This window comes from Hyla sarda, chromosome 11 (assembly GCF_029499605.1).
Source record: "Hyla sarda isolate aHylSar1 chromosome 11, aHylSar1.hap1, whole genome shotgun sequence".
NCBI classification, from domain to species: Eukaryota; Metazoa; Chordata; class Amphibia; order Anura; family Hylidae; genus Hyla; species Hyla sarda.
The window spans coordinates 70,519,904-71,056,269 of record NC_079199.1 but is presented as its reverse complement, the minus strand read 5'-3'; the positions used below and the strand labels follow the sequence as shown (position 1 = coordinate 71,056,269).

General features: G+C 45.2%; 3 protein-coding genes across 5 annotated transcripts; 1 reads left to right on the top strand and 2 right to left on the bottom strand.

Annotated features, from left to right (window-relative positions):
• Positions 1-44,221: 44,221 nt before the first annotated feature.
• HDGF (heparin binding growth factor) lies at positions 44,222-96,473 on the bottom strand. Its single transcript, XM_056547277.1, has 7 exons — positions 95,649-96,473; positions 63,793-63,869; positions 63,565-63,703; positions 63,376-63,444; positions 62,384-62,578; positions 57,483-57,679; positions 44,222-50,424 (listed from the first exon to the last, which is right to left on the bottom strand). The coding sequence occupies exons 1-7, from the start codon at positions 95,733-95,735 to the stop codon at positions 50,421-50,423; spliced, it is 768 nt and encodes a 255-aa protein (XP_056403252.1). The 5' UTR covers positions 95,736-96,473; the 3' UTR covers positions 44,222-50,420.
• Positions 96,474-153,833: 57,360 nt separating this feature from the next.
• On the top strand, positions 153,834-167,724 carry PRCC (proline rich mitotic checkpoint control factor). The gene is made up of 7 exons (XM_056547276.1): positions 153,834-155,787; positions 156,593-156,640; positions 157,403-157,984; positions 159,356-159,445; positions 160,380-160,523; positions 163,299-163,364; positions 164,639-167,724. Exons 1-7 carry the CDS (start codon positions 154,645-154,647, stop codon positions 164,723-164,725), a joined length of 2,160 nt encoding a protein of 719 aa, XP_056403251.1. The 5' UTR covers positions 153,834-154,644; the 3' UTR covers positions 164,726-167,724.
• Positions 167,725-175,552: 7,828 nt separating this feature from the next.
• SH2D2A (SH2 domain containing 2A) lies at positions 175,553-433,818 on the bottom strand. Of its 3 annotated transcripts, none has more exons than XM_056546543.1 (7): positions 433,709-433,818; positions 358,845-358,972; positions 343,361-343,521; positions 309,579-309,668; positions 254,900-255,065; positions 209,081-209,596; positions 175,553-176,396 (listed from the first exon to the last, which is right to left on the bottom strand). In XM_056546543.1, the coding sequence occupies exons 1-7, from the start codon at positions 433,728-433,730 to the stop codon at positions 176,235-176,237; spliced, it is 1,245 nt and encodes a 414-aa protein (XP_056402518.1). In that variant the 5' UTR covers positions 433,731-433,818; the 3' UTR covers positions 175,553-176,234. The 3 variants fall into 3 exon arrangements, with proteins under 3 accessions (XP_056402518.1, XP_056402519.1, XP_056402520.1); XM_056546545.1 differs by lacking the exon at positions 175,553-176,396 and adding an exon at positions 240,135-240,213 and having other exon boundaries at positions 209,398-209,596; XM_056546544.1 differs by lacking the exon at positions 309,579-309,668.
• Between the last annotated feature and the right edge of the window lie 102,548 nt (positions 433,819-536,366).

The following is a 536,366-nucleotide window of genomic DNA, read 5'->3' as shown; positions in this document are numbered from 1 at the left end:
TTTAGTAGCACTTTTTTGGGTGCGCAGGGAATTAAAGTGCTCTCTAATTCTATGGAACAACGGACGTACAGTTTTACCAATATAATATTGACCACAGGTACAGATCATGCAGTAGACCACAAATTTAGTTCTACAGGTAAATATATCTTTTACTTTCACTGTGTGCCTGCCTAGTTTAATTACCTGTTTTTTAAGATTATGATCACAAAACGCACATGAACCGCAAGCATGGTTACCATATAGCCCTGGGTCTTTTAACCACGTTTTGCGACGTTCACTCTGTATTTTATTTCTCTTTCTTTTCAGATAATCCTTTATAGTTATATTTTTTTTATAATTCACGATAGGTTTACATTCAGTGAGTCCTTTCAAGTCCGGATCGCTTTGTAAAATGTGCCAGTTGGAGTAAATGGCTGTTCTTATTTTACCATTTAATGGAGTATTTAAAGAAAAACAGAATAAAAATAAAAATGTGGTAGAGAAAATGCAGGGCGAGACACAATGCTCCTTTGGACCATTGGAATTCTGGATAGCAAGGGCTTTAGAACCTGAAGATTACATGGCAGTGGAGGAGTTAGTGGGGCTGCTTGAAGAAACTGAGGGGTATATTCACACAAGAGATACTGAGGAATCAGAAAAAAGTTTTCTTAGAGGTGGGAACGAATCCTCCTTTAACCCTCCCATGGCACCGGGAAGCCCCATTGAGGTCTACAATACTGTTTGCAACGAGATTAAAGCCATTCTATATCCGAAAGCAAGCTTTAATATTACCAAAAAAGAGCAAGAAGCATTGGACTGGCTTGGTAGCAATGATAAAATTATGGTATCTCCTGCGGATGAAGGAGGTTCAGTAGTAATTTGGTGGAAGAAGGACTATGATGCAGAAATATATAGGCAATTAAATAATGAACAAGTTTATGAAAAACTAAGCCAAGACCCCACTAACAGGATTTTGGATAAAGTCTGTACATTTCTAAGAACATATGTGGAAAGAAAGATCATTGGGGAAAAAAACGCAGACAAACTACTCCCACCTAATCCGAACAAACCACAGATTTACATACTCCCAAAAACGCACAAAAAACAGATACCAACCCCCGGACGCCCAATTGTGGCAGCTATTGGCTCCCCCACACAATCGATTTCCAGCTATATAGATTGGTTGCTATCGCCACTGCTAAAAGCCATACCGATGTATGTAAAGGACTCGGGCGACTTGATCGCCTCCCTTGACAAATTTGCCTGGGAACAGGGTTTTCAGCTCGCTTCTATTGACGTGGAGAGCATGTATACTCGAATCCCTCAGGATTCGAGTATACAGGCTCTAAGGACATTTTTGTCCTCCACGAATAAATCCCCGCATTTTATTGATAAAATTTCCGCATTTTATTTGTGGCAGAAGGTGCCGCATTTATTTTGAACAATAACTGTTTCCAGTATGAAAACGAATGGTTCAAGCAGAAACTGGGGACCGCGATGGGGTCCCCAGTTTCTTGCTCTTTAGCTAATATTTTTTGGGGTATTTTTGAACAGGAATTTATTTTCACCCTACAAAACCCATACTTTCAATACCTAAAATTGATATTAAGATACGTCGATGATATTTTGGTAGTCTGGTCTGGTACCATCTCTCAATTTACAGAGTTTGTGGATTATTTAAATAACATTAATGACAAAAATATGTTTTTTATGCATGTTTTTGGAGGGAGTAGTTTGGATTTTTTAGACGTAAGAATAGAGATTAAAAATAATCAACTTCAGGCTTTCAAAAAGATACAGCTAAAAATGCCATTCTGCACTATCATACATCTCACCCCGATAAAACAAAAAATAGCATCCCATATAGTCAGCTAGTGAGACTCAAATGTATTAATACAGATCCTATAATGTTTAATAAACAAGCAAATGAATTGGAAGAACGCTTAGCCCTTAGAGGCTACCCCCTACATGTCCTTTGCAACGCGAGGGAAAGAATTGATCTGATCCCTAGGGAAAAACTCCTGAATAATAAAAAGAAAAAGAATGTAGAAAATACTAGAGCGATTTTTTTCTTTTAAAAATACTCCATTAAATGATAAAATAAGAACAGCCATTTACTCCAACTGGCACATTTGACAAAGCGATCCGGACTTGAAAGAACTCACTGAATGTAAACCTATCGTGAATTATAAAAAAATATATAACTATAAAGGATTATCTGAAAAGAAAGAGAAATAAAATACAGAGTGAACAACGCAAAACGTGGTTAAAAGACCCAGGGCTATATGGTAGGGCAGTATTGTAGACCTCAATGGGGCTTCCCGGTGCTATGGGAGGGTTAAAGGAGGATTCATTCCCACCTCTAAAAAAAACTTTTTTCTGATTCCTCAGTATCTCTTTTGTGAATATACCCCTCAGTTTCATCAAGCAGCCCCACTAACTCCTCCACTGCCGTGTAATCTTCAGGTTCTAAACCCCTTGCTATCCAGAATCCCAATGGTTCAAAGGAGCATTGTGTCTCGCCCTCCATTTTCTCTACCACATTTTTATTTTTATTCTGTTTTTCTTTAAATACTCCATTAAATGGTAAAATAAGAACAGCCATTTACTCCAACTGGCACATTTTACAAAGCGATCCGGACTTGAAAGAACTCACTGAATGTAAACCTATCGTGAATTATAAAAAAAATATAACTATAATGGATTATCTGAAAAGAAAGAGAAATAAAATACAGAGTGAACGTCGCAAAACGTGGTTAAAAGACCCAGGGCTATATGGTAACCATGCTTGCGGTTCATGTGCATTTTGTGATCATAATCTTAAAAAACAGGTAATTAAACTAGGTAGGCACACAGTGAAAGTAAAAGATATATTTACCTGTAGAACTAAATTTGTGGTCTACTGCATGATCTGTACCTGTGGTCAATATTATATTGGTAAAACTGTACGTCCGTTGTTCCATAGAATTAGAGAGCACTTTAATTCCCTGCGCACCCAAAAAAGTGCTACTAAATTCACATGAGAAGGTACCATAATAGTAATGCTAGGGATCTAAAATTCGCAGCATTGGAACAGGTAACGGAACCATATAGTGGTAAAGATAAATGCCAGACATTATTGCTAAGAGAGGCTAAATTAATCCTAAAGTTGGAAGCTAATGGTCCATTAGGATTAAATGACAAACAAGAGTTCGGTGCTTTACTGTAAATAAGTACAAAAGAATGCAGTATTAATAATATAACATTAACCCCTTCCCAACCTATGACATACCTGTACGTCATGGGTGGCAAGGTGTTCCCGACCCATGACATACAGGTACGTCATGGACATTACTGCCGCTACTCGCGGCATCCCGCAGCGCCCGGAAAGATGGTGGCTATCACTGATAGCCAGCCATCTTACCGTGCGACCATGGGGGGTTTCGTCCCCCACCCCCCCCAGCGATCGCTGCTATCAGCTGGTCAAATCTCGGGGATCGGGACACACACCGCTCTGCTAAGTGTCCCTGACCCGTCCCCCGGCGTCACTTACCCGTCGGAGCGGTGTCCCGAGCGGTCCCGGCGTCCTCCGTGCGGTCCCGGCGTCCTCCGTGCGGTCCCGGCTGCGCTGCGTCCCGGAGGTGAGTTTCCGGCAGCAGTGCGGCATCTTCATTGGCAGCAGTGAGATCGCCGTAAAGCGATCTCACTGCTGCCTCTGAGAGTTTCAAAACTGCAACTCCCAGCATGCCCAGACAGCCTTTGGCTTTCTGGGCATGCTGGGAGTTGTAGTTTTGCAACATCTGGAGGTCCACAGTTTGGAGACCACTGTATAATGGTCTCCAATCTGTGCTCTTCCAGATGTTGCAAAACTACAAATCTCAGCATGCTCAGTCTGTCCAGGCATGCTGGGAGTTGTAGTTCTCTAACATCTGGAAAAGCACAGATTGGAGACCATTATACAGTGGTCTCCAAACTGTGGACCTCCAGATGTTGCAAAACTACAACTCCCAGCATGCCCAGACTGCCCAAGCATGCTGGAAGTTGTAGTTTGGCAACATCTGATCCTTCAGATATTGCCGAACTACAACTTCCAGCATGCCTTGGCAGTCTGGGCATGCTGGGAGTTGTAGTTTTGCAACAACTGGAGGCACACTAGTTGGGTAACATTGTCCGTTTCCTACCTCAGTGCCTCCAGCTGTTGCAATTGTTGCAAAACTATAACTCCCAGCATGCACTGACAGACCATGCATGCTGGGAGTTGTAGTTTTGCAACAGCTGGAGGAACACTGGTTTGGAAACACTAAGTTTGGTTGCAAAACACTTGAAAGTTTATTACTTAACTTAGTGTTTCCAAACCAGTGTTCCTCCAGCTGTTGCAAAACTACAACTCCCAGCATGCACGGACAGCCAAAGGGCATGCTCGGAGTTTGCAACAGCTGGATGTTTGCCCCCCTCCCCCCAATGTGAATGTACAGGGTACACTCACATGGGCGGAGGTTCACAGTGAGTGCTGCAAGTTTGAGATGGCGCAAATTTTGCGCTGCAGCTCAAACTTCCAGCGGCAAACTTGCTGTGAACCTCTGCCCATGTGACTGTACCCTAAAAACACTACACTACACTGACACTAACCTAAAATAAAAAGTAAAAAACACTACATATACACATAACCCTACACAGCCCCCCTCCCCCCAAAAAATGAAAAACGTCTGGTACGCTACTGTTTCCAAAACGGAGCCTCCAGCTGTTGCAAAATAATAACTCCCAGTATTGCCGGACAGCCATTGACTGTCCAGGCATGCTGGGAGTTTTGCAACAGCTGGAGGCACCCTGTTTGGGAATCACTGGCGTAGAATACCCCTATGTCCACCCCTATGCAAATCCCTAATTCAGGCCTCAAATGCGCATGGCGCTCTCTCACTTTGGAGCCCTGTCGTATTTCAGGGCAACAGTTTTGGGACACATATGGGGTATCGCTGTACTCGGGAGAAATTGCCTTACAAATTTTGGGGGGCTTTTTCTTCTTTAACCCCTTATGAAAAGGTGAAGTTGGGGTCTACACCAGCATGTTAGTGTAAAAAAATAAATTTTTTACACTGACATGCTGGTGTTGCCCTATACTTTTCATTTTCACAAGAGGTAAAAGGGAAAAAAGACCCTCTAAATTTGTAACGCAATTTCTCCTGAGTACGGAGATACCCCATATGTGGACGCAAAGTGCTCTGGGGGCGCACAACAAGGCCCAGAAGGGAGAGTGCACCATGTACATTTGAGGCGATTTGCACAGGGGTGGCTGATTGTTACAGCAGTTCTGACAAACGCAAAACAATAAATATCCACATGTGACCCCATTTTGGAAACTACACCCCTCACGGAATGTAATAAGGGGTGCAGTGAGCATTTACACCCCACTGGTGTATTACAGATTTTTGGAACAGTGGTCTGTGAAAATGAAAAATAAAATTTTTGATTTGCACAGTCCACTGTTTCAAATATCTGTCAAACGCCAGTGGGGTGTAAATGCTCACTGCACCCCTTATTAAATTCCATGAGGGGTATAGTTTCCAAAATGGGGTCACATGTGGGGGGGGGTCCACTGTTCTGGCATCATAGGGGCTTCCTAAATGGGACATGCCCCCCAAAAACCCTTTCAGAAAAACTCACTCTCCAAAATCCCATTGTCGCTCCTTCCCTTCTGAGCCCTCTACTGCGCCCGCCGAACACTTTACATACGCATATGAGGTATTTCCTTACTCAAGAGAAATTGGGTTACCAATTTTAGGGTGATTTCTCTCCTTTTACCCCTTGTAAAAATCCAAAAATTGGGTCTACAAGAAAATGCGAGTGTAAAAAATGAAGATTTAGAATTTTCTCCTTCACTTTGCTGCTATTCCTGTGAAACACCTAAAGGGTTAAAACACTTACTGAATGTCATTTTGAATACTTTGGGGGGGGTGCAGTTTTTATAATGGGGTCATTTATGGGGTATTTCTAATATGAAGATCCTTAAAATCCACTTCCAACCTGAACTGGGCCCTGAAAAATTACGATTTTGAAAATCTTGAGAAAAATTGGAAAATTGCTGCGGAACTTTGAAGCCCTCTGATGTCTTCCAAAAGTAAAAACTTGTCAATTTTTTAATGCAAACACAAAGTAGACATATTGTATATGTGAATCAATATGTAATTTATTTGGAATATCCATTTTCCTTTCAAGCAGAGACTTTCAAAGTTAGAAAAATGCAAAATTTTCAAAATTTTCATGAAATTTTTAGATTTTTTACCAAGAAAGGATACAAATATCAGTGAAATTTTACCGATAACATAAAGTAGAATATGTCACGAAAAAACAATCTCGGAATCAGAATGATAAGTAAAAGCATTCCAAAGTTATTAATGTTTAAAGTGACAGTGGTCAGATTTTCAAAAAATGCCCAGGTCATGAAGGTGAAAATGGGCTGAGTCATGAAGGGGTTAATTGCGTTCCACGAATAAATTGATAAATAAATAATGTTAATCTTCCCTTTAACATCCTGCTAGCAGCAGTAGTTACTTTGTTTTTAACTCACTGTCTTTTTTTCACAATGCACTATTTTAGTTGGCATCTTAACAGTTAATTTTTTGCACTTACCTGCACTTGCACTTAGATGGGCGTTAAAAACGGAGTGAACGTGATGACGCATAGCTGCCTGACGAAGCGCCGGAGGGCGTGATACGGTCCGTGGCCAGCATCAGAGAACTCCCCCACTCTCTCTCCTGCGATATTCCCGATGAACCGAGGATAACCTGTGTTGGAATTCCTGCTGACAGCGACCGACTCTGGGTGAGTGCGCTCTGAATTCTCTGAATGTACTATATCTTCTGGAACAACCTAACAATAACAATTGGGGTATCTCCTTCATTATTCACACTAGCAAGGATACTATCAAATTTTTGGATCTGACTATATCACATGATGCCGATAAATTCAAACTGGAGGGTGAGAAAAAACTGCACTAACCATCAAGACTTTAAAACCCAAGCAGGAATCCTAAAGAAGAGGTTTACCGAGAAGAAATACCCTGTCAGCCTGCTATCGAATGCATATGAGAAAACCAGAATTCTAACACAGGAAAATTGTCTAGAACCAAAGAAAAAGGAAAAACCTACCAAAAACTGTGAGTTTAACCTCTTAAGGACGCAGGGTTTTTCCGTTTTTGCATTTTAATTTTTTCCTCATCACCTTCTAAAAATCATACCGCTTTCAATTTTGCACATAAAATTCCATACGATGGCTTATTAGTTGTGCCACCATTTCTACTTTGCAGTGACATTAGTCATTTTACCCAAAAATCCACGGCAAAACAGAAAAAAAATTAATTGTGCGACAAAATTGAAGAAAAAATTTCATTTTGAAATTTTTGGGGGCTTTTGTTTCTACACAGTGCATTTTTTGGTAAAAATAACACCTTATCTTCATTCTGTAGGTCCATACGGTTAAAATGATACCCTACTTATATAGGTTGGATATTGTCATACTTCGGAATAAAATCATAACTACATGCTGGAAAATTTATATGTTAAAAATACTCAACTTCTAACCCCTATAACTTTTTATTTTTCCGCGTACGGGCCGGTATGAGGACTCATTTTTTGCGCCGTGTTCTGAAGTTTTTATCGGTACCCTTTTTGTATTGCTCTGACTTTTTCATCGCTTTTTATACATTTTTTCATGATATAAAAAGTGACCAAAAATACGCTATTTTGGACTTTGGAATTTTTTTGCGCGTACGCCATTGACCGTGTGATTTAATGAATTATATATTTTTATAGATCAGACATTTCCGCACGCGGCGATACCACATATGTTTATTTTTATTTCCACAGTTTTTTTTTATGGGAAAAGGGGGATGATTCAAACTTTTATTAGGGAAGGGGTTGAATGGCCTTTGTTAACTTTTTTTTTTCACTTTTTTTTTTGCAGTGCTATAGCTCCCATAGGGAGCTATAGCACTGCACACACTGATCTCTTATGCTGATCCCTGCAAAGCCATAGCTTTGCATGTATCAGCGAGATAGGGGCTTGATTGCTCAAGCCTGCAGCTCAGGCTTGGAGCAATCAAACCCTGATTGGACACGGCAGAGACAGGTATGGTGACCTCCGCTCGAGTCCTAGCTGATCGTGACAACGTGATTTTAGTGCAATATCCCAATCAGCCCGACTGAGCTGCCGGGAAGAGTTTACTTTCACTTTCAGTCGCGGAGGTCAATTTTGATCGCCGCGTCTGAAGGGTTAATAGCGCGCGGCACAACGATCGATGCTGCGCGCTGTTAGCCCAGGGTCACGGCTATGAATAGTACTGGTGTGATGCGGGGTCACGGTGTGACCACATTTTAAACACCGGGACCGGGCGTACGGCACGCCCTACGCCTTAAGAGGTTAATTTCATTACTACATTTAGTTCAACTGCAGCTGACATAAAAAGAATACTTAAAAAGCATTGGCATATTTTGGAAAGTGATACAATCCTCAGCGACAAATTACCAAATTATCCAGCGGTAACATTTCGGAGGACACCAACTATAAAAAATTTACTTGCCCTAAGTCAACTAAAACAACAGCAACAGAAAAGTGTGAATTGTGGCCCTATGGGGAGTTTCCGCTGTGGAAAAAACGCTGTCTATGTTGTACAGAAATGTCACACAACTGTCAGACTTTCCAATCCAATGTTACAGGAGAAACTTTCCAGAGAAAACACCACCTAACCTGTGAAACAGATCACATTATCTATCTAATTCAGTGCTGTTGCGGTATGCAATATATCGGCAGGACTACTCAGAAGCTCAGAAACAGAATTAATAAACACAGGTTTAACATCAGAACTGGGTTCCTGCTACCTGGTCTATCCAAACACTGTGCCATTGCCCAATAAGGGGTCGAAAGACCATTCAAGGAACTCCCTATAGACCATGTCTCTAAACATAGGTCTAACAGGTTTGAGATCCTTAAAAGACTGGAGGTATTCTGGATATATAAATGTAGCTCACTCCAACCCTCTGGCCTTAATGAAGTCTCTGAAACAATTCTGGTATAAACGGTTATTATATCTAGAACCTGTTACAACTCAATTCTATAACTAATAATAACTAAAATATAACCTGTAACAAATATTGGTTCCCTCCGAATAACTATAAATGTTGAATACTGGTATATCTTTAACAACAACCACCCATCAATTCAACTATAGGATGCTTTAGTGCTTTACCCTAAACTACTCTACCCCTATACCAGGGTGAGCCCGAACAAGGTGTGATTGAGTGGATCAAACTCTGCCCCTTCTACTAGTGCTGAACATATATGGGATGCTACCGGGTTAACAAACTATTCACTAGAAAAAAGTTACCTTCACTTGGTTCATTAACACACGTGAAAACATTGGTATCTTCTCTGCTCCTCTGGACCTCCAGCTAGTCCATTCCACGGCCTCCATATCTATCCGCCCGTTCTTTCTATTGGCAGAGCTATTTTAGCTCCTGTCAGTTTGTTCAATAGGATCAAACAGATCCGCCCCTTTAGCACTCCGCTATGACTGTGATAGCGCTCGGCTAAAAAACACGCTTCTCCTATCCAGTCTATGGAGTAATCATACTAGCTCCGCCCTTTTTGAACATCGCTATCACTGTATAGCGCTCTCTAGTAAAACAATGTGTCAAGCATAGACTTCATTAGTTCTCATTAATTCATGTATTCTTACTTATGGCCAAGCTATTACGGCAAATATCTATTCATGTTACTTACAAGAAATGGTCCGTCCGGTCATCTACATAACCAGTCATTTACTAACCTATGAAACATGCATTCGCACTCATAATGTAAATTGTATATAACATATGACAAGGTGTCCTTCTCTTTTGTTTGGTTTTATCCAAGTTATTCTTTGATTTTATAAACCTTTATCTTTTAAGTTGACCCACATGTAATGGTTCTGGTTTGTCAGCTGGAAGACCTTACTAATTGCGGACATTGCGTATAATGTTACAGAATACCTTAATGGACATAACCTTTGTAATTGTGTAACAAATGTATTTTAACTTCACTGTGTTATCTTGTCATATGCCTGACGAAGGGTCCGTTTCGGACCAGAAATGCGTTGCCTGTGTATCTGTCCAATAAAAAACATTTTAAAGGTATACAACTGTGTTCCTAATCCTTTCTACATCCAGAGTGTCAGCGCCAGGACCGGTCCATTTTCCACTTAAATCGCTCTACTACACAAGGAAGTAAGAAGAAGACAGGCCGGACAAATGATCAGCTGTAGCAGAGCTCAGGGTGAACGCAAGAAGTTTAGTAAAATTTCTTGTATCATTTTTTTCACAGGCCGTGCAGGATGGAAAAGGAGTAGTCTGTACTTTACTACTTATAAAACTTTTTAGGTGGTATTTAGAAAATGAAAAATTTGTCACAGGATAATTTCGTGTGCTAGAAATATGGCATCTTCTTTGATATTTAGAACTACCAAAGAAAGATAGGCGTATATAGATCAAAAAGTATTACATTTTATTAAACATATATGCATCAAAAGGACATACATTTAAAATCACAAAAATACATAATAACAGAGACAAATCTGCAAGGATGCAGAATAGGAGGTCTGCTGGATATGTAACTACCGTATTTATCGGGGTATACCACGCACCGGCCTATAACACGCACCCTCATTTTACCAAGGATATTTGGGTAAAAAAAGTTTTTTACCCAAATATCCATGGTAAAATGAGGGTGCATGTGTGCGCGTGTATACCCCGATATACCCCCAGGAAAGGCAGGGGGAGAGAGGCCGTCGCTGCCCGCTTCTCTCCCCCTGCCTTTCCTGGGGTCTAGAGCCCTGCTGCCGGCCCTTCTCTCCCCCTAGCTATCGGCGCCGCTGCCCGTTCTGTCCCCCTGACTATCTGTGCCGGCGCCCCATTGCCGGCGCCGATAGCCAGGGGGAGAGAAGGGGCAGCGGCACCGATTGCCGGTGCCGCTGCCCCGTTGCCTCCCCCCATCCCCGGTGGCATAATTACCTGGGTCTGGTCCGCGCTGCTGCAGGCCTCCGGCGTGCGTCCCCGGCGTCGTTGCTATGCGCTGCGCGGCACATGACGTCAGTGCGCCGCGCCGTGCATAGCAACGACGCAGGGGACGCACGCCGGAGGCCTGCAGCAGCGCGGATCCGACCCAGGTAATTATGCCACCGGGGATGGGGGGAGGCAACGGGGCAGCGGCGCCGGCAATGGGTGCCGCTGCCCCTTCTCTCCCCCTGGCTGTTGGCGCCGCTTCTCTCCCTCTGGCTATCGGCGCCGGCAATGGGGCGCCGGTACTGATAGTCAGGGGGACAGAACGGGCAGCGGCGCCGATAGCCAGGGGGAGAGAAGGGCCGGCAGCAGCGCTCTAGACCCCAGGAAAGGCAGGGGAGAGAAGCGGGCAGCGACGGCCTCTCTCCCCCTGCCTTTCCTGGGGGTGTATCGGCGTATAACACGCACATAGACTTTAGGCTAAAAATTTTAGCCTAAAAAGTGCGTGTTATACGCCGATAAATACGGTATATAAATCTAGGCTGAACAAACATGCAGCATATCCTATGTAAGTTATATACCCTACAATACTGCAGTTAGTAATAGAGATAATACATACAATACAGTAATAAGGGTATTCAAGTATCACCTAGTAGGAGCACAGTAGAACCTCCAACACCACCCAACGTTTTGCTATGTTTGCTTTTTCTGGGGCGGAAGAAGCAAACATAGGTAATTGTACGTATTATCTTTATTTCTAACTGCAGTATTGTAGGGTATATAGCTTACATAGGATATGCTGCATGTTTGTTCAGCCTAGATTTATATAGTTACATATCCAGCAGACCTCCTATTCTGCATCCTTGCAGATTTGTCTCTGTTATTATGTATTTAAGTGATTTTAAATGTATGTTCTTTTGATGCATATATGTTTAATAAAATTTAATACTTTTTGATCTATATATGCCTTTGGTAGTTCTACATCTAACGCGTAGGATCTTACATTCTGGGCACTCTTTGTATGCATTCTTTGATATTTAGCCAACCTGGAGGAAAACAACAGACACAAACATGTAGAGAGACAAAGTTGACCAGTTGCCCATAGCAACCAATCATATCACTTCTTTAATTTTTAACCCAACCTCTGTAAAATAAAATAAGCAATCTGATTGTTTGCTATGGGGTAAACTTATCCTTGATACAGGTTAACAAATCTCATCAAAAAATATTAAACATTACAAATATAGGATAATGTCAAGATATTTAACTGGTTAACAACCATGTGCGTGTATACTTGTCATGTGCCGTTAACCGGGTAACGGCCGGCCCTCAGCTGATTCTTGTAGCTGAGGAACGGTGTTACTAGCCAACATGCGACGATCAGCGTGGCCGGATATTAGCCTTTTAGTGTTGACAGCGGCGTCTAAAGGGAGCTGTGAACACTCTAAGCATTAAGCATTTAAGCATTTATCACTCTGGGATGCTTTTACTTATAAATTTGATTCCGAGATTGTTTTTTCGTGACATATTCTACTTTATGTTAGTGGTAAATTTTCGTCGACACTTGCATCATTTCTTGGTGAAAAATGCAAAAATGTTATGAAAAATTTGAAAATGTTGCATTTTTCTAACTTTGAAGCTCTCTGCTTGTAAGGAAAATAGACATTCTAAATAAATGATATATTGATTCACAAATACAATATGTCTACTTTATGTTTGCATCATAAAGTTGACATGTTTTTACTTTTGGAAGACATCAGAGGGCTTCAAAGTTCAGCAGCAATTTTCAAATTTTTCACTAAATTTTCAAAATCGGAATTTTTCAGGGACCAGTTCAGTTTTGAAGTGGATTTGAAGGGCCTTCAAATTAGAAATACCTCATAAATGACCCCATTATAAAAACTTCACCCCTTAAAGTATCCAAAATGACATTCAGTAAGTTTGTTAACCCTTTAGATGTTTCACAGGAATAGCAGCAAAGTCAAGGAGAAAATTCAAAATCTTCATTTTTTTACACTCGCATGTTCTTGTAGACCCAGTTTTTACATTTTTACAAGTGGTAATAGGAGAAAAAGCCCCCCAAAATGTGTAACCCAATTTCTCTCAATTAAGGAAATACCTCATATGTTTATGTCAAGTGTTCGGCGGCCGGAGTAGAGGACTCAGAAGGGAAGGAGCGACAATGGGATTTTGGAGAGTGAATTTTGTAGAAATGGTTTTTGGGGGGCATGTCACATTTAGGAAGCCCCTATGGTGCCAGAACAGCAGAAAGACCCCCACATGGCATACCATTTTGTAAACTACACCCCTCAAGGCACGTAACAAGGGGTCCACTGAGCCTTAACACCTCACAGGTGTTTGACGACGTTTTGTTAAAATCGGATGTTTAAATGGAAAAAAAAATGTTTCACTAAAGTGCAGTTTTTTCCCCCAAATTTACCATTTTTACAAAAGGTAATGGGAGAAAATGCCCCCCAAAATTTGTAACCCCATCTCTTCTGAGTATGGAAATACCCCATGTTAGGATGTAAAATGCTCTGCTGGCGCACTACAATGCTCAGAAGCGAAGGAGCGCCATTGAGCTTTTGGAAAGCGAATTCGTTTGGAATGGTAGTCAGGGGCCATGTGGTGCCAGAACAGTGGACCCCCCCCACATGTGACCCCATTTTGGAAACTACACCCCTCACAGAATTTAATAAGGGGTGCAGTGAGTATTTACACCCCACTGGCGTTTGACAGATATTTGGAACAGTGGGCTGTTATTAAATTAAATTTATTAAATTAAATTTTTCATTTTTCCATGAGGGGTGTAGTTTCCAAAATGGGGTCACATGTGAGTATTTGTGTTTTTGCGTTTATGTCAGAACCGCTGTAAAATCAGCCACCCCTATGCAAATCACCTCAAATGTACAGAGCATTTTACTCCCACATATGGGGTATTTCCGTACTCAGGAGAAATTGCGTTACAAATTTTGGCGGTCTTTTTTTCCTTTTACTGCTTGTGAAAAGGAGTACGGAAATACCCCATATGTGGCCCTAAACTGTTTCCTTGAAATATGACAGGGCTCCGAAGTGAGAGAGCTCCATGCGCATTTGAGGACTAAATTAGGGATTGCATAGGGGTGGACATAGGGGTATTCTACGCCAGTGATTCCCAAACAGGGAATGGGCTGGTTTTCTGCTCCGGACGGGGCTGCCAGGCAGCGGGGGCCTCGGTCATGTTGGCATCTCCCTCCCTCTGTGCTGCATCGGGTCGTGCTTCCTTCGGGCTGCTGCCTCCTGGTCCCTCCCTCCTGCTGTGGCGCCTGGTGTGGGTTTATGCAGCAGAGGGGTTGTTTGGCAGGCCTTGGTCCTCCTCGGAGCTCCCTACCCATTCCAGGCTCCATGCTGCAGGGGCGCGTGCGTCTGATGTTGCAGCGCACACGTGTGACATCGCGCGCACAGTCGCGTACGTGCCCTGGCATTGGCTGGGGACCGGAAGTCCCTCCCCCATGATGGCGGCAACCACCGGAACGCCAGGAAAATGTGAACGGTTGCCTAACTTGAACAGAGGAGTATATATTGCTCCTCTGTTCCTTCATTCATCCCTCTGGAGTCATGGATGTGTCTGCTGCCCCCCGCTCTGCTCATCTGGAGTGCTCGGCATCGTCAGGAACCGCGAGTAGCTGGCCCTTAAGGGGTTCACTTACTTTCTGTGGTCCTTTTTTCTTATGTATAACATGGAGTTTTTTGGCTATGGTTTCCTGGGGTTGGCACCATATGTCTTTGCTCTATGCTGCTTCCCCCCCCCCCCCTATATCCTACTTTTTTCATGTAGTATATAGTTTGATTCTCATAGGTATCCCTTTCCCCTCTTAGGGAGACAAGGAGGCCCTGAAGAAATCAAAAGAAAGAGAATCATCAAAAGAAACCATTAAAGAATCCATATCTAAGTCCAACATTTTTTAATGTGTGCTGTATTATTACCAGGTACCCATGCTAAACCTCTTTGCAAAGCCTACACTTACAAAATTGTTTTTCAAGAATCCCCATCCTTTATGGATGAGCTTCGTTCACTTATTAATGAACAAGTACAATCTGCCATAGCTACTGCTTTGTCTTGTACTTCTGCTTCCGCTACTATTGATATGCCTGTGGCTGAGCCTTCTCTATTAAAAAAGCAAAAAAATGGCTATTACTTTGGACTCATACTCGGATTCCATTGAAGATTTAAACTCTGGTGTTACCTTTTCTGAAGAAGAGGGTGAAATTCAGAATACTCCTCCTAAGAGGGATGATAAAAAATATTATGTTTCTTCTGAAGATACAGATATATAAGAAATGCCATGAATATTGTTGATACTCCAGAACCTATGTCTGTTCAAGACAGAATGTTTGCTGGCCTAAAACCTCAGAAAAACTTAAGTTTTTTGGGTTCATGATAGTATAAAATCTCATCACAGACGAGTGGCAGACTCCGGAGAGGCGCTTGCAAACTCATAAAGAGTTTCGCAACCATTTCACCTTTGATCCCAATGAGGTTAATTTGTGGAGTGAGCCTCCAAAAATGGATGTGCTGCTTTCTAAGGTGGTTAAAAGTACTGCGCTTCCATTTGAAGATGCGGCTCAACTTAAAGACACCCTTGACCGCAAAATGGATGGTCTACAAAAAAATCCTGGAAAGCCTCTTCGGCTTTAATTAACCCTAATATCGCTGCTACTACAGTAGCCAGGTCTCTTTGCATTTGGTTAGAGGAATTAGATCTGTTCAATAAATTTTCTAGAGAAAATATTTCATCTTCTATCCCAATGTTAATGCTTACAACAGCCTATTTGGTGGATGCATCGACAGAATCTATTAGATTTGCGGCAAAAGCTACCATCTTATCTAATTCCGCTAGAAGGGCCCTATGGGTTAAGAATTGGCAAGGTGATGCTACCTCTAAGGTTAAGCTCTGTGCCATTCCTTTTCAGGGTAATCTTGTGTTTGGTTCAGTTCTTGAAAAAATTCTTGAACAGGCAGCAGACAGGAAAAAAGATTTCCTTTCCAGAAAAAAACCTAAACAAAATAAAAATGTTCGTTCCTTTAATAAGAACAAAGAATATAAAGGAAAAGGTAAAGGAGGTCGGTGAAGCTATCCCAAAGGTGGGAAAAGCAAAGACTTTATCCGCAATCCCAATTCCGATAACAAAAAGCAATGACAATCTTGTGGGAGGAAGGCTGTCTCTATTCAGTCAACAGTGGTCCCTGATCACAAAAAATCCCTTCATTCTAAATTCCATATCTCAATGATACAGAAAATAGTTTATCAGCCTTCCTCCTCCAAGATTTTCTTCTACAGATCTCGAATCAGACATCTTAAACCAGTGGTTCTCAACCTTTTTGGCGACTGTACCCCCAAAGGCTGAAAGTATGTCCGCGGGCAACCCCTCGCACGGAACTTGCGCGCGAGGGGTACCCGCGGACAAAAGGCGTGTTCTTACCTTTATACTAATGCATCCCCCCTCCATCTTTATCCCCTTGTGCTATTATTCCTCCTCCATCTTTATCCCCTTGTGTCATTACTCCTCCTCCATCTTTATCCCCTTGTGCTATTATTCCTCCTCCATCTTTATCCCCTTGTGTCATTATTCCTCCTCCATCTTTATCCCCTTGTGTTATTATTCCTCCTCCATCTTTATCCCCTTGTGTTATTATTCCTCCTCCGTTTTTATCCCCTTGTGTTATTATTCTTCCTCCATCTTTAATCCCTTGTGTTATTATTCCTCCTCCATCTTAATCCCCTTGTGCTATTATTCCTCCTCCCTCTGATCCCCTTGTGTTATTATTCCTCCTCCATCTCTATCCCCTTGTGTTATTATTCCTCCTCCATCTTTATCCCCTTGTGTTATTATTTCCCCTCCATCTTTATCCCCTTGTCCCATTATTCCACCTCCATCTTTATCCCCTTGTGTTATTATCCCTCCTCCATCTTTATCCCCTTGTGTTATTATTCCTCCTCCATCTTTATCCACTTGTGTTGTTATTCCCCCTCCATCTTTATCCCCTTGTGTTATTATTCCTCCTCCATCTTTACCCCTTGTGTTATTATTACTCCTCCATCTTTATCCCCTTGTGTTATTATTCCTCCTCCCTCTGATCCCCTTGTGTTATTATTTCTCCTCCATCTTTATCCCCTTGTGTTATTATTCCTCCTCCATCTTTATCCCCCTGTGTCATTATTCCTCCTCCATCTTTATCCCCTTGGGTTATTATTCCTCCTCCATCTTTATCCCCTTGTGTCATTATTCCCCTTCCATCTTTATCCACTTGTCCCATTATTCCCCCCTCCATCTTTATCCCCTTGTGTTATTATTCCCCCCTCCATCTTTATCCCCCTGTGTCATTATTCCTCCTCCATCTTTATCCCCTTGTCCCATTATTCCCCCCTCCATCTTTATCCCCTTGTGTCATTATTCCCCCTCCATCTTTATCCCCTTGTGTCATTATTCCCCCTCCATCTTTATCCCCTTGTGTCATTATTCCCCCTCCATCTTTATCCCCTTGTGTTATTATTCCCCCTCCATCTTTATCCCCTTGTGTTATTATTCCTTCTCCATCTTTATCCCCTTGTGTTATTATTCCCTCCTCCATCTTTATCCCCTTGTGTTATTATTCCCCCTCCATCTTTATCCCCTTGTGCCATTATTCCTCCTCCATCTTTATCCCCTTGTGGTATTAATCCTCCTCCATCTTTATCCCCTTGTGTTATTATTCCTCCTCCATCTTTATCCCCTTGTGTTATTATTCCCCCTCCATCTTTATCCCCTTGTGCCATTATTCCTCCTCCATCTTTATCCCCTTGTGTTATTATTCCTCCTCCATCTTTATCCCCCTGTGTCATTATTCCTCCTCCATCTTTATCCCCTTGTCCCATTATTCCCCCCTCCATCTTTATCCCCTTGTGTCATTATTCCCCCTCCATCTTTATCCCCTTGTGTCATTATTCCCCCTCCATCTTTATCCCCTTGTGTCATTATTCCCCCTCCATCTTTATCCCCCTGTGTCATTATTTCTCCTCCATCTTTATCCCTTGTCCCATTATTCCCCCCTCCATCTTTATCCCCTTGTGTTATTATTCCTCCTCCATCTTTATCCCCTTGTGTTATTATTCCTCCTCCATCTTTATCCCCTTGTGTTATTATTATTGTGTCATTATTCCCCCTCCATCTTTATCCATTGTGTTATTATTCCTCCTCCATCTTTATCCCCTTGTGTTATTATTCCTCCTCCATCTTTATCCCCTTGTGTTATTTTTCCTCCTCCATCTTTATCCCCCTGTGTCATCATTCCTCCTCCATCTTTATCCCCTTGTGTTATTATTCCCCCCCTCCATCTTTATCCCCTTGTGTTATTATTCTCCCTTGTGTTATTATTCCTCCTCCATCTTTATCCCCTTGTGTCATTATTCCCCCTCCATCTTTATCCCCTTGTGTTATTATTCCTCCTCCATATTTATCCCCTTGTGTTATTTTTCCTCCTCCATCTTTATCCCCCTGTGTCATCATTCCTCCTCCATCTTTATCCCCTTGTGTTATTATTCCCCCCCCTCCATCTTTATCCCCTTGTGTTATTATTCTCCCTTGTGTTATTATTCCTCCTCCATCTTTATCCCCTTGTGTCATTATTCCCCCTCCATCTTTATCCCCTTGTGTTATTATTCCCCCTCCATCTTTATCCCCTTGTGTTATTATTCTCCCTTGTGTTATTATTCCTCCTCCATCTTTATCCCCTTGTGTTATTATTCCTCCTCCATCTTTATCCCCTTGTGTCATTATTCCCCCTCCATCTTTATCCCATTGTGTTATTATTCCCCCTCCATCTTTATCCCCTTGTGTTATTATTCCCCCCTCCATCTTTATCCCCTTGTGTCATTATTTCCCCCTCCATCTTTATCCCCTTGTGTTATTATTTTCCCTTGTGTTATTATTCCTCCTCCATCTTTATCCCCTTGTGTTATTATTCCCCCTCCATCTTTATCCCCTTGTCCCATTATTCCCCCTCCATCTTTATCCCCTTGTGTCATTATTCCCCCTCCATCTTCATCCCATTGTGTTATTATTCCTCCTCCATCTTTATCCCCTTGTGCCATTATTCCTCCTCCATCTTTATCCCCTTGTGTTATTATTCCCCCTCCATCTTTATCCCCTTGTGTTATTATTCCTCCTCCATCTTTATCCCCTTGTGTTATTATTCCCCCTCCATCTTTATCCCCTTGTGCCATTATTCCCCCTCCATCTTTATCCCCTTGTGTCATTATTCCCCCTCCATCTTCATCCCATTGTGTTATTATTCCTCCTCCATCTTTATCCCCTTGTGCCATTATTCCTCCTCCATCTTTATCCCCTTGTGTTATTATTCCCCCTCCATCTTTATCCCCTTGTGTTATTATTCCTCCTCCATCTTTATCCCCTTGTGTTATTATTCCCCCTCCATCTTTATCCCCTTGTGCCATTATTCCTCCTCCATCTTTATCCCCTTGTGTTATTATTCCTCCTCCATCTTTATCCCCTTGTGTTATTATTCCTCCTCCATCCTTATCCCCTTGTGCCATTATTCCCCCTCCATCTTTATCCCCTTGTGTTATTATTCCCCCTCCATCTTTATCCCCTTGTGTTATTATTCCCCCTCCATCTTTATCCCCTTGTGCCATTATTCCTCCTCCATCTTTATCCCCTTGTGTTATTATTCCTCCTCCATCTTTATCCCCTTGTGTTATTATTCCCCCTCCATCTTTATCCCCTTGTGTTATTATTCCTCCTCCATCTTTATCCCCTTGTGTTATTATTCCCCCTCAATCTTTATCCCCTTGTGCCATTATTCCTCCTCCATCTTTATCCCCTTGTGTTATTATTACTCCTCCATCTTTATCCCCTTGTGTTATTATTCCCCCTCCATCTTTATCCCCTTGTCCCTTTATTCCCCCCTCCATCTTTATCCCCTTGTCCCTTTATTCCCCCCTCCATCTTTATCCCCTTGTCCCTTTATTCCCCCCTCCATCTTTATCCCCTTGTCCCATTATTCCCCCCTCCATCTTTATCCCCCTGTGTCATTATTCCTGTCACGATGCCGGCTGGCAGGTAGTGGATCCTCTGTGCCAGAGAGGGATTGGCGTGGACCGTGCTAGTGGATCGGTTCTAAGTCACTACTGGTTTTCACCAGAGCCCGCCGCAAAGCGGGATGGTCTTGCTGCGGCGGTAGTGACCAGGTCGTATCCACTAGCAACGGCTCAACCTCTCTGACTGCTGAAGATAGGCGCGGTACAAGGGAGTAGACAGAAGCAAGGTCGGACGTAGCAGAAGGTCGGGGCAGGCAGCAAGGATCGTAGTCGGGGGCAACGGCAGGAGGTCTGGAACACAGGCTAGGAACACACAAGGAAACGCTTTCACTGGCACAATGGCAACTAGATCCGGCGAGGGAGTGAAGGGGAAGTGAGGTATAAATAGGGAGTGCACAGGTGAACACACTAATTGGAACCACTGCGCCAATCAGCGGCGCAGTGGCCCTTTAAATCGCAGAGACCCGGCGCGCGCGCGCCCTAGGGAGCGGGGCCGCGCGCGCCGGGACAGGACAGACGGAGAGCGAGTCAGGTACGGGAGCCGGGATGCGCATCGCGAGCGGGCGCTACCCGCATCGCGAATCGCATCCCGGCTGGAGACGGTATCGCAGCGCACCGGGTCAGTGGAGCTGCCCGGAGCGCTTCGGTAGCGAGAGAGAAGCGAGCGCTCCGGGGAGGAGCGGGGACCCGGAGCGCTCGGCGTAACAATTCCTCCTCCATCTTTATCTCCTTGTCCCATTATTCCCCCTCCATCTTTATCCCCTTGTCCCATTATTCCCCCTCCATCTTTATCCCCTTGTCCCATTATTCCCCCCTCCATCTTTATCCCCTTGTGTCATTATTCCCCCCTCATCTTTATCCCCTTGTCCCATTATTCCCCCCTCCATCTTTATCCCCTTGTGTCATTATTCCCCCCTCCATCTTTATCCCCTTGTGTTATTATTCCTCCTCCATCTTTATCCCCTTGTGTTATTATTCCTCCTCCATCTTTATCCCCTTGTGATATTATTCCCCCCTCCATCTTTATCCCCTTGTGTTATTATTCTCCCTTGTGTTATTATTCCTCCTCCATCTTTATCCCCTTGTGTTATTATTCCTCCTCCATCTTTATCCCCTTGTGTCATTATTCCCCCTCCATCTTTATCCCCTTGTGTTATTATTCCCCCTCCATCTTTATCCCCTTGTGTTATTATTCCCCCCTCCATCTTTATCCCCTTGTGTCATTATTTCCCCCTCCATCTTTATCCCCTTGTGATATTATTTTCCCTTGTGTTATTATTCCTCCTTCATCTTTATCCCCTTGTGCCATTATTCCTCCTCCATCTTTATCCCCTTGTGTTATTAATCCTCCTCCATCTTTATCCCCTTGTGTTATTATTCCTCCTCCATCTTTATCCCCTTGTCCCATTATTCCCCCTCCATCTTTATCCCCTTGTCCCATTATTCCCCCCTCCTTCTTTATCCACTTGTCCCATTATTCCCCCCTCCATCTTTATCCCCTTGTGTTATTATTCCCCCTCCATCTTTATCCCCCTGTGTCATTATTCCTCCTCCATCTTTATCCCCTTGTGATATTATTCCCCCCTCCATCTTTATCCCCTTGTGTTATTATTCTCCCTTGTGTTATTATTCCTCCTCCATCTTTATCCCCTTGTGTTATTATTCCTCCTCCATCTTTATCCCCTTGTGTCATTATTCCCCCTCCATCTTTATCCCCTTGTGTTATTATTCCCCCTCCATCTTTATCCCCTTGTGTTATTATTCCCCCCTCCATCTTTATCCCCTTGTGTCATTATTTCCCCCTCCATCTTTATCCCCTTGTGATATTATTTTCCCTTGTGTTATTATTCCCCCTCCATCTTTATCCCCTTGTGTCATTATTCCCCCTCCATCTTTATCCCCTTGTGCCATTATTCCTCCTCCATCTTTATCCCCTTGTGTTATTATTCCTCCTCCATCTTTATCCCCTTGTCCCATTATTCCCCCTCCATCTTTATCCCCTTGTCCCATTATTCCCCCCTCCTTCTTTATCCACTTGTCCCATTATTCCCCCCTCCATCTTTATCCCCTTGTGTTATTATTCCCCCTCCATCTTTATCCCCCTGTGTCATTATTCCTCCTCCATCTTTATCCCCTTGTCCCATTATTCCCCCCTCCATCTTTATCCCCTTGTCCCATTATTCCCCCCTCCATCTTTATCCCCCTGTGTCATTATTCCTCCTCCATCTTTATCCCCTTGTCCCATTATTCCCCCTCCATCTTTATCCCCTTGTCCCATTATTCCCCCTCCATCTTTATCCCCTTGTCCCATTATTCCCCCCTCCATCTTTATCGCCTTGTGTCATTATTCCCCCCTCATCTTTATCCCCTTGTCCCATTATTCTCCCCTCCATCTTTATCCCCTTGTGTCATTATTCCCCCCTCCATCTTTATCCCCTTGTGTTATTATTCCTCCTCCATCTTTATCCCCTTGTGTTATTATTCCTCCTCCATCTTTATCCCCTTGTGATATTATTCCCCCCTCCATCTTTATCCCCTTGTGTTATTATTCTCCCTTGTGTTATTATTCCTCCTCCATCTTTATCCCCTTGTGTTATTATTCCTCCTCCATCTTTATCCCCTTGTGTCATTATTCCCCCTCCATCTTTATCCCCTTGTGTTATTATTCCCCCTCCATCTTTATCCCCTTGTGTTATTATTCCCCCCTCCATCTTTATCCCCTTGTGTCATTATTTCCCCCTCCATCTTTATCCCCTTGTGTTATTATTTTCCCTTGTGTTATTATTCCTCCTTCATCTTTATCCCCTTGTGCCATTATTCCTCCTCCATCTTTATCCCCTTGTGTTATTAATCCTCCTCCATCTTTATCCCCTTGTGTTATTATTCCTCCTCCATCTTTATCCCCTTGTCCCATTATTCCCCCTCCATCTTTATCCCCTTGTCCCATTATTCCCCCCTCCTTCTTTATCCACTTGTCCCATTATTCCCCCCTCCATCTTTATCCCCTTGTGTTATTATTCCCCCTCCATCTTTATCGCCCTGTGTCATTATTCCTCCTCCATCTTTATCCCCTTGTCCCATTATTCCCCCCTCCATCTTTATCCCCTTGTGTCATTATTCCCCCTCCATCTTTATCCCCTTGTGTCATTATTCCCCCTCCATCTTTATCCCCTTGTGTCATTATTCCCCCTCCATCTTTATCCCCCTGTGTCATTATTTCTCCTACATCTTTATCCCCTTGTCCCATTATCCCCTCCTCCATCTTTATCCCCTTGTGTTATTATTGCTCCTCCATCTTTATCCCCTTGTGTTATTATTCCTCCTCCATCTTTATCCCCTTGTGTTATTATTATTGTGTCATTATTCCCCCTCCATCTTTATCCATTGTGTTATTATTCCTCCTCCATCTTTATCCCCTTGTGTTATTATTCCTCCTCCATCTTCATCCCCTTGTGTTATTATTATTGTGTCATTTTTTACCCTCCATCTTTATCCATTGTGTTATTATTCCTCCTCCATCTTTATCCCCTTGTGTTATTATTCCTCCTCCATCTTTATCCCCTTGTGTTATTTTTCCTCCTCCATCTTTATCCCCCTGTGTCATCATTCCTCCTCCATCTTTATCCCCTTGTGTTATTATTCCCCCTCCATCTTTATCCCCTTGTGTTATTATTCTCCCTTGTGTTATTATTCCTCCTCCATCTTTATCCCCTTGTGTCATTATTCCCCCTCCATCTTTATCCCCTTGTGTTATTATTCCCCCTCCATCTTTATCCCCTTGTGTTATTATTCTCCCTTGTGTTATTATTCCTCCTCCATCTTTATCCCCTTGTGTTATTATTCCTCCTCCATCTTTATCCCCTTGTGTCATTATTCCCCCTCCATCTTTATCCCCTTGTGTTATTATTCCCCCTCCATCTTTATCCCCTTGTGTTATTATTCCCCCCTCCATCTTTATCCCCTTGTGTCATTATTTCCCCCTCCATCTTTATCCCCTTGTGTTATTATTTTCCCTTGTGTTATTATTCCTCCTCCATCTTTATCCCCTTGTGTTATTATTCCCCCTCCATCTTTATCCCCTTGTCCCATTATTCCCCCTCCATCTTTATCCCTTTGTGTCATTATTCCCCCTCCATCTTCATCCCATTGTGTTATTATTCATCCTCCATCTTTATCCCCTTGTGCCATCATTCCTCCTCCATCTTTATCCCCTTGTGTTATTATTCCCCCTCCATCTTTATCCCCTTGTGTTATTATTCCTCCTCCATCTTTATCCCCTTGTGTTATTATTCCCCCTCCATCTTTATCCCCTTGTGCCATTATTCCTCCTCCACCTTTATCCCCTTGTGTTATTATTCCTCCTCCATCTTTATCCCCTTGTGTTATTATTCCTCCTCCATCTTTATCCCCTTGTGCCATTATTCCCCCCTCATCTTTATCCCCTTGTGTTATTATTCCCCCTCCATCTTTATCCCCTTGCGTTATTATTCCCCCTCCATCTTTATCCCCTTGTGCCATTATTCCTCCTCCATCTGTATCCCCTTGTGTTATTATTCCTCCTCCATCTTTATACCCTTGTATTATTATTCCTCCTCCATCTTTATCCCCTTGTGTTATTATTCCCCCCTCCATCTTTATCCCCTTGTCCCTTTATTCCCCCCTCCATCTTTATCCCCTTGTCCCTTTATTCCCCCCCTTCATCTTTATCCCCTTGTCCCATTATTCCCCCCTCCATCTTTATCCCCCTGTGTCATTATTCCTCCTTCATCTTTATCCCCTTGTCCCATTATTCCCCCTCCATCTTTATCCCATTGTCCCATTATTCCCCCTCCATCTTTATCCCCTTGTCCCATTATTCCCCCCTCCATCTTTATCCCCTTGTGTCATTATTCCCCCCTCATCTTTATCCCCTTGTCCCATTATTCCCCCCTCCATCTTTATCCCCTTGTGTCATTATTCCCCCCTCCATCTTTATCCCCTTGTGTTATTATTCCTCCTCCATCTTTATCCCCTTGTGTTATTATTCCTCCTCCATCTTTATCCCCTTGTGATATTATTCCCCCTCCATCTTTATCCCCTTGTGTTATTATTTTCCCTTGTGTAATTATTCCTCCTCCATCTTTATCCCCTTGTGTTATTATTCCCCCTCCATCTTTATCCCCTTGTCCCATTATTCCTCCTCCATCTTTATCCCCTTGTGTCATTATTCCCCCTCCATCTTCATCCCATTGTGTTATTATTCCTCCTCCATCTTTATCCCCTTGTGCCATTATTCCTCCTCCATCTTTATCCCCTTGTGTTATTATTCCCCCTCCATCTTTATCCCCTTGTGTTATTATTCCTCCTCCATCTTTATCCCCTTGTGTTATTATTCCCCCTCCATCTTTATCATCTTGTGCCATTATTCCTCCTCCATCTTTATCCCCTTGTGTTATTATTCCTCCTGCATCTTTATCCCCTTGTGTTATTATTCCTCCTCCATCTTCATCCCATTGTGTTATTATTCCTCCTCCATCTTTATCCCCTTGTGCCATTATTCCCCCTCCATCTTTATCCCCTTGTGTTATTATTCCTCCTCCATCTTTATCCCCTTGTGTTATTATTCCCCCCTCCATCTTTATCCCCTTGTCCCTTTATTCCCCCCTCCATCTTTATCCCCTTGTCCCTTTATTCCCCCCTCCATCTTTATCCCCTTGTCCCATTTTTCCCCTTCCATCTTTATCCCCTTGTCCCATTATTCCCCCTCCATCTTTATCCCCTTGTCCCATTATTCCCCCTCCATCTTTATCCCCTTGTCCCATTATTCCCCCCTCATCTTTATCCCCTTGTGTCATTATTCCCCCCTCATCTTTATCCCCTTGTCCCATTATTCCCCCCTCCATCTTTATCCCCTTGTGTCATTATTCCCCCCTCCATCTTTATCCCCTTGTGTTATTATTCCTCCTCCATCTTTATCCCCTTGTGTTATTATTCCTCCTCCATCTTTATCCCCTTGTGTTATTATTCCCCCTCCACCTTTATCCCCTTGTGTTATTATTCCTCCTCCATCTTTATCCCCTTGTGTTATTATTCCTCCTCCATCTTTATCTCCTTGTGCCATTATTCCCCCCCCCCATCTTTATCCCCTTGTGTTATTATTCCCCCTCCATCTTTATCCCCTTGCGTTATTATTCCCCCTCCATCTTTATCCCCTTGTGCCATTATTCCTCCTCCATCTGTATCCCCTTGTGTTATTATTCCTCCTCCATCTTTATCCCCTTGTATTATTATTCCTCCTCCATCTTTATCCCCTTGTGTTATTATTCCCCCCTCCATCTTTATCCCCTTGTCCCTTTATTCCCCCCTCCATCTTTATCCCCTTGTCCCTTTATTCCCCCCTCCATCTTTATCCCCTTGTCCCATTATTCCCCCCTCCATCTTTATCCCCCTGTCATTATTCCTCCTTCATCTTTATCCCATTGTCCCATTATTCCCCCTCCATCTTTATCCCCTTGTCCCATTATTCCCCCCTCCATCTTTATCCCCTTGTGTCATTATTCCCCCCTCATCTTTATCCCCTTGTCCCATTATTCCCCCCTCCATCTTTATCCCCTTGTGTCATTATTCCCCCCTCCATCTTTATCCCCTTGTGTTATTATTCCTCCTCCATCTTTATCCCCTTGTGATATTATTCCCCCTCCATCTTTATCCCCTTGTGTTATTATTTTCCCTTGTGTTATTATTCCTCCTCCATCTTTATCCCCTTGTGTTATTATTCCCCCTCCATCTTTATCCCCTTGTCCCATTATTCCTCCTCCATCTTCATCCCATTGTGTTATTATTCCTCCTCCATCTTTATCCCCTTGTGCCATTATTCCTCCTCCATCTTTATCCCCTTGTGTTATTATTCCCCCTCCATCTTTATCCCCTTGTGTTATTATTCCCCCTCCATCTTTATCCCCTTGTGTTATTATTCCTCCTCCATCTTCATCCCATTGTGTTATTATTCCTCCTCCATCTTTATCCCCTTGTGCCATTATTCCTCCTCCATCTTTATCCCCTTGTGTTATTATTCCCCCTCCATCTTTATCCCCTTGTGTTATTATTCCCCCTCCATCTTTATCCCCTTGTGTTATTATTCCCCCTCCATCTTTATCCCCTTGTGTTATTATTCCCCCTCCATCTTTATCCCCTTGTGTTATTATTCCCCCTCCATCTTTATCCCCTTGTGTTATTATTCCTCCTCCATCTTTATCCCCTTGTGCCATTATTCCCCCCTCCATCTTTATCCCCTTGTCCCTTTATTCCCCCCTCCATCTTTATCCCCTTGTCCCATTATTCCCCCCTCCATCTTTATCCCCTTGTCCCATTATTCCCCCCTCATCTTTATCCCCTTGTCCCATTATTCCCCCCTCCATCTTTATCCCCTTGTCCCATTATTCCCCCCTCCATCTTTATCCCCTTGTGTTATTATTCCTCCTCCATCTTTATCCCCTTGTGTTATTATTCCTCCTCCATCTTTATCCCCTTGTGATATTATTCCCCCCTCCATCTTAATCCCCTTGTGCCATTATCATCCAAGGGGATCAGACAGAGGGAGGAATAATAACACAAGGGATAAAGATGGAGGGGGGAATAATGGGACAAGGGGATAAAGATGGAGGAGGAATAATAACACAAGGGGATTAAGATGGAGGAGGAATAATGGGACAAGGGGATAAAGATGGAGGAGGAATAATGGGACAAGGGGATAAAGATGGAGGAGGAATAATAACACAAGGGGCTAAAGATGCAGGAGGAATAATAACACAAGGGGATAAAGATGGAGGGGGGAATAATAACACAAGGGGATAAAGATGGAGGGGGAATAATAACACAAGGGGATAAAGATGGAGGAGGAATAATAACACAAGGGGATAAAGATGGAGGGGGAATAACAGCGCAAGGGAATAAAGATGGAGCGGGAATAATAACACAAGGGGATAAAGATGGAGGGGGGATAATCAACCCTCCCCCCTCCATATTAATCCCCTTGTGTTATTATTCCCCCCCTCCATCTTTATCCCCTTGTGTTATTATTCCTCCTTCATCTTTATCCCCTTGCGCCATTATTCCCCCTTCCTCTGATCCCCTTTTGCCATATCGGATAATAATGGTACAAGGGGATTAATATGGAGGGGGGGGGGGTTTGATTATCCCTCCCTCCATTTTATTCCCCTTGTGTAATTATTCCCCCCTCCCTCTGATCCCCTTTTGCCATTTTCCCCCCTCCATCTTAATCCCCTTGTGCCATTATTCCCCCTCCATCTTAATCCCTGTTACGATTCGGCTAGCTGGATGTGAATCCTCTGTGTCAGCGAGGGAATGGCGTTGACCGTGTTCTAGGTTGCTACTGGTTTTCACCAGAGCCCGCCGCAAAGCGGGATGGTCTTGCTGCGGCGGTAGCAACCAGGTCGTATCCACCGGCAATGGCTCAACCTTGCTGACTGCTGAGAAGGCGTGGGACAGAAGGACTAGGCAGAGGCAAGGTCAGACGTAGCAGAATTTTGGGGCAGGCGGCAAGGTTCGTAGTCAATAGCAATAGCAGAAGATCTGGAACACAGGCTTTGGACAACACTAAACGCTTTCTCTGGCACAAGGCAACAAGATCCGGCAAGGAAGTGCAGGGGAAGTGAGGTTAAATAGACAGGGAGCAGGTGGAGGCTAATTAGACTGATTGGACCAGGCACCAATCACTGGTGCACTGGCCATTTAAATCCTAGAGAGCTGGCGCGCGCGCCCTAGAGAGTGGAGCCGCGCGCGCCAGAACGTGACAGCCGGGGACCGGGACAGTGGCTTGGGATGCGAGTCGCGAGCGGGCGCGTCCCGCTATGCGAATCGCATCCCCATCGTTAATGTCAGTGCAGCGCTCCCGGTCAGCGGGTCTGACCGGGGCGCTGCAGAGGAGAACGCCGCGAGCGCTCCAGGGAGGAGCAGGGACCCGGAGCGCTCGGCGTAACAGTACCCACCCCCCCTTAGGTCTCCCCCTCTTTTTGTCTCCTTGTCCCTTCAAATGAGAAGAGAACATAGGGGCGCCTCTTGAGTTTCCTTCCGGAACAAAAAAAAAGTCCTGGGTAGCTACATCAGCGACCGGTAATCCAGAAGAAGTGGGAATGGGGAGGGGGGGCAGAGGGTGAAGCTTGTCACGGGGCAGAGTGTCACCAGGACGGGGGCTATGAGGAGGCACGGCACAGTCCTGATAGGCCTTGGGGAGACCTGGCACAGGAGGAGACACTGAGGCCCGACAGACGGGACTGGGAGCAGACGTGAGGCATTTCTTGCGGCAAGCAGGACCCCAATTCTTGATCTCCCTGGTGGTCCAGTCAAGGGTGGGAGAATGATGCTGGAGCCATGGCAGACCAAGGAGGACTTCAGAGGTGCAGTTGAGCAGGACGAAAAATTAAATTTTCTCGTGATGCAGTCCAATGCTCATAAGCAAGGGCTCTGTGCGGTAACGCACAGTGCAGTCCAACTTCACTCCGTTGACCGAAGAAATGTAGAGCGGCTTGACGAGACGGGTCACCGGGATGCAGAACCTATTAACCAGAGAGGCCAGAAGAACCAGAGTCCAAGAAGGCCACGGCTGAGGAGGAGTTGGCAGAAGGAGAAATCCGCACGGGCACAGTGAGACGTGGAGAAGCAGACTTCGTACCAAGAGACGCCACACCCACGTGAGCTGGGTGCGTGTGTGCGTTTCCCAGACGTGGAGGACGAATAGGGCAATCCACCAAGAAACGTTCGGTACTAGCGCAGTACAGATATAAATTTTTATCCCTACGGCGAGTCCTCTCTTCATGGGTCAGGCGAGACCGATCCACTTGCATAGCCTCCTCGGCGGGAGGCACAGGGGTGGATTGCAAAGGATACTGTGAGAGAGGTGCCCAGAGATCAAGGTCTTTTTCCTGGCGGAGCTCCAGGTGTCTTTCAGAAAAACGCATGTCAATGCGGGTGGCCAAATGGATAAGTTCATGCAGGTTGGCAGGAATCTCTCGTGCGGCCAGCACATCCTTGATGTTACTGGATAGGCCTTTTTTAAAGGTCGCACAGAGGGCCTCGTTATTCCAAGATAATTTGGAGGTGAGAGTACGAAATTGGATGGCGTACTCGCCTATTGAAGAATTACCCTGGACCAGGTTCAGCAGGGCAGTCTCGGCAGAAGAAGCTCGGGCTGGTTCCTCGAAGACACTCCGGACTTCAGCGAAGAAGGACTGGACTGTGGCTGTGGCAGGATCATTGCGGTCCCAGAGTGGTGTGGCCCAAGACAAGGCCTTTCCAGACAGAAGACTAACTACGAACGCCACCTTAGACCGTTCTGTAGGAAATTGGTCCGACAACATCTCCATATGTAGGGAATATTGAGACAGGAAGCCACGGCAGAGTCTAGAGTCCCCATCAAATTTGTCCGGCAGGGACAAGCGGAGGCTAGGAGCGGCCACTCGCTGCGGAGGAGGTGCAGGAGCTGGCAGAGGAGATGGTTGCTGCTGTAGCAGAAGTTGCTGTAACATGGCGGTCAACTGTGACAGCTGCTGTCCTTGTTGGGCAATTTGCTGCGATTGCTGGGCGACCACCGTGGATATGTCAGCGAGACTTGGCAGCAGCACCTCAGCGGGATCCATGGCCGGATCTACTGTTACGATTCGGCTAGCTGGATGTGCATCCTCTGTGTCAGCGAGGGATTGGCGTGGACCGTGTCGGTGGACCGGTTCTAGGTCGCTACTGGTTTTCACTAGAGCCCGCCGCAAAGCGGGATGGTCTTGCTGCGGCGGTAGCAATCAGGTTGCATCCACCGGCAACGGCTCAACCTCGCTGACTGCTGAGAAGGCGTGGGACAGAAGGACTAGGCAGAGGCAAGGTCAGACGTAGCAGAAGGTCGGGGCAGGCGGCAAGGTTCGTAGTCAATAGCAATAGCAGAAGATCTGGAACACAGGCTTTGGACAACACTAAACGCTTTCTCTGGCACAAGGCAACAAGATCCGGCAAGGAAGTGCAGGGGAAGTGAGGTTAAATAGACAGGGAGCAGGTGGAGGCTAATTAGATTGATTGGGCCAGGCACCAACCACTGGTGCACTGGAGGGGGGAGAGGGACAAAGCACCAGGCATTAAGATGGAGGGGGGAGAGGGATAATGGCGGAGGGGGGGGATGAGGGAGAAATAAAGCACAAGGCATTCAAATGTAATGCCTTGTGCTTTATTACTTCCCCCACCCCACCCCCGCCGTCATTATCCCTCTCCCCCTCCATCTTAATGCCTTGTGCTCCATCCAGTACACTTCCCTCCCACCTCGTCCAAAACACTTCCCCCCTCCCCCCCTCCTCCAATACACTTCCCCCCCTCTGGCACACACAGTTGTTAACTTTCTTTTTTTGTATTACCTGGCCTCCGGTGGGTCCCTGTTCGCTGCCACTTGATGCAGTGTGACCCGTTCAGCGGGACCGCACTGACGTATGACGTCCTCCTGCGTTGTGCGGCAACTCTGCGCAATGTAAGGGGAGGTCACATGTCTCCCCGGCAACCAGGCAGCTCACTCACAGTAGCTGCGGCTGCAGCTTGGTCCACGCTACTGTACAGTGAGCTGCCGCGGCTAAAAGAAAAAAAAATGTGCGCTGTCAAATACTGGCCAATGCATGGCCGGTATTTGACCGCGCTTTCGCGTACCCCCGCTCAACCCGTGGCGTACCCCTTGGGGTACGCGTACCACGGGTTGAGAACCCAGGTCTTAAACGGAGCTCTAGGAGCGGTTATTCTGGTCCCGATCTTAGAACAGGGTCTGGATCCTTATTCCCATCTATTTTTGGTGCCCAAGTCAAATGGTACAATCAGATCTATTATAATTCTAAAAAATCTAAACAAGTTTAATTCTTACAAAAGGTTCAAGATGGATACCTTGAAGACAGCTATACCTCTGATTCAAAGAGACTCATGGATGTGTACCAAAAGATGCCTACTTCCACCTACTAATTCATCTCTCTCACCAAAAATACCTCAGGTTTGCAATTCAACACAATCACTCTACACTCCATTTCCAATTTCAGGCCCTTCTTTTCGGAATATCCTCCTCCCAGAGGATATTTATGAATGTAATGGTAGAGGTGATTGCTCATCTGAGACTAAAAGGAATTTTAATAATTCCTTACCTTGATGACCTACTAATTATTGCCAAGTCAAAGGAGTCTTCATCAGCACCTCCGTCTGACTCTGTCTTGTCTTCAAAACCTCGGCTGGACCATAAACTTGCAAAAGTCAGATTTAATTCCAGAAAAGAGAAATACATTTCTAGGAATGATCTTAGACTCGAAAAAACAAAAGACCTTTCTTCCAGAAGACAAAATTCTCTCCCTTCAGAAAAAAATAAAAAATCTGATTCAGAGAAACTCTTCCTATAAGAACAGCCATGTCAGTTTTAGGATCAATGACATCCTGTATACCAGTAGTACCGTGGGCCCAAAGCCAATTGAGACCTCTGCAATCCCTAATTCTGAAAATATGGGACAGATCCCAACTGTCATTAGAGAAGGCTACAAATTCCTCATCAGGCAAAAGCCTCCTTAGCTTGGTGGCTGAAGAGAAAGAATCTATCTATGGGAATTTATTGGATCCTCTCTCCTGCTGTCACATTGACGACAGATGCGAGTCTAAGGTGTTGGGGTGCTCACGTCAAACACCTTCATGTCATTCCTCCAACTTTCGGGAATTGAAAGCAGTTTTAATGGCATTAAGAGCTTCAGAACATCTTTTAAAAAAACATCATGTGAAGGTATATTCAGACAATGTAACCACAGTGGCCTTTCTCAACCACCAAGGAGGGACAAGACACTTCCCTCTAAGGAATCTCTCCTCAAAGATTTTCATCTGGGCAGAGAAAAACGTTCTTTCCCTTTCAGCTATTCATCTGAAGGGTGTAGAAAATCAGGAAGCAGACTTAATTCTCAAACTAAATTCTCAAGTCTTTCAGTCTCTAGTAAGAGTTTCTTTGCCAACAAAAGAAATTGTAAAGTCCAGAACTTTATTTCTCTCAATCAGAGAGAGAATCCCCTTGCAGTAGATGCTCTTCAACAGGTCTGGGACTTTCCTCTTGCTTACGCATTCCCTCCTTTGCTTGTTATCCTGAAGGCACTTCAAAAGATCCAAGCAGAGAAACTTTGGGTTATCTTCATAGCCCCTTGGTGGCCCAAGAGAAGTTAGTTCAGTCTCCTAAATCTCCTCTCTATAACAGATCCGATCTGGCTTCCTCAGATTAAGTATCTTCTGACGCAGGGACCTCTATGTTACCAAGATCTGGAGAACCTACAACTAACAGCATGGCTCTTGAAAAGCAGATCCTACTAAAGAAAGGTCTTTCTAGTAAGGTGGTTAGTACTTTACTAAAAAGTAAAAAAAAAGGTTCTACCTCTTCTATATATCTAAGATACTTAAAAAAATTTATTTCATGGTGTGGTCCTTCCCCACCGGACATTCCGAATCCAGACATTCCCAAGATACTGGACTTTCTTCAAGAAGGTTTCGAAAAAGGTCTTTCTTTCAGTACTTTAAAAGTTCAAACGGCAGCTTTAGGGTGCTACTTTGATACCTCTCTAGCTGAACATAAATGGATAAAAATAAATATCTATTCTGACTCCCCCATGGCATTTAAACCTAGTTCTTTCTGCCTTAACCCCTTAAAGGGGTACTACAGTGGAAAACTTTTTTTTTTTTTTAAATCAACTGGTGCCAGAAAGTTAAGCATATTTGTAAATCACTTCCATTAAAAAATCTTAATCCTTCCAGTACTTTTTAGGGGCTGTATACTAATGAGAAATCCAAAAGAAATGCATTTCCTCTGATGTCATGACCACAGTGGTCTTTGCTGACCTCTGCTGTCCATTTTAGGAACTGTCCAGAGCAGCATATGTTTGCTATGGGGATTTTCTTCTGCTCTGGACAGTTCCTGAAATGGACAGCAGAGGTCAGCAGAGAGCACTATGGTCATGACATCAGAGGAAATGCATTTCATTTTTGGATTTCTCATTAGTATACAGCCCCTAAAAAGTACTGGAAGGATTAAGATTTTTTAATAGAAGGGATTTACAAATAAGTTTAACTTTCGGGCACCAGTTGGTTTAAAAAAAAAAAAGGTTCTCCATGGGTGTACTCCCAGAAATCTACGGTGAAACAGAAAAATAAATAATTGTGAGACAAAAAAAAAAAATGCCATTTTGCCAAAATGCCAAGTTTTGGGGCCTTCCGTTTCTACACAGTACATTTTTCGGTAAAAATGACACCTTATTATTCTGTAGGTCCATACGATTAAAATGATACCCTATTTATATAGGTTTGATTTTGTCATACTTCTGGAAAAATCATAACTACATGCAGGAAAATTTATACGTTTAAAATTGTCATCTTCTGACCCCTATAACATTTTTATTTTTCCGCATAACGGGCGGTATGAGGGCTAATTTTTTGTGCCGTGATCTGAAGGTTTTAGTGGTAACATTTTAGTATTGATTGGATTTTTTGATTGCTTTTTATTCATTTTTTTAATGATCTAAAAAGTGCCCAAAAATACGCTATTTTGGACTTTGGATTTTTTTTTGCGTGTACGCCATTGACCATGCGGTTTAATTAATGATATATTTTTATAATTTGGACATTTCCGCATGCGGCGATACCACATATGTGTATTTTTATTTACACTGGTTTGTTTTTTTGGGGGTGATTCAAACTTTTATTAGGGAAGGGGTTAAATGATCTTTATTCACTTTTTTTTTTTTTTTGCAGTGTTATAGCTCCCATAGGGGGCTATAACACTGCACACACTGATCTTTTACATTGATCAGTAGTTTCTCATAGGAAACCACTGATCGATGATTCTGCCGCTTGACTGCTCATGCCTGGATCTAAGGCACTGAGCAGTCATTCAGCGATCGGACAGCATGAAGGCAGGTAGGGACCCTCCGGCTGTCCTGTAAGCTGTTCGGGATGCCGCGATCCCGAACAGCTCCCTGAGGTAACCTGCAACGTTTTAGTTTCACTTTAGATGCGGCGATCAACTTTGAATGCAGTGTCTAAAGGATTAATAGCGCGCTGGACTGCGATCAATGCTGCGCGCTATTAGCCACGGGTCCTGACCCGTGTTATAGAACGGGAGCGGACTCATGACGTATGGTACGTCATGGGTCCTTAACAGGTTAACCAAACATCCCTTTGAGCCTCTGTCTGAGACATCTGTAAAACTACTGACCTGCAAAACTATGTTGTTAGTTTCCATCACCTCAGCAAGGAAGGTAGGAGAAATTCAAGCTCTATCCATTGAACAACCATATTGTATCATCCTGGATGATAATGGGAGAAAGGAAGGAGAAAACTCCAGCCAGCTCACCCCACCCGGAACAGAAGGAGCACGAATCCAGGTGCTGGACAACACCACACAATGGAGAAAACAAGGACGGTAGGAACCAGCTCAAATGCAAATAAAATCTAATTTATTTAGGACACAGACAGGAACAAGAAGGTAGTTATGCATTTCAAGCGTCAAACGCTCTTAGTCATACCACTGGATCCTGGATGATAGGATTATCTTCAAGTTAAATCCTGCTATTCTTCCAAAAGTAGTCACTAATTTTCACAGGTCTAAGGATATTACATTGCCCTCATTTTGTAATAACCCAAAAATTCTGAAGGAGGAAGCCATAACCTTGATGTGAGAAGATGTGTTATTCATTATTTGAAAAACTACTGAATCATGGAGAAAGGATTCTAACCTTTTTGTTCAATTCCAAGGACCCAATAAGGGCAAGAAAGCATCGAAAAATACAATTTCTAGGTGGCTGAAGATAGCTATCCAGGAGGCCTATAAATCTTCCGGTAAGCAAGTCCCTGAAGGTCTTCATGCTCACTCAACTAGGGCGCTTGCTGTCTCCTGGGCCGAAAAAGCTTCAGCCTCCATCGAACAGATTTGCAGAGCGGCAACATTGTCATCTCCGCATACCTTCTTCAACCATTATAGGTTGAATGTCACATCTTCCCAAGATCTGTCTTTCGTCCGGAAGGTGTTGCAAGCTGTGGTCCCTCCCTAAAGTCACCTGTTTATCTGGTATGTCTCATGGTGGTGCTGTCATGATGGCAATGTGAAAAGATGGAATTATTACTTACCGATAATTCGTTTTTCATGACGGCGCCCTTTAATTCCCACCCTTCTATGTGGATAAGTATTATAGACGTACTGTTTATGCTCTAGTTAATTTAAAACCCTTGAGGGGTGGATGGGGAGGGGCCTATTTAACCTCTTTTTGTTTCCTGTTCCTATTTGAGCTACAGGGGACACTCTCAGTGATGCTGTAATTAGAGATGAGTGAACTTTTCAAAAATTTCATTCGTCCAATTTTCAGAAAAAGTTTGTTTCGATCCAATTTTTTTTGCGGCGAATCTATATTTAAAAAGCTATTTCTAGCCTACAGACAGCCTCACTAGGGGGTATAGAACACTTTGCTGTGTTCTAAAACGCATATGGAGTGTGCTGGGGTAGTGAAATAATACTGTCATTCAGAATAACATGCAGATTACCGGCATCGCTTTTAGAATCACTGCCGCAGAGCTGCACAATGACAGAGCCTGGTGGTGGCATCAGTGTGAGGAGACCATATGGTGGCTAAATGACACAGCGTGGAGGTGTTGGCAGCATGAGGAGACCATATAGTGGCTGAATGGCACAGCGCGGAGGTGTTGGCAGCATGAGGAGACCATATAGTGGCTGAATGACACAGCGTGGAGGTGTTAGCAGCATGAGTAGGCACTAGGCCTTCACAATCCCTAAGATTAATTTAGAAATTTAAACCGAAGATTTTGAATCTCCCAGACCCAGGCCCAGCAGCGGCATCAGTAAACCATATATTGCCTGAATGACACAGCCTGGAGTTCGCTGATGCATAAGTACACACCAGAGCTTCACAATCCCCCCCCCCCCCCCAAAAAACACAATTTTTGAAATTTTTTGAAGAAGATTTTTGATGGCGGGTGCTACCCATGATAAAATTTTAATTCACAGACCCAGCAGCGGCATCAGTAAACCATGTATTGCCTGAATGACACAGCCTGGAGTTGGCTGATGTATGAGTACATCAAGTGTCAGGGAGGCTAGTCCTGAACACCCCCAACAAGTTTGCCCGGTTGGCAGATGAGGGGGATGCCATTTTAGAGCTAGCAGTACTGCAGCAGGACTCTGCCTCTGACTGCCAGGGGGGTATGTGCTCCAGTAAGGAGGGAGGGAGGGAGGAGTGCAGGGCAGGCCAGACAGGCACTGGTAGTGGGGGACTCAATTATTAGGGGGACAGACAGGGCGATCTGTCACAAAGACCGGTATCGCCGAACAGTGTGTTGTCTTCCTGGCGCTCAATGTTCAGCACTTCGCGGATCGGGTTGACAGGTTGCTGGGTGGGGCTGGAGAAGACCCAGCAGTCATGGTACATATTGGCACCAATGACAAAGTAAGAGGTAGGTGGAATGTCCTTAAAAATGATTTCAGGGACTTAGGCTGCAAGCTTAAGGCAAGGACCTCCAAGGTAGTATTTTCGGAAATATTACCTGTACCACGAGCCAAACCAGAGCGGCAGCGGGAGATTAGGGAGGTAAACAAGTGGCTCAGAAGCTGGTGTAGGAAGGAGGAGTTTGGGTTCATGGAAAACTGGGCCGACTTCGCTGTCTGTTACCAGCTCTACCGTAGGGATGGGCTGCACCTCAATGGGGAGGATGCAGCTGTGCTTGGGGAGAAGATGGCTAGAAGGGTGGAGGAGTGTTTAAACTAGGGACTGGGGGGGAGGGAACCTACAACATAGAGGGGGAATATAGTGTAGATAGAGGGGGGGGACTTAATAATGTACCTGGAGGAGAGGGAGGAGTTAGAATAGTTAATAGGGATAGGCATCATAGGAAAAAAAAAAACATACAGCATTGAAGTGCATGTTGACTAATGCCAGAAGTCTGTCCAATAAAACTGACGAACTGAAGCTGAAAATTTCTGAGTAGGATTATGACATGGTAGGTATAACAGAGACTTGGTTGGATGATGGCTGTGACTGGTCGGTCAACATACAGGGTTATAGTCTATTCAGGAAAGACCGGACAAAACTGAAAGGGGGGAGGAGTCTCTCTTTGTAAAGTCCAATTTGAAGGCCGCACTGCTGGAGGATATTTGGGAGGGAAAAACGATAATGTGGACTTAAAGGGGTACTCCGGTGAAAACCTTTTTTCTTTTAAATCAAGAAAGTTAAACATATTTGTAAGTTAATTCTATTAAAAAATCTTAATCCTTCCTGTACTTATTAGCTGCTAAATACTACAGAGGAAATTCTTTTCTTTTTGGAATGCTCTCTGATGACATCACAAGCACAGTTCTCTCTGCTGACATTATAAAAATAACGCTTTATTTATTGTTGTCCTTAGTGGGATTTGAACCCAAGTCCCCAGCACTGCAAGGCAGCAGTGCTAACCACTGAGCCACCATGCCGCCCTTAGCATACATCTGCTATGCATGGTTACTAAAATGGACAGAGATGTCAGAGAGCACTGTGCTCGCGAGGTCATCAGTGTTCCAAAAAGAAAGGAATTTCCTCTGTAGCATTCCGCAGCTAAGTAGTACTGGAAGGATTAAGATTTTTTTAACAGAAGTAATTTACAAATATGTTGGCAGATATTCACGATTTTGGACATTATCAGTCACTGCGATTACATTGCCGGGGGTAAGGTTGGTCATGGTGATAGGACTCCGGACCCCAGGACAGGCAGGGGGAGAGAAGCAGGTGGCAGCAGTGGTCTCTGGCACCGCAAAAGCCGCTGCAGTTCATTGATTTAAAGCGCCCCCTTTAAATCAATGATCTGCAGCGGTGTCGCTGGGGGGATAAATAGCTGTTAACTTATACCGGAATATCGGTATAAGTTATCGCCTATTGGCCGTAACCTCCACAGAGTATCGATATCAGCCCTAAAAAACACGATATCTGTCGATCCCTAATTCTTCGAGTCAGAGAGGTTGACCAAAGTTCCCAAAATAATGAAAAGTCACATCCCACAACAAATGGATGGATTAAGTCTCTCACTATCCCCCACATCATGGCTCAGAGTCCTCGCAGGCAGTTTTTTACAGTTACTTTGGCAAGTGGATAGTGTTTAGTGTCCGCATGAATGCACACAACCCCCACCCGCTTCTCTGGGGTAACCAGGACATGGGGAATGGAAGCTTGTAAGAGTATGACTAGGCTGCCTGAGTCCAACAGCGCTAATACACTGACCCCATTTACCTGGAGTGGGCACCTCTTGTGGGCCATGCTCCTGCTAGGAAGTAGCACTGCAGACAGGGCAGGCAAGCATGGAGAGGTGGCGCGTGACCCCACACTCCATGGGTTCCTCATGCTGACAGTATGCTGCAATACGTCCCCACCTTCAGCAACGCACCTCGGGTCTGCTGCCCGATGTCCAATTTGCTTTTCCCCCTCCTTTTTTGTTTTAGTACTAATACACACAAAGGGAATAAACGTGTATAGCAAAATATTTTACTGCAATCCTTTTCAGTGAGAAACTTCATTTTCTTGAAAAATTTCAGGGGTGCCAACATTTACGGCCATGACTGTACGTACCTGCAGTCCAGTGCCCGTTCCCTCTGAAGATCCTCTTCTGTCTTTGGTAACTTGTGCGCTGGATTTGAATATTCATGGTCGCTGGTCACGTGAGCAACAGTGCCTACTGAGTGCTCACATGACCAGAGTCCATGGATACTCAAATCCAGCCGGCAGGCCCACCAAAACGCAATCACCAGAGAGCAAAGAGGATCTTCAGAGGGAGCGGGCACCAGACTGCAGGTACGAATATGAGTCAGGGACCTGCATCGGTCTCCTGCAATAAGCCAGCATATTTGGTTTATTGTGGGTGAACATTTTCCTTTAACCTCTTAAGGACGCAGGGCGTTTGGATACGCCCTGCATTCCGAGTCCTTAAAGACGCAGGGCGTATCCATACGCCCGTGGGAATTCCGGTCCCCACCGCTAGCCGGTTGGGGACCGGAGCCGGATGCCTGCTGAAATCGTTCAGCAGGCATCCCGGCATATCGCCCAGGGGGGGCAATAATGCCCCCCCCCATGTCAGCAATCGCCGCAGATCACTGGACAATTCAGTCCAGCGATCTGCGGCGATTCCGGGTCAATCGGGTCTCCAGTGACCCGGAATTATTGGCTGTTCGGGGCCGTCTCTGACGGCCCCGAACAGCCAGAGCCTGCAGGGGTGAGGTGGCACTGGTGCCACCTCACGATCGCCCTGATTCGTCGGCCGGATTACCGGCCGACCAATCAGGGCGCCTGCTGCGGGTGTCACTCCCGCACCGCCCCTCTTCCGGAGGACGTGAGCGGGTGTGGGAAGACGACCCCGGGTGCTGGGGACCCCGATCCCCGGCGTCCATGTTGGGATCGGGGCCCCAGGAGCGACGGCGGCGGCGAGGGACAGTCCTGCGATGGAGCAGCAGCAGGAGGTGAGTTACAGCCTCCTGCTGTTGCTTAGCAACAGCTCCCATCATGCAAAAAGGGCATGCTGGGAGCTGTAGTTATGCAACAGCAGGAGGCAGACCACCACAACTCCCAGCATTCCCTTATGGGCATGCTGGGACTTATGGTTTTGCAACAGTTGGAGGCACATTTTTTCTATGGAAAAGTGTACCTTCAGCTGTTGTATAACTACAACTCCCAGCTTGCACAAACAGCTAAAGTGCATGCTGGGAGTTGTAGTGGTGCATCTGCTGGTTGCATAACTACAACTCCCAGCATGCCCGTTGGCTGTCGGTGACTGCTGAGAGTTGTAGTTTTGCAACAGCTGAAGGCACACTGGTTGTGAAACCCATTTTTTTTTTTTTACCTAACTCAGTGTTTCACGACCGGTGTGCCTTCAGCTGTTGCAAACTACAACTCCCAGCAGTCACCTTACACCATGGACCGTACATGCTGGGAGTTGTAGTTTTGCAACAGCTGGAGGCACACTGGTTTTGAAACAGTGAGTAAGGTCACAAACTCAGTGATACATAATCAGTGTGCCTACAGCTGTTGCAAAACTAAAACTCTCAGCATGTACAGTCTGTCAGCGCATGCTGGGAGTTGTAGTTTTGCAACAGCTGGATGTCCCCCCCCCCCAATGTGAATGTACAGGGTACACTCACATGGGCGGAGGATTACAGTAAGTATCTGGCTGCAAGTTTGAGCTGCAGCAAATTTTCTGCAACAGCTCAAACTGCCAGCGAGAAACTACTGTGAACCCCCACCCGTGCGACTACCCTAAAAACACTACACTACCACAAAAAAAAAAAAAAAAAAAAAAAAAAAAAAAAAAGTAAAACACTACATATACACATACCCCTACACAGCCCCCCTCCCCAATAAAAATGAAAAACGTCTGGTACGCCACGGTTTCCAAAACGGAGCCTCCAGCTGTTGCAAAACAACTCCCAGTATTGTCGGACAGCCGTTGACTGTCCAGGCATGCTGGGAGTTTTGCAACAGCTGGAGGCACCCTGTTTGGGAATCACTGGCGTAGAATTCCCCTATGTCCACCCCTATGCAATCCCTAATTTAGGCCTCAAATGCGCATGGTGCTCTCACTTTGGAGCCCTGTCGTATTTCAAGGCAACAGTTAAGGGTCAAATATAGGGTATCGCCGTACTCGGGAGAAATTGTGTTACAAATTTTGGGGGGTATTTTCTGCTATTACCCTTTTTAAAAATGTAAAATTTTTGGGAAAAGCAGCATTTTAGGTAAATTTTTTTTTTTTTTTACATATGCAATAGTCGTGAAACACCTGTGGGGTATTAAGGTTCACTTAACCCCTTGTTACATTCCCCGTGGGCTCTAGTTTCCAAAATGGTATGCCATGTGTTTTTTTTTTTGCGGTCCTGGCACCATAGGGGCTTCCTAAATGCGGGATGCCCCCAGAGCAAAATTTGCATTCAAAAAGCCAAATGTGACTCCTCTTCTGAGACCTGTAGTGCGCCAACAGAGCACTTTTCACCCCCATATGGGGTGTTTTCTGAATCGGGAGAAATTGGGCTTCAAATTTTGGGGGGTATTTTCTGCTATTACCCTTTTTAAAAATGTAAAACTTTAGGGAAACCAAGCATTTTAGGTAAACTTTTTTTTAATTTTTTTACATATGCAAAAGTCGTGAATCACCTGTGGGGTATTAAGGTTCACATTACCCCTTTTTACGTTCCTCGAGGGGTCTAGTTTCCAAAATGGTATGCCATGTGGTTTTTTTTGCTGTTCTGGCACCATAGGGGCTTCCTAAAGGTGACATGCCCCCCAAGAACCATTTGACGCTCCTTCCCTTCTGAGCCCTCTACTGCGCCCGCCGAACAATTAACAGACATATGAGGTATGTCCTTACTCGAGAGAAATTGGGTTTCAAATACAAGTAAAAATTCTCCTTTTTACCCCTTGCAAAAATTCAAAAATTGGGTCTATAAGAACATGCGAGTGTAAAAAATGAAGATTGTGAATTTTCTCCTTCACTTTGCTGCTATTTCTGTGAAACCCCTAAAGGGTTAAAACGCTTACTGAATGTCATTTTGAATACTTTGGGGGGTGCAGTTTTTATAATGGGGTCATTTATGGGGTATTTCTAATATGAAGACCCTTCAAATCCACTTCAAACCTGAACTGGTCCCTGAAAAAAAAGAGAGTTTCAAAATTTTGGGAAAAATTGGAAAATTGCTGCGGAACTTTGAAGCCCTCCGGTGTCTTCCAAAAGTAAAAACTCATCAATTTTATTATGCAAACAAAGTAGACATATTGTATACGTGAATAAAAAAAGAGCTTCAAAAGTTAGAAAAATGCTAATTTTTCATCAAATTTTGGGATTTTTCACCAAGAAAGGATGCAAGTTACCAAAAAATTTTACCACTAAGTTAAAGTAGAATATGTCACGAAAAAACTCTCGGAATCAGAATGATAACTAAAAGCATTCCAGAGTTATTAATGTTTAAAGTGACAGTGGTCAGATTTGCAAAAAATGGCCGAGTCCTTAAAGGAGTACTCTGGAGCAAAGTTATTTTAGGGCATTGCACAGCTTGCAAGAAGTTATATAAGAAAGTCAATTACCTCTGTAGTCTCACTTGCACGCATCCCCGACTTTTCTGATATCCGGAAGTACAGCCTGTCTGGCAGAATTATGAATTTCGTTCAGCCGACAGCAGCCATCTTGTAACGAAACGTCACCGCTCTCATAGTCCTCCCCACTCTCAGCCAGCCCCTCTCGCCACGATCCGGTCACTCCCATCCTTTGCATATTCATCTGGTCTTTGTTTGCACAGCCGTCATTGGCTGGGCTATGCAAACGCGTCAGAATACCCTGCACCTATCAGCGCGATCGGGCCGCGCATGTGCACATACCATCTCCCCGGAATCGGACATGTGATTACTGTAGGCCAATGATATCCCTGATAGTTACTCTGGTTTAACTATCAGGGATATTCTACAAACTACTTAGTAACTTTTGTAGCGTAGCCTCAATTCAGAGCGCATGCGCTACTTGAATACAGTAAAAGAAATCCATTACAAACTTCTCAGGCACCACGGGAGATGTAGCTATGAGAGCAGCGTGTGCCCGCATAGCTATATCTCCACCGGGAGCCGAGTGCAGCCGCGGAGCTCCCTTTCATTGGTGCGGGGGAATGGAGGGGGAGGGAGACAAAGATAATAGGGGAGTGTTTAGGGGCATGGGCGGCAGCGGGGAGGGGCATTTTTATTAAAATTAATAGGGAGGGGAGAGCAGGAGGGAGGGGAGTGGTTGAGGAGGAAGGAGGCACGGAGGGACCAGAAATTGTAGCAATGCAGCATGGGGGATGACGATTTTTACGTCATCCTCCACACCACCATGACCAGGAAGTGGTAGAAAATACGGGGCCCCGCACCGGGAGAATGGCAGCACCGATTTCAGAAATAAGTACATGTGCAGAGAGGTACAGCCATGGGGAACATTTGGGGGTTAAACATTTTAAAATCAGAGTACTCCTTTAAGGTGAAAAAAGGGCTCAGTCCTTAAGGGGTTAATACTCAGATCACGGCTCCCATTCTTTTGCAGTCTGTTTAAAATTATTGACATCCCGACAGAACACAAGAAATACAAATAGACACGTCAGATTTTTTATTTTTTAATAAACTTTTTCCAAAAGATCCGCAGTCTACAGTTTTAAAACTATACCAAAATCTACAGTTCAACAAACTCTTCCATCATAACCACAAAACCTGAAAAGGAAAACTCCCATCCTCCCAAATATAGGAAAATAAAAGCCAGAGGTAAAGTACTTCTCTGCATGTTACAAAATGTATTGATTATATCACAAAGCTAGATGAGAATGGGAAGGAAGTGGATACAGATATGGGCAAGTGGGGAAGGGATAAAATATTAAAGGGTCACTCATTAAAATTAATTTTTGCTATTGCACTCCTTATGGTAAATAAAATATATTTCTAATATACTTTGTTAAAAAAAAAATGATTTCTATGTTTTATTTGTGCTTAAAAAAGCTCAAGAGCACATTTTGGCCCCCCCCCCCCCCCATTTTATACACAGAATTAGGACAGAAGTCCAAACACAGGAAGCACAGCCTGGAGTGCTGAGGGGGTGTGTCCAGCCTCATCCAATCATAGCTCCGCTCACACTTAACTGCCATATGCTGTTGGTTGGACACACCCCCCTAAGCACTCCAGGCTGCACTTCCTGTGTTTGGACTTTGGGGGGAAATTTGCTGAGATGGGGGGGGGAAATGTGCTCTTGAGCTTTTTTTTTTAAAGCACAAATAAAACATAGAAAACTTCATTTTTTTTAAACAAAGTATATTAGAAATCTTTTTTATTTCCCATAAGGAGTGCAATAGCAAAAATTTGTTTTAATGAGAGTAAAAATTAGTATAAAATTAAGTAAAAATGACTCTTCTGGGTAAATTTTCATATGGAAATTTTTTTTGCCTCTTAATTTTATTATAAACTTTACCTACAAAATTACTTCACTTTGTGCGTAAGCAGACATGGGATGTGTTAATTGTGGGCTGCAACCCTTTATAAATGAGGATTAGATGAAAGCTGTTGCAAATTAAGGAGGAGGTCTCATCACTAAACCAAAGTTTTCATACAGCCTTAAAAGAAATCTGATCCTTTAGGGCTCATGCGCTTCATTAAGAGCTACAGGTTAGTTTTAGGTTGAGTGGATCGTTTAAGACTATTTCACTGAAAAAGCAGAAGAGACCAACAATAAGGCTGCATCAAATATATAGAACAAGTACAAAATGGGCCGCATACAATTAAATCTCAACCGCTATATACAAGCTACAGGACAGAGCATATACATATTGTATGAGACTATAAAAACATGGCTGCTTCCTGAAACAGAATGCTGACATACACAGTAGAGGACAGCAACAGGGCCATTTCTTTCAATAACCCAAACAGAGTAACCTAATGATTGTGTATGGGGCACTTTCTGCTGGTGTACGCCATTTTAATGAGACTCAACAATGTGGTCTGTAGTGCTATTGGGTCCTATTAACCCCTCCATGACCCAGCAAATTTTGATTTCTGGCTCATGTTTTTGCTTCCTTACATTTTAAGGCCTATAACTTTGTTTTTCGACTGAAAGATGTATAAGGGCTTATTTTTCTGTGTGACGTGTTGGACTTTCCAATGATTCCATATTTTATTTTTTTTTATCATACAATATATTGCAAAGCCAGAAAAAAAAAATTACATGACTAGCAATTTAAAAAAAATCTGGAATTGCACAATTTTGTAGGGCAATAATTTTTTTGGAGTTCTAAATATGGTAAACCTGACATTCCATTCTATGGGTCAGAACGTTGCCAATGATAAACTTGAAAAATGTTTGTATCGTTCTATTGTTAATAATTTAAACCTTGAAATATATAAAAAAAAAAACTTTGTTCATTTATTTTTCCACCTACAGAGCTGTTTTAGGGTTTGCTTTTTGTGCCATGAGCTGTAGTTTAACAGTACCACTATTTTGTAGTTCTGTTTTTTAAATTACTTTATAAAAAATATATTGGGATGCAATGTAACAAAAAAATCAGCAATTTTGTAGTTTGGAATTTTTTGCTTTTACGCCGTTCACTGTGCAGGATCAGAAACAATTTAATAGTTCGGACAATTCCGCACGGGGCGATACCAAATGTGTTTTTTTATGCAGTGTTTTATTTAGAAAATGGGAAAAGGAGGGTGATTTGAATTAGGGAGGGATTTTTTAAAAATAATTTACACTTTTTTTCTTTATACACATTCTTTGGGCCCCCTAGATCATAAGCCATCATCAGATGGCTTACATAGATGCTGTAATGATATTGCATTACATTGATCTATGAAATCTGTGCTCGATTGCTAAGGGTTGCCTAAGTGAGCCCCAAGCATAAGAGCCAGGGAAGACACAGAGGAGCAGGTAAGACCTCAGGCTTCCCTAGCAATCCATAGCCCATGGGACCACTAGACACCAGGGAATAGCGGAATTTAGTGTTTAACCTGTTCAGGATGCTGGGCGTATGCATACGCCCTGCATCCCGAGTCCTTATGCATACGCCCGTGAGAATTCCGGTCCCCGCCGCTAGCCAGTTGGGGACCGGAATGCCTGCTTAAATCATTCAGCAGACCAAACCCCCCCCCCCCCCCCACCCATGTCGGCGATCGCAGAAAATCGCATGTCAATTCAGACATGCGATCTTCTGCTATTCCGGGCTGATTGGGTCTCTGGTGACCCGATCAACCGGAAAATAGGGATGATCGGAGCTGTCAGAGACAGCCCCGATCCTCCTGAGGGCTAGGAGTGAGTTCGCATGGCAACCCTCCCCCCCCCCCCTGCATGGTACCTGCAAAGAAGATGCCTGGGGACCCCGGATCTTCGCTGGAGACTGCTGGATCCTAGCTCAGGTAGGGAATCTATGGGGAGGGGGTGAAATTGATAGTGAAAGTAAAGTGATCTTTACTGTGGCAACCACTAGGAAGACATGCTGGGAGTTGTAGTTCTGTAACATCTGTCCCTTCAGATTTAGAAATTTTCATGAAATTTTTGAAAATTGCTGCTCTACTTTGAAGCCCTCTAATTTTTTCTAAAAGCAAAAATATGTCCATTTTATGATGCCAACATATTGTATTTGTGAAGAAAAATAAAATGTATTGGGAATATCCATTTTCCTTACAAGTAGAGGAGAGCTTCAAAGTTAGAAAAAAGCTAAATTTTCATGAACTTTTGGGATTTTTCACAAAAAAAGGATGCAAATAACGCCGAAAATTTTTCACCAAAATAAAGTATAATATGTCACGAAAAAACTCTCAATCAGAATATTCGGTAAAAGCATTTTCGCGTTAATTCGTAAAGCGATTCGATCGATCGTAATTCGATCACGGTATTTAACCAGTTAAATAACGGACCTCAGCACGATCGCCGAAGTCAGTCATTACCGGCAGATGTCCGCTCCTGATAGCAGTGAACATTTCCTGGTAATGCCGCGGACCTGACCCTTGGGCCCCAGTCATGTCCGCCCTCTCGACCCATGACGTACATGTCTGTCATCGATAGGGAAGGCGTTAAAATAGAGAGTGTACAATAGAAATCCGCCCAGATTATGTGACCCTGTATTATGTATTGTGCCTGCTGCTGTCTGCAAAATTATAAATCAGAATCCAATTCTAGCTCAGTGTAGAAGTGAAATCCAGCTCACCCTTCTCCAATACGGCACATCGACCTGTGCCTGGCAAGGCAAAGAGCAATGCAGAAAAGAGAACGATGGTCCAGCACACTTCATGTAGAGACCGCTTTATTGAATCACATCACACACTGATAAAAGCTACTATCCCACAGATTAGTTTCGAGCGATCAAAATGCGTCTGTTGGTAGAGTCGCTTTTATCAGTGTGTGATGTGAGTCAATAAAGCTGTCTTTACAAAAAGTTCTGGACCATTGTTCTTCTCTACAGCATCCAATTCTTGTCAGGATGCTGATGATACCTGTGACAGCCAGCCTAAATGCAGTGTCAACCTGAGCTGACAGTGCAGAAAGACCAGACTCCGATTTATCTAACCTCTGGTAGCTAAATAGTAGAATGTCAATGGAAAAGTTTCCGTAGCCTTTAAACAAGTGGTTACATCAGAAAAGGCATGTTAGCCACATGGCCACAAAAAAGTAGGAAGATGGTGAGCAGACACCTCCCCATTCTCTAATAGCTGTGGCAGGCGTCAGAGAACCCACAATCTTGACCTTGGGTATCCTGTAAATATGACATAAGTGGTTGAGATGAGAATACCTGTAAATACCCTTCTGAACACTTGCCACACAAAACATAATTACAGGTCTACCAGCCAGTAAGACTTTTTCCATTGCAGAGCTGTGTTTCTGAATTTTGCCCAGAACATTTCTTAACTACCAAATTAAACCAGACTTTCATTTTAACATTTATGTATATGTGGCTGGGCTAAAACAAAAAACAAACAACTGTGCAGATAGCCCGCAGTCATCATGCTGGAGCCAGGCCCTGGTGCTTCCCACTTTCTTATCTGTCACTACAAAAGGAAGAGCCTGGTGACTTGTTAAGTAGGCACGTCCTTCTGTGTAGACAGAGACCAAAACGTGTTAAGCAGAAGGACCAGGCACAACAGAAAAGAGGAATTGGACAGGTTAACACTATATTTAGCACAGCCAAACCACATTAACATATAAAGATTAGTCCCTGTACTCACATAACTGGAGCAGCAGTAATGAGCCACAGAGGCAAAAGCAATAGGAGGTAAAATGCTATGATGGCTGATCCTAAACAGTATGTCACTAGCTACTACAGGTTTTAAGCAAAGCCTACAAGGAACATTATAAATTTAGGCCCACATTTATCAATCTGTGAGAAAAGCTAGTGTAATTTCAAAGAAACCAATCAAAGCTCAGCTTTCATTTTACCAGAGCCCATTAAGATAAAAGCTGAAGTGTGGCCAAAATCAGACAGTTTGTCTTTGATTGTTAAATCAGGCCTTAGTGTTTATATTATAGCAATTCCTTCCAACCAGGACTACTCCTTAATGAAGCTGACAAATGCCAACAGCAATGTAAATATACATACAATGTACACACTTATGACAATGTGGGTCTGATATTAAAAAAAAAAGCAATAGAGAACAGACAAATATCCAGTTTTAATATTCAAAATTTAAAATACACATAGGTTAAAAAGGTCTCCTTTTTACACTGTGGGATCTAACAAACTTAGCTAAAGTAGAGAAAATCTTCTGTAGGGGGGGGGGGATAAGATAGTGGTACAGTAAAGAAAAAAAAAATTCTATATATATATTGAATTGTCAAAAGCACTTTATAGCTTAAAAAGGGTTCACCAAGTCCACATATATCAATGGCGCATCTTGAGGATTTAATACCAGATCACTGATAAGCTGTCCAGCACTTCCACATGTCAATGAAGCTAAAAGCCCTGGCTCCAATTCACTGTGTAGAGGCAATGCTGGGCTGCTGTACCTAGGCTCCCATTCACTTCAATGGGAACTAGGCTGCAGTAACCTGGCATAGCTACTTCCAGCTCCCTTCGCAGCACATTTCTGGCCACAGCAGTGGTACCAAACAGCTGATTGGTGTGGGTGTCTGGTCTTGGCACCCAGCAGACTAGTTAATAATGACCTAACCTAATAGGCCATCAACATGTGGAATTGGAGGACCTCTTTAATGGGATCAGACATCTTTGGTGCAGCTAGTGGGAAGAGGGTATCAAATAAAAATTATGTCTGACATAGGCTACTGTGGGTGGGAACAAAACCTTTACTGGTAAGAAAAGTTGAATTTGCCCCTAGACCCTTAGGGACACCATATAGATTACACCAAGGACCGGGAGTAAAAATTGTACAAATGGACTGAAAACAAACAGTGGTATGTTCAATTAAGATTAATACAAGATAGTAGCAATCTGATCTTGTAAATGGGAGGTAAAATATATCTGAAGTCTTCTGCCCAGCCATAAAGATGGAACCTTCTAGAATCACTGGCTGCTAGTGCTGTCATCAGGTAACAGTATGTAATTTAACAGAACCAGCACTACCAACCAGATGTTAAGAAAGTGTTTCTCAGCTGGCAGAATATTACTTAAACTGATCTATTATTGAAGGTGTAAAATAAAATCAATGACATTTTCTTAGTTCGGGTTGCAGACGTAACCAAATTGATGTTGATGACTTTTTCATTCCCCATTTATTTCTCTTTTTAAAGTATTTTTCTTTAAAGCATCCACGTCTCCCCATTCAGGAAAAGGAAGTCAGGATTCTGCCCAGTCAGGAAAGGGAGACTCATTTTAGCTGGATAAAAAAAAATAAAAAATAAAAAAATTATTCAGAGATGGAACAGTATGTCATTGCTATAATTGTCTCCAGGATCACAATTCTATGAGCTTGGGGAATGGCTACACAATATTGATCCCTAAGGGAAAAGTTTCGCAATCAGGGTGCCTCCAGTTGTTGCAAAACTACAACTTCCAGCATGCCCGGACAGCCTTTGTCCGGGCATGCTGGGAGTTGTAGTCTTGCAACAGCTGGAGGCACCCTGGATGGGAAACACTGCCTTAAGGACAAATGTTTATCTTAATTTCTATTTTCTTGTTTTCGTTAGATGATTCAAGCAAGTATTTAGTAAATATTAATGTGTTGAAGTATATTTGCTACTACGGTACTTATATACCCAAGGCATTTCATGATGCCAGACTTATGTTGTAAGTCTCCACCTTTTAAACAGCAGTGATCATAAATGGCAATATTGTCCCATAACATTACTGGTGCTAGGAGCTCATTGTGCTGCTGTATCATTTTGGTAATAGCAGCATTGCAGCCATTTGCTGGTTCTGTATTAGTAAAACAGTAGCTTACAGAGTAAAGCAGTTCATAGAGTTTTGTTTATGCCCATTTTGAATCAGAATCTACATAGAAACCATATGACATTTGACAAGGAATACATGCATGTATGGTGTCTGGTTGCAGTCAAAACCTTTGCTGAATCTGTAGCACAATCTGCAAGTGTGCAGCAAAGGTTATGCCATGGATTTCTAATGAAGATTCTGTGACAGTTTTCTGACAGACAAACCCACGATTAGATATAATTCTCTTAGTAATGCTATATGACTGGTGCCAATATGGCAGCTCAATTCGGTGCTTCATATGAGGATATTTGTAGTGTATTATCATACTGGTGCTTTAAATGGAGGGTAATCTATTGACCCAATCTATCGCCATCCTGTGGCTAGGCAATAAAAGGTATATCCCCACAATTGGAGGTTATGGATTTTTCCAAATAGCACCACAAAGTCTGAAGTTTTTGTAGCTAACAGGGTATTTACACTCTAGATTTATTATTACCTGTCCACAGGACCAAAATGTCTAATTGCACATGTGACAACAACAGGGGCCTCCAGACTCCACTCACTCACTGCATAAGCATAGTGGTAGCTGAACAGGTGCCCTGCAGCTCTGTTAAGTGTCAGCAAAGCAAGGTACGTGGCCATGTTTGGTTGCCACTTATTTCAAAGTTCTCCTCGCTGTGTCCATGAGGAGGAAGAACAGAGGTTAGGGACCCCATTGTACTGACTGTTTGATTCCCCAGCAATAATACATTACCTATCCACAGGAAAACTATAAGTGCGTTTGTAGTAAACACAAAGAAGCAATCTAATTTTCTCTTTAATTGGTTCAAGTGTATTCCTTTTCTTTTAGCTGTTTTTAGCCAGATGAACTATAGGGACTTAAGGTAATATATTCACTGGGCCCTAACTCCAGGTGTCTTGAATGATTCACTGTCATTTGCATCATTCATCTAGCTATTAGGTCAGACTTCGAGTGAGCGTGGTCATTAGTCCCCTCATCTGGCCCTCTGTTTTTAGTCCATGAATTTGTGAAATCAGGGGAACCAACCGGTCGGCAGCATCCCACCTTTCTTTCCCATTTTCTCTTTTGAGGCACCCTAATGTTTTATGGTGATTTACTTACAGCTTATGTATCTATTCTATTAGTATTACACAATTCACATGCTCAGACATCTTATTCTACCTTCTATCTAGCTTGTGTTAGAATATTCATTCTTACCTTTTCAACTGCAAATGTAAGTCACGAATAGAAAAACAGTAGTACACCCACATCTTATGATTAAGAGCACGTTTTGAGCAAAAAGGTACAACAACAACCTATTAGTTTTTGACATTATGCTGAGAAGCAAGTAGATCATAGTACAAGTTTTGAATGTGCGGCTGTGTTTGCTTCTCTATTTGTGCGTTACATTTGTACCTTTTCAACTGCCCATAGTGGTGATCAACCATTTGATAATTGTTTATTAGTCCTAGTGAGATGTTATTTTTATGCATCATTTTTTGCCCAGCAATACGAATGGACCTCGCAATAAATTTGATACATTTTATATCATTCTTATTATATAAAAACTCATATAGGCCAATGAGTGGTTTTATTTAACTATGGAGTATTTTAGAATGGTAGATTTGCTCAAGTTTGTGCACATGTAAGATTTTTTTTCTGGTCATGTGACCACAATTGTCTTGTATTTGTGTCCTTTCAGTTTGAACTCTATCGGAAGAAGGCGGTCCGCCTTTGAAAACGATTTATAAGTGTACATTAAATATTTTTCAAGTCACTTTTGGTTCCAACCTATTTTATAGGTCACGCCTGGCTATCCCTTAGGAGCAGAGTTTGATGTCATTATTAACTGGGGGTGGAATGACGCTACGCAGTGTCACAGGAAAGCAGGTTGCAAGGTTTGCATCAGCTTGCACATTTAAACAGCTAGCAGTGGGCCCTTCATTGTACCTTTCTCCTGTCCCATACTGCCACAAGGTCTCTCTGCTGTGGCACCATGCCTTTCTTGGAGGTAGCTAAATATTAATGTGTTGGTCAACTTCTGTTATACCCTGTGTAATGTTGCTGATTCTTACTGCTGTATCGCAGACATCCAGCTACTGTATTTTGTGACAAATATATATATTCAGTTCCTTTTGGTTTTGTGTAAAGTGTAACTACTAGCCACTATCACTGTATGGCTAGTCTATGGTACACAGCTCAAAAAAAAGGGGACACTAAAAAGATAACATCCTAGATCTGATGTGAAAGGTAACTCCACCTACACATCTCCTCTAGTGAAGTAAGTTCATCTCAGTGATTATTCACTATAACATGGTTTGACTGTGATCATCTTTTGAACTGTCTCCGAGCGCTGGTTTTTCTATTTGTCTAGATCTGAATTAACTAATCGTATGAAATACTTTCATCTTTACATAGTTGAATGTGATGAACAAAATCACACAAAAATCGAATCAAATTCATCAACCCATGGGGGTCTGGATATCGAGTTACACTTAAAATCAAAGTGGAAAACCTCACTACAGGCTGATCCAACTTTGATATAATGTCCTTAAAACAAGTCAAAATGAGGCTCAGTAGTATGTGTGGCCTCCACGTGCCCGTTTGACCCCCCTACAACGCCTGGACATACTACTGATGAGGTGGTAGATGGTCCCACCGCACCAGCATATGGTCTCACAAGGGGTCTGAGGATCTCATCTCTGTACCTAATGACAGTCAGGCTACCTCTGGAAAGCACACGGAGGGCTGTGCAGCCCCCCAAAGACTCACTTGTGCTCAGTGAGAACCTGCTTTCATCTGTGGAGAGCGCAGGGCACCAGTGGCAAATTTGCCAATCTTGGTGTTCTCTGGCAAACACTAAACCTGCACAGTGTTGGGCTGTAAGCACAACCCCCACCTGTGGACGTCAGGCCCTAATACCACCCTCATGGAGTCTGTTTCTAACCGTTTGAGTTGACACATGCACATTTGTGGCCTGCTGGAGGTCATTTTGCAGGGCTCTGGCAGTGCTCCTCCTTGCACAAAGGCGGAGGTAGCAGTGAGCAAAACATCAGTCAGGAAGCATAGGAACTGAGAAGTGGACTGTGGTCACCACCTGCAGGACCACTCCTTTATGGGGGGGGGGGGTGTTCTGCTTCTCCAGTTTGTGTGGTGCATTTTATTAACTCTAATTTATGTGCCAGAAAATGCTGGAAGTTGCATTAAGTTACTAGATAACTACAACTCCCAGCATGCCCCGATACAGCCTATGGTTGTGGGTGTTGCAGCATGTTGCACTGTATAGTAGTACAGTTAAGGTTATTGTGTAACATGCTGGGAGTTGTTGTTTTGCTTTGTGTCAGCTACAGAGCCATAAGCTATGTCAAGGAATACTGGGAATTGCAGTTAGTAACTACAACACCCAGCATGGCCTGATGCAGCTTATGGCTCTGCAGCTGACCCGAACCAAAACTACTACTCCCAGCATGTTGCACTTTATATTTCTACAGTTCAGGTTATGGTGCAACATGCTGGAAGTTGTAGTTTTGGTTCGGGTGTGTTTGCGTGCATCCATGGGGCTCTTGGTCGGCGGGTGAGTATGGAGGGTGGGATTCTGGGGGTGCAATTTAGTGCGTGTGGCCAGAAGCCACTAAAAATAAAGACACGGGCGCTTGGGCACTGCCCTAATGCCCGACGTGTCAGTCCTTCCTTGTACAAAACATTCATGCATACACATATTATACATACACCGGCCACTGCCCCCATCTCATTCATTCATTCATTCACACACACACACACACACACACACACACACACACACTCCCCCCCACATCATACATTACATACACCCGCCGCTGCCCCCCCCACATAATACATTACATACACACATCACACATACATCATACAAACATCCACTCACACCATACATACACCCACCGCTGCCCCCCCCACATCATACATTACATACACACATCACACAGACATCATACACACACACATCCCACATACATCATACATACATCCACTCACACCATACATATACAACCACCCTTCCTGCCGCCGCTGCCTGCATTCTCGGCCTCCTCACCTGAGCTGGCCATCAGAGCTGTATTCCCGGCACAATAAAGACCCGCCAGCCGGTGTGAGGTTGCATGGGTTTGAAAATCTCTCACCTCACACCGGACGTCCTCTCTCCCCGCCCCCTCCAAACTTAACCTCCCTGTGGTAGATTAGGTCCTGTGGAGACAGAGCAGGGGGAGAGGAGGAGCTGTGTGCGGGGGATGGAGCTGTGTACAGGGGAGGAGCTGTGTACCGAGCTGTGCACGTCCTCGCTCTCCCCCTGCTTCTTGTGTAATGTAGAGCTGCGTCCCCCATCCTCCGGGAGGGGAAGACAAGGGGGCTCTGCGGTCAGCTGGGGGCCGCCGCCCCCTACATACACCCCAAGCGCCGGTGCGAGGTGCAGACTTTCATCTGCTCCTGCGCCTCACACTGGCATTAAAGAAAAATACGGGGGAATCTGTCTGTCCCTGCTAGCCCGATACAGGGCTAAATCTATAAAAAAAAAAAATTCACCTGCCCGGCGCCCAGAACTACTTGTCCCAGGCGTCGGGCGATAGGATTTCCACATACCTGTACTGTCTTATCTCATCTCCCCATTACCTTTTGGTCAGAGACTGTGACCTTTGGGGTCTTTATTGATTACATATAAAATTGAATATCAAATATTTTTATTTACACTTTTTTTAAATGGGAAAAGGGAGGGGGTGATTCAAACTTTTATTAAGGAAGGGGTTAAATGATCTTTATTTCCCCACTTTTTTTTTGCAGTGTTATAGCTCCCATAGGGGGCTATAACACTGCACACACTGATCTTTTACATTGATCAATGGTTTCTCATAGGAAACCATTGATCAATGATTCTCCCGCTTGACTGCCTGGATCTCAGCCGAATGACTGCTCAGTGCCTATCGGACACAAGGAGGCAGGTAAGGGGACCCTCCTTGTGTCCTACAGCTGTTCGGGACGCCGCTGCAGTCCCGAACAGCCCCGAGCATTAATTTAGTTTCACTTTAGACGCGATGATCAACTTTGACCGCAGCGCCTAAAGGGTTAATAGCGCGCAGCACAGCTATCAGTGCTGGGTGCCATTAGCCATGGTTTCAGGCCGTTGTGGCCCAGTGTTCTAGAACTGGAGCGGACTCAGGACGTACAGGTACGCCCCGAGTTAAAGTCCCTATTCTGCTGCTGTTGACCCATATAATTTGTAATTTTAAGAGCCAATCAAGTATGAGATTTAGTATATACCTGTTAGAACATATTAGATCTCTAGAGGGCTTTATGGCCCTCAGGTTTAATTAGATATTGTAATGCATATTCTATAAAAGGTATATTTCCAGTTGCTATAATAGCAAAGTGTGTGGTAGCATCTGTCTCTTCCCGGCTTTCATTCAAATTCGACCATTACGCTATAAATTATGCAGCGCAAAAGGTCAGATCTGGAGGCTCCCAGAACACAATGCCACACCCTTCCCAGGCATATAACTGAGGATTGTAGAGAGTCCCAGAAGGGATACCCAGTGCAATGAAAAAACTTTCCATGTCTGGGCAACGTTCATTTTATTTATTTCTTTTTTAGTAACCCTTTTTCTTCAAAGTCTAAGTGCAAAATTTACTTGGGGGCCCAGTGAAGTATTGCCATGGCAGTGCCAAAGGATTAGTAAACAGTGTTCGTGCTTTCACATCTAGTATTTGTAGATCCAGCAGCCGAATTTCAAAAACTCCCCCATGCAATATCGCTGCCAGATCCACACCATATCCCATTGATTTCAATGAGCCACCCAGAATCAGGAAGTGTCTCCAGTTGGCTCATTTTCCCAACCATATTGCTTTTTTTGACAGGACAGAAAACAGTGGTCTGCTGCACTCTGTAAGGTCTAAAAATAAGCTAACTGGAGACAATACCCAATTCAAGGTGGCTCACTAAAATCAACGGGGTACAATGTGGAGGCAGTTTTAAAATTTTCCTGCAGTATGCAGTGACTGGATCCACAAAGCCTAGATGTAAATGCACCCTATTTACTTTAGAGCAGTGTTTCTCAACAAGTGTGCCTCCAGCTGTTGGAAAACTGACTGCTTAAATATTTACAAACTTTGGGGCAACTTTACTAAGATCTGCATTTTACATGCAGGGGTCTTAATAAATTACACACAGTGGAAACAATTGGGATTTTACTTAAGGTCACTCTCCACTAAATTCAGGAACTGCAGCGGCTTGCCGTGCGCCTCTTATTGAAACCAATGCTTGTGTGAAGCTAGTGTAGCTTTTAACTACACTTTACACTAGCTCACTAGTGTAAAATTATAATAAAGCCAATGCTTAGGAAGGCTACTTGGTGAGCAGAGCATAAACTTAAATGCCACACATTTGATTTTCACCAAAAGTTTGTGCCTCTAAATACAAACACAGACTTACTGGCTCCTTTTAAAGTCTATTTGGTGTCTGAACCAGTAGGATTTCTCACCTTGTCTCTTTGTTACTGGTTTCTTCTAAAAGTGTTTTCTCTTCTGTCTTCTCCACTTTTAAAACCTCTGTTGCAGGAGGTTCACTGTTGTCATCCATTTTTTCCTCCGGTGTCTGCTTGCCCTCTTTTGGAGGTTCCTTATCGTCAGACTTTTCATCTTCCTGCTCTTCGTCTGCCTTGACTCTTTTGGGAGAAGTCTGCAGAAGAAATGACAAATACACCAATGACACACAGAACACTAATAAATGACCAGATTCATCAATCTGTCTGAAACCAAAACAGTCTGGCTTTGCCCATATCAACCAACCACAGCTCAGCTTTCATATATTGAACACTGGTAAACTGAAAGGTGAGCTGTAAATGGTTGCTATTTTGCATCAGTCAGCCTGTGCTCACTCCCTGTCTTTCAGACAGGCGGGAGCTAGCACTGTGAATGCCTGGGCTGCGCTCATTGGCTGCCTGGCATTGCAGCTGCCTGCCCCGGCATGTACAGTCTGGAGGCAGCGCGGCAATGAATCTCAGTGTACTGTACGGGTAAGTGAGGTCTTATTTCACTTACCTGTACTTCGGTTTGGTCCTGGCGGTGTAGCACGGCAGGTGAGCGATGCTCCTATACTCCTCCCTGGATAACACTACACTGCTAAACAGGGAGAAGGAGACTCCGGAGCAGCCTGCCGTGCTATTGGCCACTCATATGTGCACGGGAGCGCAGCATAGATGAGCTAAGGGTGGAAGTCGTGGCAACATTTCTAAGGGGGTAAAAAATATTTAAAGGAAGGGAAGGGGTTAGGGATAGATGGGCAATAGGCAGGGACAGAAACATTTTTTATTTACATGGTGGGAGCTACTATTTAAGGCCCAAATGGGCTGAGTCCTTAAGGAGTCAGACAATTTTATTTTTACGTTTTTTCCTCCTTGGCTTCTAAAAATCATAACTCTTATATTTTCATCCACAGACTAGTATGAGGGCTTGTTTTTTGCACGACCAATTGTCCTTTCTAATGACACTCATTTTACCATAAAATGTATGGCGCAACCCAACAAATACTATTTGTGTTGGGAAATGTATAAGAAAACTGCAATTTTGCAAATTTTGGAAGGTTTTGTTTTAATGTTGAACACTTTACGGTAAAATAGACATGTTTTCTTTATTCTGTGGGTCAATATGATTAAAATGATACCAATGATTACATACTTTATTATATACCACTAAAATAAAAAATATAACTATATATCTAAGTATCTATATATCTATAATTATGTGTTTAAAATCACTATTTTGCTGACATAACTTTCATTACTCCTATAAGCGGTGGTATGACGGCTCATTTTGTGCGCCGTGATCTGTAATTTTTTTATCCCACATTTGCATGTATGAAACTTAACACATTTTATTCCCAAAAAATTGATTAAAAAAAGGTTATAAAAAAAAAAGCAATTTTTGACTTTTTTTTACATTCACGCCGTTCACTGTACAGGATAACTAACATTATATTTTAATAGTTAGGATATTTATGCACGCGGAGATACCAAATATGTTTATTTTTAACACTTTTTGGGGGTAAAATGGTGAAAAACTGAACATTTTTATTTGGGAAGGGGGATTAAAAAAAAATTCTCTTTTTTTTACCACACACACACACACACACACACACACACACACACTTTAATAGTCCCCATACGGGTATAGCAATCATTTAAATGCTAATACTGTTCAGTGCTATGCATAGGGCATAGCCCTGATCAGTGTTATCGGTTATCTTCTACTCTGGTCTGCTCCATCTCAAACCAGAGCAGGAGACGCCAAGAGACGGACGGAGACAGGCAAGGGGACCTCCGTCCACCATTACAGATGATCGGATCACTGCGGGCAATTCGATCATACATTTTTCTGGCCGCACTCCCGCAGATGCCGTGATCTGTATTGATCATGGCATCTGAGGGGTTAATGGCAGAAATCCAGGAACTGCCACGCACGACCCGAGCATTGCTCCAATGCGCACGGTGATGTACAGAATGTTAAAGTACCACCTCACCAGGACATAAATTTACGCCCTGCATCATCAAGGGGTTAAGGGACTGGAAGCTGTGATAGTCTGAACACTAGTGTAATACAGCAGTACATCTGTAGTGCTGTGTACTATAACTGCCAGTAGTGATGCACCGAAATTTCAGCCGCTGAAGACCATCGGCCGAAAAATCCCCTTTCGGCTTTTCGGATAAGGGAATTAACTGCCGATAATTTTGGTGGACGTGGCCTAAAATAGGGGCGTTGCCTCCAATGTATAGAAGGCTCAGGTGATGTGCAGAACTGCACATCACTATCTTCTCCCATGTGTCCCTGTGCTGTATAGTACATTGGGCAGTCTGCAGTACATCCGATCAGCTGAGGGGACGGGTGGAGGCTCCCTACTTTTGTCCATCCTCTCTAATCGGCACTCCAATAATGCAGGCGGTAGCAGCCTGTGGTAATGGAGCGCCGATAACGCTTATTGGTAGCATTGATCTGTGTGTCTCCAGCTGTTACAAAACTACAACTCCCAGCATGCCCTACTGCCCTTAGCTGTCTGGGCATGCTGGGAGTTGTAGTTTTGAAACAACTGGAGGCACACTGTGGAAAACACTGCCCTATGGGGACAAAAAATATAGTAAATTTACAAAAAATAAATTTGTAAAAAAAAAATAAGGCAATAAATGTGAAAAAGCCCCTTTCCTAATAAAAGTTTAAATCAATCTCCACCCTCCCCCTTTTTTCAAATAAATTAAAACAAAGTAAACTCAAATTTACATATTTGGTAACGCCGCGTGCATAAATGTCCAAACTATTAAAATATAATGTTAATAAAACTGCACAGTCAATGGCATAAATGTAACAACAAAAAAAAGCCCAGAATTGCTGATTTGTGTTTACTTAATGTAGCAGAAAGTGATCTAAAAAAAGTCCTATCATAATAAAAATTGTACAGATAATACATATCACAGCGCAAAAAGTAAGCCTCCGTATATGGAAGAATAAGAAAGTTATAGGGGTCAGAAGAGAACATTTTAAGCATACTGATTTTATTTTTTAAAGATGTAAATTGTGAGAATTATTAAAACGTGCTAAAGGAAAAATGGAGTAGTTGCCCATAGCAACCAGAGTTTTTAACCCCTTGCCGCAAAACGCCAGGTTTATACGGCACTGCGGCATGGGAGTTTCATGAAGCAAGCTCAGGAGCTGAGCTTGCATCATACCCGCAAGGTCCCGGCTGCTATCAGCAGCCAGGGCCCGTGGCTAATGCCGGACATCGCTGTTCCGGCAGATGTCCTGCATTAACTCTTTAGACGCAACGATCAAAGTTGATCGCCGGGTCTAAAGTGAAAGCTTCCTGGCTGCTTAGTCTGGCGGTAAAATTGTGATGTCCCGATCATCTAAGATGCAGCAGGAGGGTGCCTTACCTTCCTCCTGCGCGTCTGATCGGCAATTGATTGCTCCAAGCCTGAAATCCAGGCTTGAGCAATCAACCGTCGATAACGTTGATCAATGCAAAGGCTTTGTTCAGTGTATTGAATCAATGTACTGCATGTTATAGTCTATAACATTGCAAAAAAAAAAAAAAAATAATAATGATTTAACCCCTTCCCTAATAAAAGTTTGAATCACCCCCTTTTCCCATAAAAAACAAAAATATACTAAATAAAAACATATGTGATACCAACGCATGCGTAAAATGTCCGAACTATAAAAATATATTGTTAAGTCGCACAGTCAATGGCATACACGCAAATAAATTCCAAAGTCCTGAATAGCGTATTTTTGGTCACTTTATACAATAAAAAAAAAAAAAAGCGTAAAGTGTCCGATTAAAACAAAAATGATACTGATAAAAACTTCAGATCATTGTGCAAATTTCCCTTTCGGTGCATCCCTGTCAGTATTACACCAACATTTACCTGGGAGACCCAGCCTCGCAGGCTTACATAGACAGCAGAACTAGACCACATCAGGAAGGTTGCCCATTGGTGACAAGGAGAGACACCTCTGCCTGGCATCCCTATAGATGCAGCGGTCAGTATTAAACCACGGCCTCTATAGGGTTACATTGCCAAGACCGGTGTGAGGTGCAACCTTGCGCCCTATGCAGCTCTGCGTTCGCTCCTCCCCTCTGCTCTACGAAGAATGCTGAAGATACAGCCGAGGGGAAGGCAGAGCAGGGTATTGTAACTCCGAGCTCCGACACACGCAAGTTTGCACACTGCCTCAGCTACGAGCCCCGAACAACCTTCACTACAGCAGCAGTACACAGCAGCCTAGGACATAATTTTGCACCTCACACCGTACAAACTCACCTCAGCTCTGAGAAGCTTCATTGTACAGCAGCTCTGAGGGTGTTAATACAGTGGTGTTCATGTCATTGTGTGAAGGCTGCTCAGGGCTCAGAGCTGAGGGTGTGTGTGCAAACTTGCATCCTAGTACAATAAAGGCTGCTCGGGGTTCTCCGCTTTCTCTTAGCTTATAAAGTAATGGCACCAAGACATACATAAATAGGCAGTGTAAACCTAGCCTTACACAGGCACAACAAATAATATGAATATGAAGCACAATTCTATAATCTTCATACAAGGACATGTGGCCTCCCTTGCGCTCTGTGTTTTGATTAGATATGGTCAGTGTAGGGAGACAAGCCCATTGAAATCACCCAGTTGACAATTCAGTCCCATTTCTAGTAGAGTAGTAGTACAATAGAGACCTCAACTACTTACTACAGACAGCTCATGAGAAGCCACAGATCCAGGAAGATCCCTTTCAAATGTCACTAATTTGCAAAATATGTTATGCACATGGCAAAAATTAAGCAGTATTCCTTTACTCACTGTACAAAATGCATATACTGTACATAATACAGCTCATATAAACGTACCTCTGCCGCATCCTCTGCTTTCCGCTTGGCTGCTGCCTTTTCACCTTTCTCCTTAGACTGCTCATCAATCACTAACTTTCCCTCTTCATCACTACTGCCATCATTCCCTTTCTTCTTTCCATCATCCTCTGGCTTTTCTTCCTCTTCATCATCTTCCTCCTCTTCAGCATCTTCTGAGCTTTTCTTTGGCGTTGCCTAGTTAAAAAAAAAAAAAAAAAAAAAAAATACATACAAACATATACATATGATGTAAAAATACATTCTGCCCATTAACAGACAATTCCTGTTCGCACTGGCATGCATGAGAAGAGCTCTGAGCAGTACCAGGTTCTTTCACCCCATTGGTGGTTTTCTTAGCATCTGGATTCCCAGCAATCTAAACTTCTGACCTGTTGCTATAACATGTCAGAAGTTTGTTTAAAGTTTACATACACCAAGTTTAAACCAAAGCTTATGTACGCTGCTATGGAAAATAGCCAGTTTTATTCTTAGCATCAGTACAGGATTTGGCTAATAAGCATTACACCTTCTCGGTAGTTGCAGTATCTTGTAATACCTTTTTATTGGACTAACAAGATTTTGTAGAGACAAGCTTTCGGGATTCCTCCCTTTATCAAGTCATAAGCATTTGACTTGATAAAGGGAGGAATCCCGAAAGCTTGTCTCTACAAAATCTTGTTAGTCCAATAAAAAGGTATTACAAGATACTGCAACTACCGATGATTTTGAATAATACATATACATATACACACACACACACATATATGTACATATACATTTTACACACACACAAAAAAAGAAAAGAAAAAAAGAAAGAAGAAATCTGATTGGTTCCCATGGGCAACCTCACTGATCTTTTACAGTTTGATAAATCTCCAGCTTTATTTTTACATAAATCTGAGAACATTCATCTTTAGATCCAGAGGCCTTTTAAGTGTGCAGGTGTTAATATATATATATTTATTTATTTTTAAAGAAAGAATCTCGTCTACCTTATCTCCATCCTTCGCTGCATCACCGCTACCACGCCCACCAGCTTTGGAGCTCCTTTTCCGAGAAGGCTGGAGGAGTAAAAAGTGGCTGTAAATTACAGAACTTTCATAAAATGCCATAGTCTTAACTGGCCAAAAATAGAATTGTTACCGAAAAGCTGTGTCAGAAAACATCAAAGGGTTTGCTACCTGATATCCTGAAGCTTTAACTGTAGGATTATTCTCAATTTCCCACAGTCCCTCACTAAAACCTTTCCTCTTGTTTGCTTTTCCAAATTTCTCCTTGGTTTCTTCATAAGGAAATATGTCTTTAGGACCTAGGTATGCTCTGCAATGAGATAAAGAAAACAGAATTACTGCCTTGCGGTAATGGCTCTTCGTGTCTTATCCCTGTCTCCTGCTGCACTGAATACTCACGTTTCATGCGTCCCAAAGAAGAACACTTGATACCTATTAGAGGAGGACTTTGCAGCAGTTTCTGGGACTTCATCAATCTGGGAGAAAATCAAGACATCAACTGTTAGGATTAACTAGTTAATCAGTCAAAGTGATTGTTTTCTTATTCGGTGGTTACAACCAGTGCCCAAATGGCCAGTGAAGGCCACACAATCACATCTGTGACACAGAGCCTAAACAATTTGGCTCATCCCTACTTTGACTCTTCAGTCTTAACTATTCCCAAAAAATTAGCTACTTCTAGTACCTGAATCCACTCTGGGGTTGACAGAGGTGCCTACTCATTTGACTTTCATATGCTAACATAAGACCCCTAGTAGCTCTTATCTACAATGTTGTGCAGACTGTATTTGCCGCTAACCACCCACCAAGCTACATCTATAAAAGGTAGGAAAGCAATAAATGTAAAACTTGAGTTTTGCTGACAATTTAAAAAAAATATGTTTGCATTATTTGCTCAGTTTTAATTAGTCAAAAAAAGTAAACCAGCGTTTGTCATGTCCTGTTACTTTGTATCAGCATACAGAAAAGGGGCTGGAAAAAGGGAGGCCAAAAGAGACATGCTTAAAAGGGGGCATCTGGGTTTCATAATTACATTTTAAAGTTGCTGGTCTGCCCTCCCCTTTACTTATAAAATTAGAATTATGATTAAATTTTGCCCCAATGCCACTGTTTCACTAAGGCGACATGAAAGGGATGTTGCTTATTTTAAACTTCCATAATGTGCAAAGCAGAGAACGAAACTGCACAAAAAGCACCACAGAGGCTCAGTGGTTTGCATTTTTTGCCTTGTAACACTGGTGTCCTGGATTAAAGCTCACTAAGAACAACATCTGCAACATGTTCTTCCCAAGATTGCATGGGTTCTCTCTGGGTACTCCAGTTTCCTTCCAAATCCCAAAGATATACTAGGAGGTGAACTCCGATTGAGAGTCCTGTGGCATTTGTGTGCTTTAAAAATAAATCATGTGACATTTAGTTTCCAGCTCCATGACCACCTAACCCCCACCAATAACTTAGCACCCACCCACTGATCCAGCCTCATCTCCTCCCTGCTGCAGAACTTCATTGCTTACTGACCCAGTGTGCCAACTTATACAAATCAGCCATTAATGGTAGGTACCCATAGCGGCCATCAGAATAGTACTGCCGCCAGGGACCCTGGCAAAGTAAAATACGTAAATAACTGTGCTCCTGGGTTTCAACTCCCGAAGCCTGTTCATTTTACCTAACAAGTCACTGTCACCCCCTATCCCTGCACGGCATCTGCAGGTCGGCCTCCATGCTTAGAAGGTCCTGGGCTCAGATTGAGGTGAAAGGCAGGAAGATTTAGTCAGCATCATCTGGGCTAATCCCTTACTTTATGGGGGAATCAAAGACGAGTAAATATAGCAGATCACCACTGACAATAAGCACTAGGGCTGTGGGGTCAGAGTCGAGGAGCAAGTTTAAATGTCCCAATTCACAAAAAGTTATAATTAATGACTCCTCTACTTTAAGAATAAAGACCAATGCATGCAGTGCTTCATGTACCCGCAAAACGAACACGTTAGTGACCATGAAGAAGCTTTTCATGTGCTTTCCTATATGGCACACAACGCACAATTAGGAGCGGCAATACTTATACTTTCCATAGTGTTGTGTTCTGCTGTTACAGGGAACCCATGAGTAACCTAGCCCCTCACTGATAAGGGATTAAATATATGTTTTTTGCAGGACTAGAGACACTTGTATAAGTGAAGGGAATGGAGCGCTTGCGGGTGACATGATGTGGGGACAGCGCAGCTGATAATTCATTGGGGGGGGGGGGGGCGCGGCGGAAGAAAAAAAGAACAGCGCTCGCGGGTCACATATGATTAGTTTCCCGATGTGGGGACAACGTGCTGCGGCGGATAATTCACTCATTCAAGGGAGGGGGGGGGTCGCCCAACCGGTATTGCGGTATGGGAAAAATGTATATTGTGCAGGAAAATATTTTCGGTATGAACCGGTATACCGCCCAGCACTAGGTAAGGGAAAATAGGGGGGGGGGGGAGGAGCACCCCAAAGTTTGTAACCCCATTTCTAGAATAAGAACATACCCCATATGTGGATGCAAAGTGCTCTGCGGGCGAACTGCAATGCTCAGAAGGAGCGCAATTTGGCTTTTAGATAGAAAGTTTGTCCGGAATTGAAGGCCATGTGTGTTTACAAAGCCCCCATAGTGCCAGAACAATGGGACCCCCCCCCCCCCCACACACACACACACACACGTGACTACACCCATCAAGGGAATGTTATAAAGTGCACATGAGCATTTATGCCCCACAGGTGTCTGACATTTTTGGAACAGTGGTCCCTGAAAATGAAAAATGTAATTTTTCATTTGCACAGCCCACTGTTCCAAAGATCTGTCAAACACCAGTGGGGTGTAAATGTTCAATGCACCCCTTATTAAATTCTTTGAGTGGTGTAGTTTCCAAAATGGGGTCACATGTGGGGGGGGCGGGGGGAGGACCACTGTTCTGGCACCTTGGGGGGCTTTGTAAATGCTCATGGCCCCCAACTTCCATTCCAAACAAACTCTCCAAAATCCCAATGGTGCTCCTTCTCTTTGAGCATTGTAGTGCACCAGCAGAGCACTTGAAATAACCCAAAATTTGTAACCCCATTTCTTCTATTACCCCTTGTAAAAATATGAAATTTAGGGGGAAAAAATGCATTTTTGTTAAAGTTAGACGTGTAAAACACCTTTGGGGTGTTAAGGCTCACTGTACCCCTTTTAACGTTTCTTGAGGGGGTGTAGCTTCCAAAATAGTATGCTATTTTTTTTTTTTTTGCTGTTCTGGCACCATAGGGGCTTCCTAAATGCAACATGCCACCCGAAAACCATGTCAGCAAAATTCAAAATTCAGTCTCCAAAATTCCATTGTCGCTCCTTTTCTGAGCCCTCTAGTGCACCCCCGGAGCACTTTACATCCACATAGGAGGTATTTCCTTACTCAAGAGAAATGGGGTTACAAAAATTGGTGGGGGATTTCTCTCCCTTTACCCCTAGTAGAGATTCAAAAAAATGGATCTACAAGAACATGCAAAAAATTGGAAAATTTCTGCTGAACTCTGAAGTCCTCTGATGTCTTCCAAAAGTTAAAACATGTCAATTTTACGATGCCAACATAAAGTAGACATATTGTATATGTGAAATAATTTGGGATTTCCTTTTTCCTTACAAGCAGGGAGCTTTAAAGTTCGAAAAATGAAACCTTTTCAAAATTTTTCATGAAATTTGGGGATTTTTCACTAATTAACGCCGAAAATTTACAGCTATTTTAAAAGCAGTGCGGGGCAGTATACCGGTTCATACCGAATTTTTTCCTGCACGATATGAATTTTTTCCCCATAAACACCCCCCCCCCCCCCCGAATCAATCAATTATCAGCTGCAGCGCGCTGTCCCCACATCGGGCAACTAATCATGTGACCCACGAGCACTGCTCCTCCCAATTATCAGCCGCTGCGCTGTACTCTCCTGTGCCCGGGCTTCAGAAGTCAAACAAATTAAACTAACTCCCCTTCCTACAGTCCCTCCGCTGCTCTTGCTGCTTCCTGGGAATAGGAATGTCACAGAGCCATCAGCCTATCACCCACCGGCTTCTTACATGACAGTGCGCTCACCCTATTACCGGCCAAGGGCGACATTGCAGCCGGTGATAGGCTGACTGCTCTGTGACGTTCCCACCCCCAGGAAGCAACATGAGGCTTGCATGGCTGGACCGTAAGGCCGGTAACGGGGTAATGTAGGAAGGGGAGTTAAAGTTTGTTGATTTTTGCAGCCTGGGCACAGGATAGTACAGTACAGCACAGTGGCTATTATTTTTTTGGGGGGGAAAGCCGTGCTCACAGGGCTGATAAACAGGGGTGGGGTTCGACGTAGAGAAGCAGCACCCCCCACAGGTCACATGATGGGGGCGTGTGTGTGTGTAAATACTGTTAAATACCATGGAATCACCATAACACATTTTTTGGTCATACTGCCCAGCTCTACGTTAAAGTAGAATATGCCATGAATAAACTGTCTCTGAATCAGTTATTAATGCATGAAGTGCCAGTGGTCAGAATTGGGGGGGGGGGGGGGGGGGGGGGGGGGAGAAAGGGCTCAGTCCTTAAGGTGTTAAGGACCAGGCCAAAATTTTAGCATTTTCGTTTTTTCCTCCTCGCCTTCTAAAAATCGTAACTCGTGTCTTTTGTTATGACACTCATTTTACCATAAAATGTATGGCACAAAAAATAATATTTGCGTGGGGAAATAAGAAAACCACAAACTTGCAAATTTTGTAAGGTCTTGTTTTCACGCTGTACAATTTACGGTAAAAAAAAGAATGTGTTCTTTATCATTTTAATCGTATTGACCCACAGAATAAAGATGATTACATACTTTATTATTGTACGGCTTTAAAAAAAAAGAACACATTTGCAAACTAAATTAGTATGCTTACAATCCCTCTATTTTGACAATCTATAACTTTCTTTTTTCCGTATAAGTGGCGGTATGGGGGGGGGGGGCTCACTTTTTGCCCTGTGATCTGCACTTTGATATCACATTTGTGTATATAATTATTTTTTTTTTTTTATGTGACAAAAAAAAGCAATTTTGCATTCACCGTATGTGATCATTAACATATTTTAATAGTTCAGACATTTACGCACGAGGCGATACCAAATGTGTTTTTTTAATGTCCCCATAGGGGACTATTTATATCAGTTGACTGCCAATACTGTTCAGTGCTATGCATAAGGCACAGAACTGATCAGTATTATCGGCGATCATCTGCTCTGGTCTGCTGGAAGGCAGATCAGAGGAGTAGAAAATGCCGGGAAGGCGGCAGAGGCAGGTTGAGGGGCCCTCAGTCCGCCAAGGTAGCTGATCTGATCCGAAGATCAACCTAAAATGTAGCCGTACTGCCGCAGATGCCGTGATCTGTATTAGTCATGGCACCTGAGGGGTTAATGGCGAACATCCACACGATCGCAGATTTCTGCCGTTACAGGCAGGTCCCTGGCTGGTATCAGCAGCCGGGACCTGCCATACATGAGCCGAGCATCGCTCTGATGCTTGTGGTCATGTACAGGATGTAAATGCACGTCCAGGTGCACGAAGTACCGTTACACCAGCGTACATTTACATCCTTGGTTGTTAAAGGGTTAAAGACTGGTTTGCTAAGAATATTCTCACAGCTTTTAATTGACTGTAGGGTTGTTCAGCAGCAAATCCCTAGTAATAAGACGGTCCGACATGCCGCCGAACCCTGTAAAACTATGCTGACAACAACAGATGAACCAGCTCGACTATGCTTGTCTAGTAAAGTTACAAACACATTCATGGCCTTCCTCACAGGACATTATATGTAGACATCACAGCAGGCCGCAGTACAGATCTGTGAGTCATGGCTCCTGTTCATTAACCAGTGCTGACATGTAACAGAGTGCTAAACTCCTAAGCATCTTGCCATCATGTTGGGAGTAATCCATCTGTACTAGCAATGCTAGTGTGTACATATTCAAATAACCACTATTGTATGTACTAAATCGAAGTAAAAGCAGACAAACAATAGAACTGACAGTTTGGTGCTTGATACCAATTACTGGAGGCACCAACTATTGGAATGCTTAGATTTTCCTGGCCATGTCCACACTGGTATCCTGACTGCTCATTTTACAGTCATTAGTAAGTATACGGACAGTAGGGTGGACAGAGTTTGATTTATAGACTTCTAAGCAGCGTTTTTCTATAATATCTTTTTAACTCATTTGTTCTTAACCCCTTTATATAACCTTTTCTACCCCAGGGATTCACACACTTTCTTACGCAATCATATTGCAAGAAGCTTTGTGTTGCTGTCACAGGGGAAAACCCAGTGAAGGTACAGGGTGTTCACACTGTACATATTTAAAAGGAGTTGTCCAGTCCTGAAAACCATATCCCCTATCTTAAGGATAGGGGATAAGTTTCAGATCGCAAGGGTCCAACTGTTGGGCCCCCCCACGATCTGTACAGGGCCCTGGCAGTCGGCAGGAAGGGGGAGTGTTGACCAAAAAATAAACCTTAACTTTCCTTCCACCACACCTCCCGATGCGGTTGGAATCTGTCCTGTCCTCTGGCACCAGTCTTTTTCCAGCACTCTGTGCCTGACATATTGCACTGCGCTCAGCTAAACGATGGATGCAGCGATGTCTCACCCCGGCCCGACATAGGCTGAGCGACAGGGTCATGTAATGGGCCAGGTACAAGGAAGAAGGCTGAGCGCGTTATATCACACCTTGACGGGCATCTGTGACCAGAGTTGCTGGGTGTATCAAGGTCTACCGTTTCCTTAAACTGGAACTTTGCCACTAGACATATTATCCCCTATTCAAAGGATAGGGTATAAGATGTCTGATCGCGGGGGTCCAACCGCTGGGAACCTCCGCCATCTGGTGCCTGATGACTGGCGATGCAGGAGTGGGAAACTTGTGACATCACACCCCACCCCTCAATGCAAGACTATGGGCGGTGCAGTGATGTCAAGTCTCCAGCCCCTGCATCGCCAGTCATCAGGTGAGGAGCAAAGTTCATTCCGATTGTCAGTTTCAGCCCTACTCTCCACAATTAAACCTTGGCTCTTGGACAACTTTACTCCAGTCAGAAATCTTGTAAAGAGCACCTTATGGTCAAATAATTGTTGGGTCCATAATACAGAAGTGGCAACAGAGCTCACTGGAACATTAAAAGGGTACTCCACTGCTCAGCATTTGGAACAAACTGTTCTCAACGCTCGTGATTTCATAGCTCCACCCCCTCATGTCACACCCCTGCCCCTAAATGCAAGTCTATGGAGTCAGATATGAAGGAGGATCCATGAAATCCATAACAAAGCTGCCATATGTATCGCAGGCTGGGTTCACATCACATTTTTGCAATACAGTTTCTGTACCAGGTTTGATGAAAAACTGATTTCTGAAAACCGGACTAAACTGTATCAAAACGGGTGTACAAATTTTAACCTGTATATGTTGTTTTTTTTTTTTTAATTATGTCCGGTTGCATTCGTTTAAAAAAAAAAAAAAAAAAATAGGTTTTTCACCTGGACCAAAAACAGTGGTAGGCTATGGTTTTGGGTACAAGGAAAAAATAAAAAAATAAAAAAAATCATAACCCTGAAAACTGTACAGGATGCAAAACACAACCTGATGCATCTTTTGGCAATACGGTTCCATATGGTTTTCAAATTGAAAACATATACAGGAGCTGTATTGCAAAAATGTGGTGTGAACCCAGCCTTACAGTGCATGAATGTTAGAGATGAGCGAACTTACAGTAAATTCGATTCGTCACGAACTTCTCCGCTCGGCAGTTGATGAATTTTCCTGCATAAATTAGTTCAGCTTTCCGGTGGGCTGGAAAAGGTGGATACCGTCCTAGGAGACTCTTTTCCAAGAATGTATCCACCTTTTCCAGCCCACCGGAGCACCTGAAGGCTGAACTAATTTACGCAGGATAAGTCATTAACTGCCGAGCAGAGAAGTTTGTGACGAATCCAATTTACTGTAAGTTCGCTCATCTCTAAAGGATGTCTAATTGTTGGCCCAGCTCCAGCTGACTACTAGATTTGTGTTAACCCAATGCAACGTCCAGTTGTCTACTTTGATGATGACAGGGTGGGGACTGGAGGAGAATTACTGCTAATGAAACCAAGCAGAAGCAAATTAGACTTGTAACAACGTTGTCTCTCCTCACTGGAATACAGTGTACAGGACAACTAGAAAAGTTATATTAGGGGTTAAGTTTTATTTATTTTTTTTAATTTTTTTTTTACAAGTGGCTATAGCATTTCTGCTTTCCCAGAGTTCAGGTTGCAGCAAATATGCAACAGACTAACAGATATGCTTCAATAGAGAACAATTTAGAGCAGCCAGCAGCGGATAATCCAGGATGACTGCTCACTACATGTTATTCTGACAGGCTGCACATACACCATAGAGAGCTGTCAGCCTAGCTGTACATGCATCAAGGGTCACAGAGAACAGCTCCTGGGAACCGTATAAAAAACATTCACAAATTACACCCAGAACAAGACCCTTGCTATGACATGGCAGGGTATTATTTACAAGGCTGTGGAAGAAGTTGCTACAACAAATTTATCATTACTACTACTGTAGCGTTTACCAAAGCAAAAACCTTATTTTGCTAGACAGACAAGCCGTAACTTTTGAAGAATACACATAAGGTAAACTTTAAACTGGTATAGGACTGTGTATTTTAGGACTCTTACTCTTGTGATCACAGTGAAGACCAATGCCAAAATTTTAAGGCGTATTCCAGGCAAAAACTTTATATATCAACTGGCTCTGGAAAGTTAAACAGATTTGTAAATTACTTCTATTAAAAAATCTTAATCCTTTCAATAGTTATTAGCTTCTGAAGTCGAGTTTTCTGTCTAACTGCTCAATGATGACTCACGTCCCGAGAGCTGTGCAGTTCCTATGGGGACATTTTCCCATCATGCACAGCTCCCGGGACGTGACATCATCATAGCTTCTGAAGTTTTGTGTCTAACTGCTCTAATAACTATTGGAAGGATTAAGATTTTTTTAATAGAAGTCATTTACAAATCTGTAACTTTCTGGAGCCAGTTGATTATATATATATATATATATATATATATATATATATATATATATATATATATATATATATATATATATATATATATATATATAAATAAAAAGTTTTTGCATGGAAAACCCCTTTAAGTTTAGGGATATCCAGATACCATTTTTTTTTATTTTTTATTTTTTAAGAGATTGAGTACCTATACTATTTCTTAAAAGGTACCTTTCATCAAAACTTGATATATTATAGATCAATGCATGAAGAAAAACTTTCCAATTGCATGTCTTTAAAAAAAAAATATTCTTTCTATTTAATCTTCCACTTTGAAAAAATGACCACTCAAGGTCTCCCTACCAAGTCCTGGCCGCAAGCCCTTTTTTTTATTTATTTATTTATTTTTATAGATTTCCGACTCATGCTGGAGTCTGAATCCCAGACTGCAGCCGGGAAACAGACAAGCTCAGCACTGCTCCATGCCTGTCAGACAGGCAGGAGCCAGCACTGAGCTCATAGCACAGCAGGGCATACTTCTGACTCTGCCTTACTGCAGTCTGAGATTTAGGACTCCAGCATGAGTCTGAAATCTATAAAAAGGACTGGTAGGGAGACCTCTAGTGGTCATTTTCCAAAGTGGAAAATTAAATAGAATTATATTTCTTAATGACATGCAATTGGAAAGTTATTCTGCATACATTAATCTATAATATATCAAGTTTTTTTTTTTATGAAAGGTACCCTTTAAGTACTCGCCAATACCAATTACTGATACTTTTTTCTATGTCACGTCACAGGTTTTTCTTTTTTTCCTTTAATGGGAAAAAAGGGGTGTTAAAGAGAAAGGGCATTTATAATTAAAAAAAATATATATATTTTTTTAATTTTATTTAAACTTTTTTGAAAAGGGGTAGATTCAATAATTTTTTATTTGGAAGGGGTTAATTCAAATGTTTTTTCATTTTTTTAGTCCCCATAGGGTCCTATTACATGCAATCTGTAGATTGCATACACTGATCAATGCTATGCCATAGCATATCAGTGTTATCAGCACTCCTTTACTACTGCCTGCCATGGTTGGCAGCAGTAAAGGAGCGACGATCGAACGCACGGAGCAGGGTAAGGGACCTCCAGACGTGCACACAGCTGATCGGAACACAGTGGTGAACCCAATCAGCATCCCTGAGCTAACCGGCAGTACATCTCAGGACTTTTAGATGCCATGATCAACTTTGATAGCAGTGTCTAAAGGGTTAATGCAGTGCACTGCATAGCCCAGCAGCAGAGAGTGCAGGCAGCTTACAACACCTCCGTGATAACTGATTATCTATATTATCGAGGTATCGGATTAGGTATCGCCACAAATAGATCCAGCGAGCAGCAGGGACCGGAAATACTCAAGGCATACAGGTACACCCCAAGTCTAGAGATAAGCAAACTTACAGGGATTAGATTTGTCACAAGCTTCTCGGCTCGGCAGTTGCTGACTTTAGCCTGCATAAATTATTTCAGCATTCAGGTGCTCCGGTGGGCTGGAAAAGGTGGATACAGTCCTAGGAGAGAGTCTCCTAGGACTGTATCCACCTTTTCCAGCCCACCAGAGCAACTGAAAGCTGAACTAATTTATGCAGGCTAAAGTCAGCAACTACTGAGCTGAGAAGTTTGTGACATATCGAATTACTGTAAATTCGCTCATCTCTACGCGAGTCTTTAAGGATCGGAGATGCAGGGCGCTCTGCGCACTGAATCCAGAAAATGTGGGCTCACTTGCACCATAGCCTGAGTTAGTTTAGAAAACGTTATTTAGTGACAGGTACTCTAAAAAATGATTGTGCCCATTTAAAAACAATGCTCAATTGATACCAAGAGGCCCAAAGTTGACAAGAAAAAATGTCCCCCACACCATTATACTACCACTTACAGTCTAAACTGTAAATACAAGGCAGGATGGATCCATGTTTTCATGTTTACACCAAATTGTGACCCTGCCATCTGAATGGGGAGGCTGGAGAAAAGACTCATCAGACCAGGCAGCATTCTCCCTGTATTCCATTTTCCCAAATTGGGTAAACCTTTGTGAACTGTAGCCTCTGTTTCCTGTTCATAGTTTTCAGAAGTGGTGCCTGGTGTGGTCTTCTGATGCAGTAATCAAACTGCTTTAACGTTCAATGTGTTGTGCTTTTTAGAAGTGGCATTCTGCATACCTCAGTTGTAACAAGCAGTTAGTTACCGTTGCCTTTCTGTTATCCTAAACCAGTTTAACCATTCTCCTCTAACAAGGCATTGTCATCTACATAACTGCCATTCAATGGCTAGTTCCTCTTTTTTGGACAACTCTATACCCTAGAGAAGGTTGTGCACAACAATCCCAGTAGATTAGCAATTTCTTAAATACCCAGACCAGCCTGTGAAACACCAGCTACCATGCCATGTTTAAAGTCACTTAAAGGGGTACTCCGCTCCTAGACTTCTTAGCCCCTATGCAAAGGATAGGGGATAAGATGTCTGATCAAGGAGGTACTGCTGCTGGGATACACGCAATTTCTTTGCGGCACTCGATGTTCATTTAGAACGCTGGGTACTGGCGGCAGGGTTGTGAGGTAACGGCCACGCCCCTAAACGGGAAGGGGACCGGAATGCCTGCTGAAATAATTCAACAGGCATCCCGGCACATCGCCCGGTGGGTCCTGAGACCCCCCATGTCGGCGATCGCAGAAAATCGCATGTCAATTCAGACATGCGATTTTCTGCTATACATAGCGATGATCAGAGCTGTCAGGGACAGCCCCGATCATCCTGAGGGCTATGAGAGGTCGCAGTGCTGCGATCTCCTCCTATCCGCTGCCATTGGTCAGAACTGATTCTGACCAATGGCAGAGCAGGACAGTGGGTTGCCATGGCAACCCCCGTTCTGCCCACCCCTGGATGCAGAGAGGAACATGGACAGAAGATGGAGGCCGGTACCTGGATGAGAATATGCCTGGGGACGCCCCGATCTTCGCTGGAGACTGCTGGATCCTGGCTCAGGTAGGGAATAGACGGTGGGTGGGGGGGGGAATTGAAAGTGAAAAGTAAAGTGATCTTTACTGTGGCAACCACTAGGAAGGCCAAACTGCAACTCCCAGCATGCCCAGACAGACAAAGGCTGTCTGGGCATGCTGGGAGTTGTAGTTTTTCAACATCTGGAGGGTCACTTTGGAGACCACTGTTACAGTGGTGCCCAAACGGTAGCTCTCCAGATGTTTCCAAACTACAACTCTCAGCATGCCTGGATTGCCCAGGCATGCTGGGAGTTGTAGTTCTGTAACATCTGTCCCTTCAGATTTAGCAATTTTCATAACATTTTTGAAAATTGCTGCTCTACTTTGAAGCCCTCTAATTTTTTCAAAAAGTAAAAATATGTCCATTTTATGATGTCAACATAAAGTGGACATATTGTATTTGTGACTAAAAATTATTTATTGGGAATATGAGAGCTTCAAAGTTAGAAAAATGCAAAATTTTCATGAAATTTGGGGATTTTTTACCAAAAAAAGGATGCAAGTAACGCAGAAAATTTACCACCAAAATAAAGTATAATATATCATGAAAAAACTCAGAATCAGAATATTCGGTAAAAGCATTTTCGCGTTATTAATTCGTAAAGCGATGGTGGTCCGAATTGCGAAAAAGGGCTGCGTCCTTAAGGGGTTAAATCCTCTTCCCCATTCCAATGTTCAGTTACAACTTCTGTAAGTTGTCTTGACCAAGTCTAAATGCCTAAAAGCATCAAGTTGCTGCCATGTGATTGGCTGATATGTTATGTGTTAAAGGACAACTGCAGCGGTATGACACATCCCCTATCCACAGGATAGGGGATAAGTGTTTGATTGCGGGGGGTCCGACCGCTGGGACCCCCTGTGATCTCCTGTAAAGGGCGCCACCATTAGTGCTCATGGTGAGCGCTAAGGCGCGTAGCGTCGACCTAGAGGTAGATGGTGACGACCCATCTCCTCCCCGTCCCCCATACAGTTCTATGGGGGAGGCACGAACACTGCCTCCCCACCTCTCCCATATAGAGATGTATGGAGGAGGCGTGCCGGCTGCAATGTCATGCTACGGCCGGCACGGGACAGCCGCAGCCCCGTACAGGAGATCACAGGGAGTCCCAGCGGGCGGAGCCCCCGCGATCAAACACTTATCCCCTATCCTGTGGATAGGGGATAAGTGTTAATCACGCTGCAGATGTCCTTTAAGCAATTGAACAGTTGAACCTAATAAAGTGCCCAATGACTATGTGTTCTTATTTATCATGGCAGTCTGGTGAAGGGAGTGTTAAATGAGCACTGCCAGTATTGAACAGACAACATGTACACACAAAAAAAAAAAACACAACAAAGTCAGTATCATTTGTGGACATGCCCAGTATAAAAGAATGAATGCTGTATAAAAGAATGAAGCACCGTATATGCAGTATAAAAGAATAATGCAGTACAAAAAAAATGTAACAGATGCTGGCAATTTCTGCAACAGTTGATGACAAAAGGAGGAGTACATAACCCATGCCATACACAAGATTATAAGAAGAAATATTACTCCATGAGTCATGAGGAGGCAAAAAAAAAAAGAAAGGGGCCTGGCCATAAGGTGGATTCGATTAAAACTGCTTGTTAAACTCTGGAGGCGTGCCACATAACCTGCCAGGGAAGAGTACAAATTAGTACCACACAGACCTGCACTGCCCTGTTTTAGTGTGCAGGTCTGTGTGGTAACTTTTTTTTACTCATTTTTTCCTCCACCCTTTCAAAAATCCTAACAATTAAAATTTTCCGCCTTCAAACCCATATGAGGGCTTGTTTGCGCCACCAATTGCACCACTCATTTTAACACACGTCACGCATAACGTCATCTGAAGCCGTACCAGGGAGAACATCTGCCCTCACTCTTCTTTGCGTGCTCACCTATAAAGTATGCCTCCAGTTTCCCCACTACAACTCCCAGCATGCCCTGACAGCCAATAGAGGTCAGGGCAAGCTGGGAGTTGTAGTGGGGAAACAGCTGGAGGGACACTGAATAGGTGAACTAAAGGGGGTGGGGAGGGGGAGTGGGTTGAGCGGAGCGGCTGGGCCGGGGGGTTGCGGGCTGTTAAGCTGGGAGCGGTATGTGCGGCCATCACAGATCCGGTGTTCACCTATACAGGGTTTTCTCACTACAACTACCAGCATGCCCTGACAGCCAATAGATGTCAGGGCAAGCTGGGAGTTGCAGTGGGGAAAAAGCTGGAGGCACCCTGTATAGGTGAACTACGGGCAGAAGTGTCAGCCCCAGCAGGCATCAGTGACGTGGTGCCTGCTGGGGAAGTCTGCCTGGTAGTGGGCACACTGCCAGGCAGACAAAAGGCATTTTTAATATGTAAAAAAAAAAAAAAAAAAAATTAAGGCAGGGAGGGAGTTAGGGATAGGTGGGTAATAGGCAGGGACAGAAGAAAGAAAAAAGTGATGTGGGAGCTACCCTTTAATGACCACGGACGTGAAGCGCACTCAGAAGATAAAAACTTCAGATCATGGCGCAAAAAATGAGCCCTCATACCGCCCCGTTCGTAGAAATATAGAAAGAAGTTATAGGGGTTCAGAAAATTACAATTTTAAACGTATACATTTTCATGCATGTTCTTGTGATTTTTTCCAGAAGTACACCAAAATCAAACCTTATAAATAGGGTATTATTTTAATTGTATGGACCTACAGAATAAAGGTAAGGTGTCATTTTTACCGAAAAATGTACTGCATAGAAACGGAAGCCCCCAAAAGTTACAAAATTGTGTTTTTTCTTCCAATTTGTCACAATTTTTTTGTTGCCGTAGGTTTTTGGGTAAAATGACTGATGCCATTACAAAGTAGAATTCATGGTGCAAAAAAATAAAAGCCATCGTATGGATTTTCAAAGGTGCAAAGTTGAAAGGGTTATGGAGGAAAAAAACTGCAAAAACTGAATACGCTTGGTCCTCAATGACGCCAGACGTAAATGTACGTCCTGGTGAGCTGGTACTTAACGCACCAGGACGTACATTTATGTCCTATGCATAACCGCGAGCATCGGAGCGATGATCGGGTCATGAGCGGAAGGTCCCAGCTGCTGATAACAGCCAGGGACCCGCCGGTAATGGCGGACATCCGCGATCGGTCGGATGTCCGTCATTAACCCCTCAGATGCCGTGATCAATACTTATCACAGCATCTGCAGCATCGCGGTCACTAAAACAGATGATCGGATCGCCCGCAGCGCTGTCGCGGCGATGCGATCATCCACAACGACAGATGGAGGTCCCCTCACCTGCCTTTCAAGGGTTTTCTGCAGAAGCTGGCCGATAACACTGATCAGTGCTATGTCCTATGCATAGCACTGAACAGTATTAGCAATCAAATGATTGCTATAAATAGTCCCCTATGGGGACTATTAACCCCTTAACGCCCACGGACGTAAATGTACGTCCTTGGTTTGGCGGGACTTCCCGCACCAGGACGTACCTTTACTTCCTGTGTACAACCGGGAGCATCGGAAAGGTCATACACGGCAGGTTACGGCTGCTAGCAGCAGCCGGGGACCAGCCCGTAATGGCCGCGATCGCGCGGATGTCCGCCATTAACCCCTCAGATCAATACAGATGACGGCATCTGCGGCATTTTGATTGGATCACCCGCCGCGGCGATCCGATCATCCAGCATGGCGGCCGAAGGTCCCCTCACCTGGCTCCGGCCATCTCCCTGGGTCTTCTGCTCTGGTCTGCGATCGAGCAGACCAGAGCAGAAGATGACCGATAGCACTGCACAGTATTAGCAATAAAAGGATTTCTATAGATCGTCCCTATGGGGACATAAGTGTAAAAAAAAAGTTGAAAAATGTTAAAGTAAAAATAAAGTGAAGACGCCCCTCCCAATAAAAATGAAAATGGTCCGTTTTTCCCATTTTACCCCCAAAAAGCGTAATTTTTTATTTTAACAAACATTTGGTATCTCCGCATGCGTAAATGTCCGAACTATCAAATTATTATGTTAATGATCCCGTACGGTGAATGGCGTAAACGTAAAAATTTTTAAAAAGTCCAAAAATGTGGTTTTGTCACATTTTATAAAAAGAAAAAAATCTAAAATTTTTATATAGGCAAATGTGGTATCTAAAAAAAATAAAAAAATTGATGATGGCTCAAAAAATGAGCCCTCATACAGCAAAATGAAAAATGTATAGGTGGTCAAAATAGGGCAATTTTAGATTACTGATTTTGTACAAAAAGTATTCGATTTTTTTTTTAAAGCGGTACAAAAATATAAAAGTATCTAACCATGGGTATAATTTTTATCCTATTGACCCACAGAATAAAGAACACATCATTTTTACCGTAAATTGCACAGTGTGAAAACGAACCCCTCCAAAATGTGCAAAATTTTGGTTTTCATTTAAATTTCCTCCCAAAAAATTAAAAAATAAATAAATAATTAAAAAAATATATATGTTTTTTGGGTTCGCCGTACATTTTATGTTATAATGAGAGGTTTCATTACAAAGTATAATTGGTCACGCAAAAAAAGGTGAAAATGGGTTTGGTCATTAAGGGGTTAAAGTGTAAAAAAACCTCCCCCCAGTAAACGTAATTAATCATAGATTAATGTATGCAGAATAACTTTACAATGTCATGTTATTAAAAAATATTCTTCCTATTTAATTTTCCACTTTGAAGAAATGACCACTAGGGGTCTCCCTACCAGTCCTGGCAGCAAGCATTTCAGACTCATGCTGGAGTCCTAAACACTACGAGCTGCCAGTCTGCTTTGTTCACAAAGGAGAACACTCAGCTGCCAGCCTGCTTTGTTCACAGCCTGTTTGGCTGTGAACAAAGCAGGCTGGCAGCTCTGAGTGTTTAGGACTCCAGCATGAGTCAGAAATGCTTGCTGACAGGACTGGTAGGGAAAAATACAATAGAAAAGAGCATATTTTTCATTAACATGCTATTGGGAAGTTATTCAACATTCATTAATCTAAAATATATCAAAAGTTTATTTGATGAGAGGTACCCTTTAAATGGCGATCTGAGATAGTGTCATATGGTCACCAAAAAAACTAGACCATATCAAACAGGAGACAGAAAAAAAAATTCTCAAAGTATACATTTTATTGAACAACAATCAGTGAAGATATCTATCTATATAAAATCACGTCCAAACGGCTAAAGATATTAACATGAAACTTGGCACACATGTTACTTATATGTCAACAACAAAGATAGGATAGGTGATTTAACCCTTCCTCACCCCCCCCCATTTGCCAGGGGTGGTGTTTATGTTTAAAGTCCATACAAGTCAATGGGAAATATATGTTCGCGCATAACTTCCGTACGGCTGGAGATATTTCAATACCTGGGGTCGGGATGGGAGGTCGGGATGGGAGGTCAATAGCTTCCTCTGTTTGTTTTCCTCCCCAACAAGGATTAGGAAGGAAAAACCAGGCAACGCCAGGTACTCAGCTAGTATAAAATACATGTAATGCAGTAAACATGTGACCTCTACTTCCAGCCAGAATGAGCTCCACTTCCATTTTTTTGGTGCGCCGCATTCCTGACTGTGCCCGAAATATGTATTGTGCGCTGCTCAGCAGCGGCGGTTCCAGGTGTATATCGTCAATATGGTGAGCATGTTTGACAACCCAATGTAAGTAGCACATGTGTGTACGATTGCCCTGGAGTGCTGCGTTGTGATTGGTGCAGAACCTCCATATATACACTAACACCTTGATACGGTTGACACTCCCCCTGATGAAGCCACATTGCTTTTTTCTTTCTCCTGTTTGATATGGTCTTGTTTTTTGGTGTGGATTTTTTTTTTTTTTAAAGCCCAACAGTAATAGAAAAGTATGTTGTCATGGGTATCATTTTAATCGTATTGACCCAAAGAAGAACACTTCATTTTAACCGTAAAATGAAACCTTGTGTGAAAACGAAACCTTGCAAAATTTGCAAAGTTGCGGTTTTCTTTTAATTTTTCCACACAAATAGCATTTTTGGGTTGAGCCATACATTTTATGGTAGAGAGATGGCATTACGACAACTGGTCGCGCAAAACAAGCCCTCATACTAGTCTGGGGACCCCATTAAATAAATGGACAACTCCAGGTGCCAGCTGCAATGATAACATGCTTGCTGCTGTGCTTACAGCATACCCGTCAGATCCAACAAAAAAACAAAACATTTTTTTATATATCACTCAGTACCTAATCCTGACCATGTACATCTATTTTTTATGTGTCTAGCACCTTTATTTTTTAATTACACTTAATTTAGCTCACTAGTCTGAATTCCTCTCAAAAAAGGAGGGTGTGTGGCCTCACTGTGCAGGTCTCCGCCCCCTCCCTCAGTATGCTGTCTGCTCACATCTCCCCTAGCATTAGCAAAACTACAACTCCCAGAATGTCCTCACTGACAGTAGTGGGACACAAACTGACAGTGGGAGCACAGGTCTCACAGCTGTCAATCAAGGAAGTGTGTCCACGACATAGGTGATGATGCATGGACACAGCAGGACTAGTATGTGTCCAAGCAGGTGGGGGGGGGGTGCAGTTCTTTGCCTGGCTTTTTCAGTATGAAATACTGAAAATGTTCTAATGAAAGCAATTGCAAAACCTATTGGTTATACATGCTTTACAACATAGCAAAAGTTTTTGTATCCGCCAGTGCTCACTTATTATCTGATTCATTATGAGCTACACCTGATTTTGGCTGCAAAGCTGCATCACAAACTAAGCAAAACTGCACTATTTAAGAGCACCAGAATGAATTAGTTTATGGCAATGGGCGTGGCTATACGCAAGGGCGTGGGCTCTTTATTGTCCTGGATAATTAACACGAATGACAGTTCTGGCTAAATGCAGAGCATACAGAAAAAACTGACATCAATTTTTGGTGACGACATGAGCTGTGTGACATTTTAAATGAAGAAACTTGCCATCCATTACCTAATTTGTCTTCACAGCAACATAAAAGCCATCAGGGCATGGTGGGATACACGCTTCCATAGTCAGCAGTCATAGAACACAATTCCCAAACATTCTGGTTCCTGCAGTGGAGATATTTAGGGCAGAGTACATTTGGCACAAACCTGGGTAAACAGTGTCAAGAGTAGATCACTGTACAGTAGTAGATGTTGCAGTGTGGATTACCCAGCATGCACTGCAGTACCAACACCCTACAACTTTCACATGAAGCCCAAATCAACAGCCACACCTTTGAAAAAAGTGATCACCACCATAAACCCCTTTCATGTTCTAGAATGTAGCAATTCATTTCTAAGAAAATTTAACCTTGTGCCACATTGTCATGAGCCGTATGCAAAAGATTCACATGCAAACAGGGAACTTCTCCCAGCAAGAAGAGCCTCTTAATCATTAGACCCTTTACTGTACATGTTAGAATCTGCACTGATGAAATGACAGTGCGGGTATCATGTAAGGGAGAATGTGTCCATTATCAAACATCTGCCCAAGTTTAAGGAAAAAAAATAAACAAAATACTCGGCTTTTCTAGGGTTATTTTGTCCATATTAAGATGCCCAACCGCACAATGGCGGTGGTAACACTGCATGTATTAACATTAGGAAAACTGAGGCCCAGATTTATCAAATTGTGTGAAAGAAAAAATTGGAGCGATTTCCCCACAGCAACCAATCACAGCTCAGCTTTCACTTTACCAGAGCTTGTTAGTCAAGCTCTGATTGGTTGCTGTGAGAAAATCACTCCACTTTCTCTCCATTTGATAAATCTCCCCCTGAATTCTTGCTTTACTACTCTTCACTGTATAATGTTCAAATCAGATAGGGTATAAGTTATATATCGGGGTGGTCCGACCGCATGACGCAGCGGCGGACACGCCCCCTCCATGTATCCCATAAAGATACATAGAAGGGGTGTGTCTGCGGCGGCTTCCTGCTGGAGACGATGCAGCAGCTTCCAGCAGACTGCCGCGGCCCCATATGGGAGATTGCAGGGGGCCCCAGCGGTCAGGGCTCCCGAAATCTATAACTTATCCCCCTATCCTTCAAACAGGGGATGTTATATTGCACTACAGTTCTCCTTTAACACGTTAAGGACCAAGGGCAAACCAGCATGCCCAGGTGCCGTTTCAAGGGTTTGAAGCGTGCTCACTTCATACACAGTGGGTCCTGGTTGCTATCAGCAGCCAGGACCCACGGTTAAAGGAGATATCCAATAGTGAAAAATCTGAAAATAAGTACCTGCCACAGGTTAGACCTTGACTCCATGTCACCGCACTTTTCATTATATGTCTGCCCCATCCCGTTTGTATGCTATGCCACTGTGAATATAGCAGCACTTCCTGGTTATGGAGCCTGAGCTCCCATCATCCTCTTCACTCTGAAAAAAATTACTTCCTCTCAAGTCTTTAACATAATGTGCACCCCCAAAGCCTGCCCATATCTACTGGGGCATGGGCGGAGCTTAGTGACGTCACCGCTGCTGCTCCCTGCCAGGTCCAGCTGTGAGAGAACAGCAGCGGTGACGTCTGTAAGCTCCGCTTGTGCCCCAAGTCGGGTGTCCGGAACGGAGATTACCGAAGATCCCCGCCACGGAACAGGACATGGTGAGCACTGTTTTCATCAATGTCACCTGCACTACCTGTCGGTACTGGTGACAGTCAGCAGCCAGGAACCAGAGTTAAAGGGGTTCTCCGGTGCTTAGACATCTTATCCCTTATCCAAAGGATAGGGGGACAAGATGCCTGATCGCGGGAGTCCCGCCGCTGGGCACCCCCGTGATCTGGCACGCGGCACCCCGTTTGTAATCAGTCCCCGGAGCGTGTTGGCTCCGGGTCTGATTACCGGCGACCACAGGGCCAACGGCGTGTGACGTCACGCCTCCGCCCCCGTGTGATGTCACACTACGCCCCTCAATGCAAGCCTACGGGAGGCTTGCACTGAGGGGCAGAGTGTGACATCACACGCCGCCCGCCCTGTAGTCGCTGGTATTCAGTCTGAGTGAACACGCTCGGGGGACTGATTACAAACAGGGTGCTGTGTGCCAGATCACGGGGTGCCCAGCGGCGGGACTCCCACGATCAGGCATCTTATCCCCTATCCTTTGGATAGGGGATAAGATGTCTAGGCGCCGGAGTACCCCTTTAACGACGCAGGACGTATATTTACGTCCTGCGCCGGCTCCCGCGATATAAAGCGGGATCGCGCCGAGATCCCGCATCATATCGCGTCGGTCCCGGCGCTCATCAACGGCTGGGACCCACGGCTAATACCACACATCGCCGATCGCGGCGATGTGCGGTATTAACCCTTTAGAAGCAGCGGTCAAAGCTGACCGCCGATTCTAAAGTGAAAGTGACCCGGCTGCTCAGTCGGGCTGTTCGGGACCGCCGCGGTGAAATCGCGGCGTCCCGAACAGCTGACCGGACACCGGGAGGACCCTTACCTGCCTCCTCGGTGTCCGATCGACGAATGACTGCTCCGTGCCTGAGATCCAGGCAGGAGCAGTCAAGCGCCGATAACACTGATCACAGGCGTGTTAATACACGCCTGTGATCAGGATGAGAGATCAGTGTGTGCAGTGTTATAGGTCCCTATGGGACCTATAACACTGCAAAAAAGTTTTTTTGAAAAAAGTGTTAATAAATTTAACCCCTTCCCTAATAAAAGTTTGAATCACCCCCCTTTTCCCATAAAAAAATAAAACAGTGTAAAAAAATAAAATAAATAAACATATGTGGTATCGCCGCGTGCGTAAATGTCAACTATAAAAATATATCATTAGTTAAACCACACGGTCAATGGCGTACGCGCAAAAAAATTCCAAAGTCCAAAAAAGCGTATTTTGGTCACTTTTTATACCATTAAAAAATGAATAAAAAGTGATCAAAAAGTCAGATCAATACAAAAATCATACCGATAAAAACTTCAGATAACGGCGCAAAAAATGATTCCTCATACCGCCCTGTACGTGGAAAAATAAATAGGTATAGGGGTCAGAAGAGGACATTTTTAAACGTATAAATTTTCCTGCATGTAGTTATGATTTTTTCCAGAAGTGCGACAAAATCAAACCTATATAAGTAGGGAATCATTTTAACCGTATGGACCTACAGAATAATAAGGCGTACAAAAACTTAAGTTACAAAATGTCGTTTTTCCCCGATTTTGTTGCACAATGATTTTTTTTCCGTTTCGCAGTGCATTTTTGGGTAAAATGACTAATGTCACTGCAAAGTAGAATTGGCGACGCAAAAAATAAGCCATAATATGGATTTTTAGGTGGAAAATTGAAAGGGTTATGATTTTTAAAAGGTAAGGAGGAAAAAAAACGAGAGTGCGAAAACGGAAAAACCCTGAGTCCTTAAGGGGTTAAGGATTCAGGGTTTCAGTTTTTGCACGCTTTTTTCCCTCCTTACCTTTTAAAAATCATAACCCTTTCAATTTTCCACCTAAAAATCCATATTATGGCTTTTTTTTTGCGTCACCAATTCTACTTTGCAGTGACATTAGTCTCTCGCTGCTTTATCTTATGGTGACCTTCACTTTTCCCATACCCCTAGATCTGACACCAGGCATGGTGGAGGAGTTGGGGTGCTTCTAGCCCCACAATGCACTTTTCAAGTCATCCCCCCCATTACCCTTACTCACATTTCCCTCTTTTGAGGTCCACACCCTCAGGCTCTTCCGCTTATTGTCTCTCAGAGTGGCGGTCATCTATCGTCCTCCTGGTTCTCCCCAAATGTTCCTGGATCATTTTGCCACCTGGCTCCCTCACTTTCTTTCCTCAGAAACACCTACACTCATCATGGGTGATTTTAATATCCCCATTGATACCCCAATCTCCTCTTCTGCCTCTCGGCTTCTGTCTCTAACCTCCTCCTTTGCCCTTTCACAGCTTACTGACTCTCCCACACACAAGGATGGGAATACACTGGACTTGATCTTCTCTAGACTTTGCTCTGTCTCTAAATTCTCCTTTTGAGCTCTCTGACCACAACCTTCTCTCTTTCTCCATCAGTGACTCCTATCCTCTTCCAGACACTCCAACCTTGTACACTTACAGAAACCTGCGTGCCATAAACACTAGTCAATTTATAGACATTCTACAATCTTCACCATCACCAATCTCTTCTCTCTCCTGCCCTAATCTAGCAGCCAAACATTACCATGACACCCTAAAGTCTACCCTGGCTCAAATGGCAGCCTCTAAAACACGAACCTCCCGACAGACGGCAGCAACCCTGGCACACGCTAACAACCCGCTTTCTCAGGCGATGCTCTAGGTGTGCTGAATGTCTGTGGAGGAAAACTAAGACTTCTTCAGACTATCTGCACTATAAATTCATGCTTAAATCCTATTACTCTGCTCTTCACCTCGCCAAACATATTTTACCTCCCTCATCTCCTCTCTGTGTAACAACCCAAAACACCTTTTTGACACGTTCAACTCTCTCCTTCGGCCTAAAGTACAGACCCCAATCACTCATCTCTGTGCTGAAGACCTGGCCAAATACTTCAAAACTAAAATCGATGACATTCGTGATGAAATCCTCTCCCAGTCCCCTAAGTTCTGATCCAATTCCCAGCCACGTCTCCTCTTCATCACTCAGTTTTTGAGCCTGTAACGGAGGATGAGGTTTCCAGGCTCCTCTCCTCCGCCCGCCCCACTACCTGCTCTAGTGACCCCATGCCTTCACACCTCATCCAGTCTCTCTCTCCTGCTATCAGCTGTCACCTAACAAATCTTTAACCTCTCCCTCTCTTCTGGGGTCTTTCCCTCCTCATTCAAACACTATCATAACCCCACTATTGAAAAAAAAAAAAAAATAAACATCTCTGGACCCGTCCTGTGCAGCCAACTATCGACCCGTCTCAAATCTCCCCTTTATCTACAAACTCCTGGAACGCTTGGTCTGCTCCAGCCTTATCCGCTATCTCTCCGAGAACTCTCTCCTTGACCCCTTACAGTCTGGTTTCCACTCCCTTCACTCCACAGAAACGGCCCTAACCAAAGTCACTAACGATCTTCTGAAGGCCAAATCAAATGGCAATTTCTCTTTACTGATTCTCTTGGACCTGTATGCGGCTTTTGACACTGTGGATCACCAATTACTCAGTAGTCTCCGCTCCATCGGTCTCAAGGACTCTGCTTTCGACTCGTTTTCCTCCTATCTCTCTGGCCGCTTCTTTAGCGTCTCGTTTTCTGGCTCTACTTCTCTTCCCCTTGCTGTCAGGGTTCCCCAGGGATCAGTCCTGGGTCCTCTACTCTTTTCACTCTACACATCCCCCATTGGAAAAACAATCAGTGGATTTGGTTTCCAGTACCACCTCTACGCTGATGACACCCAACATAACCCCTGCACTCCTACAGAATACTAGTGACTGTCTCTCTGCAGTCTTAGACATCATATCCTCTGTATATATGAAACTAAATCTTTCTAAAACAGAACTTCTTGTCTTTTCTCCATCAACTGATACTGTACCTAACCCTGACATTTCCATCTCGGTATGTGGTACTACCATAACTACCGGGCAGCAGGCTCGCTGTCTTGGAGTTATACTTGACTCTGATCTGTCTTTCACTCCCCATATTCAGTCTCTTCCACATTCTTGTCACCTGCATCTCAAAAACATTTCCAGAATCCGCCCGTTTCTCACTACTGAAACTGCTAAAACTCATTATTGCTTTTATTCACTCCCGCCTCGACTACTGTAACTCTTTACTAATAGGCCTTCCTTTCTCCAAACTCTCTCCTCTCCAGTCCATCCTTAATGTCGCAGCCAGACTCATCTTCCTCTCCAGCAGCTACACCGACACCTCCTCCCTGTGCCAGACACTACACTGGTTACCAATTCAGTCCAGTCACACAAAGCTCTCCACAATGCTGCACCTCCCTACATCTCCTCTCTCATCACTGTCTACCATCCTACACGTTCTCTCCGATCTGCTAATGACCTCACACTAACATCTTCTATAATCCGAACTTCTCACTCCCATCTCCAAGACTTCACTCATGCTGCACCGGTTCTCTGGATTGCTATCCCTCAAACCCTCAGACTCAACAACATCATCCATAGTTTCAAACGTGGCCTAAAAACACATCTCTTCAGACAGGCCTATAACATATCCCCAACATCTCCCGTTTGAATAGTTAGTGTAATTTTATGTCTGATACTTGTCTTTGTTTGTACCCCATAATTGTAAGCGCTGCAGAATCTGTAGGCGCTATATAAATAAAAAATTTTACCCCAAAATTCACGGCGAAACGGGAAAAAAAATCGAAGAAAAAACGTCATTTTGTAACTTTTGGGGGGCTTCCGTTTCTACGCAGTGCATATTTCGGTAAAAATGACACATTATTATTCTGTAGGTCCATATGGTTAAAATGTTACCCTACTTATATAGGTTTGATTTTGTCGTACTTCTGGGAAAAATCATAACTACATGCAGGAAAATGTATACGTTTAAAAATGTAATCTTCTGACCCCTATAACTTATTTTTCCACGTACAGGGCGGTATGAGGACTCATTTTTTGCGCCGTGATCTGAAGTTTTTATCGGTATGATTTTTGTTTTGATTTTTTAATGGTATAAAAAGTGACCAAAATACGCTTTTTTGGACTTTGGAATTTTTTTTACGTGTACGCCATTGACTGCGGTTTAATTAATGATATATTTTTATAGTTCGGACATTTACGCATACACTGTTTTATTTTTTTTATGGGATAAAGGGGGCGATTCAAACTTTTATTAGGGAAGGGGTTAAATTACCTTTATTAACACTTTTTTTTGCAGTGTTATAGGTCCCATAGGGACCCATAACACTGCACACACTGGTCTCTCATGCTGATCACTGGCGTGTATGAACACGCCTGTGATCAGTGTTATCGGACACCGAGGAGGCAGGTAAGTGCCTTCTCGGTGTCCTGTAAGCTGTTTGGGACGCCGCGATTTCACCGCGGCGGTCCCGAACAGCCCGACTGACTAGCCGGGATAGTTTCACTTTAGAAGCGGAGGTCAGCTTTGACCGCCGGTTCTAAAGGGTTAATAACGCACATTGCCGCGATCGGCGATGCGTGGTATTAGCCGCGGGTCCCGGCCATTGATGAGCGCCGGGACCGACACGATGTGATGCAGGGTCACAGCGCGAGCCCGCTTCATATCGCGGGAGCCGGCGCAGGACGTAAATATACGCCCTGCATCGTTAAGGGGTTAATGCAGGGCATCATGAATCGGGCGGATGCTTGCCATTAACCATTTAGATTCCACAATCAAAGTTTATTGCGGCATCTAAAATTAATGTGAAAGAATCCCAGCAGCTCAGCGGAGCTGATCGGGACTATCACGCCGAAATTGTGATGTCTCGATCAGCTAGGAGGACGGCAAGTGGGCAGTTACCCGATTCCTTGCTGTCCGATCGGTGTTCTATTGCTCTAAGCCTGCCATGCTTGAGCAGCAGAGCACCTATAACACTGAAAAAGTGTAAAAAAAAATCAAATCTGTGAATAAGACCCTCCCTAATAAGTTTAAACCACCCCCACTTCCCAAATAAAATGTAATAAAAAGATAGATCATGTGTGGTACCACCGTGTGCGTAAATGTCCAAAGCTGTGCATTTTTGGTCACTTCATTACACCATAAAAATATTAAATAAAAAAGTGATCAAACAGTCCCATCAAAACAAAATGGTAGTAGTAATAAAAACTAAAGACCATGACACAAAATGAGCCCTAATACATCCCTGTACGTGGGGGAAAAAAAAAATGTAAAAAGTTATAGGGGTCAGAAAGGACAATTTTGAAAATATTGGTGCATAGTTATTTTATTTTAGTTATATATATTTTTTAAAATAGTAAAAACCTACAGAATAAAAGATAAGGTGTCATTTTTACCGACCAGTGCACCGCGTAGAAATGGAAGCCATAAAAATTTAAACCCACAAAAGGTTCTTTTTTGTTTCGCCGCAGATTATGTTATGGCATTACAAAATACAATTGGTGACATCGGGGTGCTGCAGCAGTGGCGGGACCCCCGTGATCAGACATCTTATCCCCTATCTTTGGATGTCTAGGGGCGGAGTACCCCTTTAGAAGGTTAACAGAAGTCTGGATCCTGTTCTCCCCTATTTGTTTACATATGCCTCTGTGGTGATCTTGTAACTGACCACATCTTTCTCCGATGTCTAAGGCATGAGCCTTTGAATAGTCTGTAATATTAATTTAAGATAACTAGAGCTAGATGTGCATATAGTTCCCTGGAGGAAATTCTGACCACAATGGACTCCCCACAACCACATGGGGACATTTGTTGGGATGTTAACCACTTATGAAGTGCTCTTTGACACTCCCTTGGATAGGTTTTGATTGTTCATCCACCACCTAAGACCTTGCTCTTGAGGAAAAGAACAACCCACGATTTAGGAGTTGATGTCCTGCCATCTCCTTTTCCTCCTTTTCCCAAAATGTCTGTTTGGAGTTGCCTGGACCTGATATGGGCCCATTTAGTACCATAAACCAAGATGTTCAAAACCCTGAACTGACATTGCTTTTATGAAACAGATACAGATCTGACACCCTCTCCCTATTGGATGCTGCGTTATCACTAGAAAGGAGAATGGAATTTAATTATCTATTAATTAATATTAATATAAACTTAATAGTTTGTTATCTGGGGAATGGAAAATAGGAGAACTCCCAGGAACATACACACTGGATGGAATGAAGTTTGATTGGCTCTGATTTATGTAGGGATGCCCGGATACTGATACTAGTATTGGTATCGGGGCTGATACTAGCCACTTCCATAGTATCGGGGACTTGTTCAATGTCCCCGATAACAAATGCGATACCTGCTGACACTCCGGTGCCACGTTCTCCCATCCGCATTATGGCGTTCCATGGAGTAGCATGTGACACACACGCATCCCTCCACCTCCTCCACTGCACCCAGCGTAACATGTATGTCACATGCTCTTCAATAGAACGCCATGATGCGGATGGGAGATCGGGGCAGCAGAGCAGCAGCACCCGTCAGGGCATCAGCAGGTGAGCTATATTCAAGGGTGGGGGCTCCAGTCTACGGGGGAAGTCTAAAGGGGGCCTGCTACTGCTGTCTAAAGGGGGGGCTGCTGGTAATGTCTGCAAGGGGATACTACCTAATATTCGAGGCAATCTTACAGCAGAGTCCCCCACTTACGCTGGGTCCACACTACGTTTTGTCCCATATGGGACCGCATACGGCAGGGGCAGCTGAAAACTTGCGGTACCGTATGTAATTCATTTCAATGAGCCGACCGGAGTGAAACACTTACTCCGGTTGGCTCATTTTTGCCCCGTATGCGGTTTTCCACTGGACCTGAAATCTTAGTAGACCACGATTTTAGGTGCGGTGGAAAACCGCATATGGGGCAAAAATGAGCCGACCGGAGTCAGCATTTCAATCCGGTCGTCTCACTTAAATTAATTACATACAGGACCGCATACAAAGGAATACGGGAGCCCAAGTTTTCAGCTGCCCCTGCCGTATGCGGTCCCGTATGGGACAGAAGGTAGTGTGCACCCAGCCTTACTTGAATTTATAGGTAGATAGTGCCGGTGACCCGGTTTCTACCGCTGCTCACCATGTGGTCATCTGTCTCACCACCACTGCAAATTCCTTGTTCTGCCCAATGGAGGAGAGAAATCTTGGCTCATACTACAGCAGCCGCCTCCATTGCATACAACAAAGAACCCACATGGCACTGTAAGCTGCGCCAGAAACCGGGTCACCCTGGTGTCAGATTCCCTTTAACCCCTTATGGACTCTTATTTTTAAATTTCAGTTTTTTTCCTCCTCGCCTTCAAAAAAATCTTAACTTTCATATTTTCATCCACAGACTAGTATGAGGGCTTGTTTTTTTTGCGCGACCAATCGTCTGTTGTAATTCCATTACTCACTTTACCATAAAATGTATGGCGCAACCAAAAAAAACACTATTTGTTTGGGGAAATTAAAAAGAAAACAGCAATTTTGCCAATTTTGGAAGGTTTCGCCGTACAATTTACGGTAAAAATGACATGTGTTCTTTATTCTTTGGGTCAATACAATTAAAATGATACCCATGATCACATACTTTTCTATTACTGTTGCGCTTAAAAATAAAAATCGTTTTTAACCAAATTAGTACATTTAAAATCCCCCTATTTTGAAGACTTATAACTTCTTCATTTTCCGTATAAGCGGTGGTATGAGGGCTCATTTTTTGTGCCGTGATCTGTACTTTTTACTGATACCATATTTTCTTATATAAAACTTTTAATCCATTTTTTTATTAAAAAAATTTGGAATAAAATGTTATAAAAAGCATCTATGTTGGACTTATTTTTACGTTCACGCCGTTCACCGTACGGTATCATTAACATTTTATTTTAATAGTTCAGCCATTTACACACGCGGCGATACGAAATATGTATATTTTTTATTTACACTTTTTGGGGGTTAAATAGGGAAAATGGGACAATTTACGTTTTTATTGGGGAAGGGTTTTTTTGCGTTTTTTTACTTAATTTTTATTTTTACACTTTAATAGTCCCCTTAGGGGACTATTTATAGCAATCATTTGATTGCTAATACTGTTCAGTGCTATGTATAGGACATAGCACTGATCAGTATTATCGGTCATCTTCTGCTCTGATCTGCCTTCCCGCAAACCAGAGCAGAAGATGCCGGGAAGGCAGCAGAGGCAGGTGAGGGGACCTCCGACTGCCGTGCCAGATGATTGGATCGCAGCGGCAGCGCTGCGGGCGATCTGATCATCCATTTTAGTGACCACGATGCTGCAGATGCTGTTTACCAGCTCACCAGGACGTACATTTATGTCCTGTGTCCTTAAGGGGTTAAAATAGAAGTACTCTTAATTGGTATCAGTGAGTACTAGAATTAAAGAATTGGTACTCGTACTCTGTCTTAAAAAAATGGTATTAGGACATCCATAGATTCTGAGATTGATAGATACTGAGGGGTGATTAGAATTAGAACTTTTGATAGAAGGAATCTTCCTTCCATTGTCTTGGCCATCTGTTTCACTGGGCCATGACCCTGATGGGAAGAAACCTGTCCAAAAGTTAACTTTGAACAGGGGATAAGTTTTTTTTTTAATGCATAACCCTGTTAACATATCAGGGTGTACATGTATGCCCTGGAGTGTTAACAGTATATAATGAGATAGCAGAAGCTGCGCTCGCTTGATAGAATGAGAGTGACTGCTGCTATCAGTATGCCCCACATATAGTAAAACTGACATGCTAGATAAGAGTCATTAAGACTACTATGATAGTAAATGCTAATACATTTTGCTTTATCCTAATATATGTGTACACATATATATACATACACGGAAAAAAAAAGTAAAAAAAAACGCATTTCAAATAAGTTAAACTGAATTAAGTATTGCACCCCTTTGCAAAACATGACTTTGTACTTGGTAGCAAACCCCTTGATGGCAATCATAAAGGTCAGACAGCTCAAAGACGATCGCTGTGAAGGAGACTGGAGCAGGACACCAGAGACACTGTGGAGGCCCTGGAGGTAAGGAAAGTTTTTCTCTTGTTATATCCTACACAATGGGTATAGCTTTGACTACCCCCCACATTATAGGACTTTAAAGGGGTACTCCGCTGCTCAGCATTTGGTACAAACTGTTCCAATGCAGGAGCAGGGAGCGTGTGATGTCTTAGCCTTGCCCCCTCATGACGTCACACCCCGCCCCCTCAATGCAAGTCTATGGGAGGGGGCATGACCGTGCCAGAGAAAAAGACTGTGCAAGCAGTATTTTTTTTATCCGGCTTTTCTCGATCCTAAAATAACTGCTTCACACTGCCGGAGCCAGCCGGCAGTGTGAACGTAGCCTTACAACGGTTCAGGTCAGTCACTTCTTTGTAAGGCTGCAGTGCCTGGGTCTCATCAGTGTCCCTCAAACTCCTGTGCACTGAACATGTGCTTCTCAATACCTCTAGTGCCATTACAAGGCGTTCTAAAGCACATGGACACCCATCTGAATCATAACTGGGTCAGGAGCCGTATCCACCCAATAATTGTGAAGTTACAACTTCTAGCCTGGCTGTCTGTGCATGGGAAGACTACACAGACCTCCAATCTACAATGGCATGAGCCAGAGAAAACCCTAAGGGTAGGGTCACACATGCTGTAGTTTTCTGCTGCATAATCTTCCTACCCATAGCAAAAGCAGCTGCAGAAAATATGCAGCAAAATACGCCATGTGTGGCCTTTACCTTTAAAGTGTTTTTACAAAAAGTTATCACTGCAGCTTTAAAATGGCATTATTAAAAAGGGGAGAAAAAAAATTGTAAAGATAGTAATCGTAAAAAATTAAAATACAATGACAAAATTTGAAACTTTACAAAACCAAGAGAAACACCTATGAAGTTACAAAAAACAAAAAAAAAAAAACGGTTCTTCATTATTAGAGTCTATGATCCGCAATGGATTTTGACTTTAACACTGCCCTGGATAAGAGCACTTTACAGCGTATAAATAGCTGACTTTCTGCTAGGTTAATATAGGTTTACACAGCATAATACCTGCAGCATATACAAGACACATGAACAAACCCTAAAGCAATGTTTCCCAACCAATGCGCCCCCAGCTGTTGCAAAACTACAACACCACGCTTACACAACCTTTAGCTGTCCATGCATGCTGGGAGATATAGTATTTCAACAGCTGGGGGCGCTGTTCGGGAAAGACGCGTTATATTTTACCCATCTGCAAAACCCCGCCCACCAATAAAGGTGCACACCTCGGAACGACGGACATCCTACTCCTAACTCCATCACCATGTGGGCCAGAGTATTCAGTTCCCTCAAACAGAACCCAATGCGCACAATGTCACTAAGTCCATATTACGCTCAGATAATTAATCAGAGTGCCTCCAGCTGTTGCTAAACTACAACTCCCAGCATGCTCGAACAACAGAAGCCTGCCCGGGCATGCTGGGAGTAGTAGTTTTGCAATAGCTGGAAGCACCGTGCTTGGGAAACATTGTAAACACTCGACACACACATCTCACACTTCCCGTGCAGCACTACAAGTACAAGCGCGCCCAGCGCCCGCCACACACCAGCCACCAGTTGCTCAGAAAGCGTTCCAGGCATTACATAAGTCACACGTAGACGACTTACCCGGGCAGGCCAGTGTGGGTAGCCCTTCATCTTGGCGAATACCAGGTCTCCGCACTTGTATTCCTTCTGCCTGTTAGAGCGGGACATGGCGGGGGTTCAGGCCTTGGTACAGAGTCTGAGGAAAGAGCGGGAAACGCTGTAGACACTCAGAGGTGATGCGGGCCGGAGCGCTGGGCAGGCCCGAGAGGGAGGCGCAGACGGCGGGCTGCTGAGCTAACTCAAGGACGCGGCGCTGCGGCCTGGATCTAGTGCTGGGCGGGCGAAGAGTCTGTGTCCGACGCCGATGGGTAGGTGCCCATCCAGTTGTTTGTGTTTGAATCTCTCCTCTCTGGCGTTGATTTGCTCCCTCCTCCGTTCCCCACCCCCTCACTCTCCTCCTCTTCCTCGCGTGTAGTAATCTACTACTCAGGCCTGGCCTCTTTTTTAAAAAATCCGGGTCTGGACGTGTATTCCCGCCTACTCGTGACGTCAGTCGCGGGGGGGCTAATCAGGATCGCAGAAGGAATTGATTGTTGCCTCGGAAACGTGTTGGCGGGAAATGGTGGAGTTTATGTAGACATGCGCAATGCCGGATGTTTGCTGACTGAAAGAATAGTCACAGACGAGTAAACCTGGAGCTGCTAACGCCGGTGTACGAGGAAGATCTCGTAGATCCTTATAGGAAATGATGAGGAGGCTTGTCTTATCCCACCTGCTGCTGAAGACTTTTCCTATGCTCCTCATTGAGCGCCCGCATAAATTTGAGCAGTCCCCATAGGAATAGTGTCAGAGTTTTGGTACCACACTTTTAACCCCTTAAATGGGCACGGTCACATAAAAAAAAGTTTTTATGTGTTGTACATGGTGGCAAAACATTAAGATGTCTATTGTACTTCATCAAAAATATGTCTGCTTTTTATAGGAATCATGGTTTATAAATAGATACAAAGACCACCAGGGATCCCCATAACACCCATTATATAATCCTGTTTGGCTGTAGCATCATCCTTTTCCCAGATGAAGCAATGGCATTGACAAAGCCCAGTAAGGGTGGGTTCACACTACGGTTTGAGGATACGGTCACCGGATACAGCCCATATCTCATTCATTTGAATGAGCCGACTGGAGTCAGATAGTGACTCCGGTCGGCTCATTTTTGCCCCCTATCCAGTAACCGGACCTAAAACCGAGGTATTTGCATAGCCCTGATCAGTTAATATTGGCAATCCACTTGTATAGCCTGCCAGAAGACAGATAATGCATATGGTTCCTGGAAGCGTGGCACAAAGGAGGAGAGGAGACCGCCATCTTGACTCATCTGGCCACAGCAATGGCTCTGCGGTTGGTGGTCTAATGAGTGTCACAAGGCTACGATAATGCTTTAGATGCAGTAATTAGTATTGATCACTGCACCTAAATGGTTAATGATGGGCATCAGAATGATCGCTGATGTCTGCCATTAGCAGTGGGTTCTGGCTGCCCATAGTCTGTGGTCTATTAAGTAAGCATAGCTACTGTGCTCGCTTTATAGTCCGGACACACAACTGGTGTGCTCCTGCAAGAAATCTGGGGGCGGCAGCAGTCGAACTCCCAAGAACAGACACCTATGCTTTGGATAGCCAGCTGGCTTCAGAAAATGTTAGCAACAGGGTGTGAGATAATATAGTTGCTCAATCCTCTAAGGACAAACCACCCATATCAGAATCCCATTTCTCCTGAACTGTAAGGTGGAACTTCTCATGGTATTTACTTAAAAACTCATCTAAGAGGCAGGAGATAATTCCTAAAGAGTCTTAGAGACATAGCTATCCTCTCCAATGGGGAGCAAGTATGGACAACAAATAGCCTTGATCTGCCCAGCACCTCAACAGCATGACAAAGATGTAAGTAGTGGTAGAAAGAAGTATGCAGCAGATCGAAATCAGTCTGAAGCTGCTGAAATGAGAAGGGATACTCCACCTCTAGACATCCTTTTGATAGGGCATAAGATGTCTGATCTCTGGCGATCCAGACGCTGCCCCAAACCCCCGCCACCCCGCAATCTGGGGGCCAAGACCCCAGCGCTCTGAACATTTTATGTTCATAACACCGGTTCGGACTGCTGTGGTTGTGACATCACGCTATGTCCCCTCCATTGGAAGGGGGCATGAGGAGCGACCACAACCGTCACGCCACCTCCTATAGATATGAATGGAGGGGGCGAAGTGTGACGTCATGACCACAGCCACCTGGTCAAGCGTTCTGAACAAAAATGTTTAGAACATCAGGGTTCTGGCCTGGAGATCGTTGGGGGTCCCATCTGCTGGACACCATGTGATCAGACATCTTATCCCCTATCCTACTGATAGGGGATAAGATGTCTAGGGGTGGAGTATCCCTTTATATTGCCCCGCACAGTACAATTGGCCTAGTTGAACAATACCTTTAGATTCCCAGAATACGTAGGCCAGATTGCGCCACAGTGGCATGAAGGAAGTACAACCCTCTACCCCCAGCATAGACTTAGCTTGACTCCATATTTTGCACACTAAGAGAGGGAGTCTCCAAAATGTGCAAAGAGATTCTCCCTCCATTTTTAGAAAGAAATAAGCTACCAGTAGGCCCCAACTTAGAGCAGTCAGCCCACCCCCTCTGTTGCTGCAGCTGAGAGGCATGGCAGTAAAGTAAAGGGTTAGGCAGAGACAGCCCCCACAGTCTTCATGCTTTGTGGGGTTTTCAATCTAATTCAAGACTTGTTAACCCCCTCCCCCCACACACATATTAGGGCTGTCACCTTTCTTGCAAAAAAAATACCGGCCATGCTAATTTGCATAGTTAATTATATATGTGTGACATTATACATTTATGTATATATGTGTAACATAATACACTGTATGACCAGAGCGTTTTTTGCACATCTGACCACTTTCACTTTAAGCATTAATAACTCTGGAATGCTTTTACCTATCATTTTGATTCCGAGATAGTTTTTTCATGACATATTCTACTTTATGTTATTGGTGAAATTTTGTCGATACTTGCATCATTTCTTTGTGGAAAAATTCCAAAATTTGATGCAAAAATTGAAAATTTTGCATTTTTCTAACTTTGAAGCTCTCTGCTTGTAAGGAAAATAAACATTCTAAATAAATAATATTTAGATTCACATATAAAATATGTCTACTTTATGTTTGCATCATAAAGTTTACATGTTTTTACTTTTGGATGACATCAGAGGGCTTCAAAGTTCAGCAGCAATTTTCCAATTTTTCACCAAATTTTCAAAATCAGAATTTTTCATGGACCATTTCAGGTTTGAAGTGGATTTGCAGGACCTTCATATTAGAAATACCCCACAACTGACCCCATTATAAAAACTGCACCCCTCAAAGTATTCAAAATGACATTCAGTAAGTGTGTTAACCCTTTAGGTGTTTCACAGGAATAGCAGCAAAGTGAAGGAGAAAATTCAAAATCTTAATCAGAATTTTTACAAGAGGTAAAAGGAAATAAATCCTCTCAAAATTTGTAACCCAATTTCTCTCGAGTAAGAAAATACCTCATATGTGTATGTCAAGTGTTCGGTGGGCGCTGTAGAGGGCTCAGAAGGGAGAGAGCGACAATGGGATTTTGGAGAGTGAGTTTTTCTGAAATGGTTTTTGTGGGGCATGTCACATTTAGGAAGCCCCTATGGTGCCAGAACAGCAAAAAAAAAAAAAAAAACACATGGCATACTATTTTGGAAACTACACCCCTCAAGGAATGTAACGAGGGGTACAGGCAGCCTTAACACCTCACAGGTATTTCACGACTTTTTGTTAAATCGGATGTGTAAATGAAAAAAATTTTTTTTCACAAAAATGCTGTTTTTTCCCCAAATTTTACATTTTTACAAGGGGTAATAGGAGAAAATTACCCCCAAAATGTATAACCCCATTTCTTCTGAGTATGGAAATACCCCATGTGTGGACGTCAAGTGCTCTGCTGGCGCACTACAATGCTCAGGAGAGGAGGAGCGCCATTAAGCTTTTGAAAAGGGAATTTGTTTGGAATGGAAGTCAGGGGCCATGTGCGTTTACAAAGCCCCCCGTGGTGCCGGTACAGTGGACCCCCCCACATGTGACCCTATTTTGGAAACTATACCCCTCACAGAATTTAATAAGGGGTTTAGTGAGCTTTTACACCCCACTGGCGTTTGACAGATCTTTGGAACAGTGGGCTGTGCAAATGAAAAATTACAATTTTCATTTTCACGGACCACTGTTCCAAAAATCTGTCAGACTCCTGTGGGGCGTAAATGCTCACTGTACCCATTATTACATTACGTGAAGGGTGTAGTTTCCAAAATGGGGTCACATGTGGGTATTTATTTGTTTGCATCTATGTCAGAACCGCTGTAAAATCAGCCACCCCTGTGCAAATCACCAATTTAGGCCTCAAATGTACATAGTGCGCTCTCACTCCTGAGCCTTGTCGTGCCCCCGCCGAGCATTTTATGCCCACATATGGGGTATTTCCGTACTCAGGAGAAATTGCGCTACAAATTTTGGGGGTCTTTTTTTCCTTTTACCTCTTGTGAAAATAAAAAGTAAAGGACAACACCAGCATTTTAGTGTAAATTTTTTTTTTTTTTTTTACACTAACAGGCTGGTGTAGACCACAACTTTTCTTTTTCATAAGAGGTAAGGGGTAAAAGGAGAAAAAGCCCCCCAAAATTTGTAGTGCAATTTCTCCCGAGTACGGAAATACCCCATATGTGGCCCTAAACTGTTTCCTTGAAATACGACAGGGCTCCGAAGTGAGAGAGTGCCATGCGCATTTGAGGACTAAATTAGCGATTGCATAGGGGTGGACATAGGGGTATTCTACGCCAGTGATTCCCAAACAGGGTGCCTCCAGCTGTTGCTAAACTCTCAGCATGCCTGGACAGTCAGTGGCTGTCCGGAAATGCTGGGAGTTGTTGTTTTGCAACAGCTGGAGGCTCCGTTTTGGAAACACTGCCGTACAATACGTTTTTAATTTTTATTGGGGAGGACAGTGTAAGGGGGTGTATATGTAGTGTTTTACCCTTTATTATGTGTTAGTGTAGTGTAGTGTTTTTAGGGTACATTCACACTGGCGGCGGTTTACAGTGAGCTTACCGCTAGGAGTATGCGCTGCGGCGCAAACCTCCAGCTGTTTCAAAACTACAACTCCCAGCATGCACTGACAGACAGTGCATTCTGGGAGTTGTACTTTTGCAACAGCTGGAGGCACACTGGTTGTAAAACCTTTAGTTAGGTTCTGTTACCTAACTCAGTATTTACCATCCAGTGTGCCTCCAGCTGTTGCAAAACTACAACTCCCAGCATGTACTGATCGCCGAAGGGCATTCTGGGAGATGTAGTTATGCAACAGCAGGAGGTACACAACTACAACTCCCAGCATGCCGAGACAGCTGTTTGCTGTTAGGGCATGCAGGGATTTGCAGTTTTGCAACATCTGTAGGGCTACAATTTAGAGGTCTCCAAACTGTGGACCTCCAGCTGTTGCAAAACTACAAATCCCAGCATGCCCTGACAGCAAACTGCTGTTTGAGCATGCTAGGAGTTGCAGTTTTGCAACATCTGGAGGGCCACAGTTAGAGATCACTGCCAGTGATCTCCAAACTGGAGCCCTCCAGCTGTTGCAAAACTACAAATCCCTGCATGCCCTAACAGCTGTCTGGGCATGCTGGGAGTTGTAGTTTTGTAACATCTGAAGGGTTACAGTTTAGAGACCACTGTATAGTTGTTAGTATGCTAGGCAACTTACCGGCTTCCGTTGCATCCAGGGAGCCAGCCGCACGACATCGCCGGACTCCGATCTCCTCCACCGATGGTCGCCCGCAGTCTCGCCCGTGGGGTAAGTGGACGTTGGCGCCGGTCCTCTGTCGGTTCCCCGTTCTGCCCCGCCTATTGTGGGTGGGCAGAACGGGGAAACCAAAAGTAAAACCCCCTGCCCCCGATCTGCTATTGGTGGTCGCGTCTAGACCACCAATAGCAGGGATAGGAGGGGTGGCACCCCTGCCACCTCACTCCTATGTCTTCAGGGGGATCGTGGGTGTCATGGACAACCATAGACCCGTATGACCCGGAATAGCCGTAAATCGCAAGTGTGAATTCATTTGCAATTTGCGGCGATCGCCGACATGGGGGGGTCTGATGACCCCCCTGGGCATTTGCGCGGGGTTCCTGCTGATAGATATCAGCAGTTACCCCCCGGTCCTCGCCCGGCGTGTGGCAGGGACCGAAATTCCCACGGGCGTACAGGTACGCCCTTGGTCCTTAAGGGGTTAAAATTCATAACTCTGTCATGTCTGTATTGGCCTGTGTTCACACACAGCTATCGGTTTGGTTGTGTGTGAACAGTTTTATGTTACCTTGTCAGGGAATAGTTAATAGCCTTTTGATTGTCCGCCAATAGCTCCTAGGGTGTGTCTATTTAAAGTCTGCCCAGTCTAGCCTCTTGGCTGGTGATTGAGTTCATTATATCCTGACTTGCTAAGATGCTGGACATGCTGCCTGGAGCTCTTGGTGAAACTATCTCTGTTTTAGCATGCACTTTGTATTTTCTGGTTTTAGCCATATTAGGTGGCATGCTTATAGTAGATTTTAATCTGTGTTTGTATAGTCGGTTTTAGGGTTTGTATATCTTTTCTGCTATGTGTCTGTTCACACTGTGTTTTTTCTTGTATCCGTTCTTATGAAGTTCTGTGTTTTATATTTCTGTTTTCCTACTGGGTAAGCTTCTGGCCACACTGTGGAGTGTGCTGCTGGCCAGTAGTCTATTTGGATTTTTTATTAATGGATACTTTGTTAGTGGAGTGGAGTGTCCAGTTTGTGTGTCCAGTGTGAACAGTTTCCTATGTTAGATCCCTTTTACCGCTCCATGGGGACTCCGTGTCTACTGGAGGTTTTAGGAGGAATTATTATTCCTGTCTTGTGTTCAGTGTGAACAGTGTTCTATAAATATATCCTGTGTATCTAGGCATCCCTGTTACCTGTCCATGGGGACTCCGTGTCTACTGGAGGTTTTATGTGGGATTGCGAATATTCCTGTTTAGCTATAGATCCCGTTTACCCATGGGGACTCAGAGGGTATTGGTATTCCTGTGTCTACCAGAGGTTTTTCTAGGGGATTCAGCTTATTCCTGTTTTGTTTCTGGAGTATGTTCAGACTCATCTGTTTTCCTGTCTGGTGTTTTGAACTCTATATATTAGTTCTTTGTTCAGATCTTTGGAGTTCTTTTCATGACCGCTTATCTATAGTGTCCTCTGTTCACAACCACTGAGTCCTCTGTTCATGTCCACTGATATAGTGTCCTCTGTACTAACTCTCTGATCTGTGTTCTCTGAACTTTAAACTGTAGAGTTCTATATTCCTGTTATGTTTTTGGTTTGTGACCGACTATTTATTAGTATGTGTTTTTAGGCTCAGGCACTTTAGTTCAGGGAGGGACTGGAGCCCAGTTGTCGATCCACCGTTAGGGTGGATTGGCAAGTAGGCAGGGAGAGATATTTTGGGGTCAGTTTAGGGCTCCCTGTCCCCTGGTCGGTCCCTGACAAACTCTTTTTTAATTTTCCATCTACAGACCCATATTAGGGCTTGTTCTTTGCAAGACTAATTGTACTTTGTAATCACTCAATTTACCACATAATCTACGGCAAAGTATCCTCCTCATGCCTACAATACACAGGGGGAATCAGAGAGGGGTTGAAATGGCACAGGGGGGATCAGAGGGGAAGAGGATTAAAATGACACAGGGGGAACAGGGGGGGGGGATTGAACTGGGTATGGCAGGGGAATCATAGGGGATAATCAATTAAAACAGGTATAGCAAGGGGATCCGAGGGGGGGGGGGATCAATTAAAATGGTTATGGCAGGGGGATCAGAGGGGGGTAATAAATTAAAATAAGTATGGCAGGGGGGATCAATTAAAATGGTTATGACGGGGATCAGTTGAAATGGTTATGGCAGGGGGCTTAGGGGGGGAATCAATTGAAATGGTTATGTCAGGGGGATTAGAGGTGGACATTAGTTGAAATGGGTATCGCAGGGGGATCAGAGGGGGGGGATCAATTGAAATGGTTATGACAGGGGGATTGGGGGGGATCAATTGAAATGGGTATAGCAGGAGGATCAGAGGGGGGGGGGAGTAATTGAAATGGTTATGGCAGAAGGATCAGGGAATTAAAATGGCAAGGGGGGGGCATTTACATGTGATTCTGGCCAGACTGTCGCAGTGGTCAGGCGCTCGTCCCTGAAAAACACCAGCCATTACGTGTCCGATATTTTTCATACAAAATTACTGGCAGAAGAATGGAAATATCGGCTGTGCCGGTAGAATACCGGCTGAGTGGCATCCCTAACAGACATACACCAGTTGTCGGAAAAGGCGCTGTTAGAAATCCACATCGCAATCTAGACAGGAGAATTCTGCAAGCTGTGCCATGAGAATCATTTTAGTCAAATTAGCCCTGCCCACCACTGACAAAAATAGAAAAATGGGACATAAATATCACAAAAAAAAGACAATCCCCAGAAAAAAGGCCACACTTACTGGTAAAATGGCAGGTTAGGCACCTATTTCAACTATGATGTAAAATACTGATGAACAACCACTCACACACTTACTATAAATGATGGGGGTAGCTGCTAAGTATTATAGTTACACACAGATAAGGCATACACAGGGTGCCGATTACATGATAGCGTGCAGTGCACCATGCTGGCTTACAACTTATTATTGACGCCCATACTATTCGATCAGGCGGGCTGCCAAGCATCTTATATTTTCACCCCATTTTTTTTTATATTGTTAGTGTAGGGGCTTGCAAGAGACTGAGGACCCTTGACATGGGTTGCGAGATTGCATATTTTGGCCAAAATATTAACTAAGATCTCATGTTTATCAAATGGAGTATGTATTTTTTATGATGTTGTCTGGCCTTTTAATGCTGGGTGAGCCTGGGGTGCATATATAAGATGCAGGGTTGCCCGCCTGATCGAATAGCATTGGCGTCTATAATATGTTGTAAGCCAGCATGGTGCACTGCATGTTATCATGTAACTGGTACCCTGTGTATGCCTTATCTGTGTGCAGCTTTAACCTCTTAACCCCTTAAGGACGCAGGGTTTTTCTGTTTTTGCATTTTTTGCGCGCACGCCATTGACCGTGCGATTTAATTAACGATATATTCTTATAGTTCGGACATTTTCGCACGCGACGATACCACATGTTTATTTACACAGTTTTTTTTATGGGAAAAGGGTTAAATGACCTTTGTTAGCTTTTTTTTTTTTTTTCACTTTTTTTTTTGCTCCCATAGGGACCTATAACACTGCACACACTGATCTCCTATGCTGATCCCTGCAAAGCCATAGCTTTGCACGGATCAGTCAGATAGGGGCTCGATTGCTCAAGTCTGTAGCTCAGGCTTGGAGCAATCAATCGATGATCGGGCGCCCAGGAGACAGGTAAGGAGACCTCCGCCTGCTTTCCAGCTGATCGGAATATCAGGATTTTATTGCGGTGTCCGGATCAGCCCAACTGAGCTGCCGGGAAGCGTTTACTTTCGCTTTCAGACACGGTGGTCAACTTTGATCACCGCGTCTGAAGGGCTAACAGTGCGTGGCACAATGATCGATGCAGCGCGCTGTTAGCCCAGGGTCCCGGCTATGATTAGCAGCCGGGACCAACCCGGTGTGATGCGGGGTCACCGTTTTAAACACCGGGCGTAGGGCGTACAGGTACGCCCTTAAGGAGTTAAGGACGCAGGGCGTACCTGTACGCCCTGCGCCCAGTCCCAGTATATAAAACGGGGTCACGCATCATACCGGGTCGGTCCCGGCGGCTAATGACAGCCAGGACCCTGGGCTAATAGCATGCAGCACCAATCGTTGTGCCACGCGCTATTAACCCTTTAGACGCGGCGTTCAAAGTTGATTGCCACGTCTAAAATGAAAGTGAAAGCTTCCTAGCAGCTTAGTCGGGCTGAATGGGACCATCGCGGTGAAATTGCGATGTTCCGATCATCTAGAACGCAAGCGGAGGTCCCCTTACCTGCTTCCGTTGCGTCCAATCGGCGATTGATTGCTCCAAGCCTGAAATCCAGGCTTGAGCAAAAGACCACCCATAACACTGATCTTTGTCGTGTCGATGTACGGCAATGATCTGTGTATGAGATCGGTATGTGCCACTAGGGGGGCTATAACACTGCAAAAAAAAGTGTGAAAAAAAGTTAATAAAGATCATTTTACCCCTTCCCTAATAAAAGTAAGAATCACCCCCCCTTTTCCCAATTTTCTTCAATTTTGTTGCACAATTAATTTTTTTTCCGCTTTGTCGTGGATATTTCGTTAAAAGGACTAATGTCACTGCAAAGTAGAATTGGTGGCACAAAAAATAAGCAATAATAAGGAATTTTAGGTGCAAAATTTAAAGCGTTATGATTTTCAGAAGGTGATGAGGAAAAAATGAAAATGCTCCAAACGTAAAAACGGACGCAGGGTCCTTAACTAAGCAGCTACCCCCATCATGAATGGTAGCATGTGAGTGGTTGTTCATCAGTATTTTGCACTTATGCGACCTTCCCTTATAAAGCATTGTTGCTTATCTGCACCGTTGTCAACAATAGATGCCTAACCTAGTAAGAGGGACTTAAAATTAAAGGGGTACTCCGGTGAAAACCTTTTTTCTTTTAAATCAACTGGTGCCAGAAAGTTAATGTCATCAGTGTGCCAAAAAGAAAGGAATTTCCTCTGTAGCATTCAGCATCTAATAAGTACTGGAAGGATTAAGATTTTTTAATAGAAGTAATTTACAAATATGTCTGTAGAAATATATATATTAGGGCTCAGGGTTTGAGACAACTGGACAGGTTGTGTTTCAAGTAATATTTCAATTTATTGATTATATATAGTGTGACAATAGAATATAAGATAAAATGTAAATAGCAGCAACTGCGTCTCACAGGGCCCTTGTGTAGGCGCAGCACCGACTATTAAGAACTATAACATATGTATAGTACAGTATATAAAATATAAAAATATACTTGTAAAAAAATTGTAAAAATTATAAAATATAGAGACCACCATAAACATATATAGAGAGAGGGGTCTGGGTGGGAAAGTCTTAGTCCATCCGCAATGATCAATAATCTCCTCTCATGAAAAAGTCCTGCTAATATAGACCGATTTCGGTATTGTGGTAACCAATGGCAATCATAAGGTTAGTAACCCGTAAAGACTTATTCTTAGCTGCTGAAGAAAGGACTGAGACAGTCCTGAAACGCGTCCAGCGTCCCCTCAATACCTATTGAGACCATCAGTGTACATGCCCTGCTTAGTTAATAGCAGTCCGATACCGGATAATAAACTGTCAATCACCCGACACCCGGTGAAGGAGATATCCGCGCCTCGCTGCCACGAGGACGCCACCGGCACATGTACGTGCGCATCCGCAGAACCGCTGCGACAACACCACCGCAACCCACTATCTACCAACATCACCACTGTGGGAGACGGCCGAGTCTCCGGTGATGCTGTCGCATGCCAAGACAGCTACTCAGTGCTAACACACTGTGGGATTACACAGCGCAACAGGAGGAGATCGCAGCATCCCCGTGAAGTTCAGCGCACCCGTGATGTTCAGCGCATCAGTGTCCGGGAGCGGTGAGATACAAAGTATCATACAAATATGCATGCATATTAACAGTGACTGTACACTAGCTGTTTATGTTGAATATTGTCTACAAATAGCAAGTATATCTTCTACTTAAACGTTGAAGTGCTAAAATAGCTGGACTCATCTGAACGGTTGCTACGGGTTACTAACCTTATGGTTGCCATTGGTTACCACAATACCGAAATCGGTCTATATTAGCAGAACTTTTTCATGAGAGGAGATTATTGATCATTGCAGATGGACTAAGACTTTCCCACCCAGATCCCTCTCTCTATATATGTTTATGGTGGTCTCTATATTTTATAATTTTTACAATTTTTTTACAAGTATATTTTTATATTTTATATACTGTACTATACATATGTTATAGTTCTTAATAGTCGGTGCTGCGCCTACACAAGGGCCCTGTGAGACGCAGTTGCTGCTATTTACATTTTATCTTATATTCTATTGTCACACTATATATAATCAATAAATTGAAATATTACTTGAAACACAACCTGTCCAGTTGTCTCAAACCCTGAGCCCTAATATATATATATTTCTACAGACAACTACAATCTGATACCTTGGGTATAGGTGTCTAATTAGGTAGCCCGGGTTTATTTGGTGGGTAGTCAGACAAGAGCCTCTCCAACTCTTCTATATAATTTACAAATATGTTTAACTTTCTGGCACCAGTTGATTTAAAAGAAAAAAGATTTTCACTGGAGTACCCCTTTAAGAGAATACTGTAAGAAGTATTGTGAGCATTGAGTGCATTTCTGTGTTTTTTTTCTTCTCTTTCTCTGTCTGGGAGGAATACAGGTGGAGAGAGGGTGGAGTAATTAAAGCGCAACTGTCATAATTTTTTAACCCCCCAGAATACTATAATGTTGTTCCTGATCACCATAAAGTGACTGCAGCCATACCTTTACCGCTGCTCTTCCTTCTTTTATAACTTATAAAATCCATCTATTCAGCGGTCAGGCACAGTCGGATAGGCGTGGCTTGGGGTTAGCAAATCCCCACCTCTGCCACGCCTATCCTCTCTTTCAGCGCTGGGACCCCTGCGTAGTAAGACAGAGTGGTCCACAACAACGTGCACATGCGCCCCTCTCGGGCGTGTGCGCCGCTACCCTGAATTGACAGAGCGAGCACTTGCTCCCTCCCGCCATCTATGCGCTCAGTGCGCATGTGCTGTACTAGAGGCGGTGAACGAACAAGCTCTCTGCCTCTAGTATCTGTAAAGCTGGTCGCCGGGAGCTGAAGAGGACAACAACGGCATTGTTTTTTGTAGAATATCAGCTGGATGGGAGGGGTGCAGGTGCTGTGGACTGCTGTGTCTTACCACACAGCAGTCCCAGCGTTGAAAGAGAGCATAGGCGTGGCGGTGGCGGGGCTTTGCGAACCCCAAAATCATGACAGTTGCGCTTGAATTAACTAGCAGCTGACAAATTGCAGCTGTTGCAGCCAGCTATACTTTGCATTCACTTCCAGGCAAAGGAAGAGAGAGAGGTGGTAATGTTGGGTTTATAATATATTGATATATTGATCTCTATCTATATTCATATACCTTTGCTAAAATGCTATATGCTATTGCTATATATTGCAGAAGAACTTTGCTTTCCTTATTTTAAGACATTTCAGCTGCTCTTTGCCCGTAATCAAGACTAGAACCTTGAGATAGAGACTAGAGATGAGCGAACTTTTGAAGAATTTGATTTGGCCGATTCGCCGAATTTTCCGAAAAAGTTTGTTTCGATCCAAATTTTTCGCGGTGAATCTATATTAAAAAAGCCTATTTCTAGCCTACAGACAGCCTCAATAGGGGTATAGAACACTTTGCTGCGTTCTAAAACGCATAGGCAGTGTGCTGGGGTAGTGAAATAATACTGTTATTCAGAATAACCTGCAGATTACCAGCATCGCTTTTAGAATCACTGCAGCAGAGCGGCACAATGATAGAGCCTGGTGGTGGCATCAGTGTGAGGAGACCATATAGTGGCTGAATGACACAGCGTGTAGGTGTTGGCAGCATGAGGAAACCATATAGTGGCTGAATGACGCAGCTTGGATGAGGCTGAAGCATGAGGACACCATATAGTGGCTGAATGACAAAGCGTGGATGTATTGGCAGCATGAGGAGACCATATAGTGGCTGAATGACACAGTGTGGAGGTGTTGGCAGCATGAAAAAACCATATGGTGGCTGAATTGCACAGTGTGGAGGTGTTTGCAGCATGAGGACACCATATAGTGTCTGAATGACACAGCGTGGAGGTGTTGGCAGCATGAGGAGACCATATAGTGGATGAATGGCACAGCCCGGAGTTGCCAGCAGCATGAGTAGGCACTAGGCCTTCACAATCCCTAAGATTAAAAGATGAATTTAGAAATTTAAACCAAAGATTTTGGATAGCTGGTGCTACCTACCATAACAAAATGTTTATTCCCAGGCACAGCAGCGGCATCAGTAAACCATATATTGCCTGAATGACACAGCCTGGAGTTGGCTGATGCATGAGTACACACCAGGGCTTCACAATCCCCAAGAAAAAACACAACAACTTCTTAAATTTAAAATGAAGATTTTGGATAGCGGGTGCTACCTATGAGAAAATTTTAAATTCCCAGACCCAGGCTCAGCAGTGCCATCAGTAAACCATATATTGCCTGAATGACACAGCATGGAGTTGGCTGATGCATGAGGAGACCATTGAAATGTCAGATTTTTTTTTATTTGAAATTTAAATCAAAGTTTAACCCCTTAAGGACCCAGCCGTTTTACACCTTAGGACCCGGCCATTTTTTTGCACATCTGACCACTGTCACTTTAAACATTAATAACTCTGGAATGCGTTTAGTTATCATTCTGATTCCAAGATTGTTTTTTCGTGACATATTCTACTTTAATTTAGTGATAACATTTTTTGGTAACTTGCATCCTTCCTTGGTGAAAAATCCCAAAATTTGATGAAAAATTTGAAAATTTTGCATTTTTCTAACTTTGAAGCTCTCTGCTTGTAATGAAAATGGATATTCCAAATATTATTTTATTTTATTCACATATACAATATGTCTACTTTATATTTGCATCATAAAATTGACGAGTTTTTACTTTTGGAAGACATCAGAGGGCTTCAAAGTTCAGCAGCAATTTTCCAATTTTTCACAAAATTTCCAAAATCACAATTTTTCAGGGACCAGTTCAGGTTTGAAGTGGATTTGAAGGGTCTTCATCTTAGAAATACCCCACAAATGACCCCATTATAAAAACTGCACCCCCAAAATATTCAAAATGACATTCAGACAGCATCTTAACCCTTTAGGTGTTTCACAGGAATAGCAGCAAAGTGAAGGAGAAAATTCACAATTTCCATTTTTTACACTCGCATGTTCTTGTAGACCCAATTTTTGAATTTTTACAAGGGGTAAAAGGAGAAAATGTATACTTCTATTTGTAGCCCAATTTCTCTCGACTAAGCACATACCTCATATGTCTATGTAAAGTGTTCGGCGGGCGCAGTAGAGGGCTCAGAAGGGAAGGAGCGACAAGGGGATTTTGGAGTGTACGTTTTTCTGAAATGGTTTTTGGGGGGCATGTTAGGAAGCCCCTATGGTGCCAGAACAGCAAAAAAAAACACATGGCATACCATTTTGGAAACTAGACCCCTTGAGAAACGTAACAAGGAATAAAGTGAGCCTTAATACCCCACAGGTGTTTCACGACTTTTGCATATGTAAAAAAAAAAAATTCAATAAAATGTGTGCTCCCCCCCAAATTTCACATTTTTGCAAGGGTTAATAGCAGAAAATAGCCCCCAAAATTTGTAACCCCATCTCTTCTGAGTATGGAGGTACCCCATAAGTTGACCTGAAGCGCACTATGGGCGAACTACAATGCTCAGAAGAGAAGGAGTCATATTTGGCTTTTTGAGAGCAAATTTTGCTCGTGGGCATGTCGCATTTAGGAAGCCCCTATGGTGCCAGGACAACAAAAAATACCCACATGCCATACCATTTTGGAAACTAGACCCCTTGAGGAACGTAACAAGGAATAAAGTGAGCCTTAATACCCAACAGGGGTTTCACGACTTTTGCATACGTAAAAAAAAATAAAAAATTTTCACTAAAATGTGTGTTTCCCCCCCAAATTTCACATTTTTGCAAGGGTTAATAGCAGAAAATACCCCCCAAAATTTGTAACCCCATCTCTTCTGAGTATGGAGGTACCCCATAAGTTGACCTGAAGCGCACTACGGGCGAACTTCAATGCTCAGAAAAGAAGGAGTCATATTTGGCTTTTTGAGAGCAAATTTTGCTCGGGGGGCATGTCGCATTTAGGAAGCCCCTATGGTGCCAGGACAGCAAAATAACACCCACATGGCATACCATTTTGGAAACTAGACCCCTTGAGGAACATAACAAGGGGTACAGTGAGCATTTACCCCCCCACTGGTGTCTGTCAGATCTTTGGAACAGTGGGCTGTACAAAATTTTTAATTTGCGCAGCCCACTGTTCCAAAGATCTGTCAGACACCAGTGGGGTGTAAATTCTCACTGCACCCCTCATTACATTCCATGAGGGGTGTAGTTTCCGAAATGGGGTCACATGTGGTTTTTTTTTTTTTTTTTGCGTTTGTCAAAACCGCTGTAACAATCAGCCACCCCTGTGCAAATCACCTCAAATGTACATGGTGCACACTCCCTTCTGAGCCTTGTTGTGCGCGCCCAGAGCACTTTGCGCCCACATATGGGGTATCTCCGTAGTCGGGAGAAGTTGCATTACAAATTTTGGGGGGCTTTTTTTCCTTTTACCTCTTGTCAAAATGACACCTTTTCATAAGGGGTGAAAGGAGAAAAAGCCCCCCAAAATTTGTAAGGCAATTTCTCCCGAGTACGGCGATACCCCATATGTGACCCTAAACTGTTGCCTTGAAATACGACAGGGCTCCAAAGTGAGAGCGCCATGCGCATTTGAGGCCTGAATTAGGGATTTGCATTGGGGTGGACATAGGGGTATTCTACGCCAGTGATTCCCAAACAGGGTGCCTCCAGCTGTTGCAAAACTCCCAGCATGCTTGGACAGTCAACGGCTGTCCGGCAATACTGGGAGTTGTTGTTTTGCAACAGCTGGAGGCTCCATTTTGAAAACAGTGGCGTACCAGACGCTTTCATTTTTATTGGGGAGGGGAGGGGGGCTGTGTAGGGGTATGTGTATATGTACTGTTTTTTACTTTTTTATTTTATTTTGTGTTAGTCTAGTGTTTTTAGGGTACAGTCACACGGGCGGGGGGGGGGGTTACAGCGATTTTCCCGCTGCGAGTTTGAGCTGCCGCGCAAAATTAGCTGCATCGCAAACTGCAGCCTGATACTCACTGTAAGCCCCCTGCCCATGTGAATGTACCCTGTACATTCACAAGGGGGGACCTCCAGCTGCTGCAAAACTACAACTCCCAGCATGCACAGTCTATCAGTGCATGCTGGTAGTTATAGTTTTGCAACAGCTGGAGGCACACGGGTTGGGAAACACTGAGTTAGGAAACAGACAATGTTTCCCAACCAGTGTGCCTCCTTTTGTTGCAAAACCACAACTCCCAAACATTCTCAGGCATGCTGGGAGTAGTAGTTCGGCAACATCTTTAGAGACAGATGTTGCCGAACTACAACTCCCAGCATGCTTGGAGTTGTAGTTTGCAACATCTGGAGGACTACAGTTTGCAGACCACTAATACAGTGGTTCCCAATCTGTGTCCTTCCAGATGTTGCAAAACTACAACTCCCAGTATGCCAAAACTGTCCAGACATGCTGGGAGTTGTGGTTCTGCAACATCTGAAGGGCCAGATGTTACAGAACTACAACTCCCAGCATGCCTGGACAGTAAGGGCATGCTGAGAATGTGTAGTTTTGCAACATCTGGAAGGGCACAGTGGTCTCCAAACTGTGGACCTCCATATGTTGCAAAACTGCAACTCCCAGCATGCCCAGACGCCAAGGGCTGTCTGGGCATGCTGGGAGTTGTAGTATATAGGGTCCCAATACAGCAATGCATGTCGCTTTACGGCGACGTGCATTGCTGTAAAGGGCCCGACCGCGGCTGAAGATCTACTCACCTGTCGCCGCAGCCATCTTCCTCGCCGGGATCCGGGTCTTCAGGGACGAGGTAAGTACCGGGGCCGGTCCCCAGCACTCCCCCGTCCCCCGCCGCGTCCTCCGGTCTTCCTCCCGTCCTCTCCGGACTTTCATGGGCCAGGCAGGACGGGAGGAAGTAACCGCCCCCCTCCTGCGATTGGTCGGTTAACTAACCGACAGATCGCAGGGAATAGGAAGAGGTGGCAGGTTTGCCACCTCGCTCCTAGTCTTCAGCATGGTCCTGGCTCTCTGTGACAGCCGGGATCATGCGAAATTACCGGGCGGTCGGGTCCCAGAGACCCGATCAGCCCGGTATCGCCGCAGATCGCAAGGGCCCCCCTTGCATACATGGCCCCCCTCGGCGTTTGCCCTGGATCCCTGCTGAAGGATTTCAGCAGGGATCCGCTTCCGATCTCCGCCGGGTGAGCGGCGGAGACCAGGAAAAGACATGACGTATGCATACGTCATGGGTCCTGAAGAGGTTAAGTGTCCCGGACCCCAGCGTGTGGGTACAAAGGACCAAATCCAACAAGCCCCCACAGGGCTCATGTGGCTGTGAGATGTAGGCGCAATGTGTCCATTCCCCTGACCGGCCATTGTTTCCAAGACTTTTCACCAAGGCAAACCATGTGAAGAACAGCGTGACACCGCAGTGCCCTGCACACATGGTATGCTGAAGGGCCACTGAGACTTGTCTGGGCAGTGAAGGCTTAGGACACAGTGGAGCATGTGGAGGCGGAGTTGCACACTGTCACAATACCAACGGGCTGACAGAGTGTAGCAGGAAGCAGCATGAGTACACACCAGGGCTTCACAATCCCTAAGAAAAAAACAACCATTTTTGAAATTTTTTAAGATTTAGGACAGTGGGTGCTACCTATATATTGCCTGAATGACACAGCCTTGAGTTGGCTGATGCATGAGTACACGCCAGTGCTTCACCATCCCCCCAAAAAACAACAATTTTAGAAATTTTTGAAGAAGATTTAGGACAGCAGGTGCTACCAATATTTTGCCTGAATGACACCGCCTGGAGTTGGCTGATGCACGACTACACACCAGGGCTACACAATCCCTAGGAAAAAAACACAACAATTTCTGAAATTTCTGAAGAGGATTTAGGACAGCGGGTGCTACATATATATTACCTGAATGACGCAGCCTGGAGTTGGCTGCAGCATGAGGAGACCATTGAAATGTCTGTTTTTTTTTTATTTTATTTTTTTTAATTTTTTTTTATATTAGTTCCTGAAAGACACAGGAGCTGTCAGGAGTAGGCACCAGCAGTACCCAATAGGCTTTCACAACCCCTTACATTGCACAATCGTGAGATCACGTAATAACAGGTTTGTGATGCCCTCAGATGTCCGGGGCTGCACGCGCGCTACACTGAAAGGACCAGCGTGTGTCTATCCTTCACGGACAGGTGCGGGTAACCCGCTGAACCCCGTTCGTGATAGGGATCAGGGATTGCAATTATTTGCCATGAAAGAAGAATTCCAACTAAGTGCGGGTCATAAGCTCGGGTTCATTAAGTCCCTGCCCTTTGTACACACCGCCTGTCTCTACTACCGAATGGATGGTTTAGTGAGGTCCTTGGATCGGCCCCGATGGGGTAGGCGATGGCCCTGGCAGAGTGCCAAGAATTTAAAGATCATTGTTGAAAATAGCATTAAGCATGTATTAGCTACTGCTAAACTTCCAAAAATTTAAGGCCCAAGGCCAGAAGCACCAGTGAGGCAAGTAGTTCTTGAAAGACACAGGATGAGTCAGGAGCAGCCATTCGCAGTACCCAAGAGGGTTTCATAACCCCTTACATTTAAAGATCAATGTTGAAATTTGCATTAAGCATGTATTTAGCTACTGCTAAACATCCAAAAATTAAAGGCCCAAGGCCAGAAGCATTAGTGAAAGAGACACAGGATGAGTCAGGAGAAGGCAATCGCAGTACCCAAGAGGGTTTCATAACCCCTTCAATAAAGATCAATGTTGAAATTTGCATTAACCATGTATTTAGCTACTGCTAAACATCCAAAAATTTAAGGGACAAGGCCCGAGGCATCTGTGAGGCAAGTAGTTCCTGAAAGAGACACAGGATGAGTCAGGAGCAGGAATGTGCAGTACCCAAGAGGGTTTCATAACCCTAATTGATAACCCAAGAGGGTTTCATAACCATAATTGGGAAGTGTTGGTGTAGCAGCATGGTCAATCTACTCTGAGGCATCTGGCATTGGTGGCTGGAAATCCTGACTGATCCATCCCTGATTCATCTTGACAAAGGTCAGTCTCTCCACATTTTTAGTGGACAGACGAGTTCGCCTTGGGGTGACTATGGCCCCAGCCGCACTAAACACCCGCTCTGATGGCACACTACTGGCCGGGCAGGACAGCTTTTCCAGGGCAAACTCTGCTAGTTGCGGCCATAAATCAAGTTTGGCTGCCCAGAAGTCCAGTGGATCTTCAATGTTTGTTGGCATGGCCATGTCAAGGTATGCCACCACCTGCTGGTTCAGGTCCTGCTCCATGTCTACCTGCTGCTGATGAGTTGCTTCACTATGTGGGTGAAGAAAGCTACTCATCAGCGACTGTAGACTCAGGCTGCTGCTGATTGAGCTGGTACTGCTCCTGCCACCCCTCCCCTCCCCAGCAGCCATGGCAGTGGAAGGTGAGCGCAGAGGGCCCCCCAAGTCAGACCTGCGAGTGGATGGACCATGTCGCCAATAGACATCGGCCAACTGACTACGTAGGATCTCTCTGTAGTAGATCAGTTTGTCCTCCCTCTCAGTGGGTGTAAAAAAGGCCCCCGTTCTGGGATGGTAGCGAGGGTCCAATAAGGTGGAGATCCAGAAGTCATCCCACTGACGAATTTTGACAATTCGGGGGTCACTACGCAAGCAACTGAGCATGCATCGTGCCATTTGCGCCAGTGACTTGGAGGGACTACCTGCCTCCATCTCCACTGCATACTGCCACAGTGTGTCTGGGTCCTCTGTCTCACCTTCCTCATAACCCTCTAGCTCCTCTGGCTGCTCCTCCTCTCCTGTCCGATAACTAGAAACACCAGCCATCTCATCCAACCTAAACTGTGCTCCACTCTGCCCCTCCTCCTCCAGTTCAGTCCCCACAGGGCTCATGTAGCCATAAGATGTAGACGCAACATCTCAATTGCCATGACCAGCCATTGTTTCAATCATTTGTTGTAGGCAATGTAGGAGTGGAATTACGTTGTTCATCCCGTAATCCAGGCGACTTACAAATAATGTGGCTTCCTCAAAGGGCCTCAGCAAACGGCAGGTGTCACGTATGAGCTGCCACTTGTTCACATTGAAGTTACACAGGGGAGTACCCCTATCTGCTTGGATCATCAAGAAATCGGTGATCGCTTTTCTTTGTTCGTATAGTCTGTCTAACATATGGAGGGTGGAATTCCAACGTATGGCAACATCACAAATAAGACTATGTTGTGGGATACCCTTCTGACGCTGCAGCTCAAGGAGGGTGTGCTTTGTGGCGTACAAGTGGCTGAAGTGCATGCACAGTTTCCTTCCCATTGTTACGATGTCTTGCAAATGGGGGGAAGACTTCAGGAAGTGCTTGACAACCAGATTCAACATGTGTGCCTTGCAGGGCGCATGTTTCACACTTCCTTGTCGCAGCGCGGACACGATGTTCTTCCCGTTGTCGGTCACCATGGTTCCCATTTCCATTTTTCGTGGAGTAAGCCATACTCCGATTTCTTGACAAATTAATTTTAGCAGTTCCTCCCCTGTGTGACTCCAAGGCAAACCATGTGAAGAACAGCGTGACACCACCCTGCCTTACACACATGGTACGTTGAAGGGCCAGTGTGATTTGTACGTACAGTGGAGGCCTAGGTCACGGTGGAGGATGAGGAGGCGGAGGCGCACACTGTCTCAGGACTGACTGCCTGAGAGCAAGAGCGTGGAGGAGGAAGCGGTTTGACCTGTCCAGATGCTGTTGTGGCTGTGCAGGAACCACCTTTACCCAGTGGGTCATAAAAGACATGTATTGTCCCTGCCCGTAGTTACAGCTCCACACGTTGGCGCTGCCGTGCACTTTTGAACACACCGACAGGCTCAAGGACTGGCACACCTTCTCTTGTAAAAAATTATGCAGGGCTGGCACTGCCTTCTTCGCAAAGAAATGACGGCTTGGGACTCTCCACCTTGACTCGGCACAAGCCATCAATTCTCGTAAAGGTGCAGAGTCCACCACTTGAAATGGGAGGGACTGCAGCACCAGCAACTTGGAAAAGAGGACATTCAGCTTCTGCACCATTGGATGAGTGGGGACATACTGTTTGCTTGGCCTATGGATTGTTGGCAGAATGGCTGACTACAAGTAGGAGGAGCAGAAGCATCTGGAGCGACAGAAGGAGGGTATGACACACAGCTCCCTTCGCCTGAGGTGATGGACCCTTGGCCGTCTGAAAGAGGGAATGGCGTGCCACTGGGTGATGCAGCAGGCTGGACCACCATATCTGAACCATGGTTGTCCCTGGCCGCTTTATGGTGGCGCATCATATGTTGACGCAGGGCCATGGTGCCAACATTGCTACCCTGTCCACTCTTCACCTTCTGCCGACATATCTTGCATGTGACTGTGTTAACTTCCTCCGGATGCTTGATGAAAAACTGCCAGACTGCCGAGTATCTGATTTTACCACCAACAGTGCGCAATAATTGACTGCTACTGCCTCCGTCTCCAGGAACCCGTTCCACTACCTGACGGGAAGGTAGGCTACTGCGAAGCAGGTGGCCTACCCCGGGCACGTTTGGCTCCTGAATTTCCACTTCTGCCACTATGCTGACTGCCAACCATTCTACCACCTTGCTGGCTCATTGTTACGCCGAGCGCTCCGGGTCCCTGCTCCTCCCCGGTGCGCTCGCGGCGTTCCTCTCTCTGCAGCGCCCCGGTCAGACCCGCTGACCGGGAGCGCTGCACTGACATTGCCGGCGGGGATGCGATTCGCATAGCGGGACGCGCCCGCTCGCGAATCGCATCCCAAGTCACTCACCTGTTCCGGTCCCCGGCTGTCACGTCCTGGCGCGCGCGGCTCCGCTCCTTAGGGAGCGCGCGCGCGCTAGCTTTCTAAAATTTAAAGGGCCAGTGCACCAATGATTGGTGCCTGGCCGAATCAGCCTAATTAGCTTCCACCTGCTCCCTCTCCATATTGCCTCACTTCCCCTGCACTTCCTTGCCGGATCTTGTTGCCTTGTGCCAGTGAAAGCAATTAGTGCTGTCCAAAGCCTGTGTTCCAGATCTCCTGTTATCCTCCTTGACTACGAACCTTGCCGCCTGCCCCGACCTTCTGCTACGTCTGACCTTGCCTCTGCCTAGTCCTTCTGTCCCACGCCTTCTCAGCAGTCAGCGAGGTTGAGCCATTGCCGGTGGATACGACCTGGTTGCTACCGCCGCAGCAAGACCATCCCGCTTTGCTTGTTGCTCTGGTGAAAACCAGTAGCAACCCTAGAACCGGTCCACCGACACGGTCCACGCCAATCCCTCGCTGACACAGAGGATCCACATCCAGCTAGCCGAATCCTAACAGTAGATCCGGCCATGGATCCCGCTGAGGTGCCGCTGCCAAGTCTCGCTGACCTACCCACGGTGGTCGCCCAGCAATCGCAGCAAATTGCCCAACAAGGACAGCAGCTGTCGCTGTTGACCGCCACGTTACAGCAACTTCTGCCACTGCTACAGCAGCAACCTTCTCCTCCGCCAGCTCCTGCAGCTCCTCAACAGCGAGTGGCCGCTCCTAGCCTCCGCTTGTCTCTGCCGGAGAAATTTGATGGGGACTCTAGACTCTGCCGTGGCTTCTTGTCTCAATGTTCCCTACATGTGGAGATGTTATCGGACCAATTTCCTGCAGAACGGTCTAAGGTGGCGTTCGTAGTGAGTCTTCTGTCTGGAAAGGCCTTGTCTTGGGCCACACCGCTCTGGGACCGCAATGATCCTGCCACAGCCACTGTCCAGTCCTTCTTCGCTGAAGTCCGTAGTGTCTTCGAGGAACCAGCCCAAGCTTCTTCTGCCGAGACTGCCCTGCTGAACCTGGTCCAGGGTAATTCTTCAGTAGGCGAGTACGCCATCCAATTTCGTACTCTCACTTCCGAATTATCTTGGAATAACGAGGCTCTCTGCGCGACCTTTAAAAAAGGCCTATCCAGTAACATCAAGGATGTGCTGGCCGCACAAGAGATTCCTGCCAACCTGCAAGAACTTGTCCATTTGGCCACCCGCATTGACATGCGTTTTTCTGAGAGACACCAGGAGCTCCTCCAGGAAAAAGACCTTGATCTCTGGGCACCTCTCTCACAGTATCCTTTGCAATCTACCCCTGTGCCTCCCGCCGAGGAGGCTATGCAAGTGGATCGGTCTCACCTGACCCATGAAGAGAGGACTCGCCGCAGAGATAAAAATTTATGTCTGTACTGCGCTAGTACCGAACACTTCTTTGTGGATTGCCCTATTCGCCCTCCACGTCTGGGAAGCGCACGCACGCACCCAGCTCACGTGGGTGTGGCGTCTCTTGGTACGAAGTCTGCTTCTCCACGTCTCACTGTGCCCGTGCGGATTTCTCCTTCTGCCAACTCTTCCTTCTCAGCCGTGGCCTTCTTGGACTCTGGTTCTTCTGGAAATTTTATTCTGGCCTCTTTGGTGAATAAGTTCTGCATCCCGGTGACCTGTCTCGTCAAGACACTCTACATTTCCTCGGTCAACGGAGTGAAATTGGACTGCACTGTGCGTTACCGCACAGAACCCCTGCTCATGAGCATTGGACGGCATCACGAAAAAATTGAACTTTTTGTTTTGCCCAACTGCACCTCTGAAGTCCTCCTTGGTCTGCCATGGCTCCAACGCCACTCTTATACCCTTGATTGGACCACCGGGGAGATCAAGAGCTGGGGTGCTTCTTGCCATAAAAAATGCCTCACGTCTTCTCCCAGTCCCATCAGTTAAACCTCAGTGTCTCCTCCTTTACCTGGTCTCCCCAAGGCCTATCAGGACTATGCTGTGTCTCCTCCTCATAGCCCCCGTCCTGGTAACACTTTGCCCCGTGCCCAGCTTCACCCTCTTCTCCCCACTCCCACGCCTTCTGGTTTGCCCGCTGTTGATGAGGTTTCCCGGGACTTCTCCACCATCTGGAAAGAGACTCAAAAATCCCTCATACAGGCCTCATACCGGATGAAGAAACATCCCGACAAAAAGAGGGGGTGACCTAAGGGGAGGGGGTACTGTTACGCCGAGCGCTCCGGGTCCCTGCTCCTCCCTGGAGCACTCGCGGCGTTCCTCTCTCTGCAGCGCCCCGGTCAGACACGCTTACCGGGAGCTCTGCACTGACATTGCCGGCCGGGATGCGATTCGCATAGCGGGACGCGCCCGCTCGCGAATCGCATCCCAAGTCACTCACCTGTCCCGGTCCCCGGCTGTCACGTCCTGGCGCGCGCGGCTCCGCTCCTTGGGGCGTGCGTGCTCCAGCTCTCTAAGATTTAAATGGCCAGTGCACCAATGATTGGTGCCTGGCCCAATCAGCCTAATTAGCTTCCACCTGCTCCCTGTCCATATTACCTCACTTCCCCTGCACTTCCTTGCCGGATCTTGTTGCCTTGTGCCAGTGAAAGCGTTTAGTGTTGTCCAAAGCCTGTGTTCCAGATCTCCTGTTATCCTCCTTGACTACGAACCTTGTCGCCTGCCCCGACCTTCTGCTACGTCTGACCTTGCCTCTGCCTAGTCCTTCTGTCCCACGCCTTCTCAGCAGTCAGCGAGGTTGAGCCGTTGCCGGTGGATACGACCTGGTTGCTACCGCCGCAGCAAGACCATCCCGCTATTTGACGGCCAAATAGCTTGGACCGTCCCACCACGGTAAGGTGACCTCATTTTGGGACGGACCCTACACTATGAATATGCCTCTGTGTGAATATAAGATGTATATAAGGTGCCTTGGATGTTTCAGATCCTGCAATGCCTGCTGAACTGTTCACACAGAGGCATATTCATAGTGTAGGGTCCGTCCCAAAATGAGGTCACCTTACCGTGGTGGGACGGTCCAATCTATTTGGCCGCCAAATTTGCAAGCTAAGTACCTCACTGTTTCATAATTTCATATTTTCATTTGTTGCACTACAGCTGTATAGCTTTTCATGCTTTATCTATATACTCATGTTTCCTCTACTTAGATGTAGCTATGTGGTATGCACATATGACAGAAAAAAAAGGCTCTATAGTACACTTGGAAAACATATTTTCATAACACACCAGCCGGTGGTTACTATTCCCTGGCCTTTCACTGTATGTAGGTTTGTTTCAGATTAACAGGTACGAAAAAGCACACTACTTATTTGTAGGTATGTGGTATGCACATGACAGGAAAAAAAGGCTCTATAGTACACTTGTAAAACTTATTTTCGTTACACACCAACCGCTGATTACTATTCCCTGGCCTTCACTGTATGTAGGTTTGTTTCAGATTAACAGGTACAAAAAAGCACACTACTGTTACGCCGAGCGCTCCGGGTCCCTGCTCCTCCCCGGAGCGCTCACGGCGTCTCTCTCTCTGCAGCGCCCCGGTCAGACCCGCTGACCGGGAGCGCTGCACTGACATTGCCGGCGGGGATGCGATTCGCATAGCGGGACGCGCCCACTCGCGAGTCGCATCCCAAGTCACTTACCCGTCCCGGTCCCCGGCTGTCATGTGCTGGGGCGCGCGCGCGCGCGCCAGCTCTCTGAGACTTAAAGGGCCAGTGCACCAATGATTGGTGCCTGGCCCAATTAGCCTAATTAGCTTCCACCTGCTCCCTGGCTATAATACCTCACTTCCCCTGCACTCCCTTGCCGGATCTTGTTGCCTTGTGCCAGTGAAAGCGTTTAGTGTTGTCCAAAGCCTGTGTTTCCAGATCTCCTGCTATCCATATTGACTACGAACCTTGCCGCCTGCCCTGACCTTCTGCTACGTCTGACCTTGTCTCTGCCTAGTCCTTCTGTCCCACGCCTTCTCAGCAGTCAGCGAGGTTGAGCCGTTGCCAGTGGATACGACCTGGTTGCTACCGCCGCAGCAAGACCATCCCGCTTTGCGGCGGGCTCTGGTGAATATCAGTAGCATCTTAGAACCGGTCCACCGGCACGGTCCACGCCAATCCCTCGCTGACACAGAGGATCCACAACCAGCTAGCCGAATCGTGACAGTAGATCCGGCCATGGATCCCGCTGAGGTGCCGCTGCCAAGTCTCGCTGACCTTACCACGGTGGTCGCTCAGCAATCGCAGCAAATTGCCCAACAAGGACAGCAGCTGTCGCAGTTGACCGCCACGTTACAGCAACTTCTGCCACTGCTACAGCAGCAACCATCTCCTCCGCCAGCTCCTGCACCTCCTCCGCAGCGACTGGCCGCTCCTAGCCTCCGCTTGTCCCTGCCGGACAAATTTGATGGGGACTCTAGACTCTGCCGTGGATTTTTGTCTCAATGTTCCCTGCATATGGAGATGTTGTCGGACCTATTTCCTACAGAACGGTCTAAGGTGGCGTTCGTAGTGAGCCTTCTTTCTGGAAAGGCCTTGTCTTGGGCCACACCGCTCTGGGACCGCAATGATCCTGCCACAGCCACAGTCCAGTCCTTCTTCGCTGAAGTCCGTAGTGTCTTCGAGGAACCAGCCCGAGCTTCTTCTGCCGAGACTGCCCTGCTGAACCTGTTCCAGGGTAATTCTTCAGTAGGCGAGTACGCCATCCGATTTCGTACTCTCGCTTCCGAATTATCTTGGAATAACGAGGCTCTCTGCGCGACCTTTAAAAATGGCCTATCCAGTAACATCAAGAATGTGCTGGCCGCACGAGAGATTCCTGCCAACCTGGAAGAACTTATTCATTTGGCCACCCGCATTGACATGCGTTTTTCTGAGAGACACCAGGAGCTCCGCCAGGAAAAAGACCTAGATCTCTGGGCACCTCTCCCACAGTATCCTTTGCAATCTACGCCTGTGCCTCCCGCCGAGGAGGCTATGCAAGTGGATCGGTCTCGCCTGACCCAGGAAGAGAGGACTCCCCGTAGGGAAGAAAATCTCTGTCTGTACTGTGCCAGTGCCGAACACTTCTTTGTGGATTGCCCTATTCGCCCTCCACGTCTGGGAAACGCACGCACCCAGCTCACGTGGGTGTGGCGTCTCTTGGTTCGAAATCTGCTTCTCCACGTCTCACTGTGCCCGTGCGGATTTCTCCTTCTGCCAACTCCTCCTTCTCAGCCGTGGCCTGCTTGGACTCTGGTGCTTCTGGAAATTTTATTCTGGACTCTTTGGTGAATAAATTCTGCATCCCGGTGACCCGTCTCGTCAAGCCGCTCTACATTTCTTCCGTCAACGGAGTGAAGTTGGACTGTACTGTGCGTTACCGCACAGAACCTCTCTTAATGTGCATTGGACCCCATCACGAAAAGATTGAATTTTTCGTCCTTCCCAACTGCACCTCTGAAGTCCACCTCGGTCTGCCATGGCTCCAGCATCATTCTCCCACCCTTGACTGGATCACCAGGGAGATCAAGAATTGGGGCTCTGCTTGCCACAAGAAATGCCTCTCCTCTCCTCCCAGTCCCGTCAGGCAAGCCTCAGTGCCTCCTCCTACACCTGGTCTCCCCAAGGCCTATCAGGACTGTGCCGTGCCTCCTCATGGCCCCCGTCCTGGTGACACCCTGCCCCGTGCCAAGCTTCACTCTCTGTCCTCCCTCCCCATTCCCACTCCTGCTGTACTGCCTGCCTTTGTGGAAACCCTACAATCACTCCCGGTGTCCTCATCCCATGTGAAGCAGTTGCCGGACAAAAAAAGGGGGAGACCTAAGGGGGGGGGGGGGTACTGTTACGCCGAGCGCTCCGGGTCCCTGCTCTCCCCCGGAGCGCTCACGGCGTCTCTCTCTCTGCAGCGCCCCGGACAGACCCGCTGACCGGGAGCGCTGCACTGACATTGCCGGCGGGGATGCGATTCGCATAGCGGGACGCGACCGCTCGCGAATCGCATCCCAAGTCTCTTACCCGTCCCGGTCCTCAGCTGTCATGTGCTGGCGCGCGCGGCTCCGCTCTCTAGGGCGCGCGCCAGCTCTCTGAGACTTATAGGGCCAGTGCACCAATGATTGGTGCCTGGCCCAATTAGCCTAATTAGCTTCCACCTGCTCCCTGGCTATAATACCTCACTTCCCCTGCACTCCCTTGCCGGATCTTGTTGCCTTGTGCCAGTGAAAGCGTTTAGTGTTGTCCAAAGCCTGTGTTTCCAGATCTCCTGCTATCCATATTGACTACGAACCTTGCCGTCTGCCCCGACCTTCTGCTACGTCTGACTTTGTCTCTGCCTAGTCCTTCTGTCCCACGCCTTCTCAGCAGTCAGCGAGGTTGAGACGTTGCCAGTGGATACGACCTGGTTGCTACCGCCGCAGCAAGACCATCCCGCTTTGCGGCGGGCTCTGGTGAATACCAGTAGCATCTTAGAACCGGTCCACCGACACGGTCCACGCCAATCCCTCGCTGACACAGAGGATCCACAACCAGCTAGCCGAATCGTGACAACTACTTATTTTTAGTTATGTGGTATGCACGTATGAGGGCCAAAAAATGCGCTAAAGTACACTTGGAAAACGTAATTTCCTTAAAACAACAGCCAGTGATTACTTTTCCCAGGCCTTTCACTGTAGGTAGGCCCTGGACAGATTAACAGGTACAAATTAGTGCACTGCTATGATGGAGGTATATGATATGCACATATTAGGTAAAAAAATGCGCTCCAGTAGACTTGGAAAACGCAATTTCCTTAAAAAACTTCCAGTGATTTCTTTTCCCTGGCCTTTCACTGTATGTGGGCTTGTTACGAATTAAAAGAAACAAAAAAATTCACTACTTATATGTGGTATGCACATGAGAGAGCAAAAAAATATATATTATACACTTGGAAAACGTATTTTCGTAAAACAACTGCCATTGATTACTTTGGCATGGACTTTCCCAGTATGTTCACTTGTTACAGATTTACAGCTCCAAAATAGTACACTGCTTTAATGTACATATGTGGTATGCGCGTATGAGAGCAGAAATATGCACTACAGTCTGCTGGAAATACGTATTTTTGCACAACACCACCAGTGCACAACACTACAGCAACAAAGAAAAAAAAATTATGAAAAATGTGTATTAAACACAAGATTGCACTCTGTCAGAGAGTATTAAAGGGGTATTCCGCACCTAGACATCTTATCCCCTATCCAAAGGATAGGGGATAAGATGTCAGATCGCCGCGGTCCCGCTGCTGGGGACCCCTGGGATCCCCGCTGCGGCACCACGCTATCATTACTGTGCAGAGCGAGTTTGCTCTGCACTTAATGATGGGCAGTACAGGGGCCGGAGCATCGTTACGTCACGGCTCCGCTCCTCGTGATGTCACGACCCGCCCCTTTCAATACAAGTCTATGGGAGGGGGTGTGGCGGTCGTCAAGCCCCCTCCCATAGACTTGCATTAAGGGGACGGGCCGTGATGTCACGAGAGGCGGCGCCATGACGTTACGCTGCTCCGTCCCCAGTCATTACGCACAGAGCGAACTCGCTCTGTGCTGTAATTGTTAGGATTCGGCTAGCAGGATGTGGATCCACTGTGTCAGTGAGGGATTGGCGTGGACCGTGTCGGTGGACCGGTTCTAGGATTGCTACTGGTTTTCACCAGAGCCCGCCGCAAAGCGGGATGGTCTTGCTGCGACGGTAGCAACCAGGTCGTATCCACCGGCAACGGCTCAACCTCGCTGACTGCTGAGAAGGCGTGGGACAGAAGGACTAGGCAGAGGCAAGGTCAGACGTAGCAGAAGGTCGGGGCAGGCGACAAGGTTCGTAGTCAAGGAGGATAACAGGAGATCTGGAACACAGGCTTTGGACAACACTAAACGCTTTCACTGGCACAAGGCAACAAGATCCGGCAAGGAAGTGCAGGGGAAGTGAGGTAATATGAACAGGGAGCAGGTGGAAGCTAATTAGGCTGATTGGGCCAGGCACCAATCACTGGTGCACTGGCCCTTTAAATCCTAGAGAGCTGGCTCGCGCGCGCCCTATGGTGCGGAGCCGCCCGCGCCAGGACGTGACAGCCGGGGACCGGGACAGGTGAGTGACTTGGGATGCGATTTGCGAGCGGGCGCGTCCCGCTATGCGAATCGCATCCCCGCCGGCAATGTCAGTGCAGCGCTCCCGGAGAGAGGAACGCCGCGAGCGCTCCGGAGAGGAGCAGGGACCCGGAGCGCTCGGCGTAACAGTACCCCCCCTTAGGTCTCCCCCTCTTTTTGTCGGGATGTTTCTTCATCCGGGATGAGGCCTGTATGAGGGATTTTTGAGTCTCTTTCCAGATGGTGGAGAAGTCCCGGGAAACCTCATCAACAGCGGGCAAACCAGAAGGCGTGGGAGTGGGGAGGGGGGGGAAGAGGGTGAAGCTGGGCACGGGGCAAAGTGTTACCAGGACGGGGGCTATGAGGAGGAGACACAGCATAGTCCTGATAGGCCTTGGGGAGACCAGGTAAAGGAGGAGACACTGAGGTTTGACTGACTGGACTGGGAGCAGACGTGAGGCATTTTTTATGGCAAGAAGCACCCCAGCTCTTGATCTCCCCGGTGGTCCAATCAAGGGTAGGAGAGTGGCGTTGGAGCCATGGCAGACCAAGGAGGACTTCAGAGGTGCAGTTGGGCAAAACAAAAAGTTAAATTTTTTCGTGATGTCGTCCAATGCTCATGAGCAGGGGTTCTGTGCGGTAACGCACAGTGCAGTCCAATTTCACTACGTTGACCGAGGAAATGTAGAGCGGCTTGATGAGACGGGTCACCGGGATGCAGAATTCATTCACCAAAGAGGCCAGAATAAAATTTCCAGAAGAACCAGAGTCCAAGAAGGCCGCGGCTGAGAAGGAGGAGTTGGCAGAAGGAGAAATCCGCATGGGCACAGTGAGACGTGGAGAAGCAGACTTCGTACCAAGAGACGCCACACCCACGTGAGCTGGGTGCGTGCGTGCGTTTCCCAGACGTGGAGGACGAATAGGGCAATCCACAAAGAAGTGTTCGGTACTAGCGCAGTACAAACATAAATTTTTATCCTTACGGCGAGTCCTCTCTTCATGGGTCAGGCGAGACCGATCCACTTGCATAGCCTCCTCGGCAGGAGGCACAGGGGTAGATTGCAAAGGATAGTGTGAGAGAGGTGCCCAGAGATCAAGGTCTTTTTCCTGGTGGAGCTCCTGGTGTCTCTCAGAAAAACGCATGTCAATGCGGGTGGCCAAATGGATAAGTTCTTGCAGGGTGGCAGGAATCTCTCGTGCGGCCAGCACATCCTTGATGTAACTGGATAGGCCTTTTTTTAAAGGTCGCGCAGAGAGCCTTGTTATTCCAAGATAATTTGGAAGCGAGAGTATGAAATTGGATGGCGTACTCGCCTACTGAAGAATTACCCTGGACCAGGTTCAGCAGGGCAGTCTCGGCAGAAGAAGCTTGGGCTGGTTCCTCGAAGACACTACGGACTTCAGCGAAGAAGGACTGGACAGTGGCTGTGGCAGGATCATTGCGGTCCCAGAGCGGTGTGGCCCAAGACAAGGCCTTTCCAGACAGAAGACTCACTACGAACGCCACCTTAGACCGTTCTGTAGGAAATTGGTCCGACAACATCTCCATATGCTGGGAACATTGAGACAAGAAGCCACGGCAGAGTCTAGAGTCCCCATCAAATTTGTCCGGCAGGGACAAGCGGAGGCTAGGAGCGGCCACCCGCTGCAGAGGAGGTGGTTGCTGCTGTAGCAGTGGCAGAAGTTGCTGTAACGTGGCGGTCAACAGCGACAACTGCTGTCCTTGTTGGGCACTTTGCTGCGATTGCTGGGCGACTACCGTAGGTAGGTCAGTGAGACTTGGCAGCAGCACCTCAGCGGGATCCATGGCCGGATCTACTGTTAGGATTCGGCTAGCAGGATGTGGATCCACTGTGTCAGCGAGGGATTGGCGTGGACCGTGTCTGTGGACCGGTTCTAGGGTTGCTACTGGTTTTCACCAAAGCCCGCCGCAAAGCGGGATGGTCTGGCTGCGGCGGTAGCAACCAGGTCGTATCCACCGGCAACGGCTCAACTTTGCTGACTGCTGAGAAGGTGTGGGACAGAAGGACTAGGCAGAGGCAAGGTCAGACGTAGCAGAAGGTCGGGGCAGGCGGCAAGGTTCGTAGTCAATGAGGATAGCAGGAGATCTGGAACACAGGCTTTGGACAACACTAAACGCTTTCACTGGCACAAGGCAACAAGATCCGGCAAGGAAGTGCAGGGGAAGTGAGGTAATATAGACAGGGAGCAGGTGGAAGCTAATTAGGCTGATTGGGCCAGGCACCAATCACTGGTGCACTGGCCCTTTAAATCCTAGAGAGCTGGCGCGCACGCGCCCTAAGGAGCGGAGCCGCGCGCGCCAGGACGTGACAGCCGGGGACCGGGACAGGTGAGTGACTTGGGATGCGATTCGCGAGCGGGCGCGTCCCGCTATGCGAATCGCATCCCCGCCGGCAATGTCAGTGCAGCGCTCCCGGTCAGCGGGTCTGACCGGGGCGCTCCGGGGAGGAGCAGGGACCCGGAGCGCTCGGCGTAACAGTAATAATAGCGTGGTGCCGCAGCGGGAATCCCGGGGGTCGCCAGCAGCGGGACCGCGGCGATCTGACATCTTATCCCCTATCCTTTGGATAGGGGATAAGATGTCTAGGGGCGGAGTACCCCTTTAACAAGGTAATGAACTGCTGGTTATTATATACACTTTCTAAACACTACTACGAAACAGCAGATTCTTTCTTGTGGGAAAAAAATCCACAAAATTGCGCTGAAAATCCCTCCTGCCTTTCATACTAATGTTCAAGAGGCTGGAGGCAGCTTGTTTTCATGTATGAGGCAACGATATGCAATCTGCCCCTCTCTGATAAAAGGATGAATTCAGTGACTATAAGTTAAAGGTTGTAAAAATCCTTTCCAATGTCACACAGGCGCACTGCAGTCTCGCTACAACAATAGCGAGCGGAATGGCACTGACTAATTAGCAGATGAAACACTGTGCTATTAAGTTCAGTGTGTCTGTCGTACACTACACAAACACACTTGCAGGCTCCGTCCTCTCTCTATGAGTGCATGGATGAAATGAGCCTCGGTAACATGGATGGGGATTACATAGCGCAGTGACATCACAGGGTTGAATGGATGCTGATAGGCTGTATCAATCATGTGACTCAGGGTCATCCTGCCTACCTCTCTTCCCGCCGTACTTTCCTGCCCTCCCATAATCCCCTGCCCCTTGTAGTGACATGTGGATCTCCCATTTTAGGTCTCCTTTAGCCTGGAACACTGTAAAATGCAGTTTAATGAAGCGATTAGTGCGATAAAATCGCGGCGATATTTGCATTCGTTGCTCATCTCTAGTGACAATTTACCCCAGAAACGGAAGGCTGGTCTTCTCAAAATTACACTTTTCAAGTTTTGCATAGAGATGATTGTCTCGAAGGTGCTGTAAGACTTGGTGGAGGTGAAAACGATGAGTATGGAGGTCGGGCGAGTAGATGAGAATGTCATCTAAATAGCCTACAACACAGGAGTATAGGAGATCACAAAAAATTTAATTGACAAACTCCTGGAAGACCGCCGGAGCATTACAGAGTCCAAATGGCATCACTAGATATTCAAAATGTCCATCATGAGTATTAAATGCAGTCTTCCATTCGTCCCCTTACATAGTTACATAGTTACAAAGTTAGTACGGTTGAAAAAAGACTAACGTCCATCAAGTTCAACCAGGGAATTGAAGGGTAGGGGCTTGGCGCGATATTGGGGAAGGTATGGAATTTTATGTTTCTTCATAAGCATAAATGTTATTTTGTTCCAGGAATGTATCTAATCCTGTTTTAAAGCTGTTAATTGTTCCTGCTGTGACCAGTTCCTGAGCAAATGTACAGCACCTCATTATATGTTGTTCAAAGCTCATAATCATATGTTTTAATGAGAATGTTTATTTGCCTATTCTCTTTTTCTGTTTTTTCTTCTTATAATCTTCTTTTTATGATGTTTTAAATTGGGTAATGTGTGACCTTTTACCCGGATGCAGATTAACCCCTTAAGGACTCAGGGTTTTTCCGTTTTTGCACTTTCGTTTTTTCCTCCTTACCTTTTAAAAATCATAACCCTTTCAATTTTCCACCTAAAAATCCATATTATGGCTTATTTTTTGCGGCCCCAATTCTACTTTGCAGTGACATTAGTCATTTTACCCAAAAATGCACGGCGAAACGGAAAAAAAAAATCATTGTGCGACAAAATCGAAAAAAAAACGCCATTTTGTAACTTTTGGGGGCTTCCGTTTCTACGCAGTGCATATTTCGGTAAAAATTACACTTTATCATTATTCTGTAGGTCCATACGGTTAAAATGATATCCTACTTGTATAGGTTTGATTTTGTCGCACTTCTGGAAAAAATCATAACTACATGCAGGAAAATTTATACGTTTACAAATGTCATCTTCTGACTCCTATAACTTTTTTATTTTTCCACGTACAGGGCGGTATGAGGACTAATTTTTTGCGCCGTGATCTGAAGTTTTTATCGGTATGATTTTTGTTATGATCGGACTTTTTGATCACTTTTTATTCATTTTTTTAATGGTATAAAAAGTGCCCAAAATACGCTTTTTTGGACTTTGGAATTTTTTTGCGCGTACGCCATTGACCGTGCGGTTTAAATAATTATATATTTTTATAGTTCGGACATTTACGCACACGGCGATACCACATATGTTTATTTATTTATTTTTTTTACACTGTTTTATTTTTTTTATGGGAAAAGGGGGGTGATTCAAACTTTTATTAGGGAAGGGGTTAAATGACCTTTATTAACACTTTTTTTTTACATTTTTTTTGCAGTGTTATAGGTCCCATAGGGACCTATAACACTGCACACACTGATCTCCTATGCTGATCACTGGCGTGTATTAACACGCCTGTGATCAGCATTATCGGCGCTTGACTGCTCCTGCCTGGATCTCATCGTAAATATACGTCCTACGTCGTTAAAGGGGTACTCCGGTGAAAACCTTTTTTCTTTTAAATCAACTGGTGGCAGAAAGTTAAACATATCTGTAAATTACTTCTATTAAAAAATCTTAATCCTTCCAGTACTTATTAGCTGCTGAATGCTACAGAGGAAATTCCTTTCTTTTTGGAACACTGATGACATCACGAGCACAGTGCTCTCTGCTGACATCTCTGGCTAAGGGCAGCATGGTGGCTCAGTGGTTAGCACTGCTGCCTTGCAGTGCTGGGGATTTGGGCTCAAATCCCACTAAGGACAACAATAAATAAAGTGTTATTATTATTATAATAACATCAGCAGAGAGAACTGTGCTCGTGATGTCATCAGAGAGCATTCCAAAAAGAAAAGAATTTCCTCTGTAGTATTCAGCAGCTAATAAGTACAGGAAGGATTAAGATTTTTTTTATAGAAGTAATTTACAAATATGTTTAACTTTCTGCCACCAGTTGATTTAAAAGAAAAAAGGTTTTCACCAGAGTACCCCTTTAAGCCTGGGCTTTTTAACCTTGAGTATTTGCAGTGTATTTTATATGCCTGAAGAAGAGCCTGGCATAAGGCTCGAAACTAAGTGTTGCAATAAATTCCTTTTATATACTAAAGAATCTTTCTGCCTGGGCATACTAGTTATTAACTAGAGGTGAAGCGCTTTGGAAACAGGTCCCAATTTTCTGTGTCCCAGATTATGGGTCACACACCTGGAATCTTACAGTTCCTGAGGTAGACTGTTCCATAAATTCACAGTTCTCATGGTAAAGAAGGCGTGTTGCCCCTTGAGACTAAACCTTTTCTTCTCCAGACGGAGGGAGTGCCCCCTCGTCCTTTGTGGGGGTTTAACCTGGAACAGTTTTTCTAAATATTTTTTGAATGGGCCATTAATATACTTATATACATTTATCATATCCCCCCCTTAAACGTCTCTTCTCAAGACTAAACAATTGTAACTCCTTTAATCGCTCCTCATAACTAAGATGTTCCATGCCCCATATTAGTTTAGTCGCGCGTCTCTGCACCCTTTCCAGCTCCACAGTGTCCCTTTTATGGACTGGTGCCCCAAACTGAACAGCATTTTCCAGGTGAGGCCGTTCCAATGCTTTATAAAGGGGGAGTATTATGTCCCTGTCCCTCGAGTCCATGCCTCTTTTATACATGACAATATCCTGCCGGCCTTGGAAGCAGCAGCCTGACATTGCATGCTATTCTGAAATCTGTGATCTACAAGTACACCCAGATCCTTCTCTACCAGTGATTCTGCCAGTTTAATCCCCCCTAAGACATACGACGCATGCAGGTTATTAGTACCCAGATGCATAACTTTACATTTATCCACATTGAACCTCATTTGCCAAGTGGATGCCCAGACACTTAGTCTATCCAAGTCATCTTGTAACCTATACACATCCTTTATAGACTGTACCGTGCTGCAAAGCTTGGAGTCATCGGCAAAGATAGAAACAGAACTGTTAATGCCATCCTCTATATCATTGATAAATAAATTAAACAACAGCGGGCCCAGTACTGAACCTTGGGGTACACCACTAATAACCGGGGACCAATCAGAGTACGAATCATTGACCACCACTCTCTGGGTACGATCCATGAGCCAGTGTTCAATCCAGTTACAAACTAAAGTTTCCAAACCCAAAGACCTTAACTTACCTGTCAGACGTCTATGAGGGACAGTATCAAACGCTTTAGCAAAATCCAGAAACACTATGAGGGACATTTATCAATGTTTGCTTATGTAGTCTTTTTTTTTTAGTAATTTTTTCCTTACTTTTTTTTTGCTTATGTGTGACTTATTTATCAACTGGTTTCAGCCTGTTGATAATTTTCTTTCACGTAAGCAATTTTTCCTTTTTTACTTTGGTAGTAGCTTTTTCTGCTCCATGTTTGAGCTGGAGTAAATTTAGTCAATTTTTAACGCTGTTGCGACTTTTTTTGCGCAGTTGCGACTGTCGCAGTTAATAAATACCTGACTACCCGTAGTCCATTTTAAAATTATTACTACATAGTTAATTTTTGGAAAACTTGCTTTTCTCACTTTCCAGTCAAAATGTCGCACGAAAAATCGTGTAGTCGCAGTTACGACAATTTTGCGACGATTATAGTAAAGAAAACCTGACTAAACCCGTTGATAAATGTCCATATATATCCACAGCCATTCCTCTGTCAAGGATTCTACTCACTTCTTCATAAAAGCAAATTAGATTGGTTTGACAACTTCTATCCTTAGTAAACCCATGCTGGCTATCACTTATAATACAATTATCCCCTATGTATTCCTGTATGTAGTCCCTTACAAGTCCTTCAAACAATTTACCCACAATGCACGTTAGACTTACCGGTATATAGTTTCCTGGTAAAGACCTAGAGCCCTTTTTGAAGATTGGCACCACATTCGCCTTGCGCCAGTCCCTTGGCACAATACCAGACACCAGTGAATCTCTAAATATCATGAACAGGGGTACAGATCGTATACGGATAAAATTATAGGCCCCACGAAGATCCAACTTAGAAAAGATTTTGGTCCCTCGCAGACGATCAAATAACTCTGTTATCAAAGGAAGTGGGTAGCGTTTTTTTACAGTGATTTTATTCAGGCCACGGTAGTCGATGCAAGGTCGTAGAGACCCGTCTTTCTTTTCTACGAAGAAGAAACCAGCTCCAGCAGGGGAGGAGGACTTCCTGATGAATCCCTTCTGTAGGTTTTCCTGTATATAATCAGACATGGCCTGAGTTTCGGGAACAGATAAAAGGTAGATTCTGCCCCTGGTGTGGTGCCGGGCAGCAGGTCTATGGGACAATCGTAGGAGCAATGTGGAGGTAACACTTCGGCTTGCTTTTCACTGAAGACATCTGCATAATCCAGGAGAAAGTAAGGCAAACCGGGCAGTGGACGAGATGATGATTCCAACTTGGTGAATGCAATGATTGTTGCAGTGCAGACCCCAGCGAAGGACTTCTCTGGTTTTCCAATCCAGGTGTGGGGCATGGAGCTGAAAACAAGGTAGACCTAGCAAGAGAGGAGACGTACAGTGTGGAAGCATGTAGAAGGACAAGTTGTCTCTGTGTGAGACTCCGACCTGCATCAACAGGGGTTCTGTGCGGTATAGCACGGTACAGTCATGTTTTTCTCCATTGACCGTGGAGATGAACAGTGGTTTCGGGAGACATAGAACTGGCAGAAGATACCTGTGCACTAGAGAGGCATCAATAAAGTTACCAGTGGAGCCAGAGTCCAGGAAGGCCAAAACTGAGAGGTTCACTTTAGAAGGAAGAAGAAGCTGAACCGTCATATTTAAGCATGGAGAGGAGGAATTCACACCTAGGGAGGCCTCTTCAACAAACCCTAGGTGCGAGCTTTTCCCTGTGGCTGTGGACGTACAGGACAATCTTTTGAGGAAATGATCGGCACTGGCGCAGTAGAGACACAGATTCTCAGCTCGTCGATGAGTTATTTCCTGCAGAGTCAGGCGAGACAGATCCACCTGCATAGCCTCCACTGCGGGAGACAAAGTAGAAGGTTGTGGTGGTTGCTGGATGACTGGTGCCAAGCGAGGAAACCGCCGAGGTCGTGCTGATTCTCTTTCTTGATGTTGTTCCTCAGAGAAGCGGATATCAATCCAGGATGCCAATTGTATCAATTCATTCAGAATAGATGGCAATTCCCGGGCAGCGAGGACATCCTTTATTTGGCTTGATAATCCTCTCTTGAAAGTAGCGCAGAGAGCTTCATTATTCCAAGACAACTCTGACGCCAGGGTCCGGAACCTGAGTTGCCCTGGGAACGCCGTCTCAGCGGAGGAAGCTCAGGCAGGTTCTTCAAAGACTGTGGGAAATTCCATCAGGAATATCTGGAGGTTGGTAGTGATAACATCACTGCAATCCCATAGTGGAGTAGCCCAGGCCAAGGCCCTACCAGACAGGAGACTGATGACAAAGGCCACCTTTGCTCGTTCTGTGGAGAACTGGTCCGCCATAAGTTCTATGTGCATGGAGCACTGCGTCACGAAACCCCAACAGGACTTGGGATCCCCCTCAAACTTCTCAGGAATCAACAAATGGAGTTTCGATCCGGAGGAAACCGCAGCGGGAGGCTGTGGCGGGTTCTGCTGGACAGATAGCAGTTGCTGCATCATGGCGGATAGCTGGTTAAGCTGCTGTGCCTGCTGGGCCAGCCGGATCTTGCTGTCACACACCTGAATGCTGGCGGTCTGGAACAGGATGTGGATCCTCTACCTGTGTGGCTGATGACTCAGACCGTATCGGGGAGCGGAGTTGTTACGCCGAGCGCTCCGGGTCCCCGCTCCTCCCCGGAGTGCTCGCAACATCCTCGCAATTGCAGCGCCCCGGTCAGATCTGCTGACCCGGTGCGCTGCGATACCTCTCCCAGCCGGGATGCGATTCGCGATGCGGGTGGCGCCCGCTCGCGATACGCACCCCGGCTCCCGTACCTGACTCGCTCTCCATCGGTCCTGTCCCGGCGCGCGCGGCCCCGCTCCTTAGGGCGCGCGCGCGCCGGGTCTCTGCGATTTAAAGGGCCACTGCGCCACTGATTGGCGCAGTTGGCTTAATTAGTGTGTTCACCTGTGCACTCCCTATTTATACCTCACTTCCCCTGCACTCCCTCGCCGGATCTTGTTGCCATTGTGCCAGTGAAAGCGTTTCCTTGTGTGTTCCTAGCCTGTGTTCCAGACCTCCTGCCGTTGCCCCTGACTACGATCCTTGCTGCCTGCCCCGACCTTCTGCTACGTCCGACCTTGCTCTTGTCTACTCCCTTGTACCGCGCCTATCTTCAGCAGTCAGAGAGGTTGAGCCGTTGCTAGTGGATACGACCTGGTTGCTACCGCCGCTGCAAGACCATCCCGCTTTGCGGCGGGCTCTGGTGAATACCAGTAGCAACTTAGAACCGGTCCACCAGCACGGTCCACGGCAATCCCTCTCTGGCACAGAGGATCCACCTCCTGCCAGCCGAATCGTGACAGTAGATCCGGCCATGGATCCCGCTGAAGTTCCACTGCCAGTTGTCGCCGACCTCACCACGGTGGTCGCCCAGCAGTCGCAACAGATAGCGCAACAAGGCCACCAGCTGTCTCAACTGACCGTGATGCTACAGCAGCTACTACCACAGCTTCAGCAATCATCTCCTCCGCCAGCTCCTGCACCTCCTCCGCAGCGAGTGGCCGCTTCCGGCCTACGACTATCCTTGCCGGATAAATTTGATGGGGACTCTAAGTTTTGCCGTGGCTTTCTTTCACAATGTTCCCTACACTTGGAGATGATGTCGGACCAGTTTCCTACTGAAAGGTCTGAGGTGGCTTTCGTAGTCAGCCTTCTGTCTGGGAAAGCTCTGTCATGGGCCACACCGCTCTGGGACCGCAATGACCCCGTCACTGCCTCTGTACACTCCTTCTTCACGGAGATTCGAAGTGTCTTTGAGGAACCTGCCCGAGCCTCTTCTGCTGAGACTGCCCTGCTGAACCTGGTCCAGGGTAATTCTTCCGTTGGCGAGTACGCCATCCAATTCCGTACTCTTGCTTCCGAATTATCCTGGAATAATGAGGCCCTCTGCGCGACCTTTAAAAAAGGCCTATCCAGCAACATTAAAGATGTTCTGGCCGCACGAGAAATTCCTGCTAACCTGCATGAACTTATTCATCTAGCCACTCGCATTGACATGCGTTTTTCCGAAAGGCGTCAGGAGCTCCGCCAGGATATGGACTTTGTTCACACGAGGCGTTTTTTCTCCCCGGCTCCTCTCTCCTCTGGTCCTCTGCAATCCGTTCCTGTGCCTCCCGCCGTGGAGGCTATGCAAGTTGACCGGTCTCGCTTGATACCTCAAGAGAGGACACGACGCCGCATGGAGAATCTGTGCCTGTACTGTGCCGGTACCGAACACTTCCTGAAGGATTGTCCTATCCGTCCTCCCCGCCTGGAAAGACGTACGCTGACTCCGCACAAAGGCGAGACAGTTCTTGATGTCAACTCTGCTTCTCCACGCCTTACTGTGCCTGTGCGGATATCTTCCTCTACCTTCTCCTTCTCTACTATGGCCTTCTTGGATTCCGGATCTGCAGGAAATTTTATTTTGGCCTCTCTCATCAACAGGTTCAACATCCCGGTGACCAGTCTCGCCAGACCCCTCTAAATCAATTGTGTTAACAATGAAAGATTGGACTGTACCGTGCGTTACCGCACGGAACCCCTCCTAATGTGCATCGGACCTCATCACGAAAAAATTGAGTTTTTGGTCCTCTCCAATTGCACTTCCGAAATTCTCCTTGGATTACCGTGGCTTCAACGCCATTCCCCAACCCTTGATTGGTCCACAGGAGAGATCAAGAGCTGGGGTACTTCTTGTTTCAAGGACTGTCTTAAACCGGTTCCCAGTACTCCCTGCCGTGACTCTGTGGTTCCCCCTGTAACCGGTCTCCCTAAGGCTTATATGGACTATGCTGACGTGTTTTGCAAAAAGCAAGCTGAGACTTTACCTCCTCACAGGCCTTATGACTGTCCTATTGACCTCCTCCCGGGCACTACTCCACCCCGGGGCAGAATTTATCCTCTGTCCGCTCCAGAGACTCTTGCTATGTCTGAATACATCCAGGAAAATTTAAAAAAGGGGTTTATCCGCAAATCCTCCTCTCCTGCCGGAGCTGGATTTTTTTTTGTGTCCAAAAAAGATGGCTCCCTACGTCCTTGCATTGATTACCGCGGACTTAATAAAATCACGGTAAAGAACCGCTACCCCCTACCTCTTATCTCAGAACTCTTTGATCGCCTTCAAGGTGCCCACATCTTTACCAAACTGGACTTAAGAGGTGCTTATAATCTCATCCGCATCAGGGAGGGGGACGAATGGAAGACTGCATTTAACACCAGAGATGGACACTTTGAGTATCTGGTCATGCCCTTTGGCCTGTGCAACGCCCCTGCCGTCTTCCAAGACTGTGTTAATGAAATTTTTCGTGATCTCTTATATTCCTGTGTTGTTGTGTATCTGGACGATATTCTGATTTTTTCTGCCAACTTAGAAGAACACCGCCAGCATGTTCGCATGGTTCTTCAGAGACTTCGTGACAATCAACTTTATGCCAAAATGGAGAAATGTCTGTTTGAATGTCAATCTCTTCCTTTCCTAGGATACTTGGTCTCTGGCCAGGGATTACAAATGGACCCGGATAAACTCTCTGCCGTCTTAGATTGGCCACGCCCCTCCGGACTCCGTGCTATCCAACGTTTTTTGGGGTTCGCCAATTATTACAGACAATTTATTCCACACTTTTCCACTATTGTGGCTCCTATCGTGGCTTTAACCAAGAAAAATGCCAATCCCAAGTCCTGGTCTCCCCAAGCGGAAGACGCATTTAAACGGCTCAAGTCTGCCTTTTCTTCTGCTCCCGTGCTCTCCAGACCTGACCCATCTAAACCCTTCCTATTGGAGGTAGATGCCTCCTCAGTGGGAGCTGGAGCGGTCCTTCTACAAAAAAATTCTTCCGGGCATGCTGTTACTTGTGGTTTTTTTTCTAGGACCTTCTCTCCGGCGGAGAGAAACTACTCCATCGGGGATCGAGAACTACTGGCCATTAAATTGGCACTTGAGGAATGGAGGCATCTGCTGGAGGGATCAAAATTTCCAGTTATCATTTACACCGATCACAAGAATCTCTCCTATCTCCAGTCTGCCCAACGGCTGAACCCTCGCCAGGCCAGGTGGTCGTTGTTCTTTGCCCGTTTTAACTTTGAAATTCATTTTCGCCCTGCCGACAAGAACATTAGGGCCGATGCCCTCTCTCGTTCCTCGGATGCCTCGGAAGTAGAGGTCTCTCCGCAACACATCATTCCTCCTGACTGTCTGATCTCCACTTCTCCAGCCTCCATCAGGCAAACTCCTCCAGGGAAGACCTTCGTTTCTCCACACCAACGTCTCGGGATTCTCAAATGGGGTCACTCCTCCCACCTCGCAGGCCATGCGGGCATCAAAAAGTCCTTGCAACTCATCTCTCGTTTCTATTGGTGGCCGACTCTGGAGACGGATGTTGTTGATTTTGTGCGGGCCTGTACTGTCTGTGCCCGGGATAAGACTCCTCGCCAGAAGCCTGCTGGTCTCCTTCATCCTCTGCCTGTCCCCGAACAGCCTTGGTCTCTGATTGGTATGGACTTTATTACAGACTTACCCCCATCCCGTGGCAACACTGTTGTTTGGGTGGTCGTTGATCGATTTTTCAAGATGGCACATTTTATTCCTCTTCCTGGTCTTCCTTCAGCGCCTCAGTTGGCAAAACAATTTTTTGTACAAATTTTTCGTCTTCACGGTTTGCACACGCAGATCGTCTCGGATAGAGGCGTCCAATTCGTGTCTAAATTCTGGAGGGCCCTCTGTAAACAGCTCAAGATTAAATTAAACTTCTCTTCTTCTTATCATCCCCAATCCAATGGGCAAGTAGAAAGAATTAACCAGGTCCTGGGTGACTATTTACGGCATTTTGTTTCCTCCCGCCAGGATGACTGGGCAGATCTTCTACCATGGGCCGAATTCTCATACAACTTCAGAGTCTCTGAATCTTCTGCTAAGTCCCCATTTTTCGTGGTGTACGGCCGTCACCTCTTCCCCCCCCTCCCTACTCCCTTGCCCTCTGGTTTGCCCGCTGTGGATGAAGTGACTCGTGATCTTTCCACCATATGGAAAGAGACCCAAAATTCTCTTTTACAGGCTTCATCCCGCATGAAAAGGTTTGCCGATAAGAAAAGAAGAACTCCCCCCATTTTTGCTCCCGGAGACAAGGTATGGCTCTCCGCTAAATATGTCCGCTTTCGTGTCCCCAGTTACAAACTGGGACCACGCTATCTTGGTCCTTTCAAAGTCTTGTGCCAGATTAATCCTGTCTCTTACAAACTCCTTCTTCCTCCTTCTCTTCGTATTTCCAATGCCTTCCATGTCTCTCTCCTTAAACCACTCATCATCAACCGTTTCTCTCCCAAACTTGTTTCTCCCACTCCTGTTTCCGGTTCTTCTGACATCTTCTCCGTGAAGGAGATACTGGCCTCCAAGACGGTCAGAGGAAAAAGATTTTTCTTGGTAGATTGGGAGGGCTGTGGTCCAGAAGAGAGATCCTGGGAACCTGAGGACAACATCCTAGACAAAAGTCTGGTCCTCAGGTTCTCAGGCTCCAAGAAGAGGGGGAGACCCAAGGGGGGGGGGGTACTGTTACGCCGAGCGCTCCGGGTCCCCGCTCCTCCCCGGAGTGCTCGCAACATCCTCGCAATTGCAGCGCCCCGGTCAGATCTGCTGACCGGGTGCGCTGCGATACCTCTCCCAGCCGGGATGCGATTCGCGATGCGGGTGGCGCCCGCTCGCGATGCGCACCCCGGCTCCCGTACCTGACTCGCTCTCCGTCGGTCCTGTCCCGGCGCGCGCGGCCCCGCTCCTTAGGGCGCGCGCGCGCCGGGTCTCTGCGATTTAAAGGGCCACTGCGCCACTGATTGGCGCAGTTGGCTTAATTAGTGTGTTCACCTGTGCACTCCCTATTTATACCTCACTTCCCCTGCACTCCCTCGCCGGATCTTGTTGCCATTGTGCCAGTGAAAGAGTTTCCTTGTGTGTTCCTAGCCTGTGTTCCAGACCTCCTGCCGTTGCCCCTGACTACGATCCTTGCTGCCTGCCCCGACCTTCTGCTACGTCCGACCTTGCTCTTGTCTACTCCCTTGTACCGCGCCTATCTTCAGCAGTCAGAGAGGTTGAGCCGTTGCTAGTGGATACGACCTGGTTGCTACCGCCGCTGCAAGACCATCCCGCTTTGCGGCGGGCTCTGGTGAATACCAGTAGCAACTTAGAACCGGTCCACCAGCACGGTCCACGCCAATCCCTCTCTGGCACAGAGGATCCACCTCCTGCCAGCCGAATCGTGACAGGAGTCTAAGGTGCCGCTGGTCTTCACCAGAGCCTGCCGCAGAGCAGGATGGATTTGCTGTGGCAGTCGGCACCCAGGTCGCTACCCCCAATACGGCTCGACCACACAGGTAACTGGGCAAGACGAGGTACAGGAGGTTGAGACAGAGGCGTAGTCAATGTAGCAGAAGGTCAAGGCAGGCGGCAAAGGTTCGTAGTCAAAAAAACGTAGCAAGGAAGTCTGGTAACATGGGTAGGCACAACAGGCAAGGGGAACGCTTTCTCTTAGGCAATGAGCACTGAAGATCCGTCAGGGGGGTGTGGGAGGTGCAGGAACTTATAATGTTGTGTTAGGTGCAAAGACTAATTATGGGCGCACCGGCCCTTTAAATTTCATCGCTCGCGCGCCCTAGGAGACGGGGACGAGCATGGCGGAGCTGAGTTATAGAGGCAGCAGAGCGGGGTAAGTGAAGGGCTGGGATTCGCATGCGGGCACGTCCCGCAATGTGAATCCCAGCCCCGCAGACAGACGGGGACCCCGGGACACTGCGCTCACGGCCAGAGCTTGCGGTCGGAGCACCGCGTGTGACAAGAACTCTTAGAAATTGAGACCACACACAGCGGGGAGATCCCCGGTCGCTTGGGCTAGTCCTAGCGGATCGGCAATAACCATCCTCCAGGCTTGTAGAGCTGTCCAATGAACACTGATAAGCTACAGATTTATAAAGAAATCAGCAGACTTACCGCGTTCCGTGGAGTTGATCAGGCCCCTGGTTCAACAGCTCTAGATTGCCCTGAACGGTTAGAGGTGTCGGCCCACCAGACTTGGCTCTTCCCTCGAGTGTGATCCAGGGAACCGCAATCCCACTTCTGACACCAACTGTCAAGGATGCCTTGCAGTGAGGCCTTAAACTGTGAGTGACTACCGCTGTGCTATTTTGCTGAGTGTCGACATAAGCAAATTCACACCAGACGATGTTGGTATAAATCCCCTTCTCAGCACTGCCTCCCAAGGAGCTCTGCCGTTTATTGGAAAAATCACATTAGTTTTTTTACAATTGACAAAAAGGGGAGGATAAAACTATAGCATCAAATCGTTTTATATGCTGATTGGTCATTTGAGCGTGGCGTAGCATAGGTCACTCATGTTGCATCTTCTCTATCTTGAGATTTTTCCATCCTTCCACGAAGCCCAATGTTTAGGCTTCAACTGCTAACTTCTTGTATCTTGGCTCCATCCAAGGTTCTCATCTTAATTACAGGCAAAAAGCAAGCTGAAATGTTTTGACAAAGTTCTTCTGCAATATTTTAGCAAGAGTATATAGCATTTAGCAAATGCATATGAGTATAGATATAGTGATCAATATATCAGAATATTATAGACTCAACAGTACGATTTAAAGCAATTGGCTATACTAGTCGGAATATACAGCTTGTCTCTAGACACTGGGGCCCTCATTTACAAACAGGATCCCGACACTTTTTGTCGGGTTTTGCGCCAGAATTCTGTCTGCGCCAGAATTTGCACCAGAATCTGGCGCACAAACCGAAAAAATCAAAATCACTCCGAGTGAAAAAAAAAACTACAAAAGGGGCGTGTTCCCAACAAAAAGAGAAAAAACCCTCAGAGTGTGAAGAAAACTCACAGGAAAACCTGTGAGTTTTGCTTCACAGAAACCCGACAGCTCTGAGCTGTCGGGAAATTACTCAAAACTGAGTGAATCCTGCTACCCCCAGCATGGAACAGGGTCTGTTCCATGTTGGGGGTAGTAGTACAGGGGCTGAGGGATTGATCGCATCGGGTCTCACTTCTGAGACCCGATCTGATCAAAAGTTATTAAGCAGGGGAGCGGGCGGCATGTTCCGATCCACTGCAATGTACTGTAAACTTTTATTTTTAAATTCCCCACCAGTCCACCATGAGCCCTGAATGGCTGGGACCGAGGAGCCAATCAGGGCTCCTGGCAGGGTTTTAAAATAGAAGCACTGTGGTGGGCAAAGATGTATAGAATCGCTGGGGGGGGGGGGGGGTATATATCTGGCCCCTCCAGCGTTTCTATATATATTTCCCCCTGCTGCGCTATATCAAACTTAGTGGCCGCTGTGCTTGAATAAATGTACTGCCCCCCCAGCGCTATTATATATCTATATTGACTCCCGCTGCGCATATACTGACCCCCGCTGCGCATATTTATATATATACTGCCTCCCCCAAGCTGCGCATATTAATCGTCATCTTCTCCCTGCCCTGGCTGCCAATGAATGAAAACTCTATTAGCAGGGGGAGCGGAGGGCTGCTGCCCGCTCTCGCTGCTAAGAGTTTGTCATTCATAGTGGGCAGCAGCTGCATATCATGCTGTGGGGGTCAGACATATGGATATATGTCTGACCCTCACAGCATACATATACAAATGCCGGCTCACCGCTATGAATGACAATTAAGCTATTGGCAGCAGCAGCGCAAGCCTCCGCTCCCTGCACTGCTTTACTTGTCATTCATAGCGGTGAGCCGGCACCTGTATATATAGATGCTGTGAGGGTCAGACATATATTCATATGTCTGACCCCTACCGCGCATCTATATATACAGGTGCCGGCTCACCGCTATGAATGACAAGTAAAGCAGTGCAGGGAGGCTTGCGCTGCTGCTCCTAATAGCTTACTTGTCATTCATAGCGGTGAGCCGGCATTTGTATATGTATGCTGTGAGGGTCAGACATATATCCATATGTCTGACCCCCACAGCATGATATGCAGCTGCTGCCCGCTATGAATGATAAACTCTTAGCAGCGAGAGCAGGCAGCAGCCCTCCGCTCCCCCGCTAATAGAGTTTTCATTCATTGGCAGCCAGGGGAGGGAGAAGATGAAGAATAATATGCGCAGCTTGGGGGAGGCAGTATATATATATATATATATATATATATATATATATAAATATGCGCAGCAGGGGTCAGTATAGATATATAATAGCGCTGGGGGGGGCAGTACATTTATACAAGCGCAGCGGCCACTAAGTTTGATATAACGCAGCAGGGGGAAATATATATAGAAACGCTGGATGGGCCAGATATATACCCCCCCAGCGATTCTATACATCTGTGCCCACCACAGCGCTTCCATATTAAAACCCTGCCAGGAGCCCTGTTTGGCTCCTCGGTCCTGGCCATTCAGGACTTCTGGTGGGGAATTTAAAAATTAAAGTTTACAGTACATTGCAGGGGATCGGAACATGCCGCCTGCTCCCCTGCTTAATAACATCTGATCGGATCGGGTCTCAGAAGTGAGACCCGGTGCGATCAATCCCTCAGCCCCTGTACTACTACCCCCAACATGGAACAGACCCTGTTCCATGATGGGGGTAGTAGTACAAGCACTAATGTAGTCAGAATTTGCAGAGAATTTTTTTCTGTTGCACAGAATACATTTTGTGCGACAGAAAGAAAGGGAAATTGGGCGACAGATTAGTAAATCACAAGGAAAAAAAAGACGAGTACACTGAAAAAAAAAACCTAACCGACACTCCAGTCTTTGTAAATGAGGGCCTGGGTGTATCAAGAATGGGATATTTGTTTTAAGTTGACGAGATTTAAGGTGATTGGTCATTCATTTCCCAGATTTATTGTCTTGGGAATAGTATGTGGCGCGCATCTTCCTGTGTGTCCCTTCTTAGGATGCTAGCATAGAGCAACGGAGATCACGTCTCAGGGACACAATCCGCGTCGCTAGATCAGCAGAGGGCAATTGTTTATTAGCAAGTTCGTCCTTCTTCAACTGAAGTGTTAATGTGGTTATTTGTTGTACGTGTTGTTTCTTTTAAGTAGGAACTATACTTGATATACAATCCCCTAATCACTGCTTTATGGCAGTTCCATACTGAGACCGCACTGGTCACTGATGTCAGAGAGAAAGGACTGAGACAAAAGTGGGTGCGATAATAAATGGGGATTAATACGCCACATGTAAGCTAACGGTGAAGAGACTTTGTGAGGGTAATAGTAACCACAGCATGGTCCGACCATTTTATCATGTCAATAGATTAGTCAGTGACTTGGGGCAAAAGTAAACTGTGCACTAACATCATGTCAATTCTGGAATTATATACGCCTGAATGGAAAGTGTAGTCTCGTTCCGTGGAGTGTTGCAGTTGCCAGACATCATATAAGTCCGACTCCCAAGCCCATGGGGCCATGGAGTGGGACGGGAGTCTAGATATGGACATAGTATCTAAAGCCGGATCCATGATGGAGTTATAATCCCCGCACATAAGCAATGAACCCTAAGTATAGCAGTTGGCTTTCCTCAAGACTTACTTAAGACCGCTATGCTTGTGGGAATACGCCATAAATTTTTCCTTGACTGAAAAAATGAATCCGGGCTAAAACATCCCGGGGGATGGAATCATCCAGATGTTTAGGACGTGGCACCCTGTGAGCTCTGTCCACTTCAATATCCTGAGCCACGGAAGAGGGCAAAACTGCTTTAATCAGGGAGAGAACATATTCAGGTATATCAGCAGGGTGAACGGATTCAGGGACACCTCTTAGTTTTATATTGCTGCAATCCTCTAACTCTGCTGCTTTAGCTCTTAGAGATGCAACCTCTTCTTCCAAGTCATTGTGGGAGTCAATTAAGGTATTATGTGAACCTGAGAATCCCTCCATTTTAGACTCTATATGCTCCACTCTCCCTCCAAGCTCCTGAATGGCAGATTGTGTAGGTGCTATCATGGCTGTCATCTCCTGTAAAAAGGATTGACCGAGTACTAACAGCATTGATTTCAAGGCTGTATCTGTTAAAGATCCGCCTCTGACCGGCAGTTCATGCAATAAATCCCCTCTATCCAATAGAAAATCAGCCTTTTCCACCCAAGATTGTACCTCATTACACCTTGTGGCAGAGGAGTGTTGAAGAGGCCGTGCAGGAGAGAGCTCCCGAGGACTGGACCTGGTAGCTGAAGGGGACGGAGGAAGGCTGCGTGCCGCTTGTGAGGAAGGAGAGTCCCGCAGTGATAATGTGGCTCTGTGAGGGGAAGAGGAACCGGAATGCTGTGGACTGCCGTGGCAAGGTAGTGCCAGGTCCAACATGGAGCGGTTAGCTGCAGTAAGTCCCGGCGGGGAGTCATCACGGCTGAATGCTGGCAGGGAGGCCCAGAGGTGTGGAGAGATGCACAGAGCCAGCGCCATTTTCCAAGGAGGGCGCGCTGCGTACAAAGCTGAATTTCGCCAGCGTTTCTTGCATGCAGGCTTTCTTTCTCCTCACCGGCATGTCGGGTCAGGTGTAGGCAGCTTCCGTGAATACCAGGGAACTGGTCAGGTGAACGCCATTGCTGGTTGTAGTTGCTGGATCAGGTGGTGAGAACGGAGCGTCAAAAAGGCTATTAGCACTCCGCAAGCTTTCTGTGTAAGAAGTATGCAAAGTTTCTCATCACACCATCATATAAGGTAGCGTGCCCTCTGATCAGCTCTGGTTACAAAGTCTCAGAAGCTGATTAGGATTTATGCCAAGTCAGAGTCAGGGGAGAACTCTGACTTGGAATTAAAGGTGTTATCTAGGAAAAAAACTTTTTTTTATATATCAACTGGCTAAAGAAAGTTAAACTGATCTGTAAATTACTTCTATTAAAAATTCTTAATCCTTTCAATACTTATGAGCTTCTGAAGTTAAGGTTGTTCTTTTCTGTCTAAGTGCTCTCTGATGACACGTGTCTTAGGGGGGATTAAACTGTCAGAGTCACTGGTAGAGAAGGATCTGGGTGTACTTGTAGATCACAGACTACAGAATAGCATGCAATGTCAGGCTGCTGCTTCCAAAGCCGGCAGGATATTGTCATGTATCAAAAGAGGCATGGACTCAAGGGACAGGGACATAATACTCCCCCTTTATAAAGCATTGGTACGGACTCACCTGGAATATGCTGTTCAGTTTTGGGCACCTGTCCATAAAAGGGACACTGCGGAGTTGGAAAGGGTGCAGAGACGTGCGACTAAACTAATATGGGGCATGGATCATCTTAGCTATGAGGAGCGATTAAAGGAGTTACAATTGTTTAGTCTTGAGAAGAGACGTTTAAGGGGGGATATGATAAACGTATATAAGTATATTAATGGCCCATACAAAAAATATGGAGAAAAACTGTTCCAGGTTAAACCCCCCCAAAGGACGAGGGGGCACTCCCTCCGTCTGGAGAAGAAAAAGTTTAGTCTCAAGGGGTGACACGCCTTCTTTAGCGTGAGGACTGTGAATTTATGGAACGGTCTACCTCAGGAACTGGTCACAGCAGGAACAATTAACAGCTTTAAAACAGGATTAGATACATTCCTGGAACAAAATAACATTAATGCTTATGAAGAAATATAAAATCCCATCCCTTCCCCAATATCGCACCACACCCCTACCCCTTAATTCCCTGGTTGAACTTGATGGACATATGTCTTTTTTCGACCGTACTAACTATGTAACTATGTGTCTCGGGAACCGCCCAGTTTAGAAGCAAATCCCCATAGCAAACCTCTTCTAAACTGGGCGGTTCCCGAGACACGTGTCATCAGAGAGCACTTAGACAGAAAAGAACAACCTTAACTTCAGAAGCTCATAAGTACTGAAAGGATTAAGATTTTTTAATAGAAGTAATATACAAATCTGTTTAACTTTCTTTAGCCAGTTGATATATTAAAAAAAAGTTTTTTTCCTGGATAACTCCTTTAATCCCAATCAGCTTCTGAGACTTTGTAACCAGAGCCAGATCTGATCAGAGGGCACTCTACCTTATATGGTGGTGTGATGAGAAACTTTGCATACTTCATACATTCATATATATATATACACACACACACACACACACACACAGGGGTCAAGTCCTGGGGAAAAAAGTGTGGGAACTCACCCAAGATTTCCACTTAAAGGGGTACTCTGCTCCAAAGGATAAGGGATAAGATGTTTGATTGCAGGGGGCCCGCCGCTGGGAACCCTCAAATTCTCCCTGCTGCACCCGGCATTCGTTTAGAACGTTGGGTGCAGCGCCGGAGGCTCGTGACGTCACGGCCACAGCCCCTCAATGCAAGTCCCATAGACTTGCATTGAGGGGGCATGGCCGTGATGTCACGAGACTTTGCCCCCCTTCGCCAGTCATTCGGCATGGGGCCATGTTCACTCCATGCACCGGATGTCTGAGGTGCCACAGCTGAGATTGCGGGGATCCCCAGCGGCGGGACCGCCGCGATTAGACATCTTATCCCCTTGCAGGGGGGCAAGACATAAAGAAGCGATGTTGGGGCCAGACATATAGACCCCCTCACAGCTCTTCTATCTGCCCCCCCCCCCCGCTTCTATATACATATGGCCCCTGCAGCACTATGTGAATCCTCAGAGACTGACTTTAAAAACCCCACTGGGAGCCCTGTGCCCCACTTGGTGCCGGCCATCCAATGCTCCCGGCGGGGTATTTAAAAATTAAAGTAAAGACACACTATATACATCACAGGGGAGCAGAGCATGCCGCCCGCTCCCCTGGTTAATAACTCATGATCGCATCAGGTCTCAGAGACCCGGTGCGATCAATTCCTCAGCCCCTATACTACTACCCCTAGCATGGAACAGACTCTGTTCCATGAAGGGGGTAGTAGTACAAGCACTAATGTAGCCTCCCCAGCTGGGAACTACTACTCCCATCATGGAAACAAGTCTGTTCCATGATGGGAGTAGAAGTAGTCCCGGCTGCGGGAGTCTGTAGGCAGCTGACTTTTCATACTAACGGCTGAAAAACTGATGCAAAAGGATGCCACAGAATGGCATCCTTTTGCATTAGTTTGCATCCATTAGTGGTATGGTCTGTTTAGGAGGCAGTGATGGGAGAAAAGCGGGAAGGAAGATAACGGCCGTGTGAACCTAGCCTAAGGGTATGTTCACACTACAGGGTTTGAACGGAATCTCCCCTCACAGAATTCCGCGAGCGGAGATTCAGCCTGGCAGCTTACGGCGGCGGTAGGACCGCAGGGCATTGAGCCGTCACCATTGACGGCTATGCAGTACTCGCGGACTTCCGCGCAAAGAATTAACATGTTCTTTCTTTGCTCGGAACAATTTCAGCAGCGGAATTGTCCGCCGCTTAAATTCCGCAGTGTGATCGGGTCTCACGGAGACCCATTCACACTAATGTTAAATTCACACCACAGAATTCCGTAGTGTGAACATACCCTAAGAGGTATGTTATTTGTCCTGATGAAAGGGGCAACGCAAAGACCCAATAAACACATTGAAAATTTCTGGATTATATTTTAACATTTTAAAAGTACGTTTTTAAAGACTTTGGATTAAAGATATTTGTCTCCATATTGCCTGAAGGTTAACACGGACTCAGAGCTTAACAAGTTTAGATGCTGCAGGAATGTGCTTTGCCCTCTTCTAGGTCTTACAACCATCTGGCCAGGCAGTAGTCTAATGGCCCTTTCTACTGGTTTGGTGGTGGTAACTGTAGGTCTGCTGGGGCGGCTATCCTGATAAGGGAAGGAAACTTTGCACTTTATTCCATCTAGGAGCTCGTCTGTAGCAGACTTCTTGTAGCAGACGATTCCTGGGCAGGTGAGTTCCGGCACATCCTCCAACCTGGACGTGACATCCAAGTTGCTGATCGAGATGGTGACAGATGCATCCTTGCATGATGTTGTTGGGTCCATCGGAAACAGCTCTGTAAACTATACGTGGAGCCGCCCTGATGGCTCACTCCGTTCTCAGATAGACTTCATCTTCTCTTCGTGAGCAGTTTGATGGATTTCATACTCTATGGTCCCGTTTCTTCTCTGACCACAAGGCCAATCGATTTTGGGGGACTTTGGGCCATGGTTTCCCACCTGGCCCAGGTTTCTGGAAGTTGAATTGTGCCCTGTGGGCCCAGAGGGAGGTCATGGAGTAACATGGACTCAGAGGGGGCACCATTTTTGAGCATACAGGCTGCTGGTACCATCATAAGAAGCTAATTTGTTGTGGTTGGGGAGACTGGGTCCTTTTCAGTATGTTTATTATTGACCTTGTAGAGAGATTAGAGTAGAATTTCAATATTTGCAGATGACACTAAACTGGGTAAGACATTGCAAATGAAGTTTGATGTGGAGAGGTTATGCACTTAGGCTGTAAAAATTAAATGTGCAATTATGTAGAAAATGTATTTGGGGTACTGGTGGACAGTAAACTCATCTTTAATGATCAGTGCCAGGCAGCGGCTGCCAAGGCTAACAAATTCATGGGATGAGTATATAAATCATTAGTCAGACCAGATATGGAGTATTGTGTTCAATTTTGGGCACCTGTATATAAGAACTGGACTGGAGAGGGTGCAGAGGAGGGCAACAAAAATAATTAATGGTATGGGAGGATTACAGTACCAAGACAGGTTATCAAGCTGGTGTTTACCGTATATACTCGAGTATAAGCCGAGTTTTTCAGCAAGAATTTTGTATGTGAACGTACCCTTATAGGGGTTTTGCTCTTCTTATGGATCAACACAGTAAAGTTTTTAAGGCTGAACTAGAGCGCTGAACTAGAGCGACTCTTACCTTTTTTTTAAACGGTGTACTCCACTCCCCAGCGTCCGGAACATTAAAGGGTAGCTCCGTTCACTCCTCCCCCCCCCCCCGCCCCGCATACCCCATTCCCTCATTACACTTGCAGTTACTGCAGAGTCCGGCAGCGGGCGTGCAGGGACAGCGGCGGCAATGAGGCGGCGATGTGCGGGAGGAGTGGCCTCCCAGCCAGTGGCCGGGGAGCCAATGCACTCGCTCCCGCCTGTCTGATTGACAGGCAGGGAGCGAGTGCAGCCTAACTTAAAAAGGACTGATTGCCACTCCAAAATCAGTCCTTTTTCAGTGGCCCATTTTTAAATGTAAATTTAAGAAGGCCTGGCCTGTTACAAGTCACATGTCACTTCCACTCATCCTATCACTGGCCAAGTTGGAACATTACTGCGGCCAGCAATAAGCTGACCCCAGTGTGATGCATCGGGCTCTAGAAGCAAGAAGAAGACAGGGGCCGAATGACTGCGTACGGAAGGTAAGCCAGAGTTTATTATTTCTGTTGTTGCAGCCTGGGCAGGATGGGGAAAAAAAAACACTGGATATCCCCTTAAATCCCTAGAGGGGGCCCTGTGCCTGCTCCCGATGTATGAAGCACATTCAGGAGCTGAGCGTGCTTCATACCCAGTTGGTCTCACCTGCTATTAGCAGCTGGCACCCTTGGCTAATGCCAGACATCACTAATCAGGCTGATGTCCAGCATTTACCCTTTAGACGCAAATCAAAGTTGATTGCAGCATCTAAAAGTGCAAAAATCCATGTCCCAGTCCTTTTAGGGTAGCTAATCAGAACCACGGCGTAAACCTTCATATGGCTCTGTAGGTGGAAAATAAAAGCATTATGGATAATAAGGTGACAAGGAGGAAAAAATTAAAAATTGCTGTGTCTTTAGGGGGCTAAATATACTATAGCAGGGATGGTATCAGGCGATGGAAATCCTATCGCCTGATGCCCATGACATGGAGTTGCGGGTGCCAGGCAGGTAAATCTTTCCTGTGTTTAGCCCTGCTTTGGGCAAGCAGGGCCGGATCTCTCTTTTAATTTGCTCACGCTCAGGGTGTATGGAGCAAGCTCCTGACTCAAGCCCGTTCCATACCCGGGAGCCCACAGCTGATTCCTGTAGCTGAGGGTTGCCGCCAATAGTCGGCATGCGGCCGCGGAGATCTAAAGGGATCTAATACCCATCCCTGATGGTCTAGTGGGGTGGATCGCCCCTGCAGTGCAATCGCAGGGGGGCGATCCACTGTGGAGGTAGCCGGAGGGATTACCTCTCATATCTGCTGAATCTGCATTTGATTGAGCCTGTCTGGAGCAGGCTCAATCAAATGAGCAAAGATCACACAGATCAGTGGAGTTCTATGGAAATTAATTGATCTGTATGAGGAAATGTATGATTCCTTCTTAAAGGGGTACTCTGCCCCGTGATCTCTCCTGCAGCACCCGCCATCTTGTGCACAGAGCGGGCTTCGCTCTGTGCTTGATGACTGGCGATGCAGAGGCCGGAGGATTGTGACGTCACGCCCCCTCATGACTAAAAAAAAACATGCCCCCTCAATGCAAGTCTATGGGAGGGGGCATGGCAGCCATCATGCCCCCTCCCATAGACTTACATTGAGGGGCGGGCCGTGACAATCCTCTGGCCCCTGCATCGCTAGTCATCAGGAAAAGAGAGACCCCCCCCCCCCCATGTTGGCGATCGCAGAAAATCGCATGTCAATTCAGACATGCGATTTTCTGCTATTCCAGGCTGATCGGGTCTCTGGTGACCCGATCATCCGGAAAATAGGGATGATCGGAGCTGTCAGTGACAGCCCTGATCATCCTGAGGGATAGGAGCGAGGTCGCAATGCTGCAATCTCCTCCTATCCCCTGCCATTGGTCAGAACTGATTCTGACAAATGGCAGGGCAGGACAGTGGGTTGCCATGGCAACCCCCGTTCTGCCCACCCCTGGATGTCGAGGGGAACATGGAGAGAAGATGGAGGCCGGTACCTGGAGGAGAAGATGCCTGGGGACCCTCGATCGTCGCTGGAGACTGCTGGATCCTGGCTCAGGTAGGGAAACCACGTTGGGGGGGGGGGGGGGGGGGTATGAAAGTGAAAGTAAAGTGATCTTTACTGTGGCAAGTAGAGATGAGCGAACTTACAGTAAATTCGATTCATCACGAACTTCTCGGCTCGGCAGTTGATGGCTTATCCTGCATAAATTATTTCAGCTTTCAGGTGCTCCGGAGGGCTGGAAAAGATGGATACAGTCCTAGGAAAGAGTCTCCTAGGACTGTATCTACCTTTTCTAGCTACGGGAGCACCTAAAAGCTGAACTAATTTATGCAGGATAAGTCATCAATTACCGCACCGAGAAGTTCGGGATGAATCGAATTTACTGTAAGTTCGCTCATCTCTAGTGGCAACCACTAGGAAGGCCAAACTGCAACTCCCAGAATGCCCAGACAGCCTTTGTAGTTTTGCAACACCTGGAGGGTCACACTTTGGAGACCACTGTTACAATGGTGCCCAAACGGTAGCCCTCCAGATGTTGCCAAACTACAACTCTCAGCATGCCTAGACTGCCCAGGCATGCTGGGATTTGTAGTTCTGTAACATCTGTCCCTTCAGATTTTGCAATTTTCATGAAATTTTTGAAAATTGCTGCTCTACTTTGATGCCCTCTAATTTTTTTCAAAAAGCTAAAATATGTCCATTTTATGATGCCAACATAAAGTGGACATATTGTATTTGTGAATAAAAATAAAATGTATTTTGAATATCCATTTTCCTTACAAGTAGAGGGCTTCAAAGTTAGAAAAATGCTAAATTTTCATGAAATTTTTGGGATTTTTCACCAAAAAAGGATGCAAGACGCCGAAAATTTACCACCAAAATAAAGTAGAATATGTCACGAAAAAACTCTCAGAATATTCGGTAAAAGCATTTTCGAGTTATTAATTCGTAAAGCTACTGTAGTCAGAATTGCGAAAAAGGGCTCAGTTCTTAAGGTGAAAAAGGGCTGCGTCCTTAAGGGGTTAAAAAACTCAAACATTAACCCCTTCCATATTAAAAGTTCACATCGTTCCCAGTTTCCTATTTTTCATATTAAAAGAATTTAAAACATGATATAATAAATATAACATGAAAGATCCATATGGACATAAGGCTGTCCGGGCATGCTGGGAGTTGTCATTTTGCAACATCTGGAGGTCCGCAGTTTGGAGACCACTATTTCATATTCATGACTATTATTACATTATGTACAAACACTGAATGTTTTAATTATTACTCCTACGTCAATGCATTCCATTATTATTACTGTTATTAGAAAATAAGCACAGCTCAGCTCTTGCTCCTAATATTAACTGTACACCAGGTATGTGACAGGTCGCAATGACATCTGGGAGTTGTAGTGTACTCCTTCAGTCACCAGGTAAATCCAATTCTAGACACCACAACTCCCATGATGCTTTTCGATCTCATTATCTGAATACCCCTCTTGTTGTCCCGCAATGGCTACTGGGAGATGTAGTCGCGGCGGGCGCCATCATGCTTAGCGGCCTGGAAGCAGTCTAGTAAGAATTTGGCGTTGCTGAGCGGGGAGCTTGTACGGAAAGTGCGCCGAGGCCTCAAGGCCGTCACACCGCCCTCCCCCTTCAAGGCTGCCGTCATGTCTTTAGTGGCTTACGCCAGCAGTGAGGAAAGCGACTCGGAGTCGGAGATGGCGCCGGAGTCTTCCGGGGGACTGCATACCAGCCTGCCCCCAACACGAAAGGACGTCACTTCTGGACATGCCGAAGCCTTGGGCTATAGTTCGGCGTATGCCCGCCAGTCACCGGGAGAGCAGGAGCAGCACAGTCCAGGATTTTACCCTCCCCCCGGAGTGTACGGACTCGGCTACCCGCCTGGCTATGCACCTCCGCCGCCGCCGAATTTTAGCTCCTCCTCGTATGGATCTCCAGGATATCCTAGCAGCCCAGGGTATGGTGGCTACAGCCACAGTAATCATGGGGGGCCCTCCTTTTCCACCTTAGGATATAGCCATCAAGGGCCCAATACCACCAACTTTCCACCTCCTGGTATGAACCTCCCCCCTCCACAGGGTGGACATGGTATGGCCCTCCTCCCACCTCATAGTGGACCAGGATTAAACCATCCACCTCCCCAAGGGGGTCCAAACATGAAAGTACCACCCCCTCAGGGGGGCTCAAACATGAACCTTCCACCTCCTCAGAGTGGTCCAGGCATGAACCACCACCTTCCTCCTCCTCCTCCAGGTGGTCCTGGTTTGAACCTTTCACTTCCCCCTCAAGGTTGTCCCAACATGAACCTTCCACCCCCTTCTCACACTAGCACTGGGTTGAATTTGCCTCCACCTCAAGGAGTTTCTGGACTATGCTTGCCCCCACCCCAGAACTCACATGGTTTGACACTGCCTCCCCCACAGAGCTGTTCTGGCTTAAACCTATCTACACCTCAGGGTAGCCTTGGTATGACCCTCTCTCCTTCTCCACAATCTGGTAATGGAAATCACTTGCCTCACCTGATGGGTGGCCACACAATGACCCTTCCACAGCCACAGGGTAGTGGAGGGGTTAACCTGCTGCCACCAACCAACAGTCCAGTGCTAAACATTCCTCCTCCTCAGCAGAGCTCACTGTCCTCTATGGCAGCCGAGCCACGAATTGCTTTACCTCCACCTAAAGTCTCTGGTCAAGGGATGAAGCTTCCACCACCAGAAAATGAAAATACAAAGCCGAAGAAGAGATTGGAGCCTGTGAAGATCAGCGTTCCTGAGTTGCGTGCAGCAGACGTAAGTATTGTTAAAAGAGGGCTGGATGCAATGTTTTGTTAAAGGGTAGCTCCCACCATCCTATTTTTATTTTATTTTTTGCTAGCCCGTTTCCCCCCCCCCCCCCCCCCCCCCACTACGGCACTAGCCCGTTCACTCCAACCCCCCCGCCCCGCATACACCGTTCCCTCATTACACTTGCAGTTACTGCAGAGTCCGGCAGTGGGCGTGCAGGCACAGCGGTGGCAACGAGGCGGCGATGTGCGGGAGGAGTGGCCTCCCAGCCAGTGGCCGGGGAGCCAATGTGCTCGCTCCCGCCTGTCTGATTGACAGGCAGGGAGCGAGTGCAGCCTAACTGAAAAAGGACTGATTGCCACTCCAAAATCAGTCCTTTTTCAGTGGCCGGTTTTTAAATGTAAATTAAACCTTTTTAATGAAAAAAATGATAATAAGTATATTAGAGATATGTTGTAGTACATAAGTACTACAACATATCAAAAAATAAAGTTGGTGACAGCGCCCACTTAAAATAATAATAATCAGGGTCCATTGCATTGAGGTCAGGAGTTGGACCCATCATACTCCACCTCCTTTTTATTGGCTATGATAGAGGAATAGAAACCTTACTGAAAATACCTGATGGACATGTTACAATATTATAAACATATTTGTGCAGATGTTGGAGGAAGGCTGCCCTCGGGACCACTGTTATACTGTACATGGGGTAATAGTAGGTCTGTGAAGAGTTCTGTGCCAAGTCACTGCCAGAGATTTGTGTTTTGTTTGCATGCCTTCTGACTAAAATCAGATACATTTCCTTCCACAGTCAGATTCTGATGAAGAGGAACCAAGCAGGAAGAAAAAGGCCAGCCAGGTAATGTATAAAGGTCCCATACACCCTCAATAGCTTTCATACACTTTTTTTGTTGCCCATGGCTGTTCCTCCTGAACCGCCCCACATTAATTCCATATCCATGCAATTTATTCTTCGAGCCTCTTTCCCTATGCATGCTCAGCTGGTTTCCATATTCTATACATGCACATTCTGCTTCTTCCCCAACACACATACTCAGCATGAACAAGTGTGCATGTAAGTTCAGTTTGGAGAGGGGAGTAGGCTGCATCCTATGAAAGGACCCTATACACATAAGATAGTTGTCTAGTTCCACAAAAATCTGATATGTAAGGGGGAGATTGATCAAAACTTGTGCAGAGGAAAACTTACCCAGTTGGCCATAGCAACCAATCAGATTGCTTCTTTCATTTTTAGGAAGGTCTGAAAAATGAAACAAGCAATCTGATTGGTTGCTATGGGCAACTAGACAACTTTTCCTCTGTACAGGTTTTGATAAATCTACCCCTAATATGAGGCCTTTACTCAAACTAAATCTACAAATATGTCTAACCTTAAAATTGACCTTTATGGCAACAATATCGCCCAGTAATTTCATTTAGACCTTAAATTAGTTCATGCTGTATTAAATTTCCTGGTGTATTTTATTTAAGGCGCATGTTTTTGTCCATAATCTTAGTTGTAAAATTACAAATGAGGAATTGAGTAAGAGCAGAAACTTGTCGTAATTTCTCTCACTCTTTTCTTCCTAACTCCTTTTTTCTATTTTATGTTGTTTTTCAGAGCACCAAGGAAGCCTTTGGTTTGTCTTCTTTACTCCCTCAACCAAAAAATGCCCCAGGAGGCGATTTTAAGCGTCAGCTTCTCCCTTATGCTTTTACAAAAAAGGTGTCTGAGGCTCCTAGTGATGCAAAGCTTTCCAAAGGGACTCCATTGTCTAAACCCAAGATTACTGCCATTCCTGAGATCTCCAACACTCCATCACCATCCGCTATCAAAGCGGCAGCAAAAAATGCAGCTCTGCAAGTCACTAAGCAAATCACCCAGGAGGAGGATGATGACAGTGATGATGAGTTGCATCAAGGCAATTTCTTCTCATTGTCAGAAGGCAAAGAGATTCCTCCTCTTCCTTCTTCTTCAGAACACTTTACATACCCGCTTCCTAGCATAAATGACGATGGACCGCCTGGGGTAGATCCTACTGAGCTGCAGAGTGATGCAGCAAATGCACCTTTGGAGTTCAAAACTGCAGCTGGTCAAGTGTCCAGCCAGCAATGGCCAGTCTCGTCTGGTGATGACTACAACAACCAAGAGTACAACCAGTATCCTGAATCCTCAAACTCATCAGAAGCCTCTTACTACTCAGTAGGTGCACAGATAAAGAGCAGTATGTCAATGTTGAATATATCCTGATTGGATGTCGTATAGCTTGTTTTTACAAAAGCGCTTGAAACGGTGCCACACAAAAAGTTGGTACATGAGATAAGAATGCTTAGTCCTGGGGGGGGGTAAGTAGCTGGCTCATTTATAGGAAAAAAGGGTGGATATCAAGGAGTGACTGTTACTAGTTTGATACCACAAGGGCCAGTTTTGGTTCCTATTCTTTGTAATATATGTATTAATGATCTTGTAGAGGGATTAAATATTAAAGTAGCAATCTTTGCAGATTATATTAAGCTCTGAAAAGTGCAATAGAAAACTGTGTACTGTTACAAATGGATCTGGATAGGTTGGAGTTTTGGGTTGGGAAGTGGCAGATGAGGTTCAACACTGATAAATGTAAGGTAATGCACACGGGGAAGAAAAATCCGGGCTGGGATTATGTATTAAATGGGAAAACCCTAAAGACAACTGACATAGGAGTCTTAGTTAACAGTAAATTTACCTATAGTGACCAGAGTCGGGCAGCTGCTGCCAAGGCAAATAAAATTATTGGGTGCATCAAAAGATGCCCACAACAAGGAAATAATTCTACCACTGTAGAAATCACTAGTCAGACCACACATAGAATACTGTGTACAGTACTGGGCACCAGTGTACAAGAAAGATATAGTGGAGCTGTAGAGGGTTCAGAGACGGGCAACCAGAGTAATGTGGGGAATGTGAGGACTACAGTATCCAGAAAGATTATCAGAATTGGGGTTATTTAGTTTAGAAAAAAGAAGGCTTAGGGGAGACCTAATAACTATGTATAAATATATCAGGGGGCCATACAGAGATCTCTCCCATGATCTATTTATACCCAGGACTGTATCTATAACAAGGGGGCATCCTCTACGTTTAGAGGAAAGAAGGTTTCTACACCAGCACAGACTGGGGTTCTTTACTGTAAGAGCAGTGAAACTGTGGAATTCTCTGCCTGAGGAGGTGGTCATGATGAACTCAATATAAGTGTTCAAAAGGGGCTAGACACATTTTTGTAGAGTAATAACGCTACAGGTTAAGGATACTAGATTTATAGGGGCAGAAGGTTGATCTAGAGATTTATTCTGACTGCCATATTGGAGTGGGGAAATCATTTTTGCCCTAGGATAGGGAAATTGGTATCGGCCTCAAGTTTTTTTTTTTTTTTTTTTTTTTTAGCCTTTCTCTGAATCAACACAGTAGGGACACAATAGAGATCTAAGCTGAACTTGTTCTGCTCTGTTTTTTTACAACCTTATAAACTATGTATCTTTAATTTTGCTGGTGCGAAAGTTGCTGCTTTTTAATCATGGTTTTTCTTATCGTCCATAGCAGGGATATTACGGCAGTGGGTATTACCAGGAGCAGCCATCATCCACACAAGACAGCATGGGCAGCGACTCCTTTATGGACGATGAAGCTGTAAGAGTTCCAGTTTCTCACCTTTTTAGGGATTAAGGAGTTTAAGCAATTTTTATAGATTTCTTGGTGCAGTGAAGTGTCTATTTCATCACTTATCATTGAGTTATAAGCATTACTATAATTTAAATTTACGTGAAACACTAAAGAAAAAAGCAGAATTGCATCTCCTCATTTTAATATTGGGGTGATCCCCAACAATCATTTAGTTTTTTTATAAGAGACAAAGTTTTCATTTGTCTAGTTAAAGTGTTCTCCTATGCTTCACTCCGTGACTCGTCACTTAAAGGGTTACTCGGCTCCCCAGCGTCCGGAACATTGTGTTCCGAACGCTGTGTGTGGTCTACCGTGTTCAGGCCCGCCCCTTCGTGACATCACGGCCTACCTCCTCAATAAAAGTCTATGGGAAGGGGGCACGATGGCTGCCACGCCCCCTTCCATAGACTTGCATTGATGGGGGTGGGACGTGATGGCGGGGCGTGACGTCACGACGGGGTGGGCATGGACACGGAAGTTTGGAACAATGTTTGGAACTCAATGTTCTGGATGCTGGGTAGCAGAGTAACCCTTTAATCTGTCTTATTGTGGAGACAGGCTCCTGCAGTGAGCTGAGGAGTAAAGTGCACAACTGCGTAGCATAGCTTCACCCAGCTATAAGAGATTGGTGGGGTCTCAGCCCCCCACCAATCTCTTATAGAGACAATGACCGATCAAACGTTTTTACTTGTCAGTGATATATTGAAGGTTTAACCTCTTTAATCTGAGGATCGTTGCCAAAGGTCAGACGCTGGCCAATCACTTAAAAAAAAAAAAAAAGGCATATCTTAGCTACGTGACATTATTTTAGAACATTGGCATATCTTTTAAGTTAATTTATGCTCTCTTTAAGTAACAAACATTATTTATATGTATTCGTGTATAATATTTATTATTGCAGTTTAAGCGGCTCCAGGGGAAGAGGAACCGGGGAAGAGAAGAAATAAATTTTGTTGAAATCAAAGGTGATGACCAGCTTAGCGGTAACCAGCAATGGCTGACTAAAGCTCTGACAGAAGAGAAAAACATGAAGTCCTTCAGCAAGGTAACGATAGGCAGTGTGTAGATAATGAATGTCAAAAGATTTTTTTATGTCTTTTCAAGGGCCCTTTTAAGCTTCTGTTAGCATCATGTAGGGGAAGACCTTGGTGGAGTGTTAAAATTGGTGGGACGATAGAATATTTCTCAATGAAGGGACATCAAGCTCTGTAAAGCATAGCTCTGAAAAAAGTCCAGACTCTAATGCTTCAGAAAATCAGAGGCCCCTTAAAGGGAATATGCCAGCTGCAGTCCACTTTGCAAACTGCTGACACCGTTAGCGCAAGAAGAAGTGATAGCTTTTATATATGTTTGTGTTTCCATAGCATAGAAAAATGCTTTTATTCTTTGGTGCCAAGTGTCAAAAAAAAGCATACAGAAGCCCCTGAAGTGCTTAGTGCTGGAATAACTCCTTGCTCCTCTCCCATCCCTATTCCTGCATGATTGAAGCTGATCCGTGCTTCCAAATCTGGCATCGTTACACACATTGTATGTGCAGAGCAGGAATGAAATTTGGAAACAGAGCTCAGCTTTAAGCTGACAATTCTTACAGGGAATCTTATAGGGAAGATACATTTATCGTGGAAAAGATGGGAAGCAGTTAATTAAGTAAAATAATCAGAAAAGTAAAGTGGTGTTTCCGTCTTGTAAAGAAATGTTTCACAACCAGTAGCCAAAAGTTGGGAAACATTGCTTTTCAGTGACAGCCCCGATCATCCTGAGGGATAGGAGTGAGATTGCAGTGCTGTGATTTCCTCCTATCCACTGCCATTAGTCAGAAATGAATTCTGACCAATGGCAGCACACGACAGGGGGTTGCCATGGAAACCCCCCTGCTCTGCCCACCACTGGATGTCGGGCAGAACGGGGGGAGAAGATGGCGGCCTGAACCTGTGCAGAAGATGCCGGGGGGACCGCCGATCATCGGTGGAGACTGCGGCGCAGGTAGGGAGGCGACGGTGGGGGGGCTGGGGAATGGAAGGGGGCAGTAAAGCGATCTTTACTGCTGCCCTTCTAGTGGTTGCCAAACTGCAACACCCAGCATGCCCAGACAGCCAAAGGGTATCTGGGCATGCTGGGAGTTGTAGTTTTGCAACATCTGGAGGGTCACAGTTTGGAGACCACTATTACAGTGGTGCCCAAACGGTAGCCCTCCAGATGTTGCCAAACTACAACTCTCAGCATGCCTAGACTGCCCAGGCATGCTGGGAGTTTTATCTGTCCCTTCAGATTTTGCAATTTTCATGAAAATTTTGAAAATTGCTGCTATACTTTGAAGCCCTCTAATTTTTTCAAAAAGTAAAAATATGTCCATTTTATGATGCCAACATAGGCATGGACATATTGTATTTGTGAATAAAAATAAAATTTTTTGGGAATATCCATTTTCCTAACAAGTAGATAGCTTCAAAGTTAGAAAAATGCAAAATTTTCGAAATTTTCATGTAACTTTGGGATTTTCCACCAAGAAAGGATGCAAGTAACGATGAAAATTTACCACCAAAATAAAGTAGAATATGTCACGAAAATAAAATCTCAGAATAATCTGTAAAAGCAAAGTGACGGTCAGAATTGCAAAAAATGGCTCCGCCCTTAAGGTGAAAATGAGCTGCATCCTTAAAGGAGAACTCCGGAATATAAAAATTGTCCCCGATACTGCCGGCAGTAAAAAAAAAAAAAAGCTGTACATACCTTCCTCGGCTCCCCCGGGGCCTCCAGTAACCGGCTCCGGTCTCCGCCACGATCGTCTTCCAGGTTGCCGGTGGTCGGAGAGTCTTACTGCGCTCAGCCAATCACCGGCCGCAGTGAAGTCCCGACTCGGCCGGCGATAGACTGAGCGGCAGTGTGACGTTTTCGGCCCCGGCAGCAGGTGCCGGTGTAGTGAAGAATTTTGTGTCCTGAAGCGTTCTCACACTGCCACTCAGCCTATCGCCGGCCGAGTCGGACTTCACTGTGGCTGGTGATTGGCTGAGCGCAGTATGATTCTCCGACCACCGGCAACCAGGAAGAGGATCACGGCGGAGATCTGAGCCAGTTACCGGAGGCCCCAGGGGAGCGGAGGAAGGTATGTACATCTTAATTTTTTTACTGCTGGCAGTATGGGGTACAATTTTTATATTCCGGAGTTCTCAGTTAAGGGGGAATTATCGGCAAGGTAATTACCGATACCGATAATGCCCAAAATCGTGATTATCTGCCGATACACGGTCGATCCCTAATGCAAATATGTTCCTTTGCACAATGGAGGCGGGAGACGGCTTTCCAAGCTTCCTTGACTTCTTGCTCTTCTATGCCCACCTCTTCTAGCTGAGTGCTCATGTGAGCACACTCTCATGTCACTAGGATTAGTGAAGATTAATGCGTATGCAGAGGATGGGTGATGGGCATATAAGAGGAAGGAAACAGGGAATCTTGAAAAGCCAGCCCCGCCTTCATTGAGCAAAGGGACATATCTGCCTACTAGCAATGGAGCCTGTACCTCCAAAATAGCTGGACCAATTTTTGTAAGTAATACTTTACTCAGGTTCACCCGCAGTATAACCCAGTGTATTGTGTTTGGGGCGCTTGAACCAGCTTTCATTTTTCTTTTACCATTAGGACATATTTGTCCTCTAAGTCTACCACTTTCTTAAAATGAAGGGGCCACAGCTCTGCTTTAGTACTAGCCACACGGCTGTGCAGGAAAATTGCAGCTGGCCCCCATAGACTTGGATTTCTGTATTTATATGTGTATATATTAGTATATATGTTTGTTTTTATTTTTATTTTTTTGACCCACTAGAAAAAAGGAGAACAGCCAACAGGACAGCAGAGGCGGAAGCATCAGATCACCTACCTAATCCACCAGGTAAATTCTGCACAGTACAGCAGCAAGGAGCATAATGGTGGCACAGTGCATTTGGGAGCCTTTAACTTTTTTTCATTTTGTTATGTTGCTTCCTTGAACTAAAATAAATAAAAAAATTATGTTTTCCCAGCATCATGCTGCAATCAGTGCCCTATAACGACAATGAAAAGGAAAAACTAAAATATTGTGTTGATGAAAGTATTCAAGGGGGGGGGGGGCCTCAACATAACAAAATGTGAATAAAGTCAGAGAGTCTGAAATCTTTCAGAATGCATTGTATTTAAATAATATAAATAAATTAGTTTTTGGGGTGATAACACAGCAGCACTACTATGGTGAAAATACTGCTCATTCTGAAATCGATGGGCTTTTGCATAGTGCATGGTGTATTGGGCTCTCAGTTAACACAAGCTGACCTTTAGAGATGAGCGAACTTACAGTAAATTCGATTCGTCACGAACTTCTCAGCTCGGCAGTTGATTACTTATCCTGCATAAATGAGTTCAGCTTTCAGGTGCTCCGGTGGGCTGGAAAAGGTGGATACAGTCCTAGGAAAGAGTCTCCTAGGACTGTATCCACCTTTTCCAGCCCACGGGAGCACCTGAAAGCTGAACTAATTTATGCAGGATAAGACATCGACTGCCGAGCCGAGAAGTTCGTGACGAATCGAATTTACTGTAAGTTCGCTCATCTCTACTGACCTTTTGCAGCCTCTGTAATTTTCATTTAACCACTTTGTGACATGCATCTTAAATCTGTCAGCAAGTAAAGGTCTCCATTCCTGCCATCTTATTACCCAGGGGCATGATGTAATAGGATAACAGTAAAAGCATAATATGGTGCAAAAGTATTGTAGTTTATGGAATAAAAAGTTGCATGTATCCAAAACTTGTATTTAAAAAAAAAAAAAAACAGCTCTGTTGATGTCAAAACTATTGTTAGATTTATTGTCTTTTTATTTATTTTTTTAATGTAGTATAGCATATCAAAAATATATAAATCTGGTATCCCTGTAATTGTATTCACCCATGAAATAGTTACTATGCCACTTACAATGCCATATAAAACCCAAAAAACTATATTACATTTTTTCCAAATCCATTCCACAAATAATTTTGCATTTTTCTGTACTTTGTATGGTAGCATAAAAAACTTGGCTCAACAAAATAAGCTTAACATGACTGTATTGATGGAAAAACATAAAAGTTATGGCTCTTGGAAGGGAAGGATGAAAAAAAATGATGTACTCATTTCTTACAAATTATTTCTTACAGGCAAAGGAGAGGGAACTGGAACTGAAAAACACTTGGTCTGACAATAAGATGAGCCGACGGCAGACCCAAGCAAAATATGGGTTTTAATGCCCTCAGCTGGGAGTGGTCTGGTTCAATCTCTCTACTTGCCAGAAATAAGAAACCATTTATTGCCAAGGAGACGGACATACATCCAGGCACCCCTCAACATTGTATTTCATCTGAATGTTATTACCTCCAGTTATGCCAGATTGTTATTTTTATAGATTATAGCTGGCACTGAAATGGTCTACTTGTATAGTGTGTGAATAACAGGACACAGTCTGTCAATGTAAAAGACCTTTCCAAATGTTCTTAAGCTTTTTTGTGGCCTGTTACTTAGTTGGTCTTAATCCTTTCCTTCAATTTCTAATCCTGGACTTTTTGTCTATTTTGCACATGGGAGGCAGCCAGTTTGTGGGACCCTTACGAACGTGTTCAAGCCCTCTTTAGGGTTTGCATGAATAATCTTTGACAGATCTTGGTTTGACTGTTAAAGGGGTTATCCAGGAAAAAACTTTATATATAATCAACTGTCTCCAGAAAGTTAAACAGATTTGTAAATTACTTCTATTAAAAAATCTTAATCCTTTCAGTACTTATGAGCTGCTGAAGTTGAGTTGTTCTTTTCTGTCTAAGTGCTCTCTGATGGCACGTGTCTCGGGAGCTGTCCAGAGTAGAAGCAAATTCCCATAGCAAACCTATTCTGCTCTGTGCAGTTCCTGAGACAAGCAGAGATGTCAGCAGAGAGCACTGTTTCCAGACAGATAAGAACAACTCAACTTAAGTAGCTGATAATTATTGGATGGATTAGGAATTTTTAATATAAGGAATTTACAAATCTGTAAAAAAAAAAAAAACTTTCTGGAGCCAGTTGATCTAAAAAACATTTTTTTTTTCCTGGAATACCCCTTTAATGAATAAGGGAGGGGTTGTAAAGTGTGGATCCACTTTATTTCATGAAGTAGACATATTTGAGTGTTATCAGGCTGTGTTCACATGGTTTGTTATCTGTATTTCAATTTTCTGAAGTTGCCATAAAAATGCTTTGGTTTTACCATAATTTGCAACATTACAGGAAAACTGCAGTGTTTTTGCCATAATTTGGTACAATTGAAGCAAAACTTCAACATGTGAACACAGCATCAAAGTGGACAATGCTTTTATATCCAATGACCAGAAGGCAAATGTGATGCCCTGGTTCAGGCTGAAGCTAGTGTGCGCAATCTACCAGGCTGACTGTGCATACACGTATGTCCACTCTCTTAGCATTGGCCATCAGGATTGATTGCTGGATGAGCATTTTGAAGATATTTAGCTTATAGACCCCCTCTATCATATTAGGATATGAAAGCTACAACTATGCCCACTGCTGGAGCACATACTAGTTGATGTTGGTGGGCATTTATTACAATGGTCATATTAGCATAAGCACAAATACCCCATAGTTATTCGAACTCTCTTCTAAAACCTCTCCTAAACTACAGTAAAAGCTCAGAAGTTATTCTGTAATCTTTCTTTCTACTTACTACTCAATTCTCTTGCTGTAACACCACAAACACAGTAGTGTAAGCAGCTATTAAATTGCTGAGCTTAGTTATCCTCTTTGTGTATCAGTATACTTAGTTTGGGGGCTGGCGACAAGGTAATGCAAGCGATTAGAAAAGTTAAAAGGAAAAATTACAGATTTGGAATCAGCATCTTTCGAAAGATTTACTAATTACTGTAGTTTCGGGGTGTTTGGGGGAGAGAGAGTCTCTAAGTTAATACTGAAATGAATTTAAAAAAAAATCTCACTTGCCCAGAACAAATCTGTGTTTTAATTTTCCTCATATCTAGTCCTCTTGTACAAAAATAGTAATACCTCATCATCTACTTCATCCAACACAGGTTATGGGTATAAGCATTTCTTCTTTTCACAACTTTTGAGAATGAGTTTAGAGAAATTTTCTTAAAGGAAATCTGTCACCTGCACTAACCTGTCAGTACAGACAGCTAGTGCAGGTGACACTGATGACAACGGTACTTACCTTGCCCCGTTCCGTGCAGTCGTTCTCTGGTATCTTCAGCTCCGGGCCTGGCTTGGAGCATGGGCGGAGCTTAGTGATGTCACCGCTGCTATTCGCTACCAGCAGGACCCAGCAGAGAACAGCAGTGGCAACGTCACTAAGCTCTGCCCATGCTCCAAGCTGGGCCCGGAGAAGATTACTGAAGAACGACTGTACGGAAGGGGAAAAGGTAAGTACAGTTGTCATCAGTGTTACCTGCATTATCTGTTGGTACCGACAGGTTAGTGTAGGTGACACTGGTGACAGATTTCTTTTAGGAGAACTTGCCATCTTCTCCTTTTTGCTGCTCCACCTGTGGGCCATGCTGAGGTGCTGCAAGGTATGCACCATCAGTTTACCATCCAAATTTAATTTTAGAAGGGCAATCTGGTTTTGCAGATGTTTACTGTGTCCTTTACAATACTCTTTAATGTGAATTAATAGTCCCTTATTTTGTGTACCTGCACTAGTGTGTGGAGGAGATGGAGTTTTATCAAAGCAGCTCCTTTTGCCCTTTGGATGTGCTCCAGACATCAATTAACCCCCCTCCATAATGGACTGATGCTGCTGACAAGCCATCCCCGGTGATACCACAAACTGTTTCTTGGGCAGACAAAAACCAGCTTGATAAACTCAGCTATTTTGTGATGTGAACTTTTGTAAATATTCAGAACTGTGTGTGTAAATATATATATATATATGTACACATTTTTTTCTCACCTTAAAACTGGCCCCTGTAGCTTTGGTCTAGCCCATAGGGTTTAAGGCCTGGAATTGTTTTAACATAAAAAATCTAGTTTGGATGAATGCTATACTAATAAAGTGTTAATTTTAAAGGTGCTGATATGTAAAAGGGACTCTGATTTCGATGAATACCATTGCCACAGAGGTAATAATTTGATAACTTTTTAGTGCAGTTCTTTAAAGTAAAGGTATCAATAGTCAAGGCTAAGCTATGTGATACCTAAGATCTACCATGAGATGGCACTATCGTTCTATTTCAAAATCTCAGATTTCATGCGAATCAGAGGGGCAGGTATTCAAAGAGTTTATCCAAAATGGAAAATCAGCCATGCTAAACTCATAGATCTATCCGTGGAAACATACCCAAAGGGTATGTTCACACTCCACCGTGTGAACATATCCTTTGGGTATGTTTTCACGGATAGATCTATGACTTTGGCATGGCTGATTTTCCATTTTGGATAAACTCTTTGAATATTCATGTCTGCTTGGAAATATAGACGGCAATGTATTTCCGAGCGCATTCTGCAGCAAGTATAAGGAAGTTTTTTTTTCTGCAGAGTTCTGCAAATTTCCACGGCAGATGTTTTCGCAGCGGAAATTCCACCATGTACACGGTGCAGTCGAATCCCATTGAAAATAATACGAGTCTGTCGCATCAATTTCCTAGTGTAATTTTTCCACCAGCGTCTGCTCGAAAATTCCACTGTGAACGAGGCCTAACAGTGTTCCATCGTCAATGTAAAAATGGCAATTAGTGCAAATATCAGGAGACAAAAGGCTGTTTTTTTTTTTTTTTTTTTTCAACCGCTGTTCAATTAATCAGCATGTTCTTGTGAGAATATGTTGCAGCACACTCCTGTTTACTGCTGCAAATACATGTTGGGTTTGAATGTCCGTGTGGACAATGCCTTTATAGCTGTAAATTTTTATTGTTAATGCTGCTGTTAGCCTTAAAAGGGCAGTTTTATGGGTAATGTTTGCACAGGTGAAAAATGTGCGGAAATGTCCGCACAATCAAGAGATGCAAACATTCTGCTCATTTGACGAAGCGGCGGGTGCTAGGACTGCTCAGAAATGCTCCGTCTCATAGACTTGACTACTCTTTCTGTGGACGCTGGAATCTGAATTTCCGCATCAGATTTTCTACTGTATAAAGCAGAATTATATTGAAATCACAGAGCAGCAGAATAGCATTGAAATCAATGGGCAACTAAATGTCTGGACAAGTTCTGCCCATGTGAACCCTGCTTAACAGTAAACAAGCTGTGAAACATAAGACTACTTGGTCCATTAACATAGGAATGTTTGTGTTTTGTTTTAATCAAATACTTTTTATTTAAGATTTTCACAAACTTAAAAAATACATTAAAAAAACAACATGCAAACAACTCTCTACAACATCCTCCCACATAGGCAAAAGTAATTAATCAATAAATATTTTCTTAAAATAAACTGATATAAAACAGACATTTTTTTAAAATTCTTGTTCAACATTCTTTGTTAATTTTGAAAAACAAAAAAATTTAACTGGCCTGGATAATATTGATGATACCTCAAAACTAACCCCTAGAGCAGGGGTACTCAACTATTTTTAGTGAGGGTCTGCTTATCCAGGTCTGCCATCCTGTGAAGGTCCGAGCTGAACGCTAAGGCCTGGTTCACAAATAGCAGCCTCAATGCCATGAAGGAAAGAGCAAACGAGCGACTGAAGTGTGGAGGATGTATGACCTAAATAATGCCACACACTGTGCCCCTGAATATAAAACTGCCACACACACTGTATCCCTGGTATGTTACTGCCACACACTGGGCTCCTGGTATATTGCTGTCACACATTATTCCCCTGCAATTTTTCTGCCACATGCTATTCTCCTGCAATATTACTGCTACACGCAATGCCCTCAAATACATAATCAACAAATAATGTGCCCCTTACTGACTAATTGTACCTCTGTGCCCCAAATAATTGAAGCCACTGTGCCCCCAGAATTAAGGATGGTGCTGTGCTGCACAGAATTAATGATGCCATTGCTACTATGCCCCCAGAATGAAGGATGCCACTATGCCCCCAGAATGAAGGTTGCCACTGTGCCCCTACATGAACTTTGTCACTGTGACTCCAGCTGTTGCAAACTACAACTCCCATCATGCACAGACAGAAGGTCATTATGGGAGCTGTAGTTCTACAACAACTGGAGAGTCACAGGTGGGGGAACACAAATTTGTACCTGAGAGGTTGGCTCCCATCCCAGGTCCTGCGCCTCTCTGACCCCTTCTAGTCAGACCTGGCCAGAGCAGGTGATGCAGGTAGTGCTAATTGTGCTGCCTGCATCATAGGAGAAGCGGCTGGGCAGGGATCCCTTGCTCCGGGCCGCGGCTATTCATTTGTATTGGTGTCTTAAAGGAAAACTGTCACTTGTTTTCTCCCGCACTATCCACAGGTACTGGTGGATAGTGCGGGAGACGCTGATTAAAATGAGCCCTACCTTGTCGGTAACTGCGCTGCCGTTCTCCCGCAATTGTAGTTTTATTATCTGTTGAAATCTTCCTGTAACTGGCACGGGCGGGGCTTTGGTGCTTAACTGGCACTGACGTCAGCGACTCATATGAATATTCATCCACCCTCCCTCCAGTTCTCCCTCTCTTTGCCGCTCCTAACTGAGGGGAGGGGGGATGAATAAGCGGCGCTGACATCAGTGCCAGTTAAGCGCCGAAGCCCTGCCTGTGCCATTTACAGCAAGATTTCAACAGATAATAAAACGACAATTGCGGGAGAACGGTGGCGCAGATCCGGACAAGGTAGGGCTCATTTTAATCAGCGTCTCGCGCACTATCCACCAGTACCTGTGGATAGTGAGGGAGAAAACAAGTGACAGTTTTCCTTTAAAGACATCTATACAAATGAATGAGGGGAGATCCGGCTGGAGGTCCAATGACTGGCGACTGTGGTACCCCAGTTGAGTACCCCTGCCCTAGAGGATTCTGTAAGGAGATGGTATGCCTGATGAAACCGTGCGGTGAAACGCGTCGCATTGGATTAAATCTGTTTGTTACACACCTGGTTCCATTGTCTCCTCCTTGGTCAGTGCTGGAATTCCTATCCTTCTTGAAGTTTGCCATACATCTCCTTACTGTTTTTAAGAAGGCTGCAGACCGGGATCATCTTATGAAACGCATATCCTAGTTGTGTGGGAGTGCACACAACCTGGCAGGGTGAGCCTTTACCTTTTCCCTCCCCTCCCACACACCTGTGATTCCGTTGATTCTCCACTTTGTTCTAGAGGATTCTGGGCATAAATGGAGCTTCATACTTTGTTAATCCTGGGGGTTGGGATCCATGGCTAATGCCGGACATCGCCGATCGGGCCGATGTCTAGCATTAATCCTTTAGACGGCAGAATTAAAGTTGATTGCGGTGTTTCTGATAAGGACCATCACGGCAAATCAGAGGACGGGCGGAGGGTCCCTACCAGCCTCATTCCCATCCAATCGTTGCTCCAACACTGTAGGCAGCCTTAGCAATTTACACTAATGTTGTGCAAATAACACTAATATATGCTGTCCTATGACAAACTAAACTAAATATGACAAAAAAATTAGTGAATAAAATGAAAAAAAAATTAAATAAAATTCATTAATGTGAATAAGCCCGTTCCCTAATCACCCCTCTTTTCCCATTTTTCAAATAAAATAACGTAAACAAAAATGAACATATGTGGTATCGCTGCATGCAGAAATGTCTGAATTGCTGGTTTTTGGTCACTTCATGTACCAGAAATTTTTTTATAAAAAGTGATCAAAAAGTTCCAACAAAACCTAAATGTTACCGATAAAAACTACAGATCACAGTGCAAAAAAGGAGCCCTCATACAACCCCTTATAGGTAAAAACAAAATTTTTTTTATATTGTTCAGAGGACAATTTTAACCCCCATAGGACATATTTTTAAATTTTGCACTTTTGTTTTTTCCTTGTCAGCGTTTAAGAGACATAACACTGTCAATTTTCCACCTAAAAAACCCGTATGAGTGCTTGTTATTTTTTGCTATCAATTGCACTTTGTAATGAAATCATTCATTTTACCACAAAATTTATGGTTATTTGTGGGGCAAAAACTGAGACCACCGGGTACGAAGTGCACTCAGCTAGTGATTCATGCTTGATGTCTTTAAGGGGTTAAGCATACTAATTTTTGTACAAAAATGTTTTCAAAATTTTTTTTTTTTTTAGGTATTGTAATTGAATGGACCTAAAATTGCTATATTACTATATATATGGTATATACAATCCTGATCACGGCACCTATGGTGTTGACAGGGGGAGGGTGCGGCCCCTTTCACCAATGGCAGCGCCACGATACGATCGGGGGTCGCTGTTGGTTGCAATGGCAGCAGGAGGCAAGATCATGGCCTCCTGTCTGCCTGTGACAGCCAGAACGTGTCAAAAAAAAAAAAAGCCTGGTCATTAAGGTAAAAATGGGTCCGTCTTTAATGGGTTAAAAGTTCACATCACCCCCCCCCCCCCTTATTATTATGTAAACATAATAAAAATCAACGTATTTGGCATTGGGGAATGCATAATTGTCCGAACTAGGTGTTGCTAATTAACCATGCACATCACTTCTATCACGATTTTATTAGATTTCATGCTGTTCTGGGATCCATTCCATTAAATTATGTTCATCCTATATTATTAAATGGTACTACTCTAACTACCCATTACTACTTATGATTACTGGGTGTCACACTTTGCACATATTTCCGGTAGGTCTTCCTGTGACGAGAGAGGGGAGGACTACGGGATCTAGTCATGAAAAATCCTATTCTTCGCTGCAGAGTTATAGGTATGACTATAAAATACTTTAAAACTGCTTATGTGACGTTTATATTTTTCAAGATGACCTATAATGATCTACCGGATATGTCTATAATATCTGCAACATCCAAAGACATGATTCTGCAAATTAATATTTCTACATACAGCTGAGTGATTGCTTTAGTAATATTTATATAACTGTGTTATATTTGTTATGTATTGTTCCTTGGCCACGTTGTTTTCTTTGGCCAATCTTTCCTTTATTGTAAATTTCTCAAAAAAAAAATAAAAATCCAATAAATTATTTAATCCAAAATATAACATTATATATCCCGTACGGGCAATGGCGTTAATGTAAATAAAAAAAAACCTAGAATTGCGTATTTTTTATAACATCATATCTATGAAAAAAGCGTTTGAAAAGTCCAATCAATACCAAAATGATATCAATACAAATAGCAGATTACGGTGCAAAAAATGAGCCCTCATACAGCCCCCTATACAGAAAAATAAAATAGTTATAGGGGTCAGAGAAAAAAAAAAATTCATAAAAAGTTAGGAATTTTTTTTAATGAATAAAACATAATGGGAACTAAACAAATTTGGTATTGCTGTTATCAGGCATGTAAGTTTGATCACAAGGTGAATGGCGTAAAAATTATTATTATTATTTTTTTTGTTTCGGACCATAAGTTATGGAAAATTTCCAACTTCTGTCATTACAAAGTAAAATTGGTCCCGGAAAAAACAAGCCCTTATATGGGCCGGTAAATGGAAAAATAAGAGTTATGACTATTATAGGGTGAGGAGGAAAAAACAAAAGTGCACAAACTCAATAAATAAACTAATAAAGACCTTATTTACGTACTATTTTGGTTGAAATTGTGTGCACCAGGACAAGTAGATTATGTCAGACCAAGCTTCCTGACACTGGGCAGCACATTTTGCTCCAGAATGCCTTTATAGTCTTCAGATTTTTTTTTGTACACTGTACAGCTTCAAGACAGGGTACTCTGTACCAGATGCAGCAAAGCAGGCTTAAAACAAAACTGAGCCTCCTCCATGCTTTACAGTAGGTACACTTACTTGCCAAAAAGCTCCAGTTCTCATCTGCAGGGCCGCCATCAGGGGGGTACAAGCTCGGTGCCCAGGGGGGTACAGGCTCAGTGACTGACCCTGCTCACTGCCCGCAGGGAGTAGACCCCGACCGGCCCGGCTAAGGGCCCGCCGCCTCTACTGAGGATCCGGGACACTCGTCCCAGATCCCCAGCAGACAGCGCTGCCTTCTCCTGTATGAGCGATACAGGTACATACAGGAGAAGGCATCCTCTCTGTGTGAGCCGCATCTGCAGCTACACAGAGAAGACATGACCTCCGCCCCACGCAGCACGCAGTACAGGCGCTGATGACGTCACTCATCGGCGCCTGTACTGTGGAGGGGAGAAGACGCGGGCCCTGCTGCTGAGGAGATCGCTGCGTGGGACCTCAGGTGAGCATCATTTTTTTTAACTATGCATATACCTATGGGGAAGAGGAGAGGAGGGGAGTAACTCTGCCCATAGGGAAAGGGGGGGGGGGGTAACTCTGCCTATACCTATAGGGAAAGGGGGGTACCTCTGCCTATACCTATAGGGAAAGGGGGGTAACTCTGCCCATACCTATAGGGAAAGGGGGGTGGTAACTCTTCCTACACCTATGGGGGGGGTACCTAACTTTATACCTGAATGCCTAACTACTTACCTACATAACAGGCTATCTAACTATGTACCTGGCCTCCATACATGGCTGCCTAGCTACCCCCCTACCTACCTGGTTTGTCACCTACCTACATATCTGGCTTCCTGATCTACTTACCTATTTACCTGGCTACCTACCTACCTGCCCTTTTACTGTGCAGGACACCAAAGAGGGCATTATTACAGTTTGTGGGCCTATAGATGGAAAGATTGTGTAGAGGAGAGCACTGAAAAAATGCAGAGTCTCACATGTTTTTCCTGCAGATGTTAAGAGATCCACATGGCTTATTCGGACAGAGAAGAAAAGGAAAGAGGCCGCCGCTGATCAGAAAAGAGTAATCAGTAAAAGATCAGTAATTGTGAGTCCCAAAATGTAACTGTATATGGTACAGATCCTGTGTACAGCTGATATCTACCGCCATATGGTCCTCTATATAATCACTTATATTGTTTACAGATCCTTTATAGTATACTGGTCTGTGTATAGTGGTTTTATTCAGTACAGTATGGCGGTATTATCCAGTTATTGTGTGGTGGTATATATTTACTCCTTGTATACCAGTATTATTGGTCATGGAAATTTACCTATGTTTGTGTTTCTTACATTTATAAATTTTTGTTTATTGTGTGTGGGATTTGGGTGGAATAGGGACGTGGCAGAAGATTGACGAGCTGCAGAGCCTAGTAGGGGCCCTTGCATTTTTTTTGTCCGGGGGCCCCGAGTGTTGTCAGTCCACCCCTGGCTATGACCCATAGGCCATAGCAGTCGATCCTGACCCCAGACTAGAGAAGGAGTGATTGGACCACGGAAACGGGACGATACACAGACATACTGCCTGCAGCCGCATCCTATATATGGCTGGAGACAGTATGTCTGTGGAGGGCCTACAGCGGTATATGGGGGCACAGAGGGGAGGTGGGGTCATTAAATATATATGGGGGCATCAAGAGGGGGTCATTAAATATATTATGGGGGCACCGAGTAAAGATATATATATGGGGCACCAAGAGGGGGGGGGGGGGTCAGTAAATATATAGGGGGGCACAGAGAGGTGTACATATATATACAGGGGCACAGAGAGGCACAAAGTGGGCACTATTAATGTGTGCAGCCATACACATGAGGAGTCTGTGAAGAAAGGCGCCTAAAATGTTTAGCAGGTTCTTTGGAGACGTGTCTTCATGATGGCCTCTAATCAAAGAAGACGTAGCTTGTGAGTCAGTAACTGTAATCCCTTATAATGGCTGCAGAGCCCTTGCTAGTATCGACCTCTGTATGATCAGTATGTGGCACTATTGTTGAATTGTTAGGGAAGTTTCACAGTATTTAGATTAGGGTGTATTAGAATATACCAGGGTGCAGTGCAGTAAAATACTGTACAGCACAATGTCTTACTGCACTGCAATCTGCTTTAATCTAATTAAAAATATAATTAGAAAATAAAATAAGATTAGGGACAGGCCCTGGGAGCGTATTCGGGGGCGGGCCACGTGGTGGAAGGGCGGGGGAGGGGAATCCCAGGCCTTGAGCTGTGTAAAGGGCCCTGAAATTTCTGATGGCAGCCCTGCTCATCTGTTTAAAGGACAAGACACAAAGCTTCTTTCATTTTTGAAAAGGCCTGTGAAAAATTAAACCAGCAATTTGGTTTCTATGGGCAATTTTTCCTCTGAACATGTTTTGATAAATCACCCCCAATGTCCTTTGGACAGATGAAAAAAAAAACTGGATCTTGAACTGGAAATGATTCTATTGAACCACAATTCAAAAGCAATGTCTGATTTTCATTAGTTAATTTTCAGTACATTTTTATTCATTATTTTTGTAAGTTTTATTTCAGCAAGCTGTTGTTTTTCCTGTCTTGAACAGAAGTGTACCAACCACCTATTCCTCATCAGTAACTGTTTAAATAGTCTGTGTATGTTTGAGTCAATGAGCTCCAAAGTCTGTTCACAGGAAGACCTTGTTGTATACATTTGAGTGATACTAAATATAGAAAGTTACTAGGAAGGGAAGATCAGTTCACAGCAGATGGTTTCTAGGTAAAAACTGGATTTTGTTTTTCCTACTCTGCTGATTTTGACTGGATTCACAAACAGCAGATTTGTTGCAAAAATGTCATCGTTTGTTACATTTATCTTAGTAGGGCAGAAATCCATGTGTTTTTTTTTTGTCTTTTTATTTGCCAAAACAATCTCAAACGTTGTTGTACTATCATAAAACACCAGCATTTGTCATCTGACTTTCTTTTTTTGTTTATTGTCCTTTAATTGTTCTACAGAGTTTTCTGGAATCTTCTCATAGACATTTTCCTCATATAGACCAGATAAACCTGCATGTTGCAAATGGCCCTTTCCATAGGTTGGGTCATCTAGCTGGATGGCATGTGGCTTGATCTGTTAAAATGAAAAGAATGTTATTTTATAGTAAAATGATTTGTAAAAATAAATACATATTAAATAATAATAAGGGAAAGTTATACATTTTTCATGTGATAAGAAACAGATTTATGTACGTTATTTCAGGAATGGAATGCTATAGAGCCACTATTGTAAACTTTTACACCACCTGCAGTTTCTTCATGGTATTGCCCTACACATTGCTACAGAGGTGAGGGTCACTACGTATATGTAGGGAGAAGCCACTAGATTACAGTCACGTTTCTCAGCACCTCTAGAGAATGCAGCCTGTTGTTTGTTAGTGAAAATGCAGTAAGCATAAGGCCCACATTTGTGAGTATACCAAAGAATTGTGCAGTGTTTAGGCTGTTTCCACTTGTTTTTTTTTTTTTCTGGCAGTTATTGGAAAACTGCCACTGCAGGTTTTGAGCCAAAGTCAGAAGTGGATCCATAAGGGAGGAGAAATATAAGTCCTTCCTTTATTTGTCCTATTCCTTTTGAATATACTTATGGCTTTGGCTCAAAAACTGCAGTGGCAGTTTTCCAAAAAATGCCAGAAAAAAAAAGACAAGTGGAAACTTAGCCTTAGAGCCAATTCAGTGCTACAGTGTAAATGACGAGAAGGAAATTTCTTCACGTCTCTGGAGGTTTATGGTGGATCCTGTGATGTTCTTTCATGTGAGAATGATTGGCAAAACCTGAAATACTTTTACTCTAGTATTTACTATGTGCTCATACATGTTCTATTAATATTACTGTCCCTGACAATGATTATGTCATGACCGACTGGGGGGATAAACTGACCCTAAAATTGTTCTCCCTGCCTACTTGCCCATCCACCCTAAACGATAGATCGACAACTGGGCGCCGGTCCCTTCCTGTGCTTTAGTGCAGTGGCGTATAAACACATAATATACATAGTCGGTCACTGAACAGAATACAAATACTAACAGGGCAGAATCTAAACTCACAGACAGAGCAGAATGTAGTGAATTAACAAATAGTTCATAAACCGGATATCAGATATACAGGGGACATGATAAAATGAACAAGACTAGGCATGATCTGAGTATACAGCAGAATCCAGGAGATCAAGGGGATAAACAGAAGAACTGAGAGTCAAAACACTAAACTGAACAGGCAACATAGAACACTGTTCACAAACAGGTACAAAGGACAAAGATCAGATCAACCAAACAGGGTATAAATATAGGACACTGTTCACACTGGGACACAGAACATACAAACTGGACTCCCCCCTCCACTATAGGAGTAGCCATTAATAATAAAGCCAAATAGGCTACTGGCCAATGGACACACTCCATCGTGTGGACAAAATGCTGACCCAGTAGGAAACAGAAATATAATACATGAAACACTAGACTAGAACCGGATGAGTCTGAATAGACTCCAGAATACCCAACAGGAATATAACATACAGAGCACAGGGTACAACTAGACTCAGACACAGTGTGAACACAGTAGTAAAGAAAAGGTCGGCACTTCTGAGTGGTGCTGGTGCACGAGGAAAAATTATGATGCAATGTAAAAAGGAGGTCCCAGCACTCACCGATGCAAGCAAAAAGAAGATTTATTGTATATCCAAATCACAGGACGCGTTTCGGCACTTAGCCTTCCTCTGCTGTCAGCTGGATCACTCGCAGGTGCCAGTTATATGCACGAGGAGGCTCCCATAAGTGACGTCACTTCACTGGCCGGCACGTCGGGAGTGACGTGCCGACAGTGGAAAAATTGCATACAGCCATTAACGCCTCCAAGAGCAAAATTGAGAGTGTGGAACTACAACTACAGGACTGTCTGAGCGAAGAGGAGTTTAAAATCCTCAAAGACAATTTGGATCAACAACTTGAGACCTGCAGAAAAGACATTGAAGCCACTAAACGCCAGAAATTCCTCAGGGATACAGAGGACTATTTGAATAAAAACGTTTATAGATGGCAAGACTCACAAGGGAATGCCCGCCCATTGGGGAGATACACAGGTGGTGGATACCATTCCTCTGGCTCCAGCAGCAACCAATCAGGCGGTCAACAAGCACGCTACCCTTTTCCCAGGGCCCGGGGAGGGCGCAAACCCCCCCAAAAAACGTGGAGGGCAGGCCGCCACCACAGACACACAAGTTCCCCAAGTACAGACCCGAGCTCATGTAGGGATAAATCCATTGTCATCAACATCTCATCCAAACCTCTCAACACCACACAGCTCAATGTACTCCAGAAGGGCTTGTCCTTCTGTCCGACAGGCAAATTCAATACATTCCAATTAGATCTGGCCTTAGACAGACTGTATCGCAACGTTAGGTTAAAAACGCATTTTTCCAATAACCCTATTTCAGAAGCACCACCAAGCCAGAATGATGGTACACTGACACTTCAGCAGTTTGGCCTCAGGAACAAGAGCAGATATAACCCTCCACATACATACCACCCTACTGAAACATTCATCCAACTAGTCCAGCAAGAGGTGGAAAATATGACCACCAGACACATGTCTAATACACTGGAAATTAGGAACAACTTATCCAGGGAAGAGAGGAAGGCTTTACAGGACCTGATGAGCGATGGCGATCTTACCATAAAACCGGCCGACAAAGGGGGCTCCATTGTCATCATGGATACCCCGGCCTATGAAAAAGAAATTTTACGCCAGCTCTCTGACAGCTCCACGTCCAAGCTTCTTCCGGACAACCCCTTGCCCAAAATACAAAAAAAAATCAATAGTCCTGTAACACACTTTCTAGAAATCGGAACTATAGATGCCAAATTGGGGACCTTCTTTATTAAGGAATTTCCCATCACACCCGTGATATATATTTTACCAAAAGTCCATAAGACATTAACCAACCGCCCAGGACGTCCCATCGTGGCATCTATAGATTCCGCTCTCAATCATCAGTTACCCTGGAGAAAGCACTTATTCCCTTGATCAGACAAACAACATCCTTTTTGCTAGACACATCTGAATTTCTCTCCATCATTAGGAACATCACTGACACCTCTGACAACACCTGGTTAGTCACAATTGACGTAGTCAGCCTCTACACATCAATAGCACATGAAAAAGGTATCAGAGCGACAGAATGGCTATTACAAAAAACACATACAATGGCACCCAAAAAGACTTCTTTATTTCACTACTCAAAATTGTACTATATGACAATTACTTCATGTTTAAGGACAAGTTCTACCTACACATACGTGGCTCGGCGATGTGCGCGAAAGTGGCCCCCCCATATGCAAATGCCTACATGGCTTATTTTGAAGAATTTTTTGTATACAACCATCCAGCCTTTCAACGTCACGCCAAAGTATGGCGTAGATATATTGATGATATTTTTTGCATATGGGATGGGCCACGTGACACCATCATGTCCTTCCTTACCTCAATTCTATATGGGAGGAGTTGCAATTCACCCTCACACTCAGCCAGGAATCCATCCCCTTTCTAGACACCTTGGTCCAGAAAGATACACAGGGTCACATCACCACAGACCTGTACCAAAAAGCAACAGACAGGAACAGCCTTCTACATTTCAGTAGCGCGCACCCACATAGCATAAAAAAGGCGATCCCCAAATCTCAATTCAAAAGAGTACAGCGCATTGTGAGTGACCCAGACATACAATTGACCAGACTCAACGAGATGGAGTCCAGATTTAGAGACAGAGGGTATCCGGAACATATCCTCAGAGAGGCCAGAAGTGACACTCCACGTACCAGAACACAACCTACCACTCAATGTATACCATTCGTACGCGAGTTTCATCCGTGTACACCTAAGATAGACAATATTGTACGCAAACACTGGCACATATTGCAAGAGGCATATCCTAACATTCCTGAGTTCACCTTACCACCATTGATTTGTAATAAAAGAGCACCAAATTTATCCAACAGCCTGGTGTGGGCCTTACCCAAACAGGAGGAAGACATATCCACACAGAGACTCCTCACATCGAGGCACAATGGTACCTTCCCCTGCCTTCAATGCTCCCAATGCTCTAATGTGTTGAAGGGCGACAAGATTTCTCATGCCCACACGGGCAAAACATATAGGATCAAGGGATACCACACATGTCTAAGCAAAAACGTAATCTATGCGATAAAATGCCTGTGTGGATTACTATACATAGGGGAAACCATTTTAATGCCTCAGAAATTCCCAGTGGGTGATAGAGCCCATGCAAAGCAAATAACAAAAAACCATACAGAAGCGTGACTACAGATCTAAAATCATACATTTTATTGATACAAGGGATGAAAATACACATATGGGCAAAAAATCCAAAATATGGACAGTACACAACAACTGGGGACACAATGAGAGCGAAGATAATAGGCAAATCTCACCCCAAATGGCTAAAATAAAGCCAAGATGCAAGTATACAGAACAGCTAAGTGCAAATGAGGAAAGTTCCTTCAAAATAAACAGTACAATACCGAATCCCAGAATGAATCTTAAATAAAATATTACCAAGTGGTGAGAGTAGAACGGGGAGATGAGACGCCACTGGGAAACCATGCAGACAATTAGGGATAGAATTAGCAAACATAAATCCACTATCCGTTGTGCCAATTATCTATTACCCGTTCCATTTCATTTCAAAGAAAAAGGTCACTCCATCTCCCAACTTAAATTCCATGTCATCGAGTAAGTCACCCTGCCTAAAAGAGGGGGGGACATAAAAAAAAATGCCTATTATTAAGAGAAGCCTTTTGGATTTACACCCTGCAAACCTTGGGACCTATGGGGTTAAATAGAGAATATGAAATAACTAGTTTATTGTGAATCCTTCCCTGAAATCTTGTTCTTTCTTTTTAGCTATCACAAGCTCGGTCTGAGTCTGGCAACCGGGTAGGTGGGGTTTCATAGTCTATCCCCTCGGCTGATGGGTATGTTATTACATATGATTTACTGTATATGATCTGCATGCCATTACATTTGACCTCCTTATAATATGGTTTGGCTACGGATTATTATGTTGCCATAATGCTTATGCCTATTACAATTTACTCTTTTTTGTATCATTATTGTGACCACCAGTTGATTGTCGGATTTTCCGTGTTTCAGGATGATCATATGGACGCGATGCTGTCACTACTAATTTTCCTGCTCATGCCTGATACTACGTCTGCTTTACAATTCTTTGCTTATACATATACCCTGCTGGTGGATCCTCTCTGACTCCTATTCAGTGAGTGCCGGGGGAGCGCGAACAGCACCGCGATCGACCACAGTGAAGTGCTATCTTACGTGTCACATTACTTGATGTGTTTCTGCTTCCCCGCTGCTATGAATAGCAAGATGATGCTCAAGCTTTGTCCTTGCCACTATGTATACTTATACAATGTATCACACTGTATTTGTTATCTTGCATACATTACATTATTTATATGTTACCATGACTACGTGACGTCTCTCCCAACGTAAAGTGACGTCACTTATGAGCGCCTCCTCGTGCATATATGTGGCGCCTGCGAGCGATCCAGCTGACAGCAGAGGAAGGCTAAGTGCCGAAACGCGTCCTGTGATTTGGATATACAATAAATCTTTTTGCTTGCATCGGTGAGTGCTGGGACCTCCTTTTTACAGTGTGAACACAGACAGAGCAGAACAAACAAACATAATCCTAAAACCGACTAATGTAACACAGACTAAAATACAAGGAGCATGCACTATAACCATGGCTAAAAACCCAGATAATGACAAGATAAATACAAGGTAAATGTTCAAACAGACATAGCAGTATTGCACTCAATAACCATCACCAGAATGCAGGCTAAATTACTCCACCCGAGTTCTCATTCGTTCAGAGAATTAACTATTCCCTATCCAGGTGGAATAGCAAACTGCTCTGAACAAACTAGTGTGTGAATACACACCTAAACAGAAAAATACAAAAACAAATACATGAACATTACAGATTAATGCCCTTATTTATCATGTGCTACAAATATATAACAATTATTATTATTATTATGATAGTATTTTCTTTAAGTTTATATATTACTAAACCTTCTACGATTGGACACATTTCTTTTACTTACAATAGGCACAGTGCCCATTTGCCCTGGATATTACTTGGTTAGCACAATATTTTCATGAATCTTTGTTATGTAAATAGTACCTGAAACACTTATGGAGTGGGTGCATAATAAATGTAACTATAAATTGTGCACTTTGAAAGTATTTACCTTTGGGTATATCCAAGCATCGCAAATTTGAAATGTGCTGCAGGACTTTGTCTCTGTGATGGTTAAATCCATGCACGTATTGTATAAACAAACTTTTCAGCTGTATTGCTGGATTATCAGATTATATCTACATATGTGAATATACCATAAGGCCTCAAAGATCTAATGGAATGTTGTATGCGTTTTTCAATTAATTATTTTCCTATCAGCTAGTTAGGGACAAACTTCAAATGGCACATAGGAATTGGTCATTCTTTTCACCAAAATTAGGAGTGGGATTAGTCTGACTGTAATATATATATATATATATATATATATATATATATATGTAAAACTCAAAGTGTATGTGTGTGTGTGTGTGTGTGTGTATGTTCCACAATCACGTCCAAACGGCTAAAGATATTAACATGAAACTTGGCACACATGTTACTTATATGTCAACAACAAACATAGGATAGGTAATATACCCTTATTCACCCCCATGTTTTGTGTGTAATCCTTTGTTTTTTTTTTTTTTTGTAAATGTATGGTAAATGGCAATAAAAATAAATAAAAGAAAAATAAAAAAAACTACCCCCATTTGTGCGGGTCAGGTTTTTTTTTTTTTTTTAAAGTCCCAGGCAAATCAATGGGAAATGTATGTTTCCACATGACTTCCGTACGGCTGGAGACATTTCAATACCTGGTACACATATTACAGGTCAGGATATGAGGACGGGATGGAAGGTTGGGATAGGAGATCGAGATAGGAGGACGGTATGGTCAGGATAGGAGGTCGGGATAGGTGGTCGGGATAGGAGGTCGAGATAGGAGGTTGAGATAGGAGGACGGGATAGGAGGTCAGGATAGGAGGATGGGATAGGAGGTTGAGATAGGAGAACGGGATAGGAGGTCGAGGTAGGAAGACAGGATAGGAGGACTGGATAAGAGGAAGGGATAGGAGGTCGGTGTATGTGGACGGGATATGGGGTTGGGATATGACAACAATATATGAGGATGGGATATGAAGTCAAAAGCTTCCTCTGTTGATTTTCTTCCACAACGAGGTTTAGGAAGGAAAAACCAGGCAACGCCGAGTACCCAGCTAGTTTACAAATAAAGCAAACAAAACACAAAATGCTCAAAATAATAGCCTCATTGCTAAACCCCCGCAAATTTGTGTGATGTTTATTTTAGAAATTAAACTCTACTATTGGAGTTTAAAACTACAGCAATAGAATGACAAACACTAACAATGTAGCTCCCATAGTGTACCACAAAAACATATGCTCTCAGGCCTTGTATGATTGAAATGACCCCACTTGAGCTAGATATATAGCTACATTTAACCTGTGTAACCTTATATTTCATCAGAACATTACATGTTACTGGGAGACTAAGAATATACCATGCTTTCCAGCACTGCCAGGCAATTACATTGGTAGTGGCTTCATTATAGAACGTGAGCTTGTATAATTCTTAGAGCTGAGATCCATGCCTCAGTTTTATTTTGTCTGTTACTTACTTGCGTTCTCTAGCAACCCTTTTATTCTATAAAATGAAGATTTATATTAAATGAATGGTAACTGTTCATGTAAATACTTTGAGTCCGAAGCCTAAAATACATCTATTCTAGGATTATGTGTTCATACATGTCCTGTTATTATTGTCACTGATAATAATACATTGCATTATTTATGTATTATAATATACCATTTTCAATATAGTATTTTCTTTTAGTTTATATGTTAGTAATATTTGTATGATTGGATATATTTATTTTCCTTACATTTGGAACAATACGTGGTTGCAATGTATATTATTGCGGGGTAATATTTTCCTGAATCTTTGTCATGTATGCAGTAACTAAAGCACTTATAGAGCGGGTGTAAAATAACTTTAACTCTAAGTTGTGAACTTTTGAGAATATCATGGTTTACAAAGAAAGAAAACAAAACTCAGAATGCTCCAGGGACACACAGTAACAGTTTGTAAGGTTAAAAAAAAGACGAGAGTCCATCGAGTTCAACCTAGAGACTTAATATTAGGCAGTGGTATCAATGTTATGGCTGATAGGACACAATATTAGAGAGTGGTATTAATGTTATGGATTATGGGAGACAATATTAGAAAGTGGTATTAATGTTATGGATTATGGGAGACACTATTAGAGGGTGGTATTAATGTTATGACTGATGAAACATATTAGGCGGTGGTATTGATGGTATGGTTGATGGGACACAATATTGGAAATTGGTATTAATATTATGGCTGATGGGACACAATATGAGAGAGTGGAATTAATGTTATGGCTGATTAAATATATTAGGCAGTGGTATTTATGTTATGGCTGATGTAACATATTAGGAAGTGATATTAATGTTATGGCTGATGGGACACAATATGAGGCATTGGTATTAATGTTATCGCTGATGGCACACAATATTAGAGAGTGGTATTAATGTTATGACTGATGAAACATATTAGGCGGTGGTATTGTTGGTATGGTTGATGGGACACTATTGGAAATTGGTATTAATATTATGGCTGATGGGACACAACATAAGAGAGTGAATTAATGTTATGGCTAATTAAATATATTAGGCGGTGGTATTGATGTTATGGCTGATGTAACATATTAGGAAGTGGTATTAATGTTATGGCTGATGGGACACAATATGAGGCAGTGGTATTAATGTTATGGGTGATGGGGCACAATATTAGGCTTTGATATTAATGTTAGAGCTGATGGGACACAATATTAGGAGGTATAAATACTGACATCTAACATATACACACTATTCAGTGTATTCTGTAATTAAAAATCACCTGAAAAGAAGTTAGCAGAATAGTTTCTATGTAAATATTTATCTACCATATACACATGGAAAGAATTTAGCTGTTAGACTAGAATACATATAATTACATATAGCTATCGTTTATGCCTTTCAATCTGCTACAGCTGTTTGTTCCTGTAAATTATATTTAACTTTACAAATGTACAAAAGAAAACATCTTATTTTATTAAATGTGTTTGATATATGTTTCAAAAACTATATAAAATGTATTTATTCCTACAAATGTAGAAATGCTCAAACATCTGGAATGCATTTAACTGACATTCACTTCCATTTAGGAAACTATGCAACATCAGTGAATGTGGGAGAAAAGGGGGCGAAGCTATTCAGTCTCTGATAGAAAAGGGGGCATGGTACCTGTCACTTTTAATTACAGTGGGCGGTTTGAATAAAGGTGTCCCCTTTACACTACTCATATGTTATGGAAAAATGAAGGAAGTCATTACAAAATACAGTTGGTCAAAGAAAGAAACAATGAAAGTACAAAAACAGGACACAAGGCATAAATGTACATACATCCTGCGCCCACTCTAGTTCTATGACGTGTTGAAGAGCTGGGAGAAAAAAGAGAAAAAGGAACACGCGCCCCTAGTGCGGTACTGTAAAATATTTGGCAGATGTAAAAACTTACACTTACCACAGGATGATGCACTGAGGGCAACATATAGCGTATCAACAGACAATGCCCTGTATGCAGCCCAGATCGTCCGGTCAGGTCCTCGCTCACTGGTTCAGAATAACAGCAAAGTGGCAGAGATAAAAGTAGATCTTCGTCGGGGACAGTTACAGTTGAAGGAAGGTGACGGTTTTCGTGAGTTCACTTCATAAGATTTAGTTAAAGCACAAAAAACAAAGCATTTCTTGTCCGTAAAGGGCACTTCATCAGGCAATGTGAATCAACGTGTACATTGCCTGATGAAGTGCCCTTCATGGACAAGAAATGCGTTGTTTATTGTGCTTTAAATAAACCTTATGAAGTGAACTCATGAATACCGTCACTTTCCTTCAACTGTAACTGCGCCCGACGAAGATCTACTTTTATCTCTGCCACTTTTGCTGCTGCTGTGTTGAAGAGCTGAGCATGCGTCATAGCGGGTTGGTCATGTTTACGGTGATGCCCGTCATTAAGTCCTTGGACACCGCGATCAAGGTTGATTGTGGTGCCTTCTCTGCCCTGCTGTTTTATTATGGTTACAAATAAAGTATGAAGTATTTTAACCCTGGAGCTTGTGAGTGCCACTGTGCTTCTATATATTTTGCACTTTGGCTCACAAACTTGTTGAGCGGCTTTGGATTTATTATGCTCCTGTACGATTCAATTTATTATGCTCCTGTAGGACCCATAAGCAGGAATAGTGACCAGTTTTCACCTCCACAAAAGGAATAGTGGCTGTAGCCTGCAACTTCAACAACTTCTGGACTCTTTCCTCCAGAAAAATAGGCACTTCTCACAGTTTTTCCACTCATTTCTAATAAGCTTCAGAACTTGTTTTTTATTTGCTCCTAGGCCAGCAAACAATACACCCTGCACCAATTTAATCTCATGAACCTCAAAAATATCCATAGTACTTTTGACAGCCTTTAGCAGCTAATAGAAAATGTATTTGTTATCCTTGGAAGATTGGCTTTGTGTTATTAGAAGACAATTTTTTGGAGCACAAAGGCAGGTGCTTAAATTTGCCAGGTGTCTTACCCTTTGCTCCCTAGAAGACAAAAGGATGATACCATCAAACCTATTGGCCCAGCATCCCCATACCAGACCACTTACTGGGCTGGGGATCACTTTTTGCTCCACAAAAATCGGGGTAAGAGGAGATCTTACCTCGAACAGAAGACCTTAGATCAGGTGGCTTAAGTGGGAACGTCCCTGTCATGTTTGTCTGTCAATCAAAAAATCTAGCAGTCCATTTCCCTTCAGGCATGCTTAGAATCTGGAGAGGATGTTCCAGTGATACAGGGTCCAAGGAGATGCACCATAGGAAAGAAATTTTCCTGGAGTAGGACACAGGCATCACCAGAAGATTGTGAGTGTGGGGCCATGGTGCACGCTTGAGAAATAGGCCATCACCATAGAGAACCAAGCATGCACGCCACAAATGAAAAACAATCCCCTGCTGGAGGAACCAGCTGATCAGAAGCACCCAGCCCTATAGAACCAGGACCATAGAATAGTTGCAAAGACATGGACATGGGGTAGGGAGCCCCGGCATGGGATTGAACTAACAGTTACCAGACCCTGCCCCATAACCTCATGGGGCACAGAAGTAGGGAAAAGGGTCCTGACCAAGGTCAGAAACAGCATAAGTGGAAGGAAGGTTAGGCCACAATCAACACTCCTCTCCCCCTCTTTCCAGGACAGAACCATTTACCAGATGCTCAACTCGATCACAGACACTCACCAAATTAATTGTTTAAATAATTGTACTGGTCTCCAAGAGACCTCTGTGCCCTGCCCTATAGGGACAGGAAAATGGGAAATAACACTGACTAGAGAGGCGAGAAGGGGTCTTTTTAATATCTATTTTCTTCCTCCATTAGGGTATGGGGGTTAAGTCCTGTGGTGCTGTCATAGAGGACAACTTGAGAAATGTATTTTTTATTATAAACTGTAGACACACCAACATCTCTGAGGAGCTACTGGGTCAGCTGTTGAAGGAAAATTTCCCTGGTTAAGGGCTGTACTTTAGAACATAGACTGGAAGCTGCTGTTGTAAAAAAATGTATTTCTGGGATTAACAAGTGTCGGAGCAGACTGGAGGTAGGATAGGTTTTTATGGTCAGTAAAGATGTTCACTGGGTGTACTGATCCTTCAAGTAAGTGTCTCCACTCCTCCAGAGCCAACTTGATGGCGAGCAGTTCTCTGTCTCCTATGGAATAATTTCTCTCTGCAGGAGATAAAGTTTTAGAGAAAAAATCCACAGGTAACAAACTTGCCTCTCGGAGTCTTTTGCGTGAGTACGGCACCAGCTCCCACGGAGGAGGCGTCTACCTCCAGGTAGAAAGGCTTAGAAGGATCAGGCCTGGACAGGACTGGAGCGGTGGCAAAAGCAGACTTGAGAGCGCAGAAGGCCTCCTCGGCCTGAGGAGGCCAAGACTTCGGATTTGCCCCCTTCTTGGTCAAGGCCACGATGGGTGCCACAAGGGTAGAGTAATGCGGGATTAACTGTCTATAATAATTAGCGAATCCGAGAAACCGCTGTATGGCTTTAAGGCCAGAGGGACGAGGCCAGTCCAGGACTGCAGAAAGCTTGGCAGGATCCATTTGTAGTCCTTTGGCGGAAATGATATAGCCCAGGAAGGGTAGACTGGTGCTTCTCGAATTTAGCATAGAGACGGTTCTTCCGCAGACGGGAGAGTACAAGACGGACGTGCACGATGTTGATCCAAATTTGAGGAGAAAATGAGGATATCATCAAGATAAACTACTACACAGGTATAGAGCAGGTCTCTGAAGATGTCGTTAAAGAACTCCTGGAAGACAGCTGGAGCGTTACAGAGTCCGAAAGGCATGACTAAGTACTCAAAATGACCGTCTCGGGTATTAAAAGCCGTCTTACACTCATCACCCTTTCGAATACGAATGAGGTTATAGGCCCCCCTGAGATCCAACTTGGTGAAGTACTTGGCGCCTTGTAGACGGTCAAAGAGCTCTGAGATCAAGGGAAGAGGATAACGATTCTTGACGGTAATCTTGTTTAGACCTCTGTAATCTATACAAGGACGGAGGGAGCCGTCCTTCTTGGTAACAAAGAAAAAACCAGCCCCAGCGGGGGAGGAAGATTTCCTTATGAAGCCTCTCTGCAGATTTTCACGATTGTACTGCGACATGGCCAGAGTCTCTGGTGCTGAGAGTGGGTAGATTCTACCCCGGGGTGGAGTAGTACCGGGCACCAAGTCGATAGGACAGTCGTAAGGTCTATGAGGTGGAAGAAATTCGGCCTGCTTCTTACAAAAAATGTCAGCGAAGCAGTGGTAAGGCTCCGGGAGACCAGATGGCGGAGGGATGGCGGAGGGTTGCGGTGGATGCTGGAAGATAGGAGCCAGACGAGGAAAGCGTCTGGGACGAGCACTTCCCTTTTCCTGTAGCAGTTCCTCTCGTCTCTCAGCAAAACGCAGGTCAATCCTGGTGGCCAAATGGATAAGGTCACTCAGGTTGGTAGGCACTTCTCGTGCGGCCAGGACATCCTTTATGGCGCTGGACAAGCCTTTCTTAAAAGTAGCACAGAGCGCCTCGTTATTCCAGGAGAGTTCTGAAGCAAGGGTACGGAAATGAATAGCATAGTCTCCCACAGAAGAACTCCCCTGGTACAAGTTCAATAAGGCAGTCTCTGCTGAGGAAGCCCGAGCTGGCTCCTCAAAGACACTCCGGAATTCCTGGAAGAAACTCTGGACACTTGCAGTGGCTGGATCGTTGCGGTCCCAAAGCGGTGTAGCCCAGGCCAGGGCCTTCCCAGAAAGCAGGCTAATGTCAAATGCCACCTTGGCTCGCTCCGAGGGGAACTGGTCAGCCAACATCTCAAGATGAAGAGAGCATTGGGACAGGAATCCGCGGCACAACTTGGGATCACCGTCATACTTGGCCGGCATGGACAAACGGACTCTAGAAGTGGCGGCGGCCACCGGCTGCGGTGGTGAAGCTGGTGCAGGCGGAGACAGCGGCTGCTGCTGCCCTGGAAGAAGTTGCTGCAGCATGGCGGTCAACTGTGCCAGTGATCTGCTCCGACTGCTGGGCCACAACCGTGGTAAGGTCCGCGACACTTGGCAGGGGCACCTCAGCGGGATCCATGGCCGGATCGTACTGTTAGGATCCGGACTGGTAGCCGGAAGTGGTACTTGAAGTGGATCCCCTGTGTCTGGGGATCGGTTCTAAGTAGTTACTGGTTTTCACCAGAGCCCGCCGCAAAGCGGGATGGTCTTGCTGTGGCGGTAACTACCAGGTCGTGTCCTCCGGTAGCGGCTCAACCTCACTAACTGCTGAGACAGGCGTAGTACAGAAGGGACAGGCAGAGGCGTAGTCAGACGTAGCAAAAGGTCAGGGCAGGCAGCACAGATTCAGAGGCGGTAGTCGTTAGCAACGGGTTTGGCAACAGGCAAGGAGTACACAGTAAACGCTTTCTCTTGGGCACAAAGGCAACAAAGATCCAGCAAGGGGAGGAAGGGGCAGGATACATTTATAGGGACAGCTATTATTGGATTGGGCCAGGCACCAATCAATGGTGCTCTGGCCCTTTAAATTTTACACAGCCGGCGGCGCGCGCCCTATAGTGCAGGGACGCGCGCGCCGGGAACCACGTGACCGGGGAGCAGAGGAGAGAGTCGGAGCGGGTGCAGATAAGTGAGGATGGGACGCGGGACGCGCGCGGGGACATCCCGCAGCGCGGACCGTGTCCCCGCCGGTGACAGAAACAAAGTGTCCCCGGTCAGTGAGTCTGACCGGGGCACTCTGCGGGGACAAACGCAGTGAGCGCTCCGGTCCAGGAGCAGGGGCCGGAGCGCTCAGCGTTACAGAAGTGTACCTATGATGAAAATTACAGGCCTCTCTCATCTTTTTAAGTGGGAGAACTTACACAATTGGTGGCTGACTAAATACTTTTCCCCCCACTGTACTATGCTATACCTTATAACCCACTGTTTTTCAATGCATGGTTATTTTTCTTTATGCAATACAAAGTTAGTTTCAAGTTAGCTTTGTGTCCGTTTTATTCTCTTATATATGTTCCCATCAGGACACCACATCAATACCCCGGATGACCTGTTGGGTGAAGGCACTTCCACAGATTTGTACCCTAACTCGCGGGTAGTGGAGGCTCATGATTGGTCTGCTGAGCGCAGAGAGGTAACCAGGGTAATCGGGATAAAGGTGAACACCCCCAAAACCCTGTTACATGGGTAACAAGCTAAGATTAGAAGCACTCCCTTTAAGAGTGTCTTCAAGGTCGTAGCTATCTGTTTAAAAGATACCTGGTAGCTAGAAATCTTGCTGATTGATAGGGGATCACATAGTCAATTCAAATCAATTCATAAATGGAAAGGATTGGTGCATCTCACAATTAACTACTATCCCATGTAAACCGGGCAAACACCTATACCCAAGGTGGACTAAATAATTCTGGAAATGTATAAAAAAAAATAGCCCAAACCTCAAGGAAAATAGAGTACTAAATATACTTTTAGAATCATATATCTCTAAGACTGTGCTTCAAATAAACATGTTTTTTATTTTGTTTGATAAAATGACATATATAGTGCACAAATTCCCCACACAGGGCTCTTGCGGGAGGAATAGATTAACATACAAAATAATGTAAAATCAATATAGTATTAATAAAATATTAATAAAATCTCAGCCATAGTGAGTAGTGGATTGTGCTGCTTGTTTAGCCTTCTGATAGTCCGGAAAATATTCAGTATATATAATATAATGGTGGTATGATATTGGTTCAATGTCCATATAGTATTGAAATGGTACTCTTGAAATATAGTTTTACTTGTTACCCGTTCCTGATGCTGACTCCTATGCTGTAGTGCTTGTGCCCATGCAGGGCTCTGTATGCACTGGCAAGCGCTGAGTGCGGCTGGTCACGGCCGCACTGGACCCGATGGATGTCGCACAGTGGTAAGTCCTCGTCGCATCGGAAGCCATAGTGGTTTGCCAGCCACTGAGAGCCCTGAATTTGTGTTTTATCACCTTTATATTCACTTGCTATCCATCTACCAACTTGCCGTTCCCTAGATCCATCTACTTAGAGATCCACTTGCCGTGCTATCTCGATCTCCTGCTGTCACTGCTGCTCCTGTGATCCATCTACCGCTGATACCTTCTCCCGGCTTATGTCAGACACCGCCGCCACGAGCACTAGGGACGTGCACAGACATTTTGGAGGGCAGGGGCTCAAATTAAAAAAGGCACTATAAAAAATAGCATATTTTTTATAATATAATTTTTTTTTTATAAAAAGCAGTCAAAACAAAAATGATACAGATAAAAACTTCAGATCACGGCGCAAAAAATTAGCCCTCATACCGCCCTATATGCCGAAAAATTAAAAACTTATAGGAGTCAGAAGATGACAATTTTAAACACGAATTTTGGTGCATGTAGATATAATTTTTTTAAAGTAGAAAAATAAAATAAAACCTACATAAATTAGGTATCCTTGTAACCGTATGGACCTACAGAATAAAGATAGTGTCATTTTTACCGAAAAGTGCACTGTGTAGAATCAGAAGCCCCCAAAAGTAACAAAATTGCTGTTTTGTTTTTACTTTTGCCCCACAAATATTTTTTCTGGTTTTGCCATAGAGTTTGTGGTGAAATGATTGAACTCATTACAAAGTATGATTTCTGATGCAAAAAAACAAGCCCTTATATGGGTATATAGGTGGAAAATTGAAAACGTTATGATTTTTTGAATGTGAGGAGGAAAACACGAAAGTGAAAAAAATTACTTCTGTAGTTCTTCTTTTACTTCTATTCTTCTTTTATTTTCTTCTGGGAATGTTTGATTCAGAGTTTCCCAACCAGGGTGTCTTCAGCTGTTGCAAAACTCGTCTGGGCATGCTGGGAGTTGTAGTTTTGCAACAGCTGGAGACACCCTGGTTGGGAAACACTGGTTTGGTTATAGGCCATTATATGCTTGATCTCCTCAAAATCATACCCTTCCCGCCTCCACCCAAACATAGCTCAACTACAACCACCAGTATGTAAAGGAACATAGCACGACTACAACCACCAGTAGTATGTCCCTGGTGTCGGGTGATAGGAGTCCCACATTCCTGAATATAAATGTGTGTGTGTGTGTTTCCCAACCAGAGTGCTTTCAGCAGTTTCAACAGCTGGAGGCACTCTGGTTGTGAGACATTGATAAATACACATACATGCATAAATCAGTGTTTCACTACCAGGGTGATTCTAGCTGTTGCAAAACTACAACTCCCAGCATGGCCAGACAGCCAATACAGCTGGCCGCACCCTGGTTGGGAAACACTGATTACAGACAAATATTAAAACTTATATACACAAACATTAGTGTACTTCAGGGGCGCCATGCGATTTGTGACCACCACTGCAATAAGTGCTGCATCAATCCTGGGCCTTGTTGGCCTAGTGACAGATACAGCACTGCATATAACATACATAAAATACTATACATATACACATTTACATACACATACTCACACATATATCATACATGTGTATATACATGCAGTACATACACACCACACTATACACAAAGGCTTCACAGACATGTTCACACAATACATCTGCACACTATATATGAATACACTCACTTTTATAGGAAGCTGGCTGGGTGCAGGGAATACTTCAGTAACTGGATGTTCGGCAGGACTCTGTGCTTCCTGGTCCCTGCAGACTCAGCCGACAGGAAGTTACACTGTGCGAGATTGTTCAGCAACAGAACAGGGGGGGGGGGGGGGGATTCGTCTTGTTAAAGGAGCCGAGCATCTCCGTGCCAGTGCCAGCACTATACAAGTGACCCCTGCAGAGAGGTAGCACCTCTATAGAGTGAGCAGACTCACTTTGTCTACCAGTTTTGCAAAAATAAAAAAAGGGCATTAAAGAAGCAAGGGCGAAAAAGGGCAGGGGCTGAAGCCCCCTTTGAACCCTATGTGTGCACGTCCCTGACGAGCACCATTGTGCGACATCCATCGGGTCCAGCGCAGCCTGGACCAACCGCACTCGGCACTTGCCAGTGCATACAGACCAGCTGGAGCCCTGCACGGGCACAAGCACTACAGCGTAGGAGTCAGCATCAGGAACGGGTAACAAGTAAAACTATATTTCAAGAGTACCATTTCAATATTATATATGGACATTGAAGCAATATCATACCCCCATTATATTATATAGGCTGAATATTTTCTGGACTATCACTACTCCCTATTGCTGAGATTTTATTAATATTTTACTAATACTATATTGATTTTACATTATTTTGGATGTTGTATGTCAATTAATCTATTCCTCCCGCAAGGGCCCTGTGTGGGGAATTTGTGCACTATATATGTCATTTTATCAAACAAAATAAAAAACATGTTTATTTGAAGCACGGTCTTAGAGATATTTGATTCTAAAAGTATATTTAGTACTCAAATCAATTCATACCTTATTTAAAATGTATTTTCTAGATTTTTTTGTTATTCTGTCTTGTGAAACCAGGGGTCTCAAACTCAAATTATCTGGGGGGCCACTGGAGGTAGCGGCTGGGTGAGGGTGGGCCACTTGCGCCCCTCACATTTAATGCCTCCATCATGCGCCCCTCATCATCCACCAGCAACACCCCCACTAGCAGTAGCACCCTTATCATCCACCAGCAACAACCCCCACAGCAGTAGCACCCCCATCATCCACCAGCAACCCCCCCATTCCCCCTATCCCCATGTGGTAATAGCATGAGCTGACGGATGATGGGGGTGCTACTGCTCGGGGAGGGGGTGAGTGTTAGGTAGGCAGCTTCCCCACATTAGGAAGGTAGCACTTTCTTCACACTAGGTAGCACTCACCGTGCACACCTCTGCCAGGAAGTCCCCACAGGCAGATGTAAGTGGCAGTTTAGTGACAGGGCAAGACTGGTTGCTCCATCATATGTGCAACGGGTCCCATGTAGCAGTGTATGCCGAAGTGTGTGAAGCAGGGCTAAATGCCTGAAGAAATCACCTGCCCGGCACCCGGGCGTCGGGCGATACAAATTCCAGTTTCCTGTTGCGGGCCGCAAAATTTTGTTCCGGGAGTTTGGGACCCCTGAAATAAACCTACTAATAAAATTATAGACTGATCATTTCATATTCAGTGGGCAAAGATACAAACTCTGGGGATCAGATACCTTTCTCCTTTATTGTTGCAGCTATATTGTGGTGGGCTTGTGGGTTGCATTTACTTTGTCAGGGGCAGACAACAACCTAAAAAGAAGTCCTATATACTGTGGTCTAAATAAAATTGGGGAAAACCCAAAACAACCACTAAAAAAAACCTATAAATACGCCACTACAGCGTATAGGGTAAACCTACCAAGAATAAAAATGTATATAATAAAATAAATAAAAAATATATTAATCTGATAAATCAATAACCATCAAGTTTAAATAAATATAGTTTTATTTTACAAAAAATACATATATCATACACAAGCAAAAAAGATTGATAATAATATATAGCTATATAACATACATAAAAATAGTAATCATTAGCGCAATTTGATAATGTGTATAATTATTTAAAAAAAATATTATTTTATATATATATGTATAAATAAATGAACTTAAAAATGCAAAAGATGGCAGGGACGGGAAAAGGATGTAAAAAAGAAAGGCGTAAATGTGGGGGTCAACTGATCACCAATGGATCATAAAAACAAATGTTGCTATAAAATACGTGCAATGTGACACTCTATTTAAAGCATAAAAAGTGTGTTTAACCTTAGAAATATAAGTATGCATAAAGTGCAATGTGCAACACAGAAATATAAGTGTGTACAATGGATGTAAAAAAGCAGTGCAATAAAACAAAAAATAAGGTGCTAAAAGTGAAGGTGTCAGAATGTAAATACATGTCCCCACATGTAAAAAGAAGGTAGGTTCCACGTCCCTGCAATCACCTTCAACGCGTTTCACCGTGACCGGCTTTGTCAAGGAGTATGCATATACTAAATAGGAGCAAGGATATATAGGGTATTCAATAAAGAAACTATTAACACACCTGTGGTATCAGGAAGCGCCTCAGCTAACTACCGGAAATGACCTACAACGCCAAGGATCTCTAGTGTCTAGTGTAAAAGAACGCACGGGCTACACCAAAATGGCACCCGACACCGTTCCTGCGCATGCGCGTCTACATAAAAAATATATATATATATAGTAGGGGGAACAGAGGCTCTGAAAAAATGGCGTCCATGGTCTATACTGCGCACCATGGGCAACGGCTACACCAAAATGGCGCCCGACACCATTCTTGTGGATGCACATCTACATAAGGAATAATAGGGGGAACAGAGGCTCTGAAAAGATGGCGTCCGTAATCTACACTGCGCACCAGGAGCAGCGGAATTAGATGGTTAATTTAGTATATACTTATAAACAAAATAAATAATAAATTGCAAGCTGAAACCGGACCATAATCCATAAAATAGATATATAATAAAAAATTAAAACTGGCCAATGAAAAGGGAAAAAGAGAAAAGGGGAAGACAGACCATAATGAATGTAGTAGTGACATGATGCAAGTAATAAGTGAATTAGTGAAAAAAATCATGATTAGGATAAAACATGATAGGGAAAAATATGTAATGATAATCATAATATGTGAAAAAGTGAATAAAATCAATATATATATGTGTGTATATATATATATATACATATACACGCATATATATACATGTACATAAACAATGCATACACAAATATATATGTGATTCATACACGTGAACCCACAGTAAATATGTAAATAAAATAAATAAAGAATATAATGCCAAGTAGAAAATAAACATAATTATCCAACATGATTAAATACAAATAATTATACATATACAAAGGATGAAATAAGAAAAAACAGTATAACACAAATAATATTGTGAAAAATAATAAAATTAAAAAATACATTAATGCATAAAAATAGGGGGCCCCCATAAAAAAATAAATAAATAAAATTAGATTATATATAAATCAGAATAAATGTATATACATATAAATGAACACACATAGTGAAATGTCCATGTATATGGGTGCAATAATTGCATCCATATCTATGGATCCATATTCGCATACAATTGAAAATGATCAATAGATTAGTGTAAATGTAAATATAGTGATAATAAAACAACAAAAGAAAAACAAAAGGAAACAGGAAGAAAAGGGGGTAGAGAAAAAAGGAGGGGGTAGGCCAGACGGAATACCTAAAAAAATCAAATAAGGAGAAAAACAAAATTAATAACATACATGACAACAATTAGCAACACCACAAAAAGCACACATTACAAAAGGGAGAATAAAATAAAAAATAAAATATGTATGCATGCATACAAAAACAGTACTATCAGAAAAAATTGCTATAAAAACTGCCAAAATAAAATAATAATGATAACAATAATAACAATAATAATAATAATAATGGTAATTATATATAGATGCATACATATATTATATTACACGCATGTGCACAGAAGGAATAATTGAATATAGCATAAAAGTATATATAGAGAAAAAAATATATATATATATACATATATAAGGAAATATAAGTAAAGAATGAAGATGAAACAAAAGTGAAAAATAATACAACAAAACAGAGTAATACAAGAAAAGAACAAGGATTTATACTTACAGGTAAGATGCAAAGCTGTTAATCTCATTTAGTCCAGCTGGTACTTTGGTGCCCAAAACTTCAATCCATCTGCATTCTTTTTGAGCGAGACGTTTTTTCCAATCCCCCCCACGGACTCCAACATATACTCGATCTATTCCCTTAAAACGTAACAAAGAGGGGTCACTATTGTGGTACTCTTTAAAATGTCTTGCCAAAGTTTTCTGATAGAAAGGATCAGGGCCATTTTTAGCAGATTTTATATCGAGTACATGCTCCCGTATTCTTCTACGGAATTCACGAGTAGTGAGCCCTACATAAATTTTGCCACACGGACAGATAGCAGAGTATATTACACCTTTGGTAGTGCAGTCAATGTGATGCGTTATTTTGAAACTTCTTGTGCCACTAGCATTCTCAAAAGTGGTACATTTTTCAACATTTGAACACGCTACACATTGACCGCATGTTGTAGTACCCCACTTCGGTTTTGGCACCTTAGTCCCAAACAAAGTAGAAGAAGGATTTAATCCAAGATAATGACTATGTACCAAGGTGTCCTTAATATTTTTCGCTCTCCTATATGTTGCAGTAGGTTTGTTGGAAATATACCCCGAGAGTACCTGATCCATCCTAAGTAATGGCCAATATTTCTCCATGGCTTTTAACATATTTGAGGTATGGGATGATAATTTGTGATGAACCGAACATTATCAGAGTCATTCTTCTCGTATTTCGTCTTCCCCTGTAACAGATGTGTGCGATTGCTATTTTTTGCTCTTCTATATGCCTTATCGATACATGTATTGTTGTAACCCCTCTCTTTAAAACGTACCTTCAGGTCCTGTGCTTGATTTTCAAAGTGATATTCATTTGAGCAAATGCGTCTTGCCCTCAAATATTGACCCGTAGGGATATTGGATATAAGGTGCTTAGGATGTCCTGATTTTGCATGCAGTATAGTATTTGCAGATGTAGACTTCCGGAATAAGTCTGTAGATAAAAAGCCCTCATTATCCACTGAAATTTTTATATCTAAAAATTCCGTATGGGGTCCCCCAATGTTGGACGTCAGTTTGATATTCAAATTATTCTGGTTTAATCTCTGAATAAGTTCTTCAAGTTCTATTGATGACCCCTGCCATATCAGCAGGACGTCATCTATATAACGTCCCCAAAAGTGTATCTTTTCGATACCTGGTACTGGATCAGTTTGAAAGATGCCCCTCTCCCACAGCCCCAGGAACAGGTTGGCATATGAGGGCGCACAAGCTGCCCCCATTGCCGTGCCCTGGAGCTGTAGGTAGAGGGCATCTTTGAAGGTAAAGTAGTTGTGTGACAATACATATTCAAGAGAGGTCACCAGAAAGTCACACAATGCAGGGTCAAGAGAGCTGGACGTAAGAAAAAATCTTACCGCATCTATACCGTCTTTATGGCGTATGGACGTGTACAACGACTCAACATCACATGTTGCCATTATCATATCAGGTTCCAATTGAAGATGGTCCAGTTTCCGCAAAACATCATTTGTATCTTTCAAATATGAGGGAAGAGTTTCTACAAATGGAGATAGATAATGGTTAATAAAGCGGCATAAAGGTTCACACAGATTACCACATCCAGAGACTATCGGTCTAACGGGAGGACACATGTTGTTTTTATGCACCTTGGGTTAGATAGATTGATGCCACTGAAGGTTCTGCAGATAGTAATATCCTGGATTGTTTAGATGAAATGATTCCTTGCTCCACCGCTCTCTGAAGGATACCCTGTAATTCTGCACCAAAAGAAGTGGTAGGGTTATATGTAAGTCTCCTATAACAATCTGACTGTCTCAGCTGACGAAACATTTCCTTTTCATACATTATTCGTGGCCAAAGGACCACGTTGACCCCTTTGTTCGAGGGTTTCACAATAACATCTTTCATAGACTGTATCTCTTGTAAAGCCTTTCGTTGATTATAAGATAAATTATCTTTTTGACGAGTTTCCGGAATCCTACGAAATTCCTCCGTCACTAATTTAACAAACAAGTCTATTTCAGGAAATTGTGCAAGTTGTGGGAAATGCTTCGATTTAGGAATCAAAGATGCAGGAAACTTACCTTTTTCTTTGGGTTCTTGTTCCTCCAGGAGAATTGACCAAGAAGCAGTCCGCTCCCTGATGGAACTCCTGGAGGAACAAGAACCCAAAGAAAAAGGTAAGTTTCCTGCATCTTTGATTCCTAAATCGAAGCATTTCCCACAACTTGCACAATTTCCTGAAATAGACTTGTTTGTTAAAAAGGATTTCGGAAACTCGTCAAAAAGATAATTTATCTTATAATCAACAAAAGACTTTACAAGAGATACAGTCTATGAAAGATGTTATCGTGAAACCCTCGGACAAAGGGGGCAACGTGGTCCTTTGGCCACGAATAATGTATGAAAAGGAAATGTTTCGTCAGCTGAGACAGTCAGATTGTTATAGGAGACTTACATATAACCCTACCACTTCTTTTGGTGCAGAATTACAGGGTATCCTTCAGAGAGCGGTGGAGCAAGGAATCATTTCATCTAAACAATCCGTGATATTACTATCTGCAGAACCTTCAGTGGCATCAATCTATCTATTACCCAAGGTGCATAAAAACAACATGTGTCCTCCCGTTAGACCGATAGTCTCTGGATGTGGTAATCTGTGTGAACCTTTATGCCGCTTTATTGACCATTATCTATCTCCATTTGTAGAAACTCTTCCCTCATATTTGAAAGATACAAATGATGTTTTGCGGAAACTGGACCATCTTCAATTGGAACCTGATATGATAATGGCAACATGTGATGTTGAGTCGTTGTACACGTCCATACACCATAAAGACGGTATAGATGCGGTAAGATTTTTTCTTACGTCCAGCTCTCTTGACCCTGCATTGTGTGACTTTCTGGTGACCTCTCTTGAATATGTATTGTCACACAACTACTTTACCTTCAAAGATGCCCTCTACCTACAGCTCCAGGGCATGGCAATGGGGGCGGCTTGTGCGCCCTCATATGCCAACCTGTTCCTGGGGCTGTGGGAGAGGGGCATCTTTCAAACTGATCCAGTACCAGGTATCGAAAAGATACACTTTTGGGGACGTTATATAGATGACGTCCTGCTGATATGGCAGGGGTCATCAATAGAACTTGAAGAACTTATTCAGAGATTAAACCAGAATAATTTGAATATCAAACTGACGTCCAACATTGGGGGACCCCATACGGAATTTTTAGATATAAAAATTTCAGTGGATAATGAGGGCTTTTTATCTACAGACTTATTCCGGAAGTCTACATCTGCAAATACTATACTGCATGCAAAATCAGGACATCCTAAGCACCTTATATCCAATATCCCTACGGGTCAATATTTGAGGGCATGACGCATTTGCTCAAATGAATATCACTTTGAAAATCAAGCACAGGACCTGAAGGTACGTTTTAAAGAGAGGGGTTACAACAATACATGTATCGATAAGGCATATAGAAGAGCAAAAAATAGCAATCGCACACATCTGTTACAGGGGAAGACGAAATACGAGAAGAATGACTCTGATAATGTTCGGTTCATCACAAATTATCATTCCCATACCTCAAATATGTTAAAAGCCATGGAGAAATATTGGCCATTACTTAGAACGGATCAGGTACTCTCGGGGTATATTTCCAACAAACCTACTGCAACATATAGGAGAGCGAAAAATATTAAGGACACCTTGGTACATAGTCATTATCTTGGATTAAATCCTTCTTCTACTTTGTTTGGGTCTAAGGTGCCAAAACCGAAGTGGGGTACTACAACATGCGGTCAATGTGTAGCGTGTTCAAATGTTGAAAAATGTACCACTTTTGAGAATGCTAGTGGCACAAGAAGTTTCAAAATAACGCATCACATTGACTGCACTACCAAAGGTGTAATATACTCTGCTATCTGTCCGTGTGGCAAAATTTATGTAGGGCTCACTACTCGTGAATTCCGTAGAAGAATACGGGAGCATGTACTCGATATAAAATCTGATAAAAATGGCCCTGATCCTTTCTATCAGAAAACTTTGGCAAGACATTTTAAAGAGTACCACAATAGTGACCCCTCTTTGTTACGTTTTAAGGGAATAGATCGAGTATATGTTGGAGTCCGTGGGGGGGATTGGAAAAAACGTCTCGCTCAAAAAGAATGCAGATGGATTGAAGTTTTGGGCACCAAAGTACCAGCTGGACTAAATGAGATTAACAGCTTTGCATCTTACCTGTAAGTATAAATCCTTGTTCTTTTCTTGTATTACTCTGTTTTGTTGTATTATTTTTCACTTTTGTTTCATCTTCATTCTTTACTTATATTTCCTTATATATGTATATATATATTTTTTTTCTCTATATATACTTTTATGCTATATTCAATTATTCCTTCTGTGCACATGCGTGTAATATAATATATGTATGCATCTATGTATAATTACCATTATTATTATTATTATCATTGTTATTATTGTTATCATTATTATTTTATTTTGGCAGTTTTTATAGCAATTTTTTCTGATAGTACTGTTTTTGTATGCATGCATACATATTTTATTTTTTATTTTATTCTCCCTTTTGTAATGTGCGCTTTTTGTGGTGTTGCTAATTGTTGTCATGTATGTTATTAATTTTGTTTTTCTCCTTATTTGATTTTTTTAGGTATTCCGTCTGGCCTACCCCCTCCTTTTTTCTCTACCCCCTTTTCTTCCTCTTTCCTTTTGTTTTTCTTTTGTTGTTTTATTATCACTATATTTACATTTACACTAATCTATTGATCATTTTCAATTGTATGCGAATATGGATCCATAGATATGGATGCAATTATTGCACCCATATACATGGACATTTCACTATGTGTGTTCATTTATATGTATATACATTTATTCTGATTTATATATAATCTAATTTTATTTTTATTTTTTTTTTTTTTTTATGGGGGCCCCCTATTTTTATGCATTAATGTATTTTTTAATTTTATTATTTTTCACAATATTATTTGTGTTATACAGTGTTTTCTTATTTCATCCTTTGTATATGTATAATTATTTGTATTTAATCATGTTGGATAATTATGTTTATTTTCTACTTGGCATTATATTCTTTATTTATTTTATTTACATATTTACTGTGGGTTCACGTGTATGAATCACATATATATTTGTGTATGCATTGTTTATGTACATGTATATATATGCGTGTATATGTATATATATATACATATATATATATATATATTGATTTTATTCACTTTTTCACATATTATGATTATCATTACATATTTTTCCCTATCATGTTTTATCCTAATCATGATTTTTTTCACTAATTCACTTATTACTTGCATCATGTCACTACTACATTCATTATGGTTTGTCTTCCCCTTTTCTCTTTTTCCCTTTTCCTTGGCCAGTTTTTAATTTTTAATTATATATCTATTTTATGAATTATGGTCCCGTTTCAGCTTGCAATTTATTATTATTTTTTTTTATTAGTATATACTAAATTAACCATCTAATTCCGCTGCTCCTGGTGCGCAGTGTAGATTACGGACGCCATCTTTTCAGAGCCTCTGTTCCCCCTATTATTCCTTATGTAGATGTGCATCCACAAGAATGGTGTCGGGCGCCATTTTGGTGTAGCCGTTGCCCATGGTGCGCAGTATAGACCATGGACGCCATTTTTTCAGAGCCTCTGTTCCCCCTACTATATATATATATATTTTTTTTTTATGTAGAAACGCATTCGCCGGAACGGTGTCGGGTGCCATTTTGGTGTAGCCCGTGCGTTCTTTTACACTAGACACTAGAGATCCTTGGCGTTGTAGGTCATTTCCGGTAGTTAGCTGAGGCGCTTCCTGATACCACAGGTGTGTTAATAGTTTCTTTATTGAATACCCTATATATCCTTGCTCCTATTTAGTATATGCATACTCCTTGACAAAGCCGGTCACGGTGAAACGCGTTGGAGGTGATTGCAGGGACGTGGAACCTACCTTCTTTTTACATGTGGGGTCAAGTATTTACATTCTGACTCCTTCACTTTTAGCACCTTATTTTTTGTTTTTTTGCACTGCTTTTTTACATCCATTGTACACACTTATATTTCTGTGTTGCACATTGCACTTTATGCATACTTATATTTCTAAGGTTAAACACACTTTTTATGCTTTAAATAGAGTGTCACATTGCACGTATTTTATAGCAACAGGTGTTTTTATGATCCATTGGTGATCAGTTGACCCCCACATTTACGCCTTTCTTTTTTACATCCTTTTCCCGTCCCTGCCATCTTTTGCATTTTTTAAGTTCATTTATTTATACATATATATATAAAATAATATTTTTTTTTAAATAATTATACACATTATCAAATTGCGCTAATGATTACTATTTTTATGTATGTTATATAGCTATATATTATTATCAATCTTTTTTGCTTGTGTATGATATATGTATTTTTTGTAAAATAAAACTATATTTATTTAAACTTGATGGTTATTGATTTATCAGATTAATATATTTTTTATTTATTTTATTATATACATTTTTATTCTTGGTGGGTTTACCCTATATGCTGTAGTGGCGTATTTATAGGTTTTTTTTTGTTAGGGGCAGGCAAAATCTGTGTAGAGTGTGCTAGTATTATAGGTAGTACACTGAGGTGGAAACGCGTGTGCTAACAAGTGTTTTGTGTCACATTTGCACACAGTTGCTCAAGCACAAATTGAAGTCCTAGTGTTTGCTAGTAGCACACAAGTGGCACACAATCAGAAGACACATTGTCGATTATTTAACTGTGCCACCTTATGCAACACATTTAAAGTTGTTGGAAGAAAAAAAATTCTTGTAAATTCAGAAAACCCATTTATTTAGTTATCAGTGATTTAACTCTGTGCAGTACATATACAGTTGGTGAAAAATCTGTCACAATGAACAAATCCTGTGCTGATGCAGCTCCCAATTTGTGTCATTTGTCTAATAGCCAGTCCTCATCTACAGTCATTACAGTCTGTATGTTGTCATCATCACTGTCCCAGTCTATGTTCTGTAGCCTTTAACACAGGAACATTTGCCTTTTTAAAATTAGTTTTTGCCCTCTAAACATCCCCTGCATCTTTATTACAGCAAGCACACTGATTTTGATAATCCCCATTCAGGGCCGCCATCAGGGGGGTACAACCCATACACCTGTATGGGGCCCGGAGCCTCAGAGGGCACGGACGTCCCTGGACCTTTTTTTTATATTCCTGGCTTGTCACTTGTACCCCCTGATGGCGGACCTGCTTGTCAGTGAGTGACTGCGACTGTCACTCACTGACCGCTGGGTGCCCGCAAGGACTATGACTGGGCCTCATAGTCCGGGGGCCCGCATATTTCTATTAAATTACCAATTTCTAGGGCGCGGGCCCCTTAAGAATGATGGCAGGGCCGGACAGGCCAAGGGCTGATTGGAGTAAAGACGTCACTTCCCCCGCGCAGACATGCACGTCTACTCCAATCACCTGACCTGTCCCTGCCTACATCCCCGCGCCATCTCCTTCATTTTCCCTGTGCAGTGAAAGGAGCAGCAGAAGCCTCACGTGGTTTCACCGATCCCAGGCAGAGTAGGTGAACTTGCACGGGGGGGGGGGGGGGGGGGGGGGTTTATGGAGGTAATGAGTGGTGCAGGGGGTGGTGGTGTTGAGAGGTTCAGGGGGGGGGGGTTATGGGGGTGATAAGAGGTGCAGGGGAGGTTATGAGAGGTGGTAGGGGGGTTATGGGGGTGATAGGAGGTGCAGGGGGGTGATGAGAGGTGCAGGTGGGGTTATGGGGGTGATAAGAGGTGCAGGGGGGTGATGAGAGGTGCAGGGGGTTATGGGGGGTGATAAGAGGTGCAGGGGGGGTGATGAGAGGTGCAGGGGGGTTATGGGGGTGATAAGAGGTGCGGGGTGGGGGGTGATGAGAGGTGCAGGGAGGTTATGGGGGTGATGAGAGGAGCAGGGGGGTGATGAGGAGAGGTTTGGCGGAGGGTTATGGGGGTGATGAGGACACAGAGGATAAGAGGGGGTGTATATGTATATATGATGTGTATGCATGTATGGCAGTATTATATTCAGGGTACAGTGTGTGGCAGTATTATATTCAGGGTACAGTGTGTGGCAGTATTATATTCAGTGGGTACAGTGTGTGGCAGTATTATATTCAGTGTACAGTGTGTGGCAGTATTATATTCAGGGTACAGTGTGGGGCAGCATTATATTCAGGGTACAGTGTGTGACAGGATTATATTTAGTGGGTACAGTGTATAGCAGTATTATATTCAGGGTAGAGTGTGTGGCAGGATTATATTCAGTAGATACAGTGTCTGGCAGTATTATATTCAGGGTACAGTGTGCGGCAGTATCATATTCAGGGTACGGTGTCTGGCAGTATTATATTCAGAGTACAGTGTGTGGCAGGCTTATGTTAGGTAGATACAGTGTGTGGCAGCATTATATTCAGGGTACAGTGTGTGGCAGGATTATATTTAGTGGGTACAGTGTATAGCAGTGTTATATTTAGGGTACAGTGTGGGGCAATATTTTACTTAGGGTACACTTTCTGGCAAGGTTATAATGATAACTGTCTTCATGCAGAGGATGAGGATCTGCTGACAATGTGAGGAGCCAATGATGTCTGGATGTCAGACTCTGCAGAGAAGATGGAGCTGGAGGAAGACCTGGTCTCTGGACCCGATGAAGAAGAAAAGATAGCAGAGAAGTAGTCACTCAGGTCACTGATATCATTGTGTGTTCTCCTGGCTGTCCCATCAGAGCTGTAGTTCTGCAGTGATGATGGGTAGAACTGTGTCCAATCTGGAGAACCAATTCAACCGACGTGATCAGTGAGGGTCTCAGCAGTCGGACCCCCACCAAAAAAATGGGTTGCTTATTATAAAATGCCCAGGCCCTGGGGGGGGGGGGGGAGGGAAGTCAGGGGGGTCAGGGGGAGGGGTAGGGAGCCCCGAGGTAATTTTTTTTGCATTGGGGCCCTGTGGTTTCTAGCTACATCCCTGCGCACGGTCGCTGCACATTGATAAAGCATTGGGGGCAACGGTTAACAGCAGAAAGGGCATACAACAACTATATAGTGGCAAATTGTGCCCCAGCCCATATAGTTGTTGTAGGCCCCTCTTTGATAATAGTTTTCCCTACATATAGTTGTAGGCCTCTCTGAGAGGGGTCCAGGCCTACTACCACTATGGGGGAAACTATTAACAGAGGGGCCTACCATAACTATGGGGGCAGCTATGAACAGAGGAGCCTACGCAAACTAAATGGAGACCCCTATATAGTTTGGGTAGGCCCTTCTGTTAATAGTTGCTTCCATATAGTTTGGGTAGGCCCCTCTTTAAAAGTAGTAGTAGTAGTAGTCTGGTGAAAAATAACTCATCCCCTATCCAAGGAGAGGGGATAAGTTATAGATCGCAGGGGGGGTCCAAGCGCTGGGACCCCCCCCGCTCCTGCACAGGCCCCGGCAGTTTGCTGGAAGGTGACGTCTGTACCCCGCAGGAAGCTGCGTCCGGCACACACCCCCTCCTTGTATCTCTACATGGAACGGGGGGGGGGGGGGCACCCAGGCCTTAAGCTGTGTGAGGGGCCCCGACATTTCTGATGGCAGCACTGCCCCCATTTACATTTGTAAGACAGTTGCAGAAATTCACCGAGACCAATTTTTATACTCAACACTTACCGTATATACTCGAGTATAAGCCGACCCCAATATAAGCCGAGGCCCCTAATTTTACCCCAAAATCCCAGGAAAAGTTATTGACTCGAGTATAAGCCTAGGGTGGGAAATACATCATCCCCCCTGTCATCAACACCCTCATCATCATCATCATCATTACCACCTGTCATCATCACCCTCGTCATCATCCCCCCTTCATCATCCCCTTGTTATCATCCCCTTGTCATCATCCCACACCCCCTTCATCATCCCCTTGTCATCATCCCACACCCCCCCCCCCTTCATCATCCCCTTGTCATCATCCCACATCCCCCTTCATCATCCCCTTGTCATCATCCTCACCCCCCTTCATCATCCCCTTGTCATCATCCCACACCCCCCTTCATCATCCCCTTGTCATAATCCCACCCCCCCTTCATCATCCCCTTGTCATCATCCCACACCCCCCCTCATCATCCCCTTGTCATCATCCCCACCCCCCCTTCATCATCCCCTTGTCATCATCCCCACCCCCCCTTCATCATCCCCTTGTCATCATCCCACACCCCCCCTTCATCATCCCCTTGTCATAATCCCACCCCCCCCACATCATCCCATTGTCATCATCCCACCCCCCCCTCATCATCCCCTTGTCATCATCCCACACCCCCCTTCATCATCACCACATATCATCAGCCCCCCCCCTTCATCATCACTGCTTGTCAATGTCTGATACAGTGGTCTTCAACCTGCGGACCTCCAGAGGTTTCAAAACTACAACTCCCAGCAAGCCCTGGCATCCATCGGCTGTCCAGGCTTGCTGGGAGTTGTAGTTTTGAAACCGCTGGAGGTCTGCAGGTTGAAGACCACTGCGGCCTTCGACATCATCCAGCCCCCTCTCACCCCGTTTAGTTCTGTACTCACCTCCGCTCGGCAGGACGTTAGGGTGCGCTGGTCCGGTGCTGCAGGACTGTCCGGTGGGGAGGTCGTTCGGTGGGATAGTGGTTCCGGGCTGCCATCTTCACCGGGGGGCCTCTTCTCCGCGCTTCAGGCCCTGAATAGAGGCGTTGCCTTGACCACGACGCAGAGGGACGTTGGTAATGAACGTACCTCTGCGTCGTCGTCAAGGCAACGTGACTATTCCGGGGCCGGGCCCGAAGCGCGGAGAAGAGGCCCCCCGGTGAAGATGGCAGCCCGGAACCACTATCCCACCGGACGACCTCCCCACCGGACAGTCCTGCAGCACCGGACCAGCGCACCCTAACGTCCCGCCGAGCGGAGGTGAGTACAGAACTAAAGGGGGTGAGAGGGGGCTGGATGATGTCGAAGGCCGCAGTGCTCTTCAACCTGCGGACCTCCAGAGGTTTCAAAACTACAACTCCCAGCAAGCCCGGACAGCCGATGGCTGCCCGGGCTTGCTGGGAGTTGTAGTTTTGAAACATCTGGAGGTCCGCAGGTTGAAGACCACTGAGGGCGGAGAGTTCACTCGAGTATAAGCCGAGGGGGGTGTTTTCAGCACGAAAAATTGTGCTGAAAAACTCGGCTTATACTCGAGTATATACGGTACTCGATAATACAAAACACTTACATTAGACCTTGAAAAATGTCCCCTTCTGGCTTCTTCCTGAGGAATTGCATCGTGCTTATGAGAATGGAATGATGCATGGAAAGCTGTGGACTTGGTCTTAATGGCTTTGGGTGCAGGATGAGGAAGAGTAGAAAGTCCAGTGTGACGGTTATTAGCTTCTCTGGACTGGGAAGATGGTATGGCATTTATATCCACCTCACTGTAAACATTCTCCAAATTGTCCTTACAAGATCCACGGCCTACAGCATAAAAGGCTATGGGCTCACTAACGTTATTGCTGCACTCCACTCTTGGTTGATTCCATAAAATTGGTACTGTGTATGTATGGCTCTCTTCTGAAGGGATGTGATTAGGTTTCACTGAACATGATTCTTCTTCATTTCTCTTATGATCTCCTGAAGGCTTCTTAACTGGTGCATAGACAATAAGCGGGTCCAGGTCTTGTGGACTTTGTATTGGGTCTTTCCTAAGAAATGATGGGACCTTCACTGCCGAGGAAGATGAAGCATATTCCACCTGTACAAAAAATAAAACAAAAACATCTTTGTTATTATATACTGATTATTATCAATCTTAACAGACATTTTGGTGTATTATATTTTTTTTTACCCAGAAGAATAAAAGCCAAGCATATAGCTATGGTGACATAATTTATCATTGTTGTCTTTAGAAAGTGTGTTTTGAATTGAAAGCATGCTGGGAGTTGTAGTTTTGCAACATCTGGATGTCCGCAGGTTGAAGACCACTGGTATAGGAGGTAGTACTCACATGTCCCCACCGCTCCGGACCCGTCACCACTCGTCCATCGCTGTCACCGCATCCCCGTGGTGTCCCTGATGCTCCAGACGTCTTCTTCCCCGCGATCCAGGCTCTCCTTCGCCATCATCACGTCGCTACACACGCCGCTCCTATTGTATGACGGGACGGCGTGCGCGACGACGTGATGATGTCGAAGGAGAGCGCCGGCCATGCAGGGGATCCCGGCACGGAGCAGACACCGAGGGGGCAGGTAAGGTCCCTCCCGGTGTCCTGTAAGCTGTTCTGGATGCCGTGGGTCCCAGACGTTGATGGCCGCAGGTATTCGCCGTATAAGACGCACCAAATTTCTCCCCCCGTTTTGGGGAAGAAAAAGTGCATCTTATACGGCCAAAAATACGGTATTTATCATTTGATAAATTTTGCAAACGTAAGCAAAAATAATAGATCGTTTCAGAACACCATTTTGTATGATTTCTCCTTTCCTCTGTAACTTTTCTCCTTTCCTCTGCAAAGTCGCACCTGTACAAAAATTGTGCTCTCCAAAGGCTGTTTTGTAAGCCAGGTCTTGAATAATGTTAATTTGTGGTGTTTTGGAGGTGTTTGCATCTTTTTGTGCGACATTTACACTTGATAAATCTATTACCACTACAAGTTGAAAACTGAGATAGACTTTTGCAAAGTTTATTAAGATAAACTGAGGAAGCCATTTCTGGTGAAATAATCGTTGGGGTAGGTGGCGCAGTGTCTTTGGATTTCATACATGCTGGTTGATATTCCTATTATTCTACTCCTTTGTTTATTCTTCTGCTTACCTAGTATTCATAGGGCTAGTCCTTATACTGCTATGGTCTGTATATTTATAATTTTTTGTGTGAAATACTGCCGGATGCTAATTGTTCCAGTCTGTGTATCAGTTATATTACCATATGTATCCAACACTAGCTCCACCATTTCATCTGTATCTACTGCTTATCAGTGCCATGTTCTCTCATATGCATGTGTATTTTAATTCTTATATTTTGAATCAATACATTTTTTCACATTTGTAATCAGTCACGTTATATAAACACTTATAAGACAAGGAAAAGCCCTTGCACCCCAAAAAATACATTAACCCCAAAGAGATGGATTTGTTAGGCCACAAACAATATCCGGATGATAATTATATCATATTTTATATATCAACTGGCTCCGGAAAGTTAAACAGATTTGTAAATTACTTCTATTAAAAAATCTTAATCCTTCCAATAGTTATTAGCTTCTGAAGTTTTCTGTCTAACTGCTCAATGATGATGTCACGTCACGGGAGCTGTGCATGATGGGAGAATATCCCTTGCATGATGGGAGAGTATCCCCATAGGAGCTGGACAGCTCCCGGGACGTGAGTCACCAGAAAGCAGTTAGACAGAAAACAGCAACTCAACTTCAGAAGCTAATAACTATTGGAAGGAGTAAGATTTTTTAATAGAAGTAATTTACAAATCTGAAGCAGAAAGGATTGGCTGGTTCTCAAGGACGGGGTAAGAAATAAATAATAAATAAATAAATAATAAGTAATAAGGTAAAAATAAATAGGTAATGGATGTGATGGTGTGTGTCAGTAAAGGATTGTGTGGATGTGAAGGAAAGCGGTGTTGGTTAGTGTTGGTGTGTTGTAACAAATGAATCCAGGGGTTAAATAGATATTAGTGTGTTGCAATAAATCATGTGCTGACCATGTCCAAAGTGTAACAATATTTATTTGATACAATACACGGCAGACGGTTTACTTCGCTACACAGCCGCCGAGCTGTACCTCCAGACGGCCGCCGAGCCGTCCATCATCTACTGTATAACATCTAAGACATTATACCAGCTTGTCCGGCACCTTTTATCTGTTTTATCATCAATGAGGAACTATTACAGTGACTAAATAGGAGTGGGCAAAAAACTGTGGTACTCCAGCGCCTGCAAGTGCACTGCAGGCGCTCCCACCACCCAACTAACATTTTCCATCTGTTCCTCATACCTCCTGAGACTGTTTGAGCTTGGTCCATTAATTTTAATTTTTAACTTTCATGTCAAATTATTTGAAGAGTTTTTTCTAACTTTTACTCTAAGCGCTGTAAGGTAGTGCCCCAGGATCCAGCACTTGTTTTATAGTGTTATGTATATGCATTGTATCAAATAAAAATTGTTACACTTTGGACATGGTCAGCACATGATTTATTGCAACACACTAATATCTATTTATCCCCTGAATTCATTTGTTACAACACACCAACACTAACCAACACCGCTTTCCTTCACATCCACACAATCCTTTACTGACACACACCATCACATCCATTACCTATTTATTTTTAACTTATTATTTATCTATTTATTATTTATTTCTTACCCAGTCCTTGAGAACCAGGCAATCCATTCTGCTTTATATTATTTTCTCCAGTGGTTTGAGGATACCATTTTAGGCTAATTTCTTGGACAATACACTACTTAGATAGATAGAATACCCCCACCTAGTGTTATTTGATATTAATTTACAAATCTGTTTAACTTTCTGGAGCCAGTTGATATATAAAAAACAGTTTTTGCCTGGAATACCCCTTTACGCACAACCAAGAGCATTACAGGATTAAATATATATGTTGTTACTATTGCACATATACCCCAAAGGCAATCAAAAGATTATCTATGTAAATCGTATTGTACATAGCAATGTGCTGCAGCAGCTATAAACATTTCAAATGATACTCATGAAAATAACCACATGAAATATCATAGTTATAAGTACTTGTAGTGGACATCTTGGATGTGCGATATGGGGACACCCACCAAACACCTTGACATATGTTTTGTTACCCACTTTGTCAGGAGGTGATCTACTTGTCCTGACATGAAAGGTAGTGATGTTGCGAACATAAAATTTTCCGCAAATGTTCGCGAACCGGCGAACCGCCATTGACTTCAATGGGCAAGTGAATTTTAAAACCCACAGGGACTCTTTCTGGCCACAATAGTGATTTAAAAGTTGTTTCAAGGGGACTAATACCTGGACTGTAGCGTGCTGGAGGGGGATCCATGGCAAAACTCCCATGGAAAATTACATAGTTGATGCAGAGTCTGGTTTTAATCCATAAAGGGCATAAATCACCTATTATTCCTCAATTTTTGGGAATAACGTGCTTTAGCCCCATTTAGGCAGCACATAGAGCCCCCCTTTAGGCATCACATAGTTAGATCCCCCCTTTAGGCAGCACATAGATTCCCCATATTAGGCAGCACATAGTTAGAGCCCCCTTTTAGGCAGCACATGGGTAGAGCCTACCTTTAGGCAACACATAGAGCCCCCTTTACGAAGCACATAGTTAGATCCCCCCTTTGGGCTTCACATAGTTAGAGCCCCCCTTTAGGCAGCACATAGAGCCCCCCTTTAGGCAGCACATAGAGCCCCCCCTTTAGGCAGAACATAGATCCCCCCATATTAGGAAGCACATAGTTAGAGCCCCCTTTTAGGCAGTACTGGTTTTATTTCACAGCCAAAAAAGGGATATTTTTTTTTAAATTTGAACAACTGTCACACCAAATGTGATTTGCACTAGTGTGACAATGAGCAAAAAAGGTTGCCAGTGGAGTTCCCCTTTTAAGTAGAGGTCCCCAACCAGGGTGCCTCCAGCTGTTGCAAGACACATGGACTGAACTTATAGCCCTTTTAATACTGTAGTTAGTTGCTTGAAGGAACTTAAGTTTTACACTGGAGTACCCCTTTTAACCAGCGGTTCCCTCCCAACCAGGGTGCCTCCAGCTGTTGCAAGACACACGGACTGATATTTGAGCCCTAAAAAGGGCTTTTTTGGGTGCTGTCCTTAAAGCAGATGTTAGACTAGTGCTTTAGGAGTAAAGTAGACCCTGAATACACCACCTAGCTACTTTCCCTATTACAGCAGGAGCAGCTTCTCTGTCCCTCCACTTTCTAAGCCTGCAGCATGCCGAATGATGGTAAAATGGCATCCGTGCAAGAGGTAGGAGGGTCTGGAAGGGAGGGACTGCTGCTGATTGGCTGTAATGTGTCTGCTGACTCTGACTCACAGGGTCAAAGTTTACCGCAATGTTAAAGTATAGGGGACGAATTGAACTTCACATATGTTCGCCCGGCCATGCGAGCGCGAACATGCTAAGTTCGCTGGGAACTGTTCGCCGGCGAACAATTCGCGACATCTCTAATGAAAGGATATGGAGTAGTGCATCACAGAATATAGTAGCATCTCTGTTGCGACAGGATCCAACATATCGCTTGGATGCACTGTATTAGTGCAGTGTGAACCCAGCCTTAGCCAGAGGGTGATGACTCCCTCCATTATGCAATCAAGCAATCACATATTCAAGGACCCTAGGGGGACTTTAATGAAGGAAATAAAGTAAAATGCAGTTTTTAAATAAAGTAAAATGCAGTTTTTAAAATGTAACAAAAAAAAACAAATTTTAAAAAAAGGTCAAAACCTGCTATATATCATACATAACTAAAATTCTGAACATAGAAAAAATATATAAATATTGTCGTGCCCGGAAATGTTTGAATTAATAAAATATGCAATTTTTATAGCACAGTAAACCATAGCTCAGCCTGCAAAAGAACAAGCCCTTTAATGCATTATATGGTACATTAAATGGGGTCATTATGCAACACTCATTAGGAAAGTGTGGGAATGGGCACAGTGCAATGTGGCATCTGTGGGCAGACTAGACTAACGGTGTAAAGTTGGCACCCCAGGCCAGTTAAGAGACAGCATAAGGGTGGGTCTCAAAGGAGTGATATATTCTAATTCATTGTGTTGTGGCCGCCATCTTAGAAAGAAAGATGTGCACAGAAAAACTCACAGTGGAACTACTGATCCCAAAGAGCTTTTACGCTACAACACAAAGCAGTTTGAGAAAACTATTGTGTAGTGCCTTACTGTGTCCAGTTGCTGCACTACAAATCCCAGCAGTCTGACAGCATGAGCCCATAGAAAGCTGTCACACTATATTACAGAGCAATTTAAGCAAAGCAATGTGCTGTGGGCTGACCTGTGTTTTACTTGTATTTTCTGAGTTAAACTAAATATAGATCATTTCTAGCTTGGTTTGCTAAAGTGAATCAGTCATGGATCAGTGAGGAATTCAAAAACCTGATTTAAAAACACTTCCTGCTGTCCACTTGCTACAACTACCACTAATCCACCCACCAGTGCCTGCTGACCGCTGGCAACAACTATCACTAGTCCACCAGTGCCTGCTGGCCACTACAACTACCACCAGTCCCCAACCCTTAGTGCTGCTACTACCAGCCAGGCCTACACGTACATAACCCATGATCCCATTTTTCCAGCTTTTTATACAAAAGTTATTTCTTTTTTTTTGTATTTTGGGAAACCAATCCTGTTACAACTCCCAAAAAGGAGAACTTTTGGAATGTTTGGAAAAAACCACTGCATCTTCTCTTGCTAGACTCAAGACCTGTTGCTACACCAAAAAAGATGGAATTTTGATACCTCCATGTGCATCTTAACACTGGTAGGTATCTGCCAACAAAAAGGAACACGTTATGCACCTTTAATTTAATATTTAAAAGCATGCAAAAAAAAAATACTGGTCAAATGAGTTAATAGGGCTGTATTAGATGGGGAGAATGCATTGGAACTGTTCATTTGAACTGTAGTACTGCTAAATATTTGTTGGAGTGCCATGGATGGCGACACTACCTGATGCATTTGGTATTTTGTTGAAATCCGTCCATTCATTGTGTTGATACAGTGTTAGTAATATTATCTCATAGTTGACATTTTCTGGTATCTGCTGGGTCATCTATTCTACCTTGGTGGACTATAGATCGTAATCTTTCTATGTAGGAGTTTTATATTTATTGTGTATATAGTTTTTTTTCTTTTGGTGGTTGTTTTTGGTACATGATCTTGGAGTGTTGTTAAGTGTGTTGTTAACATCCCCTGTTCTGTCTCTGGTCCTAGTTTTTTTTTTTTTTTTTATCCCTCACCTTATTATAGTTAAGGGAATGTTACCGTGGCTGAGGCCACCTTGTTAAGGAGGTGGGTCCCTCAAAAGGCAGGGACAGCAGGTGGGGAGGAAATAGAGTTAGAGGGCACAATGTTGCCTTTTCTCTTCTATTACATCATTTGGTAACTCCTGGCCCCTGTGGTATTTTATATCTATCACATGTGGTATTTTACATCTATCCAATATCTGCTAGATGGTACCTTTGACATTTAAATAAAGAAAAAGAAAAAAATGTGTGCAGCTCACAGAAATAATGTCCGAGGTATCTGTGGTTATTTACCGATACCCAGCGGTTAATTTGGAACAATCTATATATATATAAAACTCAATGTGTGTGTGCATGTATGTATGCATGTTCCACAAAAACATCCAAACGGCTAAAGATATTAACATGAAACTTGGCACACATGTTACTTATATGTCAACAACAAACATAGGATAGGTAATTTAACCCTTACTCACCCCCATTTGCCAGAGGCGGGGGTTATGTTTAAAGTCCCATACAACTCTATGGGAAATATATGTTACTGCATAACTTCCAAACGGCTAGAGATATTTCGATAATACTTGGTCACATGTTACTTATATGTCCACTTAAAATATAGAATAGTTAATTCAACGGTTTCTGATTTCAGTTAACTGATTTCGGTGCTCATGATTCAGTCATTTCCGAGGTAGGGAACAGTGCAGACTAGTGGTAACTCAAACACTGTCCCTACTAATATGGTGGCCTAAATGGGGCCCCCGTACTGGGCGATGTTCCCTATACTAAGCTTAGTGCATGAGACATCACAGAAGTCAGACAGGCCAGGTCTGCAACATACAGACAAATACAAAAGTGCATAACGTGCAAAATCATAAGGAATTAACTATGGACAAGTCAGAAACCAACAATCAGGACAAGTAAGGGTCAAACCTAGAGAGTAACATTAATATTTAAATCACATGTCAGAAAAAAAAGCGATAATGTTTCATCAAAACAAGAATGGTACAGATAAAAACTACAGATCACAAAAAATGCTGTAGGGGGCAGGATAGGGCAATTTTCAAGATACTTATTATGTTAAAAAAGTTTAGTAATAGTATTATGTTAAAAAATTTAGTAACAGTAAATCATGTAAACATGGGTATTATTTTAATCATATTGACCCACAGAATAAAGAAAACATATACCGTAAAGCATACAGTGTAAAAACGAAACCTCCCAAAATTAGCAGTTTTCTTTTTAATTTCCTTCCACAAATTATAATTTTGGGTTTTGTCATAGATTTTATGGTAAGATGAAAGGTATCATTACAAAGTACAGTTGGTTGCACAAAAAACAATCCCTCATATCGGTCTATAGATGGAAAAAGAAAGTTATGCCTCTTAGAACACAAGGGGGTAAAACAAATAATGCAGAATGGTCTGTGTCCTTAATAATTCGATTTCCACAAATGTTTTATGATGGCAACAGTCTCAACACCTTATAGTCCCTTCATGAAAATAAGTGAGGGATTTATAATGAACTCTCTGTAGTGATTTGGTAAGCACTACAGTAAAGTGGGGAAATTCTCTATTTCCTGTCCCTACAGTATTGTGGAAGCATCCTTCTAAGGCTGGGTTCACATATGTCTGGAATCCGGCATAGGTGAACTCAGCCTAAATCTCGACGCAATTCATGACAACGTGTGTCAGTTGTCATCAGTTGTATGGCATCCGGTGTCCTTTGTTTCTGACACCAGACAAGGGAACGCAGCAAGCTGCATTCCCTTGTCCAGGGCTTTCCAGCATGTCCAACCATCCGGCGTCAAAATTGGGAAACTGGATGATTGTGAACTGTCCCATACAAAATTTACTGCTACTTCTATTAAACTTGGAGATTTATAACAAACCCATATCAGTATTTTATTACTTACAGTGGGGATCAGAAGTTTGGTCACCAAAGGTAAAAATTTGTATTAATGTGCATAAAGAAGCCAAGGAAAGATGGAAAAATCTCCAAAAGGCATCAAATTACAGATTAGACATTCTTACAATATGTCAATAAAAGTTAGATTTTATTTTCATCATTTACACTTTCAAAATAACAGAAAACAAAAAAAATGGCGTCTGCAAAAGTTTGGGCACCCTGCAGAATTATGACCTCAACATAATTGAAAATCTACGGATAGACCATAAAAGAGCAGTGCGTGACAGACAGCCCAGAAATCTCAAAGAACTGGAAGACCTTTGTAAGGAAGAATGGGCAAAGATCCCTCAAACAAGAATTAAAAGACTCTTGGCTGGCTACAAAAATCGTTTACAAGGTGTGATACTTGCCAAAGGGGGCAGTACAAGATATTAACTCTGCAGGGTGCTCAAACTTTTGCAGACGCCATTTTTTTGTTTTCTGTTATTTTGAAAGTATAAATGATGGAAATAAAATCTAACTTTTATTGACATATTATAAGAATTTCTAATCTGTAATTTGATGCCTTTTGGAGATTTTTCAATCTTTCCTTGCTTCTTTATGCACATAAAAACAAATTTTTACCTTGGGTGCCCAAACTTTTGATCCCCACTGTACTAGCTGAGTACCCAGCGTTGCCCAGTTTTTCCTTCCTAATCCTTGTTGGGGAGGAAAATCAATATCTCAACCTCATATCCCATCCTCCTATCATGACCTCATATACCGACCTCACATCCCGTCCTCATATCTTGTCCTCAGGTGGGGCTGATTTGTGATGAAGATATTGTAAGCTGAAAATAGAAGGGGACGTGGCTTTGTGAGACTGGGCGTGATTTGCAAGCCAGACAGATGCTCAAAAAGGGTAGATAATAAAAGGGGTGGGGCTTACAATGTGGGTGTGTCTTTGTGAGATGTGGTGTGGCTTGAAAGTCGGATTGACACATTCACCAGTAGATGCAGAGCGGAGCTTGTGGAGTAAGATACTGGAAGTCCCATAAAGTTGCATGGGACTTGAAACAAAAACCCATCTTTTATATAAGGGTGTAGGTAAGGGTTAATTTAACTATTATTTATTTTAATTCAACATATAAGTAATATGTGTACCAGGTATTATTGAAACATCTCCAGCCGTACGGAAGCTATGTGGGAACATACATTTTCCATTGATTTGCATGGGACTTTAAACAAAAACCCCGACCCTCACAAATGGGGTAGTTAAAGGTTAAATTAACTATCCTCTATTTTAAGTGGACATATAAGTAACATGTGACCAAGTATTATCAAAATATCTCCAGCCGTCTGGAAGTTATGCAGTAACATATATTTCCCATAGACTTGTATGGAACTTTAAACAAAAACCCCGACCCTGGCAAATGGGGGTGAGTTAGGGTAAAATCATCTATCCTATGTTTGTTGTTGACATATAAGTAACAGGTGTGCAAGTTTCCTGTTAATATCTTTAGCCGTTTGGATGTGATGCTGGAACATACATACATACATTCACACACACACACACACACACACACACACACACAGACACACACACACACACACACACACACACACACACACATTGGGGGACAAGTATCATTATTTGTGTATGGTAGAAGCAGTTTACCCCTTTTGTTGACTTCTAAATTATGTGCAGATGCGCTAAATTTATCAATCTTGAGCAATGAGTTTCATAAATTGCGGGCAAATATAGTAATCTCCTCATACCTCAACCATACACTGTCGCTCTATTTTGTATATGCTTTGTCTGTAGCGTATTGGAACATATTTAAATCGTAACCGTGGCCCTATTTTCTAAATTTTAAGGTCCAGTGTTTCCTTGTAAATATTTTCAACATCCCTGTTGTCCTACAGAGAAGTAACCAACATTTGTTTTTTAGGTAGATGTCTAATAACAACCTTAAAGGGGTACTCCGCACCTGGCATCTTATCCCCTATCCAAAGGATGTCAGATCGCCGCGGTCCCGCTGCTGGGGACCCCCGGGATTGCCGCTGCGGCACTGCGCTATCATTGCAGCACAGAGCGAGTTCGCTCTGTGCGTAATGACGGGCGATACAGGGGCTGGAGCAGCGTGACGTCATGGCTCCGCCCCTCATGACCTCACGGCCCGTCGCCTTAATGCAAGTCTATGGCAGGGGGCGTGATGACCGCCACGCCCCCTCCCATAGACTTGTATTGACAGGGCGGGGCGTGAGGTCACGATGGGCGGGGCCATGACGTAATGATGCTCCGGCCCCTGTATTGCCCGTCATTACGTGCAGAGCGATCTCGCTCTGCGCAGTAATGATAGCGGGGTGCTGCAGCAGCGATCCCCGGGGTCCCCAGCAGCGGGACCCAGGCGATCTGACATCTTATCCCCTATCCTTTGGATAGGGGATAAGATGTCTAGGGGCGGAGTACCCCTTTAATGGATCTGGTCCTGCATGGGATGATGCCTTTGTTATCTTTGCACTTTGAGAAGATCAAGATCAATATCCAATATATAGGAAACATTACAGACAATCATAAAAGTATTTAAACTAATAAAGAATGTCAGGAAAATTGATTGAAGGAGAGAGAGAGAGAGAGAGAGATTTTCCCTCCCTTTATTTCCTCCCATAGAGACTACACATGTTCAGGGCTGCCATATTCAGGGCTGTTCAGGGCTGACTTATTAGAACACATTATATTATTATAGAACACAACTCAAATCCTGGGCCTCCTCCGTTGTGACCTGCCCGAACTCTGCCTCCCAGGGCCAGTCCCAAACAAAAAACAATGACATCACTCATTTTACCATCAAATCTATGATAAAACAAAAAAATTGTATCTGTGGGGCAAAATTGAAACAAAAAAAACACCATTACTTTTCGGGCTTCCATTTCTACACAGTGCACTTTCAGGTAAAATGGACACTTTATCTAAAGTCTGTCGGTCTATAGATATTAAACAGTACCCAAATTATTTAGGATTTGTTTTATTTTACTACTTTAAAAAAAAATTATAACATTTTGTATGAAAATTAGTATGCCTTAAATCTTTGTATTCTAAGCCCCTTAATTCTTTTTCCATAAACAAGGCTGTATTTTTTTTTCTGTGCTGTGATCCAAAGTTTTTATTGATACCATTTTTGTTTTGATGAGACTTTTTGATCCCTTTTTATAAATGTTTTTCTGTTATATAAAGTGACCAAAAATATTCAACTTTGGATTAGGTATTTTTTTACATTGACTGTGTGGTTTAGCCACTTAAGGATGCAGGGCGTACACGTACGCCCCTGTTCCCGAGTCCTTAAGTACTCAGGGCATACAGGTACGCCCTGCGTTTCTCCAGTCCCCACCGCTCGCCGGGCGGGGACCAGACTGGGATGCCTGCTGAGATTGTTCAGCAGGCATTCCGGCATATCGCCGAGGGGGGGGGTCCGGTCTGTCACGCACCAGGGTGGAGGCTGTCACAGAGCTGGAAGTGGATCCTCCACCTGTGTGGCTGATGACTCGGACTGTATCGGGGAGTGCAGTCTAAGGTGCTCCTGGTTTTCACTAGAGCCCGCCGCAAGGCAGGATGGGCTTGCTGCAGCAGGCGACACCCAGGTCGCTACCCCCCCCCCCCCGACACCGCTCGACCACACAGGTAACTGGGCAAGGCGAGGTACAGAAGGATGAGCCTGTAGCATAGTGAAACGTGGCAGAAGGTCAAGGCAGGCGGCAAAGGTTTGTAGTCAAAAAACGTAGCAGGAAGGTCTGGATACACGAGAATGGCAAACAGGCAATGGGTACGCTTTCTCTCAGGCAAATGGCACTGAAGATCCGGCAGGGAAGTGTGGGAGGTTCAGGGACTTTATAAGGTAGTGTTAGGTGCAAACAGTAATTATGGGCATACTTGCCCTTTAAATCTCAGAGCTCTGTCGTGTGCGCACCCTAGGAGATGGGGCAGACTGGGATTCGCATGCGGGCAAGTCCCGCAATGCGCATCCCGGCCCTGGCCATGCTGACATGTGCGACTGGAGCGCAGGCTGTAAGACGGTCATTTCAGACCGTTGATCTGCGGCGATTCCGTTCCCCGCTGGGCAGGGATTGGAGCCAGATGCCTGCTGAAATCATGAGCATCCCTCATATCAGCGATCGGCGCAGATCAAAGGTAAATACAAACCGGTGATCTGCAGCGATTCCGGGTCATCTGGGTCACTTGACCCGATGACCTAGATAAGGATGATGATCGGTGGTTTAATATACACCAACGATCATCATCCGTACTGTTCTAGGAGGTGGCAGTGTGGCCACCCCCCAGCACAGCTGTGATTAGGCGGCCATAGTGATCGCACGAATCACGGCAGTATGGGGAGGGGGGAGGTGAGTGAAGGTGCATGCTGCTCTGTTCTGCCCACCACACATCTGTAAGCTGGTGAACAGGATGGAGCCCCGTGCTGCCATCTTCCCCCTTCAGAAGAAAAAAAGTGTTTTTCACCACTATTTCAGTGCCATCAGGCACTATTAGCAATTAGGGACAGCTTTAGGTTAGATGGGGAGAGATTAGGTGGCGGGGAGAGATTAGGTGATAAAAAATAGGTAGGTAGGTGTCCGCTGGTCCGTTGCACCTTAAGCTGCGTGACCCAGGTTCTACAGGGTCGCTGTGGTTTGCCCCCAGCTTTTTTTTTGGAGGTACAACTTTTTTCTTGTGCTAAACGTGTGGCCGGGCCCTCTTAGCTATAAAACAGCGGTCCGCCACTATTAGCTAAAGCACACCCGCCACTGATCAGTCCCGTAGTACTGATCAGTGTTTTTTTTGTGAAGAAGGCACTTTTTGGGGATTAAAGTGTCTTTTTTATTTTATTTTTTGAACCTATAGGCGATCCTTGCCACCAGTAGCAGGCCTGTGCTGTGTGGACAGATCGTGCATCTGTGTGCAGCTGGCCCCACAGCTGTCAGTGATTTATCACTGATCAGCGGTTTTTTTTTTCAGGCAGGTGCTTTTTTTCAGGTTTTAATAGTTTTTTTTATTTTAGTTTTCGTGTTTTTTTCTGTGGGAGTCTGTGTACGTGCCACCAGCCACTGTTCTGCACCCCCTACTGCCACCAAGCGCTAATCAGTGTGCACACAACTGATTAGGTAAATGCTTTTTTTCCTTTTTGGCACAGGGTTTTTTGTGCTAGAAGTCTTTTTTATTTTTAAGTTTCTTTTTCTTTTCTTTTTTTAGTTTAGTTTTTATTTAATATTTTTATATTTTTGTTCTTAGGGCGGGTTAGTTAGTAGATTAGGGCGGGTTATGGTGGTAGTCCTGCACCACACCACACGCAGCATGCACATCATTAAATCCCCCCCCCCATATATTTATATACATATACACTTCACCCCCCCCCCCCCCATCAGAGCAGGGAAATGGCCCGCAGGCCATTTTCAGCTGAGGAGGCATATGCCATACTTGCCTCCGACACTGAAAGCACCACGGAGGACGAGGAAGTCTAGACCTTCTATATTTCCTCATCCTCCTAGTCATCTTCTGATGATGAGCCACCAAGGGTACAGACTCGCTGCCATGCGAGGCCCCAAACCTTCTCTGCTCCGGACCATGTGCCCCATGCTAGTATGAGTCCCCCTGGCGCTCATACTAGACAACCCCCCCAGCCAAGTTTACTGGTGCACCGTACCGGCGAACTTGTCTGGACTCAGCCAGCGGACCACAAGCCTGTGATTCCTGAGTTTGTTGGCAAGTTCGTCGGGTTCACTGAAATGGACTATTTGAGTTTTTTTTTCAGTGACGACTTTGTCAATCTGATGGTTGACCAGATGAACCTGTACGCCCAACAGTTCGTCACTGCAAACCTGGGCTCATTTTTAGCTAGACCCAATGGATGTTATGCCGTCAATGCAGCCGAAATGAGGACCTTTTGAGGCCTTGTGCTGCATATGGGTCTAGTTAAAAAACCCAGTGTCAGGCAGTACTGGAGCGGGGACATCCTCTACCAGACCGCGCTCTACAGTATGGCCATGACACATCCTCGGTTCGAGGCCCTTCGGAAATGTTTGCATTATGCTGATAATGCGGCCAAATTTTGGGAGGCCTATGTCCCTGGTCGGGAGGTCGCTATTGATAAGTTATTGATTGATCAGCTTTAAGGGGAGACTCAGCTTCTGGCAATAAATCCCAACCAAGCGAGAGCCGTATTGCATTAAAATGTATAAACTTTGCGAGAGTAGCTGGAAAATTGTTTGAGGCCTTTTGCACCCATTGCTAGATAAAGGTTACCACCTTTACGTGGATAAATTACACTAGTATCCCTCTCTTCACATCCCTCGCCGCCAGATCCACGGTCGCTTGTGGGATAGTCCAGAAGAATCAAAGAGGCCTTCCGCCCCATCCCCTACATACTCCTATCCCCGGGGTGAGTCCTGTGCCTTTTCCCATGAAAACCTATTGCTGGTCTGGCATAAGGACAAGAGGGATGTCCTTATGCTCACCACAATTCAAGAGAACGGCAGCACCCCTGTCCCTGTGCGAGGTACCGTGGGACCGGTCCTCAAGCCTGATTGTATTCTGGACTACAATCGGTATATGGTAGGAGTTGATCTCTCTGATCAATTCCTCAAGCCATATGATGCCATGCAGAAAACACAGACATGGTACAAAAAAGTTACTGTCTACATGGTACATGTCCCAGTTTGCTGGCAACACAGGGACATTCCTGGAGTTCTAAGAGGAAGGTCTAAAGGCCCTCCCTTATCTTTGGTGACCGCCAAAGAGCGGGTGAGAGCACCTCTGGAACTTCACTTCCCCGGATCATCCCCGGCCAACACTTTTCAGGTGAGGTCCTCCACCTGAGGGGCATTCGGAAGGACCACACCACTCAGTGTGACACTTGCCGGGCCTCTGCATTAAAAATAATCAAATAAAAAAATGATCACACATCCATGGAGCACTACATTTTTGATCCTATTTCCTAATTTAAATTCCCCAGAACTATACACCAATGTACCAGTCCAGAGTACATTGTCTTCCAAGTTTTAAAACCAAAACAATTGCCCATAGCAACCAATCAGCTCTCCACTTAAATTTTTAACAAGGCCTCTGTAAAATGAAAGAAGCGATCTGATTGGTTACTATGGACAACTGGACAACTTTTCCTTTGCACTGGTTTTGATAAATCTCACCCATTGTATTTGTGAATCAATATATAATTTATTTGGAATATCCATTTTCCTTACAAGCAGAGAGTTTCAAAGTTAGAAAAATACAAAATTTTTCACCAAGAAAGGATGCAAGTAATGACAAAAATTTACCACTATGTTAAAGTAGAATATGTCATGAAAAAACTGTCTCGGAATCAGAATAAAAGGTAAAAGCATCTTGGAGTTATTAATGCATAATACATAAAGTGACAGTGGTCAGAATTGCAATAAAGGGCAGAGTCCCTATCCTAAGGATCGCCGGGGGGGGGGGGGGGAGGGGTCCCGTCCGCTTGGGCCCCTGGGATCTCCTGTATGGGGCCCGGACAGCCCGCGGGTAGGGGGCGTGTTGACCACCGCACGAAGCAGCGGCTTATACGCCTCCTCAATACAACTATATGGCAGAGCCTTCGGCAATCTCCGGCTCTGCCATAGAGTTGTATTGAGGGGGCGTGTTGGTCGTCGCTTTGTGCTGTGGTCAACACGCGCAATCTGGCCAGTGAGTCGGGGCCCTGTACAGGAGATCGTGGGGGGCCTCAGCGGTCGTACCCCGTGATCTGAAACTTATCCCTTATCCTTAGGATAGGGGATAAGTTTTTCAATACTGGACTACCCCTTTGAGGTAAAAAAAAGGCTGGGTCCTTAAAAGGTTAATTAACATTATATTTTAATGTTAATATTTTAATATTTTTACACATGCAGTGATGCCACATAAGTTAATGTTTTTTTTTTGTTTGTTTTTTTTTACATAATTTTATTTAAAAAAAAAAAGAAAAAGGGGGGGGATTCAAACTGTTATTGGAGGCCTTTTCACATTTGTTAACTACTTAATTTTTTACACTTTCATGATATAACTGGAGCAGGACTAAGCCGTACAGGTCGGCCAGATGTCCTAAAGAGGTTAATTCTCGATGGGTATTGTTACGTTATGCGCTCTGGTCGCACACGCTGTCCGGGAGCGCAGAGTCCCGGTAACCGGCTGCTGCTGGCGGGGCTGGGTCTTGCATCGCGGGATGCGCCCGCATGCGAGTCCCAGTACGTCACTCACCTGGTGCTTCTCCTGCCCCCCCCCCCTCTGCCTCTCTGCTCTGGCGCACGTGTCCCCGTCCCCTAGGGTGCGTGCAATCCAGAGCTTTAAGATTTAAAGGGCCAGTGCGCTCATTAGTGTAATTTACCTGTGGCTCATTGATAAATTCCTCCACCCTCCTCACTTCCCTGCCGGATCTTTATTGCCTTGAGCCTGAGAGAAAGCATTCCTGTTATTGCCTTGCTGTGTATCTAATCCTTTGCTCCGTGACCTGACCTTGATCCTTGCCGCCTGCCTACTGACCATTTGCTATGTTCCTGACTACGCTGCTGTGCTGCCTGCCCTGACCTTCTGCTATCCTGACTAGGAGCTGTCTTATTCCTCCTGTGCCTTGCATCTCCTTAGCCGCCTGTGTGGTCGAGCCGTGCCATGGGAAGCGACCTGGGTGCCGCCTGCCGCAGCAAGTCCATCCCGCTTTGCGGCGGTCTCTGGTGAAAACCAGCGGCATCTTAGACTCCACTCCCTGGTACGGTCCGAGTCATCTGCCACACAGGTCCAGCGGATCCACATACACCGGGTTTCCTGTCTTCTGAAACGTGAGTGTTACAGGTATATGTACTGTTTCATATAGTATGGGGGCCCAAAATAGTTTGGGTAGGCCACTCTGTTAATAGTTGCATCCCTGTAGTTGTTGTAAACCCCTCAGAAGGGTATAAGACTATATTGAGGCAACTTTTAGCAAGAAGGAGCTTACAACAACTGTATCTCACTACTAATTATTGGCCAAACAACACGCTCGAGCTGTTGACAGATAATTGATAATACTTTACTTTTATTGTGTGCTTATAAAATATAACATGAGAACATAACGTTTAAAAACACACCTCATAAAGTGTCAATATTCAGTAATTAATATTCTATGATCACTACTCACTCAATGCACCACTAATAATCCCAGCTACCAAGACGGACGACACTATATTGGCCCTTTATAGAATATGGGGCGTATTATCAAAAGGCCTCCACTAAGCATATATCAGTACAAGGATATTAATATTTATATATATATATCCTTGGTTGGTATCCAATCCACCACTTGCTACTGCGGTGGTTGGAGACCGATATAGAATCAGGTGAAAACAGTCTCCAGCACTGTGTATCAGAGCTGGCTGGTTGTAGGGATAAGCCAGCCCCGCACCACGCTGTGCACTGCGGGTGTGGGCTGGATAGAAGTGCAGAGATCATGAATTAAGTTCATTGTATTCACTGTATGTGATTATATTCACACAATGAGGTGCAAGTTTAAAATGAACTGCTGTCACCCCGACATGTTTCGCCCCTCACAGGGCTTTATCAAGGAGACAAACGGCAGCAAAGCTTGATAAAGCCCTGTGAGGGGCGAAACATGTCGGCGTGACAGCAGTTCATTTTAAACTTGCACCTCATTGTGTGAATATAATCACATACAGTGAATACAATGAACTATTAACTAATTCACGATCTCTGCACTTCTATCCAGCCGACACCTGCAGTGCACAGCGTGGTGTGGGGCTGGCTTATCCCTACAACCAGCCAGCACGGATACACAGTGCTGGAGACTGTTTTCACCTGATTCTATATCGGTCTCCAACCACCGCAGTAGCAAGTGGTGGATTGGATACCAAGCAAGGATATATATAAATATTAATATCCTTGTACTGATATATGTTTAGTGGAGGCCTTTTGATAAATACGCCCCATATTCTATAAAGGGCCAATATAGTGTCGTCCGTCTTGGTAGCTGGGATTATTAGTGGTTCATTGAGTGAGTAGTGATCATAGGATATTAATTACTGAATATTGACACTGTATGAGGTGTGTTTTTAAACGTTATGTTCTCATGTTATATTTTATAAGCACACAATAAAAGTTAAGTATTATCAATTATCTGTCAACACGCTTATAAGAGATTTTTTTTTAACCCCTATGGGTTAATTTGTTGTTTAGGTACAACAACTGTATGGGGTCAACTTGCCCCTATATATTTGTTACAGACCCCTCTGTGCTGCTCACAGTTTTCCTCATATAGTTGTAGGCCACAGCCCCAGGTAGCATTTATTTTATAAAAAATTTTTTTAACTTCTATAACCTGACCTCAGCCTGTCAGGTATTATCCGCTCAGGGCAGGCGCTGCTCCCCTTTGTAGCCAGCTGACTTCTCCAAGGAAGGTTTACTCTTCAGAATTCAGTCCACACACAGAATGCAGCTCAGCTTCACCTCCGCTACAGTGCTACTGAGCTGAAGTCAGGGGCGTGCTAATGATTAGCGCAGCTGTTGTGCCTGCGCATGCCACATTAATTACACTACCTCCCGACGGCTACTGCTATTTTGAGGTGGCAGCAGCTGCTGGCCCCAGAGAGATATGTGTTCATTGCCATGACAGGTAATTTAGGAAACAGTCTAACTAAAGAACAAACAGGCTGAGATACTTTCTTAGAACAAAATAACAATAATGTATATGTATAAATAGAGAATCGCCCTTTACCTCCTTTGTTGAACATGATGGACATGAAAAAATAGGAAAATAAAAATCCAGGTGATACATTCATATTAAGGTACCATTGTACCCAGTGATGACAGGTCAAATTTGACAACTCTATGGATCGCAAAATTGATACCACAGAATAATACTCTGCTTCAGCTCACACTAAGACTGCATTGTCTTCTTTTACTGTTGCTAAAGAATCCTCAATTCTGTTCCTATACATAGAGTAAGACATTGACTGAGGGAAATGCAGAGAGGATAGTGTCAAAAATGTCAAACAAGTTGCTCTGGTCTCTGCTTTTAAGTGATCTCTGTTCAGCAAGTGTTCTATGACGCACTATACTGCAAGGAGGAGATCTCTTTGGATTAAACCATGAGAAATTAATGTCCAATCTAAAAAATGTTGTGCACCATAGAAAACCAGCCTAATAGGCTTTTTGGAGCTGAGATATTCTAGCCTAAGCAAACAGAGGATCCAGAAGTTAGAGAAAAGATTTAATCCACAAGGAGGTTCCTCCTCTGCAAGTTAGGCTTCTGACACCTCTGGCCTCTAGCTAAATTAAGTCCTATAATGTCTAACCTAAATTATTTACTCAGATGCAGGTGCTAAAGGAAGTACAAAAAGTCTGTTTGACTAGGGATTCATTCCAGTTTCGCAAATTCCAGAGCATCAAAACAATTTAAAGACTATAACAGATCTTAGTTACCTTAATAATAAAGAGAAGGTTTTTAGTGCCAATGCATCCTCAACAGGATGGGGCAAAGGGTGAAATGCAATTTGGCCTCCAATAAAAATGGTGCTATCCTTCAACAACAGAAAGACTATAGCTGTTCAGAAGTCTCTATCTCATTTCTTCCCATCCATCCAGAGATGACAAGACTACATTATCTTACACCAGAAAGGTACAAAATCGATTACCCTTCTTATAGAAGTGAAACCAATCTTTACTTGAAAGATAAAAAACAGGATGCACTCCGTGGTGTAATACCCTCAGCACAGTGGTTACGTTATATATGAACTGGGCTTACCGCAGAAAATTGTACTTTAGACCTAGTACAACAATGGGGTTTTGTATATCAAAGTGGTGGTCCCTGCAACCACTCCACGCAATTAAGAACAGCATAAACCAACGATCCTTCCTCCAAACACACAGCGGGATGAATCAGGTGCTAAGACCAAGTAAAAGGTAAGTGAGGTTTATTACTAACAATGCAACGCGTTTCGCGGACTAGCGGCTTCCTCAGCGTTGCCTGAAGAAGTGGCTAGTCAGCGAAATGTGTTGCATTGTGGGTAATAAACCTCACTTACCTTTTACTTGGTCTCAGCACCTGATTCATCCCACTGTGTGTTTGGAAGAAGGATCTTTGGTTTATGACAATCTTTACTTAGGCAGAGATCTTTTAGTAGAAGTAATTTACAAATCTTTTTAACTTTCTGGAGCCAGTTTTTTTTTCCTGGATAACCCCTTTAATTTTAGTTACTATCCTGCTCAGTTTACACAATATTACAACTATAACATGGCTACCATCGGTCATATGGAGGAATTTGATGTTTCCAACCGATCTTTATGGAATTCATATGCTGGAAGATTGATGTTTTATCTAGATGCATATAAGGTATCTTCTGATGCTATTCAGAAGCGAGCCGTGCTGCTGAGGGTTATAGGCCCCAAGACATATAATATTGCCCACTCTCTGAGGTCACCTAATAAACCCAGTGACTATTCTTATAAGGAAATTATTACAGTGTTAAAGAATCATTTTGTTCCTACCCCATCTGAAACTGTTAGGTATTTTCATTTCATGATAAAGAAAGATTTGATGAGAAAGTATTGCAGCTTACATTGCTGAACTGCACAAATTGTCAAAAAACTGCAATTTTACCAACAGTTTTGAGTCACTATTAGGAGACAGACTTGTGTGTGGTGTGAGAGATGAAATTACAAGCCAAGGGAAACCTAACCTTCACTTCAGCAAAAGAGGAGGCCTTGGCTTATGAGAGTGCAGGAGAACAGTTTACCTCATGACTGGCAGGTTACACAGGGAAAACTATAAATACTGTGCCCTGGCCCCTGTCATTTCTCACTACCCCTCCAACCCCCACTGTGAATTGCAACCCAGTTTTGTGTTGTAACTGTATACTAACCCTGTTCTGTGACATCACTGTGTATGTTTTCCCTGTACTGTGACATCGCTGCGTGTATTATCCCTGTACTGTGCTATAATTGCATATTAACCCTGTACTGTGACATCACTATGTGTATTATCCCTCTACTGTGGCATCACTGTGTGTATTATGGGCATTATTGCAACTTGGGGGGCACAGGACAGAGGTATTATTACATGTAGGGAGGGGCACAGGACGGGCATTATTATTATGTGGGGCACAGGACAGGGCCATTATTATGTAGGGGCACAGGACAGGGGGCATTATTATTAATTTGGGGGCACAGGGCAGGGGCATTATTATTGTGGGGGGGGGCATAGGACAGGGGGCATTATTATATTGTATATGTGCGGGCACAGGACGGAGCAATATTACTATATGTGAGGGGCACAGATTGTTTTGCATTTCAGAGGTATGGTGTGTATTATAAGAAATTTCTGGGGTGGCACAGTTTTTATAGGCCACAATATGTTGCAGTATGGTATTTAGAAGGTGCACTGTATGGCAAGGTTATATTCAGAGGTTATAGTGTGTGGCAGTATTACATATAGAGGATACAGTGTGTGGTAGTATTATATTCAGAGGGCGCAGTGTGTGGTAGTAATACATCCAGAGGGTACAGTGTGTGTCAGTATTATATTCAGAGAGCCCAGTATATGGTAGTATTATATTCAGAAAGTACTGTTTGTGGCAGGTTTATATTCAGAGAATATAGTGTGTGGTTGTATTACATTCAGAGGGCACGGTGTGTGGCAGTATTATATTCAAAGGGTGAAGTGTTTGGCAGCATTATAATTTTGTTTTCATATAGAGGACCAGTATCCGCTGGCAAAGTGAGGAGCCAGTGCTGTTCGGACGATAAGTTCTGCACAGAGAAGATTTATCTGGAACAAGTCCTGGCGGTATGTACTAGCTGCAGGGGCATACCTAGAGCATTTGGCACCCGGGCGGACCCTTTGTTTGGTACCCCTCCCCCCCCCCCCCACCCAGGGCGGACACTGTGTTTGCCCTCATCCCCCCCAATCCAAGAAAGTAAGAAAACAGGCACAAACTTTTTTCAATGTTTTCAATAATATTTATTGCACAAGTGCAGGAGTTTTGAAGAGGACCAGGACAGGGGTTTTGTAGAAGGGGATGGTGAAAAAAACTTCTAGAAAACTCCTGCCCTGCCCCTGTCTACATATCCATGGTATTTTCCCTTCTAGAAATCCCTTGCCCTTTATTTCAGCTCTGCCCCCCCCCCACACATAAAATCCCTGCACCCACCCTACACATCAAATCCATATCCCCTCCCCTTGTTATAAAAACCATTGCACTGCTCTCACAATTCATACACCTCTACACATAAAAACCTGCACACCCCCTTAAAAAAATAACACCTGAACACCCTCAATAATTGGAATCCCCTGCACCCCCTTAATAAATTAAAACACAGCACACCCCCTTTATAAAATAAAACTCAGCACACCCCCTTAATAAAATAAAACCATGCACCCTCTTAATAAAAAAAAAACCTGCATCCCCTTAAAAAATCACTTTCCATCTGCATCAAATAGAAACAAATCCAATTCCCCATCAATAAAATTAACAAATTGTAAAATCTGCACGTCGGCTGTGAGCGCTCCTTGCCTGTCGGCGGGGCTGAGATTTGCATTGCGGGATGTGCTCGCATGCGTGTCTCAGCCCATCACTCACCATCCTCTGTGTCAGCTCCCTGGTGTCCCTGCAGCTCCGGCGCGTGTGCCTAACGGTAGCTTTACTGAGGTAGACAGATGGTACAGTCTTTACAGCTAGGCCAGGATCCCAGAGAGGTGACCAGTAACACAGGGGACCTCTCAGCTTGTTGGGACTTGCAGTGACTTTGACAGAATTTAGCTGGCCACGCTTACTATAATAGACTTGACTGAAGATAGTGACAGCTGACAGAGATGACTTGACTTACTGACTTGTGGCTGTAATTTAGGCTTGAGGCCTCCAGATGTGCTGGACACTGGCTCTGAGATGTCTGGACTGGACTTGACCTCAGGATTTAGAGCAATGAATGATAAAAGAGGGAGATTGCAGCTCCTCCCTTCCTTATAAAGGGGGGCTGAGCAAGGAGCCCATAGGCTAGCTGCAGGTCATCTGGTCACCTGATGTTCTCTGGGTAACAAAACATGTGACTTTAACATATGACAACTGTCAGGATCCGGACTGGAATGCGGAGAGGACACAGGTGGTGGATCCTCTGTGTCAGTGAGATGATGGCGTGGGCCGTACCAGGGGAACGGAATCTAAGGGGTTACTGGTTTTCACCAGAGCCCGCCGCAAAGCGGGATGGACTTGCAGCGGCAGGTAACCCCCAGGTCGTTCCACCCGATAGCAACTCAACCTCACTGACAGCTGAGTCGGGCGCGGTACACAGGGACATGGCAAGAGCAAGGTCGGACGTAGCTGAAGGTCTGGGCAGACAGCAATGGTTCGTAGTCAGGGGCAATGGCAAGGGTCTGGATACACAGGGTATGGAACACACAGAAGTGCTTTCTCAGGGCACAAGACAACAAGATCCGGCAAGGACAGGAAGGCGAAGTGACTTTTTATATGTATTGAAGGTGTAGGTACTGATTGGGCCAGGCACCAATTAATGGTGCACTGGCCCTTTAACCACTTAAGGACCTAGGGCGTATGGATACGCCTTGACGTCCTGGTACTTCAGGACCCAGGGCGTATCCATATGCCCGTGGGAATTTCGGACCGCGCCGCGCGCCGGGCGGGGACCGCACCGGGATGCCTGCTGATATCGTTCAGCAGGCATCCCGCGCAAATGCCCAGGGGGGGGGGGGTCATCAGACCCCCCATGTCGGCGATCGCGGCAGATCGTTGGTGAATTCACACTAACGATCTGCCGCGATTCAGGTCATACGGTTCACGTGTGACCCGCTGACCCGAAGATACAAGGTGATCGGGGGTGCAATACACCCCCTATCACCCACTGTATCTATGGGGAGGTGGCAATTTCGTCACCCCCCCAGGAGCGCTGCTATTGGCTGGACGATCGTAAAGCTGTTCAAAGGTGCCAGGGACCCCCCCCCCCCTGTGAGGATTGGAGCCCCCTCAGGACCGATGATCCCCCATAGAGCAGGGACAGAAAACCCCACTGGGAAAGGTAGGAAAAAATAGTGTAAAACAGTAAAATAAAAGTAAAAAAAATAATTCCCCCCCACCTGACCCCCTAATAGGTCCCCAAGGGTCTGGCTGAGATTTTTTAGCTTGACCCGGGCCCTATTAGGGGTTCAGGGCGCTGCATTTGGCCCCCATTTTTTTTTGGCCGCAGCTTTTTATTTTTGTTCATATAACGGTGTGTGATTTCTAATCATACACCGTTATATATAGTATACACCAAGCACACACACTACATACATCCCCGCCACCCCCCACACACACACCCTCCCACCCCGCCGCCACCGCCCCCGCCACCGTAGAAAAAGGCGATGGCTCGCCGGGCATTTTCGGTAGCGGAGGCATACGCTTTTCTTGCCTCCCACTCCGAATCTGTCAGTGAGGACGATGAAGATCCAACATTCCTGTGTTATTCATCGTCCTCCTCATCATCTAGTACTGATGATGAGCCCCCTGCACGGCGGCGGAGACGCCGCCAGGTGAGGCCACGCACCCCCCATGAAAGTGCCCCAGTGGCTGGCACTAGTGTGAGTGGTGATGCCGCTCGTACTAGGAGTCCGACCCCCCAGACGATTTTACCGGAGCTCCCTTCCAGTGAACCTGTCTGGAGACCCCCAGAGGGTTATCAGCCACGGATTCCGGAGTTTGTTGGCGACTCCGGAATCCAGATTGACACGGCTGGGTTCACTGAATTTGACTTTTTCAGTTATTTTTTCAGTGACAGCCTGGTCAATCACATGGTGGAGCAGACGAATCCGTACGCCAGGCAGTTCATCGCCCACCACCCTGATTCTTTTTTGGCCAGGTCCAATGAATGATACGCCGTCACTGCAGCCGAAATGAGGAAATTTTGGGGCCTCGTGCTGCACATGGGCCTGGTCAAAAAGCCAAGTATCAGGCAGTACTGGAGCGGGGACGTCCTATACCAGACCCCGCTGTACAGTATGGCCATGGCACGGAAGCGGTTCAAGGCCATTTGGAAACGCCTGCATTATGCGTATTATCCACCCCGAAGTGATCCCACCTATGACCGGCTTTACAAAGTGAGGCCGGTCATCGATCACTTTGGGGACAAATTTTTGGAGGCCTATGTATCGCTTAGGGAGCTCTCTGTAGATGAGTCTCTCATCAGTTTTAAGGGGAGACTCATCTTCTGCTAGTATATTCCCTCGAAGCGGGCGCAATATGGCGTGAAGCTATATAAACTTTGTGAGAGGACCTCCGGGTACACTCTCAAGTTTAGGGTGTATGAGGGACGAGATTCCCGTATTGAACCCCCAGATTGTTCCCCCACTCTGGGTGTTAGCGGGAAAATCATTTGGGACCTTATGTACCCATTGCTGGATAAGGGTTACCACGTGTACGTGGACAACTTTTATACCAGCATCCCTCTCTTCACGTCCCTTGCCGCCAGATCCATGTCCGCTTGTGGGACCGTGCGGAAGAATCAGAGAGGCCTCCCTCTAAATTTTGTTCAGACACCTATGCCCAATGGTGAGTCCCGTGCCCTTACCCATGAAAACCTGTTGCTGGTCAAGTATAAGGATAAGAGGGATGTCCTTATGCTGACCACTATTCATGGTAACGGCAGCTCACCTGTCCCTGTGCAAGGTACCACAACAACGGTCCTCAAGCCCGATTGTACAGCATTCTGGACTACAATCGGTATATGGGGGGAGTTGATCTTTCTGATCAAATCCTAAAGCCATATAACGCCATGCGGAAAACACGTGTATGGTACAAGAAAGTTGCGGTCTACTTGGTACAGGTTGCCATGTACAACTCTTTTGTACTGTACCAGAACGCTGGCAACACAGGGACATACCTTCAGTTCCAAGAAGAAGTCCTAAAGGTCCTGATCTTTGCTGACCGGGAAAGAGCAGGCCGGACTTCCCAAGGAACTGAAGTTATAGGTGCCAGGATCGTCCCAGGCCAACACTTTCCAGGTGAGGTCCCCCACACTGGAAAGAAGGGACGATCCCAGAAAAAATGCAGAGTGTGTAACAGGAGGGGGATTCGGAAGGACACCACCTATCAATGTGACACTTGCCCTGATCATCCGGGCCGCTGCATTAAAAACTGCTTCAGGGAGTATCACACTTCCATGCAGTACTAAATTTTCCCTTTTCATTTAAATTTTCCATAATTTGACCCCAATGTACCAAGTCCAGAGTACATTCCAAGTTTTAACCCCATAAAACCACTAAATTGCCCAAAAAACTCTCATAAAGAAAAAATAATAATAATCTGATAAGACCTCTGGGGGTATTTTTTTCTCTGGGTCATGGATCACTGAGTCACTATCATCGGGGACTTTTTATGTTGCCTCAAATGCGCAGCGCTCTCTCTCCACCTGAGCGGGGTGCGCATTTGAGGCAACAGGTTAGGGACGGCCACACACATCATATTCCCAGAATGATGATTCAGAGCATAGGGTTTGGGGTGGGCATATTTTTTAGTTTTGGCTATGCTCTGGGTCATCATTCTGGGAACATAACCTGTTTTATCCTTTTATGTCCCACTGTACCCCTTGTTAGTTATTAGTGTACCCCATATAATGCCCCTTGAGGGGGGGGGGGGGTCCCACTGTTCTGGCTCCATAGGCAGAAGCTCAAGGCCCCTGACTGCTCTCCTGTTCCTCCTTGACCAGTGTGCACCCGGAGATCTGTTTTACGCCCAGATATGAGGTAAGTCCTTTTTCCAAAGAAATGTATTTACAAATTAAAATTTTTTTTTCTTTTCTGGCAGTAAATGTGACATGCCATCCCCCCCCACCCCCATTTCAGCCAAATTAGCAAATGTGACTCCTTCTCTTCTGAGCATTGTAGCGCTCCTGCAGTGCATTTGACATCCACTCATGGGGTACCTCCATACTCAGAGGAGATGGGGTTACAAATTTTGGTGGGTATTTTCTGCAATTAACCCTTGCAAAAATGTGAAATTTTTGTGAAAAAAAATTATTTTTTTTTTATATATGCAAAAGTTGTGAAACCCCTGTGGGGTATTAAGGCTCACTTTATTCCTTGTTACGTTCCTCAAGGGGTCTAGTTTTCAAAATGGTATGCCATGTGTTTTTTTTTTTTGCTGTTCTGGCACCATAGGGGCTTCCTAAATGCGACATGCTCCCTGAGCAAAATTTGCTCTCAAAAAGCCAAATATGACTCCTGTTACGCCGAGCGCTCCGGGTCCCTGCTCCTCCCCGAAGCGCTCCCGGCGTTTCTCTCCCTGCAGCGCCCCGGTCAGACCTGCTGACCGGGAGCGCTGCACTGACATTGCCGGCGGGGATGCGATTCGCATAGCGGGACGCGCCCGCTCGCGAATCGCATCCCAAGTCACTCACCTGTCCCGGTCCCCGGCTGTCATGCTCTGGCGCGCGTCTCTCTGAGATTTAAAGGGCCAGTGCACCAATGATTGGAGCCTGGCCCAATCACCCTAATTAGTTTCCACCTGCTCCCTGGCTATATTACCTCACTTCCCCTGCACTTCCTTGCCGGATCTTGTTGCCTTAGTGCCTAGAGAAAGCTTCTTCTGTGTTTACCATTACTGTGTTCCTGACCTCCTGCTATTACCATTGACTACGAACCTTGCTGCCTGCCCTGACCTTCTGCCATGTCCGACCTTGCTCTTGTCTACTCCCTTGTACCGCGCTTATCTCAGCAGTCAGAGAGGTTGAGCCGTTGCCGTTGGATACGACCTGGTTGCTACCGCCGCTGCAAGACCATCCCGCTTTGCGGCGGGCTCTGGTGAATACCAGTAGCAACTTAGAACTGGTCCACCGACACGGTCCACGCCAATCCCTCTCTGGCACAGAGGATCCACCTCCAGCCAGCCGAATCATGACAACTTCTTCTCTTCTGAGCATTGTAGTTCGCCCGTAGTGCACTTCAGGTCAACTTATGGGGTACCTCCATACTCAGAAGAGATGGGGTTACAAATTTTGGGGGGTATTTTCTGCTATTAACCCTTGCAAAAATGTGAAATTTGGGGGGAAACACACATTTTAGTGAAAAAAAATATATATATATTTTTTACATATGCAAAAGTCGTGAAACCCCTGTGGGGTATTAAGGCTCACTTTATTCCTTGTTACGTTCCTGAAGGGGTCTAGTTTCCAAAATGGTATGCCATGTGTTTTTTTTGTTGCTGTTCTGGCACCATAGGGGCTTCCTAAATGCGACATGCCCCCCGAGCAAAATTTGCTCTCAAAAAGCCAAATATGACTCCTTCTCTTCTGAGCATTGTAGTTCGCCCGTAGTGCACTTCAGGTCAACTTATGGGGTACCTCCATACTCAGAAGAGATGGGGTTACAAATTTTGGGGGGTATTTTCTGCTATTAACCCTTGCAAAAATGTGAAATTTGGGGGGAAACACACATTTTAGTGAAAAAAAATATATTTTTTTTACATGTGCAAAAGTCGTGAAACCCCTGTGGGGTATTAAGGCTCACTTTATTCCTTGTTACGTTCCTTAAGGGGTCTAGTTTCCAAAATGGTATGCCATGTGTTTTTTTTTTGCTGTTCTGGCACCATAGGGGCTTCCTAAATGCGACATGCCCCCCGAGCAAAATTTGCTCTCAAAAAGCCAAATATGACTCCTTCTCTTCTGAGCATTGTAGTTCGCCCGTATTGCACTTCAGGTCAACTTATGGGGTACCTCCATACTCAGAAGAGATGGGGTTACAAATTTTGGGGGGTATTTTCTGCTATTAACCCTTGCAAAAATGTGAAATTTGGGGGGAAACACACATTTTAGTGAAAAAAATATATATTTTTTTACATATGCAAAAGTCGTGAAACCCCTGTGGGGTATTAAGGCTCACTTTATTCCTTGTTACGTTCCTCAAGGGGTCTAGTTTCAAAAATGGTATGCCATGTGTTTTTTTTTGCTGTTCTGGCACTATAGGGGCTTCCTAAATGCGACATGCCCCCCGAGCAAAATTTGCTCTCAAAAAGCCAAATATGACTCCTTCTCTTCTGAGCATTGTAGTTCGCCCGTAGTGCACTTCAGGTCAACTTATGAGGTACCTCCATACTCAGAAGAGATGGGGTTACAAATTTTGGTGGGTATTTTCTGCTATTAACCCTTGCAAAAATGTGAAATTTGGGGGGAAACACACATTTTAGTGAAAAAAAAATATTTTTTTTATATATGCAAAAGTTGTGAAACCCCTGTGGGGTATTAAGGCTCACTTTATTCCTTGTTACGTTCCTCAAGGGGTCTAGTTTCCAAAATGGTATGCCATGTTTTTTTTTTTGCTGTTCTGGCACCACAGGGGCTTCCTAAATGCGACACGCCCCCCAAGCTAAATTTGCTCTCAAAAAGCCAAATATCACTCCTTCTCTTCTGAGCATTGTAGTTCGCCCGTAGTGCACTTCAGGTCAACTTATGGGGTACTTCCATACTCAGAAGAGATGGGGTTACAAATTTTGGTGGGTATTTTCTGCTATTAACCATTGCAAAAATGTGAAATTTGGGGGGAATCACAAATTTTTGTGAAAAAAAAATATATTTTTTTTACATATGCAAAGTCGTATAACCCCTGTGGGGTATTAAGGCTCACTTTATTTCTTGTTATGTTCCTCAAGGGGTCTAGTTTCCAAAATGGTATGTTATGTGTTTCTTTTGCTGTTCTGGCACCATAGGGGCTTCCTAAATGTGACATGCCCCCCAAAAATCATTTCAGAAAAACTCACTGTCCAAAATCCCACTGTCGCTCCTTCCCTTATGAGCCCTCTACTGCGCCCGCTGAACACTTGACATACACACATGAGGTATTTAATTACTCGAGAGAAATTGGGTTACACATTTTAAGAAAATTTCTCTCTTTTCACCCCTTGTAAAAATGCAAAAACTGGGTTTACAAGAACATGCGAGTGTAAAAAATGAAGATTTTGAATTTTTCTCCTTCAACTTGCGGCTATTCCTGTGAAACATCAGAGCGGGGCCGCGCGCTCCGGGGCAGAACAGCAGGAGGACGGAGCAGGTGAGGTGATTGGGATGCAACTCTGCGGGTGGGCACGTCCCGCTATGCGGATCGCATCCCCGCCGGTGATAACAGTGCAGCGCTCCCGGTCATCGGGTCTGACCGGGGCACTGCACACAGAAGAACGCCGCTAGCGCTCCGGGGAGGAGCAGGGACCCGGAGCGCTCGGAGTAACAGTACCCCCCCCCCTTTGTTCTCCCCCTCTTTTTGGAGCCCAGGAATCTGCGGACAAGCTCCTTGTCAAAAATGTTGGCCTCAGGTTCCCAGGACCTCTCTTCAGGGCCACAATTCTCCCAATCAATTAAAAAAAATCTTTTACCTCGGACGATCTTGGAGGCAAGGATCTCTTTGAAAGCGAAGACATCAGAGGAGCCAGAAACAGGAGCAGGAACAGTAACCTTGGGAGAAAAGCGGTTAAGCACAAGATTAGAAGTAGAGCAGGAAAAAAACCCTCAGGTATGGCACTGCAGACTCTTGTAGACAGATGAGGCGGATGCCAAAGGTAATAGGAAAGTCCTCAGCAGGACATTTTATTAAAAAAAACTATAAAATGGACAAGATTACGCATTTCGGGAGGATCCCTCCCTTCCTCAGATCAGGATAAGGACAGTACAACAATAGCAGGTTTATATAGCCCAATAATGGGTGCCAAAAACACATGGGAGGAGTAACAATCCAAACTTGAAAATCAAAGTACAGGAACAGAAACAGCACCTACATATAATATACAGTATGAATATACATTAGGAAGCAATACAATTACAAATTGTGGTAATATAAGGTCAGGTTATGTGTTGGACCATGGCTAGCAACTGCTGGAGAACCGCAGTGGGCCGGAAGCTGTCAGCCGGAGCATGTGAACAGTGTAACCAAAGCACTTCCTGTGTGAGAAGCACGTCAATAGCAGTGAGCTTTGAAGCTGGGCTGGTTGCCCTGGACGCGTTGCTATGCTAGGAGGTCACATGGTCAGCCCTCTACCAATCAGCTCTGAATGTGGTTTCTCCTTAATTGTGAGGGCTGTGAGGATCGTACTGGCAGAGGACACTGACAGGCTCCTATTCAGTGTAACCTGTGCTATTATTATCTATATGCAAATAGTGCTGTCAGGGGATACTGGCAGCCTGGTCAGTGTGGGCTGTATGAGCACTGTGTATACATAAGGATCGTGCTGTCAGGGGATACTGGCAGCCTGGTCAGTGTGGGCTGTGTGAGCACTGTGTATACATAAGGATCGTGCTGTCAGGGGATACTGGCAGCCTGGTCAGTGTGGGCTGTGTGAGCACTGTGTATACATAAGGATCGTGCTGTCAGGGGATACTGGCAGCCTGGTCAGTGTGGGCTGTATGAGCACTGTGTATACATAAGGATCGTGCTGTCAGGGGATACTGGCAGCCTGGTCAGTGTGGGCTGTATGAGCACTGTGTATACATAAGGATCGTGCTGTCAGGGGATACTGGCAGCCTGGTCAGTGTGGGCTGTGTGAGCACTGTGTATACATAAGGATCGTGCTGTCAGGGGATACTGGCAGCCTGGTCAGTGTGGGCTGTGAGCACTGTGTATACATAAGGATCGTGCTGTCAGGGGATACTGGCACCCTGGTCAGTGTGGGCTGTGTGAGCACTGTGTATACATAAGGATCGTGCTGTCAGGGGATACTGGCAGCCTGGTCAGTGTGGGCTGTGAGCACTGTGTATACATAAGGATCGTGCTGTCAGGGGATACTGGCACCCTGGTCAGTGTGGGCTGTATGAGCACTGTGTATACATAAGGATCGTGCTGTCAGGGGATACTGGCACCCTGGTCAGTGTGGGCTGTGTGAGCACTGTGTATACATAAGGATCGTGCTGTCAGGGGATACTGGCAGCCTGGTCAGTGTGGGCTGTGTGAGCACTGTGTATACATAAGGATCGTGCTGTCAGGGGATACTGGCAGCCTGGTCAGTGTGGGCTGTATGAGCACTGTGTATACATAAGGATCGTGCTGTCAGGGGATACTGGCAGCCTGGTCAGTGTGGGCTGTGAGCACTGTGTATACATAAGGATCGTGCTGTCAGGGGATACTGGCAGCCTGGTCAGTGTGGGCTGTGTGCACTGTGTATACATAAGGATCGTGCTGTCAGGGGATACTGGCAGCCTGGTCAGTGTGGGCTGTGTGAGCACTGTGTATACATAAGGATCGTGCTGTCAGGGGATACTGGCAGCCTGGTCAGTGTGGGCTGTGAGCACTGTGTATACATAAGGATCGTGCTGTCAGGGGATACTGGCAGCCTGGTCAGTGTGGGCTGTGAGCACTGTGTATACATAAGGATCGTGCTGTCAGGAGATACTGGCACCCTGGTCAGTGTGGGCTGTGAGCAAGGTGTATACATAAGGATCGTGCTGTCAGGGGATACTGGCAGCCTGGTCAGTGTGGGCTGTGTGAGCACTGTGTATACATAAGGATCGTGCTGTCAGGGGATACTGGCAGCCTGGTCAGTGTGGGTTGTGTGAGCACTGTGTATACATAAGGATCGTGCTGTCAGGGGATACTGGCAGCCTGGCCAGTGTGGGCTGTGAGCACTGTGTATACATAAGGATCGTGCTGTCAGGGGATACTGGCAGCCTGGCCAGTGTGGGCTGTGAGCACTGTGTATATAAGGATCGTGCTGTCAGGGGATACTGGCAGCCTGGTCAGTGTGGGCTGTGTGAGCACTGTGTATACATAAGGATCGTGCTGTCAGGGGATACTGGCAGCCTGGCCAGTGTGGGCTGTGAGCACTGTGTATACATAAGGATCGTGCTGTCAGGGGATACTGACAGTCTCTTAGACACTTCAGACTATGTGAATCATGTGAGGATCGCACTGTTAGGGGATAAGGAGGCATGAGAGGGAGACAAGATATTAATAGAGAACTATACAGGGATATTAATCTGTTTATCAGTGCAGAGAAGAAGTAAGCACTCCCTGTATAGTGATCACATTGTAAGGGGGAGACTCACATTGTCATAGGCAAAGATGAAGGTGATATGTAAAAGAGGACATGCTGGTGTGGTATTATGATGTGTAACAGCATGGTATAGTATAACCAGGTATTAACTAATAACAAGATTACTATTTTAGTCATGATCGGACCATGTTAGGTATGTGTTGTTGATAGGAACTTGTGTAGTGATAACATATGGAGTGATATGCTGTGTCTTAACCCCTTAAGGACCATGGGCGTACAGGTACGCCCTTGGTCCTGCCCTCCTGATGTAACGCGGGGTTACACAGTAACCCCGCGTCATATGACGGCGGGCCCGGCGTCATAGTGAAGCCGGGACCCGCCTCTAATAGCCCGCAGCGCCGCGCGCTCAGAGCTGAGCACTCAGGCATGAGCACTCATGCGGCAGAATCGTTGATCACTGGTTTCTTATGAGAAACCAGTGATCAATGATGAAGATCAGTGTGTGCAGTGTTATAGGTCCCTATGGGACCTATAACACTGCAAAAAAAAAGTGAAAAAAAAAAGTGAATTAAGATCATTTAACTCCTCCCCTATTAAAAGTTTGAATCACCCCCCTTTTCCAATAAAAAAAAAAACCAGTGTAAATAAAAATAAACATAAACATATATGGTATCACCGCGTGCGGAAATGTCCGAATTATAAAAATATATGATTAATTAAACCGCTCGGGCAATGGCGTGCGCGCAAAAAAAATCCAAAGTACTAAATAGTGTAAATAGATCAATAAGTCCTATCAATGCAAAAATGGTACCGTTAAAAACTTCAGATCACGGCGCAAAAAATTAGCCCTCATACCGCCCCATACACGGAAAAGTTAAAAAGTTATAGGGGTCAGAAGATGACAATTTTAAACGTATTAATTTTCCTGCATGTATTTATGATTTTTTCCAGAAGTCCGACAAAATCAAACCTATATAAGTAGGGTATCATTTTAATCGTATGGACCTACAGAATAAAGATAAGATGTCATTTTTACCGAAAAATGTACTACGTAGAAACGGAAGCCCCCAAAAGTTACAAAACAGCATTTTTTTTCAATTTTGTCGCACAATGATTTTTTTTCCGTTTTATCGTAGATTTTTGGGCAAAATGACTGATGTCATTACAAAGTTGAATTGGTGGCGCAAAAAATAAGCCATCATATGGATTTTTAGGTGCAAAATTGAAAGAGTTATGATTTTTTAAAGGCAAGGAGCAAAAAACGAAAATGCAAAAACGGAAAAACCCCAGTCCTTAAGGAGTTAAGGGCCATAATAAGTATAAAACCCTATATCAACCATTGGTGTACAATGGATCAGAACACCCTACGTAAACAGTACACTCTTTGTCACCTAGTAAAAATATAAATATGTGCATAGCATTAAGAAATATAATATAAATATAAAGAAATATAAATATGTGCATAGCATTAAAAAATAATTATATATATAAATGGGTCTAGGTACTATATGAACATGTAGTAATGAAAACACATGTACAAATACATATACACACACATGCACATATATACACATACATATACACATACACCCATCTACACACATGCATAAACATATACAAAACCATATAGGGCATAATGGTTTCAACTGCATATGCATGGGGAAGCTGTAGAACAGAAGAATAAAGTAAGAGCAGGACTGAATTATCTGATGACAAGGTGATAGCCTTATTTATAGGGAGCATTCTATCATCTCATTAAGACCTGTGGGCACCAATGTTTGAAGTTTGTATATCCAGTAATTTTCTCGTTTACGTAAGGTATTAAACCTATGTGGAATGTCCCTGGATATACTTTCTATTGGGGGTAATTGAAATAACATTGAAGTTTTGACCATGCTGTTCAGTTATATGCCGGGAGACACTATGGAGGAGAAATATTAAACCATATAACTAAACAGCATGGTCAAAACTTCAATGTTATTTCAATTACCCCAATAGAAAGTATATCCAGGGACATTCCACATAGGTTTAATACCTTACGTAAACGAGAAAATTACTGGATATACAAACTTCAAACATTGGTGCCCACAGGTCTTAATGAGATGATAGAATGCTCCCTATAAATAAGGCTATCACCTTGTCATCAGATAATTCAGTCCTGCTCTTACTTTAATTCTTCTGTTCTACAGCTTCCCCATGCATATGCAGTTGAAACCATTATGCCCTATATGGTTTTGTATATGTTTATGCATGTGTGTAGATGGGTGTATGTGTATATGTATGTGTATATATGTGCATGTGTGTATATGTATTTGTACATGTGTTTTCATTACTACATGTTCATATAGTACCTAGACCCATTTATATATATAATTATTTTTTAACGCTATGCACATATTTATATTTCTTTATATTTATATAATATTTCTTAATGCTATGCACATATTTATATTTTTACTAGGTGACAAAGAGTGTACTGTTTACATAGGGTGTTCTGATCCATTGTACACCAATGGTTGATATAGGGTTTTATACTTATTATGGCCCTTAAGACACAGCATATCACTCCATATGTTATCACTACACAAGTTCCTATCAACACCACATACCTAACATGGTCCGATCATGACTAAAATAGTAATCTTGTTATCAGTTAATACCTGGTTATACTATACCATGCTGTTACACATCATAATACCACAGCAGCATGTCCTCTTTTACCTATCACCTTCATCTTTACCTATGACAATGTGAGTCTCCCCCTTACAATGTGATCACTATACAGGCAGTGCTTACTTCTTCTCTGCACTGATAAACAGATTAATATCCCTGTATAGTTCTCTATTAATATCTTGTCTCCCTCTCATGCCTCCTTATCCCCTAACAGTGCGATCCTCACATGATTCACATAGTCTGAAGTGTCTAAGAGACTGTCAGTATCCCCTGACAGCACGATCCTTATATACACAGTGCTCACACAACCCACACTGACCAGGCTGCCAGTATCCCCTGACAGCACGATCCTTATGTATACACAGTGCTCACAGCCCACACTGGCCAGGCTGCCAGTATCCCCTGACAACACGATCCTTATGTATACACAGTGCTCACACAGCCCACACTGGCCAGGCTGCCAGTATCCCCTGACAGCACGATCCTTATGTATACACAGTGCTCACACAACCCACACTGACCAGGCTGCCAGTATCCCCTGACAGCACGATCCTTATGTATACACAGTGCTCACACAACCCACACGGACCAGGCTGCCAGTATCCCCTGACAGCACGATCCTTATGTATACACAGTGCTCACACAGCCCACACTGGCCAGGCTGCCAGTATCCCCTGACAGCACGATCCTTATGTATATACAGTGCTCACAGCCCACACTGGCCAGGCTGCCAGTATCCCCTGACAGCACGATCCTTATGTATACACAGTGCTCACAGCCCACACTGGCCAGGCTGCCAGTATCCCCTGACAGCACGATCCTTATGTATACACAGTGCTCACAGCCCACACTGGCCAGGCTGCCAGTATCCCCTGACAGCACGATCCTTATGTATACACAGTGCTCACAGCCCACACTGGCCAGGCTGCCAGTATCCCCTGACAGCACGATCCTTATGTATACACAGTGCTCACACAGCCCACACTGGCCAGGCTGCCAGTATCCCCTGACAGCGCGATCCTTATGTATACACAGTGCTCACAGCCCACACTGGCCAGGCTGCCAGTATCCCCTGACAGCACGATCCTTATGTATACACAGTGCTCATACAGCCCACACTGACCAGGCTGCCAGTATCCCCTGACAGCACGATCCTTATGTATACACAGTGCTCACACAACCCACACTGACCAGGCTGCCAGTATCCCCTGACAGCACGATCCTTATGTATATACAGTGCTCACAGCCCACACTGACCAGGCTGCCAGTATCCCCTGACAGCACGATCCTTATGTATACACAGTGCTCACAGCCCACACTGGCCAGGCTGCCAGTATCCCCTGACAGCACGATCCTTATGTATACACAGTGCTCACACAACCCACACTGACCAGGCTGCCAGTATCCCCTGACAGCACGATCCTTATGTATATACAGTGCTCACAGCCCACACTGGCCAGGCTGCCAGTATCCCCTGACAGCACGATCCTTATGTATACACAGTGCTCACACAACCCACACTGACCAGGCTGCCAGTATCCCCTGACAGCACGATCCTTATGTATACACAGTGCTCACAGCCCACACTGACCAGGCTGCCAGTATCCCCTGACAGCACGATCCTTATGTATACACAGTGCTCACAGCCCACACTGACCAGGCTGCCAGTATCCCCTGACAGCACGATCCTTATGTATACACAGTGCTCACAGCCCACACTGACCAGGCTGCCAGTATCTCCTGACAGCACGATCCTTATGTATACACAGTGCTCACACAGCCCACACTGACCAGGCTGCCAGTATCCCCTGACAGCACGATCCTTATGTATACACAGTGCTCATACAGCCCACACTGACCAGGCTGCCAGTATCCCCTGACAGCACGATCCTTATGTATACACAGTGCTCACAGCCCACACTGACCAGGCTGCCAGTATCCCCTGACAGCACGATCCTTATGTATACACAGTGCTCACACAGCCCACACTGACCAGGCTGCCAGTATCCCCTGACAGCACGATCCTTATGTATACACAGTGCTCACACAGCCCACACTGACCAGGCTGCCAGTATCCCCTGACAGCACGATCCTTATGTATACACAGTGCTCACAGCCCACACTGACCAGGCTGCCAGTATCCCCTGACAGCACGATCCTTATGTATACACAGTGCTCACAGCCCACACTGACCAGGGTGCCAGTATCCCCTGACAGCACGATCCTTATGTATACACAGTGCTCACACAGCCCACACTGACCAGGCTGCCAGTATCCCCTGACAGCACTATTTGCATATAGATAATAATCGCACAGCTTACACTGAATAGGAGCCTGTCAGTGTCCTCTGCCAGTACGATCCTCACAGCCTTCACAAGTAAGGAGAAACCACATTCAGAGCTGATGGTAGAGGGCTGACCATGTGACCTCCTAGCATAGCAACGCGTCCAGGGCAACCAGCCCGGCTTCAGAGCTCATTGCTATTGACGTGCTTCTCACACAGGAAGTGCCTTGGTTACACTGTTCACATGCTGCGGCTTCCGGCCCACTGCGGTTCTCCAGCAGTTGCTAGCCATGGTCCAACACATAACCTGACCTTATATTACCACAATTTGTAATTGTATTGCTTCCTAATGTATATTCATACTGTATATTATATGTAGGTGCTGTTTCTTTTCCTGTACTTTGATTTTCAAGTTTGGATTGTTACTCCTCCCATGTGTTTTTGGCACCCATTATTGGGCTATATAAACCTGCTATTGTTGTACTGTCCTTATCCTGATCTGAGGAAGGGAGGGATCCTCCCGAAACGCGTAATCTTGTCCATTTTATTGTTTTTTTTTATAAAATGTCCTGCTGAGGACTTTCCTATTACCTTTGGCATCCGCCTCATCTGTCTACAAGAGTCTGCAGTGCCATACCTGAGGGTTTTTTCCTGCTCTACTTCTAATATTGACTCCCAGGACGACTTGTTTCCTCCTGCAACCCATCGGCATAGCAGCGACTCGCACTACAGTACCCAGATTATATCGTGGGTGATATGCTTTTTTGCATAGATCTCAAGTTGAGCGGCCATCTACAAGCCCCGTGGGGTTGCCCCCCACCCACCACCCGATCTATTGAGGGTAAATACACGAGGCGCCGTCCGTCGGTCCTTTCTTTTCTTTTCTCTACAGTTAAGCACAAGAGGTTTGAGAAGAGACACATGGAAAGAGTTAGGAATGCGAAGAGAAGAGGGAAGATGAAGCTTGTAAGAGACAGAATTAATTTGATTCTTGATCTTAAAAGGGCTGAGGTAGCAAGGACACAAATTGTAGCTAGGGACTTGAAAGCGTATGTATTTGGCAGAGAGCCACACTTTGTCCCCAGGGAGAAAGACAGGAGGAGTTCTTCTTTTTTTTTATCTCTCTTATCACTCTTTCCACTTGTCCATTGGATTGGGGGTGATAGGAGGACGAGAAATTGAATTTGATCTTTAATTGATTACAGAGAGCTCTCCAAAATTTTGACACAAATTGAATGCCTCTATCCAAGACAATATGCGTGGGAAGCCCGTGAAGACGAAAAATCTGCAGAAAAAATTGCTTCGCCAACTGTGGCGCAGAAGGAAGGCCTGGAAGCGGAAAAAAGTGAGCCATTTTGGAAAAACGATCAACGACCACCCAGATGACAGTGTTGCCATGGGATACAGGAAGATCCGTGATGAAGTCCATGGCTATGTGGGACCAAGGCTGTTCAGGCACCGGCAGCGGATGAAGAAGACCTGCAGGCTTTTGACGAATGGTCTTGTCACGTGCACATACTGTACAGGCTCGTACAAAATCAGTCAAATCCTTTTCCAAGGAGGACCACCAATAGTGTCTGGCAATCAACTGTAAAGTCTTTTTTATTCCAGCGTTACCAGCCAGAAGGGAGGAATGGCCCCATTTGAGGATCCGGAGGCAAAGACGGGGAAGAACATAAGTCTTTCCTGGAGGGACAGGTACCAGAGAAGCAGGAGCAGAAGAGATCAGGCACTCAGGGGGAATGATCGACTTCAGAGGCATCGGTGGTACGAGATAGAGCATCGGCTCTGACATTCTTGTCTGCGGGCCGAAAATAAATCAGAAAGTTGAAACGGGCAAAAAACAACGACCACCTAGCCTGGCGAGGATTTAGCCGCTTGGCGGATTGGAGATAAGACAAATTTTTGTGATCTGTATAAATGGTGATGGGGTGTAGGGATCCTTCCAAAAGATGTCTCCACTCCTCAAGGGCCAACTTAATTGCCAACAGTTCACGGTCTTCGATGGAACAATTTTTTTCTGTTGGTAAATAGGTTTTGGAGAAAAATCCGCAGGTGACATTTTTTCCTTTAGCGGATTTTTGTAGGAGAACAGCTCCGGCTCCAACAGAGGAGGCGTCAACCTCGAGGAAGAAGGGCTTCTGAGGATCAGGTCTGGACAAGACTGGAGCAGAGGAGAAGGCGGCTTTGCGGTGGTTAATGGCTTCCTCCGCCTGTGGCGGCCAGGATTTCGGATTAGCATTTTTCTTAGTCAGTGCTACAATAGGAGCAACGATGGTGGAGAAGTGGGGAATGAATTGACATTAGTAATTTGCAAATCCGAGAAATCTTTGGATTGCTCGCAGGCCAGTGGGGCGAGGCCAATCCATTACCACAGAAAGTTTATCAGGATGCATTTGAAGACCTTGTCCGGACACAATGTAACCCAAGAAGGGAAGACTGCTGCGTTCGAATAGACACTTCTCGATTTTGGCGTAAAGTGGATTTTGGCGTAGTCGCTGGAGCACTTGACGAACATGAAGGCGATGTTCCTCTAGGTTGGAGGAAAAAACGAGGATGTCGTCAAGATAGACTACCACACAAGAGTACAGCATATCCCGAAAAATGTCATTAACAAAGTCCTGAAAGACTGCTGGTGTGTTGCATAGGCCAAAAGGCATAACTAGGTATTCAAAATGATCATCTCTGGTATTGAAGGCGGTCTTCCATTCGTCACCTGCACAAATAGGGATGAGGTTATAAGCGCCCCTTAGGTCTAGTTTGGTGAAAATATTGGCACCTCTCAGTCGGTCGAAGAGTTCGGAGATGAGGGGCAGAGGATAGCGATTTTTTACGTTAATTTTATTGAGGCAGCGATAATCAATACAGGGGCGGAGAGATCCATCTTTTTTAGCGACAAAGAAAAATCCAGCTCCAGCTGGGGAAGATGATTTCCGGATAAAACCTCTTTTGAGGTTTTCTTGTATATACTCCGACATAGCTTGGGTTTCCAGGGCAGATAGTGGGTAAATCCTACCACGGGGCGGTGTGGTACTAGGGAGCAGGTCGATAGGACAGTCATAGGGTCTATGTGGTGGTAAGACCTCTGCCTGCTTTTCACAGAAAACATCCGAAAAGTCCTGATAGGCCTTGGGAAGACCAGGCATGCAGTAGCCATGGAGACTTGGCAGGAAGAAACTGGGTGAAGATATCGCTTGTGGCAAGAAGACCCCCAGCTCTTAATGTCCCCGGGGACCCAGTCGAGGCTATGCAAATGACATTGGAGCCAGGGCAAGCCCAGAAGAATTTCAGAAGTGCAGTTGGGTAGCACAAAAAATTCAATATATTCATGATGGTGAACTCCAACAGAAATGAGTAGCGGTTGAGTGCGGTAACGCACGGTGCAGACCAGTCTCTCTCCATTGACGGAGGAAATGAAGAGAGGCTTGACGAGACGGGTAACTGGAATGTTGAATCTGTTTACTAGAGAGGCTTCAATGAAACTTCCTGCTGAACCCGAGTCCAAGAAGGCCACAACGGAGAAGGAAGTAGCATTAGCGGGTATAGCAATCCGCACAGGTAAAGTCAATCGTGGAGAGGTAGAATTCACTCCTAGCAACGACTCTCTTACGTTGACTAGGTGAGTGCGTGCGTTTCTCAGATGCGGAGGACGAATAGGATAGCCTTTTAGGAAATGTTCGGTGCTAGCACAGTATAGGCACAAGTTTTCATTCCTACGGCGAGTCCTCTCTTGTTGGGTCAGGCGAGACCGATCCACTTGCATAGCCTCCTCGGTAGGAGGCACAGGAACAGATTGCAAAGGACGTTCAAAGAGAAGAGCCTGGGAGGAAAACCGCCTGGTGTGAACAAGATCCTTTTCCTGACGATGCTCCTGGCGTCTTTCCGAGAAACGCATGTCGCTGCGGGTGGCAAAATGGATGAGTTCAGACAAGTTAGGAGGAATTTCTCGTGTGGTCAGGACATCTTTGATGTGACTGGATAAGCCTTTCTTGAAGGTCGCGCAGAGGGCCTCATTATTCCAGGATAGCTCAGAGGTGAGGGTGCGGAACTGGATGGCGTATTCGCCCACAGAAGAACTCCCTTGGACAAGATTCAGCAAAGCAGTCTCGGCTGAGGAAGCCCTGGCTGGCTCCTCAAAGACACTACGTACTTCTGAGAAGAAGGACTGGATTGTAGCTGTGGTAGGCTCGTTGCGGTCCCAAAGCGGTGTGGCCCATGACAAGGCCTTTCCAGACAGGAGGCTGACCACGAACGCCACCTTAGACCGTTCAGTAGGAAATTGGTCCGACATCATCTCCAGGTGTAGGGAACACTGGGACAGGAATCCACGGCACTGTTTAGAGTCCCCATCAAACTTGTCAGGTAGAGACAGACGGAATCTGGGAGCAGCCACTCGCTGGGGAGGAGATGCAGGAGCTGGGGGAGGAGATGGTTGCTGCTGTTGTGGCAGAAGCTGTTGTAGCATAGCGGGCAACTGAGTCCACTGCTGTCCTTGTAGCGCGATCTGTTGTGACTGCTGAGCGACCACGGAGGTTAGGTCAGCGACACTGGGCAGCTGGACCTCAGCGGGATCCATGGCCGGATCTACTGTCAGGATCCGGACTGGAATGCGGAGAGGACACAGGTGATGGATCCTCTGTGTCAGTGAGGTGATGGTGTGGGCCGTACCAGGGGAACGGAATCTAAGGGGTTACTGGTTTTCACCAGAGCCCGCCGCAAAGCGGGATGGACTTGCAGCGGTAGTAGCAGAAGGTCTGGGCAGGCAGCAATGGTTCGTAGTCAGGGGCAACGGCAAGGGTCTGGATACACAGGCTATGGAGCACACAGAAATGCTTTCTCAGGGCACAAGGCAACAAGATCCGGCAAGGACAGGAAGGGGAAGTGGGTTTTTATATGTATTGAAGGTGTAGGTACTGAATGGGCCAGGCACCAATTAATGGTGCACTGGCCCTTTAGATTTCAGAGAGCCGGCGTGCGCGCCCTAGAGAGCGGGGCCGCGCGCGCCGGGGCAGAACAGCAGGAGGACGGAGCGGGTGAGGTGATTGGGATGCGACCCGCGGGCGGGCACGTCCCGCTACGTGGATCGCATCCACGCCGGTGATAACAGTGCAGCGCTCCCGGTCAGCAGGTCTGACCGGGGCGCTGCACACAGAAGAACGCTGCGAGTGCTCCGGGGAGGAGCAGGGACCCGGAGCGCTCGGCGTAACAACAACCATTATCATGTGACCATATAAACCATGTGACCATATCAAAGGTCCTTTAAACATAATATACAATTATACAGATTATAGGGGTACAATGCAGGTGAGCCCTGGGGACGTGCAGGGACTCAAGCTGATAGGATTGTGAGATGCATAACCCGTACCGGGACATCACACTAGCAACACTACTGCTGTCTGCACAGACTTCATCCTGATTTAACATCTGAATTGCAAAACAATGGAGCGTTGTTTGACCAGTAAAAGACATAAACTCCAGCTGTCGCATTGCATTATCAACAATAATTAAGTACAAGAATTAACACTATGCTGTGCTAAAAGCACCACCAGTGATAAGAGCTGACTTAACTAAAATAATGTCTGCCTCATGAGCAGAAAATAAATATATCCCTACTGACCATACATGTAGAACTGCCTTTGGTCATTGTCTCACATATTTGTGAAGTACTACAGGCTGGATATTAGTGTTGAGCGGCATAGGCCATATTCGAATTCGCGAATATTCGCAAATATATGGACGAATATTCGTCATATATTCGCTAAATTCGCATATTCGTAATATTCTCATTTTATTTCCGCATATGCGAAAATTTGCGTATGCGAAAACTAACATATGTGAAAATTAGCATATACAAAAATTAGCATAAGTGCAAATTTGCATATGCGAAAATTAGCATATGCAAATGTTTGCATATGCGAAAATTTGCACGCCAGTCTCACACAGTAGTCTCACACAGTAGTATTATAGCCTTTTTTACACCACACAAGCTGGAAGCAGAGAGGGATGATCACTGTGATGTGTACTGTGGAAAAAAAAAAAAAACGAATATTCATAATTACGAATATATAGTGCTATATTCGCGAATATGCGATATTCACAAATAAAATTTGCATTGCGAGTATTCGCGAGCAACACTACTGGATATCGGATAATTTGGGTAGCCAGCCTTCAGTACTACTGTCCACAGGGCAAAACTACCCCCAAATCCCCATTGGTTCAAAGCAGCAGCACATATATTTTCTACCCACTAAAGTTGTTAAACTGCAGAACTTGGTGTTATATTATTTTTTTGTAGTTGTTAAAAGTACATAGTGAGGGTATGAAGTATTAGGTGTTATATAGACTGTGCAATTATAGAAACGAAGAATGTGTCAACAGATGAAAAGCATTTGACCTATCTAGTCTGCCCAATATTTCAGAATACTATCAATAGTCCATGGCCTTATCTTATATGAAGAATAGCATTATGTCTATCCCATGCATGCTTACACTCCACTTTATTTGCAGCTGCTATTTCTACTGGAAGGCTATTTATTTGTCAGGATTTGACCAGAACAGGAGAGTTTTACTCTGGGTCTAGACAGTTACATAGTTAGTATGGTTGAAAAAAGACATATGTCCATCAAGTCCAACCAGGGAATTGCAGTGAAGGGTGTAAGGGGATAAGGGGAAGGGATGTAGTTTTATTTCTGCATAAGCATTAATGTTATTTTGTTCCAGGAATGTATCTAACCCTGTTTTAATGCTGTTAATTGTTCCTGCTGTGACCAGTTCCTGAGGTAGACCATTCCATAAATTCACAGTCCTCACGGTAAAGAAGGCGTGTCGCCCCTTTAGACTAAACCTTTTCTTCTCCAGACGGAGGGAGTGCCCCTCGTCCTTTGGGGGGGGGGGGGGGGGTTTAACCTGGAACAGTTTTTCTCCATATTTGCTAACACTTATAAAGGTGGCAGCAGGGAGCACCTTGTCAGATTGGAAATAACTACCTGACTTCCTCTGTGGTGTAAGCAGCTAATAACTACTGAAAGGCTTGTTTTTTTTTTAACAGATGTCATTTACAAACCTGTATAACTTTCTGGCACTAGTTGATTTATAATATTTTTCTCTAGAATACTTCTTTGACTCTGAATTTCCCAATAAAATATGTCAAAACAGATTTGAATAATGTTACATTTTTGGAATTATAGAGTCCAGTGTTTACCATAGGACAGGCCATTGTTAGCATCTCTTTATAAGGCTCCACAGGAAACATACAGTAGTGATTGACTAGCTCTTCCAGACTGAGATGAACGCTCTTTTCTCCTTCTATAACATATCGCTTGTCTTCCGGGTGATTAATCATAAAATGGCGGCAGCGCTCAGTGCCTCTGCAAGATAAGACCGTAAAAGTTGTAGTTTTAATTGCAGGGTTTTACAGTTGTTAGGTTTATCTTATATAAGAGTGCATGATGAAGTAATGTATATACTATACTGGGATCAATGACTATGAGATGATATTTTTATTGATATGATACCTTATGCACTACAATTAGGTTTTATTTAGAAAGGCATATTGTACCCCGGTTTAACTGTATTTAATTTTGGGTAAAAATCTCAACCCCCACGGACCCACTGGCTTATTCAGTAGAACTGATGGGATCTGGGTGTTACATCCAGAATACAAACAGTTTAAAGGGTCACTCTCATTAAAACTAATTTTTGCTATTGCACTTCTTATGGTAAATGAAAAATATTTCTAATATACTTTGTTTAAAAGAAATGAAGTTTTCTATGTTTTATTTGTGCTTAAAAAAGCTCAAGAGCACATTTTCCTCCAACTCATACACAGACTTTGGACCAAAGTCCAAACACAGGAAGTGCCGCCTGGAGTGCTGAGGGGGGGGGGGGGGGGGTGTCCAGCCTCATCCAATCATAGCTCCTCTCACACATAACTGCCATATGCTCCAGGCGGCACTTCCTGTGTTTGGACTTTGGTCCAAAGTCTGCGTATGAGTTGGGGGAAAATGTGCTCTTCAGCTTTTTTAAGCACAAATAAAACATGGAAAACTTCATTTTTTTTTTAAACAAAGTACCGTATATACTCGAGTATAAGCCGAGTTTTTCAGCACGATTTTTCGTGCTGAAAACACCCCCCTCGGCTTATACTCGAGTGAACTCCCCCACCCGCAGTGGTCTTCAACCTGCGGACCTCCAGAGGTTTCAAAACTACAACTCCCAGCAAGCCCGGCCAGCCATCGGCTGTCCGGGCTTGCTGGGAGTTGTAGTTTTGAAACCTCCGGAGGTCCGCAGGTTGAAGACCACTGCGGCCTTCGACATCATCCAGCCCCCTCTCACCCCCCTTTAGTTCTGAGTACTCACCTCCGCTCGGCGCTGGTCCGGTGCTGCAGGGCTGTCCGGTGAGGAGGTGGTCCGGTGGGATAGTGGTTCCGGGCTGCTATCTTCACCGGGGAGGCCTCTTCTAAGCGCTTCGGGCCCGGCCTCAGAATAGTCACGTTGCCTTGACAACGACGCAGAGGTGCGTTCATTGCCAACGTACTTCTGCGTCGTTGTCAAGGCAACGCCTCTATTCCGGGCCGGAAGCGCGGAGAAGAGGCGCCCCCGGTGAAGATAGCAGCCCGGACCACCTCCTCACCGGACAGTCCTGCAGGACCGGACCAGCGCCGAGCGGAGGTGAGTACTCAGAACTAAAGGGGGGTGAGAGGGGGCTGGATGATGTCGAAGGCCGCAGTGGTCTTCAACCTGCGGACCTCCGGAGGTTTCAAAACTACAACTCCCAGCAAGCCCGGACAGCCGATGGCTGCCCGGGCTTGCTGGGAGTTGTAGTTTTGAAACCTCTGGAGGTCCGCAGGTTGAAGACCACTGAGGGCGAATGATGACAAGGGGATGATGAAGGGGGGATGTGTGGGATGATAAGGGGATGATGAAGGGGGGATGTGCGGGATGATAAGGGGATGATGAAGGGGGGATGTGTGGGATGATAAGGGGATGATGAAGGGGGGATGTGTGGGATGATAAGGGGATGATGAAGGGGGGATGTGTGGGATGATAAGGGGATGATGAAGGGGGGATGTGTGGGATGATAAGGGGATGATGAAGGGGGGATGTGTGGGATGATGACAAGGGGATGATGATGAGGATGTTAATTACGGGTCTGGATGATGACAGGGGGGGATGATGTATTTCCCACCCTAGGCTTATACTCGAGTCAATAACTTTTCCTGGGATTTTGGGTTGAAATCGAGTATATACGGTATATTAGAAATATTTTTCATTTACCATAAGGAGTGCAATAGCAAAAATTTGTTTTAATGAGAGTGCACCTTTAAGTGTCAAGTTCAGTAGGGAAAAATGCACCCTACACTCACCACAGCCACTGTCAGCCCTAAATGGCAGCCCTCAACTAGGCAGAGGTACCTGCAATGACTAAGTGCCTGGGGCTCTAAAGCAGTGTTTCTCAAGCACGGTCCTCAAGTACCCCCAACAGGTCATGTTTTTTTAGGATATCCTTAGTTTTTCACAGGTGATCTAATTGTGGTGATGTCTGATTCATTGATCATAATTATATTACCTGTGAAAGACTAAGGAAATCCAGAAAACATGACCTGTTGGGGGGTACTTGAGGACCGCACTTGAGAAACACTACTCTAAAGGAATGTTAGACAAGCCATGTCAGAAGCAGGCAAACACAACCAGGATAGAATCAGAAAGTCCAAAAACTGGCAAGGGGGTCAGAACCATGAGCAACAGAGCAATAGCAAATCAGAAACAGAGACAATAATAAAGAATAAAAGAATCTCCTGGAAATTTGAAAGTCAGAAGTCAGGCAAAGGTCCAGGAACACAGATTAATCAGGAATACTAATGAAGAGAAAAATACCACAATCATACAGGTATCTGTGACCAGCACACCACCTGTTTAAATATTCTGCTGTTCAGGAGGTTTGAGCACCGGCACCGCATCTGATTGGCCCCGCACTACTATCTCCAAATTGACTTCCTGCCCTGCCTCATAGCGATGAATGGCTCTTCACCGAGCATCATGATAATAGCAGGACACTGCTTGCGGTGCCTTTGGGGGACTAGATGCGCTGCTGAGAGAAGCTCTAACTAGAAGTCACGATGTAATAATTCAGACCTCTAGGCACAGTTAGTATTTTGTGCTAGAGTGTGTGTGAAAAAAATGAGATGGGAGATGTGGCTGGTATCTAAATATAATGTGCTTTATTCAAATATATTGCCAATATAGTCGGTAATAAAATCCAGTCTCTGAGCAGGGCCCTTGCTACAGAGATAATGATATATATAGGTTAAAAGCAGTATAGCATAATGCAACATAATTATTATTATTTTTTTTAAATGATGGTACCAGTCTTTGACAAGGAAAAAGTTAGAAGCACTTGTAAAATGATGTATAATAAAAATAGAGTAAAAAATAGAGTAAAAAAATAGTAGCAGCCCTGAAAATACAATTGTGATTTGTAGCAGTCTAATGCGTAAGGAATGAACACGATGAAATATAGCGTTGTGTAGGGGTGCTGGTGCTCACAGCGTACATGGCCTGGTAGAAATACCTGCAATCTTCTTAGGTGTTTGTTCCGTCTTTGTTGTAGATATACTGGCATGTAGGTCTGTGGTGGCAGGTGGCTCGGAGCTGTGTCAGGCCCTGGATGAGTTGACAGCAGCGGGGATGTGGGATCGCGGAAGCAGATTACTCGCTGCGGCCGCTTCCTCGTGCTGTGGCAGTTACTCAGTGAATAGTGGTCCACTGAGCAGGGGACTCCAGCGCTTGAGAATGGAGAATCAATCCTTGTCAAGAGTTAGAAACGGCAAAGTGGATTGGGGGAGAACCCCAAAACCATTTTTTATGTTGCATTATGCTATATTGCTTTTAACATATATCTATCTATCTATATATATATATATATATATATATATATATATATATATATATATATGAAGGAAAGAACAAGGTCCGGCACTAGCTTGCAGGTAAAGACTTCTTATTTCTTTATTTGAAGATTCTGCAGTACAGGGTAGAAAGTCTGACGCGTTTCGCTAAAGAGCTTAATCGTAGAATGTCTACAATTAAGCTCTTTAGCAAAATGCGTCAGACTTTCTACCCTGTACTGCAGAATCTTCAAATAAAGAAATAAGAAGTTTTTACCTGCAAGATAGTGCCGGACCTTGTTTTTCCTTCACAAGTGAGTAGCCGGAGGCGGTACCGGCCGGTCCACGGCACAGGTGGCGAGGTGGGCGTGCACTGGGTGAGCGACTCACAAGTCAGCCTTTAATATATATATATATATATATATATATATCATTATCTCTGTAACAAGGGCCCTGCTCAGAGACTGGATTTTATTACCGACTATATTGGAAATATATTTGAATAAAGCACATTATATTTAGATACCAGCCACATCTTCCATCTCATTTTTTCCCCACACACACTAGTACAAAACACTAACTGTGCCTAGAGGTCTGAATTTCTCAATTTAATTACTAGTTTCTTTTGGCACTAAAGTGTATCTCAACACCTCGGCCCATTTAAACTATATATTTATAGTGTGCATCTCCCCTTCCACTTTTTAATTTAGAAGTCACGATGGTCTGGACCAGATGAAGAAGAAAAAAATTAAAAAGGACTAAACACAAAACGTCACCTGTGACTCACTGATAACATTGTCTATTTTGCCTGACTGTGTTCAATTAAAGGGGTACTCCATTAGAAAATATTTTCTTTTAAATCAACTGGTGTCAGAAAGTTAAACAGATTTGTAAATTACTTCTATTAAAAAAAATAAAAAATAAATGGAATCCTTCCAGTACTTATCAGCTGCTGTACACTACAGAGGAAGTTATTTTCTTTTTGAATTTCCTTTCTGCCTGACCACTGTGCTCTCTGCTGACACCTCTGTCTGTCTCAGGAACTGTCCAGAGTAGGAGAAAATCCCCATAGAAAACCTCTCCTGCTCTGGACAGCTCCTGACATGGACAGAGGTGTCAGCACTGTTGTCAGACAGAAAAGAAATTAAAAAAGAAAAGAACTTCTTCTTTACTATACAACAGCTGATAAGTACTGGAAGGATTAAGAATTTTTAATAGAAGTAATTAACAAATCTGTTTAACTTTCTGGTACCAGTTGATTTAAATGAAAATGTTTTCCAGTGGAGTACCCCTTTAAAGCTTTAGTCAATTGTAATGCCTGCAGTTATGACTAGTGAAACAGCAACTCCCAGCATAACCTTACCACTGTAAAGATTATAGGAGGAGGTGTAGTTTCACATGTTAAAAAGTTCTTTAGCACTTTCTTCTTACTTGCCAGTATATTTGATTATTATAGTCCAAATAGTTCTCTGTGATGCACCACACCATGGGCATTTGTCACAGTAGATGTAGTGGGGGACCTATCTATATATATATATATATATATATATATATATATATATATGAGATAGAGTTTTAAAAATGCCCCATCTACTTGTGTCATGGCTCACAATGTGCCCACCCACATATTTTGAAAGCTGGAGTCGCCACTTTGCATTGGGATGCGTGCTGAAAAAAGTAAGAAGCCTAAGATGTTCTTCTGGTACATTCTGCAGAAAAGAATCATGCCTGGACGATATCTTCAAAAGCAAAAAAATTATTCCAAGAAGACATCACCTGTAGGTCATCAGATGTAGCTGCTCTTAAATCTCCTATATGATAATCATAAATCTTATGGTGTGGCAGTATTATTTAACCCCTTAAGGACGCAGCCCTTTTTCACCTTAAGGACTGAGCCCTTTTTCGCAATTCTGACCACCGTCGCTTTACGAATTAATAACTCAAAAACGCTTTTACCGAATATTCTGATTCTGATTTTTTCGTGACATATTCTACTTTATTTTGGTGCTAAATTTTTGCCGTTACTTGCATTTCATGAAAATTTAGCATTTTTCTAACATTAAAGCAGAGAGCTTCAAAGTTAGAAAAATGCCAAATTTTCATGAAATGGATATTTCAAACAAATGTTATTTTTATTCACAAATACAATATGTCCACTTTATGTTGGCATCATAAAATGGGCATATTTTAGCAAAATTGCATATTTTTGAAAAAATTAGAGGGCTTCAAAAATTTTCAATTTCATTTTCAAAAATGTCATGAAAATTGCAAAATCTGAAGGGACAGATGTTACAGAACTACAACTCCCAGCATGCCTGGGCAGTCTAGGCATGCTGAGAGTTGTAGTTTGGCAACATCTGGAGGGCTACCGTTTGGGCACCACTGTAACAGTAGTCTCCAAACTGTGACCCTCCAAATGTTGCAAAACTACAACTCCCAGCATGCCCAGACAGCCTTTGGCTGTCTGGGCATGCTGGGAGTTGCAGTTTGGCCTTCCTAGTGGTTGCCACAGTAAAGATCACTTTACTTTCACTTTCATTCCCCCCCCCCCCCCCCCAACGTGGTTTCCCTACCTTAGACAGGATCCAGCAGTCTCCAGCGACGATCCGGGGTCCCCAGGCATCTTCTCCTCCAGGTACCGGCCTCCATCTTCTTCCCACGTTCCCCTCGACATCCAGGGGTGGGTAGAACAGGGGGTTGCCATGGCAACCCACTGTCCTGCGCTGCCATTGGTCAGAATCAGTTCTGACCAATGGCAGGGGATAGGATGAGATCGCAGCACTGCGACCTCGCTCCTAGCCCTCAGGATGATCGGGGCTGACCCTGACAGCTCCGATCATCCCTATTTTCCGGGTGATCGGGTCACCAGAGACCCGATCAGCCCGGAATAGCAGAAAATCGCATGTCTGAATTGTCATGCGATTTTCTGCGATCGCCGACATGGGGGGGTCTCAGGACCCCCCTCGGTGATGTGCCGGGATGCCTGCTGAATGATTTCAGCAGGGATTTCGGTCAGGTCCCCAACCGGCTAGCAGCGGGGACCGGAATTCCCACGGCGTATGCATACGCCCCACGTCCTTAAGGACTCGGGACGCATACGCCCGGCATCCTTAAAAGGTTAAGCATTATGTAGGCGCATCAATAAATGTAATCAATACAATGTGATCACTTATATGGTCTGTCATGGTAATGATGGCAGTTGTCATAGTCAGTCTGTCAGTATTTGGAAACATTTCCTCACAGATCTTTTCTGGCGTTTGTTGGAAAACTGCCACTGCAGTTTTTGAGCTAAAGTCAGAAATGGATCCAGCAGGAAAGAGAAGTATAAGTCCTTCCTATATATTTTCTATTCCTTGAATACACTTCCGGCTTTTGCTCATAAACTGCATTTGTAGATTTGCAAAAAAACAGACGAAAACCTGCGTGGAAACCTAGCCTAAGAGGTCCTCCTAATCTCTGATGACAGGCAGACAACATTATTGCTGTTAAAGAGGTATTCCCACAATTTGAAATTATCCCCTATCCACAGGGGACCCCCACCAAATCACCAGAATGGAAGAAAAATATTCCCCAAAATAAAGGCAGTAGACCAGCGCACCACTCATTTTCTCTGGAAAGGCACTGTTCCATAAACAATTAATGGAGTGTTGGCCATGCATGTGCGGTGTGTTATGTACAGCAGTGCGGTAATATTGGATGAGGAAGCTGGGTGTGCTTGGGCATGGTTTCATAAGCGCAAAAAGTAGCAAAATTATTAACACATGCTATAACTACAGCATAAATAAAAACAATAAAATAACGCACTAATGATTAATGTATAACCCCTGCCCAGAATATTGGGATTTGGTCCAGCTAAACAGAAAAAAAAATGTCTGGCATATGTGCTAAGGCTACTTAATTAAGTAAACCTGTTTGTGGAGGGGGATCTTGATACCTAAAGAGGAACTCTGATACATAAGTACCCTACATACATACATAAGTATCCATAGCATAGGAGATAAGTGTCTGATCACGGGGGGTCCAACTGCTGGGACTTTACACAATCTCCTGCCTGCCACCCCAGCTCTCCACCTACACAGAGTGACCTCTGCTCCGTGCACTGATTACTGTCGAACACGCCACAAAGCAGTGGCCAACACACCCCTCCATGTATCTGTTTGGGAGAGCCGAAGATACATTATCGCTGTATCTCCGGCTCTCTCCCATAGAGATTCATGGAGAGGCATGTGTGGCATCACTTCATGCTGTGGTTGACAGTAGTCTGTGCACGGAGCGATGGTTGCTCCATGTATAGGGAGAGCCAGGGTGCGGTTGGACCTCCCGTGATCAGACACTTATCCCCTATCCTGTGGATAGGGGATAAGTACTAATCAGTCTGTGTATTTGTTGGCTCCTAGTCAAGAGTTCAGGTAGCGTATGTCTAGGTTATAAACATTCTCGACATATCCTTGCTAAATTGTAAGTATGCATGCTTTCCAAAATTGCAAAAATATCCACCAGTCACTCTGGGGTGTACTACATGGTGCTTTCCTGAGTTTATCCTGTGCCGACACTCACTGGTATACAGCACCTGGGGCAGAGGTGTAGCTTGTAGCTTTTGGGCCCCATATGCCGATTATAATACTGATCTCTTATGGGGAAGATGTGCTTTTGGGCCCCGCTGCGACTGCTACCTCTATAGCTATGCCCCTGACCTGGGGCATGATTCAGCTAACACTTACTGTTCCCATAATCATGAATTTTGTTTGCTGCTTGTTAGGAGGCGTATTATGAGTTATAATAGAAGCTGTGTGTCTTCTTGTTTCATATTTTAATACATTATGTTACTGTAGGCTGGCACGGTAAAGTAGCAGTCATTTGACTTGTGCGTTAGCCTGCATTGGTGGTTTCTGACACAGCTGGCCTGGGTATGTACGAACAGCAGCAGTGAATACTAGGAATTGTTACTTAACCCCTTAAGGACCAGGCGATTTTATACCTTAAGGACCGGAGCGTTTTTTGCAATTCTGACCACTGTCACTTTAAACATTAATAACTCTGGAATGCTTTTAGTTATCATTCTGATTCAGAGATTGTTTTTTCGTGACATATTCTACTTTAACTTTTTTTTAAATTTTATGGTAACTTGCATCCTTTCTTGGTGAAAAATCCCAAAATTTGATGAAAAAAATGAAAATTTTGCATTTTTCTAACTTTGAAGCTCTCTGCTTGTAAGGAAAATGGATATTCAAAATATATTTTTTTTGGGTTCACATATACAATATGTCTAATTTATATTTCCATCATAAAATTTATGAGTTTTTACTTTTGGAAGACACCAGAGGGCTTCAAAGTTCAGCAGCAATTTTGAAATTTTTCACAAAATTTTCAAACTCACTATTTTTCAGGGACCAGTTCAGTTTTGAAGTGGATTTGAAGGGTCTTCATATTAGAAATACCCCATAAAAGACCCCATTATAAAAACTACACCCCCCAAAGTATTCAAAATTACATTCAGTAAGTGTATTAACCCTTTAGGTGTTTCACAGGAATAGCAGCAAAGTGAAGGAGAAAATTCCAAATCTTCATTTTTTACACTCGCATGTTCTTGTAGACCCAATTTTTGAATTTTTGCAAGGGGTAAAAAGGAGAAAATTTTTACTTGTATTTGAAACCCAATTTCTCTCGAGTAAGCACATACCTCATATGTCTATGTTAATTGTTCGGCGGGCGCAGTAGAGGGCTCAGAAGGGAAGGAGCGACAAATGGTTTTTGGGGGGCATGCCGCATTTAGGAAGCCCCTATGGTGCCAGGACAGCAAAAAAAAAACCACATGGCATACCATTTTGGAAACTAGACCCCTCAGGGAACGTAACAAGAGGTAAAGTGAACCTTAATACCCTACAGGTGATTCACGACTTTTGCATATGTAAAAAAAATACATATATTTTTTACCTAAAATGCTTGGTTTCCCAAAAAATTTACATTTTTAAAAAGGGTAATAGCAGAAAATACCCCCCAAAATTTGAACCCCAATTTCTCCCGATTCAGAAAACACCCCATATGGGGGTGAAAAGTGCTCTGCTGGCGCACTACAGGTCTCAGAAGAGAAGGAGTTACATTTTGCTTTTTGAATGCAAATTTTGCTTTGGGGGCATGCCGCATTTAGGAAGCCCCTATAGTGCCAGAACAGCAAAAAAAAAAACACATGGCATACCATCTTGGAAACTAGACCCCTCGGGGAACGTAACAAGGGGTAACGTGAACCTTAATGCCCTACAGGTGTTTCACGACTTTTGCATATGAAAAAAAATAATAATTTTTTTTTACCTAAAATGCTTGTTTTCCCAAAATGTTTACATTTTAAAAAAGGGTAATAGCAGAAAATACCCCCCAAAATTTGAAGCCCAATTTCTCCCGATTCAGAAAACACCCCATATGGGGATGAAAAGTGCTCTGCTGGCGCACTACAGGTCTCAGAAGAGAAGGAGTCACATTTGGCTTTTTGAAAGCGAATTTTGCTCTGGGGGCATGCCGCATTTAGGAAGCCCCTATAGTGCCAGAACAGCAAAAAAAAAAAAAACACATGGCATACCATTTTGGAAACTAGACCCCTCGGGGAACGTAACAAGGGGTAACGTGAACCTTAATGCCCTACAGGTGTTTCACGACTTTTGCATATGTAAAAAAAAAAAAAAATTTTTTTTACCTAAAATGCTTGTTTTCCCAAAATGTTTACATTTTTAAAAAGGGTAATAGCAGAAAATACCCCCCAAAATTTGAAGCCCAATTTCTCCCGATTCAGAAAACACCCCATATGGGGGTGAAAAGTGCTCTGCTGGCGCACTACAGGTCTCAGAAGAGAAGGAGTCACATTTGGCTTTTTGAAAGCGAATTTTGCTCTGGGGGCATGCCGCATTTAGGAAGCCCCTATGGTGCCAGGACAGCAAAAAAAAACCCACATGGCATACCATTTTGGAAACTAGACCCCTTGGGGAACGTAACAAGGGGTAATTTGAACCTTAATACCCTACAGGTGTTTCACGACTTTTGCATATGTAAAAAAAATATATATATTTTTTTACCTAAAATGCTTGTTTTCCCAAAAATTTAACATTTTTTAAAAGGGTAATAGCAGAAAATACCCCCCAAATTTGTTAGGCAATTTCTCCCGAGTACGGCGATACCCCATATGTGGCCCTAAACTGTTGCCTTGAAATACAAAAGGGCTCCAAAGTGAGAGCGCCATGCGCATTTGAGGCCTAAGTTAGGGACTTGCATAGGGGTGGACATAGGGGTATTCTACGCCAGTGATTCCCAAACAGGGTGCCTCCAGCTGTTGTAAAACTCCCAGCATGCCTAGACAGTCAACGGATATCTGGCAATACTGGGAGTAGTTGTTTTGCAACAGCTGGAGGCTCCGTTTTGAAAACAGTGGCGTACCAGACGTTTTTCATTTTTATTGGGGAGGGGGGCTGTGTAGGGGAATGTGTATACGTAGTGTTTTTTACTTTTTATTTTATTGTGTGTTAGTGTAGTGTAGTGTTTTTAGGGTACAGTCGCACGGGCGGGGGTTCACAGTAGTTTCTCGCTGGCAGTTTGAGCTGCGGCAGAAATTTTGCCGCACCTCAAACTTGCAGCCGGATACATACTGTAATCCTCCGCCCATGTGAGTGTACCCTGTACCTGGGGTGCACGTCCCGCACCCGCTCACGTCCTCCGGAAGAGGGGCGGAGCGGGTTGCGGGAGTGACACCCGCAGCAGGCGCCCTGATTGGTCGGCCGGTAATCCGTCCGACGAATCAGGGCGATCGTGAGGTGGCACCAGTGCCACCTCACCCCTGCTGGGTCTGGCTGTTCGGGGCCGTCTCTGACGGCCCCGATCAGCCAATAATTCCGGGTCACCGGGTCACTGGAGACCCGATTGACCCGGAATCCGCCGCAGATCGCTGAATTGTCCAGCGATCTGCGGCCATCGCCGACATGGGGGGTCCCCCTGGGCGATATGCCCCGATGCCTGCTGAATGATTTCAGCAGGCATCGGGCACCGGCTCCGCTCCAGATGGTTGCTGGGGGCCGGTAAAACACATGACGTTCTCATACGTCATGTGTCCTTAAGAACTCGGAAATGGAGACGTATGAGAACGTCATGTGTCCTTAAGGGGTTAAAGAGGCACTGTCATTGTTAAAAACTTTTTATATATTGCAGGACTCATTATAATATGACATTTCACAATATACACCTGTTAAAAAAAAATTAAAAATTTCACCTGAAATTCAAGCTCAAAATAGCCACCACTAGGAGTCGCCTGTCTTTTAGCCAGACAGACTAGTCTAGATTTTACAGCATACTGGATATTGGCTCTAAAGCATACCGGTATCCAGTATAGGAGATTTCTATTGTGTATGCAAAACTACAGATAAAGGATGTGTATACATGCTGGGAGCTGTAGTTTTAAAACAGCTGGAGGCAACACTGCTCTAACACAGTTATTTACAAACATTGCAGCTTCAGCTGTTACTAAACTACAACTCCCAGCATGCTGAAATAGTCAAAGCTTTCTCGGACTCCTGAATGACAAAGAAGTTGATCAAACATTCAGGAGTCTATGAAAGATGAATGACACACATAGTGACAGCTATGCTGATTAGCATCCAGCTTTACTAGGAGAAGATAAAACAGATAGAACATGTATTCATAAAAATGCTGTACTTTTATCTAAAAAATCATTGCACTCATTTTATAAAGATCTATTCTTATATTTATACATTTTACCCTGTTATGAATTCACCATAATGTCTTCTGATTACTGCAGGCAAGCTCCAAGTATCTTCCTCTGACACATGACACAGCATAAAACCAGAGAGGAAAGGGTGACAGAGTAGAGAGTACTGATTGGCTGACTGCACAGGCTTGCTCCTGTGAGGGAGACAGACTGACACACCCCCTCCAGCCTGCACAATGAAAAAGTAACTCACCAGCAGATAAATGCTTATATCTTTGGATATATAGGTCCGAGACACATAAAAATTATATGCACATGATCAGGATTGGGTACTGAGTAACATATCACTCTTTTTTTTTTTTGCACTATGACAGGTACGCTTTAAGTGTCACATTCTCTGATTTCTGTATTAATCGGCATACAGACTTATTTATCTTACTCAGGCAGTTATGTCTGGTGACAGGTACTCTGCCCAAATATGGAGCTCGAAGACTTATGTTGATGTTGTTTTCATTATGTCATGTTAGAGGTACTCTGCCCACCTGTAGTACATCATTTTCGTCATGTATTCTTTTTTTTATTTTTTACCTCCTTTTGCCTGGGTGTATGTCATGTGTACTTCTCCCGCATTTATCAAAGAGGTACAGGTCACTAAGGGGATATTTTAACAGTCAGATTGCTGTTGTGATACATGCAAGGCTTTCTAAATGATATGCTACATCTCCATGCTTTACTAGGCTCCAAAAGAGTAAGCAATTCAGTGATTGGTTTCCAAATTACTTTGGCATTTTTTGTATGGAATCACACAGCCATAAGTGTAAAGGCTACTCAATTAAGTTTACCTTTGTCTGTGGAAGGCTAAGATTCCACTTGTTTTTTTCTGGCAGTTTTTGGAAAACTTTAAGCCAAAGTCAGAAATGGATCCATAAGGGAGAACAAGTGTAAGTCCTTCCTTTATATGTCCTATTCCTTTTGAATATACTTCTGGCTTTGGCTCATAAACTGCAGTGGCAGTTTTCCAAAAACTGCCAGAAAAAAAAACAAGTGGAAACACACAAAACAGATTACGATATATGGGTCAAAAATGATTTTTAAAAGTTGTACAATGTAACATGTTGAAAGGCTGCATTCACACAGCCGTCTGTCTCTGTAAATTCAGAGTACATTAGTGCTTGTGCTACTACCCCAATCATGGAACAGGGTCTGTGGCATGTTGGGGGCAGTAGTACAGGGGCTGAGGGATTGATCCCATCAGGTCTCACTTCTGGGACCCGATCTTATCAGAAGTTATTATGCAGGGGAGCGGGTGGCATGTCCCTTCCCATCGATGTACAGTGTACTTTTACTTTCATTTTTAAATTCCCTGATGGAAGCCCTGAATGGCCGGTTCTGAGGAGCCATTCAGGGCTCCCGGCAGGGTTTTCAAATAGAAGCGCTGCGGTGGGGAAAGAGAATCGCTGGGGGGTATATGTCTGGCCCCCGCAGCGCTTCTCTATATTTTGCCCCTGCTCCACCATATAAGTCTTGCCCCCCCCCCCCGCAGCACATTTATATAGGTATTTCCCCCCGCAGCGCATTTATATATTTATTACCTGTTACGTAGTAAGGGGCCTTATGAAGCGCATGTAGAGCGAGATTGTTCCGTAGCCCGATAACACCTCTCTTATTGTCGCCCCCCTGCACCCGTGTGTCTGTTTTCATATGAATAAAAGCACAGATGAAGCAAATAACGTGGTGCAATTGTCTATCTCCTATACCTACCTTTATGTATATTGAACTACAGTACATCCAACACAAGCCTAGCACCTCCACTGCCGTGAAGATTAACCCCTTAAGGACCAAGGACATACCGGTACGTCCTTGGTCCTGCTCTCCCGATATAACGCGGGGTTACACAGTAACCCCGCGTCATATCACGGCGGGCCCGGCGTCATAGTGAAGCCGGGAACCGCCTCTAATAGCGCTATTAACCCTTTAGCCGCGCGCTCAGAGCTGAGCCTCGCGGCTAAAAGTGAAAGTGGCCAGCTAGCTCAGTCGGGCTGTTCGGGATAGTCACGGCTAATCGCGGCATCCCGAACAGCTGACAGGACAGCGGGAGGGCCCCTACCTGCCTCCTCGCTGTCCGACCGCCGAATGACTGCTCAGTGCCTGAGATCCAGGCATGAGCAGTCATGTGGCAGAATCGTTGATCACTGGTTTCTTATGAGAAACCAGTGATCAATGATGAAGATCAGTGTGGGCAGTGTTATAGGTCCCTATGGGACCTATAACACTGCAAAAAAAAAGTGAAAAAGATCATTTAACTCCTCCCCTATTAAAAGTTTGAATCACCCCCCTTTTCCAATAAAAAAAAAACACAGTGTAAATAAAAATAAAAATAAACATATATAGTATCACCGCGTGCGGAAATGTCCCAATTATAAAAATATATCATTAATTAAACCGCTCGGTCTATGGCGTGCGCGCAAAAAAATTCCAAAGTCCAAAATAGTGCATTTTTGGTCACTTTTTATATCATTTAAAAATGAATAAAAAGCGATCAATAAGTCCTATCAATGCAAAAATGGTACCGTTAAAAACTTCAGATCACTGCGCAAAAAATGAGCCCTCATAACGCCCCATACACGGAAAAATAGAAAAGTTATAGGGGTCAGAATATGACAATTTTAAACGTATTAATTTTCCTGCATGTAGTTATGATTTTTTCCAGAAGTCCGACAAAATCAAACCTATATAAGTAGGGTATCATTTTAATCATATGGACCTACAGAATAAAGATAAGGTGTCATTTTTACCGAAAAATGTACTACATAGAAACGGAAGCCCCCAAAAGTTACAAAACAGCGTTTTTTTTTCAATTTTGTCGCACAATGATTTTTTTTTCTGTTTCATTGTAGATATTTGGGCAAAATGACTGATGTCATTACAAAGTAAAATTGGTGGCGCAAAAAATAAGCCATCATATGGATTTTTAGGTGCAAAATTGAAAGAGTTATGATTTTTTAAAGGCAAGGAGCAAAAAACGAAAATGCAAAAACGGAAAAAAACCCGGTCCTTAAGGGGTTAAGGAGACCATGGAACTTCGGAGAGACCAGGAATTTTTGCGGCGCTGATCGGGGAGAAGTCAATCATGGTGCGTACATCAAGATAAAATTCCTTTAATGGTTAAGGTGCAACGCGTTTCACTGCGCAGGCGCAGCTTCCTCAGGCATAACAAGTGCAGGTAAGCTCAGGGTTATATACCACATAGTTAACCTTTCAAGTACCAGACACAATTAATATGCATATAAAAAATTATAGTCAGGGGGACAGAACGGGCAGCGGCGCCGAGAACCAGGGGGTGAAAAGGGCCGACAGCAGCGCTCTAGACCCCAGGAAAGGCAGGGGGAGAGAAGCGGGCAGCGACGGCCTCTCTCCCCCTGCCTTTCCTGGGGGTATATCGGGGTATACACGCGCACACACGCACCCTCATTTTATCATGGATATTTGGGTAAAAAACTTTTTTTACCCAAATATCCTTGGTAAAATGAGGGTGCGTGTTATAGGCCGGTGCGTGGTATACCCCGATAAATACGGTATTTCTTCATGTAAACTTTTTTCTTCAACAAATTTTTTGATTAGAGTTTATATGGTTTTTAATACATTCTTAATGATATAATTTTTATAGTGCAGTCTGCAATCTTATATTGTATATTAAGTTCTGTTCTGCTGGAAAAATATTTTTAGTCATATAAATTTATATTTTTTTTATATGCATACTAATTGTGTCTGGAACTTGAAAGGTTACTGTTATGCCGAGCGCTCCGGGTCCCTGCTCCTCCCTGGAGCGCTCGCGGCGTTCACCTTCTTGCAGCGTCCCGGTCAGACCCGCTGACCGGGAGCGCTGCATTAATGTTACCGGCGGGGATGCGACCCGCGTAGAGCGACGCGCTTGCTCACGGCTCGCATCCCGGTCACCTCACCCGTCCTGTTCCCCAACGGCTTAGTCCCGGCGCGCGCGGCCCCGCTCCCTAGGGCGTGCGTGCGCTGGCTCTCTGCGATTTAGAGGGCCAGTGCACCACTGATTGGCGCCTGGCTCAATCAGTGCTCACACCTGTGCCCTCTCTATATTACCTCACTTCCCCTTCCCAGCATTGCCGGATCTTGTTGCCTCAGTGCCAGTGAAAGTGTTCCTGTGTATGTCCCAAGCCAGTGTTCCAGACCCTCTGCCGTTGTCCCTGACTACGATCCTTGCTGCCTGCCCTGACCTTCTGCTACGTCCGACCTTGCTCTTGCCTAATCCCTTGTACTGCGCCTGTCTCAGCCGTCAGTTGGGGTTGAGTCGCTATCGGGTGGGACGACCTGGGGGTTACCTGCCGCTGCAAGTCCATCCCGCTTTGCGGCGGCCTCTGGTGAAAACCAGTAACTCCTTAGACTCTGTTCCCCTGGTATGGCCCACGTCATCACCCCACTGACACAGAGGATCCACCACCAGTATCCTCACAGTATCCGGATCCTGACAGTAGATCCGGGCATGGATCCCGCTGAGGTCCCGCTGCCAGTTGTCGCTGACCTTACCACGGTGGTCGCCCAGCAATCTCAACAGATAGCGCAACAAGGACAACAGCTGACCCAACTGACTGTCATGCTGCAACAACTCCTGCCACAGCTTCAGCAACCATCTCCTCCGCCAGCTCCTGCACCTCCTCCGCAGCGAGTGGCCGCTCCCAGCCTCCGCTTGTCCCTGCCGGACAAATTTGATGAGAACTCTAAACTATGCCGTGGTTTCCTGTCTCAATGTTCCCTACACTTGGAGATGATGTCGGACCAATTTCCCACAGAACGGTCTAAGGTGGCTTTCATGGTTAGTCTCCTGTCTGGAAAGGCCTTGTCATGGGCCACACCGCTCTGGGACCGCAATGATCCTGTCACTGCCACTGTCCAGTCCTTCTTCGCTGAGGTTCGTAGTGTCTTTGAGGAACCAGCCCAGGCCTCTTCTGCCAAGACTGCTTTGCTGAACGTAGTCCAAGGAAGTTCTTCTGTGGGTGAATACGTCATCCAATTTCGTACTCTCGCCTCTGAATTATCCTGGAACAATGAGGCCCTCTGCGCGACCTTCAAGAAAGGCCTATCCAGCAACATCAAGGATGTACTGGCCGCACGAGAAATTCCTGCTAACCTGTCTGAACTTATCCATTTGGCCACCCGCATTGACATGCGTTTTTCTGAAAGACGCCAAGAGCTCTGACAGGAAAAGGACTTTGTTCGCACCAGGCGATTTCTCTCCCCGGCTCCTCTCTTCTCAAGTCCAGTGCAATCTGTTCCTGTGCCTTCTGCCAAGGAGGCTATGCAAGTGGACCGGTCCCGCCTGACCCTACAAGAGAGGACTCGCCGCCGTAACGAGAATCTATGCCTGTACTGTGCTAGTACCGAACACTTCCTAAAAGACTGTCCTATCCGCCCTCTGCGTCAGGAAAAACGCACTCCGATTCCTCACAAAGGTGAGACAGCTCTAGGTGGGAATTCTGCTTCTCCATGTCTTACTGTGCCTGTGCGGATTTCTCCTTCTGCTAACTCCTCCTTCTCAGCTGTGGCCTTCTTGGATTCCGGTTCTTCTGGAAATTTTATTTTGGCCTCTTTCGTTAATAGGTTCAACATCCCAGTGACCAGTCTCGTCAGACCACTCTACATCTCTTCAGTCAATGGAGAAAAATTGGACTGCACTGTGCATTACCGCACAGAACCCCCTGCTAATGTGCATTGGACTGCATCACGAAAAAATTTAATTTCTTGTCCTACCCAACTGCACCTCTGAAATTCTCCTCGGCTTGCCATGGCTCCAGCGCCATTCTCCCACCCTTGACTGGACCACCGGGGAGATCAAGAGCTGGGGTTCTTCTTGTCTCAAACAATGCCTCACGTCTGCTCCCATCAGTCAAACCCCTGTGGCTCCAACTATACCAGGTCTTCCCAAGGCCTACCAGGACTTTGCCGATGTTTTCTGTAAAAAACAAGCAGAGACTTTGCCACCTCATAGGCCTTATGACTGCCCTATTGACCTCCTTCCTGGTACTACTCCACCCCGGGGCAGGATCTACCCTCTGTCCGCCCCTGAGACTCAAGCCATGTCTGACTAGATCCAGGAAAATTTAAAGAGGGGATTCATTCGCAAGTCCTCATTCGCTGCCGGAGCGGGGTTCTTCTTTGTTTCGAAAAAAGACGGTACCCTACGGCCATGTATTGACTACCGTGGTTTAAATAAAATCACCATCAAAAACCACTATCCCCTGCCTCTAATCTAGGAACTCTTTGACCGCCTTTGTGGCGCCAACATCTTCACTAAATTGGACTTAAGAGGCGCATATAATATCATTCGCATCAGGAAAGGGGATGAGTGGAAAACCGCATTCAATACCAGAGACGGACATTTTGAATATCTTGTTATGCCCTTTGGGCTCTGCAACGCCCCTGCAGTCTTCCAGGACTTCGTTAATAAAATATTTCGGGACTTGTTATATACCTGTGTTGTGGTTTACCTGGACGACATCTTGATTTTCTCCTCTAGTCTAGAGGAACACCGTCGTCATGTCCGCCTAGTGCTCCAGAGACTCCGCGAAAATCAACTGTATGCCAAAATGGAGAAATGTCTCTTTGAATGCCAATCTCTTCCCTTCCTAGATTACCTAGTCTCTGGCCAGGGACTTCAAATGGACCCAGACAAACTGTCAGCGGTTTTAGATTGGCCATGCCCTTCTGGACTTCGTTCTATCCAACGCTTCTTGGGATTTGCCAACTACTAACGACAGTTTATTCCCCATTTTTCCACCATTGTGGCTCCTATTGTGGCCCTATCCAGGAAGAATGCCAACCCTAAATCCTGGCCTCCTCAGGCGGATGAGGCCTTCAATCACCTCAAAACTGCCTTCACTTCTGCTCCAGTGCTGTCCAGACCTGATCCATCGAAACCCTTTTTGCTGGAAGTGGACGCCTCCTCAGTCGGAGCCGGAGCCATACTCCTCCAAAAAACACTCTACCGGACATAATATTACTTGTGGTTTCTTTTCTAAAACCTTCTCTCCGGCGGAAAAAAATTACTCCATTGGTGATCGTGAACTTCTGGCCATCAAGTTAGCTCTCGAAGAATGGAGGCATCTACTGGAGGGTTCCAAACACCCCATTGTCATCTACACTGACCACAAGAATCTTTCGTATCTCTAGTCTGCCCAACGTCTGAACCCTCGCCAGGCTAGGTGGTCGTTGTTTTTTGCCCGCTTTAACTTCGAGATTCACTTTCGTTCTGCTGACAAAAACGTCAGGGCTGATGCCCTTTCACGTTCCTCTGATGCTACCGAATCTGAAGTCCCTCTACAACACATAGTACCTCCTGAGTGCCTGGTCTCCTCTGCTCCAGCTTCTATTAGACAAACTCCTCCTGGAAAGACCTTTGTCCCTCCACGCCAGCGCCTCAAGTGGGGACATTCCTCTCACCTCGCTGGCCACGCTGGCGTCAAGAAGTCCATCCAACTTATTTCTCATTTATATTGGTGGCCTACGCTAGTGGGTGATGTCGCTGATTTCATTCGGGCCTGTACAGTTTGTGCCCGGGACAAGACCCTTCGCCAGAAGCCTGCTGGACTCCTCCATCCTTTACCTGTTCCTGAGCAGCCATGGTCTCAAATTGCCATGGATTTTATTACGGATCTTCCTGTATCCCATGGCAACTCCGTCATCTGGGTGGTCGTTGATCGTTTCTCCAAAATGGCACATTTCATTCCGCTTCCAGGTCTTCCTTCTGCGCCACAGTTGGCGAAGCAATTTTTTATGCATATTTTTCGCCTTCACGGGCTACCCACGCATATTGTCTCGGATAGAGGCGTCCAATTTGTATCGAAATTTTGGAGAGCTCTCTGTAATCAATTAAAAATCAAATTACATTTCTCGTCCTCCTATCATCCCCAATCCAATGGGCAAGTAGAGAGAGTTAACCAGATCCTTGGTGACTATTTGCGATATTTTGTTTCCTCCCGCCAAGACGATTGGGTCGACCTTCTACCCTGGGCTGAATTCTCGTACAATTTCAAAAACTCTGAATCCTCCGCCAAATCCCTGTTCTTTGTGGTGTACGGCCGTCACCCGCTGCCCCCCCTCCCCATTCCCACTTCTTCTGGATTGCCTGCCGTCGATGAAGTCACCCGGGACTTCTCTATCATCTGGAAGGAAACTCAAAAGTCGCTCCTACTGGCCTCGTCTCATATGAAGAGACATGCCGATAAGAAGAGAAGAACTCCTCCTGTCTTCGCTCCTGGGGACAAAGTGTGGCTCTCTGCCAAGTATATCCGCTTCCGTGTTCCCAGCTATAAGCTGGGACCACGTTATCTTGGACCTTTTAAAATCAAGAGTCAAATCAATCCTGTCTCCTACAAACTTCTTCTTCCCCCTTCTCTCCGTATTCCTAACTCCTTTCATGTTTCTTGTTCTTAACCGCTTCTCTCCCAAGGTTGTCGCTCCAGCTCCTGTCTCTGGCTCCTCCGATGTCTTCGCTGTTAAGGAAATCCTCGCGTCCAAAATGGTCAGAGGTAAAAAAATTAATTCTCGTAGATTGGGAGAATTGTGGCCCCGAAGAGAGGTCTTGGGAACCCGAGGATAATATCCTCCACAAGGAGCTCATTCGCAAGTTTTTGGGTTCCAAAAAGAGGGGGGGGGTACTGTTACGCCGAGTGCTCCGGGTCCCTGCTCCTCCCCGGAGCGCTCGCGGTGTTCACCTTCTTGCAGCGCCCCAGTCAGACCCGCTGACAGGGAGCGCTGCATTAATGTTACCGGCGGGGATGTGACCCACGTATCGGGACGCGCCCGCTCGCGGCTCGCATCCCGGTCACCTCACCCGTCCTGTTCCCCGATGGCTCAGTCCCGGCACGCGCGGCCCCGCTCCCTAGGGCGTGCGCGCGCCGGCTCTCTGCGATTTAAAGGGCCAGTGCGCCACTGATTGGCGCCTGGCTCAATCAGTGCTCACACCTGTGCCCTCTCTATATTACCTCACTTCCCCTTCCCAGCATTGCCGGATCTTGTTACCTCAGTGCCAGTGAAAGTGTTCCCGTGTATGTCCCAAGCCAGTGTTCCAGACCCTCTGCCGTTGCCCCTGACTGCGATCCTTGCTGCCTGCCCTGACCTTCTGCTACGTCCGACCTTGCTCTTGCCTAATCCCTTGTACTGCGCCTGTCTCAGCCGTCAGTTGGGGTTGAGTCGCTATCGGGTGGAACGACCTGGGGGTTACCTGCCGCTGCAAGTCCATCCCACTTTGCGGTGGGCTCTGGTGAAAACCAGTAACCCCTTAGACTCCGTTCCCCTGGTACGGCCCACGTCATCACCCCACTGACACAGAGGATCCACCACCAGTTTCTTCACAGTATCCGGATCCTGACAGTTACTATGTGGTTTATAACCCTGAGCTTACCTGCACTTGTTATGCCTGAGGAAGCTGCGCCTGCGCAGTGAAACGCATTGCACCTTAACCATTAAAGGAATTTTATCTTGATGTACTCACGGTGATTGACTTCTCCCCGATCAGCGCCACGAAAATCCCCGTTCTCTTCAAAGTTCCATGGTCTCCTTTTTGCTGTCAAGGGAGAGGGGGTGAGAAGCAACAAGTAGAGATACATGAACCGGGATGGCTTCATTGATAAGACCTGGCCTCTTTGGGAGGGATTTTTTTTTCTTCTCTTCAAGCAGGCCTATAACATTCCCTTATTAGTCTCCTCTACTCAGGGGCAGACTGAGCGGTTCGACACTTCGGACACAGCGACTATAGGCAATCAGGGGCTATAGCCATGTGACAAAGGAAAAGGGGGCCATGCTGCAGGATCTTTCACCCACCTGCAGCATTCCACACATCACTTTGCATCACCAAAATCTCCTTCTGACCTGGCCTCTCCCCGGACCCCTCCCCACTATGGCCTCAGACTGCTTTCTCTTTAGTCAGAACCAAAGAGGTGGGGAAGTGGTAGGGAGTAGTGAGCTCATGAGCGGACAGGATGGGTCAGGTCCAGAAGCTGCTAAGCTGGGAGGTGAAAGTTCTGCTGCAGAAGGACTGCACAGAGGGGTAATGTCAGCTGAACTAGCTAACCAGCACTATATGTGTCAGTCATACTATTTCTAATATTATCCCCATCATGCTATACAAGCACTATATGTTTCAGGCATACTACTACTTCGCACAATACAGTACCTATGGATAGAGGGTTATTAACTACAATTTCTATATTCAATTGATTACTAGGTGCTCACTAGAACCACTAATCTCTCATTTACTAGCCAAAAACAATAAAATTTAACTTTTATTAGGTGCCTTTAAAAAGATTTAAAACCTCAATCCACTGGTCTCATTAGTAGAGACAGAGACAAAATGTTATTAAAGCACGCAGCTGCATGTAAGACAAATTGTGTATCAAAGTACTGTGACTGCAGTCTACAGTGACTACAAACTAACACACTAGACTTGCTTTTAACATTTACCACTAGATCTAGTGTGTTGGTCAGTGGTTACTGTAGACTGCAGAAGCATGAGGAAGGTGGAATATTTTGCAGAACCCTCTAAAACTCGCTGCTATAGCTGCTACCCTGTCTGTTTTTACTATATATCTAATTTATATATTTAGAGTATTTTATGGTTATTAAATTTCCTCTGAATGAGCCATGTTGTCAGAATTGTCTGAAGGGAGAGTGTCATGCTAGCCTGGAAGAGGGTACTGATTGTTTTATTCTAGTCCCCTCAGAGTGGATTACATTTTTACATTTTACTGTATACCCTTCCTTCTTTACCCTTTTAGGCTAGAGTTACATATATGTGGCGTCAAGCTCTGGCAAAACTGGGCGAAAATGAGGGGGTGAGGAGGTGCAGGAGGTGGATTGGCTGGATGTATATGTGTGATGTGTGTATATGTATGATGTGTGAATATGTATATGTATGTGTGATGTATGTATGTAATGTATGATGTGGGGGGGCAGTAGCAGGTGTATGTATGATATGTGTATGCATGATGTGTGTGTGTATGTATGATGTTTGTATATGTTTGATGTGTGTGTATGTGTGATGTGTGTGTATGTATGTATGTAATGTATGATGTGTGTGTATGTATGATATGTTTATGTATGATATGTGTATATGTATTATAATATAATCTTTATATAGAGCACACAGATTCCGCAGGGCTGAAAAGGGTTAAAGTGGTAGATGTGGATATGTGTACATGTATGATGTGTGTGTGTGTGTGTGTGTATGTAATGTAATGTATGATGTGGGGGGGGCGGGGGCTGGTGTATGTATGATATGTGTATGTATGATGTGTGTATGTATGGTGTGTGTATGTATGATGTGTATATGTATAATTTGTGTATATGTATGATATGTGTGTATGTGTGATGTGTATGCATGTAATGTATGATGTGGGGGGCAGTGGCGGGTGTATGTATGATATGTGAATGCATGATGTCTGTATGATGTGTGATGTAAATATGATAGATGTGCATATGTATGATAGTTGTGTGTAAGCTAGACGGATGTATGTGTGATGTTTGTGTGTATGATGTGTGTGTATGATAGATGTGTGTACCTAAAATGTGCTGCTGCTACTACTTCTACCTACCTAAAAAGTGCTGCTACCACCTAAAGGGAGCTGCTACTATTACTACCTAAAGGGGGCTTCTACTACAACTACTACCTAGGCGGGCTGCTGCTACTACTACCTTACAGGGGACTGCTACTATTATATGTGGGAGGCCTTCTACTACTATATATGTGGCCTGCAACTACAGTCATGGCCGTAAATGTTGGCACCCCTGAAAAAAAAAAATTTAAGTATTTCTCACGGAAAAGGACAAATTTTTTGCTATACACATGTTTATTCCCTTTGCGTGTGTTGGAATTAAACCAAAAAAGGGAGAGAAAAAAAAGCAAATTGAACATAATGTCACACCAAACTCCAAAAATGGTCTGGACAAAATTATTGGCACCCTTACAAAATTGTGGAAAATAAGATTGTTTCAAACATGGGATGCTCCTTTAAACTCACCAGGGGCAAGTAACAGGTGTGGGAAATATAAAAATCACCCCTGAAAGCAGATGAAAAGGAGAGAAGTTCACTTAGTCTTTGCATTGTGTGTCTGTGTGTGCCACACTAAGTATGGACAACAGAAAGAGGAGAAGAGAACTGTCTGAGGACATGAGAGAAGTTGCCTTTGTCCACAGTGCGCAACATTATCAAGAAGTTTGCAACCCATGGCACTGTAGCTAATCTACCTGGGCATGGACAGGAGAGAAAATTGATTAAAGGTGTCAACACAGGATAGTCCGGATTCTGGATAAGCAGCCCCAAACAATTTCCAAAGATATTCAACCTGTCCTGCAGGCTCAGGGAGCATCAGTGTCAGCGTGAACTGTCCATCGACATTTAAATGAAATGAAACACTATGGCAGGAGACCAAGGAGGCCCCCACTGCTGTTGTGAAACGTCTTGTGGACAGATGAGACCAAGATAGAGCTTTTTGGTAAAGCACATCATTGTATTATTTACCAAAAACGGAATGAGGCCTACAAAGAAAAGAACACAGTACCTACAGTGAAATATGGTGAGGGTTTTTAATGATTTTTTTTTTTTTTTGCTGCCTCTGGCACTGGGTGCCTTGAATCCATGCAAGGGATCTTGAAATCTCAGGATTAACAACAGATTTTGGGTCGCACTGTCAGGATCCGGGCTGGTAGTTGGTAGCAGAGGCTGGTGGTGGATCCGCTGTGCCAGAGAGATTATGACGTAGGCCGTACCAGGGGAACGGAGTCTATGGAGTTACTGGTTTTCACCAGAGCCCGCCGCAAAGCGGGATGGACTTGCTGCAGCAAGTAACCCCCAGGTCGTTCCACCCAGTAGCGACTCAACCTCTCTGGCTGCTGAGATAAGGCAAGGTACATGAGGATCAGGCAAAGGCGTAGTCAGACATAGCAAATGGTCAGGGCAGGCGGCTCAGGTTCACAAGTCAGTAGCAACGGGAACGGCAACAAGCAGGGTAACACAGGAACAAGGAATGCTTTCTCTCAGGCACAAAGGCAACAAAGATCTGGCAGGAGGCTGTGGGAGGAGACGGTACTTATAGACAGTGCACAGGTGAGGTCTAATTAAGTCCAAACAGCCCTCCCTCTCACAAAGCTTAACCCTTAATGAACCACTTTGGACCAGGCACCAATCACCTGTGCACTGGTCCTTTAGATCTAAGAGTCCCGGTGCACACGCGCACTAGAGAGCGGGGATGCACACGCTGTGATGCCGGAGCGCTGCCTGGGGACACACTCTGTGAGCGCTCCGAGGCCAGCAGGGGGCCCGGAGCGCTAAGCATAACAGTACCCCCCCTATGGTCTCCCCCTCTTTTTGGTACCCAAGAACTTGAGGATGAGGCCACGGTCTAGGATGTTCTCCTCTGGCTCCCAAGATCTCTCTTCTGGACCGCAGCCCTCCCAGTCAACCAGAAATAATTTTCCCCCTCTAACCACTTTGGATGCCAAAATCTCCTTGACGGAGAACACATCTGAAGTTCCAGACACGGGAGTGGGAGAAATGTCCTTGGGGAAAAACAGTAGTGTTGAGCGGCATAGGCCATATTCGAATTCGCGATATTTCGCGAATATATGGACGAATATTCGTCATATATTCGCTAAATTTGCATATTCGTAACATTCGCGTTTTATTTGCATATGCGGAAATTAGCATAAGCGAAAATTCGCAAATGCGAAAATTTGCGTATGCCAAAATTAGCATAAGCGGAAATTTGCAAATGCGAAAATTTGCATATGCAAATTTCCGCATATGGGAAAATTCGAGCACCAGTCTCACACAGTAGTATTAGAGCCTTCTTTACACCACACAAGCTGGAAGCAGAGAGGGGTGATCACTGTGATGTGTACTGTGAAGAAAAAAAAAAAAAAAACGAATATTCGTAATTACGGATATATAGTGCTATATTTGCGAATATGCGATATTCGCGAATAAAATTTGCATTGCGAATATTCGCGAGCAACACTAAAAAACACTTGAAGATTGCTGGTTTAGGAAGGGAGACATGAAAAGAATTAGGTATTCTGAGGGAGGAAGGGAGATGGAGCTGATAGACCACGGGATTAATTTTCTTCTTGATTCTGTAGGGGCCCAAGTAACGGGGACCTACTTTGTAACTTGGGACCCTAAATCGGATGTACTTGGAAGACAGCCACACTTTGTCCCCTAGGGCAAAAACTGGAGGAACCCAACGTTTCTTATCGGCCTGTGTCTTCATGCGAGAGGTGGCTGCAAGAAGAGATTGGCGCATCTTGCGCCAGATGGATACAAAATCCTGGACAAGATTATCGACAGCGGGTACTTCCGAGGAGGTGGGCAACGGAAGAGGCGGCAATGGGTGACGTCCATACACCACGAAAAAAGGAGACTTGTTAGAAGCAGAGGACTCTTTGTGGTTGTAGCAGAACTCAGCCCACGGGAGAAAGTCTACCCAATCATCCTGACGAGAGGAGACAAAGTGCCGGAGATAGTCACCCAAAATTTGGTTAATGCGCTCTACTTGACCGTTGGACTGGGGGTGCGAGGAAGAAGAGAAGTCCAATTTAATCTTCAGTTGACCACAGAGGGCTCTCCAAGGCAAGGTACAAGAGGATCATGCAAAGGCGTAGTCAGACGTAGCAAATGGTCAGCAGGGGGCCCAGAGTGCTCAGCGTAACACGCACTTTACAGCCCAGTGTCAGAAAGCTGGGTTTGCTTCCGAGATCTTGGGTGTTCAAGCAGGACAATGACCCCAAACATACATCAAAAAGCACCCAGAAATGGATGTCAACAAAGCGCTGGAGAGTTCTGAAGTGGCAAGCAATGAGTCCACATCTAAATCCCATTGAACACCGGTGGAGAGATCTTAAAATTGCTTTTGGGAAAAGGTGCCCTTCCAATAAGAGAGACTTGGAGCAGTTTGCAAATGAAGAGTGGTCCAACATTCCGGCTGAGAGTTGTTAGAAGCTTATTGATGGTTATAAGAAGCGACTGATTTCAGTAATTTCCAAAGGGCATGCAATTAAATATTAAGTTGGGGGGGGGGGGGGAATAATTTTGTCCAGCCCATTTTTGCAGTTTGGTGTCACATTTTGTCCAGTTGGCTTTTTTCCTCCCTTTTTTTGTTTAGTTCCAATACACACAAAGGGAATAAGCAAGTGTATAGCAAAACATGTTACTGCAATCCTTTTCTGTGAGAAATACTTTATTTTCTAGAAAAATTTAAGGGGTGCCAACATTTACGGCCATGACTGTATATACTGGAGACTTCAACTTACTAAAGGGAGGCTACCATCTACAATGGGACTTACCTCTCAGGGAGTAACCCCTACTTATAGGAGGCTGCTACTGCCTGCCTGCAGGTAGCTACATGGGGACCTACCTACAGGCACTTACCTACTAGGAGCACCTTGGTAATGGAGGGAAACATGTGAAGGGATATACTTAATGGTACCTATCTACTCTTTCCCTAATCTGCTTATATACTTACTCACTGTGTGAGATACCAAGGGGGGTTATTATTACTGTATGAAGCGCTATGTTGATACTGGTCTGTGTATAGTGGTTTTATTGGTGATTCTGGTCTGTGTACAGTGGTTATATTTTTATCAGTATGGTAGTATTATCTCATCTCTATATGGTGGTACTGGTAGTGGTCATGGTATGATGCAATTATTTTGTCCCTTGTATAGTGGTGATAATGGTCTCTGTATAGTGATTATATTCAGTATCAGTATGGTACTATTATCCCATCATTATATGATGGTAATGGTAGTGGTCATAGTGTTGCAGTATTATCTGTCAATTGTATAGTGGTGTATTTGTTGATATTGGTTTTGTCCCTTATATAGTGGTGGTGTTTGTCTCTGTATAGTGTTTTCTATTTAAAGGGTTACTCCAGTGGAAAAAAAATGTTTTCAAATCAACTGGTGCAAGAAAGTTTAACAGATTTGTAAATCCCTTCTATTTAAAAATCTTAACCCTTCTAGTACTTGTCAGCTGCTGTATACTACAAAGACATTTCTGAAGTTCTTTCTAGCCTGACAACAGTGCTCTCTGCTGACACTCTTTTTTATTATAAAAATACAAAACAATTCCAAAAACGAAAACACTAAACAAACTTAACCAGCTACAACAGAAATGTAAAGTAAAACAAAACCCTGCCTGACCGGCCAGCCCAGCTTTGATAAATTCTAAAATATACCAAACTATACCTATACACCTAAACAAACTATAAAATTCACACTCACACACACAATAAAAAAAAATGTTAAAAAAAATTAGCTCAAATTGGCTAATTAAATGAAATAAATAAACCAACATAAAATTCAGCACCACCTGGCTATAACTCAAAATCATCCATACTTGGGGGAAGAAAAAAAAAAAATATATATATGTATATACCGTATTTATCGGGGTATATCACGCACCGGCCTATAACACGCACCCTCATTTTACCAAGGATATTTGGGTAAAAAAAGTTTTTTACCCAAATATCCATGATAAAATGAGGGTGCGTGTGTGCGCGTGTATACCCCGATATACCCCCAGGAAAGGCAGGGGGAGAGAGGCTGTCGCTGCCCGCTTCTCTCCCCCTGCCTTTCCTGGGGTCTAGAGCGCTGCTGTCGGCCCTTTTCACCCCCTGGTTATCGACAGCCAGGGGGAGAGAAGGGGCAGCGGCACCCATTGCCGGCGCCGCTGCCCCGTTGCCTCCCCCCATCCCCGGTGGCATAATTACCTGAGTCGGGGTCCACGCTGCTCCAGGCCTCTGTCCCCAGCGTCGTTGCTATGCACGGCGCGGCGCTCTGACGTCATGCGCCGCGCCGTTCAGCGCATATCAATGACGCCGGGGACGCACGACGGAGGCCTGGAGCAGCGCGGACCGGACTCAGGTAATTATGCCACCGGGGATGGGGGGAGGCAACGGGGCAGCGGCGCCGGCAATGGGTGCCGCTGCCCCTTCTCTCCCCCTGGCTGTCGGCGCCGCTTCTCTCTCCCTGGCTATCGGCGCCGGCACCAATAGTCAGGGGGACAGAACGGGCAGCGGCGCCGATAACCAGGGGGTGAAAAGGGCCGACAGCAGCGCTCTAGACCCCAGGAAAGGCAGGGGGAGAGAAGCAGGCAGCGACGGCCTCTCTCCCCCTGCCTTTCCTGGGGGTGTATCGGCGTATAACACGCACACAGACTTTAGGCTAAAAATTTTAGCCTAAAAAGTGCGTGTTATACACCGATAAATACGGTATATTATTGTACATACAAATACACACCGACATACAATAATATAATATAATAATAATACTACATAATAACAGCTAGTCCGACTGCCCTTTTCTTATGGCTAATGCAACATAATATAAAACAAAATACATAACACAATATACCAACAAATAAATAATATAAAACAATATACATAACACAGTATACATACAAATATAATAAATGTGCCTCACAAAACTACATACAAAAACACTAAAATAAATCCTACACTAAAAGTGTGCCCTCTCCCACACCACCCCTCCTGTACATGGGTCAGTCCATAACCGTTCGTACAGTTCTTAAGTCCAGTCCTTAACTGACCCATGTCAGGTCCCCTAAGAAACAAAACCCCACCACCCACACATACACCCTCCCCACCTAGCACTCCAACCAACCAACTAAATACAACCTTATATACAAGACCATAACCCAATTTAGGCCCAAGTTCAGTGCCTGTAAGCCCTTCATACCATATCAGCTGAAAACAAAACAAAAAGCTATGGTGCACATGCAACAGCCCACCACCAGGGAGAAGGATGGCAGATCTGATACACTGAAGAAATTTAAACTCTTTCCCTAACTCTCCCTACTATTCTCCCTAATTCTATCCCTTCATTAAAACTGACCCTACTATCACCCTTTCCCTATCCCTGTATGCCTGTCCCTAACTAAAATAAAGGTACTACTAAAGGACACTAAACACTGTGCATTCCACGTGTGATACTTAACCACTAAGCTGACTAAAAATAAAGTGCCCCGATCTCGGCCACCGAGGGTCCTGAATGCCCCATAAGCCCACTCCGGATAGGTAAGGCTGGCAAGTTGATTCCAGCCGATGGAAGAACCCACCTGGTTGTAGACCCCTACGTTAAAGGGACAATGAAGCAGGAAGTAGTCCATGCTTTCCAGCGTGTCCACACACTCTTCTCGGGGACACCCAGGGTCATCAGAGTTCCTGTACTTCAGGTTGTCCCTTACACCTAGATTCCCCTGAAAGCAGCGCCAGGCCAAGTCCCAAAACTTCTGGGGGATCCTTTTCAAGTTTAAAAGATACAACCCCACCCTCAAATCCCGACCTGGGCAGTCCCTGAGCGCCAGAGGCTTCTGGAAGTGGGTCAACAGAACCCGTTTGTCAAGGAACTGCCTAGACTGGGTCCTGATCTCCCACACTCCCAGACCCCACCGATGTAACGCCTTCAGAGTTGGGGTAGCGTAAGCCTGAAGATATCCATGGGGCGTACGGAGGTCCTTCACTTGCCCTCCTCTCTCCCATTCCTGGAAGAAAGGCCGAAACCATTCCCTGCAGGATAGTACCCACAGAGGAGCCCTCTCTTTCCAGAGGTTAGCAATGTTAGCTTTCAAGAAGGCGTTGGTTAAGAACACAACAGGGTTTACCATAGATAAACCCCCTAGTCTCCCCGTGCGGTACGTAACCTCCCTCTTGACTGGGTTCAACCTGTTCCCCCATAACAGTTGGAAAAACAGGCTGTAGACCCCAGTGTAGTAAGCCTCTGGCAAGATACATATACAGCCCAGATAGATAAACGATTTGATCAGGTGTACCCTTTCCCTGAGGGTCATAGACCAACCCTTCCACTGGTTCACCCTCTGAGTGGCATCCTGGAGCTTACCGTCTCAGTTTTTGGTGGGACAATCATCCTGGCCGATTGTGATGCCCAGAATTTTTGCTGAGTCTTGGGGCCCCGGGAGGGTGTCTGCGAGATCAAACGTGGGATCCCCCTGCTCCCAGCCAGAGACTTTCACACTTTTCCCGGTTGATCTTGGACCCATATGCCTCTGAGTAGCGATCCACCTCTGACATCACCACATCGACCTCCTCCCTCGAAGAGACAAAAATAGTGACATCATCAGCGTACGCCACCACTCTCTGGGTGACATCCAGCTCCACCAGACTCATCCCGACTCCCGCCAACGGCCCACGATCTACCCTCCGGACGAAGGGATCAATCGCGAACACGTATAAAAGCGGGCTCAAAGGACAACCCTGACGGGCTCCGGACCCCACCTCAAAGGAGCGGCCAGACCACCCGTTCACCAGAAACTCTCTGCCCCGGCATACAAGATCTTAAGCCAATTCACGAAAGTACTCAGTAAGCCATACCTCAGGAGGACAGACCGGAGGTACTCATGGTTCACCAGATCAAATGCTTTGGCCTGATCCAAGGACAGTAAGTACCCCTTCCAGAGACCCGCACTACTCCGCTCCACTGCCTCCCTGACACTGAGGACAGCACTTAAGGTGCTTCGGCCTGGAACAGAGCAGTGCTGAGCCCCCGAAAGGAGCCGGGGTGCAAACTTCACCAACCGATTAAACAGTATCTTGGCCAGAAGCTTCCTGTCCATATTGAGAAGAGCTATGGGCCTCCAATTCTCAATCCGGCTAGGATCTTTACCTTTTGAGAGAAGAATCAGAGCTGACCTCCTCATTGACTTTGGCAGAGTGCCCGAGGAGAGACACTCAATGAATACCTTGGTCAAGAGGGGAGCTAAAGACTCCTTAAAGGTCTTATACCACTCGGATGTTAAGCCATCCGGACCTGGCGACTTCTTGGGGGCGAGCCCCTCAATCGCCAGTCTCATTTCCTCTTCCCTGATATCTTATGCCAAAACATCAAGAGAGGGGTCTACCCCTGGCTCAGGAATGGTTTCAGCCAGGAAAGCCAACATCCTGTCTCGATCTAGATCCTTCCTCCCCAAGAGGTGCAAGTAGAAAGTTAGACGGCCACACCTTTAATTCTGCTTCCCCTTCTTTTTCGCCCCCTCATCCCCTGAAGAAGAGGAAAAGGCAGGACCACTTTTGGACCTTTTCTTAGACTCTGATTGGTCCATGTGGTCCCTGTCTCCGTCTGGCCCCAGTCTAGCCCTGCCCTTCGAGGAAGATGCCTCCGCAGGACAGGGCCCAGTTCCCCCCAGAGGCTCTCTCACCCTAGGCACCCCACCCTCACCTTCCCCCTCCAAGGAGGGGGAGGAGATGGTATCGAGGACGAGGTACCGATTTGACAGGTCAATCAGAGGGGGGGCAGTCAGGCTTCCGTTTTGGACCTGGTCCGTAGTACAAGGTTTAACAGAGGGCTCCGACCTCTTCTTTCTCCCTTTCCTTTTGCCCTTGTCTTTCTTTTTTGGCCTTTCCCCACTCTCCTCATCCACACTTTCATAGTGGGAGGAATCAGAAGGATCGGCCATTTTGCCTTCCTCTCTGCGCAGCCTCCTGATCACCTCATCCAACACGTTCTCCCCCAGGGCTTCAGTGGTTACAGGGCCAGCTTCAGGAGCAGGGGCCGGTGCTACCCCAGTCACCTGGGCACTCTCCAGCTCCCTACTCCTCCTACGATTTTCCTCCTGTCTTTGTTTGGCGGGGCCCTTTTTCCTCGTCACTAGTCCTGTTATGCCCCCATCCCTGCTCGTACCCTCCCCAGCCGGGGCAACTTCACAGCTCTCCCCGGCCGGAGCGGCCCCAGCACGGGCGAAGGCGCTCGGACAATGGCTGAAAGGGTGCCCGAGGACACCACACAGGTGACACTGGATCTGTCTGCAGGATTCGGCCAGATGACCCACCCCACCACACAAAGCACAAACCTGTACAGTACAGGCTGCACTAAAATGGGTGGGGCTACCGCACCTGTGACAGACCTTAGGCTGCCCCTGGTAAAAGACCTGGATCCTGTCACGTCCAAGGAAGGCAGCTGACGGAATGTGGGCAACTGTACTACCTGAACGCTTGAGTTTGACGGAAAACGTCCAGGCCCCAGACCAGATCCCGTGCTCATCTAGATTTTTCTTGGGCATGTCCGTCACATCCCCATACCGTCCCAGCCAGGTCATGATGTCATAGCAGGAGAGTGACTTGTTACGAGTCAAAACCGTCACTTTCTTGACTGAGTTCTGACGGGAAATAGCCTTTACAGCAAAATCCTGCCAGCCGGGCTCATTCTTCGCCACTTTGTAGTTCGACCAGAAGAGTTCGAGACCCTCCGGTCAAAAAAACTGACTTCAATTTCGGACAAACCATAGGGGTGAATCAGGGCAAAGATGTCACTCGCCCTGAATTCCATCTGGAGGAGGAGGTCAACCACTTTAGCGCGAGGCGGGCACACATCCTTGCCCCTCCAAATCAGATGGACCACGTTCCTACGTTTATTGTCCTGCCCGGGTGTCGGGAGGGACCAGACCACCTCCCCATTCTGCTCTTGGAATGCCCCCAAACCGTGCCTCTCTATCCAGAAAGACAGGTCGACCTCACCCCTTCCTTCTACCTGGATTGACCTGTCGCCCCTACGTAGAGCCTCAAGGAGGCGCTGCTGCAAGTGACCCCCGGGGCCGGATGGAGAGGGGGACCCCCCGGCAGCGACATGAGCATAGCTCCTAGAAGCAGTCACTACCGGGGGGGGGGGGGCAGCAGAAGCAGACCCAGACTCAGACCCAGGACCACCATTCACACCACTACACCCACCAACATTCACACCACAATTCTCATCATCCATACCAGACTTTGTATTCATACCACCACTACTCCCACCATCATTCACTCCACTAACACTCCCAAATGCACTCTTCTCATTCACAACACTACCACACCCATCATCCTCACATCCTACACTCGCGTCGTGCCTAACGTATCCTGGGCTGGCTGGGACTTGTAGTACTGCTGGTTTTAACAGAGTCTCTTTTGCTGGCTTAGCTGTTGCTGGGGTCGACTCTGATGGCTCCTCCTCCATGGGCGATGTTACTGCCTGAGCCTGGGGCTGCCCCTCCGAGCGCACCCCAGCTCCTCCCACAACGCCATCACCATGTCTGCCCGACTGCACGGGCTCTGAGGCTGGCACTGGCGCTTGGACACTCTCCCCCCTCACAGGAGAGTGCCCCGCAGCACCCACAGAACACACAGACCGACCGTTTTCCACTCCCGACGCCTGGACACTCCCCCCCTCACAGAGGAGTGCCCTGCAGCGCCAGTAATGTCCACGGCACTCGGGGGACCACCCCCCAAGCACACAGACATATCACTTATCTGGACACTCCCTCCTCTCACAGGGAAGTGCCCCGCAGTGCCAGCAACACCTGGGGAACCGCTCCCCGAGCAAACAGTAGCATAGCTTGCCCCTGGTGCCTGGACACGCCCCCCACCACCCTGGGGCGGTCCCGCAGCACCAGGGCTGCTCACTATAAGCCCAATAGGACTTGCTGGCTCTATAGCGTTCTCTTCCGTCTTGGACGCCATGCTGTACCCCCCTTTCTGGCCCTGCTTCACCACAGAAATGGGCAGCAAACCCCCACTGGCCAGCTCCTCCTCACCGCTCTCCTTTGTCTCCCCATCACTGGAGGGTAGCGCCACCTGGGCGGGCTCAGGGTAGCTATCTTGGGGGGGCTGGGGGTCACACACACTAGGGGTGGCATCCATTTCACTTCCCACAGCCGACGCTCCGCCATCTTCCTCCCCTCCTTCCTCCTCCTCCTCACTGCTCTCCAGAGGGCAGCCTGCACCATATTTCCTTTCTTTGAATCTCTCCTCATTAATCAGTTTTTCTTTTAGGAATCCTGCCCCCTCAGAGAATTTTCTTTTGGCCTCCTCCACCTCCGCCACCTCTATCTTCAGAGCCCGCACCTGGGCAGTGAACTTCTGCCTCTTACCTGTAGGGCCCTGGTCAACTTGATAGTGGGCAAATCTCAGGTCCTCTCTCAGTCTCCTCAGCTTCCTGCCCAGCTCTTCGTACTCCGCCATCTTGGCTTGTATCCTTGAGCCATAGGTCGCCAATGACTCCCTTGGCCCCCATGCCCCCCACCCCAAGGACTGATGCCTTATGTCCCTCTGATCCGGTCGGGGGAGTGGGCTCCACATTTCTGCGGGCCCTGCTGATTGGTCCCCGGTTATTAGTGGTGTACCCCAAGGTTCAGTACTGGGCCCGCTGTTGTTTAATTTATTTATCAATGATATAGAGGATGGTATTAACAGCTCTGTTTCTATCTTTGCAGATGACACCAAGCTTTGTAGCATGGTACAGTCTATAGAGGATGTGCATAAGTTACAGGATGACTTGGATAGACTAAGTGTCTGGGCATCCACTTGGCAAATGAGGTTCAATGTGGATAAATGTAAAGTTATGCATCTGGGTACTAATAACCTGCATGCATCGTATGTCTTAGGGGGGATTAAACTGTCAGAGTCACTGGTAGAGAAGGATCTGGGTGTACTTGTAGATCACAGACTACAGAATAGCATGCAATGTCAGGCTGCTGCTTCCAAAGCCGGCAGGATATTGTCATGTATCAAAAGAGGCATGGACTCGAGGGACAGGGACATAATACTCCCCCTTTATAAAGCATTGGTACGGCCTCACCTGGAATATGCTGTTCAGTTTTGGGCACCTGTCCATAAAAGGGACACTGCGGAGTTGGAAAGGGTGCAGAGACGCGCGACTAAACTAATATGGGGCATGGATCATCTTAGCTATGAGGAACGATTAAAGGAGTTACAATTGTTTAGTCTTGAGAAGAGACGTTTAAGGGGGGATATGATAAACGTATATAAGTATATTAATGGCCCATACAAAAAATATGGAGAAAAACTGTTCCAGGTTAAACCCCCCCAAAGGACAAGGGGGCACTCCCTCCGTCTGGAGAAGAAAAAGTTTAGTCTCAAGGGGCGACACGCCTTCTTTACCGTGAGAACTGTGAATTTATGGAACGGTCTATCTCAGGAACTGGTCACAGCAGGAACAATTAACAGCTTTAAAACAGGATTAGATACATTCCTGGAACAAAATAACATTAATGCTTATGAAGAAATATAAAATCCCATCCCTTCCCCAATATCGCGCCACACCCCTACCCCTTAATTCCCTGGTTGAACTTGATGGACATATGTCTTTTTTCGACCGTACTAACTATGTAACTATGTAACTATGTCTCACCCCAACCTTGAATCCGGCTGTAGACATTTTCTTCCCCCCTCTCGCCAGCCGGGAACGAGAGGTAGAAGCCCGAGGCTCCATGCAGGAAAGCCCTCCCAGGGAGCCTGCCACGCTCCTGGGAAAGCCTGATGTAAAAAGCTGCTTCTCTGTCTGGAAGTCTGGAGAGCAAAAGGAGCCACACCCGACAGCTGCACACACTGAAACCACAGGATGTGCTCTCTGCTGACACCTCTTTCCGTGTCAGGAACTGTCCAGAGCAGGAAAGGTTTTCTATGGGGATATGAGTCTAATATGGACAGTTCCTGACACAGACAGAGTTGTCAGCAGAGAGCACTGTTGTCTGACAGAAAATAAATTTACAAATATCTCTGTTTTATGCAGCAGCTAATAAGTACTGGAATGATTAAGATTTTTTTTAATAGAAGTTATTTACAAATCTGTTTAACTTTAAGGCACCAGTTAATTTGAAAACATTTGTTTTCTAATTGTTTCCACCGGAGTTCCGCTTTAACCCGGTACTTAAGGGCGGACCTGTACGCCCTCCGCATTTCCGATCACAGCCACTCGCCGGGCGGGGATCGGACCGGGATGACTGCTGATATCTATCAGCAGGCATCCCGTGACATCGCCTAGAGGGTCCTAGGCGATCGGCGATTCGCGACGATTCCGGGCTGATCGGGTCTCTGATGACCCGATAGCCCGGAAAATAGGGATGATCGGAGCTTTCAGAGACAGCCTCGATCATCCTAAAGGACAGTAATGAGGTGACAGGAATGCCACCTCCTCCTATCCCCTGCTATTGGTCAATCAGGACTGATTGACTTACCAATGGCAGGAGGGTGGTTAAAGTTTAGATCCCCCACTCTGCCCACCCATAGAAGTCCGGGCCGAGCGCGGGGGGGGGGGGGGGTACTGGAACGGGGCACGTTTGTCTTACCCAGCAGGGGCAGCGGCAGGCAGGTGAAGCACATGAAGAGCTGCGTCGGCGGAGGAGGAGGAGACTGCGGGCGACAGTGAGGATCCTTTTTGGTGAGTGATCTTCTCTGTAGCCTGCTAGAAGTTACAACACTACAACTCCCACCATGCCCAGACAGCCTTTGACAGTCTGGGCATGCTGGGAGTTGTAGTTTTGCAACATCTGGAGGGCCACAGATTGGAGACCACTGTGCAGTGGTCTCCAAATTGTGGTTTCCAGATGTTGCAAAACTACAACTCTCAGCATGCCCAGACAGCCCAAGCATGCTGGGAGTTGTAGTTCTGTAACATCTGGCCCTTCAGATGTTGCAGAGCTACAACTCCCAGCATGCCTGGACAGTCTTGTCATGCTGGGAGTTGTAGTTTTGCAACATCTGGAGGGGCACAGTTTGGAGACCACTATACAGTGGTTTCCAAACTGTAGACCTCCAGATGATGCAAAACTACAATTCCCTGCATGCCCAGCCAGTCAAGCATGCTGGTCGTTGTAGTGCTGCAACATCTTCAGATGTTGCCAAACTACAACTCCCAGCATGTCAGGACAGTCTGAGCATGCCTGGAGTTGTAGTTTTGCAACATCTGGAGGTCTACAGTTTTGAGACCACTACTTAGCGGTCTCCAAACTGTTCTTCCCCAGTTGTTGCATAACTACAACTCCTAACATGCCTTTCGGCTGTCAGTGCATGCTGAGAGTTGTAATTTTGCAACAGCTGTAAGCACACTGGTTGGGAAACACTGAGCTAGAGTCTGTTTCCTAACTCAGTGATTCCAACCCGTGTGCCTCCAGCTGTTGCAAAATTACAACTCCTAGAATGCACACACAGACCGTACATGCTGGGAGTTGTAGTTTTGCAACAGCTGGAGGCACACGGGTTGAAATTACTGAGCTAGAGTCTGTTTCCTAACTTAGTGGTTCCCCACCAGTGTGCCTACAGTTGTTGCAAAACTACAACTCCCAGCATGTACGGTCTGTCAGTGCATTCTGGGAGCTGTAGTTTTGCAACAGTTGAAGGTTAGCCCCCCCCCCCCGCTTGTGAATGCGCAGGGTACATTCACACGGGCGGTGGTTTACAGTGAGTTTCCTTCTACAAGTTTGAGCTTTGAAAAATTTTCCTCCGCAGCTTAAACTCCCAGCAGAAAACTCACCGTGAACCCCCGCCCCTAAAAACACTAAACTACACTAACACAAAATAAAAAGTAAAACACTACATATAGCCTTACACGTCCCCCCCCAATAAAAATTAAAAACTTCTCATATGGCAGTGTTTCCTAAACGGAGCCTCCAGCTGTTGCAAAATAACAACTCTCAGTATTGCCGGACAGCCATTGACTGTCCTGGCAGGCTGGGAGTTTGCAACAGCTTAAGGCACCCTGTTTGGGAAACACTCCCGTAGGATTTTGGTGGAGACAAGTGCCAATCCAGATCCGCCCCTATTGCAAATTCCTAATTTAGTCCTCAAATGTGCATGGTGCTCTCTCACTTCAGAGCCCTGTTGTATTTCAAGGCAACAGTTTAGGGCCACATATGGGGTATTTCCGTACTCGAGAGAAATTGTGTTACAAATTTTGGGGGGCTTTTTCTCCTTTTAGCCCTTATGAAAAGGAAAAGTTGGGGACTACACCAGCATGTTAGTGTAAGAAAATAAAAATGTAACACTAACATGCTGGTGTTGACCCATACTTTTCATTTTCACAAGAGGTAAAAGAAGAAAAAGACCCCCAAAATTTGTAACGCAATTTCTTCCGAGTACGGAAATACCCCATATGTGGATGTAAAATGCTCTGCGGATGCACAACAGGGCTCAGGACTGGCCCTCAGCACTATGCACTATGCACTATGTACATTTGAGGCCTAAATTGGGGATTTGCACAGAGGTGGCTGATAGTTACAGCAGTTCTGACAAACGCAAAAAAAAACACCCCAAAAAAACACCCACATGTGACCCCATTTTGGAAATTACACCCCTCAAGGAACGTAACAAGTGGTATAGTGAGCCTTAACACCCCACAGGTCTTTGATGAATTTTCGTTAAAGTTGGACGTGAAAATTCTTTTTTTTTTTCCTGAAATGCTGGTGTTACCCCAAATTAGAGAGAATTAGGCTGGAATTTAAGGCCATGTGTGTTTACAAAACCCCAATGGTGCCAGAACACTGGACCCCCCCCAAAACGGGACGCCATTTTGGAAAATTCACCCTCACGTAATGTAATAAGGGGTACAGTGAGCATTTACACCCCACTGGTGTCTGACAGATTTTTTGAACAGTCGTCCGAAAAAATTACATTTTTCATTTGCTCACTGCACACCCCTTATTACATTCCGTGAGAGGTGGAGTTTCCAAAATGGGGTCACATGTGGGGGGGGGGGTCTACTGTTCTGGCACCATGGGGGTTTTATAAACACACATGGCCCCCCGACTCCTATTCCAACCAAATTCTCTCGCCAAAAGCCATATGACGCTCTTTCTCTTTTGTGCATTGTAGTTCGCTTGCAGATCACTTTATATCCACATATGAGGTATTTCCATACTCAGAAGAAATGGGGTTACACATTTTTGGGGGCTTTTTCTCCTATTACCCCTTGTAAAAATGAAAAATGTGGGGTAACACCAACATTTTACTGAAAAAATAATGTATTTTTATTTTTACATCCCACTTTAACAAAAGTTTGTCAATCACCTGTGGGGTGTTAAGACTCACTTTACCCCTTGTTACGTTCCTTGAGGGGTCTAGTTTCCATAATAGAGTGCCATGTGTTTGTTTTTTTTTTGTTTTTTTTACTGTTCTGGCATCATGGGGGCTTCCTAAATGCAACATGCCCCCCCAAAAACCATTTCAGCAAAATTCGCCCTCCAAAAGCCCAATGTCGCTCCTTTCCTTCTGAGCCCTCTAGTGCACCCCCAGAGCACTTTACATCCACATATGAGGTATTTCCTTACTCAAGAGAAATGGGGTTACAAATTTTGCAGGGCATTTTCTCCTATTACCCCTTGTGAAAATGAAAAGTTTGGGATAACACCAGCATTTTAGTGTTAAAAATCTAATTTTTCATTTTCACGTCCCAATTTAGAGAAAGTTTTTCAATCACCTGTGGGGTATAAAGACTCAATTTACTCCTTGTTACGTTCCTTGAGGGGTCTTGTTTCCAAAATAGTTGCCTTTTTGTTGTTTTTGTTACTGTTCTGGCATCATGGGGGCTTCCTAAATGTAACATGCCCCCCAAAAACCATTTCATCAAAATTCGCTCTCCAAAATGCCATTGTCACTGCTTCCCTTCTGAGCCCTCTAGTGCACACACAGAGCACTTTACATCCACATATGAGGCATTTCCTTACTTGAGAGAAAATGAATTACAAGTTTTGGTAGCACTTTTGCCCCTTGTAAAAATAAAAAAAAAATGGAGCTACAATACCATGTTAGTGTAAAAAATGGAGATTTGGATTTTTCTCTTCTATTTTGCTGCTATTCCTGTGAAACACCTAAAGGGTTAACAGACTTTTTGAATACTTTTTCAAAATACTTTGAGAGGTGCAGTTTTCATAATGGGGTCCATTGTAAGGGATTTTCAACATAAAGACCCTCATATTCACTTCAAAATGTAAATGGTCCCTGAAATATTCTGATTTTGAAATTTTCGTGAAAAAATGGAAAATTGCTGCTATACTTTGAAGCCCTATGATGTCTTCAAAAAGGAAAAACATGTTAACTTTATGATGCCAACATAAAGTTAACATATTGTATATGTGAATCAATATGTAATTTATTTGACATGTTCGCTTTCCTTACAAGCAAAGTGCTTCAAAGTTCGAAAAATGCTTAATTTTCAGATTTTTCCTGAAATTTTTACATTTTTCACCAAGAAATGATGCAAGTGGTTAATAACAGTATGATGGTGGTTACTAATCCCAAGGGGTTAATAACAGTATGATGGTGGTTACTAATCCCAAGGGGTTAATAACAGTATGATGGTGGTTAATAACCCCAAGGGGTTAATAACAGTATGATGGTATTAGTCAATGCAGTGACTCGCATGAGGTGAAAGGCTAATTGTTTTTGCTACCACCTGCCAGTGCCACCATATAGGTATTTAAACAGCAAAAAGTGGGAAACTTAGGATCTCCACAGAACACCTACCTACCTCCCCCCACCTGTCTACCGCCAAACTGCTTACCCCCCTACATACCTAACCAATCTTATCCCCTATCTGACATCTTATCCCCTATCCTTTGGATAGGGGATAAAATGTTTTTGCCCGGAATACCCCTTTAAGCCCCTGTCGACTGCGTGGGCATCCTTAGTATGCTCGTACAGTAAAATAGTTGGAATGTGGGTGAGCCACACTTTTAACTGTAAGTGTATTCTAAAGTGATTAAAATTAAAAGTGCCACTTGTTTTCTAGGCCAGCAGCTGAATTCTACCACTATATGGCCACTGTATGGGGATGAGCGGCTGATATCAGTCACATATGAGGTAATTGCTCTCGAGGTTATATCCGTGCTAGAGCATTATAAGCGAAGCAACTGATATCAGTCACGTATGATGTAATGTCTCTAGAGATAATATCAGTGCTGGAGTGTTATAAGAGGACTGGATCATATCAGTCACATATAATGGAAATGTCTTTGGAGGCTAAGTTGTGGAGGCAAGGAGGATGGGAGAAATAGTGCATGTCCAGCTGAGGGTAGTAGTACACAGTCTGGATATTCTCCTGTGGTCTCTGCAACTTTTCTATTAGAGGTCAGCACAGTGAATGTAATCCTTGACCTCGGGCAGGGGCGGACTGAGGGGTAAGGCACTGCGGACACAGTCTAAGGGTATGTTCACACAAGCGGATCCGCTGCTGAAGGACCGCTGTATGGTGCCTTTACATGTGACTGCTTAGAGCGGCACACACTGCGATGTGCTAGTCACCGCGTGTATGCGCAGTATACTCGCACATCACGGCAGCTCTCGGCCTAGCTCATAGAGCAGGGGGAGTGGCCGCGATGTGTGCGAGTACACCGCTCATGTGCGGCAACTCGCACATCGCTTCAGTGCATCTGCTTGTAGCGGCGTATTGCCGCTCCAAGCAGGCACATGTAAAAGCACCATGCAGCGGTCCTTCAGCGGTGGATGTGCAGCATAAAATACGCTGTGGATCCGCTCATGTGAACGTACCCTAAAATGTAGGGGTGCGGCATGAGGAGGGGTTTGAGTGGGAATAGGGCCATGGAGGAGGTAATGCCAGGGTTCCAGTCTTGCAGTAGGCCCTTGCTTTATTTGATCTTGGGGCCCTGAGTGTTGTCAGTTTGCCCCTGCCTGTACTATCCTTTTGCTCCCCTTTGAGACCTCTGGGTCTTGGAGACATCAAAAGTGCCATATACAGTGGTCTCCCCCTATGCTCTCTGCACTTCTAAACATGACATTCAGAGATTAGCTAGTGACTTGTTCACCCTCCTTTTCATAACCTTCCCCATTTATAAAACATGACTGAAATAGTGCATCAATAAAGCACTTTCTGCATTTTGTCTCAACCTCATTCCTCAACCCCTTAAGGACTGAGGGCGTATCCATATGCCCCCGTTTAAGAGTCCTTTAGGACTGAGGGCGTGGGAATTCCGGTCCCCGCCGCTAGCCAGTCAGGGACCGGACCGGGATGTCTGCTGAAATCATTCAGCAGGCATCCCAGCACATCGCCGAGGGGGGGTCCTGAGACGTACGCCGGGCTGGGACCGGAGCCAGATGCCTGCTGAAATCATTCTGCTTGCATCCCATCTAAGTGCCGAGGGGGATCCTCACCGGTACTAACCGGCAATCTGCGGCGATTTCGGGTCATCTGGGTCACGTGTGACCCGATAACCCGGATAAGGATGATGATCGGTGGTGTATTATACACCGCCAATCATCATCCGTACTGTACTGGGAGGTGGCAGTGTTGCCAACCCCCAGTACAGCTGTGATTGGGCGGCCGTAGTGACCGCACCAATCACGACAGTATGGGGAGGCGGGAGGTGAGTGAAAGAGCATGTTGCTCCGTTCTGCCCACCATTACTGTGAGATCTGGTGTGCAGGACAGAGCCCCGTGCTGCCATCTCCCCCTCATAGTTGAAAAAGTGCCCCCTTTCCCCCTTTCTGTGGCCCCTTGGCACAGAAAGCAGTCAGGGACCGTTTAGATTAGGTAGGGACAGTTAGGAGTTTTTTTTTGGCGTACCGTCTGTAGATGTCCATGGGTCCGTAGCACCTTTAGCTGCTTGACCCTGGCCCTACATGGTCGATGCGGTCTGCCCCCAGCTTTTTTTTGGGGCACAGACTTTGTATTTTTTCAGCATACCATTTGTAGGTGTCCGCAGGTCAGCAGCACCTTTAGCTGCATACCTCCGGCCCCACAGGATCGCTGCGGTCTGCCCCCAGCGTTTTTTTGGGTGGAGCCGGGCCCTCTTAGCTATAAAAGAGCGGTCCACCACTGTTAGCTAAAGCCCACCCATCACTGATCAGTCCAGTCGTACTGATCAGCGTTTTTTTTTTTTTGGTGAAGGCGCTTTTTCGGGGATTCGGGTCTTTTTAATTTAATTTTTGCACCTATAGACGTGCCACCAGTAGCAGGCTGCGCTTTATGGACAGACTGTACCTGTGTGTGCGGCCTACCCCACTGCTATCAGCGATTTATCACTGATCAGCAGTTTTTTGGGGTTCAGGCGGGTGCTTTTTTTTCCGGGTTTTTTGTGAGGGGGTCTGTGTATGTTCCACCAGCCACTGTTCTGGGTTGAGTGGACAGACCCCCCACTGACTTTTGCGCCTCCTGCCGCCACCAAGCGCTAATTAGTGTGCACACCACTGATTAGTTAAACACTTTTTTTGGCACAGGGTTTTTTTGCGCTAGAAGTCTTTTTTTTTCTTAAGTTTCTTTTTCTTTTTTTTCTTTTATATTTAAATTTTTTTTTCTCAGGCCGGGTTAGTTAGGTTAGGGCGGGTTAGGGTAAGAAGTCTCACACCACACCACACGCAGCACATACACAGTAAAGTTTGCCCCCCACATATATAGTTGGAGGAGGCATATGCCTTACTTGCCTCCGACTCTGAAAGCGCCACAGAGGAAGACCCCACCTTCCTTATTTCTTCATCCTCCTCATCACCTTCTGATTATGAGCCACCAAGGCGGCGGAGACGCCGCCATGCAAGGCCGCAAACCTCCTCTGTTCCTGACCATGTGCCCCATGCTAGTATGAGTCCCCCTGGCCAAGTTTACTGGTGCCCCGTACCGGCGAACTTGTCTGGACTCAGCCAGCGGACCACAAGCCCATGATTCCTGAGTTTGTTGGCGACTCAGGAATCAAGATTGACATTGTAGGGTTCACTGAAATGGACTATTTCAGTTTTTTTTTCCAGTGACGATTTTGTCAATCTGATGGTTGACTAGATGAACCTGTATTCCCAACAGTTTGTCGCTGCAAACCCGGACTCATTTTTAGTTGAGTGGTACCCAGTCAATGCAGTCGAAATAAGGACCTTTTGGGGCCCCGTGCTGCATATGGGTCTTGTTAAAAAACCCAGTGTCAAGCAATACTGGATTGGGGAAGTCCTCTACCAGACCCCGCTCTACAGTATGGCCATAGCATGTCCCCGGTATGAGGCCATTCGGAAATGTTTGCATTATGCTGATAATGCGGCATGCCCCCCCCCCCGTCTGAAGTGATCCCATGTATGACCAGCTGTATAAAACCAGGCTGGTCATCAATCACTTTGGGGCCAAATTTCGGGAGGTCGCTATTGATGAGTCTCTCATCAGCTTTAACCTCTTAATGACGCAGGGAGCCTGGTCCCGCTGTTTAAAACGGGGTCACGCCGTGACCCGGCTTCACACCGGGTCGGTCCTGGCTGCTATTGATAGCCGGGACCCTGGGCTAATAGCATGCACCACAGATCGTTGTGCCGCGTGCTATTAACACTTCAGACGCGGCGATCAAAGTTGATCGCAGCGTCGAAAAAGAAAGTAAAAGCTTCCTGGCAGCTCAGTCTGGCTGATTGGGACTATCATGATAAAATCGCGATGTTCCGATCAGCTAGGATGCAAGCGGAGGCCCCCTTACCTTGCTCCGTCGCGTCCAATCGGCATTTGATTGCTCCAAGCCTGAGCTACAGGCCTGAGCAATCAACCCCCTATTACGCTGATCCGTCCAAAGCTATGGCTTTGCAGGGATCAGGGTAAAAGATCAGTGTGTGCAGTGTTATAGCCCCCTATGGGAGCTATAACACTGCAAAAAAAAAGTGGAAAAAAAAAAAGTTAATAAAGGTCATTTAACCCCTTCCCTAATAAAAGTTTGAATCACCCCCCTTTTCCCATAAAAAACTTGTGTAAATAAAAATAAAAAGAAACATATGTGGTATCGCCGCGTGCGTAAATATCTGAACTATAAAAATATATTGTTAATTAAACCGCACGGTCAATGGCGTACGAGCAAAAAAATTCCAAAGTCCAAAATAGCGTATTTATGGTCCCTTTTTTATATCATAAAAAAATGAATAAAAAGCGGTCAAAAAGTCAGATCAATGTAAAAATGGTACCAATAAACACTTCAGAACACGGCGCAAAAAATAAGCCCTCATACCGGCCCGTACGCGGCCCGTACGTAAGATGACAATTTTAAACATATAAATTTTCCTGCAAAATCAAACCTATATAAGTAGGGTATCATTTTAACCCTGTGGACCTACAGAATAAAGATAAGGTGTCATTTTTACCAAAAATGCACTGCGTAGAAACGGAAGCCCCCAAAAGTTACAAAATGAAATTTTTTTCTTAAATTTTGTCGCACAATTAATTTTTTTTCCATTTCGCCTTGGATTATTTGGTAAAATGACTAATGTCACTGCAAAGTAGAATTAGTGGCACAAAATAGAAGCCATCATATGGAATTTTATGTGCAAAATTGAAAGCATTATGATTTTTAGAAGGGGATGAGGAAAAAATGTCTTAAGGGGTTAAGGGGAGACTCAGCTTCCGGCAATACATCCCAACCAAGCGAGCGCGGTATGGCGTGAAGATGTATAAACTTTGTGAGAGTACCTCAGGGTACACTTGCAAGTTTATGGTGTATGAGGGACGAGAGAACCCCCAGAATGTCCCCCCACTCTGCGTGTTAGCGGGAAAATCGTTTGGGGCCTTTTGCACCTATTGCTAGATAAAGGTTACCACCTTTACGTGGATAACTTTTATACTAGTATCCCTCGCCGCCAGATCCACGGTCGCTTTTGGGAAAGCCCGGAAGAATCAAAGACGCCTCCCACCTCATCCCCTACATGCTCCTATCCCCCCTCATCCCCTATATGCTCTTATCCCGTGCGTTTTCCCATGAAAATCTGTTGCTGGTCAGGTATAAGAACAAGAGGGATGTCCTTATGCTCACCACAACTCATGGGAACGGCAGCACCCCTGTCCCTCTGTGAGGTACCGCGGGACCGGTCCTCAAGCCTGATTGTATTCTGGACTACAATCGGTATATAGGGAGAGTTTATCATTCTGGTCACGTCCCCAAGCCATATGATGCCATGCAGAAAACACGGACATGGTACAGGGTGCCATGTACAACTCTTTTGTACTGTTCCAGCACGCTGGCAACACAGGGATATTCCTGCAGTTTCAAGAGGAAGTTCTAAAGACCCTCATCTTTGGTGGCCGCCAAGGAGCGGGTCAGGGCACCTCTGGAACTGTGGGCCCCCGGATCGTCCCCAGCCAACACTTTCCAGGTGAGGTCCCCCACACTGGAAGGAAGGGATGATCCCAGAAAAAATGCAGAGTGTGTTACAGGAGGGGGATTCGGAAGGACACCACCACTCAGTGTGACACTTGCCCCGATCATCCGGGCCTCTGTATTAAAAACTGCATCAAGGAGTATCACACTTCCATGGAGCAGTACATTTTTTTTTCCTTTTTTCAAATTTTTATTCCCCAGAATTATACTCCTATGAACCAGTCCAGAGTACATTGTCTTCCAAATTTTAACACCAAAACACTCCCCCCCCCCCCCAAAAAAAAAAAATCTTTCCCAATACCCCTGCTAATATCTTCCCCTCCCCCCCCCCAAAAAAAATGGGTCATGGGACACAGAGTCAACAGCATTGGGGGTTTGCAGTTGCTTCAAATGCGCAGTGCTCTCTCCCCACCTGAGTGGGGTGCGCATTTGAGTTAACAGGTTAGGGATGGCCACACACTTCACATTCCCAGAATGATGATTCAGAGCATCATTTTTACTTTCAGCTATACTCTGAGTCATCATTCTGGGAATTGGCATATCAGTATTACATTTTCATCCCTCCCCCCCCCCCCCCATAGTACACTTCATCTGTTCCTGGAAAATAAATTTAGGGAACACCCATTTGTTCCAAATCTCCACTTCACCCCTATACACCTTCCCTAGGGGATGTACTGTTTGTAATAGGCTCACATGTGGGTGTTTCTTTCTTGCATTTTCCTATGGATGTATGTAACTGTAATGTCCGTAAGAAACATCGGTCTAAAATGCGAAGAGTTCTCGGTCATGAGCTCTGACGTATTTCCAGGTGACAATTCGGAGTCACATGTTAGTTATTCCCAGAAAGATAAAGCAGAGCATAGGTTGAAAATTGCAATTTTCAAAAGCTACCCTTCATCCGTTCCTGCAAAGTAAAGTTAGGAAACCCATATGTTCAAAATGTCCTCTTTACCCCTATACCCATTCCTCAGTGTGGGTACTTCTGTAATGTGTCACATGTGGGTGTTTCATTTTTGTATTCTTCTCTAAAAGTATGTAACCGTCAGCTACTGATATGCCATAGGCCTCAAATGCAAACAGACCTCTATGACTTTTGAGCTTTGATGTTACCCCATATCGTTACCCCGTATGTGGATGTGTTTCCATAGTCACGAGTAAAAGTCCTCCAAAATTTGTAACCCAATTTCTCCAATTACCCCTTGTGAAAATGTACAAAATTGGGTAACCCCAGCATTTTAGTGTAAAAAAAATCTAAATCTAATCAATTTACCCCCACTGTTAAAAAAAAAAAAAAAAAACTGTGAGGTGTAAGTACTCATTGTACTCCTTGTTACCTTCCTTGAGGGGTGTAGTTTCAAAATTGTGGTCACTTGTCAGGGATTTTTTTTTATTAGATTTTATGTCAGAACCTCAACCATTGCAGTGCAAAGCACCACTTTAGGCCTCAAATCTCATCGGTGCTGTCTCACTCACAAGCCCTGTTTTGCACCTGTATAGTGCTTTACCGCCATATATGGGGTATGTCCTTATTCTAAAGAAATTTGTCTACAAATTTTGTAGAGCTCTTTTTCTCTTACTACTAGTGAAACAAAAAACATTTTTGGTTAATACCAGCAATTTAGTATAAAAAATTAATTTTTTCACTTTTATGGCCCACTGTTCAAAAAACCTGTGAGGTGTAAGTACTCACTGTAACACTTGGTAGGTTTCTGGAGGGGTCTAGTTTCCACAATGATGTCACATGTGGGGGGTTTCTGCTGTTCTGGCATCATGGGAGGTTTGAAAATGCACATGGCCCCCGACTTCTATTTCAGCAAAATTCTCTCTCCAAAAGTCCAATGGCGCTCCTTCTGTTAGGAGACCTGTAATGCGCCAGCAGAGCAGTTAACATCCACATATGGGAAACTCCTTGTTACGTTCCTTGAGGGGTGTTGTTTCCAAAATAGTATGCCATGTTTTTTTTTTTTTTTTGCTGTTCTGGCACCCTGGGGACTTTCTAAATGCAACAGGCCCCCCCAAAGACCATTTCAGCAAAATTCTCTTTCAAAAAGCCAAATTTTGCTCCTTCTCTTCTGAGCATTGTAGTGCGCCAGCAGAGCACTTAACGTTTACATTTGGGGCATTTTCTTAATCAGGAGAAATTGGGCTTCAAATTTTTGGTTTCTATTTTCTCCTATTACCCCTTGTGAAACAGAAAAATTTGGGGTAACACCATCATTTTAGTGTTAAAAAATCAAATTGTCCATTTTCACGTCCAACTTCAACGCAAAGTCGTCAAACACCTGTGCGGTGTTAAGTTTCACGATACCCCTTGTTACGTTCCTTGAGGGGTGTAGATTTCAAAAATAGTATGCCATGTGGGCGTTATTTTGCTGTTCTGGCACCATGGGGGCTTCCTAAATGCAACATGGCCCCCAAAAACTATGACAGCAAAAAAAAATTCAAAAATCCCACAGTTGCTCTTTACCCCTTGAGCCATGTTGTGAGCCTGCAGAGCACTTTATGTCAACAAATGAGGTATTTCCATACTCTAGAGAAATTGGGCTACAAATTTTGGGGGCTTTTTCTCCTTATACCACTTTTAACCCCTTAAGGACATAGGGCGTATCCATACGCCCCCGTTTCCAAGTCCTTAAGGACCGAGGGCATATGGATACAATTCAGTCCAGCGATGACCCGATGACCCGGAATTACTGGCTGATCGGGGCCGTCTCTGACGGCCCTGAACAGCCATAGCCAGCTGGGGTGAGGTGGCACTGGTGCCACCTCACGATCGCCCTGATTCGTCGGCCGGTTTCCCGGCCGACCAATCAGGGCGCCTGCTGCGGGTGTCACTTCTCTTCCGGAGGACGTGAGCGGGTGCGGGCAGAAGACCCCGCGTGCTGGGGACCCCGATCCCCGGCGTCCCTGTTGGGATCGGGGCCCCAGGAGCGACGGCGGCGAGGGACTTACCTGTGCGGCGGCATCGTGGAGCAGCAGCAGGAGGTGAGTGACAGCCTCCTGCTGTTGCTTAGCAACAGCTCCCAGCATGCAAAAAGGGCATGCTGGGAGCTGTAGTTATGCAACAGCCGGAGGCAGACCACCACAACTCCCAGCATGGCCTTATGGGCATGCTGGGACTTGTAGTTTTGCAACAGCTGGAGGCACATTTTTCTATGGAAAAGTGTACCTTCAGCTGTTGTATAACTACAACTCCCAGCTTGCACAATCAGCTAAAGTGCATGCTGGGAGTTGTAGTGGTGCATCTGGTGGTTGCATAACTACAACTCCCAGCATGCCCGTTGGCTGTCGGTGACTGCTGAGAGTTGTAGTTTTGCAACAGCTGAAGGCACACTGAGTTAAGTAGCAAACCAGTGTGTCTCCAGCTGTTGCATAACTACAATCCCCAGCATCCCCAGCCAAAGTAGTATGCCTCCGGCTGTTGCATAACTACAGGACCCAGCATGCCCTTCCGCTGTCCGTACATACTGGGCGTTCTAGCTTTTGCAACAGCTGAAGGCACACTGGTTGCAAAACACTGAGTTTGTTACCAAACTCGGTGTTTCACAACCTTTGTGCCTCCAGCTGTTGCAAAACTACAACTCCCAGCATGCACTGATAGACCGTACATGCTGGGAGTTGTAGTTTTGCAACAGCTTGATGTTTCTCCCCCCCCCCCCAATGTGAACGTACAGGGTACACTCACATGGGCAGAGGATTGCAGTAAGTATCTGGCTGCAAGTTTGAGCTGCGGCAAATTTTCTGCCGCAGCTCAAACTGCCAGCGAGAAACTACTGTGAACCCCCGCCCGTGCGACTGTACCCTAAAAACACTACACTACACTAACAAAAATAAAATAAAAAGTTAAAAACACTACATATGCACATACCCCAACACAGCCCCCCTCCCCAATAAAAATGAAAAACGTCTGATACGTCACTGTTTCCAAAACAGAGCCTCCAGCGGTTGCAAAACTACAACTCCCAGCATGCACTGATAGACCGTACATGCTGGGAGTTGTAGTTTTGCAACAGCTGGATGTTCCCCCCCCAATGTGAACGTACAGGGTACACTCACATGGGCGGAGGATTACAGTAAGTATCCGGCTGCAAGTTTGAGCTGCGGCAAATTTTCTGCCGCAGCTCAAGCTGGCAGCGAGAAACTACTGTGAACCCCCCGCCCGTGCGACTGTACCCTAAGAACACTACACTAACAAAAAATAAAATAAAAAGTAAAAAACACTACATATACACATACCCCTACACAGCCCCCCTCCCCAATAAAAATGAAAGCGTCTGGTACGCCACTGTTTCCAGCTGTTGCAAAACAACTACTCCCAGTATTGCCAGATAGCCACTGACTGTCTAGGCATGCTGGGAGTTTTACAACAGCTGGAGGCACCCTGTTTGGGAATCACTGGCGTAGAATACCCCTATGTCCACCCCTATGCAAGTCCCTAATTTAGGCCTCAAATGCGCATAGCGCTCTCACTTTGGAGCCCTGCCGTATTTCAAGGCAACAGTTTAGGGCCACATATGGGGTATCGCCGTACTCGAGATAAATTGTGCTACAAATTTTGGGGGGTATTTTCTGCTATTACCCTTTTTAAAAATGTAAACATTTTGGGAAACCAAGCATTTTAGGTAAAAAAAAAAAAAATTATTTTCACATATACAAAAGTCATGAAACACCTGTAGGGTATAAAGGTTCACTTAACCCCTTGTTACGTTCCCCGAGGGGTCTAGTTTCCAAAATGGTTTGCCATGTGTTTTTTTTGCTGTCCTGGCACCATAGGGGCTTCCTACATGCGGCATGCCGCCCAGAGAAAAATTTGCTTTCAAAAAGCCAAATGTGACTCCTTCTCTTCTGAGACCTGTAATGCGCCAGCAGAGCACTTTTCACCCCCATATGGGGTGTTTTCTGAATCGGGAGAAATTGTGCTTCAAATTTTGGGGGGGTATTTTCTGCTATTACCCTTTTTAAAAAAAGTAAAAATTTTGGGAAACCAAGCATATTAGGTAAAACAAAATTTTTTTTTTTTACATATGCAAAAGTCGTGAAACACCTGTAGGGTATTAAGGTTCACATTACCCCATATGGGGTGTTTTTTTAATCGGGAGAAATTGGGTTTCAAATTTTGGGGGGTATTTTCTGCTATTACCCTTTTTAAAAATGTAACATTTTTGGGAAGCCAAGCATTTTAGGTAAAAAAAAATTTTTTTTTTTACATATGCAAAAGTCGTGAATCACCTGTGCGGTATTAAGGTTCACTTTACCCCTTTTGTTACGTTCCCTGAGGGGTCTAGTTTCCAAAATGGTATGCCATGTGTTTTTTTTTTGCTGTCCTGGCACCATAGGGGCTTCCTAAAGGTGACATGCCCCCCAAAAACCATTTGTCGCTCCTTCCCTTCTGAGCCCTCTACTGCGCCCACTGAACAATTAACATAGACATATGTGGTATGTGCTTACTCGAGAGAAATTGGGTTTCAAATACAAGTAAAAATGTTCTCCTTTTTGCAAAAATTCAAAAATTGGGTCTACAAGAACATGCGAGTGTAAAAAATGAAGATTTTGAATTTTCTCCTTCACTTTGCTGCTATTCCTGTGAAACACCTAAAGGGTTAATACACTTACTGAATGTCATTTTGAATACTTTAGGGGGTGTAGTTTTTATAATGGGGTCTTTTATGGGGTATTTCTAATATGAAGACCCTTCAAATCCACTTCAAAATTGAACTGGTCCCTGAAAAATAGTGAGTTTGAAAATTTTGTGAAAAATTTCAAAATTGCTGCTGAACTTTGAAGCCCTCTGGTGTCTTCCAAAAGTAAAAACTCATAAATGTTATGATGCAAACATAAAGTAGACATATTGTATATGTGAACCCCCAAAAATGTATTTTGAATATCCATTTTCCTTACAAGCAGAGAGCTTCAAAGTTAGAAAAATGCTAAATTTTAATTTTTTTCATCAAATTTGGGGATTTTTCACCAAGAAAGGATGCAAGTTACCATAAAATTTTACCACTAAGTTAAAGTAGAATATGTCACAAAAAAACAATCTCGGAATCAGAATGATAACTAAAAGCATTTCTGAGTTATTAATGTTTAAAATGACAGTGGTCAGATTTGCAAAAAACGCTCTGGTCCTTAAGGTGTAAAATGGCCTGGTCCTTAAGGGGTTAAAAGTGAAAAAAAATTAGGGTTCCAAGAACATGTTAGGGTAAAAAATATAGATTTTGTGTTTTCTCCTCCACTTTGCTGCTATTCTTCTAAAGGGTTAACAAACTTTCTGAATGTAATTTTGAATACTTTGAGGGGTGTAGTTTCTATAATGGGGTCATTTATGGGGTATTTGTCACAGAAAGGCCCATCAAATCCACTTCAAACTTAACTGGAACCTGAAAAATTCTGATTTTGAAATGCTTGTGAAAATTTTAAAATTACTGCTATACTTTGAAGCCCTCTAATGTCTTGATAAAGTAAATGTCAAATTTCTGATGCCAACATAAAGTAGAGATATTGTATTTGTGAATCAATATATAATTTATTTGGAATATCCATTTTCCTTACTAACAGAGAGTTTCAAATTTAGAAAAATGCTAAATTTTCAAAGTTTTCATGAAATTTTGAGATTCTTCACCAAGAAAGGATGCAAGTAACGACAAACATTTACTACTATGTTAAAAGTAGAATATGTCACGAAAAAACTGTAATGAAAAGTTGCTGATTTGCCCATAGCAACCAATCAGATCACTTCTTTCCTTCTTAATGGGACCTCTGCAAAATGTAAGAAGCACTATGGGCAACTCCGCAACTTTTCCTCTGGACATATTTTGATAAATCTCCCGCTGTAAGCTTTCCAAGCAGGTCTGATACTTCTCTTTTTTTTGTACCCCCAAATTTGTAAAATATTTTGGCGCTGTAAGATTAAATATTATTATAACTACATTTAGTATGACAGAGTGCATATTCCACATGTTTATAAATGTCTTTCCAAACCACACAGTGTCTTATAACAGGTGCTCAACATCCCACAAAATTTGCAAGTTAAACATTTGCAAACAATATAAGTTTCAGTGCAGTCCACAATTGCGGTGCTGCAGTTCCCCTTACAAATATCCAGCAGACTCAGTCCCCCAAGGTTGTTTGTATGCTGGGTAATAAGGATCAGATGGAGAGAGATGCTTAGGGCCAGGGATGAGAGGAAGCATCATGCGGGGGACTGGGGATTCAACACATAATAAAAGCCATGATTTGGATCTCTTTCATAATTTTTTGGGTGCTGTACATATTTTCTGAGCAAATTTGTGTGATCGACTCAAAAAGGTTTTACTGTATATGAAAATGAAAACAGCCATAGGAATGTATTACCTGTAAGACAGGACAAATCCAATGCGACTTTCACAGAATCGGATAAGAAAACACCCCAGTGGTTTACTGTGTAATATTTCTTCTGCTCGGCTGTGTGTGAAAGGAATAATACAGACTCATAATCTGACAATGCTACATATCATTTACAATAAACTTAACCTGTTTTTTTATATAGTCTTTTCTTTTTATTCATATACTTAGCAACATACGTTAATGCACACAAAAATTAACAGAGACACAAATCAACCTCCCTCCCCACCTACCCATCTTGTGCTCTATCTATCTAAGATAGAGCAAGGTATGCGCAAAAATGTTGCACCTTACCGTGGACAGTTGTGTTGAGGGCACAACGCCTGTAATCGCTTGCAGACTCGCTGGTGCTTGTAGTCCTGATGTGTGGGAGGCAGCCTCTGCGTCCTTCACTGTGACCTCCAGGTACCGATGTGATGTGAGTAGAAATCAGGAAAAAAAGTTTGGGACGTATAAGATGGCGCCAAATCCCAAAGAAGACCAATGTGCCAAAAATATTTCTTAAAAACAATTTGGCTTTTATTGGCAATGTATAAAGGAGTAACCCCTCTATATGTTGCCAATAAAAGCCAAATTGTTTTTAAGGGTGCGTTCCCACACGGCATATACGCAGCGTATTTTACGCTGTGCAAAATTTACAGCAGCAGCGGGAAATACGCTGCGTATTCCTTGCTCACTATACACACAGGGCTTTCTGGCGACAGTCCTATGCGTGTAGTGAGTTTTGGAGGCGGGGCCATGTGACGGCGTGACTGTGACGTGCGACTCCGCCTCCAAAACCCACTGCACACATAGGGCTGCCGCCGGAAAGCCCTGTGTCTATAGTAAGCAAGGAAACGCAGCGTATTTCCCGCTGCTGCTGTAAATTTTGGGATTTGGCGCCATCTTATACGTCCCAAACTTTTTTTTTCCTGATTTCTACTACTTTAAAATTATGGCGCGCGAATATTTGATAGGAACCCACACTCTAATCTGGCCATATTTTTTCGACTGTATTTTAAAAAAGTGTGTGGGGAAAAAAAAAACTTTTGTTTTACGCCGTGTAAACATAGCCTTACTGTCATTTAACCCCTTAAGGACACAGCCAATTTGGCCTTAAAGACAAAGCCAGTTTCATTTTTCGTTTTCCCCCCCATGGGATAAGTTTTAGATCTCCTGCATGGAGCCCCGCCTCTCCCCTGGAAAGGAGCGTGTCGACCCCCACATGAAGCTGTGGCTGCCAAACCCCTCCATGTATCTCTATGGGAGAACCGGAGATAGCTGAACAGCTCTCCCATAGAGATACATAAAGGGGGCATGTTGACGCCGCTTCATGTGAGGGTAAACGTGCTCCTTCCTGGGGGGAGCTGAGGTCTCATTCAGGATGTCACAGGCAAGCCCAGCGATCGGACCCCCCGTGATCTAAAACTTATTGCCTATCCTTGGCAATAAGTACAACCTAGTGCAATAAGTACCAGCGCATCAGGACATACATTTACCTCCGCTGTCCTTAAGGGGTTAAAAAAACTGCTTTTGACATTTCACACAAGTATGCCAAAAGTTTTAATTTGTTGGTGTCTCCATGCACCTGTGTGTTTCACTTTCCGACTTGTTGCTCCGACTGTCTCCTGCAATGAGTTAGATCGAGCAATGAGCTAGAGAGTATAGTGCATAGCCTCATTCTTTTCCAGGATGATATCTAAGGATCGTGGGGGGTCTCAGCACTAAGACATTAATTTATCAAATTTTGATATGCCTGTGAGACATGTTAACATTTTTTAATGTTATTGTACATGTTATTGATTAGAATATTAAAGCTGAAGGATAAGTTTATTGGAGTAAACTTAAATAAGGCTCTAGTACCCTGTTGAGCCACCTTTAGCCTGCATACAAGTTGAGACATGGTTGGGCATAGAGGCATAAAGGTACCGTATGGCATCCTGTGGCAGATTTTCCAACAGTTTTTTCAGTTGGGCCTGTAGATCAATAGTTGGCCTGTCAGAAGTGCTCAATTGGTAACATATTTGGTGACTGGGAAGACCCAGGAAGTGTCATGTGTGCATATCCTCACATAACCACTTCTCCGAACACCTCAAGTCAGAACAGCCAAGATCAGTGGAGTAGCTATAGGGGTGTATTGTGACCAGGCTCTCAGCAAGGAAGGCCTGGATGCCCCACTTCTCACCTCACTTAGACGCAGCACTAAGGGCACAGGTGGCACAAAAAAGAAGTGAGGAAACAAGCACCTCTCTTTCCCAGACAATAATGTACTTATAAAGGGTGGGGAAACCATGTGCCCAGGCCTCATATCAGTTCATTAACTCCTTCGCCCTTTATCTTTTCTCCAAATAAGTCTAGGTTCATACTGGGTTTTGAATCTCCCTCACAGGTATCATCAGCATTCCACTGAGAATGGGATGCCGACACACACTGCTCTGCTTTTGCACCAGGGCCAATGAGCCTTTAGCTACACCCGTGGCCTAGATGGTGGCCAATTCTTTGAAACAACCATTCTGCTTATCTCAGTCCAATGATGAACCCCCTTTCAAAGGCTCAACTGGGTAAATGCATCACAGAGGCGTCATATGTCTAGCAGTCAACAATCTCTCAACAAAACTCAAAGGTGGCATCTCAGAGCTCTTTTTATAGGGCAGGGGGAAATACTTTTACACTTGTAATCATTTACATAATCTGCCTGGCACATACCTGTATGCTGAGTTTTGCAGCAATCCTACATTTCTATCTGAGTGCATTCTTTTTTGGCAGTGAGTATACAATGCTACTAAGCCCTTGCCCTGCTTTGAAACCAGAAGCTACCAACTACCCAGTGTCTTACTGTAAGGCTAGAGGACCTGACTGAATCAGGAGTTTGGAGGAGATCAGGAGTCTCACAGCAGGAACAGAGGTTGAAGTTCACTTACTCCTCCCCTGAGAGGTGAGTTCCACTCATGAAAGTTATTTATACTTTATATATTTTTTTCTGTTCTGGAGCAATTTGCACATCTCAAGTTTTTTTGCTTTTCTCTAGATCAACACAGTTGGGTTATAGGTTTAACTTGATGGACTCAACCTCATGAACTATGTAACTATACTGTATATACATATTGGTGGCACTCTGCATATTTTCTTTGTAGGTTGTCAGGTGGAAAACAACTTATCCTCTGTCCACAGCTTAAGTGTTTGATTGCAGGTTGCATAGTATCCTATGAACATTATGGGTTTAAATGCCCCAGTGGCTCCCTCATAGGTATCTGCTTCCTTGCCACTAATTACAAAACCTTCCTATTCACTAAACCAGTAGTTTTAGTCATGACACTGCTACTAATTCACTCACATGGACAGTCAACAGTCAATTAAAAACCATGCTGAGCATTAAGTCAGTCGTTTACAACCGTACTGCACACGTCCATCTTGGTTATGTTCACACTAAGATTATGCGGTGCTGTTCACATAGCTGAATTTTCGATGCTGGAAAAATCTTGCGTGGAATGCACGGAATGCATTGCCGTCTCTTGCTGGTGCTCTGCCTTCATGAACAATGTAAAAACAGAGATTTTCCATGCAGACAATGCCATGTAAACATAACCTTAGGGTGCATTCCGACGTTGCAGCTGTTGCAAGTGGAAGAAACCGTACCATCATGTGCATCATATTGGAGTGAGCGTGTGAGTGTGTGTATGTAGCAGAGTTGAGTGTGTGAGTTTGTGTATGTAGCAAAGCTGAGTGTGTGTATGCAGTAGAGTTGAGTGTGTGTGTATATGTAGCAGAGCTGAGTGTGTGTGTGCGTATATGTAGCAGAGTTGAGTGTGTGAGTGTGTATGTAGCAGAGCTGAGTGTGTAAGTGTGTGCATGTAGCAGAGCTGAGTGTGCGAATGTGTGTATGTAGCAGAGCTGAGTGTGCGAATGTGTGTATGTAGCAGAGATGAGTGTGTGTGTATATGTAGCAGAGCTGAGTGTGTGAATGTGTGTATGTAGCAGAGCTGAGTGTGTGAATGTGTGTATGTAGCAGAGTTGAGTGTGTGAATGTGTGCATGTAGCAGAGTTGAGTGTGTGAGTGTGTATGTAGCAGAGATCAGTGTGTAAGTGTGTGTATGTAGCAGAGCTCAGTGTGTGAATGTGTGTATGTAGCAGAGCTGAGTGTGAATGTGTGTATGTAGCAAAGCTGAGTGTGAGTGTGTATGTAGCAGAGATGAGTGTGTAAGTGTGTATATGTAGCACAGCTGAGTGTGTGAGTGTATATGTAGCAGAATTGAGTGTGTGAGAGTGTATACGTCGCAGAGCTGAGTGTATATATGTACCAGAGCTGAGTGCGTGATCAGATGTATGTAGCAGAGCTGAGTGTGTGATCAGGTGTATGTAGCAGAGTTGAGTGTGTGCATGGTCATGCTTACACATAATCACACATTCAGCTCTGCTGCAGACCCATGTCGCACACTAATTTCTGCTACCAGGGTGCCTCCAGCTTTTAAAAAACTGCAACTCCCAGCATGGCAAGTTTTGCAACACTTGGAGGCATTCTGGTTGGTAGACACTGATAAAGAGGTAAGGGGACAGATTGTTCAGCCAAATTAAATATTTTTTAAGCCCAGACATTCTGGGGGAGATTCTAAAAAAACTACTGTCATTTCTGTTCCAGCGATATTATTCACACCTTTTTTCTTTCTCCTCACATTTTCAAAGGTCTCTTTTGCAGCTTTGAAAATATGCTGCTTTTGCACCAAATTTTTTTTTGTTGCAGCCATATTGTTTCTTTTTTTTTTTTTTTTGCTCGATCATCTTCTCCAGCCCCTTACCATCCGTACCCCAGGATTCATACAGGATACGAAAACTTTACTTCAAGCTGTACGAACCGTGGATTGGCCGACCAATGCCACATGGCTGTCCTGTGACGTGGTCGCTTTATATACTATATATACTCTCACACAGCAAAGCACTGAATGTAATTGCATACCATTTGGATAAATACAGTAACTATATTCTTGATTTGAAACAATATATCCTGAAAATTCTTAATTTTCTACTCACTCATAATTTCTTCCGATTTGATAAACAATATTTTTTTCAAACAGGTTGCCCGATGGGGGCAAAATTTTCCCCATCCCTGGCAAACCTCTACATGGCACATTGGGATGAGGTCGTCCTTTTCTCCAATGCCAGCCCCTTTTCCCATCTCGTGGGCTGGTATGGGAGATATTTGGATGACCTCCTCGTGGTGTGGTTAGGTACTGCACAAGAGGCGGAGGATTTTGGCTGCTACTTGAATATTAATAACTACAATGTGAAGACATTACTCAGCGCCTCATGAGTAGAGGCTACAGAAAATGTGATATTAACAGAGCAAAACATTTTGTAAATGCAAAACCTGAGGGTTACTACTTAGAAAACAAAATAAATAAAGAAACCAAAAAAACTGCCAAACAAGATCTACCTACCTTCAGTACCCCATACGGCATACAATTAAATGAAATAAGAGAATTTATACTTCATCACCTACCTATACTTCATTATGATGAAAAACTTTCAAATATTATCAAAGATGGCATTCGGATTGTCCCACGCAAAGGGAAATCCCTATACAACCATATATCTCTTAGTGACTATTCGTCCTTAAACAATAACAGTAAGAATTCTAAAAACTGGTTGGACTGTAAGGGCAATTACCCATGTAACCACACTCGGTGTAATATTTGCAGATATACGAATACCTCTTCCAACTTCAAATCTATATAAAATAATATAACTTACAAGATGAAATCATTCATTGACTGCCATACTTCACATGTCATCTACTCTGCTGTTTGTTGCACCTGTAATCTACAGTATATAGGATGTACCTCTTGAAAACTGAAAGTAAGAATTTCGGAACATCTTCACATGCCGTACGATCTGAATAAAACCCAACGCTCTATGAGGGGCATTTACTAATCTTTTACTATGTAGTCTGGTTTTTACCCTGTTTTTTTCTACTTCATTTTTGACTATGTGCGACCAATTTACTAAATTGTTGCACGGCATTAATAAATTTGGCACACATAGGCAAAAGTGGGAAATTTACTTCATGTAGTAGAAAAAATAGTCTGTTCCTTTTTCCTGCTGTCTGAATAGGTTTGGCTGCTAGGTTTCCTTCTGGATCTTTTGTTTTTGAGTTTTTTTTAGCTTCTTCACCACATCTAAATAATTCAATAACTAAATTGTAGTCATGGCTCAGAAGTGGTAAACGGCGTTTAGTGTGTGTGTGTGTGTGTGTGTGTGTTTATTACATTTTTTTAACACAGTTTTTTTCTCCCTAAATGTACTTACACTTTTTTTTTTTTTTTGGTTACTTCTTCTACAGATCCGTGTATCCTGTGGACTCCTTCAGATTCGGTGGACTACTTCGACGACCAGTGTTTTTCTTTGCTTGATGTTAATAAAATGGTTAACGAGGGCTTGTGGGGGAGTGTTTTTTTGTAATAAAATATTTTTTAAACCTGTTGTGTTTTTTTTTTTTTTACTTTACTAGACAGGCTTAGTAGTGGAAGCTGTCTTATAGACGGAGTCCACTATTAAGCTAGGCTTAGCGTTAGCCACAAAAACAGCTAGCGCTAACCCCCAATTATTACCCCGGTACCCAACAACACAGGGGTGCCAGGAAGAGCCGGTACCAACAGGCCCGGAGCGTCAAAAATGGCACTCCTGGGCCTAGGCGGTAACAGGATGGCATTATTTAGGCTGGGGAGGGCCAGTAACAATGGTCTTCACCCATCCTGGTAACGTCAGGCTGTTACTGTTTGGTTGGTATTTGGCTGAGAATAAAAATAGGGGGACCCTATGCGTTTTTAAAATATATTTAATTATTTATTTAAAAAAAAACGCATAGGGTCCCCCCTATTTTCATTCTCAGCCAAATACCAACAAAACAGTAACAGCCTGACGTTACCAGGATGGGCGAGGACCATTGTTACTGCCCCCCCCCCAGCCTAAATAACTCCAGCCTGTTACCGCCTAGGCCCAGGAGCACCATTTTTGACGCTCCAGGCCTGTTGGTACCGGCTCTTCCCGGCAACCCTGTGGCGTTGGGTACCGGGGTAATAATAAGGGGTTAGCGCTAGCTGTTTTTGTGGCTAACGCTAAGCCCAGGTTAGTAATGGACTCCATCTATAAGACAGCTTCCACTACTAAGCCTGTCTAGTAAAGTAAGGAAAAAACACAACAGGTTTTAAAAAAATTTTATTACAAAAAACACTCCCCCACAAGCCCTCGTTAACCATTTTATTAAAATCAAACAAGTCCACAGGATACACGGATCTGAAATGAGAAGAAAAAAAAAATCGGTTAGTACATTTATTATCACCTGCTCACACATCTCCCGCCCCGCACGACTACAACTGCCAGCATGCCCTTACAGTAAGGACATGCGGGGTGTTGTAGTTGTGTGGTGCAGGAGATGTGTGGGCAAGTGACAAGCTTGTCCCCTGCCCCCAGCTGCAGGACTACAACTCCCAGCATGCCCTTACAGTAAGGTGGGGCGGAGGCCGGGCACAGTGTTTCCCAACCTGGGACTTGTAGTTTTGCAACATCTGGAGGCACCCTGGTTGGGAAACACTGTTTTAGGCCAGTGTTTCCCAACCAGGGTGCCTCCAGATGTTGAAAAACTACAAGTCCCAGCATGCCTGGACAGTCAAAGACTGTCTAGACATGCTGGGAGTTGTAGTCTTGCAACATCTGGAGGCACCCTGGTTGGGAAACACTGTTTTAGGCCAGTGTTTCCCAACCAGGTTGCCTCCAGATGTTGCAAAACTACAAGTCCCAGCATGCCTGGACAGTCAAAGGCTGTCTAGGCATGCTGGGAGTTGTAGTCTTGCAACATCTGGAGGCAACCTGGTTGGGAAACACTGGCCTAAAACAGTGTTTCCCAACCAGGGTTCCTCCAGATGTTGCAAAACTACAACTCCCAGCATGCCTGGACAGCCAAAGGCATGTCCAGGCATGCTGGGAGTTGTAGTCTTGCAACATCTGGAGGCACCCTGGTTGGGAAGCTTGGGCAACTTACCGGCTTCCGTAAGATCCAGCGCTGCATGACACTGCTGCGCGACACTGCTGCGCGACGATCTCCGTCAGCGATCGTCGCTGGAGCGTCGGAAGGGTAAATGAACGTCTTCGGCCGGTCCCCTTCAGCTGTTTAGTTTTGCAACAGCTGGAGGACTACAGTTTACAGACCACAAACCAGTGGTCTGCAAACTGTGGCCCTCCAGCTGTTGCAAAACTACAACTCCCAGCATGCCTGGACAGCCAATGGCTGTCCAGGAATGCTGGGAGTTGTAATCTTGCAACATCTGGAGGCACCCTGGTTGGGAGACACTGTTTTAGGCAAGTGTTTCCCAACAAGGGTGCCTCCAGCTGTTGCAAAACGACAACTCCCAGCATGCCTGGACAGCCAAAGGGTGTCCAGGCATGCTGGGAGTTGTAGTCTTGCAACATTTGGAGGCACCCTGGTTTGGAAGCTTGGGCAACTTACCGGCTTCCGTAGGATCCAGCGCTGCACGACACTGCCGCGCGACACTGCCGCACGACAGTGCCGCCCGACGATCTCCGTCAGCGATCGTCGCTGGAGCCTCGGAAGGGTAAGTGAACGTCTTCGCCGGTCCCCTTCAGCTGTTTAGTTTTGCAACAGCTGGAGGACTACAGTTTACAGACCACACACCAGTGGTCTGCAAACTGTGGCCCTCCAGCTGTTGCAAAACTACAACACCCAGCATGCCCTGACAGCCAAAGCCTTTGGCTCTCAGGGCAGGAGCCCGGGCTGAGATTACAGTGCAGCCGCCCGGGCTCCTAATACGGCCTCCCCGCTACCCCCCCCCTTGTCTCCCGCCCGCGCCGCTCAGCTCCCGCTGCTACAAGACTACAACTCCCAGCGTGTCCTCACTGTAAGGGCATGCTGGGACTTGTAGTCTAGCAACAGCAGACAGATGGAAGTTGTGTGGTGCTGGCAGGTGAGAGGGGTGGGATGTAAATCACTGTAGTGTCCCGATAGCGCAGTGAGGGTAGCGGGGAGAAAGTATGTCGGAGCCCGGGCGGCAGTAGCTTTGCCTGCTCCATGTTGGAGCTGGAGTAAATTTTGTCAATTTTTACGGCCGTTGCGACAGTTTATTGCGCAACTGCGACTGTGTCAATTAATAAATTCCTGACCACTGCAAGTAAAAACTGAAAACTTGCGTAAATTAAGCGGGAATTTTTTTTTTTACTTTCTAGCTCTTGCTAGTGAAAGTCGCACAAAAAATAGGGTAAGCGCAATTGCGACAATTTTGCGCCAAAAATAGTCAGAAAAAAATGACTAAACCCCTTAGTAAATGCCCCTCTATGTCAGGACTGACCAAACATTTCTTTGAGGAACATGGGAGCGATCTGTCCAGCCTGAGTATACAGGGCATTGAAAGGGTTAAACCTCCTAACAGAGGTAGTGACTGGGGGAAGATGGTATTCAGACGGGAGGCGTTTTGGATTCTCCGTCTGGTTACCAGATTTCCCCGACGACTTAATTACAAAAACGATCTAATATATATCTTCTAAATACAACAATGTTACTCCTGTGATATACATATTTTTCTGAATATTATTTTGTTCGTCTCTCTTTACCTGAGTAGCTGCAAATTCTCCTACCAAGATGACTAATGCCTGCCCTCACCCTCCAGGTGGGTGGACTCTTTACTTTGCCTACTAAACTTACTACAGGTATAAAGAGAGGAACAGGTTCCCACATATAATTATTGCTATGATTAAGGTTTATTAACTGGCTCAGCAATCAACCGTGCTTCCACCGCAACCTGTCCTGTATCTACACCTACCATTGGAAGGGTGAGCTGACTCCAATTTTCTCTTTTTTTTTTGCATGAAAATTGCTGAGTTTGGTGCCAAAATTTTCGATTTTTGCGCCAACTTTTACATCCAAGAAAATAACAGTGGAAACATCTCACAGAATATTCCATGGTTACTAGTGCCCAGACAAGCGATAACTGTATAAATAAAACATTTCTGAGCTTAAATATGAGTGTACGTGCAGTGACCAAGGGGAAAAAAATATAAATATATATATATATATATATATATATATATATATACAGGGTGGGCCATTTATATGGATACACCTTAATAAAATGGGAATGGTTGGTGATATTAACTTCCTGTTTATAGCACATTACTATATGTGAGGGGGGAAACTTTTCAAAATGGGTGGTGACCATGGCGGCCATTTTGAAGTTGGCCATTTTGAATCCAACTTTTGTTTTTTCAATAGGAAGAGGGTCATGTGACCCATCACACTTATTGGGAATTTCACAAGAAAAACAATGATGTGCTTGGTTTTAACGTAACTCTATTCTTTCTATAACAAGTTTCTGATCACTTATAAAATGTGTTCAATGTGCTGTCCATTGTGTTGGATTGTCAATGCAACCCTCTTCTCCCACTCTTCACACACTGATAGCAACACCGCAGGAGAAATGCTAGCACAGGCTTCCAGTATCTGTAGTTTCAGGTGCTGCACATCTCGTATTTTCACAGCATAGACAATTGCCTTCAGATGACCCCAAAGATAAAAGTCTAAGGGGGTCAGATCGGGAGACCTTGGGGGCCATTCAACTGGCCCACGATGACCAATCCACTTTCCAGGAAACTGTTCATCTAGGAATGCTTGGACCTGACACCCATAATGTGGTGGTGCACCATCTTGCTGGAAAAACTCAGGGAACGTGCCAGCTTCAGTGCATAAAGAGGGAAACACATCATCATGTAGCAATTTTGCATATCCAGTCGAGTGGCCCCCAAGGTCTCCCGATCTGACCCCTTAGACTTTTATCTTTGGGGTCATCTGAAGGCAATTGTCTATGCTGTGAAGATACACGAGATGTGCAGCACCTGAAACTCCGGATACTGGAAGCCTGTGCTAGCATTTCTCCTGCGGTGTTGCTATCAGTGTGTGAAGAGTGGGAGAAGAGGGTTGCATTGACAATCACACACAATGGGCAGCACATTGAACACATTTTATTAGTGGTCAGAAACTTGTAAATAATTCATGAAAGAATAAAGTTACGTTAAAACCAAGCACATCATTGCTTTTCTTGTGATGTGTCACATGACCCTCTTACTATTGAAAAACAAAAGTTGGATTCAAAATGTCCGGCTTCAAAATGGCCACCATGGTCACTAATGTGCAACAAACAGGAAGTTAATATAACAAACCATTCCCATTTTATTAAGGTGTATCCATATAAATGGCCCACCCTGTATATATGTATGTATGTATATATATATATATATATATATATATATATATACATACATATATACAGGGTGGGCCATTTATATGGATACACCTTAATAAAATGGGAATGGTTTGTTATATTAACTTCCTGTTTGTGGCACATTAGTATATATATATATATATATATATATATATAATTTTTTTTTTTTTATAACATTTTTCAATAATAATTACTTATTTTTTTTAACCCCTTTTTTCATTTTCAATTTTTCCTTCTTAACTTTAAAAAATCATAACTCTTTTAAATTTTCTCGTAAAATACTCTATGATGGCTTTTTTTTGCGTCACTAATTCTACTTTGTAATAAGATTAGTCATTTTACCCAAAAATCTACGGTGAAATGGGGAAAAAAAAATCACTGTGCGACAAAACTGATGAAAAAACACTATTTTGTAAGTTTTGGGGGCTTCCGTTTTTACGCAGTACATTTTTCGGAAAAAAGGACACCTTACCTTTATTCTATAGGTCCATTCAGTTAAAATGATCCCCTACTTGTATAGGTTTGATTTTGTATCACTTCAGAAAAAAATCATGAATACATGCAGGAAAATTAATACGTTTAAAATGGTCATCTTCTGACCCCTATAACCTTTTTATTTTTCTGTATTCAGGGCGGTATGATTGCTCATTTTTAGCACCGTGATCTCAAGTTTTTAGCGGTAACATTTTTGTTCTGATCAGACTTTTTGATCACTTTTTATTCACTTTGCAGTGGTATAAAAAGTGATCAAAAATGCGCTATTTTGGAATTTGGAATTTTTTGCGCGTACGCCATTGAACGTGCGGTTTAAAAAGCGGTATATTTTTATAATTCGGACATTTCTGCACGCGGTGATACCACATATGTTTATTTTTATTTACACTGGTTTTTTTTATTCTTGGAAATGCAGGGTGATTCAAACTTTTATTAGGGGAAGGGATAATTCAAAGGGTTAATGATTATTTTTACGCTTTTCTAATATCATAGCTCCTATAGGGGGCTATAACATTGCATTAACTGATCTTTTACACTGATTGATGCATCTCCATAGGAATGGATCAATCAGTGTTTTCGGCGATTGATTGCTCAAGCCTGGATCTCAGGCTTGAAGCATTCATTCGGTGATCGGACAGTGCAGGAGAAGGTAAGAAGACGTCCTCCTGTGCTACAGCTGTTCGGGATACCGCAATTATGCCGCGGCGATCCCGAACAGCTCCCTGAGCTAGCCGGGCACTTTCACTTTCGTTTTTAGCCACGCGGCTCAGCTTTGAGCGCGCGGCTAAAGGGTTAATAGCGTGCTGCACCGCGATCGGTGCCGCGCGCTATTAGTGGCGGATCCCGGCTTCACTATGTCGCCGGGCCCACCGCGATTTGATGCGGGGTCGCCGTGTGACCCCGCGTTATATCACAGGACCGGGACTCATGACGTACGCGTACGTCATGGGTCCTTTAGGGGTTAATAATAACTTACATAACACCTTTCCCCCCCCCAAAAAAAAAAAACAATAAAACTACAACCATTTCTGTGAAAAAGCTGGTGTGAAATTTTTGATGTAAACTGGACTCTTACCCCTTAGAAAATATCATGTAAAGCAGACAATATACGTGGACACGCCCACTTTTACAAAACTGACATGAACAGTGTAAACCGCGGCACAAAGCTCTTTGAAAATGTGGGCGATACTTTTTGCGCCAAATTTTTTTTTTGGGTGCAAAATTCTTTGAGAATCTCCCCCTCTGTGTACTTTATAAAGATTTATGATTTACTATTGTGAAGAGTTTTGTTCGGTGCACACTGCTGCTCCAGCACTTCTAGCTATGTGAGCAGTGTACTACGGGAAAATGGCACAGGTCTGTGAAGTGTGAGGTAGATGAGGGGTGTACGATAGAGCGAGGGGGGATGTTTCTATATTTGCACAATATTTATCAAAGGCGTGCAGACACCTAATGATACATGTCCCCCATTATACACAAATGTATATCAGTATGCACACACAATATATACTCACACTACATTTATATGCACAAACATAGTGTATACATACACAACACACATCTAAAGCAGTACATATACACACATGCTGGACACATGCAAAGCCACAATTCGCACATACTGTATACACTGACAACAGACATGTCAACAAGTATATACAAACATAGTAAAAATACATACAAACATGACACACTAGTTGCTCTCCTTTATGTAACTGTTATTTACAAAAGCCAGGTCCTTAGTAGTGTTGCAAGGGAATATTCGCAATGCGAATTTTATTTGCGAATAATAGCACTATATATTCGTAATTACGAATATTCGTTTTTTTTTTTCCTACAGTACACATCACAGTGATCACCCCTCTCTGCTTCCAGCTTGTGTGGTGAAAAGAAGGCTCTAATACTACTGTGTGAGACTGGCGTGCGAATATTTACGAATTTTCGCTTACGTTAATTTTAGTATATGCTAATTTTCGCATATGCTAATTTTCGCATACTCGAAATTTCACATATGCTAATTTTCGCATACGCAAATTTTTGCTTATGTGAAAATAAAACGCAAATATTATGACTATGCGAATTTAGCGAATATATGACGAATATTCGTCCATATATTCGCGAAATATCGCGAATTCGAATATGGCCTATGCCGCTCAACACTAGTCCTTAGTATATTCTACAGCTCATAGTATGCAACAGAAGGGGGGGGGGGGGAAGTCAGTGGTAGCTGCAGGCTAATGCCCTGCTGGGAACAGAGGATGAGGTGCCTGAGCGACAGTGGAATGCAGGCGAGTGCAGGGCCGAAACACGGTAAGCCCTCGGCAGGGGGTAGTGGAGGCAGATGGAAGAGCTTGCACTGTTCCATTCATTTTTATGGGAGAAGCAAAGATACCAGAGCACAGCAATCGGGAAATGGAGTGTTGGAGTGTGTGTCATCTGCAGCATGCACTCTAAAAGCCTGGGCCCCATTCTGGAGATCGTGGTGGGTCCCAGCGGTTGGATCCCCTTCAATCAAACACATCCCGTATCCTGTGGATATGGGATAAGTTGTTTCTCACCAAGCAACCTTTTTAATATTTTAAGGAAAGTGTTATAATATGTACAGCAATGACTTTTGTTTTGCAATTACTGAAAAATACTGAATTCATCAACAACTTTATTTAACCCCTGGATGCCACATTGTTTCCCTTTATCAGGGTAGGGTCACACTATACACTGTGTATTCTCCTATGAGCAGACACATGGGGCTACTTGGCGGCAGTCCTGAATGTGCAGTGAGGTTTGGAGGCAGACCCATGTGTCACAGTCGCTTTGGAGTGTTATGAGTAGGATTTCACATAGCGTGAAATATGTATATATGCTATGTGTGACCCTACCCTAAGGTTTAATTGCAACAATGTTGGAGATAATAAAAACTTGCCTGGTCTAAGTTTCCACCTTCTATAAGTTGGCTTAGCTTTAGCCAAAAATGGCCATCAAAAAGTGGCAATTTTTTTGGTGAATTCAAGCCACTACCCCTTTTAAATAAAGGTGTGTCCTCTTTTAGAGGGTGTAGCAAAAATATCTAAAATGTGGGAAATGTGTTCTTACCTGAAATTTCCATTTCCTGGAGTCTGTAGGTGGCACACAATGGGTTAAGAATTATTCTGACCCGGAATTAGAAGAACACACCAAGCAGTACATATTATGCAGAAAACAATGTTACCAATTAAACAATTAAACTAATAGACCGCAGATGCCCCCTAGGACATAAAAGACCCCAATAACCAGACCACACTTGTATAGTATGCAGCAATAAGGATTTATTAGGGTGGGATCAAGTTGTGCCACCTACGGACTCCAGGAAATGGAAATTTCAGGTAAGAACAAATTTCCCACTTCCTGGTCATCCTATGGCGGCACACAATGGGACTTGCAACCAAAGCAATGCCAAACAAACATAAGAAGAAGAAAGGAAATTATCGGCTACTAGCTCCTTGAATTACACTCGCACCGAAGGCCGATCCTACAGAGGCAGAGATATCTAACCGATAATTGACCTAACTTAATGAAGGTTGTAGGCGAGGCCCAGGTTGCTGCGTGGCAAATCTGATCCATTGGTACATGGTATTTTTCTGCCCATGAAGCTGCTGTTGAGAATGAGCTCCGAGGCATAGGGGAGAAGTATCACCCTCTAATTCATAGCAGTGCTGAATGGTATCGCTGATCCATCTTGCCAAAGAGGTTTGCTTGCTTTTTTTACCTTTTCTTGTGCCCTGGAAGAGAATGAAGAAGCCTTCTGATATCCTGAAAGGTGCATGCCTTTCCAGATATGTTAGTATGGCTCTTCAGAAATCCAAGAGATGAAGATCTCCGTCTTGCCCTTCCAAAAGCACAGGCAACACCAACTCTTTACGTTCTGAACTGATGGAACCTTGGGGAGAAAGCCTGGCATCGTTCTAAAGATGACCGAATTAGGTAATAGCTGTTACGCCGAGCGCTCCGGGTCCCTGCTCCTCCCCGGAGCGCTCGCGGCGTTCCTCTCTCTGCAGCGCCCTGGTCAGACCCGCTGACCGGGAGCGATGCACTGACATTGCCGGCATAGCGGGACGCGCCCGCTAGCAAATCGCATCCCAAGTCACTTACCTGTCCCGGCCCCCGGCTGTCATGTCCTGGCGCGTGCGGCTCCGCTCCTTAGGGCGCGCGCGCCAGCTCTCTAAGATTTAAAGGGCCAGTGCACCAATGATTGGTGCCTGGCCCAATTAGCCTAATTAGCTTCCACCTGCTCCCTGGCTATATTACCTCACTTCCCCTGCACTTCCTTGCCGGATCTTGTTGCCTTGTGTCAGTGAAAGCATTTAGTGTTGTCCAAAGCCTGTGTTTCCAGATCTTCTGCTTTCCATATTGACTACGAACCTTGCCGCCTGCCCCGACCTTCTGCTACGTCTGACCTTGCCTCTGCCTAGTCCTTCTGTCCCACGCCTTCTCAGCAGTCAGCGAGGTTGAGCCGTTGCCGGTGGATACGACCTGGTTGCTACCGCCGCAGCAAGACCATCCCGCTTTGCGGCGGGCTCTGGTGAATACCAGTAACATCTTAGAACCGGTCCACCGACACGGTCCACGCCAATCCCTCGCTGACACAGAGGATCCACATCCAGCTAGCCGAATCGTGACAGTAGATCCGGCCATGGATCCCGCTGAGGTGCCGCTGCCGAGTCTCGCTGACCTCACCACGGTGGTCGCTCAGCAATCGCAGCAAATTGCCCAACAAGGACAGCAGCTGTCGCAGTTGACCGCCACGTTACAGCAACTTCTGCCACTGCTACAGCAGCAACCATCTCCTCCGCCAGCTCATGCACCTGCTCCGCAGTGAATGGCCGCTCCTAGCCTCCGCTTGTCCCTGCCGGACAAATTTGATGGGGACTCTAGACTCTGCCGTGGATTCTTATCTCAATGTTCCCTACATATGGAGATGTTGTCGTACCAATTTCCTACAGAATGGTCTAAGGTGGCGTTCGTAGTGAGCTTTCTTTCTGGAAAGGCCTTGTCTTGGGCCACACCGCTCTGGGACTGCAATGATCCTGCCACATCCACAGTCCAGTCCTTCTTCGCTGAAGTCCGTAGTGTCTTTGAGGAACCAGCCCGAGCTTCTTCTGCCGAGACTGCCCTGCTGAACCTGGTCCAGGGTAATTCTTCAGTAGGCGAGTACGCCATCCGATTTCGTACTCTCGCTTCCGAATTATCTTGGAATAACGAGGCTCTCTGCGCGACCTTTGAAAAAGGCCTATCCAGTAACATCAAGGATGTGCTGGCCGCACGAGAGATTCCTGCCAACCTGCAAGAACTTATCCATTTGGCCACCCGCATTGACATGCGTTTTTCTGAGAGACACCAGGAGCTCCGCCAGGAAAAAGACCTTGATCTCTGGGCACCTCTCTCACAGTATCCTCTGCAATCTATCCCTGTGCCTCCCGCCGAGGAGGCTATGCAAGTGGATCGGTCTCGTCTGACCCACGAAGAGAGGACTCGCCGTAGGGATAACAATTTATGTCTGTACTGCGCCAGTACCGAACATTTCTTGGTGGATTGCCCTATTCGTCTTCCACGTCTAGGAAAAGCACGCACGCACCCAGCTCACGTGGGCATGGCGTCTCTTGGTACGAAATCTGCTTCTCCACGTCTCACTGTGCCCGTGCGGATTTCTCCTTCTGCCAACTCCTCCCTCTCAGCCGTGGCCTGCTTGGACTCTGGTGCCTGGCCCAATTAGCCTAATTAGCTTCCACCTGCTCCCTGGCTATATTACCTCACTTCCCCTGCACTTCCTTGCCGGATCTTGTTGCCTTGTGCCAGTGAAAGCGTTTAGTGTTGTCCAAAGCCTGTGTTTCCAGATCTTCTGCTATCCATATTGACTACGAACCTTGCCGCCTGCCCCGACCTTCTGCTACGTCTGACCTTGCCTCTGCCTAGTCCTTCTGTCCCACGCCTTCTCAGCAGTCAGCAAGGTTGAGCCGTTGCCGGTGGATACGACCTGGTTGCTACCGCCGCAGCAAGACCATCCCGCTTTGCGGCGGGCTCTGGTGAATATCAGTAGCATCTTAGAACCGGTCCACCGACACGGTCCACGCCAATCCCTCGCTGACACATAGGATCCACATCCAGCTAGCCGAATCGTGAGAATAGCCTCAGATATGGTTCCCTGCAGGATAATGCCTGTAGTTCCCCAATATGTCTGGCTGACGTAATAACAATTAGAAAAAGTGTTTTGAGATACAGCCACTTCAATGATGTTCACTCCATAGGCTCGAATTTCTTAATACTATTGGAAGGTTTCATGAAGGTAACGGAGGACAATAAGGAGGCCGCAGCTATTTTTTTTTAGAGCTCTAAAGAATCTGGACACAATTGCTGAACCTGCGAAGAGACCTTTCCGATGGGCATTAATGGCTGTAACTTGGACTCTTAGGGTGTTGGGTTTGAGACCCTTGTGAAATCCTTCCTGAAGAAAAAGTAACAGTGTTACATAGTAACATAGTAACATAGTTCCTAATGTTGAAAAAAGACCAGAGTCCATCAAGTTCAACCTATAACCCTAAAGAGTCCCTACTGAGTTGATCCAGAGGAAGGCAAAAAAATCCTCATACTAGAGGTAAAAATTCCTTCCCAACTCCAAATATGGCAGTCAGAATAAATCCCTGGATCAACGTTCTGTCCCTATAAATCTAGTATACATAACCAGCGATATTCACCATGACCACCTCCTCAGGCAGAGAATTCCACAGTCTCATTGCTCTTACAGTAAAGAATCCCCGTCTGTGCTGGTGTAGAAATCTTCTTTCCTCTAGATGTAGAGGATGCCCTCTTGTTATAGATACAGTCCTGGGTTAAAATAGGTCATGGGAGAGATCTCTGTACGGTCCCCTGATATATTTATACATATAAGCTCTCCCCTAAGCCTTCTTTTTTCTAAACTAAATAACCCTAATTCTGATAACCTTTTTGGGTACTGTAGTCCTCCCATTCCCCGAATTACTATGGTTCCCTGTCTTTGAACCCTCTCTAGCTCCACTATATATTTCTTTTACACTGGTGCCCAGTACTGTACACAGTATTCTATGTATGGTCTGACTAGTGATTTGTACAGCGGTAGAATTATTTCCCTGTCGTGGGCATCTATGCCCCTATTTATACACCCCATGATTTTATTTGCCTTGGCAACAGCTGCCTGACACTGGTCACTACAGCTAAATGTACTGTTAATTAAGACTCCCATGGATTCAAATTTTTCCTTGAACACCAATTTGAAAAAAGACGTCAAACCCTTGCAGGTAGGCCCCCTTGGAGGAGAAGATCCTTGATTACCAGAAGCTTGAAGTAGTCTCCTCTCGATGCTTCCCACACGAGCTGAAATCATGCCCTTCGTGGCCAGAATGGAAGGACTACCACAGCTCGGACTTGCTCGTCCATGACCTTCCTGAGCATTTGGGGAATGAATTGAAGAGGAGGAAAGGCATAGATAAACATCCCCATCCAAGATATGGACAGTCCGCACCTGTCTACACTCATCTTGAAGATCCGTGGGTTGAGACTCCACTCCCCAGGCATCTTCTGCCTGCTCAGCCAGTTCGCGGTGGTATTCTGGGAGCCCTTTATGTGTATGGCTGAAATCGAGGGAAGGTTTTTCTATGCTCATCTCATTATATTGGCACACAAGACCGGAAGGCCTTTGCTCCTTGTTTCTCCCTGTGTGTTTACATAGTAAACTGACGGGAGATTGTAGGATAGAACCTGAACATGGAGTTTCCCTGGAGAATTTTCTTGAAATGTTTCAACGCCTGATCGCCTTCATCTCCCTGCAGTTGGATGACCTGACTGCGATTTTCCTCGGCCATGACTTCGGAACTCACAAATCCTTGACATGGGCACCCCAACTGGAGCCGAGGCATCCGTAGTGAGGACTACCGGTTGGGGAAAGAAAATGCTCTTGCCTTGATGAGAACGGAGAGGTTCCAACCACCATCTCAAGTATTTTTTCATCTTCCTTGGAAGAGGAATAATAGACTCGAGATCTTCCTGCAACTTGTCCCATAGAGCCAGGATGTGAGATTGGAGCTTTCTTATAGGCGACTTTTTCCAAGGAACCGCATCTATTGAAGATGTTAACAGGCCCAAAATTTTCATGGCAAAACGTATCTTGCATGACTGGATACTTAGAAAAAAATGAAGATTCTGACAGATCTTGGTAGACCTCTCCTCTGATAGGAAGATTTTTATTTGTGTGGAGTATTACAAACCCCAGGTAAGTAATCCTTCTTGTGGGAGCCAATTGGTATTATTTTAAATTTATGAGGAATCCATGATCCCGAAGGAATTCCATCGCTGTCTGAAGATGACTTGTTAGGAAATGTTCTGATTGTGCTTTGAACAGCCATTTGTCCAAGGACCGTGTCATATGGATGCCCATTATTCTGAGATGGGCCACCACTACTACAACCACTTTGGTGAAGACTCTCGGTGCTGATGTTATGCAAGTGAATTGTAGGTGACAAACTTGACCTTGAGACCTTACTGCTATTCGGAGGAACTTCCTGTGGGATGGCCGGACCGAAATATTCAGGTATGCATCCTGGAGATCTAGTGATGGCATGTAATCTCCCTGCTGGATGTCTAGGACCGCTGACCTTATCGACTCCATTTTGAATCTTTTCTTTACAAAATATTTGTTCAGAAGGGACAAATCTATGACCAGTCTCCAATCTCCACCAGATTTTGGGACCACAAAGATTGGGGTGAAGAAACCTCTTCCTCTTTCCTCTGCTGGAACGTCTTCCAGTGCCCTTTTGCGCAGGAATTGTTGAACAAGATCTATCACTACTGTAGAGGCTCGGTTGATCATAAATCTGTGCAGAGGTATCTTCTATAGTTCTGGAGAATATCCCTTTCTTATTATGTCTGATACTCAGGCATCCAAGGAGGTTCAGAGCCAGGTATCTGCAAAAGCTTGGAGCCTGGCCCCCACCGTTAGAGATGTCGCGAACAGTTCCCGGCGAATTTAGCATGTTCGCGTTCGCATCGCTGGGCGAACATATGTGAAGTTCCATCCGCCCTCTATACTTTAACATTGCAGTAAACTTTGACCCTGTGAGTCAGAGTCAGCAGACACATTACAGACAATCAGCAGCAGTCCCTCCCTTCCAGACCCTCCTACCTCTTGCACGGATGCCATTTTACCCTCTTTCAGCATGCTGCAGGCTTAGGAAGTGGAGGGTCAGAGAAGCTGCTCCTGCTGTATAGGGAAAGCGATAGCTAGGTTGCTGCTAGGTGGTGTATTCATGGTCCAGTTTACTTCTAAAGCACTAGTGTAACATCTGCTTTAAGGACAGCACCCAAAAAAGCCCTTTTTAGGGCTGAAAGATATCAGTCCGTGTGTCTTGCAACAGCTGGAGGCACCCTGGTTGGGAGGGTACCGCTAGTTAAAAGGGGTACTCCAGAATCAAACTTAAGTTCCTTCAATCAACTAACTACTACAGTGTTCAAAGGGCTAATAAATATCAATCCGTGTGTTTTGCAACAGCTGGAGGCACCCTGGTTGGGGACCACTGCTTAAAAGGGGAACTCTGCTGGCAAGATTTTTTCTTTAAAGCAACTAACTACTACAGTGTTCAAAGGGCTGAAATATATCAGTCCGAGTGTTTTGCAACAACTGTAGGCACCCTGGTTGGGGACCACTGCATAAAAGGGGAACTCCGCTGGCAAGCTTTTTTTCTTTAAAGCAACTAACTACTACAGTAACTACTACAGGGAAAATTGTGTCACCCTAGTGCAAATCACATTAGGTGTGACAGTTGTGCAAATTAAAAAAATACCTTTTTTGGCTGTTAAATAAAACCAGTCGTCACTGTCAGTTCACGTCAAAGTTACCATTTTTTTTTGCCTGCAGGGCAAATTGTGTCACCCTAGTGCAAATCACATTTGGTGTGACACTTGTGCAACTTTAACAAAAAAAATGACAGGCAGAGGAAGGCCACCCCGTAGGGGCCGTCGTGGTGCTGGGATTCCCTTTGGCCCTAGAATGGCCAGTGTTCAGAGGCCACATTCCCTGAACCCCCAAAGTTCTGAGGACTTAGTTGACTGGCTATCACAAGACACCCAATCTACTACAGCTTCTGCTCGGAACCTTAACGCACCATCCTTCTCCTCCTCTAGCTTAGCTTCGGGCACCTCTCATGCTACCACTTGCCTGCCTGCCGCCACCACCAACACTAGCACCACAGCAGCTTTACTTGATCCGTCAGAGGAGTTTTTTACACATCAGTTTGAAGACATGAGTGATGCGCAACCATTATTGCCAGAGGATGTAGTTAACAGGGATATGTCTCAGTCAGGCAGCATTACACACATAGACGTACGGTGTGATGATGATGTTGTACCCGCTGCTGCTTCCTTTCTTGAGGTGTCAGATAGCGGTGAAGGTGTTGATGATGACGATGTATCCGTGGATGCCACGTGGGTGCCAGCTAAAAGAGAAGAAGAGGGGGAAAGTTCAGATTGGGAGACAGAGAGGAGGAGAAGATGAGTTGGAAGCAGGGGGAGGTCATCGCAAGGAGCTAGTGGCACAGTCAGACAGCATGCATTGGCACCCAGGGTCAGCCGGACGGGACGCCAATCAACGCATGCTGTTGCCACCACCAGAATGCCGTTATCGCAGAGCTCAGCAGAGTGGCATTTTTTTTGTGTGTCTGCCTCTGACAACAGCGAGGCCATTTGCAACCTTTGCCAGTAGAAACTGAGTTGTGGGAAGTCCAACACCCACCTAGGCACAACTGCTTTGCGAAGGCACATGATGTCACATCACAAATGCCTATGGGATCAACACGTCAGTACAAGCAGCACACAAAGTCAAAGCCGCCATCCTCCTCCTGGTCCAGCATCTTCAGCCAGGTCAACCACTGCTGCCCTCCTTGCCCCCTCTCAACCATCCGCCTCTCCGTCTCTCGCTTTGAGCAGTTCCTGCTCATATGGCCACAGTAAGGTGTCTGTCAAGGAGATGTTTGAGCACAAGAAGACAATGTCTCAAAGTCACCCCCTAGCCCGGCGTCTGACAGCTGGCTTGTCGGAACTGCTAGCCCGCCAGCTTTTACCATACAAGCTGGTGGAGTCTGAGGCCTTTAAAAAATTTGTAGCCATTGGGACACCGCAGTGGAAGGTACCCGGACAAAAATTTTTTGCACAAAAGGCAATCCCCAACCTTTACTCCATTGTGCAAAAGGAAATTATGGCATGTCTGGCACACAGTGTAGGGGCAAGGGTCCATCTAACCACTGATACCTGGTCTTCAAAGCATGGTCAGGGCAGGTATATCACCTACACTGCGCATTGGGTAAACCTGGTGACGGCTGCCAAGCATCGAATGCGTTGCTCTGCAGAGGAGTTGGTGACACCTGCCACCTCCTCTACTCCTCCTACTCCATCCTCTTCCTTAACATGCTTGGTCGAGTCCTCTTCCACTGCTGCGTCTTGCTCCACATCCCGGATATGGCAGTGTTATGTCATCTTGGGGTTGACTTGCCTCAAAGCGGAGAGTCACACTTCACCAGCGCTCCTGTCGGCCCTGAACACACAGGTGGACCAGTGGCTGACTCCGCACCAATTGAAGATCGGCAAGGTGGTTTGTGACAACGGAACAAATTTGTTGGCGGCATTGAGGTTGGGCAAGTTGACACGTGCCGTGATTGGCACATGTGTGTAATCTGATTGTATAACTCTTTGTGCTCAAGTATCCAGGCTTACAGGATGTCCTGAAGCAGTCCAGGAAGGTGTGTGGCCATTTCAGGCGTTCCTACACGACAATGGCGCACTTGTCAGATATCCAGCGGCGAAACAACATGTTTTTCACCGTCCTGCATTATAGAGTCTTCTGGACTTTATGATAATTTAAACTTGAATTTTCAAGACTACTAACCATTACACAAAGGAACGCTTGTTGCATGTGATTTTTTAATTTACGGAGAGGGAAGAACTCTGTTTCTTTATTTGATGAAAAATGTTATTTAGAAAAGAATTTCTTTGTCTGTTTCTCCGTCCTGCATTATAGAGTCTTCTGGACTCTTGGATATGCTCTTGTTCTTATATTTCAGCCATGTGTACATGCCTAATTTTTCTGGCATCTGGTGCTGTACTTTTTCTGCTGCTGCAATTTTTATGTCCACTGCTTTCATCTAGATTTGATGAAAAATTTTATTTTGAAAAGGATTTCTCTGTGATTTTCACTGTCCTGCATCATAGAGTCTTCTGGACTTTCTGATAATTCAAACTTGAATTTTCCAGAGTACTAACCATTACACCAAGGAATGCTTGTTGCGTGTGATTTTTAAACTTAAATTTTCAAAAATAAAATACAGAGAGGGATGAACTCTGTTTCTTTATTTGATGAAAAATTTTATTTAGAAAATAATTTCTTTGTGTGTTTCTCCGTCCTGCATTATAGAGTCTTCTGGACTCTTGGATATGCGCTTGTTCTTATTTTTCAGCCATGTGTACATGCCTAATTTTTCTGGCCTCTGGTGCTGCACTTTTTATGCTGCTGCAATTTTCTGGGCGCCGCTACAGCTGCGGCTGCAACAATACCAAATTTTTGAGCCATGTGTACATGCCTAATTTTTCTGGTACTCTCTGCTGACATCTCTGTCCATTTTAGCAACCGTGCATATTAGATGTATGGTAAGGGTAGCATGGTGGCTCAGAGGTTAGCACTGCTGACTTGCAGCGCTGGGTCCTTGGGTTCAAATCCCACTATGTGCTGCCTAATATGGGGAATCTATGTGCTGCCTAAAGGGGGGATCTAACTATGTGATGCCTAAAGGGGGCTAAAGCACGTTATTCCAAAGAATTTATGAATAATAGGTGATTTATGCCCTTTATGGATTAAAACCATACTCTGCATCAACTGTGTAATTTTCCATGGGAGTTTTGCCATGAATCCCTCTCCAGCACGCAACAGTCCAGATATTAGTCCCCTTGAAACAACTTTTAAATCACTATTGTGGCCAGAAAGAGTCCCTGTGGGTTTTAAAATTTGCCTTCCCATTGAAGTCAATGGCAGGTTTGCCCGGTTCGCCGGTTCACGAACATTTGCGGAAGTTCGCATTCGCCGTTCGCGAACCGAAGATTTTATGTTCGCGACATCACTAGTCTTCATCTTTGCGATTAAACGACTTCTTCTTAGCCACGGAGGAGTCCTGCTTCTTTGTATACTGTCATCTTGAACCTGTTTGACGAAAATGCCCCCGTCTTCTGAGGGGGGCTTGTGTACCAACCTCTTCTACTAGTGGAGGAACTAGTAGAAGAGGTTAGTACTCAAGCCTCCGTATCTTCCAGGTTTCTTCCAGTCATAAGGAAAATGTTTGCCCTTATCTTTACGCAAAGATTTGAGGATGCCCTATAATTGTGGTCAAACACCTACCCAATTCATAATCCATAATGCCCTTCTTGTTGCATCCAATAATGCTAAGGCTCTGGATGATAATTTCATAGCATCTAATGGAGCATCACATAAGAACTCCGAAGCTGACTTATTAAGGGAAAGGTTCTTCAATAGATCTTTGCGAGACAGCCAATCATTAATATCTCTAGATAGATCTGACAACCAGATCTGTAGGGCTCTCGCTACTGGAAGAGACGCTGATGCCACCTTAGAAGCTACCTCCGCTGATCCATACGTTTTTTGCACAGCAAATCCACCTTTCTACAATCTGTCAAATCCACCTTGGGGGTGGGGGGGAGGGTTCTCCCAATACTCATATGACACAGGGGACAGCCTATAGGTGGAACACAGTCTGGCTCCCAGATTGTTTTTTTTTCTCTGGTTTAGCTCAGTCCTTTGCGAAACCAGTCCTTTAGTAGAGTCCTTTGGGTCGGAAGCATTCTATAGCGTGAAGGGGGAAAATAGCATAATTGATCCCTTTGTGACTTGGAGGAAACATCTTCTCCACTTTCCAAGACATCCTTTACTGCCAGGAGAAGATTGTAAACCTTGTCTTGATACAACACATAAAGATCCTCTGAAATTTCACCTTCCTCAATTTCCCTAAAGTCCGTGCTACTTGATTCCCCCTGGGAGCTGGAAGATAAAGATGAAGTAGAGGATACTTTCTTGTGCAATACTTTAAGTTTTTCCCCCCAAAAGAGGCTTTCACTTCCGAAAAGGTGGAACACAATTAATTTTTCAACCATCCCAAGAAGGCATTTGGCTCCATACGAGTGGATGGATGTGATGGTGTCAAACACAAGGAGCTGTTGGCACTTAGTGCTTAGTAAGAGGCTGTTGGCACTTAGTGCAAGCTCTGTGTCTGGACTTTCTGGACCTTTTCCTCCCAGAATGAGACATCTAAGGGAACATAAAATAATGGTTTTAATTTAGACCCCATTACTAAATAAAGCATATAGGGAGATCTTCACAAGACCCATCAAACAAAAAAAATACCTCTGCCGACTGAGAAATCTGCTGCCCGCTCTGAGCGCAGCTTCCCAGTAGCAGTGCAAGATTTTTATCATATCCCGCGCCTCTGCACATGCGCCAGGGAACCGCATGACAGACGGCGCGGCTGCGCACATACTCCCCCGTCATTTCCTATACACAGAATTCCGGCCAGCTGGAGATCATGCCCGCTATTCTGGACACATACGCGTGCGCCCGCCGCACCGCAGCAGTCAGCACTTACGGCAACTTGCACTCCACACGTGAGCCCGTGAATATTGCTGAGAGATCCCTCATCTCATGCACCGCAACATCGGCTGAGGAGGCCAGAAGCCGGCCCACCACCAGGGAAGCCCCAGGTAACTGGCTATGATCATAGGGGACAGCCAGTATATTGTTTAAAAATTCACCACAGGAGCCTGAGTTTTCGGGTCCTTGCTTATGCAACGTTCTTCTCTCATCCTAGAAGAAAATAAATAAAGTGTGGTCTGGTTATTGGGGTCCTTTATGTCCTAGGAGGCAGCTGCGGTCTATTAGTTTAATTGTTTAATCAGTAACCTTGTTTTCTGCATTATAATTCCGAGTCAGAAGAATTCTTAACCCATTGTGTGCCACCGTAGGATGACCAGGAAGTGATACATGTCATATAAGATAGTGAAGATCTCTCCCACAGTGTCTGTGTATTCTGAATAAAACAAGTGCCATTGTGGTGAAGCCTTCTCACAAATGACCAAAAATAATCAAATGACCTATGTTTTGACTTAGTGAAAGCCTTCCCTTTGTTCTGTGTTGCCTGTTGCCAAACCGTTGCCCGTGACTACCGCTTGTGAACCTGTGCTGCCTGCCCTGACCTCTGCTACGTCCGACTACGCTTCTGCCTGCTCCTCCTGTACCGCGCCATTCTCAGCTACCAGAGGGGTCGAGTCGCTATCGGGTGGAAAGACCTGGGGGCTACCTGCCGCAGCAAGACCATCCCGCTTTGTGGCAGGCCCTGGGGAAGACCAGTAGTCCCTTAGACTCCGTTCCTCTGGTACGGCCCACGTCCTCGCCCCTCTGGTTCAGTTGATCCACCTCCTGTCTCCTGACCAGTACGTTACAATTATTTACCATAATGTAATCACATTAATTCCTGTATACACAACTAGCTTTTGCATTAAATTTGGGGTAACAGAGATCTACTTTTTATGATCCAATAGTAATGATGCCGCTCTGGGTAAAGTCTTTGGGCATCCAAACAACCCGAATTCTGTCAACTTTGATTGCTGCGTCTAAAGAGTTAATGCCGGACATCTGCCGGAATGGCATTCTCCCGCAAGGGTTTAATTCATACAAACTTTGAACCCCTGATTCACCCCTTCAGGGGTAGAATTTTTGAAAATGTAAAAAAAAAAAAAAAAAAGTGTTTCTTTATCTCTAATTGTTAGCCTAAAAACAAAGTTTCATGCTTCTAGCTTCAAAAATGATGGACTTCCATACAAACTTTTAACCCCTTTTTCACCCCCTTAAGGGTTGAATTTTGAAAAATCCTTTCTTATTGTAACGCCGAGCGCTCCGGGCCCCGCTTCCCCTCCGGAGTGCTTGCGGCTTACTCCTCTGCTTGCAGAGCTCCGGTCTGCGAGTCTGACCGGGAGCGCTGCTCTATGCCCCCGGCGGGAATGCGACCCCCGCGGCGGGACGTGCCCGCCCGCAGGTCACATCACGTGTCTCTTACCGGCCCCGTCCTTCTGCTCAGTCCCGGCGTGCGTGGCCCCGCTCTCTAGGGCGCGCGCGCGCTGGGTCTCTCAGGTTTAAAGGGCCAGTGCACCATTAATTGGTGCCTTACCCAATTAGTTCCTAAGCACTTCAACTCCATAAAAACCCCCTTCCCCTTCCTGTCCCTGCCGGATCTTATTGCCCTAGTGCCCTTAGAAAGCGTTTTGTGTATCCCAAGCCTGTGTATCCAGACCCTTGCCGTTGCCCCTGACTACGAACCATTGCTGCCTGCCCAGACCTTCTGCTACGTCTGACCTTGCTCTTGCCTTGTCCTTGTGTACCGCGCCGGTCTCAGCTGTCAGTGAGGTTGAGTCGCTATCGGGTGGAACGACCTGGGGGTTACCTGCCGCTGCAAGTCCATCCCGCTTTGCGGCGGGCTCTGGTGAAAACCAGTAACCCCTTAGATTCCGTTCCCCTGGTATGGCCCACGCCATCACCTCACTGACACAGAGGATCCACCTCCAGTGTCCTCTCTGCATACCAGTCTGGATCCTGACAGTAGATCCGGACATGGATCCCGCTGAGGTCTCGCTGCCTAGTGTCGCTGACCTAACCTCTATGGTCACCCAGCAATCACAGCAGATCGCGCAACAAGGACAGCAGCTGACTCAGCTGACCGTTATGCTGCAACAGCTTCTGCCGCAACAACAGCAACCACCTCCTCCGCTAGCTCCTGCATCTCCTCCGCAGCGAGTGGCTGCTCCCAGTTTCCGCCTGTCTCTTCCAGACAAGTTTGATGGGGACTCTAAACTGTGCCGTGGATTCCTGTCCCAGTGTTCCCTACACCTGGAGATGATGTCGGACCAATTCCCTACTGAACGGTCTAAGGTGGCATTCGTGGTCAGCCTCCTGTCTGGAAAGTCCTTGTCATGGGCCACACCGCTTTGGGACTGCAACGATCCTGCCACTGCTACTTTCCAGTCCTTCTTCTCAGAAGTACATAGTGTTTTTTAGGAGCCAGCCCGGGCTTCCTCAGCCAAGACTGCTTTGCTAAATATTGTCCAAGGGAGTTCTTCTGTGGGCGAATACGCCATCCTGTTCCGCACCCTCGCCTCAGAGCTTTCCTGGAATAATGAGGCCCTCTGCGCGACCTTCAAGAAAGGTTTATCCAGTCACATCAAAGATGTCCTGGCCGCACGAGAGATTCCTGCTAACCTGTCTGAACTCATCCATTTGGCCACCCGCATCCACATGTGTTTCACGGAAAGACACCAGGAGCTTTGTCAGGAAAAGGATCTTGTTCACACCAGGCGGTTTTCCTCCCAGGCTCCTCTCTCTCAATGTCCTTTGCAATCTGTTCCTGTGCCTCCTGCCGAGGAGGCTATGCAAGTGGATCGGTCTCGCCTGACCCAACAAAAGAGGACTCGCCGTAGGAATGAAAACCTGTGTCTATACTGTGCAAGCACCGAACATTTCCTAAAAGACTGTCCTATTCATCCTCCGCGTCTGAGAAACGCACCCTCTCACCTAGTCAACGTAGGAGAGTCATTGCTAGGAGTGAATTCTACCTCTCCACGATTGACTTTACCTGTGCGGATTGCTATACCCGCAAATGCTACTTCCTTCTCCGCTGTGGCCTTCTTGCACTCGGGTTCAGCAGGAAGTTTCATTGAAGCCTCCCTAGTAAACAGATTCAACATTCCAGTTACCCGTCTCGTCAAGCCTCTCTTCATTTCATCCGTCAATGGAGAGAGACTGGTCTGCACCGTGCGTTACCGCACTCAATCGCTACTCATGACTGTTGGAGTTCACCATCATGAACATATTGAATTTTTTGTGCTACCCAACTGCACTTCTGAAATTCTTCTGGGCTTGCCCTGGCTCCAACGTCATTCGCCTAGCCTCGACTGGGTCACCGGGGACATTAAGAGCTGGGGATCTTCTTGCCACAAGCGATGTCTTCACCCAGTTTCTTCCTGCCAAGTCTCCATGGCTACTCCTTTGCCAGGTCTTCCTAAAGCCTATCAGGACTTTTCGGACGTCATTTGTAAAAAGCAGGCAGAGGTCTTACCACTACATAGACCCTATGACTGTCCTACCGACCTGCTCTCTGGTACCACACCGCCCCGTGGTAGGATTTACCCACTTTCTGCCCCGGAAACCCTGTACATACAGGAAAACCTCAAAAGAGGTTTTATCCGGAAATCTTCTTCCCCGGCTAGAGCTGGATTTTATTTTGTCACTAAAAAAGATGGATCTCTCCACCCTTGTATTGATTACCGCGGTCTCAATAAAATTACCGTAAAAAATTGCTATCCTCTGCCACTCATCTCCGAACTCTTCAACCGTCTGCGAGGTGCTAAGATTTTTACCAAACTTGACCTAAGGGGGGCATGTAACCTCATCTGTATTCGAGCAGGCGATGAATGGAAGACCGCCTTCAATACCAGAGAGGGCCACTTTGAATACCTAATTATGCCATTTGGTCTATGCAACGCCCCAGCAGTCTTTCAGGACTTTGTTCATGAAATTTTTCGGGATATGCTGTACTCCCTGTCTTCCTCATTTTCTCCTCCAACCTAGAGGAACATCGCCTTCATGTTCGTCAAGTGCTCCAGCGACTACGCCAAAATCAATTTTACGCCAAAATCGAGAAGTGTCTATTCGAACGCAGCAGTCTTCCCTTCTTGGGTTACATTGTGTCCGGACATGGTCTTCAAATGGACCCTGATAAACTTTCTGCGGTAATGGATTGGCCTCGTCCCACTGGCCTGTGAGCAATCCAAAGATTTCTCGGATTTGCAAATTACTACCATCAATTCATTCCCCACTTCTCCACCATCGTTGCTCCTATTGTAGCACTGACTAAGAAAAATGCTAATCCGAAATCCTGGCCGCCTCAGGCAGAGGAAGCCTTTAACCACCTCAAAGCTGCCTTCTCCTCTGCTCCAGTCTTGTCCAGACCTGATCCTCAGAAGCCCTTCTTTCTCGAGGTTGACGCCTCCTCCGTTGGAGCCAGAGCTGTTCTCCTACAAAAATCCGCTAAAGGAAAAAATGTCACTTGCGGATTTTTCTCAAAAACCTTTTCACCTCCAGAGAAAAATTATTCCATCGGAGACCGTGAACTGTTGGCGATTAGGTTGGCCCTTGAGGAGTGGAGACATCTTTTGGAAGGATCCCTTCACCCCATCACCATTTATACAGATCACAAAAATTTGTCTTATCTCCAATCCGCCCAGCGGCTAAATTCTTGCCAGGCAAGGTGGTCGTTGTTTTTTGCCCGTTTCAACTTTCAGATCTATTTTCGCCCCGCAGTCAAGAATGTCAGAGCCGATGCTCTATCTCGTACCACCGATGCCTCTGAAGCCGAGACCCTTCCTCAGCACAACATTCCCCCTGAGTGCCTGATCTCTTCTGCTCCTGCTTCTCTGGTACCTGTCCCGCCAGGAAAGACTTCTGTTCCTCCCAGTCTTCGCCTCCGGATCCTCAAATGGTGCCATTCCTCCCTTCTGGCTGGTCACGCTGGAATAAAAAAGCCTTTACAGCTGATTGCCAGACACTATTGGTCCTCCTTGGAAAAGGATGTGATTCGTACGAGCCTGTACAGTATGTGCACATGACAAAACCCCACGTCAGAAACCTTCAGGTCTTCTCCATCCGCTGCCGGTGCCTGAACAGCCTTGGTCTCACATAGCCACGGACTTCATCACTGATCTTCCTGTATCCCATAGCAACACGGTTATCTGGGTGGTCGTTAATTGTTTTTTCCAAAAATGGCTCACTTTACTCCGCTTCCAGGCCTTCCTTCTGCGCCACAGTTGGCGAAGCAATTTATTTTTGCAGATCTTTCGTCTTGACGGGCTTCCCATGCATATCGTTTCGGATAGAGGTGTTCAATTTGTGTCTAAATTTTGGAGAGCTCTCTGCAATCAATTAAAGATCAAATGAAATTTCTCGTCCTCCTACCACCCGCAGTCCAATGGACAAGTGGAGAGAGTGAACCAGATCCTTGGCGACTACCTGCGACATTTTGTTTCCTCAAGATGATTGGGTCAACCTGTTACCCTGGGCTGAATTCTCGTACATCCGCCAAGTCTCCGTTCTTTGTGGTGTACGGCCGTCACCCTCTTCCCCCCCTCCCCATCCCCACTTCATCTGGAGTCCCTGCCATAGATGATTTGACCTTTGACTTCTCTTCTATCTGGAAGGAAACTCAAAAGTCGCTCTCACTGGCCTCTTCTCGCATGAAGAAAAACGCGGATAAGAAGAGAAGATCTCCTCCTGTCTTTGCCCCTGGTGACAAAGTGTGGCTCTCTACCAAATATATTCGGTTTCGTGTCCCTAGCTACAAGTTGGGTCCTCGTTACCTCGGACCATATAGAGTCAAAAGCCAAATCAACTCTGTCTCCTACAAGCTCCATCTTCCTCCTTCTCTTCGAATTCCTAACTCCTTTCATGTATCCCTTCTCAAACCTCTCATTCTTAACCGCTTTTCCCCCACCATCCTGCTCCTGTCATTGGGTCCTCTGACGTCTTCTCGGTAAAAGAAATCCTCGCCTCCAAGGTCGTCGGAGGTAAAAAAAAATTCTCGTTGATTGGGAGAATTGTGGCCCCGAAGAGAGGTCTTGGGAGCCCGAGGACAATATCCTCGACAAGGAACTCATCCATAGGTTCCTAGGCTCCAAAAAGAGGGGGAGACCAAAGGGGGGGGGGCACTGTAACGCCGAGCGCTCCGGGCCCCGCTTCCCCTCCGGAGTGCTCGCGGCGTTACTCCTCTGCTTGCAGCGCTCCAGTCTGCGTGTCTGACCGGGAGCGTTGCTCTATGTCCCTCCGGGGATGCGACCCCCCGGAGGGACGTGCCCTCCCGCTGGTCGCATCCCGTGTCTCTTACAGGCCCCTTCCTTCTGCTCAGTCCCGGCACGCGCGGCCCCGCTCTCTAGGACGCACGCGCGCCGGGTCTCTCAGATTTAAAGGGCCAGTGCACCATTAATTGGTGCCTGGCCCAATTAGTTCCTAAGCACTTCCACTCCATAAAAACCCACTTCCCCTTCCTGTCCCTGCCGGATCTTGTTGCCCTAGTGCCCCGAGAATGCGTTTTGTGTATCCCAAGCCTGTGTATTCAGACCCTTGCCGTTGACCCCGACTACGAACCATTGCTGCCTGCCCAGACCTTCTGCTATGTCCGACCTTGCTCTTGCCTTGTCCTTGTGTACCGCGCCTGTCTCAGCTGTCAGTGAGGTTGAGTCGCTATCGGGTGGAACGACCTGGGGGTTACCTGCCGCTGCAAGTCCATCCCGCTTTGCGGCGGGCTCTGGTGAAAACCAGTAACCCCTTAGATTCCGTTCCCCTGGTACGGCCCACGCCATCACCTCACTGACAAAGAGGATCCACCTCCAGTGTCCTCTCTGCATACCAGTCCGGATCCTGACACTTATTCCTTGTCTATGTCTTAAAAACAACACCTGTAAAAAAAATCAGCTTTCTAGGTCCAAGGGTTTAGGCTTGGCGTTGATGAGTCAGTGAGTCAGGCCTTCTCTTTTTATAGATATAGATAAGCAATTTCTTCCCCCAGGTTTTTATGCGTGCTATTTCTGTCCCTTGGTTCAGTCTTGTATTGCAGTTTAGCTGTATTCATTTGAATGAGACTCAATTGCAATTGTAGACAACCTCTCTATTTCACACTAATGTAATCTGTATTGCACAGTTTTCACATACCCCTGTTGATGCTAAGATGTATACATATATATACTTTTATTATTTTTAATTGCATTATTGCTATACTCTCTATACTTAAATATATCTAAATATAAAAAAACAACAACATCCTTTTAATAGAAAAATGGGTCACTGAGACTCACGTTCGTGTAATAAATCCATGGAACCAGTCTGGAAACCGACCATTCTTCAGAAGCCTCATTCTCTGAGTCCTTTCAAACCATTGGTATGTTTGGTGTTTCAGGGTGGCTCCAGTGCTTCTTGTTGCCTCCTGTACAAAGATGGCTGATGAGGTGTCAGTATTCTATGAAAGAAAAATCCACAGATGGTTTAAAAGGTCCCCACATGTTATGTCCCTGTCTTGGCTATGTGCCTAAGTGATTTATAAAAGGAGACAAACACAAGTTTAGGGCCACCCATTACAGTAGTTTGCATAAATGATCTCCTATATGTGATGTGCCAGTACAGGATATCATCCTACAGTCCTATCAGCTTGAGTCCCTGTAAGTCCTGAGGGTTCACCTGCAGTGTTCCCCCATAAAGTGTATTGGTTATACATAAAGTGTAAAGGACCTTTGATATGGTCACATGATAATAGTTGTCATATGTTAAAGTCACATGTTTTGTTACCCATAGAGCACCAGGTGACTAGAGGACCCGCAGCTAGCCTGTGGGCTCCTTGCACAGCCCCGCTTTATAAGGAAGGCAGGAGCTGCAATCTCTCTGTTTGATCATTCATTGCTCTTAGATCCTGAGGTCGTGTCCACTCCAGACATCTCAGAGAAAGTGTGCAGAACATCTGGAGGCCTCAAACCTAAATTGCAGTCACAAGTCAGTAAGTCAAGTCATCTTTGTCTGCTGTCCCTGTCTTCAGTCAAGTCAAGTCAATTATAGTAGACATGTGCAATAGTGTTGAGCAGCATAGGCCATATTCGAATTCGCGAATATATGGACGAATATTCGTCATATATTCGCGAATATTCGCATATTCGTAATATTCTCGTTTATTTTCGCATATTCGAAAATTCGCGTATGCGAAAATAGCATATGCGAAAATTAGCATATACAAAATTAGTATAAGCAAAAATTCGCATATGCGAAAATTCGCTCACCAGTCTCACACAGTAGTATTAGAGCCTTCTTTACACCACACAAGCTGGAAGCAGAGATGGATGATCACTGTGATGTGTACTGTGGAAAAAAAAAAAAAAAAACTGAATATTCGTAATTACGAATATATAGCGCTATATTCGCGAATTCGCGAATATGCGATATTCGCGAATAAAATTCGTATTGCGAATATTCGCGAGCAACACTAATGTGCAATTCGGTTGGGCACGAATGTCTAATTTACCGAATTTTACCGTTTTCAGGTATTCGGACCAATACGAATAGCAAAATAACGAATGCATTCGTTATTAACCGAATGCATGCGGTAAATAACGAATGCATTCGTTATCCGTAAACGAACGTAAAGAATTCATTCTAATAACAAAAAAATTATACAACAGATACAGTAGTGATGGAAAAAATTGTATCTAACGAAATTTATCTTTTTTATTATGAAATGTTTATTAATTTTTAAACAAGGATCAATTTATGTGAGCGGGTAAAGCACTAAAAATGTAGCCGACAATAATAAAAATGTATTGTGTGCGGGTTTTTCACTTTTTTTTTTTAATTCTTTAGGTAGTACTACTACTCCCAGAATGAAACACACTGTTCCATGATGGGAGTAGTAGTTACCTGTACTAATTGACAGATCGCTGGGGTCCCTTGCGATCCTCTTGTATAATGTATAGATCTGCTCTTCTATGATCCCCTGCACTCACGTATATATACACATATTCATATTTCCCGCAGAGCTGTGATTGGCCAGATGGTTACAGCTAATCACAGCTCTCTGTGACAAATAGGAATATGTGTATATATACGGCCGTGCAGGGGACCATAGGAGAGCGGCCGCCGCAACCATACATTATACAGGAGCATCACAGCGGGTGTCAGGAGTGATACCCGCAGTGATCTTTCCTTTACTACAAGTACTACTACTCCCAACATGGAGTACACTCTGCTCCATGCTGGGAGTTGTAGTACCTGCATTATTAGACAGATCGCAGGGGGTGTCAGAAGTTACATTCGCTGCGATATGTCTATTAATTCAGGTACTACAGCTCCCAGCATGGAGCAGAGTGTGCTCCATGTTGGGAGTATTAGTACCTGCAGTAAGGGACAGATCCCAGCAGATGTCACTCCTCCTGACACCCGCTGCGATCGTCCTTATGTGAATGTCGGGATCAGCTGTTCTCAGGGCTACAGAGCCGGGAGAGCAGCTGACGCTGAGCCGTAGGTATACATTGTATATCTACTGTCCAGCAAGAACTTACAGTGAGCCTGCAATGTGTATACAGTATATACATTGCTGACTCACTTAACCCCTTGCTGAGCTGTGCGCTATGCGCAAGCCCAGCAAAGAAAGAGTTAACTTACACTGCTGGACAGTGTAGGTTAACCCTTTGGGCGGTGTACACTATATACAGCTATCTATAGATAGCTGTATATAGTGTATACAGAAGACGAAGTCCGCTTACTTCCCTCCAGTACCGGGCAGGTCCATGTAGCTCCGCCCCCTAGTGATGTCATTAGGGGCGGAGCTACAGAAGGGAACAAGGCTAGTTAATCTGAAGCTCTGTTCACATTGTCCGTTTTGTATAATGTGAACAGACCCTTCTGGCAGTCTCTACCCAGACAGGGAGACTCCAGCTGTTGCTAAACTACAACTCCCAGAATGCCCACACAGCCAAAGGCTGTCTGGGCATGCTGGAAGTTGTAGTTTTGCACCAATTGGTGGCTCCCTGTTTGGGTAGACATTGCATCATGGGTGCTCTCCCCAGCAGACAGCGCCAAAAATTATATAACCAACTTTTTGTGTTTCTTTTCTTCTCGTTTCAGATCCATGTATGCAGAGGATTACTGCGGATTCGATGGATTACTGCGGGTATTTTTTTTTTCTTTTAATAAAATGGTTAACGAGGGCTGTGGGGGAGTGTTTTTTAAATAAAATAATTTTTCCAATGTGTTGTGTTTTTTTTTTATTGAATTTTCAGGCTTAGTTATGGAGGCTGTCTTATAGATAGAATCCATTACTAAGCCAGGGCCTAGCGCTAGCCCCAAAAACAGCTAGCGCTAACCCCCAATTATTACCCCGATACCCACCGCCCCAGGGGTGCCGGGAAGAGCCGGTACCAACAGGCCCGGAGCTTAAAAAATGGCGCTCCTGGGCCTAGGCGGTAACAGGCTGGTGTTATTTAGGCTGGGGAGGGCCAGTAACAATGGTCCACGCCCACCCTGGTAACGTCAGGCTGTTGCTGTTTGGTTAGTATTGTGCTGAGAATGAAAATATGGGGAACCCTTTGCGTTTTTTTTATTTATTTAAATAAAATAAAAAAACGTATAGAGTTCCCCGTATTTTCATTCTCAACACAATTCCAACCAAACAGCAACAGCCCGACGTTACCAGGGTGGGCGAGGACCATTGTTACTGGCCCTCCCCAGCCTAAATAACACCAGCCTGTTACCGCCTAGGCCCAGGAGCGCCATTTTTGATGCATCGGGCCTGTTGGTACCGGCTCTTCCCGGCACCCCTGGGGCGGTGGGTACCGGGGTAATAATTGGGGGTTAGCGCTAGCTGTTTTTGGGGCTAGCACTAAGCCCTGACTTAGTAATGGATTCTATCTATAAGATAGCCTCCATAACTAAGCCTGAAAATTCAATAAAAAAAAAAACACAACACATTGGAAAAATTATTTTATTTAAAAAAACACTCCCCCACAGCCCTCGTTAACCATTTTATTAAAAGAAAAAAAAAATAATCCGCCGTAATCCATCGAATACGCAGTAATCCTCTGCATACACAGAACTGAAACGAGAAGAAAAAAAAACACAAAAAATTGGTTATGACATTTTTGGCGCTGTCCGCTGGGGAGAGCACCCATAATCCTATGTCTACCCAAACAGGGAGCCACCAATTGGTGGTAGTTGTAGTTTAGCAACAGCTGGAGTCTCCCTGTCTGGGTAGACACTGCCAGAAGGGTCTGTTCACATTATACAAAACAGAAAATGTGAACAGAGCTTCAGATTAACTAGCCTTGTTCCCTTCTGTAGCTCCGCCCCTAATGATGTCATAACTAGGGGGCGAAGCTACACGGACCTGCCCAGGAATCGAGGGAAGTAAGCAGACTTCGTCTTCTGTATACACTATATACAGCTATCTATAGATAGCTGTATATAGTGTATACCGCCCAAAGGGTTAACCTACACTGTCCAGCAGTGTAAGTTAACTCTTTCCTTGCTGGGCTTGTGCATAGCGCACAGCTCAGCAAGGGGTTAAGTGAGGAAGCAATGTGTATGCTGTATACACATTGCAGGCTCACTGTAAGTTCTTGCTGGACAGTAGATATACAATGTATACCTACGGCTCAGGATCAGCTGATCTCCGGGCTCTGTAGCCCTGAGAACAGCGGATCCGGACATTCACATAAGGACGATCGCAGCGGGTGTCAGGAGGAGTGACATCTGCTGGGATCTGTCCCTTACTGCAGGTACGAATACTCCCAACATGGAGCACACTCTGCTCCATGCTGGGAGCTGTAGTACCTGCATTAATAGACATATCACAGCGAGTGTAACTTCTGACAGCCGCTGCGATCTGTCTATTAATGCAGGTACTACAGCTCCCAGCATGGAGCAGAGTGTACTCCATGTTGAGAGTAGTAGTACTTGTAGTAAAGGAAAGATCACTGCGGGTATCACTCCTGACACCCGCTGTGATGCTCCTGTATAACGTATAGATGCGGCGGCCGCTCTCCTATGGTCCCCTGCACGGCCGTATATATACACATATTCCTATTTGTCACAGAGAGCTGTGATTGGCTGTAACCATCTGGCCAATCACAGCTCTGCGGGAAATATGAATATGTGTATATATACGGCAGTGCAGGGGACCATAGAAGAGCGGCCGCCGCATCTATACATTATACAAGAGGATCGCAAGGGACCCCGGCGATCTGTCAATTAGTACAGGTAACTACTACTCCCATCATGGAACAGTGTGTTCCATGCTGGGAGTAGTAGTACTACCTAAAAAATGTAAAAAATAAAAAGTGAAAAACACAATACATTTTTATTATTGTTGGCAACGGTACATTTTTTGTGATTTACCCGCTCACATAAATTGATCCCTGTTTAAAAATTTATAAACATTTCATAATAAAAAAGATACATTTCATTAGATACAATTTTTTCCATCACTACTGTATCTTATTTATTATTATTTTTTTATGGTACCCTACGAAATTTTTATAAAAAAGGTATCTCCATAATTTTTTTTAGCATAGCTAAAGTCCAAAAAGGAATAAAGAGGGGCATTTACTAAGGGGTTTAGTAATTTTTTCCTGACTATTTTTGGCACAAAATTGTCGCAATTGCGCCTACCCTATTTTTGTGCGACTTTCTCTAGCAAGAGCTAGAAAGTCAAATTTTTTTTCCTGCTTAATTTACGCAAGATTTCATTTTTTACTTGCAGTGGTCAGGTATTTATTAACTGAGACAGTCGCAGTTGCGCAATAAACTGTCGCAACGGCCGTAAAAATTGACTAAATTTACTCCAGCTCCAACATGGAGCAGGAAAAGCTACTGCCGCCCGGGCTCCGACATACTTTCTCCCCGCTACCCTCACTGCGCTACCGGGACACTGCAGTGATTTACATCTCCCCCCCCTCTCACTTGCCAGTGCCACACAACTCCCATCTGTCTGCTGTTGCAAGACTTCAAGTCCCAGCATACCCTTAGAGTGAGGACACGCTGGGAGTTGTAGTCTTGTAGCAGCGGGAGCTGAGCGGCGCGAGCGGGAGACAAGGGGGGGATGTATATCAGTGTCCCCATAAGTGAGGGTAGCGGGGAGGCCATATGAGGAGCCCGGGCGGCTGCACTGTAATGTCAGCCCGGGCTCCTGCCCTGAGAGCCAAAAGCTTTGGCTGTCAGGGCATGCTGGGTGTTGTAGTTTTGCAACAGCTGGAGGGCCACAGTTTGCAGACCACTGGTTTGTGGTCTGTAAACTGTAGTCCTCCAGCTGTTGAAAAACTAAACAGCTGAAGGGGACCGGCGAAGACGTTCACTTACCCTTCCGAGGCTCCAGCGACGATCGCTGACGGAGATCGTCGGGCGGCACTGTCGCGCGGTAGTGTCGTGCAGCGCTGGATCCTACAGAAGCCGGTAAGTTGCCCAAGCCCTAAAACTGTTTCCCAACCAGGGTGCCTCCAGATGTTGCAAGACTACAACTCCCAGCATGCCTAGACAGCCTTTGACTATCCAGGCATGCTGGGAGTTGTAGTTTTGCAACATCTGGAGGCACCCTGGTTGGGAAACACTGGACTAAAACAGTGTTTCCCAACCAGGGTGCCTCCAGATGTTGCAAAACTACAAGTCCCAGGTTGGGAAACACTGTGCCCGGCCTCCGCCCCACCTTACTGTAAGGGCATGCTGGGAGTTGTAGTCCTGCAGCTGGGGGCAGGGGACAAGCTTGTCACTTGCCCACACATCTCCTGCACCACACAACTACAACTCCCAGCATGTCCTTACTGTAAGGGCATGCTGGCAGTTGTAGTCGTGCGGGGCGGGAGATGTGTGAGCAGGTGATAATAAATGTAAAATGTAAATTTTTCCTCTCATTTCAGATCCGTGTATCCTGTGGACTCCTTCGGATTCGGTGGACTACTTCGATGACCAGCGTTTTTCTTTGTTTGATTTTAATAAAATGGTTAACGAGGGCTTGTGGGGGAGTGTTTTTTGTAATAAAATTTTTTTAAAACCTGTTGTGTTTTTTCCTTACTTTACTAGACAGGCATAGTAGTGGAAGATGTCTTATAGACGGAGTCCATTACTAAGCTGGGCTTAGCGTTAGCCACAAAAACAGCTAGCGCTAACCCCCTATTATTACCCCGGTACCCAACGCCACAGTGGTGCCGGGAAGAGCCGGTATCAACAGGCCTGGAGCATCAAAAATGGCGTTCCTGGGCCTAGGCAGTAACAGGCTGGCGTTATTTAGGCTGGGGAGCGCCAGTAACAATGGTCCTCGCCCACCCTGGTAACGTCAGGCTGTTACTGTTTGGTTGGTATTTGGCTGAGAATGAAAATAGGGGGGACCCTATGCGTTTTTTTTTTTAATAAATAATTAAATATTTTTAAAAAACACATAGGGTCCCCCCTATTTTTATTCTCAGCCAAATACCAACCAAACAGTAACAGCCTGACGTTACCAGGGTGGGCGAGGACCATTGTTACTGGCCCTCCCCAGCCTAAATAACAACAGCCTTTTACCGCCTAGGCCCAGGAGCACCATTTTTGACGCTCCGGGCCTGTTGGTACCGGCTCTTCCCGGCTCCCCTGTGGTGTTGGGTACCGGGGTAATAATTGGGGGTTAGCGCTAGCTGTTTTTGTGGCTAACGCTAAGCCCGGCTTAGTAATGGACTCCGTCTATAAGACAGCTTCCACTACTAAGCCTGTCTAGTAAAGCAAAAAAAAAAAAAAACACAACAGGTTTAAAAAAAAATTTATTACAAAAAAACACTCCCCCACAAGCCCTCGTTGACCATTTTATTAACATCAAGCAACGAAAAATGCTGGTCGTCGAAGTAGTCCCCCGAATCCGAGTACACAGGATGCACGGATCTGTAGAAGAGGTAACAAAAAAAAAAGTGTAAGTACATTTAGGGAGAAAAAAACTGTGTTTAAAAAATTTTATAAACACACACACACACACACTAAACGCCGTTTACCACTATTCTGAGCCATGACTACAATTTAGTTATTGAATTATTTAGATGTGGTGAAAAAGCTAAAAAAAACTCAAAAACAAAAGATCCAGAAGGAAACCTAGCAGCTAAACCTATTCAGACAGCAGGAAAAAGGAACAGACAATTTTTTCTACTACATGAAGTAAATTTGCCACTTTTGCCTATGTGTGCCAAATGTATTAATGCCGTGCAACAATTTAGTAAATTTGTCGCACATAGTCAAAAATGAAGTAGAAAAAAACAGGGTAAAAAACAGATTACATAGTAAAAGATTAGTAAATGCCCCTCAAGAAGATTTACCGAATGTACAACCCGAATACTGATTGTATCCGAAAAACCTAACCGACCACCCGAATACCGAATGTATCAGAAAAATATAAACCGAAAATATTACCGAACCGAAAAAATTTTCCAAAACGAAAAAACGAAACGAAAATTTTTCCAGTGCACAAGTCTAAATTTTAGTCAGTGTGGCTGTGTTAAGGTCTGTCAGGTCACTGCAAGTTCCAGCAAGCTGCGAGGTCCCCTGTGTTGCTGGTCACCTCTGTGGGATCATGGCCTAGCTGTAAAAACTGTATAATCTGTCTACCTCAGTAAAAGCTACCGTTAACCTAACCTGGCCTTGCTCTATTAGTTGCCCTGCCTAATCTAGGACTAGCGGTGCTACCTTCGGGTGGTTACATAGGCAAACCTCGCCCTGGCATCACGAACACTAAGGGGTTAACACCATCTATCCCTGGGCAACACCATCTGCCCCTACACCGCACTCCGACACCACAACTCTTTTTGACGTCACTAACAGGATGCAGGTGTGTGCCATAGGCATGAAGCCACAAGTCCTCCCCCCTAGTCTGAGTCTTAATTGTGTCCAAGAAAAATCGCATGCCGAAAAGTTTGCGCCAGAAAAGTGTATGGGACTGTTCTCATTGCAAAGTGTTACTGGCAGGTACTGATAAAGTAGTGGGGGAGGTGAAGGAAAAACTGCTAATTGCTGTTTCAAAGGGTGTAAAGTTAGTACCTGAAAGGGTCAAACGTAGTCTGGTGTTTGCAAGGGGGAAGACTTTACCAGCCGGACCAAACAGGAAGTTCCCTGGGTACAGCCATATTGAAGGTTCCAGCGGCGGCCTCCGGCTCTGCGATCACCTGCTCCCAGCGCAAACTCTGCATAACCCATCGATCTTCTGCAGTAAGTTTCCGACACCGGGGGTGACTTGCATTAACCCCTTAGTTCCCAGCAGTGTCTCCAGGTACTTGCAGTATAGAGGGGGAGCGCCACTCAGATGGTTCCAGTCAATCAAGATTAAGTCACTGCAGGATATTGCCAAGCATCTTAGAGGACCAGCCCACCCAAATCATCTTAAAGAGACAACGCACTCAAATCTTCTTAGAGTGACAGCGCACTCAAGGAGATCTACAAGATGTCAACACCCAGCTCTCCAGATCAACCCGGCGACAGTGCCCCTTCATCACCAGCAGCAGAAACATCGGCTACTCCAGCGGTCGGAATGCTGCCGATTCCGCTTGCAGTTCACATCAACAATGTTGGTGTTCCAGCGTCAGCACCAGTGTTCTTGGGGAATCCTGTCCTCCCTATCTACAATGGAGACCCCTTCACCCTGAGGGATTTTAAGGAGAATATCCAGAGTTTGTTTGTCTTTTACTCTCTCCCTGCTAATCAACAGGAGCAGCTGCTCACAGGACAACGACAAGGACCAGCACTTGAGGAAGTCCACCCTGGCCCGCCCCCGAGAAAACGACTGTAGAGCAGATCTTTCAAGGGTTGTACCAGGTATTTGAGTCACATTCTCCGCTAGAGGTACGCCTCCAATTGTATGAGAGACGGCAGAAACTAGGTGAGACTCTGAGAGCTTATGCTGTTGCCCTTCAGAATGCCCTAGAGTCTGTTCAAAAGCTAGATGGTATCACTCCCGATCAGGGTAACAAAGTATTGATGGACAGATTTATTGATTAGGCTCATAATAAGTGGGACAAAGCTCAGTTGAGGATGTTAGCAGTGCAAAACCCCAGTCTGTCCTTTCACGCTTTTAAGAGGCTGACTATTCCGGTCATAGAGTCCGGGACTGAGTCAGAAGAAAATGTACCCCTTTCCCAGAGCCACTAGGGGTTGTAGCCGGACCAATTCCACCACCACCGGCTCCTGCCCCAGTGTACACTGCCCTACCAGTTGCTACAGCCTCAGAATTTCAGAGTGTTAAGCACGACATTGAACAATTAACTAAGGCTTTGAAGGAACCTGCCAGTCCTGCCACTCCACCCGACTGTGAACCGCCCCTACATAGGGAACCCGTCTCTGTTTCTGCTCCCCGTCCTGTTAACCCCCCAATCCTCTGCCCAATAGGCCCTCGGGGATTCAGAGGCCCTTTTGTACCTATTGCAATATATCTGGACATTGGAAAGTACAATGTTGGGATTTAAACGGATTTCACTTGAGGTCGTGGACCGGCCCGCAGGAGAACAGGCACATAGTCCGAACCCAGAATGACCTAAATCGCGACTCTCACTTTATGTTGCCCCCTGCCCATATGTAAAGGTCATTGTGGATGGTGTACAGCTGGAGACGCTAAAAGATACCGGATCCCAAGTGTCTACTATGTCTACTGGTGCCTATGGCAGAGGAAGACCTAGAAAAGACAGCTTTCGTGACACCCATGGGACTGTTCGAATTCAAGAGAATGCCTTTCGGGCTGTGCAATGCCCCTGCTACTTTCCAGCATCTGATGGAGCGGTGCCTAGGCCATCTAAAATTTCAGACCATCCTGTTGCCATTGTGTACTCCAAGTCCTATCAGGAGCACCTGGAGTATTTGTCAGACGTCTTCAGAGTCTTGATCCAACATGGACTGAAGATTAAGCCATCCAAGTGTACATTACCTGGGTCATATTGTCAGCGCCGAGGGAGTCCAGCCTAATCCTGAGAAGATAGAGATTGTCAAGGACTGGCTTATCCTGCGCACAGTGAAAGATGTCAGGAGCTTCCCGGGATTTGCCGGCTACTACCGCCGCTTCATTGCCGGCTACTTGCCAGCATACCGCCGTTCCAGTTGTATACTGATGCCAGTTTTAAAGGTCTGGGAGCTGTCCTGTCCAAAGTCCAAGAAGGGCTTGAGCGAGTGATAGCCTATGCCAGTTGTAATCTGCAAGGAGCAGAGAAGAACGATGCCAACTGCAGCTCCTTCAAGCTGGAACTCCTTGTCCTCGTGTGGGCAGTAACTGAGAAGTTTAAAGACTACTTGGCTGCCACGCCTTTTTCACTGTTTACATGGATAATAACCAATTGGCCCATCTGAATACTGCAAAACTGGGTGCCATCGAACAGCAATTGGCCTTGAGATTGGCCAACTACAACTTCACCATCAAATGCAGAAGAGGAAAGTCCAATGTCAATGCCAATGTACTATCTCGAATGACCCTCGGCAAAGAACCACCTGTCGAAGATGAGTGGGTAGACGTGGAGATGCCCCCGTTTTACCAGAAGTTTGTGAGTCAGAATACAATGACCACCCTTGAAGAGGGTGAACCCAGGTCCAAGAAGGTCCAGGAAAACCTATACACCTGGAAGACTCTACAAGACGAAAGTCAAGTCACATAGGGGATCTTTTGGACTACCTTCTGATGAAAAAGGTACCAACCCATCTAAGCCGGGCCCAGAGTGACTATGAGTTGAAGCGTTTGTGGCGACAGAGGAAGCGACTGTTCGTGCACAAGGGACTGTTGTACTGAAACTCTTTGGATCCGGTTTCAGGTGATCGACTTCATCAGATCCTGGTTCCCTGAAGAGATGTGGCGATGGTCCTCAACGCCTACCATGATCAGTCGGCACACTTTGGAGTCCACAAGACCGAAGCTACTGTCAGATGAAGATTCTACTGAACTGGGATGTGGAGCGACATTGAGGAATGGTGCAGTGAGTGTGCTGTCTGCAATATCACCAAGAACGGGAGCAAGGGCACCAGAGCACCCCTCCATTCCATCCAGAGTGAAAGGCCTAGCCATGTCAAGTTGTCTCCTACCTGGTCCGGTGGATCACTACTCCAAGTGGGTTGTCGTAGTGTCAGTTAAAGACCTCACAGCCAAAACCACGGTCCATATGTTCTACTCTCATTGTGTGCAAATCCCTGGGTGTCAGGAGTCGAAGGCCCAGCTCTTCCAGGAGCTGTGTCGATTTCCTGCCTGCAGACGGACAGCTGCCAAAAGACCGGATGTTTGGACTACAAGTTCACTTCAACAACTCTCCACAAGCTTCTCCGACCACCAAAGAAGGATCCAGCAAGGAAAAGACATTGTCAATAGTGTTGAGCGGCATAGGCCATATTCGAATTCGCGAATATTCGCGAATATATGGACGAATATTCGTCATATATTCGCGAATATTCGCATATTCGTTATATTCTCGTTTTATTTTCGCATATGCGCAAATTCGTGTATGCGAAAATTAACATATGTGAACATTAGCATATACAAAATTAGCATGCGCGAAAATTCGCATACGCGAAAATTAGCATATGCTAATTTTCGCATATGCGAATTTTCGCTCGCCAGTCTCACACAGTAGTATTACAGCCTTCTTTACACCACACAAGCTGGAAGCAGAGAGGGGTGATCACTGTGATGTGTACTATGAAAAAAAAAAAAACGAATATTCGTAATTACGAATATATAACGCTATATTCGCGAAATTCGCGAATTCGCGAATATGCGATATTCGCGAATAATATTCGAATTGCGAATATTCGTGAGCAACACTAATTGTCAACAAAAAGATTGGCGAGGCTCAACCGAGGCAACAGCAAGACTACAACCGTCATGCCTCTGCCAAACCTCTACAGTTAGGTGACAAGGTTTGGCTGCTGAATTTCCCAAGGACCCACAAACTGCACTCCATCTGGGAAACAGAGCCTTACTCGGTGAAGGCTGTACCCTATCCAGACTCAGATGTGTGCGCAATCCAAAAGTCAGGGTACAAGCCACAAGTTGTCCATCGTAACAGAATCAAGTTATGTCACAAAGACCTAACTGTGCTCCTCGTACCTTCACCACCAACAGTCAAACCTGCAAGAAAGTATGTGCCAGGAGAAGGGATTCATCCCTCCATGATGTTCCAATGTTCTCTCCAAGCCAACCTGCAGTCTTCTGTATCGTGCCAACATTGGGACCGATGCAACCAACCATAGTCTCCACACCAGCTCCCGTCCAGTCACCGTTGGCACCAGTCTATACTCCAGTCTCCAGATCACCTGTCTCAACCATGTCTATATCCACAAGTCCAAGTCCTGCCAGTCCAGATTCGTTACCTACTTCAGCCTTCGACGAGGGAGAGCCTGTTGCAATTCCAGTCAAGAGCTCCTGAAAAAGTAGGCATTCCTGGATCCCAATAGTTGGTGCTACGTAGGTCCCAATGGTCCATGCAAGATCAAATACGAGACAGATACCAAGAATAAAGTTTAGTAGAAAGTAAAGTCGTGTACTACACATACTCCACAAGTACACATAAATTCATGTAAACATATCCACGGTACATTAGGGCTGTAAAACCCACAACTACACAGTCCGTACAAATGTCTTATATGTCTAAAATGTCGAATTATTTTTCTTGTGTCCACGTGCTCAGGTTACTTTGCTGGCCAGAAGGTATTCCTGTTCCCACAAAAGCACGTAATTTCAGAGAGCACGAGGTAATCAGATGATCTGCAGCTAGTTTATGGGCTCCTTGAAAAGCCCCCCTTTATAAAGAAGAGAGGAGTTGCAATCTCTCTCTTTGATAATTCATTGCTCTTAGATCCTGAGGTCAAGTCCAGTCCAGACGTCTCAGAGCTAGTGTGCAGCACATCTGGAGGCCTCAAGCCGCAAGTCAGTAATTCAAGTCATCTTTGTCTGCTGTCCCTATCTTCAGTCAAGTCAATTATAGTCAGCATGGCTGTGTTATGGTATGTTCACACTACGGAATTCCCCACGGGATTCTGCATTGTGAACTTAACATTAGTATGAATGGGTCTCCGCGAGACCCATTCACGCTGCGGAATTTCAGCAGCGGACAATTCCGCCGCTGAAATTGTTCCGCGCAAAGAAAGAACATGTTCATTTTTTGCGCGGAAGTCCGCGAGCACTGCATAGCCGTCAATGGTGATGGCGCAGTGCCGCACGGTCCTTCCGCCGCCACCGGCTGCCAGTCTGAATTTCCGCTCGCTGAATTCAGCGTTCGAAGATTTGGTTCACACTCTGTAGTGTGAACATACCCTTAAAGTCTGTCAGGTCACTGCAAGTCCCAGCAAGCTGCGAGGTCCCTGCACACTGGTCACCACTCTGGGATCCTGGCCTAGCAGGTAAAAACTGTATAGTCTATCTACCTCAGTAAAAGCTACCATTAACCTAACCTGGCCTTGGAGTATTATTTGCCCTGCCTAACCTAGGACTAGCGGTGCTACCTTCGGGTGATTACATAGGCAAACCACGCCTGGGTATCACATACACCAAGGGGTTAACAGCATCTACCCGTGGGCAACACCATCTGCCCCTACACCGCACATTGCACCCCGACACCCCATATACAGTACATTGCTTTTTTTTTACTTATCTTTTATAACAAACAACAGAAGAAAATCTTCTATACATCAAGATCATAACTGAATAAAGCATTTACGTTCACATCTAAAAATGACAGTAAGTTTGTAGTATGTCAGCATATTGACAGAACGGTATAACACAATGTACTCACACTAGATCTATTAGGTTGAGTGTACCAAATGTAGTCTAAACGTTACAGAAGGCTACTAATGGGGCAACAAATGGCAAAAGGGTACAAAGGAGGCACTGGACATAAGGATACTAAGGGAACAATAAAAGGCAAATGTGCCATTCCACTGGATTACACACGAGTCCTCATTCAGCACTTATATCCTTTCTTAGCAGTAACATTACTTTTCATTTTATGTACAAATTGCCAACATTACATAAACATTAATGGGGTACGCCAGAGTACCCCTTTAAGAAACGGGGAAGGAAACCACAAATCAACTTTGCACAGGGCACCATGCACCCTTAGGCTAGCCCTGCAAGTATGCCCAAGTATATTTTAACATCCCATGCTGGAAATATTCTGACATATAGCACAAATATATTATCATTTTGAGATATAAACATAGCCTAAGGTTATAAATAAAGATAGGAGAGAAGTAATTTATATCAGCTAGTTAAAGTGGTTATCCAACTTTATAAAATTGATGGCCTATCCCCAGGATAGACCATGGATATTAGATAAGCTGGGGTCTGATTTCTTGTCATAGAAGCATTGCAGTCTCTTTAATGTTTACTGTTGCTTATTTTTGAATCCCCATACTAGTTTTAGCCGTGGTGCAATGTTTTGTAGTGTGGCCCCAATCACTTGAACCTGTATCTCTCACTGTTTCTATTAATAGTACAATGATGATAATGATAGTTTGGGTTCGTCCCTTCAAAAAGATGATCTGCAGGGGTGTCAGGAGTTGTTGATAATATTGATGGCCCATCCTAGAGATGAATCATCAATGGATAACACCTAACCGAAAAGTGGTTTGCATTTAGTGTCACCATCAGCTTCAGGATAGATGGAAAGGGCAAGGTGTAGAAGTAAACTACACCCAACAAAGAAATACAATATCTATGCCTGTAGCACAGCTTAAGTTTTTTCAGAGCTATTTCAGAAATAAAAGCTGAGCTTTGTTTGGATTCTATGGGTAAAAAATTTAAATGTCACATTTCTATAAGGATTCCATTCTAACCTTGTTTTTGGCCACTGCAGCCATGTTTGTGGGAAGACTGGTCTCTTCTTGGCATGTTTTGTAGCTGCAGGCTACATCCTTGTTTTCTGGAATTGGTTTAAAGGTACTGAAGAGCATGGGTTGGAAATCTATGGAAAAGAAAATTACAAAAAATAACAATATGAAATTGTCAAATATTTTAAGTGCAATGAAGTATCTTTATTCTGTGGGTCAATGTTTTTCTGATACATGATCTGCCCTAAAAAAATAAAAAAGCAATTCTAGTATTTTTATTTTTGTACACCATGTAGGATCATTAAGGGGAAATTTATCATTGTCTTTAGAGCTGTTTTTGTGTATATATATATATATATATATATATATCCTATCAAAGTGTCTCAAAGTTGGTGCTGCACATCGTCTCTTTATTGAGACTTTATTGAGACTTTTGGTTGACACTTTTTTTTTTTAAAGAGGCACTGTCATTGTTAAAAACTTTTCATATATTGCAGGACTCATTATAATATGACATTTCCCAATATACACCTGTTAAAAAAAATTAAATTTCACCTAAAATTCAAGCTCAAAATAGCCACCACTAGGGGTCTTTTAGCCAGACAGACTAGTCTAGATTTTACAGCATACTGGATACCGGCCGTAAAGCATACCGGTATCCAGTATAGGAGATTTCTATTGTGTATGCAAAACTACAGATAAAGGATGTGTGGACATGCTGGGAGCTGTAGTTTTAAAACAGCTGGAAGCAACACTGCTCTAACACAGTTATTTACAAACATTGCAGCTTCAGTTGTTACTAAACTACAACTCCCAGCATGCTGAAATGGTCAAAGTTTTCTCGGACTCCTGAATGACAAAGAAGTTTATCAGACATTCAGGCGTCTGTGAAAGATGAATGACACACATAGTGACAGCTATGCTGATTAGCATCCAGCTTTACTAGGAGAAGATAAAACAGATAGAACATGTATTCATAAAAATGCTGTACTTTTATCTAAAAAATCCTTGCACTCATTTTATAAAGATCTATTGTTATATTTATACATTTTATCCTGTTATGAATTCACCATAATGTCTTCTGATTACTGCAGGCAAGCTCCAAGTATCTTCCTCTGACACATGGCACAGCATAAAACCAGAGAGGAAAGGGTTACAGAGTAGAGAGTACTGATTGGCTGACTGCACAGATTTGCTCCTGTGCGGGAGACAGACTGACACACCCCCTCCAGCCTGCACAATGAAAAAGTAACTCACCAGCAGATAAATGCTTATATCTCTGGATATATAGGTCCGAGACACAAAAATGATATGCACATTTTCTTTTAAATTAACTGGTGCCAGAAAGTGAAACAGATTTGTAAATTACTTCTATTAAAAAATCCCAATCCTTCCAGTACTTTTTAGATGATGTTTACTACAGAGGAAGTCATTTTCTTTTTGAATTTCCTTTCTGTCTGACAACATGCTCTCTTCTGACACCTCTGTCAGTGTCAGAGAGAGGTTTGCAATGGGGGTTCGCTCCTACTCTGGACAATTCCTAAAATGGACAGAGGTGTCAGCAGAGAGCACTGTGGTCAGACAGAAAGGAAATTCAAAAAGAAAAGAACTTCCTCTGTAGTATATAGCAGCTGATAAGTAATGAAATGATTGGGAATTGGTAATAGAAGTAAATTACAAATCTGTTTAACTTTCTGGCACCAGTTGATTTAAAAGAAAATGTTTTCCAGTAGAGTGCCCCTTAAACTTTTTTTTTTAAAGTTTCAAATTTGTGAGTAAAAACCAACAAAAAGTCTTAAAAATATACCAGTCCAGACTTAGCTCAGCATTTTGTTTGTGTGTAGAGCCAGATTTCAAAAAATGGTATACCTGCACAAAATTTATCAAATGCCTTGTGAGACCATTTAATACTCCTACACATTACCAGCTCACAAAAAAGGTGTACAAAAATTCTTTACCTATACCTACAATGATTAATGCCCCCAATTAACCTTATATTTTAATAGTACGGACAATGCTACACTTAATACAAAATATGTTTATCTCTTTGACATTTTTTTTATTTGTAAAATAAATGGGGGGGGGATAAGAAAATAGAAACAGATAAAAAAAAAGTGTCAGTATATGCCTCTAATCAGAAAAAAAAATCTATGTGACATATTCCCTTTAAAGGGGTACTCCACCCCAAGACATCTTATCCCCTATCCAAAGTATAGGGGATAAAATGTCTATCAAGGGGTCCGGCCTCTGGGACATTCTGTTCAGAACTCTTGGTGTGGATGGCTGTTGTTGTAATGTCCCAGAGGCCAGACCCAGTGATCACACATCTAGTCTAGGGCCGGAGTACCTCTTTAACCCCTTAAGGACGCAGGACGTAAATGTACGTCCTGGTGAGGTGGTACTTAACGCACCAGGACGTACATTTACGTCCTGTGCATAACCGCGGGCATCGGAGCGATGCCCGTGTCATGCGCGGCTGATCCCGGCTGCTGATCGCAGCCAGGGACCCGCCGGCAATGGCAGTGCGGCAGTGCGCGATTTGAATGAATGATCGGATCGCCGGCAGCGCTGCTGCGGGGATCCGATCATTCATAACGCCGCACGGAGGTCCCCTCTCCTTCCTCCGTCCGGCTCCCGGCGTCTCCTGCTCTGGTCTGTGATCGAGCAGACCAGAGCAGAAGATAGCCGAAAACACTGATCTGTTCTATGTCCTATACATAGAACAGATCAGTATTAGCAATCATGGTATTGCTATGAATAGTCCCATATGGGGACTATTCAAGTGTAAAAAAAAAATGTAAAAAAATGTAAAAGTAAAAGTAAAAAAAAAAGTGAAAAATCCCCTCCCCCAATAAAAAAGTAAAACGTCCGTTTTTTCCTATTTTACCCCCAAAAAGCGTAAAAATTTTTTTTATAGACATATTTGGTATCGCCGCGTGCGTAAATGTCCAAACTATTAAAATAAAATGTTAATGATCCCGTACAGTGAACGGCGTGAACGGAAAAAAAAAGTCCAAAATTCCTACTTTTTTAGTACATTTTATTTAAAAAAAAATTATAAAAAATGTATTAAAAGTTTTTTATATGCAAATGTCCTAATTTGGTTAAAAAGTTTGTGATTTTTTTTTAAGCGCAACAATAATATAAAAGTATGTAATAATGGGTATCATTTTAATCGTATTGACCCTCAGAATAAAGAACACACGTCATTTTTACCATAAATTGTACGGCATGAAAACGAAACCTTCCAAAATTAGCAAAATTGCGTTTTTCGTTTTAATTTCCCCACCAAAATAGTGTTTTTTGGTTGCGCCATACATTTTATGATATAATGAGTGATGTCATTACAAAGGACAACTGGTCGCGCAAAAAACAAGCCCTCATACTAGTCTGCGGATGAAAATATAAAAGAGTTATGATTTTTAGAAGGCGAGGAGGAAAAAATGAAAACGTAAAAATTAAATTGTCTGAGTCCTTAAGGCCAAAATGGGCTGAGTCCTTAAGGGGTTAAAGATACATAACTGGATGGATGATGATCATGAATTATTATGTCAAAATTATGCCAGCCTGCGCCAATATATGTTGAGATACTCTGTGTCATACTTTTCCATTGATTAATTATCTGTGCCTTCATTAGTGTTAAAAAAAAAAAAATCCCAACAGTCAAGTCAGGCAATGGCAGCCTGCTTCTCTTATTAAAGAGGTTGTCCACTATAAAAAAAATGCTGCTTCTTTTCTTTCAAAAACAGCATTTCTTCTGTGTGCAGTACTGCAGCTTAGCCCCATTCACTTCAATAGAGCTGAGCTGCAATACCAGACACAACCTGTACACAGGAGTGGTACTGCAAAAGAAGAATGGATACTGGATGCTTTTGCATCAGGCTTCCCAACCCTTTACATGCCAGAGCTTTATGTGATACTGGCTATGCCCCTTCCCTTTATGACATTGTCAAAAAGAAGGCAGCATGGAGGACATTAAAATTATGCCCTACCTCTGGAAACATTTCTGCCAACACCCATGATCACATCACAGCCTTTAAATGGTTATAAAGGCAAAAAGACAAAAGGATGCACTCCATAGTGTAGTATCTTCAAGTATAGGGCACAAACGCACAATGTGAACTGTGCTTACCAGATAATGTTGTACTCGATCCAAGTACAACAATGGATAAATGTGACAAAAGTGAAGGTCTCTGCAACTGCTCCAAGCTCATATAACCATGATAGATAAAATTCTCCTCCAAATAACAGCAGGATAAAATCAAGCACTGAGACCAAGATAAAATGAGGGATGTCTATTTTTTTTTTCATTCTTTATTTCTATTTTCAAGCATTGCATAACATACAAATCATAGGTTGATTTGTATGAGGGATGTTTAATTACCCACAACGCAACGCGTTTCGCGGATGTTCAGCGAAACGCGTTGCATTGTGGGTAATTAAACATTTCTCATTTTATCTTGGTCTCAGCGCTTGATTTTATCCTGCTGTTATTTGGAGGAGAATTTTAAATGGTTATGGCAAACATTAGCATTCAGTCCCAGTTGCTGACAACAGCTGTTCCTCACTGTCTATGGAGTGAGCGCAGCTCCTGTGGTTACTTCATAGACAGAATGCACTGCAGGACATACCTGTACATCCTGGTGAGTTTAGTACCAGTTGACCAGGACGTACATGTACTTTCGATCAGGGGTCAAGTCCTGGGAAAAAAAGTGTGGGAACTCACCCAAGATTTCCACTTAAGGGGTAGTAGACATCTTATAGCCTATCCAAAGGATAGGGGATAAGATGTCTGATCCCGGTGGTCCCACCGCTGGGGACCTCCACATCCTCTCTGCTGCACCTAGCTTACATTTAGAGTGCTGGGTGCAGCCCTGGTGGCTCGTGACATCATGGCCCCTCAATGCAAGTCTATAGGAGTGGGCATGACTGCCGTCACGCCCCCTTCCATAGAATTGTTTTGAGGGGGCATTACTGTGACGTCACAAGCCTCTGCCCAACATCACCAGTCATCCGGCACAAAGCTCGCTCCGTGCACCGGATGTCTGGGGGGGCTGCAGCCGAGATCACGTGGGTCCCCAGAAGCAGGACCCCCGCAATCAGACATCTTATCCCCTATACTTTGGATAGGGGATAAGATGTCTAGGGGCAGAGTACCCCTTTAAGGGCTGGTCCTGCAGGACTCCTGCAAATGGGAACTGCGTTCCTGCTGTGGAAAAAGTGCAGGAACTCCATTCCCATGAGTTCCTGCAGGACTTGAGCCCTGCTTTCGATGTAGTCTAAGGATTAAATAATATGTAATTCTGATTACACATTTCCATTAACAATGACTTAGGCATGACATGACCGCTGCCAAGTTGTTCATAAATGTCTTCAGCACAGTGCCAATCCAGTCCAACCCCAAGGACTGTATTACAGCTGCCCAATACGTGCAGCGATCTCCTGAATCAGCACCAGTTTAACAGGCCTATTACACAATTCGGTATCGGGCAGGGACGCATGAATGACTGTATTGTTTGTGAACCCCTTGACTTCATTCATCGGCTGCACACACCCTAGGTCAATGTGTGGACGATAAAAAAGCTATTTTAAACATGTTAAAAAGAAGTGGTCAGTCAGTCTCATATTACACAGTTGTTTACCTCAAGGGTAAGTCTGCTCTGAACTGTGGGCAGAAAAGGGACTAGTAGACTTGGTAGTGCTGCCCTATGATTTTTATGTCTATTTACTGCCAGAGCAGTCAGATTTTGTAAAGTTACTTGCAGGTGGAATATGACATCAGTGTGACTATGAGCAACAGTACAGCAACATAATGGGGTTTATTTACCAAGAGTGGAGTGTAGGTTTCTTTGTGGGTTTTGAATTCCGACTAGTATTTTCCCAAGGTATTTACTAAGGTTTCCCTACATTTTGCACTTTTTCTCTACGTTTTGCTTTTTTTTTTTTTACAACTGTTCTGATCTGTTTTGTTTTCCTCAGTTTAAATCCACCACATTTTCTGTGGAAACCATAGTAAATATGTTGGGATTTTTCAAAACTGTTGGGACCACGTCCCCTTTTGAAAGGACCACACCCACTTTATCCTGTGGCCACGCCTCTTTTCGGGGTTTTTCTTTGGGATCACGTTAGTAAATAAACCCCAATGTGTCATTCAAAAAATAGCTCATTTCATTTTAAAGACATGAACAATTCACTTGAAATAATGACACATACTGGCAGCCCTGTAACAGGTTATTTATGTGGTTCCAAGGAAAAATCCTCACTCAGTTAATCAGATATACACTGCTCAAAAAAATTAAGGGAACACTTAAACAACACAACGAAACTCCAAGTCAATCACACTTCTGTGAAATCACACTGCCCACTCAGCAAGCAACACTGATTGACAATCAATTTCACATGCTGTTGTGCAAATGGAACAGACAACAGGTGGAAATTATAGGCAATTAGCAAGACACCCCCAATAAAGGAGTGGTTCTGTAGGTGGTGACCACAGAACACTTCTCAGTTCCTATGCTTCCTGGCTATTGTTGTGGTTACATTTGAATGCTGGTGGCGCTTACACTCTAGTGGTAGCATGAGACGGAGTCAACAATACACACATGTGGCTCAGGTAGTGCAGCTGGTCCAGGATGGCACATCAATGCGAGCTATGGCAAGAAGGTTTGCTGTGTCTGTCAGCATAGTGTCCAGAGCATGGAGGTACTACCAGGAGACAGGCCAGTACATCAGGAGACATGGAGGGGGCTGTAGGAGAGTAACACTCAGCAGCAGGACCCCTACCTTTGTGCAAGGAGGAGCAGGAGGAGCACTGCCAGAGCCCTGCAGATTTACCTCCAGCGGGCCACAAATGTGCATGTGTCCACTTAAACGGTTAGAAACAGACTCCATGAGGGTGGTATAAAACCTCCACAGGTGGGGGTTATGCTTACCACCCAACACCATGCAGGACGTTTGGCATTTGCCAGAGAACACCAAGATTGACAAATTCGCCACTGGCGCCCTGTGCTCTTCACAGATTAAAGCAGGTTCGAACTGAGCACATGTGACAGAGTCTGGAGGCGCCGTGGAGAATGTTCTGCTGCCTGCAACATCCTCCAGCGTGACTGGTTTAGATGTGGGTCAGTAATGGTGTGAGGTGGCATTTCTTTGGGGGGGGGGGGGGGGAACACAGCCCTCCGTGTGCTTGCCAGAGGTAGCCTGACTGCCATTAGGTACCGAGATTAGATCCTCAGACCCCTTGTGAGACCATATACTGGTGCAGTTGGCCCTGGGTTCCTCCTAATGCAAGACAATGCCAGACCTCATGTGGCTGGAGTGTGTCAGCAGTTCCTGCAAGAGGAAGGCATTAATGCTATGGACTGGCCCACCCGTTCCCCAGACCATGTCTCACTCTATCCACCAACACCACATTGCACCACAGACTGTCCAGGAGTTGGCGGATGCTTTAGTCCACCTCATCAGGAGCATGCCCAGGCATTGTAGGGAGGTCATACGGGCATGTGGAGGCCACACACACTACTGAGCTTCCTTTTGACTTGTTTTAAGGACATTACATCAAAGTTGGTCAGCCTGTAGTGAGGTTTTCCACTTTGATTTTGAGTGTGACTCCATATCCAGAACTCCATGGGTTGATAAATTTGATTTCCATTGATATTTTTTGTGTGATTTTGTTGTCGGCACATTCAACTATGTAAAGACAAAAGTATTTCATACAATTAGTTCATTCATTCAGATCTAGAATGTGTTCTCTTAGTGTTGCCCTTATTTTTTTGAGCAGTGTATGTTGTTTTTCATACTAGATGTATTGCTTATTGCCTGAGGTTCCTTAATAATAATAATAATAATAATAATAATAATAACAGCAATAAATTACTTATTTATACGGTGCCAACAGATTGCGCAGAACTTTACAATTTTGGGGATACAAATAAAGACAAAGTATCAGACATTACAATATTACACACAAAATATTCAAACAGGAGGAGTGAGGGCCCTGCTTGTGATAGCCTACAAACTATAAGTAGTCCTTTATTGATGCAATGCTCCAGCCATGTTTTATAAGTAGCATAGGTTAGGTAAAGTAGTGTGAACCAGTCACAAGTAATTCTCTGAATGTTTAAAGTGCATAGAGCATTGGGGGAGGCAGCCGAGTATGGCACTTTAAATTTTTTTAACCCCTTAAAGACTCAGAGTTTTTCAGTTTTTTGCACTTTTGTTTTTCCTCCGTACTTAAAAAAAAATCATAATTCTTTCAATTTTGCACCTAAAAATCCATATGATGGTTTATTTTTTTGCGCCACCAATTCTACTTTGTAATGACATAATGTCATTTTACCCAAAAATCTACTGTGAAACGGAAAAAAATCATTGTGCGACAAAATTGAAGAAAAAACAAAATTTTGTAATTTTTGGGGGCTTCCGTTTCTACGCAGTACATTTTTTGGTAAAAATTCTCTTTATTCTGTAGGTCCATACGATTAAAATTATTCCCTATTTATGTACGTTTGAGTTTCTTGTATTTCTGGAAAAAAATCATAACCACGTGCACAAAAATGTATACGTTTAAAATTGTCATGATTTTTTGTGCCGTGATCTGAAGTTTTTATCGGTATCATTTTTGTATTGACCGGACTTTTTGATCACTTTTTATTCATTTTTTCATTATATAAAATGTGACCAAAAATACACCTTATCAGTGGCGTTGCGACCCGGGTGCAGGGGGTGCGGCCTGCGCCGGATGACACCAACCTAATGGGGTGACACCAAGACGCTCCGTAGCCCCACCCCCCCATCTGTGCCCGACCAGCCGTCAGCACCCCCCCCACACTGTGTGTGCGGTGCGCCCGTCCGTCAGCAACCCCCCTCTTTCACCTGCACTGTGCGCCCGTCCGTCATCACATCCCCCCCTCACCTTCACCAGCACTGTGCCCGGCCTTCGCTCCCACGTCTGCGCCGGCCTGATGTCACACCGCATGGCCGCGCAGGAGGACGTCAGTTACGTCACTCGCACGGCGCCCGGTGAAAAGGAGCGCTGCGCTGGATGGGTGAGTGTGTGTGTCTGTCTCTCTGTCTGTCTCTATCTATGTTTGTGTGTGTGAGACTCTGTGTGTGTGTGTGTGTCTCTCTATCTATGTTTGTGTGTGTGACTCTGTGTGTGTGTGACTGTGTGACTCTGTGTGTGTGTGACTGTGTGACTCTGTGTGTGTGTGTGTGTGTGACTGTGTGTGTGACTGTGTGACTGTGTGTGTGTGTGTGTGTCTGTCTGTGAGTGTGTGTGTGTCTCTCTGACTGTGTGTGTGTTTGTGTGTGTGTCTCTCTGTGTTGTATGTGTTTTTTTTTGTGTGTGTGTGTGTGGGGGGGGGGGGGGGGTGGTATAACCAGCGATCTATTGTGGGGAGACTTTGACCCATTGTGGGGAACCTGCAAGGGAACCTGCGGCCTAATGTGGGGAAACTACTACCAAGTGTGGGGAGTCTATGCTACCTTATGGGGGGAGTCTATGCTACCTTATGTGGAGAATCTGTGCTACCTAATGTGGGGAAATTGCTACCTAATGTGGGGAATCTGTGCTACCTAATGTGGGGAAATTGCTACCTAATGTGGGGTAACTGGTACCTACCTAATGTGGGGGAACTGGTACCAAATGTGGGGAATCTATGCTGCCTAATGTGGGGAATAGATGCTACCTAATGTGGGGAAACTGCGACCTACCTAATGTGGGGGAACTGCTGCCTACCTAATGCTCCCCCCCTGGCAGTAGCACCCTCATCATCCACCAGCAACACCCCCCCCAGCAGCACCTCCATCAGCAGATCCTGATGGTGGATGATGGGGGTGCTCCTGCAAGGAGGATGATCCTGCAGATGGATGATGGGGATGATACTGCCAGGGGGGATGGCTAGTAGCACCCTCATCATCCTCCAGCAACACCCCCCCAGTAGTAGCACCCCCATCATCCACTAGCAACACCACCAATACCCCCCTCCCGTCGTAATAGCATCAGCTAACGGATGTTGAGGGGTGTTACTGCGGTTGTGGTATTATATTCAGAGGGTGCACTGTATGGCAACGTTACATTCAGAGGGCGCAGTTTGTGGTAGTATTATATTCAGAGGGCGCAGTTTGTGGTAGTATTATATTCAGAGGGCACAGTTTGTGGTAGTATTATTAGAGATGAGCGAACTTACAGTAAATTCGATTTGTCACGAACTTCTCGGCTCGGCAGTTGATGACTTATCCTGCATAAATTAGTTCAGCCTTCAGGTGCTCCGGTGGGCTGGAAAAGGTGGATACATTCCTAGGAAAGAGTCTCCTAGGACTGTATCCACCTTTTCCAGCCCACAGGAGCACCTGAAAGCTGAACTAATTTATGCAGGAAAAGTTATCAACTGCCGAGCCGAGAAGTTTGTGACGAGTTGAATTTACTGTAGTTCGCTCATCTCTAAGTATTTTATTCAGAGAGCGCAGTGGGTGGTAGTATTATATTCAGAGGGCGCAGTGGGTGGTAGTATTATATTCAGAGGGTACAGTATGTGGCGGTATTATATTCAGAGGGTACAATATGTGGCGGTATTATATTCAGGGGTACAGTATGTGGCAGATTTATATTCAGGGGTACAGTATGTGGCAGATTTATATTCAGAGGGTACAGTATGTGGCAGATTTATATTCAGAGGGTACAGTATGTGGCAGATTTATATTCAGAGGGTACAGTATGTGGCAGATTTATATTCAGAGGGCGCAGTTTGTGGTAGTATTATATTCAGAGGGTACAGTATGTGGTAGTATTATATTCAGTGGGTACAGTGTGTGGCGGTATTATATTCAGGGGTACAGAATGTGGCAGATTTATATTCAGAGGGTACAGTATGTGTTGGTATTATATTCAGAATGTACAGTTTGTGGTAGTATTATATTCAGAGGGTACGGTGTATGGAAGGTTTATAATCAAAGAGTATAGTGTATAGTAGTATTATATTTGGAAGATACAGTGTCTGTCAGGTTTATAATAATAATTGTTTTCATATAGAGGATGAGAATGCGCTGACATAGTGAGGAGACGTCTGGGCGTCACATTCTGCAGAGAGAAGTTTTAGCTGGAACAAGTCCTGGCGGTATGTACCATCTGAATTAGATAAGGGAAGACTATAGAGAAGACGTCACCTGTAGTCACTGATATCATTGTACATTCTCCTCACTATAGAGAAGACGTCACCTGTAATCACTGATATCATTGTGTATTCTCCTCACTATAGAAAAGACGTCACCTGTAGTCACTGATATCATTGTGTATTCTCCTCACTATAGATAAGACGTCACCTGTAATCATTGATATCATTGTACATTCTCCTCACTATAGAGAAGACGTCACCTGTAGTCACTGATATCATTGTGTATTCTCCTCACTATAGAGAAGATGTCACCTGTAGTCACTGATATCATTGTGTATTCTCCTCACTATAGAGAAGACGTCACCTGTAGTCACTGATGTCATTGTGTATTCTCCTCACTATAGAGAAGACGTCACCTGTAGTCAGATATCATTGTGTATTCTCCTCACTATAGAGATTATGTCACCTGTAGTCACTGATACCATTGTACATTCTCCTCTCTACATCAGAGCTGTAGTCACTTGTCAGTTCTACAGTTAGGTCAGTGAAACTACAACTCCCAGCATAACCTCACCACTGCTCAAAGGGGTACTCTACTGGAAAACATTTTTTTTAATCAGCTGGTGCTACAAAGTTAAACAGATTTGTAAATTACTTCTATTTAAAAATCTTAATCCTTCCAGTACTTATTAGCTGCTGTATAAGCGATTCACAGGAAGTTATTTTCTTTTTTAATTTATTTTCTGTCTGACCACAGTGCTCTGTGCTGACACCTCTGTCCATATCAAGAACTGTCCATAGTAGGAGCAAATCCCCATAGCAAACCTATCCTGCTCTGGACAGTTCCTGACATGGACAGAGGTGTCAGCAAATAGCACTCTGGTCAGACTGGAAAGAACTACACAACTTCCTGTGGAGCATACACCAGCTTATAAGTACTGTAAGTATTAAGATTTTAAATAGAAGTAATTTAAAAATCTGTTTAACTTTCTGGCACCAGTTGATATAAAAGTAAATGTTTTCCAGTGGAGTACCCCTTTAAGTAATTCTGGGAGCTGTATATTTCAATGGTGAAAACTTCTTTAACACTTTCCCATTCTGTGGCAACTGGTATATCTGATTATTATACTGGAATTTCTCACAATGCGCTACAACAGTGGTGTCTGTCGCAACAGACTAAAAACTTACTGGGGGGAGGGGGTAGGTATGGGGGTGACACCATTTTCTACCGCACCGGGTGACACTAACCCTAGCAACGCCACTGCACCTTATCTTTTTTTTGCACATACGCCATTCACCGTGCGGTTTAATTAATGATATATTTTTATAATTCGGACATTTCCGCTCACGGCGATACCACATTTGTTTATTTTTATTTACACTTTTCTTTTATGGGAAAAGGGGGCTGATTCAAACTTTAATTAGGGAAGAGGTTAAATGATCTTTATTAACTTTTTTTGAACTTTTTTTTTTTTTGCAGTGTTATAGCCCCCATAGGGGGCTATAACACTGCACATACTGATCTTTTACATCGATCTTTGTTATCTCATAGGATATCATTGATCGATGATTCTTCTGCTTGACTGCTCATGCCTTGATCTCACTGAGAAGTCATTTGGCGATCGGCGATGCAGGAGGCAGGTAAGGACCCTCCTTGTGTCTGCCAGCTGTTCGGGATGCCGCAATTTCGCTGCGGTTGTCCCGAACAGCCCACTGGGCTAACCGGCAGAACTTTTCTTTCACTTTAGACGCAGCGGTCAACTTTGAACGCTGCGTCTAAAGAGTTAATAGCGCACAGCACCGCAATCAGTGCCGTGCGCTATCAGCCACAGGTCCCTGCTGTTGTTAGAGGCCGGGCCCCACCCGCAATGACGCCGTGGCCCCACATCATAGAAAGGAAGCGGACTCAGGGCATATAGGTACGCCCTGTGTCCTTAAGGGGTTAAGACCCAGAAGTCTCGAAAGGGTCAAAGTGATTTCTTGTGAGATCAGAAGAAATTATCTGTTCTTTGACCTAGGTTCCTAAATAAGTAAGCATTTCTCAGGCTGGTAACTTGTCATAACAGTATTTCCTTTACTCTACATACAAGCAGACAGGATGTTGAATTTAGGTTGCAGATTGTCTTTGGCAAGATGTTTTATTTTTAGAGTGAGATTCATTGCTGAAGCTAGTAAAAGTAACGTCTTCATTATGATTTAGAGATCCATTTTGCTCATAGAAATTAACTCGATTGCCTATCCTTAAGAAAGTAAATGACTGTATAATTGGTGGAATCCCAAAACTTTGACTCCCATAGATGAAAATAACAAAGTGTCAGTTTTACTTAAGAAGCCCCTTTACTGCAGTAGGCAAAACAGCATTGTCTGAACAAATACTCACAAATCCAAATTGATGGACGTATGTCTTTCGGCCATACTAACTATGTAACTTAGCAGGTACTGAAGCTCAGTCTACTTCAAATGAAGAAGAATAAGCATGGTTGATTGCAGTTAGAGATGAGGGAGCCGAGTCCTGTGAACCTGGATTTGATCCAAATTTCAAGGTAACAGCGTCTCAACCAAACTTTTCAATATTGCCAGATTCGGGTTGTGCAAACCTGTCCATAATACTAAAAAAGGGATGAGGAACAAATGGTGTTTTGGTACCTAAAGGAGTTAGTACTGGGAACAGTGAGATGGTGTCAGGGTATTCCAGCATATCTTGTATCTATCACATGACCCCAGGTTATCCAATCATTCGCTTGCATTGATGTGTCATACAGCTCCCAGGGCAATAGGACACAGCACATGGGTAGGATTAAGAGAAAGTTGAAAAAAGGGAGAGAGCAATGAGCAAACGCTACTCATCCCAGAAAGCCTTCTCAAATCCTACACAATTCCAAAGCTTTCTCAACACGGCCTGTTCCAACTCGGTGGAACCTTACACATGTTGGACCTGTACCAGCAGCACAAAGTGATGACAGACTATCTAATGCAGAAGACAAAAGGAAAAGGATATCCGGTTCCCAGGACTGGATAAAAATTATGACTTTATTGATACATATTAAAATCCAAAGTAAAAAATGAAGTGGGCTAACAGCACAAACGAAACGCACTGACGCGTTTCGACTTGTATACAAGTCTTGGACCATGATTAAGACTTGTATACAAGTCGAAACGCGTCGGTGTGTTTCATTTGTGCTTTTAGGCCACTTCATTTTCTTCTCTTGGATTTTAATATGTATCAATAAAGTCATCATTTTTATCCAGTCCTGGGAGCCGGATATCCTAACTCCCAGCATGCACTTTAGCTGTTTGTGCAAGCTGGGAGTTGTAGTTATACAACAGCTGAAGGTACACTTTTCCATAGAAATAATGTGCCTCCAGCTGTTGCAATACCATAAGTCCCAGCATGCCCATAAGGGAATGCTGGGAGTTGTGGTGGACTGCCTCCTGCTGTTGCATAACTACAGCTCCCAGCATGCCCTTTTTGCATGCTGGGAGCTGTTGCTAAGCAACAGCAGGAGGCTGTAACTCACCTCCTGTTGCTGCTCCATCGCAGGCTGTCCCTCGCCGCCGCCGTCGCTCCTGGGGCCCCGATCCCAACATGGACGCCGGGGATCGGGGTCCCCAGCACCCGGGGTCATCTTCCCGCACCCGCTCTCGCCCTCCGGAAGAGGGGCGGAGCGGGTGCGGGAGTGACGCCCGCAGCAGGCGCCCTGATTGGTCGGCCGGTAATCCGGCCGACGAATCAGGGCGATCGTGAGGTGGCACCAGTGCCACCTCACCCCTGCAGGCTCTGGCTGTTCGGGGCCGTCAGAGACGGCCCCGAACAGCCCGTAATTCCGGGTCACCGGGTCACTGGAGACCCGATTGACCCGGAATCGCCGCAGATCGCTGGACTGAATTGTCCAGCGATCTGCGGCGATCGCCGACATGGGGGGGCATAATGACCCCCCTGGGCGATATGCCGGGATGCCTGCTGAACGATTTCAGCAGGCATCCGGCTCCGGTCCCCAACCGGCTAGCGGTGGGGGCCGGAATTCCCACGGGCGTATGGATACGCCCTGCGTCCTTAAGGACTCGGGATGCAGGGCGTATCCATACGCCCTGCGTCCTTAAGAGGTTAATTTAATGGTGATAAATAATATTTTTTGGGTTGACTGTACATTTTATGGTAAAATAAATGGTATCATTACAAAGTACAATTGGTTTCGCAAAAACAAGCCCTTAAATGGCTTTGTGGATGGAAAAATAAAATAGTTATGTCTCTTAGAAGGCGAGGAAGAAAATTCAAAAATTTAAATATACTGTGACCTTAAGGTCAAAATGGCCTATGTCCTTAAGAGGTTAAGAACACATTAAATATTCATTTTGGTGTTTTACCTTTTCCTCCACACCTTCAATGAGTCATAACTTTTTTATCTTTCCATCCAAATCTGTAGTTTATCTCTTTCATATTGAAAAGTTCTTTTTAAATTACATTAAACTAAAAGAATGGAAACAGCATGATGACATATCCAAAGATACAACCATGAATTCAAACAAAGTAAAATACACATGGCATTAAGTAAGTCAAGTACTGACTAAACGCACAAGGAAAAACATGTCTCATGTTCAGAGGCACACAATATAACATAATAATGCATGTAAGAAGCAATAATTCAAACTAAGGGAAAAGCAGCAAGGAGAAAAAAAAACGAACCAAAAAGACACTACAGGGTGTCCAGGGGTGGCGGTGGGGGGCGGATTTGAGGGAACACTCAAGACCAACAAGAAACAACTAAGGAGAGAGGGAGGAGGAGAGAAAGGACGGGGGGGGGGGGGGGGGGGGGGGAGAAGAGAGACAGTTCCATAGAAAGCAAGCAGAGCTTGATACTCAGGTGTCGACTGAGAACACAGCCAATCAAACCACATTTTAGTATAGTGGTCATTTTCTGCAGGGGTCAAGGCAATCAATTCCTCCATACGCTGGAAATAATTGACTTCCGCAAGTCATTCTCCAGTAGTAGGGGGAACAGATGATCTCCACTTACGAGAAATGACTAACTTCGCAGTCTGCAAGAAATAATACAAAAGGGACTTCCTATAGGAAGTGAAGGAAATATCAAACATAAACAGCAGAGCCGCATCAGGGGAGTCCGGAACAGTTACACCAGTAACCCTGCTGGCGGTCGTTCGTACCATAGTCCAGAATGGAAGCAGAGAGGGACCACCAAAAGCGTTTCGCGCCTAATTCTAGGGCGACCTGAAGCCCAAACAAAAGAGCTAAAATGCCCCTGCAAAGCCCGCCAAAATGGGGCTGGTATACAAATCGTCAAGGTTTGTACTAGAAAGAGCAACTTAGGTAACAGGGAGATAGGTCTGTAACTAGCACAGACCTGTGGATCTTTGCCCGCTTTAGGGAGGATTGCGACATGTGCCAGGGTGACCCAGCTTTTCAGGGGTGTTGAGCCCCTTTGCATTGAAGGAGACAATCTTGAGATCCACCATGAGCAACACAGAGGAAATGGAAAAGAAAGAAGAAAATTAATACAGAAAAATGGAATACAAAGAGGAGGACCCCAGTGGCAAGAAAAAGGAAACTAGGAAACTAGGAAGAAGAAAGAGGAAAAGAGAGGAAAAAGAAGAAGAAACAGAGAAAAAAATGGGGGAGGGGGAAGAAGGGAGAAAAACCACCACACAAGGACAACAAAAAAAGACCAAAGAAAGAAGGGGAAAAAAACAAACAAACAGTAGTCAATAGAAGAAAGTCTACTGCTGCGGAGACTAAAAACCCACAAAAAAGGCATAGAAGGGAGAAAGAAATGCCAGAAATGCCTTTAACTGGCAGATGACATCCCTGGGATTCCAATTATCAGTGCTGCGAGGGTGCCCTGTCCATCTCTATATGTGCATCAGTAGGACGGTCCAAGAGATCGTTAAAGATAGAGGTCAAGGCCCCCCACAGCTCCCCAGAAGACACCGCCTCTGGCAAACCACTGATTCGGATATTGTTTATGCGATTCCGGTTTTCAATATCATCCAGATGTTGCTGAAAGTAGAACAGTTGGTCCATGTGACCGCTCACCACCGATTGTAAGTCTTGAAGTGAGGACAAGGTGGAATCCTGAGTCGCCTCCACAGTGGAGTAGAGATTGTAGGTCAGACAAATTAATTGGAGCAGAGGCCACTGCAGCTTGAGGCACAGCCATATCACAACTCGAAGAAAACTGACATAAATCCACAGCATGAGGCCCCAGTCCTGAGGTGTGCATCTGGGAGCGGAGCAGGGGAGGAGTGGCATCCAAACTGCAGACAGGTACCAGAGGCACAGGGGTAAACAGGTGGCATGGAGGGGATGGGGAGGACTGTATCTGACAGGGAGACACAGAAGCTGGAGGAGAGGCAGCCACAAGAAACTCGGCAGGAGACATAATGGCAGAGGCTGGAGTCCAGAGGGGAGCCAGTGGGGTCTGACCAGGGAGGTGGAGATGGGCCTAGTGGGAGCTGCAGGTGAGGCACCTGAGGAGTATGCAGGCTGTCCCCAGTTAGGAGGTCCAATGGAGAGGGGCCCCTTATTAATGCAGCAGTAGGGGAACGAGTGTGGTCCTCACTCACCCTTCCCGAAGCTGCAGGAGAGGCCGGAGCTCTCAGAGGCAGAGCAGGGCAGCAGCAGCTGAGGACTGATGCGCACAGCCATCATGAGATGAGGGGGAGCCGGAGGAGAGGAGACACCAGGCGCAGCAGCGGAAGGAGCAGCGCCACAGGAGAGGTGACCGGAGAGCTGCAGGAGACCCCTGAAGGAGAGCAGGTCATTCCCGGGGAACGGGGGCACTGAGTAGATGGCTGGGTATGCACCGCACGCAGGCTGGAACACTGAGGAGTGCAGATGTGCACTCATCGGTGTTAGGGTCCCATTCGAAATGAGGCCACCTCCGTGTGGTGGATGGCGTACAAGAAAGATATAGTGGAGCTGGAGAGGGTTCAAAGACAGGTAACCGGGGTAATTAAGGGAATGGAAGGACTAAGGTACCCAGAAAGATTATCAGAATTAGGGTTATTCAGTTTAGAAATAAGATGGCTAAGGGACCACTTAATAGCTACGTATAAATATATCACAGGCAGTTCATAGATCTTTCCCATGATCAATTCATACCTGTCACGATGCCGGCTGGCAGGTAGTGGATCCTCTGTGCCAGAGAGGGATTGGCGTGGACCGTGCTAGTGGATCGGTTCTAAGTCACTACTGGTTTTCACCAGAGCCCGCCGCAAAGCGGGATGGTCTTGCTGCGGCGGTAGTGACCAGGTCGTATCCACTAGCAACGGCTCAACCTCTCTGACTGCTGAAGATAGGCGCGGTACAAGGGAGTAGACAGAAGCAAGGTCGGACGTAGCAGAAGGTCGGGGCAGGCAGCAAGGATCGTAGTCGGGGGCAACGGCAGGAGGTCTGGAACACAGGCTAGGAACACACAAGGAAACGCTTTCACTGGCACAATGGCAACAAGATCCAGCGAGGGAGTGAAGGGGAAGTGAGGTATAAATAGGGAGTGCACAGGTGAACACACTAATTGGAACCACTGCGCCAATCAGCGGCGCAGTGGCCCTTTAAATCGCAGAGACCCGGCGCGCGCGCGCCCTAGGGAGCGGGGCCGCGCGCGCCGGGACAGGACAGACGGAGAGCGAGTCAGGTACGGGAGCCGGGATGCGCATCGCGAGCGGGCGCTACCCGCATCGCGAACCGCATCCCGGCTGGAGACGGTATCGCAGCGCACCGGGTCAGTGGAGCTGCCCGGAGCGCTGCGGTAGCGAGAGAGAAGCGAGCGCTCCGGGGAGGAGCGGGGACCCGGAGCGCTCGGCGTAACAGTACCCCCCCCCCTTGGGTCTCCCCCTCTTCTTAGAGCCTGAGAACCTGAGGAGCAGACTTTTGTCTAGGATGTTGTCCTCAGGTTCCCAGGATCTCTCTTCAGGTCCACAGCCCTCCCAATCCACCAAAAAGAACTTTTTTCCTCTGACCGTCTTGGAGGCCAGTATCTCTTTCACTGAGAAGACATCAGAAGAACCGGAGACAGGAGTGGGAGAAACTAATTTGGGAGAGAAACGGTTGATGATGAGTGGTTTAAGAAGAGAGACATGAAAGGCATTAGGAATACGGAGAGAAGGAGGAAGAAGAAGTTTGTAAGAGACAGGATTAATTTGGCACAAGACTTTGAAGGGACCAAGATAGCGTGGACCCAGTTTGTAACTGGGGACACGAAAGCGGACATATTTAGCGGAGAGCCATACCTTGTCTCCGGGAGCAAAAATGGGGGGAGCTCTTCTTTTCTTATCGGCAAACTTTTTCATGCGAGATGAAGCCTGTAAAAGAGAAACTTGGGTCTCTTTCCATATGGTGGAAAGATCACGAGTCACTTCATCTACCGCGGGCAAACCAGAGGGCAAGGGAGTAGGGAGGGGGGGAAGAGGGTGACGGCCGTACACCACGAAAAATGGGGATTTGGAGGAAGATTCAGAGACTCTAAAGTTATACGAGAATTCGGCCCATGGTAGAAGATCTGCCCAATCATCCTGGCGGGAGGAAACAAAATGTCGTAAATAATCACCCAAGACCTGGTTAATTCTTTCTACTTGTCCATTGGATTGAGGATGATACGCAGAAGAAAAGTTTAATTTAATCTTGAGTTGTTTACAGAGAGCCCTCCAGAATTTTGACACGAATTGGACGCCTCTATCCGAGACTATTTGTGTGGGCAACCCGTGAAGACGAAAAATGTGTACAAAAAATTGTTTAGCCAACTGAGGCGCTGAAGGAAGACCAGGAAGAGGGATGAAATGTGCCATCTTGGAGAATCGATCAACGACCACCCAAACAACAGTGTTGCCACGGGATGGGGGTAGGTCTGTAATAAAATCCATACCAATCAGAGACCAAGGCTGTTCGGGGACAGGCAGAGGATGAAGAAAACCAGCGGGCTTCTGGCGAGGAGTCTTATCCCGAGCACAGACAGTGCAGGCTCGCACAAAGTCCACGACATCCGTCTCCAGAGTCGGCCACCAATAGAAGCGAGAGATGAGTTGCACAGATTTCTTGATGCCTGTATGACCTGCGAGATGGGAGGAGTGACCCCATTTGAGGATTCCGAGGCGTTGGCGTGGAGAGACGAAGGTCTTTCCTGGAGGAGTTTGCCTGATGGAGGCTGGAGAAGTGGAGATCAGGCAGTCAGGAGGAATGATGTGTTGCGGAGAGAGTTCAACTTCCGAGGCATCCGAGGAACGAGAGAGAGCATCGGCCCTAATGTTCTTATCGGCAGGCCGAAAGTGAATTTCAAAATTAAATCGGGCAAAGAACAGAGACCACCTGGCCTGGCGAGGATTCAGCCGTTGGGCAGACTGGAGATAGGAGAGGTTCTTGTGATCGGTGTAAATAATAACAGGAAATCTTGATCCCTCCAGCAGATGCCTCCATTCCTCAAGTGCTAATTTAATGGCTAGAAGCTCTCGATCCCCGATGGAGTAGTTCCTCTCCGCCGGAGAGAAGGTCCTAGCAAAAAAAACCACAAGTAACAGCATGCCCGGAAGAATTTTTTTGTAGAAGGACCGCTCCAGCTCCTACAGAGGAGGCATCAACCTCCAATAGGAAGGGTTTAGATGGGTCAGGTCTGGAGAGCACGGGAGCCGAAGAAAAGGCAGACTTGAGCCGTTTAAAGGAGTCTTCCGCTTGAGGAGGCCAAGACTTGGGATTGGCATTTTTTTTGGTTAAAGCCACGATAGGGGCCACAACGGTAGAAAAATGTGGAATAAATTGCCTGTAATAATTGGCGAACCCCAAAAAACGTTGGATAGCACGGAGTCCGGAGGGGCGTGGCCAATCTAAGACGGCAGAGAGTTTGTCTGGATCCATTTGTAGTCCCTGGCCAGAGACCAAGTATCCTAGGAAAGGAAGAGATTGGCATTCAAACAGACATTTCTCTATCTTGGCATAAAGTTGATTGTCACGAAGTCTCTGAAGAACCATACGGACATGCTGGCGGTGTTCTTCTAGATTGGCAGAAAAAATCAGGATATCGTCCAGATATACAACAACACAGGAGTATAAGAGATCACGAAAAATTTCATTAACAAAGTCTTGGAAGACGGCAGGGGCGTTGCACAGGCCAAAGGGCATGACCAGATACTCAAAGTGTCCATCTCTAGTGTTAAATGCCGTTTTCCATTCATCCCCCTCTCTGATGCGGATGAGATTATAAGCACCTCTTAAGTCCAGTTTGGTAAAGATGTGGGCACCTTGGAGGCGATCAAAGAGTTCAGAGATGAGGGGTAGAGGGTAGCGGTTCTTTATCGTGATTTTATTAAGACCGCGGTAGTCAATGCAAGGGCGTAGAGAGCCATCTTTTTTGGACACAAAGAAAAATCCGGCTCCGGCAGGAGAGGAGGATTTACGGATAAAGCCTTTTTTTAAATTTTCCTGGATGTACTCCGACATAGCAAGAGTCTCTGGGGCGGACAGAGGATAGATTCTGCCCCGGGGTGGAGTAGTGCCCGGGAGGAGGTCAATAGGACAATCATAAGGCCTGTGAGGAGGTAGAGTCTCAGCTTGTTTTTTGCAAAAAACATCCGCAAAGTCCATATAGGCCTTAGGGAGACCGGTTACAGGGGGAACCACAGAGTCACGGCAAGGTGTACTGGGAACCGGTTTTAGGCAGTCCTTGAAACAAGAGGGCCCCCAACTCTTAATCTCCCCAGTGGACCAATCCAGGGTTGGGGAATGGAGTTGAAGCCAGGGTAGTCCAAGGAGGATTTCGGAAGTGCAATTGGGGAGGACCAAAAATTCAATCTTCTCGTGATGAGGTCCGATGCACATTAGAAGGGGCTCCGTGCGGAAACGTATGGTACAATCCAATCTTTCATTGTTTACACAATTGATGTAGAGGGGTCTGGCGAGACTGGTCACTGGGATGTTGAACCTGTTGACGAGAGAGGCCAAAATAAAATTTCCTGCAGATCCGGAATCCAAGAAGGCCATAGTAGAGAAGGAGAAGGCAGAGGCAGATATCCGCACAGGCACCGTAAGACGTGGAGAAGCAGAGTAGACATCAAGGACTGTCTCACCTTTGTTCGGAGTCAGCGTACGTCTTCCCAGGCGGGGAGGACGGATAGGACAATCCTTCAGGAAGTGTTCGGTACTGGCACAGTACAGACAGAGATTCTCCATGCGGCGTCGTGTCCTCTCTTGAGGTGTCAGGCGAGACCGGTCGACCTGCATAGCCTCCACGGCGGGAGGCACAGAAACGGATTGCAGGGGACCAGAGGAGAGAGGAGCCGGGGAGAAAAAACGTCTTGTGCGAACAAAGTCCATATCCTGGCGGAGCTCCTGACGCCTTTCGGAAAAACGCATGTCAATGCGAGTGGCAAGATGGATGAGTTCATGTAGGTTAGCAGGGATTTCTCGTGCGGCCAGAACATCTTTAATGTTGCTGGATAGGCCTTTTTTAAAGGTCGCGCAGAGGGCCTCATTATTCCAGGATAATTCTGAAGCAAGAGTACGGAATTGTACGGCGTACTCGCCAACGGAAGAATTACCCTGGACCAGGTTCAACAGGGCAGTCTCAGCAGAAGAGGCTCGGGCAGGTTCCTCAAAGACACTTCGAATTTCTGAGAAGAAGGAGTGTATAGAGGCAGTGACGGGGTCATTGCGGTCCCAGAGCGGTGTGGCCCATGACAGAGCTTTTCCAGACAGAAGGCTGACTACGAAAGCCACCTTAGACCTTTCAGTAGGGAACTGGTCCGACATCATCTCCAAGTGCAGGGAACATTGGGAAAGAAAGCCACGGCAGAATTTAGAGTCCCCATCATATTTATCCGGCAAGGATAGTCGTAGACCAGAAGCGGCCACTCGCTGCGGAGGAGGTGCAGGAGCTGGCGGAGGAGATGATTGCTGAAGCTGTGGTAGTAGCTGCTGTAGCATCACGGTCAGTTGAGACAGCTGTTGGCCTTGTTGCGCTATCTGTTGTGACTGCTGGGCGACCACCGTGGTGAGGTCGGCGACAACTGGCAGAGGAACTTCAGCGGGATCCATGGCCGGATCTACTGTCACGATGCCGGCTGGCAGGTAGTGGATCCTCTGTGCCAGAGAGGGATTGGCGTGGACCGTGCTAGTGGATCGGTTCTAAGTCACTACTGGTTTTCACCAGAGCCCGCCGCAAAGCGGGATGGTCTTGCTGCGGCGGTAGTGACCAGGTCATATCCACTAGCAATGGCTCAACCTCTCTGACTGCTGAAGATAGGCGCGGTACAAGGGAGTAGACAGAAGCAAGGTCGGACGTAGCAGAAGGTCGGGGCAGGCAGCAAGGATCGTAGTCGGGGGCAACGGCAGGAGGTCTGGAACACAGGCTAGGAACACACAAGGAAACGCTTTCACTGGCACAATGGCAACAAGATCCGGCGAGGGAGTGAAGGGGAAGTGAGGTATAAATAGGGAGTGCACAGGTGAACACACTAATTGGAACCACTGCGCCAATCAGCGGCGCAGTGGCCCTTTAAATTGCAGAGACCCGGCGCGCGCGCGCCCTAGGGAGCGGGGCCGCGCGCGCCGGGACAGGACAGACGGAGAGCGAGTCAGGTACGGGAGCCGGGATGCGCATCGCGAGCGGGCGCTACCCGCATCGCGAACCGCATCCCGGCTGGAGACGGTATCGCAGCGCACCGGGTCAGTGGAGCTGCCCGGAGCGCTGCGGTAGCGAGAGAGAAGCGAGCGCTCCGGGGAGGAGCGGGGACCCGGAGCGCTCGGCGTAACAATACCCATGACTGTATATATTACAAGGGGGCATCCTCCACGTTTAGAGGAAAGAAGTTTTCTACACCAGCACAGACAGGTGTTCTTTACTGTAAGAATAGTGAGACTGTGGAATTCTTTGCCAGAGGAGGTGGTCAAGGTAAACACAATAAAATAGTTCAAAAGGGGAACTTCTGGAGAGCAATAAATATTACAGGTATACCAGTTTTATGGAAATAGAACATTGATCCAGAGATTTATTCTGATTGCCATATTGGGGTCGAGAAGGAATTTTCTCCCTTGTTTGGCACAAATGGCATCTGGTTAATAGGTTTTTGGTTTTTGCCTCCCTCTGGACACAGTAGACATATAGGTTGCACTTAATGGATTCAGGTCTGTTTTCAACTTTATGAACTATAATTCTCAAAAGACATTTGGAACAACCAGGGTTCTTCCTTGAGTTGGCTGCCCACCAAACTAAGGAGTCAGGAAAGAAGGGCTTTGGTAAGAGGTGACCAAGAACCCGGTGGTCAATCTGGCTGATCTCCAAAGATCCTTTGTTCAGATGGGAGAAACTCCCAGAAGGTGTAGCTCTTTACCAATGTGTAATTTATGGCAGAGTGGTAGAAAAAAAAAAGCTTTTCTCCAGTTAAATACACATGAAAGGGTTCCTGGAGTTTCAAAAAAGAGCACCAAAAGGACTTCCAGACTGTCAGAAACATGATTCTATGGGCTGATGAAACCAAAATGTTACTTTTTTCCCCCTCTATTCTAAGCATCATGTCTGTAGGAAACTATGCACTACTAAACCCATGCTCAATACCATCCCTACAGTGAAGCATGGTGGTGGCAGCATCATGCTGTGGGGGTATTTGTCAGAGGCTGGGACAGAGAGACTTATCAGAGTTGATGTAAAGCTGAATGTAGAAAATTACTTAGATATTTTAAATGTTAACATGATCCAGAGTTCTGTGATCCTCTGACTGGGCCGAAGGTTCACCTCTCAACAAGACAATGCCCTAAGCTTTGGGACAACTCTGTGAATGTCCTTAAATGGGCACTCTCATTAAAACTATTTTTTACTATTGCACTCCTTATGGTAAATCAAAAATCTTTCTAATGTACTTTGCATAAAAAAAAATGAATTTGTTAATGTTTTATTTGTGTTTAAAAAAAAAAGCTGCCATTAGGTGTCTCCCTAGTTGTCTAGACCACATTTCCCCCCATCTTTTGCACAGACTATGGACTCCTGTTGGCCTGGCGGAAGTCCAAAAGCAGGAAATGTTGAGGGGTGTGTGTGTAGCCTTATCCAATCATAGCTCATCTCCCACACTGAACTGCTCTGGGCTGTGTGTAGCAGAGTGAGGGAGGAAGTTCTCCTCTGGCTTCAGATGATGTCACACCTGCTGGGTAATGCCCCTTCCCAGTCCGTGAATCTGACTGAGACTGAGCAGTTAGTGAAAAGTACAGAAAAAAAAATCCTTTTGGGAGCGGTCCCTAGAAATTTTCACCAAACAAGCACTTTTGACAAAAAAAAATATGTATGTAAAAAAATTACACTTGGTGAGTGGTTCTTTTACAAACCACTCACACTCTTAAATTGCCTATATTGCAATATCCCGTGTAGATCCTTATGTGCTGCAATCCATTTCGGTCGGTTCCAAACCACTCCGAATAGGAAGATAAAAAACAAAAAATACTAAAAATTGGAGAGCGGACATAATCGATTTTACAGTGCATACAGTGTCTTTTCTTCACACTTACTTCACCGAGAGTTTTTTTTTTTCTGTCCTAAACCCCCCTCAATCCTGCAAGCCTTCGATTATCCACACTTGACACAGCTCCCTGGGCTGGACACACATCTCTCACATATCCTTCTCACTTCGGAAGCAGCCGAAGTTTTTCAGAAGCGGTCGAAATCCACAAGTTCTTTTTTTATGCAAGGTAACAATTTATTTAAAGGGTACCTCTCATCAAATAAACTTTTGATATATTTTAGATTAATGAATGTTGAATAACTTTCCTATAGCATGTTAATGAAAAATATGCTTCTTTCTATTGTATTTTTCCCGATCAGTCCTGTCAGCAAGAATTTCTGACTCATGCTGGAGTCCTAAACACTCAGAGCTGCCAGCCTGCTTTGTTCACAGCCAAACAGGCTGTGAACAAAGCAGGCTGGGGGCTCTGAGTGTTCTCCTTTGTGAACAAAGCAGACTGGCAGTTCGTAGTGTTTAGGACTCCAGCATGAGTCTGAAATGCTTGCTGCCAGGACTGGTAGGGAGAACCCTAGTGGTCATTTCTTCAAAGTGGAAAATTAAATAGAAAGAAGCATATTTTTTAATAACATGCAATTGTAAAGTTATTCTGCATACATTAATCTATGATATATCAAAAGTTTTTTTGATGAGAGGTACCCTTTAACATAGTTACATAAAACATCCGATTAAAATACTAATACAGCATGATCCGACGTGTTGCGGGGATAATTCCCCTTCCTCAGGGATACACTCTTTTAAAACAATGACCATTTTATATACCTCTTTCTCCCCCCATTTTCACCCGGAAACACATTCCAATTGGACAACACCTACAACCTAAAATTATTTTCCAATATTAGTAATTACTTTATATTCATAATTATTCTAGGAACGCTCAATGCTCTCATTAAAACCATTCTGGACCAGTGCATTCAACTTAAAAATATAAAAACTTTCTCTTCTACACAAGGCAGACAATTTTCGTAAACCCTCTGCTACTTGTTATATGTAGTAACCCGGGATCTGCATTATGGCACAGGCCAAAATGGCGAGAAACACTGTGTTTTGGATATTTATGTTTTTTAATAAATCTATGTGAGTTACATAGTTACATAGTTAGTACGGTCGAAAAAAGACATATGTCCATCAAGTTCAACCAGGGAATTAAGGGGTAGGGGTGTGCCGCGATATTGGGGAAGGGATGGGATTTTATATTTCTTCATAAGCATTAATGTTATTTTGTTCCAGGAATGTATCTAATCCTGTTTTAAAGCTGTTAATTGTTCCTGCTGTGACCAGTTCCTGAGGTAGACGTTCCATAAATTCACAGTCCTCACGGTAAAAAAGGCGTGTCGCCCCTTGAGACTAAATGTTACGCCTAGCGCTCCGGGTCCCCGCTCCTCCCCGGAGCGCTCACGGCGTCTCTTTCCCTGCAGCTCCCCGGTCAGTCCCGCTGACCGGGAGCGCTGCTCTGTCATGGCCGTTGGGGATGCGATTCGCACAGCGGGACGCGCCCGCTCGCGAATCGCATCCCAGGTCACTTACCCGTTCCCGTCCCCTGCTGTCATGTGCTGGCGCGCGCGGCTCCGCTCTCTAGGGCGCGCGCGCGCCAGCTCCCTGAGACTTAAAGGGCCAGTGCACCAATGATTGGTGCCTGGCCCAATTAGCTTAATTGGTTCCCACCTGTTCCCTGGCTATATCTAGTCTCCTCCCTTGCACTTCCTTGCCGGATCTTGTTGCCTTAGTGCCAGTGAAAGCGTTCCTGTGTGTTTAATAGCCTGTGTACCAGTACTTTTGCTATCTCCCCTGACTACGAACCTTGCCGCCTGCCCCCGACCTTCTGCTACGTCCGACCTTGCTACTGCCTACTCCCTTGTACCTCGCCTTTCTTCAGTATCTTCAGCAGCCAGAGAGGTGAGCCGTTGCTAGTGGATACGACCTGGTCACTACCGCCGCAGCAAGACCATCCCGCTTTGCGGCGGGCTCTGGTGAAAACCTGTAGTGGCTTAGAACCGGTCCACTAGCGCGGTCCTCGCCATCCCTCTCTGGCACAGAGGATCCACTACCTGCCAGCCGGCATCGTGACAGTAGATCCGGCCATGGATCCCGCTGAGGTTCCCCTGCCAGTTGCCTCTGATATCACCACGGTGGTCGCCCAGCAAGCCCGACAGATCGCCCATCTAACCCACCAGATGTCAGAAATGTCCACCATTGTGCACCAACTTCAGTCGCAACTTCTTCAGCAATCATCTCCTCCGCCAGCTCCTGCACCCCTTCCGCAGCGAGTGGCCACTCCTAGCCTCCGCCTGTCTTTGCCGGACAAATTTAATGGGGACTCTAAGTTTTGCCGTGGCTTCCTTTCGCAATGTTCTCTGCACTTGGAGATGATGTCGGACCTGTTTCCTACTGAAAGGTCTAAGGTGGCTTTCGTAGTCAGCCTTCTGTCTGGAAAAGCCCTGTCATGGGCCACACCGCTCTGGGACCGCAATGACCCCGTCACTGCCTCTGTTCACTCCTTCTTCTCGGAAATTCGAAGTGTCTTTGAGGAACCTGCCCGAGCCTCTTCTGCTGAGACTGCCCTGCTGAACCTGGTCCAGGGTAATTCCTCCGTTGGCGAGTACGCCATACAATTCCGTACTCTTGCTTCTGAACTATCCTGGAATAATGAGGCTCTCTGCGCGACCTTTAAAAAAGGCCTATCCAGCAACATTAAAGATGTTCTGGCCGCACGAGAGACTCCTGCTAGCCTGCATGAACTCATTCATCTAGCCACTCGCATTGACATGCGTTTTTCTGAGAGGCATCAAGAGCTCCGCCAGGAAAAAGACTTAGATCTCTGGCCACCTCTCCCACAGTCTCCACTGCAATCTGCGCCTAGGCCTCCCGCCGAGGAGGCCATGCAAGTGGATCGGTCTCGCCTGACCCTGGAAGAGAGGAATCGCCGTAAGGAAGAGAATCTTTGTCTGTACTGTGCCAGTACTGAACATTTTCTGGTGGATTGCCCAATCCGTCCTCCACGTCTGGGAAACGCACGCTCGCACTCAGCTCTCGTGGGTGTGGCGTCTCTTGATGCCAAGTCGGCTTCTCCACGTCTCACGGTACCTGTTCGGATTTCCACTTCAGCCAGCTCTCCCCTCTCAGCCGTGGCCTGCCTGGACTCTGGAGCTTCTGGGAATTTTATTCGGGACTCCTTTGTGAATAAATTCCGTATTCCGGTGACCCGTCTTGTCAAGCCACTCCACATTTCCGCGGTCAACGGAGCCAGGTTGGACTGTACCATACGTTTCCGCACGGAGCCCCTTCTTATGAGCATCGGATCTCACCACGAGAGGATTGAACTTTTGGTCCTCCCCAATTGCACCTCGGAAATTCTCCTTGGACTTCCCTGGCTTCAACTTCATTCCCCAACCCTGGATTGGTCCACTGGGGAGATCAAGAGTTGGGGGTCCTCTTGTTCCAAGAACTGTCTAAAACCGGTTCCCAGTAACCCTTGCCGTAACTCTGTGGTTCCTCCTGTATCTGGTCCCCCTAAGGTCATTAAGGACTCTGCCTGCCACAGGAAATGCCCCTCCCCCCCTCCCAGTTCCATCAGGCAAGCTTCTGTGTCCCCTCATGGCCCTCGTCCTGGTGTCACACTGCCCCGTGCCAGGTCCCGCCCTCTGCCCTCTCTCCCCATTCCTACTCCTGCGGTTCTGCCTGCCGTTGAGGAATCCCTCCATCCTTTCCCGGTGTCCTCATCCCAGGGGAGGCAGTTACCCGATAAAGAGAAGGGGAGACCTAAGGGGGGGGGGTACTGTTACGCCTAGCGCTCCGGGTCCCCGCTCCTCCCCGGAGCGCTCACGGCGTCTCTTTCCCTGCAGCTCCCCGGTCAGTCCCGCTGACCGGGAGCGCTGCTCTGTCATGGCCGTTGGGGATGCGATTCGCACAGCGGGACGCGCCCGCTCGCGAATCGCATCCCAGGTCACTTACCCGTTCCCGTCCCCTGCTGTCATGTGCTGGCGCGCGCGGCTCCGCTCTCTAGGGCGCGCGCGCGCCAGCTCCCTGAGACTTAAAGGGCCAGTGCACCAATGATTGGTGCCTGGCCCAATTAGCTTAATTGGTTCCCACCTGTTCCCTGGCTATATCTAGTCTCCTCCCTTGCACTTCCTTGCCGGATCTTGTTGCCTTAGTGCCAGTGAAAGCGTTCCTGTGTGTTTAATAGCCTGTGTACCAGTACTTTTGCTATCTCCCCTGACTACGAACCTTGCCGCCTGCCCCCGACCTTCTGCTACGTCCGACCTTGCTACTGCCTACTCCCTTGTACCTCGCCTTTCTTCAGTATCTTCAGCAGCCAGAGAGGTGAGCCGTTGCTAGTGGATACGACCTGGTCACTACCGCCGCAGCAAGACCATCCCGCTTTGCGGCGGGCTCTGGTGAAAACCTGTAGTGGCTTAGAACCGGTCCACTAGCGCGGTCCTCGCCATCCCTCTCTGGCACAGAGGATCCACTACCTGCCAGCCGGCATCGTGACACTAAACTTTTTCTTCTCCAGACGGAGGGAGTGCCCCCTCGTCCTTTGGGGGGGTTTAACCTGGAACAGTTTTTCTCCATATTTTTTGTATGGGCCATTAACCTCTTAAGGACGCAGGGCGTATGGATACGCCCTGCATCCCGAGTCCTTAAGGACGCAGGGCGTATCCATACGCCCGTGGGAATTCCGGCCCCCACCGCTAGCCGGTTGGGGACCGGAGCCGGATGCCTGCTGAAATCGTTCAGCAGGCATCCCGGCATATCGCCCAGGGGGGTCATTATGCCCCCCCCATGTCGGCGATCGCCGCAGATCGCTGGACAATTCAGTCCAGCAATCTGCGGCGATTCCGGGTCAATCGGGTCTCCAGTGACCCGGTGACCCGGAATAACTGGCTGTTCGGGGCCGTCTCTGACGGCCCCTAACAGCCAGAGCCTGCAGGGGTGAGGTGGCACTGGTGCCACCTCACGATCGCCCTGATTCGTCGGCCGGATTACCGGCCGACCAATCAGGGCGCCTGCTGCGGGTGTCACTCCCGCACCCGCTCCGCCCCTCTTCCGGAGGGTGTGAGCGGGTGCGGGAAGACGACTCCGGGTGCTGGGGACCCCGATCCCCGGTGTCCATGTTGGGATCGGGGCCCCAGGAGCGACGGCGGCGGCGAGGGACAGTCCTGCGATGGAGCAGCAGCAGGAGGTGAGTTACAGCCTCCTGCTGTTGCTTAGCAACAGCTCCCAGCATGCAAAAAGGGCATGCTGGGAGCTGTAGTTATGCAACAGCCGGAGGAAGACCACCACAACTCCCAGCATTCCCTTATGGGCATGCTGGGACTTATGGTTTTGCAACAGCTGGAGGCACATTTTTTCTATGGAAAAGTGTACCTTCAGCTGTTGTATAACTACAACTCCCAGCTTGCACAAACAGCTAAAGTGCATGCTGGGAGTTGTAGTGGTGCATCTGCTGGTTGCATAACTACAACTCCCAGCATGCCCGTTGGCTGTCGGTGACTGCTGAGAGTTGTAGTTTTGCAACAGCTGAAGGCACACTGGTTGTGAAACTTAGTTTTTTTTTTACCTAACTCATTGTTTCACGACCGGTGTGCCTCCAGCTGTTGCAAACTACAACTCCCAGCAGTCACCTTACACCATGCACCGTACATGCTGGGAGTTGTAGTTTTGCAACAGCTGGAGGCACACTGGTTTTGAAACACTGAGTAAGGTCACAAACTCCGTGATACATAACCAGTGTGCCTGGTTATACATACAGCTGTTGCAAAACTAAAACTCTCAGCATGTACAGTCTCTCAGCACATACTGGGAGTTGTAGTTTTGCAACAGCTGGATGTCCGTCCCCCCCCCAATGTGAACGTACAGGGTACACTCACATGGGCGGAGGATTACAGTAAGTATCGGGCTGCAAGTTTGAGCTGCAGCAAATTTTCTGCAACAGCTCAAACTGCCAGCGAGAAACTACTGTGAACCCCCGCCCGTGCGACTGTACCCTAAAAACACTACACTAACACTAAATAAAATAAAATAAAAAGTAAAAAACACTACATATACACATACCCCTACACAGCCCCCCTCCCCTCCCCAATAAAAATGAAAAACGTCTGGTACGCCACGGTTTCCAAAACGGAGCCTCCAGCTGTTGCAAAACAACAACTCCCAGTATTGTCGGACAGCCGTTGACTGTCCAGGCATGCTGGGAGTTTTGCAACAGCTGGAGGCACCCTGTTTGGGAATCACTGGCGTAGAATACCCCTATGTCCACCCCTATGCAATCCCTAATTTAGGCCTCAAATGCGCATGGCGCTCTCACTTTGGAGCCCTGTCGTATTTCAAGGCAACAGTTAAGGGTCACATATGGGGTATCGCCGTACTCAGGAGAAATTGGGCTTCAAATTTTGGGGGGTATTTTCTGCTTTAACCCTTTGTATAAATGTAAATTTTTTGGGAAACCAAGCATTTTAGGTAAATTTGTTTATTTTTTTTTACATATGCAAAAGTCGTGAAACACCTGTAGGGTATTAAGGTTCACTTAACCCCTTGTTACATTCCCCGAGGGCTCTAGTTTCCAAAATGGTATGCCATGTGGGTTTTTTTTGCAGTCCTGGCACCATAGGGGCTTCCTAAATGCGGCATGCCCCCAGAGCAAAATTTGCTTTCAAAAAGCCAAATGTGACTCCTTCTCTTCTGAGACCTGTAGTGCGCCAACAGAGCACTTTTCACCCCCATATGGGGTGTTTTCTGAATCAGGAGAAATTGGGCTTCAAATTTTGGGGGGTATTTTCTGCTTTAACCCTTTGTATAAATGTAAATTTTTTGGGAAACCAAGCATTTTAGGTAAATTTTTTTTTTTTTTTTACATATGCAAAAGTCGTGAAACACCTGTAGGGTATTAAGGTTCACTTTACCCCTTGTTACGTTCCCCGAGGGGTCTAGTTTCCAAAATGGTATGCCATGTGTTTGTTTTTTGCTGTCCTGGCACCATAGGGGCTTCCTAAATGCGGCATGCCCCCAGAGCAAAATTTCCTTCAAAAAAGCCAAATGTGACTCCTTCTCTTCTGAGACCTGTAGTGCGCCAGCAGAGCACTTTTCACCCCCATATGGGGTGTTTTCTGAATCGGGAGAAATTGGGCTTCAAATTTTTGGGGGTATTTTCTGCTATTACCCTTTTTAAAAATGTAAAACTTTAGGAAAACCAAGCATTTTAGGTAAAAAAAAAATATATTTTTTTTACATATGCAAAAGTCGTGAATCACCTGTGGGGTATTAAGGTTCACATTACCCCTTGTTACGTTCCCCGAGGGGTCTAGTTTCTAAAATGGTATGCCATGTGTTTTTTTGTTGCTGTTCTGGCACCATAGGGGCTTCCTAAAGGTGACATGCCCCCCAAAAACCATTTGACGCTCCTTCCCTTCTGAGCCCTCTACTGCGCCCGCCGAACAATTAACATAGACATATGAGGTATGTGCTTACTCGAGAGAAATTGGGTTTCAAATACAAGTAAAAATTTTCTCCTTTTTACCCCTTGCAAAAATTCAAAAATTGGGTCTACAAGAACATGCGAGTGTAAAAAATGAAGATTGTGAATTTTCTCCTTCACTTTGCTGCTATTCCTGTGAAACCCATAAAGGGTTAAAACGCTTACTGAATGTCATTTTGAATACTTTCGGGGGTGCAGTTTTTATAATGGGGTCATTTATGGGGTATTTTTAATATGAAGACCCTTCAAATCCACTTCAAACCTGAACTGGTCCCTGAAAAAAAGCGAGTTTCAAAATTTTGTGAAAATTTGGAAAATTGCTGCGGAACTTTGAAGCCCTCTGGTGTCTTCCAAAAGTAAAAACTCATCAATTTTATGATGCAAATATAAAGTAGACATATTGTATATGTGAATAAAAAAATAAATTATTTGGAATATCCATTTTCCTTACAAGCAGAGAGCTTCAAAGTTAGAAAAATGCAAAATTTTGGGATTTTTCACCAAGAAAGGGTGCAAGTTACCAAAAATTTTTACCACTACGTTAAAGTAGAATATGTCACGAAAAAACAATCTCGGAATCAGAATGATAACTAAAAGCATTCCAGAGTTATTAATGTTTAAAGTGACAGTGGTCAGATTTGCAAAAAATGGCCGAGTCCTTAAGGTGAAAAAGGGTTCAGTCCTTAAGGGGTTAATATACTTATATACGTTTATCATATCCCCCCTTAAACGTCTCTTCCCAAGACTAAACAATTGTAACTCCTTTAATCGCTCCTCATAGCTAAGATGTTCCATGCCCCATATTAGTTTAGTCGTGCGTCTCTGCACCCTTTCCAACTCCGCAGTGTCCCTTTTATGGACAGGTGCCCAAAACTGAACAGCATATTCCAGGTGAGGCCGTACCAATGCTTTATAAAGGGGGAGTATTATGTCCCTGTCCCTCGAGTCCATGCCTCTTTTGATACATGACAATATCCTGCCGGCTTTGGAAGCAGCAGCCTGACATTACATGCTATTCTGTAGTCTGTGATCTACAAGTACACCCAGATCCTTCTCTACCAGTGACTCTGCCAGTTTAATCCCCCCTAAGACATACGACGCATGCAGGTTATTAGTACCCAGATGCATAACTTTACATTTATCCACATTGAACCTCATTTGCCAAGTGGATGCCCAGACACTTAGTCTATCCAAGTCATCTTGTAACTTATGCACATCCTCTATAGACTGTACCGTGCTACAAAGCTTGGTGTTATCTGCAAAGATAGAAACAGAGCTGTTAATACCATCCTCTATATCATTGATAAATAAATTAAACAACAGCGGGCCCAGTACTGAACCTTGGGGTACACCACTAATAACCGGGGACCAATCAGAGTACGAATCATTGACCACCACTCTCTGGGTACGATCCATGAGCCAGTGTTCAATCCAGTTACAAACTAAAATTTCCAAACCCAAAGACCTTAACTTACCTGTCAGACGTCTATGAGGGACAGTATCAAATGCTTTAGCAAAATCCAGAAACACTATATCCACAGCCATTCCTCTGTCAAGGCTTCTACTCACCTCTTCATAAAAGCAAATTAGATTGGTTTGACAACTTCTATCCTTAGTAAACCCATGCTGGCTATCACTTATAATACTACTATCCTATGTGTATTCCTGTATGTAATCCCTTATAAGTCCTTCAAACAATTTACCCACAATGCACGTTAAACTTACCGGTCTATAGTTTCCTGGGGAAGACCTAGAGCCCTTTTTGAAGATTGGCACCACATTCGCCTTGCGCCAGTCCCTTGGCACAATACCAGACACCAGAGAATCTCTAAATATCATGAACAGGGGTACAGATATTACTGAACTTACCTCTCTAAGAACTCTTGGGTGTAGTCCATCTGGCCCTGGAGATTTGCTTACATTTATATCACTTAACTTACCTTGTACCATCTCTACATTAAGCCAGTTCAGTACATTACATGATGTGTTACCAGCACTGACCTGGCCAATGTCAGCTCCTTTTTCCATAGTGTATACAGAACTAAAGAACCCATTCAGTAGCTCCGCTTTCTCTTGATCGCCTGTGACAACCTCCCCATTATCATTATTAAGGGGTCCTACATGCTCTGTCCTTGGTTTTTTTGCATTTATATATCTAAAAAAATATTTAGGATTAGTTTTGCTTTCTTTGGCCACCTGTCTCTCGTTTAGAATTTTTGCTGTTTTTATTACATTTTTACAGATTTTATTAAGCTCTTTGTACTGTTTAAATGTTATTGCTGACCAATGAGATTTGTATTTTTTGAAGGCTATTTTTTTGTTGTTTATTGCTCTTTTAACATCATTTGTCAGCCATGTAGGATTTAGTTTTAATCGTTTATATTTGTTCCCCTTTGGTATATATTTAGCTGTATAGTTATTTAGAGTTGATTTAAAGATGTCCCATTTACCTTCTGTATCAGTATTTGAGAGCACCTCCCCCCAGTCTATGTCCTGTAGTGCAGCTCTCAGCCCAGGGAAATTTGCCTTTTTAAAGTTATATGTTTTTGCCTTCCCCACCTGTCTTTGTTTTCTACATTTTAAGTCAAAAATAACTATATTGTGGTCGCTATTACCAAGGTTTTCCCGCACAGTTACATTACCAACCAGCTCTGCGTTGTTGGAAATGATCAGATCCAACAAGGCATCACTTCTTGTTGGGTCCTCCACAAACTGGCCCATAAAATTATCCTGCAATAAATTTAGGAATTGTCGCCCCTTTGTAGTTTTAGCCAACCCCGGACCCCAATCTATATCTGGATAGTTAAAATCTCCCATTATTACCACTGTACCTGCCCGGGCGGCCCTCTCTATTTGTTTATGAAGCCGAACTTCTATCTCTTCAGTGATATTAGGGGGTCTGTAGATTACCCCAAATATTATTTTTTCAGTATTTCCCTCCTTTTGTAATTCTACCCACAGTGACTCCACCTCCTCAAAAACATCACACACTATGGCATCGTTCACACTGACTTTCATACCACTTCTTACATACAGACAGACTCCACCACCTTTTCTGTTCATTCTATCCTTGCGAAACAATGTAAACCCCTGCAGATTGACAGCCCAGTCATGCGAGCAGTCCAGCCATGTCTCAGTGACCCCAACTATATCAATATGTTCCTCCAGTATCAAGGCCTCAAGCTCCCCCATTTTATTTGCTAGGCTTCTGGCATTTGTGAACATACACTTTACATTTCCATCCTTTATGTAATTGGGGTTAGTGGGATTCAAGGGTGTAAGTTTTATTTTCCTATGAAGCCTATTCCTATTAACTATTCTAACCCCTCCCTCCGCTCCACCCCCAGGTACATTTATAATTCCCATTTTGCATTTGCATTTTTTAATGCATTTTCAGAGGGTTTGAGACGTGCAGCCCACATACTGGGTTCTGCACAGACATTCCAACATATAAACCACATAGTTATCGGCACAGTGTAGATGGGATTTTATGGGAGTTATTTCCGCAGCTTACGCACATAAAATACTTTGTTTACCGTCCTCTATGTGTGAACACATCTTTTTTGATTACACTTGAAAGAACCTTTTTGCTGTTTTTCCACTTTTTATTTTGTTTAATTTTGGATAAGAAGGTGCTATTTCTTGTGCTATAGTTTTTGCTCGCCGGGAGATAAATTTCTGTTTAAAACTATTTGTTCCTATGGCTTCATTTAAAAAGGGGTCCTGTCTCAGTATATTTTTTGCATCTCCCGAATAACAGGAGAGGAAAGCTGTGCTAAATTCAGCTTTTTCTTATAATTTTGATAATTTTTTTTATTTGTTCACTCCTCACAATTAAATCAGCTTTTTTCTTCTCACCGTCTACCACAGTTTGGGGATATCCCTTTTCTAAAAATCTCTTTTTAATAATTCTTGCTTGATCTTCATTTATTTTAATTCTATTCAGTTGTCCAAATGGTATGTTCACTTTCCAATTTTTTAGATGACTACTTTTAAAGAGCAGACATCCTCAGACCTGCAGTCTAAGTTATTGATAGGCTTGCACCACGTTAGGAAGGCCATATTGAACGAATCTGGGAGGGAAACACATTTTCGCATACTACATAAAGCCACTTATGCATTTAATCTGTCGTTTAAGGATGCACCAGCCCATTATTTACGAAGCTGCCCCAAGTGCGACCTAGTGAAGGCCTCTCTCATACACGCCCTATGTGGAAAGTGGATGTTCCACTTTCGCCCTTAGCCATGATCTTTCACTACATACAGAGACAGGATCTAGGAGACGGGGGAGGTTCGGTGGTGGCAGTCAGAGGGATGCATTTGATGTTGCTCTCCACGGTTAAAGGTCTGCCCAGACAGTGGTTACAGAAAGATCCCCCTACATTTCAGCAGGTGATTGACATAATGAAGGGTCTTCTTTTCCTTGATAGGCTGGACACACTACGTGATACAGAGAAAAGAGCCAAAAGATTTTTTCACACTTGGCAAGCGTTTATGGAGGATGCGTATACACCCAGTGAGCTGCCCGATTTAATGAAGGAGTTTTGTGACTCTTCCTGGTACTGTAGAGCAAGTCTGAGTGGCTCACTGGGTGGTCTTAGAGTTGGCTGAGTGGCTCACTGGGTGGTCTTGGAGTTGGCTGAGTGGGGGGGGGGGGGGGTGCTGTTGGGGCGAGGATTACTTACCTGAATTCAATCTAGATTTTCTTTGCTAGTTCTCATTCCTTCTTTCTTCTTTTCCTTTTTTTCCTTTCTTGTCAATCTTTTCCCTCTTTTCCTGCTTATCTTCTTTTGTCCCTTGGTCTTGTAGTTACATGTTGTTTGTTGATGTCGTTATCCCAGGGATAGGGTTCTCTGGATGCTGGGGGTTGGCGATAATTGGCGAGTTGTTGAGGGGGGAGGCGGGGATGGTGGGAGTTAATGAGTTCCCTTAGAATGTCAATATGTTACTGAATGTGTTAGATATCGCTCATGATCGCTACAGCACATCTCCTTTTGTTTGCCATCGTTCAACTTGACAGCCTCACCTGATAGTATGCACATATCTCCCATATGATCTTTTGGTTACCATGGAATGATGCCCATACAGGAGATCTCAAGGTTTTCCGTGACTTTCATATACATGTACCTGTTTACCTAAGGACGCATTCTAATTTCTTCTCTATAGGGGTGAGGAATAGCCATTTTTCGCTTTTATGTTAAATTTCCAGGCATCTATTAACGAAGGAAAATGTGCTGTGCAACGGAGAGTGATCCTCCTGTTTTCTTGTAATTGGATTGTTGAGTATTTTGTGCAAGCTACGCTCTCATCTCATGTATGTTTTCTTTTATAACTTCAATAAAATATTGTTTAAAAATATAAAAGAGCAGATATCCATTGGCGTCTATAGATTTAAATTTTTTTTTTGTATTAATTCTATTATCTTTAACATATATCTCTAAGGGTGCATTCCCACAGGGCGTATACGCAGCGTATTTGACGCTGCACAAAATTTATAGCAGCAGCGGGAAATACGCTGCGTATTCCTTGATCACTATACACACAGGGCTTTCCGGCGGCAGCCCTATGTGTGTAGTGAGTTTTGGAGGCAGGGCTGTGTGCCGGCGTGACTGTGACGTTTGGCTCTGCCTCCAGAACTCACTACACGCATAGGGCTGCTGCTGGAAAGCCCTGTGTGTGTATAGTGAGCAAGGAATACGCAGCTTATTTCCCGCTGCTGCCATAAATTTTGCGCAGCGTCAAATACGCTGCATATACGCCCTGTGGGAACGCACCCTAAATCTAAAAGGGCATTGCTTTTTTATCTATATGTTCAGTAAATTTCAGGCCCCATTGATTTTCATTTAGTTCATAAAAAAATTCATAAAAATTACTTTTACTTCCTTCCCAAATCAATAGCAGGTCGTCTCTATATATCTTATAAAATTGTATTTGATTAAAATGATGACTATCTTCTATACATGTTTTTTCTACAGTACCCATGTATAGGTTTGCAAAAACTGGTGGGCATTTCGTACCCATCGCAGTCCCATGCTGTTGAATATAAAACTGGTCCTCAAATATAAAATAATTGTGACTCAATATAAAACTCAAGCTATTCAAAATAAACTCTTTTTGGCAATCTGGCATTAAAATATCAGTATACAGCATATCCTTAATGGCCCCTACTCCTTGTTCTTGTGGAATATTAGAGTATAGGGACACCACATCCATCATGACTAGCCATACATTTTCATTCCATTCAATACCTTCTATAAGTTCTAATAAATGTCCTGAATCTCTCAGGTACAGTGGTCCCTCAACATACGATGGTAATCCATTCCAAACGGACCATCGTTTGTTGAAACCATCGCATGTTGAGGGATCCGTGCAATGTAAAGTATAGGACAGTGGTCTAAAACCTGCAGACCTCCAGATGTTGCAAAACTACAACACCCAGCATGCCCGGACAGCCATTGGCTTTCCAGGCATGCTGGGTGTTGTAGTTTTGAAACATCTGGAGGTTCGCAGGTTGTAGACCACTGTTAGAGGAAGTTGCACTCACCTGTCTCCGCCGCTACGGACCATCACCGCTCGTCACCGCTGCCCGGGCTGTCGCCGCGTCCCTGAGGTGTCCCTGACACTCCGGCAAGGCTTCTGCTTCCCCGGCATCTGCGCTCTATGTCGCCGCCATGACGTCGCTACGCACGCCGCTCCTATTGTATGACGGGACAGCGTGCAAAGCGACATGATGATGTCGATGGAGAGCGCCGATGATGCAGAGGATCCCGAAGAGGACACGCCGGAGCCCCGAGGATAGGTAAGTGATCGTCAGCGGACCACACGGGGCACCGTAAACGGCTATCCGGCGGCAGCTGAAGCAGTCAGCGCTGCCGGATAGCCGTTTATGCCATGGCCCTGTCATACAAAAGCATCGTATGTTGATGCTGCCTTCAACATGCGATGGCCTCTGAGAGGCCATCGCATGTTGAAATTATCGAATGTCAGGGCCATCGTAGGTCGAGAGGTCACTGTATATATTCTCCCAGACAACTTGTCAAGGAGTCCACTCCTGCCACTATCGGCCTCCCTGCAGGGCAAAGGGGATTTTTTTGTAATTTCGGGAGAAAATAAAAGTATGGAGTAACTTGATTCTCAATTAATAAATAATCTTTTTCATTCTTACTCAATACGCCTTTCTCTGAGCCTTCCTTAATCAATATCTCTAATTCATTTTTTGAAAACTATCAAAGGGTCTGCAGACAATTTTTTATATGTTTCGTCTTCAATAATTTGCAAAGATTCTTCTAAATAATATGTTTTATCCATTAGTACTATTCCCCCTCCCCTACTCATAGTAGGGGATATTTTATTGAAACATTTTATTAGATGGTGCTAAGTGACTTGAGAAAATTAGATTCAGAAAATGAGAAATCTTTTACTACAAATAAATGGGAGGGAGAAAATAAAACAACATCTATGAAAGAGAAAAAAGTCATAAAAATGAAATAGTAAAAAAAAAAAAGCGGATGGGTGGAATAGTTCTAATGGATAAAACATATTATTTAGAAGAATCATTGCAAATAATTTAAGACGACACATATAAAAAATTGTCTGCAGACCCTTTGATAGTTTTCAAAAATGAATTAGAGATATTGATTAATGAAGGCCCCAAGAAAGGCGTATTGAGTAAGAATGAAAGAGATTAATTGAGAATCCAGCTACTCCATACTTTTATTCTCTCCCGAAATTACAAAAAAATCCCCTTTGCCCTGCAGGGAGGCCGTTAGTGGCAGGAGAAGACTCCTTGACAAGCCGTCAGGGAGAATATATAAATGATGTGTTACAAAATTATGTTGCAGCCCTACCCTCGTACCTGAGAGATTCAGGACATTTATTAGAACTTATAGAAGGTATTGAATGGAATGAAATTTTATGGCTAGTCACGATGGATGTGGTGTCCCTATACTCTAATATTCCACAGGAACAAGGAGTAGGGGCCATTAACCCCTTAAAGGAGTATCCCAGGCCAAAACTTTTTTTTTTTTTTTTTATATCAACTGGCTCCGGAAAGTTAAACAGATTTGTAAACTACTTCTATTTAAAAAATCTTAATCCTTCCAATAGTTATTTGCTTCTGAAGTTGAGTTGTTGTTTTCTGTCTAACTGCTCTCTGATGACTAACGTCCCGGGAGCTGTGCAGTTCCTATGGGGATATTCTCCCATCATGCACAGCTCCCGGGACGTGACATCATCATTGAGCAGTTAGACAGAAAACTTCAGAAGCTAATAACTATTGGAAGGATTAAGATTTTTTAATAGAAGTAATTTACAAATCTGGCCGGACGAAGCACACCAAGTGTGCGAAACTAGAGCTCGGTCGCCACCACTTGTCCCCCCACTCCCCTCTCTTCTGTACCCCGCATGTGAGTATGTCTCAATAAAGAAGACCCTGCAGCCACACTGGTGAGTGCCGATATTTTCATTTCTCTTCACGGATATAATTTACAAATCTGTTTAACTTTCCGGAGCCAGTTGATATATATAAAAAAAAGGTTTTGCCTGGAATACCCCTTTAAGGACCTATGGCATATGGATACGCCCTAGTACTTAAGGACCGGGGACGTATCCATACGCCCAGGGCTGCAATCAGAAATTTTGGGGACCATTACACAGCTCAAGGCCTGGGCCCCCACTTGCACCACGTGGCCCGCCCCCCGAATCCACCCCCAGGGCTTGTCCCTAATCTTATTTTATTTTCTAATTATATATTTCTAATTATATTAAAGCAGAGTGCAGTGCAGTAAGACATTGTGCTGCACAGTATTTTGCTGCACTGCATCCTGCTATATTCTAATACACCCTAATCTAAATACTGTGAAACTTCCCTAACAATTCAACAATAGTGCCACATACTGATCATACAGAAATCGATACTAGCAAGGGCTTTGCAGCAATTATAAGGGATTACAGTTCCAGTTAGTGACTCACAAGCTACGTCTACTTTAATCAGAGGCCATCATGAAGACACGTCTCCAAAGAATCTGCCAAACATTTTAGGCGCCTTTCTTCAGCACAATGCCCACTTCTTTTCAGACTCCTCATGTGTATGGCTGCACACATTAATAGTGACCACTTTGTGCCTCTCTGTGCCCCGTATATATGTACACCCCTCTGTGCCCCCCTATATATTTATTGACCCCTCCCTCTTGGTGCCCCCATACATATATTTAATGACTCCCTCTTGGTGCCCCCATAATATATTTAATGACCCCATCTTGATGCCCCCATATATATTTAATGACCCCCCTCTCCCCTCTGTGCCCCCATATACTGCTGTAGGCCCTCCACAGACATACTGCCTCCAGCCATATATAGGATGCGGCTGCAGGCAGTATGTCTGTGTATCGGCCCGTTTCCGTGGTCCAATCACTCCTTCTCTAGTCTGGGGTCAGGATCCACTGCTATGGCCTATGGGTCATAGCCAGGGGCGGAATGACAACACTCAGGGCCCCCGGACCAAAAAAAAGGCAAGGGCCCCTGCTAGGCTCTGCAGCTTGTCAATCTTCTGCCACGCCCCTATTCCACCCAAATCCCACACACAACAAACTAAAATTTATATATGTAAGAGACGCTTAAACGTAGGTAAATTTCCATGACCAATAATAGTGGTATACAAGGAGTAAATATATACCACCACACAATAACTGGATAATACCGCCATACTGTACTGAATAAAACCACTATACACAGACCAGCATACTATGAAGGATCTGTATACCATATAAGTGATTATATACAGGACCATATGGCGGTAGATATCAGCTGTACACAGGATGTGTATACCATGTAAGTGATTACAGTTACATTTTGGGACTCAAAATTACAACTTTTCTGATCAGTTGCACCCTCTTTCCTTTTCTTCTCCGTTCGGATCAGACCGCCATGTGGATCTTTTAACATCTGCAGGAAAAACATGTCAGACTTTACCATTTTCCAGTGCCCTCCCCTCCTCTACACAATCTTTCCATCTATAGGCCCAAAAACTGTAATAATGCCCTCCTTGGTGTCCTGCACAGTAAAAGGGCTGGTAGGTAGGTAGCCAGGTAAATAGGTAACTAGCTAGGTAGATCAGGAAGCCGGATATGTAGGGTAGGTCACAAGCCAGGTAGGTAGGGGACTAGCTAGGCAGTGTGGCAGCCATGTATGAAGGCCGGGTACATAGTTAGATAGCCTGGTATGTAGGTAAGTAGTTAGGCATCCAGGTTTAAGGTTAGGTAGCCCCCCCAATAAATATAGGAAGTCCCCCCCCATTCCCCATAGGTGTAGGTAGAGTTATCCCCCCCTCTTCCCCATGGATATAGGCAGAGTTACCCCCCCCCCTCTTCCCCATGGGTATAGGCAGAGTTAACCCCCCTTTCCCCATATGTATAGGCAGAGTTACCCCCCCTTTCCCTATAGGTATAGGCAGAGTTACCCCCCCCTTTCCCTATAGGCAGAGTTACCCCCCTTTCCCTATAGGTATAGGCAGAGTTACCCGCCGCCTTCCCCATAGGTATAGGCAGAGTTACCCCCCCTTTCCCCATAGGTGTAGGCAGAGTTACCCCCCTCCTCTTCCCCATGGGTATAGGCAGCGTTACCCCCCCTTTCCCCATAGGTTTAGGCAGAGTTAACCCCCCCTTCCCCAAAGGTATAGGCAGAGTTACCCCCCTTTTCCTATAGGCAGTTACCCCCCTTTCCCTATAGGCAGTTACCCCCTTCCCCATAGGTATAGACGGTTACCCCCTCTCTTCCCCATAGGTATAGGCAGTTACCCCCCTTCCCCACAGGTATAGCCAGTTACCCCCCCCCCCTCTCTCTTCCCCATAGGCAGTTACCCCCCCCCTCTCTTCCCCATAGGTATAGGCATAGTTTAAAAAAATAAATTCTCACCTGAGGATCCCACGCAGTGATTTCCTAAGCAGCAGGGGTATTCTCCCCTCCACAGTACAGGCGCCGGATAAGTGACGTCATTGACATCATCGGCGCCTGTACTGTGTGCTGCATGGGGGTGGAGGTCACGTCTCCTCTGTGGCAGCTGCAGATGCGGCTCACACAGAGGGGATGCCTTCTCCTGAATGTGTGCATACAAGATAAGGCAGCACTGTCTGCTGGGGATCTAGGACGAGTGTCCTGGATCCTCAGTAGAGGCGGTGGGCCTTTAACTCGGCCGGGCAGGGTCGGTCACAGAGCCTGGGCCTCGTACGGGGGTACTGCCTGTACCCCCTGATGGCGGCCCTGCATACACATATGGGAATCCCGGACCCCGCCGTTCTCCAGGCGGGGACCAGACCAGGGTAACTGCTGATATCTATCTTCCCATGTCGGTGATCATACGGGTCATACGGGTCTATGGTCCAAGACACCCACAATCCCCCTGAAGGCATAGGAGTGAGGTAGCAGGGGTGCCACCCCTCCTATCCCTGCTATTGGTCGCCAAGAAGCGACAACCAATAGCAGATCGGGGACGGGGGGGTTAACTTTTGGTTTCCCCGTTTTGCCCACCCACAATAGGCGGGGCAGAACAGGGAAACCGACAGGGACCATCGCCAAAGTCCACTTACCCATCAGCAGGCAGCGATCGGCGGCGGGGATCGACGGAAGAAGAGGACGGCGATGCGGCTCCCTGGATCCTACGGAAGGCGGTGAGTTGCCTAGCAACTCTAAACTGTGGTAAACTAGTGGTAAACTAGTGGTCTCTAAACTGTAGCCCTTCAGATGTTGCAAAACTACAACTCCCAGCATGCCCAGACAGCGGTTTGCTGTGTGGGCATGCTGGGATTTTTAGTTTTGCAACAGCTGGAGGGCTGCAGTTTGGAGATCACTTTGCAGTGATCTCTAAACTGTGGCCCTCTAGATCTTGCAAAACTACAACTCCCATCATGCCCACACACCAGTTTGCTGTCTGTGCATGTTGGGATTTGTAGGTTTGCAACATCTGGAGGGCCACAGTTCAGAGATCACTGTGTAGTGGTCTCTAAACTGTAGCCCTCCAGGTGTTGCAAAACTGCAAATCCCAGCATGCCCAAACAGCAAACAGCTGTCTCGGCATGCTGGGAGTTGTAGTTGCGTACCTCCAGCTGTTGCATAACTACATCTCCCAGCATGCCCTTCGGCAATCAGTACATGCTGGGAGTTGTAGTTTTGCAACAGCTGGAGGCACACTGGTTGGAACATACTGAGTCAGGTAACCGAACCTAACTGAAGGTTTTCCAACCAGTGTGCCTCCAGCTGTTGCAAAACTACAACTCCCAGCATGCATGGTCTGTCAGTACATGCTGGGAGTTGTAGTTTTGAAACAGCTGGAGGTTTGCCCCCCCCATGTGAATGTTTGCCCCCCCCCCCCCAGGGTACACTCACATGGGTGAGTTTACAGTGAGTTTTCTGCTTCAAATTTGGGCTGCGGCCAAAACTCCTAGCGGGAAACTCACTGTAACATGCCAGTGCGAATGTACCCTAGAAACACTACACTATACTAACACATAATAAAGGGTAAAACACAAACATATACACCCCCTTACACTGTCCCCCCCAATAAAAATGAAAAACGTATTGTACGTCAGTGTTTCCAAAACGAAGCCTCCAGCTGTTGCAAAACAACAACTCCCAGCATTTCCGGACAGCCACTGACTGTCCAGGCATGCTGGGAGTTTAGCAACAGCTGGAGGCACCCTGTTTGGTAATCACTGGTGTAGAATTCCCCTATGTCCACCCCTATGCAATCCCTAATGTAGTCCTCAAATGCGCATGGCGCTCTCTCACTTCGGAGCCCTGTCGTATTTCAAGGAAACAGTTTAGGGCCACAAATGGTGTATTTCTGTACTCGGGAGAAATTGCACTACAAATTTTGGGGGGCTTTTTCTCCTTTTACCCCTGTGTAAAAAATGTTTACACTAACATGCTTGTGTTGCCCCATACTTTTTATTTTCACAAGCGGTTACAAAATTTGTAACGCAATTTCTCCTGAGTACAGAAATACCCCATATGTAGACATAAATGACTGGTGTTACCCTAAATTTTTCATTTTCACAAGGGAAAATAGGAAAAAAAAGCCCCCCACAATTTGTAACCCCATTTCTTCTGAGTATGGAAATACCCCATATGTGGAAGTGCTCTGCTGGTGCAATACAATGCTCAGAAGAGAAGGAGTGCCATTGGGATTTCGAAGAGAAAATTTATCCGTAATTGAAGGCCACGTGTGTTTATAAAACCCCCATAGTGGACCCCCCCCACATGTTACCCCATTTTGGAAACTACACCCCTCACGTAATGTAATAAGGGGTGTCGTGATCATTTACACCCCACAGGTGTCTGACAGATATTTGGAACAGTGGTCCGTGAAAATGAAAAATTTAATTACATAAAAATGTAGTTTCCAAAATGGGGTCACATGCGGGGGGGTCCACTGTTCTGGCACCACGGGGGGGGGGGGGGGGGTACGGTAAACGCACATGGCCCCTGACTTCCATTCCAAACAAATTCTCTTTCCAAAAGCTCAATGGCGCTCCTCCTCTTCTGAGCATTGTAGTGCCCCAGCAGAGCACTTGACGTCCACACAAGGGGTATTTCCATACTCAGAAGAAATGGGGTTACAAATTTTGGGGGTCATTGTCTCCTATTACCCCTTGTAAAAATGTAAAATTTTGGGAAAAAACAACATTTTTTTTTTCATTTACACATCCAACTTTCACAAAAAGTCGTCAAACACCTGTGGGGTGTTAAGGCTCACTGTACCCCTTGTTACATTCCTTAAGGGGTGTAGTTTCCAAAATAGTATGCCATGTGTTTTTTTTTTTTTGCTGTTCTGGCACTACAGGGGCTTCCTAAATGCCACATGCCCCACAAAAACCATTTCAGCAAAATTTGCTTTCCAAAAGTCGAATGTGACTCCTTCTCTTCTGAGCATTGTAATTTGCCCGCAGAGTATTTTACATCCTAACCTGGGGTATTTCCATACTCAGAAGAGATGGGGTTACAAATTTTGGAGGGCATTGTCTCCCATTACCCTTTGTAAAAATAGTAAATTTGGGGAAAAAAATGCACTTTAGTGAAAACATTTTTTTTTTCATTTACACATCCGACTGTAACGAAAAGTAGTCAAACACCTGTGGGGTGCTAAGGCTCACTGGACCCCTTGTTACGTGCCTTGAGGGGTGTAGTTTCCAAAATGGTATGCCATGTGGGGGTTTTCTGCTGTTCTGGCACCATAGGGGCTTCCTAAATGCGACATGCCCCCCAAAAAACATTTCAGCAAAATTCACTTTCCAAAATCCCATTGTTGCTCCTTCCCTTCTGAGCCCTCTACTGTACCCACCGAACACTTGACATACACATATGAGGTATTTCCTTACTTGAGAGAAATTGGGTTACAAATTTTGGGGGGCTTTTCTCCTATTACCCTTATTAAATTCAAAAACTGGGTCTTCAAGAACATGCAAGTGTAAAAAATGAAGATTTTGAATTTTCTCCTTCACTTTGCTGCTATTCCTGTGAAACACCTAAGGGGTTAACACACTTACTGAATGTCATTTTGGATACTTTGAGGGGTGCAGTTTTTATAATGGGATCATTTGTGGGGTATTTCTTATATGAAGGCCTTTCAAATCCACTTCAAAACTGAACTAGTCCCTAAAAAATTCAGATTTAGAAAATTTGGTGAAAAATTGCTGCTGAACTTTGAAGCCCTCTGATGTTTTGCAAAAGTAAAAACATCTCAACTTTATGATGATAATATAAAGTAGACATAATGGGGGAGATTTATCAAAGGATTTAGACTGGTATTTCCTGTCTAAATTTGTCGCACAGAAAGTCGCAGTCTAAATATGTGCGACTTTTCAGCGACTTTTGCTCTAGAGGATTTTTAGAACATGATGCATGCAAGTCTATTTTAGACGGAAATGCATTGGAAAATGCATTGGTGCTGAATTTATCAAGTGCGACTTTTGTGCGACAAGTCGCATCTGCCCAAAATACGCTGAAATGTCAGACCATGTTGGAGCAGGTCTAAATGCAGTTTAAGCTGTAGACCCTGAAGTCTGAGCACAGAATTTATCAAGGGCTGTGAGACCTTTGATAAATTAGGAGCACAATAGACAGGAGACTACCACATACGCTGGTCTATAGGCATACCCAGAATAGACTAGTTTAGTAAATGTCCCCCATTGTATTTGTGCATCAATATATGATTTATTTGGAATGTCTGTTTTCCTTACAAGCAGAGAGCTTCAAAGTTAGAAAAATGCAAAATTTTTAATTTTTTCATCAAATTTTGGAATTTGCAAGTATCGACAAAAATTTACCACTAACATGAAGTAGAATATGTCACGAGAAAACAATCTCAGAATCAGAATGAAAAGTAAAAGCATCCCAGAGTTATTAATGCTTAAAGTGACAGTGGTCAGATGTACAAAAAATGCCCGGGTCCTTGGGGTGAAATGGGCTGGGTTCTTAAGGGGTTAATGGAGTACTCTGGGATATGAAAACCTGGGGTTTCAGATCGGGGAGTCCGAACTCTGGGACCCCCCTTGATCTCCCGTATGGGGCCCCGGCAGTCCGCAGGAAGGGGGTGTGTTGAGTGCATATTGGCTGCCGCTTTGTGGGGTGGTCAACACACGCTATTTGGCCAGAGAGCCAGGGCCTGTACAGGAAATTGTGGGGGGTCCCAGTGGCCACACCCCCTGCAATCTGAAACTTATCCCCTATCCTTAGGATAGGGGATAATTTTTCATATCTCGGAGTGCTCCTTTAGGCAGCCCAATAAGAACCCTCACTTATACCCAATCGAACATACACATTTTAGCTTCCTTTTGTGTAACTGAGAATGGGGAGCAGATGCCCAGGTAATGCAGATAAGATCCAGAGTCTGACAAAAACATTCCGCAACCTGCTGTATACAGATCATGAGAGAGTCACCTTAATGGGGTTATCCAGCATAATGTGATTTTAGTACGTACCTGGCAGACAGTAATAGACATGCTTAGGAAGGATCTGCACTTGTCTTGAGGCTAAATGGCTATGTTGTGAGATTAACTTAACACTGTGGCTAGCTGTTTGTGAACTGGTATTTCCTGTTTGACTTTTCTTTTTTTAGACTACAAATCCCACAATTCCATCTTCCTCCCTCTCATCAGCCACCCCACTCATTGAAACATAAATGAGCTGCATCCATTCAAAGATCTGTGGTTTTCAATCAGGGTGCCTACAGCTGTTGCAGATCTCTCTTCCACCAAGTGATCCCTCCACCCATTGAAGCAGACAAGTTCCCTGTCATCAGCTGACTAGTGAGTCAGGTCTCGGCCGCATTGAAACCTGGGAAAAATCTGAGACAACAGTTATTTTGTATGCTGGTAAAAATAAATATTGGTGTGAAAATCAAAGAAGAATTGTGAGAAAACCAGTACAAAGGTACAGACACTATATTATGAACTACACTAACTTTGCAGCCCCTGTAGCATAGTCAAATAAAAGAATTCATGGAATATCCCTTTAATGTTCTAAAACCAAATCAAATAGAATCCTCCCAAACAAATTGCAGAATTTCAGTAGGCATTGGAGAGATGAGGACACACATCTAGAGGGAAACTCACATTTGTTTTATCCACAATGCAGCACATTTTGTGGTGCTTGTTGACCACTTCATCAGGTTCAGTCATCATACCAATCACATTTTGCCTCTGTCAAAGTCCCTCAGAGCATTACCCTTGCCCATTTTTGCTGCTTCCAATACATCAACTTCAAAAACCAACAGTTACCATCGTCATGACATAAGCAATATTATGAACTTCCACAGATCTTAACCAGTTAAGGACCCAGGGCATACGCTTATGTCCTGACACTCTGGTACTTAAGAAACCAGGACGTAAATGATATCTATCAGCAGGCACCCTGCGCAAAGGCTCAGGAGGGTCATCAGACCTACCCACATGTCGGCTGAATTCACACCGGCGATTTACGCCGATTCCGGGTAATACGGGTCTATAGTGACCCAGTGACCTGGAATATAAGGGGGATCGTGGTTGTCCAAGACACCCACGATCCCCCTGAAGGGATAGAAGTGAGGTGGCAGGGGTGCCACCCCTCCTATCCCTGCTATTGGTTGTCAAGAATCAACAACCAATAGCAGATCGTGGGCTGGGGTTAACTTTCAGTTTCCCCGTTCTGCCCACCCACAATAGGCGGGGCAGAACAGGAAAGCGGAGGAGGAGGATCGGCGGCAGAAGAGGACGGTGATGCAGCTCCCTGGACCCTATGGAAGCCAGTGAGTTGTCTAGCAACATCTGGAGGGAAACAGTTTGAGACCACTATACAGTGGTCTCTAAACTGTAGTCCTCCAGATGTTGCAAAGCTACAACTCTCAGCATGCCCAGACAGCTGTTTGGGCATGCTGGGATTTGCAGTTTTGCAACCGCTGAAGGGTCACAGTTTGGAGATCACTGTGCAGTGGTCTCTAAACTGTGGCCCTCTAGATCTTGCAAAACTACAGCTCATAGTATGCCCACACAGCAGTTTGCTGTCTGGGCATGCTGGGATTTGTAGTTTTGCAACATCTGGAGGGCCACAGTTTGGAGATCACTGTGCAGTGGTCTCTAAGCTGTAGCCCTCCAGATGTTGCAAAACTGCAAATCCCAGCATGCCCAAACAGCAAACAGCTGTCTCGGCATGCTAGGAGTTGTAGTTGCGTACCTCCAGCTGTTGCATAACTACATCTCCCAGCATGCCCTTCGGCGATCAGTACATGCTGGGAGTTGTAGTTTTGAAACAGCTGGAGGTTTGCCTCCCCATGAGAATGTACAGGGTACATTCACACTGGCGGGTTTACAGTAAGTTTCCTGCTTGAAGTTTGAGCTGCGGCAAATTTTTCGCCGCAGCGCAAACTGCTAGCGGGAAACTCACTGTAAACCTCCTCCTGTGTGAATGTACCCTAAAAACACTACACTACACTAACACATAATAAAGGGTAAAACACTACATATACACCCCCTTACACTGTTCCCCCAAATAAAAAAGTAAAACGCATTGTACGGCAGTGTTTCCAAAATGGAGCCTCCAGCTGTTGCAAAACAACAACTCACAGCATTTCCGGACAGCCACTGACTGTCCAGGCATGCTGGGAGTTTAGCAACAGCTGGAGGCACCCTGCTTGGGAATCACTGGCGTGGAATAACCTTATGTCCACCCCTATGCAATCCCTAATTTAGTCCTTAAATGCGCATGGAGCTCTCTCACTTCGGAGCCCTGTCGTATTTCAAAGAAACAGTTTAGGGCCGCATATCGGGTATTTCCGTACTCGGGAGAAATTGCACTACAAATTTTGGGGGGCTTTTTCTCCTTTTACCCCTTATGAAAAGGAAACGTTGGGGGCTACACCAGCCTGTTAGTGTAAAAAAATTTACATTTGTACACTAACATGCTGGTGTTGCCCCATACTTTTTATTTTCACAAGCGGTAAAAGCAAAAAAGACCCCCAAAATTTGTAACGCACACCAAGGCTCAGGAGTGAGAGTGTACTATGTACATTTGAGGCCTAAATTGGTGATTTGCACAGGGGTGGCTGATTTTACAGCGGTTCTCACATAAACGCAAAAAAATTAATACCTACATGTGACCCCATTTTGGAAACTACACCCCTCACGGAATGTGACAAGGGGTATAGTGAGCCTTAACACACCACAGGTGATTGACGAATTTTCATTACATTTGGATGGGAAAATGACTAAAAAATGTTTTTACTAAAATGATGGTGTTACCCTAAATTTTGCATTTTCACAAGGAAAATTGGAAAAAAGCCCCCCAAAATTTGTAATCCTATTTCTTCTGAGTAAGAACATACCCCATATGTGGATGTAAAGTGCTCTGCGGGTGCACTACAATGCTCAGAAGAGAAGGAGTGCCATTGGGATTTTGAAGAGAAAATTTGTCCAGAATTGAAGGCCATGTGTGTTTACAAAGCCCCTATAGTGCCAGAACAATGGACCCCCCCCACATGTGACCCCACTTTGGAAACTACACCCTTCATGTAATATAATAAGGGGTGCAGTGATCATTTACGCCCCACAGGTGTCTGACAGATTTTTGGAACAGGGGTCCGTGAAAATGAAAAAATTTATTTTTCATTTGTACAGCCCACTGTTCCAAACATCTGTCAAATGCCAGTGGGGTGTAAATACTCACTGCACCCCTTATTAAATTCTGTGAGGGGTGTAGTTTCCAAAATGGGGTCACATGTGGGGGGGGGGGTCCACTGTTCTGGCACCACGTGGGCTTTGTAAACGCACATGGCCTCTGATTTCCATTCTAAACAAATTCTCTTTCCAAAAGCTCAATGGCGCTCCTCCTCTTCTGAGCATTGTAGTGCGCCAGAAGAGCACTTGACATCAACACATGGGGTATTTCCATACTCAGAAGAAATGGGGTTACAAATTTTGGGGGTCATTTTCTCCTATTTCCCCTTGTAAAAAAAATTGGGGGAATAATCCAGCATTTTAGTGAATTCTTTTTTTCATTTACACATCCAACTTTAAGAAAAAGTCGTCAAACACCTGTGAGGTGTTGAGGCTCATTGTATCCCTTGTTACGTTCCTTAAGGGGTGTAGTTTCCAAAATAGTATGCCATGTGTTTTTTTTGCTGTTCTGGCATCACAGGGGCTTCCTAAATGCGACATGCCCCCCAAAAACCATTTCAGCAAAATTTGCTTTCCAAGAGCCAAATGTGACTCTTTCTCTTCTGAGCATTATCGTTCATTCACAGAGCATTTTACGTCCTAACATGGAATATCTCCATACTCAGGAGAGAGATGGGGTTACAAATTTTGGGGGGCATTTTCTCCCATTACCCTTTGGGAAAATGGTAAATTTGGGGGGAAAAACTGCACTTTATTATCCGATTTTAAGGAAAAGTCGTCAAACACCTGTGGGGTGTTAAGGCTTACTGGACCCCTTGTTACGTGCCTTGAGGGGTGTAGTTTCCAAAATTGTATGCCATGTGGGGTTTTCTGCTGTTCTGGCACCATAGGGGCTTTCTAAATGTGACATGCCCCCCAAAAACCATTTCAGCAAAATTCACTCTCCAAAATCTCATTGTTGCTCCTTCCCTTCTGAGCCCTCTACTGCGCCCTCCGAACACTTGACATACACATATGAGGTATTTCCTTACTCGAAAGAAATTTGGTTACAAATTTTGGGGGGCTTTTTCTCCTATTACCACTTGTAAAAATTCTAAAACTGGGTCTACAAGAACATGCAAGTGTAAAAAATGAAGATTTTGAATTTTCTCCTTCACTTTTCTGCTATTCATGTGAAACACCTAAAGGGTTAACATGTTTACTGAATGTCATTTTGGATACTTTGAGGGGTGCAGTTTTTATATATGGGGTCATTTGTTGGGTATTTCTAATATGAAGGCCCTTCAAATCCACTTCAAAACTGAACTGGTCCCTGAAAAATTTAAATTTTGAAAATGTGAAAAATTGGAAAATTGCTGCTAAACTTTGAAGCCCTCTGATGTTTTCCAAAAGTAAAAACATGTCAACTTTATGATGCAAATATAAAGTATATATATTGTATATGTGAATTAATATATAATTTATTTTGAATATCCATTTTCCTTAGAAGCAGAGAGCTTCAAATAAAAAAAAAAAAATGCTACATTTTCAATTTTTTAATCAAATTTTGGAATTTTTCACCAAGAAATGATGCAAGTATCGACAAAATTTACCACTGACATAAAGTAGAATATGCCACGAAGAAACAATCTCTGAATCTGAATGAAAGTAAAAGTATGCCAGAGTTATTAATGTTTAAAGTGACAGTGGTCAGATGTAAAAAAAAAAATGGCCGGGTCCTTAAAGGGGTATTCCAGGCAAAAACTTTTTTTATATATCAACTGGCTCCGGAAAGTTAAACAGATTTGTAAATTACTTCTATTAAAAAATCTTAATCCTTCCAATAGTTATTAGCTTCTGAAGTTTTCTGTCTAACTGCTCAATGATGATGTCACGTCCCGGGAGCTGTGCATGATGGGAAAATATCCCTTGCATGATAGGAGAATATCCCCATAGGAGCTGGACAGCTCCCGGGCCGTGAGTCATCAGAAAGCAGTTAGACAGAAAACAGCAACTCAACTTCAGAAGCTAATAACTATTGTAAGGATTAAGATTTTTTAATAGAAGTATTTTACAAATCTGTTTAACTTTCCGGAGCCAGTTGATATATAAAAAAAAAGTTTTTTGCCTGGAATACCCCTTTAAGGTATTAATGGGCTGGGTCCTTAAGGGGTTAAAGGGGTGGAAAACAAATGTGCTGTTTGCACCAGGAATCTCTGTAGTTATTTCAAGTATTACCACAGTGCTCTCTGGTGGCACCTCTGTCCGTGTCAGGAACTGTCCAGAATAAAAGCAAATCCCCATAGCAAACCTCTGGACAGTTTCCTACATGGACAGAGGTGTCAGCAGAGAGCACATCCTGTAGTCCAGAGGAGTTCTGTGTGAGAAGCTGTCGGGTGTGTCTCTTTTGAGCTCCAGACTTCCAGAGAAGCAGCATTTTACATCAAGGCTTTCCCAGGGGTGTGGCAGGCTCCCTGGGAGAGCTTTCCTGCATGGAGCCTCAGGTCTCCATTCCCCGTTCTTCAAGGCTGGCGGGGGGGGGGGGGGGGGGGGGGGTGGAGAGAGAACTGCTACAGCCATTGTTCCAGCCGGAGGCAGAAGATCCAGCAGCAATGTCTGCAGCAATGCAAGCTCTGCTCCTCCGGCAACGGGTGCCAGTCTGAGATCTGGTGGTGGAAGGAAAACAAGGAGGAAGAGTTTGGAGATGTGGGCTGAAAGAGGCCCCAAAGAATCAAGTGAGACCTACTGCTCCCGCATGGCCGCACGCTTTGCGGAATACGACCGCTGCAGTAAAGAGCTCAGGCTTGCAAGAGAAGATCTGCGTGGGACTCAGAGTCTGGCAAACTCTGGGTCCAGGAGAAGCAAGCCTGAGCTGAAGAAAAGGATCACAGCCCTGAAAGCCCAGATTGCCAAGCTGGAGGAGAGGAAGGCAGAGATCCTGGAGGGCAGCGGTCTCCTAAGAGAGAAGCTGGCAAATGATGAAAGGTTTGCCGCCATTAAATCCCCAGGTAAGGTGGAGGTTGAGGTGGATGATGGGGAGAGTAGTGGCAGTGAAGATAGCGAGGATGGCAGTGAAGGAGTTAAGGAGAAGGTAGAGGAAGGAGCGCATGTGGTGGAGGATGCTGTGTCTGTTCCTATGCCCTGTGACACCCAGGACAGCTACATAGAGCCAGCCCAAGTGGCGCTCCCTGTGACTGACAGTGAGGAGGATGATGTGGAGAGTGAGGCTGGGGGTTTATTGAGGGCAATTGTCATGCAGGAATCCCCAGTCCACCTCCAGAATTTCACCTTCGGTGAAGATGAGTGCAAGGATGGAAAAGTCAGGCGTAAAGCAAAGAAGCAGAAGACCCAACAATCTGTGCAGTACATGTTTGTACCTTTCCAGCAGTCTGGGTCAGCTGCAAAGCTGGTTCAGGCTGCTGAGCCCCCCAAACTGCAAGACACTGTTCCTGTGGTGGAGCGGGGCCAGCAAGGGGGGTATAGAATGGCGTCTGAAATGGCTATGGACGCAATAGATGTGAAGCCCACCCGTCCTGCCGGTAGGGAAGGGCAGGATGGGCTCATATTGGGCAACTCTGGCGCTGCTGGGACGCCCCAGGGTGGCGGGGGGCATGTCCAAATGCCAGAGAAGAGCTATGCTGCCGTGTGCTTGGGGGGCAGTTCCCCGAGTGCTGTGGGCACTACCGTCGCTGCTGGGTATTCTCCTGTGGGGGGGGGGGTGGGGGGAGTGTCCGGGCGTCGGAAGCAGAGAAAGGTCGGTCCGTTTGCTCGGGGGGCGGTCCCCCGAGTACTGTGGTTTCTGCGGGCGCTGCGGGGCACTCCTCTGTGAGGGGGAGGGGGAGTGTCTGGGCGTCAGTGTCATCAGCAGAGCCTGAGCAGTCGGGCAAGCCTAGTGGCGGCATTGTGGGAGGAGCTTTGGTGCGCCCGGTGGGGCAGCCCCAGACTCAGGTGGTAACATCGCCTATGAAGGAGGAGCCATCAGCGTGGACCCCAGCGGCAGCTAAGCCAGCAAGAAAACCTGTATTAAAACCGGCGGTACTACAGGTCCCAGCCAGCCCAGGATATGTTAGGCAGGAAGTGAGTGCAGGTTGTGAGAATGATGGGGGTGGTAGTGTTGTGATTGGGAGGAGTGTCAGTGGAGTGAATGATGGTGGGAGTAGTGGTGGGAGTAGTGGTGGTGTGAATGCAACATCTGGTATGGATGATGGGAGTTGTGGTGTGAATGGTGCTCCTGGGTCTGGGTCTGGTCCGGCTGCCCCCCCGGCAGTGACTGCTCCTAGGAGCTATGCCAGTGTTGCTGCCGGGGATTCGGTGGGGTCCCCGTCTCCGTGCGGCCCCGGGGGTTACTTGCAACAGCGCCTCCTGGAGGCTCTGCGTAGGGGCGACCGGTCGATCCAGGTAGAGGGAAGGGGTGAGGTCGACCTGTCTTTCTGGATAGAGAGGCACGGTTTGGGGGCTTTCCGAGAGCAGAATGGGGAGGTGGTTTGGTCCCTCCCGACACCTGGGCAGGACAATAACCATAGGAATGTGGTCCATCTGATTTGGAGGGGCGAGGATGCGTGCCCGCCTCGCGCTAAAGTGGTTGAGCTCCTCCTCCAGATGGAATTCAGGGCGAGTGACATCTTTGCCCTGATCCACCCCTACGGTTCGTCTGAGTTTGACGTCAGTTTCGTTCGGCCGGAGGGTCTCGAACTCTTCTGGTCAAACTACGAAGTGCCGAAGAACGAGCCCAACTGGCGGGATTTTGCTGTAAAGGCGATTTCCCGTCAGAACTCAGTCAAGAAAGTGACAGTTTTGACCCGTAATGAGTCACTTTCTTGTTATGACATCATGACCTGGCTCGGTCGATATGGGGATGTGACGGACATGCCCAAGAAAAATTTGGATGAGCACGGGATCTGGTCCGGGGCCTGGACGTTTTCCGTCAAACTGAAACGTTCAGGTAGTACAGTTGCCCACATTCCGTCAGCTGCCTTCCTTGGACGTGACAGGATCCAGGTCTTCTACCAGGGGCAGCCTAAGGTCTGTCACAGGTGCGGCAGCCCCACCCATTTTAGCGCAGCCTGTACTGTACAGGTCTGTGCTTTGTGTGGTGGGGTGGGTCATCTGGCCACATCTTGTAGGCAGATCCGGTGCCACCTGTGGGGTGTCCTCGGGCACCCATTCAGCCGTTGTCCGAGCGCTTTCGCCCGTGCTGCGACTGCTCCGGCCGGGGAGAGCTGTGAAGTTACCTCGGCTGGGGAGGGTACGAGCAGGGATGGGGGCGCAACAGGGCTAGTGACGAGGATAAAGGGCCCCGCCAAACTAAGGCGGGAGGAAAATCGTAGGAGGAGTAGGGAGCTGGAGAGTGCCCAGGTGACTGGGGTAGCTCCGGCCCCTGGTCCTGAAGCTGGCCCTGTAACCACTGAAGCTCTGGGGGAGAACGTGCTGAATGAGGAGATCAAGAGGCTGCGCAGAGAGGAAGGCAATATGGCCGACCCTTCCGATTAGCCGTGAGCCGTATAGTGGGGTGGCGGTCCTTTTTACCGCTCCGGTTCAATGCAGATGGGTTATTGAGTTAGAAATGGGGAGGTGCCTGATCTTAGATGTCCTCATGAAGGGACAAGAGCTCCGGCTCATAAACATCCATGCCCCACAAAAAAAGCTGGGCCGTAAAAATCTCTTTATGAGGATTAAGCCCTTCCTTTTTACTAGCCGGCAGGTGATCTTTGGAGGGGACTTCAATAATGTCACAAGGTCCTAAGATAGGAGAGGCTCCAACGGTCCACTGGATTGCGATAGTGTGGCCCTTAATAATATAGTTAGGGAAGCTCGCCTAGAGGATGCCCACATCCGGAGCCCCTCAGGCCACGCGGGTTTCACCTATCATCGAGGTAGCGGCAGCATGTCTAGGATAGACAGGTTTTATTTGAAGGAGGAAGCCGTCTCTTCCGCAGTGTCCGTGGTTGAGGTGGAGTTCTCTGATCACTGTATGATTTTGTTTTCCTTGAATGTTTCAGAGACCCCCCGGATGGGTAAAGGTTATTGGAAGCTGAATTCGTCCCTCCTGGAGGAAGCGGAGATAAGACAGTCCTTTGAGGATTTTCTTCAGAGTCAGGTACCTTTACTGGGTCTTTGTAGTAGTAAGTCAGAGTGGTGGGAGATATTCAAGAAGCGGGTTGCAGGGTTCTTTCGCCAGCTCTCGAGCCTCAGGTCCCTGAATAGGTATCGCCTGTATCAGGGTCTGAGGAGGAAACTCGAGCTTCTTGTCTCGACTGGAGGTAGCCGATATCTCCAGAGTGAAATCCTTGCTGATGAGGTGTCAGTACGATAGGCACGCATCTTTGGTTTTTGAGAGGGATTACGGGAAGTACCGTTCGCCCGACCCTTACAAGAACTGCAAGATGTCAGTGAGTAGTAAAGTAGTCTCAGGACTGGTTGATAGTACAGGATCTCTGAATCGGTCCAGATCAGGGATCCTGGAGGTCGTCAGATCCTTCAACTCGCACCTCTTGGGGAGGAAGGATCTAGATCGAGACAGGATGTCGGTTTTCCTGGCTGAAATCATTCCTGAGCCAGGGGTAGACCCCTCTCTTGATGTTTTGGCAGAAGATATCAGGGAAGAGGAAGTGAGACTGGCGATCGAGGGGCTCGCCCCCAAGAAGTCACCAGGTCCAGATGGCTTAACATCCGAGTGGTATAAGACCTTTAAGGAGTCTTTAGCTCCCCTCTAGACCAAGGTATTCAATGAGTGTCTCTCCTCGGGCACTCTGCCAAAGTCAATGAGGAGGTCAGCCCTGATTCTTCTCTCAAAAGGTAAAGATCCTAGTCGTGTTGAGAATTGGAGGCCCATAGCTCTTCTCAATACGGACAGGAAGCTTCTGGCCAAGATACTGTTTAATCGGCTAGTGAAGTTTGCACCCCGGCTCCTTTCGGGGGCTCAGCACTGCTCTGTTCCAGGCCAAAGCACCTTAAGTGCTGTCCTCAGTGTCAGGGAGGCAGTGGAGTGGAGTAGTGCGGGTCTCTGGAAGGGGTACATACTGTCCTTGGATCAGGCCAAAGCATTTGATCGGGTGAACCACGAGTACCTCTGGTCCGTCCTCCTGAGATATGGCTTACCGAGTACTTTTGTGAATTGGCTTAAGATCTTGTATGCCGGGGCAGAGAGTTTCCCACTGGTGAACAGGTGGTCTGGCCGCTCTTTTGAGGTGGGGTCCGGAGTCCGTCAGGGTTGTCCTTTGAGCCCGCTTTTATACGTGTTCGCAATCCCTTCGTCCGGAGAGTAGATCGTGGGCCGTTGGCGGGAGTCGGGATGAGTCTGGTGGAGCTGGATGTCACCCAGAGAGTGGTGGCGTACACTGATGATGTCACTATTTTCGTCTCCTCGAGGGAGGAGGTCGATGTGGGGATGTCAGAGGTGGAGCGCTACTCGGAGGCATCCGGGTCCAAGATCAACCGGGAAAAGTGTGAAAGTCTCTGGCTGGGAGGGGGGGATCCCACATTTGATCTCCCGGACACCCTTCCAGGGCCCCAAGACTCAGCAAAAATTCTGGGCATCACATTCGGCCAGGATGATTATCCCACCAAAAACTGGGATGGTATGCTCCATGATGCCACTCAGAGGGTGAACCAGTGGAAGGGTTGGTCTATGACCCTCAGGGAAAGGGTGCACTTGATCAAATCATACCTGCTCCGCTTGTTTATCTATCTGGGCAGTGTATGTATCTTGCCAGATGCTTACTACAGCCTGTTTTTCCAACTGTTATGGGGGAACAGGTTGACCTAGTCAAGAGGGAGGTTACGTACCGTAGGAGGAGACTAGGGGGTTTATCTATGGTAAACCCTATGGTGTTCTTAACCAACACCTTCTTGAAAGCTAACATCTCGAACCTCTGGAAAGAGAGGGCTTCTCCGTGGGTACTCTCCTGCAGGGAATGGTTTCGGCCTTTCTTCCAGGAATGGGAGAGAGGAGGACAAGTGAAGGACCTCCGTACGCCCCATGGATATCTTCCGGCTTACGCTACCCAGACTCTGAAGGCGTTACGTCGGTGGGGTCTGCGAGTGTGGGAGATCAGGACCCAGTCAAGGCAGTTCCTTGACAAACGGGTTCTGTTGACCCACTTCCAGAAGCCTCTGGCGCTCAGGGACTGCCCAGGTCGGGATCTGAGGGTGGGGTTGTATCTTTTAAACTTGAAAAGGATCCCCCAGAAGTTTTGGGACTTGGCCTGGTGCTGCTTTCAGGGGAAGCTAGGTGTAAGGGACAACCTCAAGTACAGGAACTCTGATGACCGGGGGTGTCCCCGAGAAGAGTGGTGAGCGCTTCCATCGCTTCCATCGGCTGGAGTCAACTTGCCGGCCTTACCTATCCGGAGTGGGCTTATGGGGCATTCAGGACCCTCGGTGGCCGAGATCGGGGCACTTTATTTTTAGTTAGCTTAGTGGTTAAGTATCACACGTGGAATGCACAGTGTTTAGTGTCCACCCAGCAGAAAGTCCTCTCCGAGGTGGAGGTCTGTAGGAACATCACCGGTGACCTTGGGAAGATCAGGTCTTTGGAGTATGGTAGTCTTGGTACCAGTAGGGCTTCTCTCCTATGGAGAGGGTTTTCTTTTCATGTGCCCTAGGTACTAGATCTTTTTGGTAGAGTACCTTTATTTTGGTTAGGGACAGGCATACAGGGATAGAGATAGGGTGATAGTAGGGTCAGTTTTAATGAAGGGATAGAATTAGGGAGAATAGTAGGGGAGTTAGGGAAAGAGTTTAAATTTCTTCAGTGTATCAGATCTGCCATCCTTCTCCCTGGTGGTGGGCTGTTGCATGTGCACCATAGCTTTTTGTTTTCAGCTGATATGGTATGAAGGGCTTACAGGCACTGAACTTGTGCCTAAATTGGGTTGTGGTCTTGTATGTAAGGTTGTATTTAGTTGGTTGGTTGGAGTGCTAGGTGGGGAGGGGGTATTTGTGGGTGTTTTTTTTTAATTTAATTTATTTATTTATTTTTTTCCTTAGGGGATCTGACATGGGTCAGTTAAGGACTGGACTTAAGAACTGTACGAACTGTTATGGACTGACCCATGTACAGGAGGGGTGGTGTGGGATAGGGCACAGTTTTAGTGTAGGATATATTTTAGGGTTTTTGTAGGTATTTTTGTGAGGCACATTTATTATATTTGTATGTATACTGTGCTATGTATATTGTTTTATATTATTGTTTTATTTTATTCATTTGCTGGTATATTGTGTCATGTATTTTGTTTCATATTGTTGCATTAGCCATAAGAAAAGGGCAGTCGGACCAGTTGTAGTTATGTAGTATTATTATTGTATGTAGGTTTTTTTGTCTGTGTATATATAACTTTTATTTAAAAAGCAGAGGTGTGCTTTTTTATTTTTTATTTTTTATTTTATTTATTTATTTTTTGATAAGCCAAGCTGTGCTGTTGTTATGTTCATTCTCAATATATGTGTGTGTGTTTGTTAGTTTTGGAGATTATGCGTGTGTTATGTTTTCTGTTGTTTTATTTATTTATTTTCCCAAGTATGGATGATTTTGAGTTATAGCCAGGTGGTGCTGAATTTTATGTTGGTTTATTTATTTCATTTAATTAGCCAAGTTGAGCTAATTTTTTTCTTTTTTTTTATGTTATGTGTGTGAGTGTGAATTTCATAGTTTGCTTAGGTGTATAGGTATAGTATAGCTGTAGTTTGGTATATTTTAGAATTTATTAAAGCTGGGCTGGCCGGTTAGGCAGGGTTTTATTTTATTTTACATTTCTGTTGTAGCTGGTTAAGCTTGTTTTGTGTTCTTGTTTTTTGGAATTGTTTTGTATTTTTATAATAAAAAAGAGTGTCAGCGGAGAGCACCTTGTTCAGCCTTTAAGCCTTTAACGATGCAGGACGTATATTTACGTCCTGCGCCGGCTCCCACGATATGAAGCGGGGCCGCGCCGCGATCCCGCATCATACTGCATCTGTCCTAGCGCTCATCAACGGCAAGGACCCGCGGCTAATACCACACATCGCCGATCGCGGCGATGTGCGGTATTAACCCTTTAGAAGCGGCGATCAATGCTGACCGCCGCTTCTAAAGTGAAAGTGAAACTATCCCGGCTAGTCAGTCGGACTGTTTGGGACCGCCGCGGTGAAATCGCGGCATCCCGAACAGCTTACAGGACATCAGGAGGGCCCTTACCTGCCTCCTCGGTGTCCGATCAACGAATGACTGCTCCGTGCCTGAGATACAGGCAGGAGCAGTCAAGCGCCGATAACACTGATCACAGGAGTGTTAATGAGAGATCAGTGTGTGCGGTGGTCCCTATGGGACCTATAACACTGCAAAAAAAAGTAAAAAATTTTTTTTAATAAAGGTCATTTAACCCCTTCCCTAATAAAAGTTTGAATCACCCCCCTTTTCCCATAAAAAAAATAAAAAAGTGTGAATAAAAAAAAAGTAAACATATGTGGTATCACCGCATGCGTAAATGTACGAACTATAAAAATATATCATTAATTAAACCGCACGGTCAATGGCGTACGCGCAAAAAAATTCCAAAGTCCAAAAAAGCGTATTTTTGGTCACTTTTTATACCATTAAAAAATTTATAGAAAGTGATCAAAAAGTCTGATCAAAACAAAAATCATACTGATAAAAACTTCAGATCACGGCGCAAAAAATTTGTCCTCATACCGCCCTGTACGTGGAAAAATAAAAAAGTTAGAGGGGTCAGAAAATGACATTTTTAAACGTATAAATTTTCCTGCATGTAGTTATGATTTTTTCCAGAAGGACGACAAAATCAAACCTATATAAGTAGGGTATCATTATTACCGTATGGACCTACAGAATTATGATAAGGTGTCATTTTTACCGAAATATGCACTGCGTAGAAACGGAAGCCCCCCAAAAGCTACAAATGGTGTTTTTTCTTCGATTTTGTCGCACAATGATATTTTTTCCCGTTTTGCAGTGAATTTTTGGGTAAAATGACTAATGTCACTGCAAAGAAGAATTGGTGACGCAAAAAATAAGCCATAATATGGATTTTTAGGTGGAAAATTGAAAGGGGTATGAATTTTTAAAAGTAAGGAGGAAAAAACGAAAGTGCAAAAAACTGAAAATCCCTGAGTCCTTAAGGGGTTAAAGGACTACACAACTTTCTTTGTAACATACAGCAGCTTATAATTGCTGGAAGGCTAATTTTTTTTAAATAGAAGTAATTTACAAATCTGTTTAACCTTCTGGCACCAGCTGATTAAATTTTTTTTTTTCACCAGAGCACCCTTTAATGTTATGATTGATCAGTGTTAATTAGTTTCTCAAAATCTCAAATAACTGTGGTTTAGCTGGCACTATTATACCGCCAACTCCTCCTCTTCTCCCCCACTATGTTCCTTTGAATCTGTGTATATTATAGTAGGGTCAGACGTTTCTTTTTATGTCCCATGGTGTCTTCTAAACTAAACAAAACAGCAGACATTAAAGGGTCACTCTCACTAAAAAATGTTTTGCTATTGCACTCCTTATGGTAAATAAAACATATTTCAAATATACTTTGTTTAAAAAAAGTGAAGTTTTCTATGTTTTATTTGTGCTTAAAAAAGCTCAAGAGCACATTTTCCCCCATCTTATACACAGACTTAGGACCGAAGTCCAAACACAGAAAGTGCAGCCTGGAGTGCTGAGGGGGGTGTGTCCAACCACATCCAATCATAGCTCCTTTCACACTTAACTGCCATATGCTGTTGGTTGGACACACACCCCTCAGCAGTCCAGACTGCATCTCCTGTGTTTAGGCTTCGGTCCTAAGTCTGTGTATAAGATGGGGGGAAATGTGCTCTTGAGCTTTTTTAAGCACAAATAAAACATAGAAAACATCTATTTTCTTTTAACCCCTTAAGGACCAGGGTTTTTCCGTTTTTGCATTTTCGTTTTTTGCTCCTTGCCTTTAAAAAATCATAACTCTTTCAATTTTGCACCTAAAAATCCATATTATGGCTTATTTTTTGCGCCACCAATTCTACTTTGTAATGACATCAGTCATTGTGCCCAAAAATCTACGGTGAAACGGAAAAAAAAATCATTGTGAGACAAAATTGAAAAAAAAAATGCCGTTTTGCAACTTTTGGGGGCTTCCGTTTCTACGTAGTACATTTTTCGGTAAAAATGACACCTGATATTTATTCCGTAGATCCATACGGTTAAAATGATACCCTACTTATATAGGTTTGATTTTGTCGTACTTCTGGAAAAAATCCTAACTTCATGCAGGAAAATTAATACGTTTAAAATTGTCATTTCTGACCACTGTAACTTTTTTATTTTTCCGTTTATGGGGCGGTATGAGGGCTCATTTTTTGCGCCGTGATCTGAAGTTTTTAACGATACCATTTTTGCATTGATAGGACTTATTGATCGCTTTTTTCATTTTTTCATGATATAAAAAGTGATCAAAAATGCACTATTTTGTCCTTTGGAATTTTTTTTCGCGCACGCCATTGACCGTGCGGTTTAATTTACGATATATTTTTATAATTTGGACATTTCCGCATGCAGCGATACTATATATGTTCAGTTTTATTTTTATTTACACTGTGTTTTTTTTTATGGGCAAAGGGGGGGGATTCAAACTTTTAATAGGGGAGGGGTTAAAGGATATTTATTCACTTTTTTTTTCACTTTTTTTTTGCAGTGTTATAGGTCATAAGAAACCAGTGATCAATGATTCTGCCGCTTGACTGCTCAGGCACTGAGCAGTCATTCGGTGATCGGACAGCGAGGAGGCAGGTAGGGGCCCTCCCGCTGTCCGGTAAGCTGTTCGGGATGCCGCGATTTCACCGCGGCTATCCCGAACAGCCCACTGAGCTAACCGGCATGGTTTCAGTTTCACTTTAGACGCGGCGTTCAACTTTGAACGCCGTGTCTAAGGGGTTAATAGCGCGCGGCACAGCGATCAATGCCGCACGCTGTTAGCCACGGGTCCCGGCCGTTGTTAAAGGCCGGGCCCGACCCGCTATGACGCCGTGGCCCCGCGTTATAGATCGGGAGTGGACACATGACGTTCCAGTACGTCGTGTCCTTAAGGGGTTAAACAAAGTATATTAGAAATATATTTTATTTACCATAAGGAGTGCAATAGCAAAAATTTGTTTTAATGAGAGTTTCCATTTAAGGATTGTGAGGTCATCCCTGCATGAACAACTCCATGTAGAAATGGTCAGCTATAAACTTACTGCATGTGGGCATCTTAAATAATTATCATTATTTATTTATTTTCAACACCCTTCCTTTTTTGCTATCTATGTAATATTCTGTAAAATCTAATGAAGGGGCACTCCATATTCATCAACTGTTATACTCTATGGACTAATCCAACATATTTGATCCATGTTCAATACATTAATTATTTGGTAGAGGTTATTTTTTATTTCAGTATTACCAACCACAACTTCTGTCACCACTACATACTTCTTTAAGACAACTCGTATATTCTATAAACTGTCATATCTTTGAATTAAGCTTACTTTTGAAAAGTATTTTTAAGATTTTAAAAGGGGATAGAGGGGCTTAATGTCATAAATTGTTGTGTGTCACAAGGCAACTTGCTATAAAACATCACAATATATACAACAGATAATGAATAAAATCTTCATGAAGAACAAGAATTTATATATTTAGAGCAGTAATTTTTAGGCCCACTTTATAAACTGGGCAGATATATCAACCAAAGGGTACAGGAGTAAGCAACAAGTAAAAATAGCAAAACTTGGAAAAGGTGCATCTCTTCACCATGAGTACACTGATCAGCAAATTTAGAGCATTGAAATATTATTATAATTTTAGTCTTCCTTATGCACACAGGGCTATCACAGTACAGAAATAATGCACACAGTGATTCCATAGTATGAGAATGATGCATAGAATGATGTCACAGTATTGGAATAATGCACACCATAATTTCATATTGCAGGAAATAAATGTAATTGTACCTGTGATCTCACAGCATAAAAATATCATTTTACGTGCAAGTACAATGTATATAGTGACACCACAATACAGAAAATTGTTTTTCAAAAAGGCAATACAGCCAATGATAATGCACTTATCAAGGTTAACCGAGGACTCTATATTACAAATATTAGAATGAGGTCCTTTCCCTATATTTTCTAAAATATTAGAATAAAGTTTCCTTTCCCTCTTCCATAGTCAGTTCATAACAGACCTAATGTTTTGGAGGTCAGGGCAGGCGGTAAAGGTGCATAATCAAATAACATAGCAGGAAGGTCAGGATGCACAGGAAGAGGCAAACAGGCAAAAGGAATGCTTAATCACAGGCTAGGGGCACTGAAGATCCAGCAGGGAAGGGGGAGAGGAGCTGGCATAAATAACATATGGGATAGACCAGACACCAATTAGTGGTGTGCTGCCCCTTTAAATTATATAGAAGGTGCCGCGCGTGCCTTAGGAGGCGGAGGCATGCGTGCGGGGAAGCAGAGAGCCAGGCAGCAGGAGGTAAGCCACAGGCCGCGATTCGCATGTGGCTGCATGAGAGCGAGAGATGGCGGGTGCTCACGGTCAGGGTTCGGGACCGGAGTGCTTGCCATGACAGTACCCCCTCCGCCTTTTGGTCTCCCCCTCCTTTTTGAAGACAAAAATTTGTGGATAAGGTCACGGTTTATAATATTGTCCTATGGCTCCCAAGACCTTTCCTCTGGGCCAAATCCTTCCCAATCCACTAGGAAAAAGCATTTACCTCTGATAAACTTATAGTCCAAAATTTCTTTAACGACATAGACATCAGAGGTACCTGAGATGGGAGTAGGTGAGATGTTTTTATTTGAAAAGCGGTTGTAACTGGGTACCTTAAAGCGGATATACTTTGAAGACAGCCAGACTCTATCACCAGGAGAGAACTTGGGAGGAGATTGCCTTTTCTTGTCCGCTTGAGACTTCATACGTGAAGTGGCATACAATAGAGATTGACGAGTCTTCTGCCAGATGGTAGAGAAACTCCGCACTTGCTCATCAACCACAGGAAATCCGGAGGAAGAGGACAAGGGAAGAGGAGGATGAAACCCATAAACCACAAAGAACGGTGATGACCCAGAGGATTCAGAGTCCCTATGATTGTATGAGAACTCTGCCCAAGGGAGTAAATCTACCCAGTCATCTTGATGAGAAGAAATCATCTGACGGAAATAATCTCCTAAAACCTGATTCACCGTCTTGACCTGTCCAATGGATTGGGGATGGTATGCTGAGGAGAAATCCAATTTAAATTGGAGACAAGAGCAGAGAACTCTCCAGAACTTGGAGACGAATTGAACACCTCGATCGGAGACAATATGGGAAGTTAAACCATGAAGGCAGAAAATATGGCAAAGGAATAGCTTGGCAAGCTGCAAGCTGCGGTGCTGATGGTAAACCTGGTAGAGGCACAAAATGAGCCATTTTAGAGAATAGGTCCACTACAACCCAAATGAACGTATTGCCGCCAGAAGAAAGAAGGTCTGTAATAAAGTCCATAGCAATATTGATCCAATGCTGCTGTGGCACTGGCAAAGGCTGTAGTAGACCAGTAGGCTTGGAATGGGGGTCTTGTCCCGGGTGCAAGCACGGACAAAATCAATGACATCCTGCTTTAAAAGTGGGCCACCAGTACTGTCGGGAGATGAGATGTAAGGATTTATATATGAATTCATTTATTTATGTATCATGTATTCCAGCATGACCAGCTAGAAGAGAGGAATGACCCCATTTCAGGACTCAGAGTATTAAATGAGGAAGTACATAAGTCTTCCCAGGAGGCAAGTGCTGAAGACATGCTGGCGCTGCAGAGATGAGACGAACAGGAGGAGCAATATGTTGAGGATGGGACTCCTGGTCTTGTACATCTGAAGATCTGGACAGAGAGTCCGTACGAGGATTCTTCTCAGCAGGGCGAAAGTGGATAAAGAAATCAAATCTGGAGAAGAACAGAGACCAACGAGCCTGTCGGGGGGTTGAGACGATGGGCAGTCTGGGGATAGAGCAAGTTCTTGTGGTCTGAATAGATAGTTAGCGGATGTACAGAGCCTTCCAAGAGATGACACCATACTTCTAAGGCCAACTTTAAGGCCAAGGGCTCACGATCTCCGATAGTATAATTTCTCTCCGCAGGGGAGAAGGTCTTCGAGAAGAATCCACAGGTTACAGTTCTTCCTTTAGAAGATTTTCGCATTAAGACTGCACCTGCTCAACCGAAGAGGCATCTACTTCTAAGATAAATGGCTTTCTGGGATCAGGTCTAGAAAAAACAAGAGCAGAAGTGAAGGCGGACTTTAACTGTTTGAACAAAATAACATTAATGCTTATGAAGAAATATAAAATCCCATCCCTTCCCCAATATCGCGCCACACCCCTACCCTTCAATTCCCTGGTTGAACTTGATGGACGTATGTCTTTTTTCAACCGTACTAACTATGTAACTAAAGCTTCTTCAGCCTCTGGAGTCCAGACCCTAGAATTGGCAGCCTTCTTGGTTAGCGAGACGGTGGGAGCAACCAAGGTGGAGTAGTGAGGAATAAACTGTCGATAGTAATTAGCAAAGCCTAGGAAGCGCTGAATAGCTTTCAAACCAGTGGGTCGTGGACAATCCAGCACTGCGGACAATTTGAAGACCTTCACTGGGAAGGTACACTTCTCAAGTTTAGCATAGAGATGGTTTTCTCGGAGATGCTGTAATACTTGGAGGAGACGAAGGCGATGAGACTGGACATTGGGCGAATAGATGAGTATGTCGTCCAAGTAGACGACACAGGAGTAAAGAAGGTCACAAAAAATGTAATTGACAAACTCCTGGAAGACTCCTGGGGCATTACAAAGCCCGAAAGGCATGACAAGATACTCGAAATGTCCATCACGGGTACTGGACACAGTCTTCCATTCATCCCCTTCATGGATGTGAATAAAATTATAGGCCCCTCGTAGGTCGAGTTCGGAGAAGATCTTAGCAGTTGATGCAAGGTCACAAGGATCCGTTTTTTTTCTCCACTAAGAAGAATCTGGCTCCAACAGGGGAGGATGACTTTCTAATAAAACCTTTCTTTAGATTTTCTTGTATATAGTTAGACATGGCCTGAGTTTCTGGAACAGACAAGGGATAAATTCTGCCCTGAGAAGGTGTGGTTCCAGACAATAAGTCGATAGGACAATCATAAGGACGATGTGGAGGTAAAGCTTCAACTTGTTTCTTGCTGAAGACGTCAGCAAAATCCTGAAGAAAATATGGCAGCCCGGGCAGAGGGGTGGAAGGAGACACCAACTTGGACGGAAGGGTATGGAAACAGTTGTTATAGCAGAAACTTCCCTTCACAAAGTACTTCTCCAGTCTTCCAGTCAAGATGCGGGGCAAGTAGTTGTATCCAGGGAAGGCCTAGTAGAAGAGTGGAGGTACAATGTGGAAGTACATACAAGGCCAATTTTTCCTTAAGCAGAACTCCAACTTGCATAGACAAGGGTACTGTGCAGAATAAGATAGTAGAGTCCAGATTTTCTCCATTGACCGAGGAGATGTACAAAGGCTTCAGAAGGTGGGTTACTGGCAGATGATACCTACGCACTAATGAGGCATCGATAAAGTTCCCAGCAGAACCAGAGTCCAGGAAGACCAGAACGAAGATAGTATCTTTGGAGGGTAGAGACAGCTGGACCTTCAAATTCAAGCATGGAGAGGAGGTATTCACAACTAGGGAGGCCTCTCCTACAAACCCTAGGTGCTAGCGTTTTCCTGTGACTGTGGACGCAGAGGACAATCTCTGAGGAAATTATCTGCACTGGCGCAGTATGGGCAGAGGTTCTCAGCTATTCAGGGGGTTCTTTCCTGCAGGTTCAGGTGAGACCTATCCAACTGCATAGCCTCCACAGCGGGAGGCATTGTAGAAGCTTGCGGTGGTTTCTGGAAGACGGGTGCCAGACGAGGAAAGCGCCGATGTCATGCAGACTCCCTTTCTTGGCGCAATTCCTCATGCCGTTCAGAGAAACGGATATCTATCCGAGATGCCAACTATATGAGTTCATTCAGGGTAGCGGGCAATTCCCGGCCAGCAAGGACATCATTGATATGGCTAGAAAGTCCTCTCTTGAAAGTGGCACATAGAGCTTCATTGTTCCAAGATAATTCTGATGCCAGGGTACGAAATTGAATGGCGTACTCGCCCACAGAGGAGTTTCCCTGCGAAAGACTGATCAGTGACGTATTATCAGAGGAGGCTGTGGCTGGTACTTCAAAGACACCCCGAAGTTCCATCAGGAAAGCCTGGAGATTGGTTGTGAGAGCATCACTGCGGTCCCAGAGCGGAGTTGCCCAGGCCAAAGCCCTTCCAGTAAGGAGACTGAAGACAAAGGCCATCTTTGCTTGTTCCATTGGGAACTGTTCTGCCATGAGTTCGGTGTGCATGGAGCACTGAGTCACGAAACCAATACAGGACTTGGGATCCCCCTCATATTTCTCTGGAAGACACAAGCGGAGTTTCGTACCGGAAGAGACTGTAGCAGCAGGAGGCAGCACTGGAGCAGGAGGAGGCGGAGGCTGTTGCTGCTGTTGTTGAGCAGTTATCAACTGCTGCATCATGGCAGATAACTGGCTCAACTTCTGTGACTGCTGGGCCAACTGCTGTGACTGGAACGCCACGATAGAAGCAAGATCTGGATTTTCTGGCAGAGGAACCCCAGTGGGATCCATGGCCGGATCTTACTCTTACGATCCTGGTTGTGGATCCTACTAACCTGTGTGGCAATGTCTCGGACCATATCGGGGAGCAGAGTCTAAGGTGCAACTGGGCTTCACCAGAGCTCGCCGCAAGGTAGGATGGGCTTGCTGCAGCAGGTAACACCCAGGTCGCTACCCCCAACACGGCTCGACCACAAAGGTAGCTGGGCAAGACGAGGTACCAAAGGATGAGGCAGAAGTGTAGTCAAACTTAGCAGGAGGCCAGGACAGGCAGCAAAGGTGCATAGTCAAATAACGTAGCAGGAAGGTCTGAATCCACAGAAAGAGCCAAACAGGCAAAAGAAATGCTTAATCTCAGGCTAGGGGCGCTGAAGATCCAGTAGGGAAGTGGGGGAGGAGCTGGCATAAATAACATATGGGATGGACCAGACACCAATTAGTTATGCGCTGGCCCTTTAAATCTAGAGAAGGTGACGCGCACGCCCCCTAGGAGGCGGGGGCGTGCACGCGGGGAAGCAGAGAGCCGGGCAGCAGGAGGTAAGCCACGGGCCACGATTCGCATGCAGCTGCATGCCGCGATGCGAATTGCGGTCCCAGCCGGAGACGGCGGGCGCTCACGGTCGGGATGCGGGACCGGAGCGCTCGCCATGAGATGTCTGAGTAAAAATGACTTAGTTGCCTGTAGGTACACCAACGTATGTGGGCTCCTATTAAACCCAGACAAATAAAAAAGTGATGGTCCACTGGACCAGTTACTTCTTTTAACTGTATAAATATGCAACATTTTTATGCTCAATATTTTACCATATCTAAAAACAGTAAACTTAACCCCTTAAGGACCAAGGACGTACCGGTAGATCCAGGCATGAGCAGTCATGCGGCAGAATCGTTGATCACTGGTTTCTTATGAGAAACCAGTGATCAATGATGAAGATCAGTGTGTGCAGTGTTATAAAAACGTGTTGGCTAAAAACGAAAAACGAAAGTTGCCGGCTAGCTCAGTCGGGCTGTTCGGGATAGCCGCTGCTAATCGCGGCATCCCGAAGAGCTTGCAGGACAGCGGGAGGGCCCCTACCTGCCTCCTCGCTGTCCGATCGCCGAATGACTGCTCAGTGCCTGAGATCCAGGCATGAGCAGTCATGCGGCAGAATCGTTGATCACTGGTTTCTTATGAGAAACCAGTGATCAATGATGAAGATCAGTGTGTGCAGTGTTATAGGTCCCTATGGGACCTATAACACTGCAAAAAAAAAAGTGAAAAAAAAAAGTGAATAAAGATCATTTAACTCCTCCCCTATTAAAAGTTTGAATCACCCCCCTTTTCCAATAAAAAAAAAAAACACAGTGTAAATAAAAATAAAAATAAACATAAATGGTATCACCGCGTGCGGAAATTTCCGACTTATAAAAATATATCATTAATCAAACCGCTCGGTCAATGGCGTGCGCGCAAAAAAAGTTCCAAAGTCCAAAATAGTGCATTTTTGGTCACTTTTTATATCATTTAAAAATGATCAATAAGTCCTATCAATGCAAAAAGGGTACCGTTAAAAACTTCAGATCACGGCACAAAAAATTAGCCCTCATACCGCCCCATACACGGAAAAATAAAAAAGTTATAGGGGTCAGAAGATGACAATTTTAAACGTATTAATTTTCCTGCATTTAGTTATGATTTTTTCCAGAAGTCCGACAAAATCAAACCTATATAAGTAGGGTATCATTTTAATCGTATGGACCTACAGAATAAAGATAAGGTGTCATTTTTACCGAAAAATGTACTACGTAGAAACGGAACCCGCCAAAAGTTACAAAACTGCATTTTTTTCAATTTTGTCGCACAATGATTTTTTTTCCATTTCACCGTAGATTTTTGGGCAAAATGACTGAGGTCGTTACAAAGTAGAATTGGTGGCGCAAAAAATAAGCCATCATATGGATTTTTAGGTGCAAAATTGAAAGAGTTATGATTTTTTAAAGGCAAGGAGCAAAAAATGAAAATGCAAAAACAGAAAAACCCACACTCCTTAACCCCTTAAGGACGCAGGACGTAAATGTACGTCCTGGTGCGGTGGTACTTAACGCACCAGGACGTACATTTACGTCCTGTGCATAACCGCGGGCATCGGAGCGATGCCCGTGTCATGCGCGGCTGATCCCGGCTGCGATCTCGCGGGCGTCCGCCATTAACCCCTCAGGTGCCGGGATCAATACAGATCCCGGCATCTGCGGCAGTGCGCGATTTAAATGAACGATCGGATCGCCTGCAGCGCTGCACCTTCCTGCTTCCAGCTACCGGCGTCTTCTGCTCTGGTCTGTGATCGAGCAGACCAGAACAGAAGATAGCCGATAACACTGATCTGTTCTATGTCCTATACATAGAACAGATCAGTATTAGCTATCATGGTATTGCTATGAATAGTCCCCTATGGGGACTATTCAAGTGTCAATTTTTTTTTTTAAAAATGTAAAAGTTAAAGTAAAAAAAAAGTGAAAAATCCCCTCCCCCAATAAAAAAGTAAAACGTCTGTTTTTTCCTATTTTACCCCCAAAAAGCGTAAAAAATTAATTTTATAGACATATTTGGTATCTCCGTGTGCGTAAATGTCCGAACTATTAAAATAAAATGTTAATGATCCCGTACGGTGAACGGCGTGAACGTAAAAAAAATTTAAAAGTCCAAAATTGCTACTTTTTTAATACATTTTATTTAAAAAAAAATTATAAAAAATTTGTTAAAAGTTTTTTATATGCAAATGTGGTATCCAAAAAAAGTACAGATCATGGCGCAAAAAATGAGCCCTCATACTGCCGCTTATACGGAAAAATAAAAAAGTTATAGGTCATCAAAATAAAGGGATTATAAACATACTAATTTGGTTAAAAAGTTTGTGATTTTTTTAAAGCACAACAATAATATAAAAGTATGGAATAATGGGTATCATTCTAATCGTATTGACCCTCAGAATAAAGAACACACATCATTTTTGCCGTTAATTGTACGGCGTGAAAACGAAACCTTCCAAAATTAGCAAAATTGCGTTTTTCTTTTTAATTTCCCCACCAAAATAGTGTTTTTTGGTTGCGTTATACATTTTATGATATAATGAGTTATGTCATTACAAAGGACAACTGGTCACGCAAAAAAAAAAGCCCTCATACTAGTCTGTGGATGAAAATATAAAAGAGTTATGATTTTTAGAAGGCGAGGAGGAAAAAATGAAAACGTAAAAATTTAATTGTCTGAGTCCTTAAGGCCAAAATGGGCTGAGTCCTTAAGGGGTTAAGGGGTTAATTTTTGGACAATTAGACATTTTTAGCATTCACTCATAATTCAGTATTTTAAAAATTTTAGGGTGGTGCCTTGATGTCTCCTTCACCTTTCCAACCTAAGGTTAATTCACATGTGTCAGATTTCTTGTAGAAATTTCTGCCACTGAAAATCTGTTCTATTCATCTGAATTGTTGGTGGCAAGTAAATTGGTATCTGCAAACCCCATTTGGATTAATGCAATAGCATCTGCCGCATGTTGATTCACCCTCCGGTTCACCAATAAAACAAAACAAGTAATAAGTCGGTGATTTAAAAAAAAAAAAAAAAAAAGAGCATACTCAAATAATACTGTCCTCCAGTAACTAACAATGTCAAGGAGAAATAATGTAAATATTTTTCAATAAACAAACATAATGGTAGTAAATCCCAACACCCAACAAATCCATCCCACCAATAGGTTCTTGAGGCAGAGATACAACTAGGGCAACATCTTGGAATCTGTATGTTTTTTCATGGATTATGGACTTATTTTAAATAGTAGAATAAGAATTTCTTCCAAATAATGCACACAGTACAGGATATTATACTGGGATGTGGTTTATTGTTGGAAAAAAAAGAAGTAAAACCTGGAATGAGCCATAAGTACTCAGTATAATCGCAGGATCTGGCAAAAGATTCTGAAACAAATCAGGCACTTACCTTTCTGGTAGTTATATGCCATCCCTACCACTGTATAATATGTGTAGTATATCTGTCAGTGAAGAAAGTTGAAGCCAGCTCACTGCTCATTCTACATGCCTGCTCATTGCTTCTATATTCAAAGTGACAGGAAATTAAGTGTTAGCCACAATACAAGGCGATGTCAAGAAGATGACAGAGATGTGAACACAAGAAGCACTGCCCTTGTCACATACGTCATGGAAACAGCACCCAGCACAGCTGAGGTTTTCAGTTTTAAATACTTAGCTCTGTTTTCTTTTTGTTTTAGTAGTAACCACATTTATATTACCTTTCTTTTATGTCTTGTGTTGTAACCCCTACAGAAATAATACTTCCTGTTTACACAGAACAGTTGCTGAGCTGGGATATAGTTCTTACCAGTGAGACTTCTGTTTATACTTAAAGAAGCACTCCAGTTTTTTTTTTTTGCCCATAACATGCACACTCACCATCACTAGTCATACAGAGCCATTTTTTCCAACACAGCTAAGACAGCTAAGACACCCACGATCCCCATGAAGAGATAGGAGTGAGGTGGCAGAGGTGCCACCCCTCCTATACCTGCTATTGGTGGTCTAGATGCAACCACCAATAGCAGATCGGTGGGCGGGTTTACTTTCGTTTTCCTCGTCCTGCCGATCCACAACAGGCAGGGCAGAATGGGGGTAAACGAAGAGGACTGGGCGCCGACGTCCACTTATCCGTCCGGAGGCAGCGGAGCGTCAGTGATCGGCGTGCGGCGTGCGGCAGAAGAGGACGGCTCCCTGGATCCGACGGAAGCCGGTAAGTTGCCTGGCAACATCTGGGGGGCTACAGTCTGAGACCATTATACAGTGGTCTCTAACCTGTAGCCCTCCAGATGTTGCAAAACTACAACTCCCAGCATGCCCAGACAGCTGTTTTCTGTTTGGGCATGCTGGAATATGTAGTTTTGGAACAGCTGGAGGACTGCAGTTTGAGACCACTATACAGTGGTCTCTAAACTGCATCCCTCCAGATCTTGCAAAACTACAACCCCTAGCATGCCCAAACAGCTCTTTGCTGTCTGGGCATGCTGGGATTTGTAGTTTTGCTACATCTGGAGGGTCACAGTTTGGAGATCACTGGGCAGTGGTCTATAAACTGTAGCCCTCCAGATGTTGCAAAACTGGAAATCCCAGCATGCCCAAACAGCAAACAGCTGTCTCAGCATGCTGGGAGTTGTAGTTGCGTACCTCCAGCTATTGCATAACTATATCTCCCAGCATGCCCTTCGGCGATCAGTACATGCTGGGAGTTGTAGCTTTGCAACAGCTGGAGGCACACTGGTTGGAAAATACTGAGTTAGGTAACAGAACCTAACTGAAGGTTTTCCAACCAGTGTGCCTCCAGCTGTTGCAAAAGTACAACTCCCAGCATGCACGGTCTGTCAGTACATGCTGGGAGTTGTAGTTTTGCAACAGCTGGAGGCACACTGGTTGGAAAATACTGAGTTAGGTAACAGAACCTAACCTAAGGTTTTCCAACCAGTGTGCCTCCAGCTTTTGCAAAAGTAAAACTCCCAGCATGTAAGGTCTGTCAGTACATGCTGGGAGTTGTAGTTTTGCAACAGCTGGAGGCACACTTGTTGGAAAATACTGAGTTAGGTAACAGAACCTAACTGAAGGTTTTCCAACCAGTGTGCCTCCAGCTGCTGCAAAAGTACAACTCCTCAGTCAGTACATGCTGGGAGTTGTAGTTTTGAAACAGCTGGAGGTTTGCCCCCCCCCCCAATGTGAACGTACAGGGTACATTCACACGGGCAGGTTTACAGTAAGTCTCCTGCTTCAAGTTTGGGCTGCGGTAAATTTTTCGCCGCAGCGCAAACTCTTTGCGGGAAACTCACCGTAACCCGCCAGTGCGAATGTACCCTAAAAATACAACACTACACTACACTAACACATAATAAAGGGTAAAACACTACATATACACCCCCTTTCACTGTCTCCTCCCACCCCCAATAAAAATGAAAAACTTACCGTGCGGCAGTGTTTCCAAAACGGAGCCTCCAGCTGTTGCAAAACAACAACTCCCAGCATTTCTGGACAGCCACTGACTTTCCAGGCATGCTGGGAATTTAGCAACAGCTGGAGGCACCCTGTTTGGGAATCCCTGGTGTAGAATACCCCTATGTCCACCCTTATGCAATCCGTAATTTAGGCCTCAAATGCACATGGCACTCTCTCATTTTGGAGCCCTGTCGTAATTCAAGCTTAGGGCCACATATGGGGTATTTCCGTACTCTGGGGAAATTGCACTACACATTTTGGGGGGCTTTTTCTCCTTTTACCCCTTATGAAAAGGAAAAGTTGGGGGCTACACCAGCCTGTTAGTGTAAAAAAAAAAAAAAAACATTTTTACACTAACATGCTGGTGGGGCCTCATACTTTATTTATTTTCACAAACAGTAAAAGGAAAAAAGACCCCCAAAATTTTTAACACAATTTCTCCTGACTACGGAAATACCCCATATGTGGGCGTAAAAGGCTCTGTGGGAAGCGCACAACAAGGCTCAGGAGTGAGAGCGCACCATGTACATTTGAGGCCTAAATTGGTGATTTGCATAGGGGTGGCTGATTTTACAGCGGTTCTGACATAAACGCAAAAACATAAATACCCACATGTGACCCCATTTTGGAAACTACACCCCTCATGGAACGTGGCAAAGGGTATAGTGAGCCTTAACACCCCACAGGTGTTTGACGAATTTTCATTAAATTTGGATGGGAAAATGAAAAAAAAAAGTTTTCACTAAAATGCTGGTGTTACCCTAAATTTTTCATTTTCACAAGGGAAAATAGGAAAAAAGCCCCCCAAAATTTGTAACCCCATTTCTTCTGCATAAGAAAATGCCCCATATGTGGATGTAAGGTGCTCTGCTGGCACACTACAATGCTCAGAAGAGAAGGAGCGCCATTGGGATTTTGAAGAGAAAATTTGTCCGGAATTGAAGGCCACGTGTGTTTACAAAGCCCCCATTGTGCCAGAACAATGGACCCCCCACATGTGACCCCATTTTGGAAACTACAACCCTCATGTAATGTATTAAGGGGTGCAGTGAGAATTTACGACCCACAGGTGTCTGATAGATTTTTGGAACAGTGGTCTGTGAAAATGAAAAATTAAATTTTTCATTTGCACAGCCCACTGTTCCAAAGATCTGTCAAATGCCAGTGGGGTTTAAATACTCACTGCACCCCTTATTAAATTCTGTGAGGGGTGTAGTTTCCAAAATGGGGGTCACATGTGGGGGGGTCCTCTGTTCTGGCACCACGAGGGGCTTTGTAAACGCACATGGCCCCTGACTACCATTTCAAACAAATTCGCTTTCCAAAAGCCCAATGGCACTCCTTCTCTTCTGAGCCTTGTAGTGCGCCAGCAGAGCATTTTACATCCTAACATGGGGTATTTCCATACTCAGAAGAGATGGGGTTACAAATTTTGGGGGGCATTTTCTCCCATTACCTTTTGTAAAAATGTTAAATTTGGGGAAAAAAACTACACTTTTGTGTAGTTTTTTAACGAAAAGTCTTCAAACACCTGTGAGGTGTTAAGGCTCACTGGACCCCTTGTTACGTGCCTTTAGGGTGTATTTTCCAAAATGGTATGCCATGTGGTTTTTTTTGTGCTGTTCTGGCACCATAGGGGCTTCCTAAAGCTGACATGCCCCCCAAAAACCATTTCTGCAAAATTCATTCTTCAAAATCCCATTGTCGCTCCTTCCCTTCTGAGCCCTCTACTGCTCCCGCCGAACACTTGACATACACATATGAGGTATTTCCTTAATCGAGAGAAATTGGGTTAAAAATTTTGGGGGGCTTTTTCTCCTATTACCACTTGTAAAAATTAAAAAAACTGGGCCTACAAGAACATGCGAGCTGCTATTTGCTGCTATTCCTGTGAAACACCTAAAGGGTTAACAAACTTACTGAATGTCATTTTGGATACTTTGACGGGTGCAGTTTTTATAATGGGGTCATTTGTGGGGTATTTATAATTTGAAGGCCCTTCAAATCCACTTCAAAACTGAACTGGTCGCTGAAAAATTCAGATTTTGAAAATTTTGTGAAAAATTCGAAAATTGCTGCTGAACTTTGAAGCCCTCTGATGATTCCAAAAGTAAAAACATGTCAACTTTATGATGCAAACATAAATTAGACATATTGTATTTGTGAATCAATATATAATTTATTTGGAATGTCTATTTTCCTTACAAGCAGAGAGCTTCAAAGTTAGAAAAATGCAACATTTTCAATTTTTTCAGCAAATTTTTGAATTTTTCACCAAGAAATGATGCAAGTATCGACGAAAATATGCTACTACCATAAAGTAGAATATGTCGAAATATACGAAAAAACAATCTTGGAATCAAATTTATAAGTTAAAGCATCCCAGAGTTATTAATGCTTAAAGTGACAGTGGTCAGATTTGCAAAAAATGCTCCCGTCCGTAGGGTCATAATGGGCTCTGTCCCCAAGGGGTTAATGGTGCTTATTCTGATTGGGTGACTGTTACTAGTGGGGTACCACAGGGGTCCGTCTTGGGTCCTGTTCTATTTAATAAATTCATTAATGACCTTGTAGAGGGGTTGAAAAGTAGCCATTTTTGCAGATGATACTAAACTCTGTAAAGCGGTAAACACTATAGAGGACAGTGCACTGTTACAAATCGATCTGGATAGGTTGGAGGCTTGGGCTTGGAAGTGGCAGATGAGGTTCAACACTGATAAATGTAAGGCAATGCACATGGGGAAGAAAAATCCGGGCTGGGATTATGTATTAAATGGGAGAACGCTTGGGACAACTGACATGGAAAGGGATTTAGGAGTCTTAGTTAATAGTAAATTTAGCTGTAGTGACCAGTGTCAGGCGGCTGCTGCCAAGGCAAATAAAATCATGGGGTGCAATAGGGGCATAGATGCCCACGACAAGGAAATAATTCTACCGCTGTACAAATCTCCCCCTTCTTTTGTGGTTCAGGAATTTCCTGAGAAGGTCCTGGTCCAGAATGTTGTCCTGCAGCTCCTAAGACCTCTCCTCTGGACCGAATCCTTCCCAGTCCACAAGAAAAAAGAGCTTTCCTCTGACAAATTTGGAGTCCAAGATCTCCTTAACAACAAACACATTTGAGGTGCCAGAGATGGGAGAAGGTGAGATGTCCTTTTGACAAAAACTGTTGTAGATGACTGGTTTCAACAGGGAAACATTGAAGGAATTCTGGATCCGGAGGGAGGAGGGTAGATGGAGGGAAAAGGCCACAGGATTAAGTCTCTTCTTGACTTTATAGGGATATAAATAGCGAGGAACTAGTTTATTACTGGGTATCTTGAAACTGATATATTTAGTTGATAACCACACTTTGTCACCAGGAGAAAATTCAGGAGGAGGACGTCTTTTCTTGTCTGTTTGGAATTTCATACGAGAAGTAGCATGTAGAAGAGAGTGACATGTCTTCTGCCAGATGGAAGAAAAATTCCGCACTTGTTCATTAACAGCAAAAACTCCAGAGGAAGAAGATAAGGGGTGAGTAGGACAAGGGTGAAGTCCATAGACCACATAGAAGGGTGAAGTACCAGTGGAATCAGAATCTTTATGATTGCAGGAAAATTCTGCCCAGGGAAGCAGGTCAACCCAGGCATCTTGATATGCAGAAATTAATTGGCATAGATAGTTGTTAGGATTTGGCAGGCTGGAGGTGGATCCTCTGTGTCAGAGAGGGATTGGCGTGGACCGTACCGGTTCTAAGTTGCTACTGGTATTCACCAGAGCCCGCCACAAAGCGGGATGGTCTTGCTGCGGCGGTAGCAACCAGGTCGTATCCACCGGTAACGGCTCAACCTCTCTGACTGCTGAGACAGGCGCAGTACAAAAGGACAAGGCAAGAGCAAGGTTGGACGTAGCAGAAGGTCAGGGCAGGCAGCAAGGGTCGTAGTCAGGGGCAACAGCAGAAGGTCTGGAACACAGGCTTGGGACATACACTAAACGCTTTCTCTGGCACAAGGCAACAAGATCCGGCCAAGCAGTGAAGGGGAAGTGAGGTTATATGAGCAGGGAGCAGGTGGAGGCTAATTAGACTGATTGGGCCAGGCACCAATCATTGGTGCACTGGCCCTTAAATCTTAGAGAGCTGGCGCGCGGGCACCTTAGAGAGCGGAGCCGCGCGCACCAGAACGTGACAGCCGGGAACCGGGACGGGTAAGTGGCTTGGGATGCGATTCGCGAGCGGGCGCGTCCCGCTATGCGAATCGCATCCCCGTCGTCAGTGTCAGTGCAGCGCTCCCGGTCAGCGGGTCTGACCGGGGTGCTGCAGAGAGGAAAACGCTGTGAGCGCTCCGGGGAGGAGCAGGGACCCGGAGCGCTCGGCGTAACAATAGTCTCCTAAGATCTGATTCACTCTCTCAACCTGTCCATTAGATTGAGGGTGGTAAGCCAAGGAAAAATCCAGTTTAGCAGAGGGCCCGCCAGAACTTAGAGAAGAATTGGACTCTACGGTCAGATACTATATGGGAAGGGAGTCCATGTAAACGAAAGATATGCTGAAAAAAAAGCTTAGTAAGCTGTGGTGCTGAAGGAAGTCCAGGTAACAGTACAAAATGAGCCATTTTAGAAAATCGATCTACTACCACTCAGATGACTGTCTTGCCACAGGAAGATGGAAGGTCGGTAATGAAGTCCATGGCAATATTGGTCCAAGAAAGCTCTGGAACCGGCAAGGGCTGAAGAAGTCCTGCTGGTTTGGAATGAGGGGTCTTGTCCTGAGAACATACTGAGTAGGACCGGACAAAATCAACGACAACCCGTTTTAAGGTAAGCCACCAGTATTGTCTGTAAATGATCTGTAGGGGTTTACGAATGCCGGGATGGCTAGAAGAGAGGAATGTCCCCATTTCAAGGCTCGGAGCTTCATACGGGGAGATACGTAAGTCTTTCCAGGAGGCAGATGCTGAAAACTTGCTGGTGCTGCAGAGATGAGATGTTAAGGAGAAATAATATGCTGCAGAGGAGATTCATGGTCATGCACATCAGAAGACCTGGAAAGAGCGCCTGATCGTAAAGGATTTTCCGCAAGACGGAAGTGGATGTAGAAGTTGATCCTGGAGAAAAATAGAGACCACGGGGCCTGCCTGAAGCCTCGATGGTCTGTCTGAAGATAGAGCAAGTTTTTGTGGTCTGAATAAATAGTAACAGGATATATAGAGCCTTCCAAGAGGTGACGCCATTCTTCTAATGCCAACTAAATGGCCAAGAGCTTGCGATCTCCAATGTATAGTTTTTTTCCGCAGGGGAGAAGGTTTTAGAGAAAAATCTGCATGTTAAAGTTTTTCCCTTAGAAGACTTTTGCGTTAACACTGCACCTGACCCAACTGAAGAAGCATCCACTTCCAAGATAAATGCTTTTCTTGGATCGGGTCTAGGTAGAACAGGAGCAGATATGCGAAGGCGGAATTTGAACGCTTCTTCAGCCTCAGGGGACCAGACTTCTGGATTAGCAGTCTTCTTAGTGAGCACAATGATGGGAGCTACCAGGGTGGAGTAGGGAGGAATGAATTGCTGATAGTAATTGGCAAAGCCGAGGAAGCGCTGAATCGGTTTCAGACCAGTAGGTTGTGGCCAGTCCAGAACTGTGGATAACTTGTTGGGATACATTTGAAGACCTTGACTGGTAGCAATATAGCCCAGAAAAGGGAGGCTAGTCTTTTCAAAAGTACATTTCTCCAGTTTAGCGTAGAGATGATTTTCACAGATACGCTGTAACACTTGGCGGAGGGGAGAGCGATGAGACTGGACATTGGGTGAATAAATGAGTATGTCATCCAAATTAACGACGACACAGGAGTACAGGAGGTCCCGGAAAATATCATTGACAAACTCCTGGAAGACTGCTGGAGTATTACAGAGTCCGAATGGCATCACTATATATTCGAAATGTCTGTCACAAGTATTGAATGCAGTCTTCCATTCATCCCCTTCACGTATGCGAATCAGATTATAGGCCCCAAGAAGAAGTTGGCTCTGGCAGGGGAAGGGGACTTCCTGATGAATCCCTTTTGAAGGTTCTCCTGGATGTAATTAGACATTTCCAGAGTTTCAGGAACAGATAAAAGGTAGATTCTGCCCCTGGGAGGTGTGGGGCCGGGTAGCAAGTCAATAGGACAATTGTAGGGATGATGCGGTGGTAACACTTCGGCTTGCTTTTCACTGAAGACTAGAGATGAGCGAACTTTTCAAAAATTTGTATCGCTTTTTTTTAATGATTTTTTATTTCATATATATCAATTTACAAAATATTAAATTACAAAAAAGACTACAAATTCAGCATTACATACCAATTAATAAATCCTATAAATATACCCAACCCTGACCCCCCTCCCCCCCCCCACCCCCCCCCGAGAAAAAAAAAATTATCCTCCTCCCCTCAATACTATCAAGCCTACACTGTGTTTTTAATTGCTTCCCTCCATTCGTATATGGATGGAATATCAGGGGCTAACCATTTTCGAATAATTAGTAATCTGGCAGAAAAAAACCTGAACAACAGTTTCCTCTTTCCCCACTTTGGCAGGTTTACATTACTGTCATCCCCCATGAGAACCAGGGCCAGATTATCCTTTAGCTTGTATTTCCCTTTTTCCTCCACCTCTGAAATTATTTGACTCCAATATAATTGTATTAATGCACAGTCCCACATTATATGCAGGAAACCTGCGTCCTCCATACCGCATCTCGGACATCTATTATCTTTACGTCTACCTATTTTAAACAGAAATTTTGGAGTGTAGTAGAGCCTATAAATAATATTCAGCTGAATAATTTGATGGTCAGCATTAGGGGAGGCATATCTTACATTCTTAAATATTTTTCTCCAATTACATTTATTTACTTCGCCCAATTCCGCCTGCCATTGACGTAAACTTTTATGTTCTAAAAATACTTGGTTATTATGTTTCATTAATTTATAACAATATGCCATTACCCGTCTCTTTATTAAACCTAATTCTAATTTCTTAAATTCTTCGGTACTTGTTCTTATTACATTTCCCCCTTCCCTCAGCATGGTTTCTATGGCCTTCTTTACACTTAAATACTCCAGCCACATAGAGTCAACCAATCCAAATTCCACTTTTAGCACTTCCCATTTTTTAAATTTACCATCTACCCAAAAATCACTTTTATTACATCCAAATAACGATAACCTGTTTTTTCTCAGCCCCCTCAATTCTATGTTCCACCAGACTGGGGCAGAGTCAAGAATCTCTTCTAATCCTATTTTTTTTTATACTTGTTCCATGTCCTATCCAGACCTCTAATCATTGGATACTTCCCTTATTTTTTCTCCTTAAGCTGTCCTGACTCCAATACCTGGAAAATGTCTGCATATCTGCCTTTCGTGTTATCCAAGATATGCCTAAACAGGCCAAACTTTTTCCATTCCACTAGAAAGTACATTTGGCTGGCTATAAAGTACCTGTGTACATCTGGTAAATCAATACCGCCCCTGTCTTTTGCCTGATAAAGATATTCGGCCTTTATCCGTGTCCTCTTCCTCCCCCAGATGAGTGCATTAAATATTGCAATAATTTTCCTAAAGGCATTTTTCTCGCACCATACTGGTGAGGAACCGAACACGTAAAAAATTTTCGGAAGCATAACTGATTTAATAATAATTATTTTTTCTGCCCTAGAGAGTCTCATATTATTCCAAATTTCTGCTTTTTTTTTTTTATAATTTGGTGATCAGTGGCTTGGTGTTCAATTTATGATAATCTACTATATTTCCTGATATTTGTATACCCAAGTAATTAAATTTATCCCCCTTTTCTAATACCCTGACTACTTGAGTGGAGTCAACTTCCCTACCTCCTTGTTACGCCGAGCGCTCCGGGTCCCCACTCCTCCCCGGAGCACTCGCAACACCCTCGCTACTGCGGCGCCCCGGTCAGATCTACTGACCGGGTGCGCTGCGATACCGCCTCCAGCCGGGATGCGATTCACGATGTGGGTGGCGCCCGCTCGCGATGCGCACCCTGGCACGGTAACTTAGAACCGGTCCACTAGCACGGTCCACGCCAATCCCTCTCTGGCACAGAGGATCCACCTCCTGCCAGCCGAGCCGTGACAGTAGATCCGGCCATGGATCCCGCTGAAGTTCCACTGCCAGTTGTCGCCGACCTCACCACGGTGGTCGCCCAGCAGTTGCAACAGATAGCGCAACAAGGCCACCAGCTGTCTCAACTGACCGTGATGCTACAGCAGCTACTACCACAGCTTCAGCAATCATCTCCTCCGCCAGCTCCTGCACCTCCTCCGCAGCGAGTGGCCGCTTCCGGCCTACGACTATCCTTGCCGGATAAATTTGATGGGGACTCTAAGTTTTGCCGTGGCTTTCTTTCACAATGTTCCCTGCACTTGGAGATGATGTCGGACCAGTTTCCTACTGAAAGGTCTAAGGTGGCTTTCGTAGTCAGCCTTCTGTCTGGGAAAGCTCTGTCATGGGCCACACCGCTCTGGGACCGCAATGACCCCGTCACTGCCTCTGTACACTCCTTCTTCTCGGAAATTCGAAGTGTCTTTGAGGAACCTGCCCGAGCCTCTTCTGCTGAGACTGCCCTGCTGAACCTGGTCCAGGGTAATTCTTCCGTTGGCGAGTACGCCATCCAATTCCGTACTCTTGCTTCCGAATTATCCTGGAATAATGAGGTCCTCTGCGCGACCTTTAAAAAAGGCCTATCCAGCAACATTAAAGATGTTCTGGTCGCACGAGAAATTCCTGCTAACCTGCATGAACTCATTCATCTAGCCACTCGCATTGACATGCGTTTTTCCGAAAGGCGTCAGGAGCTCCGCCAGGATATGGACTTTGTTCGCACGAGGCGTTTTTTCTCCCCGGCTCCTCTCTCCTCTGGTCCTCTGCAATCCGTTCCTGTGCCTCCCGCCGTGGAGGCTATGCAAGTTGACCGGTCTCGCTTGACACCTCAAGAGAGGACACGACGCCGCATGGAGAATCTTTGCCTGTACTGTGCCGGTACCGAACACTTCCTGAAGGATTGTCCTATCCGTCCTCCCCGCCTGGAAAAACGTACGCTGACTCCGCACAAAGGTGAGACAGTTCTTGATGTCAACTCTGCTTCTCCACGCCTTACTGTGCCTGTGCGGATATCTGCCTCTACCTTCTCCTTCTCTACTATGGCCTTCTTGGATTCCGGATCTGCAGGAAATTTTATTTTGGCCTCTCTCATCAACAGGTTCAACATCCCAGTGACCAGTCTCGCCAGACCCCTCTACATCAATTGTGTTAACAATGAAAGATTGGACTGTACCGTGCGTTACCGCACGGAACCCCTCCTAATGTGCATCGGACCTCATCACGAAAAAATTGAGTTTTTGGTCCTCTCCAATTGCACTTCCGAAATTCTCCTTGGACTACCATGGCTTCAACGCCATTCCCCAACCCTTGATTGGTCAACAGGAGAAATCAAGAGCTGGGGTACTTCTTGTTTCAAGGACTGTCTTAAACCGGTTCCCAGTACTCCCTGCCGTGACCCTGTGGTTCCCCCTGTAACCGGTCTTCCTAAGGCTTATATGGACTATGCTGACGTATTTTGCAAAAAGCAAGCTGAGACTCTACCTCCTCACAGGCCTTTTGACTGTCCTATTGACCTCCTCCCGGGCACTACTCCACCCCGGGGCAGAATTTATCCTCTGTCCGCCCCAGAGACTCTTGCTATGTCTGAATACATCCAGGAAAATTTAAAAAAGGGGTTTATCCGCAAATCCTCCTCTCCTGCCGGAGCTGGATTTTTCTTTGTGTCCAAAAAAGATGGCTCCCTACGTCCTTGCATTGATTATCGCAGACTTAATAAAATCACGGTAAAGAACCGCTACCCCCTACCTCTTATCTCTGAACTCTTTGATCGCCTTCAAGGTGCCCACATCTTTACCAAACTGGACTTAAGAGGTGCATATAATCTCATCCGCATCAGGGAGGGGGACGAATGGAAAACTGCATTTAACACCAGAGATGGACACTTTGAGTATCTGGTCATGCCCTTTGGCCTGTGCAACGCCCCTGCCGTCTTCCAAGACTTTGTTAATGAAATTTTTCGTGATCTCTTATATTCCTGTGTTGTTGTGTATCTGGACGATATTCTGATTTTTTCTGCCAACTTAGAAGAACATCGCCAGCATGTCCGAATGGTTCTTCAGAGACTTCGAGACAATCAACTCTATGCCAAAATGGAGAAATGTCTGTTTGAATGTCAATCTCTTCCTTTCCTAGGATACTTGGTCTCTGGCCAGGGACTACAAATGGACCCAGATAAACTCTCTGCCGTCTTAGATTGGCCACGCCCCTCCGGACTCCGTGCCATCCAACGTTTTTTGGGGTTCGCCAATTATTACAGACAATTTATTCCACATTTTTCCACTATTGTGGCTCCTATCGTGGCTTTAACTAAGAAGAATGCCAATCCTAAGTCCTGGTCTCCCCAAGCGGAAGACGCATTTAAACGGCTCAAGTCTGCCTTTTCTTCTGCTCCCGTGCTCTCCAGACCTGACCCATCTAAACCCTTCCTATTGGAGGTTGATGCCTCCTCAGTGGGAGCTGGAGCGGTCCTTCTACAAAAAAATTCTTCCGGGCATGCTGTTACTTGTGTTTTTTTTTCTAGGACCTTCTCTCCGGCGGAGAGGAACTACTCCATCGGGGATCGAGAACTACTGGCCATTAAATTGGCACTTGAGGAATGGAGGCATCTGCTGGAGGGATCAAAATTTCCAGTTATCATTTTCACCAATCACAAGAATCTCTCCTATCTCCAGTCTGCCCAACGACTGAACCCTCGCCAGGCCAGGTGGTCGTTGTTCTTTGCCCGTTTTAACTTTGAAATTCATTTTCGCCCTGCCGACAAGAACATTAGGGCCGATGCTCTCTCTCGTTCCTCGGATGCCTCGGAAGTAGAGGTCTCTCCGCAACACATCATTCCTCCTGACTGTCTGATCTCCTCCTCTCCAGCCTCCATCAGGCAAACTCCTCCAGGGAAGACCTTCGTTTCTCCACGCCAACGTCTCGGGATTCTCAAATGGGGTCACTCCTCCCACCTCGCAGGCCATGCGGGCATCAAAAAGTCCTTGCAACTCATCTCTCGTTTCTATTGGTGGCCGACTCTGGAAACAGATGTTGTTGATTTTGTGCGGGCCTGTACTGTCTGTGCCCGGGATAAGACTCCTCGCCAGAAGCCTGCTGGTCTCCTTCACCCTCTGCCTGTCCCCGAACAGCCTTGGTCTCTGATTGGTATGGACTTTATTACAGACCTACCCCCATCCCGTGGCAACACTGTTGTTTGGGTGGTCGTTGATCGATTTTCCAAGATGGCACATTTTATTCCTCTTCCTGGTCTTCCTTCAGCGCCTCAGTTGGCAAAACAATTTTTTGTACACATTTTTCGTCTTCACGGTTTGCCCACGCAGATTGTCTCGGATAGAGGTGTCCAATTCGTGTCAAAATTCTGGAGGGCCCTCTGTAAACAACTCAAGATTAAATTAAACTTCTCTTCTGCTTATCATCCTCAATCCAATGGGCAAGTAGAAAGAATTAACCAGGTCCTGGGTGACTATTTACGGCATTTTGTTTCCTCCCGCCAGGATGACTGGGCAGATCTTCTACCTTGGGCCGAATTCTCGTACAACTTTAGAGTCTCTGAATCTTCTGCTAAATCCCCATTTTTCGTGGTGTACGGCCGTCACCCTCTTCCCCCCCTCCCTATTCCCTTGTCCTCTGGTTTGCCCGCTGTAGATGAAGTGACTCGTGATCTTTCCACCATATGGAAAGAGACCCAAAATTCTCTTTTACAGGCTTCATCTCGCATGAAAAAGTTTGCCGATAAGAAAAGAAGAGCTCCCCCCATCTTTGCTCCCGGAGACAAGGTATGGACCACGCTATCTGGGGCCTTTCAAAGTCTTGTGCCAAATTAATCCTGTCTCTTACAAACTTCTTCTTCCTCCTTCTCTTCGTATTCCCAATGCCTTTCATGTCTCTCTCCTTAAACCACTCATCATCAACCGTTTCTCTCCCAAACTTGTTTCTCCCACTCCTGTTTCCGGTTCTTCTGACATCTTCTCCGTGAAGGAGATACTGGCCTCCAAGACAGTCAGAGGAAAAAAAATTTTTTGGGTTGATTGGGAGGGCTGTGGTCCTGAAGAGAGATCCTGGGAACCTGAGGACAACATCCTAGACAAAAGTCTGGTCCTCAGGTTCTCAGGCTCCAAGAAGAGGGGGAGACCCAAGGGGGGGGGTACTGTTACGCCGAGCGCTCCGGGTCCCCACTCCTCCCCGGAGCGCTCGCAACACCCTCGCTACTGCGGCGCCCCGGTCAGATCTACTGACCGGGTGCGCTGCGATACCGCCTCCAGCCGGGATGCGATTCGCGATGCGGGTGGCGCCCGCTCGCGATGCGCACCCCGGCTCCCGTACCTGACTCGCTCTCCGTCGGTCCTGTCCCGGCGCGCGCGGCCCCGCTCCCTAGGGCGCGCGCGCGCCGGGTCTCTGCGATTTAAAGGGCCACTACGCCACTGATTGGCGCAGTTGGTCTAATTAGTGTGTTCACCTGTGCACTCCCTATGTATACCTCACTTCCCCTGCACTCCCTCGCCGGATCTTGTTGCCATTGTGCCAGTGAAAGCGTTTCCTTGTGTGTTCCTAACCTGTGTTCCAGACCTCCTGCCGTTGCCCCTGACTACGATCCTTGCTGCCTGCCCCGACCTTCTGCTACGTCCGACCTTGCTCTTGTCTACTCCCTTGTACCGCGCCTATCTTCAGCAGTCAGAGAGGTTGAGCCGTTGCTAGTGGATACGACCTGGTTACTACCGCCGCTGCAAGACCATCCCGCTTTGCGGCGGGCTCTGGTGAATACCAGTAGTAACTTAGAACCGGTCCACTAGCACGGTCCACGCCAATCCCTCTCTGGCACAGAGGATCCACCTCCTGCCAGCCGAGCCGTGACACTCCTATGGGCAACTTTACCGATTTACCCCAATTTATAGCCAATCCTGCGTATGAACCATAATCTTCAATTATCCCTATCACTCTACCTAACCCCCCCCCCTCAGGTTTCTTTAAGAACAACAAAATGTCGTCAGCGTATAAAGAAATCTTGTCCCCACTCCCCCCAGCTCCGAAACCCTCCACCTGGCGATCAGATCTTATTTTAGAAGCCAAAGGCTCAATCACCAGTGCAAATAGCAGGGGGGAGAGGGGACAGCCCTGTCTGGTTCCACGTGAAAGGACAAAGCTCTCCGAGACACCACCCCCCACCCATATCTTGGCCTCCTCTCTCGAATACAGTAACTTGACCAAATCTATATACCCACTCCCAAAACCCATCCTAGCAAGAACTCCCCAAAGAAAATCCCACTCCACCCTGTCAAACGCTTTTACGGCATCTAATGACCGGATGGAGTGGGATCCTACACCTCCCCCAAGCTGAATATTGGAAAACACCCTGTGAATATTATGTTTTGTCATCCTACCTGGTATAAAACCACAATGGTCCTCATGAACCAGTCCGGTGATCACCTTCTGTAATCTCAACGCAAGGGTTTTGGCTAAAATCTTTGTGTCCGTATTTAACAGTGAAATGGGCCTGTAAGACTCCATTAAGGTTTTATCCTTATTTACCTTCAGTAATAGGATTATCTCTGCATCCCTCATAGATTTAGGGAGTTTCCCCTCTCTACCAGCAGTTTTAATTGTTCTCAGCAGTGCAGGGAGCAGAACTTTTCTGAATTTCCTGTAGATTTCAAATGGAAATCCATCCCCCCCGGGGGAAGTATTTCCCCTAACTGAATCTAGTGCCAACTCAAGCTCCCTTAGGGTCACTGGTTCTTCTAAAGAAATTTGACATTCTTCTGACACTTTTGGGAGGGCTATATTCTCCAAATACTTTCCTATGTCTTCCTTTGACCTTGTTAATTCTGATATAAAGTTTTTTATAAAATGAAGCAAATTCCCTCCTAATCTCCTCAGGCTCCCTGCACATATTACCCTGTCTACCTTTTATTTCAGAAATATGATAATTTTTTTGTTGTTTCCGGATAATATTCATTAATCTTTTATTGGGTTTCCCTAGTTCTTTCACTCGCTGCTGCCCATAGAAATTCATCTTATTTTTGCTTTTCTCCCTTAAATATCTATTTAATCTATCTTGGGCACTTTTCCACTTCTCCTCCAGTTCATCATTTGTAGGGTTCCTAATAAAACTATTCTCCAATACTGCCACCTCCTCTGCTAACGACTCTTCCTTTATTTTAAATTCTTTTCTCTTCTTCGATATGGCCCATAACAGTTCTCCCTGAGAAATGATTTAGCGGTATCCCATACAATCTGATCTGGTGCAGAGTCCCAGTTAATACAAAAAAATTCCTCCATCCGCTTCTCAATACTGCTGGTGTCTATCAACTCCAACCAATACGGATACATTTTTCGCATTTTCGTGTCTAAACCCTTATTTAGCCCAATTATAATTTCTAGTGGGGAGTGATCCGAGATACGTCTAGTCAGATACCTAATTTTTTTTTAATTTTATTAACACTTTCTCTGTTCCCCAGACCCAAATCAATTCTTGACAGAGTGTGGAATGATTTGTTCCAACACGAAAAAATCTTTTTCCCTTGGTTTCTAATTCTCCAGAGGTCCACAAACCCAATTTCCCTACACAATTTTGCCAAAGGGGACCCCATACCTCTTACTACTTTACTCCCCCTTCTTTAATCTGTCCATACTTTCTTCCATAACGCAGTTGAAGTCCCCCTGGACAAAAAACGGACAATTCTCCCTATTCAAACAGTACTCATATATCACTTCTAGTACCCTAGGTGAAAACGGGGGCGGGACATATACGAAAGCTAAAATGCACACTAACCCCTCCACTCTCCCATGTAAAACAACAAATCTACCATATGCATCTATAAATGTATCCAATGTTTCCCACTTCACCTTCCTGTGAATAAAAACCGATACACCTCTTGAATGTGAAGTAAAGACTGAGTGGTAACAGCGTGACCACCAATTCCTATTCAAAATATTTTTACTATCATTTGTAAAATGTGTCTCTAAAAGACCCACAATCCCAGGTAAATAATTTTTTACAGCATTCATTACCATTAATCTTTTAACTTGATCCCCCAACCCCCTAATATTCCACGTGATTATTCGTGTATTCATTCAATATTCTTAAAATAATTAAACACACCATAAAACATTTCTTCTGACCCTACAAATATTAAATATACCAAGTGATAATTAACAACCATATAGCCCGTAATATAATCCAACACGAGTACCATGCGCCCTGGTATTTGAGGTACATACATTATGGACCCCTGCTTTCTGATTCAGAGACATCCCTACGGATGTTAAATGAGGGGCCATCCAATTTGTCCCGGGGAGACAAAACCAGAAAAAGAGAGAGAGAAAAAGAGAGAGGGAGAAAAAGAGAGAGGGAGAAAAAGAGGGAAAGAGAGGAAAAAATAAAAAAATGTATGGGTGTTTATCCATCTTCCCCATATTTTGGCCTTTAACCGGACTGGTTGAGTTCCATTTGGGGGGCATGACTATTTGATTCCCCAATTATTAACTCTTATAACCTTTATCCTAGGTGGAAAAACTCGTAACTTCACAGCATACTGTTCAGCGCACTTCCAAACAGAAAAAAATTACGCAGCACAGGTGGTTAACTGGACTATACAGAATACTTCGTGCAGCCCCGCACACAGGACATAGTCTCAGTTAGAGTCTCTATTAAGGCTGATACCATATACGCATTTACACATCAAACATCAGTAGCACTCAGGTAGATAGTTCCTTTGAGCCGTTGTAAGGGGGCACACAATCCAGACAGTCTTATTTAATTGACTCTGGGACTGCTCCCAGAAGGCCCTATAGCCCCCATCAGTCTCTCCTAATTTGCAATAGCTATATTAGCCCCCATCCACCTTATGTGTACTTCAGAGCGGGCACATAAGCAGCAAGCAGCAAGTCACTAAAGGTATGGGTTTATCTCACCACTTGTCCTCTCGCTGCCGTACCACGCCGCTATCTCTCTCGTCCACACCGGCGGTATCCCCAAATCGCTCTCCAACCACCGCACCACGGTCTCACCGGCGTCTCCAGTCACTCAGGGGTCACGTGTGGCAGCGCGTCACCCCCGCCACGTGACCCGGCACTTAGCCAGCTGACCCGCCGTCCGAAGGCAGAGCGTTTCCGCTTGGATCCTTGCTCCTCCTAACCCCACAGCAAGCGCCAGCGGAGCAGGGGGGGAAATAATAATCCGGCTGACAGGGGCACAATGTATCCGACTGCAGGTAACCAAATCCGGCCTCCAGGGTAAAGCTCGTGGCCCCATCTTGGAGCCGCTACCACGGGGCATCAGAGCATCAAGGCTGGTAGGAGGAGCTACCTTCCACTTCCACCCGTCATGCTCGACCTCCTGTATCAAAAATTTGTATCGCTTTTAGAATCACTGCTGCAGAGCAGCACAATGACAGAGCCTGGAGGTGGCATGAGTGTGAGGAGACCATATAGTGGCTGAATGACACAGCATGGAGGTTTTGGCAGCATGAGGAGACCACATAGTGGCTGAATGACACAGCGTGGTGGTATTGGCAGCATGAGGAGACCATATAGTGGCTGAATGACACAGCATGGAGGTGTTGGCAGCATGAGGAGACCACATAGTGGGTGAATGACACAGCGTGGAGGTGTTGGTAGCATGAGGAGACCATATAGTGGCTGATTGACACAGCTTGGATGAGGCTTAAGCATGAGGACACCATATAGTGGCTGAATGACACAGCATGGAGGTGTTAGCAGCATGAGGAGACCATATAGTGGCTGAATGACACAGCGTGGAGGTGTTGGCAGCATGAGGACACCATATAGTGGTTGGAGGACACAGCATGGAGGTGTTGGCAGCATGAGGACACCATATAGTGGCTGAATGACACAGCGTGGAGGTGTTGGCAGCATGAGGACACCATATAGTGGCTGAATGACACAGCGTGGAGGTGTTGGCAGCATGAGGACACCATATAGTGGCTGAATGACACATCGTGAAGGTGTTGGCAGCATGAGGAGACCATATAGTGGCTGAATTGCACAGCCAGGAGTTGCCAGCAGCATGAGTAGGCCCTAGACCTTCACAATCCCTAAGATTAAAAGATGAATTTAGAAATTTAAACCAAAGATTTTGGATAGCTGGTGCTACCTATCATAAAAATGTAATTCCCAGACCCAGGCTCAGCAGCGGCATCAGTAAACCATATATTGGCTGAATGACACAGCCTGGAGTTGGCTGAAGCATGAGTGCACACAACAGGGCTTCACAATCCCAAAGAAAAAACACAAACATTTTAGAAATTTTAAATGAAGATTTTGGATAGCTGGTGCTACCTATCATAAAATTGTAATTCCCAGACCAAGGCAGAGCAGCAGCATCAGTAAACCATATATTGCCTGAATGACACAGCCTGGAGTTGGCTGAAGCATGAGTACACACAACATGTCTTCACAATCCCCAAGAAAAAACACAAGAATTTTTGAAATTTTAAATGAAGATTTTGGATAGCTGATTATACCTATCATAAAATTTTAATTCCCAGACTCAGGCCCAGCAGCTGCATCAGTAAACTATATATTGCCTGAATGACACAGCCTGGAGTTGGCTGACGCATGAGGAGACCATTGAAATGTCTAATTTATTTGTTTGAAATTTAAATCAAAGTTTGAGTGTCCCAGACCCCGGCGTGTGGGTACAAAGGACCAAATCCAACAAGCCCCCACAGCAACATCAGTAAAGCATATATTGCCTGAATGACACAGCCTGGAGTTGGCTGATTCAAGAGTACACAGCAGGGCTTCACAATTCCCCCCCAAAAAACACCACAATTTTAGAAATTTTTGAAAAAGATTTTGGATAGCGGGTGCTACCTATGAGAAAATTTGAAATTCCCAGACCCAGGCCCAGCAGCGCCATCATTTTTTGATTTGAAATTTAAAACAACCTTTGCGTGTCCCGGACCCCAGCGTGTGGGTACGAAGGACCAAATCCAATAAGCCCCCACAGGGCTCATGTGGCCGTGAGATGTAGGCGAACATCTCCATTGCCCTGACCGGCCATTGTTTCCAAGACTTTTCGTCAAGGCAAACCATGTGAAGAACAGCGTGACACCGCCGTGCCCTGCAAAAATGGTATGCTGAAGGGCCACTGAGACTTGTCCAGGCAGTGGAGGCTTAGGACACAGTGGAGGATGTGGAGGCGGAGTTGCACACTTTAACAGGACCAACGAGCTGACAGAGTGGAGCAGGAAGCAGCATGAGTACACAAGAGGGGTTCACAACCCCTAAAATTAAAAGGTGAATGTTGAAATCTCTATTGAAGATGCATGTTAGGTAGTGCTACCATCCAAAAATTTAAGGCCCAAGCTCAGAAGCATCAGTAAGCCAAGTAATTCCTGAAAGACACAGGAGCAGGCATCAGCAGTAAACCCGAGGGTTTAATAACCCCTTTACATTGCAAGATCAATGTTGAAATTTCAATTAAGCTAGTGCTAAATATCCCAAAATTTTAGGGCCAAGGCCAGAAGCAGCATTAAGTAAAAAAGTTACTGAAAAAAAAAAACAGTCAGGAAAAGGCATCTGCAGTACATCAGGGGATTTAATGATAACATTTTATTATAGGGGTATTCCAGGCCAAAACTTTTTTTTATATATCAACTGGCTCCGGAAAGTTGATTTGTAAATTACTTCTATTAAAAAATCTTAATCCTTCCAATAGTTATTAGCTTCTGAAGTTGAATAGCTGTTTTCTGTATAACTGCTTTCTGATGACTCACGTCCCACGTTGGAAGGATTAAGATTTTTTAATAGAAGTAATTTACAAATCTGTTTAACTTTCCGGAGCCAGTTGATATGTAAAAAAAAAGATTTGGCCTGGAATACCCCTTTAAGCACTCACGTTAGGTAGTGCTAACATCCAAACATATTAGGCACAGGCCCAGCTGCATCCCAAAACAATCTAGATGCTGAAAGACACAGCCTTGATCTGGCAGGAGGATGCGTACGTAAGAGGGCTTTCATTTTAAAAATTTCAAGTTTAAGTATCCTGGGACCCAGCGTGTGGCTACGAAGGACCAAATCGAACAAGGAGCCACATGTCACATGGTGGCACAATAACAGAGCCTGGAGGTGGCATCAGTATGAGGAGACTATATGGTGTCTGAAAGGCACATCCTTGAGTTGGCTGAAGCAATAGGAAGCCACTATGGATAACACACATAGGAAATAGGTCCATCCAAAGAAGTAACAAGTAATTCATAAGAGGATTTTAATTATTTAACTCAAGATCACCTGATAGCAGATTCTAGACTATACAGTTTCTGAATGCCACATCCTTGAGGTGGCTGAAGCAATGGGAAGCCACTATGGATCACACACATAGGAAATAGGTCCATAAAAAGAAGCAACAGGTAATTAATTCAAGGATTTCAATTATTTAACTCGGGATCATCTGATAGCAGATTCTATCTCAGAAATTCACACAGACACTCCAATTTTAATAGAAAGTCAAAATGACGACCTTGAGACACTCTCATTAAAAGGGGATAACAGTGTTGAGTCACATGACACAGCAGTCAGTTGTAGCCCAGTTCCATCAAATAAAGCCTTGCACAAAATTGAGATTCCCCCAATAAAGAATAGACTGAATAAAAAAAGGCTAACTTCAGGGCTTATTAAAAGGTGTACTAGAAAAATGCAATAGTTCTCTCAGTCAGAAGACTCTATAATGCAGGACAGTGGACCACAAAAAGACATTCTTCTCTAAAGTAATGTTTTCTGACATAAAGAAGCAGAGTTCATCCCTCGCCGAATTATTTTGGAAAATTTTGATTAAAAAATCACACACAACAAGTGTTCCATGGTGTAACGGTTAGTAATCTGGAAAATTGAAGTTTACTTCTGAGACAATTATCAGAAAATTTGAAAAAAACAGTACCCAAGAGGGTTTAATAACCCCATACATTGCACCATAAATTTTGAAATTTAAATTAAGCATGTATGTATCTATTCCAAAAATCCAAAAATTTAAGGCCCAAGCCCAGAAGCATCAGTAAGCCAAGTAATTCCTGAAACACACAGGAGCAGTCAGGAACAGGCATCAGCAGTACACCCGAGGGTTTCATAGCCCCTTACATTTAAAGATGAATGTTGAAATTTGCATTAAGCATGTATTAAGCTACTGCTAAACATCCAAAAATTTAAGGCCCGAAGCATCGGTGAGGCAAGTAGTTCCTGAAAGACACAGGATCAGTCAGGAGCAGCCATTCGCAGTACCCAAGAGGGTTTCATAACCCCTTACATTTAAAAATGAATGTTGAAATTTGCATTAAGCATGTATTAAGCTACTGCTAAACTTCTAAAAATTAAAGGCACAAGGCCAGAAGCATCAGTGAGGCAAGTAGTTCCTGAAAGACACAGGATGAGCCAGGAGCAGGCATTCTCAGTACCCAAGAGGATTTCATAAGCCTAATTGATAACCCAAGAGGGTTTCATAACCATAATTGTGAAGTGTTGGTGTAGCAGCATGGTCAATCTAGTCTGAGGCATCTGGCATTGGTGGGTGGAAATCCTGGCTGATTCATCTTCACAAAGGTCAGTCTCTCCACATTTTCATGGACAGACGAGTTCGCCTTGGGGTGACTAAGGCCCCGGCCTCACTAACCACCCGCTCTGATGGCACACTACTGGCCGGGCAGGACAGCTTTTACAGGGAAAATCTGCTAGTTGCGGCCATAAATCAAGTTTGGCTGCCCAGAAGTCCAGTGGATCTTGAAGGTTTGTTGGCATTGTCATGTCAAGGTAAGCCACCACCTGCTGGTTCAGGTCTTGCTCCATGTCTACCTGCTGCTGATGAGTTGCTTCACTATGCGGGTGAAGAAAGCTACTCATCACCGACTGTAGACTTAGGCTGTTGATAACGGAGCTGCTACTGCTCCTGCCACCCCTCCCCTCCACAGCAGCCATTGCAGTGGAAAGTGAGCGCAGAGGGCCCCCCGAGTCAGACCTGCGAGTGGATGGACCATGTTGCCCATAGGTATCGGCCAACTGACTATTTAGGATCTCTCTGTAGTAGTTCAGTTTGTCCTCCCTCTCTGTGGTTGTAAAAAAGGCCCCCATTCTGTGACGGTAGCGAGGGTCCATTAAGGTGGAGAGCCAGAAGTGATCCCGCTGACAAATTTTGAATTCGGGGGTCACTACGCAAGCAACTGAGCATGCATCCTGCCATTTGCGCCAGTGACTCAGAGGGACTCCCTGCCTCCATCTCCACTGCATACTGCCACGGTGTGTCTGGGTCCTTTGTCTCATCTTCCTCATTATAACCCTCTAGCTCCTCTAGCTGATCATGCTCCTCCTCTCTTGTCCGATGACTAGAAACACCACCCATCTCATCCAACCTAAACTGTGCTCCACTCTGCCCCTCATCTTCCTCCTCCACAGGGCTCATGTAGCCATGAGATGTAGACGTAATGTCTTCATTGCCGTGACCTGCCATCATTTCAATCATTTGTTGTAGGCAATGTAGGAGTGGAATTACGTTGTTCATCCCACAATCCAGGCGATTTACAAATAATGTGGCTTCCTCAAAGAGCCTCAGCAAACAGCAGGTGTCACGTATGAGCTGCCACTGGTTCACATTGAAGTTACACAGGGGAGTACCCCTTTCTGCTTGGATCACCAAGAAATCGGTGATGGCTTTTCTTTGTTTGTATAGTCTGTCCAACATATGGAGGGTGGAATTCCAACATGTGGCAATGTCACAAATAAAACTATGTTGTGCTTTGCAGTGTATGAGTGGCTGAAGTGCATGCACAGTTTCCTTGCCATTGTCAGGATGTCTTGCAAATGTGGTGATGACTTCAGGAAGTGCTTGACAACCAGATTGAACACGTGTGCCAGCGCGGACACAATGTTCTTCCCGTTGTCGGTCACCATGGCTCCCATTTCCAGATTTTGTGGAGTGAGCCATACTCGGATTTCTTGACAAATGAATTTTAGCAGTTCCTCCCCTGTGTGACTCAGTTCGCCAAGGCAAACCATGTGAAGAACAGCGTGACACCGCCGTGCCCTACACACATGGTACAATGAAGGGCCACTGAGATTTGTACGTTCAGTGGAGGCCGAGGACACGGTGGAGGAGGAGGAGGTGGAGTCACACACTGTCACAGGACCAACTGCCTGAGAGCGAGAGCGTGGAGGAAGAAGCGGTGTTACCTGTCCAAGTTGCTGTTGTGGCGGTGCAGGAACAACATTTACCCAGTGGGCCGTAAAAGACATGTATTGTCCCTGCCCATAGTTACAGCTCCACACGTCGGCGCTGCCGTGCACTATTGAACACACCGACAGGCTCAAGGGCTGGCCCACCATCTCTTGTACAAAATTATGCAAGGCTGGTACTGCTTTCTTCGCAAAGAAATGATGGCTTGGGACTCTCCACCTCGGCTCGGCACAAGTCATCAATTCTCTGAAAGGTGCAGAGTCCACCACTTGAAATGGGTGGGACTGCAGCACCAGCAACTTAGACAGGAGCACATTCAATTTCTGCGCCATTGGATGAGTGGGCGCATACTGTTGTCTCTTGGACATGGCTTCGCCGATGGATTGTTAGCGGAATGGCTGACTAAAAGTGGGAGAAGCAGGAGCATCTGGAGCGACAGAAGGAGGGTATGACACACAGCTCCCTTCGGCTGAGGTGGTGGAGCCTTGGCTGGCTGAAGGAGGGAGCAACTGGCCACTGGGAGATGCAACAGGCTGGATCACTACATCGGAGCCATGGTTCTCCCAGGCCGCTTTATGGTGGAGAGCATGTGTTGACGCAGGGTCGTGGTACTGACATTGGGACCCTGGCCACACTTCACCTTCTGCCGACATATCTTGCATGTGGCTACCTGAACCTCCTCCGGATGCCTGATGAAAAACTGCCACACCGCTGAGTAGCTGATTTTCCCACCTACAGCCCGCACTAATTGACTGCTACTGGCGCCGTCTCCAGGAACACCAGTTTCACTACCTCCCGGAAAGGTAGGCTGCCGCGAAGCAGGTGGTCTCCCCCGGGCACGTTTGGCTCCAGAATTTCCACTTTTGCCACCATGCTGACTGCCAACCATGCTACCGCCTTGCTGGCTCAGCTGCTGCCTCAAGGGCAACCTGCAATGCTCTTCTCCTGATGATGATGAAGCCCCTTCTGCACCCGGCTCCCAATTGCGATCGGCTTCAAATCATCAACAAGTGTGTGCATGTCACTGATGTCCTTCTCAGGTTCCCCAACAGTGTCTGCTTCAGGACCCTGAACCCTGGCAACACCGCCTCCCACGTCACTCTCCTCCTCACTACTTGGCCGCCAAGCGGAGCAAGCGGCGCATGTCTCCTCCCCTTCTTGGCAGGGCAGTAGCTGCTGACTGTCCTCTATTAGATCGTCCTCAGTGAATAGTGTAGCTGAACCCACAGCATAAGATAGTTTTTTAGGGAAGGGAACAGCATAGGACAGAGGCAATGGGAGGACAGGGACTGCTCCTGGGCCATACCAACTGAGGGTTGTGTCAGAGGAACCCACCGACTGTTGACTGGGGGTGTCAGATGTCCCTTGTGATGAAGTGGATGAGCGTGTTAACCAATCAACGACGGCAGCTGGGTTGCTGGTCGAGACATGACCGCTAGCTGATAACGGGAGCTCAGGCTACTCGCTGCGACTCCTGCTGCAACTCTCCCCTAGTCTGCTGCGACTTCTGCCTGAAGTATTTAGGCCTCTGCCACTCCTCTGTGCACATCCTGGCACTTCTCTGCCTGACATACTTAGTGCGTATATAAGGGTATTACAATACGCTTCACTACTCTTTAAACAGTATTTGTCTAGAACAGCAGTAGGTGATTACTTATGGCTGTCCTTTCACAGTATGCCCTTGACAGACTAACAGGTACAAAATGGTACACTACTTAGATGTACGTATGTGGTATGCACGTATGAGGGGAAAAAATGCGCTACAGTACACTTGTATAACGTATTTTTGTAAAACACCAGCCGGTGATTACTTTTGCCTCGACTTTCCCAGTATCTAGACTTGTTACAGATTTACAGATACAAAATAGTAGACTGCTTTGATGTAGGTATGTGGTATGCACTTATGAGGGCAGTAAAATGCGCTACAATGAGCCTAAAAACTTTTTAAAACACCAGCCGGTGAGTACTATTGTTTGGGCTTTCACAGTATGTAGGCCCTTGACAGATTAACAGGTACAAAATGGTACACAAAATTAGATGTACGTATGCGGTATGCACTGGTGAGGGCAGAAAAATGCTCTACAATACACCAAAAAACTCTGGCTTTTTGTAAAACACCAGCAGGTGAGTAATTTAGCTTGGACTTTCACAGTATGTAAGCCCTTGACAGATTAACAGGTACAAAATGGTACACTTATTAGATGTACGTATGTGGTTTGCCCGTATGAGGGCAAAAAAATGTGCAACAATACGCTAAGAAAAACCTGTATTTTTGTAAAACATCAGCTTGAGGAGGTAGGCCTGTATTTTGAACTTAAAAACTCAAATGGGTTTTTGGGTTGAAAATGTGTATTTTTCCCTTATGCTGCTATCCTTTTATAATCCATAATTTTTGGGCCAGGTAGTCTAATAACTTGGCGACATGATAACAGTATGAGTGTATGGTTTGGGAAAATAGGTGCAGAAGGACAAATGGATGAAAGGATGGTCGCATCTGGCAACTTTACTGTTTGCTTTTTTTCAATGCAAAGGAGGAGCGTATAATTATTAAAAAGGGTATTTTTGGAGATGGACAGGAAGGCTGAAGGGGAGGAGGTAGGCCTGTATTTTGAACTTAAAAACTCAAATGGGTTTTTTGGTTCAAAATGTGTATTTTTCCCTTATGCTGCTATCCTTTTATAATCCATAATTTTGGGGCCAGGTTGTCCGATAACTTGGCAAAATTAGAACAGTATGAGTGTATGATGGTTTGGGAACATAGGTGTTGAAGCACAATTTGATTAAAGGATGGCCACATATTGCAACTTTACTGTTTGATTTTTTTCAATGCAGGGGAGGAGCTTATAATTATTATAAAGGTTATTTTTGGAGATGGACAGACAGGCTGAAGGGGAGGAGGTAGGCCTGTATTTTGAACTTAAAAACTCAAATGGGTTTTTGGGTTCAAAATGTGTAATTTTCCCTTCACTGCTACCCTTTTATAATCCATAATTTTTGGGCCAGGTAGTCCGATAACTTGGCGAAATTAGAACAGTAAGTGTGTAAGATAGATTGGGAAAATAGGTGTGGAAGGACAAATGGATGAAAGGATAGCAGCATATGGCAACCTTACTGCTTGCTTTTTTTCAAAGCAATAAAGGAGCGTATTATTGTTAAAAAGTGTATTTTTGGAGATGGACAGCAGGCTGAAGGGGAGGAGGTAAGCCTGAATTTTGAACTTAAAAACTTTAATGGGGTTTTGGGTTCAAAATTTGTAATTTTCCTGTATGCTGCTACTCTTTTATAATCCATAATTTTTGGGCCAGGTATTCCGATAACTTGGTGAAATGAGAACAGTGTGACTGCAGGATGGTTTGAGAAAAGGCTACTTGTGGAAGAGGGGTTGAAGGGGAGGAGGTAGGCCTGTATTTTGAACTCAAAAACTGAAATGTTTTGACCTATCTTGACCTCATATCCCATCCTCCTATCCCGTCCTCATATCCCGTCCTCCTATCTCCACCTCATATCCCGTCCTCTTATCCTGTCCTTATATTCCGACCTCATATCTTGTCCTCATATGCTATCCTCATATTCTATCCTCATATGCCGTCCTCATATCCCGACCTCATATCCCGACCTCATATCCTGTCCCCATATGCTATCCTCCTATCCCATCCTCATATCCCGACCTCATATCGCTTTCTCATATCTCAACCTCACATCTCGACCTTATATGTCGTCCTTATATCCCGTCCACGTATCTGTCCTCATATCATGACCTCATATCCTGTCCTCATATCGCAACCTAATATCCCAACCTCATATCCCATCCACTTATCTTGTACTTATAACCCGACCTCATATCACATCCTCATATCCTGTCTTCATATCCCGATCTTATATCTCGTCTTCATATTGCAACCTCATATCCCGTCCTTATGTCCCATACTCATATCCTCTGCCCATGTCGGGGACGCGGTCTGCGCTGCGGGATGTCCCCGTGCGAGCCCTGCATCCCAGCTCCACTCACCTGTGACTGCTCCGGCCCTCTCCTCTGCTTCCCACTCACGTGTCTCCCGACGCACGCGTCCCTGCACTATAGGGCGCGCGCGCGCCGGCAGTATAAGATTTAAAGGGCCAGTGCACCATTAATTGGTGCCTGGCCCAATCCGTAATTGGTCACTCCTATAAATGTATCCTGCCCCTTCCTGCCCTTGCCAGATCTTTGTTGCCTCAGTGCCCTAGAGAAAGCGTTCTTGTGTATTTCCTTGTCTGTTACCGATCCCGTTGCTAACGACTACCGCCTGAGAACCCGTGCTGCCTGCCCTGACCTTTGCTATGTCTGACCTCGCCTATGCCGGCCCCTTCTGTACTTCGCCTGTCTCATCGGCCAGTGAGGTTGAGCCGCTATCGGAGAATGCGAACTGGTAGTTACCGCCGCAGCAAGTCCATCCCGCTTTGCGGCGGGCTCTGGTGAATACCAGTAACTGCTTAGAACCGATCCTCCGGTACGGTCCACGCCAAGCCCTCTTGGCACAGAGGATCCACCACCTGTACCACTTCCTGCTACTAGTCCGGATCCTGACAGTAAGATCCGGCCATGGATCCCGCTGAGGTGCCTTTGCCTAGTGTCGCGGACCTTTCTACGATTGTGGCCCAGCAGTTGCAGCAGATCGCCCAGCAAGGTCAACAGCTGGCACAGTTGACCACCATGTTGCAGCAACTCCTACCAGCGCAGCAGCCGCTTCCTCTGTCTGCACCAACATCACCACTGCAGCCTGCGGCCACCTCCTCCTCTTCTAGAGTCCGTTTGTCCATGCCGGCCAAGTACGACAGAGATCCCAAGTTGTGCCGCGGATTCCTGTCTCAATGCTCTCTCCATCTTGAGATGTTGGCTGACCAGTTCCCCTCAGAGCGAGCCAAGGTGGCATTCCTTGTTAGCTTGCTTTCTGGGAAGGCCCTGGCCTGGGCTACACCGCTTTAGTACAGCAACGATCCAGCCAGTGCAAGTGTCCAGAGTTTCTTCCAGGAATTCCGGAGTGTCTTTGAGGAGCCAGCTCGGGCTTCCTTAGCTGAGACTGCTTTATTGAACTTGACCCAGGGGAGTTCATCTGTGGGAGACTACGCTATTCGTTCAGTACCCTTGCTTCTGAACTCTCATGGAATATTGAGGCGCTCTGTGCTACTTTCAAGAAAGGCTTGTTCAGCGCCATAAAGGATGTTCTGGCCGCACGAGATGTGCCTACCAATCTGAGTGACCTCATCCACTTGGCCACCAGAATTGCTGAGAGACGAGAGGAACTGCTACAGGAAAAGGGAAGTGCTCGTCTCAGACGTTTTCCTCGTCTGGCTCCTATCTTCCAGCATCCACCGCAACCCTCTACTGGGCCTCCTGCTGAGGAAGCCATGCAGGTGGATCGGTCTCGCCTGACCCTGCAAGAAAGGAACCGCCGTAGAGACGAGAATCTCTGTATGTACTGTGCTAGTACTGAGCATTTCCTAAGGGACTGCCCTCTTTGTCCACCACGTCAGGGAAACGCCCGCACCTAGTCAACGTTGGAGAGGCATTACTAGGTGTGAATACCTCCTCTCCACGCATTACTGTATCCGTACGGATTTCAGTATCCGCCAAGACATCCTTTGCTGCCACAGCTTTTCTGGATTCCGGTTCTGCCGCTAACTTCATCGACGCCTCGCTGGTAAACAAGTTCAACCTCCCTGTGGTTCGCTTGCAAAAGTCCTTCTTCATCTCCACAGTCAACAGAGAGAGTGACTCGACGGCACGGTGCAGTTCCGTACGCACCCCCTCCAGATGGACATTGAAGTTCTGCATTCCGAGCGATTGGAGTTTTTTGTGTTACCCCATTGCACCTCTGAACTCCTCTTGGGTCTGCCCTGGCTCCAGCGCCACTGTCCTGTTCTGGATTGGACCTCCGGAGAGATCTGAAGCTGGGGCTCGGCTTGTCTTGGCAGATGCCTCAAGCCGGTACAAGTTAAGTCTGCACCTGTCGTTCCTCCTCCTCCCGGTCTGCCTGAACCTTATGTGGATTTTTCGGACGTCTTTTGCAAGAAACAAGCAGAGGTGTTGCCTCCACATAGGCCTCATGACTGCCCCATTGATTTGCAACCCGGTACTTCGCCTCCCAGAGGAAGAATCTACCCTCTTTCTCCTCCAGAGACTCTAGCCATGTCGGAGTATATCCAGGAGTATCTGCAGAAAGGGTTTATCAGGAAATCTTCCTCCCCTGCCGGAGCTGGATTCTTCTTTGTTTCTAAAAAGGACTGCATCCCCAGACCTTGCATAGACTATCGAGGACTTAACAGCATTACTATTAAGAACCGTTACCCTCTTCCCCTGATTGCTGAACTCTTTGACCGCCTACAAGGCGCCAAGTACTTTACCAAGTTGGATCTCAGGGGGGCCTATAATCTCATTCGTATCTGAGAGGGTGATGAGTGGAAGACGGCTTTTAATACCGGAGACAGTCATATTGAGTACTTAGTCATGCCCTTTGGCCTCTGTAACGCCCCAGCTGTCTTCCAGGAGTTCGTTAACGATATTTTCAGAGACCTGCTCTATACCTGTGTCGTAGTCTATTTGGATGACATCCTCATCTTCTCTTCTAATTTGGATCAGTACCATCCTCATGTCCGCTTAGTGCTCTCCTGTCTCAGGAAGAACCACCTCTATGCTAAATTCGAAAAGTGCTTGTTCGACCGCACCAGTCTTCCCTTTTTGGGCTACATCATTTCCGCCAAGGAGCTTCAAATGGATCCTACCAAGCTCTCTGCCGTCCTGGACTGGCCTCGTCCTTCTGGCCTCAAGGCCATTCAGTGATTTCTCAGACTTGCCAACTACTATAGACAGTTCTTCCCGCATTATTCCACCCTTGTGGCACCAATTGTGGCCTTGACCAAGAAGGGGGCTAATTCGAAATCCTGGCCTCCTCAGGCTGAGGAGGCCCTCTGTGCTCTCAAGTCTGCCTTTGCCACCCCTCTAGTTCTGTCCAGGCCGGACCCCACCAAGCCTTTCTACCTGGAGGTAGACGCTTCCTCCGTAGGTGCTGGTGCTCTGCTCATGCAAAGGACTCTGAAAGGCAAATCGATTACTTGTGGGTTTTTCTCTAAAACTTTCTCTCCGGCTGAGAGAAATTACTCCATTGGAGATAGAGAATTGCTCGCCATCTAGTTGGCTGTGGAGGAGTGGCAGCATTTACTAGAAGGATCTGTACATCCCGTGAATATCTACACGGATCATAAAAATCTTTTATACCTCCAGTCTGCTCAGAGATTAAACCCCTGCAAAGCTCGCTGGTCTCTATTTTTTGCCAGATTTAATTTTCTGATCCACTTTCGTCCAGCAAGTAAGAACTTCAGGGCCGACGCCCTCTCTTGCTCCTCTGATGTCACAGGAGATGAGGCCAAGCCACAGCACATTGTGCCTCCGGATTGTCTTGTCACCGTGGCACTGTAGACTTGCGCAATCTCCCTCCAGGAAAGACCTATGTTTCTCCCCGTCTTCGTCTGAAAATTCTTAAGTGGGGGCATTCTTCTCTACTCGCAGGGCATCCTGGCGTCTGAAAAACTGTACAACTTATCTCCAGAAGATATTGGTGGCCATCCTTAGAAAAGGACATCTCTGAGTTTGTAAAGTCTTGTTCTGTGTGCGCTAGAGACAAGACCCCTCGCCAGAGACCCACCGGCCTCCTCCAGCCACTCCCTGTACCGGAGACCCCATGGTCCCATACTGCTATGGATTTCGTTACAGATCTACCACCCTCTCATGGGAAAACAGTTATTTGGGTCGTCATGGACCGCTTCTCTAAGATGGCGCACTTCCTCCCATTGCCTGCCTTACCATCTGCGCCACAGTTGGCCAAGCATTTCTTGCGACACATCTTCCGGTTACACGGCATTCCTTTGCATATTGTCTCCATCAGAGGGGTCCAATTTGTGTCCAAATTCTGGAGGGACCTTTGTGGACAGCTTAAAATCAAGCTGGATTTCTCTTCTTCTTACCACCCCCAAACCAACGGTCAAGTGGAGCCAGTAAATCAAATCTTGGGCGACTACCTTCGCCACTTTGTCTCCTCTCGCCAAGATGATTGGGTCAACCTCCTCCCGTGGGCGGAGTTCTCTTATAACCATAAGGACTCTTCCGCCACCAACAAGTCTCCCTTCTTCGTGGTTTACGGTCGTCATCCTCTACCTCCCCTACCTTTATCCTCCACCTCCAGTGTACCTGCAGTGGACGACCTGGTGCAGGACTTTTCCTCCATCTGGCGCGAAATGCGCCTCTCCCTAATACAGGCTTCTTCCCGCATGAAAATCCAAGCTGACAAGAAACATCCGTCTCCTCCAGTCCTGGTTCCTGGGGACAGAGTTTGGCTCTCCTCCAGGTACATCCGCTTCAGGGTCCCAAGTTACAAGCTTGGCCCTCGCTACTTGGGACCCTACAGAGTCAAGAAAAGGATCAATCCTGTGTGCTATCAGCTTCATCTCCCTTCCTCTCTTAGAATTCCCAACTGTTTTCATGTCTCCCTCCTCAAGCCTGCCGTCTTTAATCGCTTTTCCCCCAAGACTCTTCCTCCCACACCTGTATCCAGTGCCTCGGATGTCTTCTCCGTTCGGGAGATATTGGCCTCTAAGTTTGTCAGGAGGAGAATATTTTTTCTGGTTGACTGGGAAGGTTGTGGTCCTGAGGAGAGATCATGGGAGCAAAAGGAGAACATCTTGGACCGCAATCTCATCCTCAGGTTTCTGGGTACCAAGAGGAGGGGGAGACCAAAGGGGGGGTACTGTAACCGGAGCGCTCGCAGCGTCTGTCCCAGCGGGGTGCCCCAGTCGGACTCTCTGACTGGGGACACTCCGTCTCTGCGCATGTCGGGGACGCGGTCCGCGCTGCGGGATGTCCCACATCTGACCACTGTCACTTTAAACATTAATAGCTCTGGAATGCTTTTAGTTATCATTCTGATTCCGAGATTGTTTTTTCTTGACATATTCTACTTTAACAGAGTGGCAAAATTTTTTGGTAACTTGCTTCCTTTCTTGGTGAAAAATCCCAAAATTTTATGAAAAATTTGAAAATGTTGCATTTTTCTAACTTTGAAGCTCTCTGCTTGTAAGGAAAATGGATATTCAAAATATTTTTTTTATTTACATATACAATATGTCTACTTTATGTTTGCATCATAAAATTGACAAGTTTTTACTTTTGGAAGACACCAGAGGGCTTCAAAGTTCAGCAGCAATTTTCCAATTTTTCACAAAATTTCCAAACTCACAATTTTTCAGGGACCAGTTCAGGTTTGAAGTGGATTTGAAGGGTCTTCATCTTAGAAATACCCCACAAATGACCCCATTATAAAAACTGCACCCCCCAAAGTATTCAAAATGATATTCGGTCAGCCTTTTAACCCTTTAGGTGTTTCCCAGGAATAGCAGGAAAGTGAAGGAGAAAATTCACAATCTTCATTTTTTACACTCGCATGTTCTTGTAGACCCAATTTTTGAAATTTTACAAGGGGTAAAAGGAGAAAATGTATACTTATATTTGTAGCCCAATTTCTCTCGAGTAAGCACATACCTCATATGTCTATGTAAAGTGTTCGGCGGGCGCAGTAGAGGGCTCAGAAGCGAAGGAGCAACAAGGGGATTTTGGAGAGTACGTTTTTCTGAAATGGTTTTTGGGGGGCATGTTGCATTTAGGAAGCCCCTATGATGCCAGAACAGCAAAACAAAAAACACATGCCATATCATTTTGGAAACAAGACCCCTTGAGGAACATAACAAGGAATTAAGTGAGCCTTAATACCCCACATGTGTTTCACGACTTTTGCATATGTAAAAATATAAAATAAAATTTCTCTAAAATGTGTATTTCCCCCCAAATTTCACATTTTTGCAAGGGTTAATAGCAGAAAATACCCCCCAAAATTTGTAATTCCATCTCTTCTGAGTATGGAGGTACTCCATAAGTTGACCAGAAGTGTACTACGGGCAAACTACAATGCTCAGAAGAGAAGGAGTCATATTTGGCTTTTTGAGAGCAAATTTTGCTCGGGGGCGTGTCGCATTTAGGAAGCCCCTATGGTGCCAGGAGAGCAAAAAAAAAAACACATGGCATACCATTTTGGAAACTAGACCCCTTGAGGAACGTAACAAGGAATAAAGTGAGCCTTAAAGGAAATCTGTCATCAGAATCACCCGCACTAAACCTATTACACAGGCTTGTAGTGTGGGTGATCCTGATTAATACGCTCCTTACCTGGTTAAAAATGGTTCAGTGCTTCTTCAGATATCTATATTTTTAGTTTTCTGTTATTCCCTGGCTTGGGACTCAGTGGGAGGTGTTATCATCTCGGACTCGGCTATACGTCATTCTAGCTGGGCGGAGCTGCAGCCCGGCTCATGAATATTCATGAACTTATCCTCCTGGTCTAATTCTTCTTTCTTGGTCTAAGTTCATGAATATTCATGAGCCGGGCGGCAGCTCCGCCCAGCTAGAATGACGTGTGGCCGAGTCCCAGATGATAAGACCTCCCACTGAGTCCCAAGCCAGGGAATAACAGAAAACTAAAAATATAGATATCTTAAGAAGCGCTGAACCATTTTTAACCAGGTAAGGAGCGTTTTAATCAGGATCACCCGCACTACAAGCCTGTGTAATAGGTTTAGTGCGGGTGATTCTGATGACAGATTTCCTTTAATACCCCACAGGGGTTTCACGACTTTTGAATACGTAAAAAAAAAAAAATGGCACTAAAATGTGTGTTTCCCCCAAATTTCACATTTTTGCAAGGGTTAATAGCAAAAAATACCCCCAAAAATTTGAAACCCCATCTCTTCTGAGTATGGAGGTACCCCATTAGTTCACCTGAAGTGCACTACGGGCGAACTACAATGCTCAGAAGAGAAGGAGTCATATTTGGCTTTTTGAGAGCAAATTTTGCTCGGGGGGCATGTCGCATTTAGGAAGCCCCTATGGTGCCAGGACAGCAAAATAACCCCCACATGGCATACCATTTTGGAAACTAGACCCCTTGAGGAACATAACAATGGGTACAATGAGCATTTACCCCCACTGGTGTCTGTCAGATCTTTGGAACAGTGGGCTGTACGAAATTTTTAATTTGCACAGCCCACTGTTCCAAAGATCTGTCAGACACCAGTGGGGTGTAAATGCTCACTGCCCCCCTCATTACATTCCGTGAGGGATGTAGTTTCCGAAATGGGGGTCACATGTGGGGTTTTGTTTTTTTTGCGTTTGTCAAAACCGCTGTAACAATCAGCCACCCCTGTGCAAATCACCTCAAATGTACATGGCGCACTCTCCCTTCTGGGCCTTGTTGTGCGCCCCCAGAGCACTTTGCGCCCACATATGGGGTATCTCCGTAGTAGGGAGAAATTGCTTTACAAATTTTGGGGGGCTTTTTTCCCTTTTACCTCTTGTCAAAATGAAAAGTATAGGGCAACACCAGCATGTTAGTGTAAAAAATTTATTTTTTTACACTAACATGCTGGTGTAGACATTTTCATAAGGGGTAAAAGGAGAAAAAGCCCCCCAAAATTTGTTAGGCAATTTCTCCCGAGTACGGCGATACCCCATATGTGGCCCTAAACAGTTGCCTTGAAATACAACAGGGCTCCAAAGTGAGAGCGCGATGTGCATTTGAGGCCTGAATTAGGGATTTGCATAGGGGTGCACATAGGGGTATTCTACGCCAGTGATTCCCAAACAGGGTGCCTCCAGCTGTTGCAAAACTCCCAGCATGCTTGGACAGTCAACGGCTGTCCGGCAATACTGGGAGTTGTTGTTTTGCAACAGCTGGAGGCTCCATTTGGGAAACAGTGGCGTACCAGACGTTTTTCATTTTTATTGGGGAGGGGAGGGGGGCTGTGTAGGGGTATGTGTATATATAGTGTTTTTTACTTTTTATTTTATTTTGTGTTAGTGTAGTGTAGTGTAGTGTTTTTAGGGTACAGTCACACGGGAGGCAGGGACCGGAAAACGCCAGGGCGTATGGATACGCACTGGGTCCTTAAGGCCCAGGGTGTGAGGGCGTATCCATACGCCCTGGGTCCTTAAGAGGTTAAAGGGCCAGTGCACCATTAATTGGTGCCTGGCCCAATCCGTAATTGGTCACTCCTATAAATGTATCCTGCCCCTTCCTGCCCTTGCCGTTTCTTTGTTGCCTCAGTGCCCTAGAGAAGGCGTTCTTGTGTATTTCCTTGCCTGTGGCTGATCCCGTTGCTAACAACTACTGCCTGAGAACCCGTGCTGCCTGCCCTGACCTTTGCAATGTCTGACCTCGCCTCTGCCTGCCCCTTCTGTACTTCGCCTGTCTCAGCTGCTAGTGAGATTGAGCCGCTATCGGAGGATACGACCTGGTAGTTACCGCCACAGCAAGTCCATCCCGCTTTGCGGCAAACTCTGGTGAAAACCAGTAACTGCTTAGAACCGATCCTCCGTTATGGTCCACGCCAATCCCTCTCTGGCACAGAGGATCCACCACCTGTACCGCTTCCTGCTACTAGTCCGGATCCTGACACTGTCCTCATATCCTGACCTCATATCCCGTCCTCATGTCTCAACCTAACATCCTGTCCTCATATACCGACTTTATATCCCGTCCTTTTATCCCGTCCTTATATCCCTTCCTCATATTCCATCCTCATATCTCAACCTCATATCTTAACCTCCTATCCTGACCTCCTATCCTGACCTATGCTGACCTCCTATCCCGACCTCCTTTCTCGACCTCATATCCCATCCTCTTTTCCCGTGCATATATCACAACCTCCTATCCCTTCCTCCTATCTCCACCTCCTATCCTGTTCATATCCCGTCCTCATAGCCCAACTCCATATCTCGTCCCCATATTTTGACCTCATATTCCGTCCTCATATCCCGACCTCATATGCCGTCCTCATATCCCAACCTCATATCCCGTCCTTTTATCCCGTCCTCATATCCCATCCTCATATGCTATCCTCATATCCCGTCCCCATATCCCGATCTCATATGCTATCCTCAATCCCGTCCTCATATCATAACCTCAAATCCCATCCTCCTATCCCGTTCTCATATCTCGACCTCATATCCCGTCCTCCTATCTCGACCTCATATCATGTCCTTATATCCCGTCCTCATAACCCGACCTCATATCTCCACCTCCTATCCTGACCTCCTATCCCGACCTTCTATCCTGACCTCATATCCTGTCCTCATATCCTGATCTCCTATTCCCTCCTTCTATCTCAACATCATATCCCATCCTCATAGCCTGACCTCCTATCCCGTCCTCCTATTTCAACCTCATATCCTGTCCTCAAATCCTGTCCTCATATCCTGTCCTCCTATTCCGACCTCATATCTCGTCCTCATATCTTGACCTCCTATCCTGACCTCATATTCTGTCCTCATATCCTGACCTCATATCCATCCTCATATCTTGACCTCCTATCCCGAGCTCCTATCCCATCCTCATATCCCTTCCTCATATCCCAACCTCATATCCCATCCTCATATCCGTACTCTTATCATGACCTAATATCTTGTCCTCATATCCCGACCGCACATCCCGTCCTCACATCTTGTCCTCATATCCCGACCTTATATCCCATCCTCTTATCCTGTCCTCATATCCCGACCTCATATCCTGTCCTCATATCCTATCCTCATATCCCGACCTCATATGCTATCCTCATATGCCATTCTTATGCTGTCCTCATATGCTATCCTCATATCCCTTCCTCATATGCTGACCTCATATCCCGTCCTTATGTCCCAACCTCATATCCCATCCTCATATCCCGACTTCATATCCTTTCCTCATATCCCGACCTCATATGCTATCCTCATATCCCATCCTCAAATCCTGTCCTCATATCTCGACCTCCTATCCCGTCCTCATATTCCATTCTCATATTCTGTCCTCATAGTTACATAGTTACATAGTTACTACGGTCGAAAAAAGACATATGTCCATCAAGTTCAACCAGGGAATTAAGGGGTAGGGGTGTGGCGCGATTTTTTGGGAAGGGATGGGATTTTATATTTCTTCATAAGCATGAATGTTATTTTGTTCAAGGAATGTATCTAATCCTGTTTTAAAGCTGTTAATTGTTCCTGCTGTGACCAGTTCCTGAGGTAGACCGTTCCATAAATTCACAGTCCTCACGGTAAAGAAGGCGTGTCGCCCCTTGAGACTAAACTTTTTCTTCTCCAGACGGAGGGAGTGCCCCCTCGTCCTTTGGGGGGGTTTAACCTGGAACAGTTTTTCTCCATATTTTTTGTATGGGCCATTAATATACTTATTTACGTTTATCATATCCCCCCTTAAACGTCTCTTCTCAAGACTAAACAATTGTAACTCCTTTAATCGATCCTCATAGCTAAGATGATCCATGCCCCATATTAGTTTAGTTGCGCGTCTCACCCTTTCCAACTCCGCAGTGTCCCTTTTATGGACAGGTGCCCAAAACTGAACGGCATATTCCAGGTGAGGCCGTACCAATGCTTTATAAAGGGGGAGTATTATGTCCCTGTCCCTTGAGTCCATGCCTCTTTTGATACATGACAATATCCTGCCGCTTTGGAAGCAGCAGCCTGACATTGCATGCTATTCTGTAGTCTGTGATCTACAAGTACACCCAGATCCTTCTCTACCAGTGACTCTGACAGTTTAATCCCCCCTAAGACATACGATGCATGCAGGTTATTAGTACCCAGATGCATAGGCGTGCGCAGCCTATTGCATTAGGGTGTGCACCCTAAAGCACAAACTCACGCCACGGGCGTGCATATATATGTATATATACGCACACATACACACAGTTAGTATAGTTCCCCCACATTAGGTGCAGTATAGTTCCCCCACATTAGGTGCAGTATAAGTCCCGCCATATTAGGTGCAGTATAGTTCCCCCACATTAGGTGCAGTATAAGTCCCCGCACATTAGGTTGGCAGTACAGTTCCCCCACATTAGGTTGGCAGTACAGTTCCCCCACATTAGGTTGGCAGTACAGTTCCCCCACATTAGGTTGGCAGTACAGTTCCCCCACATTAGGTTGGCAGTACAGTTCCCCCACATTAGGTTGGCAGTACAGTTCCCCCACATTAGGTTGGCAGTACAGTTCCCCCACATTAGGTGCCACCTAATGTGGGGGAACTGTACTGCACCTAATGTGGGGGAACTGTACTGCACCTAATGTGGGGGAACTGTACTGCACCTAACGTGGGGGAACTGTACTGCACCTAATGAGGGGGAACTGTACTGCCAACCTAATGTGGGGGAACTGTACTGCCAACCTAATGTGGGGGAACTGTACTGCACCTAATGTGGGGGAACTGTACTGCACCTAATGTGGGGGAACTGTACTGCACCAGTACAGTTCCCCTACATTAAGTGCAGTACAGTTCCCCCACATTAGGTGCAGTACAGTTCCCCCACATTAGGTGTAGTACAGTTCCCCACATTAGATGCAGTATAGTTTCCCCCCACATTAGGTGCAGTATAGCTCCCCACATTAGGTGTAGTATAGTTCCCCTACATTAGGTGCAGTATAGTTCCCCCCCACATTAGGTGCAGTATAGTTTCCCCCACATTAGGTGCAGTATAGTTTCCCCCACATTAGGTGCAGAATAGTTCCCCCCACATTAGGTGCAGTATAGTTCCCCCCACATTAGGTGCAGTATAGTTCCCCCCACATTAGGTGCAGTATAGTTTCCCCCACATTAGGTGCAGTATAGTTTCCCCACATTAGGTGCAGTATAGTTCCCCCCACATTAGGTGCAGTATAGTTCCCCCCACATTAGGTGCAGTATAGTTCCCCCCACATTAGGTGCAGTATAGTTCCCCCCACATTAGGTGCAGTATAGTTTCCCCACATTAGGTGCAGTATAGTTTCTCCCACATTAGGTGCAGTATAGTTTCCCCCACATTAGGTACAGTATAGTTCCCCCACATTAGGTGCAGTATAGTTTCCCCCCATTAGGTACAGTATAGTTCCTCCACATTAGGTGCAGTATAGTTTACCCCACATTAGGTGCAGTATAGTTTCCCACATTAGGTGCAGTACAGTTCCCCCACAGACATACAGCCTTCAGCCATATACAGTGTATGGCTGGAGACTGTATATCTGTGTACTGCCCCACTTCAGTGTTCCGACCACCGGTCCTCCGGTCCGGGGTCACGATCTACTGCTATGGCCTATAGACCATAGCAGTAGGTCACGGGACTGGAGGACCGGTGGTCGGAACACTGAAGAAGACATGCTGCCAGCTCGTGTTGGTCACTTACCATTCCGGCCGGCGCGCGCATCTTCTTTCTTGAATCTTCGCTCCTCCGTTTCTATGGGCGCACGCACGGGACGTCAATGACGTCCCTGCGTGCGCTACTTCCCGGCGGCCCCTGTGTTTTTAAAGTTAACACGGGGGCCGCTGTAGAAAGGTAACCGGGACATCCTTGTGTCCCGAAAAGATCTTTCGGGACACAGGGATGTCCCGAATGTGACGCGGGGGGGGGGGGGGGGGGGTCCTCTGTGGGCTGCTCAGTGGTGGCCTAGGATGCCCCCCTGGGCTTGATTAGGGTGTGCCTGGGCACTCCCGGCACACCCCGTGCGCACGCCTATGCCCAGATGCATAACTTTACATTTATCCACATTGAACCTCATTTGCCAAGTGGATGCCCAGACACTTAGTCTATCCAAGTCATCTTGTAACTTATGCACATCCTCTATAGACTGTACCGTGCTACAAAGCTTGGTGTCATCTGCAAAGATAAAAACAGAGCTGTTAATACCATCCTCATATCTCAACCTCATATCCCATCCTTATATCCTGTCCTCATATTACCACCTCCTATCTTGACCTCATATCCCCTCCTTATATCCCGACCTTATATCCCATCCTCATATCCTATCCTCACATCCCATCTTAATATCCCGACCTCATATACTGTCCTTATATCCCATCCTCATATCCTGTCCTCATATCCCGACCTTATGTTCCACCCTCATATCCTGTCCTCAGATGGGACTGATTTGTGATGAAGATATTGTAAGCTGAAAATAGAAGGGGAGGTGGCTTTGTGGGACTGGGCGTGATTTGCAAAAAACAAAAAGGGTAGATAATATAAGGAGTGGGGCTTAAAATGTGGGCTTGTCTATGCAGAACAGAGCTTGTGGAGTAAGGTACTGGAAGTCCCATATACTTGCATGGCACTTGAAACAAAAACCCATCTTTTATATAAGGGTGTATGTAATGGTTAATTTAACTATCATATCTTTTTATTTGACATATAAGTAATATGTGTACCAGGTATTATTGAAATATCTCCAGCTGTACGGAAGTTATGTGGGAACATACATTTCCCAATGATTTGCATGGGACTTTAAACAAAAACCCCGACCCTCACAAATGGGGGTAGTTAAGGGTTAAATTAACTATCCTATAGTTTAAGTTGTCATATAAGTAACATGTGACAAAGTATTATCGAAATATCTCCAGCCATTTGGAAAGTTATGCAGTAACATATATTTTCCATAGACTTGTATGGGACTTTAAACAAAAACACTGACCCTGGCAAATGGGGTTGAGTAAGGGTTAAATCACCTATCATGTCTTTGATGTTGACATATAAGTAACATGTGTGCCAAGTTTCATGTTAATATCTTTTGCCGTTTGGACATGATGCTGGAACATACACACATATATACATACACACACACACACACACACACACACATTGGGGGAGATTTATCAAAACCTGTCCACAGGAAAAGTTGTTCAGTTGCCCAAAGCAACCAATCAGCTTGCTTCTTTCCTTTTTTAATAAGGCCTCTGTAAAATGAAAGAAGCAATCTGATTGGTTGCCATGGGAAATTGCACCACTCTTGCTCTGCACAAGTTTTGATAAATCTCCCTTTTATATATATATACTAGCTGAATACCCAGCATTGCCTGCTTTTTCCTTCCTAATCCTTGTTGGGGAGGAAAATAAAAAAAGGAGGATGCTTTTGACTTCATATCCCGTCCTCATATATTGTTGTCATATCCCAACCCCATATCCCGTCCTCATATCCCAACCTCCTATCCTGTCATCATATCTCGACCTCCTATCCCGACCTCATATCCCGACCTCCTATTCCGTCCTTCTATCCCGTCCTCCTATGCTGTCCTCATATCCCGTCCTCCTATCTCGACCTCCTATCTCGACCTCCTATCCCGTCCTCCTATCCCGACCTCTTATCCCCACCTCCTATTCCGTCCTTCTATCCCGTCCTCCTATCTCGTCCTAATATCCCGTCCTCCTATCTCGACCTCCTATCTCGACCTCCTATCCCGTCCTCCTATCCCGACCTCATATCCCGACCTCCTATTCCGTCCTTCTATCCCGTCCTCCTATGCTGTCCTCATATCCCGTCCTCCTATCTCGACCTCCTATCTCGACCTCCTATCCCGTCCTCCTATCCCGACCTCTTATACCCACCTCCTATTCCGTCCTTCTATCCCGTCCTCCTATCCCGTCCTAATATCCCGTCCTCCTATCTCGACCTCCTATCCCGACCTCCTATCTCGACCTCCTATCCCGACCTCCTATCTCGACCTCCAATCCAATCATCATATCCCTTCCTCATATCCCGACCTCATATCCTGTCCTCATATCCGTCCTCTTATCGCGACCTAATATCCTGTCCTCATATCCCGACCTCACATCTTTTCCTCATATCCCTACCTCAAATCCCGACCTTATATCCCATCCTATTATCCTGTCCTCATATCCCGACCTCATATCCTGTCCTCATATCCCATCCTCATATCCCGACCTCATATGCCATCCTCCTATCCCGTCCTCATATCCCATCCTCATATCCCGGCCTCATATCCTGTCCTCATATCCCATCCTCATATCACAACCTCATATCCTGTCCTTATGTCCCATCCTCATATCCTGTCCTCATATGCTATACTCATATCCCATCCTCATATGCTGACCTCATATCCCGTCCTTACGTCCCAATCTCATATCCTGTCCTCATATCCCGACTTCATATCCTGTCCTCATATCCTGACCTCATATGCTATTCTCATATCCCATCCTCAAATCCTGTCCTCATATCTCGACCTCCTATCCCGTCCTCATATTCCATTCTCATAATCTGTCCTCATATCTCAACCTCAAAAATCATTCTTATATCCTGTCCTCATATTCCCACCTCCTATTTTGACCTCATATCCCATCCTCATATCCCGACCTTATATCCCATCCTCATATCCTATCCCCACATCCCGTCTTCATATCCCGACCTCATATACCATCCTTATATCCCATCCTCATATCCTGACCTCATATACCATCCTTATATCCCATCCTCATATCCTGTCCTCATATCCCGACCTCAAATCCCGTCCTTATGTCCCACCCTCATATCCTGTTGTCAGATGGGACTGATTTGTGATGAAGATATTGTAAGCTGAAAATAGAAGGGGACATGGCTTTGTGGGACTGGGCGTGATTTACAAGCCAGACTGATGCACAAAAAGGGTAGATAATATAAGGAGTGTGGCTTAAAATGTGGGCTTGTCTATGTGAGATGGGGTGTGGCTTGCAAGCCGGATTGACACATTCACCAGGAGATGCAGAACGGAGCTTGTGGAGTAAGGTACTGGAAGTCCCATATACTTGCGTGGGACTTGAAACAAAAACCCATCTTTTATATAAGGGTGTATGTAAGGGTTAATTTAACTATTGTATCTTTTTATTTGACATATAAGTAATATGTGTACCAGGTATTATTGAAATAACTCCAGCTGTACGGAAGTTATGTGGGAACATACATTTCCCAATGATTTGCATGTGACTTTAAACAAAAACCCTGACTCTCACAAATGGGGGTAGTTAAGGGCTAAATTAACTATCCTATAGTTTAAGTGGTCATATAAGTAACATGTGACCAAGTATTATCGAAATATCTCGAGCCATTTCAAAAGTTATGCATATATTTTCCATAGACTTGTATGGGACTTTAAACAAAAACCCTGGCCCTGGCAAATGGGGTTGAGTAAGGGTTAAATCACCTATCATATCTTTGTTGTTGACATATAAGTAACATGTGTGCCAAGTTTCATGTTAATATCTTTTGCCGTTTGGATGTGATGCTGGAACATATACACACACACACACACACACACACATTGGGGGAGATTTATCAAAACCTGTCCACAGGAAAAGTTGCACAGTTGCACATAGCAACCAATCAGCTTGCTTCTTTCCTTTTTTAATAAGGCCTCTGTAAAATGAAAGAAGCAATCTGATTGGTTGCCATGGGCAACTGCACCACTCTTGCTCTGCACAAGTTTTGATAAATCTCCTTCATTGAGTTTTATATATATACTAGCTGAATACCCGGCATTGCCCGGTTTTTCTTTCCTAATCCTTGTTGGGGAGGAAAATAAACAAAGGAGGAAGCTTTTGACTTTATATCCCGTCCTCATATATTGTTGTCATATCCCAACCCCATATCCCGTCCTCATATCCCAACCTCCTATGTCGTCATCATAACTCGACCTCATATCCCGTCCTCCTATCCCGACCCCCTATCCCGACCTCCTATCCCGTCCTCATATCCTGTCCTCTTATCCCATCCTCCTGTCTCGACCTCCTACTGTCTCGACTTCATACTATCTAAACCTCCTATCCCGTCCTCATATCTCTTCCTCCTATCTCGACCTCCTATCTCGACCTCCTATCCTGACCTCCCATCCCGTCCTCCTATCTCGTCCTCCTATCCCGTCCTCCTATCTTGACCTCCTATCCCGACCTCCTATCCCGACCTCCTATCCAGTCCATCTATCTCGACCTCCTATCCCGTCCCCTATCCCTTCCTCCTATCATGTTCTCATATCCCATCCTCATATCCCGTCCTCCTATCGCGACCTCATATCCCGACCTCCTATCCTGGTCCTCCTATCCCGACCTCCTATCCCATCCTCCTTTCCTGTCCTCATATCCCGACCAGTAATATGTGTACAAGGTTTTGAAATATCTCCAGCCGTACGGAACTTATGTGGGAACATACATTTCCCATTGACTTGTATGGGACTTTAAACATAAACCCCGCCCCTGACAAATGGGGGTGAGTAAGGGTTAAATCACTTATCCTATGTTTGTTGTTGATATATAAGTAACATGTGTGCCAAGTTTCATGTTAATGTCTTTAGCCGTTTGGACGTGATGCCGGAACGTACACACATACACACATTGGGGGAGATTTATCAAAACCTGTCCAGAGGAAAAGTTGCTGAGTTGCCCATAGCAACCAATCAGATCGCTTCTTTCATTTTTATGGGAAGAAATACGTGGATAGATTCCTCTTAAGAAGGCGCTGGTACCCAGGGATGGAGATAAACTTCTTTATTGGCAACGCGTTTCGATCCCGAACTGGGATCTTCGTCAGGCATACAATACAATGAAATACGGTTACATTTATAGTGTAAGAAAATTGATGACCACTTCCGGGGAACCGGAAAACGACGTGTCACTGCTACGTGTCACTGGGATAAAATTGACACTCACGTACAGTATTTGTGCAATAGATGCAGTAAATTTATGGACTAAAAATATAATTAATAAAACGATAGAAAATTTGTAATAATTGTAATAAAAATCGCATATATAAAAAAACTTAAAAGAATGAATGAAAACCAGTACCTTAAAAAGACCATTAGGTGGCAGTATTGTAATACATGAATGTGAAAGGAGGCCAGTACCTAAAAGTGCCCATTGGATGGCGGTGTTGTAGAGGGAAAACATTGAGTGGTGTAATTGCTCACAACCCCCCACTAGATGGCAATGTGACCCTGGTTATGTATGTTAGTGTTATTTCCACATAGGAATAGCGTTCGTAGGGGAAGACGGCTGTTAGGTAAGTGAACGCCAGGGGTTCTTTTTTTATTATTTTTTTTATACACGCTAATAACATTAGTAATTTATTAGATTTTCTGAGGGAATGGGTTTATTTGTTGTTGCTTAATTAGAGAATAACTTCCGATAATTCATTGAGGCCATCAGGAACCAAAGTTCCCATCCTGTAGATCCAATATATTTCTCTCTGTTTTAGTTGTTCAAACCTATTAGAGGCATTCTGTGGTATGGTTTCCAAAGGGGTGATTGTGATGGGATTTATGTTATCCGGATGAACTTGAGCGCAATGTTTGGAAACTCCATGTAACAAAAATTTATTTTTGATATTATGTCGGTGTTTATTTAGTCTATTGTGAAGTGGTTGAGTAGTTCTTCCGACATACTGGAGTGAGCATATGCATTGTATAACATATATCACATAATCAGATTGACATGTAAGATGAGTTTTTATATTAAATCTTTCACCCGTTTTTTTTGAGATGACGTGGGTGAGGCCATGTGTGATTTCTCCACAGTATCTACAATTTTTTCTATAGCATTTATAACTGCCCGGTTTTCTTAAGGGATTTCCATGTTTTTCATCAATCTGGAGGTGGTGTTGATGTAGCTGACTTGGGGCTAATAGACTCTTTAAATTCGGAGCCCTCCGAAAAGTTAACTGTGCATTAACAGGTAAATAATGTTTGAGGTAGTTGTCTTGTTGCAAAATGTGCCAATGTGACCTTAAAATATTAGAGTAAGAAAAAAGTCGGCGACTCACCGGAGCTGGTTTTCAAGCAGTTTCTTCTTTATTAGTACTCACATGCATGGGGAGAGAAAAGACGTACAGGGGGTACAGCTGTCTGGCAAGACTGCTGTACCACGTCCAGTCAGAGCACCACCAAAGTTTCACTGAAGCAGCCAAGCTAGCTACCCTATGCCCACAAGTCCTAGTGTTACAGACTAAGTAGTGCCGATCTATCTGTCTACTTTATTTGCGGTGTGACCTTAAAATATGTTTTATTGAAGGTATATTTTTATTAAAAGTTGTGATAAAATTCATAGAAAATTTGTTAGTCTCTTTCTCGGCATTTGTCTTTTGTTTTGGAACTAGACAACTTTTTTGATCTAGGTTTCTCGCTTTCTCAAATGCGGTTTGGATGATTTGTTCAGGGTATTTTTTGGATCTAAAACGTTTGTTTAAAATCCGGGACTGGGTTAAAAAATCACTGTCTCTTGTGCAATTTTTTCTTATCCTCCGAAATTGGCTGAAAGGGATATTTGTAATCCATTTTCTTTAATATCCACTGTGAAAATCCAGATAGCTATTCACATCCACAGATTTAAAATGGGTAGATGTAAAAATATTATGATCGTCATATGAAATGCATAGATCTAAAAATGTAATACTGGTAAAATCTGATTCTAGACATTAAATGGATACCTGGTTGGAAATTCATTACCTGTGATGTACAAGCACTTTATAGTAACATCAATCATGACAGAGGGACACAGTGTGTCAAAAAATATCTAGAACATGATACCACCTTATCTACCGCACATAAAGAGTTTTTAATTAACGGTCTGAGTTTTATTCTACAAAATAACTATTTTACATGCAATGGAAATATTTACCATCAGGAAACAGGCACAGCGATGGGTGCGAAAGTGGCACCTTCATTCGCTAATTTATTTATGGGGGACTTTGAAAATTCTTTCATTTGGGATAACCCCATTTTATCACCTCATATCAGATTTTATCGCCGTTTTATAGATGACCTGTTTTTTATATGGGAGGGACAAGATGGATCAGAATCCCTACTGTTGGAAACACTAAATAACAATGATTGGGGTATTTCTTTTACAATGGAATCAGATTTTACCAGTATTACACTTTTAGATCTATGCATTTCACATGACGATCATAATATTTTTACATCTACCCATTTTAAATCTGTGGATGTGAATAGCTATCTGGATTTTCACAGTGGACATTATAGAAAATGGATTACAAATATCCCTTTCAGCCAATTTCGGAGGATAAGAAAAAATTGCACAAGAGACAGTGATTTTTTAACCCAGTCCCGGATTTTAAACAAACGTTTTAGATCCAAAAAATACCCTGAACAAATCATCCAAACCGCATTTGAGAAAGCGAGAAACCTAGATCAAAAAAGTCGTCTAGTTCCAAAACAAAAGACAAATGCCGAGAAAGAGACTAACAAATTTTCTATGAATTTTATCACAACTTTTAATAAAAATATACCTTCAATAAAACATATTTTAAGGTCACATTGGCACATTTTGCAACAAGACAACTACCTCAAACATTATTTACCTGTTAATCCACAGTTAACTTTTCGGAGGGCTCCGAATTTAAAGAGTCTATTAGCCCCAAGTCAGCTACTTCAACACCGCCTCCAGATTGATGAAAAAATGGAAATCCCTTAAGAAAACCGGGCAGTTATAAATGCTATAGAAAAAATTGTAGATGCTGTGGAGAAATCACACATGGCCTCACCCACGTCATCTCAAAAAAAACGGGTGAAAGATTTAATATAAAAACTCATCTTACATGTCAATCTGATTATGTGATATATGTTATACAATGCATATGCTCACTCCAGTATGTCGGAAGAACTACTCAAGCACTTCACAATAGACTAAATAAACACCGACATAATATCAAAAATAAATTTTTGTTACATGGAGTTTCCAAACATTGCGCTCAAGTTCATTCGGATAACATAAATCCCATCACAATCACCCCTTTGGAAACCATACCACAGAATGCCTCTAATAGGTTTGAACAACTAAAACGGAAAGAAATATATTGGATCTACAGGATGGGAACTTTGGTTCCTGATGGCCTCAATGAATTATCGGAAGTTATTCTCTAATTAAGCAACAACAAATAAACCTATTCCCTCAGAAAATCTAATAAATTACTAATGTTATCAGCGTGTATAAAAAAAATAATAAAAAAAGAACCCCTGGCGTTCACTTACCTAACAGCCGTCTTCCCCTACGAACGCTATTCCTATGTGGAAATAACACTAACATACATGACCAGGGTCACATTGCCATCTAGTGGGGGGTTGTGAGCAATTACACCACTCAATGTTTTCCCTCTACAACACCGCCATCCAATGGGCACTTTTAGGTACTGGCCTCCTTTCACATTCATGTATTACAATACTGCCACCTAATGGTCTTTTTAAGGTACTGGTTTTCATTCATTCTTTTAAGTTTTTTTATATATGCGATTTTTATTACAATTATTACAAATTTTCTATCGTTTTATTAATTATATTTTTAGTCCTTAAATTTACTGCATCTATTGCACAAATACTGTACGTGAGTGTCAATTTTATCCCAGTGACACGTAGCAGTGACACGTCGTTTTCCGGTTCCCCGGAAATGGTCATCAATTTTCTTACACTATAAATGTAACCGTATTTCATTGTATTGTATGCCTGACGAAGATCCCGGTTCGGGATCGAAACGCGTTGCCAATAAAGAAGTTTATCTCCATCCCTGGGTACCAGCGCCTTCTTAAGAGGAATCTATCCACGTATTTCTTCCCATTGCTTATTACCAGACTGACGGACGTCACACCGGGTTGTTCCTCGTGGCAGCGGTTTCCCTTGATTTCTACGCTACTATAGGTGTTGTGCTCTAAGCGCAACACCTAGGGGTAAGAACCCATCTTTACGTTACACCTTCATCATCATCAAACGGTCCTCACTAGGGGTGCACCTCTTGTTGTTTTTTCTCGTTTTTATATTAGTTCTTTCATTTTTAGGAAGGCCTCTGCAAAATGTAAGAAGTGATCTGATTGGTTGCTATGGGCAACTGGGCAGCTTTTCCTCTGCACAGGTTTTGATAAATCTCCCCGATTGAGATATATATATATATATATATATATATATATATATATATATATATATATTAAAGCATGCAGAATAGAACTGCTATGTAGAAGAAAATGGCAGAAAAATTAAAAAATGACCCTTTTCCTTAGCAATAGAGACATGTATCTATCTATATATATATTATATGTGTGTGTGTTTTTTACATTTCTTCCCTCGCTTAGACAAGGAGAATGTGAGACAAGGTTACATAGTTACATAGTTAGTACGGTCGAAAAAAGACATATGTCCATCAAGTTCAACCAGGGAATTAAGGGGTAGGGGTATGGCGCGATATTGGGGAAGGGATGGGATTTTATATTTCTTCATAAACATTAATGTTATTTTGTTCCAGGAATGTATCTAATCCTGTTTTAAAGCTGTTAATTGTTCCTGCTGTGACCAGTTCCTGAGGTAGACCGTTCTATAAATTCACAGTCCTCGCGGTAAAGAAGGCGTGTCGCCCCTTGAGACTAAACTTTTTCTTCTCCAAACGAAGGGAGTGCCCCCTCGTCCTTTGGGGGGGTTTAACCTGGAACAGTTTTTCTCCATATTTTTTGTATGGGCCATTAATATACTTATATACGTTTATCATATCCCCCCTCAAGACTAAACAATTGTAACTCCTTTAATCGATCCTCATAGCTAAGATGATCCATGCCCCATATTAGTTTAGTCGCGCGTCTCTGCACCCTTTCCAACTCCGCAGTGTCCCTTTTATGGACAGGTGCCCAAAACTGAACGGCATATTCCAGGTGAGGCCGTACCAATGCTTTATAAAGGGGGAGTATTATGTCCCTGTCCATCGAGTCCATGCCTCTTTTTATACATGACAATATCCTGCCGGCTTTGGAAGCAGCAGCCTGACATTGCATGCTATTCTGTAGTCTGTGATCTACAAGTACACCCAGATCCTTCTCTACCAGTGACTCTGACAGTTTAATCCCCCCTAAGACATACGATGCATGCAGGTTATTAGTACCCAGATGCATAACTTTACATTCATCCACATTGAACCTAATTTGCCAGGTGGATGCCCAGACACTTAGTCTATCCAAGTCATCTTGTAACTTATGCACATCCTCTATAGACTGTACCGTGCTACAAAGCTTGGTGTCATCTGCAAAGATAGAAACAGAGCTGTTAATACCATCCTCTATATCATTGATAAATAAATTAAACAACAGCGGGCCCAGTACTGAACCTTGGGGTACACCACTAATAACCGGGGACCAATCAGAGTACGAATCATTGACCACCACTCTCTGGGTACGATCCATGAGCCAGTGTTCAATCCAGTTACAAACTAAAATTTCCAAACCCAAAGACCTTAACTGACCTGTCAGACGTCTATGAGGGACAGTATCAAATGCTTTAGCAAAATCCAGAAACACTATATCCACAGCCATTCCTCTGTCAAGGCTTCTACTCACCTCTTCATAAAAGCAAATTAGATTGGTTTGACAACTTCTATCCTTAGTAAACCCATGCTGGCTATCACTTATAATACAATTATCCCCTATGTATTCCTGTATGTAATCCCTTATAAGTCCTTCAAACAATTTACCCACAATGCATGTTAAACTTACCGGTCTATAGTTTCCTGGGGAAGACCTAGAGCCCTTTTTGAAGATTGGCACCACATTCGCCTTGCGCCAGTCCCTTGGCACAATACCAGACACCAGAGAATCTCTAAATATCATGAACAGGGGTACAGATATTACTGAACTTACCTCTCTAAGAACTCTTGGGTGCAATCCATCTGGCCCTGGGGATTTGCTTACATTTATATCACTTAACTTACCTTGTACCATCTCTACATCAAGCCAGTTCAGTACATTACATGATGTGTTACCAGCACTGACCTGGCCAATGTCAGCTCCTTTGACATGTGACATCACAGGGGATCATCTATATCTTTGCCTTTCCTCAGCAAAGAAGACAAGAAATTTCAAGGATCAGAGGGAGGATGGCCAGGAGCAGCCGAATACAACCAACAAACCAAGAAGATTGGTTCCTAGCATACCTTCAAAATGCCTAGGACAGGATAAAGAAAACATTCAACAAAGAAAAGTTGAAAGGGGTAATCCAGGATGAGAAAATCAGAGCTGATTTCTTCTGAAAACTGCACCACCTCTGTCCTAATGTTGTGTGTAATATCGCTGCTCAATTCTTCAAAAGTGAATGGAGAAAACTTGTAATATTACATACAACATGAGGACAGGTATGGTGCTGTTTTTGGAAACAAATAGCTCTGTTTTCTATTCCCTTTTAACAAACTCCTAGGATGCAGCAACATTCATCTGATGGACGGCACAGGTAGGACACTACATGTTTTTCTATACATTTCTCACTATTAACACCAGATTCATGTAACTAACACAATCATTTCAATGGCCTCAGTGCTGAACTTCTAGACACATGAGATATTTATCAAAACCTATGTACAGGAAGAGTATCATCTTTCATCCTTTAGAGATTTTTGGGGAGATTTATCAAAATCTGTGAAAAGGAAAAGTTGATCAATTGCCAATAGCAACCAATCAGATTAATTTTCATTTTCAGATTCAAATTCATTTTGCAGAGGCCTCGTTAAAAATAAAATAAGCAAGCTGATTGGTTGCTATGGGCAACTGGGCAACTTTTCCTCTGCACAGGTTTTGATAAATTGTGAGCTGCTGGAGGGGACTTTTTTTGTGCGAACTTGGCGAGTAGTACTGGTTGCCTAGTTTTGGTCACCACAATGTGAAATCAGTCAAATGCATTCTACACCTCCCCCCTTTTTCTTTATACCCTTCCCTACAATATCTTTCACCCCCCTGCTATTTTGGGAAATTGGAGAAGGAAGTGCTTACACACATTGGGCGACATGTATCAAAGATTTTAGCCCTGTTTTATGTTAAATTTTTTGCACAAAGTTTTGCGCAAGCTGTTTTTTTGCATCTTTTTTTGCGCACATTCTGGTGGAGCATTTCCTCCAGATGTGTAAGTTTTGGTGTACCTTGGAGTGACATATTTAGTACACACAAATTTATCAACTGCGTACATTTCATTTACGGACAGAAATCTTGCGTGATGACCATATTTTTAAAGCCATCTTGGACTGCACTTAGCAAGATGCTCTAAATCATGCATTTAATTTTCCATTTGGATTGCGGAGATTACTATGCTTCTGTCGCCAGTCAGGTTATCTCTGTGATACTTAAAATCTTTTTCATGTACCTTTTAAAAAAAATGAAATGATTATAGACCACTTATGATCACCCCTTCACCCGCAGTCTAACCTGATTCAACTGGAAAATACATCAGGTTATAGTGCAGGTGAAATACTTCCGGCACAGTTCAGACTTCAAACTTTGTAAAATTCAAACTCCCCAGCTGCTCTTGATGAGTGCAGGAGATTGCACCTGTGTAGTGTAACCATGGTGACCACAGCTAAGAATATACCACTGTATGTGCAGGGAGAGACAAGAAGATATCGCTGTTAGGTATATGTATATGTGTGTGTGTGTGTGTGTATGTAGCAGAGGCAGGTGTGTGAGTGTGTGTGTATGTAGCAGAGCTGAGTGTGTAAGTGTGTGTATGTAATAGAGCTGAGGGTGTAAATGAGTGTATGTAGCAGAGTTGAGTGTGTGAATGTGTATATTTAGCAGAGCTGAGTGTGTATATATAGCAGAGTTGAGTGTGTGTGTATGTAGCAGAGTTTAGTGTGTGAATGTGTGTATGTAGCAGAGTTGAGTGGGTGAGTGTGTGTATGTAGCAGAGTTGAGTGTGTATATGTAATAAAGCTGAGAGTGTAAGTGTGTGTATGTAGCAGAGTTGAGTGTGTGAGTGTGTGTATGTAGCAGAAATGAGTGTGTGAGTATGTGTATGTAGCAGAGCTGAGTGTGTAAGTGTGTGTATGTAGCAGAGCTGAGTGTGTAAGAGTGTGAATGTAGCAGGCTGAGTGTGTGAATGTGTTTATGTAGCAAAGCTCTCGCCTTGTCCAATTTTCTTCATCCCCTGACACATGCTGGAGATGCCCGAATTCAGGCTCTTTCTTACATATTTGGTGCTACTGCCCACAACTAATTATATTTTGGAGAAAGTTGGGAAGATTCCTATCTCAGATCTATGGATTACCGATCATATTTAACCCTGCCCTGGCACTACTCAACATAGGCATTGATACTTATTCATTCTTACATAAGACTATTATTACTCATGCACTTATAGCGGCAAGACATAATATCACTAAGAAATGGAAAACAGCGACGGTACCCACGGTCAAAGAAATAATATATAATATCAACTTGAATTGTTGGCATGAGTATAAAACAGCGTGTGCCTTGGGAAATTAATGCACTTTCCTGTCCAGATGGGATATATAGTTAAATAGCCTCTTATAACACAGTGCAAATATGACTAACGCCTGCGCATTACTATTTGCCTGATGGGAATATCAATCCCTAAACCTTTCCCCTCCTTTTTTCAATTATACACTTTACACATCGTGGTGATGAATACCCTGATATGGTTCAAACTCAGTTTTTTATTTTTTTGTTCCTGTTTAAAATGTGTCAGTTCTAATGTAAAGATGTATATGTCTATCATTTATGTACACTCAGCTAGTGTTGCTCGCGAATATTCGCAATTCGAATATTATTCGCGAATATCGCATATTCCCGAATTCGCGAATTTCGTGAATACAGCGCTATATATTCGTAATTACGAATATTCATTTTTTTTTTGTTTTTTTTTCTTCACAGTACACATCACAGTGATCATCCCTCTCTGCTTCCAGCTTGTGTGGTGTAAAGAAGGCTCTAATACTACTGTGTGAGACTGGCGTGCGAAAATTCGCAAATGCGAAAATTAGCATATGCGAATTTTCGCATATACGAATTTTCGCGTATGCTAATTTTGTATATGCTAATTTTCACATCTGTAAATTTTCGCATACGCGAATTTTCGCATATGCGAAAATAAAAAAAGGATATGACGAATATGCGAATATTCGCGAATATATGACGAATATTCGTCCATATATTCGCGAATATTCGCGAATTCGAATATGGCCTATGCCGCTCAACACTACACTCAGCCTAGATTTGGCTTTTTCTATTCTATTTCTATGTACCAACTGTGAATCAATGTACTTTATGTATGTTATTATTTCTTTGTGTACGACTTTTTTCCATTTGTACAATTTTCTCAATAAAAATTTACATGTTTAAAAAAAATTCAAAGTCCCGGTTGTCGGCCAGGGGGAGGTGCTGGTCCCTTTGCCCAAGAGGGTCAACAGAACACAGCCAATGCCTCTGGAAGGGTCTTCCATGCCTGTAGACTTTTGACAAGCAAAGAACCAGAGAGGCTATAAGGGCGGGAGGCGCGGGTCCTTGTACCCAGACAGGGCACGCCATCCTTGGGCACAGGATCGGTGACGCGGACCCCCCAGCGTCGGGGAGCAGAAGCATCGGGAGAGTCAACAAACTTCGGCGGGAGGTACACTGAGGCGCTTGGGCCCTTCGGAGGTGAAATTAAAAATTACAAAGTCCAGGTCGTCGGTCAGGGGGAGATGCGAGTCCCTATGCCCAGGTGGGTCAACCGAACATGGGCAAGGCCTCTGGAAGGATCTTCCATGCCTGTAAACTTTTGACATGCAGAGAACAAGATAGACTATAAGGGCGGGAGGCGCGGGTCCCTGTACCCAGACAGGGCACGCTGTCCTTGGGCACATGATCGGTGACACGGACCTCCCAATGTCGGGGAGCAGAAGCGTCGGGCGAGTTGGCAAACATCGGCGGGCGGTCCGCCGAGGAGGTTTGTCCCCAGGGAGCCCGTACTCAGCCGCTCTCTCAGGGTACACCAGGGCCGAGCGCGGGCTCCCCTGGGGACGAACCTTAAGGTTTCTCCCTTGGTATTTTCCAGGGGAATGGGCTGGTTCACGTACCCGACCCATGCCTGTAGACCTTTGACACGCAGAGAACCAGAGAATATAAGGGTGGGAGGTGCGGGTCCCTATAACCAGACAGGGCGCGCCGTCCTTGGGCAAAGGGTCGGGGACGCGGACCCCCTGGCGGCGGGGAGCGGAAGCGTCGGGCGAGTGAGAATACATCGGAGGGCGATTCGCCAAGGAGGTTCGCCCCCAAGGGAGCCCGCACTCGGTCGCTCTCTCGGTGTACGCCAGGGCCGAGCGCGGGCTTCCCTGGGGGCGAACCTTCCGGTTTCTCCCTTGGTATTTTCCAGGGGGATTGGGCAGGTTCAGGTACCCGACCCGGGGTTGGGCGGTCCCCAGGCGAAGCCTCCGAAATGGTTCACTGACAGGCTTCCATGCCTGTAGACCTTTGGCACGCAGAGAACCAGAGAGGCTATAAAGGCGGGAGGCGCGGGTCCCTGTACCCAGGCAGGGCGCGCCGTCCTTGGGCACAGGATAGGTGACGCGGACCACCCGGCGGCGGGGAGTGGAAGCGTCGGGCGAGTCAACAAACATCAGCGTGCGGTCCACTGAGGCGCTTGGGCCCACCGGAGATGAAATGAAAAATTACAAAGTCCAGGTTTTTCGGCCAGGGGGAGATGTGAGCCCCTATGCCCAGGATTGTCAACTGAACATGGCCATGATTCAGGAAGGATATCCCATGCCTGTAGACTTTTGACACGCAGAGAACAAGAGAGGCTATAAGGGCGGGAGGCCTGGGTCCCTGTAGCCAGACAGGGTGTGCCGTCCTTGTGTACAGGATCGGTGACGCGGACCCCCCGGCAGCGGGGAGCGGAAGTGTTGGGCGAGTAAGAATACATTGGAGGGCGGTCCGCCGAGGAGGTTCGCCCCCCAGGGGAGCTCACACTCGGCCGCTTTTTCAGGGCACGCCAGGGCCGAGCGCAGGATCCCCTGGGGACGAACCTTCCGGTTTCTCCCTTGGTATTTTCCAGGGGGATTGGGCTGGTTCATGTACCCGACCCGGGGCTGGGCGGTCCCCGGGCAAAGCCTCTGTAATTGTCTCCTGACAGGCTTCCAATCCTGTAGACCTTTGACACGCAGAGAACCAGAGAGGCTACAAGGGCGGGAGGCGCGGGTCCCTGTACCCAGGAAGGGCGCGCCGTCCTTAGGCACAGGATCAGTGACGTGGACCCCCGACAGCGGAGAGCAGAAGCATCGGGGGAGTAAGAATACATCGGCGGGCGGTCCACCGAGGAGGTTCGTCCCCAGGGGAGCCTGTTCTCAGCCGCTCTTTCAGGGTAGGCCAGGGCCGAGCGCGGGCTCCCCTTGGGACAGACTTTCCGGTTTCTCCCTTGGTATTTTCCAGGGGGATTGGGCTGGTTCATGTACCCGACCCTGGGCCGGGCGGTCCCCGGGCGAAGCCTCTGAAACAGTCCCTCTGAGATGGGAGTCCCTATGCCCAGGATGGTCAACCGAACATGGCAAGGCCTCTGGAAGGATCTTCCATGCCAGTATACTTTTGATACGCAGAGAACAAGAGAGGCTATAAGGGAGGAAGGCGCAGGTCCCTGTAAACAGACAGGGCGAGCCGTCGTTGGGCACAGGATCAGTGACGCGGACCCCCCAGCGTCGGGGAGCAGAAGCATCGGGCGAGTCGGCAAACATCAGTGGGCGGTCCGCCAAGGAGGTTGGTCGCCAGTGGAGCCCGTACTCAGCCGCTCTCTCAGGCCTTGCGCGGGCTCCCCTGGGGACAAACCTTCAGGTTTATCCCTTGGTATTTTCCAGGGGGAATAGGCTGGTTCAGGTACCCGACCTGGGGTTGGGCGGTCCCCAGGCGAAGCCTCCGGAATGGTTTCCTGACAGGCTTCCATGCCTGTAGACCTTTGACACGCAGAGAACCAGAGAGGCTATAAGGGCGGGAGGCGCGGGTCCCTGTACCCAGGCAGGGCGCGCCATCCTTGTGCACAGGATCGGTGATGCGAGCACCCCGCAGCGGGGAGCAGAAGCGTCGGCCGAGTCGGCAAACATTGGTGGGCGGTCCGACGAGGAGGTTCATCCCCAGGGGAGCCTGTACTCAGCCGCTCTCTCAGGGTATGCCAGGGCCGAGCACGGGCTCCCCTGGGAATGAACCTTCAGGTTTCTCCCTTGGTATTTTCCAGTGGGAATGGGCTGGTTCACGTACCCGACCCGGGGCTGGGCGGTCCCAGTGCGAAGCCTCCGGAACTGTTCCCTGACAGACTTCCATGCCTGTAGACCTTTGACACGCAGAGAGCAAGAAAGGCTATAAGGGCGGGAGGCGCCGTCCTTGAGCACAGGATCGGTGACGCGGACATGCCGGGAAGCAGAAGTGTCGGGCGAGTCAACAAACATCGGCATGCGGTCCGCTGAGGCGCCTCGGCCCTCCAGAGTCGAAATGAAAGATTACGCAATTGGAGGCGTGGCTAGCAGGCATGGCGGCGGTAGCAGCTCGTGGTTGAGCCACCCGGGAAACCCGAGCATGTACCTCTGCTAAAACTGCCTGGCATTTGACTACTAAAAACCGACCAGTGAGAGATTTGGGGAACCTTGCAGGAACTCTTTTACCTTCAATATCCCTAAAAAATGACCCGCAGCAGAGCCAAGAAAAACAGCCCGGTCAAACTTACCCAGTACTACAGAACACCGGATCTGGCTGTAAAAGACCGTCGCGGAGGACGTGAGACAGCGCTACAGAAGGTGGACACACCGAGCCTTCTGAGACCCATACGGAGATCACTGACTGCCGGGGGAGGACTCGGACATGGACCGCTGATTGCTGAGGGAAGATCCTCTCCGAGACTCGGAACGCAGGATTCAGAACGAGGCATGGAAGCTCTCACGAGAACCCCGGAAGCAGACCAGAGAGAGGCAGATCATGCGGCGCAGGAAGCGCTCACAGACGCTCCGGCGGCGAAACTACTGATGGAACCCGTAGAGCAGGTTTACAACCGGACCCAGGCAAATACAGAGACGGAAAAGGCCAGGTTAAACATGCCGCAAATGCTTGGAAAGAATAGCGGGGATCAACCAGGTATGCGGGCAATTGGAGATTTTGGATATGCTGGAGCAATAAAAAGACTTAATATAAATGAATGCAAACAGTTGCATAGCCCCAGAGATAAATTTGGAGAAGGGGAGGTTGATAATGACATTTCATGTACCTGGATAGCAGAGGGAGTTAGGAAAAGTGACCCTCTTGATAAAGCTAGCTCAGAAAGTAGCTCTACATCGACAGAGAGCGCAGTAGTTAATACTACTAAAGAGAGAACACCCAGTCTGAATGTGGGCAAGGTAGTCATGGATCAAAAAACTATGCTATGAACATTCCAACACTTGCAAGCTTATCTGCACCTGTGGCATTTAGTCCAGTTGTTAAAACATCCAATAAGGCTAATTATATACTAAACTATTCATCAGCCCCTTCTGCTATACACAATACTGGGTTGCAGGCTATACGAATCAATCAACCCTTGAAAAAAATGAAGCATTAACGCCCCCCCGGTGACTCCCGTATCTGAGGGTGCTATGAAAACCATGCTGAGGGAACTAAAAGAATCATTTACTGAGATTCTACAAAATGCTGTTAAATCCATCCATCAAGAAATACAGGTTTTGGGGACACGTACAGACCAAATAGAACAAAAATTAGAAACCCAAACCCAAGCACATAATGTTCTGGTGGAAACAGCAGAAGGTCTAAAAGAAGAGTTGTCTTTCCTTAAAAATAAAATGTCAGATTTGGAAGACTGCTCTAGAAGGAATAATCTGCGGATAAGGGGGATCCCAGATAATGTGAAGCAAGCTGACCTGACAACATTTGCAACAGAGTATTTTTCCACTCTAATCCCTGACTTGACTAGCCTTGATTTAATTATTGACAGAATTCACCGCCTTCCTTAAGCTAAAAATCTCCCCGCTGGCCTACCAAGCGATGTGATTCTACGTTTACATTTCTTTTCAATTAAAGAAAGAATAATGGCTGCAGCTAGGAATCCTATACAGTTGCCGGATAAATTTAGAAATCTACACCTATACGCAGACTTATCAGCTGCAACAATGATAAAACGCAGGGAATTTGCCCAGGGAACCAGTCTTCTGCGAGCACACAATAATTTTGTGGTGAACTCCCCCCCAAGACTTATGGACCTATGTCAAACTTGGGGTTTACTTACCCCTTCAGGGGCGACTAATGCAGTAGAGAGAGAACCCCGTCTTATGGAAAAGGAATGGATTACTGTTAAGTCAGGAAAGACAAAGGACAAAACTTTATAACCTACTGGAATAACTTAATTAGGAAGAAGGGATTACATATATAAATTTCTTTTCTTTTTTTTTTTTTTTCTCTCCCTTCCTCCTCCCGTCTCTCTTTCAGGACAAAATGGCCAGTGTAGCCATTGGTATTTGTAGGGGTTTTCAACCCTGAGTGGCTCCCATAGGGCATAAAATGGTTATGCCTAAAGAATTTTTATTTTTTCTTTCTAATAATTTTTTAGATTTTGTAATTTTTTTCTTCCTAAATCAGATTTATCTTGATCTGCTTACTACACTGTCCCTTGTTTACTTTTTCTGTTATAAGCTGTCCCATAAAGGGGATATATTTAAAATGAAGCATATAAGAATAGATAGTGAAATAAATTTAGAATGTATAGCCATAAACTACTGTCTCTCTGGCTTTCCTATAACACATGTTTTGATCTCATCACTAATGGGTTTTTGCTGTTCTATCTTTAGATACACTTCTTCATGGACACCATGTATATTCCTGTCTCAGACTCAACCAAAGGAACTGAAGAACATTGAACAGGTTAGATACACCTACACTGAGTGCCAAAGGCTAGACTTATTTAATGGCGGAAGTCTCCGGGATTATTACAATAATTATTGTCATAGTCCCATTAGAAGGCCTTTTCAAACTCCAACACGAATGAACAATTTTTTTTGTTACCTTTAAATGGTATTAAAATTGATATCTTTAAATGTGAGAGGTTTGAACTCGCCATATAAAAGATCTTTATTGTTTAAAGAACTAAGTGTGCAAAAGCCTGACATCTGTTGTATACAAGAGACACATTTAAATATGGAAGATTTACACAGATTGAAATTTAAGTTATACCCAACAATTATCTCCTCCCATGCAGTGAGAAAGAAAGGTGGAGTATCTATCCGATTTAGTGATAAGATAGCAGTTAGTATTGAAATCCAGATTATAGATAGTGAGGGCCGATATGTGATGCTAATTTGCTTGGTCAATAATGTAAGATACACTATAGCGGCAGTTTACAGCCCAAACAATAAACAACACAGATTCTTAAAAAAATTGTTAAAAATTGTTGACCAAGTGAAACAGGGTGTACTTCTTATACTGGGAGATTTCAATAAGGTACAGTGGCCATCTATGGACTCAACCACTACAAAACAGGAATTAGAACCCACGCCTTATGTTGATACGTTGAACTCACACCTTCTAATAGATGCATGGAGAATGCAACATCCCGGAGAACGAGATTTTACATATTACTCACCTAGACACCAGATATACTCCAGAATAGATTATGCCCTGATAGAACGCTGCAACTCGCATCTAAAAGAAACCACTAATATAGGTATAATTACATGGAGCGACCATAGTCCCATCACAATAGTTATAAAAGAGCAGACCCAACGCCCACAAGAGTCGCTATGGCGTCTTAATGAGTTTATACTACACCACGAGGAATATCTACCAGATATAGTAGATACATTAGAATCATATTTTAAGATAAATGATAATGGGATGGTTTCTGACTATACCCTTTGGTGTGCCCATAAAGCCACCCTTAGAGGATAGTTTATTAAACAATCGTCACACTTTAAAAAAAACAAATACACAGACAGTAACAGATATTCAATTAAAACTAGCACTCTTGCATAACTTAAATAAAAGTAGTATTGACCCATTAAGATCAAAGGAAATAACAGACCTAACCAATCAATTACATGTAATTCAGAGCTATAAATTTGAGGCAACCTTACGTAAGTTGAAGCTAACTCATTATTGGCAAGGGGGACGCCCAGGAGCAGTACTGGCTAAACAATTAAAATTTCAACAGGCCAAAACACAAATCCCATATATGCTTAATATAAACAGGGAAAAGATTACAGACCCTACGGGAATTGTTAATACTTTGGCAGACTATTACGAGACACTATACAACCTAAAAGAAGATCCCAATACTGCTCAACCAAGCTTAGCAGAGATAGATACATTTTTGAGTAAAATTGACCTCCTGAAGGTGCTGGATACGCAACTGGAGAGTATATCAGCCCCCATTTCCATTCCAGAGGTTAGATTAGCAATAAAACTTTAAAAAAATAATAAATCACCGGGCCCAGGCGGATTATCTAATGCGTATTATAAACTACACCAAAAATGCTTGGCACCATATCTGGCACGGTGCTACAACGAGGCTATATTAGGTGGCGTATTCCCAGTCGAAATGCTATGGGCAACCCTGATGACAATACCAAAGATAGGTAAACCTCCAACTGAACCCTCTAGTTTAAGACCTATAGCCCTATTAAACACAGATTTAAAAATATATGCAGCAATATTAGCACATAGATTAAAAAACATTTTACCTAGTTTAGTGAAAAATGATCAAGTGGGCTTTGTAAAAGGGCGACAGACTGTAGATGGTACACGGAGATTCCTGGACATAATTTATGTTTTGGAAAGCCGGCAAACGCCTTCTCTGCTCCTTACTTTGGATGCGGAGAAGGCGTTCAACCGAGTACATTGGGGATACTTATCCAGAGTTTTATCTAATTTTGGGCTGGTGGGCAATATTGGGAAGGCAATAATGGCTCTGTACTCAGTCCCTTCAGCCAGGATTTATGCCTCAGGTACGCTATCAAGGGATTTTTTCATTTCGAATGGTACCAGTCAGGGATGCCCCCTGTCCCCATTGATTTTTGTTTTAAGTATGGAGCCTTTGGCCCAAAGTATTCGAAATTCACAGGAAATCTCAGGAGTAGAGATAGGGGGGAAATATCACCGAATAGGCATATACGCAGATGGCGTAATTCTTAGTGTTACAAACCCCGAAAAATCCCTGGCAGGGATATTAGATCTCATGAACAAATTTAGCGACATAAGCTACTACAAAGTAAATGCGTCTAAATCTTTGATCCTAGATATGGGAGTTGCACCAAAACTTAAAAGGAAACTCCATAACCTTTACCCATATCAATGGAGTGATGGTCAAATCCCGTATCTGGGTATAATACTGACGTCCCCTTTGAGTAATCTGATACAGATAAACTATAACAAATTGAGTACAGACATTGCTAATGATATTAGTAACTACTCAAGATTTCCCACATCTTGGGTAGGAAGAATAGCAGCCAACAAAATGTTTCTACTTCCCAAGATTTTGTATTATTTCAGGAACCTGCCTATCCGGATCCCTAATTCTAGAATCCAATCCTTACAACACATTTTAATGCAGTTTATCTGGAAGAATCAGAAAGCCAGAGTGGCACAACGGCATCTCTGTATGCCAGTTGAAAAAGGTGGCTTGGGGTGCCCCGATCTTAAAAGATATAATCAAACTTCTTTACTTGACCAATTAAAGCCTTGGTGGACAGGAGATACTTCCAAATCATGGGTAGAGTTAGAGAGCTCACTGACAACATCTGGCTCTCTATTATTGGAGATGTGGGCATCCTGCCTCTCAGGCAAAACACCCAGATGTAATAACCCAACTATGAAAACAGGATTTTACATATGGTCTCATCCTACTATAAAAAGTTGCGCAGTCCCACTTGCCCTTAAGAACATGCAATTGGAGATCCTCCAGACACAAATCCCAGACATCTCTTTTGCCTCTTGGAGGAGACGCGGTGTTGCTACATACTCAGATATTGCAGAGGAAACAGGAATTCTGCCATTTCAAGCAATAGCTAAAAAATTTCTCCTACCCAAGTCTGAATTCTACAGATATTAATACAGAGCTTAATAAAATCTGTAAAAATGTAATAAAAACAGCAAAAATTCTAAACGAGAGAAAGGTGGCCAAAGAAAGCAAAACTAATCCTAAATATTTTTTTAGATATATAAATGCAAAAAAACCAAGGACAGAGCATGTAGGACCCCTTAATAATGATAATGGGGAGGTTGTCACAGGCGATCAAGAGAAAGCGGAGCTACTGAATGGGTTCTTTAGTTCTGTATACACTATGGAAAAAGGAGCTGACATTGGCCAGGTCAGTGCTGGTAACACATCATGTAATGTACTGAACTGACTTAATGTAGAGATGGTACAAGGTAAGTTAAGTAAAGTAAATGTAAGCAAATCTCCAGGGCCGGATGGACTACACCCAAGAGTTCTTAGAGAGGTAAGTTCAGTAATATCTGTACCCCTGTTCATGATATTTAGAGATTCTCTGGTGTCTGGTATTATGCCAAGGGACCGGCGCAAGGCGAATGTGGTGCCAATCTTCAAAAAGGGCTCTAGGTCTTCCCCAGGAAACTATAGACCGGTAAGTTTAACGTGCATTGTGGGTAAATTGTTTGAAGGACCTATAAGGGATTACATACAGGAATACATAGGGGATAGTAGTATTATAAGTGATAGCCAGCATGGGTTTACTAAGGATAGAAGTTGTCAAACCAATCTAATTAGCTTTTATGAAGAGGTGAGTAGAAGCCTTGACAGAGGAATGGCTGTGGATATAGTGTTTCTGGATTTTGCTAAAGCATTTGATACTGTCCCTCATAGACGTCTGACAGGTAAGTTAAGGTCTTTGGGTTTGAAAATTTTAGTTTGTAACTGGATTGAACACTGGCTCATGGATCGTATCCAGAGAGTGGTGGTCAATGATTCGTACTCTGATTGGTCCCCGGTTATAAGTGGTGTACCCCAAGGTTCAGTACTGGGCCCGCTGTTGTTTAATTTATTTATCAATGATATAGAGGATGGTATTAACAGCTCTGTTTCTATCTTTGCAGATGACACCAAGCTTTGTAGCATGGTACAGTCTATAGAGGATGTGCATAAGTTACAAGATGACTTGGATAGACTAAGTGTCTGGGCATCCACTTGGCAAATGAGGTTCAATGTGGATAAATGTAAAGTTATGCATCTGGGTACTAATAACCTGCATGCGTCGTATGTCTTAGGGGGGATTAAACTGGCAGAGTCACTGGTAGAGAAGGATCTGGGTGTACTTGTAGATCACAGACTACAGAATAGCATGCAATGTCAGGCTGCTGCTTCCAAAGCCGGCAGGATATTGTCATGTATCAAAAGAGGCATGGACTCAAGGGACAGGGACATAATACTCCCCCTTTATAAAGCATTGGTACAGCCTCACCTGGAATATGCTGTTCAGTTTTGGGCACCTGTCCATAAAAGGGACACTGCGGAGTTGGAAAGGGTGCAGAGATGCGCGACTAAACTAATATGGGGCATGGAACATCTTAGCTATGAGGAGCGATTAAAGGAGTTACAATTGTTTAGTCTTGAGAAGAGACGTTTAAGGGGGGATATGATAAACGTATATAAGTATATTAATGGCCCATACAAAAAATATGGAGAAAAACTGTTCCAGGTTAAACCCCCCCAAAGGACGAGGGGGCACTCCCTCCGTCTGGAGAAGAAAAAGTTTAGTCTCAAGGGGCGACACGCCTTTTTTACCGTGAGGACTGTGAATTTATGGAACGGTCTACCTCAGGAACTGGTCACAGCAGGAACAATTTACAGCTTTAAAACAGGATTAGATACATTCCTGGAACAAAATAACATTAATGCTTATGAAGAAATATAAAATCCCATCCCTTCCCCAATATCGCGCCACACCCCTACCCCTTAATTCCCTGGTTGAACTTGATGGACATATGTCTTTTTTCGACCGTACTAACTATGATATCTCCAACTAAGACATTTCATAAACTCAATACAAATGCCATACTCACAGACCCAAACTTTATATACAATTTTTTTTCTAACAAAGACTCAGATAAAGGAGGTATCTCTAGGGCATATAAAGCACTTTCCTTAGATTATGAACTCCCGGCTGGATGTGGGAAATGGGAAGAGGACCTAGGTAAGGTATTCGAAGAGGCAGCATGGCTGCATGCCTTTAGTATAAGCTCTAAGGTATCACACAATGTCTTACACCTAGAAACAGCTAGGAAGATTGTATACCGATGGTACTTAATCCCTTATAAATTATCAAAAATGAATCCCACATGCTGCAACAGATGCTGGAGGTGTAACAACTATATAGGTACTATGTTCCACATATGGTGGGAATGTGCGCCTATTAATAAATTTTGGAATGAGGTACACCGCTTACTAACTCAGATAGTGGGTAATCATTTCCCTTCACCTAGGCCTCACTGAAATCTCTATGCCAGATACTACCATAGCTGTACATTTATTGACAGCAGCTAAAACAATAATAGCGGCTAGATGGAAATCCAGAGAGGCCCCAGAAATATCGAATCTGTTGACTATAATGGAATACAACTACAATATGGAACGGTTTATTGCTATTTCTACAAACCAAACACTAAGGTTTTTTCAAACATGGGATAAGTGGTTGAACTACAGGCAGATATACACATAATGTAAACAGTCTTCTATTTCTTTTTTCTTTTTCCTTCTTTCTTTTGTCCCCCCCTCCCCTTTTTCTCTCTTTCTCACTTATCTTAGTTTTTTTCCCTTTCTTTAATGTATGACTTATCTAAGTTTTTTTTTCTTTTTTGTATGAAATAAGATGTATTGAGAAAAATTGAAAATAAAGAGTAAAAAAAAAAAAAAAAAAAAAAAAAAAGAAATGAAAGATTACAAATTCCAGGTTGTCGGCCAGGGGGAGATGCGAGTCCCTATGCCAAGGATGGTCAACCGAACATAGCAAGGCCTCGGGAAGGATCTTCCATGTCTGTAGACTTTTGACACACAGAGAACAAGAGAGGCTATAAGGGCGGGAGGCGTGGGTCGCGCCATCCTTGGGCACAGGATCGGTGATGTGGACCCCCCAGCGTTGGGGAGCAGAAGCGTCGGCCGAGTCGGCAAACATCGGCAGGCGGTGTGGTGCCCTGGCCCTACGGAGGTGAAAATAAATATTTCAAAGTTCAGGTTGTCGGCTAGGGCGAGGTGCGTGTTCCTATGCCCAGGAGGGTCAACCAGACACGTGAAGGCCTCTGGAAGGGTCTTCCATGCCTTTAACTTTTGACAAGCAGAGAACCAGAGAAGCTATAAGTGCGGGTGGTGCAAGTCCCTGTACCCAGGCAGGGGGCGCGCGGTCCTTGGGCACAGGATCGGTGTTGCGGACCCCCTGGCGTCAGGGAGCGGAAGTGTCGGCAAATCGGCAAACATCGGCGGGCAGTCCGCTGAGGCGCCCCGGTCCTACGGAGGCGAAATAAAAAAAAAATCAATGTCCCGGTTGTCGGCCAGGGGGAAGTGCGGATCCCTGTGTCCTAGAGGGTCAACCAAACATGGGCAATGCCTCTGGAAGGGTCTTCCATGTCTGTAGACTTTTTTTTTCCTTCCAGAAAATTTTATTGGTTTTAAACATTCCAAAAATTGTACGAACAAACAAGAATGCAATGTCATATACACTACAAAGAGTCTACAGACATTTTGATACACAAATTTAGCAACAGCATGAAGATCAAAGCGTCTTCTGCTTAAGAAAGAAAACATCACAATATAGTGAAAAATGTAAAACAGTTGTATACACAGCATCAACAGTGAATAGAACAGCATTGTCCCCCCTAATCACAGGGGCACAGAAAAAGGGAGAGTAAAACATAGCCAAAAAAAAAAATAGTGGAGCTCAATCAGCAACTATTGCCCGCTAAAACTACTATGTTTCGGATAGTGAGGAGTCGACATCCATGAGTTCCAGCGTTTGAGAAATGTATCATGAGTGTTAGAAGCTAAAGAAAACGACTTTTCATAGTCACAGATAAGGTTCAAGAGGTTGACAACTTCACAGAGGGAGGGAATTTTATCTGTTTTCCAGTGTCTAACTATCTGCAATTTAGTTGCCATGTATAAATGAGCAATAGGGTATCTAAGATCAGGAGGCATTGTGTCAAAATTCATGAGAAAGAGGACTGTTTCGGGGGTCAGTGTGCTCGGGGAACGGAGCATTCTAGAGGTCAGTAACTCAATCCCTTTCCAAAGTTCCGCAAGTCGGGGGCAATCCCACAAAGTGTGTAGTAAAGAGCTCACCTCCCCGCACCCTCGCCAGCACAGATTAGAACATGCATTATCCATGATATGTAACCTGGAGGGTGTGTAGTACCACCTATAGATGGTCTTGGTCACTGCTTCTTGATGGTTAGTCGATCTAAATAACTTGCGAGAGTATTCCAATGCTTGGGTTCATAGCTCCAATGTAAAATCCATACCCAAATCGGCCTCCCACCTTATCATGTAATGGTGCTTGGATATGGTACATTTGTCTTGTAAGATATTGTAGAAGAAGGTGATACCCTTCTTGGACTCACTATTGAGATATGTGAGGACATCTCTCGGTACAGGGTGTTGTGAGGAGAAATCTCTAGTCAACAAACTGCATAGTTGTAGACCCTTGTAGAATTCTTTATGGGGAATATGGAAGGTAGTATGCAAAGTGGGAAAGTGAACATCACCCTCCTTGGCTATCAGGTCTTGTGCATTGTATACACCATGTGTTTCCCAGTGTCGAATATGTAAGTCAGGGATTAGGCATTCAAGGTAATCTAATGTGAAATTTTTAAGGGGACACGGGATTTTAAAATTTTTTGTCGCAGGACGTATTTCCAAGCGACATTAGATGTGGTTACAGACATCAGGTAAGATTTGGGGGGCTGCTTCCCTTTTAGTTGTAACAGCATACGTGATCTCAGTGTGATAGGGAGAGAGGTGTATGACTCCACCCCTACCCATAGTTTTTCTGAATTATTACACCACCAGTGTGTCATATGATCTAGATGACACGCCATATGGTAGTCCTCAATGTGCGGGAGACTGAGCCCTCCCCCTTTCCTATGCAGTGTCATGATCCTCCTAGCGATTCGTGGTCTTCTATTTTGCCATATGAATTGAGAGAGTCGTTTGTTAAGAGATGAGAGATATGTTCTAGGGAGTATAATTGGGATGGTCCTGAATAAATACAGTAACTTGGGGAGCAGCTTCATTTTAAACGTAGCCAGTCGCCTGAACCACGAAGGGACAGACTTAGCGTAATCTTGCATAGAATTATACAATGCTTGGGCTAGTGGCACAAAATTCTCTTGGAACAGTTTAGACGTGGGGTGGGTAAGACGGATTCCTAAGTATGATAGCACAGAAGACTGCCAATCTAAAGGAAATTTCTCTCGTAGTGAGGAGATTAGATGAGAATCTAAAGCCACAGGCATGATCTGGGATTTGGATGTATTTAGTTTGTAGTGAGATATGGCACTAAAGTGTTCTATTGTTGCAAATAAGTGTGTCAGAGAGGTTTCAACATCTGTCAGGGTCAACAGGACATCATCAGCGAATAACGCCAATTTGTGTTCCGTCGGGCCTATCTGAACCTCTTTAATATCGGGATTTATCCTAATGGCTTGGGCTAGGGGCTCGATAGATAGAATAAATAAGAGAGGGGAAAATGGGCACCCCTGCCTCGTTCCGTTCGACAGGGTGAACCGGTTAGATGGGAACCCATTGGTGAAAACCTGCGCCGCCGGGTTAGAGTATAAGGCCGCGATTGCCGTCACGATGGGTCCAGAAAAGCCATATGAACGGAGAGCTGAGAAAGCATATCGCCAGTTCACCCTGTCGAACACCTTTTCAGCGTCTAATGTCAGGAAGGCAGAGGGTACATTAAAGTGTTCACAATGTTGGAGTAGGAAAATCACTCTCCTCGTGTTGTCCGGGGCCTGTCTCCCATTCATAAAGCCAACTTGGTCTTTATGTAATAATCGGGGGATAATTGGTTTCAACCAGTCGGCTAAAATTTTAGCATGCATTTTAACATCGCTGTTTAGGAGCTAAATCGGACGAAAGTTAGATGTTTCATCGGTAGATTTCCCCGGTTTCGGGATGGTGGTGATAAGGGCCGTTAACATGTCAGTGGGTAGGCAGCCCGACTCCATCGCTCCACCAAACACCCTCAGCAAATAAGGCATCAAAACCTCACTAAATTTGCGGTAATATTAATTTGGTAGGCCATCAGGGCCAGGAGCCTTATTCACAGGAAGAGATTTGATTACCTTAACTATTTCAGCAGAGGTGATAGGGTGAATTGAGGGAGTCAAGCACAGGCTGGGCCACCTGCGGGAGTTGTAGTGATGCCAAAAAGCCATCAATGGCTATCTGAGACGGTTGGGGGCTATCGTCATCTGAACTTAAGTTATAAAGTTTGGCATAGTAATCTCTGAACGCATTCGCTATATCCCTAGGGGACAGCATGGGTTTGCCTGACAACGGATGCTTGAGAGAGGCTATGCGTCGCTTGAGATGAGCAGGTTTTATTCTCCTCGCTAGGAAGGATCCTGGTTTATTATCTTGAGTGTAATAGGTCAATTTAGTTTTTTTAAAGCTCTTTTCGCATTGATACAGCAGAAGCTTGCGGAGATGCATGCGTTCATTAAGCAAGTCTGTCAAAGTTTTTTGGGATGGTACCCCCTTGTGGATAGCCTCTAGTGCAGCAATGCGATTCATAGCTTCTGTAATTCGAGCTGTTCGTTGCCTCTTGAGCACCGAGCTCAGTTGTATAAAGGCACCTCTAATAACTGACTTATGAGCCAGCCAGAGAGTGTTGTCATCAGTGTTAGGCAAATCATTGAAGGTGAAGTAGTCTAGTAATGCTGTTTCGATCTTTGTAGAATGTTCCGAGTGGGAAATTATATGAGTGTTTGCCCTCCACACGAAATCACTGTGTTTCGGGGATTGGTCAGAGAGGGATAGAAGCACTGGAGCATGATCGCTCCACGTAATTGACCCTATAGAAGTGTCTAACAATTTGTCTATGAGAGATCTGCCCACCAGTATCATTTCAATGCGGGAGTAGGAGCGAAATCTGGGGGAGAAATAGGAATAGTCTCTCTCTGTAGCATGCTACAATCTCCAAACATCAAATAGATCCTGATCTCCAATCAATGCTTTGAGGGAAAAAGACCTATGTGAGGCCCAGTTAGATTGATCCATGGTAGGGTCAGAGACGGAATTAAAGTCTCCGCAAACTATAACCTCACCTCTTTTGTGAGTTGCAACCATCTTGAACACCTTTCTCAGGAAGCGGTTCTGTCTGGAATTGGGAGCATACAAATTAACAATTGTAAATTCAACATTATCAATAGTGCATATCAACAGGATATATCTGCTCTGGGGATCAACAATACTTTTGGTAACCTGATAGGCGACATTGTCCCTAATAGCTATCATAACTCCCCTTTTCTTTGTGGTGTGAGTGGAGAGTACTATGTGAGGGTATTTTCTGTGCCGGAGCTGGGGAGTGTTAGAGGACCACAAGTGCATTTCTTGGATGCAAGCAATGGTCGCATCTCTCCTCTCCAGCTCCTCCCACAAAAACTTTCTTTTGTACGGACTATTAAGTCCATTCACGTTAAGCGAGATAACATTAATCCCCATCGCGAGCTATCAATGTCGCTATTAGAGAACCTCAGGGATAATAGGGGAATCTCTCCCCTCACCTATTAAAAACCCGACTGGTGCCTATGGACACCAGACGGGGATGTCACAAAAATAAAGCGTATAACAGTACAAGCAATACTATTTCAACAACGGAAATATTACAAAATCAAAGTAAAATAAAAATATCTATAAAGAAATCAGAGAAACAACTTGGCGGCAATATTACAAGTAACCTATGTCCGCTCTAGGGTAAACATGTATTAGAATAGACAAGCTATCAAGTGAACAGGTCATACTGCACAGCACAAAGTGCTAATTAGGAACTCAGCCATCTGGGTCTTTGTCCTTAGCAGAAGGATCAGCTCCCTGGGATCGGGTGTCCGTTGGAAGGCCGTCTGTAGTGTCATCCTCCAGGAGACCCCAGTCGTGCAGCAAATCCATGCCTTCCTCCACAGAGGAAATGGTAAAAGTATTCCCTCGGCGCACAATAAGTAATTTAGTGGGAAATCCCCACCGGTATGGTATGGTGAGATCTGCGTACATCTTGATACCTCCATATGGCTCTGGCAAGGAGGAGTGTTTCCTGGAAAATTGGAGTAGTTTGTCCTTAGTCTGGAAAAAAGTAAACCGCGCCAGCACATCCCTCGGAAGGCCATCCGGCAATGAACGCGGCTTAGGTACTCTGTGTGCTCGGTCAATGCTATATTCATATACCTCCATGTCAGGCAATAAATTCTGTGTAAGATCTTTAACAAACTGCAGGACCTGGGTTCCAGTAATAGACTCAGGGATGCCACGAAACTTGACATTATTACGGCGATTCCGGTCCTCAGAGTCTATCAGTTTAGCTTGTAAGGCAGACACTTTATTCTCAAGCGTGTCGTGCGCCTCCGCCAGGACATTATGGATTTCAGCAAAGGTCGCCATATTAGTTTCTGTAAAGGACATTTTTTGCTCCAACACCTGCACAGAAGATCTTAAAGGGTACACTATCTGGGACAAGTCCTTGTGCAGCGAATTGCGGAACACCAGAAGCATCTCCTTCAACATGGTATCAGATACTACTGTATCAGAAGTGGGATAAGTAGTGAAGAGATCTGTATCAGGCAAGTTAGCCAGGTCTGCAGGGGTTAATGAGTCAGGCTGGGCTCCCGGGGGGTGCAATCTGGGGCGCTGCTTCATCGGGCTGACCTGGGGGGACTCCGGGGGTCTTTGGTGCTTGGTCCCGTCATTTCCAGTCTCTACAGTCTCTGCCCAGGCCCCAGTATTATGGCTACCGCCCTTCCCTGTAGAAGACTCACCAGGAGGTAACGACGGCACGTCTGGAGAGCTCCGATGCTCCGGAACTTCAAAGGACAGCCGGTGTTTCGGTGTTTGTCTCCCCGGACCCTCCGGTCTCACTTGCGGTGTGGCCACATCACCCCGGGAGCTCACTCCTCCTGTACCGCTGGGCGGCCTTGCTTTCAGGTGAGCGCGCGCTGCGGCGCCATCTTTGTTGGACTGCGGGCGCTGGGGGCCAGCCGAGAAAAAGTGCTGTAGCGGTCTGGATCTTCCCGTATTGGAGTTCCGCTTTCTGCCCGACGTTGCCATAATGTTCCCCCACACAGTAAGGGTAGCTGGGAGTCGCTGGGGGCAGTTTTAACAGCTTTTAGAAGGTGCTCGTGCTGGAGCGCTCCGTTCAGGCAGCCATCTCAGTCAGCGTCCAAACCACGCCCCCCCCATGCCTGTAGACTTTTGACAAGCAAAGAACCAGAGAGGCTCTAAGGGCAGGAGGCGTGAGTCCCCGTACACAGGCAGGGCGCGATGTCCTTGGGCACAGGATCGGTGACGCGGACACCCTGGCGGCGGAGAGCAGAAGCGTCGGGCGAGTAAGAATACATCGGAGGGCGGTCCGCCGAGGAGGTTTGCCCCCCAGGGGTGCCCGCATTCGGCGGCTCTCTCAAGGTACGCCAGGGCCGAGCGCGGGCTCCACTGGGGACAAAATTTCCGGTTTCTCCCTTGGTATTTTACAGGGGGATTGGGCGGGTTCATGTTCCCGACCCGGGGCTGGGCGGTCCCTGGGCGAAGCCTCCCCTGACAGGCTTTCCTGCCTGTAGGCCTTTGAAACGCAGAGAACCAGAGAGGCTATAAGGGCGGGAGGCGCGGGTCCCTGTACCCAGGCAGGGCGCACCGTCCTTGGGCACAGGATCGGGGACGCGGACATCCCGGCAGCGGGGGGCAGAGTCAACAAACATCGGCGGGCGGTCTGCTGAGGTGCTTGGGCCCTCTGGAGGCGAAATAAAAAAATACAAAGTCCAGATTGTCGGCCAGGGGGAGATGCGTGTCCCTATGCCCAGGATGGTCAACCGAACACGGGCAAGGCCTCTGAAAGGGTCTATCATGCCTTTAGACTTTTGACACGTAGAGAACAAGAGAGGCTATAAGGGCGGGAGGTGCGGGTCCCTGTACCCAGGCAGGGTGCTCCAACCTTGAGTACAGGATCTGTGATGCGGACCCCCCGGCAGCAGGGAGCAGAAGCGTCAGGCGAGTCAACAAACATTGGCGGGCGGTCCGCTGAGGCGTCTCAGCACCCCGGAGGCGAAATGAAAAATTACAAAGTCTAGGTTGTCGGCCAGGGGGAGATGCGAGGAGGGTATACCGATCATGGGCAAGGTCTCTGGAAGGGTCTTCCATGCCTGTAGATTTTTAAAACGCAGAGAACAAGAGAGGCAATAAGGGCGGGAGGCGCGGGTCCCTGTACCCAGGCAGGGCGTGCCGTCCTTGGGCACAGGATCGGTGACGCGGACCCCCCGGCAGTGGTGTGCAAAAGCGTCGGCAAACATCGGTGGGGCGGTTCTCCTAGGCGCCCCGGCCCTCTGGAGGAGAAATTAAAAATTTCAAAGTCCCGGTTGTTGGCCAGGGGGAGGTACGGGTCCCTGTGCCCAGGAGGGTCACTGGAAGTGACTCACTGTAACAAACCACCTCCTCATATAATCTCCTTACTACTGGGGTGACAAACTGTAAGGAACTCATGTAATCTCCTTACTACTCGGGTGACACACTTTAACAAACCCCATCCTCATGTTATTAATTTACTGCTGGGGTGACATACTGTAAAAAAAAACTCCTCCTCATGTAATCTTCTTACTACTGGGGTGACACACTATAACAAACCTCCTCCTAATGTAATCTCATTACTGCTGGGGTGAACCACTGTAACAAAACACCTCCTGATATAATCTCTTTACTACTGGGATGACACACTGTACCAAATCTCCTCCACTTGTAATCTCCTTACTACTGGGAAGACCCACTGTTACAAACCCCCTACTCATGTAATCTCCTTACTACTTGGGTTACAGACTGTAACAAACCTCCTCCTTATGTAATCACCTTACTACTGGGGTGACACACTGTAACACACCTCCTCCTCATGTAATCTCCTTACTACTGGGGTGACACACTGTAATAAACCTCCTCCTCATGTTATTAACTTACTACTGGGGTGACACACTTTAACAAACCTCCTGCTCATGTAATCTCCTTACTACTGGGGTGACACAATGTAACAAACCCCCTCCTCATGTAATCACCTTACTACTGGGATGACACACTGTAAAAAAAAAAAAAAACATTCTCATATTATGAACTTACTACTGGGGTGACACACTGTAACAAACCCCCTCCTCATGTAATCTCCTTACTACTGGAGTGACACACTATAACAAACCCCCTACTCATGTAATCTCCTTACTACTGGCGTGACACACTGTAACAAACCTCCTCCTTATGTATTCTCCTCACTACTGGGGTGACACACTGTAACAACACCCTCCTCATGTAACTCCCTAACTACTGGGGTGACACAATGCAACAAACCCCATCCTCATGTTACTAACTTACTACTGGGTTGGCACACTGTAACAAACCTCTTTCTCATGTAATCTCCTTACTATAGGGGTGACAAACTGTAGCAAACCTCCTCCCCATGTATTCTACTTTCTAGGGGGTGACACACTGTAACAAACCCCTCCTCAAGCAATCTCCTTACTACTGGGATAACACACTGTAACAAACCCCCTCCTCATGTAATCTCCTTACTACTGGGGTGACACAATGTAACAAACCTCCTCCTTAAGTAATCTCCTTGCTACTTGGGTGACACACTGTAACAAACTCATGTAATCTCCATGCTACTAAGGTGACACACTTCCTCATGTTATTAATTTACTGCTGGGGTGACACACTGTAACAAACCTCCTCCTCGTGTAATCTTCTTACTACTTGGGTGACACAGTGTAACAAACTCATCTAATCTCCTTACTACTGGGGTGACACACTTTAACAAACCCCATCCTCATGTTATTAATTTACTGCTGGGGTGACACACTGTAACAAACCTCCTCCTCATGTAATTTTCTTACTACTGGGGTGACATACTGTAACAAACCTCCTCCTCATGAAATCTTCTTACTACTGGGGTGACACACTGTAACAAACTCCATCCTCATGTAATCTTCTTACAACTGGGGTGACACAATGTAACAAACCTCCTCATCATGTAATCTCCTCACTACTGGGGTGACACACTGTAACAAACCCCCTCCTCCTGTAATCTCTTTACGACTGGGTTGACACACTGTAACAAACCTTCTCCTCATGTAATCTCCTTACTACTGGGGTGATAAACTGTAACAAACCTTCTCCTCTTGTAATCTACTTACTAATGGGGTGACACACTGTAACAAACCTCATCCTCATGTTATCTTCTTACTACTGGTCTGACACACTGTAAAAACCTCCTCCACATGTTATTGACTTACTACTGGGGTGACACACTGTAACAAACCTTTTCCTCATGTAATGTCCTTACTTCTGGGGTGACACACTGTAACAAACCTCCTGCCCATGTTATTAACTTACTACTGGAGTGAGAAACTGTAACAAACCTCCTTTCCATGTAATCTATTTACCACTGGGGTGACACACTGTAACAAACTCCCTCCTCATGTAATCTCCTTACAAATGGGTTGACACACTGTAACAAACCTCTTCCTCATGTAATCTTCTTACTACTGGGCTGACACACTGTAACAAACCTCCTCCACATGTTTTTAACTTGCTACTGGGGTGTCACACTGTAACAAACCTCCTCCTCATCTAATCTTCTTACTAGTGGGGTGGCACACTGTAACAAACCGCTACTCATGTAATCTCCTTACGACTGGGGTGACACACTGTAACAAACCCCATCCTCATGTAATCTTCTTATTACTATGGTGACACACTGTAACAAATTTCCTCCTAATGTAATCTCTTTACTACTGGGGTGACACGCTGTAACAAACCCCCTCCTCATGTAATCTCCTTACTACTGAGATGACACACGGTAACAAACCCCCTCCTCATGTAATCTCCTTACTACTGGGGTGACACACTGTAACAAACCTGCTCCTCATGTAATCTCCTTACTACTGGGTTGACACACGGTAACAAACCTCATCCTCATGTAATCTTCTTACTACTGGGCTGACAGACTGTAACAAACCTCCTCCACATGTTATTGACTTACTACTGGGGTGACACACTGTAAAAACCTTCTCCTCATGTAATGTCCTTACTACTGGGGTGACACACTGTAACAAACCTCCTGCCCATGTTATTAACTTACTACTGGAGTGAGAAACTGTAACAAACATCCTTTTCATGTAATCTCTTTACTACTGGGCTGACACACTGTAAAAACCTCCTCCACATGTTTTTAACTTACTACTGGGGTGACACACTGTAACAAACCTCCTCCTCCTCATGTAATCTTCTTACGAGTGGGATGACACACTGTAACAAACCCAATCCTCTATTATTAATTTACTACTGGGGTGACACACTGTAACAAACCTCCTACTTATGTAATCTCCTTACTACTGTGGTGACACACTGTAACAAACCTTCTCCTCATGTAATGTCCTTACTACTGGGGTGACACATTGTAACAAACCTCCTTTCCATGTAATCTCCTTACTAAAGGGGTGACACACTGAAATAATCCTCCTCCTGATGTAATCTCCTTACTACTGGGGTGACACACTGTAACAAAAATCATGCCCATGTTATTAACTTACTCTGTAGTGACACACCGTAACAATCCTCCTCCCTATATAATCTTCTTACTACTGGGGTGACACACTGTAATAAATCTCCTCCTCATGTAATCTTTCTACTGGGGTGACACACTGTAACAAACCTCATCCCCATGTATTCTCCTTACTACTGGAGTGACACACTGTAACAACACCCTCCTCATGTAATTCCCTTACTACTGGGGTGACACAATGCAACAAACCCCATCCTCATGTTACTAACTTGCTACTGGGCTGGCACACTGTAACAAACCTCTTCCTCGTGTAATCTCCTTACTAATGGGTGACGCACTGTGAAAAACCTCCTCAAAATGCTATCTTCTTACTACTGGGGTGACAAACTGTAACAAACCTCCTCCTCATGTAATCTCCTTACAACTGGGGTGACACACTGTAACAAATCTCCTCATGTAATCTCCTTACTACTGGGGTGACACACTTTAATAAACCCCATCCTCATGTTATTAATTTACTGCTGGGGTGACACACAGTAACACACCTCCTCCTCATGTAATCTTCTTACTACTGGGGAGACACACTGTAACAAACCTCCTGCTCATGAAATATTCTTGTTACTGGTGTGGCACACTGTAACAAACCTCCCCCCCCCATGTATTCTCCTTACTACTGAGGTGACACACTGTAACAAATATCCTCCTCGTGTTATTAACTTACTACTGGGTGACAACCTGTAACAAACCCCATCCACATTTTATGAACTTACTTCTGGGGTGACACATTGTAACAAACCTCCTCCTTATGTAATCTTACCACATAGTGTGACAAACAGTAACAAACCTCCTCCCCATGTATTCTCCTTACTACTGGGGGGGACACACTGTAACAAACCTCCTACTTGTTTAATGTCCTTACTACAGGGTGAGACACTGTAAAAAAACCTCTCCTCATGTAATCTCCTTACTACTGGGGTGACACAGTAACAAACCACCTCCTCATGTAATCTCCTTACAACTGGGGTGATACACTGTAACAAACTTTCTCCTTATGTAATCTCCTTACTACTGGGGTGACACAATGTAACAAACCTTCTCCTCATGTAATCTCCTTACTAATGGGGTGACACACTGGAACAAACTCAATCCTCATGTAATATCCTTACTACCGGGGTGACACACTATAAACAACCCCATCCTCATTTTATTAATTTACTGCTTGGGTGACACACTGTAACAAACCCCCGCCTCATGTAATCTCCTTACTACGAGGTAACACACTGTAACAAACCTCTCCGCATGTAATCTCCTTACTACTGGGGTGACACAAAGTAACAAACCCCCTCCTCATGTGATCTCCTTACTACTGGGGTGACAGACTATAACAAACCCCTTCCTCATGCAATCTCCTTACTACTGGGGTGAAACACTGTAACAAACTTTCTCCTTATTTAATCTCCTTACTACTGGGGTGACTAACTGTAACAAACCTCCTGCCCATGTATCCTTTTTACTACTGTGGTGAAACACTGTAACAAACCTTCTCCTTATTTAATCTCCTTACTACTGGGGTCACACACTGTAACAAACCTCCTGCCCATGTATACTTTTTTACTACTGGGGTGACTCACTGTAACAAATCTCCTTCTCATGTCATCTCCTTACTACTGGGGTGACACACTAGAACAAACCCCCTGCTCATGTAATCTCCTTACTACTAGGGTGACCCACTGTAACAAACCCCCTCCACATGTAATCTTATTACTACTGGGGTGACACACTGTTACAAAACTTCTCCTCATGTAACCTCCTTTCTACTGGGGTGACCCACTGTAACAAACCCCATCTTCATGTTATTAACTTACTACTGGGGTAACACACAGTAACAAACTTTCACCCCATGTAATCTCCTCACTACTGGGGTGACACACTCTAACAAACCTCATCCTCATGTTATCTCCCTTACTACTGGGGTGACACACTGTAGCAAACCCCATCCTCTATTATTAACTTTCTTCTGGGGTGACAAACTGTAACAAACCTCCTCCTCATTTTTTCTCCTAACTACTGGGGTGACACACTCTAACCAACCTCATCCTCATGTAATCTCCTTACTACTGGGGTGACACACTGTAACAAACCATCTCCTCATGCAATCTCCTTTCTACTGGGGTGACACACTGTAACAAACCTCCTCAATTTATTAACTTATTACTGGGGTGACACACTGTAACAAACATTCTCATCATGTAATCTCATTACTACTGGGGTGACTCACTGTAACAAACCTCCTCCTTATGTAATCTCCTTACTACTGACGTGACACACTGTAACAAACTTCCTCCTCATGTAATCTCCTTACTACTGGGGTGACACACCATAACAAACCCCATCCTCATGTAATCTCCTTACTACTGGGATGACACACTGTAACAAACCTTCTCATGTTATTAACTTATTACTGGGGTGATACACTGTAACAAACATCCTCATGTTATTAACTTATTACTACTTATTACTCCTTACTACTGAGGTGACACACTGTAACAAACATCCTCCTCGTGTTATTAACTTGCTACTGGGTGACACACTGTAACAAACCCCATCCTCATTTTATGAACTTACTTCTGGGGTGACACACTGTAACAAACCTCCTCCTTATGTAATCTTACCACATAGTGTGACAAACAGTAACAAACCTCCTCCCCATATATTCTCCTTACTAGTGGGGTGACACACTGTAACAAACCTCCTACTTGTTTAATGTCCTTACTACGGGGTGAGACACTGTAAAAAAAAAAAAACTCTCCTCATGTAATCTCCTTACTACTGGGGTGACACACAGTAACAAACCCCGTCATCATGTAATCTCCTTACTACTGGGGTGACACACTGTAACAAACTTTCTCCTCATGTAATCTCCTTACTAATGGGGTGACACACTGTAACAAACCTAATCCTCATGTAATATCCTTACTACCGGGGTGACACACTATAACCAACCCCATCCTCATTTTGTTAATTTACTGCTGGGGTGACACACTGTAACAAACCTCTCCGCATGTAATCTCCTTAATTCTGGGGTGACACAAAGTAACAAACCCCTTCCTCATGTAATCTCCTTATTACTGGGGTGAAACACTGTAACAAACCTTCTCCTTATTTAATCTCCTTACTACTGGGGTGACTAACTGTAACAAATCTCCTTCTCATGTAATCTCCTTACTACTGGGGTCACACACTGTAACAAACCTCCTGCCCATATATCCTTTTTACTACTGGGGTAACTCACTGTAACAAACCTCCTCCTCATGTCATCTCCTTACTACTGGGGTGACACACTAGAACAAACCCCCTGCTCATGTAATCTCCTTACTACTAGGGTGACCCACTGCAACAAACCTCCTCCACATGTAATCTTATTACTACTGGGGTGACACACTGTAACAAAACTTCTCCTCATGTAACCTCCTTTCTACTGGGGTGACCCACTGTAACAAACCCCATCTTCATGTTATTAACTTACTACTGGGGTGACACACTGTAACAAACCTCCTCCTCATTTTTTCTCCTAACTAGTGTTGCTCGCGAATATTCGCAAAGCGAATTTTATTCGCGAATATCGCATATTCGCGAATTCGCGAATATTCACGAATATAGCACTATATATTCGTAATTACGAATATTAGTTTTTTTTTGTTTTTTTTCACAGTACACATCACAGTGATCATCCCTCTCTGCTTCCAGCTTGTGTGGTGTAAAGATTAGGCTCTAATACTACTGTGTGAGACTGGCTTGCGACTTTTCGCATATGCAAAAATTAGCATATACGAATTTGCGCATATGCGAAAAGTAGCATATGTTAATTTTCGCATATACGATTTTTTGTCTATGTTAATTTTCGCATATGGGAATTTTTGCGTATGCGAAAATAAAATGAGGGTATTACGAATATGCGAATATTCTTGAATATATGACGAATATTCGTCCATATATTTGCGAATATTCGCGAATTCAAATATGGCCTAAGCTGCTCAACACTACTCCTAACTACTGGGGTGACACATTCTAACAAACCTCATCCTCATGTGATCCCCCTTACTACTGGGGTGACACACTGTAGCAAATCCCATCCTCTATTATTAACTTACTTCTGGGGTGAAAAACTGTAACAAACCTCCTCCTCATTTTTTCTCCTAACTACTGGGGTGACACACTCTAACAAACCTTCTCCTCATGCAATCTCCTTTCTACTGGGGTGACACACTGTAACAAACCTCCACAATTTATTAACTTATTACTGGGGTGACACACTGTAACAAACATTCTCATCATGTAATCTCGTTACTACTGGGGTGACACACTGTAACAAACCTCCTCATCATGTAATCTTCTTTCTACTGGGGTGACTCACTGTAACAAACCTCCTCCTTATGTAATCTCCTTGAGAAGAGACGTTTAAGGGGGGATATGATAAACGTATATAAGTATATAAATGGCCCATACAAAAAATATGGAGAAAAACTGTTCCAGGTTAAACCCCCCCAAAGGACGAGGGGGCACTCCCTCCGTCTGGAGAAGAAAAGGTTTAGTCTAAAGGGGCGACACGTCTTCTTTACCGTGAGGACTGTGAATTTATGGAACGGTCTACCTCAGGAACTGGTCACAGCAGGAACAATTAACAGCTTTAAAACAGGGTTAGATACATTCCTGGAACAAAATAACATTAATGCTTATGCAGAATTATAAAACTACATCCCTTTCCCTTATCCCCTTACACCCTTCCCTTCAATCCCCTGGTTGGACTTGATGGACGTATGTCTTTTTTCAACCATACTAACTATGTAACTATATTACTGGGGTGACACACCATAACAAACCCCATCCTCATGTAATCTCCTTACTACTAGGATGACACACTGTAACAAACCTTCTCCTCATATAATCTCCTTTCTACTGGGGTGACACACTGAAACAAACTTCTCCTCATGTAATCATGCAATCTCCTTTCTACTGGGGTGACACACTGTAACAAACCTCCTCATGTTATTAACTTATTACTGGGGTGACACACTGTAACAAACATCCTCATGTTATTAACTTATAACTGGGTTGACACACTGTAACAAACCTCCTCCCCATGTAATCTCCTTACTACTGGGGTGACACACTGTAACAAACCTTCTCCTCATGTAATCTCCTTAGTAATGGGGTGACACACTGTAACAAATCTCATCCTCATGTAATCATCTTACTACTGGGCTGACACACTGTAATAAACCCCATCCACTATTATTAACTTACTACTGGGGTGACACACTGTAACCAACTGCCTCCTCATGTAATCTCTTTACTACTGGGGTGACACACTGTAACAAACCTCCCCCTCATTTAGTCTCCTTACTACTGCGGTGACACACTGTAACAAACCTTCTCCCAATGTAATGTCCTTACTACTGGGGTGACACACTGTAACAAACCTCCTCCTCATGTATACATCTTACTACTGGGGTGACACACTGTAACAAACCTCCTGCCCATGTTATGAACTTACTACTGGAGTGACACACTGTAACAAACCTTTTTTCCATTTAATCTCTTTACTACTGGGGTGACACACTGCAACAAACCCCCTCCTCCTCTAATCTCCTTTATTCTGGGGTGACACACTGTAACAAACCTCCTCCTCATGTAATCTTTTAACTACTGGGGTGACACACTGTTACAAACCTTCTTATCATGTAATCTCTTTACTACTGTGGTGACACTCTGTAACAAACCTCATCTTCATGATTTTTCTCCTAACTACTGGGGTGACACACACACTGTAACAAACCTCCTCCTCATGGATTCTCCTTACAACTGGGGTGACACAATTTAACAAATCTCCTCATCATGTAATCCCCGAAATTAAAAATGTCAAATTCCTGGTTGTAGGCCAGGGGAAGGTGTGGGTCCATGTGCCCAGGAAGGTCAACCTTATCTGGGCAAGTCCTCCTGAAGGGTCCCCTGACTGACTTCCATACCTGACAATAATTGAAAAACTGAAAACCGACCCGGGGTTGGCCGTCCTTGGGCACAGGATCGGTGATGCGAACCCCCCAGTGTTGGGGAGCAGAAGTGTTGGCCGACTTGGCAAACATCGGCGAGCGGTCCGCCGAGGAGGTTTGTCCCCAGGGGAGGCCGTACTCAGCCGCTCTCTCAGGGTACGCCAGGGCCGAGAGCGGGCTCCCCTGGGGACGAACCTTCAGGTTTCTCCCTTGGTATTTTCCAGAGGGAATGGGCTGGTTCACGTACCCGACCCGGGCACTCCCCGTGTGAAGCCTCCGGAACGATCCCCTGACAGGCTTCCATGCCTGTAGACCTTTGACACGCAGAGAACCAGAGAGGCTATAAGGGCAGGAGGCGCGGGTCCCTGTACCCAGACAGGGTGCACCGTCCTTGGCCACAGGATCGGTGATGCGAACCCCCCAGCATCGGGGAGCAGAAGCGTCGCGCGCGTCGGCAAACACAGGCGGGCGATCAGCCGAGGAGGTTCATCCCCAGGGGAGCCTGTACTCAGCCGCTCTCTCAGGGTACGCCAGGGTCGAGCATGGGCTCCCCAGGGGACGAACCTTCAGGTTTCTCCCTTGGTATTTTCCAGGGGGAATGGGCTGGTTCATGTACTCGACCTGGGGCTGGGTGGTCCCCGGACGAAGCCTCTGAAACAGTCCCCTGACAGGCTTCCATGCCTGTAGACCTTTGACACGTAGAGAACCAGAGAGGCTATAAGAGGCGAAATGAAAGATTACAAACTCCAGGTTGTCGGCAAGGGGGAGATGCAAGTCCCTATGACCAGGATGGTCAACCGAACATGGCAAGGCCTCTGGAAGGATTTTCCATGCCTGTAGACTTTTGACACGCAGAGAACAAGAGAGGCTATAAGGCCGGGAGGTGCGGGTCCCTGTACCCAGAAAGGGCGCGCCATCCTTGGGCACAGGATCGGTGATGCGGACCCCCAGCGTCGGGGAGCAGAAGCCTTCCGGTTTCTCCCTTGGTATTTTCCAGGGGGATTGGGCTGGTTCATGTACCCGACCCGGGGTTGGGTGGTCCCCGGGCGAAACCTCCAGAGCGGTCCCCTGACAGGCTTCCATGCCTGTAGACCTTTGACATGCAGATAACCAGAGAGGCTATAAGGGCGGGAGACGCGGGACCCTATACCCAGGCAGGGCGCGCCGTCCTTGGGCACAGGATCGGTGATGCGGACCCCCCAGTGTCGGGGAGCAGAGGCGTCGGCCGAGTCGGCAAACATCGGCGGGCGATCCGCCGAGGAGATTCATCCCCAGGGGAGCCCGTACTCAGCCGCTCTCTCAGGGTACGTCAGGGCTGAGCGCTTTCTCCCCTGGGGAGGAACCTTCAGGTTTCTCCTTTGGTATTTTCTAGGGGGAATGGGCTGGTTCACGTACCCGACCCGGGGCTGGGCGGTCCCCGGGCGAAGCCTCCGGAACGGTCCCTGACAGGCTTCCATGCCTGTAGACCTTTGACACACAGAGAACCAGGGAGGCTATAAGGGCGGGAGGCGCGGGTCCCTGTACCCAGGCAGGGCGCGCCGTCCTTGGGCACAGGATCGATGACACAGACATCCCGGCAGCGGGGAGCAGAAGCGTCGGGCGAGTCAACAAACATCGGTGTGCGGTCCATTGAGGCGCTTGGGCCCTCGAGAGGCGAAATGAATAATTAAAAAGTCCAGGTTGTCGGCCAGGGGGAGATGTGAGTCCCTATGCCCAGGATGGTCAACCGAAAATGGCCAGGCCTCAGGAAGGATCTCCCATGCCTGTAGACTTTTGGCACACAGAGAACAAGAGAGGCTATAAGGGTGGGAGGCGCGGGTCCCTGTATACAGACAGGGCGCGCCGTCCTTGTGCACAGGATTGGTGACATGGACCCCCTGGTGGTGGGGAGCGGAAGCGTCGGGTGAGTAAGAATACATCGGAGGGCGGTCCACCAAGGAGGTTCGCCCCCCAGGGGAGCCCACACACGTCCGCTCTTTCAGGGCACGCCAGGGCCGAGTGCGGGCTCCCCTGGGGACGAACCTTACGGTTTCTCCCTTGGTATTTTCCTGGGGGATTGGGCTGGTTGAAAATGAAAATGTCAAAGTCCCGGTTGTTGGCCAGGGGGAGGTACGGGTCCCTGTGCCCAGGACGGTCACTGGAGGTGACTCACTGTAACAAACCACCTCCTCATATAATCTCCTTACTACTGGGGTGACAAACTGTAACAAACCTGCTTCTCAAGTAATCTCCTTACTACTTGGGTGACACACTCTAACAAACCCCATCCTCATGTTATTAATTTACTACTGGAGTGACACACTGTAACAAACATCCTCCTAATGTAATCTCATTACTGCTGGGGTGACCCATTGTATCAAACCACCTCCTCATATAATCTCCTTACTACTGGGGTGACACACTGTAACAAATCTCCTCCTCATGTAATCTCCTTACTACTGGGGTGACACACTGTAACAAACCCCCTACTCATGTAATCTCCTTACTACTTAGGTTACAGACTGTAACAAACCTCCTCCTTATGTAATCTCCTTACAACTGGGGTGACACACTGTAACAAACCTCCTCCTCTTGTAATCTCCTTACTACTGGGTGACACACTCTAATAAACCTCCTCCTCATGTTATTAACTTACTACTGGGGTGACACACTGTAACAAACCTCCTGCTCATGTAATCTCCTTACTACTGGGGTGACACACTGTAACAAACCCCCTACTCATGTAATCTCCTTACTACTGGGGTGACACCCTATAACAAATCTCCTCCTCGTCTGATCTCCTTACTACTAAGGTGACACACTGTAACAAACCTCCTCCTTATGTAATCTTACTACTGGGGTGACACACTATAACAAACCTCATCCTCATGTAATCTCCTTACTATTGGGGTGACACACTGTAACAAACCTCCTCCTCAAGTAATCTCCTTACTACTGGGATGCAGTGGCATTGCTAGGGTTGGTGTCACCCGGTGCGGTAGAAAATTGTGTCACCCCATACCTCCCCCCCCCCCCCAGTAAGTTTTTAGCCTGTTGTGACAGACACCACTGTTGTAGCGCATTGTGAAAAATTCCAGTATAATAATCAGATATACCAGTTGCCACAGAATAGGAAAGTGTTAAAGAAGTTTTCACCATTTAAATATACAGCTCCCAGAATAACTTAAAGGGGTACTCTGCTGGAAAACATTTACTTTTATATCAACTGGTACCAGAAAGTTAAACAGATTTTTAAATTACTTCTATTTAAAATCTTAATCCTTACAGTACTTATCAGCTGCTGTATGCTCCACAGGAAGTTGTGTAGTTCTTTCCAGTCTGACCACAGTGCTATTTGCTGACACCTCTGTCCATGTCAGGAACTGTCCAGTGCAGGATAGGTTTGCTATGGGGATTTGCTCCTACTAGGGACAGTTCTTGACATGGACAAAGGTGTCAGCACAGAACACTGTGGTAAGACAGAAAATAAATTAAAATAGAAAAGAACTTCCTGTGAATCACTTATACAGCAGCTAATAAGTACTGAAAGGATTAAGATTTTTAAATAGAAGTAATTTACAAATCTGTTTAACTTTGTAGCACCAATTGATAAAAAAAATGTTTTCCAGTAGAGTACCCCTTTGAGCAGTGGTGAGGTTATGCTGGGAGTTGTAGTTTCACTCACCATAACTGTAGAACTGACAAGTGACTCCAGCTCTGATAGGACATAATGAGGAGAATGTACAATGATATCAGTGACTACAGGTGACATCTTCTCTATAGTCTTCACTTATCTAATTCAGATGGTACATACCGCCTGGTCCAGCTAAAACTTCTCTCTGCAGAATGTGACGCCCAGACGTCTCCTCACTATGTCAGCGCATTCTCATCCTCTATATGAAAACAAGTATTATTATAAACCTGCCAGACACTGTATCCTCTAAATATAATACTACTATACACTACACTCTTTGATTATAAACCTTCCATACACACTGAATATAATACTACCACACACTGTACACTCTGAATATAAATCTGCCACATACTGTACCCCTGAATATAATACCGCCACACACTGTACCCCTGAATATAATACCGCCACACACTGTACCCCTGAATATAATACTACCATCCACTGTACCCTCTGAATATAATACTACCACAAACTGCGCCCTCTGAATTTAACGTTGCCATACAGTGCACCCTCTGAATATAATACCACAACCGCAGTAACACCCCTCAACATCCGTTAGCTGATGCTATTACCACGGGAGTTTTTTTTTGGTGGTGTTGCTAGTGGATGATGGGGGTGCTACCACTGGGGGGGTGTTGCTGGAGGATGATGAGGGTGCAACTGGCCATCCCCCCTGGCAGTATCACCCCCATCATCCATCCGCAGGATTATCCTCCTGGCAGGAGCACCGCCATCATCCACCATCAGGATCTGCTGATGGAGGTGCTACTGCTGGGGGGGGGGGGGGGGTGTTGCTGGTGGATGATGAGGGTGCTACTGCCAGGGGGGGAGCATTAGGTAGGCAGCAGTTCCCCCACTTTAGGTAGGCAGCAGTTCCCCCACATTAGGTAGCATAGATTCCCCACATTTGGTACGTGTTCCCCCACATTAGGTAGCAATTTCCCCACATAAGGTAGCACAGATTCCCCACATTAGGTAGCAGTTTCCCCACATTAGGTAGCATAGATTCCCCACATTCGGTAGCACAGATTAGCCACATTAGGTAGCATAGACTCCCCACATTTGGTAGCACAGATTCCCCACATTAGGTAGCAGTTTCCCCACATTAGGTAGCATAGAATCCCCACATTAGGTAGCATAGACTTCGCACATTTGGTAGTAGTTACCCCACATTAGGCCGCAGGTTCCCTTGCAGGTTCCCCACAATGGGTCAAAGTCTCCCCACATTAGATCGCTGTTTAACCCCCCCCCCCCCCACAAAAAAAAACACATACAACACAGAGAGACACACACACACAAACACACACAGTCAGAGAGACACAGACAGACCCACACACAGAGTCATAGTCACACACACAGAGTCACACACAGAGTCACACAGTCACACACACACAGAGTCACACAGTCACACACACACAGAGTCACACACACACACAGAGTCACACACACACACACAGAAAATAAGGCATACTTGGCACACCAGAAGGCCTCCTACATAATTCCAATACAAGAAATGATTGTAGGCAGGGGTGTAGCGCTCCTGGGTCCCCCTGCAACACACACACACACACACACACACACAGTCACACACACACACACACACACACAAAGAGTCACACACAGTCACATACATACACACACACACACACACAGAGTCACATACACACACAGTCACACACACACACACAGTCACACACAGTCACATACACACACAGAGTCACATACACACACAGTCACACACAGTCACATACATACACACACACAGAGTCACATACACACACACACACAGAGTCACACACAGTCACATACACACACAGTCACATACATACACACACACAGAGTCACACAGTCACATACACACACAGAGTCACACACAGTCACATACATACATACACACACACACACACACAGAGTCACACACAGTCACATACACACACAGAGTCACACACAGTCACATACATACACACACAGTCACACACAGTCACATACACACACACACAGTCACATACATACACACACAGAGCCACACACAGAGTCACACACAGTCACATACACACACACACAGAGTCACATACACACACACAGAGTCACACACAGTCACATACACACACAGAGTCAGTCACACACAGTCACATACATATACACACATAAAGAGTCACACACAGTCACATACACACACACAAAGTCACACACAGTCACATACATACACACACACAAACACACAGAGTCACACACAGTCATATACACACACAGAGTCACACAAAGTCACATACACACACAGAGTCACACACAGTCACATACATACATACACACACACAGAGTCACACACAGTCACATACACACACACACAGAGTCACACACAGTCACATACACACACACGTAGAGTCACACACAGTCACATACACACTCACACACAGAGTCACACACAGTCACATACACACACACAGAGTCACATACACACACACACACACACACACAGAGTCACACACAGACAGAAATAGCAACAGACAGAGAGACAGACACACACACTCACCCATCCAGCGCAGCGATCCTTCTCTCCTGGCGCCCTGCGAGTGACGTCACTGACGTCCCATGCGGTGGTGCTGACGGACGGGCGCACAGCGGCGATGATGGGCGGGGGGGGGGGGGGGGGTGCTGACGGGTGCACAGCGCAGGTGAATCCCGTGGGGGGGGGGGTTGCTGTCGGACGGCCGCACAGCGCGGGTGCATGCCGGGGGGTGCTGCCGGTCGGGTACAGACGGGGGTGTCGGGGTAGCTGCGGAGCGTCTTGGTGTCACCCCATTAGGTTGGTGTCACCCGGTGCGGGCCGCACCCCCCACACCCGGGTCGCAACGCCACTGCTGGGATGGCACACTGTAAAAAAAAAAAAAAATCCTCATATTATTAACTTACTACTGGGGTGACACACTGTAACAAACCCCATCCTCATGTAATCTCCTTACTGCTGGGTTGGCACACTATAACAAACCCCCTACTCATGTAATCTCCTTACTACTGGGGTGACACCCTATAACAAACCTCCTCCTCGTGTGATCTCCTTACTACTAAGGTGACACACTGTAACAAACCTCCTCCTTATGTAATCTTACTACTGTGGTGACACACTGTAACAAACCTCCTCCCCATGTATTCTCCTTACTACTGGGGTGACACAATGCAACAAACCCCATCCTCATGTTACTAACTTACTACTGGGGTGGCACACTGTAACAAACCTCTTCCTCATGTAATTGTTACGGTTTGGCTGGCTGGAGGTGGATCCTCTGTGCCAGAGAGGGATTGGTGTGGACCGTGTCGGTGGACCGGTTCTAAGTTGCTACTGGTTTTCACCAGAGCCCGCCGCAAAGCGGGATGGTCTTGCAGCGGCGGTAGCAACCAGGTCGTATCCACCGGCAAAGGCTCAACCTCTCTGACTGCTGAGATAAGCGCGGTACAAGGGAGTAGACAAGAGCAAGGTCGGACGTAGCAGAAGGTCGGGGCAGGCGGCAAGGTTCGTAGTCAAATAGGAATAGCAGAAGGTCTGGAACACAGGCTTTGGACAACACTAAATGCTTTCACTGGCACAAGGCAACAAGATCCGGCAAGGAAGTGCAGGGGAAGTGAGGTAATATGGACAGGGAGCAGGTGGAAGCTAATTAGGCTGATTGGGCCAGGCACCAATCACTGGTGCACTGGCCCTTTAAGTCTTAGAGAGCTGGCGCGGGCGCCCTAAGGAGCGGAGCCGCGCGCGCCAGGACGTGACAGCCGGGGACCGGGACGGGTAAGTGACTTGGGATGCGATTCGCGAGCGGGCGCGTCCCGCTATGCGAATCGCATCCCCGCCGGCAATGTCAGTGCAGCGCTCCTGGTCAGTGGGTCTGACCGGGGCGCTGCAGAGAGAGAGACGCCGCGAGCGCTCCGGGGAGGAGCAGGGACCCGGAGCGCTCGGCGTAACAGTAATCTCCTTACTATTGAGGTGACAAACTGTAGAAAACCTCCTCCCCATGTATTATCCTAACTACTGTGGTGGCACACTGTAACAAATCTCCTCCTCGTGTAATGTCCTTACTACTGGGGTGACACACTTTAACAAACCCCATCCTCAAGTTATTAATTTACTGCTGGGGTGACACACTGTAACAATCCTCCTCCTCATGTAATCTTCTTACTACTTGGGAGACACACTAAAAAAAATAAACCTTCCTCATGTAATAACCTTACTATTGGGGGGAAAAACTGTAGCAAACCTCCTCCCTATGTATTATCCTTACTACTGTGGTGACACACTGTAACAAATCTCCTCCTCGTGTAATGTCCTTACTACGGGGTGACACACTGTAACAAACCCCTCCTCAAGTAATCTCCTTACTACTGAGATAATGGAATGAGAAGGAAAAAAGGAGGCCCTTAGGTCCGGCGCTGCTCGATCCACAAAGGTTCGGTGGAAAACGTGATGAAGGTTAAAAGTAGTTTATTTAAAATTAATAAATAAAACTATTTTCCAAATGCATGCAAGCAATGACGCGTTTCGGGATTAGCATATCCCTTCTTCAGATACATTTGCAATCTGAAGAAGGGATATGCTAATCCTGAAATGCGCCATTGCTTGCATGCATTTGGAAAATAGTATTATTTATTAATTTTAAATAGACTACTTTTAACCTTCATCACGTCTTCCACTGAACCTTTGTGGACCGAGCATCGCCGGACCTAAGGGCCTCCTTTTTTCCTTCTCATTCCATTATCCTATGGGTTCCTGCACAGGATACCAGTCAAGGCACCTCGGCTGCAGCACGGATACCATCAGTATCCCTCAAAACGGGGAGACGCGCATAACCCTCAAGAGGGTCACCAGGTGAGAGTTTACCCTGCCAGGGTTTCCATCTGGGGTCCTTTTTTTTACATTATCTCTCTGTCCTCTCTCCACTTTTTTCTTTCTTTTCTATTTTACTACTGAGATGACACACTGTAACAAACCCCATCCTCATGTAATCTCTTTACTACTGGGTTGACACAATGTAACAAACCTCCTCCTCAAGTAATCTCCTTACTACTTGGGTGACACATTGTAACAAACCTCCGCCGAGAAGGTTCGTCCCCAGGGAAGCCCGTACTCGGCTACTCTCTCAGGGTACGCCAGGGACAAGCGCGGGCTCCCCTGGGGACGAACCTTCCGGTTTCTCCCTTGGTATTTTCCAGTGGGATTGGGCTGGATTACGTACCCGACCCGGGGCTGGGCGGTCCCTTGGCGAAAGCTCCAAAAAGGGCCTTTTAAAGGCTTTCATGCCTGTAGACTTTTGACACGCAGAAAACCAGAGAGGCTATAAGGGAGGGAGGCACGGGTCCCTGTACCCAGGCAGGGCGTGCCCACCAAGGCACTCCGGCATTCCGGAGGCAAAATGATAAATTTCTCAGTCCAGGTTGTCGGCCAGGGGGAGGTGCGGGTCCCTGTGCCCAGGAGTGTCAACCGAACACGGGCAAGGCCTCTGGAAGGGTCTTCCATGACTGTAGACATTTGACACACAGAGACGATGAGAGGCTATAAGGGCGGGAGGCGCGGGTCCCTGTACACAGGCAGGGCACGCCGTCCTTGGGCACAGGATCGGTTACACAGACCCCCCCGGTGGCGGGGTGCGGAAGCGTCGGGAGAGTCAGAATACATCATAGGGCGGTCTGCAGAGGAGGTTCGTCCCCAGGGCAGCCTGCACTCAGCCACTCTCTCAGGGTACGCCAGGGAGGAGTGAGGGCTCCCCTGGGGACAAACCTTTAGGTTTCACCCTTGGTATTTTCCAGGGGGAATGGGCAGGTTCACATACCTAACCCAGGGCTGGGCGGTTCCCGTGCGAAGCCTCCGGAACGGTCCCCTGACAGGCTTCCATGCCTGTAGATCTTTGACACGCAGAAAACCAGAGAGGCTATAAGGGCGCGAGGCACAGGTCCCTGTACCCAGGTAGGGCGCGCCGTCCTTGTGCACAGGATCGGAGACGAGAACATCCCAGCAGCGGTGAGCAGATGCGAGTCAATAAACATCGGCGAGCGGTACGATGAGGTGCCCCGGCCCTACGGAGGCGAAATGAAATATTTCAAAGTCCAGGTTGTCGGCCAGGGCGAGGTGCGGGTCCCTATGCCCAGGAGGGTCAACCGGACACGTGCAAGGCCTCTGGAAGGATCTTCCATGCCTGTAACTTTTGACACCCAGAGAACCAGAGAATCAGAGAGGCTATAAGGGCGGGAGGTGCGGGTCCCTTTACCCAGGCAGGGAGCGCAGTCCTTGGATCAGGATCGGTGATGTGGACCCCCTGGCAGCGGGGAGCGGAAGTGTTGGCGAGTCGGCAAACATTGGTGGTCGGTAAGCTGAGGCCCTCAGTAGGTGAAATTAAAAAATTCAAAGTCCCGGTTATCGGCTAGGGCAGGGGTCTACAACCTTTAAGACAAAAAGAGCCACTTGGACCCGTTTTCGAAGAAAAAAAAATAAAAACTGGGAGCCGCAAAACCAATGCGACATTTAAAACAAATATAACACTGCATATATTGTTTCTTACCTTAATGCTATATATACAGGATCGTGCAGTCAGTTGTCAATCTGAAGAAAAAAAAGGACTTTCACTTAATGTAAAATATATTTTTGCAAATGAATAGCTATAGGCCTGGGGTGGGCTTTTTTGGGGGCCCAGGCCTGGGGTGGGCTTTTTTGGGGGCCCAGACCTGGGGTGGGCTTTTTTGGGGGCCCAGGCCTGGGGTGGGCTTTTTTTGGGGCCCAGGCCTGGGGTGGGCTTTTTTGGGGGCCCAGGCCTGGGGTGGGCTTTTTTGGGGGGCCCAGGCTTGTGGTGGGCTTTTTTTGGGTCCCAGGCCTGGGGTGGGCTGGGGAGAGGGGGGGGTTAATGCACTGGGGAGAGGGGGGTTAATGCTGCCACGGGGTGAGGGGTTAACGCTACCGCTGCCATTGGGTGAGGGGTAACTTAACCCCTCACCCCATGGCAGCAGCAGAGTTAACCTCTCACCCCGCGGCAGTGATAACGCTGCCGCTGCCATGGGGTAAGGGGTTAAGTTACCCCGCACCCCATGGCAGCAGCAGTGGTTTTTTTTTTTTTTTTGTTTTTTTTTTCAATTCTTTATTTTTGAAATTTTTTCTTTTTTTTTTTTTAAATCTTAGTACAAACGTTAAAGGGTTCGCAGACCCAACATATAACCCGTCACTAAATGACAACATTGATACCTCCATCATTCTGTCAGTAGAACATGAATTGCGAGCAAAATTACAGACACATCGTATGGTCACATTTCACCAGTCTAAGTGCAAAGGCCTATGGCTGGTATTACAATCCAGTGTGTGAGTCGTATTGTACAATGAACAGGAATGGTGTCACACAAGTAAGAAGTTCAATATTATTAAGATTTGATAAGAGGTGGGAGATAAATTCAGGTAGAGAGTTGATACTAGTAGAGATGGAGGGGAGGAAAAGGGAATGGAAGAAGAAGAAGAGTAGGGAGAGGAGCGGGCGTGTGTTCCATGCATGACATAAGGGAATAGGAGAGAAAGGGAAGTAAAGGGGTATCAGAGGGAGGGCCCACACAATGAAGGGCAAGGGAGAGGGGGAGGAGTGGGGGAGAGTAGGTGATCTTTAGTGATAGTGGAACAAGGGGGGAGGGGGGGGGCATTGTTGATGCTATGCATTGGCTACTGAGGTGGGGTGGGGGCTAGGTAAGGGTGGATCTGTGTCCCTATAGTGATGCCACGGATGCCATGTGGCAAAGTGTTTGTCAAAGGAGCGGTCACTCCAGCTGGATAGTTCCTCCAACCGGCAAATGGAGTTAACTTTTGAGACCCATTCTTGGTATGTGGGAGGATGAGGGTCCCTCCAGTGTAGAGGTATTAGTGCTTTCGCGGCAGAAAGAAGGTGTGCTAAGAGGGAATGTTTATGTAGCAGCACATGCTCTGAAGACAAGTTTAATAAGACCAACGATGGTGTCAAGGTCAGCTGTTTGTCGAATATGTCATTCAGCCCTTTGTTAATCTCTGACCAAAACCGTAGTATCTCAGGGCATGTCCACCATATGTGAAAAAGACTACCAGTGGTTCCACAGTTACTCCAGCACTTATCTGATGGGGAAAGCCCCCATCGGTGAAGAAGCTCGGGAGTCCTGTACCAACGAGATACCAATTTAAATTGGCATTCTTGTAATCTGACACATCTGGAGAAGCCATGAGAGCGGTTCAAGATCGTTGCCCGGTCCGCATCAGAAAAAGTCTGACGCAAATCCTTTTCCCACGAGAGTAAGTATGCAGGCGCGCCCCCAGTTTGTTCCTCCATAATGCGCTTTTTTACAGCAGTTAATTTGATTCTGGCTTCCCTAGCCAGTGGTAGGAATGACTCAGGCCAGGTGGGGTAAGCTCTGATGGTGTATGATTGTAACAGCTCCGAACACACACCAGTGATCGTACGTTCATGTAAGTAATGCAGTCTAACGTTAGGTAGCAGTTCTCTCAGTCGCTCCCTCCCTGGAGGTCTTTTACCTGGGCAGAGGTCTAAGAGCGGGATTGTCGTTAATGTGGACCATATATCAGGGAGTAGTGACTCCCTTCCAGTCAGTATGTAGGGTATTAGTGAGCTCGGCATCATGGGGGACAGGGACTTGTTATGTGAGGCATCCCAGTTCATTTGGATATCATGGCACCTTTTTACCTCAAGTGTTCCTTTCAACAGAGGGTTTTGTTGTTTGTTTATCATTTCTTTGGTAGGGACCCACAATGAGCGCCTATCCGTCACCTTTCTCCCACCAAGTTGGATCAGTTCTAGTGAAGACCCCTGGAGTAAGCTGTTCTCTGACACCAACTCGATCCACCTGTGGATGTGTATAGCTTAATGAAGTTGTGCAACGTCCGGTATGCCTATTCCTCCATATTTTTTGTGTCTAGTCAGGAGGGAGTGTGTGAGGCGGGGGCGCTTTGAGGACCATAAAAACGATGAGAAGAGCCTCCTCCATTGGGCCAGGTGGTTTTTCGGGAGGTCAATTGGGGCCATACGCATCAAGTATAAGAGGGGGGGAACTATATAGGATTGCAGCAAGTTTCTCCTACCCAACCAGGATAGGTATGGTAGTTTGTATGCTTCCAGTTTGGTTCTAGTTTTTTGCAGCAGTGGGACGTAATTAAGGGCAAAAATCCTATCCAAGGATGAGGGCAGGGTAATCCCCAGGTATGTTAAACTACTCGGTGGCCAACGGTAGGGCGTTTTAAAAGACATGTTTTATGTCTTTTAAATATTTTGGTGGTACAGATATATTAAGTATCTCCGACTTCGTGTAATTGACTTTAAAGTTGGACATGGTGCCCTACCTATCAAGGATGAGTTGTATTTTTGGAAGGGTAGAGATGGGGTTTGTGATTAACAATAGCAGGTCGTCTGCAAATGCAGCTGCTAAGTGAGTGTGACCCCCCACCGTCAGCCCCCGAATCCCTTCGTCTTGTCTGAGTGTCTGCAGAAGAGTTTCCATCACTATGATATACAGGGTGGGGGATAGAGGGCAACCCTGGCGCGTCCCATTGCTAATATCAAACAAGGGGGATAAGGTTCCGTTTACCTTGATACGTGCACTAGATTTGTCGTATAAGGACATTATTGCACTAATGAAGGGCCGTGGCAGGCCAAACTTTTGACACGTCAATTGCATCTAGTCCCAGGCCACTCTGTCGAAGGTCTTTTCTGCGTCCGTACTTAATAAGACCAAGGGAGTTTTTGTAGAGTTAGCGTAATGAATGGCCTGCATCACCCTAAGCGAATGATGCTTTCCCTCCCTGCCCCTCACAAATCCTGTCTGATCCGGGTGAATAAGGTCTGGGAGAAAATGACTCAGTCTCGTAGAGAGCAACTTCGCCCATATTTTCACATCCAGATTCAGTAATGATATAGGTCTGTAACTGGGGCAGAGAGAAGCATCCTTACCCTCTTTCGGGAGAATGGTAATGTGTGCCTCTAATGCCTGCTTTGGTAGTGTGGCGCCGTTAAGTAGGGCATTGCACCAATTGGTGATTTGAGGGAGGAGCGGGGTTTGGAGCTTTTTATAGTAAAATAGGCTAAGACCGTCAGGCCCTGGGCTTTTCCCCGTTGGGAAGGATTTTATGACTCGCAGTACCTCGTCATCGGTACATGGAGTTAGGAGTCGTTTGCCGTCTTCTAAAGTAAGTGTCGGCAAATGTAAGTCATTAAGGAAGTTCTTTATAGCCTGAGTCCTATTCACTCACACTTCCTCAGCTATGGGTAAATTGTATAAGGACTCGTAGTATTGTTGGAAGGCGAGGGCTATATTTTTAGTGCTCGTGTGGGTGGAGCCGTTCCTATCAATTATTTTGGGGATAAACGCTTTTTCTTTCCGTTTCTTGAGCATGGCCAACATTAGGCGGCCTCCTTTGTCCCCGTGCATGAATAATTTGTGACGGAATCTAATAACGGTCTCCGAGTGTTTCTTATTAAGAATGTCTTTCAACTTGTCTCTCAGGGATTGTTTTTGTGCTTCCCAGGAGCTATCTGGGGTCACCTGAGGCACATTTTCCAACAGTGCAAAGTCCTTAAGTATTTGGGAGATGGTTTCGTTGCTCTCCCTCTTTTTACGTGACCCGAGGGCAATCAACAGTCCTCTCATGAAAGCCTTATGGGTTTCCCAAACCACGGGCATGGGCATCCCAGGTGTCAAGTTAGTATCAAAGAAGGAGCTCAACTGTTCCGACAACCGGGATACCACTAGGTCATCCGTCAATAATGCTTCATTTAGTCTCCATGTCCAGTCTCTGTCAGGGATGTGGGGGAGATGAATAGTTGCCAAGACCGGCGAGTGATCTGATAGTGTTCTCGGGTTAATATCAACTGATTGGACAGTTGACAGGATACTGTCGTGGCAGAACAAGTAGTCTAGGCTTTGGTATGAGTCATGTGGTCTGGAGTGAAAAGAATAAGTGCGGTCAGAGGGGTTTAGGGCTCTCCAGATGTCTACTAGGCCCAGTTCATGCAATTTATTCCTCAGGGTGCGAAGTGCCACCGGAGAGACCGAGGATCGCCTTGTGGAGGAGTCCATCTTAGGGTCTAAAGTCAGATTAGCATCCATGCCCACTATGATTGGGCCCTCAGCGAAAGTGCGCAGCCTCTCCAGTACACCAAGCAGCCACGGAACCTGGCGCGTATTCGGAGCGTATAAGGAAGCTAGTGTATATGTGGCCGACCCCACCTTACCTTTTATTAGTATGGCTCGACCGTCTCCACAATCATGGCTCTCCAGAAGCGTGAAGGGTATATCCCGGCGGATCGCAATGGCCACTCCTCTGGAAGAGGAATTTGTGCTGCAGCTGTGAAACCAAGAGGCAAACAGATTAGTAGGTAGTGAAGGAAGTCTTCCTTTCTTAAAATGCGTTTCTTGTAAGAATAAGACATCTACTTTATCTTTTTTCAGGAGAGACAATACTCCATGTCTTTTGGCTGGGGAGTTGAATCCCTTAACATTATACGTGCAGAACCTGAGGGGGGCTGTGGTGAGTGGTAGGAAGTGCAACCAGGTGTAAAATCTCCCTCAAGGGCTATGGGCAACGTGAGGGGTAGGTAGAGGCGTAGAGGGTGAGGTCAAGATCGCCTTGGGTAGAGGTAATGGGTGGGGTGGGGGGGGATATCACTAGAAAGGGAGAGAAGATGTTAAGATATTGGGAATATTTGGGGAGAGTGGGAGCGAGAGTTAAGGGGCGCAGAAGAAAGAGTAGAGAAGGAGTAAGAAAGCAGAGGAAGAGGAAGAACAGTCAGTTATTGGTTAATGATAGAAGCCCCACTAGGAAGTAATGGGGCAGTCAGATACACTTGAGTGCTAAAGTGTGGTGAGGTTAGGTGAGGCGGGGCGGATGTAATCCATGGCCGACAGCGGAATCTCACCAGCTACTGAACGTAGTAATAATACAACAATAATGAACAGCTCTGTCAAACTAGAGAGATCTGGACGTAGTGCTCAATTTCTAGAGAACATAAGGCATCGTAGGCGCCCAAAGTACACAGTAGCATAAGGCCATATCTGAGGGCGGCATCAAGTCTAGGGTTACATAACAAATATTTCACCAACTAAAGAAGGGAGTAAGGCTCTTGACACATCTAATAACATAATATCTGCACAAACAGGGGGGGAGGGAAGGGAGGGAGGGAGGGGGGGGGGGAAGGAAGGGGGTATTGGTGGGGAGGGAGGAGGAGATATCTCAGAGGGGGTAAGCCAGTGGTAATTGGAGGGGAAGGGAAGGGAAGAGGTGTAAGAGTTACAACAAATAACACAGCCTGCAAGTCACATAGTAAACTATTGTTCTATAGGTGCGTCGGTGTTGCTAAGACCCCGCAACCCACAACCCACACCCCCCCACCCCCCCAGCGAATCCAGCGGGACCCTCAGGGCTCGGTGTATATGAACCAGGCAGAACTGCCTCTACAGGACAGCAACTGAGGGACAGTGTGTAGAGAAAATACATTCCCTGGAGTCCAGAAACACAGGGCGTAGAGCTCTGTGTACTCGTTCTATGACAATGGAGGCTGCGCGTTCTTGTCCCAGCAGGGATGAGAAAATCTGCCGCGTCACAGAGAGTAGTGCTTCATTGGCAAAGGACTCAGGTAAGCCCTTGAGTCTTATGTTTTTGCGCCTGCTTCTGTTTTCCTGGTCTTCCAGTTGCAGAAAGGCCGTGTTCAGATGATGTTCATGTTGGCGCAGTTGGTGTGTGGCTGAATCACAGAAGGAGACCGTCTCCGTTACGGCGCTTTCTAGCTGTTCCACACGGCCTCCTACGTGGCGAATGTCTGCCTTGATTTCTTGTAGTTCTTGAAGAACTGGGGCAAAGGCGGCTTGTAAAGATTTGGCCACCGCCTGGTGTACGATTTTTCTGATAAAGTTGTGGGAGATGGGTGCCCTGGACTCCTCACCTCCTGAATCTCTTTGGCTGCCCGCCACGCTGTCCATGTCCGAGTCCTCCTCTCTTTCTCTATCGCTGTGCAGAGCGGGCGCCATCTTAGATGCTCGCGCCAGGCTTTGGCTGGTCTGTCTTTGCAAGAATTTGGCCATATTTGGCTGGCTTTTTGTGCCTTTCATGGGGCCAGGGGTGTCCCCCAGGTGTGTCTTATCTGTCTTGCCCAAGATATAGAGCTGTTTGCCGCTGGTGAGTTCTTATGTCGTGGAGAGCCGCACTTCTGTGCTGCCATCCAGCTCAGCGGTCAGGCTCCGCCCCGGCAGCAGCCGTGTTGACCCCTCACCCCATGGCAGCAGCAAAGTTAACCTCTCACCTCGCGGCAGTGATAACACTGCAGCTGCAATGGGGTGAGGCTTTAAGTTACCCCTCACCCCATGGCAGCAGCAGCGTTAACCTCTCATCCCACGGCAGCGATAAAGCTGCCGCTGCCATGCGGTGAGGGGTTAAGTTACCCCTCACCCCATGGCAGCGATAGCGTTAACCCCTCACCCCGCGGCAGCATTAACGCTGCCGCGGGGTGAGGGGTTAACGCCCCACTGTCAAGTGAGTAATGTACTTTACATACTCACCAGCTCCTCGCGTGGCGTCCTCTTCTCCCGGTGGCACTCCTCGACTGAGGTGCAGGCCGGCAATGTCACTGTCATGTGACGTTACATTGTCACATGACAGTGAGGATCCGCGCGGCCCTGGAAGAAGAGACTCCGCTCAGATGGCACCAGGGCAGGTAAGTAAAACCGACAATGCCGTGACGGCGGCTCACGGGCTTAGATAAATCCGGGACACTGCATGAGGGTGACTGAGCCGCGGCAAAGGTGTAAAAGAGCTGCATGCGGCTCCGGAGCCGCGGGTTGCTGACCCCTGGGCTAGGGGGAGGTGCGGGTCCCTGTGCCCAAGAGGGTCAACCGAACACAGGCAATGCCTCTGGAAGGGTCTTCCATGCCTGTAGACTTATGACAAGCAAAGAACCAGAGAGGCTATATGGGCGGGAGGCGCGGGTCCCTGTACCCAGACAGGGCACGCCGTCCTTGGGCACAGGATCGGTGACGCGGACCCCTCAGCGTCGGGGAGGAGAAGCATCGGGAGAGTCAACAAACTTCAGCGGGAGGTATGCTGAGGCGCTTGGGCCCTCTGGAGGCGAAATGAAAAATTACAAAGTCCAGGTTGTCGGTCAGGGGGAGATGCGCATGAGGATCAACTGAACATGGGCAAGGACTCTGGAAGGGTCTTCCATGCTTGTAGACTTTTTACATGCAGAGAACAAGAGAGACTATAAGGGTGGGAGTGTGAAAAAGACAAAAAACAACAAGGTGCGCTCCTAGTGTGGACGGTATAGCAGAGTGGCTTCAATGTGCACAAAAATTGAAGGCTTACCACATCGTGTTGTGCTAAGAGCACAACACCTCAGCAGGCATATAGACTTGCAGGACGAAATGGAGGTCAGCAGCCACGGTTTCCTTTCCAGGTTCCTCTCGGTCGCTGGATGGGCAATGAAAAGTGGTGGATAAAATCCAGGAAAACAGGAATTACCATACGGCGCTTTTACTCCTTGGACAGATGCAGGCAACAGTCCATATGACAGGTTAGTTCTTTATTGTGCACATCGCACAATAAAGAACTAACCTGTCATATGGACTGTTGCCTGCATCTGTCCAAGGAGTAAAAGCGCCGTATGGTAATTCCTGTTTTCCTGGATTTTATCCACCACTTTTTATAAGGGTGGGAGGAGCGGGTCCCTGTACCCAGACAGGGCACGCTGTCCTTGGGCACATGATCGGTGACTCGGACCCCCCCAGTGTCTGGGAGCAGAAGTGTCGGGCGAGTTGGCAAACATCGGCGGGCGGTCCACCAAGGAGGTTTGTCCCCAGGGGAGCCCGTACTCAACCGCTCTCTCAGGGTACACCAGGGCCGAGCGCAAGCTCCCCTGGGGACGAACGTTCAGGTTTATCCCTTGGTATTTTCCAGGGGGAATGGGCTGGTTTACGTACCCGACCCGGGGCTGGGCGGTCCCAGTGCGAAGTCTCCAGAACTGTCCGCTGACAGGCTTCCATGCCTGTAGACCTTTGACACGCAGAGAACCAGAGAGGCTATAATGGTGGGAGTTGCGAGTCCATGTAACCAGGCAGGGCACGCCGTCCTTGGGCAAAGGGTCGGTGATGCGGACCCCCCGG

Excerpts from the sequence above, each read along its gene's own strand:
- HDGF (XM_056547277.1), bottom strand. The coding sequence starts at position 95,735 with ATGTCCCGCTCTAACAGGCAGAAGGAATACAAGTGCGGAGACCTGGTA. Across the intron at positions 63,704-63,792 it reads TTCTTTGGGACGCATGAAAC|AGCATACCTAGGTCCTAAAG; the intron begins GTGAGTATTCAG and ends ATCTCATTGCAG. Across the intron at positions 63,445-63,564 it reads TTAAAGCTTCAGGATATCAG|CCTTCTCGGAAAAGGAGCTC; the intron begins GTAGCAAACCCT and ends TTACTCCTCCAG.
- PRCC (XM_056547276.1), top strand. The coding sequence starts at position 154,645 with ATGTCTTTAGTGGCTTACGCCAGCAGTGAGGAAAGCGACTCGGAGTCG. Across the intron at positions 159,446-160,379 it reads CCTTTATGGACGATGAAGCT|TTTAAGCGGCTCCAGGGGAA; the intron begins GTAAGAGTTCCA and ends TTATTATTGCAG. Across the intron at positions 163,365-164,638 it reads TCACCTACCTAATCCACCAG|GCAAAGGAGAGGGAACTGGA; the intron begins GTAAATTCTGCA and ends TATTTCTTACAG.
- SH2D2A (XM_056546543.1), bottom strand. The coding sequence starts at position 433,730 with ATGGCATATAACTACCAGAAAG. Across the intron at positions 255,066-309,578 it reads GGATTTGTCCTGTCTTACAG|AGGCACTGAGCGCTGCCGCC; the intron begins GTAATACATTCC and ends CTTATCTTGCAG. Across the intron at positions 209,597-254,899 it reads TAACAATGGCCTGTCCTATG|GTGGAATATGCTTCATCTTC; the intron begins GTAAACACTGGA and ends TTTTTTGTACAG.